Source organism: Hypanus sabinus, chromosome 27 (assembly GCF_030144855.1).
Source record: "Hypanus sabinus isolate sHypSab1 chromosome 27, sHypSab1.hap1, whole genome shotgun sequence".
Classification (NCBI taxonomy): Eukaryota; Metazoa; Chordata; class Chondrichthyes; order Myliobatiformes; family Dasyatidae; genus Hypanus; species Hypanus sabinus.
Window position 1 is genome coordinate 26,124,502 of NC_082732.1, and position 576,716 is coordinate 26,701,217.

General features: G+C 40.2%; 12 protein-coding genes and 1 long non-coding RNA gene across 16 annotated transcripts; 6 read left to right on the forward strand and 7 right to left on the reverse strand.

The window, feature by feature from the left end:
* Positions 1–26,605: 26,605 nt before the first annotated feature.
* ubr4 (ubiquitin protein ligase E3 component n-recognin 4) lies at positions 26,606–250,483 on the reverse strand. Its single transcript, XM_059952034.1, has 106 exons — positions 250,231–250,483; positions 232,261–232,358; positions 231,679–231,782; positions 230,595–230,724; positions 230,326–230,465; positions 228,532–228,634; positions 227,581–227,722; positions 222,123–222,247; positions 218,331–218,452; positions 216,280–216,339; positions 215,297–215,487; positions 214,451–214,550; positions 212,322–212,459; positions 206,988–207,105; positions 203,582–203,769; positions 202,177–202,336; positions 200,332–200,417; positions 198,839–199,008; positions 198,217–198,499; positions 196,751–196,892; positions 195,097–195,176; positions 194,768–194,896; positions 193,849–194,031; positions 192,730–192,852; positions 191,908–192,137; positions 190,840–190,961; positions 190,048–190,145; positions 189,165–189,322; positions 187,167–187,379; positions 182,710–182,811; positions 181,985–182,085; positions 180,509–180,707; positions 177,815–178,003; positions 177,509–177,572; positions 177,114–177,305; positions 176,928–176,998; positions 170,997–171,144; positions 169,624–169,857; positions 167,194–167,397; positions 166,346–166,528; positions 165,229–165,387; positions 162,870–163,022; positions 161,860–162,087; positions 158,605–158,762; positions 157,125–157,299; positions 150,671–150,872; positions 149,697–149,860; positions 147,934–148,150; positions 147,384–147,600; positions 142,776–142,839; positions 142,413–142,547; positions 140,667–140,841; positions 134,061–134,201; positions 133,482–133,603; positions 128,087–128,198; positions 127,359–127,489; positions 123,653–123,830; positions 122,892–122,996; positions 114,647–114,784; positions 110,917–111,085; positions 110,661–110,757; positions 109,883–109,990; positions 108,857–108,970; positions 108,497–108,706; positions 108,087–108,236; positions 107,742–107,969; positions 107,403–107,481; positions 105,483–105,719; positions 99,325–99,490; positions 97,925–98,069; positions 97,705–97,790; positions 97,472–97,559; positions 95,469–95,662; positions 93,186–93,425; positions 91,372–91,510; positions 91,083–91,208; positions 89,925–90,053; positions 89,368–89,711; positions 87,017–87,107; positions 84,299–84,383; positions 83,980–84,107; positions 83,756–83,885; positions 77,751–77,908; positions 74,708–74,817; positions 72,383–72,524; positions 69,503–69,584; positions 69,242–69,415; positions 63,705–63,826; positions 62,429–62,626; positions 60,949–61,029; positions 60,693–60,780; positions 60,425–60,552; positions 53,355–53,462; positions 50,607–50,726; positions 45,504–45,694; positions 44,982–45,155; positions 44,175–44,274; positions 41,470–41,688; positions 34,980–35,093; positions 34,741–34,883; positions 33,578–33,703; positions 32,487–32,681; positions 32,185–32,409; positions 29,192–29,282; positions 27,778–27,940; positions 26,606–27,018 (listed from the first exon to the last, which is right to left on the reverse strand). Exons 1-106 carry the CDS (start codon positions 250,362–250,364, stop codon positions 26,954–26,956), a joined length of 15,531 nt encoding a protein of 5,176 aa, XP_059808017.1. The 5' UTR covers positions 250,365–250,483; the 3' UTR covers positions 26,606–26,953.
* Positions 250,484–252,043: 1,560 nt separating this feature from the next.
* Positions 252,044–288,212, reverse strand: emc1 (ER membrane protein complex subunit 1). Its single transcript, XM_059952036.1, has 22 exons — positions 288,057–288,212; positions 287,297–287,424; positions 287,112–287,177; positions 285,934–286,027; positions 284,779–284,907; positions 282,578–282,704; positions 281,613–281,762; positions 280,373–280,540; positions 278,972–279,043; positions 274,607–274,705; positions 272,778–272,874; positions 271,233–271,349; positions 267,044–267,243; positions 266,541–266,690; positions 263,452–263,613; positions 261,660–261,779; positions 260,925–261,062; positions 260,331–260,504; positions 259,400–259,610; positions 257,217–257,301; positions 255,797–255,926; positions 252,044–253,575 (listed from the first exon to the last, which is right to left on the reverse strand). Exons 1-22 carry the CDS (start codon positions 288,182–288,184, stop codon positions 253,396–253,398), a joined length of 2,925 nt encoding a protein of 974 aa, XP_059808019.1. The 5' UTR covers positions 288,185–288,212; the 3' UTR covers positions 252,044–253,395.
* Positions 288,213–288,311: 99 nt separating this feature from the next.
* Positions 288,312–294,382, forward strand: mrto4 (MRT4 homolog, ribosome maturation factor). Its single transcript, XM_059952042.1, has 8 exons — positions 288,312–288,688; positions 288,819–288,877; positions 291,604–291,707; positions 293,015–293,096; positions 293,289–293,356; positions 293,457–293,608; positions 293,716–293,792; positions 294,111–294,382. The coding sequence occupies exons 1-8, from the start codon at positions 288,661–288,663 to the stop codon at positions 294,243–294,245; spliced, it is 705 nt and encodes a 234-aa protein (XP_059808025.1). The 5' UTR covers positions 288,312–288,660; the 3' UTR covers positions 294,246–294,382.
* Positions 294,383–295,052: 670 nt separating this feature from the next.
* Positions 295,053–313,797, reverse strand: akr7a3 (aldo-keto reductase family 7, member A3 (aflatoxin aldehyde reductase)). The gene is made up of 7 exons (XM_059952038.1): positions 313,278–313,797; positions 308,787–308,974; positions 304,121–304,225; positions 303,068–303,164; positions 302,365–302,464; positions 302,090–302,219; positions 295,053–296,115 (listed from the first exon to the last, which is right to left on the reverse strand). The coding sequence occupies exons 1-7, from the start codon at positions 313,576–313,578 to the stop codon at positions 295,954–295,956; spliced, it is 1,083 nt and encodes a 360-aa protein (XP_059808021.1). The 5' UTR covers positions 313,579–313,797; the 3' UTR covers positions 295,053–295,953.
* A 4,386-nt stretch (positions 313,798–318,183) lies between these two features.
* mad2l2 (mitotic arrest deficient 2 like 2) lies at positions 318,184–340,451 on the reverse strand. Of its 3 annotated transcripts, XM_059952039.1 has the most exons (10): positions 340,324–340,451; positions 335,910–336,144; positions 333,043–333,094; positions 332,568–332,686; positions 331,984–332,055; positions 325,832–325,932; positions 324,043–324,137; positions 320,826–320,899; positions 319,171–319,263; positions 318,184–318,816 (listed from the first exon to the last, which is right to left on the reverse strand). In XM_059952039.1, the coding sequence occupies exons 2-10, from the start codon at positions 336,027–336,029 to the stop codon at positions 318,775–318,777; spliced, it is 768 nt and encodes a 255-aa protein (XP_059808022.1). In that variant the 5' UTR covers positions 336,030–336,144; positions 340,324–340,451; the 3' UTR covers positions 318,184–318,774. The 3 variants fall into 3 exon arrangements, with proteins under 3 accessions (XP_059808022.1, XP_059808023.1, XP_059808024.1); XM_059952040.1 differs by lacking the exon at positions 340,324–340,451 and having other exon boundaries at positions 335,910–337,070; XM_059952041.1 differs by lacking the exon at positions 340,324–340,451 and having other exon boundaries at positions 335,969–337,064.
* Positions 340,452–342,481: 2,030 nt separating this feature from the next.
* draxinb (dorsal inhibitory axon guidance protein b) lies at positions 342,482–360,926 on the forward strand. The gene is made up of 6 exons (XM_059952037.1): positions 342,482–343,288; positions 347,896–348,080; positions 349,804–349,915; positions 350,354–350,443; positions 357,687–357,776; positions 358,509–360,926. Exons 1-6 carry the CDS (start codon positions 342,733–342,735, stop codon positions 358,619–358,621), a joined length of 1,146 nt encoding a protein of 381 aa, XP_059808020.1. The 5' UTR covers positions 342,482–342,732; the 3' UTR covers positions 358,622–360,926.
* Positions 360,927–363,968: 3,042 nt separating this feature from the next.
* Positions 363,969–387,171, forward strand: agtrap (angiotensin II receptor-associated protein). The gene is made up of 5 exons (XM_059952044.1): positions 363,969–364,078; positions 365,683–365,717; positions 374,664–374,775; positions 381,518–381,725; positions 385,336–387,171. Exons 1-5 carry the CDS (start codon positions 364,052–364,054, stop codon positions 385,422–385,424), a joined length of 471 nt encoding a protein of 156 aa, XP_059808027.1. The 5' UTR covers positions 363,969–364,051; the 3' UTR covers positions 385,425–387,171.
* A 3,346-nt stretch (positions 387,172–390,517) lies between these two features.
* On the forward strand, positions 390,518–439,247 carry LOC132382146 (uncharacterized). The gene is made up of 20 exons (XM_059952048.1): positions 390,518–390,737; positions 392,040–392,180; positions 397,066–398,879; positions 401,020–401,075; positions 408,648–408,867; positions 410,853–411,058; positions 420,225–420,421; positions 422,635–422,827; positions 423,037–423,190; positions 424,324–424,490; positions 424,640–424,848; positions 426,443–426,587; positions 429,129–429,381; positions 431,865–431,982; positions 433,328–433,472; positions 434,441–434,642; positions 435,580–435,713; positions 435,861–435,996; positions 437,367–437,477; positions 438,616–439,247. Exons 2-20 carry the CDS (start codon positions 392,072–392,074, stop codon positions 438,658–438,660), a joined length of 4,614 nt encoding a protein of 1,537 aa, XP_059808031.1. The 5' UTR covers positions 390,518–390,737; positions 392,040–392,071; the 3' UTR covers positions 438,661–439,247.
* Positions 439,248–457,163: 17,916 nt separating this feature from the next.
* Positions 457,164–472,972, reverse strand: mthfr (methylenetetrahydrofolate reductase (NAD(P)H)). Of its 2 annotated transcripts, XM_059952046.1 has the most exons (14): positions 472,512–472,972; positions 471,831–472,286; positions 468,242–468,445; positions 467,387–467,611; positions 466,138–466,376; positions 465,386–465,496; positions 465,103–465,296; positions 464,657–464,907; positions 464,189–464,323; positions 462,440–462,620; positions 460,979–461,161; positions 460,748–460,849; positions 459,700–459,819; positions 457,164–459,390 (listed from the first exon to the last, which is right to left on the reverse strand). In XM_059952046.1, exons 4-14 carry the CDS (start codon positions 467,599–467,601, stop codon positions 459,160–459,162), a joined length of 1,962 nt encoding a protein of 653 aa, XP_059808029.1. In that variant the 5' UTR covers positions 467,602–467,611; positions 468,242–468,445; positions 471,831–472,286; positions 472,512–472,972; the 3' UTR covers positions 457,164–459,159. The 2 variants fall into 2 exon arrangements, with proteins under 2 accessions (XP_059808029.1, XP_059808028.1); XM_059952045.1 differs by lacking the exon at positions 471,831–472,286.
* A 66-nt stretch (positions 472,973–473,038) lies between these two features.
* On the forward strand, positions 473,039–528,942 carry clcn6 (chloride channel 6). Its single transcript, XM_059952047.1, has 23 exons — positions 473,039–473,135; positions 478,953–479,012; positions 481,621–481,686; positions 484,421–484,486; positions 489,336–489,402; positions 489,753–489,859; positions 492,012–492,138; positions 494,138–494,205; positions 495,082–495,140; positions 496,406–496,538; positions 497,322–497,435; positions 501,357–501,523; positions 503,870–503,990; positions 505,379–505,505; positions 506,361–506,514; positions 506,777–506,936; positions 507,695–507,801; positions 508,693–508,879; positions 520,872–521,029; positions 521,828–521,984; positions 523,094–523,201; positions 526,123–526,248; positions 526,342–528,942. Exons 1-23 carry the CDS (start codon positions 473,055–473,057, stop codon positions 526,420–526,422), a joined length of 2,601 nt encoding a protein of 866 aa, XP_059808030.1. The 5' UTR covers positions 473,039–473,054; the 3' UTR covers positions 526,423–528,942.
* A 13,506-nt stretch (positions 528,943–542,448) lies between these two features.
* Positions 542,449–545,172, reverse strand: LOC132381937 (C-type natriuretic peptide prohormone-like). Its single transcript, XM_059951648.1, has 3 exons — positions 544,975–545,172; positions 543,921–544,240; positions 542,449–542,573 (listed from the first exon to the last, which is right to left on the reverse strand). The coding sequence occupies exons 1-2, from the start codon at positions 545,062–545,064 to the stop codon at positions 543,935–543,937; spliced, it is 396 nt and encodes a 131-aa protein (XP_059807631.1). The 5' UTR covers positions 545,065–545,172; the 3' UTR covers positions 542,449–542,573; positions 543,921–543,934.
* On the forward strand, positions 542,495–552,244 carry LOC132381939 (uncharacterized). Its single transcript, XR_009508141.1, has 2 exons — positions 542,495–542,597; positions 551,957–552,244. It is a non-coding gene; the product is annotated as an uncharacterized LOC132381939 (long non-coding RNA).
* Positions 552,245–553,134: 890 nt separating this feature from the next.
* LOC132381938 (C-type natriuretic peptide-like) lies at positions 553,135–554,276 on the reverse strand. Its single transcript, XM_059951649.1, has 2 exons — positions 554,187–554,276; positions 553,135–553,452 (listed from the first exon to the last, which is right to left on the reverse strand). Exons 1-2 carry the CDS (start codon positions 554,274–554,276, stop codon positions 553,135–553,137), a joined length of 408 nt encoding a protein of 135 aa, XP_059807632.1.
* Positions 554,277–576,716: the final 22,440 nt, after the last annotated feature.

Genomic DNA, 576,716 nt, shown 5'->3' on the forward strand with positions numbered 1-576,716 from the left:
AATTATCAGGTTATATTGCTTGTAATGCTGTGAACTGAGGGCATATTAAAAAAAAAGACAAAAGGGATCCCAGAGTCTATCTAACTAGTGGGGACTGTTCAATGAATATTGAGCTCATGAGATGGGCAGATCAATGACAATTTGGGAAGATGGGTGTGTGAAGTGATATATTTTTATAGCTGTCCATGCATTGGCAATTCAAGTGCTCATGGAGATAGCTTCTAAACAGCATGAGAGTAGCTGCTCACACCAGCTGCTCAGCTACTGTGTAGCAGATTACAAACAGCACCTGAGTGAAAAACTGTTACCCTCAGATTCCCATTCCTATTGCCTCTAGTTTTATATATCTCTGCTATGGAGAAAGGTTGCTTACCAAGTAAGTCTGTCTATACCACTTATACCATCTCTATCAGATAACCCCTTGGCTTCTTCTATTCCATAGAAAACAAACCTATCCTTTCCAGAGTCAAAACTGAAGTATTCCTTCCAGGCAATGACACTCTTATGCACCCACTTGAATATCATCATGCATTTTCAATAGTGGTGAGGCTAATAAAATCATACTGACTCTCTTTGATTACCCTCTGCATTTCCTGTCCCTCAGAATTTTTTTCAGTTCTTCCTTACGACTGGCGTAAGACTACAGAGATACACACACATGCACACTGAGATACAAGGATTACTGAAAGAAATAGCACAAGTGGATGGGATGTTTAAGAAGGCATACAGAATCATTGCCTTCATGAGCCGGGTTTTGTAATGTAGGAACAGGAGGTTATGGTACAACTATATGAAGCACAATGCAATGTTTTTACACTCCCAGAAAATTGCAGGCGCAATGGAGACTCACCAGGATGTTCACTGGGATGCAGTGTTTCAGCTTTGAGGAGAAAGTGGAAATGTTGGCTTTGTTTTCTTGAAGTGGAGACGGCTGAAGAGAGACCTTACAGACACAGACAAAATTCATGGGCTTAGATAGGTTGGAATTAAGAAACATTTCCTCTTGGCAAATCTGTCTGTAACCAGTTAGCAAAGATTTAGGGTAATGATTGACAATTTAGAAAAGGCTTAACATCTAGAAGATGGTTGGAACCTGGAGCACACACTCTGAGTAGGTACTCCCAACACATTTAAAATGTGTTGCAATGAGCACTTAATTTTCCAAGGCATTGAAGTCTACAGGGCAGGTGCTGGAAACCGGGATTAATACAAGTAAGGTACTTACTGGCTGATGTGGACTTGGTAGGCCAATGATACTGTTTCTATACTGTACAATTTAATGATCCTATGAATTGCAGTGGACAGAAGAATGACACAGCCACCCTTGTTAGATCTTCTGTACAGAGGCAACCACAAGAAAAAAAATGGGTCATATATATATAAAAGGTGTTGAAATTGCTGGCAGTGACTGGTCATCAGCTACACTGACAGTGGTTACGTTACAGCACTAGACAGTAATCAATACAGGCTCATTTGAGTGAATCCCACCATGGCACCTTATAAATCTGAATTCAGTTAATTAAGTAAACATACATTCCAACAGATTCATCAATATTCAGTAGGGAACAAAACTTCTTTGCTTGACATAGCCTGATTTTGTACATGATTCTGGCTCCACAGCAATATGATTGATCTCTGAACTGGCCTAAAAGCCCACTCAATATTAAAATAGTGTCTCTGCAGTATCTTTCAAGGATACTTGTCTCTTAGATCTTTGCAATCCTTCATTTCTTACCTCACACAAATCCTTTAGTTGATTCACCACTGGCTGCCACTGTGCTGTCAAGGACCTTAAACCTTAATTTTTCAGTGTCCCCTGTAAACCTCTTCTAACCCTCCCATTTTTCAAGGCTCCTTAAAACCTGCCTTGGAGAAAGCTGTTGACCAGCTCTCCTAATATCCCTCCCTGTGCCTAGGTATCAAATTTTTTATTTGACAGTAGTCCTGTTAAGGTGTGACATGAATGTCCCTTTATGTTAGAGGCATCATAACAATTCATGTTATGACTGTAAAAATGGATGGGTTAATGCACTGAATAAGACGTCAGGTTAAAAACAGTTGCACACCAAGTTCAGTCGATCTTGTAACAAATTCTTCTCACTGACATTGGTGACAACTGTCATGGAACAGTTCCATCTCACAAGACTAGTCAAGACTGCTGTTATCACTCAGAAACATATTGAAGATGTAACATTCCTGTCTCCTCTGTCTCAATGGCAGGTACAAATCCACCAGGAGAGAGGGGACAGCTGGAGGGAATGGAGTGGGGCCAGGGTCGGTGGGATGGGATGAGGTTGTTGATGTTAGATTGCATGATGCCTCATGACAGGAAGAAAACATCCTGCATCATGAGCATGCACGGTATTCCGTCCCAGATTTGAAACGCAGGAGGAATTTCCTGTGACAACTTTGTAACCAAAGCTGAATAAGGTAGTAAATGGACTGCTATGATTTATGGTAATATGAACTGACTTCCCAGCAAGACTAATCTACTGTGTACTTGGGACACTTTCTATTCCCCTTTCATGAAACTGAGAGTTCCACTTCAACAGTGATTAAATAGGTATTCTACACATCTTTTCCCAACAACGTAGACTTGTCAAATGACAGAGACTTAACGTTATCATTAGTTTTGGAGATCACATGTTTGCAATTGAAATATCAAGGACACCAGTTTTAATGGCAGTAGAGAGATTGTACTAGTGGCTTTATTATATTACTGTTTGCAAGGTAGATTATCTGGAGCTAAATGGGTATTTGTAGAATTCTTATCATTTTCCCACAAAAAATGAAAAGCCTTGACTTTTCCATTGTCTGCACTATTTGGGTTCCTTAGAAGTCCTTGAGTGGACATTGGTCTGGAATTTGCTTGCCGCTTGGCTCATACATCCAAAGCAAACCTGGTCTCTGTCATGGTCTCTGAAGCACAGGCAAAAAAAAAGTGCCAGCTTCATCTTCAATTTCACCAAAAACTGAGCTCTTCCAGCCTTCCCCAGTTTGTGTTCACTGTTGTCTCCATCCAGACCTCAGAACATCAGTTTGCAATTGTGGGTTTAAAGGTCTCCATCTTTTGTACTCACCCTTGTTTAAATAATTAGCAACATCGGACTGGAAAAGTAGTTAACAAATCAAAAATCCTCCATGAATCATTTCGCAAAAATTTAGTTTGACTAGTTCATGCTCTGGAAATGTTTGGACATGGGTAGACCGGTAGTTACTGCCTCTCCCTGTCTTGTAGGCCAGAGGAGTCAACCATGTAAAAGGTAAAGGCTGGGCCAGGTGTTGGTGCGGCTGATTCATTCTTTTATGCTGACATTTAGTTTTTTTAAAAGATGATTATCCTTGTATTATCAAACTCATTAGGTGCCTTCAGTAATTTTAAGCCATGACCTAAGGTCACCCACCACCTCAGTGTCACCATCTTACCTTCTTCGAGTTGGAAATGCTCTAGATTCCTCTTGTACTTTCTTTTGAGTTTTCCAGCTTGAAACGGAACTACTGAAAAGTGAGGGGGGGCGGGGTGGGTATTGTCTGTGGTTGAAATTCGGGATAGAACCCAGTTATACCAGAGTTTTGTTCAGTCAAAGTACCCCATAATCCCATAATTCCAGCTATATCAAGATTTTGTTCAGTCAATGTACCCTATAATTCCAGTTATACCAGGATTTTGTTCAGTCAAAGTACCCCATAGTTCCAGCTATACCAGGAGTTTGTTCAGTCAAAGTCCCCCATAATTCCAGTTATACCAGGATTTTGTTCAGTGTAAATACCCTGTAATTCCAGCTATGGACAGAAACTGTTGAGTTTTCAGTCAATTCTTATCCATTTTAACTGACCCAATGCAACTCCATCCCAAACCATACTATTTAAAATTCAAGTTTATTGTCATTCAATCATACACATGTCTACAGCTAAACAAAGCAATGTTCTGGGACTGAATTGCAAAACACAGTTCATATATCACATACAACATATAAAATAACATTAACATAATAATATTAACAATTAATAAAAAGTATTCGGTAGATGTACAAGTTGACATAAAGTGTATTTATGACATTAGTTAAATATACACCAGTATAATGCTACTGGCGCTGTCATAAATAATGTGTGCTGGATGGTAGCAGGGGTTCAGAAGTCTCACAGCCTGGGGAAGGAAGCTGCTACCCAGCCTGACAGTCCGTGTTCTTATACTGCGGTACCCACTGCCTGATGGTAGGGGGTCAAAGAGATTGTGGGACGGATAGGAGGAGTCCTAGCAATGCTGAGGGCTCTGTGAACACAGAGCCTCTGGTGTACATCTTGGATGTGGAGAGGGGTAGGGAGACCCCAATGGTTCCCTCAGCAGCCTCACAATCCATCGCAGGACCTTGCAGTCAGGTGTCTTACAAATCCCACACCAGACCTTCATCTGGTCAGGACAGTGTTGATGGTACCCCGAATGTTTGATCCTATTGATTTTGTCCATTTATATCAACCACTCTGCGGCATCTGTTGAACCATGGTGATATAATTTTAGCCCTTTTTGTGTGTGGACCTTTTTACTGAAAGTGATTACATACTTAATAGTAGCTTATGAAATTTCATGTTCAGCAAGGGGCTTTCTGGAACAAATGTGGGTGGCAAGCAATGAGTTATTAACTACGAGAACAATTTTCTTTGCATTGGAATTATTCATGTTGTAACATATCCTAGTGATAGGCAAGGATGCTTCCACTACTGATGTAACTTGAGAATGAAAATTCGAAGCATCCTTTGCCCAGAGCGTAAACATGAACGACTCTTATTGTCAAAGTTACTGATGTCATGCAAGCAGGGTGTGTGCTTGGAGGAGTTAACAGGAATTTTCTCCCTATGAAAACAAATTAGGTTGTTTGGCATCCACCTAGCCACAAAACATCCAAATTAATCAGAGCTTAATAACATGTCTCTTTGCATTTTAGCTGTTAGGCGTTACCTCAGAGTCAAGAAGGATTAATTCTCACTATAAACACGCGGAAATCTGCAGATGCTGGAAATTCAAGCAACACACACAAAATGCTGGTGGAACGCAGCAGGCCTGGCAGCATCTATAGGAAAAAGCACTGTCAATGTTTCAGGACGAGACCCTTTGTCAAGATAACTGAAAGAAAAGATAGTAAGAGATTTGAAAGTATGGCACACTCAGGTTGGAGGAACAACACCTTATATTGCATCTGGGTAGCTTCCAAGCTGATGGCATGAACATTGATTTCTCGAACTTCTGTTAGTGCCCCTCCTCCCCTTCTTACCCCATCCCTGATTTATTTATTTCCCCCTTCCCCTTTTTTTTCTCTCTCTGCCCATCACTCTTTGCCTGCTCTCCATCTCCCTCTGGTGTTCCCCTCCCCCTTTCTTTCTCCCTAGGCCTCCATGATCCTTTCCCTTCTTCAGCTCTGTATCTCTTTTGCCAATCACCTTTCCGACTCTCAGCTTCACCCTTCCTCCTCCTGTCTTCTCCTATCATTTCAGGTTTCCCCCTCCCCCTCCTACTTTCAAATCTCTTACTATCTTTTCTTTCAGTTAGTCCTGATGAAAGGTCTCGGCCCAAAACATCAACAATGTTTCTTCCTATAGATGCTACCTGGCCTGCTGTGTTCCACCAGCCTTTTGTGTGTGTCGCTTACTTCTCACTGTTGTGGGTTCTGAGGCCAACACTGCATCCACAGACTCTTCCTCACTGGCCTTTTTGGTGACGCTTGGTAGGGATGTTATGTGGTTCTTACTGTTCTTTTACCATGCCCCCCCCATCAGTAGCACAAGCAGCAGTAAAGGAGAGAGAAAAACAGACTGTGGGGTTCAGTGTGAGTGACAGGAGAAAAGGAAGGTAAGGGGCATGGAGAACTACTGTGTGGAGGAGTTGGTTGTTACAAAAGAGAGGGGTTTGAGTGGGGAGGAATCAGGGGTTGGGTAGGGGAGGGGAGGAGTTGATAGGAAGAGAGAGGCTGGACCAGAGAAGAGAAAAGGCAAGAGGAGGAGGAAGTGTGGAATTAGAGTTGGGGAAGAGGCAGGAGGAGGAGAATGAGAAGGGGGAAAGGAAAACAGGTTTTCTGTAGGAAGTGGCAAAAGAGGATGAGGAAAGGAGAAAGGAATCGTGGCATGGCAGCGGAGTGGAAAAGAATGGGAGAGCGAGGAGAATAAAGAGTAAGGATATGAGAGTAGGTAGGATGAGAGCAATGTGGGCCAGTAATCCAAAAGGTAGTGGGGATAGGAAAATATGGAGGAAAGGAACAAGGATTTGTAAGGGAAGATGCAGGGAGAGAGTGTGGAAGGAGAAAAATGGAGTGAGGAATAGGAGGAAGAGGAAATGGGGAAGAGGAGCAAGGGGATAGGAGATAGTGAGGGAAGGAGAATAAGAAATGAGTTGAAAGAGTTTCAGGGAAAAGGGGAGGGGAGGAGGGAGAATGGGGCTCTGAGGGGGAGAGAGAAAGGTAGGTCAAAGGGGAAAAGGATATGGCAAGGAGAATGTGGTAAGAGATCTGTGGAATTGACTGTGAGTTAAAGTGAGAGTGACAGCGTTTTGTGCCTGTGTCTGTGTTGGGGAAGGGTATATGTGCTCGTGGCGGAGTTTGTCTGGATATCCAAAATCTTTGCAGCAGAAATTAGTCTCCAATCATCTTGGACTTGCTTGGGCCAAGATCATATGATAACTACTGTGCAACAGATAGTTCACATTGACGTCTCCAATAGGATCATGTCAGAACGTTGCAACACTGACATAGTGCTTTAGCATTGATTTGCCTCCCAGACTGAGACAAGATGGGCAGGGGTAGCCCATCTGAATGAACAACCTGCCATTTTTCTGAAATGGCAGACTGGAAGAGTGCACTGTCTTCATGTCTTGTTCCATAATAGAAAATTAATATTTTTGTGCCTTGGTGTCTTTCCCAGCAGGATAGACGAATGTCTCATTGCCGTTTTTGCTTTTGCACCACTGTACCTTCAGTGTATTAGCTGGTCGGTGGTCAGCACTGGACTTCGAGGCAAATGGTCCCAGGTTCAAATCCAGTCGGCTCCTTGCACACTTTTCATCCATGCTGGATAAAACAGACAAATGCTAATGAAATGGCAAAAAATGCTGTCTGATGTGCCACAAGGTGCAAAAAGGAACCATAATAACTATCAGCACATTACACTCACTTGCACATATACTGTACCTGAGCCCAGGAAATATCAGAGGACCTTGAACACCCCTGACTTGAGTCCCAATGAGAAGTGGGCAGATCCTTCTTGGTAACTTTAGCGTTGGTTTAGTGTTGAAACAACAAAATCCTCTCGAACAGTGTGATCAGCTAGGAGTGAGTAGTGAAAGCTAACTCCAACAGTGAAGTCCTCCTAGTGAAGTATTTGGAATACAAACATCATAACCAATGCTGACTTCTGTCAGGGAAGCAAGTGCAAGGCTTCATGGCTCAACTGCATGTTGGAAAAGAAATTAAACTCACAATAAAGTGGAAATAATTTGGAAGATGTGTTGCTTAGGTGGTTGATGGTTGGGCTGAGTTGTTCTCTGATCTTGGCAAATTACTTGCAAGTGTTTCATCACCAAGTGAGAATAATGTCTCCTCGCATGGTGATGAAATATTTGTAAGTACACAGATTGCCAAGATCAGAGATCAACTCAACCCAACCATACAATAAATCAATCTGTTCAAACAACTAAAGAAAGACTATAGTAAACATTACAACAAATTTGTACTTAATGCAGCAAAAATATCTGAAATAAACTAATTAAAGATTAAATAAGATTTAAAATCAAATCACAAAAATCAGATTTCTGATAAACTCGATTAACCTTTTTCTATCTTTAAAGTTTCTGACTTTTTGTCTGATGATCATCAGAGGATGAGTTGAATTCTTTTGCAACTAGGTATGGGGGAAATTGAAATATTTGTCCTTGGTCCTCTGACTTCAAGCTCCATCCCTGACAAATTCTTATTTTTCAGCAGATTTGCCTGGTGAAGATGACCATTGTTTGGCAGGCTTAGGGCACAAATGTTACCACTTTAGCACATGCCTGAATGTTGTCTAGATCTTAATGCAGTAATAGACTGATTCATTTGCTAAAGAAGTATAAATATTGAACATTGTGGAAACAGCAGCAAATAACCTCACTTCTGATCTTATGCTAGAACAAAGGTTATTGATTACCACTGCCCTGTGGATCTTCTGCAGTGATATCCAGAATGTGATGGTTGACCTCTGCCAACTATAATAATCTTTGTATAAAATGTGAATTCAACCAGTGGAGTGTTTTCCCTAATGGTTGGTGACTTAAGTTTTACCAGGGGTAGTTGCTGCCACACTTGCTTAAATGTTGCTTTGATGTTAAAGATTGTCATTCTCACCTTGCCTCAGATCTTTGTCTTGTGTATGAGCCAATGAGCCAGGAACTTGGCAAAACCCAGACTGGGTAACAGTGACTAGATCATCGATAAGAAAGTGTTCCCGCTTATAGCATTGTTTGTTGTTTTGAGAAATGATCTCATTGAAATGCAGGAGTATTCTTACATGACTCAACAGGGAAGATGCAGGGGAGGTGCCTCCGCAGCAGAGGAATCTAGAACTAGAGGTCACAATCTCAGAGTAAAGGATAAGACATTTATGAGAGAAATTAGAATTCTTTTCACTCAACAGATTATATATTTGGAATTCTTTGTCCCTAGGAGGACCGTGCTTGCTCAGTCATTAAATACAATCAAAACAAAGGGTGATTCCTTGATACTGAAGGAGCCACAGGTAAGGGGATTGGATAAGAAAATAATAACTGAGGTAGATTTTTCAATGGAGTTGTAGGCTCAGGGACCCAGATGGTCTGCTCTTCATATTTCTTACATTCTGGAGGGCAATGGTCCAGGTGCAGAATGATGGGACTAGGTAGAATAATAATTCAGCATGGAATAGATGGGCCCAAAGCCCTGTTTCTGTGCTGTAGCATTCAATGACTCATGTGATGGAGAGTAGAGTTATTGGGTGGTAATCAGTCAAATTGGATCTTTTTTCTGCTTTTTATAAGCAGGTCATACTTGCTGATTTTCCACACTGCTGGGCAGATGCCATAGTGCAACACTGGAACAGCTTGACTTGTTGAGGTGTAGCTGGTTTTGGACCACAGGGTCAACATGCAACAGCCAGGAAGTTGTCTAGTCTCAAAGTTTTAGCAGCATTCAGTGCTCTCAGCTTCTTCTTGGTAGGCAGCGCAGTGGATCAAATTGGATCCCTCTAGAAGATGCAGATGATCCACTCACCCTCCTGTCTGCCCTTTAGAACGCTTGCAGTATCACTGAGTTGGCACCTCCTTTCTAACTGTGTCTGATGCTCTCAGCACACCCATCTGTACACCTCACTGAAGCAGGATTAATACCTGGCCAGAAGTTTAAAGATTAGCTTGAGTTATCACATGCACACTGAAACATACAGTGAAATGTGTCATTTGAGTAACAGTGTGTTCAATATCTCAGTAATATTGAGTAATATTGTAAATATATTGTTTGATTAAACATTCCTTATATATATGATTCATTATGGGTTTCATGTACATGGACAGCAAACGCCATTACGCCATCATGTCATATGTGAGCACCTCAATAAAGCGATTAAACCATCAGGCCTAAATGGGACAATTTAAAATTTACTATGCTGTGGATATCTACATAATAGTTGTTATATATAGTATACTAAAGAAAACCTGAGGAGGCAAAACATATTGTGGCTCCTGTGCTTTTCGTTTGATTAGTTTTTGGAGTTATAAAAAATAACAGTGGAACAAGGAAGTTTTAAAATATACCTGAGACAACTACCTACTTGTTGAACCACAGCACATTTTTGTTCGGAAGGAGAGAGAGAGACAGTTGAGATTTTTAAAAAGTGCAGCATGTTTTTTTCTTCAGAAGGGGAGAGAGATATTTGAGTTTAAAAAAAAGAAAGAAAATGAATGAAATTAATAAGCAACTAGTACAGCCACGGGTTCATAAACAGTGATTACCAGGTGATGATAATAATAAATATTTTAAAAAGCTAAAATGGCTGGCTGTGTCAGAAGGATAAATGTGTTCAATTGCATAACAGATAACTGGATGATGTATACTGAACAAATTGAGCAGTATTTTGAAGCAAATGAAATAGCCAATCAAAGCAAGTGCCAATGTTGCTGAGTGCAGTGGGTGGAAAGGCATACAGTTTGCTTAGAAGTTTAACTGTCCCACCCAAACCAACCAAAATGAGCTTTGCTGATTTGTGAACATAATGCAGGAACATTTAGAACTGAAACCATTGTTGATAGTGGAAGGCTGAATTCAGCATACGTGGCTGAATTGAAGAAATTTTCAGTTCAATGACTGGTTTAATGATGCCATCGTTAAGTCAGGAATGAAAGTGAATGTGAACAAAGTTGCAATGTCTAAACAGAAACCTCCCTGACCAAACAAATTGTGTTACTGTTGTGGCAGGGGCTCAGGTATAGCAGACCAATACAGTTTAATGGCAAAACTTGCAGAAAATACAGCAAAGTAGGATACATACAAAGGACATGGACAGACAAAAATAAATGGACTGCACAGGGAAGAAATGAAGATAAAAAGTCAAGTTGCAGTTTTAAAAAGAGCACTAATCTGCATGTACAAAAACAAGCTGGATGAACTCAGCAGGTCAGGCAGCATCCATTCAAATGAGCAGTCAATGCTTCGGGCCGAGACTCTTCGTCAATCCTGACGAAGGCTCTCGGCCCGAAACATTGACTGCTCATTTTAACGGATGCTGAGTTCATCCAGCTTGTTCGTACGTGTTGATTTGACCATAGCATCTGCAGTGTACTTTGTGTTCACTAATCTGCATGCTGTTGATGAAAAGTCTGATGATGATGAGACTGATGTAGGACTGAGTAGCCCTGAGGTTTACAATGTGAAAATTAACAATAGACAAACTATATGGCTTACACCAGAAGTGAACAGAAAATTAATTAAAATCCCATCTGGTTCCTTATACCATCCATGATAAAGTAGCCAGTGAGCTAGATCGCATGGAGATTGAATTAATTCTTTCCAAGATTGAGTGGAGCCCATGGGCAATGCTAGTGGTCCTAGCAGCCAAGAAGGATGGGTCTGTCAGGATCCGTGGTGATTATAAGGTCACCATCAACACAGTACTGAAAATAGATCAATACCCTCTGCCTAGGATAGAGGATATATTTGCAAACCTTTCTGGAGGGAACCACTTCAGGTCAGTGGACTTAGCTGAGGGCTACCTACAGATGGAGATGGAATTCTTCAAGAGTCCAAAGTGTTTCTCACCATAAACACTTACAAACGGCTTTATCGTTGTAAGAGGCTGATTTCTGGAGCAGAATCCTCACCTGAGAAAACTATGGACCAGGTGCTGCAAGGCTGCCCAGGCATGCTGTTACCTGGATGACATCATTGTTGCCCATGAGGATGACAAAGAACATCTTCAAAATCTCAAGATAATGTTAAAAAGATTAGAAGATTATGGGCTCAGGGCACGATGCAACAAGTGTGAATTCTTCATACCAAACATCACTTACTGTGGTCACACTGATGACGCACCAGGATTACACAAGTGTGCTCAGAAAGTTCAAGCAGTGGTGGATGCCTCAAGGCCAAAGGACATGCCATAGTTGTGGTTCTTTTTAGGTTTTGTCAATTTACTATAACAGGTTCTTGCAAAACCAAGCTACTGTGCTTCATCCCTTAAACTCCTTACTACAGATCAGGAAAAAATGGCAATGGACAAAGCAGTGAGGTGGCTTTCCAAAAGTTGACACCAAACTTTGTGCTCACACATTATGAACCACATCCTTCAGTGAAGCTTACCTGTGATGCCTCACCTTATGGGATACAGTAAATGCATTCATGTCACATGTTATGAGTGAGGGAAGTGAACGCCCCTTAGCCTTTGCATCACGTCTGCTTACAGTTACAGAGAAAGTTTCAACAGATTGACAGAAAGACCTTGAGTCTGGTTTGGGGTGTAAAACATTTTAACCAGTACTGATCATCAGCCGCTAGTGGCCACTTTCAATCCGCAGAAGAGTGTTGCTAACAGCAACAGCACAAATGCAGAGATGGACTCAGTTTCTTGGAGGACAGAATTACAAGATCAAATTCAAGAGGACAACTAATCATGGAAATTCTTGTTTACACTCGGAAAAGGAAATACCTGAGTAATTTGCAAACAAGGACACTCATCGTACATATTCTCCCTAATGCAAATTGAAAGTCTCCCTATTACGGTAGAGATGATCCAAAGGGAAACCAGAAAAGACTCCAAACTGTCTCAGATCTACATGGCCACCCAAAATGGCTGGAATGTGCAGCAGAAATTTCAGTTCTTCCACTTTTACCAGCACCAAGATGAACTTGCGTTTTATGGGGGTTGCCTTATATGGGGATTGAGAATGCTACCATCCATGCTGAGAGCTAAAATGAGGGAGGAGCTACATGCTGGTCATCTTGGTGAGATCAAAGTGAAAAGTGTTGGCTCAAAGCTTTATCTGGGGGCCTGGGATAGATCATCAGACTGAGCAGCCTGCCATGCACTGTTCGGGATGCCAACACATCCAGAAGATGCCAAGAGCAGTGCCTCTCCATCCCTGGGAATGGCCTGCAATGCCCTGGCGTAGTGGATTCATGTGGATTTTGCTGGACCATTCATGGGCACAAATTTCTTAGTAGTGGTGGACACAAAGTGGCCAGAAGTTTCTCCAACAGCCTCTACCACAGCCTCGCACACTGTTGATGTGTAAGAAGTCTTTTCCCATGGACTGGTGTTCCAGAACACTTAGTGACAATGGACTACAGTTCGTTGTGGAACAGTTTCAGTCATCCATGAAAATGAATGGAATTAGACCTTATTACATCTGCACCATGTCACCCAGCTACAAGTGGCTGGGCAAAAAAGTTTATCCAGAGTCTAAAGAATGCACTGTTACCAATATCAGCAGAACACCCTACACTGACACTGAATCAGAAGCTCATCAATTTCCTCCTTGCACATCACAATGCAGCACACTCCACAACTCACCAGCTATGCTGTCCCCGAGTCAGCTGTTGTACTCATGCTTGGATCTCCTCAGACACAGTCTCAGAAGGACAAGCAGATGAGACATCTCATCTGAGGGCTCCTCAACCAAGGAGGTTCAATGTTTCACTCCTGGACAAGCAGTCCCAGTGAGGGACTACAGAGGTGATCAAAAGCGGGTACTTGGAGAGACTAAGGACAAAACTGGACCATTTCAGAGGGTACTTAAGAATCGACCTCAATCCCTGAATTATCAGTCTAGGTTTCTGGATTATTAGTCCAGTAATTTAAAGCCTGTGTCACCAACATACCTGTCTCTATTTTACACAAATGAAATGTTCACAAGTTCAGTACCCTGCCATCACAAAGGTTCCTTGCCATCTCCTGCATTGCCCACTCCTGAAACCCTATATCATCATTTTGCCTTATGTAGGGATTGAGAGTGTTAACAGCCGTGCTGAGAGCTAAAATGTTGGAGGAGCTACATGCTGGTCATCTTGGCAAGATCAAAGTGAAAAGTGTTGGCTCAAAGCTTTAGCTGGTGGCCTGGGATAGATCATCAGACTGAGCAAAATTAGGCCATTTTGCCCATCGAGTCTGTTCCACCATTTCAGCATGGCTGATCCAATTTGACTCCTATGTACTCCCACTGCCTTCCCTCAAGTCATTCTTTGTAGGTTTGACACAATTACATTGAACATGGAACAGTACAACACAATGTGGTGCTGATCTTTTACCCTTCCCTCCATCTTTGTCATCCCTGTGTCTACCTAAGAGACTCTTAAATTTCCCTAGTGTATCTGCCTCTACTGCGACCACTGGCAGTGCCTTTGCACTTACAAGTTTCTGTGTTTAAAAAAAATACTTTACCTCTGACATCCCCTGGCTATACTTTCCTCCAGTCACCTCTCATACTACCCGCTGCTGCCCTGGGGAAAGGGTGTGGTTGTCTACTCTATCATCACCTCACTGCATACATCCTAATTTCCATCATTATGTTCAGGCATCCTTACTTCCCTACCAATTTGCACTCATTCCCGATTATGAAGGGTCTCAAATATAACATTTTCTTTCTGGATTTCAGAAGATCCAATGACATGGGCCCTCCGTATCCCTGTGGTTTCCACCAGCCCTATATTCGGAAGTGTTGCCCTTCCATTTGACTCCTTATTTACTTGTTCTATCATACCTTCAGCAGTTAAGCTGCCAGACTCTGGAATCCACTCCCTCACTTCTCTACCTTACTCCTCCCCCCCTTAAATGCTCCTTAAAACCAAAGTTTATGTTCATCCACCCAAACATCATTTTGTGGCTTTGTGTGATGTTACTCTAGTGGGTATTCTGCAATGTTAAAGGTGATTGCAATCTGCTATTAACATTGATGAAAGCCACTAATATAAATACCTGTCTTTTTTGAATTGTATTAACAACACCCCTAATCTTCTTTTATACATTTAACAACCTTTGATAGTATAGTTTCTATTTGGGGGTTAAAAAGAATTGATAAAGTGTAATTATAGTGATCTGTGGGTGTGGATCTTTGATTGTCTGTTGTTGATTTGTACTTCAGATTTCTGAAAAGTCATTTTGATCGTTTGAACTTGTTTAAACTGATGTAAGAGCTGTTAATATTTCCCAACAAATATTTCCAGAAAATATGATTTATTGACTTCAAAGTAGCAGCGGTAGATGTGGTGTACATCAGAGACCAGCGTAGGGAAAGTACATTCTGTAAATGGGTTAAATAAAACAATTATTGGAAATGCGTATGAGCTGGTAATTTATGCATTGGACTTGTAGAGACTCAGAACTTCCGTAGAAGAGGCTTTCATGGAATAAAGAATTCATTGATCCGAGATAACATTTTCCGGAACTGATATACCTACTGAGGAGGAAACTAGCAAAAGATAATCAAAAATACTGACATAAGTTCAAAACAATGATAACTTCTTTAATGTATGAAAATGCTTAACTATATTACTTTTGTAATGAAAGGTGAGGATAAACACAACTTTTCTTAGACTGGAGGCAAAAAGTACACTTGAAAGCTTTGAGGGGAAACAATGAAGTGACAATATCCTTTGTGCTTGTTGACTTTCCAAAGGTTTTTAATGAAGTGCCATATATTGATGAACCAATCTTAAATCCATCGGGCTGCATGGAGTGAGAAGTTATGTGGAACTGATTAAGCGTCAGAAAGCAGAGACAAGCAATTAGACAGGAAGAAAGTAAATGCAGGTGTCCTTGGGACCTCAAGTCATTTTGATACATAAGTGACCTGTACTTTGGTATTGAGTATGGTGTCAAAGTTTCCAACTAACTCAAAAACTGGTAAAAGTAAGCTGTGAGAAGGGCAGTAACAGACTTCAAAGGTTTCAAAGTAAATGCATAAACCAATAAAGAAACATTTAATTAATTAAATAAATAATACTGGGGACATGAGTTGTAGAGTCCTTGAAAGTGAGCTAATAGATTGTGGAATCAGTTCCGAGTTCGGGTGAGTGAAGTTATCCACATTGGTTCAGAAGCCTGATGGTTGAAGAACTGTTCCCGAACCTGGGAGTGTGGCTCCTAAGGTTCCTGAACTTCCTTCCTGTTGGCAGCAGTGAGAAGAAAGCATGGACTGGATGGTGGGGGTCCTTGATGATGGATGTTGCTTTTATTGTGCAGCATTTCTTGTTTAATGTGCTCAGTGGTAGGAAGAGCTTGACTGTGATGAACTCAGCTATATCTACCACTTTTTGTAGACCTTTCCATTCTTGGACATTGGTGTTTCCATACAAGGCTGCGATACAACCAATCAGAATACTCTCACTGTAGGTCTGTAGAAGTTTGTCAAAGTTTTAGATAGCATGCTGAACCTGTGCACACTTCTAAGAAAGTAGAGGTGCTGTTATGTCTTCTTTGTGTTGGCACTTACTGTATGTGCTGTCCCCAGGATAGATCCTCTGATTGGATAATGCCAAGGAATTTACATGGGAAAAGGCAAATTTATTGAAGATCATGTTTATAGTGAGAAAAGTGGAGTAATGCTCTTTGATAGGAAAAATGAGGCCCCACAATAAAAACTTAAGTGATGTGATTTTAAAGGAGACGCCAGCAACATAGACCCATCTTTGCAGGTGGGAAGACCTGTTGAGATCACTATTCAAAAGGCATATAAAATTCATGTCTTTATTTGTAAAGCATAGTGTACAACACAAGAAAAACCTTTATAAAACTTTTTGTGCCCAGGTACTGTTCTATTAGGGTGCACATATTAGGAAGTATTTCATTGTTGTGGAGAACATGCAGATGTGTACAATTTTAACTTTTCCCAGGAATCAGGGATTACTCTAAGGTTGCTTTACAGTCTCTTCACATGATGGTTCTTCACATGGTCACGCCCATAATCACTTTGTTTGTCTCTTCCTTGAGATTCTACTGGGTTGGGCGTGACCTTTACAACAATTACTAATGACACCACCCCATCACCATTTCACCCGTGCAATTTAGCTAGATAGGTGGATAGGGCGACTGCGTCTGGCCTCCTTGATTAGGTGCCCAGCTCACGAGATTGTCTCTTCATGTGTCTTTTTTATTTCATTTAGCATAATTGATCAATACAAAAGCAAAATGCACAACATAAAATGAGTTTGGGGTGTTAATTCTTCTTTTGTATTGATTTACTATATTGGTATTTGTTATGTTGGATGTAGCTATGAGGAGGGTTTGGAACAGATTCAAAAATACATCAAATAGGGGAGTGCGATAAATAATGGGAAAAAATTGCAGGGCCACGTGGTAATGAGCAGTAGGTTTGTATTTATTGATCTTTCAAAGGGTACAATTGAAGACTGGGATTAAAATTGGGTGGTATTAATGTGAAACTGGTTAAAGGTCAGAAAGCAGAGAAAACAGTGTCAAACTCCTGAAAAATTAGCATTGGGGTTACTGCTCTTTTTGATACATAACACAGATAGAGATACAGACACACAGGTCTGCCAGGGTGCAGTGGCTAATACCTAAAGGTTGGAAACAGATGGTAATGAATATGGCATAGATGAAAGGTCCAACATTCATCAGTCTGGTTCATTTTCAGTTATCAGGGAGGTAGATGGAGTTCACAGATAGAGAAAAGAGTTTGCAACAGAGAAATAAGATGATGACTTTGATCATTCCAACATTAAGTTCCAGGAAACTTCTACTGTCCATACATAGGATTTTGGATACAAAGACTGGCAATTTATACATTAGGCAGGTATCAAAAGAGTAGTGGTTGAGAGGAGATCTTACAGGAACATATAAAATTATTAAAGGGATAGATAAGATAGAGGCAGGAAAATTGTTTTCACTGGTAGGTGATACTAGGGGACATAGGTCTCAAGATTCAGGGGAGTAGATTTAGGACAGAGATGAGGAGGAATTTTTTTTTCCAGAGAGTGGTGGATCTGTGGAATTCTCTGCCCAATGAAGCAGTGGAGGCTACCTCAGTAGATATATTTAAGACAAGGTTGGATAGATTTTTGCATAGTAGGAGAATTAAAGGTTATGGGGAAAAGGCAGGGAGGTGGAGATGAGTTCTTGGCTAGATCAGCCATGATCTTATTGAATGGCAGAGCAGGCTCGATGGGCCAGATAGCCTACTCCTGCTCCTATTTCTGATGTTCTTACTGGCTGTCAATAGTGAACACTTCAAAACCAAGGTGGTGTTTTCACATGATGTAGATGTGGACGAAAATGTCATAGGTAATGTGGAGTATCCCACTGGACATCTCCACTGAGGTTGATTAAGAATTGTTTTGAAACTGTGGCAGGGCAAAAATATTCATCCAGTTATGAAAAATAAATTCTGTATAAGATTTACCAAAACTTGGGAGAACACAATTTATTGAGAGATGTTGGCAAAGAAAGAGGATTTGGAAAAGGGGGCTTTGTGAGGAGATATATAACAAAGCTTGTTTTTTTGTGTGAAGTAATGACAGCAGGTTTGTAGAAATCTACAGGTTTGATAATGAACAGAAGTTAATGATTCAGTTAAGTATTTGTCTATGTCTCTTTGCTTCACCAAGCCTGTTGTTCCTTGATCCAGATACCCAGTATGTTGGTAATTGGTCTCTTCTGGTCACATTTTCTGCGGTGCAGTGAAAAACTTTGCTTTGCATGTCTTCCACACTGATTTATTACTTATGATGGCAATCTACATATTTGTTTCTGCAGAGAAAACAGTAACTCTACAAACATGTACTAAAAAAACATGCTAAGTCTTGTTGGCCTTATTAAGAACCAGGTGCTGCTTTCTATAGCTGGCAGTTATGGGGATGAAACGTAGTACTGATGCCCAGAAGGAAGAGTTCAGGGAAGCTGAGACATCAACATTCGGCCTGAACAGTGAGCAAGTCCCGTGAATTGATCTGCTGACTGCCTCAATGGATAAGCGACTCCCTTAGTTTATAAAAGCAGTCCACCAAGCCCCACCGCTTCTCTCATTATCTGTTCATTGACCATGCTCCTTTACAAAGTAGAAGTGCTTTGTCGCATTGTTTAGTCGTGCCATTATGTTGCAACCTCCAGCTGGTGGGTGGCCCCAAACCAACTATGGATTGCTTGCTAGTGGCACACTAGGCTTTTCTGCCTCGTTGCAAGTAGCACTGCCTGACTTTGCTGCAGATGCTTTCACCTCTCAGTGTTGGACAACCTAATTGTACTCAGTCGAAAGGAATTAACTCAAGATCATCCGGAAAATAAGTGCAGGTGCTGGTAGTCTGAAACAAAATGCTGGACTTACAGAACAAGTCAGGAATCATCTACGGCAGGAGAAATAGTGTGTTTTACAAATCAGTATCATTAAGAAATTTATAATTGAGCTGCACGTGGCATTTGCTACGTATTCAGACCATAAGACATAGGAGCAGAATTAGGCCATTCAGCCCATCTGTCTTTTCCGCCATTTAATTATGGCAGATCCATTCCCCTCTCAACTCCATTCTTCTGCCTTCTTCCTGTAACCTTTCACACACTGACTTATCAAGATATCAACTTCCGCCTTAAATACACCCAGTGACCCGGCCTCTGCTGCCAGTGGCAATGAATTCCACAGATTCACCACCCACTGGCTAAAGAAATTCCTCCTCATCTCTGTACTAAATAGACATCCCACTTTTCTGAGGTTGCGAACTCTGGTCCTAGACTCCCACACATCCACTCTATCTAGCCCTTTCAACATCTGATAGATTTTGATGAGATCCTCTCTTTTTCTTCTAAATTCCAGAGACTACAAGCCCAGAGCCATCAAACGCTCCTCATTTGACAAGCTTTTCTTTCATTCCCAGAATCATTTTTGTGAACTCCTTAGAACCCTCTCCAATGGCAGCACATCCTTTTTTAGATAAGGGGCCCAAAACTGCTCACAATACTTCAAGTGAGGCCTCATCAGTGGCTTATAAAGCCTCAGCATTGCAACCTTGCTTTCATATTCTAGATCTCTTAAAATGAATGCTAATGTTGCATTTGTCTTCCTCATCACTGAATCAACCAGCAGGTTAACCTTTAGGGAATCCTGCACGAGGACTCCCAGGTCCCTTTGCACCCTATTTAGAAAAAAGTCTATCCTGTTTCTTTTACCAAAGTGCATGAGCATACACTTCCTGACACTTTATTTCATCTGCCACTTCTTTGCCCATTCTCCTAATCTGTCTAATTCTTTCTGCAGCCTTCCTCAACACTACCTGCCCCACCACCTACCTTTGTATCGTCTGCAAACTTGGCCACAAAGCCATCAATTCCGTCATCCAAATCACTGACATACAACATAATAAAAAAATTGGGTCCCAACACTGACCCCTGTGAAACACCACTAGTCACTGGCAACCTCAGAAAAGGCTCCCTTTATTTCCACTCTTTGCCTCCTTCCTGTCAGCCAATGCTTTATTTATGCTAGTATCTTTACTGTAATATCACAGGCTCTTATTTTGCTATGCATCCACTTAGTCTAAGGCCTTCTGAAAATCGAAGTTCAAAACATCCACTGATTCTTCTGTGTCTACCCTGCTTGTTATTTCCTCAAAGAATTCCAACAGATTTGTCAGGCAGGATTTTCTCTTAAGGAAACCATGCAGACTTTGGCCTATTTTACCATGTGCATCCAAGTACCCAAAAACCTCATTCTTAACAATCAACTCCAATATCCTCCCTACCACTAAGATCAGGCTAACTGGCCTATAATTTTCCTATATCTTATAGGAAAATCTTATACTGGCCTATAATATAAAATAAGTACCATGTCCAATTTTCCAATCCTCCCAAACTATCCTAAAATCTACTGATTCTTGAAAGACCATTATTAATGCTTCCACAATCTCTTTAGCTACCCCTTTCAGAATCTTGGCATGTGGTCCAGTTGACTTATCTGCCTTCAGACCTTTCAGCTTCCCAAGCACCTTCTCCTTAATAATAGCAACTGCAATTGCTCCTGCCCCCGACACTCTCAAATTCTGGTATACTGCATGCCTTCCATGGTGAAGACTTACACAAAATACCATTCAGTTTGTCTGCCATTTTTATCCCCCCCCCTCCCCATTACTAGTTCTTCAACATTATTTTCCAGTGGTTCGATATCTACACTTGCTTCTCTTTTACTTTTTATATATTTGAAAATCTTATGTATCCTCTTTGATATTATTGGCAAGCTTACCTTTATAATTCATCTTTTTCCTCTATATGACATTTTTAGTTGCCTTCTGTGTTTTTTAAAATCTTCCCAGTCCTTTAACTTCCCACTAATTTTTGCTCTATTATGTGTCCTATCTTGAATTTATCCTGTACCTTCCAAATTGCTCCCAGAAACTCCAGCCATTCCTGTTCTGCCAGCATCCCTTCCAATCAGCTTTGGCCAGTTCTTCTCTCATGCCTCTGTAATTCCCTTTACTCCACTGTAACACCGATACAGCTGACAGCGGGGTGAATTCTATCATATTATGATCACTGGCCCCTAAGGGTTCCTTTTCCTTAAGCTCTTTAATCAGTATCAGCTCATTGCACAACACCCATTCCAGAATAACAGACAAATGCTGGAGGAACTCAGCAGGGCCAAGCAGCATCTATGGAAAAGAGTGAACAGTTGACTTTTCGGGCTGAGTTATCCATAGATAACTATTTTCTATAGACCCTGCCTGACCTGCTGAGTTCCTCCAGCATTTTGTGTGTGTCACTTTGGATTCCCTGTATTTGCAGATTTTCTCATGTTTATGATCCAATCCAGAAAAGCTGATCCCCTTGTGGGCTCAACCAGAAGTTGTTCTAAAAAGCTACATTCTACAAATTCTCTCCCTTGGGATCTAAGATCACCACAAACCTGATTTTTGCAATTTATCTGCATATTGAAATTCCCGATGACTATTGAAACATTGTCCTTTGACATGCATCTGTGTGGCTCTTTGAAAGATCTGCTCACTTGGTCTTACTCCCCACTCCTTTTAGCTCTGCAATGCTTTTTTAAGGTTACTGTTGTAATTACTTCCATGGCATTTTCTGACTGGCGTACCAGTTCACTATTTTTAATAATTATTTATATAACCATATAACAATCACAGCGCGGAAACAGGCCATCTTGGCCCTCCTAGTCCGTGCCGAACCCTTAATCTCACCTAGTCCCACCTACCCGCACTCAGCCCATAACCCTCCACTCCTTTCCTGTCCATATACCTATCCAATTTTACCTTAAATGACACAACTGAACTGGCCTCTACTACTTCTACAGGAAGCTCATTCCACACAGTTATCACTCTTTGAGTAAAGAAATACCCCCTCGTGTTTCCCTTAAACTTCTGCCCCCTAACTCTCAAATCATGTCCTCTCGTTTGAATCAGGACTTTTTTTGTTCATCCACACTCATCAGTTTCTTTTCACTGGAAGTACTTCTACATTCCTTTTATTTTCTCATAGAACATTTTACCTGATTGTAATGGACTTCCTGTCCAACCTTTCTACCTTATCATTTTTAGTTGCTCTGTTTATCTTAATTGATGGACTATAAAATTGAGACCAAGGTTATCCTGTTTGCTTCAAGTCTGAAAATGTATTTGAGGCATCTTAAAAATTCAAAGAACACACCATTTTAGTTGGAAGAATGTTTTACTGTTTTCTTAAATGCTGCATGGAACAAGAGTTCCTAATTTTAACAAATTTCCTGGCAATGAAGTTTTACAAATTCCAGCAGGCTTACTTTATGACTATAATCAACCCACAAAGGCCCATTAAAGCTAAATGCATACTGTTTGCATTAGTTTAACAAACTTTAGTTATATGGATTAGATGGTTCTTTGTAACCATGTTATCTTTTTATGATATTTATTAAGACTACAACACGAAGCTGGGGGTTTATTGTTAAGGTGTTATTTAACTGCACTCTGCTCTAAAATCAGTCTTTACTTTTAATAGAATTTATGGCAATTGGCCTGTGTTTTTGCTACCCTCGAGCCTTATCCCAACCCCTTCAGCATCTCACCCACAAAGATTAAAGCCTCAGGAATGATATTTCCGTAATTGAAGTAATGGATTTTCAATGAAAATTAATTTCAGGGGATAAGGTTGTCAATGATGTTTTGTGGAAATGGGACTATTTCAGCATTACCCCTTTTGGGTCTGAAAGCAATGGAAGGTTAATAGCAAAGAGAAAACAAATCTCATGCACCAATAGCAAGTTAACACACCCTTCCAGACAATTATTTTAAAAGTTAGGTTATAAAGCTTATGATTAAGACAAGTTATGCAATCAAAGATACCTTTCGTGCAAGAAAGAGAACCACACAACCACACCTTTTTATATTCTGCTGAGGACACCAAAAATAAAAGGAATACTGAATAATATACAAGGGTGTGGCAAAGTTCTTTCTAAATTAAATTGCTGTAAAGCGTTTATCAAGATTGAAAAGTTAATCAATTTTATTTGGAATTTCATTGTTCCCTTATAATCACATGGACCTGATTAAACATCTTCTAGTGCAAGTATAACTAGTCTGAGCTAAATTGTAGATTCCAAGATTCCAATTAGACCTCTATTGCAATTTCTTTGTTCCAGTCCAAAGATACTGAGTACCACCTACACTCTCAGCCACTAAATTGTATCAGTTGGTGCAGTAAATGTGGACCCATAAGGCATAGGAGCAGAATTAGGCCATGCACCCCATCAAGTTTGCTCCACCATTCCATCATGGCTGATCCTGGATCCCACTCAACCTCATACACTTGCCTTCTCACCATATCCTTTGATGCCTTGACCAATCAGGGAACAGTCAACTTCTGCCTTAAATACACCCACAGACTTGGCTTCTACCTCAGTCTGTGGCAGAACATTCCACAGTTTCACTACTTCCTGGCAAAAAAAAATTCTCCTTACCTCTGTTCTAGAAGGTCACCCCTCAATTTTGAGGATGTGCCCTTTAGTTCTGGATATCCCCACCATAGGAAACACCCTCTCCACATCCACCTTATCTAGTCCTTTTAACATTCGGTAGGTTTCAATGAGATCCCCCCCACATTTTTCTAAATTTCAGTGAATACAGGCCCAAAGCTGCCAAATGCTTCTCATATGTCAACCCCTTCTTTCCCAGAATCATCCTCATGAACCTCTTACGGACTCTCTCCAATGACAACACATCCTTTCTGAGATGAGGCTCAAAACTGTTGACAATACTCCGTGTGGCCTGTCTTATAAAGGGTCTGCATTATCTCCTTGCTTTTATATTCTATCCCTCTTGAAATAAATGCCAACATTGCATTTGCCTTCTTTACCATAGACTCAACCCGTAAATTAACCTTCTGCGAGTCTTGCACGAGGACTCAAGTCCTCTACACCTCTGATGTTTGCCATTTTCCCTATTTTAATAGTCCACAGTATTGTTCCTTTTACCAAAATGCATCATCATACATTTCCCAACACTCTATTCCATCTGTCAATTTTTTGCCCATTCTTCCAATTTGTCTAAGTCCTGCTGCAATTGTATTACTTCCTCAGCACTACCTACCCCTCCACCTATCTTCCTATCATCCACAAACTTTGCCGCGAAGCCATCAATTCCATTATCCAAATTATTGACAAACTATGTTAATACTGGTACCAACACTAACCCCCGAGGAACACCACTAGTCACTGACAGACAAACAGAAAAGGCTCCTTTTATTTCCACTTGCTGCCTCCTGCCTATCAGCCATTCCTCCATCCATGTCAGTATCATTCCTGTAATACCATAGGATTTTATCTTGTTAAGCAGCCTCATGTGTGGCACCTGATCAAATGCCTTCTGAAAATCCAAGTACATGACATCCACTGCCTCTCTTTTGCCCACCCTGCTTGTAAGAATTCTAACAGATTTGTCTGGCAAGATGTCCCTTTACAAAAACCATGCTGACTTTGATTTATTTTATTATTAATCTCCAAGTACCCGAAACCTCATCCTTAATAATACTCTTAACACTTCCCCAACCACTGAAGTCAGGCTAACTGGCCTATAATTTCCTTTCTTTTGCCTTCCTCCCTTCTTAGAGTGGAGTGACATTTACAATCTTCCAGTCCTCTGGGATCATGCCAGAATCAAGTTGTTCTTGAAAGATCACAACTAAAGCATCCATCATCTCTTCAGCAATCTCTCTCAGGACTCTGTGATACAGTTCATCTGGTCCAGGTGACTTATCCATCTTAAGATCTTTGAGTTTGCCTAGCACTTTTTCCTTTGGAATAGCAGTGGCAGTCACTTCTGCTCCCTGACACTCATGGACCTCTGGCCTAGATCAGTGCTATGACAGGTTGGGGAAGAGGGGCAGGTGTGGCAGTCTGCTTGTGATGCAACATTTGAGAAGTCATCTGCCCTGCTCATGAAACTCAACCTCAAGGCAGAAATGGACAAAGTATCATTTCTCCCAGCTCTGGTGAGAGGATGTGAAGTAGCCCAACCTCAGGGCCAGTGACTTTCAAAGTCTGTACAACCTCTCATCAGTCCTGGGTTGTTGAAAATTCGTTTAAATAATGTGTGCAGACTGGAGAATTAAACTGCATGAGTGAATCATTAGTATAAAGGGGTCACATGTAAAATGTTTGAAAACACTGCCTCAGACAATAAGTGCAACAGTGCTGCCACATTCACTCCTCAGTTTTCTCTAAACAGTGGCAGCTGGCCACCAGTGGATCTCAACAGGAAACACAAGATACATACTGCCATTAAATATTTCTAGAACATGTTCATCTACTTTAACCTGTTTCAGAAGTGACCATGCCTATATTTGCAAATTCGCACAATTAATTAAAAGGTAGTATTTTCCATCATTTTTTCTTCACAACTCATTTAAGTTTATGCTCAATTTAGTAAGGGCTGTAAATATCACCGTAAGTGACACTTTCAATATTACACTTCGCCTGTCTGCTATCAGTCTGCATACCATACATTAACTGTAGTGTTTTCTCTGGGGACAGCTCTAGTAGTATTTGTGAATTTTGTTACACAGGAAAGTGTAATGTGTAATTCCCACCCTTTGAACACCACAATTAAAATTTATCCGCCAACAAAAAAATTGGTTTAAGAGAAGTTTTGCATTTGATTATAATGTTTTAAATGTTCCATTATTTCAGAATAAAACACTTATGCCTACATTTAACAAATATAATAGAAAATCCTCATTGAGTTATACATTTTTATTTTTTGGTGCAAGATCAATCTTATGCCTCAAAGCCTTTGATGATGGTAAATGGTTATTCCTATTGGATAACTAGTCCAATATTATAGAAAATTATGTCATTTTGCAAAAGACTTTCATGTAAAGGATTTGAATTATAGCACAGAATTAAATTTATGATTTTATTTGTAAATAGTTCTAATTTATAAGTGAAATCTGGATAATTAATGTATTTACTGTCATGCATGTTCTGGCTATTGTATATAATGTCAAAATCACACTTGCAATATCAGGTTTACAAAATCCTGTGAAAGAGATTTACCTTTTCATACAGCACAATGGAACATGACCACTAATCAACTTGGTACAAACATTGGATTCAAAGGACATCAAGATTTGAAGTTTAAAATGGATTGAGATTACCAGAATCTCCTAAAGATGAATAAAATTCATTCTCCAAGTCAGTGAAATTGAAGACAAATTAAACTTTGTGTGATCAGACTGCTTTGATGAAGAGAGAAAAGCTAACATTTCAGATCAATAAACTTTAATTATTCATTAGTAAAAATGTGTTTATTTGCAAATTTATTCTGCCAAAGTTGAATCATCAGCTTTTTCAGAATTAAAGTCACAGACTACTTCAAATGTTAATCTAACTCAGGCATTCCTTGTTTTTTTAAAAAAAATTAGTTTTAATGGATCTGTTCCCTTGCATGAGTTTTAATGAGGGTTACATGTCGGTATTTATTGCTGGTACTCAGTTCTTCATTTTGTGCTTTTTTCCTTATGAAAATTAATTTTGCCATTCACACTTCCATTTTACAGGTAAATCTCAACCAAACATGAAATGAGGTGGAACTGCACAAGGTCAGTCTGTTTCAACAATGAATCACTTTACAACAAAAGGCAGAATCATGATTTAATTTTATTGGATGTAATAATGAACCAGAGTTTTAGCATAACAGTTAAATGGGTGTCTTGCTTCACTGAAGTACTGGATACAAGAACAAAATAAGAGTTTAAGCCAAATGTACTTCATGCATTCAGTCAGGCTAAACGACCATTACTTTGTACACATGTTAAAATCTTAAATCCAGAACAATCACACAGAAAAAGTAGTAACTAAATAAGCATTGCTGAAGAACGGAGCCTAAAATTAATTTCAATCATTTCAGAAGTGAAAATTTAAACACAATATTTCTAAAAGTACAGTTAAATACTTGCTTTGTTTTAAAGCAGATTAACTTGGAACATTCTAGGGAACAGAGTTAAAGAGATCTTTCAGGAAATTGTCAGGATCTTCAATTTCTGATAAGAGACCTAAAGAAAGTGAACACAAGATAAATCTTTTATTAGGTGGCCACTGTAGAAGTTGACAAGTTAAAAATACAACAATATTTATTTATTTATTGAGAGAAAGTGTGGAATAAGCCTTTCAGGTCCTTTGTGCCGTGTCGCCCAGCAAATGCCAGTGTAACCAAGCCCAACCATGAGACAATTTACAATGACCAACTAACCCACCAAGTGGCATGTCTTTGGAACGTGGGAGGAAACTGGAGCATCCAGAGGCAACCCACACAGTCACTGGAAGAACGTACAAACCCTTTACATATGGAAATAAACCTGGATAACTGGTACTGTAAAGCGTTGTGCTAACCACCATGCCACTGTACCACCCTGAAACAAACTTTGAAAATTAGGGATTGAGGTAGAGGATTGAAGGATGGGGACTGAAAGCAAATTTCTCCTTTTAGCAAGGCACAGACTACCTGATACTTTACTTATGGCATTTTAAGGTATAGTTGTTTGCCCATAATACAATGTTATTGAGAATCACATTCTGACTGGAAAGAGAATCTGAAAGTAAAAGCAAAGATTCATATTTTTGTCTCTCTGAATCCATAATCCATTAGAAAATGAACTGGAGTTTCTGGGAAAGCTGGGGTCTCAGTTGTGAAGACTTTCATGGTGAATGTTTCAGACTGACTGTGTATTTGAGAGCTTAGTATTAGTTTGCACTTGTTACTATGTTGAAGTGGAGGGAGGCAATAACTGCATCATACTTATTTAAATACCAACCTGCAGCATCTAGGAATTCAGCAAAGGATTCAGCGGTCATGAATTCATCCTGGAAAATTCTGAGAGATCTTTCTGTTGTCTCATAAATTGGCATGTCATTGTGTCGAATGTATTCAGCAAGAGAGTAGGACCAGCCACCCTCTGTGTTACTTGTTGGAACCTTCTGTAGTGGTAAAGTAAAACATAACTTTAAAAAACTTTACAATGCAATATAAATGTTATCAATGTAACTTAATAATGACGCTGAATGTATAAAGTTTGCAAATTGAGAACAAAATCAAACACTGTGGATTACAGTTAATAGGGCCATTGGTTAATTGGGGCAGCCAGATTTTGGGACAACTATTAATGAACAAAAACAAATAAAAAAAATAGCCAGATTCCCTTAATTTATTTGGTAAGTTACGCTGCTTAATTAGGGCTGGAGATTGTGTTGAAGTTTCTAACAAGTATCAGTTGCATGCCTTATGTGGTTGTTAAGACAGTACACCATGCTCAGAGCAAACAGTTTTTAAATACCTTCAGTTGTATGTATTTGAGTTCAAAAATCAGAGATTTTTCTCATTGATGGTTTGTGAGAGATAGGCAGTTAGACAATTCAGAATGGTTTTGCTCACTGCGTTCTCAAGCATTGAGGCTTGGAGATGTCAGAAATGGCTGGGAGTGAAAATGAAATGATTTCACTACTTTTACAAGTTAGGAATTACCAACATTTGAAGGTATTGACTATCACCTTGAATGTTACAATGAAAATGCTGATTTGGAGGATGCAATCATCGAAAGGGTTGGATGAAGGCAGTCCATTATTTACACTAGGTGTCTACACTGATTTTGTTCATGTACAGTCAATCTAAAGAACACGGCAGTACACACTGGATTAATTTCTTTGATAACTATTAGGAACTAATACAGTTTTATAGTACTGTATTGATAGTGTTCTAAATTGTTTTGTTTTTCATTAAAACATAATTTGTTACTCAGTTAAATAGTAACCTGTCTTTTTTATACCATTTTAATTATTTCCATGAAACATCAGCTAATTGGGACAGCCACTTAATTGGGCCAAAATGCACAGGTCCCGACATATTCCAAATAACTGCAATCCACTGTACCAATAAATGTATGATTAATATACTTGAGCAAAGGATCACAATTCCATAAAAATATCCTGATCCCAACCTCAATTATTCAACTCAAACACTATTGACTGGATTTCCAGCTTGGTGTTAAAACTGTGGAAACTAGTTTTACTTCCACAATAATTTTTATGTTACAAAAGTTTTGTTCACAGTAACTGATTATTCCCATGCAAAAAGGTAAATCACAAAGTTCTGTCACTAGGATGGTCAAATTTAGTTCCACAAAGAATAGGTAAAGTTGACATCTCTGGTGCCTGTACCAACAAATATCATACCTTGAAAATGCCATAAATAAGGTCCACTAATCCCCAGCAGAGCAGTGCAGGCCGGTACACAGAGTATTCCTTCACTGTCTTGTCAGATAGTCTGAAAATTCATAATATTTCATTAACAGAAAAGATTACTCTAAGAGATATAATTTTTTAATATTTGTGCTTAGGAGAGAAGCATCAATAGAAATGATTCATGAAGCATCCCTTAATCTTTGGAAGAGGTTTAACTAACATAACCTGCATTGGTAGTTGGGCGATCTTTTTCCTTGCAATCTCTGGGCTTCATTCAACTAGAAGTCACGAAGTATATTTAATGACTAAATGACTAAAAGTATTAAAGTCAATTGAATTGCTTTGATAGGCAGATAGTAAAAACCAAATAACAAAGTGAGGTTATGCAATAATAAACTTCTCCATTTACAACAGCGATACTTCTGATATCCTTCAGAAAACTGAAATCTAAGTTTAATTTGCACAATGGTTGCCAATCTCTTTATACTGCCATCTCCAGAAGGAGAGCTTGAGGGTTCTTATTTTCCAATGAACAGAAGGCCCTGTACTCCCATCCTTCATGGGTGGGTAGAACCTTTGCCATGTGTTTGTGAGAATATGTGAAATCTCAGTTTTGTTCAACTCAGTCTACACACTAATTTTCTTTCCTGGTATAGCCCAGCTACATCAGGCTCTTGTATAATTTTTGCTGCCAATTTCCACATTTTCAAATGGTCCATTCCTGACTTCTCCCTGCCCACTTCTGGGGATAGGCTAGAAAACAGTAAGTACTGAAACATCAGACTGCCCCAGCTAACTTGACAATTCCTCCCATTCCTCTTTCTATTCTTCTAATTCTGACAACAAATCTTCCATACCAGCAGTTCACACAAACCTTTGGATTTTCTACTGCTACTTCTCTCTGGCATAGTTGAGAGCTGCTTGTATTTGCAGCTTGCTGTTTTTTGCACACCGGTTGTTTGTCTGGCCGGTTGGGTGCGGTCTTGTGTTTACCCACAAGAAAATGAAAGTAAATGGAAACATATATATATATAAACACTTTGATAATAAATTCTTTGACTCTGGACTTGGCAACAAGGTCAAAATCTTATGTTATCAGCATTCCAACAATGGCATTGCAAATTTCCACTCCAGAGTTCTTCCTCAATTCCTTTGGGATTTTCAGAGTAGTGCTTTGCATTTTATTACCTTGCACTATCATTCTTTTTATTGTTTTCTCCTGTTCTCCACCCCATTCACATAAAAGTACAAATGGTCTAAATAGTCTCTGCCTTTCTACTGACACAGCTTGAGTGGTGTTTCCTACAGCTCAGACTGCTTTGCATGGTCTGTTTTTCCCCTTCTCTTGAACTGACCTTACTATCAACCAGACGGCTTCATAAACAGCTGACAATGTCATAAACAGTGACAGATTTTGGAACCACCCAATTAGATATTTTCTTCATTCTACCCTTTCCACACCATCTCTGCAACTTAACGCAAACTGGTTTTCACTCCATTCTCAAACTGTTGAAGAGTCTTTAAGCTGAAAAACTCTTCTCTTTCCTTAGTTGCTAAGCCTTCCAGCATTTTTTATATCAGATATCCAGCATGTGCTGCCAACAAAAAAGCCTTGCAGAGGGTGGTTAGGGGAGCAGAGAAGGTTATTGGGGTCTCCCTACCTTCTGTCCAAGATCTCTTTCAGAGTTAATGCCTCCATGAACTGTTTGTTCTTCTGCCATCAGGTATACGTTACAGGAGCATCAAAACTAAAACCACAAGGCTACTAAACAGCTTCCTCCCACAGGCAGTCAGACTGCTAAACAGCTGCTCTACCTGACTCTGCTTTGGACACTTTTAACTTGCACTAGACACTTATAACTTGTTTTTAACTGACATGTGGCTGTTGTGTTTTACTATTTATTGTTATGTTTATTATTTAGTGTTGCGTTTGTTATGTTATGATTGCACTGCTCCTGGGAAACGCTGTCTCATTCTGCCCTGCAGAGCTGATGTACGGTTAGAATGACAATAAAGTTTTTGAATCTTGAATGTAGTTTTTGAGTTTCATATCTCTATAACTAACACCATAAGACATAAGAGCAGAATTAGGCCTGTTGAATCCACACCACTATTTGATCATGACTGATTTATTTTCCTTCTCAACTCCATACTCCTGTCTTCTCCCTGTAACCTTTGACACCCTTACTAATCAAGAACTTGTCAACTTTCACTATAAATATACCCAAGGACTTGACAATGAATTACACAGATTCACCATCTTCTGGCTAAAAAAATTCCTCATCTCCATTTTAAAGAGACATCCTTCTACTCTGAGGCGGCGTATGATCAAGACCATGAAAGTATTGATGACATAGGAGTCCATTATTTCAAAGCTTACTACACTGGAAGTGATGGGAAAAATCAGTGAAAAATAAACATTCAGGAGAAGTCCATTTTATAAGTTGGTATGTATTTAAAATAATCTATGGAGTAGGATCTATGCACTTGCAAAATTTAAAACAAATTAATGTCATGCTAAAAGGTAAAGTAACAGAGATATAGACTTAAATAGGAGAGATGTTTACTGAAGAAAAAGCTCCTAAGGCCCAGGAATTCCTTTTGTCCTTTTACTGTATTGATTTCTATGTTTCAAAACAAAAACAATGCTTACATATAAACTAATATAATAAAAATTCCCCATACAACCTGAAGAACCAAAGAAACTTGAAAATTAAGATGTACAAAATTATCAAATGCTACTGGAATGCAAACTAACTTGTTTTGACTCAAGACTGATGATAACCTTGCCAAATCAGTTTCCACAAAAAATAATGTTCATCTCCTTAGTAGATATAGGAACCAAATTAAAAACAGCACAAATAATTAATGGAAATGTTTGAAATGCTCTCTCAAAAAGCACTTTTCAAAGTTGATGAGATATGTAATAAAATAATTGTTGGTTATGAAAGCACAATCTTTGTTGACTATATTTGTTCTCTTACTTGTTGGAACCACCAGGCGATGCTTTTCTTGCTTGGGCAGTGACTAGGAGACGTTTTAGAAAATCAACACGAATAGCTTTCCATTTCTCAGGTGGAAAAACGTGCAGTGCCAAGACTGTAAAATAGTTTGCTCCATCCACCTCAAAAGCATTTTCAACCCATTTCTCCTTTGGCTGTTCAAAGAAACTTTGTAGGTTTTTCTCTTCTCTTGACGTTGCCCGTGTCCTGTCATTTGATTGAACAACGTCATTATACATTGTTATAAAATGGTGACAATTCAATGAAGACTTTGTTGTACTTACGTGTTAAGGACATAAAGAACTGTGTGCATTATGTAAGGGATTAGATGGATGTTGCTCTCTCTGCCTCCACCACCAGTATCAACACTAAATGACTGTTCCATTGCAAAACGCAGGAAGAGTAGTTTAATATCATGAACGTTTAGCTGGTAGGTGGGTTCACGCTGGCCAGTGCACTCTTGTAAGTAGGTGTTGTGTCTGAAATCAGAAACAAGGCCAATGAAAGTATAGTACACCATAAAAGAACTTAATTGTCATGTCAAACACCATAATTAATTTCAGGTAGTTACAGGACAGAAGCCAGTCCATGGACTTAGCAAAATCATGAGCCACGTAGCCTAATTAAAACTGCATACTATTCCTCGAAGAGTCATTGTGGTGGCATTCTTATTAATGAGAGATATAGTTTCCTGAATACACATTCTGACAGACACATTTCTGCAGTATTAAGGAAAGTGCTGTATGTTTGGAGGTTCCATCTACCTCTAAGCCTTTAGTTGCTATTCACATCATTTTATGGATAGGAATATTCCCCAAAACATAATCCATTAGCCATCATGGAATCTTTTGAATGGGATGAATGAGATTTTGAGGAAAATTAGCTGCCTCTTAAATTTTCCCAAAAAGCAAATTACATTTTAAAATAATCTAAAAAGCTCTGAAGTCAAAATTATTTAATGTACTTTATGATGTATGCGTTTTTCCTTTGCAGGAAACCATTTAATTACATTCAAGCATGCTTCAACAGAAGGTTTGAGGTGAAATATTCTACTTTGTTGTGTGAAGACCTAAACCTGTTATTCCATCTGTTATATAAATTTATTCTCTAATCAAAATCTAGTCATTTAAAAGCCACAATTTAATAGGTATACTCTGCATATTATTTACAAATTGTCTTTTATTCTGAATGGAACTGTATTTACTATGTGTCTTTCAACCTTTTATGAATTCCTGCATTTTGCACAAACTTCAGCACGATTTCCCAAATGTAACATAATGAGAAAATTTCCATCACCTTTCTTATATTCCTAATTTTATCATATTCCAAGTTAATTCCAGGAAATATTTCAGCCTGAAGATTTTCACAGCCTTACCTTGCCAAACATGTAGCAAATGCAGATTCTGGTACATGTGGACCCCACACAGGAAGCAATCCATTACACTTGGTGTTTGCATTTTGTAACGCAGCGCTTTCCCACTCCTCTCGACCACGTGCCAACCTAAAGGAATTTATTCACAAAAATCAACCAGGTCAATATTCACAATAATTGAAATCAATCTCATTGAGCTAGTAAATTCATTCGGCGAATGTGATACCTTATCCATAATTAACTACAAGTAAAACTGTATCATTATGGAAATGAAAAAAATCTTAAAATTGGTTTCAGGAGATGACACTTGCAATTAATTTGAATTTAATTTGTTCCAGGAAGCAAATAAACAAAGGTTTTAAACAGGACAATTTAACCAGAGTATTACTAATTGCTGAAAAAAAATGTTTGGCCAGGTTCTATACTACCTGGGAAATGGGAAATTATTTTATAATTAAATATAAAGCCACATAATTATGGACCATCTTTCATAAAATGGAACAAAACTTCTTTAAAACACCAGCAAATAATACTCTACCACTGATTATAAAGAAGAGTTATAGAGATGTACAGAATCTAAACATTTACTGGAAGATCTTTATTTCATCTTCAACTACTTGGGGCACAATTTCTTATATTGACCATCTAGGCTCAGAGGAGGCATTGCAGGAGTTTTGTACAGCACAACCAATTCTCTGCTCAATAATTTGAACAAGAAACCAGCTGAGGTCCCCTAACAAAATCAATTCTCCCTGTCCAATTAGTGATATATCTGCTGAGCTAATCAGATCCAGGTACAGGAATAAAAATTGCTAGATTAAGAATTTAAAATCATCGCATTATTTGAATTAGTGTTTTTATTTAAACTATATTATTTCAGAACAGATCTATTGCTGCAGCTATGGTGGATTTGAAGGCCCTTTCCACAAGGTTTCTACCTCTACAGCTTGGAAATAATTACCTGTTCTTTTGAATACTTCAATGGATTTTTCTTCCAATACTGCTGATCAGACACACCAAATACACATAAGTCAGGTACCAATTGTTCATTTGCACCACTTTGGTGGCGAACTTCTACCTCCCTTACCATCTCACTTATCATCAGATGTAGTTCTATAAAACATATGTTAACAATCTGGCACGTGAATGAGAAAATGTAAAATTACCTGACAGCAGCAAGATGACAATCATAGTGGACAATATTAAAATGTGAGACGGTACTGTATCCCTGCTGTTTCCGTGGTTTGTTTTCGAATTCTTCAATTGCAACACGCTTTGTGAAGGTGTAAATCCCCAACACCTTGGTTGGCTACAATAGAGATGAGGAATCATTTTTTCTTACTGTTAAAAGGGTGACTGCCACATTGTGAAATTGTACTGTAGTTACTTGACAAAGTTGGCTTACCTGAAATTTATAACCTTCACGGCAAATGCAGCAGGTCAAGCCTGGTTCCTCAATCAGTTCTTCCATCTGCTTCAGTAACGTTGTTGTGGTGACCACCTGGCCTTTCTCATTTGTCTGTTGGGCAAGAAACAAAATCATGAGAATTATCATAGTTATAGTGTGTGTAAAACTTTTATAAAGTAATTTTACTTACTCAATTTGACAGAAGGGAATGTATGAAATTGCAGCTATAAAACACCCAAAGCACATCAGCAACTAGTTATTTCTAGTCAAATCAGCAATGAACTATTTAACATGTTTCAGTTACATTAATTAAGCAATAAATAACTCCTCTACTTCACAAAGGATATTTACATCCTTTTGAAAGATTACAGGCTCATTTGAAAATCATCAGTTCTGATATGTTGTGAGGTTTGAACCCAAAATCCGAGTTAGAACTGGCATCGATGAAACCAAATTGCTCTTTTGCAATACAATGCCCGAGTTTCTACAACTCCAAGCTCCATCTCATTTCCCCACATGCACTTAATGGCAACAACAACAATTAAACAGACACTCTGCCCGTGAGGGTCAAGATTCACAAGTCCTGTCCAAAAATCTTCCCTTATCTCACTTCTACACGGTTGACCTCTTCCACTGAGACTATGATTCCCAAGTCAAGCCTAAAAAATCAGCCTCTGAGCATCAACCTTGCCATGCCCTCCACAAATTTTATTATATTTTTATCTTATTGAGATATAGTGCAGTCGGCTCTTGCGACCCTTCGAGCCGCGCTGCTCAGCAACCCCCGATTTAACCCTAGCCTAATCACGAGATGATTCACAACCTACCAACTGGTACATCTTTGGAATGTGGGAGGAAATCAGAGCACTTGATGAGTTCATGGGGAGAATGTACAATCTCCTTGTAGGCAGTTATGTATTTCGATGTGATCGCTGAGTACGAGCCCATTTTGCTTAAATGAGGTTAAGAAAGGCACAGTCATGAACAATTTCTTTCTTGCAGCTCCAGTGTTAACTTCTGGGATCATTTTTGCTTGTGGTGCATAATGATAATTTGAACCTCAAGTGGTCTCACAACTTCACAAAACAAATTAAAGTAGCAGCTGTAATAAATCACACTCAGGACTAAAGGCAAGGTGCAAAAAAAATGGAGAAATGGGAAAATGCTCCAGCTGGAATTCAAAGTCGATTCATTCTAATCAAGAAGATGGGCAATAATAGTAGAATGGATGAAACCTGGGTGTAGAATGGACAGAATTGTAAAAGCAGACTCACAGGATTTAAAATAAACATTACCATTGTAAAAAAATCCCAAATTAAATGGTATGCAAATTATTAATTGAGATGTAATTTTTAATTTACATAAAGTTCAATGAAGTGTGATTTTGGACTCCTTGAACTTGGATATTGAAGTAATATCATTCGCTCAGACATGTTTATCGTGAGGATATATCACCTGTTATTGACTGAAGGAAAGACCATTTAAGAATAGGTCCCCAAGTATGGGCAGGGACTGAAGATTGCAACACCAGAAGTGAGGACCAAGAAGGTATGGACCAGGAGGCATAGGAGAGCTTACTGGACTGCTTTGAATCAGTGGACTGGACTGTATTCAGGGAGTTATCTTCAAGTCTGGATGAATATGCCACAGTTGTCATTGACTTCTTTAAAACCAGTGTGGATGAGTGTGTGCCTACAAAAACTTACTGTACATTCCCAAACCAAAAGCTGCCAAAGGAGGTTCATAGTCTGCTGAGGGTTAGGTCAGTGGCATTAAAGTCTGGTGATCCAGGTCTGTACAAGAAAATCAAGTACAATTTGCAGAGGGCTATTTCAAGAACTAAGAAAGAATTCCGAGAGTGGTTGGAGGCGACGTTGGATGCACATTAACTCTGGCAGGGTTTACAGGACATTACTTCCTACAAAGCAAAACCCAACATCATGAATGGCAATGATGCTTCACAACCAGGTGAGCTCAATGCCTTTTATGCTTGTGTGAAAGTGAGAATAAAACCACAGCTATGAGGATCCCTGCAGAAACTGGTGGCCCTGTGATCTCAGTCTTGGAGGCTAATGTCAGGCTCTCTTTCAGGAGGGTAAACCCTTGAAAGGCAGCAGTGCCCAATGGAGTACTTGGTAAAGCTCTGAAAACTTGCACCAAAAAACTGCCGGGGGTATTCAAAGTCATTTTTAATCTCTCATTACTATAGTGGGAAGTTCCCACCTGCTTCAAAAGAGCAACAATTATACCAATGCCCAAGAAGAGGAGTGTGAGCTGCCTTAATGACTTACATCAACAATGATGAAATGTTTTGAGAGGTTGGTTATGGCTAGAATCAACTCCTATCTCAGTAAGGACATGAACCCATTGCAATTTGCCTATTGCCACAATAGATCTATGGCAGACGCAATCTCAATTTTTCTCCACGTGGCCTTGGATCACTTGGACAATACAAATACCAATGCCTGAACGCCAACTTCTCGAAAGCAAAAGTCGCTTTTACATTCATGGGGATAAGTCTGGTAAATTCCTAGCCAATCAGCTGAGGCGTTCCAAAGCCAAACAACATATTACAAAGATCCGGAAGGAGAACGGAGACTTTACATTGTATCATTTAGAAATTAATGACGCATGTAAAAATTTTTATTCTCGGCTTTATTCCTCTGAATCTCTGAATGACAATATCTCTGTTGATCAATTTTTACAGAATCTGAATATCCCCTCACTTTCATCTGATTTCAAAGCCAAACTCAATGCGCCTATGTCATTAGAAGAAATATCTACTGCAATTTCTGCACTGTCCTCAGGGAAATCTCCTGGACCTGATGGGTTCCCTGTAGAATTTTATAAATCATTCTCTTCTTTCTCCTCAGTTACTTTCAGTATTATCTGACTCGTTTAATTACGGCAAACTGCCACCCTCTTTCAGTGAGGCATCTATTATTCTTCTTTTAAAAAAGGGCAAAGACCCAACAGACTGTCCCTCGTATAGACCGATCTCTCTGCTCAATGTTGATCTTAGCTAAAGTTTTGGCTCATAGATTAGAAACCGTCATTCCCTCCATTATCTCTGATGACCAAACAGGCTTTATTAAAAACCGTTTCCCTTTTTTTAACATTCGGCATTTATTTAACATCTTATACTCACCTCCAACTGGGATTCCTGAATGTGTTATTTCCCCTGATGCGGAGAAAGCATTTGATTGTATAGAGTGGAACTACCTCTTTGCAGTTTTAGAAAAATTTGACCTTGGCCAAAGTTTCATCTCTTGGATCCAATTGCTGTAGTGGCACCTGCCAGGGATGCCCTTAAGTCCCTTTCTCTTTGATTTGGCTATGGAACCTCTGGCGATAGCATTTCGAAACTGCCCTGAATTGACTGGGATTTGGAGAGGAGGTGTTGAGTATAAAGTTTCTCTCTATGCTGATGACTTATTACTCTTTCTCTCAAATCCGTCTACATCCTTACCTCTAATGTTTTCACTTCTTGACCAGTTTAGCCAGATCTCTGGCTATAAACTTAATTTACATAAGAGTGAACTTCTCCCAATTAATAAAGAAGCACAAGAACTAACATTTCATGATCTCCATTTTAAAGTAGTCCATAATCAATTTACTTATCTTGGAATTACAGTCACAAGGAAGTTTAAAGATCTCTTTCGTGAAAACTTTGCCAATCTTTCATATGCTATAAAACAGAGTCTGGTACAATGGTCACCACTATCTATGTCTTTGGTCGGTCGTATTAATGTTGTTAAAATGTATGTTCTCCCCAAATTTTTATACCTATTTCAATCTATCCCAATTTTTATTCCTAAATCTTTTTTTGATTCCTTAGACTCTATTATTTTGTCATATCTGTGGCAGAATAAGCGCGCTACAATTAATAAAACCCATCTCCAAAAATCTAAAAAAGAGGGTGGCATGGCTTTACCTAACTTTCATTTATATTATTGGGCAGCTAATATACGTTGTGCTACCTTCTGGTCTTTCTTCCATGGCCAACCCGAGTGCCCTAACTGGGTGGCGATGGAGCTGAGCTCCACTAAAGAATTATCTATCTCTGCACTTCTTGGCTCTGCACTCCCTAGTAGTCTGCTCAGATCAATAGCTAATTGATCTTGTTAGACACACTTTGCGTATATGGGCTCAGATCAGGAAATGCTATGGTTTCTAGGGGTTTTCCGTTTCCAGCCCCATTGCTCATAATCACCTTTTTTTACCTACTACATACGATTCAGCATTCCAGGTTTGGTATAGGAAGGGCATTAGACATTTTGAAGATCTTTTCATTGATAATCGCTTCGCTTCTTTTCAGCAGCTCTTTGTTAAGTTCAATCTGCCCAATGCTCATTTTTTCAGATATCTCCAAATCCGACACTTTATTGCTCCTTTAATTCCTAACTTCCCTGAAATGCCTGCGAAAAATGCTATGGACCTATTTCTTTCCATGAATCCACTAGGTAAAGGCTTAATATCAATCATCCGAGATAAACTAGCGGCCTTGCGATGGGCCCGCATGGATAAAATCAAAATGGCCTGGGAGCAGGATTTAAATATCTCCTTATCTGAGGAGAGCTGGGATTCAGTTCTCAAATCGGTTAACTCAACCTCTCTTTGTGCTCGCCACTGCCTTCTACAGTTTAAGATTGTTCATAGAGTCCATATGTCTAAATCTAAACTATCTCGATTCTACCCTAGCGTTAGTCCGCTCTGTGATAAATGCAAGAGGGGCGTGGCCTCTCTCATCCATATGTACTGGTTCTGTCCTAGCTTGGAGAAATTCTGGAAAGATGTCTTCACTACGTTATCGTGTATTCTGGATCAGCACCTAGAACCAAACCCCTTAATTGCTCTGTTTGGTTTTTGGGGCGAGACAGATTTATGTCTGGGTCCGACCAAATGCCGAATATTATCCTTTGCCTCTCTCCTGGCTAGATGCTTGATCCTCCTCAGATGGAGAGATGTTGCCCTGCCCACTCATGCTCAATGGCTTAACGACATCATGGCCTGTTTGGACCTCGAAAAAACTCATTATTCAGTTCTCAATTCGGATCTAAAGTTCCATAAGGTCTGGGGACCTTTAATTGAGTACTTTCATAACCTTCCTCTTGACTAGGGTTTTTTTTTCTTTTCGGTCTCTTGCTTTCAGCTCCTTTTTTTTCTGGTAGAAGGCATTATTATCCTCTGTTGCTGAGTGTATTCACAGTCTGGGAGTTTGGCTGTCCTGACTTATTTTCTGTATATTGTGTTGTGGTTGGTCTGGAGTTGCTGTTGTTTTTTTCTTGTGTTGTGGGGCTTGGGGAGGACACTAAGCTTGCTTGTCTTTAATTTAGGTGCTTTTTTTTTGCTAAATTCTCTTCCTCTGTATGCTTAATTTTGCACTGTTTTAATGTTCCTCATTGGGATTTGGGGTTTTTAATTTGTAAAGTGTTTAGAAAAACTAATAAAAAAAAAATTAAAAAAAAAACAAATACCAATGCCAGGATGCCATTTATCCGTTTATTGACAATAGCTCAGCGTTTAACACTATCATTCCTATAGACCTGATCGAAAAACTATGGCACCTGTACCTCCCTCTGCAACTGGATCCTTGACTTTCTAACTGAAAAACCACAATCTGAGTGGAATGGAAACAATATCTCCACCTCGCTGACAATCAACACTGGTGCACTTCAGGGATGTGTGCTTAGCCCACTGTTCTACTCTTTCTACACCCATGACTGTGTGGCTAGGCAGAGCTTAAATGCTATAAGTTTGCTGATTGTTGGCAGAATCTTAGATGGTGATGAGAGGGCATACAGGAGTGAGATATACCAGCCAGTTGAGTAGTGTCATAGCAACAACCTTGCACTCAATGTTAGCAGGACCAAAGAACTGATTGTGGGTAAGATGAGGGAACATAAACCAATCCTCGTTGAGGGATTAGAAGTGGAGAGAATAAGCAATTTCAAGTTCCTGGGTGTCAATATCTCTGAGGACCTAACCTAGTCACAACATATTGATGCAGCTATATTTCATTAGGAGTTTAAGGAGATTTGTTTTGTCACCTAAACACTTGAAAACTTCTATAGATGTACTGTGGAGAGCATTCTGACTGGCTGCATCATTGTCTGGTATTGTCTGTGCTACTGCACAGATTGAAGTAAGCTGTGGATAATTGAAAATTTTTTCTGCTCCATCAAGGGTACCATCCTCTGTAGAATCCAATCCATTTTTAAGGAACAGTGCCTTAGGAAGGTGGGGTCCATCATTAAGGATCCCCACCACTCAGGACATGCCTTTTTCACACTGTTACCGTCTGGAAGGAGGTACAGAAGCCTGAAGGTGATATTAAACCTGATTCTGAAAAGGATGACAGGACTGTGAAGAAAAAGGAAATAAATGGATATGGAACAAGTCGGGAAAGTGGAGGAAGAACTGGAGTATCATCCACCTTCTTAAATGGAAACATAAGTTTATATAAGTGGTGGCCATATGCATTTACCGTCATTCCAAGCGTGCCCAGTGCCTTCTGCCGCATAGCCATTGCCATTCGTTTCTTTTCTGCCCGTGTCTCTTTTCGTGCTGCTTCAATTTTCCTGTTCACCTCTGGGTGTTCCCGCAGGGCTTCCAGTAGGTTTTCAGCCAGAGTCCCAATGCCTTCATCACTGGAAACCTGCTCCAATTTATGCAAGTTTGTGATGGAGTCCATTCCAATTAACATCTGAAAACACACAGTGTTAAAGAAAAATTACTGAAAACTTGGCAGCAAAGGTCAGAAAATCTTGGACTCAGTGATCTGCCTTTCTGACAAATTCTTATAATTTATTGGAAGATATATGATCATCCAGTGTTCTATGTGATCTCCCTCTCAGATTAATCTACTCATCCTAAGGAATAACACAGAAGAAACCTCTTGCAGGCACAATATTCAAGATTCATAAATAACTAGGATCTAGTAAAGACAGATTACACAGGCCATCTAGTACTGATAAGGGATAGAACAATGTTTACAACATGTAGCTATAAAACTTCAAGTCCCACCACTAGCAATTTATGGGCTTGCATCACGTGGTTATGGTGCTGCACTGCTCCAAAACTTCACCACAGTATGGGAAAGGAATATGTTAGTTTCCCAGTTTGATTTCCACACACACCAATTTCATAATGAATGAATGAATGAAGGTTATCTCCTGGGGATTCGTTTGCAAAATAATTGCTTCAGAACAAAATCAAGGATTACAAAAGCATAATGCAAATGTTCATCAAGATCGATAGAATGATCAATATAATTTTCTTTGTCCATGTCTTTTTAATGTAACCGGGTGACCGTCGAATCTTATTCAGTATTGTTAAAAGTGTGCTTAGGCATTCATCCGGGTACTGCTAGAATAGTTGTCTGTGCCTTTAAGTGGAGATGGTGACGTCATTATGCATGCGTGGGATAGCGGGGCAACCATTTTGTTTTCTGCTGCTGAAGTGGTGGGGTATTGGAATCAAGTCCCCCCCACCCCCCCAGAGGTACTGGGCTGGGTAAGGAAAGGTGAGCATTAATTTACAATATCCATGTGAATTCGTTTATGCTTGTTGGCGAATCAGGAATATCGGTCATTTGACATGTTTTACATGTGGATGCTTTAGATTTTCATGGGTAAAGAACTCGATGCTGGATAGCGAGGCTTGCAAAGTTCCTCACCAGCCAAGTAGGTCAGTCTTCCTGTAACTTAACTCCTGGGCAATATCTTGTAAAAGTTGTGCCAAAGTGTACCTTTTGTCTAACTTTACTGTATCATGACTGATTGTGCATGTAACAGCCAATGTGTATGTTTAGTTTCTGTTCGGAAGTTCAACACATGTGTACTAAAAAGTAGTAGACATCTTAGATGAGATGTATTCAGTTACATTTTTTGCTGCTATGTATAAGATACAGGTTTGGGGGAGATTCTAATGTTGTTTGTATTGTGTTCCTTCAGAATTGCCACTACCGTATTAGTACTGTTTTAGCTTTGTGCGGTTTTCTTTGTATTTTTATACTGCATACTCAATTGGTCGAGACACAAGTGTGTGGATCGGAGGTTAAACGGAGATTGTAACAGCAGGAACCTGATTGTAAAGTCGTTTGTTTTGTTTTAAGACCCTCTTCTGGCACTTAAACATCTAAAGCAGATAAAGGAATTAAAACCCGAAAAAGTAGTTGTTGTCCTGAGTGTGTACTTTTCCTCAGGCTACATTAACATATTTTAAAAAAACAAAGTGTAATAAACAATATTGGTAAGAACTTCCATTTTTGGAAACTGCACCTGAAAGCCGGCAAGAAACCATTTAACTCAAAGCAAATTCAGCCTCTAAATTCTTCTTAACAAGTCTAATTTTGTCTTCAGCAATAACCTATATAATTAAGACATTCAGCATATGGACCCCAATGTTGTGTAAACTGCTAACTGGCATGTTCTCTTAATCTATCGAGCATGCATGTCTTTGTCTCACTTGAGGTTGTATTTTAAAAGCTGTTCTGTATTTATTGTTACACTCAATACCTTACCTTAAATTTCTCATTTACCTTAGAAAGGCTGAAAATTCAAGCTTTCCATTGATTACTCCTTGGACACAAGAAAATGTGACTCTTCCTTGCATTTACCATGTGGTCCAGGCAATTTCATGATTACCAGAATGAACCACAGCTCAGAGTCTTTAGACTATTTGCACACCACTACAGAACAGCAAGCCAAATGCCAAGTTTAAGTTCCACCATGACAGGTTGTGAAACCAAACTTCCAGGAGTTTGTGGGTGAATTACAAAGTGAAAGTAAAATCTTTTAAGTTCACCAATGTCCTTTAAGAACAAGAACTTGTTGCCAGAGTTATCTGACCTATGTGTTACTCGTCTTTGCTTGGGCAATTAATTGATCTAAGGGTGACTCGATGCATGATAAATGCAGCCTTATTGCTGCCCACCTCCCAAAAACATGTCAAATATTGACTATATCTTTGGGATTATTGCCATGCAATCACTCCGTGAGATCTGTTTACTGACATCTTGTCTTTTAAATCCTATTAAGGGATTCTTAATCCTATTAAGAATACTTCATATTCTGCTTTCTAATACTCAAACCAATCAACTAATTGTATCAAGATGGTAAACAGTAAATACATGAGCCAGGTATGCAGTGACTCTAATAAAATGAACTGAAGACAGGGCAAAAAACTTACTTGTGTGGGGGGGTGCTGCATAGCCAGTCCCCGCAGTAGGCGAAGAATAAAAGGAAGAGATGGTTTTGCTAAGAATTTCTTCCACACATCTGCATCAAGACTGTAAATAGCATAAACAGCATAAATGTTAAGAACTGGAAAAGAGTGGCTTCCAGATGTTGAATAATTCTATGACCTGCACCTTCCTCCTGATATACACTTGGTGGCCACTTTATAAGGTACTTCCCACACTTCAGTGGCCAATGAGTATATGTTCTGCTGCTGTAGCCCATCCACTTTAAGGTTTGACGTATTGTGCATTCAGAGATGCTCTTCTGCACACCATCATTGCAACAAGTGGTGATTTGGGTTACTGTCACCTTCCTGTTAGATTGAACCAGCCTGGCCATTCTCCTCTGACTTCTTTCTTTATCAAGGTGTTTTCATCCATAGAACTGTTGCCCACTGCATGTTTTCTGCACCATTCTCTGCAAACCCTGTACTTGAAAATTCCAGGATCAGCAGTTTCTGAGATACTCAGACCATCCCATCTGGCACTGGCAACCATGCCACAGTCAAAATCACTTGGATCACACTTCTTTGGGTTTGGTCTGAACAACAACTGAACCTCTTGACCATATCTGCATGCTTTTATGTTTTGACTTGCTACCACATGATTGGCTGATTAGAAATTTGCATTAGTGAGCAGGTGTACCAGTGTACCTAATAAAGTGGCCACCGGGTATACATACAAAGACCCATTAATTTTGACCCCAATATTTTCCCATGACTGCAGCAAGTAATTAGTGTTGTTGAAATTAATCTTACTTCTTTGCACTTGGAATATGCTTCCGGATATATTCTAAAGCATTCTGGGTAATTCCTTTCTGCAGGATGAGGTCCTTCAGTTGATGTCCATTGCTATTGTTTTTTATGCCTCCAGCAATTTTACAGAAACAATCCAGGAAAACCTTGTCATCTGTGTTATGTTCTTCGTCATATCTAAGAACAGGGCAAGAATGGCAAGAAAACTGAGGATGGAAAGCTGAAAAACTGAGGAAGTGTCAAAATGTAATGCTGAATCTAATGCTCCAATTTGGAAAAGAATCATTGTTATATCTTGCAATCCAATAACAAGATTATTTAAATATTTCAGCAGATAAAATATCTTATTCATGTCAATTCTGAATCAAAAAAGCAAAAACAAGTTAATGGTTGTACTCCATTAAAATTGTAAGTGAATTTTGTTAAATATTTAAGATCTATGAAAAGCAGTTGGTTGTAGTAAATTACTTTAGTTTTTCTCACCAGTGTAGCACCATAAATCAAAGTTGAGACTTGGTCACTTACTTGTCAAAATTACAGTAAGGTTTAAATCGATCAACAAGTATTTGCATTTTCTCTAATTCTCCAAAGGACAAGTATGGGATAATGCGCAGCAATCCTTGGAGTACGCTTGGATTGGAACGGACAAACGTTGAGGTTATCTGGTCCAGCAACATCACTAATTGATCTTTGTCTCCTGTTAGCAGCAGGTTACCCTGATTGCAAAAATTTAATCACAGTCAAAATAGTTCTATGATTAGAGGTTATTATTATTATCATCATCATCTTATAGGCTATATAGAAATGATATAAGTGCAGAACATCTTAATGTACTGTATCATCTGCATCATGTTCCTTCACAACCTTGATTCTAATTTATGACTTCTGAAGTGAACTTCCTTTGCTTTGTGTATTCCCTGCTGTACCTAAGGGATACATCAACATTCGTTTTCTCTAATATTATCTTATAGCATTGAATAATGTTTTTCATCTACAACTTTGCCACAAGCTTTTACATTTTTGCCTCCTTTTTCCTTTCACAACAATGATTAATTATTATTTTCAATAGGCATTACAAGTTGAAAGAAACAACATTTCTTCCAATTTAATATAGAGCAACCGAGGCTATACTTTTTGAACTACATCAGCTCCCATTTGCTTCTACTCTTCAATCTCCCATGTTATTTAACATAAAGCATTGTGGAGCATGTTTCATTTCTTTGCAACAGTTCAGTAACCATGACTACTTGATTTCATATGCAGAATATTGCTCCTCTCCACCTTGATTTCTCCTCAATGACACAATTCTACCTTTCATTATTTCTTCAGTGGCCTCACTACCCAACTGTTCCAAACTCCATCCTCCAATAAACTGCCACACATTTAGAATGCCACTAACAGTCACCTATTTGCTCTGTTCTCTGAAATTTCAATAGCTTAATAGCCCACTGGCTTTGTATCCTGAAACAAGGTTTTGCAAATTTATCCACAATCCTCCTACTTTAACCACACCCCTCCTAGGTACTACATTTCCATTCACTCCCTATGCTCCTTGTCTTTTTAAACCATCGTTGATTAATCATTGGTGGCTGACTTTTTAACCACAATGAAAGTGACATCCTCAACCCATGTCCTTTCTTACCAAGGCCAAGGGCAGGAAATACATGATAATGTCATAACATAGCATAACAATCTCAGGATTGCTACCTGTGCCACGTGCGAGTGAGGCAAGGAACAGAAAGATTATAAAGATTAATACGTGGCTGAGAGGATGGTGCAGGAGGGAGGGCTTCAGGTTTTTAGATAATTGGGCTCTGTTCCAGGGAAGGTGGGATCTGTTCCGAAGGGACGGTTTACACCTGAACTGGAGCGGTACTAACATTCTTGCAGGGAAGTTTGCTCGTGCTTCTGGCGGGGGGGGGGGTTTAAACTAAATTTGCAGGGGGCGGGGATCCAGAATGTGAGAGAGGATAGCGAGAGGAAGAATAAAGGACAGGTGGGGACTACACGGTTCCGGAATATAAAGTGTGTAGTAGAGAAAGGTGAGGCGGAACAAGTGATAAGGAGGACACATGTACAGAGGGATGGTCTGACGGAACATGGAGTTAAATGTGTTGAAAGAATAAGTAAACTTAGGAAGGACAACTAAATTCTAGGGGCGTATAGCCCGATGGGAGTTCGGGGAGCTGGGTTAAGCACAATAGGCAGCGATTCAAACAGAGAGAGGAGAAATGGGTTAAAGATTCTATATCTGAATGCACGAAGTGTCAGAAATAAGGCAGATGAGCTTGAAGCCCAGGTGCGAATGGGTAACTATGATGTTGTTAGGATAACAGAGACATGGCTGCAGGGAGATCAGACCTGGGAAATGAATGTACAAGGGTATACGTGCTATCGTAGGGACAGAAATGTGGGCAGAGGGGGTGGGATGGCCCTGTTGGTGAGGAATGAGATTCAGTCCTTTGCAAGGGGGGACATAGGGTCAGGAGAAGTAGAGTCTGTGTGGATAGAACTGAGGAACAGTAAGGGCAAAAGGACCCAAATGGGTGTTGTCCACAGGCCACCAAACAGTAGCATGGATATTGGGTGCAAGTTGAATAGGGAGTTAACATTGGCATGTGGCAAAGGTAATGTCACAGTAGTTATGGGGGATTTCAACATGCAGGTGAACTGGGAGAATCAGGTTGGTGCTGGACCACAGGATAGGGAGTTTGTAGAGTGCCTACGGGATGCATTCTTGGAACAGCATGTACGAGAGCCGACCAGGAACAAGACTATTCTGGATTTAGTGTTACGTAATGAACAGGATTTGATAAGCGATCTTGCAGTAAAGGAGCCATTAGGAGGTAGTGATCATAATATGATAAGTTTTTATCTGCAATTTGAGAAGGATAAGGGCAGCTCAGAGGTGCCAGTGTTGCAGTCGAACAGGGGAAACTATGAAGCCATGAGGGAGGAGCTGGCCAAAGTTGACTGGATGGATAGCCTGGCAGAAAAGACAGTGGAACAGCAATGGCAGGTATCTTGGGAATAATGCACAAGGTGCAAAATCAGTTCATCCCCAGAGAAGGAAGGATTCAAAGGGGGGGAAAGGGGCCACAGTGGTTGACAAAGTCAGAGATTGCATAGCATTAAAAAAAAAGGAAGTATGACAGAGCTAATGTGAGTGGGAGGACAGATGATTGGGAAGTTTTTAAGGAACAACATAATTTAACTAAAAAGACAATACGGAGAGAAAAAATGAGGTACAAACGCAAGCTAGCCAGGAATGTAAAGGAAGATAGCAAAAGCTTTTTTTTAAGGTATGTGAAGAGAAAGAAGATAATTAAGAACAATGAAGAATGAATTGGGTGAAATTGTTATGGGAAACAGAGAAATGGCAGAAGAATTTAATGAGTACTTTAGATCTGTTTTCACTAAGGAAGACACAAGCAATCTCCCAGATGTATGGATGGGCCAAGGACATAGGGTAACAGAGGAAATGAAACAGATTGACATTAGGAAGGAAACGGTGATGAGAAGGCTGATGGGACTGAAGGCTGACAAATCCCCAGGACCAGATGGTCTGCATCCTAGGGTACTAAAGGAGGTGGCCCTGGAAATTGCAGATGCATTGGTAATCATTTTCCAATGTTCCTTAGATTCAGGATCAGTTCCTGAGGATTGGAGAATGACTAATGTTATCCCACTTTTTAAGAAAGGAGGGAGGGAGAAAACAGAGAACTATCGACCTGTCAGCCTGACATTGGTGGTGGGGAAGATGCTAGAGTCCATTATTAAGGATGAAATAGTGGCATATCTAGATAGCAGTGATGGGATTGGGCCGAGCCAGCATGGATTTATCAAGGGTAAATCATGCTTGACTAATCTGTTGGAGTTTTTCGAGGATATAACCAGGAAGTTAGATGGGGGAGATCCAGTGGATGTAGTGTACCTCGATTTTCAGAAGGCATTTGATAAGGTCCCACATAGGAGATTGGTGGGTAAAATCAAAGCTCAGGGCATCGGGGGGAAGACATTGACATGGATAGAAAAATGGTTGGCAGATAGAAAGCAAAGGGTAGCGGTGAATGGGTGTTTCTCGGAATGGCAGATGGTGACTAGTGGGGTGCCAAAGGGCTCAGTATTGGGACCACAGCTGTTTACCATTTACATTAACGATTTGAATGAAGGCATTGAAAATAACATCAGCAAATTTGCTGATGATACTAAGCTGGGTGGCAGTGTGACATGTGATGAGGATGTTAGGAGAATTCAGGGTGACTTGGATAGGCTGGGTGAGTGGGCAGATACTTGGCAAATGGCGTTTAATGTGAATAAGTGTGAGGTTATCCACTTTGGGAGTAAGAACAGGAAGGCAGATTATTATCTGAATGGTGTAGAATTAGGTAAGGAAGAAATACAAAGAGATCTAGGAGTCCTTGTTCATCAGTCACTGAAGGTGAATGAGCAAGTGTAGCAGGCAGTAAAGAAGGCGAATGGAATGTTGGCCTTTATTACAAAGAGAATTGAGTAAAAGAGCAAGGAAATCCTCTTGCATTTGTACAGAGCCCTGGTGAGACCACACCTGGAGTACTGTGTACAGTTTTGGTCTCCAGGGTTAAGGAAGGACATCCTGGCTGTAGAGGAAGTGCAGCGTAGATTCACGAGGTTAATTTCTGGGATGTCTGGACTGTCTTACGCAGAGGTTAGAGAGACTGGGCTTGTACACGCTGGAATTAAGGAGATTGAGAGGGGATCTGATTGAAACATATAAGATTATTAAGGGATTGGACAAGATAGAGGCAGGAAATATGTTCCAGATGCTGGGAGAGTCCAGTACCAGAGGGCATGGTTTGAGAATAAGGGGTAGGTCATTTAGGACAGAGTTAAGGAAAAACTTCTTCTCCCAGAGAGTTGTGGGGGTCTGGAATGCACTGCCTCAGAAGGTAGTGGAGGCCAATTCTCTGGATGCTTTCAAGAAGGAGCTAGATAGGTATCTTATGGATAGGGGAATCAAGAGATATGGGGATAAGGCAGGAACCGGGTATTAATACTAGTTGATCAGCCATGATCTCAAAATGGTGGTGCAGGCTCGAAGGGCCGAATGGTCTACTTCTGCACCAATTGTCTATTGTCTATACACTATCCCAACTTGGACCAACTGTACATCACTATTGTCTCCCATTGTATCACCACTGTGTACCCTTGAACTCCCTACTTGTAAGGAGCTTGGGAGTCACCATTGCTCAAACTGTTTCAATTAATGCTGACATCACCGGCAGCCTTGTCATGAGAATGAATAAAAATGGAAATGAACCTTACAAATGTATTAATGGACTACTGGACTTGGGATGACAGAAAGACAGAATTTACAGTCACACCAGCCTCAGTCAGTGCTCAGACTTGTAATTCCCACCTGAACTATGGATTGTTTGCAACTGGAGTACCATGTCTTAATATCACTGATAAGTTCAGTTTTATTGCTGCAAGGTTGCTGAGACTTATATAAATACTTCAGCACAGACTTTATATCAAATGTTCTGGTTATTTACTCTTGTTATGACTTTCACAGCTCCATTTATTATATTCTCCATGTTCAAACTAAATGAAAATATTTGACGTTCAGAATCAGGAACGTATACGCACCCTGTCCTCGGTCAGTGGTTCCGCATTTGCTTCGTCTAGAATTATCTCCATGATGCTCAGCACTTGCTCAGCAATTGTTGCACCCCCACTATCTTTACTCTCCTGTTCAGCCAGCAATGCCTACATAAAAAACAGAGATACATTAAGCAACAACATCCAGTAATATATCAGTTCCATGATCAAATCTGAAATACTGAATAAACTATGTTTCTGGTTAGCCAAGCTACAATAGATGGTAAACCTAGGGTATGCTAATTCCACGTGGTATCAGATTCTTTTTTTGATATGTCAGTCAGGGACCCAAACACATCGTCTTGACTATTCTGATTTCTGCACTATTACAATTCTAATATTTGTATTGATCTGTATGAATAATTAACTTTCTCCCCACCAACAGATTAGTTTGTGTAGAATAGCCAATCCTTTCTCAAAAAAAAACTAAAAGGAGCCTGGAAACTTGTAATTGTAGTCTCCCACAGAGAAAGAACAGCTAGGGGAAGACAGATGGTATAAGTAGTTCAGTAATTCTGGTCAAGTTGGTGCCAAGCTGCAGTCTATTGAGGCCACGGCTCCAACAGTTGTTTTTTTTTAAGTCCATAGAGATGGTTTCGGGATGGGGTGTGTGTTATTTAGAGATACTGCCCTGTCTGGGCATTCAAGCTGCACTGCCCAGCTACCCCCAGTAATTCCCATTTTAAATCTAACCTAATCACTGGACAATTTACAATTAACCTACTAACCAGCACATCTTTGGGCTGTGGGGGGTGGGGGCAACCAGAACATCCAGAGAAAACCCACAAATTCCACAGTGAAGACATGCAGACTCCTCACAGAGGACATCAGGTCTGAACTCTACTCCGACACCCTGAGCTGTTATAGCATTATGCTAACTGCTACACCACTGTGGCAGTCAGGTTTGGGTTTAAGGACAATGATGTGGAATAGAGGCAATTCCTGGGATCAATGACATAGGGTTGAATCGGAAGTCTGGAAATCGAGGCCCACTGGCCAGAGCCCAGCCTGCGAATCTCTGCTAGAGAGGTCGAAGCCCACAGACAGCAAGCGCGAGTCTGCTGGAGATATGTCCTGTGGTTAAAGGACTGTATCTCCATGTTTAGGAGGGAGAAAAAGAGCTTGTTTTTGTTGTGGTTTTGTTGCTTGTTGTGTTCTGTGTTGTTCCATCAAACATCGTAGGCATGCTATGTCAGCACCTGAATGCATGGGATCACTTCTGGCTGCTCCCAGCACACCCTCAGGTGTTGGTTGTTAAGCAAACGACACATTTCATTGTATGTTTTGATGTACACAGGGTAAATAAGTTTAAATTTTGATTTGGGTTTAGGGTTAAGGATATGGAAGAGTTAGAGGTCAGACCTCTGTCCACATTCGAAGTCCAGTGATGTGAACATGGGAATGAAGGAGATCCATGGATGTTGGGCTGCCACAGGATAGGATGGATGTCCATGCAAGCAGGAGGCACGAGGGCTGGTTAGTCAGTGCGCCTGGAGTATAAGCCTAGATTTCATGTCTCCATCTTTGACTATTTCGGGGGGTTGATACCAATACCAAATGTTGAATAGAAATCCAGAAGCAGAAGCCTGACAGCCAAAGCCTGGAAACCAGAAGCCCAACCTGGAATTGGAGGACTGTCCTTGTGTGTAAGGGGGTTGCTGGGAGGGAGAAAAGAGCCTTTTTAACTGCTTGTTGTGTTCTGTGTTGTTCTGCCAAGCATTGTGGGCATGCTATGTTAGTGCCAGAATGTGTGGTAACAATTGCTGGCTGTCCCCAGCGCATCCTTAGCAATGTTGGTTGTGGACGCAAATGGCATACAGTCAGCCCTCCCTATCCACGGTTTCCACATGCGCGGATTCAACCAATCGCGGATTGGGAAAACCCGGAAGTTCTCTCTCCAGCACTCGTTGTTTGAACATATACAGGCTATTTTTTCTTGTCATTATTCCCTAAACAATACAGTATAACAACTATTTACATAGCATTTACATTGTATTAGGTATTAGAAGTAATCTAGAAATGACTTAAAAGTACAGGCAGTCCCCGGGTTATGAACGAGTTCTGTTCCTGAGTCTGTCTTTAAGTCAGATTTGAAGTCAGAACAGGTACATCTGGTATTATTTAGTGTCAGTTAGTCAAACGTTTTTCTTAGTATATAGTACATATTTTACCTTTCTATGCATGCAAAACACTTCAGAAACATATGTATTTCAATAATTAAACCACTGCATTACTTAGTAATAACTGCAGCTTTCATCAGGGCAGGGCCTTTCACGTGCTCCATTAAAACTGTTCTGATCGTTGACCGACTGTAGCCTAATGCTTTTCCAATGACCGATGGCGTTTCACCTCTTTCCGATCGCTTTATTATTTCCACCTTATTTTCAATCGCGATCGTGATTATTTTCATGAACAGAAACACTGCGGATTCAGAGCTGCGACGCCGGGTCCTAATGTCCACCACACTGGGCCAGGTTAAATAAAGTTCAGGGTTCTGCTGGGTCCTGAAGACCATCACACTGAGACAGGTTAAATAAGGGACTTGAACATCTGCGTTTTTTGGTGTCCTCGGGGGGGGGGGGGGGGGGGGTTCTCGGAACCAATCCCTCGCGGAAAAGGAGGGCCGACTGTATTTCATTTTATGTTTTCATGTACGTGTGATAAATAAATCTGAATTTATCAGTAGCTAGATAAGTTATGATCATACTAAGTTTACAATACTTCTACGTGACTTACCAAGTTGAGTGTTCCCAGCATTACATTAAGTGGGTTCATTTCTGGTTTAATCAGTTGCTGCCGATTCACCTTCACCTTTACACAATAACTGAACAGCTTCAGCAGCACCTAGCAAGAACAGGAAAAGCAACATGGTCATATTATACTTGACTTAGATTTAAACATCCAACTTTGTACTGAGCTAAAGAATTTCAAGTACCATTTACATTGTTCTGGTAAATACTGTGGGAGGGATTAAATAAATAGGGCTAGTGTTTTTCAAATGAAATGTATTCTCTGAACAACGGTGCATTACACTTGTTCGGGGATCGCACGTTAAAGATGCTTATTTGATGTCTAAATATTCATTTGGTCCATAAAATATACCGCAAAATCAATAATGTTACTGGGACAGGAGTTCAATACGTACACAATGAGTCTTTCTTTCAAACAGAGACTTTACAAGGTAGGCAATCCAGCTACTATTCATCTGGTTCCACCACATTTTAAGAAAAGCACAAAAAATAAGAATAAATAAGAAAAAATAAAGTTTTTGTTGGCTCTGAGAGCATATGGTCTGAACATGATCATCAATAGTTGCCAAACCTCCAGTTAGGGATTCAATAGAACTCATTAATTGGCACTTGATTTAGTAATGTGCAAGCCTAACTAACTGGTATTCCTCTTCAAGAGATGACAGTAATATTTAAAACATGCATTAACTATGGTTACATTGCAGTGACGAGTAGCGGAGAAGTCAGGTGCTTGTCAAATGGAGTCTCTCTCAATTAGGAGTGTGATGGATAGGCACTGATCATCTGGATTGATAACAGCATTACTCAGGAGGTGAAATACCATCCTAAAAAAGAGCAGTCCATTTGACTGAACCCTCTTCTATTGGAAACAACATCTATACTCTTCGTTATTAATGCACCATGACTCCAGTATGAATTTTCCTAGTAGCACACTGTAACAAAATTACTGCAATTGTTCCACCCCCTCCAATACCAAGAACAAGTGCAGCAACATCATGGAATTAACACTGCAGAAGCATATAGCACGGAAACAGGTCCATTTTTATACTGGATATCATACACATATCTATACAAATTCCAGTTTCCACCACTTGCCGATGTAATGGCATTTCAAGCATTCAACTGAATTCTTCTTAAGTATTGTGGGAATACCTGCCTCCACTATACCCTCAGACAGTAACTATAGGTGGGGAAAAAATTCCTCAAATACTCTCTAAATCTTATAATAAGTACATTCTTCTGATTCTAGATTTTTTTGCTAAAGGGGAATATTTCTCATCATCCATAATTCTGCCTTCTCTCCAAGAGAAATAAACCACAGCCTCTCCACATAGATGACATACTCCACCCCAGGCAAAATCTTGGTGACACAAGAGACTGCAGATGCTGGCCTACGGAGCAAAATATAAACTGCTAGAAGAGCTCTACAGGCAACCAGCATCTGTGGAGGCAAAGGTATGGCTGATGATTCAGGTTGAGACTGAATCAGATCCTACTTCACCCTTATTAAGGTTGCTAGGGCCCTTTCACTCACTTATTAGTTTCTTTTGAAGGTATTGCTTCACACTTTTCAGGATTAAATTCCATCTGTCTTTACTCTGCCCATCTTACCAACTTAATCAATATTGTTCTGTAGCTGAAGATTACCCCTCCTCACCGTTAACAATGCCACCAATTTTAATGTCACCTCTCTACTTCAACATGCAGGGCCAGATAATTAATGTACATAACAAATTGTTGGGACCTCAGCACCAACCCCTGCAGTATATGACTGATGACAGGTTTCCAATTTAATAAAAAACAGACCTCAACCATTGCCCATTGCTTTAGATCCCATGGGCTCCTATCTTTTGGAGGCATTTCCCCATGGCAATGGTGCTAATAACATTCATATAGACTGCATCATCCTTTACAATATACTTTACGACCTCTGAAAAGTACTATCAAATTTGTCAGACAGTGTCTCCCTAATAAAGCCACAATGAATGACTGATCTCTGCCTCTTCAGGTACAAATGAATCCTTTAACTCAGAATTTTTCCCCCAATGATTTCACTACCAATGACATTAGATTTACAGGTCAATATATATCTGGCATATCCTTCCTGCCTTCCTGAACAAAGGTACTTCCATGTAGTTCCTGATCTAACCACCAGTCCTCCCTTTCATCCCATGACAGTCAGGGATACATCAGTTCCTGAAACCTGTCTTTAAGCTTACAAAAAATCTAATACCTCCTGTTTGACGGTAATTTCTTCCAGAAGTCCAACCATTCCCCTATTATGAATTTTCTTACAATTCCTCAGTGAACACAGATCAGTAGTGTTCATTCAACATCTCATCCATATCCTCCAGTTCAAACAGATTGCCACTTTGTCCCTAACTGGCTTGTTTCTTTCACTGGTTACCCTCTTGTCCTTATTATACTTCTCTGCCCACCCCAACCCCCCAAGATCCCACCCAGTTTTTATTTTCCTGTAGGGCTCCTCTTGTTTTCAATTCTCTACATATGCCATTAGCTACCTTTCTTAAAGAAAAATCTTTTCCTCTGCCCATCACTCTGTTCTCCATCTCCCTCTGGTGCTCCCTCTCCCCCCCTTTCTTTCTCCTGAGGCCTCCCGTCCCATGATCCTTTCCCTTCTCCAGCTCAGTATCACTTTCGCCAATCACCTTTCCAGCTCTTAGCTTCATCCCACCCCCTCCGGTCTTCTCCTATCATTTCGCATTTCCCCCTCCCCCCACTACTTTCAAATCTCTTAGTATCTATCCCTTCAGTTAGTCCTGACGAGGGGTCTTGGCCCGAAACGTCGACAGTGTTTCTCCTTATAGACGCTGCCTGGCCTGCTGTGTTCCACCAGAATTTTATGTGTGTTGTTTGAATTTCCAGCATCTGCAGATTTCCTCGTGTTTGCACTTTTCCTCGATACCTTGTGATCTACATTCCTTGCACTCATTAGCCTTACCTTTAACCATTAGGGTGAAATCAAAGACACCCACTGGCATATGTAGACTAACCTGCAAATAGAAGGTCTTTGATGTTTCCTGCTAAATGATCTTAAGCCCCTTAATCAGCAAACCATGAGGATGTTGGGCCAATTACAGCTCAAGTTCAATCTATCAAACTTGCCAGCTTTCATCTTCCCCAGAAATGTTTCCAGTGATCTACAAATCTCCAGAAGTTCCCCTTTCCTGTACCAGCTCTTCCCATCATCAACTTTCTTCTAATTCTTATGTTGGTATACAACAGCATCAGAAGTAATTGACAATGCGCTAATTCTTATTCTGCTACGCAGCGCCCCAAAGTCAAGTTGCAGGTTCCTCATCCCTTATGTTGCTTGTGTTGTTAGCATCAACATGAACTTTGAAACCTGAATATTTGCCATCTGATTTAGAGTGCCCAGTACCATTCTGTGACATCTTTGACACTGGCATCAGGGAGGCAGCACACTACACTGGATTCACATATATGGATAGAAGTAGAAGCTCCTGTCTATTTCCCTCCCTACTGAATCAGTCAGACAGTGCAGAAACAGCTCATTTGGCTCATCGAGTCTAAGCCAACCAGCAGCATCAATTTACACCAATCTGTTTTCTTCATATTTCTATCAACACCCTCATAAATTAGAATTAACCTACAAACCTGCAGACCTTTAGGATATGGCAGGAAACCTACAAGGAAATTACCATGTAGACAGGTACACAGCTGAGAAATGAAAATGGGAAACTGAAGCTGCAAGGCAGCTGCTCTGCCAACTGTGCCATTCCCAAGTCTCCCAGCACCACAGCTCTTAAAACTTGATCCTCCCTTTGTAAAAATCTGAGCAACTCAAGTGAGGTGATCCTGACTACACACCACAGAAGGAAACTGACCCCATTGTTTTCCATCAGCTCTCCCAGTCATACACCATCCAGACTGTGTTTCACTTGTACATTGTAATTTTATTATAATCATGGAACTTCCTCCTCAATAGCCTGTCACAATGCTTGCATCATCTTCTGATCAACTTGGCACGGCCAATGAATGCAGCTTTTCCAAAGTCAGCAACGCCGCATGAACAAATAAAGTGAAAGCTTTTATCATTCATTCCTATTGCTGCATTAAATTTCGGTTTACCACAGCTATGGTCCTCCCTTCAAATACAAGGCATAAACAATATACTACTTGACATTTATTGAAAAGAGTTGGTTCTATGATTGCTATAACATACTGATATCATGAAAGCAACATTGTAGTTTCAAGCTTTCTATTAATGCATAACCAAATATTAGAAGTGACCTCCCATCCAGTTTACTGAGGGTAATTGCTGGACTGCAGAGAAAGATCTGTGGGAAAGATTGTGCGCTCTGTGGGGAGAGTCACAAGGGTTAATACTAATGAAAGGGAGTCACTCACATCTTGCAGCTGTGTCATGAAACAAAGGCACTAGTTGGAGAAGATTCTAAAATAAAGAATTCATGTTCATGTGGAAAGGCAGAGACAGTTTAGGAGGAGTCAGCATCGTTTTCTCTGGGGGAAATTGTGTCCAAAGCCTGAGGAATTAACTATGAAAATTTATGAAAGCAGTCCGGTAGAATGTTGCTTGGAATAGAGGGCTTTAATTACACGGGGAGAATGATTAGGCGGAGTTAATTCTCACTGGAATAATACATGAGGCTGAAAAGAGACCTTAGAGTGGTTTAAAAAATTATGAGAAAAAGGGCAGATAAGAGTATTTTACAAGGGCAGGGGAGACTAGATCTAGACAAGACATTTAAGGTAAAAAGGGATGCATTTAAAGATCTCAAGGGGGGAGTTTTTCCACACAGAGAATATTGTTTATCTGGAAAGAGCTGCTAGAGAAGGTGATAGAGGCAGATATAATTACAACAACTGATAGGCATAGAGGGTCAAATCTAATGTAGACAAATAGAATTAGTCTAGATAGGCACCACAGTTGGCAAGAATGAAATGAGCCAAAAAGACCCCTTTCCGTGCTGTCCAATTCATTGAAATCCAGCCATTCAATAGCATTATTTACAACAATTCTAGTCAGTTCTGATACTTTCAGAAAACAGCTCTTAATTGCGCAATAGTCTCTTTTTTAATAATGTGATTATACAGTTGCCACAATTCCCTTGGGAAAAAGTGCAAGACATGGATTTACTCCAACTTAAAGAAATTCAGTCCTGCTCCCATACCGAAACTGTTCATTCAGCATTAGAAGGCGCTTTCTTAGTCACAACAATTTCAAAACACAAGCAAGTTATGTATGGGTGACAGAAATGTGAATATGACCAGGAGCAATTGTAAAGTGTTAATTAGCAAAATATCATGCTTTGTAAAATTCTTGCAGATCCAGTTTCAAGTGGTTCATGTGACACCACCCCAATAACGAACAGTAGCTTAGTGATTTTGCTCTTGAATATGGACTAGCAATCTGAGGCCCAATCAAAATCAGAGAACTTTCTACAAATCTAGAATTAGAGAACCTGTAAATTACACACGCAATTGTTTAAACATCATCATACACTGTCAACTAAACATTTGTAGGTATCTTTAGAACCTTAGTAAAGATAACGCTAGGGGCATAGAACAATACCATGTCAGAGAAAGCAACAGAGCAAAGGCCCCAGTAGAATGGATATCAGGCCATTAGGGTTTTCTTATAATTAGATAGATCATATTTTTACTGTACTCTGATATTATTCACGTAAATGATGTCTTCACCCTGCCTTAAAAAACTTGGTATCCTTCCAAAAGTGCCCAGAATTGAAAACAATATTGTAACCATAGTTTAATCAGTGAATTATATCAGTTTAGCATAACTTCATTGGCTTTGTACTTTTAAGCCTCTTTACATAAATGAAAGGGTCTCTGATGCCCTTGTAACAGCTTGCCTTGCTGTCAAAGATTTAAGTACGTTCCAGATCTTGCTGTTTGTGCATGTGCTGTAGTTAAGATTATATTACCTATCATTTTCATTACAGAGTCATAGAGAAACAGCACAGAAACGGTCCTTTTGGCCCATCTAGTCCATGCTCAAACTATTTAAACTGCTGACTCCTATTGACCTGCAAATTACTGTTTTTTGCAATTTGCATCTGCCAAGTGTTACTTTGTATGCCCTCTGAAGTTTTGTATGCCACCATTACACCGAACAGCTTAATACATTTTATGCAGCTTGTAAGCAAAGTGCTGAGGCCCTGCATGGCAACAGGCTTTTCCATCAATGGGTGTATAGGAGGGACGGGAGCAGGATGAAGAGGAAGAACAGCAAGTTTTGCTTGAAGTTGGAAAAAAACCTGGTAACAGGCAAATATGTGGCACAGGTAACAATCAAAGCTGATAATAACACAATAACATAACATTACAACAAAAAAAAAGCCTTGAAACAACTCAAACGAGCTCAATTAAACTATGGATTCAAATATCAACTGAAGTACATTAAGTCTAAAATGGTCTGTTGTTCACATTGATTCCAAGCAATGCTTCTGAATGGTAAGGAATTACTGAAATTACATTTTGTTCTGAAGTCTGACATCAAGAGACCTGGGACAAAACACCAGCAAACAAGCATCAACAAATCTTCCGCTCTTATGCTCTTGCACATGTGAAAGAACCTCAAATTAGCTGACATATCCTGCCCAAGTCTTGCCTAGGGCTAGTATTCCAAAGTTTAGGTAGCGTATATCAAAGGGAGCTGTGGTCCTGCTACAGTCAACTGGAGGATGCCACCAGGTTTTCCAAGTTCTTTCTTCAAAGAACTTAGGAGCTTAATAACTGATTCAAGTACTAAACCATGGAAGAATACAGGCTAACATTTTACTAATTTGTCATCAAAAATGTCCGGAGGAGAAGATGTCATTATTTCACATACTTGGCCACAATCCCAACCAGGCCATCCTGCTTTGGAGCTGGGGCAATTTGGAGAAAATAGAAGAATCAAAAATGTCCAAAATAAGATTGAGGAAGAGGAGAGAAAAGTGATCAGCGACAGCAGCAAAATACAATTAAATAGATCTGAATGTTTGGTACTTTTGGACAATTATTTTATAGAACACCTACTCTGATACTCACAGTTAAAAGGTGACGACCTTGCTTGAAGTCTTTGATCCCAGCCAATCTGGTTAGCATACATTCAAGGCCACCACATTGGGCCATTACTCCTGCCATTTTATACACTTCCTCCTCATCCTCTTCCTCATCTAAAAGGAAAGAATAATCAAAGTAACAGCAACCACTGTAGACACTGTACACAGACATTTATTCTTCAATGCAGGAGAACTTGTCTTGGGTTAAGAGGAAGTGATTGAAGCCATGAGAAGCGTGAAAGAGATGCTTTTACCTGTAGTTGAATCCAATGATTCAATAAACTCCTCAGTTGCATCCCCTAGAAGCCCTCGCATTCGGTAGATTATACGCATTGGTTCCCCCTGTGCAACATTCATACATATTAGTCATTCAATAAACTCTCTGATTTCAGAGCCATTATTCTTGCGGCAAACATATTATTCCATAATCAATCTTTTCACTGACCCATTCAGAGCTACCCAACAACTCCTCTCCAAAAGCAGCAACCAAATTTGGAGATCTACACTCACCTCGTTAGCAGGACACCAGACCTTTTTATATACTTCAGCCACAGGCAGGTCCAAGCTGATGATTTTATTGTTTACTAGGAGCTGGAAAGAAAACCACAGCCATTAAAAAAATGTGTTTACTTGATATAACATATGCTGCAACCTTTCAGCATAACCAAAGATCTTAATCAAACTCTCTAAAATGGTACAAACTGATTAACTTTTGACAGAATAAGATTTTTAATTAGGAAGTGGCTTGTCATTAAAAGTGGCTGAAAAAGATATTGCTGGAGTTTCACACAGCTGGCTATAATTGTAGCTGGGCCAAACAGTCTTGGGGCATGGGAGGAGTGATAATCAAGTCAAGTCAAGTCAACTTTTATTGTCATTTCGACCATAACTGCTGGTACAGTGCATAGTAAAAATGAGACGACGTTTTTCAGGACCATGGTGTTACATGACACAGTACAAAAAACTAGACTGAACTACGTAATAAAAAACAACACAGAGAAAGCTACAGACCTACACTGGACTGCATAAAGTGCACAAAAACAGTGCAGGCATTACAATAAATAATAAACAGGACAGTAGGGCAAGGTGTCAGTCCAGGCTTTGGGTATTAAGGAGTCTGATAGCTTGGGGGAAGAAACCGTTACATAGTCTGGTCATGAGAGCCTGAAAGCTTCGGAACCTCTTCCCAGACGGCAGGAGGGAGAAGAGATTGTATGAAGAGTTAATGTGGAAAAAACAGAAAAGAATGTTCAAATTAAGTATGGGAAAGAGTAAAATCAAATATGTTCAGCATCAATTATTTAAGTAAATTAAAATTTAAGAGTAACTTGGAACTCTGAAATAGATTTGGCATGGCTAGCGTAATAGGTAAAAGCGGCAGCAACTGGGGTTCAATTGCCACTGTTCTCTGTAATGACTACATTTTCCTTGTGACCGCGTTGAGTTTTCTCGGGATGTTCCAGTTCCCTCACACATTCCAAAAACATATGAGTTAGTAAGGTGCTGGGCATCCCAGAAGCATGCAATGCTTGTGGGCTCTCACCAGCAAATCCTAGGCCTGTGTTGCTCATTGATGTAAATGTTGCATTTATCTGTATGCGTTAATGTACATGCGGCAAATTAAGATTTAAGATTTTGGTAAGATTACCTTTAATACCACTTCAACTATCCCATTGGTTACCTCCAACACTGAATGAAAAAACAATTAAAAGGAACATAACAACCTCTAGGGTACATTCTATTCTGAGTTGATCATACCTCTCCATTCCCCTCATTGTGTCTTGAAATTATTTACGTTAACATCACTGTTGGGAGGTTTTTGCTGCAGGTACTGTAGTTCAAATTAGATATAGAATATAAATTCAACCTTGCCCACAAGTACTATGAAGTTACAATCTTGAATTTACAACAGAAGGTTTCTGTGAGTTTATAACAAAGACTTTGTTGGAGCCAGGGCACAATTTTTTTTTGTTTCAATATTGATTCATACCTCCATCCCACTGTCATCTTCTAGCAGTGCTACAAGGTCGCAGTCCTGACAAATCTTGTTCTTTATGTCTCTCATGAGAGGTCCAATACCAGGCTCATTGCTGCTATAGGGATTTCCTGGCATTCTGCCTTGAAGGAAATCTTCCTGCTGAGGATCCTTTTCCAAGGTCACAAAGAATTCTGTCACTTCATTTTCCTCCTGCCAAGAAAGCAGATCTATTGAGAAAGACGTTCATCCTTATTTTTGATTTAACAACATTGAACAATGCTAGTCTCCAAATTATTACCGAAAAAAATGTTACCTGTCCATATTTAAGAAACCGATCAAAATATACCTTTGTCACCATTTCCCATAAAATCAAGTTCCTTCCATTCAGCCATCTTAACTCTCCCCATTAGAAACTCTACTCCACATCCAACCTTTCCCTAATCATTATCAAAAGATTGAACAGGTTGCTAACAATCTCAGTGCCCTAATTTGCTCCAACAAGACTACTTTCTTGAATCTCCATTTTATTATTGTCTCCATAAGATTATCTGAAGCCTCCGTAGGACTTTCCAGTACTACCAGCCTCATGTTCGAGCCCCTCCCCCCACCATACCATATGCCACTTGAGATCCATACTTGGCAATTCTCTCATTAAATAACTTCCAGTTTCTCCGACTCTTTCAGAGATATTTCCTTAGAACCCACCTCATTGAACAAGGTCCCTCCTTTTATCCTCTCCTTTGGCTCATTATCTCATTTTTCTCCTTTTATTTTACAAGGCAATGGGCACTTTTCTATACTGATAATGTTAAAACTAATATTGCTCTTAGCTTCAATGGATGTTGTTTGATTAAATAGGTGGCATCTTTACACACCATAGAAATTTACATATTTCTTAGAGCTCAAAGTGGGAGTGTCACCTCAGTTAATTTTGCACACTTCACAAAGGATTCTGAACGTAAATTACAAAAAAAAGTTGGAATATTAAGATAACAAATTAATTGAAGGAATACAGCTATTTATAGAAATAGAATTGAGGCTAAATGGTGTGAATACTGCTTCTCAGATACTGAAGTGGACAATTCCTTCCCAAAAGGGAATAGACAAATACAGCTTCTACAACATCACACTCATCCTGAGAAAACTGACAATGGAATACCTTTTAGGTATAGTCAGTCTTTGGCCGGTACTGAATGAACAAGATTTGCTACATTATAACATAGTTCATTCGTACAGAAAACCAGTGCTGAACCAAGTGCACTTATTTTCACCATTCCTTTGTACTTACTGGGTAGATAATGCTGCATAATCGCTCAAAGATGAAGACTGGTGTTCGGTAATCATCAAGACTGTATCGCTTAGCTGTTTCAATGCAGACAGCCATGAATGCCTTTGTTTCAGATTCTGTGCCTACAGAAATATGTGGATTAAAATTGAATAAGTATCATAGGCAGATATCATTTTCAATCCAACAAACAACTGAGCCTCAACCGTTACTAACCTGAAATGCTGACAACATAAGCTACTTTATGACATTCTAGACTGTATTAACATCATTGAAATGGCAACCATTTAACAACAGACAGAAAAAAATATCACAATGACTACCTGTCTTCATAAGGGACGTAACAGTGGGTAAAAAATCTTTAGAGTGCCATGTGGTCATGAAAAATTTCTTGAATATTGGCATTAAGGACATGGCTAGAAACAGGGTATGGAAGGGAAAGATTCAAAAATACATGGGACTCAGCGAGCAGTACTATCGGCTGGCCCTGTTAAAATAAATGAATAAATTAAGACGAGGAAAGAAAAGATCCTTAGCCCAGAAAGTCTTAAGTGTTGGTATGTGTTCATCCAAGGAATAATGAAGACACAAAATCCTGTGTGTGAGTACTTACAGCCCATTAAGTGGCATCATTGTACTGGACAGAGTATAAAAAGTGATACTTAAAATGAGGAAAGTACAATGACCTTATTGTTCGAGCAAACCAAGTTGGCAAAAGTAGCTTAGAGGATGATTCATGAACTGCATTTTAGACAGCTTTCTGGAATGATATACCAAACAAAGAGCAAGAGAGGAAGCTATTTTAGAATTAGTACTGTGGAAAGAGGCAGGATTAATTAATTAGTAAACAATACTCTTCAAGAAGAATACTCAATGAATGCATTGTTTGACACTGAAGTGCTTATGGACTGAAATAAGGATGTGAAATTTAAACAAAAGTTACCTATATATGTATGAAAGGTAAATTGTCAGATATACAAATTGAAATCCAAGATTTGATAACAGTAGACAATGAACACATTAATAAAACATTTTCATTCTCATACAGAATTAAAACTGCACCAAGTGATATGAATATGGTTAGCTTAAGCTCAAGTATTAGATTAAAAAAGTTGAAATGTTGCTTAGAAGAGAAGCGAGCTTGAGAATTGAGAGGGTTTTGTAAGTCATGCAGATGATTTGGGAGAAATTGAGTAACTTAGCAAAGCAGAAAAATGACAGCAAACAAGCAATACAATAACAGACCAACAGATTTAACAAATAAGTATAAATAGAAAAGTATTATTAAATATCAGCTGCTTAGAGGCCGTGGAAGGAGAAACTTTAGATAATAAGGAAATGGCTAAGGCTTAAAATAAGAATTTGATACATGTGTCAAACCTACAAAATTTACAGAACCAAAAGCCCTGAGAGTGAGCAATATAAAATAATAATTTCTACTAATTAGCCATATGCAGTCAAGGTATTTCAATTGATTGTAATAAAAATACAACTGTATCTGAAAGATCCGACTATTGGTGAGTCAGTATCCTGGCAAAAACTGCACCATGAAGACAAAAGAGCACTCCAAGCCACTCCACAATAAGGTTATTGAAAAGCACAAATCAGGAGTTAAAAAAAAAATCCAAGTCACTGAATGTCCCTTGGAGAACAATTAAATAAATCATCAAGAAATGGAAAGAATATACCACAGCTGTAAATCTGCCTACAGCAAGCTGCCCTCAAAAACTGAGTGACTGTGCAAGAAGGGGACTAGTGAGGGAGGCCATCAAGAGGCCTATGACAATTCTGGAAGAATTATAAGCTTCAGTGGCTGAGATGGGAGAGAGACTGTGCATACAACTATTGCCCGGGTGCTTCACCAGTCGCAGCTTTATGGGAGAGTAGCAAAGACAAAGTCACTGTTGAAAAAAAACTCACTGGAAATCTTGGCTGGTGTTTGCCAGAAGGCATGTGGGAGACGCTGAAATCAGCTGGAAGAAGGTTCTATGATCTGATTAAACTGAAATTGAGCTTTTTAGCCATCAGAGTAAACGCTATGTTTGGCGTAAGCCAAACACTGCATGTCATCAAAAATACACCATCCCTACCGTGAAGCACGGTGGTGGCTGCATCATGCTGTAGGGATGCTTCACTGCAGCAGGCCCTGGAAAGCTTGTGAAGGTAGAGGGTAAAATGAATGCAGCAAAATACAGGGAAATCCTGGAGGAAAACCTGACGTAGTCTCCAAGAGAACTGCGACTTGGGAGAAGATTTGTTTTCCAGTAAGACAATGACCCCAAGCATAAAGCCAAAGCTACACAGGAGTGGCTTAAAAACAAGGATGTCCTGGAGTGGCCAAGTCAGAGACCAGACCTCAATCCAATTGAGAATGTGTGGCTGGTCTTGAAAAGGGTTGTTCACTCACAATCTTCATGCAGTCTGACAGCTTGAGCAGTTTTGTAAAGAAGAATAGGGAAAAATTGCGGTGTCCAGATGTGCAAAGCAGATAGAGACCCATCCACACAGACTTAAGGCTGTAATTGCTCCCAAAGGTGCATCTACTAAAAACCTGACTTAAAGGGGATGAGTAATAATGCAATCAATTATTTTGTGTTTAATAACTGTATTAAATTTACACCAATTTGTTTAAATTTGTTTTCACTTTGACACAAAAGAGTGTTTGCTGATGATCAGTGTCAAAATTGCCAAATTAAATCCACAGTGAATCAAACTTCTGGGGGGGGGGGAATAATGTTTTATAGGCACTCTATTTTGTTAACATCTGATTCTTGGGAGTTTCTAACCCTGCTTTGTCACCTCTGCACTGATGTGATTTACTTTGCTCTACTTTTACAACTACCAAGTTAACTTAGCATTTCATTCCCTCTCTGCACTCTCAATCAAATTTCCATATCATTCCATGATGGACTGGGGATGACAAAGACGGAAGATTAGTTTGTGGTGATGAAACAGAACAGCATCAATTCATTTATGGACTGATAGGATGTAATCAGTGTAATCCCGCAGGGATATAGCTCCAGTTATACATTCAATATCCATGGTTTATTTATATTTAAATTATTATTTGCAAAAAAGCAAGGTGGGAAAGATAAATTGTGAGAAAAATGTAGAGGTCACATACGACTGGGAAATAACATTTTAGAGGGAGAATAACAGAGAAATAAGAAATTATTAATTTTGGATGGAATATTATTATTTTTAAAGAAAACAAAAATAGAGAACAATAGTGTACTGTGGAAATTGAGTATCCTGGTTCTATAATTACAAGAAGTTATGTATGTAAATAAGCAATTTGGTACACAAATGAAATGTGATCTTTAGTGCAAATGAATCGTACTAATAAGTATGGACACTGTGATTGTGTGGCATTTTAGTAAGATTAAAAGGAACTATGTGCAACTTTATCCATCTACTTAGGAAAGGATAGGTTTTACTAATTTCAGGCTTTGATGGGATTGTCCCAAGAGGAGATGGAGTAGAAGGATTCCTGTTTTCTGGAATTTAGAAGAACAAGTGATGGGCTTCACTTACAAGTTCAGGCATGAACATACTGAAGAGTAAAGCAGATCCGCTGGCCTATATACATTAGTCACCTGATTTTTTATCTACTAAGATAAATTTAAACTGTACAGATTAATCAGGAAGATACCTGATATCAACTCACATGCAGCACAGACTGAGTGAGGTAAATAACTTAATTCTTCAAAATAATTTCACTTTAGTTCTCTGTATCAACATCCACTTTAATCAAATGAAATATCACTGTGAGAAAATTTAATGTACCACTGGCTTTTGGACACAAAATAAACAAACGATGTTGACTCTTTAGTGCTTGAACTATGGCAAATTGAGGATAGAATTTTGGTAGATCGGTCAGAAGGACTGCAAATAATACTTAATATGGAAAAATATTTATAACATTGAACATAAAACTAAAGATACAGTTTTTCTATCTGAGAACAAATTAATGAAGCTGTGAAAAGAGGTAATAGAGAAAAATATAAAATACAAAAACATTTCCCTAAAACTTCAAAATAATTATTAAATGAATACGATTCCAATTTTATGATCAGTTTCAGGATAGATGAAAAATTTCTGTCAAATGATACTAGAGCTTGGAGACCAAACGGACATGAAAAACTAGCTCTTGGGATAAAAACTCATGCAATACAAATCTTCAGAATTAGAAAAGCTTTTAAAGACAAGAGCTCTTTCAGAGGCCTGTAAAAGAAAATGATAGGTCATCTTCTAAACTATAAATCTGAAATGGTAGCACGGCCCATTGTGTAATTATGCACCACTCATATAATAAAATTGGCAATAAAATATGTACATTAGATACCTGGCCATGGAATAAGAACCTGGGAGAATTTCCCTACTCTTCCTTGAGTCAGGAAGGGGAGACAGGACTTCTATTTCCCCATATCTCATTAAAAAGGCAGCACCTGATAGCGCAGTATTAAGAGTATCATTCTATAAGCTTAAGTCCTTGACAGTGGGATGTGAACTCACAAGCATCTGACTCAGAGGCAAGTGTGCTAATGTTTGACTCACAGATGACACATACAATGTACTATTATCTACATAAACAAGGCAGGCATTCAAAGGAGCTTACAAAGGTTCAACTAAATTTCCCGGCTTGATATCTTATTCTAAGTCAGTGGTTCCCAACCACTGGGCTGCAAAGCATGTGCTACCGGGCTGCGAGGAAATGATATGATTTGTTGATAGGAAATGATATGATTTGTTGATATGAAATGATACGAGTCAGCTGTACCTTTCCTCATTTCCTGTCACGCCCACTGTTGAACTTGAATGTATGCGAGGTATTACGCACGCGAGGTCATCAATCGCCTAAACGCAGTGATACCCTCGTGCCAGGGATCACTGGTTGGCCTCGGGTAACCAGTCGCCTTGCGTGGCCAGCAAGAAGTGCTGTTGGTACTGGCCTGGAGCACGGATAGATGGGCGCCACCCATAGATCCTACCTATCAACGCGGGGGGTTGGCCAGGCACCCTGTTGCACTCCTCGCTTGGTCGGTTGTTCTCTTTGGACTGCGACCGCCGTGGTCCCAGTATGGAGACCTCCAGCCCACCTTGTCCTCTCACTGGTGTGTTACAATGATTTTATATGTTCATACAAGGAAAATATGCGATGTATGTTGAATATCCAAATGTTACTTAAAATTTTATGATGCTATTGACATGAGTTAAAACTGACTTATCACTATGTTCATGCGAGGAAAATATGCGCTTGTATGTATAATATTAAATTTGTTAGATAAACCCTTTTAGAAACAAAATTGAGTCTATTAGCCATTTACAAGTGACTTATAGTTGACTTTATCACCTATATTCTGGTTGTGATTAACACCAACACCCCTCCCCCAGTCAGCCAGTTCGCAAGAATATTGTCAATATTAAACCAGTCCATGGTGCAAACAAGGTTGGTGACCTGTTTTAAACATTAAATGTACACATTTTTCTTCTTTATACAGCTAAAATTTAAGAAAGTTTGAATTTGCCCATGTAATCACCTGTTGTCATGTCCTCCAACATCTCCAGCAACATGTCTTGTGTCTCATCAATAAGTTTTGTTCGTTGGACCACAAGTTTTCGCAGACACAAGTAACCATTGAGTACTGTGCCCACCAGGCGGCTCTTGAAATGACGTTTTATTGATTCCACCTCCACAAAGGATGAAAGCAAGGCTGAAAAATGGAGCAAAATATAGAAATCACAATAATATCTACATGTTGGTTTATGTCTGGCGTTGGAACAGTCAGTGTATATCTCACCAGTAAGGCTTTTTAACGCATATCCCTGTTGCAGGTCAGTGCTGAGAGTTGCCTCCTCCAGTGCCAGTAAATGAGCAATTTCCTACGACAAAAAAATGACAATGGCATTACAACATTAGAATTTAGATATAACATTACAAGTTGATTCAGCTAATACTTTGCAATTTTGAAAGCACTGATTTCTCCAAGTTTATCGAGGCAAAGAATTCATATTCAGAATCTCACTCAAAAAGCCATTGTTTTTATGCAGAAGGTTTGACATCACTGGATGACATCACAGCTGAACCCATCTCTGTCTTCATGATACATTTACAGTACTGTGAAAAATCTTAGGCACCTTAGGTTTTTTTAATTTACATTTTATTTTAGATTTTATTTGTCTTCTGTAGTAGGGTTAGGGTTGTTGGGAGAAAAGAGTGAACTATAGATTTCCAAACATTCATTTTCAAAAAAAATTAATGTTATAGAGAATTTTTTTGTATTTCATTAAAGAAAGTAACATGTTAGGTAATAGAATAGAATAAAATAGTACAGCACATTACAAGCCCTTCGGCCCACAATGTTGTGCCGACCCTCAAACCCTGCCACCCATATAACCCCCCACCTTAAATTCCTCCATGTACCTGTCTAGTAGTCTCTTAAATAATAAACAACTTTTCAAATAAAAACCTGATTATCTTGTAGGTATATAGCCCAGTGCATGAGTAAACAAAGATAATAACCAGGTGCTAATATCAATGATATAATAAGTTGAATTAATTAAACTGATTAATTGAAATGGAAACAGGTGTATAAGAAATCAAACTTGTTGAAGGAAAACCAAACTAAAAGGTGAGGTTGTGGCAGATTAACCTTCAAATTATCAGTTTTTACACCACAGCAACAAGACACAAGGTGGTCATCCTGCATCAGCAGGGTCTTCCCCAGGCAGGCAGTTTCAAGATGTGCTGTCCAAGCTCTTCTGAGGAAGCAGAGAAACAGGCAAGCTTGAGGGCAAGAAACGCAGTGACTGACCACGGAAACTGAGTGCAGCAGGTGAGAGATATAACAAACTGACATGCCTTCTAAATCAGAAAAAGTCTAATACGGCTACGTCTGAACTTTCAGAAACCACTGGAACCCCTCTATAGTCCGGAGAAGTCTTGTCAGAAATGGTGCTCACAAAAGAATTGCTGCCAAAAAGCTATTCCTCCAAAGTGGAAACAAAGCCAAGAGACTCACAAAAACACAAGGACAGGGTTGTTGAACAATGGCAGCAAGTACTCTGGACTGACGAGTCAAAATGTAAAGTTTTTGAGCTCAAACAGGAGGCAATTAGCCCATATAAGAGCTGGAGAGCACGACATAGATGAGGTCTGCAGCCAACAGTGAAGCATAGCAGAGGTTCCCTACAGGTTTGGGGCTGCATGTCTGCAAATGGAACTGGTGATCTGGTCAGAATGAATTGAATCCTCAATGTTGAGAAGTAGAAGCATATTCTCATCCAACATGCAACACCATCAGATTGGTCGCAACTTCATTCTGAAGTAGGACAACAACCACAAACTCACAGCCAAGCTCCATCTTCAATGAAAAGTGGAACAAGGAGTTCTGCAACAGATAGTATGGCCTCCACAGAGCCCTGATCTCACCATTATCAAGGCTGTATGGGATTACCTGGAGAGTCAAAAGCAAGTGAAACACCCAAAGTCTATAGAAGAACTGTGGCAAGTTCTCCAAGACACTTGAAATAACCTATCAGCTGATTTTCTTATAAAACTGCATGACAGTGTACTTAAGAGAATTGAAGCAGTTTTAAAGGTGGTCACACCAAATATTGATTTGATTTAGATTTCTACTGTTTACTGCTCTTAATTAAAGAAAAAACTTTTGAAAAGCGATCAAATAATTTTATAGAGCATTGATCAAAATTAAAGGCAAAAACAATATATAGTCTCTAATGCTGGAGAGAATTTTGTATATGAAGCAGGTACATTATGTTATTTGTGCAGCAACAAAAACAGTACAATAAGATAAAATTCTCATCTGATGAAAGGCGATTAAAAGCTGCTCTCTCAGTGTTGCCTAACCAGCATTGTGATTTTTTTTTGGAATTTCTGATAAAATTTAGCTTCCTTAAAATTTAATGGAAATTTATTACCAAACTGATAAAATGGGTGGTAAAATCATGCTAAATGCTAAACTGAAATTCACTTTCTCACATACTTATAATGCATTTCAGACAAAGAATGTAATTGTTCTGAATATGTTTTTACGTAATACTTGAAAATAAAAACACAAAAGGAGTAATCTAGCAACATGACTTAATCCTATGCACATACATCAATTGTAAGATTCTGAAATGATGACAAATTACTGGGTGCTGTCTTTGGCCAGGCATTTCTGAAGAACTACCACAATCCTAAAATTATGCAAGATATACTCATACTCAATTAATCTTGTAACTGAAGCTAAACCAACAAACTATGGCTTGTACCCTGGCACCTCACATGTAAATAAATATCTGATATGTCACATCATCTGCTATTGTTGATCTAGAAAACAAAGAATAACTGGCAGTACATATGTAGTGCACAACCTGTCTAGAATCTTTTACCTAAATCCCAGGGGAATTAGTGAGTATTTATCTTGGCATAATAAAACTGATTCAATCAGCTTGACATGAGGAGAAAACAGAGACAATGGAAGTTTGGTATGTGCTTCCTCTCTCAGAAGCTTGGAAAATTGCCAAACACCTGTGCGGTTAAACAGCTTCAGTGGTGGCACGAATAGGTGGCAATATACTGCACATATGACAAAATGTTTTTGTAAAATTCCTGCAGCATGAGAGACTTCCTGATTCATTTTACATCGAAGAAGACTGGTTCTTTGATTACAGACCTTAGTTATCAGGTTTCCAATGTATGGCAGCACTCCCCGAGCTGCCAGATATATCTTCCAATGAGCTGGTTTAATAAGCTTCTGATAGAGTGCGAGATACTCAGCTGCACATTCCCCAGCAACACTAAGTTCATCAAGGTAACTGGCAAAACAAAAATGGAGTAATATTGATTTTCTCTGCAATCATTTTAAGCAGCAATTCATCCTTTATCTATCATGGATTAAAACAAACTAAGATCACAGAATCACCAAGACTTGGTGGAAGAAGTCACAAATACAATTTCCATTGTCAACCTCCTACCAACAAGTGCAATGCAATCTCAAATACTCATTGCATCAGATTTGCCTCATGTTACTTTTGATCCTTCTGCCAATCACCTTCAGTCGATGTGGCTTGGTGACTGATCTATCAACAGGAACAGTTTCTCCTGATTTGATCTTTCATTTTTAAGTATCCCTATCTGAACTGCATTCAACAGCTGTTCCTCAATTTTCCATTTTATTGTCAAAAATCCCTAATCCCTGCAATTATTCCAGTAAGTCTCCTGAGCCCTCCTTTCCAAAGCCTCTTACATTTTTCTTTGAGTGAAGCACAGAACTGGACATGTATATCTGCTGTGCATTCATATTAATTCATTGAGACTTTAAGATTTATGAAAAAAAAGGTCAAGATCTAGCATGGTTTTTTGACCACTTTCTGAATCTGCCCTGTCACCTCCAACAATTTATGTACGTCTACCCTCAGGTCTTTCTTTCAAAATATAATCCTCTAGTTTTTATTGTATTTCTTTGACCTTCTTACTGAAATGTGACACTTGTTATTAGTCTGACATATTTCATCTGCCATATGTCCATCCATTCCATCAACCCATCAATATCCTCTCAGTCTCTCTCTCTTTATAGTTCATTCTGTAGATTTGTAAATTAGACTGTTTTTGAACAAACGTTTTGAATAGGTACATTTGCCACCCTTCAGTTCTCAGGCATCCACAAATGCTTTGAAGATTGTGTCCAAAGCCTTGGCAAATTTCATTCTTTTTAATTCAATCACTTCAGTGTGTATTCCATCTGAATGGGGTGACTCATCCCACAACAAGTACAGCTGGTCTATACACACAATATTCCCCTTAAAAAGGTCAGTTTCATTGAAGTTTCTGGTGGTACAGTGCAGTATACATTTGCTATTATGTAAGGAGTTTGGCAGACACAGCAGAGATCAAATTTTTAACTGTGCTGTGACTTGCAGTTAAGCAAATGGGATGGCCCACGGTCAGTGAAAATCTGCAGTCTATTGTGTTTTCCTTGAGAAAGGCTTCAAGTTAGTCATACCCTCATCCTGCTATTTAATTCCACCATGCACAGACTCAAGCCTGGCTGTGAAAGGAGGAGGGTTGGGCATGCGGCCAGCAACTCCATCCTGTAAAAACCCAAAGCCACAGAAACACCAGCAGAAGCTCCAAAGACCTCATCCCTGGGATAGGAAGTATAAGGGGTATATTTTCCTCTTTACGTTACTGCGTGTGTTAATCAAAATGGCTTCTTTGTTTGTTAAAAGTAAAATTACTTCTTTGTTATGCTAACTGGTGAGAGGGTGTTTTCTCTCGAAGCTTGTTTGGGTTATGATTGCTGATAATGGGTATTGTATTCCTTTGTTAACCAACTGGGATAGATGTTATTCTCTCTTCTGGGTCTATAAGCTATTGTTGGCGGGCATTTGGGGAGTTGGCGCGAGGAGATGAGAGAGAGAGGACGCAATACTGTAAACTGGGCAATGGAACGGACCCTGAGCGGGGGTTTGAGGCCAGGGTTTTCGGCGAGGAGAGGTCTTTGGCGAGCTGCTGTCGACAGGCTGTGCCCCAGAAGGGGTGATTGGTTTTACAACATCTTGCTATTTATAAAAGTACAAAGATAAAATCGATTCTAACTGACCCTTGCTAGAATCAAACTTACATGTTAACAAGCACATTCAGCCTAAAAAAAACTTTTTATTAAGATGGCAATTTATATAAAACAAAATTTACTCTGTGCACATTTTAAACTCTTAAGATTTAATATCTATAAAATTTTTATTGTCCATTTCCCTTTGGCTGACTCATAGCTAGATAGCCCTTACTCCAATTTCCACTTTCGGAAGACGATAGGGAACTCTGATGACTTATTGTACACAAGTCAAAATCAAAGTAGCTTAATGCTGAAGAGGAAATAACTCAGTTAATAAGTAAGCTACTGCCGCTCCCATTTTGTAAGTAATTCCCATTATGCCCACAGTTATTGAAAAGACTTTCAAAGCCATTGCTTGGCTTCCTGATGTTCAAAAGAAAATACCTGGTGAGAAGATCAAGGACCTGTTGTTTGCGGCTTGGAATGGTGGTCAGCGCCTCCACAATTGTACAAGCAGCCTGTCGGGCAGCTTGTGTAGCAGGAGTGAACAAGACCTGAGAAACAAAGAGGACAAAATGTCATCACTCTATGTGGCATAACCATTGTAAAACAGCAACAAAACTGGGATAGGACCATTTACTTCAGTCTCCTGGTGATCAGCTCTGAAACTAGTGGCACAAGCTCCTGGGTTAACTAAACAACACAACAAGTTTTAGCAAACAGCAGAGGACAGGAAGGTCAACTAACAGAGGCTACATCCACACTAGACTGGGTTTTGCGTAAAAACGATAGGCATCCACACTATGCGTTTTTGAAAATATCTCTGTTCACAAGAATGGAGATTTCGGTGAATCTCCTCCTCCTGTGCATGCGCAGGACACATCTACCGAAAACAAGCAAAATGTTTGGTGTTGAATCTCGCTGTAAAAGTGCGCGTTTGTGTAGTTACAGAATAGAAAAACTTAAAATGACGGACAGCTGTTGGCTCTCGCGCAGGAGAACTTAAAACTAAAAAGAAAAAATACTGGAGCGTACAGCGGCAACCAACAGGGAGTTCACGGACAGATTGACCCGGCTGATGACGAACATTGAAAAACTGACTAACCCTGTTGCATTAACAAAGCACTTTGTTAAACGTATAAAACATGTCTGCATCAGTGTTATCTTGTATTTCCATACAATGTTACATTAGGCTGTTACACATCTATTGTCAGAGAAGTACTTGCATAAATAGGTAAACCACCTTCATACGAGCAAGGACAGAAAACAGGGCAAAGTGAGTACAGTATACTTATTTATTCAGTAAGTTATGGGTCAAAGTATTTGGTGACTAACTCTTCTGGCTTCAGTCTCTTTGCCGTCTGTTCTGAAATTGTTCGGTTGTATTCAAGAAAACAATGAAATAGCATGCTGCCATCTGACAGTGTTTTCAGAAGTCTCCGGTTACCCCGTCCACACTGATCTGCCCGAGCAGCGTTTTCAAAAATACCCACCCTGGAAACCGTTTCTGAAAAGCTCTGGTTTTGGGGGACGAAAACACTGTTTTAGTGTGGATGGAGGGTAAAAACAAAGAGAAAAAGCTTCGGTTACAGATTTATCCGGTGTAGTGTGGATGTAGCCAGAGACTCTTCAGGAGTCTGGAAATAATGATCTACAATTACCAGCTGTTTGAGTCAGGACAGCTGCAACAACTATATGGCAAAATAGGGCGCTAAAGCAATTAAGTAAATTGATTGTGCTATTTAAAAGATGGCAGTACAATAATCAATTTTAATTAGTTTATTTTAAGAACTAAGTGCTTTGCCACTAATTCTCAATAGGAAGCTGTTTTGCATTTGCTTTAAATGAACTAATAGAAATACTAGCCTTATTCAAAGGACCAATACTGAGACTCTTGCAAATTGCTAATTAAAACGCTGTCTTTTTGCATAATAAACATCTGTTTGTAAATACTGGAGGCATGGTCAATAAACTTGTAGAGTGGTGCTGTTGTTGACAATGAGGAAGGTAATGTACAGCTACAGAATGACGTTGATGAGCTGATAAAATGGGCAGAAAAAAGGCAATTGGAATTTAATCCTAAAAAATGTGACATTGTGGACTCAATATTGAATTCTCTAACTTTAGGTGACAAGCTCTTTTTGTGTGTGTGCACAAGAACCACTTGTGCCTGCCATCCTTTCTCCCCCACTGTGAATAGAAGCAAAGTGGGCATGTCCAGTATGCTCAAACCACAACAGAAAATTATACAGCTCAACCTGATTCTATCCAACATAACAAACATTTCCTGTTCACCCACATTTCACTGCTACCCAGACTAACATCATTTGAAACATTAAATGCTTTTCTTTCCACATATGCTGTCTGATCTCCTTAGTTTTTCCAATATTTCCCATTTTATGTTTTTAATTCATGTTGATAGTTTTTCTGAAACTAGCACGTCTAGCTTGTTTTTTAGATCCCACTACCTTACCATTAACAATTCATCACAAACCCATAAGCTTAACGTGTAACCATTAAGCCATTCCGACTCATCCTAACACAGGCATTTCCAAGCACCTCCTCCTTCACCTTCTCCCTTTCAGAAAACTAATTTGCACCTCTCTCTTTCCTGTTCCGATGCAGATTTACAAACCTAGAAAACTGATACTGTTTCTTTCCACAGATGCTGCCCAACTTACTGAATTCTTATCCAGTATTTTCTGTTTGTTTTCTATATTTGTTTGGTCATAATTGGAGCACCGTGTGCAGTTCTGGTTACCACTATGTTTGGACTGGAAAGTGCACAGAAGATTAACCAGCATGCTGTTGGAATTAATTGTCAGTCAACGGGCTGCTTCAATATTGCATCACATTCTACAACACAGCAACAGCAAGACATCAGGTGTTGGGGCTTTTCAGCAGGCTGATGGGATGAAACACTTCAACAGTCATAGCATTAAGAATTGTGTCAGGCCGAACTTGACTTGTGGGAGAAACTGTCCATGAAAAGGTAAAATGGGCTGAATGTGAAATATGGGAGAAATTTTAAAATAATGGAAATTATAACAATACAAGAGAGAACAAGTAGGCTGTTCAGCATCTTACTCTCTCACCTTTTACTTCAGTGCCACTTCCTGGAATCTCTCTACATCTCAAAACTTACTAATCGTTGTCTTGAATACATATAGTGACCCAGCACTTCAGCACTCTTAGGTAGACTATTCCAAAGAATCACCATTCTTTGCAAGATTTCTTCCCATCTCAGTACTCAATGGCTAATCCCTTATTTTGAAATGTTATACCTGGTTCTAAGCATCTCAGGAGAAACCTCATATTTGCACCCATCCTGTCAAATCTCAAAACATCTTCGTGAATGTATTTCACCGAGCCAATCCTTTGTTTTTCACATATCAATAGAATTTTGTGAATGCAGTTTGTTACCTATTACCTTGATCAACCTTACTCTCAAATCTATATTCTATATTTAGTTACCACTTCTTAATACCTGTCTGAGCCAGTTATTATGTCCCAGTTTGAGGTCTAGTGGAGAATTTCTCTTCCCGCGTTTGCTCAGGAACTGCTTCCATTTCCAAACATACTTCTCCATGAGGTAAAGGTGTCGCAGCTCAGTTTTACTCTGGGTTTTTCCTTCTGTGTCCAGGCCTGACAGAGGAGGGAACAAATACCAAATCTGTCATCGTCCAGTGATAAAAAGTTTCCAACAACACATCATTTGTGAGAAAAGCCTAGCTGATAAAAATTCAAACCAACAAAATTGATTGGAAATAAACAATGAATGCACCACTTCTTGTTGTGCCACATTCCTATTTACAAAATCCATCATTTGATTTGTGTTTCATTGTTACATCCTTGTGAATTTTGATTAGATGAAATGTGTCTGAGCATGTTGGATCTAGTAATTAATTGAAAATGGGCTTGAAATCCAGCACAAAATCTATGCAATTAAGTAGAGCGGCTAGGACTTGATGTTTCAATCCCAATAAATCTTATCTTACTCTTTATTTTTTCTGATAAAAAACACAGAAGGCCATACCAGCTTTCAGGTAGCCAAAGTACGAGGGGTGATTGATATGTTCATGGCCTAAGGTAAAATGAGTCAGTTTTAGAAAACCTAGCACATTTTCTCTTGTTTGTGAGAAGAAGCCTTTCCCGTTCTCAGTATCTTTATTTCCCTGTAGCCCTGTAATATATTTTTTATAAATGCTTATCGGTTTTCCTTTAATTTTTTTTCCCACTAACCCAAGTTAAAGGATAGCTTACGAGGGGTAATTGATAAGTTCGTGGCCTAAGGTAGAAGGAGCCAATTTTAGAAAACTTAAGCGCATTTATTTTTCAACATAGTCCCCTCCTACATTTACACATTTAGTCCAGTGGTCGTGGAGCATGCGGATCTCGGACTTCCAGAAAGTGTCCGCAGATGGGTGATTGATAAGTTTGTGGCCTAAGGTAGAAGGAGGTGAGTTATACAGCTCTAGTTACATGCACATACAGTTCAACTCTTTGAGTGATTATGCAGAAAGTTTCTCCTTCTACCTTAGGCCACAAACTTATCAATCACCCCTTGTAAGCTATCCTTTAACTTGGATTAGTGGGAAAAAAGTTAAAGGAAAACCGATGAGCATTTACAAATAATATATTACAGGGCTACAGGGAAATAAAGATACTGAGAACGGGAAAGGCTTCTTCTCACAAACAAGAGAAAATCTGCAGACGCTGGAAATCCTGGCGACACACACAAAATGCTGGAGTTACTCAGCAGACAGGGCAGCATCTATGGAAAAGGGTACAGTCGGCTTATTGAACCAAAGCCCTTCAGGCTTCTTCTGTTTCTTTGTAAATATAAGGAATAAAGAGGGCAGAGCAAGATTCTTAGTCAGTTTTGGCATTTGTTTTGAACTGCACGGACTTGGTGCTGGCTCTCAATGAATTTTCAATTAATTACTAGATCCAACGTGCTCAGACACATCACATCCTGTCAAAATTCACTGGGAAACAACGATGTAGTCTGAGATAATCAAATGTATGGAGCCACGGTTCAAAGTAAATTTATTATCAAAGTTCATACATGTCACGATACACAACCCTGGGATTCATTTACTTGCTGGCATGATCAATAAATCCATAATAGAATAATAACCATAATAGAATCAAAGGAATACTGTTCCAACTGTTTAGAGAGTTTATATACTCTTTAGAAATACTGTATATAGATACTCTATACTGCTTAGAGAGGTCATGTTACAACTCGACAAATCTCTGGTGAGACCGCACTTATATTGTGTTACAATACTGGTCACCTCATTACAGGAAGGATGTGGAAGCTATGGAGAGGGTGCAGAGGAGATTTCCCAGGATGTTGCCTGGTTTGGAGAACAAGTCATATGAAGCAAGGTTAGCAGAGCTGGGACTTTTCTATTTGGAGCGTAGAAGAATGAGAGGGGACTTGATAGAGGTCTACAAGATTATGAGAGGCATAGATAGGGTGGATAGTCAGTACCTGTTTCCCAGGGTACCAATAGCAAACACCAGAAGGCATATGTACAAAATTAAGGGAGGGAAGTTTAGGGGAGACATCAGGGGTAAGTTTTTTTTTACTCAGAGGGTTGTGAGTGCTTGGAATGACTTGCCAGGGATGGTGGTGGAGGCTAAAACATTGAGCCTCTTGGACAGGCACGTGGATGAAAGAAAAATGGAGGGTTATGGGGTAGTGTGGGTTCAGTACTTTTTTTTTTAGGATTATATGGGTCGGCACAACATGGAGGGCTGAAGGGCCTGTACTGTGCTGTAGTGTCCTACGGTTCTAACTTGGGCATTCAACCAGTGTGCAAAGGACACAGACTGCAAATTCAAAATAAAGGAAATAATAATAATAAAGAAATAGGCAATAAATATCAAGAACACGTGACAAAGAGTCCTTGAAAGTGAGTCTATATCTAGTGGGAACATTTCAATTATAGAGCAATTGAAGCTGAGTGAAATTACCCCATTTGGTTTAAGAGCCGATGAGTGAGAGGTAATAACTATTCCTGAACCTGATGGTGTGAGTCCTGAGGCCCTTATAACTTCTTCTGATGGTACCAGTGAGAAGAGGGCATGTCTTGGGTGGTGTGGGCCCTGATGACGGATGCTGCTCTCCTGCAACGTTTCATGTAGTTGTGCTCGATGGTGAGGAGGGCTTTCCCTGTGATGGACCGAGTTGTACCCACTTTGTAGGATTTTCTGTTCAAGAGCATTGGCATTTCCATACCAGGCTGTGATAAAGCCAGTCAATATACTTATACACATCTATAGAGGTTTGTAAAAGTTTTAGATGTCTTGACGAATCTATGCAAACTCCTAACAAAGTAGAGACGCTGATGTGCTTTCTTTGTAATTGCACTTACGTGCTGGGCCAGGACAGGTCCTCCAAAATAATAGCACCGAGGAATTTAAAGTTGCTGTCCGTCTCCACCTCTGATCCTCCAATGAGGTCTGGCTCATAGACCTTTGGTTTCCTCCTCCTGAAGTCAATAATCCGCTTCTTGGTCTTGCTGATAATGAGTAACAGGTTGTTGTTGTGGCACCATTCAGTCAGATCTTCAATCTCCCTCCTATATGTTGATTCGTCACCACTTTTGATTTGCCTACTAAAGTGGTGAGGTCAACAAACTTGAATACACCACACAGTCATAAATGTAAAGCAAGATGAGCAGGGGTCTGAGCACAAAGCTCTGTAGTGCTGATGCAGATTGTGGAGGAGATGATGTTACCAATCTGAACCGACTGGTGTCTACAAGTGAGGAAACTGAGGATCTAATTATACAAGGAGGTACTGAGGCCAATGTCTTGAAGCTTATTGATTAGTTTTGAGGGCATAATAGTATTGAATGCCAAGCTGTATTTAATAAACAGCATCCTGATGAATGCTCCTTTGCTGTCTCGATGTTCCAGCATTGAGTGAAGAGCCAGTGAGGTGGCATCTGCTGTGGACCTGTTGCTCCAGTAAGCAAGTGGGAGTGGATCCAAGTCGCTTCTCAGGCAGGAATTGGTATGTTTCACCACCAATTTCTCAAAACACTTCATCACTGGATTTAAGTGCTACAGGATGATAATCATTGATGCAGGTTAGCATATTCTTCTTAGGCACAGGTATAATTCAAGCAGGTGGGTACCTCAGACAGGTTTAAGATCTCAGTGAACACTCCAGCCAGTTGATCAGCACAGGTTTTCAGTACTTGCCCAGGTACCCTGTCTGGGCCAGATGTTTTCCTTGGTTCACCCTACTGAAGGCTGCTTGCACAACACCCCAAATTCTGAAGTCACAAGATCATCGGGAATTTAGGAGTTTGAGATGGCTCCTCCATATTCTGATGGTCAAAGTGAGCACAGAAGGCATCGAGTTCATCTGGAAGCAAAGCCCTGCTGTCACCTATATTGCTTGATTTAACTTTATAAGATGTGATAGTATTCAAGCCCTGCCACAACTGTCAAGCATCCTTCATTCATTCAAGTTTAATCTGGAATTACCACTTTGCCTGTGAGATGGCTTTCTGGAGATTGTACATGGGCCTCTTGGTCACCAAACTTAAATGCCTCTGATCTGACCCTCAATAGATTGCAGATCTGATGGTTTATCCAGAGCTCCAGGTAGGAGAAAACTGGATGATTTTGTGGGGACACATTCATCCACAACTGTTTTAATAAAGTCATTCAGTTCCACAGATGAGTCCCTGAACATAGCCCAACTCAAAGCAATCCTGTAACCACTCTTCTGCTTGCCGCAACCATCTCTTTGTTGTCCTAACCTCTGGAGCTTTGCTCTTAAGCCTCTGCTTGTATGTAAGTAGAAGGACAGCCAAATTACCAAAATGCAGTCCTGGCATGAAACTGTAGGCAATCCTTCATCAGTATAACAATGGTCTAGTGTGTTGGAACCTCTGGTGCCACAGGTTATATGCTGATAGTAATTGAGCAGGGTTTTCTTCAAACAAGTCTGGTTGAAGTCCCTGACTATGATTTGAAATGCATTGGGACGAACTGTTTCTTGTTGGCATCATGCAGTATCTCAAGTGCTTGATTAGTCAGCCATAGGAGGTATGTAATCTACAGTCAGGATTATGGAGGAGAACTTCCTGGGTAAATAGAATGGATGGCATTTGATTATTAGGTATTCAAGGTTGGAGGACCATGTGTTCGACAAAACTGCCACATCGGAGCACCACCGTGAGTTTATCATGAAACACACACCTCCACTTTTTGCCTTTTCCAAATCAGCAGTTCCATTCAGGAAACTGAGAAGCTTTCTGGTCTGATCACTGTATCTGGCGTGCCGGAGAAAGCCATGTCTCGCCCAGATATAGAACACAACAATCTCTCATTTCCCTCTGATACAGCAATTTAGTCCTCAAGCTCTCAATTTTTTTCTTCAGCAATTACATATTTGCTAACAAGATGCTGACTGGATGGGTCTCATCCGTCTGCGCTTCAGCCTGGCTTGGAGCACCTCCCCCCCACCATTCCTGTCTCACTTCCGGTCATGGTGATGAACCTTCATCCACTTAAAGGTGCTGTACCTGCTTTGTCCGCTGAGTCCTTCAGATGACTGAAATATGTAGATCATTAAGTTGATTTAAAAGTACATGCTTAGAGGGAAATTAACATGCTGCAGATTGTAGTGAGAGTAATTCAGAAGAGGTATAAACTCTTCTTGGACTTCTAGCTGGGCACAGGTATTGATTTTTAACTGACATTTCAATTACAAGCTCTGCCATCTTCATCAGGGAAGATGACTGAGTTTGTCATCGAAATGTCGGTTAAAATCGATACCTGTACCCAGCAGGAAGCCTGAGAAGAGTTTATTTGTCATATATGCTGGGAAAGCACTAGATCCTTTCTCAAGAGGTATATTTAAAAATTTTGTACGTAGCCCACAGAACATTACCGTGGTTCCCTGGTGCCATCTCGCATCTTTAGTAGTATGCAGATTCTAACGACCGATTTCTGCTTACTTCCCTTCTGATCTTAGACACACCATCAGAAGGTGTTGACAAATAGGTAATCGGTTGTCATTAGTAATTCTACACTTTTCTAACATTTCCTCATTAGCTGACAGAGATTTGGCATTGATACTCTGCGGAGCCTGCAGTAGGACTGAATCAAAGGAAGGAAATATCAAAAGAACATTTCAATGAACAGTTTTGATCATTAGGAATAATTTAAATGAATAAACCTGTCAACTACTGTTGGAAAAATTAAGCTCATAGAGCCGTTTTGGAAAATAAACGTTATGACAAAACAGTAATTCAGCCACTGGATGCAGCTGCAAACAAGTAACTATTATTATAGTATTTAAATGACTCTCAGAAATCTACTACAAATATAAATGAACAAGACAATGCCATTCTTTATACCAGATATGAGAATGCTTAGAACAATGTAATCATCTATTATGAAATGGCTCTTAAAATCTGTATATTAAAAGCATAAGTCACAAATAAGAATTTTCTCTACCTCTGGCAGGTAGACACTTCTTCCAAGCTTCATACGATGCCTTGGGATCTTTCTTAAGCCATGCCTGAGCCTGTGCATGTATTTCATTGCTATAAGGTCTGACAGTTGTAAGTGTATCAACAGAGATGTCCTGTCAGAGAGATAGAGATCAAAAAGATAAACCGGACATAATCAAAGAGCAGACAGACTGACTTCAGCTATGTTTCACCAATTAGTAGGCACACCTTGTTTTTCTTGCTAGTTGGGGCAGGTGGTTTAATCAGTCGTTGTAGAATACGCAGACACATCAGAGTGATATTCTCAACCACCACGGGGGTCTTCATGTTCACAGCCATTAGATACAAACTTAGTGCTACAGAGGGGCAGAAAAAGGTACAAAAGGAACATTAAAATTCCTAAATATGCTCTTCAGAAATCATGTGGATCTAGTTGTGATGCAAACACAGACTTTGAATTGATAGTTCTAACAATGCTAACTCAGAAAATAATAATGATCCATACCACAAGCATTAACGTAACATCACACACTTGAATTGTGCTTACCGCATCGGAGTCGCAGTTCCCAGCACGCATCTTCTTTGGAAATTGAATCTGTCAGTAACAGCATCTCATACTGAAGACTGCTGGCCTGAAAGTAGATTCAAAAGGTCAAAGAAGGGGTTTATTATTTTTGTGATTGACAGCAAGTAAACAAGTATGTGGGTCAAGTCAGAGAGCTTGTGAATAACTGGGCTAATTCTGACAGACTTTTTTGGTCTCAACACTCTCACTGATTCACACCCTCCTATGTCATTCTAATTCTTCCCATACAATTTGTGTTCTGAATTGGTATGTCAATAGTTGGCAATATACATCCACTGTAAACCGCATTCCATCCTTGTAAAATTCCCGTGACAACAAGACAAACTGGAAACCTCAGCGTGAAAAAGCATTCCCAGTACAGATTAGAATTAAGTCTGATCTGTTTTCATAGGAATATCAGAGTATGGGCAATATATTATCCATCTCTATTTGCTACTAAACTTAGGAGATGCTTGTGTTTCATTCTTGTATAGGGCAAATTCGGTAAGGAAGGTACATCAGTAAATCAGATGGGTGTATTTAATAATCGTGTCACTTTGTGGCTACTGTTACTTTTTTAAAAATATTCCAAACCTATTTAACTCTGTCAGCCATGGCTTGATTCATGACCTCTCGAGATCAATAGTGTAGATATGACTGCTGTTCTAGTAACTTAAGTTTCATGCTGCCACGCGATGCTCATTTCACAGGTTGACAAAAAATTCTCACAGATTACCTCCTCCCAAGTGTGCTGAAGTCAAATAAGGCACTTAAGAGTGTTGCTTCAGTGAAAATCAGTTATTAGAAATGTTATTTTAAAAACCATTTTGCTGAGCACCATTTACCTTGTCATTGGAAGAGCAATCAACTGTTAAAATGAGGTAGAGTTTTCAAACTTGCAAAAATATATTTCAGTACAGTTTAGTATTTCAGAATATACTGCCTAGATTACAGTACTTTATGACAAAACTACACAAACAGCTTTGCTACAATCTTTTGTACAAGGGGGATAAAAAAGGTACAGCCCACAAAACTGATCATACCCCACATCAGCATTACGAGTTTGCACATTTTTGAGGCAGATTGCAAACCTGTGGCAAGTCTCTGGATACAATACTCTCAATATAAAATTTCTAAATATAATTTCTGTTTAATACACTAAGCTAACAATCCTTCCCTAATGTAATTGGAAGATGATTCTTCATTTCATTAGTCAAGACAGGCATGGTACTTACTGTGACTCTAGATTTTTCTGCTGTTTTTGATTAAACCTTTTGAATGATTACTAAACTGAGCCAAGTCACTTCTCAAATTTATTATGAAATATTTTAAAGCAACTAAGAACAGTAAGCACAGGAACAGTCTATGAAGTCTGTGCCGACCATAAGGCAAATCCAAACTAATACCATTTGTCTGTATGTGGTCTCCATCCCTCCATTCCCCATCTGCTTATGTGCCTAAGCGCCTGTAAAATGTTGCTACTGTGTCTGCTCCCACCACTTAACCTGTGAGTGCTTTCCTGGCACTTACCACTCTCTGTGTAAAAAAAACCTTACACCGTAAATCTCCTTTACACTTTCTCCCTCTCACCTTAAATCTATGCCCATTAGTTTTTGATATTTTCACCATGGGAGAGAAAATACTCCATCCATCCACTGCCTATCATAGTTTTACTGTATATATTTTTATCTCCCTTCAGCCTCCAGTGATCCAGATTAGTTTGTCCAACCTCTTCTTATAGCTAATATGTTCTAATGCAGGCAATGTTCTGACAAACCTCTTTTGCACCCTTTCTAAAGCCTCCACATCCTTTCCGCAATGTGGTGCACACAATACTTCAGGCAAAGTTTATACAATTGCAACTTCCTAATTTTTCCAGTCAGCACACAGATGATGAAGGCAAGTATTCTTTTTTAGCTCCTATAAGATTGTGTTGCCACTGTCAGGGAATTATGGACTTGGACCATCTGCCATTTCTATGCTCACACACGCTTCCAACTAGTCTATGTCCTGCTGAGTCCTTTGAAAATTTTCTCACTATCCACAACTCCACCAATCTTTATGTTGTTGGGAAATGTACTCATCAACCCACCTATATTTTCTGACAAATCACTTATTGTCCATCTTTGCTTTTTTGTAGCTTTTCATTAATTCTATTGTTTCTCTCTATCTACTATGAATGTCTACAAGGAAATTAATTGCTGGGTAGTATATAGTGACATATACATATTTTGATAAAAAGAATTACCTTGAACTTTGATTTATGTCACGAATAAGAGAGGTCCCAACACTGATCCTGGCAGAACATGACCAATTGCAGACCTTCAGTCAGAACAACATCTATTTTATCTTCTATGGCTAAGTTTAAGGTTTTCAAGATGCAAACAGATCCTATCCCTCAGAATCTTTTCCAAGTAGTTCTTTATCACTGATGCAAAGCTTACTGACTTATAACTTCCTAGTTTATCTCTATTGCTCTCTTAAATAAGTGAACAACATCAGCAATTCTCCAATCCTCTCAACTTCTAAAGAGAATTTTGCATTTCTCAACAACCTGCGATAGATCCTATGCTCAATTATGTTGCTTAATGTAAGATTTTGCATTTAGGAATATGTAAATGGTTTGAGATGAAAATGTTCACAAAACTGGTGTAACTTGCATTTGGATTACGCATGCACCTTAAGTCTAACTTTACTCACCAAATCTGGATTGGCCCAGTGTCCTTTCAGTGCAGTTGAAACCTTGGCGATTATTAGATCGTTCATTTGCTGTGTTGCCTCAGGGTTGTCTCTGCAAATATAGAACAAAAAATGGCAGTCATATCGTTATCAAAGCTACTAAACATATTCAACTAACGAACAAAATGGATGCTTGGTTCAATTGTCAGAACTTTGTCAGCTGCAGAGTCAAAAGTCTTATATTTCTCATATTTCCTTACGACAGAGAAAGCTGCCATTTGTACCACGGGTTCTATACCAACCCTCAAGAGAATTCCTATTCCCCAACGTATTTTCTCTCAAATTTCCACTAACCTTCCTTGATTCTCATGCCAGGTACCTACACCAATCACAATTTACAGGGGCCAATTAACCCACCAACCAGCATGTAGGTTGTGTTAAGAAACCAGAGCACCCAGAAGAAATCTATGAAGTCACAGGAGAATACGTGTACTCCACACTCAAGGCCAGAGGTCAGAATCAAGCCTGGGTTGCTGGAGCTGAGATTCAGTAGAAGCACATCCTGGCTTCATGTCCCACACCAGGACTTGAGCAAACAATCTTGATCGATAGATGGAAGGACGCTGCATTGTCAGATTGTCTTTCAGACTCAATGCTAAATCAAGGCTCTCTATTACTGATGATTTAAAAGAACATCCATCATTATTTAAAGCAGAGCCACAAATACTACAGTCAAGATGATTAACATTATTTTTCAACACAACAAAAACAATACCCATTGTTTACTTGTTAGACTTTTCTGCATTCAAGTTAGCTGCAACTGGTTATTTGCTTGGCATAAGATGTGCAACTAAACCTCCTTTGATCAGACATCTGGCGCACATAAAGTAGTGCAAACCCTTACCTGGCCACTATCCCAAACTAAACAAGAATCATACCTGCCATGCTTTTTAACCCAAGTTGACGTTTTGACTTCACATCCTTTGCATTATAACGAATGGCTTCTCCCACCTTGGTAACACTGTTCATCCAAGTCCCTAGCTCAGATTATTTTCTGATGAAATACTCATTAATACAGCTGTTATCTCAAGGCCTGATAAAAGGCACTTTGTTTCACAATGTTAAAGTTGCTTTATAAATGCAGGTTTCTATGCTGTCCCTTAACACTGACAAGAATAGTCCAAGCCATTAAGTCCAATGTTAGTCTTAAAACAACCTTATGGTTGCTCTATCTCTGCTTTGTCTATCTTTAAGACCATAAAGATCCTGTCCAGGCAATTTATAAATTAGAATGCTGATAATCTCTGTTCAACTATAATAATCAACAGCACTTTTCTCACACACACACACACACACACACACACACACACACACACAGAGTCAAAATGAAACATAGTGAAGACTAATTAAAATGTTTTTATCTTTGTGTAGAATGTACCAGTGAGCCTCAAACCTTTTTCAGCTATTCCTAAGCTCCTGTACTCAGTTGACTCCCAAAATGAAGTGTGTTACTTAAAGATCCTGGACGAATGAAGATGTGCAAAGGATTATTGAGTAAGTTGATGCTTACAATGGGGATACAATAGGGCAGTGAGTGTAGACCAAACCAGACCAGAAACAGAATGCACCATAAATCAGCTTGGATGGAATAGCAGAAGAGGAGCAAAGGCTCAATTTTTATTTGATTAAATATATAATATTGAAATTTTTAAAGCATATTTAAAATATTTGAACAACAGCATTTACACTACCTTGGATAAAAAATATAATTTTTAACAAACTTTAAAGAATACCCTAACACTTAACTGGAGTACTGTAATTAAAGTAGAAGATGGTGCCAGTGTTTTGGCGACCTGTATGTTTTTTTTTCCATTCACAAAAGCCATGAGCACAAGCAGGTGCAACTACCTCCCCTCAGGCTTCAGACCATCCATTGAGAAACGTGGTCTTGTATATTATACTCAAGAATGTAAGTGGTTGGTATGTAAGGCACATTCCATTTTCGAAGGTCAGTGGGTGGTGTCTGCAGCATTCCTAAAACTATAATACAAGCATGCATTCTGATATTGCCAGTGTAAAATCATTAAACCCAGAATGTCTTTTCTATTTTTGACTCAACACCAAACTGTGCTGTGGCTGCTAACAATTGGGTTCAAATTACTGCATAAGTGAAACAGCTGACGTAGAGAAAGAGAAAGAGTTGGTAAATCACTATAATCTGATGCATTCTAAAATAAGGATCTCAGAAGTCAATGTTAAATAGTCCGAACCAACACTAGCCTGTGCCTTATAAAGTTAACATTCCATTGATTTCATGTATTGATTGCAGAAAATTGCTTTCTCATATAACATAAGTTGCTTAGTCTACATACCTTGTTAACAAGCACATCAGTTGTCTGACTTCCTCTCTCATTGAAGCCGTGCCTCTCCGCAGGTTATAATCAAACAGCTCACGGATAAGACCCTGAGAAACCAGAATCTGTCTGATGGTGCTATTTGTAGCGAGTGCACGAAGGAGTGTTATACAATGCTCAGTAACAGCTGAGGCACAGCCATAACACTTTGTCGAAGAGGTATGTCCACAGCCAAGGACAGATAGTGCCCGATATTGACTCGCAGTGAATGTGGGCTGAGCTGTTGATCGCGAAGACTTTGTAGCAGCTTCCCGCTGCTGAAGATCATATTCCAGCAGTTCCTTCCGTGAAGCCAGAACTTTCTGCAAAACAATTAAAACATTCAAACTGCTAGTCTTTTAATCTCTTAGATTACATGTTCAAACACAGAACAGTTTTAAATACACGCTGTCCGTCATCAAACAGTTGTCATAATAAAATTCTTAACATTATCAGTTCTTTAATGATAATTGCATTAGATTATATTACTCTGGTTACTCTGGTTAAATATTCAACTTTCTAAAAGTTTTGGTTACCTGAATGATTTTGGACAACTCATCAAAGGATGTCTTGCAGTCTCCACAATACTCTTGTGCCAGTTGCTGAATATAACGATTCACACTGGCTGCTGTTGAGCTGATTCCAGTAACAGCATTGGAATCATCCTGGAAAACAAGCATGGACCTTCAAGTAAGTCTAAGTACTTCATCAAAATTTAGTTTTATCCCACAGTTGATGGAAACATACACAGAATCCAGAGCTTCGAGGCAGAATGTAAACTATAAAAACGTTATAATCCATTCTTTAGGCCTCAAGAGTCCTGTGTCCAATTCTGAGCACCACAGGAAGGATGTCAAAATTCTGGACTTTCTCAGATGGCAACAGGCAAGGAAGACTTAAGTTATGTGGAGAGAATAGAAACACTGGAATTGTTCTCCATTGACAGAGGAAGTTAAAGGGAAATGTAATGTTAATCGCATAAGGGTTTGGTACGGTAGAAAAGAAGAAACTGTAAATGTTGACAATAAAGCTAAGGGGTTTGAAAGTTGTTCTGGTTTTGCATTAAAGGATGTGATCTGATAAATAATATAGGTCAAGTGACTCAATAATAAGTCTATTAAGGAAATTTTGTAACTCCTTTAAAAATGAGGGAAAATAGTGAATATTGAGATAAATGAGCTAGACCTTTTAAAGCAAGAAGCACATAGGCCTTGATGTCCTCCTGCACTGAATGATTTCTTGAAATAGCAGAGTGGATCCAATGTATGACATGATTTGATGTAGAGAGACAACAGTCTGACAAATAATACTGTAGTACTTGAATTAGTTGTCAATCAGCAAACATTAAAATGTAAGAATGGTGTACTAAATGTGGCAGTCATCTTCATTTCTTTTTCACTGAACCAGTATAGAATATATTTCTTCATGCATAACTTGTTTTTTGAATTTAATTATTTTTAATTAAAATAATTATTTTTTGAATTTAGAATTCTCTTTCAATGACAATTCCAATCGACTACTTTGTATCTTGAAACATTGCCTCAAATCCTACCTTTTCAACCCAGATCTCAATTACCTTTCCCAACTGTACTCCTTGGCTCTATTAAGTTCAGTAAGATACCTGCCAATACCCTGCTCATCATATAAAACAGCAAACTTTAGTTTAAGGCCACTTTGCAACCATGTCCCTTTACCTGTGGTTTCTCAGGAGCAGCCTCACTGACTTTCACCAACAAAGTTTCAAGCTGTGGCCTGTGTCCCATCAGCTGATGATAAACACGATCAGCTTTATCCAATAAAGTATTTATGTTTGTCACTGCCTATAAAATAAAACAAGGTTAAGTTATTAAAAACAGAAAAGATACATTATAGAGTCAGTAGTTTAAGCTCCTATACAATCCACTCTGAATTCAGTACAAAAAAAATGAACTGCAACTATTAGAGATTGAAGTGCCAAAAAAATGTTCACTTAAGTTAGCTCACCTTCTTTCTATCCTCTTCATTTTCAATTGGATCCACTGCACAACACGGTTTGGCATAAAGCATAAAATCAAATCGTGCATACTTGCAGAAGCCACATGCATTGCACAGAAATGGATCTTTCTCATCATAGTTAATAGATCTGTGAAGACACCATATGAATTATTTAAAGTGAATGCAGTTTACTCTAGTTATTAGTCTAAGAAGCTGAGATCTCAACAGTGGCTGACATCCACATTAAAAAAAATAATCTTTTTTGTTTCTGTCTCATGCCCCATGTACTGCAATAACCTTCTCCAGATAAACAATCCTTTGCGATCTCTGTATCAATTCTGGTTTCATGCACATCCCATTTTTTAATCAATTCAGCAATGGCAGCTCTACTTCCAGCTGTCTTAGCTCAAAGTTTTAGAATTCCCTACTTAAATCTAAACGTCTCTTCTGTTTAAAACCTATTTACTTGATCATGTATCTATTAAGATATGTCTTCGTGAGACAATTAAAAATGTTTAATTGACATTCACATATTGTCGATGTTCTAAGAGTCAACAACCAATGAAGTATTATTTGAAGTGTAGTAACAATATAGTACAGAAGGTAGGAAATATGAAAATGCTGGCCATTGCTTAACAGGGCAAATCAGTTTTAATTAGAGCCAATTCAAATGAAAGCGGCTTTAATTAAAAACTGGGCTCTGCAAAGTTTGCATCCACAAATTAATCACTGTCTTTCAATTAACCTGGTATAAAAATCATCCAAATAGCCTGAATTAACACAACTGAAACATACATACGGAGACTACATTAAAACAACATAATGAATACACAAACTGCAGACTGGCTAAAGGTCATGATATAGTTGAATATATACAAGTCCATAAAATTATTTAGTTTTTTTGCAGCCACAAGGACTCAGCAATCAGGACTGTGCAGACAGCTTTCAATTGTGTGTATCAGAGCAATCTGCCAAAGTCTAGCAAAAATGATAATAAACCATGCCAAATATAGCCAGTCTACAGAGCACTGTTGGCTTGGAGGCTGATCTTAGAGTTCAAATCCTAAGCAGAAAACAGGAACTATTTAAATCAAAGCCACACACATTAAATGCTGTTGGCAGCATCCCGGGAAAAGAATAAACAGACAACATTTTGGGCCAAGACCCTTCATCAGGACTGAGGAAAAAAGACGAGAAGTCAAAGTAAGAAGGTGGGGTGAGGGATGGAAGAAGTACAAGGTGGTAGGTGATAGGTGAAACCGGGAGAGGAGGAGGGGTGAAGCAGAGCTGGGAAGTTGATTAGTGAATGAGATAAGGGCTGGAGAATGGGAAAATCTGATAGGAGAGGACAGAAGGCCATAGAAGAAAGGGAAGGGGGAGGAACACCAGAGGGAGGAGATGCGGTAAGGGAAGGAAACGGGAATGGGGAATGGCAAAGGAGAAAAGAGGGGACAATTACCAGAAGTTTGAGAAATTAATGTTCGTGTCATCAGGTTGTAGGCTACCCAGATGGAATATGAGGTGCCGCTCCCTAATCTGACTGTGGCCTCATAGCAACAGTAGAGGAGGCCGAGGAATTTAATTCTGGTTACAAGTTATTCATGTGAAATATCCTATTTTGTTTCAACATTATTAATTATTAGGTAGATTGTAAATAACAAATTGCAACAGTGGCCACTTTATGAGCTTTTGTTACATCTCACAGATCAGTGAATCAGGTGGCAGAGTTTACTCTTGTATAGCAGTCCTTGACAGTTTGAGCATGTTGATGTTACTACTTATATTCATTAAATATAATGTAGTTTACCTAAAAGCCAACTTACCTGCATTTGTGACACTGGTAAACATTCTCGCCACAGTTACCGCAAACACCTGGATTAGCTGGAACAGATGCACTGCAGCGTGGACACTGTAGGGTCTCAGTTGATGCCTGGTAATTTTCATAGAAGTCCGCAAACTCAATCATAAGGTTGGATGCCACAATGGGAAGTGGTAAATCAATCTTTACCTCCGTCTGCCCTGGTGTTAGTTGGACCTTTTTTGCTTTGTGCCATCGAGCAGGTCTAGAGAGAAAAGGCAATGAGGTTGTCAGTGTGTGAGTAATTCAGCCCATTTACAAATAACATTTCCATGACAGCCTTTCTGAATTGCAGTGGATTCCAGCTAATTGGGCCATTGGTTAACTGAAGCAGCCGCTTACTTGGGACAACAGACTGTTGCCAAATGGTTTCTTACTAGCATCAGTCACATGCCCTTGTATGGCTGTTAGGACACTACACTGAGCTTACAGCAAACAATTTTTAAATAGCGTCAGTTGCGTGTGCTTGTTTTACGTTATCACCACTGTAACCCCTTGTAGGGTCCAATTATCTCCCAGCCTCATTCGTTACCTCCCCTCTTCTATCTGCTTATCTCTTCTGTGGAACTGATAGATCCCCCCATCTGTTGCTTGCTCTTCCTCCGTCCTTTCACCTTTGAAAACTGTCCATCTCTCCTTTACTTTTCAGTCCAGATGAAGGGTCTTTCCCTAACTGATTTTCACCTAAAGATGCTGCCTGACCTGCTGAGTTCCTCCAGCATCTAGTTTGTTGCTCCTTCTTTCTGAGTACAATGCTAGGGCTCAATGAAGTGAAACCCATTTTTCAAACACCAATGTTTGATCCACACATTTAATTCTTGCATCTAACCTTTCCTCAAAAATCTTGCAGTGGTGTTAATGTCATTATGGTTATTTTATGCTAAGTTATGTATGATTTAAGTTTACGTTAACTTAAGTTTGTCATGTTCGCAATGGATTGTGCAACTTCAGCAAAAATCCAAATTTCATGGTATTTAAGGCTATGTACACTTTGACGATATACTTAAACTTGAACTCATTTTTTGGCTTCCCGCTATATTGGTTCCCAAAAGAACCACGATTACTTATCTTCCCCTTCTACTCCAAGTTCCTCTCTTTCCACAAGGATGACCCAGACAACATTCGGGATGCGTTGGTGAGTGGCAAGTAACCACAGTGGAATACTTCCTCTCCTTGCTCACATGACTACAGCACAAACAACTCTCCAGAAGCCAGATACCATCTGACACAAAGCAGACTGCTTGATTAGCACTTCATCAACCACCTTAAACACTAATTTGTGTGTACATCCGTGAAACGGATTGCAGTTACAGTCAGGCTTCTCAGACAGCATGTTCCATCCAATCCATGAACTCAAAACAAGGGTCACAGGTGCATAAAGGATAGGCCACCCCAATGTCTAAAGAGTGTAGAATGGCAAATTTCAATGGGATGAGATCAGAAAACTGGAACTGAACTGACAATCAAAGCTGTAATTGAACAGCTACGAGGGATATAGACAGGGTAAATGCAAGCAGGCTTTTTCCACTAAGGTTAGATGGGACTATAACCAGAGGTCATGGGTTAAGGATAAATGGTGTGAAGTTTAAGGGGAACATGAGGGAAAACTTCTTCACTCAGAGGGTTGTGAGAGTGTGGAATGAGCCGCCAGCACAAGTGCAGGCGAGCTCAATTTCAATGTCTAAGAGAAATTTGGATAGGTACAACATGGAAAGAAGGGCTATAGCCCCAGTGCAGGTTGATGGCAGTTAAAATGGTTTTGGCATGGACTAGATGGGCTGAAGGGCATGTTTCTGTGCTGTACCTATGACTCTATGAACAATGGGATGACTTCAAGGTAGAGGTGCTTTAGCTACAATATAAATAAATTCCTATGAGGGAAAAGGGGAGGGAAATAAAATCAATGTCTCCCTGAAAGGCCGAACACATAGTGAAAGAGCAAAGAAAGGGGCATATCCATATGCAAGTTAACAATACAAGGGAGAACCAAACTGACTTCAGGAAGCTTAAAAAGGAGATAGCAAAGAAACAGGGTGAGGAACAACTAGCACAACTAAATCAAAGGCGACTTTCAGATAAAATGTTTACAAAATAATATTTGCATAGTCTGTACCTCATTCAGAATCTCTGTGCAGATCCAAAGACTGCACATAGTTACTTTTGAATCAAACCATGTTATGTTGTTTTGGGAAAAACAGAATAAGATTATTTGCCTACACACACATAAATACCATATTTATGCACTTACTTGTTTTTTAGTTCTACAATGGCCTGAACAGTCCTGTTGTTATAATACAGGTTAATAGTACGAACCATCTTCGTACGTTTTAAATCTCCAATCTTTACAGTTACTTTGCTGATTGTGTGACTACCAATCAGTTTTACTACTTGCTGTGTAGTTGTATAGCGAGTATCCACCTTGATTGATGAAAGCTTTATATTCTGAAAAAAAATTATACAATTTTGGTAGTTTAAATTTGTGTAGACAAAGTAGTAGACAATGTCAATGTAATGAGGCAATTTACCTAGCAGACTTTTGCCCAAGCTATAGTCATAGAATCAGAGTTGTACAGCACAAGAACAGGCCCTTTGGCTCACCTTGTCCATGTTGACCTACATCTAGATCTTTCTATGCCTTGCTTATCAAAGTACCTGGAGTAAATGTTTCTTAAATATTGAGACTGATTCCAACTGCTGTTTCAGAGAGTGAATTTCAGATATCATTACCTGTGTAATAAAAAACATTCCCCTCAATTCCCTTTAAAATGAAGAAGCAACATTCTTCATTTTATCTTAAACCCCTACACCCTCTTGTTTTTGATATTTCTACCATGGGAAATAGATCTTGACCAACAATCCTATCTATGCCTCTTAAAGTTTTACATACCTCTATCTGGTTATAGTCATAGAGCAATACTGCATGGGTACAGGTCCCTCAGTCCAACTATGACTCATCCCAAATTCCTATGTTTGGCCCATATTCCTGGGGTCCTTGGACCTCTTGCTTAATGGTATTGGTCCATGGCATCAAAATAGTTAGGAAAACCTGCTCCTCCATTTACCTATCCAAGTGCTTCTAAATGATACTATTGTACCTGTTTGAACCATTTCTTCTGGCCGCTCCTTCCATATACTCACCATGCTCTGCCTGAAAAAGCTGTCCTTAACAGTTCATTTTTAATTCTTTCTCCTCTCACCCAAAATCCATCTCTCTTTGCTCCTACCCTGGAGTAAAGAAAACAAGCCCAGTCTATCCACTCTCTTCCTGCCCAAGAAACACACTGATCAATCTCCTCTGAATCACTTTCTGTACCACGGAAACCCAAACTGCACTTAATACTCCAAGTGTGGCCTAGTCATATATTTGCAAAATATTGTTCTAACTTTTATATACAAGTTTCAAACTACGAAGGCAAGCATGCAATAGATTCTACACCACTATCTACTTGTGTTGGCATTTTCAAGGAGCTACACACTTGAACAATGTCCTGTTCATCATTATGCCTTAAGCATTTTACTATTGACTGTACATATACTATCCTTATTCAACACCCCAAAACGCATCACCTCACACTTGTTGGGATTAAATTCCATCTGTCAAATTTCCATCAAATCTATATCCTGCTGTATCTTCAACCTTCTTTGCTATCTAACACCACATTCAATTTTCATGTCATTGACAAGCTTACCAATCATTCCTCCTAAAGTCACATCCAAGTCATTGTTGTATTTCATAAACATCATGGGTCCTAGCACAGATCTACTAATTACAAACTTTCAATCAGAAAAGCAACCTTCTATTGCCTCCAGTCACCAAGCAAATATTGGATCCAATTAGCCAAAACACTTTGATTCCCATGAACCTCCTGGACAAGCCTACCATGTAGGAGCTTGTCAAATACCTTACTACTGACTGTATATGCAACGTTCACCACCCTGCCTTCATCAGTCCTCTTGGTTGCCCTAGTTCTTATTACCATGTTTTAGCCTTTCCTCACAATGGATTCCTAACTAATATTTGGTTGTCTATAATCCGGTTTGGTTGAGATAAACCACAGTATTAATCTATCTCTATGTAATCTAAATAAGACTTTGCATTGAGGACAGTAATTATATGTCAATAGTAAGAAACTGTTGACACTGATTAAACAACAGAACAGTGCACATCTTTCTTAGAAGATGATTCCATTGGTCTATGTCTGGTATGCCAGTCAAACACAAGTTTAATGCCAAGTGTACAATTCTACTCACAGTGAATGGCACCTCCGGGTTATTACATACTAAACATGGATCACTCTCCAGGTAGTAGCCATCAAATTCAACCAGACCGGACAGCATGCTGGATGAATTAAAGTCACAAAAATGCTATTAACAACTTTATAAATGACATGAAACCATCACTACTGCAGTATTTTTAAAAAAATACAATGCTACATAAATACATTGTGATCAAAAATGGATATTAAAACAAATTAATCACTCACTTATAAATGTTAGAGTTGGGGTGGTTGGTGAGAATATGGTTTTGAGTACGAAGGATCTCCACTGCCTTGTGTGAATACTCTTTCAGCTAGGATGGAAAAAGACGAGTTAAATTCCTCAAAAATAATTAAAGAGCATGGAGAACTGACAACTCTCTAAAAGAAAAGGAACATGCTCGGTTCACATACAGTAGATTGTGCACAGTCCATTCACATTCCTTACCTTTTTTTCTGTCTGTTGAGTCTTGAGTGAAAAGTATCCCAGCAGATCCACAAACTGTGCAGCCTTGCGTCCATAAGCTGGGAGCTCTGGCCAAATTGACCACATCAGGTCCAGTAAAAGCTCCTGTTGTGATTTTCCAGAACTCCTAATCACACCAAGACACAAAATGGTCATTTTGCACGAGTATAAGCAAATATCAATTCCCGTAGCACGCCTGCCCACCACCAATCCATCTCGAGAAAATCCTTACCTGTGACTCAATCCAGTCACCATCTATGTATGAGCAAGCAATAACCCCCATTTCCAAGCTGAATCCATGAGACTGTCTACACAAGTTCCCAAGCAGAATCTGTAATGTGACTTTTACTCTCACCTTGCTTTATCCTTTCACTGACAAAAATGGAGGCTATTCTGCCCAGTGAATCCATGCTAGCTTTCCAGGGAGCATCATATTGGCCTACTTCTTGTGTTTCTCTGTATTGCTGCAACTTCTCGCCCCACCACGCACCCCCCCCCCAAATGCACACACACACGCATGTATGCCCATCAACTTCTCTTTGATTCTTTTACTTTTAATCTCAGGTAATTAACCTACATATGTCTTTGGGAAAAGACCAAAGCAACAGGAAGACACCCATGCAAATACAAAGATGATGTAGAAATTAGGTACGGATAGCATCTGGGGTCAGGATCAAACTTAATTTCTGGAGCTGTGATATAGTAGCAGTAATGACTGCATCACCTTGCCTCCCACACCCAGTTCAACATGTTTACAGAGAGTAAAAATGTACGCAGCAACTTGAAATAAAGGACAAGATTTTTATCGTGTCATTATTTCATATTATTTTGGATTCACTATTATTTTTCAATGATTTCACCATGGATCCCTACATATCCCTAAATTTCCTTCAGTTCTAAGCTTCTTGTTATCTTACAAATTCATAGATTTGCCTGTGTTAATCCACATATTCCCTACGCTAAACCCCTCGCTATTTTTCAACAGACATAATCTAATTTGATCCTCGACAACTTTCTATTCACGAGACACTACTAACTAACATGTTGCCTTCAACAGACTCAGATAAATGAGTTTCTTAAGTTACTACTTGATCAATAATATGTATATTGAAAAGTGAAAGGCCACGTACAGACCCTGGGTTCAGCATTAGACTCCATCTTTGTTGATATTTATACCTATTAACACCTTTAGAAGAAAGGAGTGGAATTTCCAAGGAGACAAGAGTCTGTTACAACATTTACATTAAAGTTGAACGTGAACTGTCTCCTAGTTGACTGTAATCCTTAAAATGTCAGTAATACCTGTCCTTCTTTACAACTTAGTGTATTTTGGTTCAGGAATGTTAACTCAGCTATTCTATTGGTTGAAAGCTGCATCTTACCTATATATATGTAGAGTAAGACAGTGAGCCTGCCAACGCACAGCTGAGGAATTTGACTCCAACAGGAAACATCTTAAGAACTGAATCAGTGTTTCTTTATCTGCAAACTTATTCAGTTGATTGACCAAAGCTGTGCAGAGCTGATCTTCCTGGCTGGTTGTGTTCTCTGTTAACAGCAAACAAAGAACATGAATATTTACCAAAGGGTGCTTAGAACACTTTATTATGTACATAATTAAACCTGAGCTTTATTTCCAAGTATCGGTACTGTCACATGAAATTTGGCAACCTGAGTTATCTCCAGGTGACTTGCTTCCTCATGGTGAAATTAATTTCATCATAGTGCTTGGTTAAATCCTGGAATTCCTTACACAAGGTGAATGAAAGAGACGCACGTATCCCAGTCACGTCATGACGCAATGCCCAGTTCACTACTGATACTTTAAAATTCTTGCTCATGTAATATACAAGCACTTCAGAAGTTGAAATATTCCAAGAGTAGGACTAGCTGGAGTTGCTTACAGAGTAAAGCTTGAAAACAATATCCATGAAAGTACTTCCCGTACGTGAAGCTATTTCATAAAACTTTCCTAGATCAACTACGGTATTGTTATGGTTAAATCTATACTCCAACAAAGAGCCCTAGCTCAAACTTTGAAAGCCTTGCTGTACAAGTGTAAATGTCATCACATTCCACACTGGTCACCCTAATCATCTGTAACAAGGTTGTTAATTTTGCCGTTGTTTAGTGGCGATGCTCTATGAATCAAGCCAAGTACACAGCTGAATTTCACGTAGAACTCAGTCAGAATAGCCTCCGTGAGTCTAAGCGTGGCTCTCATCCAAGCTTCAACAATGAAGAAATAGGTTAGTCACTGCACATTCAAGATTTAAAATTCACAAAATAGGAGAAATATATATATATATATATAAATACCTAGTATAAAATTCCTCAAAATCCCAAAAGAACACATGAACATATTAACCAAATTAACCAAGGATAACCAAAGTTAATTTTACAATAGTTTGTCAAAATTTAAAGTAAATTTATTATCAAAGTATATACACGTCAACATATGCAACCCTGAGATTTGTTTTCTTGCAGGATCCAAGAACCATAACAGAATCAATGAAAGACAACCTACGTGCAAAAGTCAACCAACTGTGTAAAATCAAAACTTTAAAAAAATAATAAATAAATAAGCAAGCAATAAATATCTAGACATGAGATGAAGAGTCCTTGAAATAAAGTCCATAGATTGTGGGAACAGTTCAGTGATGGGGCAAGTGAAGTTGAGTAAACGTTATATCCACTGGTTCAAGAGCCTGATGGTTGAAGGGTAATAACTGTTTTTGAATCTGGTGTTGAGAGTCCTGATGCCCCTGTAACATCTTCTTGACAGCAGTAGCGAGAAGAGAGTATGACATAGGTGGCGGGGTCCTTGATGATGGATGCTGCTTTCCTGCAACAACATATGGAATGCTCAATAGAAGGGAGGGCTTTACCCGTGATGGACTGGGCTATATTGACTACTTTGCATTGGATTTTCAGTTCAAGGGCATTGGTGTTTCCATATCAGGCTGTGATGCAGCCAGTCAATATACTCTCCACCACATACCTATAGAAGTTCACCAAAGTTGTCATGCTGAATCTTCGTAAACTTCTAAGGAAGCAGAGGTGCTGCCGTGCTTTCTTTGTAATTGCAGTTATGTGCTGGGCTTATAACAGGTCCTCTGAAATGGTAACAGCTAGGAATTTCCCCTACCCACCTCTGATCCCTCAATGAGGACTGGCTCATGGACCCCTGGCTTCCTCCTCCCAAAGACAATAATCAGCTCCTTAATCTTGCTGATATTGAGAGGCAGGTTGTTCTTGTGGCACCACTCAACCAGATTTTATTTTCATTCTCCCTCCTATATGCTGATTTGTCACCACCTTTGATTCAGCCAACAACAGTGGTATCATCAGCAAATTTAAATATGTAATTGAAGCTCAGAACCACAGAGTCATAAGTGTAAAACAAGTCGAGCAGGGGGCTAGGTACACAGATTCTGGTCCGCCTGTGCTGATGAAGATTGTGGAGGACATGCTGTTGCCAATCTGAACTGACTGGGGTCTACAAGTGAGGAAATCGAGGATCCAATTGCACAAAGAGGTATTAAGGCCAAGGTCTTGAAGGTTATTGATTAGTTTTGAGGGGATAATAGTATTGAATGCCGAGCTGTAGTTGATAAAGAGCACAATGGCTTATGCATCTTTGCTAACAGGAGAAAATCAGCAGATGCTAGAAATCCAAAGTAATACACATAAAATGCTGGAGGAACTTAGGTCAGGCAGCAACTGCGGAAAAGAGTAAACAGTCGACATTTTGGGCTGAGACCCTTCTTCAGGACGGCAAAGGAAGGGGAGAAGTCTTTGTTGTCCAGGTGTTCCACGGTTGAATGAAGAGCCAATGAAGTGGCGCCCATGGTGGACCTGTTGTGCTAGTAGGCAAACTGGAGTGGATCCAAGTTGCTTCTCAAAAAGAAGTTGATGTATTTCATCACCAACCTCACAAAGCACTTCATCACTGTGGATGTAAGTGCCACTAAATGAAAGTCATTGAGGCAGGTTACCATGTCCTTCCTAGGCACTGGTATAATTGAAGTCTACTTGAAGTAGGTGGGTACCTCAGACTGCCAGCCATTTGATCAGCACAGGTCTTTAGTACTCAGCCAGGTACCCTATCTGAGTCTGTCATGGGTTCACCCTCCTGAAGAATGCTCTCACGTTGGCCTCAGACTGAAATCACAGGGTTACTGGGGATTGTGGGCATTTGTGAAGGTTCCTCCATGTTTTGACAGTGAAAGTGAGCATAGAAAGACAATGAGTTCTTCTAGAAGCGAAGCCCTGTTGTCACCTATGTCGCTTGATTTCACTTTCTAAGAGGCAACCGCATTTAAGCTGTGCCACAGGGGTCGTGCATCCTTCAGTAATTTGAGTTTAATCCGGAATTGCCACTTCTGCCTGGAGATGGTTTTCTGGAGATTGTAGCTGGAGCTCTTATATCTCGACTTGGTCACCAGACCCGAATGCCTCTGATCCGGCCCTCAGCAGTTTGTGGATCTCATGGTTCTTCCAGGGCTTTTGGTTGGGAAGACTGAATAATTTTGTGGGAACACATTCATCTACAACTGTTTTTATAAAGTCCATGACAATCATGGTGTATTCACTCAGATCCACTGATGAGTCCTTAAACATGGCCTAGTCCACTGACTCGGTAATCCTGTAGCCGCTCCTCTGCCTCCTGCGACCACCTCTTTCTTGTCCTGGTCTCTGGAGCCTTGCTCTTGAGCCTCTGCCCGTATGCAGGGAGGAGGAGGACAGCCAAGTGATCAGATTTCCAAAAAGCGGTCTAGGTTTGGAATGATAGGCATTTGTTATCTTAGTATAGCAGTGGTCTGGTGTGTTGGGGATCTCTGATACCTCAGGTTATGTGCTGATGGGAACATTTCTTCAAACAAGCCTGAAGGAAGTCCCAACTATAACTTGAAATGCATCAGGATTGACTGTTCCTTGTTTGGTGACAGCAGCATACAGTTTCTCAAGTGCCTGATTACAGATGATGGTATGTAGACTGCAATTAGAATCACAGAGGAGAACTCTCTTGGTATACAGATTGGTCGGCACTTGATCGTCAGGTGTTCCCGGTTGGAGGAACATGAGTATGACAAAACCGCCGTATCACAGCAACACAGCCTTTTCCTTTTCCAAATCAGCTGTTCAGTCCATCCTTTGGGTCTGATTGCCGAATCTGACGTATTCACAGTAAGCCATGTCTCCATAAAACACAACAAACAATTTCTCATTTCCCTCCAATACAGCAATCTTGCCCTCAGGTCTTCAATCTTGTTCTACAGTGACTGCACAGTTGCTAACAAGATGCCGGGTAGAGGGGGGTCTCATTCCTTTGCCTGGCTTGGATTCCCCCACCACCACCCCCATCTCACTTCTGGCCATGGAAATGAACCTTTGTCCGCTTAAAGTTGCTTGCTTGAGAGTTAAATGTGCCGAGTCCTTAAGATTGTGAAATCTGTGGTTCATTAAGTTGGTTCAAAAGTTCATTGCTTGAAGGGAAATTACATGCTGCAGATTCAAAATGTGAGTAATTCACATGTGAATGAGCAGATGTGAGTAATTCAAAAGAGGTACACAGGTTGAGTACTCCTTATCTGAAATACTTGGGGACAGAAGTGTTTCAGATTTATTGGAGAGATTGGGCTTGTACACGCTGGAATTGAGGAGATTGAGAGGGGATCTGATTGAAACGTTTAAGATAATTAAAGGATTTGATAGGATTGAGGCAGGAAATATGTTCCAGATGTTGGGAGAGTCCAGTACCAGAGGGCATGGATTGAGACTAAGAGGTCAGTTATTTAAAACAGAGTTGAGGAAGAGCTTCTTCTCCCAGAGAGTTGTGGAGGTGTGGAATGCACTGCCTCGGAAGACGGTGGAGGCCAATTCTCTGGATGCTTTCAAGAAGGAGCTGGATAGATATCTGATGGATAGGGGAATCAAGGGATATGGGGACAAGGCAGGGACTGGGTATTGATAGTGAATGATCAGCCATGATCTCAGAATGGCGGTGCAGACTCGAGGGGCCGAATGGTCTACTTCTGCATCTATTGTCTATTGTCTATTTACTGGATTTTGGAATATATAATGAGACAGCTTGGCATTGCCATAATTTCTGACTGAATTTATGTGCTACTGGGAAGCAGTCTTTATCTTACATTTGTCTATCACACACATGTACTTAACAGTAAAAAATACATAACATTAAACATAATGAAAATACGTGTGCAAGGTAATTAAAGCAGCACAGGAGAAAACCTGAATCAGCTACTGAACAAAAACAAACGACAGTCTTTCAGTCTCCAACTATGATGCCATATTTAGATTAAAAGGTTACACTACACTGTATTTGTATTTTACTCTTTTTAGGTTTTATTTAAGGTGTAAAAACAATCAGCATTGTAGACTTGTTCTGATGTTAGATTTTCTTCAGCGACGGTCTTCACAAACTTATCAATGAATTTCTCTGCAGCTTTGTAATCAGTGGACGCCATATTTTTAAAATCTTTAAAAATGTAATGGTGCCTTTTCTTAAATTACTGCATCCAGCCTGCTGTATATTCACAAATAACTTCAATTTTCAGTTCATCGTGATAGATCTTTGCTCTGTTTCATGACCAGCACACTGTTAAGCAGCAATACGTTCACTCTGATGCTGATACACGCTTTAAAATACATGATTGAGATCTTCACTTTTTGCATTATGCAATATTTTTCTCTTTTTCATTAACTTCTGTTCATTACATATGTGAGGTCACTTCTCAAATCTGTCTGTGATGTGCAGAGACCTGTGCATCGCCTGGGAACCTTCCCAGCACCTTGTGGAACTGTCCATTTGTGACGTCATGTCAGTGCTCAAAAAAAATTCGGATTTTGGAGGTTTTTGGAGTTTGGAATTTCAGATAAGGGATACTTATATAGAAGCCTGCAGAATGTCGTCATTGTTCACTGGCACCATTTTGCCTCTTTGTTATATGACTTGTGGTATACAGAGATATTAGAAATCTTGCCCTTAATCTTTTTCCCCATTTTTCTCACTCTATCTTAATATGTAATCCATTTTTTGACATTTTTATTCATTTTAACATGGAGTTTTAACAGTTACATCTTTTAAAATATTGTATAAGTAAATAATTTATGGTATGCAGGGACTGTTGACAAACACAAATATTTTTGTCCATTCTAATCACACTTGAACTGAGAGGCTTACTAATCATTTTAGAGACCTGTTAAACATTTATCATATTTGTTATGGGCTTGAGATCAGACCTGGTTAAGAAATTAAATTCTTCCCTGAAGGATATTAGTGAACCAGATGGAATTCAGTAACAATCTAACAGTTTCATAGTCACCATTTCTAACAAATTTATTTTCCCTCCAGATCATTTATTTATATAAATATCAAGCTGCTCAGGAGATATATGAATGTGTCTCCAGGTCACCAATTCAGGATTTTAATCTTTTAAAGAATGTTATTGCGCCTCTATGTAAATAAGAACAAAATTCTGCAGGTAATTATTTGTAATGGGATACATTAGCTTACCATCCTTTTCCTTCTCTCGCTCCTCTTTCTTGCTCTTTTTACTAGATGATTTGGACTGAGATCCGGACTGTGCTGAGCTGGAGGAGGTAGTGGTTGTCCCAGAACCCCCAGTGTTGCTGGATGTTGTCGTGGAGACCACTTTACTGCCACATAACGCACAGGAAAGCAACTGCAGGAGAACTGGAGAGACTCCTTCATCCACAAGAAAACTGACCTGAAGTAAGAAATACAGAACAGCTGGAGGGATGGGAAGAAGAAAAAAGGAACACATTAAAAAGAAATCCAATACATTTAGCTAATTTAAATTGCAAACATATATCTAATACCAGAAAAAAATCTTAATTATTCTTCAAGTATAAACATGGAACGTTGCACTTTACTCAGTCATATATTAAAAGAGTACTGCTGAGTATTCAGTGTATTTCTATGTTAAAGTACCTCATAATAAACTATTTTCACAGAATAAGAGTTGCATTAAAGAAACTGAACACATGGCGGTTGAGCACATTAATCTTGATTAAATGAAACTGGCTCTATGCACTGAATGGCCCAGTTACGTTCAGCACGCTTTGACATGAACCTCGGTACAGTGGTCCATGACATTCTGTTAAGGAAGTCTAACAGCTAGGCTTAGGCCCACTTTGTATTTGTTTTAATTTTTTTTTAATGCTGCCTTTCACCAAATTCAACTTTCCTCCTTTTCTGTCAGTCCCTCAGACTATCTTTTGAGTTCTCAGGTGACTGAGATCAATGTGGGAACTAGAGAGGCAGACTGGCAGCTTGCGAGGAGGTTCACTTTTTCTGTTGCTGATAGCATCTTCAGTGTTCTTTCCACTTCATGGTCATGGGGTAGAGATTCTCCTCTGTCAGAGACAGAGACACAAGAGACTGCAGAGACAGTAACCTGGAGCAGAAACAACTGCTGTAAGAAAGCTGGTTAATCAATCTGAGGAGGAAAAGGACAGTCAATGCTTTGGTCAAAATTCTGCCTCAGTCTTGAAGCAGGGATATGGGAAATACTCCACATTTCCCAGGAACATTCATTGTTGAAGGGCATTGTGGTGCATCAAGGACAAGTTTGAAGAGGATCATCAACCTGAAGGCATTATCAATTTGAATGCAAAGTCCAGATTCACAAATACTTGTATGAAAAAGTCATCATTGGCATAATGACTGGCCCCTGACATACAAAAAGAAGTGAATTCTGCTTAACTATTCACTAATGAGGTTCAAGACAACTTGAGTCTAGCCTGTAGTCACTGTACGCTGAATATTTCCCTTTTTGCTAGGATGATTAGGTTCATTCTTGTAGGACACTGTGTGGTACAACACTGAAACATAAATGACAGTTCACGTTTGACAACAGTCTTCTGCTACAGACTTCCTGGTTAATATCATGCAGTAAGCGCAAGATGGAAAGGAATTTCTGCTAGCTCCACTCCACTCCAAGAGCATGTCTCGGACTGGTCACATATTGCAGATCATATCCGTCGTGCCTCTAGATCTATGGAATTAGCACTGAAATTCAGGAAGCAACACTTTGGCCTCAGGGAAGTGGTTCAGGAGCCTTCTGACAGGCAGATAAACTGCAAACAGGCCTATCTGTAAGTACCGCAGTCAGACTTGACTTGTTTGTTCTGAAGGTTGTCATGATAACAGCACCTCTAGCCTTCACTTCCGAGATTAAGGACATTGATACTGAGGATTTGTGAATGAAGCTCTTCACAGCCAAGATTATAAAAGTTGTCATTGAAAAGCTTCTGTCACAAATCCACAATCTCAATGACTACATCAGTAAAAGGAGGCCTCAGATGTACTGCAATCATGAAACTAAACTATGACATGAAAGGAGATTAATCTAGATGTTAAGAATGATATGAGTTTGACAAATGTTTTAACATCTAGAGATGTTATACGTACAATCATCCTTCAGGCAGAATTTTTGCCAGTTCACTGTCCGTTGGCTGGCAATCTCTGCACAGGCCTTTAAATGTTCCATCTGCAAGATATAAAGGTTATCAAATTAATAGAAAGTTGTTTTGATTGAAACGATTATTAACTTACATTCTTTGTGCTAAATAAATTTGAGTATCATTGTTGAAAACTATGATTAATAGAAGGTAACACAATACTCCCAGTTCATTGTAGCAAAAGCAATCCCATACTTCAATGCACACAATGAAAATTAGGAATTATTTCAGAATTTGTTAAGTCAGCAGAAATCTGTCTCCTGCTCAGTGGGAATCAGCCTCAACTCACCAAGCTAATGAGTGTGTCATACTGCAGAGCAGATCCCGATGAAGCTGTAACTATGCCACCTCTCAGATGGATCCCCTGCTCCTCCAGTAGCCTCTTAATTCCTCGAACATGAGAGTCAAGCGTGTGCAGGTCACGTAGCTGGCGGTACTTTTCCTTTGATCCACAAATGAACAAAAGCAGTTTGCGAACTTGACGGCGCACAAATGGTGTCTGCTGGATCATGAGATACTGGAAGAAGAGTAAACTTTCAGTTAAAGGAATTCAGAAATTATACCACATAAGTAGTGCACATCCAAGTGTACAGACACCGTGTACCAAGTTGTGGACTGTTGAACAGATGCTTACTTCAGACAGGAAGTAGAACCAAGAGTGGTCAAAAATAGGTGGGGGAATCCGAGAGTTTGCATCAGCAATCTTCTTGATTTGGTATGGTAATCTCAGCACCATTTCAGTCAAGAGCTGTGAGTATGCCTCAAACACATCCGCAGCATGCCCCTGAGAAAAAAATCAATCATTTATGAAAGATTAAAAACTTGTAATGTCGAAATGATGGGAAAATTATCGAACATCTGCCGCACAGATCAATCAAAAACATAATGCATGTATAATCTTTCTTTATACTATTAATTATCTTCCTTCTTCCTCTTTAAATTTTATACATATGAAAATCTGCATTCTGCTCTGCAGACATCTTCTGAATCCATAATTAACACTTTACTTACGGCATTACATCTCCGTCACACCATAATGTTTACCTTCACATATTGTCGCAAGAAAAATGGGCTCATGTCTGGTGGTGATGAAGAAGTATGTGGTTTCAGGAGTTGACTTGTTGCCACAGTTTCTTCTTCACCCTGCTGTGTTTTCCAGTAATCCAACAACGATTTAAGAACATGAAGACAATAGTCAATGGCTCCTGAACTTAATAATGCAGTGGCTGTGGCATTGGAGATCAGTGATGAAGCCTGCAAGTATGAAAAGATTATTTTCTGAGACTCTAGTAAACACATCCTACAATTTATAAGACTTTGAAAAAAGATTATAAATGTGACATGACATGCAAATAATTTTATTAACAGAAACTGATTGTTTATACAAGATATGTAATGACTTACCTCAGAAGCAGATTTTGAGCCTGATTTTGTTCGTGACATGAATACACTAAGAAGTCTCATGATCACCAAATGCACTTCATTCAGTGGGCTGCGATCATTTTTCTTAGAAACATCCTGAGTAAAAGAATCACCAGTTGTCAACATAGGAACTGAAATTCTGGATATCTTCACTTACTCTTGGGCAGCACATGATATTGGAAAGATGCAGTTAATACCTACCCCCAGCAATTTGACATAGTGACGATGATGGTTCATCCACTGATTGTGGATGATCAGCCATGATCACATTGAATGGCAGTGAAGGGCATGAAGGGCCGAATGGCCTACTCCAGCACTATCGTCTAATTCCTTATTATTGAACACTCCAGCACCTTTTTAGAATTGGTTGGTGTGTTGGACCATTTCAGAGGCCACTAAGAGACAATCATATTGTGTGGCATTGGAATAGTATGTAGACCATCTAGCCAAGGATGCCAGTCACCATTCCCTGAAGGGCAGTAGTGAACCACTTGGTTCTTGGAAAATTTGGAACTAATAAGGCTACTTTTCTGATAGCAGACCACAAATTCCTCCATTTATTCAATTAAAGCACACAGATTTCCATAAGTGAGCACTGAGAAAAGCCCAGAACATCCTATAATTTTCCTAACCTCTCTGCTCCAGTGTTCTGAGCTCATTCTGTGTACGCTAGTACAATTTATTTTGCACAGACCACTGCTGCATTCTTGGTTGGAGATTTTATGCTGCATTTGTAGATGATTACATTTTGTATTTTTAATGATATCAATCAACCATGCATGGTTTGGTTTCAACAAGCATACTTCAAATCTAAAAGTTCACTGATGTCAATCATTCAGGTAGGGAATGGAATTATTCAACTTTCTCTTAAATGCCTTCTCTGACGAAAGCTATAATAGTGGTAGTAACCAGTCAGAGGGTTGGCACCCAATCGCTGACACAATATTGAAAGAAGAAAAGTACATTTTAAATTTTAAATTAAAAAATCGATTGCCCAAATAGCATTACCTTTTTGTCCATGCACAGCTCGGCAATGAGCTGGGAAAGCAAATTATCTAAGGCTCCTTTGTCTTTCTCATCTTCTCCATCCAAGTCAGCAGTCAGCATTAAAATTACCTGATGGATAAATGCATAATCAAAACATCAATAACACAAATTCTAGGCACAAGTTAAACATATTTTCAAAATCGTCAACGGCATAACATCTGATCCCGTCCTCTAAGCCAGATTTTTTCATGGCAGCCACTATCAATTAGTCTTCATTGCCATCTTCCTAAGTCCAAGTCAAGTTCCGATGCTTCCAAATTACGCTTTGGAATCAAAACATGCTGGATACACCATCACACAGTTCTGATTTACTCCATCACCAGTTATTATTTTCTCATACAGTGCTACTTAGTGGAGTTACTGCAGATTAAGGGGCTGACAAAAGAAGTGGGTAAGGCCACAGACTGCCAAATTATACAGGGCCAGAAAATACCCAGGGTTTTACCTTTAAAATATTTTATGGTGGAAAATGACAAAGATTTAAATTCATACTTCCACCACCTCTATCTTTAATCCACAACCTTTATTTCCACGGCTGTACGGAAAATACGGAGCAAGTTTTTGAGAGAAACTAGTGGCATTTTTTCCATTCTTATTCCTAATATTACTTTAATTTCTTCAAATGATAATGCATTAATCATTTGTAATCTCCAACCCAGCAATTTCTTGTCCCACTTAGCTTAAATTTTGTGTCACCTTCAGTAAAACAATATAGAAAGTGCTCAGAGACAGAGCCCACCTGCATGTAAGGAATAGCTCGGACTCCTCCAACATGACGGAGCTGCGGCAAATGCTGTAAGAGTCTCTCAAGTAACATCAGTCGCACCATGTGGAGCCTATACAAAGAGGAGTGGAGGGATCAGTCATTATCAGAATCCACTGATTATGGCCAGTTTAAATATTCCATTTATTATGGCCACACAATGCAGCATCACTACTTTGGCCAGATGGCAAAAATAATTTAAGACTTTTTGAGTTTGGGAGTTTTCCCTCACCGGTTGCTTGTATGTAGGTCACCGTCTGTTTCACCTTCTCCTTCCGACCCTTCACCTTCTTGTTGCCCCGTGGTGGTGCTAATTGCTCCAGTGCTGGAGCTGACACTGCCTGGACCTGTAGGATGTCCCTCTGCCGTTGTATCTCCATATGCACTGCTGCGCCCAGACACTAACAGATTAAAAGAAAGGTCAAGCAGTATTGTGGATAGCTATATCAAATATGAATGTGCACACATACATACACTACAGAGAAAAACATCTGTTTCCATTCATTTATAAGGTATTTTCACCACAGTTACTACACTCATTAAATTAATACTGCTCCATTATGTGTTTGGGTTCCAGAAATCAATTAGATTAAAACAATTACACCCATTATAAATGGTGTAATTTATCACACTTTAAATAAGTTGCTTACCTAATCTTTAAAAAAAATAACTAGAAACTGATCAGAAGTATATTTATTCCTATTACAATTGGATAGTGTGAACAACTGAACATCAGACTTAGTTCCTGAATAAGTGCACATATTCTCATATTCTCTCATGATACAGAATCTAACACATTATCCTCAATGCAGTCCTGTCACCTTCCTCTCTCACCCACTTTCTGCATTCCACAGGCAGCACTCTCTCCAGGACTCCCTGGTTGCTCATGCATCCCCACCTCTCCCTAAACAGCTCTCCCGTGAGGTAGAGGTTCACCTGCACCTCTTCTAACCTGGTCTAATGCATTTGGTGCCTCGTCTACATTGAGAAACCAAGCACAGACTAGGCAACTGCTTTGCAGAGCACCTGGGCTCAGTCCACATCAGTTAGCGAGCTTGCAGTTGTCATTTTAACTCTCCTTCCTATTCTCACACTGATCTGTCCATCCTTGGCCTTCTCAATTGCTACAGAGGCCAAACACAATTTGGAAGGACAACATAGCTTGTAACACTCTAGTGCTCAACTGATCACCTTGTTTTCTTCCATCTTTGTTCATCCCTCTCATTCCCCAAATTCCCATCTCTTCTATCTGCCCATCACCACCTTTCCACCCGGCTCCATCTATCTCCTACCAGCCTCTATACTCCACACAAATCATCCCCCTCCACCTCAACATCACTCATATACATTGGCAATTTTACATCTCAGTCCTGTTACATGGTCTTGATCCGGTACTCTGGCTCTAAGAACAATCCCATTCCCTCACATATTCATCACCACCTTCCTTATTCTCTGATCCTGTACTACCTAAGGGAAATTTACAGTAATCTAATAACCTACCAAACAGTGTGTCTTTGCGTTGTGGGAGGAAATGTCAATATCTGGAGATACTTTCTTGGTCATAGAGAATGTATAAATGCTATACATGCTATGCAGGAGGTCAGGATCAAACCCGGGTCATTAGATCTGTAAGACTGCAGTGCTATCTGGTTTGCCACTCTCGGGAGTCATGGAGAGTCAAGTAATTTGGGAGGCTGAGGATAAAATTGGATTGGACACAACCCTACTGAGCAGCTAGCAGGATCCTATGACCTACTCCCAAGTTCTATTTGTATTGTCTGCATTTCAACTTCAAACCATAAAAAGACTGCATTACTGGGCATCGAGTCACTTTTTTTCCTCCTATTTGGCTATGTTGTTGAAACAGACACTTAAAATATCATAGAGATGAAGTCGTGTTCAGTATTTACATTCAGGAGGAATGATTCAAACAGCAGGGCTGATAACCCTAAATCACCAGGAATGTTGCATAAGGTATGAATGATTTCAATGCAGGATAGCTCGGATGGCCAGAATAATGAGACCAATTTTTTAAATTTGTTCAAAAAAGCAGGCACTGGCACGACAAACCGATAAGTTAAATTTGCATTGTTTCATTCTGTGGTTCTTTGGCAACAGAGCCACAAGATAATGTAAGAGCCCATGGTGTTAAGAGACAAGATATCGGCATGGATGAAAGACTGACTGACAAGTCAGAGAGCAACTAGTGAAATTTCACAGGGTCAGTTTAATACATTAATGATCTGTTTGAAGGAGCTGACAGCATTATGGCCAAGATTACAGGTAACATCATGATAGGTGGAAGAACAGGCAGTGTTGCGTAAGCAGCAAGTCTGCAGAGAGACTTGGGGGAGCGGGCAAAGAACTGACAGATGGAAAACAGCACAGAGAAATACAGGCACTAAGGTGGGAAGAATAAAAGTGTGGACTATTTTCTAAATGGGGAGAAAAATGAGAAATTGGAGGTGCAAAGGGACTTAGGAGTCCAAGTTCAGGATTCCCTCAAGGTCAACTTGCAGGTTGAGTTGGTAGCAATCAAAGCAAATACTATGTAAGCATTCATTTGGAGAGGACTAGAATATAAAAGCAAGAATACAATGCTGAGGCCTTTTAAGGCATTAGTCAGGAACACATTTGGAATACCGAGAGCAATCTTGGGCTCCATATCAGTGGAAGGATGTGCTGGTCTTGGAGAGAGCCCAGAGAACGCTCACAGGAATGACTACAGGAATGTAAAACTTAACACAGGAGGAGCATTTGATGTCTGCAGGCTTGTACTGAATGGTGTTACAGAGTCATGGAATCATAGAGTCATATAGCACAGAAGTTGGCCCCTCTGGCCCAACTTGCCCATCCCAACTGTGATGCCCAGCAAGCAAGTCCTGTGTTTGGCTTATGGCCCTCCAAACCTCTCTTGTTCATGTACCAGATGACTTTTGAATGTTGTTAATATGTCCACCTCAACCACTATTTTTGGCAATTAATTCCAAATATGCATACTCTTTCAGTGAAGCTGCTCCTGACTTCTCTTTTAAATCTCTCACATCTGATCTTAAGCTTCTGCCCTCTTGATTTTAGCATCCTGCCTCAGGAAAAAGACTAAAAGAGTTCAGAAGAATTGGGGGAGGGGGCAAAGAATCTCATTGAAATCTATTGGATAGCCTAAGGTGAACATGGACAGGATGTTTCCATTAGTAGAAGAGTCTAGGATCTGAGGGCACAGCCTCAGAATAAGGGGATGTTCCTTTAAAATTGATAGGAGCAAGAATTTCTTCAGCCTGAGAATAGTGAATGTGTAAAATTCATATTTATTTAGGCCGAGTTATTGGATATGTCTAAGGCATGAAATTGATAGAGACTCAATTGGTAAAGGGGTTAAGAGTCACAGGAAGAAGGCAAGCAAACTGGCTTGAAGAAAAATTAGCCATGATTCAATGGCAGAGCAGACTTGATGGGCTGAATAACCTAATTCTGCCCCAATACCTTATGGTATTATAAGAAATTAAAGCACGTTTAAAGCAGATCAATGTTAAACCGTATATTTGTACGTAATTCATGTGTGTCAGTGTATTTTATTTTTATTACGAAGCAAGTGTTGCTGTAGACAAAATTATTTTCAAAATTCATGATTTTTTTCCTGATCTTTTACTAAGGCATTAATTACTTTCCTCCCACAAACACCTATCTCTCGATTCCTTTAAAATTCAAAACATTAACAACAGCAGTATTTTGCTGAGGACAAACTGGCTAGAGAGGATTATAGCAATCAAGGTCTGAAGACTTATTCTGGAGGGGAAAAAATTAGGAATAAAAAAAGTTATGTCAACAGCAGCACTTGCTTTGTAGTTAAAATAACAATTATGACATACATGAATCACATACAAATGTACAGTTTTAAATTGATCCTTGATACGACCCATATTATCTCTTTCATTTAAATCCCTCTATTTGATTAGGCTTACCACAGTGTTCTCCGGCAACAGAATCAACAGCACTTCCCCCGCTCTCTGACCCCACACTGCCACCGTGCTCTGCTGGTGATGTTCGCAGTGTTGATCCATCTGTTGCTGCTGTGCTCCCTTCATCATCAGAGGCTGGAGCTAAAAGCATAGCAACGGCTGTTACAGGTAAAAACACCATATTTACAAACCGTGAGCACAAGTGTAAAAGTTTGAGACAAATATAGCCGTAGACCATAGACTCGGCACAGACCTCTACGGCTTTTAATTTGCAACAACTAAAAAAGGAAGTGCAAGTACAGTAAGGTTTATACATTCGATCAAATTATACAATTCCCCACACAGACACCTGAACCGCAGAACAAGGAGAAAAAGCTTCAATTCACATTGAGCAAAACACTTTATACAGAAGTCTTCTGGTTACATAATAGCTGTGCCAACCCTCTGAAAAGACAAAGGAAATTTGAACTGAGGACGGAGGTAAAGGCTTGCTTGGTGACTACTGGTATTGGTCAATTCATATGTGAAATTACATCTCAAACACTATGTAGACTGCTCATCAAACATAGTTCAGTATTTCACTTCATTTTGACTTAATAAATTTACATTGTGAACACTGGCAATTGCCAAATGTAACCTCAGATTTGCCAATATGTCATTAAAATATAGTTACAAAGAACTTGTTCATTTAATCTATTGTGGCTTGTATGCTTTAATAGCAGTGACAATTCACATGCTGCGAAAGAGCAGAAGGATGAAGGGTACTTATCTGTGTGCCATATTGGCTCTTGCAGTATAGGAAAGATAACTGAAAGTTTGGAGTTTGTAGTACAGATTCACTAAGATACTACATGTTTTATGGAATTACAAAAACAAAGAAAGTGAAAAATCGGATAAAGTTTTGTTAACAAAATGACAGATTTTTGATACAGATCAAAATGATACAAGTACTTATATACAAATAAATGCAGGGACAGGATATGCACGCATTGTTTTGGGTAGTGGACAGCTCATGCCAAACCAGAAGAAATAGTTCTTTCCCAAATTTATCACTCTCCCTGCTTAAAGCCTAGAAAACTTCAAACAATTGGCTTACCTTCTAAATATCAGGACATTCAATCAGAGTTTGTGCAATTACTTTTCATAATTTAACCCTTAGCATCATCATTGTGCTGTTATGACCCCCACTTGGCCCCAACAACTAAGATGTGATATCCAGCTCTGCTCAGTGTGCCAAATGCCCTCAGTACTCTTGAGGATCTCTAGATTTCTACCTCTCAGACCATCTTCTGTACCTGTCCATTGTATCAGACTTTGCAACAGAAAAACCTGCAACTTTTCTCTAACAAACACTGACATTTTTGCATAACTTTTTCCCCCTCTTCCCATCAGGTAGCTTGCCCAATGATCCAGATACATGGATTGCCCAGTCTCTGAATTTCTAATTTTTCTACCTTTTCACCATTTGGAAAGTTCTCAGATTATTCTATTATTTCTAAGTCTAAAGTGATTGAACCTATATAAGCCAACAATAAAATGCATTGGCCCTTTTATGCTTATTTGTTTATTTAGTTAATATCTCCCTTTTAGCACATTTATGGTTTCATCTACATTGCTTAGAAAGCCTCCTATCATATTACTCAGTAATAAATTCAGGGAACAGTTGTAGTCTTAATGCAGTACCGTTAAGGGTGCCACTATGATAGCAATGAGTATTTTGGGTGCCCAACCCTAATCTTAAATCACCCACACATTGTTCAGCTAGCTACTAAAGAGTGAACTAATTTGTTTGTTCAAAAGTTATAATTTTAAGTAAATTCTGAATCATTAACTAACTTCATTTTTACCAAATTACAATTTAAACAGATGCATCAGGGGGTCAGCAGGAGACGCTCATGGAGTGAGCACTGTTTCAGATTCGCTCCATTACCTTTACTTTTCTTAACCAATGATCACCCTTATTTAACTTACTTTTACCTACACCAAAAGATTCTTGCTAATTTTTTGGACTTATCTTTAAGAGTTTATTGTGAATTTTTGAAGAAATGAATACAGAAATGGCTCTTAGATCTAAAGGGCGAGAACCTGGGAAGGATCCTAACGGGAACGGGAAGAAGAAAAAGCCTGATCCCAAGTGCACTGAATTGACTTATGAAATATTATTGGAGGTTTTAAATGAAAAATTTGAAGAACGACAAATTTTTAAACAAGATATAAAGGCTTTTCAAGATTATATGGATAAGATGGATTCAGTAATTAACCAGCAGCAAGTTCTAATCGCAACTTTGCAAGAGGATGCTTGGAAGCGAGACTTGATAATTGAAAAACTGGAGCAGAAATTACTTTCGACGATTAAACAGGTGGAAACACTTAAAGCCAAGAGTGTCGACTTTGAGAATCGGTCCAAAAGACAGAACTTACGCATACCTGGTCTCCCGGAAGGTATTGAACAAGGGGACCCCTCGAAGTACTTTGCTCAACTTTTAAAGGATGCGTTCCCTTCTGTATTCCCAGACAGTCCTCCATTACTTGATCGCGCTCACAGAATTATGCGTCGATCACCAAGTGCTTCAGCTAAACCACCAGTTGTAATTGTCCGATTTCACTATGTGCATGTTAAAGAGCAACTTATTCGTGTGGCTCGGCGTGTAGGGATGGTCAAATTTCAAGATCACAATTTTCGATTAGTGGAAGATTTTAGTCCAGAAGTAATGAAGGCAAGGCTTCTTTTTAAACCTCTGATGTCCGAATGTTATGAGAAAAATCTAAAACCTGCGCTCTTATACCCTGCGAAGCTCAGAATCTCGCCTCCGAATGCACCATGGTGTGCTTTCCTTTCTACATCTGAAGCGAGAAGCTTTCTGAATGAGAACTTCCCTACTGCTACGGATTCTCATCTCTAATAAATGAGTGATTTTGATCGTGCAAGATGGTTTTTGTTTCCAAAACCAGATTTTGTTTCTGGCTATTGGTGTAGGTTTACTCTATATTTTATACTCTAATTAAAGTTTTTTTTTCGACATACTAATCTTTTTATTTCACTTACTTCAACCACTGTACTTTATCTTTGGCCATTATTATTAATCCTTCGAAGGTGAATTTTTTTTTACTAAGATGGCAGTTTCTTCTCTAAAATATTTTTGGCTTTTTTTTTGATTACGCCATTTTTTTTTCTCTCGTCTTCTTCCTATAATGCATTTCTTATCACAGTTTAAACTTTTTTTTGGTTTGTTTGGGTTTTAACCCGATTTATAAGTTACTAGTGTTTATATTCTTTTTGTTTTTTTTTAAACTATCAATTATATTAAGAAGTTTGGTTTTAGTATAGTGATTATTATTTCTTTAGAGTTTGGGTGGATCTTTTTTTTATCCTTTATATACAGAGTTGTCTTCTGCTGATATGGGAGTAGATTTAGTTTCATCTCTCCTTTTTCCGCCTTTTCCTGGCTGGGGTGGTCTTTTTTCCTCTTGGGTGGGGGGGTGGGTTTTTTTTTTCTAAATCTTATGTTCCTTACATCAGTTTTTTTTAGTTTCTTCATTTGGGCTGATTTTAAACTACTAAAATGTCTGTGATGTTGTCACTTCCGGGTCCGCCTCTTATTTTTGTTCCTCTTCCGGGTGCATGAGTTCATAATTTAACCTTTTATATACCAAAGGGTTGATTTCAGAAATATGGCTCAGACCATTAATTTTGTCTCTTGGAATACTAATGGCTTAAACCATCTGATTAAACGGAAAAAGATTTTCAAAGTATTCCAAAGACTTAATGCTTATATTATTTTTGTACAAGAAACTCATGTGAGGAAAGAGGACAATTATCGCTTTTTTAGGTTTGGGGGGGGGGGGGTCAACAGTACCATTCGAATTCAAATGCTAAAGTAAAGGGAGTTTCAATTTTTATTGACTCCTCTATTGCATTTGTCCAACACGATATCTTTTTGGATCCGAATGGTAGATTTTTGTTAATTACTGGCTTACTTTTTAATAAAAAGGTTGCTATGGTTAATGTTTATCTTCTCCACCTAATCTAAATGAATATAAGTTAATAATGGGTGGTTAAACAATTAATTGTTGTTTAAATCCTTTGTTGGACAAATATATATCTACTCAGACTTTACCTAATAAGTCGGCCACTTGTACTAACTCTTTTTTGATTGATAATGGAATTTTTGATATTTGGAGATTTCGGCATTCTAAGGACAAAGAGTTTTCATTTTTCTCACATGTTTATCATTCCTAATCGAGAATTGATTATTTTTTTATTGACTCTTGTTTTATTCCATCGGTAATTGGTTGTAATTATGATATTATAGCCATCTCTGACCATGCTCCATTAAAACTTTCTATTAAATTTACAGATACAGCTTCTAGTGCTAGACAATGGCGATTTGATTCTACCTTACTGCAAGATCCGGATTTTATTAAATTTATGAAGGAACAAATCGATTTCTTCTTTTCAACTAACTCCACGGATGATATTTCTTGCGGAACGCTTTGGGACACTTTTAAAGCATATATACGTGGACAGATTATCTCCTACTCTGTTGGTCTGAGAAAACGCATTAAGAAGGAAACTCTTTTATTGGTTGATAAAATTAAAGAGATTGACGAGAAATATTCGATTACTCCTAGTAAGGAGCTTTACAAACAAAGGGTTGAACTTCAAACGGAACATAGTTTATTACTTACATCTTCAATTGAAAGTCAATTAATGAAAACCAGATCTGATTTTTATATACATAGTGGATAAATCGGGTAAACTGTTAGCTAGTCAATTGAAGAATGCTTTGGTTAAACGTCAAATTACTAAGATCCGTCAGCAGAATGGGGATCTGACAGTTAACCATGATGAGATAAACAAATCATTTCAAGATTTTTATACCTCCCTGTATCATTCTGAATTCCCTCATGATCATAATACCATGTGTGATTTTCTTGGGAAATTGAATTTTCCAAAATTATCATCAGATGATCTTTCAATATTAGAAACTCCTATTACGGATGCAGAAATTAAAGGCGTTATTTCCTCTATGAATTCTGGGAAAGCACCAGGTCCAGATGGGTACACAGTAGAATTTTAAAAATGTTTTTCCGCTACTCTTTCTCCTTGGTTATGCAGGGTTTTTGAAGAAGCAATTAGATTGGGCAATCTGCCACAATCTTTTTATAGAGCTTCCATTTCTTTAATATTGAAGAAACATAAAGACCCTACTGACTGTGCATCCTATAGACCAATATATTTATTGAATGTAGATTCCAAGATCTTTTCCAAGTTACCGGCATCCAGGCTGGAGAAGGTATTACCCTAAATTATTTCGGAAGATCAAACTGGTTTTATTAAAAATCGCTATTCTTTTTTCAATGTTAGGAGATTATTGAATATTGTTTATACTCCTTCACATAGCACTTCAGAATGTGTCATTTCATTAGATGCGGAGAAAGCATTTGATAGAGTCGAATGCCTTTTTTCGTTTATTTCGGGGTACTAGACAAGGCTGTCCTCTTAGTCCATTATTATTTGATATTGCTTTAGAACCCTTGGCAATTGCTATCAGAGAATCACAGAACATTTTTGGCATTAATCGTGGGACAGATATACATAAGCTATCATTATATGCAGATGATTTATTATTATTTATTTCTGATCCTGAGAAATCCATTCCTGCAGTTATATCATTGTTGGCTCAATTTAGTGATTTTTTCAGGTATAAATTAAATCTTAATAAGAGTGAATTGTTTCCTTTAAATAGATAGGTTCCAATTTATGGAAATTTACCTTTTAAATTAGTTAACGACTCTTATTTACTTAGGGATTAAAATCACAAAAAACTATAAGGACTTATTTAAGGTTAATTTTTTACTCTTAATTGATCAGATTAAATGTTTGTTTACTAAATGGTCACCAGTATCTTTATCTCTGATAGGTCGGATTAATGCTATTAAGATGGTTATTTTACCCAATTTTTTAATATATATTTCAAGTGGTACCAATTTTTATTCCAAAATCTTTTTTTGCTAAGGTTGATTCAAAAATTTCCTCATATATATGGCAGAATAAAAATCCTAGGTTAGGTAAAATATATTTACAGAAGGCAAGGAAGGAAGGTGGATTGGCATTGCCTAATTTTAGATTTTATTATTGGGCAGTTAATATCTGATATTTGTTATGTTGGTTAAGGGATTGGGATATATCTTTTAGCCCTCATTGGGTGAATCTGGAAATTAAATCTGTACAAGGATTTGCATTGGGTTCTATTTTAGGGACTTCTCTTCCCTTTGCTCTTTCTAAATTGCCGAAACGAATTGCCAACCTGATAGTTAAACATACTTTATGTATCTGCTTTCAATTTCGGAAATTTTTTGGGTTAACTCAGTTTGTTTTAAATATTCCTATTATATCCAATTGCTTTTTTTATCCTTCTATTATAGACCAAGCTTATTCAGCTTGGAAGACTAAAGGATTACTACGATTTTCCGATTTATTTTTGGATAATTGTTTTATGTCTTTTGAACAATTATCTAATAAATATAATTTGCCTAGAGTTCATTTTTTTAGATATTTACAGACTAGGAATTTCTTAAATACTGTACTTCCTACTTTTCCAAATTTTGTGTCTTCAGGTATTTTGGAGAATTTGTTTGAACTAAATCCTTGTCAGAAAGGGCTAATATCAAAACTTTACAATATAATTATGAAGATACGTTCAGAGCCCTTCTATAAGATTAAAAATGCTTGGGAAAGAGAACTTAACCTTACTATCCCTATTGAGAATTGGGATAAAATTCTTCAATTAGTTAATACATCATCTATATGTGCTAAACATTCATTAATACAGTTTAAGGTTGTGCATAGGGCTCATATGTCCAAGGATAAATTGGCTCATTTTTATTCCTATATAAATCCTATTTGTGACAGATGTCATTCTGAGATAGCGTCTTTAACTCGTATGTTCTGGTCATGTCCGCTTTTGAAAAAATATTGAGAAGACATTTTTGATATTATTTCTACTGTATTCAACATTGATTTACAACCTCATCCTATTACTGCAATTTTTGGTTTACCAATGATGGACTCATTCCATTTATCCTCTTCCGTTTGTCGAATGATTGCATTTCTTACTTTAATGGCTAAAAGATCTATTTTGTTGAATTGGAAAGAAATTAATCCTCCTACCATATTTCATTGGTTTTCTCAAACTATGTTATGTCTAAATTTAGAAAAAATTAGAAGTGTTGTATTTGATACTTCTATTAAATTTGAAAGGATATGGAGACCATTTATTCAATATTTTCATATGATGTAATATGACCCTGTTCCAATCCTATTTGTTTTTCCAGTTTCGATTTTATATATGTTGAGAGAATCGTTGACGACACTGATGATTTTGTATTTTTGTGAGACATTATAAACAGCCCTTTTTTTTCATTTTTTCTTTTTCTCTTTTTTCTTCCCCCCCCTTATTAGTTATTAGATTATTAGATTAGTTTTTTTGCATAATTTTTTTTCCTTTTACTTTTTTAATATATATATTATGATATACCTAGGTTTGCCTTGTTTATTTGTAAATTGTATCATCCATGATTTGGGAATACTTATTTATACTGTAACCATTGCTTATGTATTCTTTCATGTTCAGTTGAAAAGTGTATGTTTGTAATCCCATTATCTATGTATCAATTTTATTTTGTTGATAATAATAATAATAAAAAGATTGAAAAAGAAACAGATGCATCAGGCTAATTAAACATGATTTTTGTTTTGTTTTTTTAAGTACCACAATTTACCAAGATGCAACTTGTTCAATTGGGACAAATAAAATCATTCTCCTAACCTGCAGTTTTAAAACCCTACAGCACTCATCATGGGACATGTGGAGATTATATTCCAGCTGTAGGATGGCAAAAAGAAGCACAGAAAATGAAGATTCACACTCAAGCTCGGCCCCTCTTATTAGGAGTGAAATTTATCTAATCAAATATTCCCAAGTACGGAAAACGACAACTAAGAATTTTCAAATATACTTTACACTACAAAATCATTAATGCACTTTAATAATATTTCTGAAATATGCTCAGGTACATTTGATCTGCTTCGTTTTATTAAATTCTAATGACAATTTATAACCACTGCAGAATGTAAACCCTACCCCTGATCATCATCATAGCCCAGGAAAGAAAATCCAGGTCAGAGCTTATGCAGACACTTTGTTCTTCTATAAACATGCATTAGATTTGACCAATTTGTTACCTGAAGCTGTGGTATCAGAAAGCGTCCCTGCATCCAAGGAGGAGGAGCTGGGTGCCTGCCCAGATAGCCCCAGGCTCTGTAGGCCAAGTGCACTGCTGCTGCTGCCTAGAAAGGACAAATCTCAACCTCAGTAATCTTATTCTTACAGCAGGGCCGTTGGAAGAAAGTTACACTCAATAGAACAAGGGCTAGAAATTCTAATTCAGGAAACTTATACTTGATCAGCATAATAGCGAAAAGAAAATGCTGAGTCTTTTAGATTTAACAAGTCTATAGTATACTGCCAAGTCTACAGTTTTCAGTGTGTTGGTTTTGGAAATCAATGATATTCAATTACAAAGCCAACTTCAACAGCAACCATTAAAAGCAAAATAGCTATATTCATTGGTGAGGTGTATGATTTTCTAGAATTTAATTCATTGGATCTACAAAGTCATTATCAGCCTGGCCAATGTGAACAGTAAATGGGGTGAACCAAAGTAACGATACAAATCTCCATCCAGATTGGCTAATTCTGAACCATTAGTATAACTGTTCCTTCTCATACTTATTGCTTGCTTTAACTTCACAGATGCTAAAAGAGCAGCCAAACTGTTTTCATCATTTTGTTTTTTGTTTTGAATTTATCACAACTGTAACTTTTTAAGAACGGAATTATTTTTATTTCCCTGAAATTGAGATTAGGAAGCATTCTTTTTCCTATTCAATCCTTTGCAAATTAGTCAAACTCCATTATGTTCCTACTGCAAATGGGTCAATACCTTGTTGATCTTGCTGCAGGCTAAGTGCGATCGCCAGTTCCACCATGGTCTCATCGTCAGCGTCTGGAGGGATATCCAGCATTGGTGGGAAGCCCTCTTCTCCCGCCAGCAGAGCTTCCAGAGGAGAAGGGTTCCCATTAGTCACGTTTTCAGCCGACTCTAAAACCATTGATTCCGACTGTGATAAAGGAAACAAGGAACAATCATGGTCATAAAGATCGGAAGAAGCAAATTTTATCAGAGGAGTATCAGGTGAAAAACACTCTAATGTTGTGACATGGTTTCCAGATGTCCACTATCACTGCCTTAGCACTGAATTTAACTCATGAGAAATGCTTTAGAATATATAAGACCCCAGTTACACTACCAAATCCAGGCTGCACAGCACTAACAAAATACTACTATATGAAGCGATGAGACTACTTGCTTAAAGTAAAAAGAGCTCTGAACAATTCCCCAAATCTTCCTACAATTCAAAACAATCTGCACTTACATAGTCTCTTTAAAATATCAGAATTTTATGCAACTGACTCATCTGCAAGCTCTGGAGCTTTTTCTCTGAACCTATATGCCCCTTTCTCTTCCTCTAACACAGCTAAAACTCTGAATGAAAACTGAGTCACTTCTACTTGATAACCTCATGTGGCTCAGTGTCAAATTTTATCTGATAATGTTCCTGGTATTTCTTTTTATTTTGAGAGTGCACTGAAATCTAGAACATTAAGCCTAAAGAACCAGTGGATCGGATTACAGGTATGGAATTTCACTGTGTTGTGCCACAATCCAGTTCCACATTCACATCAATTATACTTTTATATAAAAGCTGCATACTTGATGTAATTTAAAAGAAAAAACATTGGGGGACGTCACGTGATGACGTAGGATCGAGACGTTGGAACCCAGCCCTCCCGTAAAAAAGTCAATAAATTAATGTTTAAGTGAAGAAAAACTAATTAATACTTTTTTAAGGTTACTTATAAACTACTCCGGATTGTTTTAAGCTATGCCTCTTAAACAGAGGACGAAGAAAACTGCTACCGCGAAGACCGCTCAAGTTGGAACAGAATCAAGGCCTACTTCTACTGAAGAACCGCGGACTCAGGTACAACACACCACCGGTGAAACAGAAAAGGAGACCGCGGCAGCATCGGCCATTTCGAAAGGAAAAGATCAACGAGAACTGCGCAAGCGTAAAGGAACGAGCATGCGCAAAAGAGAGCAACCAGAACTACAAATCCCAGCAACGACTGAAACCGACAGTGAAAGTGAGTCTGAGAGAGAGCCCGACTCTCTGGAAAAATCAGACGAAGATGGAGAAGATGAAAGTTCCTCTGAAAGTACAAAAAAGACTCTGAGGCAAATAATGCATAAATTAAATGCATTAAAAGTAATTAAAAGTAACCAAAAAGTAATTAAAGACAAAATAACAAATATGGAGGCTATGTTTGATAAAATGACAAAGAAACAGGAAAAAATGGAAAAGAAAATTACAGATTTGGACGTCAAAATGGAAGAATTGGATGGAAGAATGAAGAAGATGGAAGATGATAACGATGCCTGGACATCAGAAAGAAAACAACTTGTGGGAAAAATTGATAAGCTTGAAAATTTTAGTAGACGCAACAATATTAAAATTGTTGGACTTAAAGAAGGTATCGAAGGAGAAGACCCAATAAATTTTTTTCAAAAATGGATTCCTGAAAAATTGGAAATGGGAGAAGAAACTTTATTTGAGATTTAAAGGGTGCACAGAGCCTTAAGACCAAGATCTCAAGATGATCAAAATCCGCGATCAATTTTGATAAGATGTTTAAGATACCAGGATAAAGAAAAGATTTTGAGGGCAGCTGCCCAGGGTGCTAAAAGAAGAAAAGGTCCGTTGATGATAGCAGAGAAACCAGTTTTTTTTTTATCCTGATATAAGTTATAACCTTTTGAAGAGAAAGAAAGAATTTAATCCAGCTAAAAATGTTTTATGGGAAAAAGGTTATAAGTTTTTAATGCGTCACCCAGCAACACTGATAATTTTTTTGGATGAAGGAAAAAGATTTTTTTCTGATTATCAAGATGCGGAGGTGTTTGCACAAAAACTGCCATCTCTTCGTTAATTAAACGTAGAGATTTCTAAATGTAATGGTTAAAGACGAAGACAGAGAAAGCAAATGGAACTGATGGACAGTTAAGGACGATATAAGGGAGAAAAGTAGAATTTTAGAAATATTAATTGAGAATAGTATGTTTTTTTTATATATACTTTTTATGTTGCGGGGGGGCTGGGGAGCTTTGAATCGGTTACTACGGGATTCACGTGTGTAATCATGGCGATTGCCATGACCCGTACAATAGAGGGGGGTAATGTTGTGTTTTTTTTCTTTCACAACATTAGTAGGGGGGTATTTTGTTTTTTTCTCTATTTTCTATTTTTTTTCTATTCTTTTGCCTGGATGATTGGTGGGGACACACATAGCAACATGGAGACTTTTAAAAAGATTTCCCAGGATACAACGAAAGTTGAAAGATTAGGTATTATTATAGATTGGAGTAACATAAATAAAAATAATGACTAATTTATTGAATTTTTTAAGTTTTAATGTTAATGGGCTTAATAGACCAATAAAAAGAAAAAGAATTTTAACATATATTAAAAAAATGAAAATAGATATAGCTTTCTTACAAGAAACTCATTTAACGGATATAGAACATCAGAAATTAAAAAGAAACTGGGTTGGAAATGTTATTTGCAGCTTCGTTTAACTCAAAGGCAAGAGGAGTTGCAATTTTGGTTAATAAAAATTTACCAATTAAAATACAAAATGTATTAATTGATTCGGCAGGAAGATATTTAATTATACATTGTCAAATTTTTTCAGAACTATGGACTCTTATGAATATTTATGCACCAAATGAAAATGATGTAAAATTTATATGAGGTTTTTTTGAATTTGGCTAATGCACATGATAAAATATTAATAGGTGGAGATTTTAATTTTTGTTTAGATCCAATTTTAGATAGATCAACAAAGGCTATTACAAAATCAAAAGTAGCAAAATTAACTCTATCATTGATGAAAGATTTAAATTTGATTGATATACGGAGAAGAATTAATCCAAAAGAAAGAGATTACTCATTTTATTCAAATAGACATAAAACATATTCAAGGATAGATTTTTTCCTATTATCAACAAATATTCAAGATAGAGTGAAAAATGTGGAATATAAAGCAAGAATATTGTCAGATCATTCTCCTTTGCTAATGACAATGATAATGACAGATAAAGAGGAATCAATTTATAGATGGAGATTTAATTCAATGTTACTAAAACGTCAAGATTTTTGTGATTTTATGAAAAAGAAAAAACATTCAAAGATTAGCTTTATTTGTCACAAGTACATCAAAACATACAGTGAAATGTATAGTTTGCATCAAATCACATCAGCAAGCAGTGTGCTGGGGGCAGTGCACAAGTGTCACCACACTTCCAGCGGCAACATGGCGCTCCCATGACTTACTAACACTGACCATACGCCTTTGAGGTGTGGGAGGAAGACAGAGCAGCCAGAAGAAACCCATGCGGTCGCGGGGAGAACATACCAGTAATAAGAGAGATTAGATCATGGAAAAGTCTCTATTCTGAAAAGTATTATTAATTTTAACTCAGCTTTCAGTCAGTAAAGAAACATTATTTATCTTTTTGAGATGCCTACCACCATTTCAAAGTCTCCATGATCCACTTCACTTTGTTCCTGACTTTCTTGACGTATATTTTCACTGCCTGGCATTCCTGATGTTTGCATTTTATCGTCAGCATCATCATCATCATCGTCATCTTTATCACCTACACACAAATGAAGATCGTTGCAGACACTGAAATATTTCTTACTATCTACTGGTGTACTGCAGACATTAACTACGAAGTGTCACTTTATTTAGTATAAACTTCAGTACAAAGTCAGGTCTTACAGCAATATTGCAGAGATAGGAGAATTGAAAAGGCCAATGTTATGGTATTAACACAGAAGCTCATTGGAAATAGAGTACAACAGAGTATCTAGTGTTCTGCTAAAAACATACACATTGACAAGTGCTGGGAGCTTGGTATATGCTATCCTGAACTTATTTCTGCAATGCATGCTGGAATTTTATTCAGCATTTGCAGAAACAGATTCAAAGTATAATGTAGCAACAAGGAATGCAGAAAATATACAATTTTTTTTTTGGAGAGGTGAAAAGGCACTCCTGAATGTCACAAATGGATAATTTTTTGGTCATTTAAGTGATAATTATACCTGCTTTTTAACCATTTCAGGTTTTCAACCAATTCAGGTGAATGTTTGAAGAGGTTTTGTGAAACACAATATTTCTGTTAACTAGACAATACAAGGCACATCATTAGACTGCATTTGCACGTGGTCATTCAGATCTCGTTTCTTACCCATTGGGGTGTTGCTGCGGGGTGGGGATGGTAGTGTGACATGCCTGCGTTTGCTCCGTGGTCTCAATACACGTATCAGTGCCTGCTTGCAAGCAAAACTCACAGAGTGATCCTGAAAGAGAACAATTTAGATTGAATGGATACAGAACATTGATTGTGTTATGATCCCAGCCCCCTCCTTTGTGAGAATCGCAAGAGCACCTGTTGAAGGGGGGGGGGGGGGTCAGTAGACCCAGTAGGAGAGAGAGAGAGAGAGAGAGAGAGAAATGTACCAAATTGCACGTCCCACCCGGGATACAGAATAAGACAACAGCGACTATTGTCTCATGGAGACCACGTGAAAAGCCCTCGGGCAAGGTGGGCTGGTTGAGAGAGAGATTGCATCATCCCAACCTGATTGACACCTGCGACTCCGTGAGGAAGTATAAAGGAGAGTCTCAGGGGGACAGCCCCCTCAGACACACCAAGAAGACACGAGCGAGTGATCCCGCAGCAGCTGGAAGACATTCTGAAGGAAGCCACGTGCGTTAGATTCCGGGATTGGAATTTGTGGCTGGAATCACAGAAAACCACTTTTAACTAACATCGGGGAGAGGAAACCAACGCTCCCCCCCCGATTTCACGGAAGCCTCATCAAGACTTGGCAAGTTCTTTCTCTTCTCCCCAATCTCTCTCTCTCTGGTCGCCCCACGTGAAACCCAGCAATTATCAAAGGGCTGAGGCCTGCAGCCTTCTGAGTGACTTTTATATTTCCAATGGACAATCTATTAACCCCTAGACAACCGTAGAGCTCACTTCTTAATGATGATTATTACTATACCCGCGCTTTAGATTGAGTGTTGACGATGTGCACTATCTGAATGTATGTATTAACCTTACTTTTGTGTCCCTTTATAAATAAAAATGTTTGAAAATAGTGACATCAGACTTCAACGGACCTCTCTATCTTTGCTGGTAAGTTATCCAGTTACGGGATACGTAACAACTTGGGGTTTCTCGTCTCGGGATTTGACACCAAATTGGGAGGCCAGTGAATCGGGCTTGTAATCCAAAACTTGAATCTGGTTACGCGGGTAGCCAGACGGGAAACCAGCAAAGGTGGACGTGGGTGAATTTATGGAAAACCTGACGGTGGGGGCGCTAGAGGCGGCCACCAAATCAGACTTGTTAAATTTAGCGAAGGGGTTGAACCTCACAGAAGTGAGGTCGTCCATGAAAAAGCAGGAGGTACGAAGGGCCATAACCCAGTATTACATTGGGAAGAAGGTGTTTGAAGCTGAGGTATTGGGAGATATCTCTGAAAAGGTACCATCAAGTGGGACGGTTCAGTTAGAAGTGGAGAAATTAAAGTTGGAACCTGAAATTAAGTTAAAAGAGCTGGAAGCGGCAGAGAGAGAGAGAAAGGCAAAGACAGCATGAAATTCACCTAAAGAAGGTAGAAGCAGAAGAGAAAGAGAAGGAATGGGCCGAGAAAGAGAAGGAAAGGGCTGAGAAAGAGAAGGAACGGGCCGAGAAAGAGAAACAGAGGCAACATGACCGGGAAATTGAGAAGATGAAGAACGAGCAAAGAGATCAAGGGTTAGACCAAGCAGAACTGTTTAATGTTAGTAGGGAGTTGAGATTGGTGCCCCCGTTCGAGGAGACAGATGTCGATAGTTATTTCTTGCTTTCTGAAAAGGTGGCAGTAAATCAGAAGTGGCCAAAAGAGCAGTGGGTGGCGTTGTTACAAAGTGTGTTAAAGGGGAAGGCCCAACGAGCATATGCGGCTTTGTCCCTGGAGGAGGGAGGAGCGGAGAATTATGATGAGGTAAAGAAGGCCATTCTCCGGACTTACGAATTGGTACCTGAGGCCTATAGACAAAAGTTTAGAAATTTAAGGAAAGGGTGGAATCAAACGTATACTGAGCTAGCCCATGAAAAGGGGGTGCTCTTGGACCGTTGGTGCACCGCGGAAAGGGTGAATGAGGATTATGGGCGTCTCAGGGAGTTACTTTTGATCAAGGAATTTAAAAGTTGTGTTCCGGAGGAGATCCGGATGTATTTGAATGAGAAGCCGGATAAGTCCATGTCAGAATTTGCTAGGTTTGCGGACGAATATGTCCTAACCCACAAGACAAAGACTTCCTCGAATAAAGGTCCCCAGAGAGACCGTGGGAACGATCGAGAAAGTCCGACGAGTGAGGCAGAGGTTGCACCGGGAGCTAGCGGTAAGGTTGAGGGGGAAAGGCAAGACGGCCAGAGGGTTCCGGGTTTAACCTGTTTTAATTGTGGAAAGGAGGGGCACATTGCATCTCGATGCTCTGCTCCGAGAAAGGAGATAGGAAGAGGGAGAGCCGCAGTCCCTATCAGGTGTGCCGTGGTAATCAGCAAATCGACCAGAGAGCCGAGGGTAGACAGAGTACGAGAAGGCTCTGGGAGTTGTCTGTCACACGGAACCGTGTCTGTGACGGAGGGAGACACACCAGTTCCCGTACGAATCTGGAGGGATACGGGTGCTGAACTATCCCTGGTTAGCCATAAGGTACTAGAATTTGGTCGGGAAACGGGCATGGTAAAGGTGGAAGGAATAAATAAACGGATAGAAATAATGCCCTTATATAAGGTCATTCTGGATTGTGAGCTGGTGTATGGATCAGTTGAAATAGGGGTGCCCTCAGAATTCCCGAGAGCTGACGTGGACATCCTGCTGGGGAACGACTTAGCAGGGGGTGAGGTTTGGTCAGCCATGCTGCCGACCTGGCGACCGGCGAGTGTGGTGGCCCCGCCCCTAGCGCACAAGGACCATCTCGCCGGCGCGGTCACTCGCAGCCTGTCGAGAGAGAGAGCTGTGAGCGAGAGCAGTTTAAATCTGGCCAGTTTTGATTTGGCCGAGACGTCTTTGATGACCCTGTGCCATGAGGGTTTAGAGGGTGGTAAGACGAAGAGTAGTAAAGTGAAAGGGGGTAAGGGAGAGGAGATAGATCTGCCCTTAGCGAAGAGAAAGGTCCTAAAGGTAGGAAATAAAGATGAGAAACAGATAAAGCTGTTAAAAGGTCCCGAATTGGACATGGATGATCTGTCTGGTTTGGCAGAATTGTTTGAAGAACTTGAGAGTTCTAAAGGTGTTCCCAATAATGAGGTGAGGGCAGTCCTAGATGGAAAGGGTATCCTTGCCTCGAAGGAGTCTGCTGAAAGGGCCAAGGAAGTTGTTTCAGCTCGCAGGGTTGCACCTTCCCCGGGTGGGAGCTGCCCAGAGAGTAACTGGGAGAATCGGGGGAAGTTCGAATTTGAAAAAGGTACGGGTGTTGAAAGCCTGGAAGAGGCAAATGTCCCGTTTGAGTGTGTCCGAGATAGGGATGCACATGGTGCTGAACCTGGTAACGGAGCTCAGAAGAAGTCTGAGGTATCTGATTCAGGGGAACGGGGTATCTGTCCTTGTGGGTCAGATAGACTTGGTTCAGTGGAAAAAGGGTTAACCTTGGTAACCGGGGGAAGTGTGAGTTCCCCGGTGTTTGTACTCGAAGGTGGGTTCAAAGTTAACGCAGAATTTAAGAATGGGGGGATGAGGATTGTTGTTGAAGGAAACAGGAAGTCTGTAGTTTCCAAATCGAAGGAAGAAATCTTGAACCTGGCAGATCGCTCACAGAGTGAGCAGGGGGATAGCGGGGCCCCCCACTCCATTGTTATGCCAGGATGGGGTGTGAAGAGGCTGCCTTCGACATGCTACTCGAGCGAAGAGTTAGAATCAAACACCAATAGCCTGAAGGGGACTGATAAAAGGGCCAGCCACCTGGGTGAAATCAAAGAATTGGGTGGAGATGGTCTAAGTCTGGGGCATGGTGTTGCTAAAATAACCCCGATGAACGGGGCGAGCGGGAGTTCACCACGCAAAACTACTCAAGTTCCCCACGGGGGGGCTCGCCGAAAAAGAGGCGACGGTTGATGGGGATGCCATTGTTAGACAGCCAAGCAGGTTGAACGGGTTTGCGCCAAAGCCTGTGAATAATAAAGACAGCCCTTTGGAGACCTGCCGGTTAAGTTAAACGACAAACGATTAGTATTCGCGTAAACTTTTGTAAATGCACCTAAGCTAAGGTCACACCTCCTTAGTTTTGTTGCTTAAGAAAAAAAATAAATAGGTGGTTATTGAATTGAAGTCTGATGTACGGTTCGCAGTGTTAAGATATTAAAGAAAGGGACACTGTAATTGTTAACTATTTAGATACTGACTTGAATGTATAACGGTAGTATTTTGTGAAAAGAAAAACTTGTGTATTGTGTTAGATTCAAAACTCCTGTAAGACTGTGTACCACTCCGTTTTAACCGCTGGTAAAAACGTTTTAAGAGGGGAGGTGTTATGATCCCAGCCCCCTCCTTTGTGAGAATCGCAAGAGCACCTGTCGAAGGGGGGGGGGGGGGTCAGTAGACCCAGTAGGAGAGAGAGAGAGAGAGAGAGAGAGAGAGAGAAAAATGTGCCAAATTGCACGTCCCACCCGGGATAAAGAATAAGACGACAGCGACTATTGTCTCATGGAGACCACGTGAAAAGCCCTCGGGCAAGGTGGGCTGGTTGAGAGAGAGATTGCATCATCCCAACCTGATTGACACCTGCGACTCCGTGAGGAAGTATAAAGGAGAGTCTCAGGGGGACAGCCCCCTCAGACGCACCAAGAAGACACGAGCGAGTGATCCCGCAGCAGCGGGAAGCCATTCTAAAGGAAGCCACGTGCGTTATATTCCGGGATTGGAATTTGTGGCTGGAATCACAGAAAACTGCTTTTAACTAACATCGGGGAGAGGAAACCAACGCTTCCCCCCAACACCCCGATTTCACAGAAGCCTCATCAAGACTCGGCAAGTTCTTTCTCTTCTCCCCAATCTCTCTCTCTCTTGGTCGCCCCACGTGAAACCCAGCAATTTTCAAAGGGCTGAGGCCTGCAGCCTTCTGAGTGACTTTTATATTTCCAACGGACAATCTATTAACCCCTAGACAACCGTAGAGCTCACTTCTTAATGATGATTATTACTATACCCGCGCTTTAGATTGAGTGTTGACGATGTGCACTATCTGAATGTATGTATTAACCTTACTTTTGTGTCCCTTTATAAATAAAAACGTTTGAAAATAGTGACATCAGACTTCAACGGACCTCTCTGTCTTTGCTGGTAAGTTATCCAGTTATGGGATATGTAACAGATTGCATTCACCAAAAGACTGACTGAGCTCCATTTCTCTGATAACTAGCAAAAACTGTAACGAGCATGTACCATTTCAGAGTTGTCTAATAAAAGCACACAGCTGAAACTTAAATTTAATCTGAATAAAGTGCTTACTTCTCAGAAAACATTGCTACCAACTTCACTAATTATGATTAAATAAACAACCATTACCTTCCATTAAATAAAGGTACTTACAGGACACAGCAGCATCTGCATGTAAACTTTTGCAGCAGCATTTATGTAGTCCAGTTCACAAGTGCAATAACCATGAATAATGTCAATCAAAGCATTCACTGTTGCCTCAATGTGAGTCAGACCTAAAAAGGGAAATGAAAACTGTGAAATATGCTTCAACAATCATTTTTACCATTGAGCAAACCTCTCAATATTTGAAAAGCAAGCCAAATAAGTGCAGCAGTACCATACATGCAGATATACTTAAGTAACATTAAAAGCTGACACCATTTCAATCCATCCCTAATATATAGGTCTTCCTAGTTAATAAGTATGGAAAACAAGTTCCATACACTCTCAATAATGAACTTAAAATAACATCAAAGATGCCACGTGCACATTACAATTTATGGGCAAATACATAACGTTGTAACCTATCATTGCAAAATAATGCTTTGTTCACTAAGGCTCCAGAAGTAACTGGGATCTCTGAGAACACTGGCTCTAGTCGTAATTTTTCATCTATTATATTTTATCAAGCATGAATATACTTTGCCTTTTTATTTAAGATATTTAGCTAAAACATAGAAGTACAATTACCAGGTAGGCAAGCAGGAGCCAGGAATGCATTCTTAGGCTTGGATGCATGGAGTCTCCAGAAATGAGAAACTAACTGCATGATAAAACTGCAGCCTTCAGCTTCAGCGCTCCTGTGGACATGATCTCGTTCATCTGTTCCCTCTAGAGAAAGATTAAGAATAATAATTTTTTTGGTTGAATATGACATGTTTAAAAATAAGCTGTTTCACTTTGTCTACCTCACTTCATTTTTTTAAAATCACTAAACAAAGGTGTTGTTGGTAAGAAAAGCAGTTATTGTTCTTCTCTTACAATCCTTGAGAAGGAGGCAATGAAACATTGTCAGATCTCAGTAGTGCTGTTAGGTTGGCAGATTTGATTCTAGGTATTTGCAGCAGTTTGAAACAACTAACTAGCTTGCTGCGCCATTTCAGAGGAATGTTAAGTAACAACAATGTCACCACAACCTGGCTCTTAACACCCAGAAGACCAAGGAGATTATTGTGGACTTCAGGCATGCTAGGAGCCACACTCACGTCCCCATCTACATCAACGGAGCTATAGTGGCGTGTGTATCAAGCTTCAAAAATTCCTTGGAGTCCACATTTCCGACGATTTCACCTGGTCCCTGAACTCCTCCATCCTGATCAAAAAGGTGCAACTGCACCTTTATTTCCTGCAGAGCATCAAGAAAGCTCACCTCTGTCCCAGGATACTGACGGACTTTTACCGCTGTACCATTGAGAGCATACTCACCAACTGCATCTCAGTGTGCTATGGCAACTGACCCATATCGGACCGCAAAGCACTCCAGTGTGTGGTGAAAACTGTCCAGCGGATTATCGGCACCCAATTGCCCACCATTGAGAACATTACCATAAACACTGCCTGCATTATCAAGGATGCATCTCACCCTAACCATAAACTTTTTACTCTCCTCCCATCCGGTAGGTGCTACAGGAGCCTCCACTCCTGCATCAGCAGGCACAGGAAGAGCTTCTTCCCTGAGGCTGTGACCCTGCTGAACCTCACATCACAGCGCTAAGCAGTATTGCACCCATATTGTACTGTTTCAGAACTTTTATATTTGTGTGCTGTAGCACTTACTTTTTATTCGCAGTTATTTTGTAAATAATACTATTATTTTGCACTTCTGGTTAGATGCTAATTGCATTTCATTGGCTTTGTATTTGTACTTGGCACAATGATGAAAAAGTTGAACCTAATCTAATTAGTTGGAGATGCACATTAAATGGCCAAAATTAGTATGGCAGATGCCCTATTCTGAAAGCAGACCTGAAAATGATTTTTTAACATTATAACTTAATAGCTTCAGAGTCATAGTGCATAGAAACTGGCTCTTCAGCACTCCATTCCCATGTGAACTCTCAAGATTGCATCAATATTGATGCATTTACCAGCATTTGTCCTGTAGCCATTCAAGCTTTAGCTATTCAAGTACTCATCTAAATACTTTTTAAATGGTGTAAGAGTATCTATCTTTGTCACTAACAGTGAACATTCCAGATTCCAATCATAATCTGGGTGAGAAACTTCCTCTTCAGATCCACTCTAAATGTTTTAAACTTTAGTTTTAATACCTTTGCTATGTGAAAATGTTTCCTGCTATCTTTGCCACTCAAAACCTTGTGTACTCCCAACAGTTCTATCATTCAACCTTCTATACACCAGGGAAAATAAATTCAGCCTATTCAGCATCTCCTGGGCACCATCCTGGCAAATCTCCTCTGCATCCCCTCCAGTGCAATGAAGTCCTTCCTATCGTGTTGAACCAAAACCCAACAGAATACTCCAGCTATGTCCCAGCCAATATTCTGTAAAATTATATCTTCGCCTCTTTGCTCTAGTATTCCACTCCTGGATAAGAAAGGCAAGTATCCCATATGCCTTCTTCACCACTTAATGTACTTGTGCTGCCACCTTCAATGATTCTTAGACACACGCCAAGGATGCACTGCTCTTCAATATTCCCAAAGGCCCTACCACTCATTGCATAAAACCTACTCTAATTAGTCTTTAGAAAGAGCAACACTTTACACTTAACAGGATCCAATTCTCTCTGCTATTGCACTGTCTAAAAACCAATTGTTACTTAGATCAATAATACTTTGCAGTCTAACAAATCTTCCTCACTATCAACAATCCCACCATTTTTGGTGACATCAGCAAACTGTAATCATTAATAGACATAATATCTTTAGGGCCCCAACATTGCCCTAACCTTATCAATGTACTTCATTACCACATCAAACAACCTCAATCAAATTAGTCAGTAAGGATCTTTGTAGTCACCAGTCATATTATTATTTATTTTGGTTTTTCTAAAGAAAACTGGTCAAATTCACAAATTGACTGTAGGGAAAAGCTGTCCCTGGATTACTAACCTGTATTACTGGATTATTAACCCAATGATAATAGAAATAGAAGTAGAAAAACCTTGTGTTTGCTCCACCGTTCAAAACATCTTACCTGATTCTTTACCTCTGCAAAGCTTCCATGTACTGAACCCTTACCTTTTAATTTCCCCAACATTTAAACATCTATCTAGTCCTGCCATAAATATATTTATCATCTGAATATTCAAAACTTACTTGGGTAGGGGATACAAAAGATTAATTATCCTCTTAGTGAATAATGTTTTTTTTCTCATCTTGTCCTAAATAGCTAATCACTTATTTTAAAACTAATCTCTAGTTCTAGAAACTTTAAGCAGGGAAATTATCTGTCCAGAGCACCTATCATTCTCCAAAGACCAATTCCCGACTAACTCTCTTCAAGTTCCAAGAATCAACCTGCTGAATCTTTGTTGCACTTTCCATGTAAAGTACATCCTTCCTTAGGTCCAAAAAAGGATGCACACAATATTTTCCGTAGAGTCTCACCCAAGGCATATGCACTGATGGCTTTACTCTAATCCAGCTGCAATGAAAGCCTTTGATTTCCTAATTGCTTGTACCACTTGCACAATAATTTTCAGTGGTTCATGTACAAGGACACCCAAATCCCTCTGGACACAAATATTTTTCAATTTCTCATCACTTAAAATATATTCTCCTTTTCTGTTTTACTTTGGAAGAGGAAAGTTCCCATTATTCCACATTATGTTTGGCTTGTTATGCCCTCACCCATTCACATAACCTGTGAATACGCCCTGTAGCCTCTCGCCACCTCACAACACCACTCAGGTTTGAATCATAAGCAAACTTGAATTCTTTACACTTAGACCTTCCTTCTAAACATTATTATAGATTGTGAATAGCTGAGGTAGCACCACTAAACCATGGAACACAACATTAGCCAAACTTCCAATCTCTATATAACTGATGTATTCCTGTCCTGCTTTCTTTCAGCTAACAAATTTTCAACGTTTGATGTTTTACTCTTCCCGATCCCATGAGCTTTAGCTATTGTTAATAACTTGAGTAAACTTAATAAATACATTTTGAAATCCAAATATACCACGTGTATTGGGTCTCCATTATTTATTCCGCCAGATACAACCTCAAATTTTTAACAGCTTTGTCAAACTCTATTTGTCTTGGGTAAATTCATGTAGTATGCACCCACTGTTAATATATTTACTGGTACCTTTTACAATTGTCTTCATAATATTTTCCTAATTAAGGACAGCAGTGGTAATGATCTGTAGTTGCCTGCTTACTCTCTCTTTCCTTTCTTACACACTGAAGTTAGATTTGTTACCTTCCAACTTACGTGAACCATTCTAGAAACTAAGCAATTCACTATTTTTTTATTTTCCACTTTCAAAACCCTGAGATAAAGGCATTTAACTGCATTACAATTTAATTATATTTGTATTGGTGTCTTATTTGAATACAGTCACATCAAATCTCATCATTTATCTTGGTCTGAATTATCATTAACACTACAGACAATTGGATTAACTGCCCAGCTTGCCAATAATTTTCTATTTGGTCTTGTCCATTCATTGATGGCAGTTCAAATATAGCACATGGACTTCTCTTTGGCAGATAACATTTAACTAGTTGTTGACATATTAGTGGCTTGTCAGATTTATTTTCTTATTTATGCAGAAAGAAGTCTTTGACAAATAACCACTCTCATTGAAAGCTGTCTTTATACAAAAGTAATTTTAAAAATTTGCTGCCACAATCAGCTCACATTATATATTACTGCCACTGAATATCCAAATCAGCTAACAAATACTGCCTTGCCAATACTGTTTTAAGTTGGATGAAGTGAAAGAAATGATGAACATCAACTATTGTCTAATTGGAATTTCCCTGAAGTATGATAATTATTTTTTGCCTATTACAGATAAGGGACATGGAAAGTTAGCTTGCATACAGTACATGCACCATAATTTTCCCTTTAAATCAATTAAATCTATGCATATTACAAGAGGAAGTTATAATACAAGACAGGACCAAATGAGTGGTGGTCTTCACCTTAGGAAGGAGTTGGAGAACATTCATACGTATGATGCTCCCAGCAGACTCCTAAACTTCACTTTATGCATCAAATATATCTGCCTTGGGCAGCACACTGCAAAGATTTATGACACCAAAGTTTAAATGGTTACTGTGCCTTGAAACAGTATTCAACCCCAACAACTAACTTCACATTTTAACGTCTCATTTTCTAAACTCAAAATATATTGAAGTAGGATTTTTCAATGTGTTTTGTAATCTACAAAACATTGAATATCATGTTAAATCAAATGACAAATTCCAAGATCTCTCAATAATTTATGAAAAAATCAAAATTGTGAGGCTGAAAAAGTATGCATCCCTTTTGTAATTACAATGCTAACTTTCCAACCTTACCAACTCTCTCAAATTGCTGATGTAGAAAACTGGAGAATCACGTGGTTTCAATGAATTCATAAGAATAAATATCTCCTCTCCCTCTGTAATGTAGATTTTCAAAAGACTAAACCAAAATGAAGACAAAAGAGCATTCAAGACAAGCCAGGGAAATGATCATAGTGAAGCACAAATCTGGGAAAGGGTACAAGGTACTAAACGTACCCTGGAGCTTACTGCAGTTCATCATGAAAAAGTGGAAAAAATATGAAGCCACAGCCACACTGCCTAGGTCAGGTCACCCTTCTAAACTTAGTCACCAGAGAAAAATGGCACTTGTAAGAGAAGCTACTGTGATACAAACAGTAACTCTGCAGAAGTCAGTGGCTGGAACTGGAGATGAAGTTCATGGCTCCACAATATTTAAGACTTTGCACAGAAAGGGTATTTATCAAAGATTGGCAAGGAAGAAGCCCTGGCTAAAAAAAAAGCCATATCCTTGACTGTAAAGACTTTGCAAAGTGTCACTTAAAAGATACTATGAAGATGTGGAAGAAGGTCAGTTAAGACTAAAGTGGAACTTTTTGGCCTCAACACTAAGCAGCTTGTGGGGCATAAATCTAAAACTGCACAGCAGCCAGGTAACATCATCCCTGCTGTAAAGTACAGTGGAGGCACTTTCATGCTATGGAGATGCCTGGACTGGAAATCTGGTCAGGATTGATGGAAAGATGAATGCTGCTAAATACAGAGAGATCCTAGATAAAAACTTGCCAACCTCTATCAGAAACCTTAAACTACTGAGGAAGTTAGCCTTTCAGCAGGACAACAACCCAAAACACACTGCCATAGCAACCATGGAGTGGCCTCAAAGAAAATAAGTTTATGCCCTTGAGCGGCTCAGTCAGAGTTCTGACGTCAACCTGACTGAACATTTTTGGCACGATTGATGTACACCACCACTCCTGAACTAATCTAGCACAGCTTAAGCAATTTTGCAAGGATAAAAGGGAAAATGCTGCTCCACCACATTGTGCAAAGCACTTATCCAAAAAGGCTATTGGCTGTAATAGCTGCGAGAGGTGGCTCAACTAAGCACTGAGCAAAGAGGGATGAATACTTTTGAAATGCTGACATTCCAGTTTTTGAATTTCTATTATTTCATGTTTTTCAATTTTCCCTGTCTTTTTGGACTCTACTGTGAAAAAGTAGCATGTGATTCACAAATTCTTAGTTAAGTTGATCAAAATATCTGATTGTACTACTCATTTATGTGAACAAAGTATTAGGGGCTGAATACTTTTATAAAGCACTGTATATTAATACCAGATTGACAAATTTGGTTTTGTATCCCTTTCTATTAATTTCATCATCTTGATTAAATTATTTTGTACCCTTATTTGGTTATGAAATGATCAATTCAAGATGAAGAAATTAAAGGGATTGAAAGGGTAAAACTAATGCATCAAAGCATGTAATGGCATGAATGTTTTTCTCTGTGCACCTTTGTCCTTATTTCACACTCCTTTAATCTTTAAATACCATTTCGATGATTCATTGGAATGATATCAGACTATGATCTCAGTTTCAACAATCTCCAGCTTTTCAGAAATATATTAGTTGGATCGGTAACTAACTGACCTCATTCTATAACAGAACTCCTGATTTTCACTCCCCCAACATTATTAGTTTCCAAGTCTGATGTAAGGTGTACTCTCAAACATGAATGACATATATATCTCACTCTCACTCTTCACTGGTGCTAGTTAGTTCCAGAATTTTCTGCATTTGCTCAATTTACCCATATATTCAGGCTCACCTTTATCAGACTGTAATGTTTTCACCTCAGTGAAGTGCACAAGATTATTCGGTCGCATCATGGCAATTGAACGAGCTGTGATTATTAGTCGTTGGAACACTTCTGGATCAAGATCACGACCATCCTTATTCCAAGTATTAAGAATGTGCACAGCATTATTCAGCAAAGCCTGATCCTGATCAGAAAGAAAAATTCAAACATTTCGCAAAAGTTCTGTAAATGTATTATCAGAATCAACTTTATTATTACTGACATGTCATAAAATTTGACTTTTAGTAGCAGTAGAGTACAATACATAAAAATTATGATGTTACAAGAAGAATATATAAAAAATAAATAGTGGAAAAAGAAAGCAGAAATAGAGAGGTGGTGTTCAGGAACCATTCAGAAATCTGCAGAGGGGAAAAAGCTGTTCCTAAAACAGAGTACGCATCTTCAGCCTCTTGTGCCTCCTCCCTGATGGTAGTAATGAGAAGAGGGCATGTCCTGGATGATGATGTAAAAAATTACATCAGATGAAAAGCAGCTCTACTTTCACATAACCCTTTTCTGCTAGTAGATGAAGCATCTCCAAAACACAGTATTCGTTGCTACAACAAGTCAACATAAAAACAAACCCTCTGAGTTAAAGGATGAAGTAGATGAGCAAGAGCAGATGTGACTACCAGAGCTTAGCTGACATCGTCACTAGTTTAGAAACAGACTATCTTCAAGGAGACAACTATGCCTGGTAGTTCTTAACACCACCACATATTTCCATAATTGCAAACAACGTTTCATCACATCCAACTGAACTATAGTCCTCAATAGTAGATTGGAAGTTGAAATTGTTACGAATGTGCCGCAACTCTGAGGGGCCGAAGGGTACAAAGTCGCCCCCTCCTTTTTGAGAATCGCAAGATCGCTATTAATTTGGGTCTGGGACCCAGGAAATGAGAGAGAATCCTCAAGGTTTTGGAATGTGTCCTGGCCTCAGCAAGACAAAGCCACTGATAATGGCCATTGTCTCTTGGTGATGGAATTGTGTATTGAGTACTATACTATTCATTGAAGCCCTCAGGGGACGACCAGAGTGGGTTGGTTGAGGGATTGCATCATCCCAACCTGATTGACATCTGAGACCCTGTGAGTAAGGATAAAAGAGGGTCTGGGGAACAACCCCTTTAGACGCACCAGGAGAAATGCTAGAAATCCCGTGACAGCGTTTAATAGTGACAGCCGGTGGGGGGCTCGCGTGCGTCCTTTCCCTTTGCCTGGGATTGGGGCCTTACCATGGAAGAACGGCTTAGCGGAGAGGCCACAAGTGACCGGCCACACCAATGGAACTCTCGAAGGATCGAAATCATAAAAAGGAAAAGCTGGCAAGTTTCTAAAAATCTCTCTCTCTCCAACAAAAGGCTGCAGCCTGAATGAACTGAGTGACTTTTATATTTCCATCGGACAATACGTTATCCCCTAGACAACGATACAGCTATTTCTTATTGATTATTATTATACCCGCACTTTTAGATTTAGTATTGATGACGTATATTATCTGTATGTTTGCATTGATATTATTTTTGTGTATTTTTACTAATAAATACTGTTAAAAATAGTACCATCAGACTTCAATGGACCTCTCTATCTTTGCTGGTAAGTGACCCAGTTATGGGGTTTGTAACAAAATAAACAAAAATACAGCAGTGGCAAATATATATAGACTGATTACACAGATGTACGTGAAACATTCAATGAGGCACAAGTCACCTTATGATTGTGGTAACTGCCACGACTGTTGTGCAGACTTGCTAGCAGACTCTTAGTTTGCTGTTGAACACTGGAAGGAGTTGGCATTGATAACAATATTGTGGCCAGTTCTAAAGCTGTCTGCTTATTCTTTTCCTAGAGGAAAAAAAAGTTACTGAAGGCATTCTTCATCTACAAAAGGGCAAATTTCCATGAAATCTATTTTTAGATTATGAAATTTTCCCTGTTCCAGTAGCCAGATGGAACAAGTGGAAAATAAATAAAACAATATATTTTTAGTTGTAAACAGTGCAAACAGTGCTTGTGCAAAGTTATGACATAAATCACTTTCTTCCCCCAATATCACCAAAGGAAATTGTTTACCTTTTCAATTGAGCACCCAACAGCAAAGCAGCTTTCCAGAACCTCCATGGAGCTTACCACCAGCCTGAAGAGGAAAAGAGCATTAATTTCTCACTAACCTCACTGTCATGAGGGGTAGGAGAACTGTTTATTAATGAATATTGCAAAAAAAGTGTTGTGCAAAGCAAAGCAACAAGCAGTACTTTAGGTCTGCTCCATTGCGTGGTACCTGACATCTCCAGTAAAAGGATGAAGAATGCTTGCATTCTTCCATTTCAATGTATCACTATTGCCTGTAAACAGTAATTTCTTCCAGTAACTCATTTAATCAACTTCCTAGACACAATTCTTTAACAATGAATTTCAGAAAGTAACATAAGTATGAGAATTTGGTTGCATGTTTCAGTGCAACTTCAGGAGCAATAAATGATACTTGCCAATTAAATTCACGTTTCAAGAATGATTCTAATTTTTAAAAATCAAAACCACAATTTTATATTTAGAACACCAATATCAAATTTAATTTCAATATTGTGTACAGAAAAGCGAAAAGAGCAAAACCATTTAGGCAAACAAAGATGATAAAGCTTCAATCACTGCTACCAATACAGAATCAGAAATGCAAAACCAACAAATGAAAACTTCAAAAGATACTGGAAATAAATCAGTTCAAAAGAGCCATACACAGCTTTATAAACCTGACATCTACTGTTTCAGAGGCACAAAATGTAGAAAGTATATACCAGTTACTTGTGGGGGGAAAAAAGAACACAAAATGCAGAAGCTGATAAACCGAAAGACAGAAAAGACAGTTAACATTCAGCATAACATACACTAAAAGGAGAGAAATAAACAGTCAATGTTTCAGGCTTAGACCTTCATCAGGACCCAAAATGTTGACTGTTTATTCCTCTCCATAGAAACTGTATGACCTGCTGAGTTCTTCCAGCATTTTGCTTATGTTGCTCTAGATTTCCAGCATCTGCAGAGTCTTTTGCGTTTAATATTCAGCTTGATGACCCGAAACATTAACTCTTGCTTCTCTCTTCACAGATGCAGCACAAACTGCTGAGTACATCCAGTTTAACAGCATAAAGCCATGTCCACTTGAAAGATCAGCTCTTAAACCATATCACTGAATAAAATTTGTTCCAACAATGTCACTGGCAAATAATTTCTGCCAGTATCTAATTAATATCCAGGACACCATTCGTTTAACAGTGATTTCAGTATCACTATACGATTTGGTTGCAAGGTGAAGCTAACTTCAAGAGAAATAAATGAGACTCTGCCAATGAAATTCAAATCCAGAATTTTTCTGATCTTAAATAAAAATTATGAATATATATTTAGAACACGATGGCAAATTTAAATTTGAAGTGTTCAGGAAAGCAAAGCATTAAAACAGCAAATCAATTTAAGCCAAGGTAAATCCATTTGTAAATTTTCCTTCAAATGGCATTTCAACATTCTAGAAATAACTTGCCTCTTTTGATTCATCACTCAAGTCAATCCTAATTCAGGAGTTTTTGGAAGCAACAAGATTGTTCAGGTGACCAGGGTCATTCACATTCAGCCTGACCGATGCTATGGGCATCTACAGCATGAAAACACTCAACTCTTAAAATTTTGAACTATGTTTGAACTTTTCTGCACTTAAGAATAATACTAACAATTCCGCGTATTTAGTCACGATGTCCACATTTAGGACACATTCTCCCTTTTGATACCTTGTTTTGCTATTTCATTCTTAATACGATCAAATTTTATTGCCCATGTTAGTTTAGTTATAATACATGAATCTTTGCAAATCTTGTTACATCATTTCTCATGATTAGTCTTTCCATCTCTTGTAAAATTAGTCTTTTACTTCCAAAGTCTTTAACATAAAACCACCATGTAAATAAAAAGTACAATTACTCAATAGATCTTACTAAAGACCCAAAATACTATCTACTCTAAAATCTAACCATAGCTTAGCAACAGAGAACACCTAGCCAGCCACATGGAGTTATTCACACCCACAGTGACTTTATAAACAATGTGTGACATGAATGGAGATGATTTATTGAACCCAGTACATGATTAAATCAAGTTTACTTTGTGATCAGAGGATCAAGAATCAGTATTGTTATTGTCATTTTAATCAGTCTGATGTCACAGACACAACAACACAAATAGCAAAGAGAACAGCATAAAGAGAAAGAAGGGATACTAACCGGTCTAAGGAGCTTAGGGATTCAGTTTCACAACTTTTGAGGAATAACAGAAAAGAACACCACATGAGAACTTTAAATGAAGTAAACACAACTATTTTAACACTAGAAAAAGGAACAGAAAGAGAAGATGAGCAGCCAGACATGCAGACACAGCAAAGGCTGTGATGGAGTCATGCAATGCATTTGCTATCAGACACTTGGTTTAAGCACAAAAAGACAAATGGGACACAGAGTACAGACAGTTACTGTGCTTTCCTATTCATTAAAGTTTGCAATTTGGAAATCAATTAATTCGGCACAAACACATACAATGTTTAAACCGTGTAAGTTTATGGTGAAACCCCACATTCTGTAAGATGGAGAAATATTTTGATTATTTAAAAACCACAATGGACTTCCATTTTGAAAGAAAAGACTGGTGCATACCAACCAGTTGGTTTCATTTCGGGAAACGCTCATTGCAGCAATCTAGCCTGATCCAGAACAGCTGCAAACTGGCAAAACCCATTGCAATTCAGTACAAAGTAACATTACACAGGGCTCACACACAGGAAATACAGACTACCACTTATTTAAATCCATGGTATGCTTACCACTAACAACTAACTACTCAGCTGGCAAATTATATACACATCCTTAAGAGTGAAAGTAACTTACATTTCTTACTGGTTTTGTCATTTAAACGTCTGACCATTATTTATACTCCAAACATAAAACTGACTACTTCCTTACCAGTAAACTATTCTGGCATACTTTCATTTCTGCACATTCCCCATTCCCTCTTCTTCCTATGATGGTCACGTTTCCAAACTACAACTGAATGCCCTCAGATAAACTATTTGGTAATGGAAAACTTGCTAAGAAACTAACATGCAAACTTTTTTAACCTGTAAAAGTCTACTTTAACCACCTGGAGATGACACTGAGTTTGCATCAAAACTTAGAATTTAAATTGAAATTATTAGAATAAAACTTAGAAGAATTATGAAATTACTCAGTTTTTAAAAAACCTGCCCTTCCCATAAGATTTTACTTGAGTAATATACCATATCATTAGATTTACTCTCTTTCACCTGTACCAAAACTATATTTCAATAGCACCTTAAATATCAAAAAACAGCTGAAGAACTTCAGAGATGTAACCAGTCAAAGGGAATTATTAAGGAGAATGGAAATGGAAGGTTCTGATAATGAGTAGATTTGGTGCAGGATTTCCAAAGCTTTGAATTTTAAGTTTCTAAAGACACACAGGCTTAATTGCAGACAATGGATTAAGGAACAGAACAGGGGAAGTTATTGTGCCTAATTAATGGATGTTATGAAGCTGGGAGAAGTAAAAAAGAGAGAGGTATGCAGTAGATTGCAGAATTAAGGGTAAAAGATGTGCGGGGATTTAAACTTAAGAATAAAAAATGCTATGGAAGGCATTGTTTCCTGTGATTCATGAAATGATAGATGAGAGGGATGGTAAAGAATTCAATAAAGACAGAAGAGCTTTAACATCAGGGGTTGGAAGATGGAAGGACAAAAAATAGACATTCATCAAAATCCAAAACAGTTGTGGTTTTTTAATGTTTAGTGGAACATGTAAGCAAGTTGAAGTTCGGTAAGAACACTAATGGGTCCTATGTAGGAGATAACTGTTTTTATGTGAGAAACAAAGGCATTTCACAGGAGACCAAGAAAGACTAGCAAGGCAGCTGAAGGCTTTCTGAGATGGATGTGAGCAAAAGTGGTAGCAAAAGAGAAGCAGAGTAGAAGTGAAGGACTTAGTGAAGGTAAAAAGAAAGCCTGATTGGATAATAAGTAGGAAGAAGAGTCTGAGTATGGCCAAGAAGAAGAAAACAGAAAACAGTCCAATACAAACATCTGGCACACTAACCCTGAGCATCAGATGCACATCAATGGATAGAGGTTACAGAAATGGACAGCCACAGCTTAGTAGGAAGGTAGAATAAATAGGAAGAGCAGATACAATGATTTAGTTCCCGAGTCCACTGTTTCTTATGAATAATGAAAATATACCAATCCACTCAGTGCCGGCAGTAAGCTCAAGACACCATCTGATATCATGCTAAAATGATAAAGCTTCTGCATGGCAGCCACACATGATTCAGCAAAGAGATATCCTAATACACTCAGACTTTGGTTGCTGAACAAATGTTCCAAGATGAACAAAATTATTCCTTACAGAAAATGTCCTTAGAAATTATTCATGCCAATTTCTCTCCATTTAGAGTTTAAAAAAAATAGGGACAACATCAAGAGATTTTAGAATTTACACTACAGGTTCTAATATTAAATACTGTTACTTTTTTAGGTTCACCATTCTTCATTTGTTCGTCACCAATCAGGAGCTAGAAGTCAGTATGCAATTCACATAACTTCAAGTCACCCAGCTCATGTTTACCTCTCAAGGACAGAACCACTGGTGGAGGATGGGGTAGCTGAGTCCGCTTCTCCAGTGGTGCTACTCTGGCTGACACTTGGAGCAGAGACATTATTTACAGAAGCTGATGGGAAATCCTCTGGAGGCTCATCAGGCCAACCAAATTGCTCCTTTGTTTTTCCGTATATTTTTATTGAATCAACCATTGTAACCCCTGCAGGATCTACTGATGCACCAACTGTAAGAAACAAAAAAAGGGAACATAGAATAGAATATATGTATACATTAACAAATTACAAAAAATACTTTCCTCTTAAATTTTAATTAGTGCTCCAAGCTAAATGTAGAAATCTAATTACTCACTAAAAGAATTAATAATTATTTTTACAGACTTTACATCAGAATGACATCAGTGCAGTAGGCCAACAGAAGTGATGAAATACTAGTTATAGGACTCCAAAAAAAATGTACAACCCTCACCAATCCTTACAGTGCAGGGAGAGAACTAAGATTCTGTGCTCCAGTGGGATAATCCACTTAACATACTTTTCATGAACTTATTTTCACTTACCAAAAATGGTTAGCTTCTTATCAGCCTGTAGTGCCTCTTCACGTGTGAATGGGTAATCAAACCAACGAGCTCTTGTCATGTTCAACTGCATAGTACGACCAAAAATCTCAATATAGGATGGAGCTCTCTCAATTGCCTGTGTCCCAACCTGGATACGCATCCCAGTCATGACCATGGTGGCGTTGTTGTTAACGCCTTCCACTGTGAATCCACCTGGCTGCAGAGTAACATAAAGATTCTGAGGGCCAATGAAAATTAATTAACTATGCACATATATTTATTTTCAGCCAATTGACTTTTTCTTGTGCACAGATCAACAACTTGCAGGAAAATACATTCTCATACCAAAACCTTTTTTACCTCACCTAGTGAGTAGTAAGCCTGTTAGTCTCGATAGACCATGGATTTGCACCTTGGAAAGTTTCCAGGGTGCAAGCCTGGGCAAGGTTTTTTTTATGGAAGACCGGCAGCTGCCCAAGCTACAATTCTCCCCTCTCCATACCACCAATGTTGTCCAAGGGAAGGGCATGAGAACCCATACAACTTGACACTGGTGTAATCACAGAGCAATACCTTGCTCAAGGACACACACACACAGCCTCAGCCAAGGCTCGAAATAGCGACCTTCAGATCACTAGATGAACGCCTTAACCACTTGGCCACGTGCCAACACAAACCCCACCTACAAGCAGTTTATTTAATTAAGGTATTGTAACTGGAACAAAATAGATACAAATTCCTAATGGGACTTGACAGGGTAGATGTTATTCACCAATGGGAGGGTCCAGTCACTTACAACTAAGGTGTCTGGAACTCTGTGCCCCTGAAAATAGTAGCCAGACCATTAGATATATTTAAGGTGATAGCACATTACACGGTTCCTCTATCATTCAAATATTTGTGGAGAACTGGCTCAGAAAAGGGGAATGGAGGCCATCACAGATCAGCCATGATTGTATTGAATTATGGGTTGTGCTAAGCGTGCCTGATACCTATTCCTGCTCTTTCTTTTTAGGTACAGTGGGATCAAGTGTTTGGTCTCAGAACTTCCTTTTCATAATTCCCCAAGTGTGTTCTGATATAATCGATGCCCCTTTGACTGTAACAAGGACTGACACTGATAACTTTACAGTTTCATTGTTACACTTAAGTTGCCTTAGCCAAAACCTTGCACTTGCACGATATGTCTGGTTAATAGTTGATTGCAAATTTTCTCGATTGTTAAAACATTGAAATGTCAGCAAAAGAAAATTCAAGAATGAATAATGAACAATTCAACCCTCTGAAAAGAGAGTTGATAAGCAGGTGACAAGAACTTAGGATTTTTGGAAAAAAAACCAAAGATGAGATGAGGAAGTTTCTTGTTTAAATTCAGCAAGCGTATGATTTTGAATGTGCTTTCTGGATAGATGAGGTTGAAGTTTACGCACTAAGTTCCAATGGAGAAATGAATGAAAACTTGAAAAGAAAAACTGTAGACATTTGGGGTGAGAGCAGGCCAGAATGACTAACTGAATAGCACTTCCAAAAATAATGGCTCTAGTACAGTGAGCTGAAGAGACACATTCTATGCTCCATTCTACACTTCATTTTCTTACATCAAGATTCACTATTACGATTCATCTAATGAGAGATTTCCTGCAGCTCTGATCATAGTGGAAAAACTAAATGGTAAATGGACATACCAACACATTAAAATGAACAGTCTTTTTTGAACTGTGGACATCTGTAGAAGGAAAGAGGGTGCCACCTGGTGGACATACCTTTGTGCTGGCCACATACATGCCTGTGGAGTTCAACCGATGCTTAATCTGTTGCATGTTGTACACCTGTAGCAAGTCATTGCCCCCAAATTCAACATCAGTCAGCTGCTGGTTGTGTTCAAAAAAGTCAATTGGAAAAGTAACTTGACTGGAGGTACGTGTTGCTGTAAAGACATGAAACCCATTAATAATAAATCAGTGACTTGGGATCCTATCAATAAGCATCTTATACAGTACATCAAAAGTGTTGTTGAGGAAGTAACTATATTTCTCTTCTGCTTGATGTATTTGTGCAAGTGTGACCACTAGTTCCACATTAGTTCATTCAACTTGAAGATGAGATGGTACTGTAAATCACTGGGGCAATGAGATCTCTGAGTAGCAGAATGTTAACAGTAAATTTAAAATTCACAAGTAAACATACTTGGCATCCAATACGTGCTCAGAAAACTTCTACGAACCAATGTGACAACGACTAGTTCATCATCTGCTTTTGTAATGTTAACTGATAGATAAACATTGGCTTAGGTATCTGCTTTTCTTCAAAATACTGCCACAGGCTCTTCCATCTGCAACACCGGATATTGTCTCCTTTAACATTTCTTCCGAAAGACATCATTACTAGAACTAATTATTTTTATTTTCAATGCTCTTGTGCCTTACTTCCCTATGACTTTATCTTTAATATTTCCTTACCTCATAGAAAGTGGCCATTTGAGTCTATAGAGGCCATGCTAGCTTACAGAGGAATCCCATTCACACTTATTTTCATCTGACTTATCTAACCTGGAGTAAATAAAATGACAGAAAACAAAACAATAAAAAATGGAAACTACAATCCTGAATTTCTAATGGTGGCGTAAAATCACATTTACACAGGCAGCTTCTCTGTCTCACACTTATCTCTGTGTAGTGACCATGTTTCAATTCGCTTTAATCTAAGCACTAGATTACTTCTGACAGTGAAGTCTTACTGGCAGCTGCAGCCTTGCGCTTGCGTACGGGTTTTAAAATACTGATGACACTGCTTGGCTGGAGTGAAGGTTGTAACCAATATGAGGTGTTCTCGACATTTGCCATGTAGATTCTCAGGCTGCCATCCTCACACAGAAGTATCATTGTGGTTCTTTGCTGATCATTGCTGGCTGTGTGGCGAATTGCAACCATATCCTGAATCTAGAAGGTGAAAAGAATGCACAAATGTAAAACCACAGAAGGAAAGATTCATCAAATATTTTCCACCAAGGTTCTATTTACTTGCTAACCTGAGCACTTTCATCTTTGCTGCTGCTCTGAATAAAAAATAAGTTCCTTTGAGGTTGAAAATAAGTTCCTCCTAGCTGACTGATCACTAATACTATTCATCTGGCTGAGAACATGTTGTCTTTCATTTACAATAAATTGTCACCTTTGATTCCTAATTACATTTCTAAATTTGAAGCTTTATTCTCTTACCTTTCACTATTCTCTGTAAGTTGCAAACATTCAGAATACTTCCACTAATTATGCATTCCTTCCAAAATAGTGCAGATAGTTCACAGTTGGAATTAATATACAATTGTTTATTGTAAATTAAATTGGTTTAACGCTGGCACATGTACTGTACTCTTTGGCTGCACTTGCAATCACAATATAAACTGTAGTATAGAAATCTTAAGTAAAATTAGAAAATACAGTAATCACCAATGTATTGCTTGGAATCTGCAGTAAGTTTTTTTCATACTTTAAGTGAACTGCTACTGGGGCAATTCACTCTTTAGTTGTTCAATCTTTGCAATAATTTGCATATTTGTCAGTAGAAGCCTTTTTAAATGGGACTAATGGAGGATCACAGCGGTGATCATAAGTAGAAAAAAATATTTATGTAACCTGGTATAATGCACAGGAGAACCATCGGGCTAAACTGAGATACATTCAAAACAGATGTGCAGAAGTATGGTTAAAGTGGTATTACAGATGGAGAGGTAAAGACGTGTATTCAAAGGGATTCCAGAAATCACTTTCTGCCTACAATATCTGAGATGTCTGTCCTCCAATACTGTCTAATTAGCAAAGAAAAAGTTTAAAAAAAAGACTAAATTCAAGATGACAGTATTGGACAATAGATATCTCAAAGATTGTAGGTGGAAAGAGACTAAAGCGATAGACAAGAGCAAGGCTACTGAGGATACTGAAGATAAAGATAATCATTTTAACACTGAGGTGCTGCACAAACAGTGGCAAACACAGATCACAATGGCAAACAGGACTGATCAAGAGTTCAGGATGAAAATATAAAGTGCATTGTAAAAGTATTCATCCCCCAACCCCTTGTACACATAACTGAGTATTTTGATTTAACTGAGAATTTTTGTTGGTGAATCTCACACTACTTTTTTTTTTACAGTAGAACCCCAAAAAACAGGGAAAATTGTCAAATTGAAATGTCAGCAGTTGAAAAGTATTCACCCACTTTGCTCAGTACTTAGTTGAACTACCTCACGCAGCTATTACAACCAGTAGTCTTTTGGACAAGCCTCTATTAATTTTGCACAATGTGATGGAGCAAGATTTGCCCATTCCTCCTTGCAAAATTGCTCAAGCTCTGCCAGGTTAGTTGGAATGTGGCAGTGGACAGTAATCTTGAGATCTTGCCAGAGATGTTCTATTGGATTAAGGTCAGGACTCTGACTGGGTCTTCTTCATTTAAAGCCACTCCATGGTTGCTCTGGCAGTGTGCTTTGGGTTGTTGACCTGCTGAAAGATGAACTTCCTCCAGTTTAAGCAGTGACTGGCAGGATTTTATCCAGAATATCTCTGTATTTAGCAGTATTCATCTTCCCATCAATCCTGACCAGATTTCTAGATCCTGCTGCTGAGAAGTTTTTCTGTAGCATGATGCTGCCTCCTCCATACTTTACAGTAGGGATGATGTTAACTGGCTGAAGCATAGTTTTAGATTTACAATACACGTACCACTTAGCTTTGAGGCCAAAATGTTCCATTTTAGTCTCAATCAACCACAAGACGTTCTTCTGCATCTTCACTGTATCTTCTATGTGATGCATTGCGAAGACTTTATGGGCAAGGATATGCTTTTTTATTTAAAAGCTAGGACATCTTCCTTGCCACTCTTCCATAAATATCCTTTTTTATACAAGGCCTTAAAGATTGTGGAGCCATGAACTTCATCTCTAGTTACAGTCACTGACATTGCAGCTCACTCAGAGTGACTGTTGGTGATACAGTAACCTCTCTTACAAGTGCCATTCTTCTCCGGTGACTATGTTTAGAGAGGTGGCCAGAACTAGGCAGTGTAGCTGTGATTTCATATTTTTCCCCACTTTTTCATGATGGGCTGCACTGAGCTCTGAGGTGTGTTCAGTGCCTTTGAGATGGTCTTGTACCCTTCCCCAGATTAATGATTATTATCATTTCCCTGACTTGCCTTGAATACTCTTTTGTCTTCATTTTGGTTTGGTCTGTTGAAAATCTACCATCCTGTTAGACCTTACAGAGAAAGGGGTCATTCATTCTTATGAATTCATTGAAAATATGTGATCCTTCAATTTTCTATATCAACAAACAGCGATTTGGTAAGGTGATATATTGTACCCAAGGAAAGTTAGCATAGTAATTATAAAAATTACATTTTCAGCCTCACAATTTAGGTTTGAGATTTTTAGTCAATTGCTAACTGGTTTTGCAATTTTTCTTTTGATTTAACATGATGCACAATGTTTTGTAGATTAGCTCAAAATCTTTACTTCAATATATTTTAAATTTAGAAAAAGAGACATTCAAATGTGAAAATAGTTTTGGGGGGATACTTCTTTGAGGCACTGTTCTGAGGGTACAGTGGGACACAAGCCAGCATGTATTGAAATAGTCAAGTTCAAGAAATAATAAATGCATTAATGGAGGCTCCAACAATACGTGGTAGAAGCATGGAATTTTCTGATTTACTGGTTATATTGATAAATGGGCCATGCACAGGCAGCATGGCTTAGTCTGAGACTTTGCCCAGAATAAGATTGAAGTGCTGGCTCGGAAATGAATTTGAATTGGAGATAATAGGTTAAACCATTGATTATTGTCCTCCCACGCGTCAGAAGGTTCGGATCGAACTCTAAATTGGCAAATTTGCAAGCTAAGCTGAAATGGGAATATCCCAGCAGCATTCTGATACTAGACTCTACATGAAGAACAGTGGCAGCGCATCAATTGTTGCAATTCCCCTGAGGTTATACTGGAAGATTGGCTACTGAATGTATTCAAAGAACAACTAGTCCATTCATTTCAATAGAGGGAAATGGATAAGAAGAACAAGTTAAGGCAATGTATACCTTCCTGAATTCGCTACTTGATATGAATTAATTTTGTTTTAAACTTCTAATAGTTTTAAATATCTTATGTTTGATTTATTTTAAAGCCTAATTTATTTATTGGGATGAAACAAAGAATAGGCCCTTCAAGCTGTGATGCCTGACAATCCCCTGAATTAATCCTAGCCTAATCATGGGGCAATTTACAATGACCAATTAACCTACCAATCAGTATGTCTTTGGACTGTGGGAGGAAACCAGAGCACCTGGAGCAAACCCATCTGGTCATGGGGAGACTGTATAAACTCCTTACCAGCAGCAGCGGGATTTGAATCCAGCTCACCTGTACATTGTGCTAACCGCTATGGACCGTGCTGCCCAGATAAATGTTCCTGAATGCCAGGGATATTTAGAAACAATGAAAATCTTTCACAGCTATGACAGCCAGCAAAACTACAGGCACAGCTTTGCTTGTTGTCATTTCAGCCATAGTAGGCAGGATTTGCCCTTGCCCACCCTCATGACAGCCGTACCTTATGAAAACTCTTGCCAGTTTGCAGGATCCTTACATAAGAATGTAAGAGATAGACCAGGAACTCTCTTGAATTCAGTTCCTCAATTCAGTCAAACCATGCCTGATCGGATCACAGCCCCACTTCAGATTATTTCCCCATATATCTCTAATCACTAAATATCAAAAATCTGATGGGCACAATCTTAAATGTATTCTGAGATTCTGCCTCCACAGCATTTATGACAGAAACTTCCAAGTAACAACCCTGGGAAATACAGTAATACAGTACTCTGCAAAAGTGTTAAACACTCTCTCTCTCTCTATATATATATTTATTAAAAAAAACCAGGGTGGCTAAGACTTAAGCACAGTACTACACAAATTTAATGTATTTCATTGTGTACTTGACACAAAAATACCCAACAGATTTCATTTGCGAGTGATGGTAAACCAGATTCTGATACGGGTCTCTATTTTGGAAAAGGGGTTGGGAGAGGGGAATCGTGAATGGGAAAAGGAGAAGGGAGAGCGGAGAGAAAACCGGAAGTACCAGACAGACGTTCTGTAATGATCAATAAACCAGTTGCTTGGAATCAAATAATCTTGCCTGGTGTCTTAGGGTTGGATATGTCTGCACCTGTGCCATCCCCCTGCTCCTAGCACTCCTTTGCTCCCAACTGTCCCACAACCCTCCCAAGGCACTCCACCCTCGCCATTCTTGACATTCTTTGGTGTCATCACAACTCACTCTCCGTTCCACATTGACAAATACAGTACTGTGTGAAGGACTTAGGCATATTAATTATATGTTCCCCTAAGATTTTGCAATACTGTACAACTCCTGTCTCCATCTGAAATAGTCATTTTGAAAATCCTTAGTTTGATTTCCACAGTATACTCTCATCTTCCATTTCATCATGACTCAGAATTTCAATAAAATGCCCTTTTTCTTTTGAGAAAATACCAGCCCAAATGCTTAACTTTTCCTCATAAAGCAACTCCACCTTGAAAATCAACCTACTGAACTGACCTCAATACAAATATCTCCACTTTTGCTTAGAGAGCAAAACTATACACAGTACTTTGTGTTTCTTCTCATCTGTACAATTACTAATTACAGGACGATCTCCCCAGCTTAATACTCCAGACACTTTCAATAAAAGTCAACGCGTCATTTGCCTTTTCCAATTGCTTGCACCCAAGCCCTAACTTTGCCTTTCAGGTACTGTACTAGATCATGCTTATCCTTTTTTACAATGACATTCTGTAATTTCTCCAAAGAAACAACATTCTACTTTTTAATTCTTCCAACTACAGTGGATCATTTGCAGCTTGGCGTATCATGCTTATTTGCCAATTGTTCATCTATTGACTTAAACTATCGCATCTCCTTTATACACTCTGAATCTGTCTCACAACTTGCTTAACTTCCAGTCACACATAATATTTGCAATTTATATTAACTTTGATTAACTGTAGGTCCTGTTACTTCATCAACATCAATACAGGCTGCACGTAATTACTGATTCCTGTGGCAGCCCACTACCCATAGTTGCAAATGGATAAGGTTCCATTTATCCACGTTTTCCATTAACCGAGCAATCTCAATCCATGTTCTTTTTTTTTATGCAGCTCATTATTAAAATCTTTCTGTAAATCCAAATGTACTCCAATCACTGGCTCCCATATCTGGTCTGCAATCTGAAAGAACTCTGATAACATAAAATGGCTTCCATTTCAAAAGTGACTTTGTGGTCCCAGTAGACAGCGTGAGATAATATCTGCTCATTTCTGCTGACATTTGGAGATGGTAAGAAGAGTTGAGAGAGGCAAATCAAAAGTATATAGTTAAAAGGCAGGCAGTTGATCTATCATTTGTCATGCAAGTCACATTCTTGTTAGCAGTTGCTTTCTTATCAGATTATCAGTAAGAATCAGTTTGATTCAGTGAAAATCTGCTTCAATAACAAAAAAAATCACAAAGTTGATTCTGTCCCCACTGACAGCAAGAATCAGATAGATAAATCTTAAAATCATAAGCTTTTATGAAATGCCTCATATGAAAACCTTTCTTTCATATCTAATGCATATGCCTTGTATTTCCAGTACTTTTCTAATATTTTGCTGTTTCCTTACAATTTGACATATGACTCAGCTGTACAAGAGATATGACATCCTTTGAACAGATATGACATGAACAGTGAAAACAGTCGTAACATTCCTCGGGTCAATAAATCCATTAGATTACCAGCTCTTATCACTTAAGATAATAAAAAGGTGAGGGATCTAAAGCCAGCAGGAGAATCTTAAAAAAACAAAAAGCAATATTCAGGCTCAACAGCAAATTTTATTGATGCATGGTAGCAGTGTCAATGATTGAGCTTCCCACCTCAGTAAAATATTGCTTTAGGATCTTATGGTTTGTGTAGATATGGTTACAGTTTACCTTCTTAAAATCATCTGTAGTTAAGTTTTTAAGGCTTGTTCATTTTAAATGTAGAAGTACAGATAATTAGTACACTTCAGAGCAAATCTACAATTGGTAACACTAATGAAAAGGCACAACTTATACTATTTTTCAGATATATTTTTTGCAAAATAGTGACTGACCTTGGCTTTGGCTGGTAAGGTTTTTATTTCCTGGATAAGGAACGTGTCTGGTTTGACCATTATAACAAGCGGAATTCCAGTTGTCTGTTGGACACAGCAAACAAGACCAGGATGGTTCATCACTTCTGACCATTGGCATAAGGCAGGAACAGTCTTCCCGCTTCCACCATTGGAACTAGAGCAGAAAATAAAAGGAATGAAAAATGTGAGCAGTGAATCATAAGAGAGAAACAGGAAAGGATAAACAGATAGAAAGCAAAGGAAGATTGCCAATTAAAGGGTCCAGGGAAGAGGACAGATAGTATTTGAGGGCTAGAAGCTGATGGGTCATAAGAGGAACCATGTCAAAGGCAGAGGACTGCAAAAGACACAGAAGTGTTGGGAGAGAAGTGAAATGAAAGAAAAAAATTGGCATGGAAAGTAATTTGTCACAATATGGCAGTAGAAAAGCTACCCACTTCTCAAGAAAGATGAATGTGCTTAGAACAAGGGTTCTCAATCTTTTTATGCCACTGACCCCTACCATTAACCAAGGGATCCGTGGACCCCAGGTTGGGAACCCGTGGTTTAAAGGTAGGGAGGGAGGTTAAGAATGAAAACAGGAGGGATGAGAAAAAGAAGACAACAGGAAGGCAGACTCAAAGGCAATTGGAGAGAAAAGGCAGATAAATTTTGATTCAAAATCAGGTATTTATCCTCTATGGCCCTGTATATAATTGCTGCTCAGTATCTGCATAGAAAAGTGATACACAGATCTACCAGAGGGGAGGATGGTTGGAAGAGGAAGAAGAAATGGCTGCAGTACATGGTGCAATGAGCCTCACAGCTCCAGTGTCCTGGGTTTAATGCTGGGCACTGGACCTCCTGTGCCGTCTGTGCGGAGTTTGCACCTTTTCCCCATGACCCTATAGGTTTCCTCTGGCTGCTCCAATTTCTCCACATCCCAAACTGTGCACATTAATAGGTTAATTGGCCAACATAAATGTCTCTAATGTGCAAGTGACTGGTAAAATCTTGAAGCATGTGAAGCGAATGTGAAGAGGAAATGGTTTAGGGTTGGATTTGTTTAAATAGGTGCTTAGTAGATCCATTGGACAAAGGGCATACTTCTGTAGTATCCATCACTAACTCTATGTTCTTCTAACAAAGATTTTTATTAATGAATCTCTTATACATCTTCACATGCTATCTGCCCAACTTGAGTTTTTAGAATTTACAGGTTTTTGTTTATTTTTGTAACTATTTTGTAAACATGTATCTCTTGGGTCACTATGTCATTAAATGAAACATACAGTTCTAAAGCAGACAATAAAGCAAGTTGAGAAGGTTCCAATATCTGAGAAGCTGCTGAAGGTCAACAGATGAAGACATTGGGAGCCCAATCATTACTTCTTTTATAAGAGCCCAAAGGTATCACCATTTATTTGACAGTCCTCAATTGTCACACACTTTTATGCAATAGCCCTCGGTTATCACTTACCTCTTCAGGTTGATAGGGAAAAGACGTTGCACTTCCAGGGTTGTGCGGCTTAACATGGCGGCAAAGGATTTGCCCTGACTGTAACTAAAAAACAGCATTTGAAGAACATGGGAGTAGTATACTGAGACACCACCACCAGCAACCTGTCCATTATTATCCTAAAAATGAAAGGAGAAAATATGTCTAAGTATGTGCAGAGAATAGTTTTGCACATCAATACAACATTTCCTATGTTAAACATTTGAAACCAAGGAGCATGTAGTATACCAAAGAAAAATGAAAAAGAGGTTCAGAGATTATATAACTGAATAGAATATAGAAATCCCATCTTAACCACTTTAAAATTTGTAAAATCAGGAAATAAAACACAGATATCAATGAAAGTGTTCATGAAACTAAAGGGTTCAGGGGGTATGGAGAGAAAGCAGGTACAGGGTTCTGAGTTGGATGATCAGCCATGATCATACTGAATGGCGGTGCAGGCTCGAAGGGCCGAATGGCCTACTTCTGCACCTATTTTCTATGTTTCTATGTAAACCAGAGTACTCAACAGACCATTGAGGTAAGCCAATTGGTTCACTTACTTTATCCTTACACAGGTCAAGCATTTACAGCATTAATATTCCACATTAATTGACTTGTCAGCACAATGAAGTCACCCAGAAAGCTTGTTGAATCGTTGCCTGAACAGTACTATGAAGGATATGCTACAAATCAGCTCTTGCCAAACAATGCCACAATGCAGAAAAACCTAATATTTCTATAACTCTTGAGCAACAGCGTTCATACTTCTAGAGAAAATTCTGCACTTAAGACATTCAACCCAATCACCTATGAACTAAACAGATGAATTCTGCAAAGTCTTTAGCAGATGTCATGCTTCCCGTAAAACCATCTCCAAGCATCACACATTTCAAGTGAGAGGAATCGCTCATCTCTTCAGGTTGATTGGGAACAAACAGTGCTCTTTCAGGAAGGCAAGTAGTATCAGTGCCTCATAGCCCCAGCTACCCAGATTCAATCCAGACCTATTTTGCTGTTTGTGTGGAGTTTCCTCGCTCCTCCTCTGGGTGCTCCTGATTCCTCCCCCATCTCAAAGATGGATTGGCAGCTTAATTGCCGACTGTAAATTTCCATTGGTGTAAAGTTGCAGAATGGGTGAAAGACGGGGGGGAAAAAAAACAGAGAGAAAATTTCTGACAGGATACAGGCTAAAACTGTCAAGCTAAAAATTAAATTCAAACAAGAGATAAAATTAATAACCAGTAACATACATGGAGGAGGGAAAATCAAAACTGGTCAGTACTGAGTCCTGCAGCCTGCAAAGTGTCCAAAGAGGAGATGAACCATTGCTTTTTGAGCTTGCAATGAGCATTGTTTGGAGGCCAAAGACAGAGAGGTAAAAGTGAAGTGTGGGACAGAGAATTAAAATGAAGTGTGGGACAGAGGATTAAAGTAAAATGTAATTAGATGCTCAGGATCACCTCTGCAAATTTTGCAAGGCATTCTGCAAAGCAGTTATCCAAATGCATTTGTTTTCTAAAATGTAGAAGGCATATTGTGAGCAAGGAAAGCAGCGCTCCAAATTTGGAAAAGTAAAAGTGAATTGCTGCTTCAACTACAGGTCCCTGGACGGTGGGAAGGGAAGGGGTAAAACAGCAAGTCCTGTAAAAGGGAAATGGTTGGAGGAGTTGAAAAAGCAAACCAAAAAGTTCCAGAATAAATTATCTGTTTGTAATACTGCAAGTGGAAGAAATGGGAAAGTGCACCCTGCGGATCAAATCCATTAAGTGTATCAGAAATTGTTAGAAACAATCCTTAAGTTGAAGACCAATGAGCTCAAAGGGAATCTTATCCCTGTTCTGGCCGGGAGGAGAAGGGGGAGAACAGAAGTGTAGGAAATAGAGGAGATGTGATTGGGAGTCTATATAATGATAGAGGGGAAGTCATGGGGTGAAGGGAAGACATCTGAAAAACACTGGCATGGAGACTGTTCTTCAGAATAAACAGAAATGGTGGAACTAGGCGTATAACAGTATTTGGAGCAAAAGGCTTTTGATACTAGAAAATTCAACTGTAGTTTCCAGCATTTGCAACATTTTTGCTCCAACTCCAATTCTGTCTCTCAAATTTACAGCTTTTACTCTCTTCTTTTACTAATTTTAGTTATATCCTTCAATCTACACTTCCTAGATTATAATAACTTTTTATTATACATTAAACTTTACCACCTTTTCAGCTGGCTACACCATTTTAATCTTTCAATCCCTCATACCCGGTATCCTATCATAGATCTTTCCATTAGTCCTTCCTGAATCTCCCCACTTTCTCTGAAATTTGAAACCTTATCCTGAAAAAAAATCATTAGCCTGAAACATTAACTCTTTCCGCAGATGCCACAGAAGAGGACATTCTTCACTCTCCACCAATTTTGGTGTCAGTTACAAACTTACTATCATATCACCAACATTTTCATCCAAAATGTCATGTATATGACCAATAGGGGACCCAGCAGCAATCTCTAATAATATGGGCTGAATGCTGCAAAATGGGCTTGGTATAGAAAAGTACTTAATGCCAGCAATGGATAATATAAATCATGAGACCTCTTTCCATGCTGCAGGACTCTGAGAATAGGCACCTAACAATATGAGATGCACTTTTCTTTCTCAAGTTTTCAATTCCTGCAGATTATGAAACCCCATCAAGCAGAATTCTGTGGTATTTGGCAAGTCAGCTAATGCAATTAAGTCTTCTATATTACTGCAGTTGCTTCACAAGCTTATAATTTGCAATTGTAAGACATGGAGAAATATGTGAGGTATTTTTATAATTGTGGTTATTCTTAAAGAGCTGGGGAATCAGAAAATAGGTAGCTTGAATTCCTAAAATTATAGAAAAACTGCAAAATTTGTTACAATGCCAACTATGGCCAAGCAATGTTTACTGCTCGTCTCCAGTTACCCTTGAAAAATGTGAAAACCAGTCTCTAAAGAGCAGCAAGTTCCTTTCATCGACTGCCCTAAACTATGAAATTCAATTTCACAATGTGCCACATTAGGTTTGAACTTATAGCTGTTGGGATGCAGGTCTGATTTCAAGAGGAACCTTCAAAGTCAGGTTTCTTATATAAATAATGATAACCATGTTTTATTACTTTCAAGCATGCTTGCAATGGTACTCTGGAGGCCATCTATCAGACCACTGCTGCACATACATTGATATTTTAATGGCACATACTATTTGTCCACAAACCTTCAGATCCTCGTGCATGATTTCAAACACATTTGTGACATAGAACGGGCCATGCTGAGCACTGCTAGCTTCCTCCATCACTTGCGTGTACATATAACCCGCTGAAGACATAATAACAATAATACTTTTCCCTTCCTCGTTGAACAGAAACGTTGTGTCACGAATCTTTGAGCTTGGCAAAAGAAAGTAGTACATTGGACTCAAAGCATCAGTGGATAAATCGTACACCTGTGAACAGGAAATTTAAAACATTATTGGCAAAGAATTTCACGTACATACTTTAATAACATTCTGCAGGAACAGCTTGTGCTACTAATTCCACAAAAAATTCCCTAGCTTAATTTAAAAAGACATTGAAATTAAGTTTTAAATCATTTAGCTGCTCTAATGCAATTTAAGGAGGAATATTAAAAATTATTAATGTAACATTATTCTAAAATGGGAGGGTGAATTTCAGCATGGACTCAATGCAACAAAGGGCCTGTATCCACAACCTATCACTCCTGAGGGCATATCTGGACTGAACCTTCCCAATATTTTTAACGTTACACTTCTGATTGATAATGGTAATTCATTATACAGCTGTGTGAGGCCACATGGTACATTGTGGTCAACAAGTATAAACCTTGGTGCCAAATGACTCTGCATTACTTTCACATCAGGACCAATATTCAAATACAATATCAATGTGCTATAAAATGTATAAATTAATATCACATCAATTCCTCACAAGCTTGGCTACTGTAGATCATAGAAAAGCAATGTAGGACACAATATATTTTTATATTAGGATTTCTTTTAGTTCTAGAATAGTAGATCACCTCTTGCTATAACCACAACCAACTACCTAAAACACAGAATGGGTGACACAGCAAAAAGTAAGATTTACTAAACTGGCATAAGTAAACTTTGACAACTAAATACACATCCTCATTTTGTCAAAATGAGAAGTGGTGCTGGAAGAACACCATAAAACACCTACACAATATTGCCTGCTATTCTAATATTACCTTGACAAAATCTGCTGTTATAATCGCAAGTTCTGTTTGTGACCCTGGCAGCCACACTGCTTTAATTATGAAATTGCCAGTGGCAAGTTGGGGATGGAGAACGAGGTGATCAGACACTGATCCTGAGCTGCTGAATGTCAGAACATGGCAGTCCTAGAGAACAAACAGAAAAAAGGTGATTTAATGCTTTATAATCAATACGCTGAAGGTAGAATGACTGTGAGTGAACTGAAACACTGCCAGTAACCTATAAATGCGGTAAGTACGATGATGATGATAGATACTTTATTGATCCCAAAAGAAATTACAGTGTCACAGTAGCATTATAATTGCACAGATATACAAAAATCAGAAAATAAGAAATAAATCTAAATAAGGCACCTTAAAAATAAGCTGTACAAGATTTACAAATCAAAGATGACCACATCACAACCCTGGCTCTTGGTTGACTTATTATAGAGCCTGATCTCTGAGGGCGAGAATGACTTCAAATAGCACTCTTTGAAGCAGTACAGTTGTCTTAGTCTGTTACTGAAAGTGCTCCTCTAATCAGCTAAGATGGCATGTGGGGCTGAGAAACATTGTCCAGAATTGCCAGGAAATTCCAGAGGATTCTTTGTCCTACCACATCTGCCAGTGTGTCCAATTTGACTCCTATAACAGAGCCAACCTTTCTAAACAGTTTATTGAGTCTGTTGGCATCACTCATATTGATCCCATAGCTCCAGCACACCACTGCATAGAAGACTGTGTTGGCGTCAACAGACTGGTAGAATGTGTGAAGGAGAGGCCTGCATACTCCAAAGGACCTCAGTCTCCTCAGAAAGTAGAGGCAACTCTGGCCCTTCTTGTTAGCAGCTTCTGTGTTGGAGCTCCACTCAAGCCTGTCATCAAGGTGCCTGTAGGTCCTCATCACATCCACGTCCTCACTATCAATAGTAACGGGGAGCAGTGCAGGCTTAGTTTTCCTAAAGTCCATCACCAGCTCCTTTGTCCTACTGATGTAGAGCTGCAGATGATTCGGCTTGCACTATTTGACAAGGTCCTCCACCAGGGCCCTGGAGTCATCCTCCCGTCCTCCCTTTATACACCCAATTATTGCTGAGTCATCAGAGTATTTCTGCAGATGACATGACTCTGTGTTGTATCTAAAGTCCGAGCCAGACAGGGTAAACAGGAAGGGAGCCAATACAGTCCCCTGTCTAGTCCCAAATGTAGGCCAAAAATGTAGTATAAAATCAGATTGGCCTGAAATACAAAAAGTAAGAGTACTCAACTTATAGAACCAAACACAGCATACAGCAGAAGTCACTGAGACCAATGTTATAGTCTTTAGAAAGAACTATACAACTTAGTGCTACACCCCATGATTGTTCACACCAGAACCCTGAGAAGTACATTTCAAAACAATGCCCAATTGTCTTGTGAAAGGTCCAATGAAATCTATTCTGCATTTGAAAAAATTTGACAAAGCTATTTAAAAATCAAGGAGAAAATATTCTAACAGCAGAATGTAAATAGAGAACAAAAATAATGAGTGGTGACAAAAGAAAAGACTTCCATAAAATGAGATTTGACATGTAACACCTGAAATAATAACAGAAAGATTCAATAACAACTTTTGAAAAGGATTTGTCTTTCAAAAATTTATTTATTCTTCTTTTGTAATCTTCCCCATATTTGAAATTACTATTCCGCATTTAACTTTTCTATCCCATTAAATATCTCAACCACTACTACTGGATCCCGTTAGGAGTTAAGATCATAAATAATAGAATATTCACTGGCCAAGTCATAGAGAAATATAATAAAAAGCCCTTAAATAACAATTTACATGAAAATTGGAATGTGAATGTGGAAACTTAAATATGGAGGGGAAACAGTCCCCTTAATAAACACCATGGCCTTTACATTTTAAACTGCATTCAAATAGATACTATATAATATCACAATGCAGAAGTGGTGCTTATTCAAAGGACTGTCCTATTAGACCTACTCTCCTTTTTTCTCCCATAATTACAAACTTAACATTTTCGAGGTTTCATCCCATTTCCTTTGATAATTACTACTGAAATGTGTCTACCATTCAGTAAGTGGAAACAGCCCAGTGTTCTTAGTGCACACTCTTAATTATATTATGCCATGATAAATAACTTCCCTCTCATATTCCAGCTGAGCCTAAATAAGCAATTTATAAAGGTTTAATATGACTTTCTTGCTTTTGTATTTTTATGCCTCTTCTTACAACGCCAAGGATCCCATATACATCTCTTGTTAAAAATCAGGTGGTCACAATATCTTCTCAACGAATTTAATTAAAGACATATATGTCTTACTAATGGTTCAACTCATCACTTACCTTTAGACCACACACTGCAAGATAATCTTCATTACATGGGTTTCCAGTCAAGCTCAGAACAGTGAAAGGAACTGGAGCTGAAGCTAGTCGAGTTAGTGTCAGCTTACGTTTGCTTGAGTCAGCCTGTTTGAGTAAAGCTGATAATTGGAGCACTGTGATCTGTAACAAGAGAAAGACATGTCAAGTTTCACATGAAGGTCTGTTTTATGGGTAGGTCTTTAACACTACTGTAAAAAAAAACCAGAATTCTTCTAGTGTCTGACTTCCAGTTTTGGGTCATTCCATTCCCACCTACAGCAACTGTCTCATGTTAAGTCAGAGGGCTGACAGAAATGTTGTTTTAGCAAGATCTCAGAATGCAGCTTAGCTGGCTTGCAGAAATTTGAAATTTCATAAGTATGGAAATTCTATGAAGTACAAAGGAGCCACTTTATGTCCTTGGTACTTGCAGCGGCTTCATTAGCTTTAACCATTGAACATTTAGATTTGTCTTGTGCTTAGTTCAAGCTTATATTCTTTATGTAAAGCTTAAAAGGACAGTGACATGAAATTGGCAAACAAGTCATAAAAGGAAGATTATTGTCATTTTAGGAAAAAGGTAATCAGTGCATTTACACAGGACGGCTGGAATACTTTATGATATATTGTAAAGACCTTTTCTAAAAGTAAGATTCTGCTGCCAATATCTCCAGTTTTGCTAGACTAGAAGATGGTAGACAGTGGTGTGTCCCAGCAGTCATTGCAATGGCTTCATTTAATAAATGTTAGTGACTTAGATATGGATGCATACTGCCAAAATGAATGTTCTCAAATTTCACCAACTAATGCATTCCCTTGTCCAACACTGCTGCAATGTCAGTATCATTTAATTGGAATGTTCAAAAAAAGCCCTCAATAAACTTTTATTTCATCTGCTCTCTTCCTCTATCTCTTAAAAGCCACTACTGATCCTGAACTTCATCAAACATCCCAATACCTTTCCTTGATATGCAAGCTACTCAGTTGTAAAGAGTTTGTACTGCAGTTTGATGAGGGTTGCCCACATTTCATGAACATACAAGAAGAGTGAACACTGTTCCGAAAACCATCTTTAAAAACTGATGATACTGAAATGTACCTTTCCTTTCTCATGGCTAACAGCTAGGTGTTGTCGTCGTCCATGGGGAGAGGAGAGCACGCACATAGCAACACGGCGTAACACATGTGCACTGATTAGCTGTCGAATTGTTTGTCCTTGATCCCCACTGTAGTTCATCCGCACATTTTCAAAGGCTCCTTCCTGAGAACCCAGAGTTGGAACCTACAGGACCAGAAAATTCAATTAGGCTGATCAAAATGTCAAAACCCAATATAAATGATTCCAATAAAAACCTCAAAAACGAAAAGCAGCCAACTTATTTTTTTAAAAAAATATTGTTTAAGGCACAAATCACACAGAACTCAAACTTTTTGAATAGTCCAAGTCAGCAAAAAAAGACATTACAAATACCAAAAATATTCTAAATAATAAGCAGTTATTTCACCACATCCTGCTTTGGAAAATTTCACATGTACTTTGGTTTGATACAAGCTCTCGCTGCAGTGCTCTGTGGCTTATTTTGCTTTTTATTGAGAATAACTGGCACAGAGGAATATGGAGAAAGGGACTGTATCCTGAAGTTAGGACATAAATGATTGTCTAAGCTTCAATTACTCAAAGGACATTTACTTGATGTGACATTGTTTCCATAATATATTCTTATATTACTAGTTGTTAGAACAAAGTAGCTTTCAAGAGCTTCGGTAAATCATAAGCATGGCATGATAAAGGACCAATTTTCACAACTAAATGACCATTGCTGTACTGCGTCACGTGACTTGAAATACAAGGGTAGACTATACGTCACAGAGGCACATTACATCTTACATACTGCACAGCATTACATCATTCATCATACATCATTACTGTACCAAACACTTCCTAACCCTTAACACTCCATTTCCAGTTCCAGGGCGTACCATCAGCTGGTCAGTCATTTCCATATTCTTCTCCATTGTGTGCAGATCATCCAGTGCCTGTTGGGCTCTGCTGCTGCTGCCAACCGCTGAGGCTTGTTGAAAGTTTGTCTGAATTGCGTCCATCAGGAAGACAAGCATATCTAGGACCAATCCAGCAGTGGAGCAGCCAGACTAGGTAAAACAAAAGAGAAACGAGGTTCGTGAACTGGGATGTCTTTGGGTACTTGTGACTGGAGAACTGGTTGGTGCAATAACTTAAGACAAAATGTTCTCTATCTAGGTTATAGTTTAATTTAAGCTGTTACATTCAAGATCTCTGTTATCTGCAAGAATCAGATGTCCAATTAAATTATATCCTTAAATAGAGATTATTGCGAGCTAATTGAGATGCTGAGTTGATTAACAGATTTAATCGACAAGGTCTAAAGGGACTACTCAGAGGAAGCTTGACCTTGTACCCAAAATAGAACAACTTAGGGATGTCTAAAAAGAAGTGGCAGTTTTTCCACACTATGTTCGTTACCATCATTGAGCTGAACGAGACTTTCATGGTTCTATTTTGTAGTATCCACTCGAATGGCTTTCCAATGTTAGCCCAAACATTGTCTTAATGCTCACCAAAGGTTCGTCAAACTCCCCCATCTATATGTTACACATTGGCCAAATGATTCAAAGACCATGACATCAGGATTGATAGATATGTTGATGGTAAAAATCTTTACTGATCACCTTCAGGCCCATTAATGAATGTCAAACATTTGGTAAATTTGGTAAAGTTAATCTGAGGAAGAGTAAATCTATACCCTCAGTCACAATTCTTTCCCTAACTTGTCGGTGCCATGCCTTTCCTTAGCAAGTATCTAAAATTAAACAGATATTTTGCAAGCTTCAAATCGCACAATGGAGTCATCACTTGGACAGCTGCCACTTGCTTATCCAGTTTATTTCTAAATGACAAAATTGAACTTGCCTCTACCACTTCTAATGGTTATTGGTTATTAAGGGTTATAAGAATGGAGAAAGACATCTTTACTCATCTAACTTAGAGCCCTTGTTCATCTCGGAAATTATTTGCTCCACCACTGGCTTTTTTACCTTCAGCTGCCAAGGCCTAAAGTTCTGGAAATCCTTCCCAAAACACTTAGCTTCTTCATACATTTTCCATGGCTCTTCAGATATGCCTTAAATCATAAGGGTCTCAGCCTGAAACATCAGCTGTTTATTCATTTCCATAGATGCTGGCTGACCTGCTGAGCTCTTCCAGCATTTTGTGAGCATTTCCTTAAACCATAAGTGCGTAACAAAACCTTTGATAATTTGCATCAATATATTTTTTTAAAAGTTTGTTTATTTTTGTTTCTTAATGCTCCTGCAAAGCGTTTTCTTTTGAGACACTACAGTGTCATACTACAGTTGTTGTTGATTCCAATTTATGTTCTATCTGTCACGGGAGAAATTTATCATTTTCTAATGCTATATTTACCAGGACTAAATCTCTCATTTCATTGACCACCACCACCTTATTCTCCACTGCCAATCTTAGAAAAACAAAAACATACTTCCTTCAATTGTTTTCTAAAGGAGATTTAACAGGTTTGTACATATAATGTATATATAACAAAAATAATCTTCTGCTGAGGTCTGTGACTAGTCTGATGGCACATCAGCCCAAACTACAGCATTACCTTAAAGCACGTTGTTCAAAAAACCACTGGCTACAGGACTGCCCAGCTGAACTTCACTGAGGTAGTGCAAACTTGTGCCAATTTCCCACCCAAGACAAAAGGTAAATAAAGCATTTTATGTGCTTTAATTAACTTAGCTAAATGATTTGGCTTAAGTATGCATCAATTCTTTTTTAGTTCTTTAATTTCCCATGTGTGTATTAATAATTTTATCTTTAACATTATCGTTAAGCTTTGTTAGATTCTGAAAGATTGTAAGTATATGTGAATTTAACAGGTTCACAAAATTCAATTTAACCAATTTTACTGTCAAGGGCCCTCATTGCAGTCAACACTGACTGTTCACTAAGTCACCCTAGTCATTCCATCCCATCTGACGACAAACAATTTCCTAGAGCTATTACCTGGAAGCAAATTAGACGTAGGAAACTTTGCTGACCATAGAACCAGCCCCAATTAACAGTTACCACTACCCTACTCACTACTCCAAGACAGTACAGAGAAAAAAAATTAAATTTGAGGCCTTCAGGACAAACTGTGGATTTTTTAAAAACTTTCATCCTTACTTTCAGAATTCCTCAGAATTGAGCTACGAACAATGCACCAATAGACTGCAAAGTCAAGTTGGTCATCTGTAGTTAGCACTTGCTGACCAATTAATTATGCAGCCTAAATAAGACTTGAACCTCTCAATTCAATGATTAGCACTCACCACCTGGCTCTGCAGTTCCTCCCTGCAGCCCTCAATCTGTTTGCACAAGGAACTCTTCTTAGGCTTGTCTTCTTCACAAGTCTTGCCATCTGCACTCACCACCTTGCACTTGTCTGCTGGAGATGAGCTCTGATGCCGCAGGGCACTTTCTGGGACACGAGGTTCATTTTGGAAGGCAGATGATTCCTTCATGGAAGAACTGATTCCACTGCTTGGACTCCGCTTTACTAAAGCCTGTAGAAACAAAATGAAATCTTTAGACTCAGAAAAGGATTTTAATGCTGTGTTCAACCTTTCAAATGACCAATCCACATCCTCCAAGAACACCTTATTCAATCCTATTTGTATTCATATTTCTAGCTTTGCTATTTAAATATCACAAGCCTGAAGGGTTGTTTTCAGCATTACCTGCTGCACAAATCCTAAATCAGACATCAGGATCTGTTTGTAGCATATCAAGATACTCAAGAAAACATGGAATCAGTGTTTAAGTTTGTTAGTGCTATGTTTACTGGAACTGATAAAAGACTGGAGCTATTGTTCAAGAGAAAATTAATCCTCCTCTCAGAAATTATTCATCAGAGAACAAGATCGTAGGAGGTAGCCTGAAGAACATTTAGATACAACACTAATTAATGTCAGAATAGTGACATGACTGATAAAGCTCCTTCTCTTCAGTGGAATCCCATGGACATCATATGTAACTCCATGTATAAAAAATCTGAAACAAGTTGCAAATATGAGTAACTTGAAATACCTGGAAGGTCAGCCATAATGGATTGGCAGAGCAGATTCAATGGACTGAATGGCTTAATTCTGCTCTGGTGTCTTATGATCTAACATTTAAGTATAATAAGAAGTGCAAAAGATGCACTGGAACTAGTCCTTTGGAGATATAGCAGGGGATAGAGGGAAGGATTTATGGACGGGAAAATATTAAAGTATACGAATATTGTGTCATCACTAAAAGCATTGTCTTACTGCTATGGACTGAGAATAATATACACATTAAATCTCTGGAGCTGACAGAACTGGATAAAATATAAGTTCCATGTTCAGATATTCAAAAAATAGCGCAAGGGGCAAAGTAAAGTTGAATACACACTTTCCAGATGGATGTCTTGTCTTCCAGGAATCTAACCTTTGTCTACTGATCAGGAAAGTCCTTATCTACAAAAGTTGTTTTAACAGGCTAGAAATCCAGAGCACATATCAGATTGAGTAAAAAACACAATACCTTTAGAGTCAATAGCACAGGAAAAGCTCAAATTCCTCAACCAAATTTATCCACCAAAAGTGCTGACTAACAAGCTTTGTAATACACACACCAGGTTTCCAGTCTGTCATCCATATAAATCCTATTTTTTGCATACCTGACAACTCCCATCTTCCTTTGCTCCACAATCACAGAAGAACGATCCGTATTTGGCATAAGATATCTCATGATCTTTATGACAGACTTTAGCACAAATGGTGCAGACACCTACTCCTTCCACCATCTTACATGTGTGGCAATGATACCTGAAAGAGCAAGATAGATGAAGTCAGTTTTTCCTTCCCTCATTCAGCTTTCATTGTTTTACAGCAGCTTATGTTCCAAATGTTCTACAATTTGTACAGCTGCAGAACTTTGAAATCATTGGTTTAATTTGTTACAAGAGTGGCAAAACACAGCATGCTGTTAAGCACAAAAACCTGGAGGAACTCAGCAGGTTAGGCAGCATCTGTGGAAATGAATACCGTAGATTCCGGACTACAGAGCGCACCTGATTAAAAGCCGCACGCTCAATTTTAGAAAGAAAATCAATTTTGTACTTGTACAGGCCGCACCGGATTTTAAGCTGCAGGTGTCCCACATTGTAATATGAGATATTTACACAGAAAGATATTACATGTGAGGATTTTTTAACTTTTAATTAAATCCGTATGGTAACATAAACAAATACATATTGCAAATGCTTTTTTTCGAACAGTGCCTGTAACACAGCTACTTTTAAATATACATACGTATCGGTAACACACAAATTACGTTGCGTATACTTTTTTACTGAACAGTGCACGAACAACATTCCAGTATCTCCTAACGACTGGTAAAAAAAATATATATACTGCAGCCTACCAGGAAAAGTTATTGATCGCCTTCTTCATCTTCCTCCTGCGCACTAAAACCATCAAAGTCCTTCAGTGTCCGAATTGAACAACCTCAGGATCTCGTCACTCACTTCAGTCTCTTCGTTGTCACTCTCACTTGAGCGCATGCGGTCTTCTTCATCACGCAGCAGTCCAGTCTTTCGAAACCCGTTGGTGATGGTGGATGTTGTGACACGGCTCCACACATTTAGGATCCACTGGCAGACTTGAGTTAAAGATGCTCTTCGCATGCGTCCTGTTTTGGTAAAGGATTTCTCGCCGCTCGGCATCCAAGCCTCCCACTCAACGCGCAGCGCCACTTTAAATGCCCGGTTCACACTGATGTCCAGTGGCTGCAAATACTTCGTGGTGCCCCCAGGAATCACAGCTGGAATTGAGTTTGTACTCTTGATGGCAGTTTTCACTGAACTTTCATTGTCAGCCGCTTAAAAGTCACCATCAGTGGAAGCTTTAGTCTGGATACTGTGCAGCTCAGAACACAAGTAAAATGTGTTCTCTCATGGCCACTTGTTTTCAGTGTGATGGACAAGTCACCTTTTTTATTAACAGTCCGAGTGAGAGGCAGGTCAAACGTCAAAGGCACTTCATCCATATTTATGATATCATCTGGCCCGATGGAATTCTCCGCTATCTTTGTTTGAGCGAATGTGTGGAAGTTAGCAAGTTGTTCCTCGTGGTCGGGAGGGAGCTGCTGACACAGAGTTGTGCGTACCCTGACGAACAGGCCTTTTCGTCTCATAAATCTAAAACACCACAATGGCCCACCTCTAAAATCTTCGATTTTCATTTTGGTGGCGATTGCTTTAGCCTTCAGTCTGATCTGCACGGTGGAAACACCGCGGCCGCCTGCTCTCTGTGTGTTAACCCAGTCTTCAAGAAAGTTTTCAAGTTCGGGCCATCTGCTATGATTACCTCTGAAAGCTTTTGTCGTCTTTTTGCATTGACTCAGTTCCTCACGCTGGCGTCTCCACCGTCTCACCATTGATTCATTTATGCCAAGATTATGTGCAGCAGCTCGATTTCCTTCTTCAACTGCCAGATTGATTGCCTTTAACTTAAAAGCTGCATCATATGCTTTTCTTCCAGTGTTTTCCATGTTGATGAGGGTGAGTACAAATGACTGATTTACAATAACTTAATTGTGAAAGTGCGCTTGATTTATCGTACAATTTCATTGGACCTCTGTGAACTACTCATCAATTTTATTGGTCTACTGTTACGAGGCAAAATGTTTTTGGCGGCATGAAAAAAAAACATGCATTAGCCGCACCGTAGTATAGTCCGCAGTGTTCAAAGCGTGGGAAAAAAGTAGCGGCTTATAGTCCAGAATTTACGGTAGATAGCTAATGTTTCAGGCTGAGATCTTTCACAAGGACTCTATTCATTTCCATAGATGCTGCCTGACCTGTGAGTTCCTCCAGCATTTTGTGTGTGTTGCTTTGGATTTCCAGCACCTGCAGACTTTCTCATGTTTATACTGTTAAACAGCCTTCTTTCTTCATTGGTATGTTGTTGCACAAAACTATTAATTTCAACACACAGCCCAATACAAGCATATGAATTAGGAGCAGAAGGTAACCACAGAACCCATCAAGCCCGCCCTGGTGTCATTTAATAAGATCACAGATGATTTGATTGTAACCTCAATTTTACATTTCCCCCTCGTCCTAGTACATTTTAATTTGATTATCAAGAAACCAGCTCCCTCAACCTTAAAAATACCTAAAGATTCTGCTTTCATTGTCCTTTTAAAAAAAGTTGCAAAGACTTGTACCATTCAAAGAGAAATAAAACATAACATCAGTACCTTAATCATGATTTCTGAAGCAGTGATTCCTAATTCTGAGTTCTCCCTCAAGATGAAACATCTTCATGCCAATGCCCCTCAGGATTTTATTTCAATCAAGTTCCCTCATTTTTCCATACTCCATTGAAGATAAGCCAAGTTTGCCTAATCTTTCCTCATCAGACACCCATTGAGGTATTAATCCATCAAGCACTTTTGAACTGTTTTCAATGCAATTGCATCCTTCGTTAAATATGGAGACCCATCCTGTTCACACTCCTCCAAATGTGGTCTCATTGATGCTCTTTACAATTAAACCTAACCTCCTTATTTATAGTACTGTGCAAAACTCTTAGGCACATATATATAGCTAGGGTGCCTGAGACTTTTCCACAGTAATGTAGTAATTTTATGTATTGCACTGTACTGCTGCTGCAAAAAAACACTAAATTTCATGACATACGTGAATGATGGTCAACCTGATTCTGATAAGGGTCTCTGTTGTGAATTGTGAATGGGAAGGGGGCAGAGAGAGGGGAATTCATGGTTGGGAGAGGGGAAGGGAGCAGGAAGTACCAGAGAGGTATTCTGTAATGATCAATAAACCAACTGTTTTGAATCAAATGACCTTGCCTGGTGTCTTAGGGTTGGGTGTGTCTGCACCTCCCCACCCCCTGCCCTGGCATTCCTCCTCTACCAACTGTCCCACACCCCTTCCATGGCTCTCCACCCTTGCCATTCCCAACATCCTTTGCCCCCACCAGATTTACAAACTCACTCTCTGCTGTACTGTTCAAAAGTCATAGGCACCCTTGCTATATTTATACCTGCATAAGACTTTTGCACAGCATTCTATGTATTCAATACCCTAGCCATAAATAATAAAATTGTTTGCAAATTATGCGCTTGATATCCAAAGCCCTCTGTACTTCAGAGCTTTCCAATCTATCATTTAGATAATATGCATTTTTTCCTATCATCTGCAAAATCTCGCCCAGTTAAACCACCTTTATTCAAGTTTAACCTTAAGTTTCCATTATAACCTACATTCCTATCTATCTTTGTGCCATCAGCAAATTTAGCAAACATACCTACTGTGCTTTCATCCGAATCATTTATTTTGAGATCCCTGCAGCACATCATTCATTATAACTTACAACCAGGAAAAAAAACATACTCTGTTTTCTGTAAACTAGTCAAATTTATGCCCATCTTACCTACTACACGAGTGTTGATATGCTGTGATAACCTTTAATGCGGCACCTTATAAAATTCCTTCCAGAAATCTAAATATAGTACTTTCACTGATCCCTGTTTCTTTTCAACTTTACCCAATTAGCTTGAATTCTAAGTGCCCTACTACAATATCTATAATAAATGTTTTGTGTAATGCTATCAAATATAATTAATTCCATTTGCACTCTTTGTTTATCTAAATGCTCTGGTTAGCTGGTAACAGAGTTATTACTTTTGTCCTTTTATTATTTTAGTAACCTCTATTCACACACTTGATGACTTACTTCTTACTTCAAAATTTCTACTTTGCATTCCTTCCTGTATTGGTCTCTTTTTAACATCCAGTATTAATACTTTTCTCTCCAGCTTTATCTCGATTCTTTGAAGTCCCAATAGTGGTGCCAGTACTCCATGAAAAAAAATCCCCTTCAACCTTTAAGCCACACAGAGATTGTAGTGTATATGGATTTCAGCAAGGCATTTGACAAGGTACCCGATGCAAGGCTTATTGAGAAAGTAAAGAGGCATGGGATCCAAGGGGGCATTGCTTGCTTTGTGGATCCAGAACTGGCTTGCTCACAGAAGGCAAAGAGTGGTTGTAAAGAGGTCATATTCTGCATGGAGATCAGTCACCAGTGGTGTGCCTCAGGGACCTGTTCTGGGACCCCTACACTTTGTGATTTTTATAAATAAATTTGCTGATGATACAAAGATTGGGGGTGTTGTGAATAGTGTGGAGGGCTGTCAGAGGTTACAGTAGGACATTGATAGGATGCAAAACTGGGCTGAGAAGTGGCAAATGGAGTTCAACCCAGATAAGTGTGAGGTGGTTTATTTTGGTAGGTCAAATATGATGGCAGAATACAGCATTAATGATAAGACTCTTGGCAGTGTGGAGGATCAGAAGGATCTTGGGGTCCAAGTCCATAGGACACTCAAAGCTGCTGTGCAGGTTGACTCTATGGTTAAGAAAGCATATGATGCATTGACCTTCATCAATTGTGGGGTTGAGTTTAAGAGCCGAGAGGTATTGCTGCAGCTATATAGGACCCTGGTCAGACCCCACTTGGAGTACTGTGATCAGTTCTGGTCGCCTCACTATAGGAAGGATGTGGAAACTATAGAAAGAGTGCAGAGAAGATTTACAATGATGTTGCCTGGATTGGGGAGTATGCCTTATGAGAATAGGTTGAGTGAACTTGGTCTTTTCTCCTTGGAGTGACAGAGGATGAGAGGTGACCTGATAGAGATGTACAAGATGATGAGAGGCATTGATCGTGTGGACATTCAGAGGCTTTTTCCCAGCTCTGAAATGGCTAGCATGAGAGGGCATAGTTATAATAATAAAAAAATTTAAAAAGAAAAGAGAGGGCATAGTTCTAAGGTGCTTGGAAGTAGGTACAGAGGAGATGTCAGGAATAAGTTTTTTTTTACTCAGAGAGTGGTGAGTGCATGGAATGGGCTGCCAGCAACGGTAGTGGTGGCGAATACGATAGGATCTTTTAAGAGACTCCTGGAGAGGTACGTGGAGCTTAGAAAAGTAGAGGTCTATGGGTAACTCCAGGTAATTTCTAAAACAAGGACATGTTTGACACAGCTTTGTGGGCGAAGAGCCTGTATTGTGTTGTAGGTTTTCTGTGTTTCTATTATCATTGAGGTTTCTCTTTATGAATTTAGTGTATAGCTTCTCACTCAAGCAATCAGTACAATGCTCAATCTTCTCCTTCTCATTCCAAATTCTTCTCCAGGACATGTCCCAAACCTTAGCATTGGGCTGGCAATGCAACCTTCTGGACTCCTGATCTTTGCTGAAGAGAACAGTGTCAATACTCACTATACTGTTCCTAACATTATACTCATGTTTTCTGCCCCACTTCTTGTACCACAACAACAGGAACAGGAACAATTGTTCATCAACATTTAAACAAGCGGTCAGATGAGGTAGTTGGCGAGAATAGACACAATGTTTAAAAGACTTTTGGACAGAAAACTTAAGGAAAATGGGATTAACGTAGATAAATTGGGCTGAAGGGCCTGTTTATGTGCTCTATAACTATGAATAATCTGCAAACTAAATGCAATAATCAAAGTTCTCTTGTGATCCAATTTAATGGAAAGCCAATGTTCTCACCAGTGCTGATTCATGAATTCCTTCTGCGTAATTGTGAACGTGCAGAGCTTGTTACACAAGGAATCTTCATCCTAAAGACAAAGAATACCCCACCAGTCATTTCTGTGATAAAGCTATACATTGTCTTACAGAAGAATATTGATTCACTATTTTACTATTTACCAGCTTGTTTGCCAAACCACTCACCGAGTCTTCTGCTTGTGAGTCCTCTTCTTCCACAGCCAGATCTTCAACCCAATCAGAATCAACCTCTATTGCTCTTTCTTCACCATCCACTAGTACATGTGTTGAACCCTGCCCACTACTCTGTCTCAGGGCGTTCATGACATCCGCGAGATAAGTCATGATATGGCAGGAGCAGTCAAGCATACCTACGTGCTGAATGACAGAAAGGTTAAACCCAGAGTCAAAAGGATTTGGTAAGCAACAATGGAGCCCAGTCTGCACCTTGATACAAGCCCCATCCCACATACCATCATAAGGGGAAATTCCAGAGGAAGAGAAGTGGCTTAAAAAGCAACCTCTTGTAAACATGATGATTTTTAAAAGTTCACCACAGTTACGCCCAGAAACTAACTCACCTTCCCCTGGGTTACATTTGCTCCCACCTTCTCAAGAACGTTCTTCTGGGACAGATATTTCTTACTGAAAAAGATAATGACATTTTGTCATCAAAATTGAATGTGAAAAACAGTATAAATAATCTCAAACCATCTAATTTCTACACATTTCTAGATACAACTTCATAGATAACCTATTCAGGTCATGTTCAAAATCTCTTTTATTAAAATTACAATCAATTTTCCTTCATGTGAATTAAATAAACACAAGTCCTTTTCACTGGACTCAAACTATAATCACCCACCAAATTATGTTAATGTACTCACCATTTTTCTAACCAATCCACAGCTGCTCGGTGAAGCTGCAGGTGTCCTCCTCCCTGCCCAGCACTGGCCAATGTAGCCATAACAACCATCAGCTCTGGGAATCCCGTTCCATCACCGTTGGACAACATTTCTGTTGCCATGGGAATAAGCGTGTTGAGTAATACTGTACAAACACCTTCTCCAACTTGGCTGAAGAGAGGATAAGAACACATTAGCATCAAATTAACCACGTAATATTAATCAGTGATAATATTTCATTTAAAAAAACATCAGGCATTTCAAGTCAAGTCACTTCTTATTGTCATTTCGACCATAACTGGTTGAAACACAATAAAAACGAGACAACGTTCTTCAGGACCATGGTGCCACATGAAACAATACAAAAACTACACGAAACTATGTAAAACAACACAAAAAAAGCTACACGAGACGACAGACATACCCAGGACTACATAAAGTGTACAAAACAGTGCAGGCATTACAATAAATAATAAACAATAGGCACAGTAGAGGGCAGTAAGTTGGTGTCAGTCCAGACTCTGGGTATTGAGCAGTCTGATGGCTTGGGGGAAAGAAACTGTTACATAGTCTGGTCGAGAGAGTCCGAATGCTTCGGTGCCTTTTCCCAGATGGCAGGAGGGAGGAGAGTTTGTATGAGGGGTGCGTGGGGCCCTTCATAATGCTGCTTGCTTTGTGGATGCAGCGTGTAGTGTAAGTGTCTGTAATGGCAGGAAGAGAGACCTCGATGATTTTCTCAGCTGACCTCACTATCCACGCAGCTTACGCAAAGGTTCTGTTCCTGAGAACTGTCTATAAACTGATTTTTCAATGAGGATTGACTATCAAGAACATTTATTTGTCCTTCCCTGTAAACTGGCCACTGTGTTCTTAACAGACATTGGTGTTTCTTTGATTACTGCAGGGCTGTCGTATTTTTTTTAAGATTTGTCTTTTGAATTAATTAGCAGCTACACATATTCCAAAACTCCTGAAGATCACTGCTTTTCTAAAGCAAACTTTCCCATCTATAAAAATTTGTTAAAAATGTCTGGGAGAATGTGTGCAAAGTTGCATTTCTGTTAAAGTCAGATCTTCCATAACCCAGAGAGTCCCTGTACTTAACAAAGAAAAAAAATGAAGGCCAAGGAGGAGACAGCCAGCAGGTACGACTAATTAGGTTGTTGCTTGAAAGAACTTACACAAAAAGGTATAGCTGTGTTGAAATGTTCTTTGTAGGAACAACTTACAGTACTGATGTCAGAAAGTAAGTCCCACAGTCACTTCACAGAAAAGCTGTTTGCCAAATAGTGCAGATAGATATTACTGCAAACCAGTAAACTTTATAATCTTACTTGTGATAGCAGTTCTTTATTACATTAAACATTGATGCACAGTATACATCCCACAAATTACATCAGTCAGATAGATCTTTCTGACCTCCAAACATCACTGTCACAGTCCTATTTTTAAAAAATTCTATCTGGCAACTAACATATTAATTTTGCCAATGATAGCCCCAACCTGTGAAGTCATTAGGTGGTGTGGGCAGAGACCAAGAGGAACCAGAGGCAGAGATTGAGGTAGATACAAGCTCCCCTCGCTCTTTGATTGTGTGGCTAGGGCATCCCTGTTCCCAGTTGCCATCACCTTCCCAAGAGGGATCAGTGGCTGGAGAATTGGTAAAGAATAGGTTAAGGATTTGGTCAGAATAATATAGATGAAAGGGGATAAACATCTATTTGCAACTTATTTGCACAAACTTCTAGTCTTCAACTTGCACTGGTTTCCAAACCACTAGTAAATCAAATCTTTCTGCTTGCCAATGAATATCACTACAATTCATATAGCCTGATGTTCCTTATACACACTTCTAGTTTCTGGATTCTGGCCTCCTTCACAGAGCTACAATAAATGTTGCAAAGTGAAGAATCCAAACAGAGGAACTGTTTTATCAAATTATGATAGGTTTACAAAGGAGGCAAAAATCCAAAGATTAGAATTTTGTTTAAGGAACATCATGCCAAATAATATTGTTGGGGTATTTATATACAAGGCAAAAATATTGATATACTGGTGGCTTGGAAAAGCATTGTGATAACATGAAGGCTAGGGATTTCTGTGGCAGAGGATGCAAATGCTGATGTTTGAGATGCTGCAAATCTTAAGACCCCTTCTAGGTGTGTTGACCCCAGAGATGCCAAAGCAATTGAATGGTTTTGTCATGCAGAATGGACAGATTAATTTTAACAAAAAAAGAAATACACAGCCTCAATTCTGCCAAAGATTTGACTGCCTGGAGTCTGAATCAAGCCAGACTCAAAAAGGTATCATTAATTTTAGTCTGAGGGAACAGCTTGAGATACGCAGAGAATCAAGCACTACAAATTAAAACTTGAGATGAGAAATAAGCACAATAGTTTAAAGTCCGAGAAAATTTACCACAGAGGACAAGGTATTTCCCAAGCAGCTGCGGTGGGCAGGAAATTAATTAAAAAGCGATGTGGAAAAGCACAATCTATTAGCAATAAAAATATTTTCCATTTTCTGTAATTGGGCATCAGTTTATCCTCTACAGTGAGTGACTGCATGGATGCTTTCAGCCCACATCCTTACTACACCTTCTCCACAGAATAAAAAGCAAGCTTAGCACAATGTTTGTTGTTGAATCTTTACCAGGACTCTGTTTCAAGGTACCTGTTTTCTCGAACGATACATGCAGTCAAAATCTGCAAAAGTTGTCTGTTTTCTTGTACCACCTCCAACTGGTCAGAGTCCTTAGGGGGCGCATGTGTCATTCTTGTTAGCCAGGCTTGCAATCGGCTGGGTTCGACACAGGCCAGTTGTGCAAATGAGCCACACAAACGTAGAAGACTTGGGTTTGGGCTCTTCTCCGCTGGAAAAGGTCAATGAATCATCTTGTGAACTACTTCCAAATCTCCTCAGAAATGTCATCCACTTTTATCAATGTTCCTTTAACTGATTATGGAGCTAACTAACCACTCCAGTGCAACATTCTTGAAAGTAGATTGAAGAAAAATGTTCACAGACAGCTTAATTTGGACAACCAACATAATAATGTAATCTTCCTTGTTTTCTAGATTAGCCCAGAGACAACGCTGCTCAGTTTCAAAATAATTGTTTCCGAAGGAACAGAATCTCAATGGCAAATTTCCCATTTTGTTATATTTTATTGCCATTGCCACATTTTAAATGGCAGAAAGAACAAAGAAAGCACACAAATCCATACGTTGTTAAAAGCATCAATTGTAAAACCAGCTATGGACAAAGATAAGGAGGTTTTACATATCAGTGTTGTCAATCTGATGAATTACTCCAACAACAAATCTGACGTAAAGTATCCTTGAATTCTGTTAAGTCCAAATTCTGACACGTACATTCAAATACTAGTAATATTGTCTGAATATTTTAATAAATATAAAATGAAGAAACTGAATTTGTAAAGTAAATGTTGATCGTTAAGAACATAATTCCACCACATACAGCAGTGTAAAATTCCATGTAAACTTCCATAGCCCACAATGGCAAAAAAAATCAAACATCATTAAAATTCAGGAGGCAAAAACATTGCAAAGGAGTTCTTCACATTTATTCCATATTTGAATATTGATAGATGTATATTTTGTTGAATTGCCATTAAAAATGCTCAGTTTGTCTTTTCAGTCTTGGTTTACCAACAAAGTTCTAAATTGAACTACATCTTCAAAAGGTGGTGCCTCAAGAATGTGGCTTCCATCATTAAGGACCCTCACCACCCGGGACATGCCCTTTCCTCACCACAACTATTTCCTACCATCAGAGAAGGTCCAGGAGCCAAAATTTGCAAACACAACGTTTTTGGGAACAGCATCTTTCATCATTCATTAGATTTCTGAACAGCCCATGAACACGACTTCACTAATTTTTTCCACACTATTTTTTCACTGTAATTTATACTTTTTTAATGTATTGCACTGTACTTCAACAAAACTATATATTTAATGGTATGTGTCAGTGATAATAAACCTGATTCTGAAACCATGTATAACCTAAATTAGCTGTTAAAGGAATTCAAACAAAGGGTCCAAAAACAATTAGGTGTGTCCAACCATTCCCTCATCATTATTTTCAGACGAGAAATATGCATTAACCTCCGCAAAATTCAATACTTACCAAGCTGGAAGAGCTTTGTGAAAAACTTCAACACTCTGTTACAGAATTTTGCTGACAGGCTCTCATTGGCTGTAGCCATCATGATCTGCACCAGTTCCCCACTGCAAGAAAGATAGAAAAACAGATGACTACTAAACCAATTCAACAGGTATAGGATAGGATATTTCTAAAGGGTTCTCAAACTCTTGAATACCAAGACCCAATAAAACATTTTTTTTAAAAACATTAATGGACCCCAGGGTTGCTGTATTTCTATGGATCCTGGATCACACCCAATGAAAATGCCAGTTTATGAATTGACTAGGATTCATTGATTATTCATTGGGGTAGCCTGATAGTGTAGTGGTTAGCACAACCAGTGACCCAGGTTAGATTCCTACCACCATCTGTAATGAGTTTGTACATTCTCCCCATGACTGCTTGGGTTTCCTCTGCGTGCACCGGTTTCCTGCAACAGTCCAAAGTGTACCAGTTGGTAGGTTAATTGCTCATTGTAAATTGTCCTATGATTAGGCTAGGGTTAAATTGGGGTTGTTGGGCAGCAAGACTCGAAAGGGTCTGTTGCATGTGGTCGGTCAGTTGGTAGGTAGACAGATAGGAATTTGAAAGAATCAAATAACATAAAATTTCAATTGACGTAAAATTTTCAACCAAAACCAAAATTCTTCCCTTTCCCAGTGGCATCATTTAAATTCATCTTGCAGTTCCCAAGATCTTCCTCCTACCGTTCAGAGAAGAACTCCTCCATGGCTTTGCGTGCCTGACTGCTCTCCAGCTGCTTTTCCAGGTATTGCAAGCACTCCTCCAAAATAGTCTCATCTAGACCACTGTTAGGATCGAAAGGTAAAGCATTAACACAGAGACCTGTGCTCCTTTAAGCTCAGTTTGGACAAAAATTCAAAAACCTTACCAACAAAAATGCAAAATTCTTAGTAATCCTGATGCATTGAATTATCACCCAGTGGGAAAATTTATTTTTCACATTCATGGAATGCACAGCACATGAAAGTTCCAAACATGCATTCATATATTCATACTTTTGTTAAGACAAATACTTTAATCTAAACAATAAATCTTATCATTTGAGGATGATGGACTGCACGACCCAAGCAAAGGAAATGAGCTGCACTCCATACAGCTCAAATCCTTTTCCCTATGTATTCAAAATATAATACGTTGGCAGCACTAGATAAAATGGAGGCTATACTGATTACCACATTAGATGGAATCAGTGTTTCTAACACGCTGTACTATCTAAAACCTGACTTGTACATTGTAACGGAATTGTAAGCTGGATGACAACCCATTTACTGTAGTTCCATGGATTCAGGGCTCAAATAGTGGTTAACAATATTTATAATTCTCAAGTCTGGGAACAAGAGAAGACAGAAAAGTCAGTTCTACCCAAGCCATTCTGAGGTGTCCAGTCCCAAGCAATTTTAAAATCTGAGTCAACACTTTGATAATGCTAAAGTTTGCAAGGAAAGAACAAAGAACTTGTATTTCACATCTTGGGATGACTCAGCTTCATATGCAATTTCTTAATCTTGTACTTTTGTGTTTAATTAGTACAATAAAACAATTAAGACAATGGATTGTCAGTCAATTTTTCAGTGGTGTGGATTTATTAAGCCACTAACTGTGGCTTGGACGTTAGGAAAACTCCCTGCTCTTCCACAAATGATGTGATGTTTAATAATGAGCAGTTACAACAGTTATTTTATAACAAAAATAGCTGAGGCTCCTCAGCAAGAAAATTTAGTATAAAGTTAGATTATGTATTTATTCCTATAATGCAGTTCAATCCGCAGTCTTCTGACTCGGTAAGTAGAGATGACATTTGAGCCCATCTGACATTCCAAATTATCTAATTTACTGTTTTAGTAGTGAAGAAAATGTATTCTAACAATGTCAACAAATTAAATGTAACTGAATTTTATACGGCAAGGTCAAGTTCAGATCAAGTTTATTATTACCTGACTATACATATACAAGCAAACGAAACAATGTTCTTCCAGAGCACATAAACTAAAATGTTACCATAAATAAGTTAAAATATAGTGCAAATTGCATTCAGCACATGTAAACAGTACAGAATACAGTAAACACCATGCTGATGTAGTGACGACACCTCGGTGGTGGCAGGATATTCATTAGTCTCACAGTGTGAGGGAAGAAGCTGTTACACTGTCTGGCAGTTGTAGTCCTGATGTACCTGTTCCTCCTCCTTGACAGTAGTGGGTCAAAGAGACTGTGGGATGGATGGTGTGGAATGATTGTGGGATGTTTTGGGCCTTTCGTCTGCAATACTCATAGTAAATATCACAAATAGAGGGAAGGAGGACCCTGGTGATCCTCTCAGCGGTTTTAACCATGCTCTGTAGGGTCTTGCAGTCCGATCCCTTGCAGCCTCTGTACCACACAACAATGCAGTCAGACAGGATAATGGTGCGCCTGCAGAAAGTTGCCAGAATGTGGGCAAGGAGACTTGCATGTCTCAATCTCCTCAGAAAGTGTAGTCACTAGTGTGCCTTCTTGACTAGTGAAGAAGTGTTGAGGGTCCAGATTAAATTGTCCGTCATGTGTACACCAAGGAACTTTGTGCTCTTCACTCGCTCCATAGCAGAGCCATTGATGTGCGATGGAAGTTGGTGGAACTATGCCTTTGTGAAGTCCACAATCATCTCTTTTGTCTTGTCCACATTGAGACAAAGGCTTTTGTTATCTCACCATTTGAGAAGCCTCTCAACCTGCTCTCTGTATGCCTACTCGTCATTGTTGCTGATGAGGCCAACCACTGTAGTATTATCAGCAAACTTGATAATGCAGCTTGAGCTGAATCTGGCAGTGCTGTTGTGAGTCATCAGCGGGCTGAGCACACAGCCCTGGGGGCACTAGTGCTCAGCGTGATGGAACTTAAGACTTGGACTGAATGGGATACTTCTGTCAAAATGTCCAAGATCCCATTACAGAATGTTGAATTCCAACGAGGATAGTTTACCCACCCATCTCTGAGCATGATTGTGCTAAATGCTGACTTGAAACCAATGAACAGCATCCTGGCATATGAGGCATCATTTTCCAGGTGGGACAAGATAGACTGGAGGGCTGAGGCTGTTGCACCAACTTGAGGGGTAGGCCAAAAAGTAAGGATGCAATGCAGCTGGAAGATGGCATTTTCCAGTGGCTTGTAAAAGCATTCAGCCTTTCTTCACCATGAACGAGTAATATAAACCATAGATTTTGATAATTTTAACTGAGAATTTTTATTTGTGAATCACATGCTCCTTCTTTTCCATAGTCGAACCACCCCCACCCCACCAAAAATCTGGAAACATGAAAAACTACAAACTCAAAAACTGAAATGTCAGCAATTCAGAACTATTCATCCCCCTTTGCTCAGTACTTAGCTGAACCACCACCTGCAGTTATTATAGTGAGTAGTCTTTTTGGATAAGTCTCTATTAGCTTTGCATGATGTAATGGAGCAAGATTTGCCCATCCTCCTTGCAAACTTGTCAAGCTGTGCTAGGTTAGCTGGGGAGTGGCTGTGGACAGTAATCTTGAGGTCTTTCCAGAGATGTTCCATTGGGTTAATGTCTGGGCCACTCAAGGACATCAATATTCTATATTTGAAGATCCTCCACAGTTGCTCTGGCAGTGTGCTTTGGGTCGTTGTCCTACTAAAAGATGACATACAACCCAGTTTAAGCTTTCTGGCAGATGCTGGCAGATTTTTATTCAGGATCTCTCTGTGTTTAGCAGCATTCATCTTCCCATCATTACTGACCAGACATCCAGTCCCTGCTGCTTAAAAGCATCTCCATAACCTGACACACGTACAAAATGCTCGAGGAATTTAGCAGATCAGGCATCTATGGAAATGAATAAACAGTCGATGCTTTGGACCAAGACCATTCTTCAGAACATCATAGCATGATTCTACCTCCATCATACTTTACGGTAGGAATGATGTTACCTGACTGATGTGCAGTATTAGATTTGTGCCATGTGGAATGCTTAGTGTTGAGGACAAAAAGTTCTACTTTAGTCTCAATCAACCACAAGACCTTCTTCCACATCTTTACAGTATCTTCTAACCAGCACTTTGCAAAGTCTTTACAAGCAAGGATATGTTTTTTTCATAAACCATGGTTACTTCCTTGCCGCTCATCCATACATACCCTTTTTGCGCTAGGCCTTAGAGATTGTGGAGCCATGAGCTTCATCTCCAGTTGCAACCACAGACTTCTGCAGCTCACTCAGAGTGACTGTTAGTGTCGCAGTCGCCTCCCTTACAAGTGCCACTCTTCTCCAGTGACTAAGTTTAGAGGGGCAGCCTCTAAGTTTAGCAGTATGGCTATGGTTTCATATTTTTTTCTTTGAGCTCCAAGGTATATTCAGTGCCTTTGAGATGGCCTTGTACCTTTCTCCAGATTTGTGCTTCTCTATTACCGTTTCCCTGACTTGCCTTGAATGCTCTTTTGTCTTCATTCTGGTTTGGTCTGTTGAAAATCTATCATACTACTAGACCTTACAGAGAGGGGGGATATTTATTCTTATAAATTCATTGAAAACATGTGATCTCCAATTTTCTACATCAGCAAACTGGGTGAGATAGTATGGTAATATATTGCACCTGAGGAAAGTTAGCATAGTAATTACAAAATGGGATGCATACTTTTTCTGCCTCAATTTTGGTTTATAATTTATAGTAAATTGTTGACAGGTTTTAGAATTTTTCTTTTGATTTGACATGACTCACAATGCTTTGTAGATTTTTCTCAGAAAATCCTATTTCCATATACTTTAAATTTAGACAAATGAGAGAGTAAAATGTGAAAATAGCTGTGGGTGCTGAATACTTTTTCAAGGTACTGCATATGATCCATTACTAGCTGCTAAGAGCATTTCATAATTGTTGAAATCAGAGCCACTGGGCGGTAATCTTTTAGGCCAGTTGCTCTCTTGAACATATGATTTTAAGGTTAAAGCAGTCTATTTATACTTTATGAAAGGTTTAGCATTACAAAAGTTGGTTGCAGTCAGATGCTATACCAGTCATAATGATTACACACCGATGTTGCTGGGTGACAACTTGTGCTGCACCTATCCATTCACATGTTAATATTTTGTAAAATCCAAAAGAATTTTTGGCAAGCTAATTTGAAACTTTACCTACCTGTTGGGATCGGAGTGGAGAGCAATTATATTATAGCAGCTGGTGATGAGTCGCTCGTAGATACGTGCAAGAAACTCATCAGATTCTGCAGGTCCCAGGATCCGTTCCAGTGAAGTAGAGCTGATTTCTGACACACTTTCTGTGCTCGTCTCCAAAAGCAATGGCAACAATGTATGAATAACTTGTGGTGGATCCACTTCACCAGGACACCACCTGGAAAAAAAAATTAGGACTGAAGATTTCTGATAAACATACTGAATAGAGAGTTCAATTGAAACAGTACAAGAGAGAAAGGTAAATAAATGGACAAAGAAAGAAATTAACAGCATGAGAAATAGAACAGAGGTCAAATTCAAACTAGAACATATAGACCGACATAAAGAAGATGCTGGAGGAACTCAGTAGGTCAGGCAGCATTCATGGAGGGAAATAAACAGTCAACATTTTGGGCCAAGGTCCTTCATCAATACCAGAAAGGAGTGGAGCAGAAATCAGAACGTGGTGGGAAGTGGGAAAAAGAGTACAGGCTAGCAGGTGATAAGTGAGACCTGGTGAGGGAGAAGGTAGGTGGGTGAGGGAGGGGTGGGGCAATGATCTGAGAAGTGATAGGTAGAAGAGGTAAAGGGCTGAAGAAGAAAGGATCTGATAGAAGAGAACAGTGGAATAAAGTGGAGGTGGGTAACCAAGGGAGGGGATGAGCAGGTCATGAGGGCAGTGGAGGAGAATGAGCAAGAGGGCCAGCAGAATGGGGAGGGGCACAAAAACAGGGGAAAGGGAAACAGAGGGGAGTGGTTACCACAAATAAGGGATATTGATCTTAACAATATCAGGTTGGAGGCTATCCAGGTGTTGCTCTTCCAACCTGTGTTTGGCCTCATCTGGCAGTAAGAAAGGTCACGAACAGATATGTCATTGTTAGACTTTTTCGAGCACCTTTGCTCTGCCTGCTGCCAAAGGTAGCCACCCATTTAAATTCGACTTCCCATTCTCACATTAACATGTTTGTCCGTGGCATCCTCTGCTGCCACAATGAAGCCAAGTGCAAGGTGGAAGAGCAACATCTCAAATCCCACCTGGGTGGCCTCCAACCTGATGGCATGACCATTGAATACTCCAATTTCATGGCACTACACTCTTCTGTGTCCAATATTTTGAGAGTGTTGCTCAAGATTTCCAGCATCTGCAGAATATCTTGTCTACCAAGGAATACATAGTTTGAGGAAGGGAAACATTATATATGATGTGCAACCAACAGTTCCATTCATATAGAGGCCTTAATATAGCAAAATGTCAGCAAATTGTGTTCAATTAAAATTGACACTGAGCCACATAATGACATGCCCAGGCAGCTGACAACAGTAGGTGCTGCAGAATTAATACCACATCCTTTGAAAACTCTAAACGCAACTTTAGTTTTATACTGGATGCCACGTACAGAAATTACTGCATCAAGCAACAAAAATGGCTGAAGCTCTCTCAGCTACATGTTTATAAGATCTAATGGTAAAATATATATATTTTTTTAAATTCTGGAAACATGCACTGCAATCAAAGGTAGGGGACTGATAAACTGGTCAACTCCCCAGTCATAAGGTGAAAACTACCACAAGAGTTATGTAGCGGTTAGTGCTGCTGACACACAGCTTCAACAACTCATAATCAATCTTGATCTGAGGTGCTCTATGTGCAGCTTGCATGGTCTCCTTGTGACTATGAGGTTCTCTCTGTAACCACTTGGATTCCCCATCTCATCCGAAAGGTAGACAAGTTAATTTATTATAATTACCCTCATAAAATTCATGGTGGGAAGATCAGATGAGAGAGACCAGGGCACAAAAAAATGTGTGAGGGAAATGCTCAAGATGTGTAATTGACTCAACAGGCTAAATGGCCTTCAGGGTTGTACGGACAAGGACAACATGAAATACAAGAGATTATTAACATTGGAACCTTTTAAGTCACGTTGCAGGATAATCTCAAAATCAACAATCAACTTACACTATAAGGTCACCAGTGAGTCTGACCAATGACAGTAGAATATGCTTTAGGCAGGCAGCCAGTGGCAGACTCTGATTTGACAACGTGCCAAGATGTGCAGCCTGGATGGCACTAATGTAGCTCTCTGCAGGAATGATGTCATTTGCGAACGCATTCCGCTAGGAAGAACACAAGATGGCAAAAAAAATCAAGATTCCTTTAAACACCTGCATAATATTAAATTAATCATATAAAGATAATAATTTTATCAAACATTGGGAGAAATTGCTGTGCTATATAGTGTAAGAACCCTTAGAGAGCCTATCTTGATAATAATGGCACTGAAATTTGACAATGAAGAAATGAATGGACTTGTTTCAAAATTACAGAATACTCAGCTCAAATCAAAAGAACAGAATTCCTGATATATCAATGTTCTCTTTATTTAAACTGTTTTATTCAATGCAGCCAAGGTTTCTCCTTCCATTAATGACTCTTGATTGTGCATCCCTTTAGAAAAATTTCTCTCGAATCTATTTAACGTTAACGTTGACAGCTTCCTCACTCCAGATGCATTTTATTCTATTTTTAGCATCCATTCATACATTTAAATATAACTTACTTACTACATAATATCCTCTTCCAATAACAACAACTCCACTTCCAATTGCACTTTTGATTCTTCATGATTCTTCTTCACAACTTATTAAGTTTAACTTATCTAAGCACTGAATAATTCAGAGGGATGAGGTAGCTTCTCAGACGGCAAGGGTATCATGGTCTTGGGGGTAAAGCATGAAAGTGTAGCTAAAGCCAAAGTTTAGAACAGTCGTAGCAGAACAACCCAAGTCCCACTAGTGTCCTAAATTTTTCTACTGTCAAATGTGCATAACATATCACCTACCCATGATCCGATGTTGGGAAACTCATTGGTGTGAACATTGTTCCATGTTTCACACAGTGTCTGAACAGCCGATGGTAGGTTCTGTATTACCAATTGAGCTGTAAAGACAACAGGAATTATTTCATTTTTCCATATCATACTTCAGACAGACAGAAATTCTAGATCAGCAGTACACCAACCTTCCTTGAGACACCAGTCATAATTTAAAGTAAACTGAGCATCATGACCATAACTTATTCCTTCATCTCCATCCATAATAAGCTGGAGTTGAAATCATTTCCTACATTACCTTGCAGTTTTAAGGCATATAGAAACCTTAGGAGGATATGACTGACACTCATTAAAAAAAAACTTTAGGGCAGTGATAAATTTTGTTTTCTACACATAAACTAATGCAATCACCAATACTTCCAGTTAATTTGCCAGAATGGCATTGTCACACAAAAGAGGTCCCAATTTCGAACTGCAACCAGCATCAAGATTGTCAGGTAAAACAAGAGAGTAGAGAGAGAAAAAAAACAAACAGGACCCTTGTATGTGAACAACTTCTGTAGCCTTTGTGACAGGAACTGAAAGCGTTGACATGATGGCACAGCTGGGCCAGATTTGATTAAATCAGTCTGCCTATGCCCAGGTTCAAACACTGAAGTGTCATGAGGGTAAATGGGTGGAAGAATACTGGCAACCTGATCGAAGGGAAAGAGCTTGGAAAATTTATTTTATAAAGAACAAAACCAATGACTTATTCTGCCATCTTCTTAGTGGCAATGGAAAATAATATTCTGTCCTTACCAACAGAGTTAGTCTTGCAACGGGCAGATCCAATCGCCAATGCTGCTGCATAACCTCGCAGCTTCTCATCAGTTGGGCTCTCAGTTGAGCCCTCTTCACACAGGCTCCTCAGTAGATATGACCTAACAGCAATCACCAAGCAATCGATTTATAACATAACTAGTTGAAATGTACAGATAATCAAGAATTCAACATTAACAGTCAATCAAATCACACCTGCACATCTTAAGGAGTTATTTATTCTTCACAACAGATTAAATGTTGTCAGTCAGTTGAATAAATAGATCCTTTCAGCTCAACAATCTGATCTAGAAAGTTGGGATTAAAGATGTTTCGTTTCAGCAATGTGTGAACATTCTTGATGAAAAACTAGAAAAGTTTTAAAATAGAGCCTAACACAAGAACATTGATGGCTTAACAAACTGGTCACAGTTGCCACTAAATAATAATTGAAAAGAAGCGAAAAAAAACTGACACAAGCAATTAAGCATTTCTAAGTTTGTGGTTGAGTTGTTGTACAGAGTTGGAACCTTTCATATGACATGGAACTACCAGAGAAATACAGTAGTTAGCTGAGAAAATGGGGGACATCTCCCTTATTAGGGAGAGAGAGAACCTGTGGTTTGTCGAATGCTGGATGAAATGCGACAGTTTTTGGGGTAACTGCAAGGTCCGTGTCTTTGCTATCGCCTAGCTCACGCTTATGCTCAGTAGAGGGTGTGCTTTTTTTTTGGCCGGTGGGAGGGGGATTGTTGCTCGCTGCTATTTACTCACAGGAGGGGGGAGCTGGGGGGGGGGGGTTCTCATGTTTAACTGTCGGTCGTTCTTTGGGGCACTTCTGTTTTCATGGATGTTTGCAAAGAAAGGACATTTCAGGATGTATATTGCATATTTCTCTGACATTAAAATTCGACCTTTGAAGTGCTTTTTTTTAAAAAGAAAATTATCATGTACATTTTGGTGCGATGAAATGCTTGATGCCAAAACAGAGCAGCTAAATTTGGCAACAATTAGCATTTCATTCAGGAATTTTAATGTTAAAAAATGCACAAGCATTCTGTTTCGTACCTGGCAAAGGTAGCATACATGCTAATAAGCTGAAGAGTTGCAGGAAGCAAATTCTTTGTGATCTCAGAGGTCTTGTGTGAATCATTTTCTGCAGCCACTTTGGAAAAGTACTCATCCAAAGAAACCTGGACCTTTGATATGACTGCATCAAGTGTATAGATGGTCTGCATGTTAGGGAGACGACTTAGTGGCAGAATAGTAGTTGCATCTATACCACAACAGGACGATACCTAATTTTTTAAACAAACAAGAAACTCCTTTTAAAGCTTTTGAAAGGAAAATAGTATTAATATCAAACATATAGATGCTAAATGAGTGTCTATAAAAGAGAGAAAAGCATCACAAAAAATATTCAAAGCAAGTGAATAGATAGAACTATTGCACATTAGTTCTGAGAAAAGCATCCAATTCACAGTCACAATTTTTTAAAATGATACATCCTTTAGCAACTACTTAAAGGTTGATCAGAAAATTCTACAGAAATTTCGGCTCTTTGAACTTGCTTTTCTTAGACAGCAAGCCATGCTACGATGTTAAAGCGGCCCCAGCTGCGAAAAGGAGCAGCCCAACCATCCAGTGTACCGGTCAGAAGAGACATTGTACTAAAATAAGCAGTATCAATGGGAAGTTCTTCACCTCTGCGATGAGCTGTTGTGTTCATCTTGATCCATGTTCTACCCCAAAACATATCTTTGTAAAATATTTTGGCAATGACATAGCAACTATTCAATGATTAAGGCCACAATGCAGTTAACACAACCTGATATACCAGAACAAGTAACACATACATTCAGAGAGCATACAGGCATAGTTTCTTCTTACCTGCCTGGCAACATACTCCTCTGCAAGTTCAACATCATACTTCACAGAACTGCATTTGGTATTGGCCAGTTCTACCAGTGAATCAGCATGGTCTGGCTTCATGCCCTGTCGCACAAGGTGATCCTTAAGTAAAACAAAAGCATACATTTGTGAACTCAAGGTACTAAGCTGGTCACTGATCAGCTACCATTTCTTCTAAAAAAAAAGCATTACTCCCCACTTCTACCACGGTAATTCTCCACCCACTATAATATTTAGTTAGTTTAACAGCTCGAAAACATTAACTGATACAATGCTTAATGGCAGATTCTATCCCAGTACAGGTCCCAGTACCTCACAGAAAAATGTTTGGTGCCGAGTCCACAGAGGTGAAAGTTAAGGGAACAGTGCACAATCCGTAAGTGAATACAAATCCCTCATTTCTAAATTAATTCTCAGCCACTATCTTGGAACTTCCTTGAAAAATGCCTGTTCATTAGACAAGGACGAATTCTGCAAACTTATCTTGGCCCTCCTAGTCCGTGCCGAACTCTTAATCTTACCTAGTCCCACCTACCCGCACTCAGCCCATAACCCTCCACTCCTTTCCTGTCCATATACCTATCCAATTTTACCTTAAATGACACAACTGAACTGGCCTCTGCTACTTCTACAAGAAGCTCATTCCACACAGCTATCGCTCTCTGAGTAAAGAAATACCCCCTCGTGTTTCCCTTAAACTTTTGCCCCCTAACTCTCAAATCATGTCCTCTCGTTTGAATAAACATCCTCTCGTTTATGTTCCGGCCACTGCTAGTTCTTTGCCTCAAATCAGATATGAAGCAATTCTGGCACGGATATGGTGAACCTTGCATGAAAGAAGGCCTTAAGAACAAAAGGACGAAAGTGTGAAATAAAACAGAAGCAATTTTTGTAGATTTTGCAATAATGTGAACTGGGAGTCTGGTCTTTCTTGCAGCCAAACATTTTCCTCTTCAACACATCCAGTTTCCTAGCATTCAAATAGAATTTCAAATAACATTCAAATAGCATTCAAATCTCATTCAAATAGAGTCTTTTTGATATATTAACTCAGCACCTTTGCACCTACATGCCACTACGGGTTGCACATGCCTTTACCTTGATCCAGATTGCATATGTGTTGATACAAAGGCGTGATGACCATCGAAGGGTATGCAGGATGTCGCATTCATTCAGCTCTGTTGTACTCATTGCCACTTGATTAACATAGGCTTTTGATGGCGGCATGATACCCAGGATCCTCCACAAAATCAAGAAGTAATACTGAACAGAGCATGCCTCCTAGAACACAAAGTCAACAAGGGAACAAAGCTAAAACAAAAAAAACTGGTAAAGACTTACTGCATAAAACATAAGCAACCCAAAAAATAACTGGTTAATTCCGTATTTGTCAATAAATTATATAGGGGTCAATAAAATAGCAGAGCTTGTCAGTTAACTTAGCTTTTAGGAACATGGTGTGTATGAAACAAATAAATGATAATTACTCATTTTTTAAAAATCCATTTTGTATGCATCTACATCAATTTTTATATACAAAAAGAAGTAAAATCTACGTATCTATACAACATTAAAATTACTTGATTTTTTAATAATAAGATTTATCCAAAATTAAGATCTAAATTTTGCTAGGTGTAGTGAATGAAGTATCTGTAGGCACTTAAACTACAAACCACTGATCCAATTGAACTCTAATGACTGAAGAAACATGCAGCAGAACATGTAACTGAAGTAAACAAACGTTCCATAGTAACCAGAAATCTAATTTAAGTCAGCAGAAAAGTTTTACATGGACTCAGACCATCCAACCAAAAACATTTGTGGTAACAGACTGCTTTCAAAAATTGTTTTTTTAAAAACATAATTTGAGAAAGTAGTATTTGAACAGGCAAAGTGCAAGTGAAGGAGAGAATAAAATGAACAGCATTCTCAGACAATCGAGTATAAACAGAAAATGTCAAACTGCCTCTCCCACTCTCCCAAGAGTCTGTAAGCAACATATGCCCCTTTAAATTACCACAGGTGTTGCATTCTTGTGCTCTTCACGCTTGAGAGCATCAAACTGTGAGCCAGCTGACAGTAACAAGATCAGTGATGCGTATAGGTCATCATACTTTAGAGCAGCACTGAAGAGAACATCAAAGACCTGTGGAATAAGTGGAGAAATAAGAGCAAAAAAATACAACAATAAACATTGTACAAACCTTTAAAAAAGGTTCACTATCAATCAAAAGGCATTAGTGTTTTGTGCACTATATATCCAACTTGTATTATTGCCATTACCGTTATCACCAAATATAGTATATAATTTTATAATTCTGTCAGATCCTACTCCGTGACTCTCACCGTCTCATCTAGCTTGTTGCTGTCATCACCAGAAGTCTCATGAGAAAGAATGCTGTAGAATTTAGGTAAAGGCGCAGACTCTGGAACAGGAACAGTAAGCCATCAGAAATAAAATCTAATCAAAGCAATAACTCTTAAGGCAACGATGTACAGGACTGAATTAAGACTAGTTATAGATATTAGTAACACAAGAACAAACTTGACAACCCTCTGATATTTACTGGCCTAGTCCATCAAAGGCTTCAAAACTCGGCCATTTTACTAATTCTGAACACCAGTCACTCCCTGTATAAACACATTCATATCTATACCTTTCACATGGCCTTGGTCTTGCTACATGCAGTATAGACTGGATTATTAGCTAAAAAGATGCAAAAGATTTTGAACTTTGGGTAATCATCAACAAACGTCTTCTTTTGTGAGTGGTTATGGGAGGAAGGTTATTGATGGTGGTGAGGCTGAGAAAACTGTCCTGAGAAACTCCTGCAGTGAGGTCCAACAACCACTGGAATATTGATGCCTTGAATTCAGTTTTACCAAGGCTCCTTGCAGCCACAATCAATCAAATGATGGCTTAATACCAGAGCAGTCACTCTCACTTCACTTCTAGCTCTGCAACAAGACTACAATGGTCTGGGGTTGAGTGGTCCTAGCAAAATTGATAATGGACAACAGTGAGCTGCTTTTTGGATAAAAGACCCCATGTGTCAGCACTACTGAGTACACAATCACTTGCTGCTGATTGAAGTGAAAGGGCAAAAATAAGCCGGCTTGGTAATGGTCCAGATTATTTGTGAACAAGGCATAGTTGCTTAATTTTCTGGATAGATCCCACTGTTACAATTACACTAGGACTGGTGGGTTAGTTTGAATGCAAGTCTTCTGTACTACTACCAGAAGGTTGCCTGGTCCTATTGCCTCTGCTGTAGCTAGTGCTCACAACTATTTACTGATATCATGCAGAGTGATTTAAATAGGATTTTGATGGTGGGAAGCTTGGGATAAAGCACAAATGTATCACCCACACAGCACTTCCAGATGAACATGTTTCGCTGCCCATGCTTAAGTGGATACTATGATCTGGAGTAAATATTCATTACTCTCAGGGTTAATCCTTCCTCTATGCATATACATATTAATGTATTTCCCCCTCTGGTGGTTTTGTCCTGACAATGCAAGAAGTACCGAGGATTGTGATGGAAGAGTTTGGTTTATCATCCATAAAGTAAGATTCTGCAAGTATACAAGCAGTTACTTAACCTGTTAGCAGATAGTTCTCACAATTTAGACACGAGATACAAGAATGTCTGCAAGGATTTTGTACGACTGACTGGGCTAAAGATGTCTTTGGTATGTCTGAATTCAATGTCTAGCTTGATGCCCAGTTTTATTCTTTTTCTTTAACAGGCCAGGGTTCAGGCCTCTCAGAAGACATTTGAGTCATTTGAGTTCTTGCAGGTCAGGATTTGTATGTAGGCAAGACTGCATGAGTACAACAGAATAAATGTTTATGACAATCCAGTAGTTGTGAAGTTATTATTACTAAATTGTCGCTTCATAAGATTCAGATTAATGACCAATTCATTTTTTCCTACACAGCATAACCAATATGCTAAGTTTAACCTGACCCCTATATTTACTGTCTTTATCATACCTGTCCCACTGTGTTTTGCCCAGTTTTCTTCAACCTCTTTAAATCCATGATAAAATGGCATATGACGCCGGCCAGATTCCTGGGTACCACTGGCACTGGTGCCAGCAGTGCATGCTGGTGGAGTTAGTAGATTGTACTGAACCTATAATACAAAATCTCAATCTTAGCCACAAGCTGCTTCTAATATTTGCTGTCCCATTAACATTCCTACCTCACATTTATGCCTCTATATCATTTACGCCACTTTAAAAAAAGGAACAAACAAATCAACTCTCTCTTATTTAACCAAGGAAACAGATGATCCAAATTAGACTATAATAGGCAAACAAAACTGCAGGGTTAGATCAGAATTGACAAGAAATTATGCTGAAATAAAAAGCTGTAGCTGATATCATAAAGGGGCTAAACAGGGAAGACAAACTGCAAATAAAGAAACTCAATATATAAATATTGGCAAGATAGATGGAAGAAAAACAGAAATTCATCAAAATACTGAAACAGAAGCAAAACAAAATCAGGCTTGGAGAATGAGGATTAAATCAAGATAAACTATGGAAATACATGGTTGAAAGAATGAAAATCTTCGTTCAACTGTTCAAACAAAAAGGGTTTAATCAGTTTTTTCACCAATTCAGGAAAGGAATCAAGCTATTACTACAGAAAAAGACAAGTAACTGGACAATGAAAGACAAAGGTGTGCCTGTAGAGTCTGGACAGCTGAGAAACACCTTTGAGCATTTATAGCCAGAACGAACAGATGTAGAACATCCTGAGTGGCTAAGTACTAGTTAGCAATGTGTGTTTTCAGCAACGTAGATAAAGTTACATGTAGATTTTAGGTCTTCTATTCACTTTCATGAGGCTTTTAAATTTCATGCTTTGGCATATTTTTGTTCTGGAGTGGTAAAGGGGGAACCAATCGACTTTGAATTTAACTAACATCCACCAAGAACTGACAGGAATGCAAGTATTTCCAAATGGTTTTCATTATAGCATTGGCAGATGTTTCCTTTAACGACACTTATGGAATTACTGTTGCAACATGAATTACAATTAATGATTGTTAAAAGGTTAAAGAAAGCTTACAAATATGTTTTTGTTTAATTGACTAAATACTAAATATAATGTTCCATGTGCACTTCTGCTCAGATGAATTAGATGGTTTCCCAGCCAGCAAAGCCAGACAGGCATAAGAACAACATGGTAGCATAGCGGTTCAGGTAATGCATTACAGCGCCAATGATCTGGGTTCAGCTCCCTGTGCTGCCCGTAAAGAGCTTGAGAGGAGATATGACCTTGTGCTTACATGCACATGGCATTCATTCAGAAAGTGCTCCCTTCTTGGCTCCATGCGCTAACAGCTTCAATGGTGCCTCGCTCCACCAATTCGAGGACCATGTTGTAGTTACATTTTTATAGGTTTATTCACAACACAGATTTTCAACCATTGCTGAATTGGTCCATACCTGTTCAAATAGGTACATTGGCACTTTTGAATACTGCTGAAGGACATATTCAAAAACCAGCAGCAACCTAGCAAGTGACAGTGGCACACATCGAAGCTGAGTCTCTGACTTCGACGCCACTTCAACAATCACTTGTGCGCACATTGTGAGCACCATGCGCCGGCCACTCTCTGAGAAGTTATGGAAAATTAGCAGCAGAAGTTGAAGATGTTCAACATTTAGGTCTTCGGAGTCCGTTGGTAATACTCCCTGAAATATATTCTGCTTCAGTGTCCCAATAAACCTGTAGTGAGAAAGAGATAAGTATTCACTTTAAAAAATGCAATGAAATGTCACAGGATATAACTTCTTTTGCCCCCACTATGAATGGTAAGTATTCCAAAACTGCACAAAGAAAACAATAAGGCATTTAATCAACCCTGTCTATGATTCCTCTGTCAATGGACTATCACTCATTTAAAGTCTAAGTTCAATAATAATGACCATTTCTCATCAAATAAATCAGCAATACAAACAATCCTATTTGCTTCAATTCCATATTCAACATAGAAAAAAAATAAAACAAAATATAGAAATAGACTGGCAACATCTTTTCAATTACTTTTAGTTAAGAATTTCTTACCTTTCCCAGATTTTAATGCACTCTGGGACATCTGGATCACCCTGTGCCTTAGCTTTGTGCTGCCAGATTAGTAACAAGCGCGAAAGTACAGAGAGGCTCTGCGAGTGGACATATAAAGGCCATGGACCCTCTGAAAAAGGTGCGATCCCCAGCTGCTGCAGTAGTGTGTTCTAGGTAAAACAATACAGAATTACTATTGTGATGTTGAATATGATTAGCACAACAGGATAATCCGTAACACAACACTATACCAGATTTTGGATCTGCATCATACTACATAAACAGAATTTAGTACTTAAAAAAATCTGCTCCCAAAGGCACGTGTAGGAATTTAATTTATTGTTATTGAAGTGGCTTACGAAATAACAATATATACATCTGTGTGTATTTAATCATCACTGAAGAACATGGACTGTCCCCACCCTGCCCACTCATCTGAAATATACAGAAAAACATAGGGAGAAAATATAGTTGTGAGAATGATTGAAATATTAACAGATACTTCACCATGTTATGAGAAGGAATTGCTGAAATTCTTCCCCCCCCCCCCCCCCACACACACACACGTAGTAAAAAGAATAAAAGGTAAACAGAAATAATAAGCAAAAGAATTGTAATAATTGTTAAAAGGATCAGGAAGAAAAATAGCAATCAAATTGAGTGTAATCAAATATACATCACCGCCATAGAACAGGCATCATGAAAAGCGAACAACAAAATCTGTTTCTCTCTTCACTAAAATATACAGCTACAAGACATGCATTTCAGAATTCTGCTAATAAAGTTGGTAAGATAATTTTCATTCAGGTCAAACACCAATAACTAAGGATCTTCACAGTTTACACCAACAGCTGAAGATAAAAAAGTAAAAAAAAGAGACGATTATTTTGAGGACCCAAACAAACATCTTGCTAACAGAGACATCAGAAATATCTGTGGAAAGCAGCGGAATTAAAGTACCAAGACCTTTCCAAAGTATTGTAATGTCTATTTGAAACTTTTAGCACACTAGCTTTGATTCCTCTGCCAAAGAGCATCCTTGGATGCTGGAGACAACTAAATAATTAATTTGAAGGAGCTATTTAATAGCATTGTAGATGTTAAAACACTGGCAGAATTATCAGCAAATATGAAAAAGGCTGGCCACAGAACAAGAGAAATTACCTAGTACAGACATTACACCATGCAAGATCACAGAAAACACAACTGTAAGAACTCAGCTGTTCATTGCATTCCACATACTCATCCATTCACTCTGACACAGGCCAACCGCTATGAACAAAAGCTGCAATTTCTTTTATTTCTCACATCAGTCTATGTTACTCACAAAAGACTATTTCACAGATGTTAAAAAATGAAACTAAACATCATATGTTTTCATTCAAAGTAACATTTCACTACAGGAACAATCATAAGCGATGAAAGCACACATATAAGAATATTGTCAATGTTAACAGAATTCAAGGACAGTCAGCAAAGCACTGTGGACTCACCTGCAGAATTGGTGATGGAAGGTCAGAGGTAACCATTGAATGGTTGAAGTGATACAATGCCACTGCAAAATCCTCATCTGATGATCCTATGCACAAAAAAAAAGTATAATAGAAATAAAAATGATAAGACACAAGCAGAATTAATCCAGTCTATTTCTCTGCAGTTACAAAGCTATGCTTCTAAGGAACATGAAATTAGATTTTTTTAAAAAATGTATTTTTTTAAAAGTTATTTTTCAAAACAGTAGCCACAAGTGACAACATTTAAGCAAACCTCTAATCATAAATTATGGGTTACATTAGTATTTCAACATATAGTTGCAAGAAAAAGTATGTGAACTTTTTGCCATTATCTGGTTTTCTGCATTAATTACTCATAAAATGTGGTCCAATCTTCATCTAAGTCATGATAATAGACAAACATAATCTGCCAAAACCAGTAACACACAAACAATTGTACTTTTCATGTCATTATTGAACACATTGTTTATGTCAACCTTTGTATTTAATAACTGATAGAACATCCTTTCAAAAGTCTTCTATAGCTACTGATCAGACTTGCACAACAGTGAAGAGGAACTTTAAATCATTCCTCCCTACAAAGTTCATCAATATTTCTGTGATACCTTGCATGAACAGCACTCTTCAGGTCATGCCACAGCATCTCAATGGAGTTAAAGTCTAGACTCTGACTTGATCATTCCAAAACACGAATTTTAAACCATTCTGTTGTTGATTTACTCGTGCTTCAGATCAGTTTTGTTGCATCATCCAACTTCTATTAAGCTTAAGGTGATGGACCGCTACCCTGACATTCTCTTGTAAAATGTCTCGATACAATATTAACTGTTCCCTCAACAATTGCAAGCTGTCCAGGCCCCGAGGCAGCAGAGCAGCACCAAACCATGATGTTCCTTCCACCATGCTTCACAGCTGGGATGAGATTGTGGTGTTGGTGTGCAGTGCTCTTTTTCTCCAAACATAGCGGTGTGCAGTTCTGCAAAAAGCTCCTTTTGTCTCACCTGTCCACAGAACATTGTCCCAAAATTGTTGTGGAACATCTGGGTAGTATTTTGCAAACTTGAGATGTGCAGCAATACGTTTAATGAAGAGCAGTGGGTTTCCATCATGCTGTCCTTCCATGAACACCATTCCTGTTCAGTGTTTTTCTTATAGTGGACACATGAACAGAGACTTTAGTAAGTTCTAGCGACTTCTGCAAGTCTTTTGCTGTTACCCTTGGTTTCTTTTTCACCTCCTTCACCATTCATTAATTGGAACACCTGACTCAATAGAGCTTTTGCAAACAACATTACCCCAGAGGTTCACATACATTTTTGAACCTAGACTGTGATTGTTTAAATAATGTACTCAGTAGTGAAGAGAAGTAGTACAATTATTTGTGCGTTATTAGTTTAGGCAGATTGTATTTCTCGATTATTTGACCTAGATGATTAGACCACATTTTATGAGTTACTAATGCAAAAAAAAAGCTAATTGCAAAGGTTCACAAACTTTTTCTTGCAACTCTAACTGCAAACTCTTAACCTTTTTCAATACACACAAATACTCCTGCCTATTCCAGCAAATCATTGGATGTCCACAAAAGTTTATTTTATGGGAGATAGACATAAAATAGGCAAAGACCAGATTAATAATTTTTCCTCCACTGAATTACAATATGGAGCCAGCAATTAAAATTTTCATTTGTTTCTTCCTATTTCAGAAGTAATGCAGTTCTTAGGGGCTGAAAGAAAAGGCTTGGGTTTAAGCAAAAATTATTTCTCCATAGTTAAGCTGTAGATTGTTAGTAGCTAACACTAAAGTAGCATCCTAACCCCTAACCTTTGGTTCCATCTTTGTCCACGTCTTTGATGATGCTTGCTAGCGTCATCATATGCTGTTCAGTCAGAGACACACTCAGGTAATTCCGAATGAAGTTGTTCTTTGAGTTCAGCATTGAAGATGTAATGAAATTAAGGATGCTTGAAGCAAGGTTGAGAAACTGGAAAATAATGTTTATAAATACATTAAACATGCAGATTTCACTGGAAATCAGACAACCTCATTCTCTAGCAAGTGGAGGATCTCAGCGAGCCTAGAGGCATTTGCACGGTGAAAGGAATTGAGGTTTCAGGTCAAGACTGTGCTTTGGTTTATTCTTCACTCTAGATCAGGGGTCCCCAACCTGGACGCCACTGGCCTCTCGCTTAATGGTACAGGTTCCCCTCGCTATCCGAAGGTAGAGCGTTCCTATGAAACTGTTTGTAAGCCGAAATGTCATAAAGTGAAGAAGCAATTATCATTAATTTATATGGGAAAAATTTTTCAGCATTCCCAGACCCAAAAAATAACCTATCAAATCGTACCAAGTAACACATAAAACCTACAATAACACCAACATATAGTAAAAACAGGAATGATATGATAAATATACAGCCTATACAAAGTAGAAATATTGTATGTATGGTGTAGTTCCACTTATCAAAATCGGGAAGACAGTGAGCCAAAATCGATTTGGAGAAAAAGAACTGGCGTGTACACACCTACGCACATACATGCATACGTACGTACATGCGTACGCATGTACACACATACGTACACGCATACGCATGTACGCACATACGTACACGCGTACGCACATACGTACACAACGGCCCGCACAAGGCTTCACGGTCGTGGTAGTCTTTCTCGGGGTAAACACATGTATAAAGCGGGCATCTTTTTTTCGTAAAAGCGAAAATCCTCTTTGGTTAGCGAAAACAGGTACTAATGTAGGTCCTTTGTAACAGCAAGTTGTCGTAAAGCAAACGTTCGAAAAACGGGGGCCACCTGTATCGGTCCACGTAATAAAAGAGGTCGGGAACCTTTGCTCTAGACTCTAGCATCTGTAGTCTCATGTGTCTTCAGTACCATTCTCTAGTACTACCCACAGTTCTATCTCTAATATCATTACAGTCCTTGGTGAAAATTTATGCCTAATGTTTAATTCTATAGGAGTAAACCTGATAAATCCTGAAGAAGTACTGAGTAAGTCAAGAGTTGAAATTAAATTTCAATAGTTGTGACAGCATGTAGATTACTAAGTTTCAGTAGCCCCAAATGCAATCTAAAACTATTAAACTAATCAGGGAATTAAAAAGACAGTAATATGATTAAATATGGGAGATTCAGAAGCAAAGCAAAAAATATTTTTACTTCCTGACTGTTAGTCGTACATTGTACCATTTTACTGATGTATATTACTCACCAACTCAGGGTCTCTGCGACTTGCTAGTATGTTGCCATTCTCTCCAGTAGTCTGCTTATTTGGACTCTTCAGCCGTGGGGAACTTTCGAGGGGTGGTGGTGGGGGTGGAGGGGGTGGTGCTGATTTTTCCTTACTGGGTGAGATGGTTTCTTCAAACCATTGGCCAAGAATTGGTTCACTGTCATCATCTATGAAGTACAACATATGTAAGCTGTTCATAGCAAAGATAGTTCAAATGACAACAGCACATCTTCCATATAGCTTAATTATAAGTAACTACAAACTCAACTGCAAAATTAAAGTGTAAAATGAAACCTTTAAATGAAACAAGCCCTTGTGGGTTAATACACAAATGACTGGAGAATTCAGTTAGTCGGGCAGCATATATGGAGTGAAATGGACAGTTGACATTTTGGGCCAAAACTCTTCATCAGGACTGCAAAGAAGGATGAGAGACAGTCTAAAAAGGGCGGAGTGAGGAGGGGTACAGCAAGTGCTGACCAGTGACAGGTAAATCCAGGTGAGGAAAAGATAGACAAATGGGGGAGGGAGAAGAGTGGGAATGATGCAAAATGTCAGGAGATGATAAAAGTGACAAAGGGCTAAAGAAGATAGAATTTCTCCAAGCCCTTGGTTTATCCGAATGGTCCTGTATTCCTGCCCTTATTAAAACCCACTTTGTATATTTTGTCCCCACTTATCTGTATTCAAAACTTTTAAGATTCAGCATCTAGTGCCTCTGCAGAATTACAAACATTCCAGCACGTTAAAAAAATTCCCACCTGTGTCCTACTGCCTCTGTTTTAACCAATTTTCAGAAATCCCAAGTATTTAATCTCAAACGTGGCACCCGCCAGGGATGCCCCTTAAGTCCCTTTCTCTTTGATTTGGCTATGGAACCTCTGGCGATAGCATTTCGAAACTGCCCTGAATTGACTGGGATTTGGAGAGGGGGTGTTGAGCATAAAGTTTCTCTCTATGCTGATGACTTATTACTCTTTCTCTCAAATCCGTCCACATCCTTACCTCTAATGTTTTCACTTCTTGACCAGTTTAGCCAGATCTCTGGCTATAAACTTAATTTACATAAGAGTGAACTTCTCCCAATTAATAAAGAAGCACAAGAACTAACATTTCATGATCTCCCTTTTAAAGTAGTCCATAATCAATTTACTTATCTTGGAATTACAGTCACAAGGAAGTTTAAAGATCTCTTTCATGAAAACTTTGCCAACCTTTCATATGCTATAAAACAGAGTCTGGTACAATGGTCACCTCTATCTATGTCTTTGGTCGGTCGTATTAATGTTGTTAAGATGTATGTTCTCCCCAAATTTTTATACCTATTTCAATCTATCCCAATTTTTATTCCTAAATCTTTATTTGATTCCTTAGACTCTATTATTTTGTCATATCTGTAGCCGAATAAGCGCTCTAGAATTAATAAAATCCATCTCCAAAAATCTAAAAAAGAGGGTGGCATGGCTTGAACTAACTTTTGTTTATATTATTGGGCAGCTAATATATGTTGTGCTACCTTCTGGTCTTTCTTCCATGGCCAACCCGAGTGCCCTAACTGGGTGGCGATGGAGCTGAGCTCCACTAAAGAATTATCTATCTCTGCACTTCTTGGCTCTGCACTCCCTAGTAGTCTGCCCAGATCAATAGCTAATTGATCTTGTTAGACACACTTTGCGTATATGGGCTCAGATCAGGAAATGCTATGGTTTCCAGGGGTTTTCCGTTTCCAGCCCTATTGCTCATAATCACCTTTTTTTACCTACCACATACGATTCAGCATTCCAGGTTCGGTATAGGAAGGGCATTAGACATTTTGAAGATCTTTTCATTGATAATCACTTCGCTTCTTTTCAGCAGCTCTCTGTTAAGTTCAATCTGCCCAATGCTCATTTTCTCAGATATCTCCAAATCCAACACTTTATTGTTCCTTTAATTCCTAACTTCCCTGAAATGCCTGCAAAAAATGCTATGGACCTATTTCTTTCCATGAATCCACTAGTAAAGGCTTAATATCAATCATCCGAGATAAACTAGCGGCCTTACGACGGGCCCCCATGGATAAAATCAAAATGGCCTGGGAGCAGGATTTAAATATCTCCTTATCTGAGGAGAGCTGGGATTCAGTTCTCAAATCGGTTAACTCAACCTCTCTTTGTGCTCGCCACTGCCTTTTACAGTTTAAGATTGTTCATAGAGCCCATATGTCTAAATAAACTATCTCGATTCTACCCTAGCGTTAGTCCGCTCTGTGATAAATGCAAGAGGGGCGTGGCCTCTCTCATCCATATGTACTGGTTCTGTCCTAGCTTGGAGAAATTCTGGAAAGATGTCTTCACTATGTTATCGTGTATTCTGAATCAGCACCTAGAACCAAACCCCTTAATTGCTCTGTTCGGTTTTTGGGGCGAGACAGATTTATGTCTGGGTCCGACCAAATGCCAAATATTATCCTTTGCCTCTCTCCTGGCTAGACGCTTGATCCTCCTCAGATCGAGAGATGTTGCCCCGCCCACTCATGCTCAATGGCTTAATGACATCATGGCCTGTTTGGACCTTGAAAAAATTCATTATTCAGTTTTCAATTCAGATCTAAAGTTCCATAAGGTCTGGGGACCTTTTATCGAGTACTTTCATAACCTTCCTCTTGACTAGGGTTTTTTTTTCTTTTCGGTCCCTTGCTTTCAGCTCCTTTTTTTTTCTGGTAGAAGGCATTATTATCCTCTGTTGCTGAGTGTATTCACAGTCTGGGAGCTTGGCTGTCCTGACTTATTCTCTCTATATTGTGTTGTGGTTGGTCTGGAGTTGCTGTTGTTTTTTCTTGTGTTGTGGGGCTTGGGGAGGACACTAAGCTTACCTGTCTTTAATTCAGGTGCTTTTTTTTTGCTAAATTCTCTTCCTTTGTAGCATATTGTTATTGTCTGTTTAATTTTGCACTGTTTTAATGTTTCTCATTGGGATTTGGGGTTTTTAATTTGTAAAATGTTTTGAAAAACTAATAAAAAATTTTTTTTTTAAAAAGTCCCGATTCTTCTCTTTAACTTGATTCACTAATTGTCATCCACTTTTCAATTTACTGATCAAAGCAAATAATTCTCCAGCTACCTGTTGTTAGGCCACGTTTAATCCACTCAGAATTTTGAATGTCTCCATCAGATCTCTTTGTAGCTGTTCTAATTAAGAGCATCAAATTTTCTGTATGTGGAGTGTGCAGGTAACTAAAGAGCACAAGCACGCTCACATTCAAAGGATGATGACTTGTGTGAATTCAAATTCTTACCCCGAAATTATTAGCCCATACCAAAATATCTAAAAATGTCCAAGTATCATCTATCACTTGCTTCAGCTTGTGTTAATTCTCAGAACACAGTACAAATATTGAGGCTACCTTGACTACTATCTTCTTCAGTGCTGCTGAAATCATCTTCATAATAAGTGTTTGAATCAGTGGACGCGCTGACATCACTACTCACAGAGCCTTTGCGTTGGCGTTGAAGAACACAAGCCTAGAGATGGAAAATGAGAGATTTATCACCACTTGTATAACCTGGTGAATCAAACAACAACACACATGTCAGTACATGGAATTCCTAGTAAGCAACTTTGGTGCACAAATAAATAGGAGCTGTCATTATGATTCTAATGAGCAGTGATAAAATCTCTGCTTAAATGTCGCAAAAACAAAGGAGCTGGTCATGGACTACAGGAGGAATGACACCAGCTCACCCCTATTGACATCAATGGATCTGAGGTTGAGAGGGTGAACAGCCTTAAGTTCCTCGATATACACACTTGATCTGTACATACCGGCTGTATAGTGAAAAAAGCACAACAGCACCTCTTTCACCTTAGATGGTTGAAGATATCATTTGCCAAGAGATTGAAGCAGTTCAGAGAAGTTAGTGACTGGATAGATACAGAAAATTATTATTGACTTAAATAAACTTCAAGAAAAATTGAAGATTGTTTAATGCCATTTCCAGTACACAAGTGTAAAGAAGAATTAAATAAACGTTTCTGCAGATCCGATGCAACACAAAAAAAACATAAAAATAACGAACACAATAATTTTAAAAAAGCAATAAATATGAATACAGAGATTGACTGTATGTCCATAAAGTGACACTAGTCATAGGAATGTCTTGCAAACGGTGACTCTGAAAGAAAACGATTACGTGATGGGGTAGGTTAATTGGTAGAGGTGCTGATCAGCCTTACAACTTGGAGAATGTAACTGTGTGCGAGTCTGGTGATCCTGTCATGGGTGTTTTCTATCCTCCTCCTCTTATGGAAATAGGATCAACAGTATATGAGCAGGGTGGGTGGGATTGTTATGATGTCACTGGCCTTTATCTGACACCTTTCTGTATATATGTCATTGATGGTGTGTCGGCTGTTGCCAGTGAGGTGGTAATGAAAAGTCTGTTGAGAAACAGCCAGCCACTGAAGGTGCAAGGGTAGAAAGTTTATCCTTAAACAGAAACAAGAGATAAAGGGAGTGATCAGAAAATGTTTGTAGTGTACTCAGGTGGGTCCATTTTGTTTCCTGAGTAAGCACTGATTAGGTTTAAGGAACAGCGCAACACATACACAGAATGCTAGAGGAACTCAGCAGGTCAGGCAGCCTTTACGGAAAAGAGTAAACAGTCCATATTTTGGGCTAAGACCCTTCTTCAGGACTGGAAAGGAAGGGGGAAGCCAGGATAAGAAGGTGGGGCAGGGGGAGGAAGAAGTACAAGGTGGTAAGTGATCAGTGAAACCAGGAGAGGGGGAGGGGTGAAATAAAGAGCTGGGAAGTTGAGAGAGGGGAAAACAGGAATGGGGAGTACTTGGGAGGGGGGGGGGGAGATAAGTTCGAGAGATCAGTGTTCATGCCATTAGGTTGGAGGCTGCCCAGAGGGAATATAAAATACTGCTTATCCAAACTGAATGTGACTTCATCATAACAATACAGGCCATGGACTGACATGTCAGAATGGGAAGGGGAAGTAAAATTGAAATGGGTGGCCACCAGTAGATCCCATTTTTTATGGAGGACGGAGCGTAGGTGCTCGGCAAAGCGGTCTCCTGATCTACATCAGGTCTCACCGATATACAAGAGGCCACACTAAGAGCTCCAGATACAGTAGGTGACCCCAACAGACTCACAGGTGAAATGTCAGCTCACCTAGGACTGTTTGGGTTCCTGAATAGTGAGGGAGGAGATGTAGGCATTTGTTTCACTTGCAAGGATAAGTGCCAGGAAGATCAGTGGGGAGGGACAAATAGACAAGGGAGTTGCACATGACAAGATCCCTGCAGAAAGCAGAAAGTGGGGGTAGGGAAAGATGTACTTGGTAATGGGATCCTGTTTAAGATGGCAAAGGTTACAGAAAATCATATGCTGGACGCAGAGGCTAGTGGATCGTAGGTGAGAACGAGAGAAACTTTATCCTTGGTATGGCAGTGGGCGGATGGAGTGAGGGCAGATGTGCCTGAAAAGAAAGATGTAGATAAGCGCAGCGTCGATGGTGGAGGAAGGTAAGATCTTTGAAGAGGAGTACACCTCAGTTGTGCTGGAATGAAAATCCTCACCTTGAGAGCAGATGCGGCGCAGACGAAGAAACATAGAAGGGGACAGCATTTTTACAATTGACAGGGTGGGAAGAGGTAGTCCAGATAGTTGTGAGAGTCAGTGGGTTTGTAAAAGATATCAGTAGATAGACTGTCTCCAGAGATGGAGACAGAAAGATCAAGAAAGGGGAAAGAGGTGTCGGAATTGGACCGAGTACATTTGAGAGCAATGTGGAAGTTGAAAGTTTTTCTTAATATATGTTATTTCTGTTTTTGCACTATTTTTAATTTATATATACACACATGTAGACACACACACACAGAGTATTTGATTTTCTTGGTTATCTATTTATTTTTTCTCTCTATCTTATCACGAACTGCTACTGCTAAGTTAATAAATTTCGTGACACATGCCGATGAAAATAACACTAATTCTGATTCTGGAGGCAAAGTTGATGAAACTGACAAACTCAGCATGTGTACAGGAATCAGCATCAATGTAGTTTAGGAAGAGTTGAAGAGCGATGCTGGTGTAGGATGGAACAATGACTGTTCCAAGTAGCTGACAAAAAGGCAGACATGGTTTGAATCGTAGATAAACTGTCTCCAGAGATGGAGACAAGAGATTAAGTCAATAGATAGACTGTCTCCAGATATGGAGATAGAGAGATCGAGTCAGTAGATGTACTGTTTCCAGATATGGAGACAGAGATCGAGTCAGTAGATAGACTGTATCCAGAGATTGAGTTAAAGAGATTAAGCAGGGTTCCAGAATCTGTTAAAAACACAAAAATAGCTGAGTTCACTAAAATCAAGAAAGCATTGCCAATACACTAAAAATGTCATCCTATGGAAAGGAAAGTAAGAAAAATATAACTACAGAATTTAGGTAAGGAGTAACATCCAAGGGCTCAAAGACAACTTTTATAATATCTTAAAAAGGAGAAATGGAACTTAAAAAAAAAGAAAACCAATCTATTCTGTGTGAAATTTCCTGAGGAATGAAGTGGGTGATGATAGTTGCATATAAACTTGGCATTAACTCAATTTCAATCACTCGGCCATGTCATCAAGAGATGACCGACTGAGGGTTTACTTAATGGTCTCTTCTCCGACTGGTTATATTGTTCTCAGTACGTACAGCCCTTTTCAAAAAAAAATAAAGTAAGTAGCCTGTACAGGAATGGTACAGTAACAATGATCAATCAGGGGTCAGAGTAGCAAGTACAGTTTTTTGTTGTCCCTATAAATAAAGAACACTGAACTCACAGAAGACATCCAACACTGATTCACCAATAAGATCATAACTTTAAAACTATTGTTATATTTGAGGTAAATATTTCTACTGAAGAAAATAATAGCAGAAGTTTTTTTTAAATAGAACTTAGAAAATCTGAGTATTTAAAGTGAACAGGAAAAAGGCTGTTTTTCAGGATCATCGTTAACACAGAAAAAGACTTAGAAGAGACACATTTTATTCAAATGCTTCTCTCAACAGTGAAGGAATACACAAATAAACATTTTAAAAACACATTGGTAAGAGATTAATCTAATGCCTTAAAAACTGGGAGAAAAACAAAATTTGAAAGCCTGACACATTTACAATCACAAATTGTGGGAATATAGGCTGCTGCTATTTGATGATCAAAAGAGAAAGAAATATTTAGACAAAGGCCAACTTCACAGAACAACTGAACTTTGTGGAAACACTGAGAAAGAAATTACTGGTAACTGTTAGCTGTAAACTATTGGGTTGGTTATTCTAGCTTATTTCTGTTTGTGGTTTTAGAATGAACAAGGCAAAACCTTTTAGCATTTGAAAACCAAACAGCACTCTTAAAACAAAGACATACCATTGCTACTTTGCTCCTAAACACTGGGCTTTGAATTATACAGAAGTGAACACAGGCTGAAGCCCAACGTGAAGCTTCATTCATGTGCAGATAGGTATCCTGACCAGTCTTGGCCAAAATACATTGGATTCCAGTTAATTCGGCCATTGGTTAATCAAGGTAACTGCTTATTTGGGACAACTCTTAAAGAACAAATACAAATGAACAAAATACCCAGGACTCCCTTTGTTTATCTGGGACATTGCCACTATTGTTGCTGAATAGCTTCTGATTAGCGTCAGAAGCAATTAGTTACGACAACACACTCAGAGCAAACAGTTATGATATAGCATCAGTTGCATGTTTGTGTTCAGCTGATAGTTGGTGACAGAAATAAACAGCAAGACAATTCAGAACCATTTTGTTCAATGCGGTTTCAAGCATTCAGGACTGGAAATGCCGAAAATGGCTGGGAGTGAAAATTAAACGATTTCACTACTTCAGAAAGTTAGAAACTACAAAGGAGTTAAAGGTATCAACAATCACCTTGAATGTTACAATGAAAATGAAGGTTTGAAGGATGCAATTGTTGAAAGCATTTATGAAGGCAGTCCACATTTGCACTAGGTGTCTGCAGATTTTGTGTATTTACAGTCAATCCAAAGAACTCGGCAGCGTACCCTGGATGAATTCCTCTGTCAATAACTACTAGGAACTAATACAATTTTATATTACTGTCTTAGTCATGTTCTAATTTGTTCTGTATTTCATTTAAATACATAATTGGTTACTCATTTAAATGGTAGTTTGTCTTTTTTTTATATATACCTTTTTAACTATTTCCATGAAACTTCAGCTAATTGGGCCAGTTGCTTACTCGGTCCTGATGTGTCCCAACTAACCAGAATCCACTATACATTGAAAATTTTAATCCTGATTAACATGATTGGTGTTAAATGTTATTCTGCCCAGTACAGAAACTGGGTAATACGACCTTACCCCTGTTTCAGAATTAGTAAACATTGCTTTAATACTAGTGCACATTAATTTAGTGTGAACAAATATAAATCACAGAACATATTTGTTTAGCCTGAATCAGTGACCTCACAAAAGAGACAGAATGGTTGAGACCTTAGAATTAGGAAACTAGATAAATATTGGAAACCAAAAGCATGCCTATAGGGAGGAAGCAAGGTGATAATATTAGTTTTAGGATGATCTTGAGATTTAGGGCAGGAGCACTTCAGCAAGGTCACATTTGAACTGACTCAGCCAAGAATCAGCACAGACATCAAAATCATTTGGGCATCAGTATGGACTGTTAAACAAGTGGTTACCTTTCTGTAAGATGTTGACAAAAGTGTGAAAAGCAAGTTTGTGAGAGGAACAGATTCAATTAATCTCTGTACACGCTGAATGGAGGAGCTCTGTGCCATGATATTAAGCTCTGCAGGTGGACCATCACTTCTCCAGCCCTGTTAGAACCAAAGGTAACCGTTATTAAAAACTGTCCATTTACTAACTTGAATAACACATAATTAACCATATAACATATCACCAAGCTTTTTTGTATGTGCATGCCCCTGGGGTTTAGTGTGTTACAAATTTTGACTAAAACACACAATTTAGGCTATGATTTAGTTTGTTCAACATCAGCAGTACAATCTTTGGATGAGACCTTAAACCATTGTTCCAACTGCCCTCTATGGTAAATCTAAATGATCCATAAGACCATAAGATATAGGAGCAGAAGTAGGCCATTCAACCCATTGAGTTTGCTCCACCATTCAATCATGGGCTGAACTAATTCTTCCAGTCATCACTACTCCCCTGCCTTTATTCCATACCCTTTGATGCACTGGCTAATCAAGAACTTATCTATCTCTGCCTCAAATGCACCCAATGACTTGGCCTCCACAGCCACCTGTGGCAACAAATTCCACAGATTTATCACATTCTGACTAAAATAATTTCTCTGCATCTCAGTTCCAAATGGACGTCCTTCAATCACTGAAGTCGTGCCCTCTTGTCCTAGAATCCCCTACTATGGGAACTAACTTTGCCATATCTAATCTGTTCAGGGCTTTTAACATTCGGAATGTTTCTATGAGATCGCCTCTCATTTTCCTGAACTCCAGGAAATACAGCCCAAGAGCTGCCAGACGTTCTTCATATGGTAACCCTTTCATTCCTGGAATCATTCTTGTGAATCTTCTCTGAATCCTCTCCAATGCCAGTATATCTTTTCTAAATTAAGGAGCCCAAAACTGCACACAGTACTTGAAGTGTGGTCTCATGCCTGCCTTATAGAGCCTCAACATCACAGCCCTGCTCTTATATTCTATACCTCTAGAAATGAATGCCAACATGCATTTGCCTTCTTCACAACCGACTCAACCTAGAGGTTAACCTTTAGGGTGTCTTGCACAAGAACTCCCAAGTCCCTTTGCATCTCTGCATTTTGAATTCTCTCCTCATCTAAGTAATAGTCTGCCCATTTATTCCTTCCACCAAAGTGCATGCCCATACACTTTCCAACATTGTATTTCATTTGCCACTTATTTGCCCATTCCCCAAAGTCTCTCTTTTTTTGATATTTGAAGTGACAACAGGAAAATTGCATCCAATGTCTTGAACCAAAATTTATCCAATAAACAAACATACTGAAATGTTATTAGAATATTATCTGTGACCTTTGATGGATTAGGATACACAAAGTGTTATTTTCTTTGTAGTTTAAGCTTCATTATGCTTGCTTATATGTTTGTATAATTTGCCTGTTTGTCTGCAAATGCTCAGTAGATTTTCAGTAATTTGTAGTATAACTGGTTCTGTATTTTTCGTAGTTTCTTTGTATGCCTGTGTCATGGCAGCACAAGTAAATCACAAACTGTCCTTGTTGTCTCAGTATCAGAATCCAGGTTTATTATCACTGGCATGTGTCATGAAATTTGTCCTTTATCAAAAGAATTCCCCTCTCTATCCAGTTTCAGCCAGTTTTCGGAATAAGGCTCCACCCTGAGACAAGGTTCTTTGTTCCTTCTTTGTTCTCTTTTTCCTTAGTTTCCTGCTGCTGGGCTTTTCTCTTATTCCTTAATTATGAACATCAAATGAAACAGATGTAACCATAAAATTTGTGCCTATTCCTGACTTCTACAGAACCTTCTGGACAACACCACTGGCTCCAATATTACCAATACCACAATAGAGACTATGATTCAAAAGTAGCATTTTTGAATATGCCAACGATCCCAAGAAAATATTCTAAATTCAAATATTTCTTTTCTGCTTCCATTTAGTGTTTTTTTTGGCACACACAATCCCTCATGCAATCAACGTCAGTTTAACTTCTTTTTAAAATGCACATTCCTCTGAAGAATCCAAATCCCAAAACCTATCTGGGTTTTTCTTATGTGCCTATTTACTAAATTGACTCTGTATACTAAATTCTGGAGTTAACACTTACCCGGTAGAGGGCCTCTACTTGTAGATCCTGAAAAAGTGATGTCAACAATTTGATAGCATGATTTGCAAGAACCACAGACAGAATGCCAAATCCTTGGTGTCTGAAAGAATGAATATCAAAATAACATCAACCATTTTTTACTGAACACCAGTAAGCATTAATTTAAACACCAAGTAAATCAGGTAGATGCAATACGCATGGTGCAATAAAAGCTCTTTAAGTTGCTATATTTTGCAATCATTTCCTCTCAAGATCCACTGAGTTCACAAGATGGTGTTGTGCATCATCTCACTCAGTCCTACTTTGTAATGAGCAGGTAGAAGCCTTATGATCAGATCGTCTTCGGATATTAATTCTACCTCATAAATCTCAAAGCAATGGGAAAATTAATACAAAGACAAGAAAATCTGCAGATGCTAGAAATCTAAAGCAACATACACAAAATGCTAGAGGAACCAAGACTAAGCAGGTCGGACAGCATCGATGAAAATGGATAGATAGTCTTCATTTCAGGCCAAGACCCATCTTTAGGACTGCATGACTATGCACACCAGTGCCTCTTTGCTGCTTAGTTCCAGAAATAAATACAAATGTATGAACTACTGGGAATCTGAGATAAAAACAAAAAGCTCTTCACTCAGTATCTGAAATATAAATTAGCAAATATAATCTTTGTTGATGATCCAATGCTTTGAATCTTCAGCATTTACAGTTTTTATTTGGAAATGAGAAAAATGTAACTCAAAAATGAATTGTTCCTACTGGATATAAGACTGTAAGAGATTATTGCACAATCCAACCTATTTCGAGAAATTCTAAAACATTGTTTTTAGATTCTTCACTGACCCTTTAACTGGTGCTAGTTTGGGAGATCCAGCTCCTTCTTTTGCACGTGCGGCAATATCACGGACTCGAAGTGCAGCCAGTGGATCTTTTTCTTTGCCCTTGTCAGCTAGTGCTGAAGGACTGAGATTCAGGATCAAGTAGAGGCTATTTAGAAGGCACCAAGCGCCCAGTAATTGAAAATTTTGATAATGCTGGAGAGAAAGTGCAAAAGAAAATTATGTGGCATTAGTTGAGATATTTTCAACATTTTACTTTTTTAAAAAAAGTCAAAATTAAATCTAAATATATGCTTTAATTATCTCAGGCATTTTATCTCAATTTAATTATCTCAGGTTTATTTCATTAGTTTCATACACATCTTTAAGCTACTCCATATCAAAGGACATCTTTCAGTAAAGACTAATTGCAAATAATGCTATGAAGTTTCTCCTGTATACTGATGGTTACTATATAATACCCTTCCCATCCTCTACGCCTCTCTCAGTAAAAACAAACTGAACTTCAGTTTAACTAGAGACTAGTAAAAAAAAATCACAAGAATGAAGTGGTATCTCCTCCACTGTAGTCATCTACAGAGGCTAAAATTAATAACCTGATAGCCAAGAAATATCAAAGAGGCAGACAGGGAATGCTCCTGTCTCCTTGAAAATCAATCATGGTGAAATCAAATCATGGTGAGTGCAAAAGACTATGATGAAATGGGTACGGGTGTAGATTGTTATTCGCCACGTCTTCTGAAGTTCCCATCCACACACTGTTACCGAGCCCACATCACTTTGATTCTGCACCCAACTATAATTGGACCTGTGACACTGAGCTTGCAATCAGGACCAACATGAGCAGTCATAAATACGTTTATTTGCTGACATAGAGTTCATGGCCCTTTATATTATTTTTAAATCAAAAATAAAGACAGGTATTCCAATCTCCAGCTTTTTTGCAATTTAAAATCCTTGCTCAGAAGCATATTGCATAAGCCTTACCTCCCCACCTGCACGTCGGGAGTTGTTAATAGCTTGGCCAATCATGTCATAAATTTCCAACTGCAATAACAAATAGAACATTAGTTTAGTAGCACACTGAAGCAGTCCATGAAATACCTTAAGTACAGCTATATTGTACCACATAGTAGAATATGGAGAAAATGCAGGAAAATGACAAGAAAATTGATAGCTTCATCTTAAGGCTCATAGTAGAACAGTAATATAACTACATAACCAGCTGTTTTGCTGTGATGTGTATTCATTAACAATTTGAATGGTCCTGAACTAAATCAAGATGATCAAAATCTGAAACCGTCAGTAAGTGAAGAACACGTGGTGTCTTTAATCACACTTCTTTAATCCCTTTGATTTGCTCAGACTCAGTAACTATGTGAAGTTAGTTCACAGCAGTTTCAGTGTCGCTGATATAACACAGACAAAACTGCCTTCAACTAACTGAACAGGACAAGCATATGAAAAAAAAACTTCTTTATATCTTCAGGAAACAAAAACTACAAAGTAACAATGCCTCAATGATTCAAGGATGCTCTAAAATTTCCTTAAGGGAGTGCATTCTAAGAATCCATGGGAATCAGAACTCAAACATAATAGCACTCATGATAACATTCTCAACAGCAAACAATGTTCACCTCATAAAATACCAACATGTCTAGCCCATCAGTGTCTACTGACCCAAGTGTCTATACTTCCCACAATTACCTCAATCACCTTGCAACCCACAGAAGAGCAAAAACAAGTCCTCCTTAACCCCAAAGGCACTACCTCAGACAATGAAGACTCTAATGCATACAATATAATTAAGTATCCTCTACATCAGGGATGGCCAACTTACGGCGCATGTGCCAAAAGTGGTGCATTGGATTAGAAGTGGCACATTGCACCCCAGTGATAATAATAAAAAAGTAAGTCTACTCATGCAAAAAGTATTAACCAAAAACCGATTTGTAGAAAAAAAAATATTATAACAGGAATTCAAGTAGCTTAGAGCTAGAAATGGGTTTTACTGAGAATAAATCTAAAACTTAGCAATTATTTTTAGCGATTTTATTATTTCGCGCACACCTTTCGGTAAATATCTTCTTTCACATTAATCGGTTTTCAATTTTTAAAAAATGTTTAATGAGTCAAACTAGGAAAGAAGGACTTTTGTTCTGCAGTTGTTCCATAACTGTTCAATACACGTTTGATACTTGTTTGATCCTGAGGCGCCAGGCGTCTGCACCAGTGGTGTGTCGCAGGGCTTTGCCAGTCAGTTTACAATTGATGCTCGTGTGCTACGGAGTTGTACTTTGTGAACATTTGCAGTTTTGTACTTTTTCGAAAATTAAGTCTTGTTTTTACATTCAGTTACCCATCACAGTGCAAAAGAAAATTAGCAAAGGAAAAACAGAAGGTGATAGCAAGCGTGAATTCAATGAACAGTGGGAAAATGAGTTCCTATTTATAGCAGGTCCGTCAGGAACACCATTAAGCATTGTTTATGAAAACACTTTCTCACATAATAGAAGACATGATCTTTAACAGACACAATAAAACACAACATCAGACTGAAATTGAAGGAAAACTGAAGCTAGTGCTTGGGTCTGAGTTACAGAAAGAACATGTGATTAAGAAAAAGGAAGAAATCAAAAGAAGACAAAATATAATTGTTAAAAGTCTCATTAAGGTAAGTAATGTTTATCTTGTTTATATTGATCTTAAATCAATATATCATGTAAAAATGCTAAATATGTCTGCATTAACATATTTTTAAAAGAATTGAATGGGGGTACAAGAGTTACATGGCGTACCTGAACTCACGCGTGAAAAAACTGACACATGGAATGTAAAAGGTTGGCCACCCCTGCTCTGTATCATTGGAATTGCCCTAAACACATTCCAATGTTGAGTACTATCCTTGCCCGGCCACCCTCACGGTAGCATTCAATTTTTACCCAAGTAATGCTCTCACCAAGAAAGCAAAAACAAATCTAAATGATTCCATTGTGTTATGCAACACATTAAAATACAGCCAGTCATAAAACACTTACACATTTCTGTACGATTGTGGCTGCATCATTTTCATAGTCTTCATCTTTACTGGTCGACCCTGAACGAACTTGCAAGCTGCTGCCTACATGTAGAATAGCTGTGCATGTTGCAACACTCACTCCTAGTGAAAGAGCAACAGAAATTAGCCATTTTTAAACAATCAACTTTAATATCTGGTTTAGATTATGGGTTCAGAATGTAACATTATGAGCTTTCAAAACCAAAGCTTCAATTAAAAAATAATTTGTATTTAATTGAAAAAGGAAAAACTTAGGAATGTTAACAACTTTAAAAAAATCAGCATCAATAATGGCAAGAATTTTGAGGAATAAATAATGAGCTAATTGACCATAATCTTTCAACACCCTTTCAACGTGGGGTTTGTATCAGAGAACTTGAGAATGCCAAGTATTACAAGCTTGCCAGTTTAATCACAGTAATGGGAAAGCATTTAGAAATATTAATTGGATATTTTATTAATAGTCTCCTGGAGGAAAATAAATTAAGTCTGCATGGCGTCATGGCAACAATGATTTTGTCTTGATCTTTTTTTTCATGACAATTAAAGTTCATGACAACAATGCAGTTGATATGGTGTTTCTTTTGTGCAGCATTAAGAGGTTATCATCCAAGCTGAAGCTCATGCCATGAAAAGGGCACTGAAAGCACGAACACAAAGTTGGCTAAGTAACAGAAAGGATCACATTGGAATCCTGCTTTATTGCTAATTGGAAGATGATGAAACATGGATTGGTGCTAGGGTCATGGGTTTTTTAATGACCCAAGTCTAAAGAACACAAGCCACAATACCCAGATTAGCAGATGACACAACCATTTGGTAAATTGCAGAGAATATTGATAAACTGCAGAAGGATATAACAAGGCTGGCAGGATGGACCAACATTAAAAAAATAGGTGAAACACAAAGAAGTACTAGTTGATGCATTTTGGTAGTGAAAATGAGGAGCTTTTAGCAAAAAGGAAACTGTTCTAAAATGCATGCAGAAACAGGATATATGTTTCCTGTTTATTAAAAATACCAAGACAGATTGAGAAAGCAGTTAATAAGGCATACATACGGTACTGTGCGAAAATGTCAGACACATATATAGCTTGTGTGTCTAAGACTTTTGCACAGTACTGAAGTAATTTTATGTACTGCACTGTACCTGTTCCTGATAAGCAGCTCTATTGTGGACTGAGAGTGGGAAGGGGGCAGAGAGAGGGGAATCATGGTTGGGAAAAGAGGGAGACGGGAAGCACTAGAGAAACATTCTGTAATGATCAATAAATCAATTGTTTTGAATCAAATGACCTTGTCTGGCATCTCAAGCTGGATGTACCTGTACCCCTGTCACTCTCCATCCCAGTACTCCTCTGCCACCTGTCCCACACCACTCCCACGACACTCCTCTCTTGCCATTCCCAACATCCTTTGCTCTTGCCAGATTTACAAACTTGCTCTCTGCTCCACATTGACAATTGCAGTGCTGTGCAAATTTCTTCGGCATCTTAGCTATATATATCTGTGCCTAAGACACGTACATATAGCTAAGTGTGCCTAAGACACAGCGCTGTAATTTTGGGAACCAACCACTCAGACACAGGATAAAGTAGGGTAGTCATACGTTCAAAACGGAAGACCTTCATTATAATCTGGTGCAGGCTCACTATGCTCTGCTTTGACATGTCATAAAAGGAAGGACTTGAAGGCAACAGAGAGGATCAAGAATAGGTTTGCAAGAATTCCAAGGATAAGAAATTTCACTTAAAAGGATAGATTGGTAAAGATGTGATTATTTTCTTTAAGGAAGAGACTGAGGGGAGGATTTGACAGAAGTAGGTAAAATAATGAAATCTGGATAGAGTCAATAGAGGGTCAAGGATTGGAGGTTGCAAGTACAAGGCAAATAGAAACACATTCGCTCTGTCTGTCACAGAGCAGGATCTCCCGGTGGCCACCCATTTCAATTCTACTTCCCATTCCCATGTGTCTGCTGCCGTGATGAGGCCACACTCAGGTTGGAGGAGCAACATCTTAATTTCCATCTGGGTGCCCATCAAACTGAAGGCATGAACATCGATGTCTTGAACTTCTGGTAATTGCCTCCCATCCCTCTCTTTTCACCTTCCTTGTTCCTGTTTCCCTCTCTCACCTTATCTCCTTACCTGCCCATCACCTCTTACTGGTGCTCCTCCCCCTTATCTTTCTTCCATGGTCTGCTGTCCTTTCCTATCAGATTCCCCCTTCACCAGCCCTTTATCTTTTTTACCAACCAACTTCCCAGCTCTTTACTTCACCCATTCCTCCTCTCCAGGTTTTACCTATCACCTTGTACTTCTTCCTTCCCTCGCAATTATTTATGTGGTAACCCACACAAAATGCTGGAGGGACTCTGCAGGCCAAACCAACACGGTACAGTGATTTTGTGCTTGAAATATTTAACTATGCCTCCTAAGCATCCGATGTCATGACCTGGGCCATCAGCTGAGTGGCAGAGAACCGCTTTAACACTTGATAAAAAGTTGGAAATTATAAACAGCATGGCATCAGCTGAAGGTAACACAGCTCTGGGGCGCTACTACCAGAAACAGAATCTTGCCTTTGAAGTTCTTCTGTTGCTTGACTATGTACCAGCCCATCCTAAACATTTGGACAGCATTCATCCTAACATAACAATGCATTTCCTGCCACCTAACACAACATCGCTGATTCAACCACTCGACCAAGGTGTGATCCACACTCAAGGCGTAATTTTGTTTTTTACGGCGAACTATCTCTCAGATGCTGCAGGCAACAGACGATTTTGAAAATCCCAGTAGGTTACCAACGGTGAGGGAATGGTGAAAGTCGGAACACTTGGCACAAATGGTGATGGACATGGACCCAAGTTTAGAACGGAGTCAGCATTTCAGTCGTTCTCTGCCGTCAACCCTTCTTCCTTACAAGCAAATTTATGCTGAAAAACAAAATGCTGCCAAGCAAACAACCCTCACCATTTTCTTCAAACCGGTGCCAGCAGTTCTATGAGTCTTCCTTCACCCCTTGCTGTGCTTGATATAATCCTGACGACCACAACCATCCATGCACCTTATCCAGGTAAAGCTCCCCGACACCACAACAACCACTCATCTCCCAGAGCAAACACACCTGCCACTGTTGGTGAGTACTATGCACCTTAGTATGTTAACTTGCTATGATTTATTACATTGAATATTACCTTAAATTGATGAAATATAATACGAATGTGTCTTGTGGTACTGCTTTTGTGTTGTATTGGTAAGAAAATGTGAATAAATTACAGATAAAACATATTTAGGAAGCTCTCTGGAATGCATCCCTATTTTCTCCATTTAAATAATTATTCACACTATGCGATTCCACGTTATGCGTTGACTGCGAGGAACGTATCCCCCGCATATAACGAGGATAGGGTGTATATAGTGGGAGAAAACTTGAAAGACACAGAAAAAGTCACGGTGTGATGGAACTGTTCAGATGCTCTGGTAAAGAGATGGCATGGATATGATGGACTAAACAGCTTTCTGTGTGTAACTATTCTGCGATTCCAATTTGAATGAGAACTGAACAAAAGCGATAAAACAGATACCAAAATAACCAATGCTCAATGTAATCAACTTGTCAGAGGATGAATAACAAGTTTTAGCACTTTTTCTCCCAGTCCATATTATGGTTATGTGAACTCCCAATTCACAGTTCATATTATGACATTTAAAGTACGTATTCATTGCAAACTCTGAAAGGGTGCTCCACTTGTTCTCATACACACCTGCATATAAACAACTCAAAGCCAATATAGTTACATCCTGTAGTCTTTCAGGAGTCAGAGGTTCAAGAACAGGCAGAGAGAGTGTGTCCAGTGCCATTGTAACATCAATAACCAAGGAATGGAATCTGAGGAAACAGCAACAGTAATGAAAGAAAATATTTAGAAAACATTGTGCAATAGAAATTAAAAAAACACACATTAATGTTTGAAAAGATCTGTCAAGTTTTCACCAGAGCAAAGTAACAGGACCCATTCATTAGTAATTAGTATCTCCCTCCGCAAATGGATCCTTGACTTCCTAACCAGAAAACCACAATCCGAGTGGACTGGAAATAACACCTCCACCTCGCTTACAATCAAGTGGCGCACCAGAGGGATACATGTTTGGCCCACTGCAGTACTCTTTCTATACCCATGACTGTGTTGCCAGAATTTCAAATAATAATGAAAGGCGTACAGGACTGAGATGTACCAGTTAGTTGAGTGGTATTGTAGCAACAAACTGACATTCAACATCAGCAAGCCCAAAGAGCTGATTGTGGACTTCAGAAAGCATAAGATGAGGGAACACAAACCAATCTTCAGGGGATCAGAATTGGAGAGAATGAGAAATTTCAAGTTCCTGGGTGTCAATATCTCCAAAGGACCCAACCTGTATGCAACGTATTAATGCAGCTATAAAGAGAAGACAGCAGCTAGATTTCATTAGGACCTTGAACAACACTCGTAAACTTCGACAAATGTACCATGGAGAACATTCTGACTGGCTGCATCACCATCTGTTATGGGGGGGGGGGGGGGGGGGTCTACTGCGCAAGATTGAAGTAAGTTGCAGAAACTTGTAAAATAGTCAGCTCCATCATAGGTGCTAGCCTCGATAGTATCCAAAACATCTTCAAGGAGCACTGGCTTAGGAAGGTGGTGTCCATCATTAAGGACCCCCACCACCCAGGGCATGCTCTTTTTACATCCTGTTACCTTTGGGAAGGGGGTACAGAAGCCTAAAGGCACATTCAGGAACAGCTTCTTTCTCCCACCATCCGATTTCTAAAAGGACATTGAACCCATGAACACTACCTCACTACTATTTTATTTCTATTTTTTTGCACTATTATTTCAACATAATTATTTAATAGACATATATATATATTTGATGTAACTCAGTTTTTTCCTCTATATTTATTTATCATACTATATTTGTAAAGGGGGTTTCTTCTTTTTGCTTTGTTACTGTGTATGTAATCAAAAGGGCTTCTTTGTTTTGTTAACTAGCAGGAATGCTCCTTTGTTGCGAGAGAGTGCTGGAAGCTTGTTTGGGTTAAAATTTACTGATAACGAGAATTGTATTCCTTTGTAAACCAAATGGGGATTAATGTTCTTTCTTCTGGGTCTGTAAGCGGTTGTTGACAGGCTTTTGGGCAGATCGGCACGAGGGGGTGAGAGAGAGAGGACGCAATGCTGTAAGCTGGGCGAGGAACAGACCCCAAACGGGGGTCCGAGGCCAGGAGGTACTCCGAGGAGGGGGGATGAAGCTAGATGTGCTTAGTTGACCTCTCAGAGGGTCCTGAGCTGCGAGTCGAGGAGTTCGGAGGGGATTGAATGGTGGCCAGAAGACTTCAGTAATTGAGCTCCAACAGTTGTGCACGAAGTGGTTTGGACTTTGATAAGTTTGGCACCTTTTCTTTATTTTTTCTCTTCATATATATTGTATTGTTATTAATCACTTAGTTATAGTAACCTTTATAAATTGTACTCATTTAATCGCTTATGGTGTACTGTCTGTTTTTGGGCGAGGCGGGGACATCACACAGCATCCACACCAGCTGATTACCCAGTTTGGCGGGGCCGAAGGCTGCTCCCCCTAGACGAGAACGAGCTGAGCGAGCCTGAGGTGACCCAGGGGGTTACATTGTGGGGGCTCATCCGGGATTGATTTCTGTGGAAGCTGTGTGATCACCCTCTTTAAATTGTGTCTGCGGCGAAGAGCTGGTGTGCTTTTGTAGGTGTGCGATTGCTGGTTATCACTGCGTGTGTGTTGGGTGGGGTGGCTGCTGTTGGTAGCCTGGAGGTCATTGTTCGAGTTCCGACTAGTGCTGACGAAATGGTGGTGGGACCATGGGCTGTCCGTACTGTTTGGAGAGTGAGGAGTGACAGGTTGGGATGTTTCAGCAGTGGTGAGCTCCGCCCGGTTGTTGGAATAATGTCCAGCCCTAAACGGGTGGAGGCGTGGGCGGAGCGGACCTCTCAGTTGTTGGGTGACTGGCAGTGCTTGGCTGAGGAAAAGCGACAGGGACGGGTTGAAAGTTTGAGTAGGTGGGCTGGTGATGTTGTTAGAACTGTCGGGCGCAATTACCTCGAAGTGACAGCTGCCAGTTCTGGGAAAGTGTGGGAAAATGCGTGTGGTTCGACTATAAGTCAAATGCCGCAGCTGGGGGGGCTTATCATATCTGTGGCAGGAGATTGGTGCAAAGTCTTTAGGGTATCCCTTTTGCCTAGGGGGGCAGGTAAATTGATTGTGGTGCCAAGGGGATCTGTCAAGGGGATCAGTTGTTCCGTTGATTCAAGAGGTGTCGGGAAACTTAGAGGAGGCTCAGTGGGGGAATGGCTTGGGGTCTCTGGGGGAGCACGTTCCCAGCAATGTACCAAGGAACTCCCGAAAGGAGCGGACCCTATTCCGGAAGGCTTTGAGGGACCAAGCGCACAGGTGTTGTGACGGATGGATGGAAGTCAAGTTAAAGCCATCCTCGGCACCGGGGCGTCAGTTAAGTTGCTGTACAGTTAGTTTTATAACCGTTATTGGAAGCATTTACCCTTGACGACATTGAGGGCACTGGTGATTTGGGGTACCAGTGCCGTTGATTATCCAGACGACGGTTGTTGGTCAGTGAAAATGGAGTTCTTGGAGGAAAAAGTGGAGGTGACTGAGGTTCATGAATCGTTAATGCTGATGTGTCCGGACACTGTTGAGACGGGCAGCGTTTCTGTTCTAGAGAGAACCAATATCCTGCTGGTGCGCTTGGGGGCCTGCCCGGAGGAGGTGGGTGAGCGCTGTTTGGAGGTATTGTCGATGCACCCAGAGTTTCGAGCTACTTGTGCGAACGTGTGTAGCAGCATTGGGCCGATACCAAATTCAAACAAGAGCCAGTGGTGGTATGGCCTGGGGCAAGTATCTGAGGGTGAGACCCTCTTCGTGGACGCTGCGAAATACCACGAGGGAGGGGAGTTGACCGCTGAAGACACCTTGGAGAGAGAGAGGTTGCGGCGACTGGCCCCTGAAGCCATGGAAGACGTAGGCAGCGTGTGTGTGGATTATAGTGCGTTGAAGAGGCGCACTGTCAGAGACCAGAATATGGCCCTGAGGGCCGAAGAGGCGATGGCCTGTCTGAGTGGTGCGACGTGGTTTCAGGTGCTGGATCTGAGGAATGGATGTTGCCAGATCCCGATGAGTGAGGCCGACAAGGAGAAGACGGCCGTTATAAATTCCCTAGGAGTCTTCCGGTCCGAAAAGATGCCACAGGGCATATCTGGAGCCCTTGCAACCTTCCTGCGGGGCAGGTGGAAGACCATAGGGGATGTGGAGGCATTTGGAGTTTTGGTGTATGTGGATGATCTCTTGGTATTTGGATTTGCCTCAGGAGAATATGAAGTGAGGTCGTTGCAGGAGCGGCTGAGAACTACAGAGTTAAAGTGTTTTCTGCACACATGCCAGGGCTGGCGAAGGTCACAGCTTGTGAGTGACTGTCTCTACGGAATCAAGTTTGAAATGAAGACGGAGAGACTGGAGAAAGTGATCTGGAACCATTCGGAAGACTTACAAGTTGGAGAGAATGAAGAAAGTTGTCTGACTGAGGGCAATAGCAAACTGAGAACCTGGAGAGGGGAGTTTGCGGAGGTGAAGAAATTACAGACAAAACTCAGAAGAGGGAAGCGGAAGCTTGAAGGGAACCTGAAGATGACCATCGACAGTTCAAATGAAGTGCAAAACCTGAAAGTTGATCTGGAAGAAGTCATGAGGAAGAAAAAGCTGGAGAGAAGTGCAGTGAATACTGAACAGGAGGCTGAAGAGACTGCAGGAGCAGCGGGCCACGTGTTTCCGTTTGGAGAAGATCAAACAGCAGCTACCGATCGCAGAAATGAGGAAGAATACAGATTCGATGGATGATGTGCTGGATGTGTGGTACATGCTGCCTTTTGCTGACTTTCCCTCGATTGAGGAAGAGACCTTTGGCCCTTCTCCCATTGAGTCAGGTGTAGCGGGGAGGGTTAGCTGTGTGCAGTGTGGGGCATGAATGAGAGGTTGAGAGAGGAGTTGGTAGTGGGCCCAAGGTATCCCCAGTTTTGTCCGAGCCTGAAGGGTTTAGGTGAGGGGGTACGGAGGTCGCAGAAGGGTTAGGGAACTCCCAGATAGTTGGCCTAAGTAGCGCCTGAGGAACAGGGCGTGAGGTTTACTGTGTGGGGAGGAGATGTCACTGTTTGTGCTTGGGTTATGGTGTGTTGGCAGGAAAGGTGGCGAGTTATTTAATAGTCATGAGGACATGACTTTTATTTGGTGGGGGGAGAGTGTAAAGGGGGTTTCTTCTTTTTTCTTTGTTACTGTGTATGTAATCAAAAGGGCTTCTTTGTTTTGTTAACTAGCAGGAATGCTCCTTTGTTGCGAGAGAGTGCTAGAAGCTTGCTTGGGTTTAAAATTTACTGATAACGAGAATTGTATTCCTTTGTAAACCAAATGGGGATTAATGTTGTTCTTTCTTCTGAGTCTGTAAGCGGTTATTGACGGGCTTTTGGGCAAATCGGTGCGAGGGGGTAAGAGAGAGGGGACGCAATGCTGTAAGCTGGGCGAGGAACGGACCCCAAGCAGGGGTCCGAGGCCAGGAGGTACTCCGAGGAGGGGGGATGAAGCTAGATGTGCTTGGTTGACCTCTCAGAGGGTCCTGAGCTGCGAGTCGAGGAGTTCGGAGGGGATCGAATGGTGGCCAGAAGACTTCAGTAATTGAGCTCCAAGGGTTGTGCACGAAGTGGTTTGGACTTTGATAAGTTTGGCGCCTTTTCTTTATTTTTTCTCTTCATATATACTGTATCATCATTAATCACTTAGTTATAGTAACCTTTATAAATTGTACTCATTTAATCGCTTATGGTGTACTGTCTGTTTTTGGGCGAGGCGGGGACATCACACAGCATCCACACCAGCTGATTACCCAGTTTGACGGGGCCAAAGGCTGCTCCCCCTAGACGAGAACGAGCTGAGCGAGCCTGAGGTGACCCAGGGGGTTACATATTTATTTATCATATACTTCATTGTGCTACTGTTGTAAAGTTAATAAATTTCTCAACTTATACCAGTGATATTAAAGCTGGTCCTGATTTATGTATCTCAAAAAAGTAAAAATCTTTAATGTACTTCACATCAGGAAGGTTAAAAGTCACACCTACAAGTTAAATTTTGACTGTAACTCACCCATTTCGTACTGCAGTTGCATCTGCAACAGTAGCAGGCATAATGAAAAAGGAGTTTGCAGAAACAGCATCCTGGAAACGATTGATGTATCGCAGGAAGTAGGGAAGGTTTAAGCAGACACGTAATAGCTTCTCAGAGCCCCCTACAAAATGACAAGGGAATTCAACATATTTCTTTTAACATTTGAGTTAAATACAATGACCAGACAAAGAACCTACATACAGAATTAAAATCTAGCATAGCAAATGAACCGTAAACCGAATGAGAAAATATATTTATTACTGCATTACTTTCTTTTAAGTGTAATCCTAATAGGTTCTCATTAAGCTACTGGCTGTCAGTCACTCTCTTCTACCTCCAGTCTCACCTAGCAATTGTACTCTTCACTAAATTACCTATATGTTTCTCCACCCATGTGTCAAAATGCATCAATCCCACAATCTAACTCTAGCTAGTCACTCAAAATATAGATACTTCAAAAGTATTATTTCACAAATAACAGCAAGTTTACAAATACACACAAGGTCACAAAATACAGACAGACAATTGATTTTGTTGGTTGAGACATCATTTTAAATTTAAGTAACCATTATTTAATCAACACAGGTTTAAAAACTATAATCCTGGCCTTGTTTTTATGAATGTGGATGAACTCAGGTCATAATCTTTACTCTATGACAAACTACGTCACAATTCAGCCACAATCTTACAGAATGACAAACAAATTCACTGATCAAAATGGCCTACTCTCATTCCGATGTAACCAATTGAAAATAGTTTTTACTTAAGCTAAGAACCCCAATTAACTGGCTATACACAATGTTTATTAGACATTATCACATTTATACAAGATCAGTAGTCATACTTATCACACGAATGATTCAATTTGCTTTAAAGAAAAAATTCTGAGCGCAGCTCTCTTCATTATGAGGATTTCACAGTTAAACTCACCCAATGCTTGTAAACTGGAGACATTCTGAGCAATAAATGCATTTTTCATCTTAGTAACAGTTACTTGGTCTGCTGCTGTCTGTTCAACATTTTCTCCATCCGCCTGACCAATTAAAAAAGGTACAGAAAATTCACATTAACAAGCTGTTCAGTCATACCAGACTATGTAGGTGTTTCATTCCCCACCAGGTCAACCATTGTATCTTACATATCATATTTTCATATGCTTATTCTAATCATTTGCAGAAACAATTACACATGGTCAAAGCACAGCAAGATAAAAGAAAGTATTTTCCAGATGGAAATAAGTATTTTTGTGAAGGATTCACAAAGTTGTTCAGAATCAATGTATTTTCACCTTCAATCTAGGTTCACATCCAGGCTTAACTGACAGAAAATGACAGTCAAAAAAAAGAGCCTGAGTATTTAATAAACAACTTCCAGTAGGTAAAATCCAAATCACAACATAAATAACTCAGCAATAACTTCCAATAAATTGGTCAAATTAACTATTCAAAAGAATAATGCAGGTAAATCCAAAGGTACTCTTCCCAAATTAATTATGGAAACTCTGAATTTGAAGAAACAGGTGAATAAAATTAAAATACAAATTAGCCATCATATGACTGGGTGACAAAACAGGTTTACTGAGCAGAAGACAGTTGATTCTGGTTAACTGGAATACAACGTGACCAGTACATTCTGGCCAAATTAAGCTGCACCCAATTAGACGAAGCTTCATGGAAACAGTTAAAAAGGTACAAACACAAACGGAGTAACAAATTATGTATTTAAATGAAATACAGAACAAATTACAATACTTATAGCACTACAGTACTATAAAATTGTATTAGTTCCTAATAAGTTATCGATGGAGGAAATCATCGAATGTATGGTGCCATGTTCTTTTGATTGATTATAAACAAACAAAATCAGCGCAGACACCTACAGCAGATGGTGGACTGGCCTCGAATAATGCTTTCAACGATTGCATCCTGCAAATCTTCATTTTCATTGTAATGTTCAATATGATAGTCAATAACTTCAAATTCTTTGTAGTTCCTAACTTGTTGAAGTAATTAAATCATTTCATTCTCAATCCCAACCATTTCCGGCATCTCCAAGCCTGAATGAACTACAAAAACTACAAAAACAGTTCTGAATTGCCTTACCTCTTATTTCTTGCCAACTATCAGTGACAAAAATCACAGCTTGTAGTTTAAAAATTAAAAGCTGTTTAAAAACTGTTTGCTCCAAGCACAGTATAGTGTCTTAATGGTCATCTGACTGACTCTACTTAGAAACTGTTTGAAAACCTCCTGTCTGAATTAAGTGGGATCGTTTCCCAAATAAATCTTGGCTAGTTTCTTAATTAGTTTTCCTTTTTTTTTAAAGAATTGTCCCAAATAAACGGCAGCCCTGAATAACCGATGGCCCAATTAACAGAATCCACTGTAGTTTCTTTCTATTCCTATCCAGAAGAGGGATTGCCACACTGTACATCATCTGTAACTGCTTCAAAAAAAAAGGCTGTTCCCCCAACATTTATGACAAAAAAAAACAGAACTCATGTTCCCTAAAATAAATATCTTGATCAGAAACAATTTGGCAAATTTCCTTACATAAATGCATTCTGAATCACTTATCATTTAGAATTTTCTCATGGTATCTGTTGCTACTCTCCTCATTGGTAATACAGTACTGCAGTAGAAAAAATCTGATTTTTGTCATAATATCCTATTAATTTATGAATCTTAATAAAAGCCTTGCTCAAAAGATACAGAGTTCATTTACCTGAGCCACAGGAGGAGGAGCAGATGAGGTCGACACATCTGGGTTGAAAACGGAAGTCAACTGGTTCAAGAAATTCATTTGTACCTCCTTTTGTCGTAGTTCAGGTGTCAACGGAGAGACAGGCTCTTTTTGATCCTCCACTAAGTAAAGAAAGTTATACATAGAAGTTAAGCATAACAAACCGTCAATAACCTCTGAGCACCAAGGATTAAGTAAAATTGGGTTACAGTAACATGAAAATGAACTGAGATTCACAATCAAAGGCGTACCATCTGAGAGAGTCTTCACTGTCTTCGGCAGTTTGGCTGACTTCATCATCGCTGTGAAAGTAATTATCTCAGTCCTGTCCAGTCGGCTGCAGCCAGTGCAAAGGCCCTTGATCAAGAGGATCAAGTGTTTCTGAGGAAGAAGTGTGACAACAAAATAAGAGTTGAAAAGTAGAAAAATGCATACATTTACAGCAAAACATTTTTGAACAAACCTTTCTATTCAGTTAAGCCCTTTCAAGATTACTGTGCTTTTTTATTCTTATTACTTCAGAAAAATAATATTGAAATTTATGGAAGTTGGTTGATATAAAAGATGTGCTGAAGATATATACACACTTATGTACATTCATGAATACATTTTGAAAATAGCAATAAACACCAAAGGTCACTGGTTGCCCTAAGCAAGAAAGAATTCGAGGTAGTAGCCAAAAACACTGCAAAACATAAATGTTAAGGTATCTTCTAAAAGCAGCAAGAAGAGGAATTTTGTCAAGAGAAATAAGGCACTAAGAATGGGAAAGGGAATAGGGAAGGGCTTTATAAGCCAGTAAAAGTAGATTACAGCTGATCTCCAACCAATGTAACTTCTTTTTTGTTTCCTTTTCTTTAATACTTAACAAAAATGCTATCAATTTCTGTTGAAACTTGCTTTTGCAGGAAAATCTGTACTTAAAACCTTCAGACATGTCCATCCTTCTTTGCCCCAGGATCTATAAATCAAAAATGCCCCCAGATAATTAAAACTATTTGGATCTTATGATGCACTCAGGACATCCTAAAGAACAATCAAGTACTTTTAAATGTGATCACTTCACACCGCACGGTTCTATTCACTGCAGTGAAGTAAACAACCAGCTGACTTTATTGGTGCAGATCAGAACTCTTGGTGACCTTTCTAGATGATCCCCAGGAAAGGTAATAAAGCCATCATCAATACAATAGGTTACTTACCAGACACCTATGAGAAAACTAGATACAAGCATGCAAGAAGACAAATTAGAAAAATGATTCAACTTCATTGAATAATAAATATTCACCAGAGAACTCTTTACACTTACAACCAATCTGAGTGTTAAGCAATTACCTGTGAAACAGCACATGCTTCATCTGGATTCTCAAGACGCATCAATGAGAATTCTATCAGGACTTTACATGCAGCAGCAACAGATAGTAATTGATTCCTAGGAACTAGAAATGTTGGAAAAGTTGGTAATTAGTAAAATAAAGTTTTCAAAACATGAAATATTTTACTTTACAAATTTAACTGGAAAGGATAATTCTAGAAACTTTTGACATAGGAGATGCTTGAACAGGACAAACTGGATAGGTCTTTCACAGAGTCAGCAAAGGCATTATAGGGTAAATGACCTCCTCTCGTGCTGCATAATTCAGTGATATGATGTAATATACATATAAACAAAAGGGTCATTCAAAATATAATTAGAAGCTAAAAAAAATTGGTAATGTGTTGCAACCTTTGACTTTATTTTTAATCTTATCAGAACACTTCCATATTTCAAGATGCAGATAATCCTCCAAATCTTTCTCTGGGGTTTAAAGCCAGAATGGCTTAAACCTGAAGGATTCTGGTGCTTCTACACTGACAATCATTACAATTCTCTATCAAAAGGGCTTTTATGATATTAATTTGATCAGGAATACTCACTTTGTGCACAGACTGTTGATATGTAATGTGCAGACAAAGCCACAAATGATGAGTAGAATGGCTCATAATGTTTTTCATGATGCAGAATCTCCTTCTCACTGAAATGCAAAACAAATCAATCAGAAGCTTTAAATTAACACAAGTACCTATGAATCCATCAAAGAAAGATTTATAGTAGAGCAATTCAGATAAACATAGAAGTGCTGGGTATAATCAACAAGACAGCCAAGCACCTAGAAGGTGAAAAAAAAGTAACGTTTCAAGTCAAAAGGATTCAGTTAGGGTGAACTTGTTTCGAAGTCATAGTAAGAGAGCACTTTCAATGTGTGCAATCCTGAACATTCCTCAGATCTCCCAATGGCCTCCATCAAGAAGTTTGCTGAGCTTCCTGGGTGCATTAATGTAATTAATGGTCACACTGATGTCATTAAAGCTACTCAGATCCCTTGCAGTTAACACTTCCACCCACATCTGGATCAGGATCATTATACTACGTGGAGCTGAGTGAATCAGGATAATAATGTGGAAGAATGATGGCACCAGCGATCACTAGCAACATTCTGTGGGCTGAACACAATTGTCCTAAATATTCTTTAAAATATACCCCTTTCAACCTATTCTTACTGCAATCTGCAGGATGTAACTTCCCTCTAAGCAATGTACTTTTAAATCAACTTCATGAACTACAGATCTCATGACTCAGCAGACCAGGCAGTTACTGCATGTTTAAGAGGACAAAGGTTCATCGTCGTGGCCGAAAGTGAGGCACTGAGGACGGGACTACAAGCCAGGCTGAAACACAGTGGAATGAGGCCTCCTCTACCCAGCATCTTGTTGGCAAATGTGCAGTCACCAGAGAACTAAACTGAGGACAAGATTGCTTTATTGTAGAGAAATGAGATCCTTTTGTATTCTATGTATGACCAAGAGGTGGCTTTCTCTGGGCACACCAGATACAGCAATGAGACCAGAAGGCTTGATGATTCACAAAATGGACCGAACTGCTGATTTGAAAAAGGCAAAAGGAGGAGGTGAATGTTTCATAATAAACTCTTGATGATATTCCAACATGGCAGTTTTCTCAAACTTGTGTTCCCCCAACTTGGAACAAATGGTCAAAAGCTGTCCATTCTATTTTCCTGGGTAGTTCTCATCTGTCACTTTGACCACAGTTTATATACCAGCAGCCAACTATAATCAAGATCCCACAGTACTGCATGATGCCTGAAACGGCCCATCCCAACGCATTTCAGATCATATTTGGAGACCCTGCTAAATCACCATCAGCATATAACCTGCAGTACCGGGGGTCCCAATACATTAGACCACTGCTATACTAAGATAAGGAAGGCCTATTGTTCCATGCCCAGAGCATATTTCTGGAAATCTGATCACTTGGTTGTTCCTCTCCTACCTGCATACAAGCAGAGGCTAAAGAATGAAGCTCCAGAGATTAGGACAACAAAGAGGTGGTTGTGAGAGGCAGCGAAGCGGTTACAGGATTACTTCTGAGTCATTGGACTGGGCACGTTCAAGTACTCATACAGAGACCTGAATGAATACATCATGGCTGTAATGGACTTTCTCAAATCAGCTGTAGATGAGTGTGTCCCCACAAATTCATTGAGTCTTGCCCAACCAGACACTCTGAATGAACGATAAGATCCAAATTCTGTTGAGAGCTAGACAAAGGCGCTCAAGTCTGGTAATCAAGAAAACTACAAGAAGTCCAGACACGACCTCTGGAAATGCCACCTCTCGGGCAATTCCAGACCAAACTTGAATCAACTAAGGATGCATGATAGTTGTGGTAGGGTTGAATACTATCACCTCTTATAAAGTTAAATAAAGTGGCATAGGAAATAGCAGGGCTTCACTTCCAGATGAGCTTAATGTCTTCTATGCTCACTCTGATCATCAAAACATGGAGGAACCATCATGAATTCCCATATCCCCCAATGATCCTGTAATTTCAGTCTCTGAAACCAACATACAAGCAGCGTTCAGGATGGTGAACCCATGAAAAACATCCGGCCCAGATGGGGTATCTGACCAAGTACCAAAGACCTGTCCTGATCACTGGCTGTGTTCACTGAAATCTTTAAACTCTCACTTCAGCAGTGTGGGGTACCCACTTGCTTCAAGCAGCCTTCAATTATACCAGTGCCCAAGAAGAGCATCATTACGTGCCTCAAATGACTATCGCCCTTCATCCACAGTGATGAAGTATTTTGAGAGGTTGGTGATGAAACACATCAATTTCTGGAAGAAAATCAACTTAGATTTGCTCTAATTTGCCTACCAGAGCAACAGGTCCACATCGATGCAATCTCATTGACTCTTCACTCAATCTTGGTACATCTAGACAGCAAAGATGCATACACAAGATGCTCTTTATCAACTACAATATTCAATACCATCATCCTTTCAAAACTAATCAATTAACTCCAAGACTTCAGCTTCAATACCACCTTGTGCAATTGGATCCTGGATTTCCTCACTTGTCGACCCACCCCAGTCAGTTCAGATTGGCAACAACATCTCCTCCACAATCTCCATCAGCAGACGTGCACCACAAGGCTGTGTGTTTAATCCTGTGCTCTACCTGCTTTACACTTATGACTGTGTGGTTAAGTTTGCTGATGGTACCATTGTCAGAGGCTGAATCAAATGTGGTGATGAGTCAGCATATAGGAAAGTGACTGAAAATGTGGCTGCGTGGTATCATAACAACAACCCCTCATGCAATGTTAGCAAGACCAATAAGCTGATTATAGATTTCAGAAGGATATCAGCGGTCCATGAGCCAGTCTTCATCGGAGAATTAGAGGTCTAGAAGGTTAGCAATTAGGTGTTTTTACTTCGGACGACCTGTCCTGTAAAGTGCAATTACAAAGAAAGCATGGCAGCACTTCTACTTCCTTAGGAGTTTGCAGAGATTTGACAAACTTCAACAGATATGTATTGCAGAGTATATTGACTGGGTGCACCACAGTCTGGTATGGAAATACAAGTGCCCTTGAATGGAAAATCCTACAAGCACTGGATACAGCCCAGTCCATCATGGGTAAAGCCCTCTCATACTGAGCACATCCACAAGAAATGCTGTTGCAGGAAAGCAGCTTCCATCATCAAGAAACCCCACACACAGGCCATGCCCTCTTCTTGCTGCTGCCATCAGAAAGAAGGTACAAAAGCCTCAGAACTCACCCACCAGATTCAGGAAAAGTTATTAGCCCTCAATCATCATGCTCTTGAACCAAAAGGGGACAACTTCACTTGCCCCATCACTGAAATGTTCCCACAACCAGTGGACTCACTTTCAAGGACTCTTCAATATTTATTGCTATTTATTTATCTCTACATTTGCACAGTTGTCTTCCGCACTCTGGTTGAACACCCTAGTTGGGTGGCCTTGAATTAATTCTGTTACGTTACTATTCCAAAGATTTATTGAGTATGCCCACAAGAAAATGATCTCAGAGTTGTATTTGATGGGAAAAATTTACTTTCAACTTGGTCTGCCTTTTGATCTGTATCTACTGGATGAATTAATTGACTTGAAGTCAGTGACAATTGTGATACAGATTAACATGCAACATTTCATTTAATAATGTATCTTGTTTTTCCGACACAGCTATTGCAAGATCAAAGGAGTGAATCGCAACCTTTTGTGCCATATGATTCTACAGATGAACACCAATGGAATGATCTGATTTGGATGGTGGTGATCAAGAGAATAATGTCTCAAAAAGGTGGCATCCATCATTAAGGCCACACCCAGGACATGCCCTCTTCTCATTGCTATCATCAGGAAGGAGGAACAGAAGTGTGAAGGCACACACTCAATGATTCAGGAACAGCATTCTCCCCTCTGCCATCTGATTTCTAAATGAACATTGAACACATGAACATTACCTCACTACATTTTCATTTCTATTTTTTGCACTATGTGCTTTTCATATATATATTACACACACACACATATGTACTTTCCATAAGTCACAGTTTTTTCTATGTTATTACGTGTTGCATTGTATTGCTGCTGCAAAGTCAAATTTCATGGCATATGCAGGTGATATGAAATCCAATTCTGATTCTGAAGCTTTGATCTCGAACACTGTACAATACAGTAATACTGAACTGCTTATTTAGTGTTGGCCTAAAGTATATGTTTAAGTCCTGAAGGAAGCATTTCAATTCCAAGTAAATAACTTGAAACTCCTCAGAGCCCAACTTTGAAATTTTCAGGCCTCCCTAAGCAGGCTATTGATAACCTGTTAAGTCTTGGATTTGATTAACATGAAGCTCAATGAAGGTGTTGAAGTGTGGATTACGAATTAAAGACAGTTTTCCATATTTCAACACACCAGAAATCAAATTTTGTGTTGCTGAAAATGAATGACATGCAATACTTCGTCATCTGACCAAGTGCAGTATGCAAGCAAAATGTGACCTTACGGCAAAAGCGGTAAGAAAGGCCTCAGTGTAGTGCAGAATGTCAAATAGGAGATTCTTGCAATGTAAGGTTGTGATAGTAAGCAATTTTAACTTTCCACATATTGATCAAGACTCCCATACTGTAAAAGTGCTGGATGGGAAAGAGTTTGTGTTCAGTAATTTTCCCTTAATCAGTACATACAACTCCCAAATAAAGCGAGTATGATACTAGATCTCCTATTAGATAATGAAACAAGGTAGATGACAGCAGATTGTGTAGGAGAACACTTAGCACCTGATGATCATAATGCTATTAGTTTCGAGGTAATTATGGAAAAGGATAGGTAAGCCCTTGGGCTGAGATTCTAAACCAGAGAATGGCCAATTTTGATGGTCTCAGAAAGGATCGGGCAAGTGTGGAGGCTGATTTCTGGCAAAGGTGTACTTGATAAGTGAAAGGCAATCAGAAGTGATATTTTGAGAGTACAGAGTTTGTAAATTCCTGTCAGAATAAAACCCAAGGATAACAGGTTTAAGGAACCTTAGTTTTCATGAGATATTGAGGCCTTAGTTAAGAGAAAATAAAGGATATGCATAGCAGGTTTAAGGAGGAAGGAACAAATGAGGTACTTGAGTACAAGTACAAGAGAACACTTAAGAAGGAAATCAGGCATCTAAGAAGACACAAGGTTGCTCTAGCAGACAAGGTGAAGAACAATTCTAAGAGCTTTGAAAGATATATTAAATGCATAAGGATACCAAGGACAAAATTTGGCCTCTAGAAGATCAGAGAACTATTCTCTGTGTGGAGCCAACAGAGTTGGTGGAGATCGTAAGTATTTATTCCGGAGATAGACACAAAGCCTATAGATGCAGCAGTGAGGTCGTGGACCCTGTACAGATTACAGAAGGGAGGTGCTTGCTGTCTTGAGGCAAATTAGAGTGGATAAATTCCCAGGATCTGACAAGGTGCTTCCTTGGACCCTGTGGAAGGCTAGTGCAAAAAGTGCACAGGCCCTAACACATCCTTAGCCACAAGTGAGGTGCCTGAGCCTCTGACATGAAATTGTGCTGCAGTTATAACCACCAGACCACAGACAGAAAAGAGTTCTCCTTCAGATAGATTCTGACCAATGAACCCATGGAGACTGCTAAGAGTCAAACAGAAAGTTCACATCGCCCCTGAGTTTAAGCATTGCTGTCTCAGAAGCAATTAAAAGTAGTCAGAATTTGGGTAAATGAGCTGATTAACTTACCGAAGCAAATAACAGAAATAACTCATTATGGACTAATAAATTTTAAGTTTTATGTTGTAGGGGATGTGCTAACTGCAGCCAGGATGTCACTATGCATCATCTGAAATGTTGAAATTTACACCGTGGCCACTTTTAGGCACAACTGCTGTTTAATGCAAACATATAAATAACCAATCATGTGGCATCAACTCTGCATAAAATCATGCAGACATTGTCAAGTGATTCAAATGTTGTTCAGTGCAAACAACAGAATATGGAAGAATTGTGATCTAAGTGACTTTGACCATGGAATAATTGTTGGTGCCAGACAACTGCCTTTCACAAATCCATGCTGACTATTCCTAATCATATTATGCCTCTCCAAATGTTCATAAATCCTGCCTCTCAGGATCTTCTCCATCAACTTAACAACTACTGAAGTAAACCTAGTGGTCTATAATTTCCTTGGCTGTCTCGACTCCCTTTCTTGAATAATGGAACGACATCCTCAACTCTCCAGTCCTCCGGAACCTCTCCCGTCCCCGTTGATGATGCAAAGATCAGCAATCTCCTCCCTTGCCTCCCACAATAACCTGGGATACATCTCATCCAGTCCCAGTGACTTATCCAACTTGATGCTTTCCAAAAGCTCCAGCACATCCTCTTCCTTAATATCTACATTCTCAAGCTTTTCAGTCCACTGTAAGTCATCCCTATAATTGCCAAGATCCTTTTCCGTAGCGAATACTGAAGCAAAGTACTCATTAAGTACCTTTGCTATCTCCTCCGGTTCCATATATACTTTTCCACTGTCACACTTGATTGGTCCTATTCTCTCACGTCTTATCCTCTTGCTCTTCCCATATTTGTAGAATGCCTTGGGGCTTTCCCCAATCCTATCCGTCAAAGCCTTCCCACGGCCCCTAACGGGCTCTTCTAATTTCTTTCTTAAGCTCCTTCCTGCTAACTTTATAATTTTCTAGATCTCTATCATTACCTGGTTTTTTGAACCTTTCATAAGTTCTTTTCTTCTTGACTAGATTTACAACAGCCTTTGTACACTGTGGTTCCTGTACCCTACCATCCTTTTCCTGTCTCATTGGAATGTAGCTATGCAGAACTCCATGCAAATATCCCTTGAACATTTGCTACATTTCTTCCACACATTTCCCTGAGAACATCTGTTCCCAATTTATGCTTCCAAGTTCCTGCCTGATAGCCTCATATTTCCCTTTACTCCAATTAAACACTTTCCTAACTTGTCTGTTCCTATCCCTCTCCAATGCAATGGTAAAGGCGATAGCACTGTGATCACTATCTCCAAAATGCTCTCCCATTGAGAGATCTGACACCTGACCAGGTTCATTTCCCAATACCAGATCAAGTACAGCCTCCCCCCTTGTAAGCTTATCTACATATTGTGTCAAGAAACTTATTTGAACACACCTAAAAAAAACTCCACCCCATCTAAACCCCTCGCTCTTGGGAGATGTCAGTCGATATTTGGGAAATTAAAACCTCCCATCACGACAATTCTGTTATTATTACACCTTTCCAGGATCTGTTTCCCTATCTGCTCCTCAATGTCCCTGTTACTATTGGATGGTCTATTAAAAAAAGTCAGTAGAGTTATTGACCCAGTCCTGTTCCTAACTTCTACCTACAGAAACTCCCAGACAATCCCTCCATGTTTTCCTCCTTTTCCACAGCTGTGACACTGTCCCTCATCAACAGTGTCACACCCCCATCTCTTTTGCCTCCCTCCTTGTCCTTTCTGAAACATCTAAATCCTGGCACTCTCGGTAACCACTCCTGCCCCTGAGCCATCCAAGTCTCTGTAATGACCACAACATCATAGCTCCAAAACTGATCCACACTCTCAAGCTCATCCGCTTTGTCCATGATGCTTCTTGCATTAAAAGACATTATCTCAAACCATCAGTCTGAACGCATCCCTTCTCTCCTCCCTCTCACACCGTTTCCAAGCTTTCTTTATTTGTGAGCCAACCACCTCTTCCTCATCTCTTCAGTTTGGTTCCCACCCCCCAAGCAACCCAAATTAAAACTCTCCCAATAGCCTTAGCAAACCTCCCCGCCAAGATATTGGTCCCCTGGGATTCAAGTGCAACCCATCTTTTTTGTACAGGTCACTCCTGCCCCAAAATAGGTCCCAGTGATCCAGAAATCTGAATCCCTGCCCCCTGCTCCAATCCCTCAGTCACACATTTATCCTCCACCTCACTCTATTCCTATACTCACTGTCACGTGGCACAGGCAGTATTTCCGAGATTACTACCTTCGTGGTCCTGCTTCTCAACTTCCTTCCTAGCTCCCTGTAGACTGCTTTCAGGACCTCCTCCCTTTTCTTGCCTATGTGGTTAGTACCAATATGTACCACAACCTCTGGCTGTTCTCCTTCCCACTTCAGAATATCATGGACATGATCAGAAACATATCAGACCCTGGCACCTGGGAGGCAAACTACCACCTGTGCTTCTTTCCTGTGTTCACAGAATCGCCTGACCTCCTAAACATACAGTCACCTATCACTGCTGCCATCCTCTTCCTTTTCCTGCCCTTCTGAGCCAGAGCCAGACTCTGTGCCAGAGGTGCAGCCACTGTTGCTTCCCCCAGGTAGGCCACCCACCCCAACAGTACTCACACAGGAGTACTTATTGTCAAAGGGTACAGCCACAGGTGTGCTCCCTAGCCTCTGTTTCCTGCCCTTCCCTCTCCTGACCGTTACCCACTTATCTGCCTCCCGAGGCCTCAGTGTGACTACCTGCCTATAGCTCCTCTCTATCACCGCCTCAATTTCCCTGACCAGACGAAGGTCATTGAGCTGCATCTCCAGTTTCTTAACGTGGTCCCTAAGGAGCTGCTGCTCGACGCACCTAGCACAGGTGTGGCTTTCCAGGAGGCTGGGAGTCTCCCGGACTTCCCACATTTGACACCGAGCACAGAACACCGGCCTCACACACATTCTTCCTGTCTGTATTCTACATGGGCAACTTACCTTGCCTCGACACGTTGTCGCCAAAGCCTCATTGAGCCAATGCCTTCCTACTCTGTTACCCGCTCTATAAGATTAAAGATTAAAGTCTGTCCCGAGCCTTATAGGCTCCTTAGGCCGGTTTCCGTGGTGTGAAGTGAATGAGAGTACAAGACTGCCACCCCAACCCCCCCACCACCAAATAGGATGCTAGTCTATCTCGCCGCTCTATAAGGTGCCTCCTTTTAAACTCTTCTCGCTATTCTCAGGGGCTGACGTCCACACACTTGTGCAGTTGTGCCCTGATCAAACCACTGAAGAAATAACCAGCTCCTTTTAAACTCTTCTCACTGGCTGATGTTCATGTGCTTGTGACAATGTTACAACAGTTGTGTTCAGAACAGCACCTCTGAACGCACAACACATCGAACCTTTAAGTGTATGGGCTACAGCAGCAGAAAACCGTGAACAGTCACTGCCCACTTTATAAGGTACAGGTTGATGTCTCCTTGTATGGTGACAAAATGTTGACGAATGGATTGACAAGGTCAGAGAACAACTCAACCCACCATCAACCACATGAGCTACATACTCTCTGAGCTATCAGTTAACATTAGTTATACGTCAATTAAAGTCTCCAATTATTGCATTGCTATACGCATCTCTAATTTCCTGATTTATACTCTCCTGCATTCCAATTACCTTTGGAGGCCTTTCTATAACTCCCAACATTTTCAGTTATTTCTTAGCTTCACTTAACTGACTATTCTTTGAATTTCTGAGCTAAAGGCTTTCTTTACTATTTTATCACAATCTTTAATAATGTAATATTAAGAAGTTAGCATTTTGTAGGCAGTTTGTGACCCTGGCTATTTTTTGTAAGGGTCACAGCAGCTAAAATCTTGAGAAAAAACTACAGAAGCCCAAATGCTTTCTCATAAAGTAAGCTGAGTGGGTGACATCATCCTTGGTATGCAATCTGCACTTAACTTCGGTTTTGCTTAGAGTAACTTGTATCATTCCTTGATTAATTGCTGCGAGAAACCGATTTTGCTTTGTATTCCTTATGGCACCTGCAAGATAAGCATTTTAAAAAGTGGCTATTTTCAAGGGCAGGAGGCTTTGAATTGTAAGTCTGTACCTGTCTGTAACTAGACATAGTAGCAATTAAAACTGTTATATGAACAATTTATGACTGATAAAGTTAACAATACTCATCTGTACAGAAACTAAGGCGGTGAACCCACATGTATCTGTGTATGTGACTGCATGTATATAAAAAGAACTGCCTATTGCTTCAGAAGAGAGAGACCCTCGAAGCAGCCTCCGTGAGAGAGTGCTTAAGAAGGGTTCTCTCGAGTAACTTGCTAGTAAAGAGTTAAAGTTACTTTCACCATAGTACGTGGTGTCTTTGCATCAGGTAGATCGAAAGAAGTTTACAACAATAAGAGCACCATCCTATCTTTTCTATTTTGCCTGACTTTTCTAAAGGTTATTCATGGAATATTCAGTTCCTACCCTTCATCCCTTTGCCACATCTCTAATAACTAGATCACATTAGCTTCCACCACTAATTTATCTATGGTGTTACAAAATGCTGCATATATTCAAATAAAGGGTTTTCAACTTCAAAATCTCAGTATGTGCTTCAAGGTAACAAAAAGTGTTATTTTGATCAATATTTTAATATTGATAACTAAAGGGTGATATATGTGGAAAAATATATAATTCCCAAGTACATTATGCTGTGATTCTTGCCAAGAAATTAGGTACTGGCCACATATAACAATCAAAATAACCCCGTTCCAGTTATCAATCTAGTCATACATCACAATCCCATTTACCTGCCTTTATTCTGTAATTCAAATCCTTTAAGAAAAAAAAAATCTAGGGTCTCACTGTAAATTTCAATCAAAATCTAACCTGAAGGATGAGAAACATAACTGCTGCTACATCTGTGTTCTAGTCAGCAATTAAGTGAGGCAATATTGACCTTCTCACTTGAATTTTGCAGGTAACACAATTGTATAGATCCATTTTCAAATTAAACAGGTTCATTCTTGTTCAGAATTGAAGATCGCAATTAAAATTCTCCTTAATATTGTCACTTAACACCTCCACAACCAGCTGCCTGATGAAGTCAGACATATTCCAGAGTCTGCCTATATCATGCATTACACAAAAGGGTGGGGAATTGCATTGCATCCACAGACCACATATCACCTTCAGTAATATTAAAATATTGATCAAAATAATACACTTTTGGTGTACCTTGAAAGTCCATATTGAAATTTTGAAGTTGAAAGCCCTTTATTTGAATAAATGCAGCATGAGGAACTGAGACTGAAAACTGCTGTTAATGATCCTCCACAAGCCATCCAGCCTCCAGAACCTTGATATCAGGTCTCATGAAGTTATTGGAGAGCAAATAATCTTCACTAACACATTCAGAATTTCAAGATAAATCTTTTGTTTTGTTGAACTGGAGTCATGATTATACTGCAGAAAGCATGACAACCAATTTGAAGAGCTATATTGAAAGAACTGAAATACTCTGCATGTAATGATTTTGGCCAAAAATAAATGCTGTCCTCAGAGATCAGGGAGAATGCTCCTGCCCTTATTCACAGTAATTCCACAGATTTTTTTTAAAAATCCATCACAAACCTCTGGCAGAGGTTCCATTCTGCAATGTTGCTGAAGTATTAGCACATCTACCATCAAAATCTCTGGACAACAATGATCTCAGGGCAAGGCTGCTGTATCAGAGGCAGATCTCAAATTTACTGTACTGAACTTGGCTATCAGTGGACACACCAGACATAGCTGTCAGGCCAGAAGGATTTACAATTTTCAGAAGGGAACAAACCACAAACTCTGGTAAGGAAATGAACTTTTTGGTCAATTCTGTTTGGTGTACCAATGTGGGGGTTATGCCGAGCTTGTGTTCCACTGACTGAGAACACCTAATGATCAAATGTAGACCATTCTATTTGCCTCAGGGGTTCTCATCCATGATCCTGACCACAGTATATATACCACCAGAGGCTGACTACAATAAAGCATTCACAACACTAAATGATGTTATCTGCAGACAAGAAACAGCACATCCCAATGGATTTCAAATTATAGTCAGTGACTTCAACTAGTCCTGCTTGAAGAAGGTCCCAACACAGCTGACCACTGCTACAGTATAAGGAATGCCCATCGTTCCTTTTCTAGACTGCATTTTGACAAATCAGACTATCTGGCTGTTGTCCTACCTGCATGCAGACAGAGCCAAAAAATATGGCTCCAGAGATTAAGACAACTAAGTGATGGTTGCGGGAGGCAGAAAACGATTACAGGATTGCTTTGAGTCAGTGTACTGGCCTGTGTTCAAGCATTCAGCTAAGGATCTGAATAACTACACTGGGGTTGTAACAGACTTCATTAAAACACCTGAAGGTAAGTGTGTCCCCACGAAACTATTCACCTTCTTCCACAATCACAAGCCCTGGATGAACCATGAAATCTGGAATTTGCTGAGGGCCAGATCAGAGGCATTCAAGTTTGGAGATCAAGAATGCTACAAGACATGCAGGTATGATCTCCGAAAAGCCCTCACATGGGTGAAGTGTAGATTCCAGACTAGTCTAGAATCAATGAGAGATGCATGACAGCTGTGGCAGAGTTTGAACGCAATAACTTCCAATGAAGTTAAATCAAGTGATATGGGGACTGCAGAGCTACCTTTCCAGATTGAGCTCAATGCCTTCTATGCTTTGACCAGCAGAACAATGAGGAACCATCACACACCTCCACATCTCCTAATGATCCTTGGTCTCAATACATAAAGCTGCCTTCAAGAGGGCGAATGCAAGGAAACCATCTGGTCCAGATGGGTTACCTTGCGGAGTACTGAAGACCCGTGATGACCAAATGGCTGGTTGTTCACAGATACCTTCAACCTTTCACTTTGGCAGTGTGTGGTACCCACCTATTTCAAGCAGGCTTCAATCATATCGATGCCCAAGAAGAGCATGGTAACCTGTCTAAATGACTATCACCCAGTGGCACTCACATCCACAGTGGTGAAATGTTTTGAGAGGCTGGTATTGAAGCACATCAGCTCCTGTCTGAGTGCCGACTTGGATCAATTTGCCTATCAGAGTAATAGGTCCATAGCAGATGCCATCTCACTGGCTCTTCACACAACCCTGGAACATTTGGACAGTAAGAATACATACATAAGAATACTCTTTATCAATTACAGCTCGGCACTTAACACCATCATCACCTCAAAACTAATAAGCAAACTCCAAGACCTGGGCCTAAATACCCCCTTGTGCAATTGGATCCTGGGTTTCCTCACTTGAAGACCCGAGTCAGTTCGGATTGACAAAAACATCTCCTCTACAATCTCCATCAGCACAGGTGCACCATAGGGCTGTTGCTTTACACCAATGACTGACTGTGTGGCTCAGCACAGCTCCACCATATTCAAATTTGCTGATGACACCACTGCTGAGAGCCATTTCAAAGGTGGTGATGAATCAGCATATCGGAGGGAGAATGGAAATTTGGCTGAGTGGTGTCATAACAACAACCTCTCACTCAATTTCAGCAATACCAAGGAACTGACTATAGACTTCAGGAGAGAGAAACCAGAGGTCCATGAGCCAATCCTCATTGGAGAATCAGTGATGAAGAGGGTCAGTAACTTTAAATTTCTGGGTGTCACTATCTCAGAGGACCTGCAAAGAAAACATGACAGCACCTCTACCTCCTCAGAAGTCTGCAGAGATTCAGCACGACATCAAAAACTTTGTCCAACTTCTATAGATGTGTTGTGGAGAGCGTATTAACTTGCTGCATCACAGGCAGGTATGGGAACACCAATGCCTTTGAACAAAAAAATCTGACACAAGGTAGTTGATTTGGCTGAGTTCATCACTGGTAAAGCCCTCCCAACCATTGAGCACAGCTACACGAAATGCTGTTGTAGAAAAGCAGCATCCTTCATCAAAGATCCCCACCACCCTGGCCATGCTCTTCTCACTGCTGCATCAGGTAGAAGGCACAAGAGTCTCAGGACTCAGGTTCAATAACAGTTACTACCGCTCAACCATCAGGTTCTTGAACAAAAGAGGATAACTACTCATCTACTGCAATGTTCCCACAACCATTGATCTCATTTTAAGGAGTGTCTACTTTGTTATTTCATGCTCTATTTATTTCTTTGTATAGTTGCACAGATTGTTGTCATCTATGCTCTACTTGCTCTTTCATCGGCCCTGTTTACCGCTATTATTCTATAGATTTGCTGAGTATGCTCACAGGAAAAAGAATCTCAGGGTTCATTGTGGTGTGATGTACATATTCTGATAATAAATTTTATTTTGACAGTTTCACTCATTTTATTTGCAGTAATGTCATTGATCAATAACAGCAATAGTATACCCTTATTTAAAAGATTATGAAGGTAGCACCAAAAGAACCTACTTTACTCCTGCTAATGTGCAAGATAATGAAGCCCCTATGTTATTGGATATTGCACCACCCTGGGCAGTAACCAACAGCAAATGGGCAAAGTCTCAATGTTCTGACTAGCTGTAAAACCTTGCCTGATGAGGTAGCAAGAACTCCCTTCATTTTGGAGCTTCAGCAGTTTATTTGGTTAGGTGCACACCACCAACAAATTTTGTCAAGAATCTACACAAATGAACTGCAACTTTTCTCACCAATGGACCCATAAATCATTCTAGTAAAATACTGCAGAACAAAACATTTTACAAATTAATCATAGTCTGCAATTATATCCTCACAAACAGTTGCATACAAAAATCTCATCATATCACTGAGTCTTATTAGGTGCACTCTCTATGGAGACTGATTAGGCAAGAGGTGAATTCCTTTTGCACAGCAGAAAGGCAAATCTGGACAATATAATAACAAGCATTTCAGTTGCAGGATATTTATATTCTTTATGTATGTACTCAGAGAAATGGCTTCTATATCTTACTCCAAATTTCTAGCACATGAAAATACAATAAATACTCAGCAGATACTGTTGAAAAACATTGATCTGAAACATCAACAATTCGAAGATTCTCTTGCTGCAGATATACACCATTTAAATTTCTTGTTGCAGCAGATATTTTTGCAAGTATTGTATAAATAATTCACTTGCATGTCACTTAGATGTGATTTCTGCAAATTGCCAGGAGATGGGAAATGTATTTAGTTTCTACACCAATGAAAGTATGAAGTATTTTAAATGGGAGAGCAGTTTAAGATGATGTTGTTCTTGGATAAAGGTGGTTATTTTTAAAAAACAAGCCACCACCAGTCCCTACATGCACATGGACTACTGATTAAACAGAATGAAGATGGTAACCCAACAGTATAGATAGAGATGGTGGAGAAGTAGCCATAAGCGTACTGATTCAATAGATCTAGCAAAATTTTTGTGTCAAATCAAACACAGGAAAACAAATTCCTTTCAGCATCCTCCCACAGCTGCCACATCAGTTTTCCATGTTGCAAAACTGAAAAACCTTCTACTGATTGGAATTATACCCAATTTCAGCTGTAGGGCATTTGCACTAGTAATTCACAGGGAGGGCACCTTCAGCTGATCAATGAATTACTTTTCTTAAGATCAGAAATAAGGCTGTTCACCTGTCTTCAGTTCCATTCACAGCTCATCTGAAAATTCAGCAGTGTCTACAAGCACCAAAACCTGAGCATTATTCAAACTTGGGCTTTTCTTGGGTGTTACTAATTTAGGAACTGTCCTGGTCCTAGAACGTAAATGTAATTGCAAAGAAAGCACAACATAGTCTCTACTTCCTTAGGACTCTGTGGAGATTCAGCATGACATCAAAAACTTTGACAAACCTTTACGGATGTGTAGTGGAGAGTGTATTGATGGCTGCATTGTGACCTGGTATGGGAACACAAATGCCTTTGAACAGAAAATCCTGGAAAAGGTAATGGATTTAGCCCAGTACATCACAGTTAAAGCTCTCCCGATCATTGAGCACATCTACATGAAACACTGTCATAGGAAAGCTGCATCTATCATTAAAGATCCTCACCACCTAAGCCTTGTTCTTTTCTTGCTGCTGCCATTAGGTAGAAGAGCCTCAGGACTCACATCACCAGGTTCAAGAACCACCCTCAACCATTAAGGTCTTGAACAAAAGGCAGTCGCTGCACTAACCTGTCCATCTATTGAGATGTTCCCACAATCAATGATCTCACTTCGGGGATTCTTCATCTTGTTATTTCATGTTTTCATTATTTATTGCTATTTATTTATATCTGCATTTACATAGTTTGTCATCTTCTGAACTCTACTTGATTTTCACTGAATCTTGTTATAGTTACTATTCTATAGATTTGCTGACTATGCCCACAGGAAAAAGAATTTCAGGGTTGTATGTGCTGACATACATGTACCCTGATATTAAAATTTACTATGAACTTTGAACCTAAGTGGAAATTCACAATTGCAACACATATCACATTCAACAAGAAAGTGTCATCAGTGTACCTTAATATTCAGTAGCATTACTGTCACTAACTCACAACCCCTCCCCATCAACAGGGATCACTGTTGATCAGGAGACTGGGATCTATTGTTATGGATAACTGCACTCACAAAAGATCTCCAATTAACAACACAGCCTACCAATATCAGGCATACTAGGATCTCATTATAGAGAGATCTACAGTCCTTTGGTAGCATTAGCAATACTATATATTGTTTGGAGCAAACCCCAAAGCCTACATACAACTCCTTCAGCAGAAAATTAAGGCTTTTATAAATATGTGAGTGAATATTTTGTGATTACACTACTCAAAATACAAGACTCTGTACAAGACAGATAGATGAACAAAATACAGGCATACAGAAAAAAATGAAAGGATTCATAAGAATGGTAAAGAACATTCAGCAAAACAAAAGCAATAATTATTTGATGGCATTACTCTTTAGTCCTGGAACACATAACACTGGAGGGCTGTGAAGTGACTGCAAACTGAAACAGAAAAATGTGAAGAAAGAGAAACAATGGCAGGAAGGATGAGATCTTGGTATTCTCGGGAGATCTATGTTAAGGCTTTTTATAAAGTTCTAATGATTACAGCCAAAAAAGACTATTTCACTATTGGTTCTATACCTTCTGATGTGAGAGCAATTTGGCAGAAACCACTTCTCTGCTTTCTCTCCAAACACCCTTTCAGGCATTTTGTATTTACCTAATAACCACCCCTGGAGAAAATATGAGACAGAGAGAGAGAGAGGAGAATCTTTCCTGGTCCCCATCATTTTGCAATATTTTCTCTGACTCTCCTCCCCCACCCATGACTTCTCAGTAATATTTTATTTTTAAACTTTTCCTACTTTTGAAAGATAATAAAATTATTTTTCTTTCCACCAATACTGACTGTCTCAGAGTTTAAACCAGTAGCGACAGATACTCAGTAATACAGATTTCTCTGGCTTGCTCCATTTATTTGTGGCAAGCCTCTGGAAATATTGGGAGGGAACTTGTGCAAACTCTCCAGATTACCAGGTATCTAGATACAAGAACTTCATTAATTTGAATCTTGCCAGTAAGAAAATCACTAAGGTGCAGCAAAATAATAAATCACTAAAAATTACATAGCACTGTTCATGCCTGGTGTTTAAGCAATATAGGCGCTAAATAGCTTGTTTCAAGTCAATCTTATCCCACTGACTGAACTTTATCATTCTACCCCAGCTTCCTGAACATTATTTGCTTCTAAGTCCCGGGCACTGACAGCCGAGGCAGGCAGTGTGGCTCCTGATATCCCTTCCCTAAACCCCACCGCCTCCTTGACCTTCATTAAAACCTGGGCATCCCCGCGTTTCTACCACTGATCGCAATCCAAATGTAATTAGTGAAACGTTGGGGGATAATCGCATTGTTTGTAAGCAAGTCTTTGTGGAATGAAAACAGAATAAGGATGCGGAGAATTGTAGAGCCGGAAGGGCATAAATTCTATCAATGCTAAAGATAAGGGGTGCGGTTTATAAAACACCGCGGCACCTCCCCTCACTTCCATCGTATTCTAGAAAGTTCCCGGCTGTTGTTTTAGGCCGAGGGACTTGCAGCTGTTTCCTGACACTCGCTCAGATACCTCGTTAGAATCAAAAGCCGTATGTGCCGCTAGTGGTCTCGTACCGCCACAGAAGCAACGGGAAGCCCCACGGCCCAGGGCTGATGCTAGGGCTGACCCAGTCAGCTTCCTCGTCCCTGGCTGTCTGTGAAACACGATTTCTCGCATTACCTGTTAATGACTGAGCTGAAGAGCTGAGAAATATCTCGCGGCTCGAAGGTGGAATAGGAGGCAGCGAGAAGCGGGCGGACGGCGGCACTCCAGTCTGGATCAGGCTGCTGGGCCGACGCCGAATTCTGCGCCATCTTCCGTGGGCAGACCGGTGCAACGGACTGAACCTTCCGACAACAACCACGCGCAGCCGCGTTACACCGCTGGTGCGCAGCGCAAGGAGTTCCGGACTGCCGAACCCCTCTGAATAACGAGACCTTCAGGTATTTCTGCCTATCGAGCCCCCGAAATGGGTCTCACTTCATCAGAACGGGGGTGGGGGAGCGAATCATGTTTCGACTTGTACAAGATCTGGATGAACTCAGCAGGTTGGGCAGCATCCGTTGAAATCTGCCCGACCTGCTGAGTTCATCCAGCTTTTGTACGTGTTGATTTGACCACAGCAACTACAGTATACTTTGTTTTCGACTTGTTCCCCCACATTCTTAAACTTAATTAACATTAATCTTTCCTCTTTTGGTGTTTTAGCTTTGAAATTCCTGGCATTAATAAAGTCAGGTAGCATGGCTTATTTTCAACTGCGCTGTATCGACCCCTAGTTTATCACAATTAAATGTACAAACGTAAATCCAAACCAAAGATGGTCAAAACTAATAACAACATGCGAATAAATACGTAAAAGAACACAAGGGGAAACCAACGACATATACACAATGCAAAAATAGTTAACATAAAATAACAGTTATATCAAATCTACAAGTTTTGGTTTCCAAAACACGGTATTTTTTTTAATCAGGACCATGTTATTCCTACTCTTTCCTCCACCTCCATCCAATTCCACAATTTCACACGCGCAAATAATTATAGAGAGAAAAATTAAGATCGGTTTGAAATTAATTGTTGACAGCTTTGCATTGATCCAACCTAGATTGTTCAGAAAAGCAGTAACACTGAAAGCACAAGTGAATTTTCATTTTTTCCTCCCTCTGCAATATTAAGATACTGGCTATAAATCTATAAATCCTTCTTACATCACTGAAATTTTCAGATTTGAACCTTCTTTACCAAAGGAAAATAATCAAGGCAGCAAAAAGGGCAGAAAGGCCAAAGTTTTACTTTTGTCTATTTTAGGCATAAACCCATGATTTTAAGATCATAGGGTAAATTGTAATTAAAATTTTTAAACAAACAGTAAATATGCACTTTCATCAATGTTCTGCCCACAGTAACTTAGTTTTTGCAAGCTGTTAACTTTAATTCATTGATAAAAGTCAAGAGTTTGAGGATTCTAATCAGTATCAAGAATTAAGCACATAACCCAATGTGAGAATTTAGGACAGTACTGAGAGAGTACTGTATTGTCGGAAATATTATCTGTTCATTCTAGAGGAAACAAATGATCCATTATACTGGAGTCTGGAGATCTCCACAGTTATCTGGCCTACACTTCTGTCAATCAACATGTCCAAGACAGTTATTTCTCTCATTGTTCTTGTGGAGCTTGCTGTTTCACAGATGTTATTTGGTTTACAAGATAAACAATTAATTTTTATAACAAAGCTGAGAGCTTGATGCAGCAAAACCCAGCCATTGTATTAAATGCCAGGGCATTTATAACCTTTATAAATGTTATAAATTTAAAATGCTGAAATGAGAATAAAGATCAAAAACATACTACAGCCCGCAGTGAAAAGAAAAAGTGATGGTCCATGCATGTCAAAAACAAATTCAATAATTTGTCTGACATACTACTGTGGATTTTGTTATTTCCCACCCCACACAGTACCTACAACCAAAGGAGGAGGAAACCAAGTTCAGTGACACAGTAACATTATTTAATGATTTCAAAAACAATATCTCAAACATAAATTAGTATCTCTATTTAACACATTTCAATGCATTAATTTTAATGCATTCAGTATCAGTTCAGTATCAATGTTTTTGATGTGGCTGTATTTAAATTTTAGGCAACGGAGGGAGTAAAACACCTAACAAGGAGAAGAAGGTTACAATGATCATTTGAACCCCCCCCCCCTTACAAAACAGTGATGTAACTTGGGCAAATAATTAGACTCTCGGGTATTCAGGCTTAAAATTCTGTTAATTCACTCATCCATTGCACATTTTAAGCTGACTCTAAATCCCTTTCAAGGTCAGATTTTCAGCAGTCAAATATTAAATATCCAAAACAGTTAACCAAAACAGTTAAAGTCCTCTATTCTTATTGTGCACCTTCAAATCTCAATTTTTTTCACAATTTTTGTCTTTCACACATTTGTTGGGTGGAGATTCACTCTACAATCCCAAACTTCCTCACACACCAACTTGGCAATACTATTAAAAAAAATAACAATACAGTTTGCAAATTCTTGCAAGAATCAATCAACTGTCCCACATCAATCACCTCAAGTATTATCAACATGCAATTATAGAAGCTTTTCTTATTTCACTTAGGGAAGAGGTAAACATAACCACGTCATTAAAAGATGCAAGTCAGTAGTTTATTATCCAATTAATTGTTTTGGGATTGCAGATGATGCTGAAGGGTGGACAGTGTTACAGGGAAGACAACATCACCTAGTGGCATGGTGAATTCAGCTCTTATGAAAACAGTGTGTATCCTGCCTCACAGGCGTGAGTTAGACTGAAGGGACATTGTCAGAATGATAGACAAAAAGACCAAGATTTTCTGTCCAATGAGGGACAATGAAGCTAGTGTCCAGCATTCATATTTATAGGGAACCTGAGCTTGAGGCAACATCCATCTTCAAATAATGTATCAACCAGTTCTAAAAATGCAGCAAAGGCTAAAGATTAAAAGCAGAGCACCAGGAAACATTCAAATTCAGCAGACATTAATTGTCACACATAACCTTCAAAAGTTCCCCTTTCATCTCCTAGCCACTTTAGATGAACAAAAATACCATTCATCTCAAAAAAATTCTGATCAATAGATACAAATTAATTTTTACAACAATGAAACCAACTTTTCATAAAATCTGCTCGTGAAAGTGTCCGTCACTCTGTTTCCAACTGAGAGTGTGTTACCAAAAATATACATAGTATGTACATGGGTACAAGAACATTTGTGTCCTTATTAAGGATGCACCCATCTTCAGCTCCACTCAATGAGGAGACAACTATACTCTTAAAACGTGATGACATCTATCGCCAGGCTCGATTCAGAAGCTTCACCTGCGCAAGGCGCTTTGTGATCATGGTTGTAAAAACCAGTCCAAGGAGAACACTGCTGATAAGCATGTAATCGTAATCATCTTTTAAAACATCAAATTGCTTTGATGGATAAACTCGTGTCTGGAAAATGTCCAATCCATAGACAACAACCTGAAACAAAAGAAAACATAGTCACTGGTTAGATCTAGGGTGCCAGTGATTCTCTTCCCACTAAAACAAAGCTCCTGTTGGGCTTAGCCCTTCCAAGGAATGGTTGTACTAATTACTTGTTTTCTTTCAAGGCCTTGATCATGTCTGGAGAAGAAACACACAGCATCTACCTGTATGATTGAGGAGTTCCACCATTAGCTGTAATATAGAATATTCTGCAGTAATTGTGTATGCTACTGAAATCCCAACTTAGACAAGTTATTAAAGATCACAGTGCTAGGAATAAAGTCTGACACATTATGAAGTTGGAGTTAATTGTTAAAGATCTAGTTTCAGGGTACTTGAAGGGACATGACAAAATAGGCCAAAGTCAGCATGGTTTCCTTAAGGAAAATCTTGCCTGACAAACCTGATGGAATTCTTTGAAGAAACAACAAGCAGGATAGAGAAAGCAGAATTGGTGGATATTGTGTACTTGGATTTTCATAAGGCCTTTGACAAAGTGCCACACATGAAGGAAACATACTAACATGGATAGAGCATTGGCTGATTGGCAGGAGGGAAAGTGTGGGGAAAAAGGAATCCTTTTTGGACTAGCTGCCAGAGACTACTGGTGTTCCGCAGGGGTCTGTTTTCAGGCAGCTTCTTGTTTTGTTATACATCAATGATTTGAATGAAGGAATTCATTGCTTTGTGGCCAGGTTTTTTTTTTAATGGGGAGAAAATTCAAAAATATGAGATGCAAAGGGACTTGGGAATGCTTACACAGGATTACTAAAAGGTTAATTTGCAGATTGAATTGGTGGTAAGGCAAATGCAATGTTTGCATTTATTTCAAGAGGACTAGAATACAAAAGCAAAGATGTAATGCTGAGGCTGTAAAAGGCACAGGCGGGGCTCACTTGGAGTATTGTGAGCAGTTTCAGACCCCTTATTCAAGAAAGGATGTACTGACGTTGGAGAAGATTCAGAGGAGGTTCACAAGAATGATTCCAGGAATGAAAGGGTTATCATTTGAGCAGTGATTTGGGCTTGTACTAGCTGGAACTTAGAAGAATGATGGGGGGGGGGAGAGTATCTAATTGAAGCCTATCGAATATTGAAAGTCCAAGATGAAGGTGAAGATGTTTCCTTTGGTGGGTGAGTCTAGCACCAGAGAGCACAGACTCAGAATAGAAGAATGTCTTTTTAGACCAGAGGTAAGGAGGAATTTCGTTTGCCAGAGGATGGAAAATCTGTGGAATTCATTGCCACAGGCTGCTGTGGAGGCTAAGTCACTGGGTACATTTAAAGCAGATATTGATATGTTCTTGGTTAGTCAGGGCATTAAAGGTTATGGGGAGAAGGCGAGTATGAGGTTAAGAGGGAAATGGATTGGCCATGATGAAATGGCAGAATACATTCAAATGGGCCGAATGGCCCAATTCTACTCCTATGTCTTATGGTCTTATAAAACTCACTATGTTCAGATATAGCCAAGTGATTTCAGCCAAGCAATAAAAATAAATAGATATACATAGCACATGTCTGTAGACTATTTAACATAAGCTGCCTTTGATATCAGTGCTCACAATATTCTATTTACCCTATGGATTTAAGAGTGATGCTGTTAACAAAAGTAGGCAATAAGAAACTAACAGTGTTACTGATTGCTAAGGCAAAAACGACATTGCACAAGTACATGTTACAGAATGGAGGTCAGTCACACATTGGGACATGATCACATTCCATTTCTGTGGTCTCAGACAGAACTGACTAGTTGGTCCCCTGCCTGTCAAGCTGGATAAACAAGGTTAATGAATACTAAGAGACATTGGTTTGGCTCAGAGTCAGTGAGCAGGGTGTCTGGTGAATAAGATGAAACATCCCAGAACTATCTATCATCTGTTATAAGATGGTTAAGTTCTCTCACTATACCTTATTAGGCAGCTGGGTGAGTATGTATGCAATCAATTGTTAAAATTATTCATCTATAAAAGCTGGAGATTAACTAGCACTTGAACAGATCTGGGTCCTTTGTAATTCTTAAATTGCTAGTTTTCACTAACACACAGTAAACTGCAGTTTGGCAGCCATGCACCAGATCAACCAGTACAATAAACTGGTTCCGTGGCTGGCTACAACAGGACCAGACAATTAAGGGCATTAATGGTCATCGTTAATTGTTCCTAGTGATAGATGCTGTCAAAGACCAAAAGACAAAAGGCTGGGTCATACTCACAAGGCAAGTGGACTCCAGACCAGATGGAGCTGTGTAAATCCCCCGTACTCTGGAAACAGACTGATTGTAGTTGATATACCATTCTGATCGGATTGGTAGTTCAGGAGCATAAGGAATTAAATTCTCCTCTCTGAAAGAGAAAGTAATAAGTGTTTAAAGTAAAAATGACTTAAAATTCTTATGTTACAAAGCACTATGACAGCTTAAAAATAGCGGGACAGGAACAGGGGTAACTTCTATCATTCAATGATATCATACCTGATCAGTGAACACTTCTCCACATTTCCTAATGCCTTTGGCTAAAAATCTAATATTAATATTCGATCAACAATAATTCCTGTTTTCAGATAAGGTCTACCTCATTCACGTAAACATGAATCCTAATTTCACTTCTGAAAACCCAATTCTAATATTTAGTCTATTACCCACTATTCCCAGATAATCCTAATCGGCAAAAAGTGTTATCTTTAATACAAGAGATCCTGCAGATGCTGGAAATCTTGAGCAATACACACAAAAAGTTGGAGGAACTCATCAAGTAAGAGAGCATCAATGAAAGGGAAAAACATTCAATGTTTCAGACTGAGACCTTTCATCAGGACCATTGAAGGGATGCTGATGAAGGGTCTTGGCCCAAATAGTTATCTCTATCTAGCCTAAATAACTTTAATTAATACCCTGAAACCATCTCTCAGATCCATGCCACGCTCCTAAATTCCAGGAACTAATTCTGGTAAATATTACAAGACCATTATATTATTTTAAACAAGATTCTAAATGTGTGCTAACCAATACATTTATAGCTAAAGAACAAGTTCTGTCTCCTGTCCTTAAGATATAAAGGTCAGCATTATCATCTTCACCTACTAATAATCTATGTACCGAGACCTTATATCATTTACCATTTACCAAGTATAATATTCTATCTTTTTTTTGGTACACAAACGATGTGGTTGGTTTTACCATATACTTAACCTGGTTAATGCTGCCTTGAATATTGCCGTTGATAAATTTGGATATGAACTAGTCAAAGACATCGTGAATAGTTATTGCTGTAACATGGACCCTTGACGGATCCCACTGAAGACATCCTGCCAATTATCCTTCCTGCCATTCAACCAACTAATTAGCCCCATCAATTGTCTTCAACCGTCTCCACCCCAAGTTCCAGCATTAGCACTCTTCCTGGACACTAGAATACTACAGCCCTTGATATTGTGCCGACCGACCTCTCATGAGGACATTGCCAAATGCTTTCTCGATCTAAAGATAATCAACAGCTGTGAATATCCTCCAAGTACTTCTCGATAATCTTCAAAAAAGGTTCTTCTGATGTGACCCACCTTAACAAATCTCTGCGAGGTTTACCCAATCAACTGAATACATTTCCTGTATCAAATACGGGAGTGTGTCAACTTACCGGCTTTGCTCCGATGGAACTTCTGGCCGTCGAGGATCCAAAAACGCTTTTGGTAAAGAAAGGATTCCTCCAGAGTGTAATGCAACTGACAGACAGAAAAGTATTGATTAGAATGAAAGATTAATTGGGGGCACAATAAGTCAATCCAAATCCATCATTCACTGGTATATAGAATGGTAGCATCTATTGCAAAGAGAGATTTATTCAGCCTATCACATCAATACTTGAGCGCTAAAGCCTCTGTACCTCTCTCTGCAACTCAATCCTTGACTTGCTTATCAGGACAGCAGTTGGTGCAGATTGGAAATAACAGCTCCTCCTCAAAGTTCAAAGTACATTTATTGTTGAAGTATGAATATACTATACAACCTTGAGATTTGTCTCCTCACAGGCAGTTTCAAGACAAAAAACCCAAAAGAACCCATTATAAAACAAAATCCAACAAACTCAAATGTGCAGAGAGAGAGAGAAAAAAAAAACAAGTTGTGCAACCAATAAAAGCAAGCAAAAAGCATTCAGAATGAAAGCGAGTCCATGGACACAAAGCCTAGAATGGCCCACAGCCTCATCCTCAGCACACAGCACAGAAAACATTACGGAGCACGCAGACACAAAGCACGGAGCAGCCAGAGCAGGCACACAGCAAAGAGTGCAGCAAATGTCACAGAACAGTGAGGAGAACTGGCTCAACCCTCACGTCTGGTCCCAACCCACTACCATTTCAATCCATCAGCCCAGCGTTTCTATCATCCATACAATCACTGACAGTCAACACCAGTGCACCTCAAGGATGTGTTCTTAGCCCACTGCTCTACTATCTACACTCATGACTGTGTGGCTAGGCACAGCTCAAACACCATGTATAAATTTGCTAATCACAAAACCATGGTTGGCATCATTTCACATAGTGATGAGATGTACAGAAATGAGACAAATCAGCTAACTGAGTGCCTCCACAACAACTCAGTATCAGTAAGACCAAGGAAGTGACTGTGGACTTCAGGAAGGGGAAGTCGAGGGAACACACACCAGTCCTCATCGAGGGATCAGCACTGGAAGGGTGAGCAGCTTCAAGTTCATGGGTGTTAACATCTCTGAAGATCTGTCCTGGGTATATCATACTGATGCAATCACACAGAAGGTACGATAGCAGCTACATTTCATTAGGAGTTTGAGAAGACTTGATATTTCACCAAAGACTCTAGGAAATTTCTACAGATGTACTGTGGAGAACAGTCTAACTGGTGGCATCACTATTTGGTATGGAGGGCCACTGCACAGGATTGGAAAGTTGCTAACCTGGGCAGCTCCATCCCCAGCAGAGGACAACTTCAAAAGACAATGCCTCAAAAAGGTGGCATCTATCACTAAGGACAATCCCCAACCCCCCCACCCCTCCCCATTACCCAAGACACCCCCCTCTTCTCATTGCTACCATCAGATTTCTGAACGGATAATGAAAACAAGTTTAGCCTACTTTGCTTTGTAAGACCTTTCAATTATTTTTAAACTCCACTATGCATCTGTCCATTTATTTCTCCCTGTAACAAAAGTCAATCAATCTCGACATAGTCCCTACAAATCACTTCTGCACTCATTCCTTGGGTCTGCTATCACAATATGCTAACTGTGGCAAATAAACCATTAGTAACATGCAGAAATTTAAGATATGTCAGAGGATTTCAAAAATCAGCAAATAACAAATCAATAATCATAAAACTAGCAATTTAATTTATGGAATGCTTGACTTTTTTGGGGCGGCACAGTAGCGTAGTGGTTAACACGCTTTACACTACCGTTGAACCAGGTTCAATTCCCGCCACTGTCTGTCAGGAGTCTGTATGTTCACCCCGTGACCACGTGGGTTTCCTCCCAGTGCTCCCATTTCCTCCCACAGTCAAAGATGTACTGGTTAGTAGGTGAATTATTTGTTGTAAATTGTCCTGTGATTAGGCTAGGGTTTAATGGGGATTGCTGGGTGGCACGGTGCAGCTTGAAGGCCGGGAGGACCTACTCCTTGCTGCATCTCAAGAAATTAATAAGAAATAATCCAAAAAGAAAAAAAGCATTCAACATAACTTATAGCACAGTAACTGGGCCTGTCTTGTGTCCCATCAGCCCAGAACAGAGAGGCCCCACTCTACAGCTCCCCATTGCGTGACCAAGAAAGGTCTTCCACTTACTCAGCAGGTGACGACTAGTGATCCCTTTCTCAGTGATTGTGGATTCCACCAGACTGATGGCTGATGGAAATATATATGACTGCTGAAAGATGATGGGAGAGAAAGGACGGTCAAGCGAACTGAACGCTGTGCTGTTGTATTGCTCTGTTCCCTCATATAGTTCCAAAACAGTCATCTCATTCCTCCGGGATTTTGTATTCCAATACTTGTACTAGCAAAGGAACAGCAGACAACAGAGTTAGGAATGAGTCATGCATTACAAGTCAAGTATAGATAGAGACAAGAAGCTAATTTAACCCTAGCAAAGAAACAGTAGAAAGAACAAAAGTTCAGGAAAAAGAACTGAAAGCAGGTGAAGGTGAGCTGATGAGATTGAGCACCCAGTGTAGTATTCATTCCAAAAAGGTCTCATATCCACTGATGGTAGAAAAATCACACTCACAGCTAAGGTTCACACACAAATCAGATGTGGAAACTTAATGCACAAGTGTTGCATTTCAGTAACAAAATATTTCTTTCCTTGAAAACTTGTATACAGAATCAAAAGATAAAAAATGTACAATGATATTTTATTGCAAATCCAGATATCAAAATCATCATTCATCTTTTTATCCATTTTAAGCCAATATTTAGAAATTCTTATTGGGAACATACTCAGCTGGATCTCAGTTGAAGTCTGGATTGAACACCGTTCTAACGCCCACTGCAACTAACTGGCACACCAATTTAACACTTTTTGCTTCTGCAGCATACATCACATATAGATACATATTGCTACATATAGGCAAGAGGAAAGCAGAGGTATTATGAAAGGAGAAAGATGAAGGAGAAATTAAGCAAAGATATTTGGAGGGTGGAATCTTAATGGCTAAGACAGGCTTGTTGTGGATGATGAACTATTTCCCCAATTTACTATATTCTCCATCCTTACCACTACCCAGTTCTCCGAATGCACAACATTAACAGGTCCCCTTGCTTTCCGCTGCACAGACTCGTGAATGATTCTTCCAGTCACCCCGTCAATAAGGTAGATGCAAATGAAGGCACGTTCATGGTGCGTGTCTGTGCTCTCAGACACCACTGCCAGTAAATTAGGATTCAGATACTGGAAAACAAGACTCAGACATCAGAAGACAGCTGGAAATTAAATGTTACAATAAAAACAATGTATAATACAGTTATAATGCATTGCTACAGTTAAAAAGATCCTTCCCCATTTTGTTCATTATTTTCTACTTGCAATGCCAATCTACTTTTACTTTCTTATTTGGAGATATCAGAGTACAGTTCAGAACGATCCTGGGTTTTCATTACAGTCAGATTTCTATGTTTTAACAAGAGGTCGAGAACATAACTTGGGACTAAATTGTAGGCTGACTCAAGGTGCGTTTTACCATATACACTGCACTAAGGGCTTACTGTGGGCACATTCAAGTACTGCCTAATACTGAAATTAAAATGACATTAACATGTCTAAGGTTATAACAGAGGCAAGCTAAAAGCATGGTATCCCTACTGCCAGTACCTTATAAAGGACACTCCGGTCTCCCATGACTCGGCCTTGAGAATGCACGTGCTCATTCGATCGCTTTCCCTTCACAATCACAATTTTTTGTGTGTCTGTTGGAATCACCACTTCCCAAATTTCTTGCGTTCCAAGATCCTGCAAGTGAATTCAATAATTGAACTGCTCACTGGTAGAAAAAAAAACACAAACCATCAGCATTCATTTTGACAGGAGCAATTAGATTTTTTTTTAAAGAGTAAAAGTGACCATGAAACTAACACTAATTTTTGCAAAGCGTACAACTAGTTCATATATATCCTTTGGGAGAGAGAAAAAAAATCTCCATCTTATCTGGTCGGGAATATAGTACAGCAGGAGAATAGGCCCTTCGGCCCACTACATCAGTGCTGACTATATCATTAAATTAGACTAATCCCATCTGCTTGCACATATATAGAACATATACATGCAACACCAATCCTATACCAATTTGTTTACTCTTAAAGCTCCCTTGAAGTAGCCTACTGAACCTCCCAGTTGTGCTAAACTGCTTCTCACCTGCCAAGAAACAACTTTTAAACAACCACAGTATATTAGGCTATTCTGTTAATTTCCTGTTTATACCAGCTACTACTTTAGCATGTCTACACAGTTACAGCAAAGCAAAATATGTTACATGCTGTTATGTATCCATTGTCCTGGATCCTGGACTCTTCAGTTGATTAAACACAGGTTTAAAACTGATTACACCACCTTGTGTAGACTGTATCCATTCAACTTTCCCAAAACAGGGTCCACCAAGTAGAAGAATATCACAGGGGCCGAGTTCTGCAGCTGCTGCAAGATATTTCTGCTTGAAGGGAAGACCATAACCTGCAAAGAAAAAGAAAACAGTCACCTTTCTTTGCTTTACAACAATATTCAATAGACAGATCACGGTGAAGGAGTCCAGAAGACTTCAGCATTCCCAGATGGAAGACAAAATTTTAGTTGTTAAGTTTATGTTCAGACTCAGTGGAAAAGCACAATTGACCACTGACAAATAGGTCCAAGTTGGAGTAAGATGGAGAATTGAAATGACAAGCAACTGTAAGCTTAGAGCCATTTCAGAGGACTGAATGAAGGTGCTGTGTAAAGTGGTCCCTCATTCTAATGTTAGTCTCCACCAAGCAAATGGCTTTATCATGAGTTTATCAACACAACAGCCCTGCCTTTCCACCTTCTCACTTATTGCCTGTGATGCCAGCTGGCAATGAGGGTCCCCCATCCACCTGTCCTTGGCCAATTTTGGTCTTGGTTTTGGCAGCATTCAGGAATTACTACATCGCGTCAGTAACTTCCTCTCAGTTATCACTACCATCAGCCATGAAAGTCCCAGGTGGAGACTCAGGAAGACCACCACACACAGACGCAAAAGGATTCTTCATTGCTGTTTCTAAAACAGTTTTCTTTATGACTAGTTGAGGTTGTTAGCCCCGAGCTGAACCTGGAGGACCGGTGGACCACTCTTAGTCTGGTTTCTACCCTTTGGCATGTTTAGCATGGATGACCCTACCAAGAGCCAAAGTACAACGTCCTTACTCCAGCCAACATCACTCTCCAGGTCATTGAGGTATGCAAGCCTCCCAATTCACAACAAGTTTGTGGTCTTCTTTGAGGATTCCCATCTTCACCTTAAATCTAACTTGTTTTGCCTCTTACGCAATTCAGACAAATAGTCATTGGCTCATTTTTCTGAAGTATTAACTCTGTTCTTCAAACTCAATGAGTTTCTGTTTTGGTTTCATATTTCTAGCACCTGTTTTTTTTTTTTGGTTTCAAGGTCCTGTAACTGTTGTGCCACTGAACTCAGTTAACTACATATATTCAGTAGCATTTTATTAGGTACACCTGTATTCCTGTTCAGTAATGTAAACATCTCATCAGCCAATCAATTGGTAGCAATTCAATGCATAAAACATGCAGCTGTGGTCAAGAGATTCAGATGTTGATCAGAATAAGAAAGAAATGTGATCCAAGTGATTTTGACCACGGAATGATTTTTGGTGCCAGATGGGGTAGTTCGAGTATCTTGGAAATATTTTGTCTTCTGGGGATTTTCATACACAACAGTCTGTAAAGTTTACAGAGAATAGTGACAAAATCATCCAGAGAGTGGCAGCCCTGTAAATGAGAAAGGTCTGAGGAGAATGGCCAGACTGGTCCAAGCTGACAGAAAAGTGACAGTAGCTCAAATAACCAAATATTAAAACTGCTGTTCAGAAGAGCATCTCTAAATGCACAACACATCAAACCCTGAAGTGGATAGGCAGCAGTAGTAGAAAACCACAAACATACACAGTGGCCTCTTTAATAGGTACTGGTGCAACTTAATAAAGTGGCTACTGGGTGTATTTTATTCTGAATTAATATATGAAAAACAGCTGTCTAATAAGAACAGTTGAATGGCAATTTAATATCCTGCAATACATCACAATCAGCAACAAAATCAATGGCCAACGAATCAGTCCAATTAATCCACTATCACAATGAGATTTGGCATTACCTTATGCTCATCATCAATTAGAAGCAGGACTTTCGCATAATCCTGGTCCACAATTGGAAGCAGCAAAGACTGAAGAATAGGGCGGGTCAAAGTTGGTGGATTGATCTGACTCCGCTTTCCAAAGATTGGATTGAAAACATGAAGAGAACTTAATCCAGTTTCCTGATTGAAGAGAGAGAGGAAAGAAAATGGGAAAATGGATAACTTTTAATTCAACGTCAAAACATTTAAGTTTTTAATTAAATCCTGCTTAAAAAATTAAGAGCAGCACAAGTAACGACTGGTTTGAGAACATGACTTAAAATTGATAATTTAAGCCACATTTTTCAGAAGCAATATAAAACAAAAAAAAATTGGGAGATATGAAGAGTATGCTTTTAATTGGTATCCTAAATGAGGAGTGAAAGGTGTGAGTTTTTGAAGGGCCTTGTCATCTAAAAGGCAGCAAGTGGTAGACAGAATGCAGGAATACTCTGTAGGCCCAAATCAGAGAAGCATAGATATCTTGGGGAGTTACAGAGCTGAAGGAAATTTTAAAGTAATAGTGACTAGAAGAATCTATAAACAAGAATGAGAATTTAAATTCATGGCATTGTTTAGCTAGTCAAAGATGGGATGAAGAAGGGGATGTTATAGAAGTGAAAGCAGACAGTTTCAGTGATGGCATGGGTAAAAGATCCAAAACACTTTTCAGGTCAACACATCATAAACATCATGAACAACTGGTTGAGTTTCAGATAGTTGCATTGATCAGGATGGAACTTGTGGCAGGGACACAGTATAGAATGTGGTCTAATATCCATAGCTTCAATTCTTCAAATGTTTAATTGGATAGCATTTCCAGATGTCTGTAAAGCAGTCTGAAAAATTTAGAAAGGTGAAAGGTCATCAAATTCACAGCCACTCCCTGGTTTCTGACAACATAACTATCCATACTGTCCTTGTAACCAAATTAATAAGGCAGTTCTGACCATTTCTATATATCACTCTCCTTCCCTCTCTCAAACCATTTTTTTCCAGTGTTTAGTCCAAAAAAAAATAAATAGAAACCTAATACAGTTCTTTTAAATTCAAAATGATCTAACCATTGGCACATATGGGCACATGACAAATCTCAGTTCCAATCTGATAAATTTCCCCCTTTCTGTCATTTGCACCAACTTTGTATCCTCTTTTAACCTTGTCACTCCTTCTGTATGCCCTTCCTTTCTTCACATTCTCTTGGGTCCAAGGATCACAGATCTGAGTATCATCTACAGATAGGTTTAACCATCCATTCTCATATTTAACTGAACAACAAGCATTTCTAAAGCTGATCATCATTTTACAAGGAATGAAAAATAACCCACTTTCTTCTCTACAAACCATACTCCTCTGCCTTGATCTACCTTCACTTCTAAAGATTAAGGATCTAAATACTTTGTCACAAGATTCAGTGCCATACATTAAGTTACCTTTACCATTTCTCTCCCCTTGTCTAGTCCAAATTTCCCCAATGGATTTCTGCCTTGCCTTTGAATTTGAATCTACGTTTATATTGCATCCCAATTTTCCTTCACATTTTCCAAGCTCATTCTCCATGAAACTAATCTACGGCAATTTTAGTCTTATTCTATTCAAGCTGTTCAGTACTACATTTCTTTCTAGATTCCTTGCTGATGTTCTTAATTCTCTCTCAGGCACTCTCCACAAATCTCTCTTCAAGTCTTCTTTTAATCTATTTCTCCAAAAATCTATTCTTGACCCTTCCATCCCGCAGCTCCAACATTTAACAGGCATTTGGATAGAATCAGCAAGGCACAGAGGGATGTGGAATCAACGCAGACAATTGGAATTAGAATAGATTGGCACAATGGTCATCATACACTCAATGGGCTGAAAGGCCTGTTTCTGTGCTCCGTAACTCTATCACTCTGTAACATTAATTCAAAACATACAACAATACAAACACAAAAGATATTTTCATCCTACAGCACACACAAAATGCTGGTGGAACACAGCAGGCCAGGCAGCATCTATAGGGAGAAGCGCTGTCAACGTTTTGGGCTGAGACCCTTCGTCAGGACTAACCGAAAGGAAAGATAGTAAGAGATTTGAAAGTAGTGAGGGGAGGGGGAAATGCGAAATGATAGGAGAAGACCGGATGGGGTGGGATGAAGCTAAGAGCTGGAAAGGTGATTGGCAAAAGTGATACAGAGCTGGAGAAAGGAAAGGATCATGGGACGGAAGGCCTCAGGAGAAAGAAAGGGAGGGGAGCACCAGAGGGAGATGGAGAACAGGCAAACAACTAAATATGTCAGGGATGGGGTAAGAAGGGGAGGAGGGGCATTAACAGAAGTTAGAGAAGTCAATGTTCATGCCATCAGGTTGCAGGCTACCCAGCCGGTATATAAGGTGTTGTTCCTCCAACCTGAGTTTGGATTCATTTTGACAATAGAGGAGGCCATGGATAGACATATCAGAATGGGAATGGGACATGGAATTAAAATGTGTGGCCACTGGGAGATCCTGCTTTCCGCTCCCTCCGCTCCAATCCCAACATCACTATAAAACCTGCTGATAAGGGGGGAGCTGTTGTTGTCTGGCGTACTGACCTCTACCTGGCCGAGAGACAGCTACAACTCTCTGATACCTCCTCTTATTTACCACTTGAATAAAAAGCAGGATCTCCCTATCAGATCTTCTATCATTTCGCATTTCCCCCTCCCCCCACTACTTTCAAATATCTTACTATCTTTCCTTTCAGTTAGTCCTGACGAAGGGTCTCGGCCCGAAACGTCGACAGTGCTTCTCCTATAGATGCTGCCTGGTCTGCTGTGTTCCACCAGCATTTTGTGTGTGTTGTTGTTTGAATTTCCAGCATCTGCAGATTTCGTGTTTGATATTTTCATCCTCGTGGCTTCGAGTCCCCTCACAAAGTCATCATGTCTAGCAATAATTATTATGAATATTCTCACACCTAAACCAAGAAACTGCAAAGTGGGCACACTAGTTATGAAACAAATGAAATTGAAAGGATCTACTGATAATAAAGCTTACTCAATGTAAATGTTCCATTAAATACTGGAAGACACAATATATTTTCTTACCTTATCCTTAATGATTAGGGTGCACTGTGGTGGGTGAGGAAAGTGGGCTGTTGTTCGTTGCACTGCTAATTTGAAAGAAGAACCAGGTTTCACATTCTCAAGATACTGCTTCCACAAAATGGTTCCTGAGCTACTGTCAATCCCGAAGAGCTAAAATTTTAAAAAAATATCAGAGTGAAAGTACATTCAAATATTAGCTCATACCATTAAACAAAGTGAAGATATAAATGCTTGAAAACACGCCATAGCCTAGAGTTGGCTGATGCACACCCAGGGCTTTGCTTATTAAGCAAACCAGCACCAAGAGTGGTGGATAGATTTAACTCTCTTGGTTTGTTTCATTCTATGTTGACTCGCACTTTGGCAGGTTGTCCATAAACCAATATTCACTACATAAATTACACTGATCCACTTGGATGAGGGGACTAGAGGTGATCAGTCTGTAGAGGAATCTGTTCTGCTATATCATATGGGCAGAAGACAACTTGCCATGCAACTTTTACCTTTCCAGATGCTGTCACCATCACCATCATCTTCTGCAGGTTAAACTCATCTCGGGCCAAGTTTTCAATAGTTATTTCATTCTTTGAATGATTTCGAGGTTTGCGTGCATCATAGAACATCTTGATGAGCTGGTAGCTCCATGCTTGTAGCAAAATCAGCTGGGAGGACAGTCGCTTCATAAACATTCCCATGGGACCATCTGCCATAATAAACAAATAATCAGAAATTGTTCGAGAACAGATTTATATAGACAAAATATCCTATGTGCACTGGAACATTGGTTTTAACATCTATGGTTAATATCCCAGCAGCCTTTTGCATTTAGATTCAATCTGAAAATACATGTGGAGCTCTCCCCCAAAGGCTAACAGATAACCAGCATGGATTTCATGATACTCTGATCACACACAGCAAGAAGAGGCAGGATTAGGCCATTCAGCTTTTCAAACCACCTCCCACATTCAGTATGATCATGGCTGATCATCCAATTTCAGTACCCTATTTCTGCATTCTCCCCAAATCCCTTTAACCCCTCGTGCCTTAAAATCCTAACTCATTCTCGAATACATTAGCACTATACCCAAGTCCAGATTGAATATATTTAATGATTTGGCTTCAATATTTTTTTTTAAAATCACAGAAAATTCCACAGATTCACCACTCTCTCTTTTCAGTCCTCCCCTTTATCCTTAGGCCGATATGACCCTGATTTTGAGAAATATTTTTCCTGATCCACCCAGTTAAAAGTTGAATTCTAATAGTTACCCTCTCATTATCCTTTATTCAAGAAAATCCAAGTCTCATCAACCTAATTTATCTTCAGTTATGCTATGCCAGGCATGAGTGTGCTGAACCTTCACTACACTCCTCCAAAGTACAAATAACTGTCCTCAGAGGAGTTAAAACTCCACAGAATACTCAAGATCTATTTTCAAAATAGCTTTATACAACATCCCTGCTCCCATACACACATCCTCTTAGCACGAAGACCAACATAATATTTTCCTTCTTAACCATTGACAGCACCTGCATGCTTACCTTCAATCGACAATGCACCAGGATATTCATGTCTCACTGCATCAGCTCCTTTCCCAATCTATTACTGTCCTTGCAATAATCTGCCTTCCTATTTTTTTTTTGCCCCGAGTGGTTAATTTCATACATATCCATACGTCCATTTCAGTAACTTCCACTCCCACATACGTTAATTCTACACAATAATATCTGTGATCATATTGAAATCTTTCTAAAAGTTCAAATACACGGCATCCACAGATTCTCCCACCTCTATTCTGCTAACTGGTTACATCCTCTCAGGCAGATTCAAGCCAGTAGATCTCATACCTGGAAATTACAATACTTCACAGCTCACTGAATTGGTACCTCGAAGCGCAATACTGTCCTGAAGCAAATATAATTGCAAAGAAAAACTTCCTCCCTCATGGACATGCAAAAAAGAATGTTGCACCTTCCAATAAATGACAGAATATCAAATCTATGCATTAAACATGCTACCTTGCGCAGCTGGCTCCACAGCAGCATTAATAAAGAAAGTAGCATTTAAGTCAAGTGAACATGCAGCATAAAATTTTCCAGCTCGAGCAATACACCCATCCCACTGCTGGCACCACAATTCATGGAAACTATGTGAAGAATGTGAATTTAGAATAATGAAAAAACTTGAGCAGCTCAATTCTCAGCTTTCTACTGCATATTAGTTATATTGGAGGTTTTTAAATCAGGGTACATGATTGGAACCAATGGGAACTTATTTTAATAATAACTTATAGAGTGTCAGTATTGTGCAGTCAGTGATAAAACACCATTCTGAGGACCTAATCTGGACTCAACATATTGATGAAGCTACAAAGATGGCACAACACCAGCAGTATTTCATTAGGTATTCGAGATTTGGTACGTCACCTAAAACACTTGCAAATGTCTACAGGTGTATTGTGGAGAACATTCTAACAGGCTGCATCACCACCTGGTATGGCAGTGTCGGGGCTACTGCAGAGGATCAAAGTAAACTGCAGAGAATTGTATAACTAGTCAGCTCCATCATGGGCACTAGTCTCTGTAGTATCCAGGACATCTTCAAGGAGCAATGACTCAAAAAGGCAGCGTCTATCATTAAGGACACCCATCACCCAGGACGTGCACTCTTTTCATTGTACCATCAGGAAGGAGGTACAGAATCCTGAGGGCACACTCTCAGCGATTCAGGGACAGCTTCTTCTCCTCTGCCATCTGATTGCTGAGTGGACATTAAACCCAGGACACTACAACACTACTATCTCAGTACTTTTTTTAATTTCTATTTTTTTCACTACTTATTTAACTATTTTATATATATATATATATATATATATATATATATACACACACACACACACACACACACATATATATATATATATATATATATATATACACACACACACACACATATATATATATATACACACACACACACACACACACACACACACACACATACACACATACACATACATTTACTGTAATTCACATTTTTTCCCCTCTATTATTATACACTGCATAGTACGGCTGCCGCAAAGTTAACAAATTTCACGACATATGCCGATTAAACCTAATTCTGATTTCACATATACTTCAACAATAAACAAGGTGACAAACACCAGCTCTCTCTCCATAAACTGAAAAGCAGGGCGAGAAATAGATTCAATTGTAAAATGAAAGAAATAAATTCTGAGCAGTACCATAGCAAACAATGGAAATATGTTATTTGCCCTGTGCTGCTCTATTGCAGCTAGCACAATGCCCAGAAATTACATACATACCAGCAAAGCTCTTGTTCACACTATATTGATCACAGGAACTAGTTTTAGCTCATAATAGCCATTGTACAGAATGCAAATTAGAAACAGAGCACTCAAATTCCACTCACATCCACCAATCATTTACAAATGAGTAAAGAATTACCAATTTGAAACTATGGAATGAATTCTGACTTATTTAACATCCCAAACAATAATCCCAGCTTCTGTTTATTACTGATAATTACATGCGCTGGTAACTGCAAAAGATTTTCATCTGATGGTTTAGGACTCACAATACAGTTAGGTCCCTCTCAAAACCAAATCACTGCTGTACTTACTGTGTAAGTACTGGAAAAAGGCATTCGCAAGTGTTTCCAGTTCTGATGAAGGGTCTCGGACCTGAAATTTTAACTGGTTTGGTTTCCTCCCCGATCTATTTCCAGCACATTTTTATCTTAGATTTTCACCACCTGCAGTTTCTTGCTTTTCCCTTGCCCAATTTTCAAATTTATTTTTAAATCTCACTACAATTGCAGTGGCTTCTGTCACAAAATGCCAATACCTCTGCAGTCACCCAATTCTAGCATCTTGGGCAACCCTGGTCCTACAGCTATAAAAGTCCTAGTCTAGAAAACTTTGCCTCCCTACCTTCTTTAAAATGCTTCTTAAGACAATTCTATCCAAGTTTTTGGTCATTTGTTCTATAAGCTCCATGTGCTAGTCAGTATTCATCTATTTCATTTGACTCCTATTAAATACCTTGCGGTGAAAATAAAATGAAAATGTCTTTAAATTTACTCTTAAATATTGGAATTCATCGCCCACTCTCCAGCAGTGTTCAGCCATTTCAGAAGCAGTCCAAAAACCACCAGATTTCACTCCTCACACTTTTCAGTGGAATTTTAACTCATACCTGACAATTTAGTGTCTATTAGCTGTAGTACTGCACATATATGACAGAATGATACAAATCAGATGACACGAATAACATACTGGAATAGTGCAACTCACTGATCAACCTGTAATACTGAGTAATACTCCAGCCTCTCCTCTATAATTTTGCAGTTGACATATGTTCTTAAGGCAGGTTGCCACAGTGTTTAGTGGATGCTTGACCTATAGGATTCTGACCATCTCACTGTAAACATTTGAGATACTAGTTTGATTTGATAAGATTCTGAAATCTGTATCTACCAAACTCAACCAGGTACACTTGTCGGCCAGGATGTGGGAATTAATTGGAATGGATAAAACAAATTCATTGGTTCCAGATGATGAATAAACCAAATTTTCTCTTCAATTTAAATTAAATAGAAAACATGACTTAAGTGTGCCTTACTTTCTCCTTAAGTTAATAGCAGTTGGGCTGCTGAGCATTCCACAGTACCTGCTTTCTTTCCAAATTCACCCTCCAGTTCAGCCTGTGTTCCTGTTAGAGGCAAATCGACCATCTCCATGGTAACAACTTCTGCTAATGCTTCTTCCCTTGTCCAAATAATTCGACCTGTGAAAACCGTGAATGACAGAGTCCTACAACATTCTGAAAATTCCAGCAAAACCCAATCATACACACCCTGAACAACTCCATCATCAAACCTACCTGCAATTTTTTTCAGCACCTTCTTACAAATATACTGTTTGATCAATGATTCAACTCAAGGGACACAGAAACGAAAGAGATTCCACTAGCATCTCAATATTCCCCAACATTTTCAAGATTGCTTACCTGAGTTTGAAATAAGAATAAAATACTTGCACAAATCAACCTTCAAAGGAAAGCTGTTCAGAGGCACAATACTACTGACACAGGTAGTACTTACGTAATCAGCAATATAATAGAGTAAGAACCCTATATCCCAGTGTCAGAATTAAGGATTTACAAAGAAATCCTTGATTAAAGATCAAAGAGCATTTTTGTGATTCTCTCACCTGTGGCTAATTGTCTTTCTAACCTAATTTGTCTGCATCTATTTTTCTTGAATAGCTTAAATTCAATGCTCAGTAAAGTAGTAAATGTAATTGAGACACTGACGATGTCTTAAAATAGTAAGACTAAAATCGAAAGTCAGAAGATGTATCAGAATCAGAATCAGACTTTAATCGCCAAGTACCTGTGCACATACAAGGAATTTACTTCCGGCAGATGTTGTCTCTCTGCTCATAACAATAATAATGATAAATATAAATGAAAATATAGATTATACATACAAGTAGTGCAATCCAAGTAATAGTTAGCCGACAGTTAACTGTGCAGCAAAGTGACCGCAGTAGGGAAAAAACTTCTCCTGAGCCTGGATCGTCAGCTGTTTCTAGGTCTGGGTCAGGGTCAGAGTCAGGGTCAGGGTTAGGGTTAGGGTGTAGATATGCAACCTCAACCATAGGGGTAGTAAAACTTTTCCAGTTCAGGTAAAAGATCCTTGACCCAAGATAGTAAGTCAAAGTTAAAAAGTTAAAGTCTGACCTGAGCCATATAGGCTCATCAGGCCGGTGCTTATGCCGGTTTCCTTGGCGTGAAGTGACTGAGAGTACAAGATTCTCCCCGGGATAGGACGCCAGTCGATCGTGAGGTTCACCCCCAGCATTTGGCCGGTACCTATTTTCAGCTGGGTGGACTGGAGCATTGTGTGGTTCAATGCCTTGCTCAAGGACAAAACACGCTGCCTCGGTTGGGGCTCAAACTCATGGCCTTCAGATCGCTAGTCCAACGCCTTAAACACTTAGCCACACGAAATAGTAACCCTCGTTTTTTCCCTGCAGATGCCACATGACATGTGAGTATTTTAAGCATTTTGAATTTATTATTAGACAGTAAAACTGTTTATTCTGTAAAGTTTTTTTTAAACCTTCACACTATCAAGCACAATCTAATCACTATAGCCATCCAGCCTCCCCCCCCCCACCCCACCCCACCTCCCTCAACCACTTCACAAACCTGGTTGCTGGATGAAGATTAATGCATGATCAGAGGTCTGCACTAGAGCACGATAACCAACAGAGTCATCTTTCTTCAGGAATGCCTGAATATAGAGCTGAGAGCAAAAGAGGGTCATGTGAGATTCAGCTTGGCAAGAACAATCAATAAAAATCCTGATTACAAGGTAAGAATTACACAGCAAACGGTAGGGCACTGAATCAAGATCCATAATTCCTCAAAAGTGGCATCATGGATACATAGGATCATAAAGAGAGCTTTTGGCATATCAGCCTTCATAAATTAGGACATTAAAACTGGAATTGTGATGTGATGTTGTATAAGGTGTCAATGAATACAGATTTGGGAGTATTGTGTGCAGATGTGGTCACCTACCTACATCAAAGATGTCAATAAGTTTGAAAGAATACAGAGAAAAATTACATATATTGCCAAGACTCTGAAGACTTGATTTATAGGGAAACACTGAATAGGTTAAGACTTTATTTCCTGGAGCACAGGAAAACGAGAGGACATACACAAAATTTTGAGGAGTATAGATGGGGTGAATGCATGCTGGGTTTTTCCTTTCAGACTCAGAGAGACTAGAAGTCACAGATTGAGGGTGAGAGGTGAAGTATTTAAGAAAAAACTGAGGCGGAACTTATTCACTCAGAGGATGATGCAAGTATGGAACAAGCTACCAGTGGAAGTGGTAGATGTGGGTTCAATTCTAACATTTAAGAGAAGCTTGGATAGGTCCATGGATGAAAGGGGTGTGGTAGGTAGCAGGTAGCAGGTGCAGGTAGCTAGGACTAAGCACAAAACTAGTTTGGTACAGACTAGATGAGCCTAATGGCCTGTTTCTGTCCTGTAGTGCTCTATGACTCTATAATAAATGAAACAGAAACACACACAAAATGCTGGAGGAACTCAGCAGGTCAAGCAGCATCTATGCAAATAAATAAACAGTTGATGTTTTGGGCCAAGACCCTTCTTCAGGACTGGAAGAGGGAAGATGCCAGAATAAAAAGGTGGGTGGAGGGGAAGGAGGAAAGCTAGAAGATTACAGGTGGGTAGGAAAGATAAAGAGCTGGAGAGGAAGGAATCTGATAGGAGAGGAGAAAGAGGAGGAGGGGACCCAGGGGAGCTGATAGGCAGGTGAGAAGAGGCAAGAGGCCAGAATGGGGAACAGAAAGGGGGGGGGGGGGGGGGAAGAGGGATAATTTTTTTTTAACCAGGAAAAAAAAACCTATATTCAAGCCATCAGGTTGGAGGCTACCCAAACGGAATATAAGGAATTGCTCTTCCACCCCAAGGGTGGCCTCATCTTGACACAAGGGGAGGCCATGGGTTGACATGTCGGGATGGGAATGGGTATTGGAATTTAAATGTTTGGCAGCTGGGAAGTTGCCAACGTTTTTGGCGAACGGAGCAGAGGCGCCGAACAAAGTGGTCCCCCAATTTACCACCAATGTAGGGGCTGCATCTGGAGCACTGAATATGTTGTTTCTTTGATCCTTTTAAATTGATGCAAAAACACAATCAATATATACAGTTCTGAAATGATGCATCATATTCTGTCTTCCTATCTTCTGTTCTACTAAATTCATAAGTTAAAGAAGCTCTCAATTGATAGTTTCCCAGGTACGTGGCCAAACCCCCATTAATCTTTCCCTATGCATCTCAACAATAGATCATCCACTTTGCCCAGAACTCTCAAAACACCGAGCCCAGCTCCCAACATTCTTACTTAGAACTGTTTGCCTCCTTAGACAAGCAGCATCTCACCTTATTACCCCACCCATTTTTGCTCTCAGCAACCTGTACCTAGCCAGTCACATTCTCACCTGCTCCGGTTGCCCACAATTTGGATCCAGGTTAAAGTTCATGGTGGTGTCCAACAACCGTCTTCCATAGTCTGCAGAGTACAGATTGACACTGAAAGCCTGCGAGACAAAATACAACACACCTTAGTCCAAAAGGAAATATTTCTGCCTATCACCACCACAGCCAAAATGCCTCCAAGATGAAAACCATTAAATCAATTATCATTCTCCCATTGGGAGGGGAGAGAAAAAAAATTAGCTGATTGTATTCCATTACAACACTGAACACTAACAGCCTTTAGATCACAAAACTGTTCAACCTAAATTAAGGTTGAATTCGGGATAAATATAAATGGGCAAATGGGTATAAGATGGTGCCACATACGGCAGCCGTGTTGCGAGCTCTGTTCCAAATCTACAGTATATTACTAATTTCTACAATTTTCTTAGCATTTTATGTTCGAGTAGCTGATAGTCACATCAGATACGATAGACTGACCCTTCTGAACATCGGAAAGGCGGCATTTACCCACTATGTGCTGCCTTTCCTACACCGGGAACCCCTGCTTGAGCGATCCACGGGCTACCATCTAGGAAACGGTACCGCAGCATAAAAGCCAGGACCAAAAGGCTCCAGGACAGCTTCTTCCACCAGGCCATCAGACTGATTAACTCACACTGATTTGAGTGTATTTCTGTTACATTGACTGTTCTATTTATTATAAATTACTATGATTGCACATTTAGACAGAGACGCAACATATATATTTTTACTCCTCATGCGTGTGAAGGATGTAAGAAATAAAGTCAATTCAAATATAAATGGGTGAGGTATCCTGTTCTTTTAATAACATTGTGGGTTATTTGATGTCACACAAGAAGGAGAGGGGCCAGAGTTTAAACCTGCATTTAAAAATCACCACTGGAAATACAGTGTGCACTCAGTACTACTTGGGTGTTGCGTGCTCTTTGGAACTGGGCTCAAATTTTACAACATATACCCATGACATTAAACATGATTCTGATTCTAATCCACATTTAGATAAGGTGTGCACATTTTTACTTTGTGAAAATGAACATCCCAAAGCAGATTTCGCAAGCCTACATGGACATTCAATTGGATCCAAAGAAGCAACTTTCGGAGATATCCAGTTATTTTGTTCGATAACTTGAGCTTTTCTTTCATTAATAGTAATCAGAATATAGCCAGTGTAGAATAAAAGATTTAAGCACAAACTTCCCCAGGCTAAGAACACCCAACACATAGACACCCCATACATACACACAAACATTTGGGAAACTGGAGGGAACGATGGGAATTGATTGGCCACCTTCTGTAGGGCTAGTCATCTTCTGCCTGGTGGGAATAGAATATATCTATGTGCCTTTCCTCACCTCCCAGACCATTCCACCCCCCCCCCCCCCCCACCCACCAACTCCGGGCTACAACAACCAGGGAATGAGTTGAGATGCACAGAGGTGGGAACGTGCAGCAGACTCACTCACTGAATCCGTGAAGCAGACTGGCAGCCACTCCTCCCACACCAGCTTGCTCTCCCATTACAACTGTTTCTGGGATCCTTTCCCACATACTGTTTCTGTTCATCTCTGACTTACTGAAAGTTCAGGCTATGAACAGGGCCCTGTTATATGTGGACTGCCTGTATAAGAAATTAGGAAGGGTGGGTGGTATAAGCAGCTTCAGCTGCCAGTATATCGAGAATGTTAAAGAGAAAAAAAGGCAAAGTAGTAGCATGAAGTAGCAGAAGGGCTAATAGTAACTATTCAGAAATGGACAAGGCACATGAACACACAAACCTCCAGAGCTGGGAAATCTAAATTGAAGTCTCTTTACCTGAAGAAATAGGGCATTCATAACAAGAACATTAAGTAATGATGAAATATGAGTAACGGTCTCTCCATAGACTGCAAAGGGACCAAAATGAGGAATTAAATATCCCAGGACTCCCATCTTTTAGAAAATGAAAATGGCAGGTAGACTTGGTATTAAAATTGGATAAAAGTAGTCAAGAGAAAGAAACTTAGCTCAGGAAAATAAATGAATAAAAAATTAAGTTTAGATCAGAGTTAAAAAAACACAAAGGGACAGAAAGTAATGTGCATGAACCACAAGAGGTTGCTTTGCAGGTGCAGCAGGCTATCAGGAAGGCAAATGAAATGTTAGAAGGGAGCTATTGCTAGAATGGGAGCTCTGCTCCCATTGCTAGAAGGGAGCAGAGGGGTTATGCTGCAAATGTACTGGGTACTGGTGAGGCCAGATCTGGAGGACTGCGTGCAGTTCTGGTCTCCTTACTTGAAGAAGGATATACTGGCTTTGGAGGCAGTGCAGAGCAAGTTCACCAGGTTAATTCCAGAGATAAGGGGGTTTGACTAGGAGGAGACACTGAGTCACATGGGACACTACTCAGGGACACAACTCACTGGAACTCAGAAGAATGAAAGATCTTATAGAAACATATAAAATTATGAAAAGGATAGATAAAATAGAGGCAAGTAAGTTGTTTCCACTGGTAAGTGAGACTAGAACTAGGGGACATTGAGAATGTGAAGAGGGTAAGGGGTATGTGTAGAAGGGATGGGCAAGGGGTAAGTGTAGCAAAATATGTAGACAGGACCAGGGGGAGGATACGTTATTGGGGGAGTAGCTAAGATAAGATTCCAGATAGCATGTGGCAACCACAAAGAAAAGGGAACCTGCGACCACAAGACAATGTGTTTGGCGAAGTATTTTGAGCTATATACCTATTTCAAGTGTTTTGCTTGCGTCCATACCCATTCCGAGTATTACGCTTGTGTCTATGCTTATTCCGAGTATTTTGCGTGCTTAACTATGCAATAGCCAATCAATTGATGAATTCGAATCGGTAACCATATTTGTGAATGTAGTATCCTGCTTTTGGGTATAAGCATGACCTTCGTAAACCGACAAATTGGGAGTTGGCTACCTTACGCCCGAAGTGCATGGGGCTGCGAACTCCTCTCTGAATAAAAACCATTTCAGAGGTAATTTCGTGTCTCTGGTGTTTTTCCTCAACTGAGCAGGTTAATAATTTCAGGTTAACAACATAGCCTCAGGATTTGGGGGAGTAAATTTAGGACAGAGATTAGGAGGAACTGCTTTTCCCAAAGTGTGGTGTATCTGTGGAATTCTCTGCCCAATGAAGCAGTCAGTAAATATATTTAAGACAAGGTTGGATAGATTTTTGCATAGTAAGGGAATTAAGGATTATGGAGAAAAGGTAGTTAGGTGAAGATGAGTCATGAATGGCAGAGCATGCTCAATGAGCCAGATGGCCTACTCCTGCTCCTATTTCTTAACTTCTTAAATAATATGAAAATAAGACAAATCATACATAAATTCCTAAATAATAATGTTAATGAGGAGTCTAATATAAATTAAGAAATCAGAAATATGTGTAATACGAGAATACTGTAATTTTGGAGGATATTACATATGCACTGGACAAAACAAATTAACAATAATAGCACATAGGATGACTGCAAAACATATTAGAGATCATCTTCTGGATTAAAATGTTGAAGTACTAATTAGGAAACAGACTAATTTTAGAATCAATATTGAGTAATGTAAAAGGTAGGTAAGTAGCCTCCAGGGAACTCTGATCGTAACAACATAGAATTAGAAAATATTGAAAATTTATTCAGCTATGAAATTACATTATTATGGCGAATTGGAAAACTGTATGAAAAGGTATGACAGTAAGCTAGTAATACCCTACATCTGTATTCCTCTAGAACTAAAGAAAAGTGGTCAAGCAATTCTTTCAGAGGGGTTAAAAACCGTATTACATGAAAGGAAAAGCCTTACAATACCACAAAAAAGGCCTGAAAATTAAGAACATTTCAGGTAATAAAACTGAAATAAGATTTTCAGAAGTCCAGGAAGATAGGTTTGGTATAGGCAAGTAACTCAAGAGGTAACAGATCAGCTCTGGCCTTAATGAGCGGGGGAACAGACAAATGGCCACTCTTGTTTCTACTGCATATGTTGTTTAGTGTTTCATTTAGTTCCTGCAAAGTACAGCCACATTATCTCACCCTACTAATCTGTCATGATCCAGCATCTTACTTACTTTGTTACCCTCTAGGATAGGTTGCAGTGCTCATCTTGTATCTGCATTTACAGATTAGTTATCAGTGCAGAACAATGCTTATCCAGGATGCTTACCAGGATAATGTGGGGAAGGTTAGTTGCAGTAGAGAGCAAACTTCCCTACACCATACCAGCAAAAAACTTCTAGAGCAAATGCTCTATCGTTATAGGAAATGCTAAATGCATAGTATTAAATATCCCTCAGAGCAGGTAAAGTATTAATTTTGCTTTGGGATTAAAGATTTCCTTACTGTTTTGTTCCTAGATGTCATGACAGCTGCCACCAATTTGTCACCACTTGTAGCAAAGGATGCAAGCACAGCCTACAAAAAGGAACATAAGATAAAGCTTGAAAGAACAAGATTACAAATACCTTAATAACATTCCATTTTGAATTACAAAATGGGAAACATCAGATTGCACAAGCAAGCCCAAGAACACTAACCTCCAAACCTACAACACTAACACACTTGCAAAACTCCATATTATGATGGATTATCTTCGACCATTTACATCATACCATGGCTGTAAAAGCAGGCACAAGTGATTTACCTTCAAACCTCTAAAACCCCTCTCTAACATCTGTGTAACTCATTGAGATGATGACAGAATACTCAGCACCGTTTGATGGGGTTTGATAGAGTGTTCACAAGTATGTTATCCAAAAATGGCCAGAAAACCTGACTGGTACCCCTATGAATCAATGTGAAATCCACACTCCCAGGTCTCCAATCACCAGGAGCACAAGTAGTGATTATAGTCAAAAAGAAGTGTGATAGCACTTCTCCAAGGACACTATGTCAATAGAAGTACTAGCTAGTGAATACCCAGCCACAACCAAGGTCATGTCACTAGGACAGCGAGCTGCTTACTGCACTGTTTACCTGTGCTGAGTAATGCATACATCTTGAATACTTTATTAACTTATATGTGGCAATATTTTGTTTTATGTGCTGTGTGTGATATGTTTTCTGTGGGTGCACCGTAGTCCGGAGGAACATTGTTTCATTTGGTTGAACACATGTACAGTCAGACATTAATAAATTTGAACGTCATTGCCTCCAACCTATGTGTCATCCAACTTGAATGTATTAGTGCTCCTATATCATTAGTGGATCCCAAAACTCTTTCCCAACCGCTAATTCTGGAAACAATGTTACTGTAAAAGTTTCAAATAATTCAAATAGAAACACAAGTACTTTCAAAGAGCAACTAGGATTGGCAATACGTGTGCCTTTGTCAATGGATCTCAATAAAATCTACATGTATACTAACATTTAAGTTACACTCAAAAATTGAACTTTAACCTTCACAATCCTCAAATTAACATTTTTAAAGTTTCTTGGAATAAACTTCATTCAAGCAACCCAGCAAGGATAAACCCTTCTCCCTGAAGCATACACAGACATATAGGCAAAAGAACAATTAAGATCAAGGTCATCTACAATGTGTTAAGTCCAAACCAATAACCATACTTTCCTCCAGTATAACAGTTGACCTTCAAAAGTACTACTAAAAAAATAAAATCAAATCCAGCCCAACTGAGGTCACTCAGTGATACTCGCCAAATAAGAGATAGCTGGGGTTATGGTCTCAGGTATCTATGGCAGAACATCAGCATTTACCTACATATACATTTTTATCATTCTCACCTGTGCAAAGTCACGTAGCAGGCTGACCACGCCATCATGGAAGTGTAATAATGCATAGTGAGTGCCTGACAACTGAAGGAAGAATTGAGTAGATGACGCCACCAGTGCTGATGACTGAATTGTTAAAATTCTTCCCTCAAACTCCTCAGCAAGTTCCAGCTCTAGAGACTAGAGGGAGGATTGGAGTAAAAATAAAGGTAATGGTCAATTCTGATCACAACACCAACATCTCTTCCAAAACCTCTACTGAAATTATTGATATACAGTTTTACCCAGCAACAGTTAGCATCTTTTGCAGCAAAAAAAAAGATGCCCCTTTGGGTGATGGAAATTTGCCCTTACACAAGTCACAACCCAAAAATCTGAGATATGGTGTAAAATTTGCTCTCAAGGAATCTGAGTGAAAAACAAAATTATTTTTCAACCGATGCTTGACACATATGCAGATGAGACTGCTCACATTACAGAAAATCACAAGTTCTTTAAGAATGCAACAATTCCAAAAGAATTCATCTGTAATAAAGTATTCCACGTATATAACCAGAACATTATTAGTTCCGCAAGTGAAATATTAAATAGCATTTGCTACATGATAAAAACGTATACAAGAAAAAGCACTAACCAGATGCAAATAGAGGATTGCTCCCACTACTGGACTGTTGTGGAAGGGCAAAGTTCTAACACTAACCAGATGTGGAAAGATATGAGCTCCCACAACTGGCCAGGGGAAGATGCCAAGTCCCATCATTGTCAGATAATATCTATGGGCATATGATCACCTTAATGAAGAAGACGCATGATACTAATCCTGAGCCAGTTGTGAAAGAATGTAGGAAGGATCATGTTAATGACAAGATATATGAAAGTAACAGTTCACAACATTGGCAAGGATTCGGTCATTGTTCAGATGTGGAAAGAGGCAGTCTCCTATCGCAGGTGGTCATAATGGGGAGACAATAAATATAGGACAGACTCGCCCTCAAACAGAAGAGGACAAGTATGTCCTTCATCTCCATGGATCACATTCGCACTTTGAAAGGGCTGTGACAAGATGCCCACTCTTCAGGAAATAGCAAACACAATCATGACAAAGGGAGCAAAATTGTTCTATAGAATTATAAATAAAAAAGAAAGTCCAATACTCGCTGTACCCAAGAGAACTAGTAAAGCTCAAGGGGATATCTGAATGTTTATTAAAGAATCTCCATCTCAGTCTGGCAACAGAATGCCAAATCCTCACCTGTAAAGCAACCTGCACAGACTCTTGTTCAGATTCCAATGGCAAAGTCCAGAGTGAATGAGATCCAGAGTCTATGCATATCAAGACTCCAGTCCCAACAATTCCACAAACATTACGCAAACGTTGGATCCAAGGAGTTGATACAGTCACCTGCAAAGAGAAAGTGGAAACTTGTCATTCAGAAAATATATACCATTAACTAATCTCTTTGGAAAGGTTAATCGTAATCTCCAATTTGATACACCCAAATATATGAAGTTAACTAAAATACCAAATTCAATTATATCACCTGCACCCACAACATCCATCAAATCCTGGTCCAAGTCTTCTCAAAGTAAAAAAGAGCTGAGGGATTCTGCAACAGGTTTATTAAATTAGATTGTTGGTATGACCAATGACTGAACACAAAAGGACCCAGCAGGTGGAACATATAATCTACCTCAGAGAGGAGATTAGGATGAATACCTAATTATTAGCCAATAATTCAGAGTGCCCAAATGGGCATAATCAGGCAGTGTGCTTGGAAGGATGGAACAAACTCTGACTGGAATTACGGTATGATGAAAATAGAGGTACAAAATGAAATTAGTCATGTTAAGAATGTCCACTTGGGTATAATGACAATACATGATACATCCTGCACGGAGTCAACTAAGTAGGGGAGAAAAATAAATTGAGGGAAAAGAAGAAAACGTACACAATGTACGATTATATTTTATGCTCTAGCAACCACCCAGAGCAATGACCTACAGTAGGTTCAATTAGGAGTGAATCACAGATCTGAAATTAACCCAAATTAGTATCATAGAGAGCATCCGCAGCCTTCCGTCAACCTATACCATTAAATTTAGGCTACCCTCTCCGTCCTCAAAGATCTTTACACACACCAGTTCTTTTTCCAATTCAATGCAAATGATTACATTCTCTTTCACTGAACTCTCATTTTCAAACCTGCTCACTCGCACCTGTTGGATGATCTTTCCGTCATTAATGTCGTACTGAATTATGACAAGATGAGAGCCAGCAACCATTCCCACCACGTACAGTGTACCACCTCCTCCCGAGTAAAGCAGCTCATAATGGACAGTATCACTGGGGAGGAAACAGAAATACTTGGTAAACTCACACAAAGGGTCTCAGGTGTCTCGCCATCCTTAACCACACAATCAAATAGACCAAGAGATCCTCCTGTCTTTAACCACACACTCAATTTTAATACAAGACGTACAGTCAACTGCACAACTACTACAGTCATCACCATCCTGTTATTCTCACAAGTGTAGGTGGCTGGACTGAGTATTGCAGCCTTCATCGGGGTGGTAATTCCCAGTGAGCATGATGGCACTTACATTCCTTACAGCAGCTACTCCTACCACAGAGATCAGATTGAAGAGCTAACAAACAAAGCAGAAGCGCTAAAATAAAGCAATATACATCGCTCATTTGAAATAAGCCATTAGATTGAAAGTGCAGGGTCTGTGAGACACATCACTTGGAACATCTGATGACTGATCTTCTATTCAGCTAATCTCCGTATGTTGTATGTTAGCTGTGGCTCACTTTCATTTCCAAGTCAGAAGACCCCACTTTTATTTGCTGCTATAGACACTTTAACACAAAGCTTTTGGGTCATACTTCACAGTTCTGGGAGAGAGCTACACTGTTGGAAATATCACTTTTCAGATAGCACAGTAAATCAAGGTCTCTTTCTGCTTTCTCAGACAGACATTAAATATCCCACGGCCATTTTTCCAAAGCAAGGAGTGGGGTAGCCAACCTTTTTTGCTCCGTGGACCAGTTTAATATTGACAATATTCTTGCGGACCGGCCAACGGGGAGGGGGATGTGGAAGTGTTAATCACTACCAGAATATAGGTGATAAGTCAACTATAAGTCACTTATAAGTGGCTAATACACTCAATTTCATTTCTAAAAGCATTTATCTAACGAATTTAATATTAAACACAGTGCATATTTTCCTCGCATGAATATAGTGATAAATCAATTATAACTCACTTATAAGTCAATAGCATCATAACATTTTAGTTAACGTTTGGATATTAAACACACAGCGCATATTTTCCTCGTATGAACATATAAAATCATTGCAACACACCAGTAAGAGAACAAGGCGAGGGCTGGAGGTCCCCGTACAGGGGCCACAGCAGTTGCAGTCCAGAGAGAGCGAGTGACTGACCAAGCGAGGAGTGCGACAGGGCGTGCGCCTGCCCCCCCCTTGTAGGTCAGTAGGATCTATCGGCTGACAAAAGTTTAACTCGAGGGATGACTTTCAGTAGATCGCAGTGAGGTAGCTGCTCTGCTACTTACGAAACCTTGAGCCCGAATTAGGTCGTCTGCGAATATTTTAGCACCGGGTTCCCCACGAACATTCGGAGTGCTGAACAGGTTTAGAAGCAGCGGCCATCTGTCCGCGCTCCAGACCAGTAGCAACGGCACTTCGTGCTGGCCGCGAGGCCGCTGGTTACCCGAAGTCAACCAGTGATCCCTGGCGCAAGGGTATCACTGCGTTTAGGCAACTGATGACTTTGCATGCATTCAAGTTCAACAGTGGGCATGACAGGGAATGAGGAAAGGTGGAGCTGCCTCGTATCGTTTTATATTCCCAAATCATATCGTTTCCTCGCAGACCGATAGCACATGCTTTGCGGCCCGGTGGTTGGGGACCACTGGCAAAGAGGAAGTATCACTTTTTTTCGTCTTCACTAAGCTTTTTCATTCAATTAAGATTTCATGTTACCAACATATTGCTGCGAGCAAGAGCTTTCACCAATTTCCAACATAACAATACACATCATATGCAGCACACAGAAAATGCTAAAGGAACTCAGCAATTCAGGCAGCATCTATGGAAATGGTTGACGTTTTGGGCCAAGACCCTTCTACACATCAGATACCTCACTTTACCATGAAAGCTGGGAATCATCTTTGGATTGTTCTCAGAGCAATGCACATTTTATTTTTCAAAAATCAAGGTAAATATCTATTATTAGGAATTGCATTTGAGCATGCTAATCATTCAACGTGTCTCTCCAATAATAAATACTTCTCTCCAAATGTTCTCCTTTATTGTCCTACCTCTGTTTACATCAACAGTAGAATGGTTAATCAGCAAGTCACTAAAATATTTCACATGCAATCTCTGTACCTTTCTGGTAAAGCTTCAATCCATTTCTGATGTCCGTTTGAGAGATAGTGGAGGGAAATGGATGTCTTCTTGACAATGGTGATGAATTTGGCTCCTTCAACAGAGCCAATAAGAGAACCAGCCTGAAAACTGAAACAGCATTTTTTAATATATTAGACAAGCTGCAATGATGAGCCCAAATCCCTTCACCAGCTAAACAACGAATTACCTTAATATTAAAACAATACCTATTAAAGGATAACCAGGAACATCTTATTTAAAACATAAATGCCCCTCCGTTACATGCAACTCATTCTGCAGTAGTTGTTGGTTGTTTTCAAATTATTAGTTTCACCTTGACAAGAGTTCCATTCAGTTTTGGATGTTACACATTCCTTAAATTCTTGGCTAAGCAACACTGAGACAGTCCAATACAACAAACTGTATTTCATTTTGCACATTCAACCTTCAAATATAATTAATGGGAAACACTGGAAAAAACCACATCAATACGTTTCCCCCCCCCCCCCCAGTTTTCCTCTCTCTACCTCAGAACATGTTGGCTCAGTGCCAAAGGGCCTCCATTAATTCAGGTGGATATGGGTGACGAGCAAAAACGAAATTTGGCAAGTCAGTATTCCCCCTTATTGGTATTTGGGTGGTGGGGTGGAGATAACTTATTTACCAAAGGAGGTGTAAGGCACTGCTTCCCTCTGCTAGGGTGCAGGTCACCCTTGGGCAAGGTGTAGCATCTGTTTAGCCCCCTGATCAGGTGGTGGATGGTTGTATGAGCAGCCGGTGCACATCACAGGTCCTGGGTATGCAACCTCTGACAACAGGCAGACAATCCCTAAGGAGTATTGATAATGGCTGGGATCACCCATCTTGTAAAGATACTGCCCAAAAGAAGGCAATGGAAAACCATTCTGTAGAAATATTTGCAAGAGCAATCACGATCATTGACCATAATTGCCCACATCATACATGGCACACAACAATGATTAGTATCACATTACTATCCACTACACAACAAATAACCACAATCCCACAGATTGAAATATTATTAACAAATAAATATAAGAAACAATTGTTCTCAATGATGCAATTGAATTGCTACAGGTGAATCACTCCTTTGTTACATTGGATGTCAACACTACAGGGACAGATTGATCTCACCTGCCAATCTCAAGCAGGAATTCCCAGTTCAAACCACCAATGTTCGTATCCCACGAGCGCAACAATCGCCCTCCTCCTGATACAGTCACTGCATCTGTGGGAATGGTAATAAATCAATTAGCATTCACTGAAAGCTTTCTCCACATTTGAAATAAATAGTGTATTGAGTAATCAAGCTAAAAAAGACATCTGTCCATTTTTTTTTTAACCCCAACAGAGTGGTCAAGTAACTGGACTCAAAAACAGTTGCTTTCCCGGAGCCATCAGACTGATCAACACCTCCACCCATTAACCCACCCACAACCACCACATACATATCCCCTAACATAACTTTTTTTACATACAAATCAGTCAGGACACCTCTTTTTCCCTTATTAGGGAGACAGAGAGCGAGCCTGCGGTATGTCAAGTTACCAGGTGAACGAGTAGTCTTTGGGGTACTACAAAGACTGTGTCCTTATTGATGCTTTGCTGCACACTTGAGTGTTCGGTGGGTGGGTGGGGGGGGTCACTGTTGCTTTTTGCTGGAGGGGGGAGTTGGTGGGGGCTTTGGGATTCTAACATTTAACAGTCATTCGTTCTTTGGGGCACTCCCCGGTTTACGCGAATGTTTGCGAAGAATTTCAGGATGTACATTGTATACATTTCTCTGATATTAAATGTATCTATTGTATATATGAATTGCTTTTTCACAGGATTGCTTTTATGTTTATTTTTATCATGATATTTTACTATTGCATGTTCTTTAAGCTTATAGTGTTTTTTATGCTGCATCAGATTCAGAGTTAATTATTTTCCTCTCCTTTACACTCGTGTACAGGACAAAACACAATCTTGAATCTTGCAGTTCATTTTCTACTTGTATTTCTGAATTTATTCCCTCTATCGCTTTTTCCATATCCCACCACACTATCTACCCCAGTTCAGAAATCAATAATTTCATTCTAATATATCTGGGACTGACTGCAATAGATTGCAATTCAATACTCTGGGAATATCAAGATTGCATGCTACTAAAATTAGATTCATGGTGATATTTGTAACAAGGTTGAGTAAAGTTCAATGAGTTTACAACGATGAAATATTTATGTCACAATTTAAGTATGAATTGAACCCATGAATCCCTTAGAGATTTCACAGGTGCTTGGAGAGAGAGAAAAAAAAACTTGCTCACTCACCCTGCCCATAAAATAACAGTTGATCCACATTCCCCTCAGGGCCTTCTTTATCCACCTGACGCCAAACTGCAAAAGGAAAAACAACACTGGAAACGGTGACAGTTTGCAATCTGGAAGAAAAGCTGACACTTTGCAATCCAACAGAAAACAACCGATTACAGCAACGTCAGTTCCACATCACTCACAGATTTCTCCGGTCCTCAAGTTGAGAGAAGCAATCACATTATTTTCTGTTACAACCACAAGTTTCTTTGCGCTCTGTGTAGGAGTATCAAAATAGGCAAACCGGGGTTTCCCAACATACTGTCGCCGCCTTTAATTAAAACAGAAGCAGTGCAGTAGAGACAAAATACTGGTTAGGTCTTTTAGAGTAGTGGAAACATTGACAACATTAACTCAGAGTGCCAATAGCCCCATTGTGTCTTAATTAATTTGAAAAAACTATTTATTACCATTTCCTTGCATTTTTTACGAAATTTGCTAACTCATTTTCAAAATCTCCCACTGAATTGTATCTCACTATCCGTTCCAGATTATAACATACTGTGTGTATTTACTAATCTACGGCATCTTGTCATTGGAAGCAGATGTTCTATGCCTACTTTCTGTGTCTCTATTCCAAAACAACCTTTAAAATTGGATCATTCAGTGCATACCACCTCACAACTGACTTTCCAAAGTGCTTTGAGCTTTCCTTGTAGGACGCTGCCGAAGCCAAACTGGTGGGACTTCCAGTAAATCAATGACACCACCAGTGTCACGGCTGCTGCCCTGCCCGTATTGCAAATGTCTCCAACAGTAGCACCTGAAGAGGAGAAATCGCCCGCGCCGCACCGGCCAGTTCTCTCCGCTTTCCACATCGTAATCTTCGAAATACTAAGTTGACCCGCCTTCATCACAATCGCACCAGCCCTAGAGTAATGCCCTCTCCCCTCAGCGACTCACCAGTCGAACTTCCCGACCTGATCTTCATAAATCGCCGCTGAAAACTCAAAGAGAGCGAGAAAGAACCAAACCCAACAGAGAACCACCATCACGCCCCGGTCCTCCAATATCCCAGAGAGCACTGGCATCCGGGCCCCCACGTGCCGGGGCAATCGAGACCTCCTCTATCCCAGTACACACAGCGTTCCGAGTCCTCCAATCGCCCAGAACGGACAAGAATTCGAGACCTCCGGCTTCCCAGAGAGCAAAGGGAGCGAAGTCAGGAGTCTCACTGTGAGTGGAGTTGAGTTGATCCATTTGCCCGATCTTAAATAAAACCACATGGTCCTAGATTCCCACTTGGGAAATATTTGTATTAGTTGACAAATAAACTGACAAACATGTGTCGCATTGGTTCAAGACCCAACTTTTAATGGCTTCAGTGCTGGGTAGGAGACACGAGGTTTCCTGATTCGGCAGTAGGGGGGCGAACTGAACGGTTCGGTTGGCCGGAGTACCGGAGAGTGACCACCAGCGACAGACCGGACCAGTACACCCGGCCTCCGGGGCAGCCACAGCTCCGATCCGTGCGCCTCGCCGCTGAAGCAGGAGCAGCGCTGCCGCCATGCCGCGATCCCGGCGTGACAAACGAGGTAAGAGCGGGGCCCGCCTGACGGACAGTTTATCAGAATCCCAAAGTTTCAACAAAACCAGAGCTGGAGGCTCAGAGCCTGGGTTCTGTTAAATGCATCCATTAACTTGGGACTATACTTATTTCTCCAGTTTCCTTGACTAAAACGACGAAGAAAGGATTACAGATCAAACAAAGCTTAATCGAGGAGGTGAGTCTACAATTAATTCATACCGAACGAAGCAATCTGTCAGCACTCTCCAATTGTATTTTTAACAGAAAAGGTGCCGGAGAAATTCAGCAGGTTAGGTAGTAACTACAAAGAGATGATCTGCCGAACTTTCGAGTCAAGGCTTCTAATCTACTCGTCCTCTGTCGTTTAGATCCCTGCATTTTCTGTGTCCATGCTTTTGCTGAATCCATCCCATGGAAATTGCTTACCTTCTACCACTCGCCCTTTCCACTGATTACAGAAACAAATTTAGATGTAAGAGGGGAAATTGGCTATTCAGCCCATCGACTCCATAATTCGATCATTGCTGATTTATTTTCTCTCTTAATCCTATTCCCCTGTCTTCTCCCTATAACCTTTGACACCATTAGTAGTCATCCTCCACTTTAAATGTACCCAGATAGTTGGTTGACACAGCTGTCTGTGGCAATCAATTCCACAGACTTACCCCCTTCTGACTAAAGAAATTCCTCCCTATTTCTGTTTTAAATGGATGCCCTTGTACCCTGAGGCTGTCCCCTCTGGTCCTAGACTTCCCCCCACTATTGGAAACATCCTCTCCACATCCACTCTATCTTGGTCTTCCAATATTCAGTAGGTTTCAGAGAAATCCCCCTCATTTTCTCAATATTCCATCGGCAGTTTAATAAATTGTCATTTCCATCTCATTTGTAATGCACTTGCAGCCAACAAAATCCTTGCATTCTCACTTGCAGTTTAGACATTGAGTTTTACTTGATGTCACAAACAAAACTAATCTGAGTGAAGCTATTATTCTGTAGATTTTGTGATTGTTGCAGTAGATTGGATGATTGCAAAGGTGAGCCTATTAGAATGGAGGCGGAGAGAAAATGGGGACTTCCTGAACTCTTACCCTAATGCCAGAGGTAGAAAAATGCTGGTGATCAAAAAATGTTTGAATCAGAATCTCTTTCTTGCCAGTATGTGAAACATACCAGAATTGATTGTGGTTCGGTGCCAGATGTAAAACACAGGACAATACTATTCAGCAGTCAACAATTAACAGAATGGTCACAAGTGCAAATATCAATGATCAAATTTAAATATTTAAGTGTGAACATATAAATAGACTCAATAATTATCACCAGAACAAGGAGAGCAACATAGACTGTTTAAGGGATGTTGTGCAGAGACAGTTAGGGTATTAAGCCTGAGTGAGCCTGAGCTTCTGGGCATTAGATCGGACAAGTGGGAGTCCAACCTTAAATACTGCTTCCTTTCTGACAGGAAGTTCATAATCCACTGATAGATACTGTAGGGTACAGGTAGCTTAGCTTTCTGTGGAACAAGTTTGGAACAATAGTGTTAAAGCAGAGCTAAAATCCACAAACAAGATCTTCACCAACATGTTGGGGAAGTGGAAATGTTGGGCAGTGTAATGAGGGCATGAGTCAACTGCATCCTCAGCTGAGCAATTCGCTTTATAAGCTGTCACAAATCTTTTCCTATCCCAAATGTCATCAAATCCTTTCCATTTATTAGCTTCTGAAAAGGAAATTTCTCAAGTTTTGGTTTGTTATGTTGCTATTCTGATCTCTCCGTGTCCTTAATGCTCCCAGCTTCTGATTATTTCATTTATTTAGAACTTTTTCTTATAAACTCTTAACACTTATAAGGTCCCCCTCTAAGCTTAATCCAAACTTTTACTTCATATCTTTGCATGAAGTTTGTTTTTTTATTCCTATGATGTGTTTTGGACAGATTTGTTCATTAAAATCACATCATAGCTGTTTCAAAATTTGTGTAGGAATTGTTGTTTTGTTAAAATTTGTACATCAGAACTAATGGAAAATGGTTTTTCGCTGTAAAGGAAACCAGTTCCAAAAAAAACTTGGTTAACAGAAACCCAAAAGATTAAAAATGCTTGAATACAATGATCTCAATAAAATGTTGGTTTCTGAACAGTTAATCTTAAAATAACTAACAAATATATATATAATGTAGCCTTTCAAAGTATTTCACAAAAGAAACATCCAAAATAATTACCCCGTACTGAATCTTATGTCCATTCTTCCTATTACAGACAGACAGACATACTTTATTGATCCCGAGGGAAATTGGGTTTCATTACAGTCGCACCAACCAAGCATAGTGTAGAAATATAGCAATATAAAACCATAAATGATTAAATAATAATAAGTAAATTATGCCAAGTGGAAATAAGTCCAAGACCAGCCTATTGGCGCAGAGTGTCTGACACTCCAAGGGAGGAGTTGTAAAGTTTGATGGCCACAGGTGGGAATGACTTCCTATGACGCTCAGTGTTGCATCTCAGTGGAATGAGTCTCTGGCTGAATGTACTCCTGTGCCTAACCAATACGTTACGGAGTGGATGGGAGACATTGTCCAAGATGGCATGCAACTTGGACAGCATCCTCTTTTCAGACACCACCGTCAGAGAGTCCAGTTCCACCCCCACATCACTGGCCTTACAAATGAGTTTGTTGATTCTGTTGGTGTAATGAATAAATTTGTTGTAATACAAAAACCCTCATAAATTGAGCACGCTACACTAAATCAATCTCAGCAAAATTTTAGAAATACAACATTCATAAATGTAAGTTGCTCTTACCTGCTTTTCTGTTTAATGATTCCTTAAGTGTTTAATACGAAATCTGAAAAGCTGCCGGTAGACAGTTTGCTTTCCTGTGGCTGATGTATGTTGACAATTTTCTCTTTTTAAGTTGCGAAAATGTGTGGACATCTATACAAATCTCTTTGTCTTTTCCATTGAGAACATGAGAAATAACAAATTGAAGGACATGCGGTGTGCCTGGAAACACAGCCGGTGAGTGAATTGAAATATTTGTTCCTTAAATTACTGATGGTTAACCTCCTCCAAATATCTTAACAAGAGATCCAGACCAACTGAGGTAGATTTACTTGTGTAGAAGATAAACTATTTATTTTGAGATACAGCATAGTAAAAGGCCCTTCCAGCCCAGTGAGCCTATGCCGCCCGATTACTTGTGACCAATTAACCTATTCAGCTTATCTTTGAAACGAGAGAGGAAACTGGAGCACTCGGAGGAAGCACACAGTGTCATTAACTTGGGTAAGATTTTCGAACCCCTTGAACATATTTGGCCGTTCATTTAAACTGGAACTGATCCATGCTATCTAGTCAAAACTCCTTATTTTGAGTTATTCTGATCTATACCAGAACGGCTCTTAAATGATCCTGAAAATATCCTGTTATTGAACCACAAATGTGATACCTGCATGCAATTCTGCACCATTAGGTTTTGTTGATCATCTCATCCTCCTCCCAGGCTCCTCAAAATGCCAGGTTTTGAGTCCATCATCTTCTGTCTTGATTTTTTTTTATCCATCATAATGACTTTATTTCCAGTGATTTCCAGTGATCTACATTTGATTAACACCCCCAATTTTTTCCTTCACAGTATACCTCAACAATATAATCAAAAACTGTGTCATTTTGTGTTTGGGTACAGGTCAGAATAATCTGTACAAGGAGTTCTGGGCAAATGGGCTCCAATTGTATGCAGGTGGCACTGCTCCACCTCACCATCATCACCCTTTGTGCTTCCAATGTTTTACATTCCTGGTGTGACGTCAGTATTTGATGAGGGCAAATAGCCTTCTTCCATATTGTTTACCCTGAGGCTCCTTGTGTGGCTGAACATCAATGTTAACTCTGCACTGGCATGCTATGCTATGTTACCACCCCCATTGCTTGATTTTATTTATTTACCTCAGTTCCATAAACTTTGGTAGATGTCAGTTAGTTTTCAAAATCTCTGTCCCTCTGTAATTCCTGGCTTCTCACAGGAGAAGAAAAATGCTCTAATCTGATTAACTCAGACCTCACAATTAATACTATTTGCCCATTTAATCCGGCTATTTACTCTATATTATTGTAACTTCTTTCCTGAACCACCAAGCTCATTGTCAGCAAATTAACATGCATAGCTTTCTATTATTTCTATGTTGAAAATCCAAAGGTCCAGAACAGTCATTCTTCTGGGAGGTCTCCCTGTCAATTCTCTAACTATGGTAATGTGGTTTATAATTTATGCCAACTAAACCTAATGTAAAACATGGCTTTAAGTATTTTATACTGTAATTGTGTAGGTTCTTCTTTGGTAAAAATAAAGTGATGATGGTGGCTCTGGGAAAAGGACCAGCAGATGAATACAAGAATGGTTTGCACAAGGTGAGTTCTTGATGACTGGCTGTGTAACTGTACACTTTAGCATTGCAGAGATTAAAGCTTTTAGGTTGATGAGATTTTTTTTTAATGTCAGTTGTTACTCAGAAACCTTTACCTTAACTTATTTCTCCATGGCCTGTCCAATGTTTAGAGCGTCAACAATGTTTAACATTCTCCTAAAACTTATCTTTGAAGGTCAGTGAACATTTGCAAGGTGAAGTTGGTCTCCTGTTCACCAACCGCACAAAGGCAGAGGTGATTGAGTGAGTCTCACAACTTTTAATTGCTTTCCCTGACTAGTATTCTGCTCCTGTTCTTCTGTTGAGTTCTCCAATACCTCTCTATCCACGTCTTGATTACCAGGTGGTTTGATCAGTACACAGAGTCTGATTTCGCACGGTCTGGGAACAAAGCTACAATGGCCGTGACGCTCGATTCTGGGCCATTGCCACAGTTCACACACTCCATGGAGCCACAACTGCGGCAACTTGGGTTACCAACTGCACTGAAGAAAGGTACAGCAATGGTTAACATAGATTCTGCATAAGATGTGATGACAGCAGCAGATTAGAAAACTTGAAAACTAAATTCCAACAGGTTATTCACACGTTCTGTCTTCTAGGTGTCGTGACATTGTTGAGTGATTATGAAGTATGTAAAGAGGGAGCCACTCTGACAGCTGAACAGGCGCGCATTCTGGTTAGTATTTTGTTTCAAAGCATGACTTTAATTTTTGTTATTTCCTTGGAAGGGGGGGTCAAAAAATAAGTACATGAACTGGAGGAACAATTAATTAAGTGTTCTGGTTTAAATGAAAGCATTGTCTTTACTTACTGACACATTTAGAACCTCAACAGTATCTCCACCTCACACTGAGACAGAATACTAATGTGAAGAAACTTATCTCCACGTATAGGGCATTTCCAAATACAGAGCACTCACATAAGTTCCTGTGGAATAAAGTATATGGAAAGTATCCTAAGACTTTTGCACTGATCACTGTTTGTTGTTTTCCAGAAACTACTTGGTATTGAGATGGCCACCTTCAAAGTGACAATGAATTGTCTATGGAACTCTGAAACTGGTGAATTTGAAAAACTGGGAGCCATTGATGTTGGAAAAAGCAAAGATATGGCAGTAATGGATGATTAGCAAGGAGTTCGAGGGCTTTGTCCTTTGCTTGTCATCTGTGTGAAACTGACTAAGCAATGGATTGAATGAGAGATGAATTGTTACATTTGCGGAAACCAACTTCAGTGCAGCTTTTTAATAAATATGTGAACCATGAAGGACCTTTGGTCAAGTCTCACCAAGTGGCAAATTGACTCTTATACCAACATCTAGGCAAATTCAACATTAATAAAGCATTTCAATAAGTAATGGAAAACCCTTTGATGCAACAGAGGACTTTGCACCTAATGGTTTCGAAATGCAGTCACAGTTGTAAGGTGGCTAATATGGACAATGAGATACTGAGATGGAAAAGCAAATTGCGGAGACTTGTCTTTAAATGCTATCAGTCAAAACCCCTAGATTTTTTAATGTCCAGTTGTAACAGTGGACCAGGTAGCTCCTTTAACAGTACAATGCTCCAGGTACAAGAGCAGGGTGCTGTTTTGGTATAAAAAATAAAGCCAGTCATGATAGTGCACAAATTCTGAGCCCTTTCTGAATTTCTGAAATGATTAAGCTACAGTTTAGCCATTTTCTATTACGTACATAAGGCATGCACTATTCGTCATTAGAAATTGAAATACCATGTAAATGTTAAGTAGCAATTATGCAGTTTACCTGATCAGCCTTCAACAGTGTTTCAGAGGCTGTTAGAAAAGTAGTAGTATGTTGTGGCTGCACTTTTAATCTGAACAATCTTTGGCTATATAAAAAAAAAATTGATGCTCAATACATCTGCGTGTGGATCCCCAAAATAAGAAATGAATCAATTACATTAAATGCATGTAGTGAATCAACTATTTTTATTCAATGCAAACATAATTTTGGGTTGCTAATAATTTTGATCCTACATGTAGACACAGGAGAGACTGCAAAAGCTTGAAACCACACTAAATGCTGGAATTCAGCAAGTCACCATTCAGTCATCCATTTTTCAGAGCAGTTCTGCGACATTCAGCAAGTTTGATGAATGTCAAGACAGCTGAACATCAGTTTCCTGCTGCATTTCACCCTATTCATGCAAAGTAACTACAGTTAGCAATTCCCTATACAGTACTGGATTATATATTTGACCTTTTCTTCCCTAATTGAATTAGTGACCAGATTATCTGCTTTTAATGTTACAATTCGGGCTTAGCTAGATGACTGGCAGATTACACATTCATGAATAGGTAGGGAGGCCACTGGACTCAGCACTTTTGCCTGTATCAATGGTGTAATTTGACAATGGTTCCCACTTGTCTCTATATCTGGGGCAAGTGGCCAAACCCAAATCAAAAATCATCATGATTTCCATGCTGTCAGCTGGAAATAAAAATATGACATAATTAAAAATATTAAGGCCAATGTCTTCACCAAAAATCTGGGCAAGTATTTTTCATAAAGAATACTATGGGCATATAATGTGCACAAAATTCACTCAACACTACCACCACCCCTGGACACCCTGACAAATCCAGAAACTATTCTTTCCTCAGTCTCCCTCAAAGGCTGAGACTGCTTGACGGGTGGTCCTGATTTATCACTAATCAGGGCCTCCTGCAATTGCAAGGGATAGGAAATTCTAGCTTGCAGCACTGAGGGGTTCACCAGTCACCTTCCAAATGAAAACCTAGGCAAGTAATCTAACTTTTAGCTTGCAGATTCAACCCCGTGTTTAGTGTAAGTGCTCCTGCAGAAGTCTGACTTATCTAAAATAATTTGGGCAATCGTGTGCCACAAGATTCCAAGCCTCATTGAAGGCTTCAACTACTGTTGAATCAAGGGGTCCTTCCTCAGTGGCACACAAGTTTTGTTGAAGTTGTTCCATTGTCGATACTCCAAGGATAACTGCATCACCAAGGTCTCCCTAAAGAGAATAAATCAGCACAATGTCAGCAACGAAATATCATTTATGGAGAAAAATACTGGATAAGTGGGCCAAACAGTAGATAATCCTCAATTATATGAATAAGGTGTTATCACTGTTTCTCCAGAGCAACCTACACATTCATCAGATCATTCTTTGCTATTTCCTTTTGTTCAATTCTACTATCCTCCATCAGCATTCCAAGCGGACTGTTCCCTACATGGCTCATGGTCCACTCTTCCTTGTCCATCAATGATTCCCAAACAACCACAGGAAATGCAACACTTCCTTTTCCCTCATCCCTCCCACCTGGCAACCACTGCCCCATCCTTTCATATGCAACAGTTATTCACTTATTCCTCTTACATATACTGTACATCATGGGATCTTCAGAGGAGAAATCTAATGCAGATTGTCTACTTTTTACAGAGCATTTACTCCACAGGAGCAACGTTGAGCTTCCTTTTGTCTTTCTTTGTAATTTTCAATCTTGGTTCCACCTGTAGTCTGTTGTACTGTTAGCCAACACAAGCAAATTGACGAATTGTGCCTCATCATCCATGTGGGCACACTGTAGCTTTCAGAATTCAATACTGAACTCAACAATTTCAGATCATTTCCTCTGTTTATATAACTGACCAATTCTGCTGTGAGGTTATCCAATCTGTGAAATTAACTATTTTTCTCTCCAAAGATCTGCTGGGCATTGCCAGCGATCTCATTTTGGTTTCGAGATTCAACAATAGACCTAACCTGCATTTCACAGCTTAATCATTTCCTCTTCGTTGTAAAGTAACTGCCCTCAGCATTCTGTTTCCAGAGCCATTTTAGGAGTAAAATCACCTTAGACTTGACCTATCTATCCCTCTCTCACAAACCAAACCAAATTATTTTCTTCCTTTCATGGCATGATGAAGGATCTTTGAGCTGAAACATGAACTGTTTCTCTTTCCATAGATGCTGCCTGATCTGTTAAGTGTTTCCAGTATGTTATTTTTGTTTCATATTTCCAATATCTGCAATTTTTGGTATAAATCAGCAACTGTAAGACCTTAAGATATAGGATAAGTGCAGAAAGAGGTCATTTGGCCCATCGAGTCTGCTCCACCATTCCATCATGGTTGATTTAATACCCCTCTCAACTCTAATCTACCTTCTCTCCACAACACATTTATCAAGAAATTATCAACCTCCGCTTTAAATATTGCCAATAATTTGGCGTTCACAGTCATCTGGGGCAATCAATTCCAGATTCACCACACTCTGGCTAAAGAAATTCCTTCTTATTTCTGTTCATTATTTCTTATTTCTGACATCCTTCTATTCTGAGGCTGTGATCTCTGGTTCTAGGCACACTCACTATAGGAAACATCTTCTCATCCACATCTAGCCTATTCAATAGATTTCAGCAAGTCTCCCATATGTCTTCTGAACTCCAGTGGATACAGGCCCAGAGGCATCAAGAGCTCCTCATGCATTTACCCTTTAAATCCTGGGATCATTCTCTTCAGCCTCTCTAAATCCAGCACTTCTTTAGATAAGAGGCCCTAAATTCCTCACAATACTCCAGCAAATACAGTCTGATCAATGCCTTACAAAGCCTCAGCATTACATCCTCACTTCTATATTATAGACCTCTCAAAATGAAAGTTAACATTGCATTTGCCTTCCTTATCGACTCAACCTACGAGTTAACTTTTAGGGCAGGGGTGTCAAACTCATTTTAGGTCACGGGCCGGATTGAGAAAAATGCGACTTCATGCGGGCCGGATCAGTTTTGCACGCGCGCGTGCTCCCACGGCTTTCGTTGCCTTCATTTTTTCGACCTGCTCTCATGTGTCTCAGTCTCTGCTATATCTAAAATTGTTTCACTTTACAAATTTGGTTTTTTATGAAGCAGATTGCCTAGCAAGCATTCTTTTTATGATTGGTATTAACTTACAGACGTAGATTACAAGAAAGTAGGCAACGAGAAAGAAACGATGCTATTTCGGCTAAGATTGTTTTGGGAGCCGTACCTTTTCCATTAATGAACCGTTTGAAATCAAGCATTAGCAAACTCAAATGTAGACCTAACGCAGGGGTGTCAAACTCAAATACACAGTGGGCCAAAATTTAAAAATCGGTACAAGTCGGGGGCCGGACTGGTTCAATGTTTATTGCAAAACTTATTGAAATGAATTTATTACACATATTAACCTGGAACTAACAAAGCTTAGGTTATTGCCTACAAAAACAACATTGAACATTAAATAAATAAAAAATCAGTTTCATTTATTTCTTATGGCTTTATCTGCAGCTTTTCCGGAGTAATTTCTAATGAAAACATTTTTCCACAGGCCAACACTCTGTGATTCACACTAGTCTAAGCCAGATACTTGGCATCTCATCTTGGATGCAAGTTCATCAATGTTTGGAGTCAGGCTCTGAGCTGAGGAAATCCTCAGAATTGAGTGAAGGTGTTCATCAGAAAGACGACTCGTGTGATGTTTTGTTTATCTTCATCAAAGAGAACAGTTGTTCACACAGATATGTGCTGCCAAACATAGAGAGCATTTGAGCAGCTTGAGTACGCAGCTGGGGCATTGTGTCGGGAATGAAACGTAGAAACTGCAGTGCCCACTGAGTCATACTTTGCCTTGAGTGTGTCACTACATTGGAGTTCAATCAGCTCCATTTGTATGTTGGTTGGTGCGCTTTCCACGTCAGCTGCAAATGGATTACTGAGCATTTCAAACCTGCTTTTTTGGGCTTCAAAGTCGGCAAATCGCCGTGTGAAGTCGGCACCAAGTATGCTAAGTTTTTCAGCAAACTTTGCACATGGGAACACTGCGGTAGAAACCTGCTCTTTCATAGTTTGGCAACACGGAAAATGGCTCAAGTTTTCTTGCTGCATCTACGTCTCCCACAGGCGCAGCTTGGTTTTAAAAGCCCTCACTGCAGCGTACATGTCTGTGATCACACGACCCCGCCCCTGAAGCTGCAGGTTGAACGCATTGAGATGGCTCGTGATGTCACACAGAAACGCCATTTCACAAAGCAACTTTTTATCCAGGAGCTCTGTCTTTCCCTTTGCTTTCCATGAACTGACAGATCTCCTCACGCAACTCGAGACATCTTTTCAGCACTTTTCCTTAACCATCACACCTCTGTGTGATACGGCAAATCATTATATTCTGAACCCAACTCCTCCAGAAACGACTTGAACTCGGAGTGATAAATATGAAGTTAACTGCTCGTGTTATGGTGCTCATTATATGTTCCATTTTCAAGGCTTTGCCACACAACGATTCCTGGTGTATGATGCAGTGATAAGCTGTCAGCTCACCTGCGCCGTTTTCCTCCCGCATCTTCTCCCGGATCCTGCCCACCAATCCACTCTTTTGACCACACATCGCGGGTGCTCCATCTGTCGTCTGTCCCACAAGTTTATCCCAAGGCAGCCTCATTATATTTACACATCTGGATACCTCTTCAAAGAGATCTTTTCCAGTAGTTGTGCCATGCATTGATCTTAATCCCAAAAGTTCCTCTGTTACACACAGACTTGAGTCCACTCCACGAATGAAAATTGACAATTGGGCAGTATCAGAAGTGTCCCTGCTCTCATCCACAGCAAGGGAATATGTGATGAAATCTCTTCCCTTCCCCACCAGCTGTTGTTGTAGATTGGTGGCAAGCTCACGTACACGGTCAGCAACGGTGTTTCTGCTCAGGCTCACATTTGAAAATGCTTGCCTTTTATCTGGGCACACGACGTCGCAAACTTTCATCATGCAGTTTTTAACAAATTCTCCCTCGGTAAAGGGCCGGGCTGATTTAGCGATCTCTGCTGCCACAATAAAACTAGCCTTTACAGCAGCCTCACTTTGTGCTTTGGCTTTTGTGAACATAGCCTGCTGTGACGCCAGACTTCTTTTCAACTCTTCTATCTTTTGGAGCTTCTGTTTCTTGTCCAGATGCTTGTATTTGTCGTGGTGTTTCGTTTCATAGTGTCGTCTTACGTTATATTCTTTAATTACAGCCACACCGTCTCCGCACACAAGACAAACAGATTTGCCCTTTATATCTGCGAACATATACTCTGCCTCCCACCTGCCTTGAAAACCCCTGTTTTCAAAGTCCACCTTTTGATCAGCCATTTTTGGGGAGAGGGATAGCTGAAAGTTGACCACACGTGACTAGCGCCATAAGGATGCTGATGAGAGAGTAAGGCAAGCGCGAGCAATGCACTGGCAGTGCATTGTGGGATTTGTAGTATTAGTGGTGCATGCAATATACCGGCGGGCCAGCTCTAATAGAAAAAAAATTTATTCATTAATGATATTCAGGAAATAAACCAGGGACACCGAATAAACACTAAAAACCCTGAAAACCTGGTACCTGAATAAACTCAGCATTAGCCATATCATACGCCACAGGTGCTTCGATTACTAGGGACAGCTTTAATAGTAATTAGATATTATCTCGCGGGCCAAAGGTAATTCCACCGCGGGCCAGATTTGGCCCGCGGGCCTTGAGTTTGACATATATGCTTTAGGGAATCCATTATGAAGTTTCCTAAGTGCCTTTGTACTTCTGATTTTTGAGTTTGCTCCCCCTTTTGAACATGGTCTATGTCTTTATTCCCTCTACCAAAGTGCACAACTAACACTTCCCTCCACTGTATTCCACCTGCCACTTCCTTGCCCACTGGCCTTCTGCAGACTCTGATTTCTCAACACTACCTGCCCTCCACCTAATCTTTTTGCAAAAACCTAGCCATGAAACCATCAATTCTGTTATCCAAATCACAGACCTACAATATAATGTGAAATGTAACACCAACCCCTGCAGAATGCCATTAATCACCGGCGGCCCACCAGAAAAGGCCCCCTTTATTCCCTAGGTTTAGGTTCATAAAGCCATGAGGAACCTAAGGTGATAGCCCCTCCCCTTGCAAGAGTAAATCTAGAGGGCACAGGTTTGAAGTTCAGAGAACAAAAAGTTTTAAAAGGACCAACGGACAACTTCTCCCCCCTCAAAGTAGTTGATGCATATATAGAACAAAGTGTTCCAAGTGTTCCAAGCTTTATTACAATTACAAGGCTTAAAAGACATTTGGACAGATACAAAGATCACTTAGGCAGGTTGGTTGCCATGAAGAGGTTGGGCTGAAGGGCCTGTTTTCGTATAGCTGAACAATTTTATGCTGGAGGAATTCAGTGGGTAATGTAGCATTAGTGGGAGACAAGGAGTTGTTTCAATTTAAAATCCTGCATCATACCTTGAGGCAATCTGCATTTCTCTCTTGATAGTAAAATCCTTCTCCAGTCCTTTATGAGGCCCTCTGCTGGTCAGGGTTGACCAAGGATATTGAGTCCTACATGATACACCCACTCAGGCAGTACAATATGGAGAGCAAGCTGTTGCCCCTAGAACATAGAAAAGTACAGCACAGTACAGGCCCTTCGGCCCACAATGTTGTGCTGACCCTTAAACCCCATGTAAAAGGTTTCCCCATTCCATGCAGTTCATGAATCCAAAGGAAAAGCAGTTCAGCACCAGTGGCGTGTGGCCATTCAGCTTTGAACTCAACGCAGGACCTCAGGGAGTTCCAGCTCCAGATTCTTCCCCCTTGGTGTTTACTCCCAAAGCCTTCCCCATGGGTGCGTACAGCTGCTAGGCAGCAGAGGTTTGAGATCAGTTTTCCTTCTCCTAGATAAGCTGACAAGCCCCATCTGCCCAAAGCAACTGATTTTAAAAGTGCCAGTTACCTGCCTTTGCCCCTTCTGGAGCACCCAGATAAAACCCAAAGCACATGTGAAGGTCCGGAGCTGGACTGGTTGTCAGAGGCTATTTGAGACGCACGCCATTGGGAGCATTTAGTAGGCAGTGGGAGCTTGTCCCCATCACCACCCCCGTCTAAAACAATCTTAAGAAACCAACCAATCCATTTAATTACAGTGATAGATATATTATTGAATCTGCATACCTGAAGTTTGGAATGATGATACATCCACCTTAATGATGCTGATATCAGGCTTGTTTTTCCACACCCATAAGCTTTATCAATTGCTTTCTTCACCAAATCTATGCCCCGGAAATGATGCTCCTTCCAGTACCTGAACAACAGTTGACAGCAAAAAAAATATTATTAATGTGGGTTCAGAATTTTTACAAACCGGATGAGATGCCAAACAACTTTGTCCTACCAGAAGGACGGACAGAATGTCAAGTGTGAAGGTTACAGAAAATCAGTGAGCCCACCTGTTTCTGTATGCTTCAGCCCAGTCGTTACCGAAGAAGCGACCGGTGGGCTGTTTCTCATACTGGTCCTCAAATTTGTATTTCCCAGTTAGTAATCCACCTGCACCAATGAGATAGTTAATACCATTCTCCAAGATCCAACACAAGCCCCAACCCAAGAGCCATGGATCCTCTGCACTGAGTGGATTTCAGAGCAAGGCCTGATTGACCTGACATCAATGGAACCCTATTTTTTCTTTGTTCTCTTCAGTTCATCCAAGGGGTGATCCTTCTCAGCATAGAAGGGGTACTCTGCTGTTTCCTCTTGAATGTATTTCCAAGTAGTTAAAGGGCTTCAGTACCGTGTGATGGAAATGGTCGAACATTTCAAATCAAAGTATCTGGTGGAGCTGCAGGTGTGCTTAACTATTGTCCTTTGAGCTAAACATCTATATTTTTCTGAGAGCAGGAACACTCAAAGAATCCCAGACTATGGCAAGGTTCCATTCCAGTGCACTGCTCGCAACCTGGACAATTCACAAGTCAAAAATGAGGCCATGAGCAGAATTCCAGGCAACAGGAGACTCATACAATCTCAGAGCAGCTGGGAAATTTATCCTACTGGTCTCCCACACTCTTGTTCACATGGACAGTATGCAAGTCAGGCTTTCATAAACTGGGGAGGGTAAAACACAAAATGAACAATAGTAAGATTTAACTTTACCTGCCAGCGGGTTGTAAGCATAAAATCTCATTCCCAAATGACGGAGACAGGGTAAGAGTTCTACCTCAACTTGCCGGGTAGTGGCATTATACATTCCCTGTAAATAGAAATAACCTCATTCTAGTTCATACTTGAGAAACATGCCACCAAACAGAATACAGGGCATCAACTAGTCAACTCTCAGATACTTAGCTTGCAGTCAACTTTTGTGAGGTTACAAAACACACAGAAACTAAAAAAAAAACACAAGGGTGAGGAAATAAAATTTTGATAATGAACTAAGGAAATTCTATTGGAACAAGTAGCCAAGTGCTCAATCAAAATGGTGAGACAGAACAAATTCTGCAAACACCAAACAGGTTGAGGTGCACTCTGGAAAGTGTTATGCTTTAGACTGATAACCCCTCAAAGCAACCAAGAAAATGCTGAAAGCAATCACGCTCTACATTTGCAGACATGGAGACAACAAAAGAAATATCTGGGATCGGGGCAGAGGCTAGGAGAGCCTAAATGACATGAGCGGTGGTGGTGTCTCCAGCTGAGAGAGGTCGGTGAAGGCATGTTAATTGGAAGTAACCTGTCTGGGAAAGATGTAAACAGAGCAGAGGGCTCAGGGAGATGCTCAAACTTCTAAAGTCATGCATGCCAAAAGATCTTCAGTGAAAAAGAGGTAAAAAAAGAACAGCACAAGAGTTTAGTTCACCAAAGTCACGGAGGGCAAGGCTGGAAAGTTGTATGTGGATATCACTAACTCCTTGGTATCAATCGTACATATGACTTGGTTGACGGTTGGCAAAACCAGGTATCTGACTACAAGTACAAGACAGAGCCAACAATCCACAATGGATTGATATAATATGGCCCTGCTCGGTGGCTATCTGGTAATGGGAAAACAGGCACAGCTGAACATGCAAAGGACAGATTTCATTTTTGTTAAAACAATAACAAAATTGACAAATTCAGGGAGATACAGACAAGCACAATTTAAAGAGTAGTTTATAAAAGTCAGATCCACCAACAGGTTTGAATTTGGCAATTTCACCCCTGACATACCTGATAGATGGTAGGAAGGACCCAGCTGTTATGCTTACAGATTGAATAGATTTCTGCCACTTCCCATGAAGCATAGTTTGAGAGGCCAAGTTCTTTAAATTTGCCCTAAAAATAAAATGTTCAAAGTTCCCAGTAAATGTAGTAGCGAAGTACGTATACTATATACAACTTTGACATTCATATTCCTTCAGGAAAACACAGAAATACAATAGAATCCACAAAGTACATGTGATAAAGATAAACAACCATCCAGTGTGCAAAAAGAGAACAGATCATGCAAATAATAAAAATGACATGGAAAATGAGCTGCAGAATTTCCCAAAAGCAAGTCCACAGACTATGGCATCAGCTTAGCACCAAAGCCAGTGAAGCCAGTCCCGGAGCTCAATGTTTGCAAAAATAAGGTATCACACCGTGAGATGACTTTCTGGAGATCAGATTGTTCATCCAGGGCTTCTGCTTGTGGAATGATCTCGCGGGACCACACTCTTCTATAACTGTCTTTTATAAAGTCTGTGACAACCATGGTGTAATCATTCAGATCCACAGATGAGTTTTTTTTTTAAAACTCAGCTCAGTTCACCAACTCGAAGCAACCCCGTAGCCACTCCTTTTCCTCCTGCAGCCACCTCAGTTAAAAATCAGAAAACCTACAGCACAATACAGGCCCTTCGGCCCACAAAGCTGTGCCAAACATGTACTTACTTCAGAAATTACCTAGAATTACCCATAGCCCTCGAGTTGTCTAAGCTCCAGGTACCCATCCAGGAGTCTCTTAAAAGACCCCATCGTATCCGCCTCCACGACCGGCAACCCATTCCATGCACTCACCACTCTGCAAAAAAAGACTTATCCCTGACATCTCCTCTGTACCTATCTCAAATCACCTTAAGACTGTGTCCTCTTTTGTTTGCCATTTCAGCCCTGAGAAAAAGCCTCTGACTATCCACACGATCAATGCCTCTCATTATCTTGAGCACCTCTATCAGGTCACCTCTCATTCTCCATCACTCAAGGAGAAAAGGCTGAGTTCACTCAACCTATTCTCATAAGGCATGCTCCCCAAACCAGGCAACATCCTTGTAAATCTCCTCTGCATCTTTTTTATAGTTTCCACATCCTTCCTGTAGTGAAGTGACCAGAACTGAGCATAGTACTCCAAGTAAGATCTGACCAGTGTCATATATAGCTGTAACATTATCTCTTAGCTCTTAAACTCAATCTCACGGTTGATGAAGGCCAATGCCTTCTTATGCCTTCTTAACTGTAGAGTCAACCTGTGCAGCAGCTTTGAGTGTCCTATGGACTCGGACTCCAAGATCCCTCTGATCCTCCGCACTGCCAAAAGTCTTACCATTAATACTATATTCTGCCATCATATTTGACCTACCAAAATGAAGCACCTCACAATTATCTGGGTTAACCTCCATCTGCCACTTCTCAGCCCAGATTTTCATCCTATTGATGTCCTGCTGTAATCTCTGACAGCCCTCCACACTATCCACAACACCTCCCATGTTTGTGTCATCAGCAAATTTACTAACCCACCCCTCCACTTCCTCATCCAGGTCATTTATAAAAAATCACAAAGAGTAAGGGTCACAGAACAGATCCCCGAGGCACCCCACTGGTGACCAACCTCCATGCAGAATATGACCCGTCTACAACCACTCTTTGCCTTCTGTGAGCAAGCCAATTCTGGATCCACAAAGCAAGGTCCCCTTGGATCCCATGCCTCTTACTTACTCAATAAGCCGTGCTTGTGATACCTTATCAAATTCCTTGCAGAAATCCATATACACTGCATCTACTGCTCTACCTTCATCAACATGTTCAGTTGTCCTAATCTCTGAAGCCTTGCTCTTTAGCCTCTGCCTGTATGAGGTAGGATGACAGCCAAGGGATCAGATCAGATGGAATGGTAGGTATTCCTTATCTTAGTTAAGCAGTGGTCTGATATTTTGGGACCTCGTGTCCTACAGGTTATATGCAGATGGTAATTGGGCAGGGATTTCATCAAACAAGCCTAACTGAAATCCCTGACTAGGATTTGAAAGGTGTCAGGGTGTTTCATGACAGTATCATGCAGTATTTCAAGTGCTTGACTATAGCTGGCAACCGGTGGTATGTAAACTGCATTCAGGATCACAGAGGGGAACTCACTTGGTAAGTAGAACCACTAGCATTTGATCAAGGTTGGGGGAACACGAGTATAATAAAATTGCCACACTGGCTCACCCCAGTGAGATTATCATGAAACACACACACCTACTTTTAACCTTGTCTGAATAAGCAGTTCGGTCCATCCTGGGTGTATCGAGAAGTCTTTGGGACTGATCGCCATACCTGGCGTACTCTGAGTTAGCCACATGTTAGTAAAACATAGAACACAACAATTCCTCACTTCCAAACAACGAGGAAATCTGCAGATGCTGAAAATTCAGGCAACACACACAAAAATGCTGGTGGAACACAGCAGGCCAGGCAGCATCTATAAGGAGAAGCACTGTCGACGTTTCGGGCCAAGACCCTTCGTCAGGACTAACTCATTTTCCTACAATACAGCAATCTTGCTATTAGGTCCTCAAATTTTCTTCTCCAGTGACTACATATTTACTAACAAGATGCTGTGTAGAGGGAGCCTAATTTCCCTGCGTTTCAGCCTGGCTTGGAGTGCCCTCCTCCTGCCTCACTCCCATCCTTGGCAGTGTGAACTGTTACGTATTCAGGCAACAATAAATATATGAGTTCGGCAAAGGTTTTTTTATAACAAACAACACGTTTATTAAACACAGAAAACAAACCCCCCAAAAGTAAACAAACACTAACGTAACCGGAAATCAACTGCGGTGCGGCAGCTCAAACAGTTCTTAAAGCGATATTGCAAAAACAGTTCTTTAAAGTGGTTCTTTAAAGTGGTATTGCCAAAAGTTCGATATGCACACAGTCCATTTAAAAGGAGAGACTTTATAAGACGATTTAAATTCTCTTTCACGTCGTTTTGCTTCGATCCCCGACGGCGAACTTTTCCCACGAAGAATTTTACGAAACGGAACAGCTTAAAGGCACTGACCTTTCCTTCCACACTATCCTCAATCCTTTCTGGTAATCCCAGGGATTAACGCGAGAATAGTCAACGAAATCCTTCCGAATAAGGATCAAACAAAGGCCGACCCCATTTCACCGTAGAAATCGATTGTCCTCGATCTTTAACTCCCGAACTCCGATCTTCACTCTCCACTAATTCTCAAACTAGCAGTATAGTAAAGAAACTGCTGGCAATGACCTTTTAAACTTTAGGCATTAGATAAAAACTTCATCTTTCAACTAAACTGCGTCATCACATTAAATCACGCAGCAGCATGGTCAACTTGGCAAATCCAGCCATGAACTGCCCCTCCTCACAGGGTGGGGTCGTCCTTTTATAATCTGAAAAAAAACCTGTCACATGATCTCTACTGGCGGGAAAATGACGTCACTCCACCATCACAAGACCATTACCTCAAGTACAGTATAGCTTCGACCCCAGTTACGTAACAAGGGTACCACTGTCATGTGTCACGAGTACATAACAGAACCTTCACACACTTTAAAGGCTGCGTACCTGCTTTCTTGAGAATCAAGTCCACAAGTCCTTCAGAAGATTGTGAAATCTGTGATTTATTAATCACTTCAAAAGGACTTTGCTTAAAGGGAAATTGCAAGCTGCAGATTGCAGTGAGAGTAATTTAGAAGTTTTGCACTAGTCCAAAGAACATTCCTATGGTTCAGCAGCATCATTTTTAGTGAATCATTAATAAAAATTCTTCCATTATCTTAACAGTAGGTACTGCTCCCTAAGCAGTGTGGATATGCAGCCACATAGTAACTGAAATGCTCCCACACACATACCCACTGGTCATCTCAAACGGTTTAAAACTCAAGAAGTGCAGTGAATTAATGCATTTAATAGGAGATCGGTCAGTAAAGCTCACTCACCGCAGGGCCGGTGGGGACTTGTGTGTGTGATCACATATGCCAGAGTGACAAGTCCACCACAGAAGAATGGTCTAGTTGAAGAACAGATGGGTCATAGCTGAATGACCCCAACGATACCACAGAATAAGAAAGCAAAAGGTTTGCCTGCTGCAGCTGTTACATCTCGCTCACTCTTTCTCTCTCCAACGATTACAACACAGCAACTATAACTACCTCAGCACGCATGTATGAACTGAACTGAATCTTATACTTTTCTATGACAATTCATTTACCACTAGAGATCGATAGAGCTTGTTTATTATTGCTTATTATTATTCCTACACTTTTAGGTTTATTACTGCTAACTTGTTTTATATGTATATTTGCATTTTTGATACTGTATTGTGTAGTTTACTAATAAACATCTTTAGTTTTGGTACCACCAGACTCCAATGGATTCTTCTTTCTCTGCTGGTCTGACACCCAGTTATGGGGTACATAACAATGTAAAGGAATCATTAACATCCACCTGCTTCTAATCAGAAAAGCAGCATCTCCAACAAATATTAATTCAGCTGTGCAGCTAACACAAGTGGGACAAACTGAAAATGTCCTTCGTGGCAATGGCATGGTGGACCAGACAACTACAATGATATACTCATGATTGGCGTGGGCACCTTTGTGTTAAACTATAAACTCTATATTATACCTGCTGGTAAAGCTCTTGACAAGCAGCCAACGTCTCCTCAATTGGTGTCACATGATCGGGAGCATGGAGGTAGAGGATCTCAACACTCTTCCTTTGAAGGCGCTCCAGCGATGTGTTTAACTGACTTCGGACACTCTCTGCTTTCAGCGTCTTCCCCTCCCATGGGTTTACTTTAGTCGCAATCTTCACTGGATGATATGAGGAGAGGAAAAAAAAGCAAAATCTAACTGCTGATGCCTTGCACCTGCCAATAAAGCCTGCCTACATCATAACTGGTCATTGGTGATGTGTGGACATGACCTGGTTCACAGGGGTGCCCCTCTCCAGAGAAACATAGAAAACCTACAGCACAATACAGGCCCTTTGGCCCACTAAGTTGTGCCAAACGTGTCCCTACCTTAGAAATTACCAGGCTTACCTATAGCCCTCTATTTTACTAAGCTCCATGTACCTATCCAAAAGTCTTTTAAAAGACCCTATCATATTCGCCTCCACCACCGTTGCCGGCAGTCCATTCCATGCACTCACCACTCTCTCAGTAAAAAACTTACCCCTGACATCTCCTCTGTACTTACTCCCCAGCACCTTAAACCTGTGTCCTCTTGTGGCAACTATTTCAGCCCTGGGAAAAAGCCTCTGACTATCCACATGAACAATGCCTCTCATCATCTTGTACACCTCTATCAGGTCACCTCTCATCCTCCATCGCTCCAAGGAAAAAAGGCCAAGTTCACTCAACCTATTCCCATAAGGCATACTCCCCAATCCAGGCAACATCCTTGTAAATCTCCTCTGCACCCTTTCTATGGCTTCCACATCCTTCCTGTAGTGAGGTGACCAGAACTGAGCACAGCACTCCAAGTGGGGTCTGACCAGGGTCCTAAATAGTTGCAACATTACCTCTCAGCTTCTAAATTCAATTCCATGATTGATGAAGGCCAATAAACTGTACGCCTTCTTAACCACTGAGTCAACCTGCGCAGCTGCTTTGAGTGTCCTATGGACTCAGGCCCCAAGATCCCTCTGATCCTCCACACTGACAAGAGCCTTACTATACTAAATTCTGCCATCATATTTGACCTACCAAAATGAACCACTTTACACTTATCTGGTTGAACTCCATCTGCCACTTCTCAACCCAGTTTTGCATCCTGTCAATGTCCCATTGTAACCCCCGCCAGCCCTCCACACTATCCACAACACCCCCAACCTTTGTGTCATCAGCAAACTTACTAACCCATCCCTCCATTTCCTCATCCAGGTCATTTATAAAAATCACGAAGAGTAAGGGTCCCGGAACAGACCCCTGTGGCACACCACTGGTCACCGACCTCCATGCAGAATATGACTTGTCTACAACCACTCTTTGCCTTCTGTGGGCAAGCCAGTTCTGGATCCACAAAGCAATGTCCTCTTGGATCCCATGCCTTTTTACTTTCTCAATAAGCCTTGCATGGGATACCTTATCAAATGCCTTGCTGAAATCCATACACACTACATCTACTGCTCTTCCTTCATCAATATGTTTAGTCATATCCTCAAAAAATTCAATCAGGCTCATAAGGCACGACCTGCTCTTGACAAAGCCATTCTGACTACTCCTTATCATATACCTCTCCGAATGTTCATAGATCCTGCCTCTCAGGATCTTCTCCATCAACTTACCAATCACTGAGGTAAGATTCTTGGATTCTTATAACAGCTGGTACTGCAGCCTACCAGGGAGAAGGCAATTCTAGATTTAGTGTTGTGCAATGAACCGGATTTGATCAGGGACCTCGAGGTAAAGGAACCATTAGGAGATAGTGACCATAATATGATATGTTTTAACCTGCAATTTGAGAAGGAGAAGGGAAAATCGGATGTGTCAGTATTACAGTTGAACAAAGGGAACTATGGAGCTATGAGGGAGGAGCTGGCCAAAGTTCAATGGAACAATACCCTAGCAGGGAAGACAGTGGAACAACAATGGCAGGTATTTCTGGGAATAACGCAGAAGGTGCAGGATCAGTTCATTCCAAAGAGAAAGAAAGATCCTAAGGGGAGTAAGGGGCGGCCTTGGCTGATGAGGGAAGTAAAGCGCAGTATAAAAATAAAAGAGAAGTATAACATAGCAAAGATGAGCGGGAAACCAGAGGACTGGGAAGCTTTTAAAGAGCAACAGAAAATAACAAAAAAGGCAATACGCCAAGAAAAAATGAGGTACGAAGGTAAACTAGCCAAGAATATAAAGGAGGATAGTAAAAGCTTCTTTAGGTACGTGAATAGCAAAAAAATAGTTAAGACCAAAATTGGGCCATAGAAGACAGAAACGGGTGAATTTATTATTGGGAACAAGGAAATGGCAGACGAGTTGAACAGGTACTTTGGATCTGTCTTCACTAGGGAAGACACAAACAATCTCCCAGATGTAATAGTGGCCAAAGGAACTAGGGTAAAGGATGAACTGAAGGAAATTTATATTAGGCAAGAAACGGTGTTGGATAGACTGTTGAGTCTGAAGGCTACTAAGTCCCCGGGACCTGATGGCCTGCATCCCAGGGAACTTAAAGAGGTGGCTCTAGAAATCATGGATGTATTGGTAATCATTTTCCAATGTTCTATAGATTCAGGAACAGTTCCTGCTGATTGGAGGGTGGCTAATGTTGTCCCACTCTTCAAGAAAGGAGGGAGAGAGAAAACAGGGAATTATAGACCAGTTAGCCTGACGTCAGTGGTGGGAAAGATGCAGGAGTCAATTATAAAAGAAGAAATTATGACACATTTGGATAGCAGCAGAAGGATCAGTCCGAGTCAGCATGGATTTACAAAGGGAAAATCATGCTCGACTAATCTTCTGGAGTTTCTTGAGATGTAACTATGAAAATGGACAAGGGAAGCCAGTGGACGTAGTGTACCTGGACTTCCAGAAAGCTTTTGATAAAGTCCCACATAGGAGATTAGTGGGCAAAATTAGGGCACATGGTATTGGGGGCAGAGTACTGACATGGATTGAAAATTGGCTGGCTGACAGGAAACAAAGAGTAGCGATTAACAGGTCCCTTTCGGAATGGCAGCCTGTGACCAGTGGGGTACCGCAAGGTTCGGTGCTGGGACCGCAGCTGTTTACAATATACATTAATGATTTAGATGAAGGGATTAAAAGTAACATTTGCAAATTTGCTGATGACACAAAGCTGGGTGGCAGTGTGAAACGTCAGGAGGATTTTATGAGAACGCAGGGTGACTTGGACAGGTTGGGTGAGTGGGCAAATGTATGGCCGATGCAGCTTAATGTGGATAAATGTGAGGTTATCCACTTTGGTGGCAAGAACAGGAAGGCAGATTACTATCTAAATGGAGTCAAGTTAGGAAAGGGGAAGTATAACGAGATCTAGGTGTTCTTGTACATCAGTCAATGAAAGCAAGCATGCAGGTACAGCAGGCAGTGACGAAAGCTAATGGCATGCTGGCTTTTATAACAAGAGGAATTGAGTATAGGAGTAAAGAGGTCCTTCTGCAGCTGTACAGGGCCCTGGTGAGACCCCACCTGGAGTATTACGTGCAGTTTTAGTCTGCAAATTTGAGGAAGGACATTCTTGCTATTGAGGGGGTGCAGCGTAGGTTCACAAGGTTAATTCCCGGAATGGCGGGACTGTCATATGTTGAAAGATTGGAGCGACTGGGCTTGTATACACTGGAATTTAGAAGGATGAGAGGGGATCTGACTGAAACATATAAGATTATTAAGGGCTTGGACATGCTGGAGGCAGGAAGCGTGTTCCCGCTGATGGGTGAGTCCAGAACTAGAGGCCACAGTTTAAGAATAAGGGGTAGGCCATTTAGAACAAGAGATGCGGAAAAACTTTTTCACCCAGAGAGTGGTGGATATGTGGAATGCTCTGCCCCAGAAGGCAGTGGAGGCCAAGTCTCCGGATGCATTCAAGAGAGAGTTAGATAGAGCTCTTATAGATAGCGGGGTCAAGGGATATGGGGAGAGGGCAGGAACGGGGTACTGATTGTGTATGATCAGCCATGATCACAGTGAATGGTGGTGCTGGCTAGAAGGGCCGAATGGACACTACTCCTGCATCTACTGTCTATTGACTCACTGGTCTATAATTTTCTGGGCGATCTCTACTCCCTTTCTTGAATAAAGGAACAACATTCCAACCCTCCGGAACCTCTTCCGTCCACTGAGGATGCAAAGATCATCGCCAGAGGCTTAGCAATCTCCTCCCTCGCCTCCCACTGTAGCCTGGGGTACATCTCATCTGGTCCTGGAGACTTATAGAACCATAGAACACCACAGCACAGAAACTGGCGCTTTGGCCCTTCTGCCTAGTCCCACTGACCTGCACCTGGACCATATCCCTCCATACCCCTCTCATCCATGTACCTGTCCAAACTTTTCTTAAATGTTAAAAGTGAGCCCGCCGTTACTACTTTTACCGCACTTATCCAACTTGATGCTTTCCAAAAGCTCCAGAGAGGCCCTAGTGCACCTCTCACCTCTCCGATCCAGGTCCAAGCTCCCAATGATTTGCTCCGAGCGCCCCTCCGCGTACATGAATGCTCCGTCGAGTTCGTCGTGGCCGCGCTCCGTGAATGCCTTCAACATGAGCGCGCTCTGCTCGGGGTCCGCACGGCGCCCGAACTCCATGGTCCCCAGCACCGTTCGGGGCCGCGTCGGCATGGCACCGCTGCACATGACCCGATAAAGGAGCTCCCGGGAAACAACTCTGCCGGGGGCGAAGAGGAACACCAACATGGCGAGCTGGGCGGGATTTATCAGCGCCCTGCCCCACTTCATTGGCTTTTCCGCTGTCAGAGACAGCCAAACTCGTCCTTTTAAAAAGTATGCGAAACTTCGCCCTCACCGCGAATTACATGTGCAATATCGCAATCGGTTAGCGCGTTCGGCTGTTAACCGAAAGGTTGGTGGTTCGAGTCCACCCAGGGACGATACAGCTGAGCGACCACCCTGCCTTGTGTCGCTGGATCCTGTACTTCCTGTCAGCAGGAGGAAAGAGTGGGCTCCCTAACCTTCGCCCCCTCTGACCCTCAGGACTGTGTACTAAGCCCCCTCCTTTACTCTCTGTATGCCAGTAAGTGCGTCACCACCAGTAACTCCAATTGCTAATTAAATTTGCTGACGTCGCTACAACCCTAATCTCAAATGATAATGAGGCAGCCCACAGAGAAGTCATCACTGTCAAGAAAACAACCTCTCCCTCAATGGTTGTGGACTACAGGAGGAATGGAGACAGGTTAGCCCCTATAGACATCAATGGATCTGGAGTTGAGAGGGTAAACAGTTTTAAATTCCTCTGCATAAACATCAATGAGGTCTGCACAACAGCGGCTCTTTCATCTCAGACTGTTGGAAGAAGTTTGGTATGGGCCCCCAAATCCTAAGAACTTTCTACAGGGGTACATTTGAGAATATCCTGACTGGCTGCTTCACTACCTGGTATGGGAACTGTACTTGCCTCAGTCACAGGACTCTGCAGAGTCCTGCAGATATGCAGATGTGAACTTCCCATGATTCAGGACATTTACAAAGAGAGGTGCATAAAAAAGGGCCCGAAAGATCATTGGGGACCTGAGTCACCCCAACCACAAACTGTTCCAGCTGCTACCATGCAGGAAGCGGTACTGCAGCATTAAAGCCAGAACTAACAGGCTCCAGGACAGCTTCTTCCACCGGGTCGTCAGACTGCTTAATTCATGCTGTTACAACTGTATTTCCATGTTATATTGACTGTTCTGTTGTACATACTATTTATTAATTAGAAATTAGACATTGCACATTTAAGCAGAGACATGAAGGATATGAAGAATGTAAGAAATAAAGTCTATTCAATTAATCTCTCATTGAGAGAAAAAGGTAAATATTCCCACAATAGTGGTACAGAATGAACAAATCAGGACAACTGCTGCAACTATGATATTAAAAAAATCAACTTTATTGTCAAGGGCATACATACCCAGTATAAATGCCATGAAAAATGGCTTTTTGCAGTAATGTCAAATTGCAGACAAAACTCAGCAGGTCAAGCAGCAGCTGTGGGGGAAAATAACTTTGGGCCTAGGTTCTTCATCTGAAATATTTCTACAGATGGTGCCTGGCCCAATAAGGTCCTCTGGCCATTTGCCTTTTTTTTAAACAAGGGAATATGATTATTGCTTCACAAAGGAGAAGAAACCTTACAAACCAGAGAACATCAATGGGTTAGCAAAAATATAGGTGAAATAAGATGATAGTTTGCCACCTGTGGAAAAATGGGAGACTTTTAAAGACGCTTCAAGTACTGACTAAGTACACTCTAACAGGGAAGAAGATCGAACCAAAGCTGGAGCTGCCAAAGGGATATAGAGCACAGACAATCTGATAAAACAAATAAAAGTGTACAATACTTGCAGTTGTTACCCAAGAACCAATCCAAATTTCGTGAGTGAAGAGGCATGGTAAAAAAAAAGGACAATAAAACGGGCGAAGAAGTGGCATTAGAATGATTTTTTTTAAAATCACTATACGGATAATTTTTCTCACCCCTAATGGATGGTGTGCATGTCTTTTAGTTTTCCCTTGATCTCGGGTCCTCTACCAGAGGCCTGGGAGCTTAAGGTTTAAGCACAGTAACCTTGCTGTTCCTAGTACTGCACTCTTCTGGACTGAAATCTCAGATGTTGTTCCTGGGATTTGTTGGAGCCAGTCTCCCAGTCCAGGTGTCACAGCTCCATGTGCCCCTATCACCTCCAGGATTACTCTGGCTTTAAACCTTCCACATCCTTTCTATCTGCTCTTTCAAGCCCTGGTATTTCACCAGCTTCTCAAAGTCTTTCTTCCTGATGTTACTGTCATAGAAACATAGAAAACCTACAGCACAATACAGGCCCTTTGGCCCACAAAGCTGTGCCGAGTATGTCCTTACCTTAGAAATTACCTAGTGTTACCCATAGCCCTCTATTTTTCTGAGCTCCATGTACCTGTCCAGGAGTCTCTTAAAAGACCCTATCATATCAGCCTCCACCACCGCTGCTGGCAGCCCATTCCACGTGCTCACCATTTTCTGGATAAAAAAACCTTACCCCTGATATCTCCTCTGTACCTACTCCAAGCACCTTAAAACTGTGCCCTCTCATGCTAGCCATTTCAGCCCTGGAAAAAAGCCTCTGACTATCCACATGATCAATGCCTCTCATCATCTTATAGACCTCTATCAGGTCACCTCTCAACCTCCGTTGCTCCAAGGAGAAAAGGGCAAGTTCACTCAATCTATTCCCATAAGGCATACTCCCCAATCCAGGCAACATCCTTGTAAATCTCTTCTGCACCCTTTCTATAGCTTCCACATCCTTCCTGTAGTGAGACCACCAGAACTGAGCACAGTACCCTAAGTGGGGCCTGACCAGGGTCCTTTTTAGCTGCACATTATCTCTGGGCTCTTAAACTCAATTCCACCATTGATGAAGGCCAATGCACTGTGTGCTTTCTTAACCACAGAGTCAACCTGCGCAGCAGCTTTGAGTATCCTGTGGACTCAGACCCCAAGATCCCTCTGATCCTCCACACTGCCAAGAATCTTACCATTAATATTATATTCTGCCATCATATTTGACCTACCAAAATTAACCACTTCACACTTATCTGGGTTGAAATCCATCTGCCACTTCTCAGCCCTGTTTTGCATCCTATCAATGTCCCACCGTAACCTTTGACGACCCTCCACACCTCCAACCTTTGTATCATCAGCAAATTTACTAACCCATCCTTCCACATCTTCATCCTGGTCATTTATAAAAATCATGAAGAGTAGGGGTCCCAGAAGAGATCCCTGAGGCACACCATTGGTTACTGATCTCCATGCAGAATATGACCCGTCTACAACCACTCTTTGTCTTCTGTGGTCAATACAGTTCTGGATCCACAAAACAATGTACCCTTGGATCCCATGCCTCCTTACTTTCTCAATAAGCCTTGCATGGGATACCTTGTCAAATGCCTTGCTGAAATCCATATACACTACAACTACTGCTGTACCTTCATCAATATGTTTAGTCACATCCTCAAATTCAATCAGGCTTGTAAGGCACAACCTCCCTTTTACAAAGCTATGCTGACAGTTCCTATATCATATTATGCCTCTTCAGATGTTCACCAATCCTGCCTCTCAGGATCTTCTCCATCAATTTGCCAACCACTGAAGTAAGACTTACTGGTCTATAATTTCCTGGGCTATCTCTACTCACTTTCTTGAACAAGGGAACAATGTCCACAACCCTCCAATCCTCCGGAACCTCTCCCATCCCCATTGATGATGCAAAGATTATCGCCAGAGGCTCAGCAATCTCCTCCCTCACCTCCCACAGTAGTCTGGGGTACGTCTCATCTGGTTCCGGCGACTTATCCAAATGCTTTCCAAAAGCTCCAGCACATCCTCTTTCTTAATATCCACATACTCAAGCTTTTCAGCCCACTGTAAGTCATCCCTACAATATCCAAGATCCTTTTCCGTAGTGAATACTGAAGCAAAGTACTCATTAAGTACCTCTGCTATCTCCTCCAGTTCCATACACACTTTTCCACTGCCACACTCGATTGGTCCTATTCCCTCATATCTTATCCTCTTGCTCTTCACATACTTGTAGAATGCCTTGGGGATTTCCTTAATCCTGTCCGCCAAGGCCTTCTCATGGCCCCTTCTGACTCTCCTAATTTCTTTAAGCTCCTTCCTGCTAGCCTTATAATCTTCCAGATCTCTATCATTACCTAGTTTTTTGAACTGTTTGTAAGCTCATTTTCTCTTCTTAACTATATACAACAGCCTTTGTACACCACAGTTCCTGTACCCTACCATCCTTTCCATCTCATTGGAATGTGCCTATGCAGAACTCCACACAAATATCCCCTGAACATTTGCCACATTTCTTCTGTACATTTCCCTGAGAACATCTGTCCCCAATTTATGCTTCCAAGTTCCTGCCTGATAGCCTCATTTTTCCCCTTACTCCAATTAACTGCTTTCCTAACTTGTCTGTTCCTATCCCTCTCTAAAGCTTTGGTAAAGGAGATAGAATTGTGTCATTTGGGATTGCCACATCAATTAATATTGCTTTCTTCTGTTCCTTGTCTACTATTAGTGTGGTTGGTTTGCTAGTACCTGCTTGCCAGTCTGTATTTGGAAATCCCAGAGGATCTTAGCTCTGTCATTCTCCTCTACCTTCTTGGGTGATTAAAGGGTATAAATAAAAATGAACTCTCAGATAGAAACCAATGGGTTGAGAAAAACTGTTGTGCCTCAGAGTGGAACAAGTTAAACAATTCCTAAGTGGTCAGGACTAAGAGCAATTTTTTCTTAAAAACATGAACAGCATGTATATGTGCAGATAATAACGTCAACCATTCTGAATGGCAAGATTAAAAAGTAATGTTTTTATTTTTTTATTATTTTAAAGTAAAAAAATTGCACCAGCCTCACATTTAGATTTTCATTAAAAATTCTTACACTTGGTTCACTCCCTAATAGAATAAAACTGCTCTCCTTCAAGGTCCTTCTCTCTCCCCTTGAAAGAAACAGACTTTTTACAAATGAGTAGTTCTTCAGAGAAGCTGACAGGCGTCAGCACTATAGTTTCTAAATTGTAGCTTATACATTTGTATGGTATCATAACATTGACATACACCATTCTTGGATAGTCTACTGACCATATCTTGAAAACTAATGTGCAATCAGTTATTTTCTAACCCTGACTCAGCCATTTAATTTGTAGTCAATTTCACCTCACACTTAATGTAGACAGCACAACACAAGCACATAGTTAAACTACAAGCTATCATCACAATACAAAAGTGTTAAAAACCCATCTACAAATTCCATTTCAGGATATGATTCCATATATGTTTCACATTTCACACGTTTTCTTCTGTGTGCAACAAATTTCAGTGACGAAGAACACCCAGTGCCTTAGGACTTATGTTCCACTTGGTGTTGCAGCCATGGAGTCAGGATATTTTTTGAGCTCTCTCTTCAACATATAATTGCATCTATAAATGAAACAAAAAGCACATGAATCATGTGTCTGCACTGTAAACAGTATCATGTAAAAAGCACACAAAAGCAGTCAGGAATCATGTAATTTTCTTAAAATGAAAAACATGATGCACCAATCACAATGAATCACTCTTAGTTCTACAACTCCACATGGGTTCAGATAGTTATAAAACCAAATAGATTATCCCAACTATGGAATTTCCTACTAATGGTATATATATTCTGCAACAGGTTTGGATAATTTTTCATTAATTTTGAAGAACTTAGTCCTTTAAATGCACAGAAGCTACTATCAAATCAACCACAAATGCAACACAAGATATTTCATGCCAAAATATAAGTGTTACCTTTAAGATATCCGAAGTCATGGTTTTCAGTGGAATTAGCCTAGGCTCTCGCATATTCACTTCTTGTTCATCTGCATGAATCCATGGGAAATCCTGATTGGAATTAAACAGATCAGTACGGCAGCAAGTTACAAGGACAACACTCTTATTTTCCATTTGCTGAAAAATGGCTATCCTCTACTTGCAGGAAGGTAGTCAGCCACCTTGAATTGCTCCAGTCTGAAAGCAGCATGTGGTATACTTGCCTTTATTAGCCCAGGCACTAAGTATAATAGTTGGAAACACCAAATTCCCATTGTACAAAACTTTGGTTAGGTCATACTTGGAGTGCTGCGTGCAGTTCTGGTTGCCAGGTTATAAGTATGTGATTAAGCCAGATAAGGCTACAGACAAGATTCACAAAGATGCTGCCTGGATTGGTGGGTTTGACTTACAAGGAGAGATCAGATAGGCTGGTCTGTTTACTCTGAAACGAACGAATCCTAGAGACATGAGAGGTTCATAAAGTTATGATATAGATCGGATAGATAATCAATGTTGATTTCCTGTGGAAGAGGTGTTTAAAACTAAAGGGCAGAGGTACAATGTGAAAAGAAGGCTTAAAGTGGATCTGAGCAGTACATCTTTCATATAAAGTGTAACTAGTATCTGCAATGAGCTGGTAGAGGAGGCAGGGTCAGGAACATTATTTAAGAAGAATTTGGACAGGTACTTCAATGAGCCAGGTGTGTGTATATGCAGGAAAGTGGAATTAGTAGACATGGGCATGATGTTCAGCAATCCCTGTGACTGCTCCTCTCATTAACATGTGTACCACTTTGGATACAGTTGGGTGGGGGGAGGGGGGAAATTACTTCGCAGAGGAAAGCCACAGCAGTCAGGTCTCCGGCAATGAGTATGGCTCTGTGGTTCAGAAGGGAAGAGGGGAGAAGGGGCGAGCTGTACTGAGAGGGGTTTCAATGGTTAGCGGAAAAGAAAGGAGGTTCTGTGGACAAGAACAAGATTCCCATTGGGAACGTTATCTCCCGAGTGCCAGGGTCAGGGACATCTCGGATCGAGTCCACAGCCTTGTTAAGTGGAAGAGGGAGTAGTCAGAGGTTGCGGTCCACATTGGTACCAATGCAATGGGTAGAAAGGTGATGAGGTCCTGCAAAGTGAGTTCAAGGACCTAGGTGCTACAGACAGGACCTCCAGGGTTGTGATCTCAGGATTGCTCACTGATATGTGGGAGGCCAAAAGTAGGAACATAATAAAGTTTAACACATGACCGAGGAGATGGTACAGGAAGGACGGCTTCAGATTTTAAGATCATTGGGCTCTCTTCTAGGGAAGCTGGGACCTGTACAGATGGGACAGTTTGCACCCGAATTGGAGGGTGATTAATATCCTAGTGGGAATGGTTCCTACCAGAATGAAGAAAGTTTTAGGTGGGAACAAGAGCTATATTTAAAGAGGAGAGAGCAATTACTAAGAGAAAAAAATGGAGATAGATAGTCTAAGCAGAGAGGGCAAGGTCTGAACTCTAAATACTCAGTGGCATTTGGAAAATCTCTCCTCCATTGGGTATATATGCAAGAGTAACTGCATACAAGTATCAACAAATTTCATGTTAAGGACACAAGCCATTGTAAAATCTACCTAAAAAGATTGTTCACCTTTATCACCTGAATCTTCTCCATGTTCCGAGTGGCAACATCTCTGGTATGAACCAGCACAGTGAAGGTACAGCCTAGAAGTAAACAGCACTATTCAGATCCAGCAGACACAGGAAGCACTACAACACAGCTCTTGAAACTCTCATACTCCTCCGCTTGCATGACTTATTAATCCTGGCATTGAGTCAGATGCCCTGGAACATACCAGGCTCAATTGCTGGCTCAAGTTAAATCACTCAATCTTCTGGAACAGGTGCAAAAGTTACAAATAAAACATCAAAATCAATAGTCCAAAAAGCAGCACAAATGCACTCTCTTGCCTAATCATTTGCTTTCTTTTTTAAACCTTTCAACTAAAAATATTTTAAAATCTGTCATGATTGCACTCAACTGAAAAACCGTTATCCACTGATATAAACTGCCAAGATTTACAACCCTCTGAGTGAAGATTTCCTCTTCACAGAACTAAAATAGTGATCCTTTATCCTGAAGCTGTGATTCTTAGTTCTTGGCACTCCAAAGGATCTGAGAGTGATTGCTACATTCCAAAAAACCCCCCAGCTTTTTGCCATGTACCTGCCAATCCCACTCAGATCCTTTGTGTTACAATGAGATCATCTCTGTAATTCAGGACTCCAATGGATAAAAATTACTCTGTCAATCCTCAGATGACAATCTTCAGAGATCAACTCAGTGAAACCAAATGGATCATTTCCAAGTATAATTTTCTACAGAAATGAAAATAGCAGATTGTACTCCAAATGAGGTCTCAATATAGTCATTGCAGAAGGACATCCCCTTATGTAGACAAACACCTCTCAAAAGTGAATTTGCTGTTGCCTTCCCAACTACTTGATGGGCCTAGGTGTTTCACAATCCAAACACTCTGCTCCATCAAACCAACTAAACACTAACATTTAAACTAGTATCTTACTACTCAGGATGCATTCCTGGGAACAAATGGGATTATTATTGTATGTTCTCATATGCTGAACTCCACTTTCACTGGCTGAGTGAATGCAAACACCACAGCTACATTCAGCAAGCTGGTAAGTTTTGATGATTGTAGGGATATGTTCAGCACAACTTTGTGGGCCGAAGGGCCTGTATTGTGCTGTAGGTTTTCTATGTTTCTATGATTTCTTTTGTATTCCCCCTTCTCCAGTATTTTAGTAATTTTCTCCCCAGACCAAGAGCATTAAAACAGATCAGCGCTCAGTGGGCCTCTGGATTTCTGGTCTGCCTATGAACATCATAAATTGCAATGCCACCTTCTCCTGTTCACTTAACCTATCCTTAAGGCTGTATCTGCTTCACAGTTTACTTTCCCATATATATTTAAACTAACACATTATTCTTTCATCTACAACATAAAATGTATTGTAAATAACCAAAATCCCAGAGTATATTCTTGTAGAACTCTGACAGACTGTTAACATCTTGAAAATCACCCATTTATTCCTCCTCTACATCATCCCTTACCAGTCCTCCATTGCTCCAAAACCAGTTAGCCCTTATTTTGTGTTAACAACTTCCACATTGCACCAAATTCAACCATACCCCAGTCATACTCTTACCCACACCTATCCTAAGCTTACAAGGATTCACTAATCCCAGAATGGTCTGGCAAGGAGAAGGTAAGCCAATACTGAGGCCTTGCCCTCAAACTCCAGTAGTTTTTGACAGGAGATAGATGGCAGAGCATCAGCTCCTCTCAAAGACTGTAAAGCTCTGTAGGAGTTTCAATACATCTGATGTTCAGAGACTATTAGAATACCACAATTACAAAAAGTTTTAAATTTTAAAAGCAATTAAAATACATTCCAGACACAATAAATAGAAACATTTAAACAAAATAAAATAAGAAAATAAAATTTTAAATATTCTTCCTCCCTAACCTTCAGGTTGGAAATCCTGATCTCTGACTTGGTGCCACATAATTGCAGAGATGGGTTTCCCAAATCCTCATCAGTTCTAATGAACAGCCCTAAATCTGAAACATTAACTCTTCCTCTTTTCACTGATGTTTCCAAGCCCACTGAATTTTTCCAGCATTTTGTTTTCATTTCATATTTCCAGCAGATGCAGTTTTTTCTTAAAGTTTTCCCATCATGTCTGGGTTCCACCACTGAGCTCCATTCAGAGTCCAGTGACAGAAGCGAGAAATGGATTCACTGGTATAAGACATGAAGAGCATCTGATGGCTCTGGGCCTGTACTCACTGGAATTCAGAATGATTGTTGGGTAGGGGGGAGATCTCATTGAAATGTATCCACTGGTCTTGACAGAGTGGAGAGGATGTTTCCTATGGTAGGGGAGTTTAAGATCAGAGGACATAGCCCTCAGAATACAGGGGCGTCCGTTTAGAACGGAGATGATGAGAGAAATTCCTTTAAGCAGAGAGTGGCGAGTCTGTGGAATTCATTATCACAGGTGGCTGTGGAGGCCAAGTCATTGGGTATATTTAAGGCACAGATTGACAGGTTCTTGATTAGTCAGGGCATGAACAGAAATGGAGAGAAGGCAGGAGATTGTGGCTGAGAGGGAAATGGACCAGCCATTATGAAATGGTGGAGCAGATTCAATGGGCCAAATAGCCTAATTCTGCTCTTATATCTTGTAGCTGAAGTCACTTAGCCCATCCGAGAAATGAGGTCAAAGATGCACTTAGCCATGAGCAAAATAATTAGCCACAACCATGGCCCGTTAAAACAAGGAAATCAAATACCGCTACCTAGACACAACAGTCTCAGATATGATTTGTTAAATAGATACTCTTAACAAAACCATGTAATCTCAGTCTACAAATTTCCAATTATCTGTAACCAATTTCTTAATTTCAATATTTTCACAGCAAGCTAACAGGTCTATCGTTTATCATTTTGTTATTGCTTGACCATTAACAAGCCTCTAGGTGTCGTAGTCAGAAGGAACTTCAGGAAATTTATATCAAAAAGATCACTAGCCAAACGGTTTAGCTAACACACACTGCATGTCTCTTGGTTTCAATTCTAATTACAGATTCTGGAAAGAAATGGGTGCCCAGGAAACCAAATCCAAGAAAATTAAATGCCTTCAGGACAGAAATGGGAAAAAATAAATTCCCCATTAAAGAAACTATCTCACTCCGAACATTAGATTCAATCCAGTCAGATTCTCTGTCATCCTAGCTTGCTATAACAGTGAATGTACAACAAAAGTACAATTAAACATCTACCTGGAGGGTTAGTGTCCAGAATTGCATCACAGACACTGATCTTCAGAATTGAAGCTCGAAGGAGCTGCTCAACACGGGACAGCAATGAGTCAGAGCTACAAAACAGCAAACAGATCAAGTCACGGAAAAATCCAATTGTGCAATGCAAGTGTCTTTCAAACCCTGTATTTCCCCTTTTAACCACTTCCTCTAATGGCACAGGCTTTAGATTCTTGATTAATCAGGGCATGAATGGATATAGGGAGAAAGCAGGAGATTGGGGCTGAGAGGGAAATGGATCAACCATGATCAAGTAGAAATTACTTGATGGGCCAAATGGACTAATTCTTCTCCTATACCTTATGGTCTAAATCGCTTAGCCCATCCTAGAAATGTGGTCAAAGATGCGCTAATCCATGAGCAAAACAATCAGCCACAACCAGTATCACATGGCCCATTAAATGCAATGAAATGAAATACTGAGTTATCTAGCCACACAGGAGTTATGCTCAGCCTGGTATGGAGTTCATCCAAGGAGCTGAATGGCCTTTTCTTACTCAGAGACACAAGAGACTATCAATGCTGGAATCTGGAGCAATAAACAGTCTACTGGAGGAATGCAGCCAGCTGAGCAGCATCTGATGGTTGGCGGAGGGGTGGGGGGAATAAACTGACGAAGTTTTGGGTCAAAGATCTGCGTCAGCACTTGTTCTTACTTCTACCGGTCATTTGCACCAATTCAGTTTCCATTTACTTCTATTTCTCACTTCAGACATTCAGATCCATTTTATTCAATTATTATTTAAGCTACAAAATAAGGAAAGTCAGACAACAAACCCTCAGTAGTTGATCATCAGTCCCACAGTTCACTTGTGTATTTGTTCCCAATGCAACAACTCACAGGTGCAATTTTGCCTGCATACTAATGGAAAAAGGGGTTTGCCTCAGACAGAGTACATGAAAAGTTCATGTGGTTGCAGCTGTATAAAGCAATCACAGAGCTACAGACTGGCAAAATAATAAGAGGGAACATGGAGAAATTTCAGCACAGAAGATAGTCAAGACCTGTGCTCTGGATGTATTCATAGAGGATGAATCTGCAAGGTTATGAGGGGCGTGGAGAGGAAAGCAAGGGAGAAGGACCACCTAAGCAGCAGCTGCAAAGAGCTGCCAGAAGTAGTGTTCAAAATCGCCACCTTCTGTGACTGTCACACCTCACTGGTTTACAAACCTCAGGCAGCACGAAGAAACAGCACACCATTCCATTTCTTCCACACAATACACCTTCTGACTCAAATTAAGTTACTTTAGACATGTTTCCCAAGATATTCTTACGGGAAACTATTATTTTACGTTGGAGTAAAGGTACCTTAGAAATCAAATTTCACCAGGGAAAAATCTATAACAATTCTAACATAGACATAGAAATAAATCCATTGCACCACTCTTCACAGATCTTGTAATACAAGCAGCAGTACCAGAAGACTTTCAAAACATTGTCAATCAAAATATATTCCGGTTTCACCATTGATAAATTGCACCAATTCACTCTCACTTGTTTTATCTTTTTGTATTTCCTGATTGGGTTGTGCAGAAAGCATGTTAAGGTTATGATATGTAGAAATCTAATTATGTTCCAACCAAATAATTATACAGGTTGTTCTATTTGTAATGTAGACTGATTCAGTATTTGGGGAGAATTGTTTTCATTAAGTGTTATGAGCTTCATATTAAGATTAACAGTTTAGTCGCATGCAGTAGTAGTACAGGAATGCAAAATACTGAATACAGAATACTGAATATGTTTCACCTGACAGACAGCAGAGGAGGTTGAGATATCTCGAAGACAAAGCGTTCCACAGGATGATGCTCTTTATCCAGGATCACCACCACCACCCGATCCACCTCATTCTAAAGACAGGACAAAACAGTGCAGGTCGCAACACATTAAATGCTTATCTCAACCAAGCAATCATCCATGTATTTAAGACAAAACTCAAAAGATATTGGGGAGAGGAGTGATATGTTCTTCCAAATTACAGTTTCTGCAAATACACTGGTGCACTTTTAACAGAATAACAGGGAAAAAAACTGAGTTGCATTGACCTTTTACATAATTGTTCTGAGGTAGCCAGGTTACACTAATTAACCATCCCTAAATAAGATGTCGAGTGGTGAATCTCCTAGAACTTTTGCTCTCCATACAAAGTTATTTCCAAATGGCAGTAGGAAAAAACTCTAAAACTTGAATGGAGCATTGGATGTCCAAATTTCACATGATGTGCTTGGTGCTCCAAAATATTAGTTTTTCTTCAGGGGGGAGAGGCACACTGTGGTGATAGGGGATTTCGCTAGTTAGGGGAATGGACAGGAGATTCTGTGGGTGAGAACGAGATTCGCGGATGGTATGTTGCCTTCCGGGTGCCAGGGTCCGGGATATCTTAGATCGAGTCCTCAGCATTCTTAAGTGGGAGGGTGAACAACCGGAAGTCGTAGTCCATATAGGTACCAGTGACATGAGTAGTACGAGTGACAAGGTTCTGCGTTGGGAGTTCTGGGAGTTAGGTGCTAAGTTAAAGGGCAGGACCTCCAGGGTTGTGATCTCAGGATTGATAAATATGCCACCTGCTAGCGAGGCCAGAACTAGGAAGATTATACAGTTTAATATGTGACAAAGGAGTTGGTGTAGGAGGGAGGGCATAAAAGTTTTGGAATGTTGAGCTTTCTTCCAGGAAAGGTGGGACCTGCACAGAAAGAATAGTTTGCACCTGAACTGCAGGGGGACTAATATCTTAGCAGGAAGGTTTGTTAATGCTGCACAGTAGGGTTTAAACTAGCGTTGCAGGGGGATGGGAACCAGAGTTCTAGTACAGTTAATGGAGAGGTTGTGGAGGCAGATGTTGGTAAAACCTCAGACAAAGTTAGGAATCAAAAGATTGAACATGGTGCGACTAGTGTTCTGAGCTATGTATATTTCAATACAAGAAGTATCATACTAGTGCTGAAGATGAGGTAGCTGGTTTACAAACAGAGGCAATGTGTAGTGAGGAGAGGCTATTGATAGGGCAAAATTGCAGTCAACAGGATGAGTTGCAATGTAAATGGCAGACAAAATCAAAAAGAATGAATACAGGAAAGAACGTGTTATACATGAATGAGCACAGTATATGTAATAAGGTAGTTGAACTTGCAGCACAGTTGCAGATTGGCAGGTATGATGTTGTAGGCATCATTGAATCATGGCTGAAAGAAGGTTGTAGCTGGGAGTTTAATATCCAAGAATACACATTGTATTGAAGACAGAGGGTATGGCAATACCCTGTTGGTAAAAAGTGAAATCATTAGAAAGAGGTGACATAGGGTTGGAAAGTGTTGAATCATAGTAAATAGAGCTAAGGAACAGCAAGGGTAAGAAGACCCTGATGGGAGTTATATGCAGATCCCCAAATAGTAGTAAGGATGTGGCCTATAAATTACAACGGGAGATAGAAAATGCACAGCAAAAGGGCAATGTTCCAATAGTCTTGGGGGATTTCAATATGCAGGAAGACTGGGAAAATTGGGTTGGTGCTGGATTCCAGGAGGGGGAATTTCTAGAGTGCCTACAAAATGGCTTTTCAGAGCAGCTCATGGTTGAGCCCATTAGGGGATCAGCTATTCTGGTTAGGGTGATGTACAATGACCCAGATTTGATTAGAGAGCTTAAGACAAAAGAACCCTTAGGGGTAAATGATCGAATTCACCCTTAAATCTGAGAAGGAGAAGCTCAAGTCAGATGTGTCAGTATTACAATGGAATAAAGGGAATTACAGAGACAGGAGAGAGGAGTTGGTCAGAAATGGTTGGAAAAGAGCACTGGCAGGGATGATGACAGCACAGCAATGGCAGGAATTTCTGGAAGCAACTCAGAAGGCACAGGATATATACATCCCAAAAAGGAAGAAGTATTCTAAAGGAAAGATGTCACAACCGTGGCTAACAAGAGAAGTCAAAGCTGACATAAAAGCCAAAGAGAGCTCATATAATAGAGCAAAAAATAGTGGGAGGATTGGAAAGCATTTAAAAACCAACAGCAGACATGTCATTAAAAAGGTAAAAGCAAAAGTAAGCTAGCCAATACTGTTAAAGAGGATACCAAAAGTTACTTCAGATACATAAAGTTTAAAAGAGAGACAAGAGTGGATATCGGACCACTGGGAATCAAAGCTGGATTGATAGTAAAAAAAAACACAAGATGCTGGAAGAACTCAGCAGGCCAGACAGCATCTATGGGAGGAGGTAGTGATGATGTTTCGGGCCGAAACCCTTCATCAAGAGTGAAATAACATGGGATGGTCGAGGGGGGGATAAGAAGTGGGGGGAGGGATAAAGTAGAGAGCTGGGAAGTGATAGGCTGGAGGGAAATGGGCTGGGGAAGGGGAGAATTATGGGAAATAAAAGAGAAAGAAAGGTAGGGCTGGGGGGAGATTATAGTGAGGGGGAAAAAAAGAGAGAGAAAGAGAGACAGACTAAAATAATAGATAGGGATGGGGGTGGGGAGCAGGGGTATCAACGGAGGTCTGTGAGTTGAATGTTCATGCCGGCAGGTAGGAGGCTACCTAGGCGGGAGATAAGGTATTGCTCCATCGACCTGCGTGTGGCCTCATCTTGACGGTAGAGGAGGCCATGGACAGACATGTCGGAGTGGGAGTGGTCTGTGGAATTGAAGTGTGTGGCCACAGAGAGATCCCGCCAATGCTGGAGGACTGAGCACCAGAGTTCGGCGAAACAGTCTCCCAGTCTGCCGCGGGTCTCCCCAATGTATAAATGGCCAAATCGGGAGCACCGGATACAGTATATCACCCCAGGTGAAGTGGTGCCTCACCTGAAAGGACTGTCTGGGGCCTAGGATAGTGGTGAGGGAAGAAGTGTGGGGGCAGGTATTGCAGGGATGAGTGCCCAGAGGGAGGTTGGTGGGGAGGGATGGGGGGGGATGAATGGACAAGGGAGTCGCGTAGGGAGCGATCCCTGTGGAAAGCCGAGAGTGGGGGGGAGGGGAAGATGTGGCTGGTGGTGGGATCACGTAGGAGGTGGCGGAAGTTACGGAGGATTATACGTTGGATCTGTAGGCTGGTAGGGTGATAGGTGAGGACCAGGTGGACCCTATCCCTGGTGGGCTGGTGGGGGGATGGGGTGAGGGCAGAGGTGCGTGAAATACGGGAGACGCAATGGAGGGCAGAGTTGACAGTGGACGAAGGGAAGCCCCTTTCTTTAAAAAAGGAAGACATCTCCTTTGTCCTAGAATGAAAGGGCTCATCCTGAGAGCAGATGTGGTGGAGGTGGAGGAATTGAGAGAAAGGGATAGCATTTTTGCAGGAGACAGGGTGGGAGGAGGAATAGTTTAGGTAGCTGTGGGAGATAGTAGGTTTGTAGTAGATGTTGGTGGATAGGCTGTCTCCAGAGATAGAAACAGAGAGATCTAGAAAGGGGAGGGAGGTGTCAGAAATAGACCAGGTGAACTTGAGGGCGGGATGAAAGTTGGAGGCGAAGTTAATGAAGTTGACGAGCTCAGCATGTGTGCAGGAAGCAGCGCCGATGCAGTCGTCGATATAACGATGTCACCAACGATGTCGATGGAGCAATACCTTATCTCCTGCCGGCAGGAACATCCAACTCACAGACCTCCGTTGATACCCCTGCCAACCCCTCACCCCCATCCCTATCTATTATTTTAGTCTGGTTCTCTTTCTCTCTCTCCCCCCCCCCACTATAATCTCCACCCAGCCCTACCTTTCTTTCTCTTTTATTGCCCATAATTCTCCCCTTCCCCCTAGCCTATTTCCCTCCAGCCTATCACTTCCTAGCTCTCTACTTTATCCCTCCCCCCACTTCTTATCCCCTCTCGACCATCCCATGTTACTTCACTCCTGATGAAGGGTTTTGGCCCGATATGTCATCACTACCTCCTCCCATAGATGCTGTCTTGCCCGGCTGAGTTCTGCCAGCATCTTGTGTTTTTTAAAATTTATTTCCAGCATCTGCAGATTCACTCATGTTGCTGGACTGGTAGTAATAGGGACCAAGAAAATGGCAAACAAACTGAATAAATATTTTGCATCAGTCTTCACTGTGCAAGACCCTGGTAGTATGGTGGAAGTTCTAGGTGTCAGGGGCCATGAAGTGTGTGAAGTTACCATAACTAGAGAGAAAGTTCTTGGGAAACTGAAAGGTCTGAAGTTAGACAAGTCACCTGGACCAGAAAGGCTTTGTCAAGGTGCCACACGCAAGGCTGATTAACAAGCTCTGAGCCCATGATATTACAGGAAATATTCTAGCATGGGTAAAACATTGGCTGATTGGCAGGAGGCAAAAAGTGGGAGTAAAGGGAGCCTTTTCTGGTTCGCTGCTGGTGACTAGTGGTGTTCCACAGGGTCTGTGTTGGGATCAATTCTTCTTATGTTAAATGTCATTGATTTGGATGGCTTTGTTGCAAAGTTTGCAGATGATATGAAGGTAGGTGGAGGGGCAGGAAGTTTTGAGGAAGTAGAGAGGCTACAGGAGAACTTAGACATATTAGGAGATGGGCAAAGAAATGGCAGATGGAATATGGTGTCAGGACATGTATGGTCATGCACTTTGGTAGAAGAAATGAGAGGAGAGTGAGAAAACACAAAAAACTGAGGCACAAAGGTATTTGGGAGTTCTTCTGCAGGATTCCCTAAAGGTTAATTTTCAGGTTGAGGCTGGGGTGGGAAAGGCAAATGGGGTATTAGCATTCATTTCAGGAGAACTAGAATATAAAAGGAAGGATGTAATGTTGAGACTTTATAAAGCACTGGTGAGGCATCACTTGGAGTATTATATGCAGTTTTGGGCCCCTTATCTTATAAAGGATGTACTGAAAAGGGTTCAAAAGAGGCTCAGAAAAAGATTCCAAGATTGAATAAGCTTGTCATATGAAGAGCAATTGATGGCTTTGGGTCTGTATTCACAAGAGTTCAGAAGAATGAGGAGTGTCCTCAGCAAAACCTATTGAATGATGAAATACCTTGTCAGAGTGAATGTGGAGAGGATGTTTCCTATGGTGGAAGAGTAAGACTAGAGCACACAGCCTCAAAATGGAGGGAAGTCTTTTTACAGCAGAGATGAGTAGGAATTTCTTTAGCCATAGAAAGGTGAATCTGAGGAATTATTTGCCACAGGCAGTTGTAAAGGTCAAGTCTCCATGTATTTTTAAGGCAGAGGTTGATAGATTCTTGATTGTTCAGGGCATGAAGAGATATGGGGAGAAGGCTGGAGACTGGAGCTGAGAGGAAAACTGGATCAGCCATGATGAAATGGCAGAGCAGACTCAATGGGCCAAATGGCCTAATTCTGCTCCTATATCTTATGATCTTTCGCTGGTTTGGGTAAAATAGACTGGATTTGCCATAGTGCATAATATGCAGACAGGCTAACTAGAGGAGAGTTCATACTGGATCAAGGACTAAGCAATGAACCTCTGGTCAGATGATAGATCTCTTGGTGGGTAAGCTTTTCAGATATAGTAAATGGTTGGATAAATAGATGGATTAAAAAAAAGTTAGCACAACATTGTGGGCCAGAGGACCTTCACTGTGCTGTACTATTCTATATGTAAAGTCATTAGTGCTCACAGATCAAAAACAGGCAGATGAAATGTAGTAGAAGAACCCTTCACTAAATGGGCTACAGTTATCCATCACATTACAATGTTGTTGCAACAACATTCTTCCAAATGACTATTGTCTATTTCTTGTGTAGGTGAGGAGACTGAGCCACTCAGTAAATAAAGAACACCAAGTCTCCACTCCACAGCATTATTTTCTGTAGAATCTTAAATATACTGAGACAAAAATAAGACAAGAGGCCTCCAAAAGCCATGTGAGTAGCAATAATGTAAAGTAGAAAGTAACTGGTAGTGCTGATACAAACAGTTCCACATTCTGACAAAATTTCTCTCACCTTCTCGATCAAAGGCTTGATACAGTGCAGAGTATCCTGAATGTATTGGTTAAGCTCTGGGTGACATGACATCTACAGATAAGCACAGTATTCAAAGAGTAAGTAAAGGCTCATTCAGCAAAATACTGCCATTACTCGTCTTCAAAAGCACAAAACCCCTAAAGAGTAGTTTACACAAAACTAAACTCTAGAGTTACAATTTTTTGTTTTAATATTTGCTATTTTTATTAAGCAGAATTTGGTGTAACTGGCAAAGACAGCATATATTGTCTTTTTCCCAACTGGCCTTACATGTTGGGAGCCACTTTCTTGAATTGCCACTGTGATTCTGCTGAAGTTACTCCCACTACCATGTTTTGAGAGAGAATTCCAGGATTTATATCCGAAGGTTAAATAAAATAAAAGCTCTAAGATTCCAAGTCAGGTTGGTATATGACTTGAAGAGGAATCTGAAAGCAGTGATGCTCCCACGCATTTGCAGCTTTACAAAGCACAGTAGTTATGTGTTCAGTTTCCAAAGTAGCCTAAACTTCAAATCTCTACCTCAGAACAATATCCCCTTTGCAATGTTTCTGCTTACTCACCTGTACAGGTACGTTGTACTTCTTCCTCTTCTGAAAGATACCAATTGGATACACCTCCCTGACGTACAAAATCAAATGAATAGCCACTTCCAGAAATTCACAGAGTACATCTGCAACCACTGGAGAAAGAAAAGATCTGCAGTTCACTGGGTATAAGATCATGGCGGTGCAGTTTACAGTGTGCAGCCTGGAAACCAGGCAATGGAAACAGGAACAGCATACAACATTTACAATATATCCCACTAAAGGATTTAACCCCCTTGGGCTAGGGAGAGATTTCTACTCCTTATCACAATCTGAAAATTTATGCATTGTCATCAGGATCAATGACTGTCCAACAATCTCCCTAGCAAACTACCCATTTGCAGGGATAGAATTAAAAACAAACAAATGACCAGGAAAAAAAATCTATTTAGCATCTAAGATTCATACAAAGCAGTACGAGTTGCTTTGGTTAAAATATTTAAAACTGCACCTTGTCCAAAATTGAGATCTTGTCGTGTGAGAGTGGCCATCTTCACAAATACCTAGAGAATATAATAATTGGTCAGAACAGCACGATTTAATAAAACCAGTAGAATCAGAATCAGGTTTGTTATCATGAAATGTGTTAACTTAGCAGCAGCAGTTCAATGCAATACATAATATGGAAAGAAAATAAACAAATAAATAAATTATAAGATGAGAGGAGACATGATAGAGGTGTACAAGATATTAAGAGGAATAGATAGAGTGGACAACCAGCACCTCTTCCCCAGGGCACCACTGCTCAATACAAGAAGACATGGCTTTAAGGTAAGGGGTGGGAAGTTCAAGGGGGATATTAGAGGAAGGTTTTTTACTCAAAGAGTGGTTGGTGCATGGAATGCACTGCCTGTGGAGGCAGATACACTAGTGAAGTTTAAGAGACTACTAGACAGGTATATGGAGGAATTTAAGGTAGGGGGGGCATATGGGAGGCAGGGTTTAAAAGTTGGCACTACATTGTGGGCCAAAGGGCTTGTACTGTGCTGTTCTACAAACTCCATTTCCAGAAAAGTTGGGATATTTTCCAAAATACAATAAAAACAAAAATCTGTGATGTGTTAATTCACGTGAACCTTTATTTAACTGACAAAAGTACAAAGAAAAGATTTTCAATACTTTTACTGACCAACTTAATTGTACTTTGTAAATATACACAAATTTAGAATTTGATGGCTGCAACACACTCAACAAAAGTTGGAACAGAGGCATGTTTACCATTGTGTTACATCACCTTTCCTTTTAATAACACTTTTTAATCATTTTGGAACTGAGGATACTAATTGTAGATTTGCAATTGGAAATTTTGTCCTTTCTTGCTTGACACAAGACTACAGCTGCTCAACCCTCCGTGGTCTCCATTGTCTAATTCTCCTCTTCATGATGCGCCATACATTTTCAATAGGAGTTAGATCTGGACTGGCAGCAGGCCAGTCAAGCACACGCACTCTGTGTCTACAGGGCCACGCTGTTGTAGCCTGTGCAGAATGTGGTCTGGCATTGTCCTGCTGAAATAAGCATGGACGTCCCAGGAAGTGACGTCGCCTTGATGGCAACATATGTCTCTCTAAAATCCTAATATACACCTCAGAGTCAATGGTACCTTCACATACATGCAACTCACCCATGCCGTGGGCACTGATGCACTCCCATACCATCATAGATGCAGCCTTTTGCACCTTTCGCTGTTAACAATCAGGATGGTAGTTTTCACCTTTGGCTTGGAGAACACGACACCTATTTTTTCTGAAAACTGGATGAAATGTGGACTCATCTAACCACAGCACACGGTTCCACAGTCTTTCGGTCCACCTGAGATAAGTCCACCAGAGAACTCACCGGCATTTCTGCATAGAGTTGATGTATGGCTTCCTCCTTGCGTAATAGTTTCAAGTTGCATTTCTGGATGCAGCGACAGACTGTGTTAAGTGACAATGGTTTTCCGAAGTACTCCCATGCCCAGGTGGCTATAATTGTCACAGTAGCATGACGGTTTCTTAGGCAGTACTGCATGAGGGCTTGAAGATCACGTGAGTTCAACAGTGGTTTCTGACCTTGCCCTTTACGCAGTGAGATGTCTCTGAATTTTTTCGCAATATTATGTACTGGAGATGTTGAAAGACCTAAATTCTCTACAATCTTGCATTGAGAAATGTTCCTTTTGAACTGACTAACAGTTCTCTCACAAATTTTGGCACAAAGGGGTGAACCACACCCATCCTCGCTTGCAAAGACTGAGCCTTTAATGGATGCTACTTTTATACCCAGTCATGATACCTCACCTGCTACCAATTAACCTGCTTAATGTGGAGTCTTCCAAACCGGTGTTACTTGAATATTCTGTGCACTCTACAATCTTATTTTAACTCTGTCCCAACTTTTGTTGAGTGTGTTGCAGCCATCAAATTCTAAGTTTGTGTATATTTACAAAGTACAATTAAGTTGGTCAGTAAAAGTATTGAAAACCTTTTCTTTGTACTTTTGTCAGTTAAATAAGGGTTCACGTGAATTAACATATCACAGATTTTTGTTTTTATTGTATTTTGGAAAATATCCCAACTTTTCTGGAAATGGGGTTTGTATAGTATAGTTTGGACTATGTAGCGCCTCTAGGATGAACTTTATTTGTCATGTACATTTACACGGATCAGAAAGTTGCTGTGGTGTGTTGGTGTTACAAAAAAAATACAACAATTCTACAAAATAAAGAATTATATAAAAATAAAGTCTGAAATAGATATGGAATAAAATGTGCATAAATACATACTTAAATGTGCATGTATTTACACTGTAGAAAATCCTCAAGACACTTCAAAGGAGCGGTTGTCAATATTTATTGGAAGGAAAAGGAGGGAAAACTAATTCCAAATTACATCATATTCGCTTTTGAAATATTGAATTTGCATTCAACAAAGATCGGAAGAAGCTATTTGAATTCCATTCCTGACGGTGTTGCTCTCCCAGCCAAAATTCACAGAGTGTACGGTGGTGTGAATGATTAACATGTGGTTAGGATCAGTGATGTGAAGCTTCTGTAACAAAGGAGAGCCGGTGAAGCGTACAGAATTATTTTCTGATATGTTGAGGCGTGCTAGAGGGAGATCGCAGTCAGATAAGGAGTGACCTCGGTCTTCATCTTCCCCCTCTTATTCGGAGCACCAACTCTCCGCTCACGGTCGACAACCCCAGTGTTTACTCCATCCGCAGCTCCCCTTCACCCCGGTCCCGCCTGTCACCGGCCTAGGCCGCGACCTGAGGGCCCACCCGAGCACGACCGGGCTAGGCCGTGAACTGCCAACCCCGCCAAGCACGACCGACCTGAGCCTCCCCTCCCATGCCGAGACGACAACCATTAACCAGCCGCTCTCGAAACTGACCTCCAGCCAGGGGTACCGCGTCCACTTGAGTTGACACTGTGCGTCGTGACGTCACCAGCATGCGTGCCCGTCCGATCAGCTGGACGGCGAGGAGCCCCGCCCCGCTTCTGGCCACGCCCCTGAGCCTCCGTCACCGTCGGTCAACCGGAGCTCAGCCACAAGTTCCGGGCCCTTTACTGCAGTGGGAACGCGGTGCAGGATGCAAGGAGTTCACGACCGTGTCAGCCCGACACCGGTAAAGAAAAGAGAAGAAACTAGAATATGACAGAAAACTAGCAAGATGCCTAAATAGATTATGAAAACTAATTTTGCATTAAAAATCAGAGAATGCGGGTCTTTACAGCTGAGGTGAGGTTTGTAAATAAATGGAAGTGGAGATTCGCTACAAATACTTATGTCTTTATTTATAGCTAAAGACAGAGAAGGCATCGGTTTAATTTCGGTTTATCTTCAGTGTCTTGTGATTAACTATGATACGGTTGCAATATAATGTAGAGTAGAAGGGCGAAAGATAAGTTTAGTAACAATATAAAGCTCCTAAGGAACTTGATGAAGTAAATGGGATAGTTCTCCTAATTTGCAAGTTAAAAATCAAGGTCTCCGAAGAAGGGATCAGTTATGGATCGAGATCAAGGCTTTAAGTGACAGAGGTGCGGTTTGTGAAGCCTTTGTCTCATTGTAACAGAAACCCGGGTTCACACATTCCAAGTTTGCACATTTTCCCTGTGACAGCGTGGGTTCGCTCCGGGTTCTCCGGTTTCTTCCCATATACTAAAAACGGGTAAATAGGTATATAAACCACTGTGGGTTGTCCCTAGTGTGTAAGTGAGCGGCAGGATCCTGGGAAGGTTGATGAGAACGTGGGGGGAACATAAAAAGAATTACCATATGATTCGTGGAAATGCGTGGTTGCTGACCCGCTGGCCGAAGGGCTGCATCTTTCTTTGACTTTATTGAAAAGGAGTCTTTGAAATTACATGAGAGGAATACGAATCAGTTATAAAAATGCAAGAATGGGTCCTACAGGAATAAAAGGTTTTAGAATGGCAATGGGACGATTGGGTTTAGGTGGAATATCATCCATAATCTTGCTGAATGATGGAGTAGTCTCAAAGGACTATAAGCACGTCAGATCCATTTTTAATTTTGTAGTTTCGAGGGGGGGGGGATACTTAAAAATAATCCGAGCAGGTGATAATGTAAAATATTGCAATTGTGCGTCCTGCTTTCGTCACCTTCTCAAAGCAACTTCAATTGAATCTGGACAACTTCTATGAATATGCTGTTCGGGCATCTCTCCAATGGTTGCTTGGGCATTCTACAGGGGAAACGTTCTGCCTTTCCTTCAGCTTCCCTCTATCCTCGTCTCTTCTCTTCAATTCAGTATTTCTGCGATAAAAGGTTCATTATCTTCTTGACAGTTAGGGTCGTCTAACTTTTCCCTGAACAACCTCCCTCTTGAGGTAAAGCAGCTAATTCTCCAGTAACTTCATCTATTCACTAAGTCAAGCAACATGAAAACGGGCCCTTTCAGACCTCAGTGTTTGTGTCAGCTGTCCAGTATCTATCTATACTAACAGGTGCATAGTGCTGGAGAAACCCAGCAGGTCAGGCGGCGTCGATGGAGAAGAATAAACAGTCGATGTTTTCGCCTTCTTCGGGACTGGAATGGAAGGGGGAAGACGCCAAAATAAAAAGGCGAGGGGAACGGGAAGGAAGATAGTTAGAAGGTGGTAGCTGAGGCCAGGTGGGTAGGAGAAATAAAGGGCTGGAGGAGAATGAATCTGATGGGAGGGGAGTATGGGCCACAGGAGAAAGGGAAGGAGGAGGGGACCCAGGCGGACGCGTTAGGCCGGTGAGAAGAGGTAGGAAGCCGGAATGGGAGATAGAAGAAGAAGGCTGGGGAAGGATTTTTTTTAACTGAGAGGAGAGTTCCATATATTAATGCCATAGGTTGGAGGAGACCCAGTCGGAATATAAGGTGTTGCTCCTCCACCCTGAGTGGGAGCCTCAGCTTGGCAGGAGAGGAGACCATGGACCGACATGTCGGAACGGGAATTGGAATCGGAATTAAAAATGTTTGGCCACTGGGAAGTTATGGAACGGAAGTACGGTACTCAACGAAGCAGTCCCTGTAGTATCCGGACTAATCTCATCCCAGCAATCTGCGATGTGGCATTTTTAATTCTAATTTAGTTGCTTCGCAAATATTATGAGAATACATGCCTCCTCTGCCCTTCAAATACCCCAAATGAAGTTTCACTTCATTGGCTGTTGAAATTGAGCATTGTGTATTGAATTTTTACTGCAGTGGCAATACATTTGGAATGCACGGAGTGAAAAGATGACGGAAGAATATCCAGTTGGGACCTTCAAAAAAGAACTGAATAAATATTTAAAAAGGGAAAACACAGAGTACCTGGGAAAGAGGCAGTGAGTGAGCTCCCTGATTGGACAGTTCAATTAAAGACCTCGGTACCGCGCCATTCCACTATTCAAAGATTTGCAGAATGGAGAGCAAGCCAACGACTAAATAATAAACAAGAGGAAATCTGCAGATGCTGGAAACCCAAGCAACACACACAAAAAGCTGGGGGAACTCATCAGGCCGGGCAGCATCTATGGGAAAGAGTACAGTCAACGTTTCGGGCCGAGACTCTCTTGCAGGACTAAATAATAAATCACGTTTTCCTCTGTTTTGCTGATATTTTAAGACAATTAAATAATTTGATAAATTAAACGTCTATGTTGCCGAGGGAGACTAAAAGAAGCCGTTAATATAAGGTTCAGATTGGTAAAGACCTCCGCACCCCCACCCCCGCGGTACAATTTTAGATGAATTTCAGGATCTTAACTAAGGAGCACCATTGAGAGCGTCCCGACACGCGGCATCTCCACCTGATCCGGGAGCAGCAGAACACCGGACCGGAAATCCCTACAAAGGACCGTGAGAACGGCTGAGAGGATCATGCGGGCGGGGTGGGGGGTCTCCCTACCAGCTATTGGGGGCATTTATCAGGAGCGCTGCGTACCCAGGGCCCTTGGTATTATCAAGGATCCCACCCCCATCCATCCAGCATCCTCCCTGACATTCTACCATCAGGCAGGAGATTCCGTTGCGTAAAGACAACAACGATCAGGATGTACAGTTTCTTCCCTCGGTTTTAATTCTTTTTGTGTTTTATGCGTACCACCGTGCTTCACACCCTGGTTCGGAGAAACCTGTTTGGGGGTGTACATGCACCTGTATATCGTTAAAGGACAATAAACTTGACTTGAGAAAGTTGAGGAAACAGGCATAACAGAATGGAGGCATATGCTGATACGGGAAATTGAAAAGCGGTGGAGTAGTTCCTGTATAAACCTTGACTTCCAGGGCAGATAAAGTGAACCGAATGGTTTGTATTTGTACAGATTAGTTCAACATGATTACTTTTAGTTAGAGAAACATAATCAAAATCACTACCGTTTAACCCCCCCCTCCCATTGCCATTTAAGTATTCCAACCCTTAAACGGGTTTAAGGAAAGGCGTTGCCCATACAGTTGCTTCTGTGTTGCATTTTAAAATTTTCTCCTTACAGTTTACTACAGATACATAAAATAAATACACACAATGCTAGAAGAACTCAGCAGGTCAGGCAGCATCTATGGAGAGGGATAAACAACCGACTTTTCAGGCCGCGACCCTTCATCGGGACTGGAAAGGCAGGGGAAGAAGCCAGAATCTCGGCTATCTGACAGCCGCGTCAGCTCTGATGTTACACAACTTCCTGAGTTAACGGTACCTACGATCTACGGCAACTTCCCTTTCTGCTTATATCAATTTGAACGAAAACATTTTTTAAAAATTTGCAATCGCATTCAACTGCTAAGCCTGAACATTAGGATTGTGTTCCCGTGTTCCGGACTCTCGATCATCGTACTTTAACAGACCCATCTCTCCTGGTCAGGCCCATTCCAATAAATTGTTTCTGGGCTAATGAATCACGGATCTAGAGTACAATTTGTGTGATGGTGCACCCTCATTATAGCCTCTCTCCTAACTGAAACCAATATGCCATTAATCCTTGCGGTTTTTGCGCTAACTGATTAGCCTTTTATTTTTTTGAACTGAGTAACTATCCTCTCAAATCTCTTTGTTCATCTGTCCTCAATCGTCCTTTTATTAGACTCCCATGACAGCACAGTACTCACTGTGAGCTACGTGAAACTGTATCTGCTACCGTTTGTCCACTCTCATCTAACAGTCTATTTATAGCGCAAACCCCTTCCAGCTCTTGTTTTCCAAGACATTTCTTGGGTTTATTTGCATATTTCCAAAATATTTCAGACATTCCGTTCTTGCACCCGTTACCTGGGCGACCACACTTGTCACAGTCGCCAAACTGATAACGCTTCTACAGATCTAACGTTTCCCATCCACGCTCTCTTCAGTTGCGTTGCTTCTCGTGTTGACCAACCCCTTCAACCCTCTCCATTCACCTTCAAGATAAAAAAAAACATTGTTTGGCCACGACCTCCACACACCCCAATTCCTATCTTCATTTCTACTTTACTGTATCTCTTGTGACATTTCTTTATTCGTTCTGTTCGTGCCCGCCCCTGTCTATCGCTGACATCATAGTCGGGAACGCGCCAGGGAGCGCGGATGCTTATTCCTTTCCCAGTCTGTGAGATATTGAATCTTCGGTTCTATCTGGTTGCCGGAGTGGCAGCTCTCCATGCCCTGAGCCCAAGAAACAGACAGGTAGGAAGGAGAGTGTCCGGGTCAGCATGGTGTTCGGTGCCGAACGACGCCTTTGACTGTTATTCGGCTCGTGTCGCATCTCAAAGCACCTGCAACTCAACTGTGAATGGCTCTTTGACCATTTTCGGAATGATTTCTATTTATTGGAGACCGCATACAGGCAATGTGTGTGTGTGTGAATGTCTGTTTGTCAGTGGGTACATATATCTGTCAATGTATATATATGTATATATGTTCTCGCTCTCTCGAGTCGGTTGGTCTATCTGTAAATCCTTTGCTTCCAAACTAAAAAAAGGGAGTCCAAGATGTTTGTCAATCATTGAGCATCAGTTGCCTTGTTAAAATGATCGATTTGATTGTCGGTAGTTTGCTTACATTGGGAAAGGATTGTTTTCTCTCTGTTGAAGTGCTGGGGATTTTGTTCTGTAGCGGTCGAAGTTTGAACCTTGGATGTTGGTATTGTGTTTGTGTGTGTATGTGTGTGTGTGTGTGTGTGTGGTGTGTATGTACGCGTATGTGAGTGTGTATGTTGTGTGTGTGTGTGAGTAAGTGACTGTGTGTGAGTGAGTGAGTGCGTGTGTTTGTGGTGTGTTTATGTGTGAGTGCGTGTGTGTTTGTGGTGTCTGTGTGTGTATGTATGTACGAGTGTATGGTGTGTGTGTGTGTGTATGTATGTATGTATGCGTGAGTGTTTGTGTGTGTGTGTGTTTGTTACATACTAGGGCATTAGACGGCGGGACCTTGGCAGAACATTCAACATTTGACCAGTCGCTGGGGGATACATGCCTGTGAAACTTGGAAAACAATGCTTTGTGATTCTGATTGGTGGCGGGGGGGGGGGGGGGGGGAGCTGAAGCTCGGTAGCTGATGGCGGAGATGATTTTGGAGAGGTGGAATTTTCGGAGGTGAGGTGGGGAGGGGGTTTGGGGTGGGGGGGGGGCGGTGTTGCGGGTAGGGCGCCGGTGTTGTATGTATACAATGGAAGATGCTGCAAATTGCTGGAAGAAATGTTCGGTCCTGCAGCAGATGGGAGTTGAGAGACTGTCCCCTCGGGAAGTTGTAATTAATTAATATTATCCCCGTGGGCTGGGGAAGTATTAGTTAAAGAATTGAGATGTTAAATTTACATACATTTCAGAATATGGCCACTCTTTCAAATCTACTACCTTCGCGGCGTTTTGCATACTCACTTTCTATTTTAATATAAAAACTATTGTGCGGTGTTGTATTGTGTTCGTTTGTCATGGTTTCGAAAGCCTAGTCTCCTGATTCATCAATCACATTGATTTTTTCTCCCTTCTAAATTTACCCCACCCCCTACTATGGGCTACAGTTCCATGCATGCATTAGCTCAGCCACCATATGTCCCGGAGTGGGATCACCCGTGACACAAGCACCCGTGCTCGTTTTATGCACGGGTACATGTGCATTTTCTAGTTGGAAGCATTGAATACTATCCAGGGCAAAATGCCCCACCTGATTTTCCTCTCCCTGACTCTAGGGAAATAAATATTAGTGTTGTGGTTACAACAGTGGATGCTGCTCTGTATTGTTTGTATGTGCATGACTGATATTTATTCTCCTTGCATTGGGAGGAAACTACCGCAATTATTTTTAATGCAGGACAGCCAGGTGCAGATGATGCTGAGAGCATTGTATAGCTGAGCTCTGGATGTAGTGGTCAGTTTTTACCAACTCCCCCCTCCTACCACCCCCCACTTTGACACTGCTTTCTCGAAGGCACCATCTGTCACTGGGGAATGGGTCCTGCAGGCATTATTGCATAACAACCGAGTTGGTTTTCCCCAGTTTTAGCGTCATCTAAGGACGCTATGATAAATTGGATTTCTCCCATAATCATTCCAATAACATCAGCTGGAACTAAATGGTATTTGAACTCCTAACCCTTTTCAGCAGCTGAGGTACAATGCCCACTAAACTATAGCATCTAAACCACTGGGAGTGTTTTGTTTATCTGGAGCTGAACAGAGGTAAGTGTGATTAATCTGTGCCTGAATGTTGTACAAACCACAATCAGCATTTGAAATCAGATTTATTGGTTCACCTTGTCTGTTTCTTCTTCAGCTTAATCGTACAAAGAAAATGGCACAGTGGTACCTCACGCCTCCTTTCCTCCTTATCTTGGCTTTTGATGTTCTGAGCCAGGTTTGTGCTCTGGAAGCTGACTCCAGAGATAAGAAGAGCACACTGCAGCCAGCCAACACCAACAACAATCTGAAGAGACATGACTCTTGGCCAGACTTGCCCAGAACAGGCCGCAAACATGGCGTACAGAGGAAGGACAAGGCCAACACTATGGTGACCAGAGTGATGGAGGCAGAGAGACCCGATGAAGACGGCGTAGGACTGGAGAGTCTAACACCAGTGCGTGTGGAGACAGACAGTCTAGAGAGAGCAGCCATGCTGGAAGAGGGAGCAGGGGATCAGAGTGGCCAGTTTTATCCCCGAGAATTAGAAAATTACCGGACAGTGGAATCTGCAAGTAAAGGGAAAAAACACAGCAGAGATCACAAGAAGCAAAATCGGAGAGAGCGAGGACGACATAATAAGGGTAAGAAGGACTTGGGGATGCTCTGGTGTATAGGTTTTTTTAAAATCTTAAATGAACTGGAAAGATTCTCTAGTATTGGACATACCTGGCAGAAATTAAGTTGTAAAACAAAATATACTAAAATTAAAATAATATGCTAACATTTTAGAAAAATCTAACTCTAATATTGATGGCTCTAGTGTTTGTATTTCTCTTGAAAGACATAATTTAAAAAAAATAATAAAACCAAAAAGGGGTTTCCTAACTGACAGTTTTACAGTCTTTCCGTAATATTCTGTCTCAGTTGACCATTGAGTTCCAACCCTTCATAAACTGTGGTCCAGCAGAATTCTGCTGCCCCTAGTTTGTTCCTTGGCAAGTTCTGCTCATCCATTCCCTCTGTCTTTCACAGTTTTCAATTTAAAACTTGCATTGCTACATTTAAATCCTGCACTTCCCATCTCTGAAACATCTTTTTTCTAGTTTAATAACTTAATTCTTCAAACTGTAGTCTCCTTCATATTGTTCATACATTCCTCTCCTTGTCCCACATTTAGCACCTTTGCCTTCAACCACCAATATAATTGTTAACGTTTTTCTCTCTCAACTCCATTTAAAAAGATATTCTCTTTAAAATCTTCTTTGAAATGCACGTATTTGATCAATGCCTTGATTGCCTGTTCTAATTTGCTCTTTGTTTAACTAGCCTTGTTTTTATACTCTTAGTTATACAAAGTAAGCAGTATATACATTAGTCTACCAGCCTTCATCTTTTCCTTTTTCCATACTTTCTTCCTGCATTCTATTCCTTTCACAGCCTTATTTTGTCCATGTAACTCTCATTTTCAGAATGCTTTCAAATCAGCTTTGCCTCTTACTTCCTCTGCTGCCACTTTCCCCTTTCTTTGCTCACCACACGATTCATTGCCTCGTCTTTTAATTTCTCTCTCTCTCCTCTTCTCCCTCAGTCTCTTTATCTCTTTTTTTCCTTCCCTCTTAATGTGTTAAGTCTCCATGTTTTCAGACCCTCCTCTCGTCCAACCACATACTTTTCTTTCAGGGCATATGTCATTTTATGGTTAAATAAGGTTATTGCTCATGAAACCGATTGCAAATTTGGTCGTAACTTTGCTAGAAAGGCTAGCTGTTCTCTATCTGCTCTACCCCCATCCTTGCTTGGGGGCAGGGTGGGGTGGGGTGGTGGTGGTGGGGGGTGGGGTTTGCTGCCTTCCATCTGCACGCTATCTGCTATGGTTAAATCCAGTGTCTATACGTATTCTATTTGTATCTCCTTTACTCCTGGCTTTGGATATTCCATGCCTGCAATGTGAATAAATGTGCATTTTAAAGCAAAAGTAAAGGACAGAGTAAAAAAAAGAGAAAAATTGTAAAGATTTGAACAGGAGTATTCTTGCTGCGGTTTGTTTAAAATCTCACCTCTTTGTTCATTATGAGAAATAATAATCTGATATCATGAGGGAGCTCAGATCCCACTGACAACTCTTTTTGAATTCCAGCTGCATGGGTGATTGGATAGGTCGGCCCCCTATGGTGAGAATTTAAAACCCACTGCACAGCTCCCTCCTATGCAGCCTAATTTGGTGCAGCTGAAGGCGAGAGCCTTAAAGGGATGTGCATTGCCTTCTATAACCACACCTGCGCCTACCTGATTCTATTATTCCGAGCAACACTCTGGCTGCATGTCACAGTCACAGCTGACACGCAGAGCTGGTGGTCCCTAAACACTGGTCATGCTCCAGGAAAGCAATTTTTTGCTGTACAGTCTATTTGTTTGTATTTTATTTGTAACCGGCATGCTGGTCACACTGTGCTGGTTGTTCTTAAAGAAGGCAAATTGCTTCCAAGTTTTCTATAGCAGTTGCGAGCTTTAATTGTAGTGAAGAACTGCTCTGTAATTGTTTCCAATAACATATTGAAAGCAGCAAAAGATCATCCTGATCTACTTTTATGCATAGCTCAGGCACCTTTGCACTTCACAAGGTTACTGCGAGGCCAAGACTTTTGTGACCAAGGCTGTGAGTATTTTGTGCCCTCCTGGGCCCTGTGGATTGATGAGATAGTTCCTCCAAAATTAATCTCAATGATCAATGAATTCTTCCACAAAATCACCGACTGTCAGCATGAGATCATTAAAAGGATATCAAATAACAAGCAGTGTAGAGTTTAAATAAAAAAACCCAGCATGTTTTAATCAACTGTTTCCACCAACTTAATATCTGCAGGGAGCCTTGTGATAGTCTGGTGGCTTTATCAAAGATCAGTGGATTTCCCTGGTGAACTCAACATTCAGCATTTCAAGTTCAAGTTCAGGTTTATTGTCATATTTTGGTTGTACCTATATACAAACAAACAAACCAATATTTCTCTGGACCACGGTGCACGCACAGAACCAATATCACACACAACACATGAAGCAAAATATTACCACAAATAAGTTAATAAAATATAATTCAAAGTGGACATTGTGTGCAGCACAGGTGGACAGTAAGCAGTAAGCAGCTCCTTGTGACGAGACCTCACTGGTGGCAGGATCACATTAGTCTCACATCCTGAGCAAAGAAGCTGTTAGCCAGTGTGGCAGTCCTAGTCATTTATTAACAAAATCATATGTTCATTTCCTCATTGAAGCTTTCCTCCAAATTAAGTGCCACATTTCAACATTTCACCCTGCCTTTAACATTCTAAGGTATTACTGTCATTAAGTCCCCCATTGCCAACATCCTGAAACTCACCTGGTCCTCTGCATGTAGCATTTGTACAAGAGAAGGTACTGGATACTTTGCAGCGTGTTACTCATATTCCAGAGATTTTCTGCTCTTCTTCAAGAACGTGATGGAACAGTCACCTCGTGCCTGTATGTGTGGAGCTCCAACAACTCTAAAGAAATTTACTGGTGTTCAAGATAGAGCAGCATAGCACCACCTACCAATGGCTCTAAACTTTCACTCCTTTCACCATCAGCTCATTAGCTGTGGTATATACCACTTATTAAATCCATTGCAGTTGTTTAATGAAGCTTTGTAAACAGACCCTCCGAAACCATGGCTTCTACCACCTCTGAAGACAAAAGCACTTGACTGCACTGGTGGCTGCACCATCTTCAAGCTCTTCTGATTTGGAAATTTATTGCCATTCCTTCATCATTACTGGGCTAAGTCTTGGAAGATCCTGCCATTAACACCTTAAGGCATCCTCACCAGAAGGACTGCAGCAGTCCGAGAGTTGGAGTCCCTCACACCACCTTCGCACAAGGTTGTAGGGATGGGCCATGAACACTGGCCTTGCCAGAAGCAGTTATATAACTCAAATCGATAAGAAAAAATACTTCATTTAATGTAAGATGTGTCAATGTATCCGGAGGTCATGAGATATTTTTCTTTTCTATGCAGATTTTTTTTTGCTTCTGGTGGGGTCCAATGCTGAAGTTATGCAGACATATCATAAACTGTTGAGTTAAATATGAGGGAAGTACAGTCTGTTATGTTTTCTAACTCCAAGATATAAAATTAATTGAAAGAAAAACATGAAGCTGGGAGATGATTGTCTTTGTTTTGTTTTACTTTAGTGGGACGTGCTCATATGACTCGGTGGCATAATAACATACGCCATTCATGTGTTTATCCTGGGAGACTGAGGAGGGTAGAGGCATGAGCCTGACCATAGTTGGTCTTTTCCCTTTTCCCTTAGCCAGTGTTCTTAATCTGAAACCAGATTTCACATTGGAAATGCCAAACAAATATTAGTATGTTTGTGGTTGCCTGCTGCTGTAGCACATCCACTTTGAGGTTTGATATGTTGTATGTTCGGAGATGTTCCTCTGCACACCACTGTTGTAACCGGTGGTTATTTGAGTGACTTTGCCTTCCTGTCAGCTTGAACCAGTCTGGACTTTTTTCTCTGACTTCTCATTAATAGGATGTTTTCGCCCACAAAACTGCTGCTCACTGGATGTTTTGTTGTTTTTTGCACCATTCTCTGTGAAGTCTAGAGACTGTTGTGCATGAAAATCCCCAGAGATTAGCAGTTTCTGAGATACTCAAACCATCCTGTCTGACACCAACAATCATTCCATGGTCAAAGTCACTTAGATCACACTTCTTTCTCATTCTGATGTTTGGTCTGAACGACAACTGAACCTCTTGACCATGTCTGTATGCTTTTATGCATTGAGTTGCTGCCATATGATTGGCTGACTAGAAATTAACAAACCAATGCGCAGGTGTACCTAATAAAATGGCCACTGAGCATAAGTTATGTTAATTAAATCAAATAATTATTTCTTTAGCTTTTGCAGCAATGAACACTTTTATCTCAATGTGAGAGGGAAAATAACAGCCAGTCAGGTGACACATGACACAAACTGGAAACTACAAAATAAACACCAGATTGTGCAATTCTCTCTCAAGTCTCTTGTCACTGTGACCTTTTGTGCAGTAAAATTTTTGTTGCACAGCAAGTCCTTGGCACCCTACCGCACAAACGTGGACTTTACCCTATTGTTTCCCCACTTTCATGATGTCACCTAGTGAAACTTCATCAACGTTTTGGTCATTTGATTTTTTATAAGAGCATCTGATTAATCTGTCGTTTTATATATCCTCTTCCAGCATTGAAAGTCTCAGGAACTGAGTTAATTCCATCTGGAAGGGATCTAACACAAAGCAAGGTGATGGATGAGCTTTCTACTATGCCCTTACCTATGTCCAGTGCAATTGTGACCAGTACATTGCTGACCACCATTACAACTGAGGAAGCACCAGCAGTAAAGCCTAGACAGCAAACAAGAGAACAGGTAAACCAATCCTACCTGGTCACTTTCCCATCACTCAAAACAGCCAATTTAGCTCCTTTCAACAGGAGTTTAATGGAGCAGGAATGTGATATTAGTGGAGAATCACGTTGTGAACCAATTAAATCATGCTGCCATTAGCAGTTCATGATCTGCTCTCCCTCAGGGGTTTCTAAATCTCCAAGTCCGTCCTGTAAAACCACTGACATGACATGGAGAAACAGTGGATATAGCAAAGGTTTGATCATCATCAGAAAAACATGGCACAATCTTCCAACAAGGAAATAATGAAAAAGAAAACTGAACATTTGCAATCTTAGCCAACAACAGGATTATTTTCCCAATGATTTAAATGTCTTTCACACACTGATACATTAACTATATTAATTACACACTTATGATATGGTTTTGTTGTAGATGGGTGTCCAATGCACTTCAAAAAGAAGGAAAAAGTTGGCCAGACTGTGGAGAGAATTAGATAAGGGTGAAGGCTTAGAAACTGATACATTGTGGGAATAACATTGCTTGGAATTTTGATAAGCAGGCAGCACAAGGTAAGTTGCAAGGAGATGAATTTTACAGAGAGGAATTTATAAAGGTTAAAAAGAAATAATGTGAAAGAGCAAATAAAGTGCACAGGAATATTTTAGTTGTGACCAAGAAGGAGTCTTCAGCTTTTGTAGAGATGAAAATTAAGATTTTAGTGGCAGTTTGGGTTAGATGCTTATATTTTAGTCATAGAGGATGTTGTTGGTTTTATTGATCTGGTTCAGGCAATTGAGGCTTTAGGCGGCATTTGGTTATAGCCCCTTTCACTGCCACTATCAGGAAGAAAATACAAGATCCTCAGGTCCTACACTACCAGGTTCAGGAACAGTTATCAGCCATCAGGCTGTTGAACCAATGGGGATAATCTCACTCACCCCATCACTGAACTGTTCTTACAACCTCTGGGATCACTTTCAAGGCCTCTTCATCTCATGTTCTTGATATTTATTGTTTATGTATTATTATTATTTCTTTTTTTCCTTTTTTATTTGCATGTTTGTTGTCTGCTGCACACTGCTTGTTTGTCCATCTTGTTCGGCGTGGTCTTCTTTGATTCTATTGTGTTTGGCTTGGCTTTACTGAGAAAATAAATCTCAGGGTTGTCTGTGGTGACATATATGTACTTTGATAATAAATTTACCTTGAACTTTGAAAGGAAAGTGGACAATGTAGAAATAACTGGCACTGTCTTTGCATTCCCAGGACATGAAGATTCCTAGCTTCAATTAAATCTTATATTTATTTGCAGAACATTTTTTAAAGTGTTAACTCAACTTCCCAAACAGCCATAATGACATTTGCGGGTATTGCGAGACAGACATGTTTTTCTTCGGTGCCCAAGTGATAACATTTCATCAGGTTGAGATTCACGAGTCACTGCTTCACTGCCACTTGGTGATTTATCTCTGAATATTCTTTACAAGTTGCTATTTCTCCAGTCTTATTGCTGTCCATAAAAATATAATTTCTACCAATCTAATTGGTGTAACTTTCTCTGCTCTTTCCTTTCATTATCCACTCAATTGTCCCGACCCTATGTATTTTTAATTTTTCTTTATTTAACTTCTTACACAATTAATTACCTTCAAATGACTCTTCTCACTCCATTCTCCATTCATTTCTCTGTCTCCACTGCCCTCATCTCTGCCCCTCTCATCATTGCCCCGAGCTCATGTAGGCCAGAGCAAGAACTGTCGCCGAGGTAAATCCTACTCTCGACATGACGCTCTTTGATTGGACAGATTATGAAGATATGAAGCCAGATATGTGGCCTTCAACAAAGAAGAAAGGTAACAAGTGGAGGCATGAAAGTATGTTGGTAGTGTGAATGGAGTGGGAAATGGGAATAAGTGTGCAAGGAGTGCGAGTATGTTTGGTTGTAGTGAGCCTTCCTCGGCATTCCTTATTTTGGAAGGGGAGAGACCATTGTATATCCACTTTGTGTGAAAATGTTTTTCTTAACATCACCCCTTCACAGTGTTTTAATGTTGTTTCCATTTGATCTGAAGATCCCCACCAGAGGAAATAGTTTCTCTTCATCTACTCTGTTAATCCTCTAATTATCTTTTGTGTCTCATAAATCATCTATTCAGGAGGGTATACAAGTTTGCTCTGTGCAATCTGTCCTCAAAATGTAACTAGTTTAGCTATGGCTTGTTGAATCAGAGCAGCTGCACAATCAGCAGAAATATTTCCTGGTGAAGTGTTGATATCTATTTTCCTTGCAGACAAGCGTCGCAGCAAGAACTTGAGTAATGGGAACATCACATCCCAGGCTGAAGCAGAACCATGTGATCATCACCTCGACTGTCTGCCTGGTACCCACATCATTTTTAACTATTCTGAGGTTTTAATGTATTGCTCATAGTCATTTTAATAATGTCTGAATCAGCCATTTACACTCAGAAATCTATCACCACCTATCTTTACTGGCAAACACAAAGAACCAGTTAAAGTCAAAGATGAAAGTACTGGCTATTGGACGCATACATATATATATAATTTGGGATGTGTGTGACTGACAACAATATGGTTAACGTGCTGTCCCCTGTTTGATATCATGACATTATTGCTGTTTGATTGAAAGGACACTGAGTGGTGCATGCATCTTAATGCTGTCACTAGTCTGCTTTTTGCTGTGCTGTCAATGCAGGGAAAGTGAAAGAGACACAGACAACAAGCTTTGAGTGGCAGCAAGTTGGTTCATTAGTAGCATCTTGTCTTCAGTTCTAGTTAGGCTGAGTGAGAGCCTACAACGTGAGAAACTGTGCTCTTCAAATGAGATGTTCACTTGAATACCATCGTGGATGTATGTTAAAATTGAGCAACAACAATCCTCTTCAGTAGTTTGGACAAATATTAATCTCGGGGCCACATTGTACATAAATTAGTTGCTACATTTCCTGAAGAGTCAAAGTGACTGCACTACAAAATCACTTAATTGGCTATGATCATCCTGGAGGTACTATGATCTTTATTGAAGGTACTATGATCATCTTATGATTATCCTGGAGGTACAATCTAAATGGAAGCTTCTTACTTTTAAAAGAAATTGGGTTATAGATTATACAGTTAAACCTCTATTAGCCTGGTATACCCCAACATAAACCCAGAAAGTGTTAAGCTAATTCTTTGATAATTCTGTGCTTCATTCAACACCCTTGTACTGCAGACTTTTCTCTGAACATACTCTATATACTGAGGCTATTTAACAGAGACTGAGAAATCCAGAGGGAGATTCATTAAGATTAATTGTTGAACACAATAATCTAATGATTTGGAGAACTGGGGAGATTAACTGTGAATGCTGCAGGCTGCAAAACATTGGCACATTGGAGTTACCAACTCAGGCAAGAAACAAAGGCGCACTGGATAGCGTCCCGTTGTGCTATGCCTTCTGCACATTCTCTGTTCTGCAGCCATCACCACACAGCTGCTGTATAATCACTAGAGGCACTGACTGAAACAGTTATAAAACACACATCACATGCCAGTCGTGATTATTTATTTCATTCCTGATGTCAAGTGATTTATGGAAATAGCTTGTTGGGAAGTAATTAATGTATTCTTATCAGCCTTTCTTCTTAAACACAAGAGACTCTGCAGATGCTGGAAATCTCAAACAACACACACACTCAAAATGCTGAAGGAACTCAGCATGTCAGGCAGTATCTATGAAGGGGAATAAACTGTCAATACTTTGGGCTGAGTTTCTTCATCAGGTCTACAAAGGAAGAGGGCAAAAGCCAGAATAAGAAGAGTGGGGAGGTGGGTGCAGAGAGGGAGTACAAGCTGGCATGTGATAGGTGCAATTGGGTGAGGGGGAAGGGAGACAAAGTGAGAAGCTGGGAGGGGATAGCTGGAAGAGTTAAAAGGCCAAAGAAGAAGGAGAAGACAGTGGACCATGGAAGAAAGGGAAGAAGGGGAACCAAAGGGAGGTGATGGGCAAGTGAGGAGAAGGGGTGAAAGGCTAAACCGAATGGGAAATTGAAAAACAAGAAAAGGAGGGAAGGGGATAAATTTCTGGAAATCCTTCTCAAACTTGGTTTTCCACAAAAATCATTACCATTCTAGAGTGCATCTGCTGCAGTAGTTCAGACCCGAGACCCAATAACACAGTAGAATGGGGGTGAAGCAAGTCTGTGCCATCATCATACTCTCATCTCAGTCTTGCTTACTATAATGCTGCATTTTACCTCCAATAAGTATTCAAATGAAGTTACCATCTGGGCAAGTGGGAAATCATTGTACTGCTTTCATCTCTGCTCCACAGCCAAAGAAATTCCCAATAACTGCAACTGAACTACAGTAAGCAGATCATGCTAGTGTTATGTGAAATTTGTAACTCTTCTTTGTTTTCATCACTGAAACATGGGAGAGGTTGGATTTACACTGAACATCTGGAAGATCATGGTCATCTACCAGTCTTCCCCACACCCAAACTGCTGGAAATGTGCTTTACCTTCCATTATTTGGGAACACCTCTTAGTGGAGACAAGCATTGATGGCAAAACATCATCGTCTGCATTCATCCAACTGAAGGGAAGAGAGTTTCAAAGATAAAGTTCTCAAACTAGGCACCATAAACCATTGGTAGAATACTACCAATGGTGTTTCTAAAAAAAATCTTCAAATTAATTGGCACAACAGGTGAATCCACTCCCAGGCTAATGTTCTTAGCAGAGAGGCTCCAACCTTGCTTATATCACTCAGGTGTGCAAGCCACACTTCCACACCTAACACCAGTTTCTCAAAACAAACACTCTACTCTGAGGTCCGATGTGGTGAAAGGTATCCAGGAGGACAGGGAAAGTGCACCAAAGACATTCTTCAAATCTCCTTGAAAATAAAAACTTAATACTGTTATGGACAAAAAGAAATTGTTGGCCCTTGACTGCTCAAAAGGAACGTCGGGGGATCCTGAGCATCTCAGGTCCCCACAATGGGAGAAGATAAAAGGCCTGTACAAGCATCCTGAACAATCCACCCAGTTGTCATGTTAAAGCACCAGCTGCAAACCCAGCAAAGGACTCTACAGCCACCTCACTAACCAGAGTGGGAGCCAAGTCATCCTTAACCCAAAGGGACTGCCCAAGAGGAAGAGCAAAAGACTTTATGAATCAAGAATTAACTAAGAAGTAATTTTCTATCAAGATACATACATGTCACCATTTTCTATCCTGAAAATAATTTTCTGGTGAGTATTCACAGTAGAACAAAGAAATACAATAGAAACAAGGAACAACTACACACAAAGATTGACAAACAATGTAGAAGATTACTTGTGCAAATAGGAAAAACCCAAATGATAAATAACTAGATAGATAGATAGACAATACTGAGAACATGAATTGTAGTATCCTTGAAAGTGAGCCCATAGGTTGTTAAATCAGTTCAGTGTTGATGTGAGTGAAGTTACCCACGCTGGTTCAGGAGTCTGACCGTTGAAGAGTAGTAACTGTTCCTGAACATGGTGGTGTGGGACCCAAGGCTTCTGCACCTCCTTTCTGATGGCAGCAGTGAGAAGAGAGCATGTCCTGAGTGGTGGGGATCCTTGATGCTGCTTTTTTGTGGTTCTTCTCTTTATAGATGTGGGGACAGATTTGCCTGTCTTAATCTCATTTAGTGTATTAAGCAAAGGAAGCAAAGAACAATGATGATACAGTTGGTACACACTAGAGAGGGTTTTGAAACCCACATTAAAAATGGAGGTGAATTTTAACTTTAAGTGGGATGTGATTGGATTAGTTGTTTAAATTTTATACAATCTTAAACCAAGTCTGAATCATTCACTTCTAGATGTAACAGTGGAAGATCAAGGAGTACAGAGTCAATCTGTTCCTGAGGGTATTTTACCTACTTTATAGAGATTGGTGATATGTGTTACCCAACAATGTCAAATCTCCCCATCCACTCCAGGAGTCTCAGTAGAATCTCTATTCTTGGGATCCCAATTGCAGTGCTAAGCTACCCACCTGTTCCTGCAGCCTTATTCAGGCTCCTCTCCACTCACCCAGATCCTTAATGTTAGGATTTACAGTATCCCCTTCTATGTACTGTCAGAATCTCCTCCCCCAACCCCAATGTAACTGATCCATGTCAAAATTCTGCTCACTATCTGCCAAGGATGCAGGTTTTCATGAGGTGGCACAGTGCTCAAGAAACTGAGCCAGAAATGCACTACTCATTTACATTAAGAAAATTTCTGAAAATCAGTATATCCGAGATTGTAAAGGTGAGGGAGAAAAGAGGGTCCCTTCTCTTCCAACAAAGGTAAGAAATCAGAACATATTTTGCTTTTATTAAGCAGCTTTAGTAAAGTAAAAAGTATCAACACATCTGAAAGGTAACATCAGGCAAAAATTGTATTCTAGCTACATATTAGGATAAGAATATACTTATGATAAGGAGAGAGAGTTACAAGGCTTTCATGAGGGAATTTCAATTTACAAATTATTGAGAATTAAATGTACATGTAACAATGGTGAATAAACAGAGATGGAAAAAAATGAGAGACTAAATGCAGAGGGTCTCAGAGATCTCAAGGTTTACTGAAAGGTGATATAGCTATGTGAAGTTGCAAAGAATCCTATGAGGGAAGGGGCAATGGAGGATTTGTAAATGAGGAGTCATGTGAACTATGAGATAATGTGCATCTGAATGAATACACCATGGTTGTCATTAGAACAGCTGTAGATGAGTGTGTCCCCGTAAAATCACTCATTCTTCCCCAACCAGAAGCCTTGGATGAACCATGAGATCTGCAATCTGCCAGATCAGATCAGAGGCATTCAAGTCTGCTGACCAAGAAAGTTACAAGAAGTCCAGGTATGATCTCTGGAAAGCCATCTCATAGGCGAAGCGGCAATTCCAGACTAAACTTGAACTGGCAAAGGATGCTTGACAGTTGTGGCAGGTCTATCACCTCTTATAAAGTTTAATCAAAGGATGTAGGCGATAACAGGGCTTTGAACAGCCTCCCTCCCCCAGTTATCCTGTGATTTCAGTCTCTGAGGTCGATGTGCGAGCAAACTTCAGGTGAGTGAACCCATGCAAAGCATCTGGCCCAGACAGGGTACCTGGCCAAGTGCTAAAGACCTGTGCTGATCAACTGACTGAAATGTTCACTGAGATCTTTAATGTCTCACTTTGGCAGTCTGAGGTACCCACCTGCTTCAAGCAGGCTTCAATTATACCTCAGAAGAATGTGGTAACCTGCCTAAAAGACTATCATCCAGTAGTACTTACATCCACAATGATTAAGTGTTCTGAGAGGTTGGTGGTGGAACGTATCAAATCCTGCCTGAGAGGTGACTTGGATCTGCTCCACCCTGCCCACCGGAGCAATGGGTCCACACTAGATGCCATCTCACTGGCTCTTCACTCAACCCTGGAACATCTAGGCAGCAAAGATGCATACATCTGGATGCTCTTTATCAAATACATCTCAGCATACAAAACCATAATCCCCTCAAAAATAATCAATAAGCTTCAAGACCTTAACCTCAATACTTCCTTGTGCAATTGGATCCTTGATTTCCTCAATTGCAGAACCCAGTCATTCAGAATGGCAGCAACATCTCCCCCATGATTTTCATCAACACAGGTGCACTACCAGGCTGTGTACTTAGCCCCCTACTCTACTTGCTTTACACTTACGACTGTGTGGCTAAGCACAGGTCCAATGCCATATTCAAGTTTGCTAGTGACACTTTTGTAGGCCATAACAAAGGTGGTGACATATCAGCATATAAGAGGAGGATGAAGGAGCTGACTATTGACTTCAGGAGGAGGAAACCAGAGGTCCATGAGCTAGTTCCCATTGGTGGACCAGAGCTAGAGAGGGTCAGCAACTTTAAATATGTAGGTGTTATTATTTCAGAGGACCTTTCCTGGGCCCAGTATTTAAATGCAATTTCAATGAAAGCATAATAGTGCCTCTACTTCCTTAAGGGTTGCGTAGATTCAGCTTGACGTCTAAAACTTTGACAGACTTCTATGAACACTTAATGGAGATTATATTGACTGGCTGCATCACAGCCTGGTATTGGAAAAACCCAATGCCCTTGAATGGAAAATCCTACAAAAAGTAGTAGATACAGCCCAGTCCATCTCGGGTAAAACCCTCCCCACTATTGAGCACATCTACATGAAACATTGCCACACGAAAAGCAGCATCCATCATCAAGGACCCCCATCACCCAGGGCATGTTCTCTTCTCGCTGCTGACATCTGGAAGGTACAGGAGCCTCAGGACTCACACCACCAGGTTCAGGAACAGTTACTACCCCTCAACCATCAGGCTCTTAACCAGAGGGAATAACTTCACTTGTTCCATCATAGAGATGTTCCTACAACCTGTCCACCCAGCTGACACATTAAATCAATACCTGTAAACTCAGCACAGGACTTACAGCCACCTCACTAAACAGAGTGGGAGCCAAGCCATCCTTAACCCCAAGGGACTGCCCAAGAGGAAGAGCAAAAGACTTTATGAATCAAGAATTAACTAAGAGAAGTAAGTTTTTTTTTAATCAAAGTCCATATATGTCACCATTTCCTACCCTGAAGATCATTTTCTTGAGTATTCACAGTAGAACAAAATACAATAGAATCAATAAACAACTATACTCAAAAATAGACAATGTAAAAAAGATTATTTGTGCAAATGCAAAAAGCCAAATAATAAATGATTAGATAGATTTATTTATATCATTCCTTCTTTTTGAATTTGCACAGCTTGCTGTCTTTTGTATGCCAGTTGAATGCCCAAGTTGGTGCAGCCTTTCATTGATTCTATTATGGCTATTAGTCTATTATGGATTTGAGTATGCCCATAAGAAAATGAATCTCAGGGTTGGATATGGTGACATATGTGGACTTTGATAATAAATTTATTTTGAAATTTAACATGAATTGGTGCAAATTAGAATGCAAGCAACAGAGGTTTGGATGAGATAATGAGTATGGAGCTTGGGTCAGGGAAAGAGAATAGTTCAGAAATTTAGTTTAGTGATAAAAGCACAAATCAGGCTTCCGGGAACAACTGAGCTGAGCAAGAGCCAGCAGGTAGCATGGACTATTTTGGGGATGGAGAAGAAGTGGATAATAGGTCAAGTGATGGCGACAAACAATCTTGTCAGTCTTAGACATTAGCCAAAGACAAGAATGGAATTGCTAGCAAGGAAATGGTTTGCAGTAGAGACTGAATGGCTTTAACCTTTCCATTATTTATCCAGAGGAAGTGCATATAAATATGCACTTTATGTCTGACATTTTTTGCCTTTGTGTTAATAGATACAGAAAATGCAGCAGTCAACCAGCACTGAACAAAGATAATATTAACTTAAACAACACATACAATATGCTGGAGGAACTCAGCAGGTCAGGCAGAATCCATGGAAAAGAGTACAGTCGACGTCTTGGCCTGAAACATCGACTGTACTCTTTTCCATAGATGCTGCCATGTGCTTTTCTGTTTGCCACCTGCATGGCAATTGGGATAACTTGTGACAAATGCTCCTTCTTAAACTGAGTAATTTGTACCTTTATTTCCCACAGGTTGGTGCTGTGATCTCCGGCAGCACATCTGCAAAGCCCATAACCGGGGTCTCAATAACAAATGCTATGATGACTGCATGTGTGCAGAAGGTGGGTTTAAATAGTGGATATCAGACCCGTGAGCGTAATTCTCCTCCCCTCCGTTTACTGATTCTCTGTTCATTGAAAAGAGAACAATGGGAATTCAAACAACGTGCTTGATGAAAAAGGATCTAGTGCTTTCTCGGAGTGTATGACAAATAAACTCTTCTCGGGCTTCCAGCCGGGTACAGGTATCAATTTTAACCAACGTTTCAATGGCAAACTCTTCAGGGATGATGCCTGGGCATGTTTAGTTAAGTGGTATTTATACCCCTGCATTCCTTCCCTCCTGATTGGTTAGTCCTCATCCAATCAGGTTTCCACTCTCCCACCTTGTCTACAATCAAATTCTAGTTCTTACTTAGAACGAGACCTTTGCCTTTGTTAAAAATTTTCTCCTCCAGCTTTATTTCAATGGCTTTCTTTACCAGGCAGTCCCAAAAGCTATTGGTGTGGCACAGTAGTTGTGCTTGATGTTTCAGAGAAACACAGTTACCTATGACCACAGTCTTAGACCCCCCCCCCCCTTAAATATGTTCAACATCTTCTATTCATGCTGATACCCCTTCACAAAATTTTTTTCTTCCTTTGGTGCTGTTGTCAGGTACAAAATGCTACACAAGCTGCCTAACTGCCTGTGGTTGATGGATGCCAGGATTGTAAACGGGGAAAGAGGATGGAACTTGGTGCTGTAGTTAAAGATAAGGTCTGAATCCCCTTAAAGCTCTTCTTCTTCTCCAGGTTTCCGCTGCTACGCCAAGTTCCACCGGAATCGGAGAGTGACCCGAAGGCGAGGGCGGTGTGTGGAGCCAGATTCGGTCAATAATGATCACGGATCATTCATTACGGTCTAAAGGGACTTGACAAGAAATCCTGCTTAATTAGTCCAAGCAACCAGTTAAGAAATAATCTCAAAGTCAACAGCAGCTAAAATCTTGATGATTCCAACATATGCCTAATAGACCATGCCATATCAAAGCTGCCAGGAATATAATCATTCCCTTATGAAGACAGTGACCACTGTCAAACTCATACCCAAAACCATGACACTACAATCAGTATTCCTCCTTTCCCTAATGTAGATCAATACCATCTGGGACCCAATTATTGCCAGCCAATCACAACCAATACTTCACTGTGACAAATAAACTCAACTCAAAAACACAAGGGATTCTGCAGATGCTGGAAATCCCAAGCAATACACACTAAATGCAACTTGAACTCTGTTTCCCATAATTATAACCGTATGCCCTCTCTGGTCCAATTCAATACTTCCCATTCATGCCAAGTACTCTATCATAGCAATCCAGCATCCCCTCTTGTACTCAGTACATATTACTCCATTATCATTTGCCCTTGCCTCATTATCACTACACTTCCATACAGTAATAGTGGTCTATCACTACAACTTCCATACACCATTATTTGTTATTTTTGATAGTCTGTTTGTGTCTGTCATGTCTAATGCTAAAATTAATATTTGTATGCAATGTTTTATAAAAAAATCCAAATGCCATTTAGCAAATGCTGTAAAAATACCTTGAATCCACTAATGATGCATATCACGCTGCCAATATTTATTTCCTAGGAGACTCACTACACTATTTTCAATCAGCTTCCACCCAAGACCATGTTCTGCAGGCATTGCTTTTCTCCAAAAAATCTGCTGCATCTTTGATGGTGCAAAAGCCCTCTGCATAAAGATTCTCACTGGGATATTGTTGCCAATGTGATTTCTGGAGGTGCTCTTCATTGTGTTGGTTCAACAAATGCCCACTAGAGAGCTTTCACTGTGGCTGCATTAGAATCGGCCCTTTAAAGTAAAAGTTGGCTCTGACCCAATCCAAACCTGCAGTCAACTTTAATCGTGGCATTGTGTGCACTTAATCCATCTGAAACTACCACCCTAATTCTTGCCAATTTTGACTAAGCCTCTGCGGATGCTGTATCTGCTGGCACCTTTCCCAAGTGATGGTTTGACATGTGTGATCTACACTTTATAATTGAGGGACGACTTGACTGTGGAATGCTATATTGTTGAGCTCTGCCTTGTTCTCATCTGACAACCGGGTTCCCTGCTGAGTGAGAAACACTAAGTTATAATCCTGTCCCTAATCAAAGCGTGCTTAGACCATGACGATGTAGTGATAATGGGACTGTACACATAACATAAACCTATTTATTAATTCATGGGCTGACATCAGGTACATGGTAATAGCAGATTTGCCAGTGTCATTCCAGGGAGAAGGGCTGCTGCCTTCCCATTCCAGTGATCAAGTGACTTCCATTTCATAATAAGTGGCTCACTCAATTCTTGTGGAAGAGGTCCAGTTATAGCTATATAACTAGTTACAGAAACTAATCAGAAGCTAACCACAAACTCAGTGCACACTGAATTTCAAACAACACAAGGAACAATCACAGCTGCTCGCTCATCATTTTTGTTAATGTTTGATTGAAGCATGTCACCAGATACTGTCCCTTATTGAGCTTGTTACTGCAGACTCTGGGTAACCTTTGGTATCACAATTAAGGGAGTATCATCCTTTGGGGAAAAGCAGGCCCCTCCTGTTTACAGAACAGCGTGTTAATTTCTGTTGCTGAATATATTTAACAATGAATTTCTGTCCGACCTTGATTCAATACTTGTGTAACAATCAGGAAAGGGTTAATGTTTACAAATACTGAAATCAATCATAGATTAGCTAAGAACAGAAGCTCACTACATCAAGTTTAAGCAATGTATGAAAAAGCATCTGCATTTTTATTTGTCTTTTGTTTCAGCATTAACTCATTTCCTGTCACTCAAATATATTAGTAACCTACATGCGAAATTCTTCAAATTATCGCTTGAAATAATGTAAAGTCTATGAATCTTTTAGAGAAATGGTCTGATAAGGAGCGTGACAATTGTATTCCATTTCTCACTAACTGCAATTCATTCCAGCCACTCTCCTGTATTCTCAGCCGATACCGAGTCAGTGTTGACATCTGATAATCTGCAGGAGTAGCTCTCCCCCGAACAGCCCACCCCAACTACATTCTGAATTTACTGTATAGACATGCTAGTGGATTATTTTATTCCATACATCCACCTTTTGGCAATGTTATTTTCCTTCTGCTTGTATTAGAACAGTTTAATAAAGATATCATTGGAAACAGAGTGCATGATGTGAGAATCTCTATCCATGAATAACTAAAGTGAAAAATATCACCTATTGTTATAATTATTTTGCTTGCCATATTGTTTTTATTATTATATTGTTTTACAGCTGTTCTGTGTCAAGCTATTAAATATATTTAAACATATTATTTCTTTATCAAGATCAGTTAAGGATGGACAATAAATAATGGCAGGAATTCATCTTTTCCATGAATTAATTAAAAAGTATTATTTGGGTTACATTGCAAGTCTTAAGACTATTGCTTGTCATTTTTAAAGTCCATTCAAACATATTTTGATGTGTTGTTAAGAGTTATAATGTGAATCACTTTATTTTAGTAATACTGCTTGCTTGCTTGCTTAATTATAGTTTTTCATTGTTATATTTTTGACAGTTATACTTACTGCATGTGAATGTAGTGATGTGATGGTATCATCAAAATTTTCACTTCCTTTTTTCATATTTAATTTTAAACCTTGGTTCACTTGAAATTATTGGACAGCCAATAAATATCATGGAAAAAAATTCTCGGCTCACATAGATCTAATTTTAGAGTGAATTCCTTCCATAATTGCATTTTGATGGAGATAATGCTGAAACGCCAGGTATTCCTCGTTGCAAAGCTCTGCGGAAATACCTTCTCCACCAAAAGCCTTCAGGGAGAGCAGACCTGGATAAAGACTGCTGGCCTTGTCAGTGAGACCTATTTTCCTAAGATTAGTAGATTTTGGAAATGAAATCGTCTGAGCAAGTTTAAGAGTGTGTATAATCAAATAGTTTCAGATTTTAACAGCATCTTAGTCTAAAGCCAGTTGCCTGAGCTCCTGTGTATCATTGCAGGTGTCCAAGGTACATAAGCTGTTTCATCAATGAACCTCCCTAAAGCCTAAGGTTCACTGATAATTGGGTAATGCTCTTTTCCATTCACAGCTCTTCATGTGGTGTTGTCTATTCCTTGCATGAAGCGGTACTTGGATGGCATTTATGAATGGAGAATAACGTTTACACCGAAAAGATGCTCGGTAGTGACCATGTTTCAAAACTAACCTCGTTGTCTTGAGTGAATCTTCTTCAAACAGTGCAGAAGACGTTTACTTCTATTGGGGTTCAAATCCTCTTCTCTCCCCACTTTCTTTGGGGCCCATCCTGTGTTCATCTTGGCTCCATTTTCGGAATGACAAATCACCGGACACGCGTTAATTTGTCCTAATCAACTCTCACATTACTCACTTTTCCACAACATGGACAAGCTTAAGAGGCCTGATTTTCCACTTTTCAAATCCATAAACCAGAACCGTATGCTCGCCCCGGTTTGTGCAGACCTGATTAGAATGCCGTCGATCAACTTTGGAGCCCACAATGTTGGAGATAACTGGTGCATGAATAAAATCTTTATGTAATTATCTTCCACGTTCATGTTTTGCCTCTGAAGACATTACTGTAGTTAGTAGGTTAAGTTTTTTTAGTGATTCGATTTCCTCCATTTTTTAAAAAGTTTTCTTAGAAAGCTGACTTTGTTATACAATAAACTATTTGCCGCAAATCCTGACAAATGTTGCTCTGTCTTTTAAAATGTGAGTGTATCAGCAAATAAACAATTAATGTGACAAAGTAGCGGGCATTTAATATTAGAATTTTAACGTAATTACTGATGGCTCCGGTGGAGTGCAGCTTTGAGCTTTACTAAGTAGACTCTAAAGAGATACATTGTCTTCACAAATATTTGAAGATTAATTTAAATGTAGTTCTAAAACTTCTGGTGATTGTCGGCCGTGCAGTTGGTTAATCCAGAATCTTCGCCTCCTACCCAACCCCCATCGCCAACTCGGACCATTCTGTACGTACGAAATGCCAGAAAGCACGGTAAACTGTCAAATATCGCAGTCTAATCTCCAACCAGTCACTCGGAGTTAGTACTAAGCCGCAGTTAAAAGATGAAAGCTGTAATATTTGCTTCCAGCGTAGATGCAAAGCAATTTCAAAGTACATTAATCATCAAAGTACATATATAAGATATAGGAGCAGAATTAGGCTACTTCCTTCTCAGCCCCAACCCTTTGGAGGAAATTGACAGAAAAACAGAATAGCTAATGTAAGTAATGCCGCCTCCTGCCACGCCCCAGAACAGATGGACATGTACATGGCACCGCCATAAAGCAAAGTGGTATGTCACCATATACAATACGGAGATTCTTTTTCTTGCGGGCATACTCAATAAATTTATCGAATAAACTTTTGAAGGATCATAGTCTTTTTTCATTAACATTTATCATCTTATCTTTCTTGGGGCAAAAGGCTAAAACGGGATGAATATTCCGAATACAACGTATTGTGAACTATAGATTCACTACACAATACAACGCAGAGCTGATATTGAGGGAGTCGAGTGCCTTGCTGAAGCAGCACACGGTAAAATCCGGAGTCACGAGACGTCAGACAATTGAATCCGGAAGAAGAGGACAAACTCTTGGAAAAAGTCAGCGGACCGAGGAGTATCCGTGGAAGCAAAGAGACGGCCGATGTTTCGGGTCGAGACCGTGTGCATCAGAATTTGTCTCCACACATTCTGCTTGGCCTGCTGAATTACTCACCGAGATAAGATCAGCATTTCAGAGTCACTTGGCCCCGGGCCAAATGTTTGCGATGAATATTAATCTGATCTCATGCGCTGAGCAGCTGATCTTTAAGAAAACGCACATCATTCTGTGGGGTTGGGTTAATACTGCTCAGCTCGGGGTTGAGCGGATGTTACCTTATGTTTCACTCCTGGGGCAAGATGTTACAAGCACCGAAAACTAAAAGTCAGAATTTTAGACCATAAAGCACAGGAGCAGAATTAGACCATTCCGCCATTCAATCGTGGTTGATTTATTATCCCTCGCAACCCCAATCCATCTTTAAACACTGGATTATTTCGGTTTCACTGTTCCAGAATTAAACCGTAAGATATTAAAGTCCACAATGTTCAGCTTTCCTTACAGCTTGGGGGATTGGAAAACCATGAACAGAGATGGGCGGGAGGACCTGGAGCGGTTATTTTCACTGCAGAACGCGATTCTTATCCTGCGTCTCTGGGTCACGTGGTCCGCGTTAAAGTTTTGCTGCAAGTGAAGAGGAAACATGGCGCTGCCGGTTATCAATTTAAAGGTAATTATTTGGGAATGAATTACTGGGATCGCGAGGCAAACCCGGGTTATCAGAGAAATTTAAAGCGCGGGGCTGGAGGTGTGAGGATCTAGTGGTGAAAATCCGGTCAGTAAAAGTCAACACAACAGTATAATACTTAGCATAGGAACACACCCCAAAGCGCTTCAGCCGAGTATATTAAAAACAAAAAAAAAGTGATCTTAGAATTGGCAACCAAGAGCATGGTCAAAGACGCGGCACGATAATGGGAGGGTTTTTGGACTGGTAAAGACTCGTGGAAGGGAGAAAACGTGGAGTAAAAAGTTTAAGGATGTTAAGTTCAAGGCACTGTTTCAGCAACAGCCAGTATAGATCAGCGGGTATAAAGTTAATGTGCAAAGTTTTGGACGACCATGTATTTATGTAAAGTTTGAATTAAGTAGCCTTCAGAGCAATCCAGTTTTTACCACTTCATTGGACATCCCCCTACCACTATACACTGTTCCAATGAGCTCCAATGTAAACAGGAGGAGCAGTATTTCATGTTTGATCTGGATCAATGAAGCATTCGGGACGATATAAAAACCAACAGCTTCTTCTCTCTGATCAGAATTAACCTGTTTTGCAAAAGAATAAATATTAAATGTAAATGAGAACGGAAGTGTAGGTGGTGGAGATCTGAAATAAGGACAGAGGATGCTAATAAATACTTAATAGGTCAGACAGCAATATTTGAAATATAAAACAATTAATGCTTCAGGTGTGAGATCCTTTGTCAGGCAAACGTATCAGACATGAAGGATTGTCTGTTTCTTGTTCCACAGATGCTGTCTTACCTGCTGAATTTTCAATCGTTTTCTGTTTTTATCTAATGTTAAACAGTGATTACTTTGCTGGCACTATTATGCCATTTTTCTCCTTTTGGATTGAGTCTCAGCAATAGCTCTGACCTTCTTCCCAGCTTCTAAGTATTCCTCCTTTAGTTTCTCACTTAGTAACCACACTCATTGAACTATCAACCTGATGGCTCAGTCACCTCAGCAAAAACTACCTTCCTTGTCCTAACCATCACTCCCTACCCTCTCTTTAATTCTAAACCAACATTTCTTATTTGTTTAATTCCGCTAAATGTCCTTTGACCTTTTTCTTTTCCCATGGATGCAGGGGAGATTTTATAGGGGTATACAAAATTATGAGGTAATAGATAGGGTAAATGCAAGCAGACTTTTCCCATTGAGGTTGGATGGGACTACAACTAGAGGTCATGGGTTAAGGGTAAAAGGTAAAAGCTTAAGGGAGTGGAAACTTCACTCAGGGTCATGAGAGTGTGGAATGAGCTGCCAACACAAGTGGTGCATATGAGTTGATTTCAACAATTAAGAGAAGTCTGGATAGGTACATGGATGGTAGGGGTATGGAGGGCTGTGGTTCTGGTGCAGATCTATTTTCTGTTTCCATCTTGTGTGTGTGTGATATGCAGTCTCATATATCTATTACTTTTGAATGTGCCATGATTCCCATGGGGTGATATTGAGGGACATATGCTTGGTATAGGATTTGTTAATGTCTCTCCGTCTGTAAAGTTTGTTCAGTTTTTCCAGAATGACCTGGTTCTGTCCCAACAGATGATCATCTTTGTGCACTGGCTTCTAACAACCTGGTGAGTGATGGAAGTTTGTTAATCCGGTTTTGAATTACTGTATCACAATTAAAATAAATGCATGGTACTAACAATGACCGCCGAGGAAAGTAGGAGTAGCAATAAACCATTCAGCCCTTCAAGCCATCTCCTATCTCATACAATAATTGTTGATCCTCTACATTAAAGCTATTATTCCTGTCCTCTCACCACAATCCTTGATACCTTTGGTGCCTTGAAATCTGTCCTCCTTTGTCTTCAATATATTTAGCAACTTGACCTGCATGACCCTCTAGGGTAGTACATTCCATAGTTTCATCACTCTTGGAGTGAAGAAACTTCTCATTTTTGTTTCTAAGTAGCAATTCATATCCTGAGACTGTGATCTTGGCTTTTAATTCTCATAATACCCTGTTCCAGTCAAAGGAAATGCCCTCCCTGTATCCAGTCTATTGAGCCTTGTCAGACTTTTGTACATTTTAATAAGATCTCATTTTAACAAATCCTAGTGGATATTGGGTTTGTTGACCCAGTTTCTTCAGATTATGATTGTTCTGTAATCCCAGGAATCAGTTGTATGCCCCCCTCAGGCAGTTTAACCTGCTTGGGTAAAGAGACCAAACTCGCACAATATTCTGTTTTAATCACACCAGGACCCTGTATAATTTCAAAATATTGTCTTGTGTCTGGATTCAAATCTCGTCGGCATGAAGGCAAACATGTCGTTTGCTGTCAATACTGGTATACAAAATAATCAAATTCCTTTGCATGTCCATTTGCAATCCATCCCTATTTAAATACTAACCTGTTTTTCCTACCAAAGATGATAATGTTACATTTATCCATATTATATTGAATTTGCCACGTATTTGTCCAACAGAAATCCAGCCCTCCCCATCACTGAAAACATTTACAGGAGGTGATGCCTCAAGGTTCCCACTGCCCAATCTGGGACCTATCTAGGACCCATCCTAGTCTTGCTGCTGCTGTCAAACATGAAGTCTCAAACCACCACAGTCAGGAACAGCTACTTCCTATAATCATCAGGTTCTTGAAGTGACCTGCACAACTCTTATCTTAGCTCAGGAAATTAACTCTTCTGGTTATGTACTACCATGGACTTGTCTCTGATTTTGTTTAATACTGTTTTTCTCCCTTTACTGTTTTGTATAATTTGCTCTGTATATTGCCTGAAACTATGTGCTGGCAATGCTGCTGCAAGAATTTTTTTTTCATTACACCTTAACCTCACTGTGGTAATAAACTTGACTTGACGGTCACTCAACTTAATCACCTTGAAGCATCTTGGTACCTTCCTCACAATTCACAACCTTACCCAGTTCAGTGTTGTCAGCATTACCTGTGGCCTGTTAACATAGAAGGGTGCTACTGAGGTATATTAGGAAATAAATGAAGGCTGAGAGACAACAGGAGAATTAGTTGAGTGACAAACTGTAGGGAGGATAATGGAGGATAAGAATCAGTGAATTTTTTCAAGTTACTTTATTCAGGATTGAGTTCCTGTCATGAACATAGGACTGGCATATAAAGGACTTGAGGAAAATAGGATATAGGCTTCAGAGATAGGGAAGAGCTGAAGTTTGCAGAGGATGAGGATGGGAGCCCAGGGGTAGAGCATCAGAACAGCTGAGACTGGAGATGACAATCATTGTTGAGGATTGTAGTGGCTGATAAGATCCAGCTGGGCACTGTTGTGTGGGTGGTAGGTTGATCAAAAGGAACCTCAGCCTGCAGCAAGTACCACATTGAGCAGTGCTTGGTAAAACTGTTTACTGCCAATCTGCATTCATTAGAAATTTGGAGACAGGGCTGTAATTATTACCTACAGCAAACAAACTATTGACTTTGTTTATTGTACAGAAAACTGATGGTAGCAGCTATTGTTCACAGGAATTAATGTATGACATAGTTTATAAGACGTGGTATTTTAAGAATGTTGTCCTTTTGTGCTCGGAACTGGTGCAGTAAAGGTTCAATTGAAAATGATCACCAGTGAGGAAGATTGAAGATTGTTTAATGTCATTTCCAGTACTCAAGTGTAAAGGAGAATTAAATAATTGTTACTCTGGATCCCATGCAGCACAATAAAGAAACCCACAATAAAACAAAGAGCATAATAATAGTAAACACAATATAAAATATGATACAAATTTTCTGTGTTAATCTTCCTGTTAATAACATTCATCAGCTGTACTTACAACTTTGTAATGATACTTCAAAGTACTGAACAGCTTTTATGGTATATAATGTACAACTCTAGGAAGCTAAGCTGTAAATTTTTGGGGTTATTTACCAGTGATTTGATCACAGACACTCTACAGCATTATTATACTAGAAAATAACCAGAATTTTTGACTTTTAGAAATAATACTTTTAAAGAAGAACTTCAGAGAGCAGAGACATTTACTATTTGATCAGTATCATTTTAGAAATTAGTTTACAAAAGAATTACTGTTGCTGCAATGGAAGTCGATATAGAAATCTGAAAGCAGGAGAGAGACATCAAATCTTGTTTTGTTCTGTTGTTTCAGCCTAGTTTCCTATTTTGCAATGCTGTTGAAATTTCACAAGCCTGTGTGATATTGGCTCAGATGACTTGTGGCAGGGAACTCTCTGGGTGTGTTCAACAAGGAACGGATTGAGGATCATAGAACATTAAGTGCCAAAAATGGCCTGTTTCTCTTGCAAATAATGCCTGTTTTCCTCTATTTTGTTCCTACTACACAAGCTCATCATTTCTTCTGCTGGGCAAGTTTTTAGAAGGAATTACATACATTTTTGAAGTCTGCTCCACCATTTCATCATGGCTGATCTATTTTTGCATTCTAGTCCTCTTGAAATGAATGTTAACATCACATTTGCCTTCCTCACCACTGACTCAACCTGTAAATTAATCTTGAGGGAACCCTGCACAAGGACTCCCAAGTCCCTTTGGATCTCAGTTTTTAAAATATTCTCCCCATTTAGTAAATAGTCCATGATTTTATTTCTTCTCACAAAGTTCATACCATACACTTCCTGACACTGTAGTCCATCTACCACTTCCTTGCCCATTCTCCAAATCTGTGTAAGTCCTTCTGTAGCTTCTCTGCTTCCTTAAAACTACCTGACCCTCCACCTATCTTTGTATCATCTACAAACTTGGCCACAAAGCCATCAATTCTGTTATCCAAATCATTAACATATAACAAAAAAAAAAGCAATTCCAGAACAGACCCCTTTGGAACACCACCAGACAGCCAGAAGAGGCTCCCTTTATTCCCACTCTTTGTCTCCTACCAATCAGCCACTGTATAATTCATGCTAGTGTCTTTCCTATAACACCATGGGCTCATAACTTGTTAAGCCCCCTCATGAGTGGCACCTTATCAAAGGCCTTCTGAAAATCCAAGTACACAACATCAGCTGATTTTCCTTTATCTATCCAGCTTGTTATTTCTTCAAAGAATTCCAACAGATTTGTCAGGCAAGATTTTCCTAAACCATGTTGACTACGGCCTGTTTTATCATCTGCCTCCAAGTACCCTGAGACCTTTAATAATTGACTCTAACATCTCCCCAACCACTGAGGTCAGACTAACTAGCCTATAGTTTCCTTTCTGCTGCCTCTCTTCCTTCTTGAAGAGTGGTGCGACATTTGCAATTTTTCAGTCCTCTGGAACCATGCCAAAATCAATTGATGATTGAAAATTCATTACTAATGCCTCCACAATCTCTTCAGCCACCTCTTTCAGAACCCTGGGCCGTGTACTATCTGGTCTAGGTGACTTATCTACCTTCAGAACTTCCATTTTCTCAAGAACCTTCTCCTTAGTAATGGCAACTTCACTCACTTCTGGCATACAGCAAGTGTCTTCCACAGTAAAAATTTATCCAAAATATTAATTCAGTTGTCTGCCATTTCCTTGTCCCCCATTTCTACCTCTCCGGTATAATTTTCCAGTGGTTCGATGTCTACTCGCGCCAGGCAGCATCTGTGGATGAGAGTACAGTTGACGTTTTGGGCCAAGACCCTTCATCAGGACTGGAAAAAAAAAGATGAAGAGCTAGAGTTAGAAGTGGGGGGATGGGAGGAAGGTGATAGGTGAAACCGGGAGGTTGTGGGGTGAGTGGTGAAGTGAAGAGCTGGAAAGTTGATTGGTGAAAAAGATACAGGGCTGGAGAAGGGGGAATCTGACAGGAGGGAACAGAACGCCACAGAAGAAAGAAAAGGGAGATGAGTACCAGAGGAAGGTGAAGGGCAGGTAAGGAGATAAGGTGAGGGAGGGAAATGGGAATGGTGAAGGGTGGGGGGGGGGGGATTTACCGGAAGTTTGAGAAGTCAATATTCATGCCATCAGGTTGGAGGCTACCCAGATGGAATATCAGGTGTTGCTCTTCCAACCTGAGTGTGGCTTCATTGCGGCAGTAGAGGAGACTTGGATTGACATGTTGGAATGGGAATGGGAAGTGGAATTAAAATGGGTGGTCACTGGGAGATCTTCCTTTTTTCGATGGACAGAGCATAGATGGTCAGCAAAACGGCAATCTACATTGGGTCTCACTGATATACAGGAGGCCACATCGGGAATACTGGATACAGTAGATGACCCCAATAGACTCGTAGGTGAAGTGCTGCATAACCTAGAAGGATTGTTTGCGGTCCTGAATGGTAGTGAGGAGGAGGTGTAGGGGCAGGAGTAGTACTTGTTCTGCTTGCAAGGATAAGTGCCAGGAGGGAGATCAGTGGGGAGGGACAAATGGACAAGGAAGTTGCGTAGCGAGTGATCCCTGCGGAAAGCAGAAAGTGTGGGGGAGGGAAAGATGTGCTTGGTTGTCGGATCCAATTTGAAATGGCGGAAATTACAGAGAATTATTTGCTGGATGCGGAGGCTAATGAGGTGAGGACAAGATAAACCCTATCAACGTTGCCCTCAACTGTATCTCTTCCATTTCGTGCACATCTGCCCTCACCCCACCTTCCCACCACTCCACCAGAAACAAGGTTCTCTGTGAGTCTGTTGGGGTCATCCACTGTATCCGGTATTCCTGATGTGGCCTCCTGTATATTGGTGAGACCTGACGTAGAATGGGAGAATGCTTTGCTGAGCACTTATGCTCAGTCTGCCTGAAAAAGCAGGGATGTCCCAGTGGCCCCCCCCCCCATTCTAATTCCACTTCCCATTCTTATTCCGACATGTCAGTCCAAGTATCCTCTACTGTCACGATGTGGCCACACTCAGGTTGGAGGAGCAACACATTGTGTTCCGTCTGGATAGCCTCCAACCTGATGACATGAACATCAGTTTCTTGAACTTACAATAATTGCCCTCTGCCTCTCCTTCACCATTCCCTATTCTCCAGCCCTATATTTCTTTCACCAGTCAACTTCCCAGCTCTTTACTTCACCCCTCCCCCTCCCGATTTCACCTGTCGCTTTGTGTTTTTTCCTCCCCTTCCCCCACCCCTTAACTCTGACTCCTCATCTCTTTTTCTTCAGTCCTAATGAAAGGTCTCAGCCCAAAACATTGACTGTACACTTTTGCATAGATGCTGCCTGGCCTTCTGAGTTCCTCCAACATTTTGTGTGTATTGCTTGGACTTCAAGGATCTGTAGATTTTCTCTTGTTTGTGTTTTTCTTCATGACTCTTTTAGTTGCCTTCTGTTGGATTTTAAAAGCTTTCCATTCTTCTAACCTCTCATTAGTTTTTGCTCTATTATATGCCCTCTCTTTGGCTTTTATGTTGGCTTTGACTTCTCTTGTCAACCACAGTTGTGTCATCCTGGCTTTAGAATATTCTCCTTTAGGATATACATATCCTGTGCCTTCCAAATTGCTCCCTGAAACTCCAGCCATTGTTGCTCTGCTATCATTCCAGCTAGTGTTCCTTGCCAATCAATTTTGGCTAGCTCCTCTCTCATGCTTCTGTAATTCCGTTTACTCCACTGTAATACTGATACATCAGACTTTAGCTTCTCTTCCTCAAATGGCAGGGTGAATTTTATCATATTATGATCACACTCCCCTAAGGGATCCATTACCTTAAGCTCTCTAATCAATTTCAGTTCATTGCACAACACTGTATCCAGAATAGTTGATCCATAAGCTGCTCTAAAAAGCCATCTCATGGAGCACCAACCTATTTTTCCCAATCTACTTGCATTTTGAAATTGGCCATGGCTATCACAATATTGCCGTTTTGACATGCATTTTCTATCTCCTGTTGTCATTTGAAGAGCCATATCTTTAGCACTGTTTGGAGGTCTGTATATAACTCCCCTTACTGTTCCTTGGCTGTATAGAGAGTGATTTCACACCTTCCTATGTCACCTCTTTTTAATGATTTAGCTTCAATTTTTACTAAGAGCCACACCAACCTCTCTGCCTACCTGCCTGTCCTTTCAACAGAATGTGTATCCTTGGACGTTAAGCTCCCAGCTATAGTCTTCTTTCAGCCATGATTCAGTAATGCCCACAATATCATACGTGCTAATCTGTAACTGTGTGACAAGTTTATCTTCCTTATTCTGTATATAGTGTGCATTCAAATATAACACCTTCAGTCCTGTATTCACATCTTATGATTTTTACATTGCAACTTATCCTGTTGACTGTAATTTTGCCCTATTATCAACCTCTTCTTGCTAGCAGTCTCAGAACATATTTCCTCTTTGCAAATCAACTACCACATCCTCATCACTATCTCTCCGGTTCTCATCCCCCTGCCAAACTACTTTAAAGCCTCCCAAGCAGCTCTAGCAATCCTGCCCACAATGCTATTGGTCTCCCTCAGGTTCAGATCTAACCCCTCCTTTTTCACCTGTATTTCATAGTATTCTTGCCCTCACTGCATTGCACAGGTAGCAGTCCAGAGATTACTACCCTGGAGGTTCTGTTTTTCAACTTTCTACCAGCTCTCTATAATCTCTCTTCAGGACCTCCTCACCTTTCCTACCTCTGTCATTGGTGCCAATATGTACCAAGACTTCTGGTTGTTCACCCTCCTCTTCTAGAATGCTGTGGACCCAGGTCCAAGACATGCCTGACCCTGGCACTTGGAAGGCAACATACCATTTGGATGTCTCTATTATGTCCACACAATCTCATTTTTGTTCCTCTGACTTTGGAATCGCCTAACACCACTACAGTCCTTTTCATCTGTCCTCTCTTCTCTTCTGAGCCACAGTGCCAGAGACTCAGTCGCTGTGCCCCCCCACCCCCAAGGTTGACCTCCGAACAGAATCCAAAGTGGTATATTTACTATTGAGGGGAACTGCCACAGGGGTACTCTGCACTGGCTGCCCATTTCCCTTTCTTCTCCTGTCAGTTACCTGCCTCCTGCAACCTAAGGGTGACTACTCTACCTCCCTGAAGCTCTTACCTACCACTTCCTCAGTCTCCCGTATGAGCCAAAGATTATCGAGCTGCAGCTCCAGTTCTTTAACACATTTGCTGAGGAGCAGCAGCTTGCTGCACCTGATGCAGATGTGGTTATCTGGGAGTCTGGAGGTCTCCCAGAATTCCCACATCTCAGATACAGAACACAATGCAGACACTGGAGCCATTCACACTATACTAACTGTGCCCTAATAGACAAGGAACGAAAAATAAACAAAAATTTAAAACTAACCAGATACTTGCCATATCCAAGCCTGATGAGCCAAAGCCACCAACACTGGCACACACACACACAATGGCAGCTTCGCTTGCCTCTACCTTAATTTTATTCTCACTTTCTAATGAACTCTGTTCACTGCTTCGAGGCAGTCCGACTCCAAAAAAACTGCCACAAAGAGCTATCTTCTTAATCTTCAATTGCGAACCTAAGTGAAAATGTATCCTTTTGTCGCGCTCCCGCTCATTGATTGTGTGCAGTCCAACTCCGAAAAACTGCTGTGAAGTGCTGCCTTTTTAATCTTCAGCCGCGAACCTAAGGAAAAACATATCTTCTCCTTGTGCTCTCCCTTACTGATTGGGCACAGTCCAACTGCTAACTATATTATTATATTATTGTTCACTTTAAGCAGACCATTGAATGCTAGAGTTCCAGTCTTTGAAATTAGTAATAATCTGTATCCCAGATGGCTGCGTTAATTATTGTAGATCAAACTTATTTTGTGAGTTGTCAAAGTTAGAATGAGGCATTAAAATTGCTTATGAAGATGAATCAATGTAAAGCCTTATACAGGTTGCTGTAACTCTTTGGATATTGAAAAGGATTTAGTTGATTTATCCTCAGGACTTGTCAACTTATAGAACAAGTTATGGAAGCAAGAAGAGTTTTTAGGTTTATTAGGCCAGGCGCCAAAGTGAAGTTCTATTAATGTAATCATTATCATTTTGGCAGATGCAATCCAAGTTCATCTTTGACCATGTGGGTAAATCAAGGAAACTAAATGTGTGGAGGGGCCTCTGCCATGGGTATTCATAACCCTTGGCAGCTAGGATGAATTGTGCAAAAGTGTTTGATTTTAAGTATTTGCAGATTTGTTTGGGCAGTATGAGCTGAAAGTCAGCATATTTTTAATGATCCTTGAGATCCACTTCCTTCCTGCAATAAATGCAATCAAACTATTATGAGCTGTTTTTGCACTGTTCCATTTTCTATAAAGCAACAATACACAAGGAATGTTTTGACAACAGCAGGGCACTGAACATTGCCAAATGATAGGAGAAATATATTTATTGTAGGATTAAGAACTACATTTTGGGCATATTTTTCTTATTCCAGTAAAACAAGAACTTTAAGATTCCTGGAACAATACTTAAGCTAGAGGAACCAAAGAGACACAAAGCCAAAGAGATACCAAAGAGGAAGCAGAGAGAGAATCTGATTGAAATTTTAAATTTACAGTATTTTGAAAGGTCTTCAGTTGCATAAATCCATTGACTCTTTGATGAACGAGACTGGTGTATATCCCTTGAAGAAACTGAATTAAGCTGAAGGTGCTTTTCTTTTTGACAGGGGCTGTTTGTATTTCTGGCTTCCAGAACCGTACATCTGGAGTAATTATGCTGTTCTGGCCATTGGGGTTTGGGCCATTGCACAGAGAGACTCCATTGATGCCATTTTCATGGTGAGTACTTCCACACTAACATTGGCATTTTTTCCCCATGGAGTGGCAATATCTGTCCCCACTCTTAATCCACTAACATTTGCTGAAACACACTTCACAAATGCTCAGTAATCTTTCTCCGTTTCCCAAGTGACTATTATTTCAGCAAGTCTGACAATTGGCTGACTATTTATCATCACAGTGTATGCCCACCAGCTGATTCTGCACGGTAATAAGACACATTATTAAGAATTCCTGCCCTGAGATCAACCCAGATCAAGGACAAGTTGATCACTTGTGTCAACAAAACAACTTGGAAGTTCACTTAACATCTCACCACCATTTTCACATGGTGGTTAGGGATAGTTAGTCTTATGTGACAAAAAGATCTAGAATCTTCCTAACATATGATTTTCCTCATATTTTGCATATTAACCCAACATAATATTTGTTCTGTTTCATCTCCTGCTATGCTGCAATATTTTAAGGATTTGGTAATGCTTCAGTGAAGTTGCAGAGACCATCTTAATGTTGCAAGTTAATCCAGAGAAGAAAAATATATGTACTTCCTTTGACAAAAAAGGGTGAGTCACAGTAAATCTTGCTGGGTTAAGAAAAAAAAGCTTGTCTATCTTGTTACTTAGTGGCTTCCTGCTATACACCAATTGGTACCGCTTCTCGGCCTTTTGGTTAAGATCAAGTGGAGTTTCCTTGGGACACGCGACGATTGGAAGGCAGAGAAGGTTTTGCGCTGACGCAGGAGTGGATCCTAATGTTGACTGGCTCCCAATCTAACATCCCTTTCCAGTGACGACGACGACAGCGGTGAACAGGATGGCTGAAGATAACAGCGCATCAGCCCGAGGCCTGGGCATCAAGAACACTGTCTGGCTGACGGCGTGACGCCAGAGCTAGGGCAACGGATTCATGAGAGTGACCTTCATCCAGAAGGTCTTGATGGACTGTTGTGGATTTACGATCGACAACATCTACTGCGTCCAGGACTTTGCTGGGTTCTTTGACGTCATTTTCCGACAACCTGCAGGGTGGCAGAAGTTGCTCCAGCTTTTCCAGGAGCAGGGGAGAGAGGTGCCACTGTTGCTGCTACAAGCACAGTCCCTCTTTGCTGCCGCCCAGCAGGAACGGACTGCCACCGTGCACATGTTCAACCCATATGTGCCGGTGGCTGACGTCCTTACATTCCTCACTCGGTACGTGGAGAGTGTAGGAGCTTGTCTGGACGTGGAGGACAGCCTGGGGTGCTGGACCAGAAAACGGCAGGTGAAGGTGAAGCTGAGAGTGGACTCCAACGGCTGCGTCGTCCACCCACCCTCGGTCTTCGTCATCGGAGGGAACTGAGGCTACCCGGTCTACGCCGGGCAGCCCAGTGCAGAGCTATAATCTGCAAGAACTGTAAGGTGGAGGGCCACCTCACCAAGAACTGCACGCAGGCCAAGTCCTGCAATCTCTGTGGAGGCACCAAACACCTGTACAGGGCCTGTCCAAAATGTGCTAGCACCTATTCACAGGTGACCAGGGGAGGTGCTGGCACTGGAAGGGCCCCGGTAGGATCGGATGTACCTGCCAGCCCTGCAGAGGCGGCGCCCAAAGCAATGGAAGACGCCAGCAGAGAAGGCGCAGCCACCCTGAGGGCCCCCACCCCCTTGCAGACTCTCCAGGACCTGCCACAGGAAAAGGAGGAGTACATGGAGGAGGGGAGAGCTGAGGGGGAGGAAGGCTGGAGCGTTGTGGGCAAACGAACGAAGGCCCAAAAAGTTCTGGCCAAACAGCAGAGGGCAGAACGGAAGGAGCGCGTGAAGAGAAGGGCAGGGGACCACGCAGCCTCCTGCAACCTGTCCACTTCAGATGAGGAAGGAGTTGGGGGAGGCCAGCAGCCGTCCCAGAAGATGAAACAGTGGACAAAGCCAGCGGAGAGGAGGAGAGAGAGTGGGGAAAGTCTGCTGGCCACCTCCCAAGCACAAGCACAGGAGGTGGAGACAACCGAGACCCCCAGCTCCGGGAACCCGGGACCGGAGCCACGTATGGTGCCTCACAGCCTGAAGGGGCAGCAGGCCTGGGAGACTCCAAGCCCCCAGGCACAGAACAGGAACTGCCACACCCAGGGGAGAATAACCTGCAGTTCCTGAGCCCACAGAAGGTGAAGGACTTCACAAAGGCCATGGGCATGAAGGCTCAGGTCTGCGAAGGTAAGGACAGTGTGCTGCTGAAATAGAGAACTTTAATGGCGGATATTTCACTGGCATCTGTTAATGTGCGCAGTCTGAAGAGCACTGGGCGATGCGTCAGCACGCTGCAGTACTTGGACTCAGTAAAAGCTGATGTGACCTTCCTCCAGGAGTACCGACTGCCACACCTCCGCAACTACTGGAGGTGGTCACGTTGGTGGACCCGGGGTTCGTCGGTGTGGTCGGGGAGCAATGACTGTCGCGCTTCCGGCCTGGGGATTCTGCTACGAGGAGGCAACTTCTCAATCACCCAAGTTAAAGAGGTGGTTGCCGGGCGCCTCCTGGTAGCAGACGTCAAATACTGGGGCAATCCGCTCCGGCTGATCAACGTGTACGCTTCCCCTGTGCGGAGTGAGCGGCTGGCCGTCCCCGAGCAGTTCCCACCGCTGCTGGTGGCGTCCCGGCCGGTCATTCTGGCCGAAGACTTCAACTGCACCATTGATGCGGCTGGATGATCCGGCAGCGCCAACGGCAGGCTGGACAGTACCTCCAGACTCCTGATGGATACAGCCAAGCTGCGCAATGCCTTTGGCGCCCCCACAGGTGGAGCTCAGCCGCAAGCCACCTCGACATGATCGGACGGCTCAGCCCGTTCCTGGATCGACTTCCTCTTCCTGTCAGAGTCCCTCACAGTCAGAATCACCAACGTCACGCCGTTATTCTTCTCTGACCACTGCTTTCTGCGAGCCACCTGTCACCTACAGGAGGATTGGAAGGCAGGGAGGGGGATGTGGAAGCTGAACGTCAAGCTGCTGACCCCAGAGAACATCGAGAAACTAGAGAAGGAGTACACAGGTTGGAGAACCTTGAAAGCCTTCTTTGATTCCATGGTTCACTGGTGGGAAGCCACCAAGGAGAACATCAAGAGGTTCTTCATCTGCAAGGGTATCCAGAGAGCAAGGCAGGGGCAGAGGGAACTGCGTAAACTCCAGACAGAGTTGCAGCAACTCCTCCTTCTGCAGTCGAGGGGGGTGGATGTCAGGGAGGAACTGCGGGAGGTGAAGGGCCGGCAGGCCCAGCACTTTGCCGCCAAGTCCTCCAAGATCATCTTCCGATCGAGGGTCCAAACCGTGGAGCAGGATAAGACGTGCTCACGATTCTTCGTCCAAAAGGTGCACAGGAGGAGCTCTGTGATCCACAACCTTAAGGAAAAGGACGGCTCAGTCGCGTCCTCGCAGACAGACATACTGAGGATCTGCAGGTCCTTCTGTGCCGGTCTGTACGGAGAGAAGGCCACAGACTCCACAGCCTCCCGCAACTCCCTGTCATCTATCACGCAGGTCTTAGACGACGGCAAGCGGGAGAGTCTGGAGCAGCCACTGACCCTGGACGAGCTGACTGGCTCCATCCGTTCCTTTGAGTCGGGTAAGACTCCCGGAAGCGACGGCTTACCGGTCGAGTTGTACCAGATGGAACTGGATGAGCCCCAACCTGCTGGAAGTGTACAACGCTACGCTCCTGGCAGGCAGCATGTCAGAATCCATGCAGAAGGGCATCATCTCCCTCATCTACAAGCAGAAGGGGGAGAGGGAAGACATTAGAAATTGGAGGTCCATCTCACTCCTGAATGTGGACTACAAGATCCTGTCCAAGGCTGTCGCCGACAGGGTCAAGTCTGCACTGGAGCAGGTGATCCACCCGGACCAAACCTGTGCTGTACCAGGCAGGAAGATCTCAGACAGCCTCGCGCTGCTGAGGGACACCATCGCCTACGTGCAGGACAGAGGGGTGGACGCCTGCCTGGTCAGCTTGGACCAGGAGAAAGCCTTCGACAGGATATCGCACACATACATGGCGGATGTACTCTCCAACATGGGATTTGGGGGAAGAATCCGGAAATGGATCAAACTGCTCTACACGGACATCTGTAGCGCAGTCCAGGTCAACGGGTGGGAAACGCACAGTTTCCCCATCAGGTCTGGAGTCAGGCAGGGCTGCCTTCTCTCCCCTGTCTTGTTCGTGTGCTGCATAGAACCTTTTGCCGAATCCATCAGGAGGGATGGGGGCATAAGAGGGGTGACGCTGCCAGGCAGTGGAGGGACCCAAGTCAAAACCTCCCTGTACATGGACAACATCACCATCTTCTGCTCTGATCCGAGGTCAGTTCGCAGGCTGATCAGCATCTGCGAACAGTTCGAACAGGCGTCGGGGGCCAGGGTCAACCGCACGAAGAGCGAAGCCATGCACTTCGGCAACTGGCCCAACCGATCCAGCATCTGCTTCACCATCAGGGCTGATCACATGAAGGTGTTGGGGATCTGGTTTGGAGGGGCCGAGGCGTGCAACAAGAACTGGCAGGAGTGGACTGCCAAGGTCAAACAGCAATTGGGGCTGTGGGAAGGGCGCTCCCTATCGATAGCGGGCAAGAACCTGGCCATCAGGTGTGAGGTGCTCTCAGGGCTGCTGCACTTAGCACAAGTGTGGCCAGTCCCCCGCTCCTTCAGCTCGGAAATCACCCGAGCCGTCTTCAGATTCGTCTGGGGATCCAAGATGGAGCAGGTCAGACGGACCACCATGCACAAGTCCCTGGACAACGGGGGCAAAAACATCCCAAGTGTCGCCCTCACCCTGATGGCCAGCTTCGTATGTGGCTGCATCAGGTTGTGTGTGGATCCCAGGTACATGGGCACCAAGTACCACCATGTGCCCAGGTTCTACCTGTTGCCCTGGCTACGAAGGATGGGTCTGGCCCCTTTCCCGCACAACACCCCTGTCAGCTGGTCGTTGCTGCCATACCTGTCCTTCGTAGAGAAGTTCTTTCAGGTCAACGCCTTTGACCACAGGGCCATCAGGCAGTGGTCAGCACGTAAGGTCCTGCAGGCACTGCAGGAGAAGGACGAGATGGACACAGTGGGGTGGTTCCCTGAGCAGACTGTCCAGTTCATCTGGCAAAATGCTTCATCGCCAGACCTCACCAACAGGGACCAAGACCTCGCCTGGCTGGCGGTGAGAAGGGCCCCTCCCAGTCCGATCCCACCTGTACGCCCGGAACGTCGTCTCCACACCCCTCTGCCCACAGGAGGACTGCAGTGAGGAGCAGTTGGTGACCCACCTCTTTGCACGCTGTGGGTTCACGGAGGTGTGGAGGAGGATGGAAGGGGCAGTGTCGAGGTTCATCCCCAGCAGCTGAGTAACAGAGGACTCTCTGATCTACGGGCTGTTCCTGGGGATGCATACGGAGACCAACATCCGGTGCCGCTGGCAGATCATCAACTCGGTCAAAGACGCTCTTTGGTCGGCCTGAAACTTGATGGTCTACCAGCACACGGAGATGTCCATGGGGGAATGCTGCCGACTGGCACGTTCTCGGCTGCAGGAGTACATGCTGAGGGACGCACTCAAACTTGGTGCAGCCACCGCAAGGGCCCGGTGGGGAAGGACCCACAGTCTAGGGTTCTTCTCCCACGGGAGTTGAGGGGTAGTGGGGTGGGGGGGGTATACCCCCTGAATATAAATGTGTAAGAACAGAGTGCCACGTGGGTGGCGACAATTTTGAAAATGTAAACACAGTAATGGAATCAACTGGAAAGAATTGAAAGTCATTGAATGGTTTATTGTATATAATTTTATTTTTGAATAAAGTATATTTTGTTTAATAAAAAAATTGGTACCATATGTCTAAACTTGTGACACAAGTATCAAGATCTGTTTCATCACCTTCAGCCTCTGAAGATCACGGGGTCAAATCTTGCAGCATTGGTTGTTTCCTTAGTACTAAACCAGCCATCCACCCACTGCACTGTTGAACACCTTGTGAACATCAAAGGTTCCAAAACTCAAAGTCACAGAAAGTTTAGTGTCAAGGGCTATTTATTCTGACACATTACCTGTGTGCTTGTTGCATTGGGAGATTGCATTGAAATGATTCATTAAAGCTTAAGAGGGGTGAACTCCTTGGGCTTTACTTTATCTTTCTTTTCCATTTTTCTGTCGATTTTTCAACACTGTCAGCCCTCTCTCTTCATTTCCCTATCTCTCTCTGTCCCATCTGTCCAAACCCTTACTTGTCCCCTCTTTCTACCATACTCAAATCTCCCCCTGAACCCCCCTCCCTCTCCCCCTCTGACTCCCACGTCTCAATCCCCTTTCTGACAATCCTATTTGTTCTCCCTTTCTGCATCACCAAGTTCATCTACTAAGGCTATTTCCCATTTTACAACTGGTGGAGATGAGTTCTCTAAACACCAAACAATGGTTGCTTCTGTACTAGTTCATGATTTAAACTTTTTTGTTCATCCTGAAAACTGGGCATAGTTACAGGACATGTCAGAATACAAATACAGTATTGATAAGTAGAAAGAAATTTAATTTTTCTCATTTCCTGGAATTGTCCTGCATATTGCATACTGTTAAATTGTCAGCACATGGGCTGAGGATTGCTCCAGATGTACAGAACAATGTATGTCATTAATCAGGTCAGTCTGCTGGTCTTCCTTTATCCTCCCCTCCTGCTTTCCATGTTTAGTTCATAAACTGTTGCCAGTTGAAGCTGACTTTGATGTCTCTTTTTCTTTCAGTATTTAGTTGGCACAATAATCACCATCCTCTTGGACATAATCCACATTGCAATCAACTATGAGAAATTCAATAACATCAATGTACAGAGGGATCAGTTCCGCTTCAGTGTTGGTATGGCCATTTTGAGCCTCCTCCTGAAACCAGTTTCCTGTCTCTTTGTGTATCAGATGTACAAGCAGCGAGGAGGAGATTGCTATATAAACATTGGTAAGAATTTGAGCCAAGTGTCATTATCGTTAGCTCCAGGGATCAAGACATGGGTGGGAGCTGGTGGTTTTTCAATGCATTGAAAGAATGCTTAAAGCTCTGTAAAATCTCAATACCTTCCCTACTACCCAAATGAAAACTGTTTTGTTTACTGACCAGGTGACTTCACCACCCACCCTTTCCCATTTCAAGATCCTTTGCATGCGTATGGTGCAGAGAATACAACATCTCTGCAAGAGCAATTCCCCAACACCAGTTTGTCTGATAATGCACTGGAAGTGGAACAGAACAATTCCTAGTGATAGAATCCAGAGTATACTTGTTTATCAGTGCTGTATCCCTTTGATGCTAAAGTTTGCAACCTATGCCAACAATCTTGATCCTGTAAGCTGTTCAGAGGGAGCAGACAAAGTATCAAGGATCATGATTTCATCCAAGTAAAACAGGCATTTCTGTCAGCCTGTTTTAATAGAATAAAACTTGAATATTATTGACACAAATGAGTAGGGATATCTGGACCAATAGATTTTGGGGGAGTAGTAGGAACACAAACTCTGTGGGAACATAGATGCTATTGGGAAATGTTATGGTGGGGTAGGCTGGCTGACTGTATGGGTGGTTTGAGAAGGTGTCTTCCCATTAAGTTAAAGGCCATTGGAACATGTTGCTAACATATACTGTTAATTGAACATATTGGTGGCGCTACTGAGTAGGTCAGGGAGCATGTGCAGACAGTGAAATGAAATTAATTCTGTGTGTCTCTCCATAGCTGCTAGCTGACACTGACATAGTATATCTCCATCACTTTCTATTTCTGCAACCTCTCCCCCAGAAAATACAGATCTTGTCCTGCTTCATCTCAGATCTGTATAGGCTTGCATATTTGCTGAATAAGTATAGGAGCAGACAGTGTCCTCCAGTGAATCCATTATGGTATTGGAGCTATATGCTGACAATTAAAAAATAAGAGGACAAAGATACAGGAAATCTGATATGAAAGCAAGATTCTGGAAACCATACTGCCTGTTCTTCAGTATCTTTGAGATAAATCCAGTTTAATGTTTTGAGTAAAAAACATTCTTATTTCTAAAAAAAATTACACAAAGATCTAAACAGATTAAGAATAGGATCAATTAATATATAATTTTTCCCTTAAATTTTGAGGTTTGGGTTTTGTCAGACATCAGTTTTTTTCTCTGCCTGAAGTTCTTAAATGCATTTATTTCTCGAATGAGTGAATTCAGTGAATTCTTCCAAGTGTCAAGCTTTAATTTTGTACAATTGTACTTTATGTTGCCAGTTTAGTTGGTTACCTGCTACTCAGCCTCATAAAAATGTTGCTTTCAAACCTTATGTTTGTATTTTTATTTCTTTCTCTCTTGGTCTCTCCCTCTCTCCCTCTCCCTTGTTCTCTCCATCCCAGACCTGGATAGCTCCACTGACAGCAGGTTTACGTGTGATAGTGTTGAATCCAATCCTTACTCCAGTCGCTCCTACTGAACCACCTGTCCCTGCCTCACCTGCAGCGTGTGTACAATCTTCCTCCTTTGCTGCAGTCCTCAATCTTCCTGCTTTGATTGGTGATCTTGCAATAATTATTTGATCGTTCCTTGGCTGTTGAAATGTTGCTGTTATTTTATGTTAACTTTTATGTTATGATGATTCTGAATGTTTGCATTTGTCATTTTTTTTTCTTTTTGGCCTATTTGTTAAAGTTCATATTGAATGGGAATTTATCAAACATGAAAAGTTGACAAGGTTTGCCTTACAGTAGCCTGCTAGCCAAATTGACTAGAAATTTAAAGATGCTCTTTGCGAATTTGCACTTCTGTAAGTTGTGTAGTGGAAGATGAATCCAATTATAGGAAAACTGAAGACATGATGAATAATTTATGATTTTCATATTGACATTTATTAGCTTAAATAGACATAGGCTAATGTGGAAACAATGGGTTAATGATTTCCTCCTGTGTTAGAAATGATGTTTCCATGAATACTAGGGATTAAAGTAAGGAATGGGCAAAAAAGTAGTTAACAGAATTGTCATTATGTTTGGGAGGAACCTTCTGATTAAAAAATTATATTGAACAAAGTTATTTCTGACTCCTTAAATCCTTCTTTCCTTGTCTACACCCTTCTTCAAACAAATAGTATGGCAAGCCAACAAGCTTGCTATTGAATTTGGATTCAAGCATTTGTCTTCCTTTGTTGTATTCCTCTATATCCCTTGTCTGCATTGCTTTCTCCTATCATTTATTTTTCCCTTCCTCAGCTCATCTTGTACATGAGATGTACCGTTTGGTCCCTCAACCACGCTCCATTAAACAGCCCACAAGAAATTATTGTTTTCTTGACATGCTTGCTGTGCATGTTACCTCTGCTTTGGGCTAACTCTCTTCTCATTAGCTGCTTTTGGGAAGAAGACTGGTGGTGAAAGAGGGGGTAAAGCTTCTGATCATTGTATTTAAAATCTACCACCTGATCTTTGGTCTATTCTTTTCCAATTTTGTAACTCCTAAACCTTAGCTCATGCGATTTCTTGTTTCAGTCTCTGTAACATTGTGACAATAATGTTTGTATTTAACTGAGGTGTTCATTTTGGTCATCGTTTCATGTTGAGCCAGTAATTTGTATTGACTGCTTCCAGTTTTCTGTATAGATATCCAGCATCTGCAGTTTTTGTTTCAGTTTGTAACCATAGCTCTGTTTGTTTTGGAATTGAACTTTTAGTTTATCCTAAAGATTCTAATGGTCTGCTGACCAAGACTCCAATGTTCCACCCTCTATAGACTTCAACTCATTCACAACTCTAGTGCTTACACTATAATCATCCAGTCTCATTCATTTATCATCCCCTTGTTTTTGTTTTTGTTTTCATTCTTTGTGTTTAAATCCCATCACGATTATTTTGTTCTGATGAATCTATAACTCTATGCTACTGTGGATGCCCCTCCTCTTAACTACATTACTGGCACTGTCTTCACTCTCTAGCCCCAAAGTCTGGAATTCATTTCATACTGCCTTCTGCCTTTCTAAGCCTTCTCACTCTTCCTCATAATTTTATTAACTTCGTTACAACTCTGTGAAGTGACTTGAGATGGTTTGCAGTTGATTAAAGATTTGATAAGGGTATTTAAAATTATTAATAAAGAAGACAGCAGATTAAAATATAGTTTCCAATGTTTGACAGGCTATAGATAACAGACATAATCAGCAAAACAAAATTTATATGTACTACTAGAATCTGAGATTGAAGAAGAGAATTGTAAACACTTTAGAGTAGTTATACTGTATAGTTTGTAGAAAGAAAATTTTTTCAAGAGAACTGGAAATGAGAATAGACCAGAGTAAGTAACTGCTTCCTCGCTTACGTTAATATTTAATGCCTTTAGATTACAAATGACTTTACTGTCCATCCTTTAGCTTGAAAGGTTGAACAGATGAGTTCCCAGCTCTGCTAATACTTCAATGTACTTTATTGAATTCATGGCTAGTATCAGGTTGTGAGGAGGTTCTCCTGGGTATTTGATATCTTCAGATACTGTACTTCTGTGAGTTTTCTGTTGGGGGGACATACAAAAATGACTTTTCTCTGAATTGTTCCATGCAGGTTTTCCAGGTTTATCTGGTAGTCGAGATCGAACTTCGTACCAGACCATTGGTGAGCAGGAGCCTCACCACCAGCCTACTTCCTCATAGACAAAGATTCCTGTCCTGCCCTATTAATCTATTTGCAATATGCTGCCATAAGGAAGCTTATATAAACATCTTGTGCCTTGGATTCAGTAGCCACCTGGTTTTGAATGCTTTGATCAAATTGTCAGTATTTGGTGCCCTGGACTTCTGGTCATGCTTAAGTCTTCCAGTTGGTAATGTCGCAATGATGATCATTCAGGGTAAAACAATACTCTTCTGACACATATCTATCTGGAATTTGAAGGTTGTAGATTTTAAAATCTTAAGGATAATTCTAGTCCTGGTGAACTTAAATGTGGTTATTAAGTCACAATTCATTAACTGATTTTTAGAGTATTACAGACTTGATTAAATGAAAGCTTTTGGAAGCCTGATGGATATTTAAAGCTAGTGCTCCTGGTGTAGTGATACTTCGCATTAATGACTGAAAGGTTGAAGATAATTGGCTTTGTTCCTTTATTAAAAGTTTTTGGGATGGCAGACACAATTGCTTTCACTCTTACAAGCAGAGATATTTCCCTAATATGTCCTTCTATAGTTGATAAAGCTTCCTGAATGTTATGGATCCCAGTTGCAAAATAGTTTGAGGACTTGCGCCCTATGAAAATTGAGCTTCTGAAGAGGAGCAGGTTTGGCTCTTAATACTGAAGTAGCTTGGTTAGCATTTGTAAGTATGGTTAATTGCACCCTCCCATACATAAGATTTACAGTTAAATGGCATTTAGCTGACAGGTACAAATTCAGAAAATACTGGGAAATCTCAGCAGGTCAAGCATCATCAATGGAAAGAAAAATGGTCAAAGTTTCGGATCGGTGACCCAATGTCAGAATTCAGCTGACGGGGATCTCTCCACCAGTGGCTTACTGAACTAATGTTGTGAATCAACTTCTGAAGCATATGGTTGTGTTTAAAAATTGTACTAATATTGGGCAATTTAAGTTTTGTAATTCCTATAATTTTGACTTGGGGGGGGAAATGGTAGATTGTCTCCTAGGATGTAATACTGCTCTGAGTCTGACTACTGACAATAATACTGTGGTCCCATGGTTTAGGCAAACCATGGTTTGTAGGGCCTTTTGTGGAGGGAGGAGTTGGGGATTTGGAGATCATACGAGCATCATACCAGGTGATGTGGGATCTTGCTATTTGCAATTGAAGTTGCAAATTTGATTTAACTGGTTTATAACATTTGGAGGCAGCAAACGGTGATTTAATTTGCTAAAGATCTTGAGATAACACTGCAGCAAACAAATGGTGTGCAGGGCCTCTGAGGCTTTCCTGTCCAAAAGATGGGACTTGAATTATGTTTACACTTCAAAAGCTTTCTTTTTCATAAATATGGATTAAAATGAGACCTTTAATTTCTTGTACTTTGCAAAGTTTGACACCTTTAATTTTGCACAACTGTGAATGAAAGGAGCAGAAAGTAACTGAATAGGACCGGACCAGTGCAAGCAATTAACATAAAACCACATTACTTACTGCAAATGGAAGGGTAGACACTTGGCTCATTTCTCACAGTGGTCAGTCTTCCTGTCTCACTTGCTAACTAATGCTATTGCCATGGGAACAAAAAAAAATACAGATCTCAGTTTTAGCCTTGGTGTTTCTGGGTGAACATTTAGATCCTGATGTGTAACTCAGTCTGTTTTGTGCCATTTGTTCTGAATCAAGTGCCTTGATTTTGTTAGAGTACTTGATGTAATTGTGAAATATTATTGCCAATAAATTTTATTAAAATTAACAGACTACAGTGAATGTATTTCTGAATGAAGTTTTTTTAATAGAGGCATATCTTTAAACAGACAAACAATATGGATTGGAGGCATGTTTGTATTCCAATGGTAATAATATATGAATTTTAGGAAAGTCAGATCATGATTTAAAAATACAGATAACACTGGTGCTAGTATTTATGTATGTGTGCATCCTGACATCAAGGCAGCATTGATAAAGATCTGAACAAACCAAGGAGGAAAAAAAATCACAAGCACAAAAAAATCTGCAGATACAGGAAATGAAAGCGACATGCATATAATATTGGAGGAACTCAACAGGCCAGGCAGCACCTATGGAAAAAAGTAAACAATCAACAGTTTGGGCCGAGACCCTTCTTCAGGATAAAAAAAAGCCAATGCTTGGAATTATACCTTACACAAAGGATGATTGTGATTATTGGAGATTATTTATCTCAGCCCAAGGATAGTGCCCTAGGCATGACCATCTTCAGCTACTTAATCAATAACCTATCCTCTTTCATTAGCTCAGAAGTGAGGACACACACATTATCTGTACAATGTACATTTTTATTCACAACCTTTCAGTAATGAAGAGGTCCAACAGGGAACTGTCTCTGTTTGAAAATTTAAAAGTTGACAGAATTATTTTTAGGGATAATGATCTTCTGAAGTGCTCTGAGAACAAGACTTTAATTATTTTAAGTTGTAGTAGATTATTGATGAGCATGGATGTGAAAGGTTACTGTGCATAAGTTTGTGGTTTTGTTCAGATCAGCTATGATCTTATTAAATGCAGAGCAAGCTTGAGGGACGAATTGGAGTTCATAGTTCATTTGACCGCCTATCCTTGAATTTAGTGGCATCACCTTTGCTAAGTGTCTCAATCTTGCCTTCACCATTGACCAGAAACCTAAATGAAACAGCCACATAAATACCAAGGCTCACAGAGCAGCTTTGCTCACAGCAAATGATGCCCTTTAAGTGAATAAGCCTTTCCACCAATTGCAAGGCACAGTTGGGAATGTGATGGACGACCCCCATTTGCCTGGATACACTCAAATACACTCAGAAGCTTGATGTCGTCCAGAACAAAAAGTAGTTGGCAAATGACCTATCAAATTATCTGAACATCCATTTGGACACGGAAGTTATAATTATCTGGAATGTTAATGCAGGGGGAACCACTTTTCCCAGAACCATATTCTAGCATTTTTTTATTCAATTCATTTTTCAATCTTTTTATTGATTTTCAAATAAAGAATATACAAATCAGAGGAGGAGTTTAGCAAAGCATTATTTTTACACAACTCTTTATCCTGTGCTATGTGCCAATTGAAAAATTGATGCAGCACAGTGAAAAAGATAGTGGGGCCAAGAGGTAAAGTTTTCCAATTAGAGATTTAGGGACTCCTTATACAGATTGGTAATAACTCCAGAAACCATTTCTGACCCATGAATTTTATTGACCCACTGCATTGTTTTGTAAAGGACTACTACATTTTCCCTCACCTACCACTTTTTTTCCCCATTAAGTTTTCCCAAGAAGGCTTTTCAGATAATCTTTCTCTCAGTGCATTTCCTCATGTCAAAGTTGAAGACAGCAGATATGTCGAAACCACTGCACCTGTGACAAATCTGGCACATCCCATGTCAGCTGTTTTCTTACCACCTTTAAACAGCAATTTCTTTAACTAGAATAAATTGTATTTACAGGTATATAGTTTAATGTAATGTATAGCACGGAGGAATTCAAAGGAGTCTTGACATTGCGCACCAAGACATATAAAATAGATGAATAAAGGCTTTATCAAAGAGATAAGTATAAATGAACTTTTTAAATGTGTATGGGAATTACAGCGCTTTGGTGATGAACATTATGGATGCAAGATCAATCAGGAAAGGTTAAAAATGGAGTTGCTTGTAAGAGCAATTTTATGAAAAACCGAAGGCAATGCAGATCTACATCAGTCCAAGGTAAGCAAGCGTTGACCAACTAAGTTATAGCAACTTTGAGTGTGCGTTGAGATCAACAAAGATTTTCAGCAGTAGATCAGTGCTGATGGCAGAACTTGTTGTCATGGAAATAGCCCTAACATATGTGATCCAGAGCTCACCTCGCTGCCAAAAATGCCAAGTTTGTGCCTAATTTTGTTTCAGCCCTTTGAGAATTAAGAGAGGGAGATGACTCAGAAGTGAAAGATGTTCACGTCGGATAAAGTAAACTAAACTAATCCCAATAGTGTGTTTAAAATGTTGCTATCTTGAGTAAACTTTTTGAGTTTGTATCAGAATCAGATCTGTCATCAAAACAAAGCAAGCATTATTGGAGTAAAAGCTTCAGGTGTATAATATGGACCCTGGTAATTTGTCCTGATATTCATTTCTGCATCGATTGCCTCTAATCATTAACAACATGGCTAGAGTTTGTTTAGGTGACAGTGAAATGAGTCTACCGGTATCTGCCCCTGCCCGATGGTCACACTGTGATGCCAGCGAGCAGAAGGCACACAATGTTAAACCATTGTGTCATCCAGTCCCACTCCTGACTCTCAAAGTGGTCAGAATTACTGATCCTGCAATTTGATAATTCAGCGAGCTGGCAAATTTTATTTTGTAGTTTAATTCCTGATAATATTTCAGATAGCCTGGTAACCATAAATAGTAAGAACTGAGCTTGATTCCTCTTGTACATAACAAACTTTTCAAACTTATGTTAGCTATGTTTCAAGAATATCTGTGTATTAATGGCTGGGGAAGGAATTGGGGCCATACATGGTGTATATTAATTTCTGAGCGGACCACTAAACTCTGTGATTTTGGTGTGTTGTATGACTTCCGTGGGGTTATTTTGCAGTCTTAGTACAGGTTTGCAAATTTATAGTTGTGGGAATTTACCAGACGGTGAATATGCTGCAATGATGCAATGCTACAGTTGGGTTGCGACGCTGCTACAGTAATTTATATAAAGACTGTAGCAGGTAAAAAGGGTTAATGTAATTGCCCCTGAACTGGTTGCCATTTGTTTGAGATTATGCAATCAACATATTACATTTAAAGATAACTTGCTCAGAAAACAATTCCTGTTCACTTAACGAGTTATTTCCCCTCCAACATGCAGAATATTACGAGCAGGTTGATGTTCACGGCCTCTTTTTGCTGTATTGTACGTTCTAAACCCGAGTTTAAAAAGTCAACTTACCTGAGGGCGAACTGGCCTCCCGCCTCCCGCCTCCCGCCTCCCGCCTCCCGCCTCCCGCCTCCCGCCTCCGGGGCCCGGCGCGTGCGCGGCTGCCGGCCACCTGCCACCTGCCACCTGCCCGCGGCTCTCGCGAGACCCGCGTGGCCAAGCCAAACGGCGGTCAAGCGAGGAGGTGGGAAAGCCTTGGGATGCGGAGGACTGTGGGGATCAGTGGGGCAGGATGATGATGGACGACGACGGGCAATCACCACGGACTTGGTGTCCAGTTTGGAATCTGGCACTGGAAAGGCCCGAGATAATAAACAATCAGCAGTTTCCTCAGCTGTAGAGAAAGCTTATGATGCCGACGTTAAGGGTTGCTGTTTAAACTGGAAAAGGTGGTTAGAATGCTCAATTGGATTCAAGATTTTTATATGATAGGAAGATTAAATTTAGGGTGGGAACAACGTTCTCTAAGGAGTCGAAGAAGTACACCCCGATTATGTACTAAATGTGCTCTGATATATTCTCAGTTTTGACATCTCAATTGAAGGCCAGACATTCCTCTTGAGATTGGACAACATCTGTTGAGGCTGCAGGGTACAGGCTTGAGTCTCCAGTTCTTCTGGGCCCCTGCCCACGTTGAGGTTGAAGGAAATGAGGTGGAAGACATTCTAGCCAAACAATTATTTAAAACTGAGGATGTAAATGTCGTGGTGCCTTTGTATAAAGGGGAGGTGCAAGCCATAATTAAAAAGTCAATCACTGTGGCTACGAAGTTGGGATAAGGAAAAGAAAGTACAGCATTTATATAAAATTCAGACTATAGTGGAAATTCAACTGGGAGATGGGTATAAAAAGAGGGAAGAAGTTATACTTACACATTTATGTATTGGACATACTAAGTTGTATAATTCCTTGTTCAGAATTAAAATGCATGATATAGGGATTCATAGGGAATGCACTTGTCAGGAAATGGTGTGCCATATATTATTTGAATGCAGTTCCTGTGAGGTGCAAAGGAAACATCTAATTACTAAATTGAGATCTTTGAGGCAGATGCACAGTTTAACATGGAAAGTTTGTTAATCTATCACTGCTATCATAACGTATATGTGTATATTTGACTTCCTTGATAAGACTTAGACTTTTTGATATTATTTGAGTTTTTTGATGGGGTGGGAACTCTTTGCTCCACACTCCCAACTGAATAGGTGTTGGTAATGTGCCCTATGTTGGTCTGCCGACTGGCATTAAACCTTACAAGAAAAAGAAGAAAATGAAGATGGGTAGGGAGAGTGGGTATTGAGAGAAGAAAAGAATTGGGAGAAGAAAATAAACTAGGAACAATGTCTTGCACTCTTGGGGACAGTTAAATGATTGAGCAATTCTTTTAGGATGGGATCAAAGAGGAACATGACATAAGAACAGGAAACAGATTCAGGAGGTGATAAGTGGTTGAAAGAACAGAATGTGGTGCATTGTGTACTTAATGTGTGTAGCACATTTATTAAGATTTGCCTGCCAGATGCCTAATCAGATTAACATGCACTATTCCGTGGTTACCAGCTCATTAATAAGGCTAAGTACAATCCTGGAATAATGAGGAACAGACCACAGAGTTGCCTGTGCAGAAACAAACCTGACATGAATCTTTTTCACAATTCACTGAATATCTGTGTGATCTGCTTAAAATTCAGGTGAAGGCAAATATTAATTGGGAAAGGAGTCGATGATCAACACGACACATTTTTCTTTACAACACCAAAGTCTTAAGTGTTTCTTTCAAACAAAAAGATCTCCAGCCAACGGAAGGAGTAACAACCGCACTGCAATGTACCGTACGTAATCATTTCTAAATGCATTGTATCCTAAATTAGTAGGTATGATGGAGATTTTCCAATTCTCTGTGTACTGTGGCTTGGGTAGAATCTTTTGAACCAATTACCATTTTCTTTTTCTCCCCCACCCCCTACCATACATGCACACTTACCTGCTGTGGATATGGTTTCTTGCAATGCAATATAAAGTCCATTTTCATGATATTTTTATCATTTGCACTGTTGAGACACAGTGAACTGGAGAAAACAGATCATATTCCCTCACACAGAACATTGTTATTCAAACCGAGCTTGTTCTTACAGCAAAAATGTACAGCGTGTAAAGTGGTTTAGTTCAGAATAAGAATTCTCTTATTGATATTGGGAACCAGTCCTGATCACATTTCTCCATCAACTCTCTTAATTTTTCAGTACATTCAAACTCCTGAAGTCTTACAAAATAACTCAAGGATTGCTTGAGGGATATGAGGTTGAGGGAGTGATATTTCTCTGAGCTGGAGCTGCTAAAATTAAACCATATAGAAGACTTTGTGCAAATATGCTCTTAAAGAACAAAAAACTCATAAAATGTGCATGTTTTAAGAATTTTTGACATTTTGGGTCAGTATTGCAGAGGATAGACCTGGAAGTCAGTAGAAGGTGTTAAGAATTTGTCACCGAAGGTTATTTGAAAATATTGTTTTTCCGATGCCTGAGCGGTTGAAAAAACTACCTGGCATTATACTGTGTATTACAGACCAAGTGGTTTCTGATCATTGCTGTTATATATTTGAAGTGCCCTGAGTGGAGAGGAAAAAAATCAAAGTCCTATTTCTGACATTATGGCCCTTGCTGTAAGTTTGCTGCTTGAATATAAGATCAAGGCAAAATTACCTGATTCAAATGCATTTATTTGAGTCTCATGAAGACGTTAATTCTTGAGGTTTACCCCATGAAGAATGTGTATTAGGTGATGTCTAAATCCTGACCTTGGCAACTTGTGCTTCAGCATTTTTGGCACCTTGAGTTTACAGTGGTCATCATCCTGATGGTTCAATAACTTGCTTCCACTCCTTATAGAAATAAGAGTTGAGTTTTAGGCATCCCTTTGCAATGAACAAATTATCCTTGAACTAAATCTGATTAATTAAAAAAACTGACTTAATTCATAGTTAAGTAATGGCAACGTATTTCCTGGAAATTAACATAGAACAGTACAGCACATGCCCTTCAGCCCATAAAGTTGTACCAAACCCACTTAAAAAGTATATAAAAAAACAATCTCTCCTACCTACACAATATCTATATCCCTCTATCTTCCTTACATTCATGTACCTATCTAAATGTCTCTTATTTGCCTCTACCACCATACCAGGCAGCCACCGCTCTCAGATTTAAAAACTTACCCCTTACATCCCCTTTGAATCTACTGCCTGTCACCTTCAATGCATGCCCTCTAGTATCAGACATTTCTACCCTAGGAAAAAAGATGCTCCTTGTCTACTCTATTTATGCCTCTCACAATCTTATAAACTCTATCCGATCTCCTCTCAGCCTCCACCACTCCAAAGAAAACAGCCCAAGTTTGTCCACAAATACATCACAAATAATTCATAGAGCAACACGCATAAAATGCTCTAGGAAAAATCTGCAGGTCCAAGAGCATCTATGAAAAGGAATAAAGAATTGACATTTCAGGCAGAGACCCTTCTTCAGGATTGGAAAGGAAGGGGAAGAAAGCCAGAATAAAAATGTGGGGGTGGGGAAAGTGTGCAAGCTAGAAGGGTCTATTAAAAAACTATTATGTATATGTCTCCAGATAGTAACCAAGATGTGGGGTTAAGATTGCAAAGGGAGCTGGAAAAGGTATGTAATAAAAGTAATGGCACAATTGAAATGTGGGACTTCAGCATGCAAGGGGATTGGGAAAATCAGGTTGGTGTCAGATCTCAAGAGAGGGAATTTGTTAACTGCCTATGAGATGCTTTTTTAGAGCAGCTTGTGCTTGAGCCTACTTGGGGAAATGTTTTCTTAGATTGGGTGTTGTGTAATAACCCAGATCTTATTAAGGAGCTTAATGTAAAGGAACCCTTGAACGGCAGTGATCATAAAATGATTGAATTCATACTGCAGTTTGAGAGAGAGAAGCATAACTCACATGTATCATTATTGCAGTGGGATGAAGGGAATTATAGAGGTATGAGAGAGGAGTTTGCCCAGGTAGATTGGAGGAGAATACTGGCAAGGGATGATAGCAGAGCAGAGATGGCTGAAGTTTCTGGGAATAGTTCACAAGGCGCAGGGTAGATATGTCCCACAGGGGAGGAAGTTCTCAAATGGCTTGGGTAGGCAACCATGGCTGACAAGGGAAGTTAAGGACTCCATAAAAGCCAAGGAAAAGGGACATAAAGTAGCAAAAGTGATGGGAAGTTGGATGATTGGGAAGCTTTTAAAATCCAACAAAAGGCAACCAAAATAGATGAAATATGAAGGCTATGGGCAGCCATTGGTGCCTCTATTACCAGCAACTGTTACACATCATGGACAGCAGTCCAATGTGGAACACTATAGACAGAATCACAACTTCCAAAATAATATAAAGCAGGATACCTAAAAGGTTTTTTTTCAGTTATATAAAGACTAAAAGGGAGGTGAGGGTTGATATTGGACCACTGGAAAATGATGCTGGTGAGGTAGTAATGGGGGATAAAGAAATGGCAGATGAACTTAACATGTATTTTGCATTTGTCATCACTGTGGAAGACACTAACAGTGTGTCAGAGGTCCATGAGTGTCAGGGAGCAGGAGTGTGTGCAATTGCTATTAAAAAAGAAAAATTGCTAGGCAAGCTCAAAGGTCTTAAGGTGGATAAGTCACCTGGACCAGATGAACTATATCACAGAGTCCTAAAAGAGGTTGCTGAAGAGATAACAGATGCATTGGTCATGACTTTTCAAGAATCACGATTCTGACATGGAACAGGAGGACTGGAAGATTGCAAATGTCACTCCACTCTTTAAGAAGGAAAGGCAAAAGAAAGGAAATTATAGGCAGTTAACTTAACCACAGTGGTTGGGAAAATTTTGGAGTCTATTATAAGGATGAGGTTTCAAAGTACTTGGTGACTGATGATAAAATCAGGCAAAGTCAGCTTGGTTTCTATCAAAGAAAATCTTGCCAGACAAATCTGTTAGAGTTCTGCGAGAGAGTAACAAGCAGGCTGAACAGAGGAGAACAGTGAAGGTGCCACACATGAGGCTGCTTTACAAGATAAAAGCCTTTGGCATTACAGGAAAGCATTACTGCATTACTGGCATGGGTAATGGAATGACTGACAGGCAGGAGCTAGCGAGTGGGAATAAAAGGGGCCTTTTCTGGTTGGCTGCTGGTGATAAGTGGTGTTCCTCGGGTCAGTATTGGGATCGCTGCTTTTCACATTGTCAATGATATAGTTAATGGAATTGATTGTTTTGTGGCAAAGTTTGTGGATGAAGGTGAAATACTGGTAGTGCTGAGGAAACAATGTGATTGCAGCAGGACTTAGACAAATTGGAAGAATTTGGCAAAAATGTGGCAGATGGAATATAGTGTTGGGAAATGTCTGATAATGCATTTTGGTAAAAGGAACAATAGTTGGACTATTATCTAAATGGGGAGAAGTGCAAAGGCACTTAGAAGTCCTCATGCAAGATTCCCAGTTGGTTAATTTACAGGTTGAGTCTGTGGTAAAGAAGGCAGATGCAATGTTGCCATTTATTACAAAGGGAATAGAATATAAAAGCAAGGAGGTAATGCTGATGCTTTATAAGACATTAGTCAGGCTGCATTTGGAGTATTGTTAACAGTTTGGGGCTCTGTATTTCAGAAAGGAAATGTCATTGTAGAGAGTCCAGAGCAGATTCTTGAGGATATTCCAGGAATGAAAGGGTTAACCTATGAGGAGTGTTTGGCAGCTTTGGGCCTGTACTCACTGGTGTTTAGAAGAATGCGGGGGAATCTCATTGAAACCTACTGAATGTAGAAAGGACTAGATGGGGTAAATGTGGAGAGAATGTTTCCTGTGGTGGGGGTATCCACAACTAGAGGGCACAGCTTCAAATTTGAGGGGATACCTTTTAAAACGGAGGTAAGGAGAAATTTTCTTAGCCAGAGAGTAGTAAATCTGTGGAACACTCTGCCACAGACTGCGGATGAGGCCAAATTCATAGGTATATTTAAGGCAGAAGTTGATTGTTTCCTGATTAGTCAGGGCATCAAAGGATATGGTGAAAAGGCAAGTGCATGGGGTTGAGAGGGATCTAGGATCAGCCATGATGGAATGGTGGAGCTGACTCGTTGGGCTGAATGGCCTAATTCTGTTCCTATGGTCTATGGTCTAAGGTGAAGCCAGGTGAAGGAGAAGATGGGTGTTGAGAGGAAAGGGGAATGAAGTAAGAAGCTGGGAGTGATAGGTGATAAAGGTAAAAGGCTGAAGAAAAAAGAATCTGATAGGAAAGGAGAGAAGACTATGGGAGAAAGGGATGGTGGGCACCAGAGGAAGATGACAGGGTGGTAAGGAGAAGAAGAGGTAAGAGGGGAGCTAGAATGGCGGATGGAAAAAGAGGAGAGGGGAGAAATTATTGGAAGTAGAGAAACTGATGTTCATGCAGGTTTGAAGAGCATATTTTCTTCAGTATCTTGGTACTCCACTGTCCTTTGAAAAGACCCTCATTTCTAATCCATTTGAGTGAAACCTGTGTTAAAAAAACATTAAGCATGTTCCAGAATTTTATTTATCTCTTTGGTATTTGATGATTATCCTTTGATTTTAACTTGCTTCAGATAAAGGGCTTTGATACACATGATTTTGAATTGTACTTTCTCTGCATTGAGATTCTTTTTTTTTCTAAACTTTGATGTTTTCTAGGCACAAGAAAAATTCAGGAGAATCTGAAGATGAAAGCTTGTACAGAGAACCATGAACCATCAACTGGGTTATATTATGGTTCATTACCTAGATCAGTTTGTACTGGCAAGTTCAGACAGAACACAGTACAGTTGTGGTTAGACAGCAGCACAAGGCACAATGCAAAAGATACGGTCTGCAACCAGCGATTGGCGCAGACCAACTTGGCCTGTGTTTCTCAAGGCAATGGACAGCCATTGGTGCCTCTATTACCAGCAAGTGCTTCATATCGTGGACAGCAGTCCAATGTGGAACACTATAGACAGAATCATAACTTCCAAAATTCCATCAGAGACAAAGGAAATACAAACTCTACTTCCCTTGTGGAATCCAAACATTCAGAAAAAGAGTGGGTTTGGTACTTACAGGGATCTGAGAGAAATATGAACATTAATTGGAATAAGAGATTTGCTGAGATTATAAGCAAAATCAACAGAAAACAGAAAAAATACTTTCAAGGGCAAGAGAATGTAACTCCAAATCAGTTAAGCAGTCAGGGCATTCAATGTACAAGTCGCTTGGAAGCCTATGATTCACTGACTTCTGATTCTCCAAGTCTTTCTCTTTCTCAGGGAGGTTTTGCAAATAAAAGCCAATCATTGAAAAATGGACAGTCCAACTCACCGCACTCCATGTTTAAATCTTCCCAAGCATCTTTAAGTCTCCATCGCTCAATGCTCAGCCTAGATGATAGTCTGTGTAAGGCAAGGCCTATTTCAAACAAATCTGCAGATATTCGTGTGACCCAAAATCCTTTAAACTATTTGAATTTGCCTCTTGGAAATGAAAGGGAGGAAATGAAATGTTCAGTAAATATGTATCCAGATAAATGCAAAGCACAAGGTATTTCAAAGATACCAGCCTGTGATAGTTCTCTTTTACATAATGGTTCTCTTCTGAATGATTCACATCCTCTGTTGCATGTGCGTGAACAGCATTTAAACACTAAGAATTTAACTTGTATTTGCAACATCCACGAGAATGCTGACAGTGGTATAATCAATTCTGAATCAGATGTTTGTAAGGATGACTGTCACAGAACCTCTCATTTTATTATTTCTGGTAGAAAGACCCTGAAAATGTCAGGCACACTCACTTTGCCTAACAAGGACATGAACAATTCACATGACTTTCACCATGCTGTGTGTCAAAAGAGTGCAGGCATTTTATGTCATCTTCCCATAAAGTCTGACTGCATGACTGAAATGGAGACTAATCAGAGAGTGCCAGAAGATAGAGAAAAATCAGGTACTGAAGACATGTTCTCAAATGCTGTGGAAATTAGAAAAGAATTATCAGAAAAGTCCCCAGATAATTTTTTGGATCCCAGTCTGAAGTATCAAGTTAAGTCCCATTTTCCTATCATCATGAATAATACTTACGCCACACAGCACAGAGCTGCATATGATTTGTGGATACTGGAGTCTGCCCAGACTCCAGTTTATGAAGATCCTCCTCTAACACCTTTGCAGAGCAATTCATCCCAGGACAATTTCTACAGGAATATACAGAAGGAAATATTAAACCTGAAGTCAACAGAAGTTGGAAAAAGAGCAATGGGAAATAGCCCGATCTCAGATTATTTTAGAAATTCCACCCCTTCAAGAGGAGAGGAAAATAATAAAGGAGAAAATGACCTCAACATGAAACAAAAAGATAATAGCACTTTGTACAATAGGGTACATGATCCAATTCTAAAGGAATTTTTAAAGGGCAATGTTGCAACAAAGCAGCTCCTGCAAACATTCCCGTTGATGGACAGCAACATGCTAAAGGTAAGACGATTATGAACCTTGCCTAATCAAATATCTCAACAGTCCCTCTATCCTGGAAGGTATTACTAACTCTTAAAACCGGCTTCAAAATCTAATTAAATCTATTCTTTTACTGAGTCACTGGAACTGATTTGATGAGTGCAATGACTTTTTGGTTAGCTATTTTGAATTTGGGTTATGGTGACTTCTAATTGCTTCAAGTGAGAGGATCTTTGTATTTATTGGTTATGCTGTTTGGTGGATTATTTGCCAGAAAAATAATTATGAATGTAGTGAAACTTACAAAATTTATTTCACTACATCATAGAGGGGATGTGTTTGATCATTAGATCAAAAAGCAGCTGCTGTGAAGATTGCAGGAGCTCACTGCAAATCAGACTACTCTGCTTCAGAATCATGAAATCTTACAGCACAGATGGGGACTATTCTATCTGCTGTGTCTTTGTAGACTTCTTGAAAGAGTTGTTCTGGTCTTTTTCATTTCTGTTTTCCCCACAGCTCTGCAAATGCTTGCCTTCATGTATTTATCAAATTGAATTTTGAAGGTCTTTCTTGAACCTGCTTTAACTTTCTTTTTTGGGTAGTGTTCTCCAGATTGTGACTAACGTCTTTAAAAATTCATAATTTACTGCCCTCTGATTCATTTGCCAATTGTTCTGTTTACTGGCAATTGTACCAATGGAAATACTATTTTCTTTTCTGTTAGTTTTTTGTTATTTTAACACCTTTATTAAATCTCATTAGTAATTTTCTGTTCTAAGAAGAACAATCCTAGCTTTTTAATTTTCTGTATCCCTGGTACTGCTTTTAGTAAACTGCCTTTATATATCTTTTAAAATACCTTAACATTATTTTGTGATCTTCAGTGTCCAGAATTAACATAATTCTCCACCTTAACTGACTGAAAGAAAGAATAGCATAATCTGAATTGGAGTGAACAAAACTATCATTGTTTAGACCAAGGGTGGCCAACCTTTTACATTCCATGCATCTGTTTTTTCATGCATGAGTTCAGATGCACCATGCAACTTTTGTACCCCCATTTAATTCTTGTAAAAATATGTTAATACAGACATATTTAGCAATTTTACATGATATATTGATTTAATATAAAAACAAGATAAACATTACTTACCTTAATGAGACTATTAACAAATATATTTTGTCTTCTTTTGATTTCTTCCTTTTTCTTAATCACATATTCTTCCTGTAACTCAGACTCAAGCACTAGCTTCAGTTTTCTTTCTATTTCATTCTGATATTGTGTTTTATAGTGTCTATTAAGATCATGTCTTCTATTATGTAAGAAATTGTTTTCACAAACAATGCACAACGGTTTTCTTGACAGACCCGCTATAAATAAGAACTAATTTTCCCACTGTTCATTGCACCACTTCTAATCATCCAATGCGCCACAGGTTGACCATCCCTGGGTTAGACCCAAGATTGTGACTGCCCTGAATGCTACAACAGTTAAATAGCATACAGATCTGTACACTATTTTGCTAATGGCAGTTTGCAGAACAAGTGAATGCCCCACTCCTAACTTCTGCTCAGATATTTAAATTACTTTTAAGATCATGACATTTAGAGCCAACTAGAATTATACAATCCACATATTTTTTATATCATCATGTGAAATTTGAGTTACATTATATGTTGGTGAGAGGACCACTTCCTGATTATTGAATAGGTGCAGTGGCCTTTCTGATGCTGATCAGTGAGAGTAGACTCAGTTGGGGAGCTGGAGAAGGAAGTAATTCTTTGAAGTCTGCAAATCTGACGTGATGTTGTACAATTACATTGAAAAATGTATTGTGAGAGAAAGCACTTCAGTGTTTAATTTGTAATTCCTCTATAGATAACAAATCTAATTAATCCTCCAAAGTGCGTGAATTTAACTATTGAGCTAATCCACACAGAAATATTTCACCTTTTGAATGATGAAAATTTACAGAAACAGGAGTCAGAAGTGAACTGATAACCCATCTAACTGGATGTTACTAATAAGATAAAACTATACATATATATATATATATATATATATATATACATAGACACACACACACAAGTTTGTGATTCTAACATTGTCTTGTCTTAAGCTATTGAACAGTACATTGCGGCTTCTTTTGTTTAACAGATTATGAAACTTCGTGGATATTCTTTGAATGATAGGACAAAGACACCAGTGGAGAGGTACAGCATTGTGTGGGGACTGGATGAATGATATTTAAAGCTCTTTGATACAATTACAGACAGTCTCAGTCACTACCAGAATGGTCAAGACAATATAGATGTTGGAGAAAGAATTTTTTTTCCCATTGAGTTTGGATGAGAATAGAATTAGAAGTCATTAGTTAAGGGGAAAGGTGAAATATTTAAGAAACATCTTGGGGACAACCTTCACTCAGTTCATGGAACGAGCTGTCAATGGAAGTGGTGGATGTGATTTTGATTTCAACATTTAAGAGAAATCTGGATAAGTACATGGACAGGAAGGGTATGGAGGGCTATGGTCCCAGTTGGATCGATGGGATGACTAGATGGGCTGAAGGATCTGTTTCTGTGTTGAAGTGCTCTATAACCCTATGATTTGTATTGACGTACTAGAAATAATGCTTCAAAGGAACAGGTAGGAAAGATTGGATTTGGCACAATGCATTCATTTGAAAAAGCTGCACATGGATTTCCTGAAGGCATTTGACACTGTTAGCTAAGCCATACAGAAGGTATTGGAAGAACTTAATGAGTTAGGCAGCACCTAAGGAGAGAAACGACCAGATGATGTTTTGGGTCAAAACCCTCCCTCAGGATAGCTAGATGAGCCCATATAAGGGCTCTTGACCTAAAATATCGACAATCCATTTCTTACCATAAATGTTAGCTAAGTTCCTCCAGCGTTATGTGTGCTGCTCCAAATTCCAGCATCTGCATTCTCTTGTTTCCAGTCTACTCTTAGTTACTGTTATACTTGGAAGTGAGGACAAGTTATTGATCTCATAAGGTGATTAACAGAGTGGAGATATTGGGTATGTGATCATTACTTGAAATAAATGACTTGGAATGCCCTGCAATGATGATTGCTGGCCCCTGTAGTCAGCTGTATTCATTAATTACTTGGATAACACAAAGAGACCTACACAACTAAAGCTGACAATATCACAAAGATTTGTGGTACAGTTAAGAATTTAGACTGGGAGATTAAATTATAAAGGGGTACTGCTATATTTAAGTGATTCTTGCCCAATTTGTTCCCAATGTGAATAGATAAAAATATTATTTAAAATACAAAGCTGATGGAGAGAAGATTGGAAGAGACTTACTTGTATCTTAATCTATATAGATCACTAAAATTGCAAATAATGTTTGAAGCAGTCTTTCCAAATTAAGAGCAAGCGGTAAGGAAGGAAGCTTTATTATAGTTACACAGGTTAGGCTGAGACATATTTATGTAGTTTTCAGCACAGCACTTTGGAAAGAATATAATCTTAAAATTATACAGCATGAAAAGGTCTTTTTGCATAACTTGTTCATATGAAACAGCAGGCACCTTTCTATGTTACCACATCACCCAATACTTGGTCCATTACTCAATGTCTCAAGTGTTCATCTCAGCAGTTTGTAAATATTATCAATGACAGCTTCAATCACACTTTCAGCAGGCACATTCCAGAAGCTGGCTATGCTTTGTGTGAAGAAAGTATCCTTTCTATCCCCTATGAACCTATTTCCCTTTTTCATAAACCTATGTCCTCCAGATTTATCTGCCTCTGATACAAGGAAAAGGTTTCCTGCAGTGTACCCTATTTGTATCCCTCATGATTTTATTTACCACAATCATTTCTCCTCTTAACCACTCCCACTCCAGCAAGAAATGGCCTTGCGTCTCCAGCCTCCCATCACTAATGAACTGCTGTTATACAGGTAGTTAATGTAGTTTGAGAAGTCATATAGGATATGGACCTTCATTTTCAGTGCATTGAATTAGGAGATTCATCATATTTCACCAGGTGAGTCTCCTCTGCATCTTCTCAAGCACTATTACACCCTTTCTATACCTTGATGACCAGAATTACACATAGTACTCCAGCTGAGGTCTGACCAAAGTTTTATAAAGTTGGAGCATAACCTCCTACTTCTACATCCAGTGATACAACAAATGAAGTCCAGTGTCTCAAATGCCTGTCTATCTGTACAGCCATCTTCAAATACTGTTCTTTGATGGAGTGCAGTACAAATCATTATAATGCTATCAGGGCTCAAAGAGTTAAGATTTCGTGCAGAGATTAACTAAATGTCTTCAATTCCATTGAATTAAGGAATACTTTGAAGGACTGATGTAGAAACTATTTTCTGATATAACAATAAATGTGACTTGAACTTTTTCTTTGCTTGTGAAAGTGTAGATAGTAGACATAACCGTAAAGTTAGAGCATTGGTTATTTAGCAAAGAAGTTAGGAAATGTTTCTTTGTATAAAAATAGTGCAAATGTGTCCCATTCAATTAACAATTTTAAATCTGATATCCACCAAGAAATAACAAGAGAACTCTTAAGAGGAACAAATACTTAATTCCAGGCTTAGAGCCTTTTAGGAATACACTTGACAATTCTGTAATTCTCTCCAATATTTTTAGTAAAAGTGGTAAAGGATCTTTACAAATCAGTAAGCAGCTGGATTAATAACACCCAATTGTAATGACAGGAGCACTGAAACTGTTTTGATTAATGACTGTATTTAAGTAAGGTTTAACCAATATTCTTGCACTTCTTTGTGCTCCGTTTCCTCAAGGCCCATGTTACTGACTTGTCTGGAAACGTAATTATATGATAGTGTTTTTTTCACTATATAATTGACAAATGATTTATTTTGGTGTGAAATATAATGGTAATTTCTGTCATTTAGCATTCTAGAAATTTGATCTAATACTTCTTATAGTGTGACATCCTTATGTTTTCCAATGTAATTTGTGATTTGTGTTGCACAGTATGATATCATTTTTCAAGCAACGTTCTTTTTAGGTTAATTTGAACAATCTGGTCTTCCTGGAGGAAAATTGGACAGAAAACCCTATTAACTCCCTTATGTACTTTGTATTCGTTAGGCCATTTCCCCGACTTCTGTATTTCTGTATTTCTGACTGCCACAATATCTAACTGATTAATGTAATTCCCATCTCAAAATTAGCCATATATTAAATTCTGATGTCTCCCATTCCCATTTCCATTTTCCAACCACTGTTGCTTCCTTACCCCTTGACTATTCATCATAGGGTTCTAATTTTCCCCTTCACCAACACATCTATGATGGGGCTCCTTATCACCCCAACCTTCCGTGATCAAGCTCCAATGCTGCTTTCCCTTGACCAAATAGCACGGTGCTCTGATGCCTCATTCTGGTTTCAGTAAAGAAAATATGCACTGGTGTTTAGTTGTTCCAGAGGCTCTGAACCTTGGATGTTACTAAAATTTGCAGCATTAGACAAATGACTAAATAACCACTGGTTCCCTGCTGCTATCTCATTCTAATATACTACAGTTTCTAGGCCTAACTCTTTATTAATGTTAGTTACTTTCCCTCACACTGCCAAACTCGGGTGTTCTTTTATGAAATCAACTTTCACCTTTTTTTTGTGAGGTTAGCTCAGATAATGTACCAGGGTCATTAATCAAACATAGACGCCCGGTAGTGTAGTGGTATTGGCACCGGATTTCAAGGCAAATGGTCCCGAGTTTGAATCTGGCTGGCTCCTTGCATGCTTTCCATCTGTGATGGGTTGAGTGTCGAGCTAGCAACTCGGCCTCATAAAAAAACTGTCATATGCTATGGAAACAGCAAAAATGCTGCCGACATCCAACAAGGTGTGAAAAGGAACAATAACAACAATTGATCAAACATAAATTGACATCAGAAACAACTATTAGAATTTCTCTTTAAAGGCTAGTAACCTATTTATTTGTTCCCATAATTTATTGGGACATGTATTGACTTTTTGTTGTACAAAGTTTGTTTTTGTCTTGGTCTGACCCTGTGCAGTAATAGTGCTCAAATATGGGAACAAATATGTACAATTAGATCTAGTGTTTATTTGGCAGATTACAAACTCAGGTAGGTTTGCAATTTTGTTGTAAACAAATTAACTGCTTATTTATTAAGCACTAAGAAGGCTATTCAACCCATTACATCTCCCATCAGAACAAATCTGTCCACTTTGTTCCTCTTATTTCCTTATATTCCATGTGCCCATCAACTCTCCTACAGTTCTTTCGAAACTAAATTACACTAATTTGCAGTATTAAAATAATGAACTAGTATGCCTTTAGAATGTGGGAGGAAACTGGAGCTCCCAGCAGAAACCCACACGTCACACTGCAGACTCCACACAAACAGCACCCAATGTCAGGATCGATTCTGGGTGTCTGGAGGTGTGAGGCAGCAGCACTAACTGCAGCCATGCCATTCTTTATGATTTTGTTGGATTTAATTTTATGCTGTCAGACCTGAGATTGTAAAGACCTAATTAATGTAAGTTTGGGTTGCTACACTTATGAATTTCAGGATGAGTCACAGATGGCAAATTGGAGTTTATGCTTTAAGATAATGGCCACTTTTTTCTATGTTTAATTATCATGTCTAATTTCAGGCAATGCACAAGGGATTGGAATCGTACTAATGTGCCAATATAATTTCATAATTATATTCAGCATTTGCTCCTATTAAGTGGTTACAAGGATGTAATGTTACACAGTTTTCTTTCAGAACCAATTTGTTTTACTTATTATCCAGCATCACTCTTACTGTACTGAATCATTATGAAACACTGGTTAGGCCCCAGCTAGAATATTATGTCCACACATTAGAATGACTACTAGGGCTTTAAGAAGGGTGTAGACAAGATTTATAAGAATGATAGTAGAGGTAAAAGATTTCAGTTACTTTCTCTGAAAGCTTAAGAGGAGAATTAATAGATGCATTCAAACTTATGAAGGTGTTGATTGAGTAAATGTGGAGAAACTGTTTCCATTAGTAAAAGGGTGGACATCCACAGACTAAACACATTATTGAAACAACCAGAGATGATAAAGAAAAGAAAATATGCTACCTGAAATGATGATGGAACCATATTCAATATTGACTTAAGATTGGAATTAGTAAATAGTCATATTGGAAGAAGTTGCAGGAATTTGGAGAAAGTTCAATGGATTGAGGCTAATTGGTTAGATCTCTATAAATGCTGATATAAGAATGATGGATCAAATGGTTGCCTTCTTGGTTTTCTTAACTCTTAGATCTTAACAGGATAGAGGTAAAACAAAATGGAAAGTACTCATCAGGTCAGGAAAGGAGAAACAAAGTTAGTATTTCAGGTTGAAGACCCTGTGTCAGAAACGGCAAGGGGAGGTATTAAGCTGCAGTGAAGATGGGTGAGGGGGAGTTCCTCTGGGTAAAATGAGGGTGACTATGAGGATAAATTGTAAATCTGGTTATCTGTGCAATAAGCGAATGGGAACACGTAGAGAGTGGAAGATTGGTAAAAGAGTTTGAATTGTAAATATGGAGCAGGATGAAGTGCCTGGCAGGTCAAAGTTCAAAGTCAAAGTACATTTACTGTATTATCAAAGACAACCTTGAGATTCATCTTCTTACAGGCAATCATATCTTCCAATTCCAAAGTGAGAAAGGAAAACAGGAGGGGAAGGGGGTGCAGGGAGAAAATAAACTGAACCAAATCACAGATGGACAACTGATACAGACAGATAAGTTAAGTTGCCTACAGAGTAGAAGGCCGCAACATGCTCAGATGGATGATGAGATGTTCTTCCTCGTACTTCTGTTGAGTTTCACTGTAACAGTTCAGGTCACCAGACCGATAGTTTAGAGTGGGCCTAGTGGAGAATTAAAGTGGAGGCAACAGGAAGCTCAGGATGAATCCTGCAAACTGAATCCAAGTGATCACTCAACCTACATCTGATTCCTCCAATGTAGAGGTGATCTCACTGTGAACACTGAATGAGTTAATGTCAGAGATGTGGCCATTATTAATTATGAGCAGTGCAAGTTAGAAAACGCCTTGAAGATTGTATGCTGTATGTTCTTGGGAGGTAATAGGAATATTAATTTTGCCTGATGCAGAAAAAAATCCATTTGCATTGAATTAGGAAAAAATATTTTCAAAGTGCACAGAAACACAAAATATCATTTGGCTATTTTCAGCACTATATTGCCAAAATCATACACAGCAAAAGGCCTTTTTTGAGTTTATGTCCTTTGAGAGCAAATTGTAGACAAGTCTTGGTAATGAAACATTTGGGTGAGCACCATTTGAAAGATGATTTAGTCAGCATCTCATTCCCATCTCAGCTGGAGTTTGTTGAGTGTTCCTATTAAGTGAAGCATTTGCTGCAACTGCTGTTAGACTGTGTCTGTTTCCCGCTGTAAAAACACAGGGTCAGTGGGATGTCTCTTGTACTTTTGCGTTTCTATGGAGATGAGTACAGATGGGGCTCAGCGGGTTAGGAGTAGCCTGATGTAGAATAAATCTCTGTGTGATAGATTTGTGTGCTTAAGGAGAGTGTAATGGAAATAGCATTACTACAATCAAATCTTACAGTCTGTACAGGTAGACCAGAATTGGTTTGGGACAAAATAAATTTTGTATTTGGGGAGTAAGTTTATAGTCTATACTTTGAAAAATAATTTAAACCAATTTGAAAGAGGCAAATGCTTCAAATGAAAATGGAATTCTTTCTGTATGTTTTACCATCCAAACACTAGAATGTTTAAACATTTGATGCTCGTAAAATTGAGGAATTTTAAGGTGCACCCATATGATTGTAACAAAATATGTACAGTGTATAAATAAGCTGTGAATGTCAAATGAAACAGTTTCACTGATAACTGTTGCCTGCTGAAAAGATGAATTTTGTTTCATATCTCCCAAGTGTTTTTGTCGAGAGGGAGAGGGGGAGAAAACATTCATTATTGGCACATTTTACAAGAGACACCATTACAATGAGACAAAAATAACAATGAGTGTTATTGATAATTTATTTGTATTTCTTGCTTTATGAACCACCAGTGCATTGTTGCGTGTCTTCAGTAGCAGATCTTAAACTGAAAACAATAAAATACCCACTGAGCAGAGCAAGATTTTTGCAAAACCAAATTACTGGAGATTCTGGAAATTCTGTATATGACCACAGAAAATACTGATGGTACTCACTCTAGGTCAAACAGTTTCCATGGAGAAAGTATCAGAATTAACATCTAAGTCAATGGTCTTTTCATTGGACAAGTTCTGAAGAGTGACGATTTACCTGAAAAGTTCACTCTAGTTCATACTTCACCTTTGTTCTTGACCACTTAAGACTTTTTGTTGATTGATCATTAACCAGCTTGACAATGATTGAGTTTGTTGGATGTCCTATCTTGTTTAAAAACCTGACCTTCATGGGTTTAAAAACTTGAGAAAATCTATAGATGCAGTATGTTGCTTTATGGGTTTAGTTTGGGTTCCATTGTTCATTTGAGTGGAAATGATATCAGAGTTCCTAGAAAGTGGTGAGACAAGAGCCAATGAGAACAGCATGAAGAGTTAGCACCTTCAGAAGATGAGGAAAGAAAATTGGGATGAGCAGGCAAGGAAAAGAGATCCTATTTAATTTAGAAGTTTCATTGACGATCATTGATAAAGTTGGGTACGTTGTTCCCCTTAGGTACGAAGTTATGTGTATGTGTGGAACTGACTTTGATATTTCCTTTCTTTAGCTGCTTAAAATCATATCACAAAAGACTCCTATCACGGTGCCTTTGTGCTTGGCACAATTCCACGCAACAGCGCTACGCTTCAGCTATATCGCTGCAGAAACGCCAGTTATTGAGGAAAGGGTTGCAAGCATTGCATTGGGCTGTACAGTTCACCCAAATGCAGAAGCAATTTCTGGAGAGAATTCAATACAGACGAGTCCTGGTTCATTGTTTTAATCAAGTGAGTGTAGCAATCAACTAAGCCATAAAGAGTTAATAGTAGGCATGTGGGCAGGCCTTTATAGGCATTGTATGGTTAACTCTAAATTACTTAGTTATTAGGTCATTCTTCTCCCAGTGCCTCTCCCCTCTATGTGGTGTCTAAATGCAAATGAGTGAGATGCTGGTTTTTAGATGGAAATTCAGATTTTTGCTCCCATTCTATCACTCCATATATAGTTCCTCCTTCCTGTCTCCAACACACTTCCAACAAAACTACTGAGGTTTGTGGAAGAGAATGGAGTTTGGTTTAATATATTTGAGTGGCTTAAATGCATTCTGTAAATCCCATGAATTAGCTGCATTGTATTGAAATTCTCCTAGCTAACAGATCAGCAGGCAAGATGCCAAAACCACACAATTTGAACCCCAGCTTTGCTAGTAACATGTGCAATCATGAAGGTTTATGCATTGGATATTGAAGTATGAATATAAAGTAGGACTTTGAGTAATGCGATGGTGTGGTTTTGTGGGGAAGAGCTGGTTGGTCATGGAGGGAGAGTACAGTGTTGATGTTAATACTTAAGTCTGGTGATGAGGAAAAAGTGAAGTGCCTTATTATCTAAAAGCCTTAACAGTTAGTAAAACTTTATTATTCCCTATACAATGATACATATTTAACACACACACAATTTTACTTCCAATTGCTGGTTTACTTGCATTTATTAAATGTTTTTGGCAGTTAAAACTTTTGTGATTTTATTCTGCTACTCATGGATGACTCATAACAAAGGAATAAAAATTAAAGCAGAGAACATAGACATACAGTTCAGAAGCAGGCCTTTCAACCCTTCACTTCAACACGTACAAACAAGCTGGAGGAACTCAGCGGGTTGGGCAGCATCCATTGAAATCAGCAGTCAACATTTCGGGCCGAGACCCTTCATCAGGACTGAAGAAGGATGGGGCAGGGGCCCTATAAAGAAAGTGGAGGGAGGGTGGAAGGTGCCAGGTGAAAAACCAATCAGAGGAAAGATCAAGGGGTGGTGGAAGGGAAGCAGGGAGGGGATAGGCAGGAAAGGTGAAGAAGGAATGTAAGGGGAAAGCACTATGGGTAATAGAAGAAGGGAGAATCATGAGAGAGGTGATAGGCAGCTGGAAGAGGAGGCAGACAAAGTGGGATGCCATGCTGACCCATCTATTCTAATCCCATTTATTGGCAATGTCGTCATCATCGTCAACATCTTGTGCTGTGTTGTATGACATGGACGGTCATGGTCTCCATGACCGTGATCCATAATTGTCCTTGGCAAATTTTTCTACAGAAGTGGTTTGCCATTGCCTTCTTTTTGGCAGTGTCTTTACAAGATGGAGACTGTACATCCATTATCAATACTTTTCAGAGATTATCTGCCTGGCGTCAGTGGTCGCATAACCAGGTCTTGTGTTATGCACCAGGTGCTCGTACGACCACCCACCACCTGCTTCCATAGCTTCACGTGACCTTGATCGGGTGGGGGGAGGGGGAATGGTGGTGGTTAAGCAGGTACTACCCAGGGGTGACCTGCTGGCTAGCGGAGGGAAGGAGTACCATTCACTTCTGGTAGAGACATATCTCCACCCTGTCACCCATTAGCAATGTAACATTGGCAATTCGCATGCTCATCCAACTACTTTTTAAATATTGTGAGTACCTACCTCCACCACGCTTCAGTCATTTATGCAGGATTTTCTGGCCATCCTTGTACCAGCTGTATATTAATCTGAATATCTGAGGAAGTTTCTAGGGCAGAGAATTAGTTCTTGCCTTTGAATGCAATTTGAAACTCAAAAACGAAAAAAAGTCTGAAACTAATAAAAAAAGTAATGAAACCACAAAATGTTAGAAAACGGAGATATATTTTTATTGTTTTAATGTGTGAAATTAAGCCTATAGAGTATATTCCTTTTTTCAAGAAACTTTAAGGAAGTGGTAACGCTGATCTTTTTTTATCATCTCTCGTACAGTGGAGGTGTGCAGCAAATGCTAGCCAATGCCATCTGACAGCCAGAGCTCCAAATGCAGTCAGCAAATCTTGTTCTGTTCACCTGGGGACGTTGGCCACACTGCAGCAGATACTTGGGACGAACATTTACAGATACTGGCAGAAACAATGCAAGCATTTACAACATGAGGATGTACAGTCCCCGAGTTTATCCGGTTTACATAGCAAGTAAGAGTGAATGTTTGTATCACAATTGTTTAATGGTCAGTTTATTCTTAGAGCTACTACAATGACCTCTTGCTGTTATGGGCATCTTCTTGACCTTGGAGCTCAGTATCACATTGGACAGAGCTTGCACTTACAGGACTATTGTGGAATTCTCTTTTGTCACTTTAGATGAATTTTGCAATTGGGCTGTTGCAGCTGGTGTCAAATCTAACTACAAGAATTTCCAGTTACAAACTCAGCTGAAATTTATAAATATATATGGTGTAAAGAAATGGTGTAGGTTTGAAGTCAAAGTGTGAATGTAGCCAGAGGAAATGAATTATGTATATAGAATAGAGCCAGCTGGTGTTGAATGATAGAGCATTGGCCTTCTCTCTCACAGGGTGTAGCTGCAGTAGTAATCAGTTCTGAGCTGATGATAAACTGCTTTAAAGTGGGACCCCCAACAGCGAGCTGAGTTCTTTGCCTAGAAATGCAATCACTTTATGTTGCTTTTTTAAATTAGTGTTAAGCAATTTTATTCTGGAATGAAATGCAATAAGTATCACTTCCAGGATGTTTTGCATCACTTTAAAATTTGGATCACTTGAAAATTTCAGGCATAAACCACTTTTGTGCACTTGATTCAATTTCTATATCAGTTTTGCCGGGGGTAACCTCGTGCCCTGTACAGCTTTGCTTTTAGATCTTTGTGGATGAATTTCTGCAGAGACTGACTGTCATTAGACACTCCAGTGGCAATTTGCTTTTCGCATTTCAATGTTGGATTGGGATTACCTTATTTTTCTTTCAACCTTCTGACCCCAACCCCCATCTGATACCATCCCACCACTTCCTGAGGTCGATCCTGCCCCCTCAGGGCAAATACCTTAATCCCTTCCCTGGGGCTGACCACGTGAGACCCCTCTGATCCACCAAAATCCAACCCCCACCCTTGACACTTCACCGTCCCATCCATCTGATCCTTCAATCGCCTGAGGCTTACAAGGGAAATATCCAAACTTTCCCCGTCTTCTACTACTGTGGCCCCTCCATTTCTAAATTCAAAGTGTTGTCAATTCAGAGATGCTCTTCTGCAGACCTCTGCTGTAGCATGTGGTTATTTGAGTTACTGTCGCCTTTCTGTCATTTTCAACCATTCTCCTCTGATTAACAAGACAACACACACAAAATGCTGGAGGAACTCATCAGGTCAGGCAGCATCTATGGAAAAGCATAAACTGTCAATGTTTTGAGCCGAGACCCTTCATCAGGATTGGAAAGAAAGAGGAGAAATCGGAGTTGAGGGAGGTGAGGAACAATTTGAAGGTAAATGGTGATAGGTGGAACTGGAAGAGGGGGAGGGGGTGTAGTAAAGAGCTGGGAAGTTGATTAGTGAAAGGGAGAGGGCTGGAGGAGGGGGAATTTGAAAGGAGAGGATAGAAGACCATGGAAGAAAGGGAAAGAGGAGAAGTACCAGAGGGAGTTGATGGGGAGATAAGGTGAGAGAGGAAAACAGGAAAGGGGAATGGTGAAGGAGACAAGGGAAATTACTGGAAGTTAGAGAAATCGATGTTCATGCCATCAGGTTGGAGGCTACACAGGCGGAATATAAGGTGGGTGTTGCTCCTCCAACCTCAGTGTGGCCTCATTACGGCTGTAGAGGAGGCCATGGACTCACATCTCATAATGGGAATAGGAAGTAGAATTGAGATGGGTGACTACCAGGAGATTTCAACTTTTCTGGCGGACGGAGCATAAGTGCACAGCGATGTGGTCTCCCAGTCTACATTGGGTCACACTGATATACAGGAGGCCACACCGGAAGCACCAGATACAGAAGATGTTTTCACCAGCCTCGCAGCTGAAGCATTGCCTCACCTGGAAGGACTGTTTGGGGCCTTAAATGGTAGTGAAGAAGGAGATGTAGAGGTATGACATTTGTTCCTCTTGCAAGGATAAGTACCAGGAGGGAAATCAGTGTGGATGGATGAGTGGACTTGTGTGGGGAGCAATCCCTGCAGAAAGCGGAAAATGGGGGGAGGGAAAGATGTTGTTGGCGGTGGGATCCAGTTGAAGGTGGCTGAAGTTGTGGAGAATTATGTGCTGGACACGGAGGCTGGAGGGGTGATAGGTGAGGACAAGAGGAACTCTATCCCTGGTGTGGTAGTGGGAGGATGTGGGTGAGGGCAGTGTTGAAGACATCTTAGTAGTACTGGAATGAAAAGTCTCATCCCAAGAGTAGATGCAGTGGAGATGGAGGAACTGAGAAGGGAATTTTTACAAGGTAAAGTATAATATAGTCCAGGTAACTGTGAGAATCAGTGGGTTTATAAAAGATATCAGTAGATAGACTGTCTCTAGAGACAGATACAGAGATCAAAAAAGGGGAGGGAGGTGTTGGAAATGGACCAGATAAATTTGAGGGAACGATGGAAGATAGAGGCAAAGTTGATGAAGTCAATGAGCTCAGCATGGGTGCAGGAAAGTTGGGGACTGATACCAGTGTAGGCTGGAACGTGGGCTGGTCCACATAGTTGATTTTAAAAAAAGCAGGTTTAGCTGGGATCTATGTGAGTGCCTGTGGCTACACCTGTGTTTTGAAGGAAGTGGGAGAAGCTGAAGGAGAAATTATTGAGGGAGAGGATCAGTTAAGCCAGATGGAGGAGAGTAGTGGTGGAGGGGGAACTGGTTGGGTCTGTTGTTCAGAAAGAAGCAGAGAGCTTTAAGGCCCTCCTGATGGGGGATGGAGGTGCACAAGGACTAGATATTCATAGTGAAGATGAGACAATCAGAGCCAGGGAACTTGGAAGTCATTGAAAAGATCCAGAGCATGTACCGGTAAGTGTCACAGATGTAGGTAGGAAGGGACTGAACTGGGGGGGGGGGGGATAAAACAGAGTTGAGGTTTGCAGATATAAGTTCAGTGAGGCAGGAACAGAGAGAAACATTGGGTCTACCTGGACAGGCAGGTTTGTGTATCTTGGGTAGGAGGTACAAACAGGAAATGCGGGATAAGGGAATTATGATGTCGGTGGCAGTGGATGAGAGGTCCCCAGAGTCAGTAAGATCAATGGTGGTGTGGGCGACAATGGCCTGGTGCTCCTTAGTGAGGCCTTCTTTGAGTGGTAGATAAGGGGAGGTGTCTGAGAGTTGTCTGGCCTCAGCAAGATAGAGGTCAGTCTGCCAAACTACTACAGCACCCCCGCTCCCTTATCTGTGGGCTTGATGATGAGGTTAGGATGAGTGTGGAGAGGTAAGGTTAGAATCAGAGAGAGAAGTTTTATAGTCGAGACATTTGATGTCTCACTGGCAGTTAGCAATAAAAAAAAATCCAGAGCAGGCAAAAGACCAGAGTGGGGTGTCCAGGAAGAGGAGGAGGGTTGAAGACAGGAGAAGGGATCATCGATGCAGGCTGGAGAGTCCATGACAAAGAAGTAGTCATGGAGATAGAGGCAACAGAAGAAGAGCACAGCATCATGTTGGGTGCAGAACTTACTGATGTGTGGGTGCAGAGGGATAAAGGTGGGACTTTACTGAGGACAGAATGTTTTGCCTCAGAGAGGGGAAGGTCAGAGGGAATTATGAAGAGAGCACGGATGAGAGCTGGGATCGGGGGAAGGGAGTAGGGTGTATCTAATGAGAGGGGAGGGTTGAGGGAAGGTGGGGTTGGAGGAGCAAAGAGCTGATGGTGGGACGTGAGAGACACAGGATTGCAGAGTGGTCGTGGGAGAAGGGGAGACTGGGGTTCCAGCGACAGTGTGTAAAGTCTCAGCCTGGAGATGCTGTTGGTCAAGATCCAGGCTGGAGTTGGATTAACAAGGTGTTTTTGCCCACAGAACTGCCACTCACTGGATGTGTTTTGGTTTTCACACCAATCTCTGTAAATTCTAGAGACTGTTGTGTGTGAAAATCACAGGATATCAGCAGTTTCTGGGATATTCAAGCCACTCCGTCTAGCACCAACAATCATTCCACAGTCAAAGTCACTTAAATCAGTTTTCTTCCCCATTCTGATGTTTGCTCTGAACGACAACTGAACCTCTTGACCATATCTACATGCTTTTATGCTTTGAGTTGATACCATATGATTGGCTGATGAGACATTTTCATTAATGAGCAGATGTACCTCCTAAAGTGGCCACAGACTGTAGGTTGTGGCATATTGTGTGGCTGTATACTTTAAGTAAGTAATGTGTGAATATGACATTGAGATCTTTAATGGTGTGGAGAAAGGGGCTGCACCTAGGTAGGTGGAACAGTCATGGGCAAAGGAGGGTTCTTTAATATAGACAAAGGCAGGTTTTGATTCATCATGTTTTTAATCACTCAGAAGGAGATTATGTTGATAGAGCACAATGAATGCTTGGGACGCCTCCTTCATTTAAGTATGTCATATACAATGAACAGTCCCATCTTTTAAAATACATCCCAGGCACATTTTAGTTCTGAATCCCAATGATATTCATTGTGAGATAGATTTAATGTACCATTCATTGCAGTTATTACTTTCTAATGAATAGTTGCTTCCAAATGTTTGATGTTTTCTTGCTCTGACTGTTGACCCAGCTGAAGAATTTTCTGAATCTCCTGAGTGCAGGAAGTGTAATGGAAAGGGAAGTACTTTCATAGGAAAGTTTCAGGTACTGCTATCTCAGCACTGGAATCTGTGCACAAGACTGTGATCATTAACTCTTACAAAGATCAGTCTGGGTGATACTTGCATCATCCCAATTTGTTTGTGTTACTTGCAACAGTCTGATTGATCCATTTAATCCATTGATCAAATTCTCAACAGGTCAGGCAACAATCGGTGTAGTTCACCGTACTGCACTCAAATCATTTCTGCTTTCAGTAAGGCTGCTATGTTGGATGTGGATGGCCAGAATGAACATTATTCAGTCTCCCACGCTTTTCATCCTCACGTTCTCAAAAGTAAGGAAATACCAGAAGGTTGTCTGGATGTGTGCCTTGATTTGATTAGTCACATACACTTCAGCATCTTTGATTCTCTTGACTTCCAAAGATCTGGAATCATCCTTTGGATAACCAAAGGACATTGGCCATGGAATATAGACATACAATTAAGCAATACCCAACAGGAGTCATCCATATTAAATGAGTAAGTCTGTTGTACACCTCATTTTAACAGATGGAAAAACAGTGAATTTAAGTTGCATAACAATTCTGTTGGCATTTGAAAAAAATAAGTTATTTCCCATCTTGAGTGAGCCTTTTGCTGATAAGATTTCAGGACATGCATATCCTACTCTAGGTTTACAGTATTTTATGGCTCATTCCATGCTTATTTCTGATTTCCACATTACTAACCACGACTATCTTTTGCAAAAAGTCGAGATTTCATTTAGTTTAGTTCATTAATTACCCAAGCTCTGACATCAAAATCACATTCTTTTCCCTGCACAAACACAGGCAGCTGTATTTTAAAATTTATACTGCAAGACTTAACTTTCCAACAAGCTTCTATTTATATCTGATAAAAATACAAGGAGCTTCAGTAAAAATAAGCAATTTGTTTTTATTCAAATTATCAGCCAAGTTCAAATTTACTGGAGTGAGTTTTGGCCTTTTCCAAAGGAAACCAGAGGGAGCACCCAAATAGTACTTTATGACCCAGTAAAATTATTGATTACCACAGATGAGGTAGCTGACATATACTATGATGTCAAAGAGATTGAAAGTTAGTCCCCTGGCCCAGAATTATAACTTGTTGGTTATAATGAGTGATTGGTTTCTGGGATATCAGCTTGAAGTCATTTGTCTTCAGTATTCTTCTCTTTGCAGAAGAGGGACTGTGCATTGGCTTCAGGCTGAGGGAGCTGTCACATAGTACATGTGACAAGCAGGACAGGTGCACACTGTCAGGTGAGATTAGTATCCTTCGGGTGGGTTAATAAATGATGAGGTTTCAAAGACTCGTTGATGATTCATTATGAGGGTGCTGTTTTTCCTCACTGCTGGCTACTGATGCATAGCTTTCTGTAAGACCCTTATCGCTACTCTTGAGCACTGCAAGTGGAAACTAACAGCATGCAAAACAAAGTTATGCCTTCTGGTGGGGAAGAAGCAGCTGTGCGCAATGCTTAATGCCTGGTGAATTCACAGCAAGGAACCACAAGTAATTTGCACTCTGCTTGTTGGAGTCTGCAATAGACAGCTGCATCTTTAAGTGTTAGAGCTTGGAAGGGGAGAACTGAACAAGACTGAAATGATCTACATTCATTTTTAAACATCAGTTTGAAATATAATGCACAATAATTACTGGTTTATTATATTTACACAATTCCTCATTTTTATCTGTTGAATATATTACCCTCTACCTCCCTCTATTTTCCCCACAGGCCTGCAGTTTTAACTCTTCAAATATTTATCTGAATCCTGTTCGAAAGTTATTATTGATTCTGCTTCCATCTCATTTGTATACTGTATCACAGATCAAAAAATCTCATGGTGCGAAACTTTTCATCTTCTCTGAATCTTTTGTAGTCATTTCAGATCAGTATGTACATGCCAGTGGATGCAGTTCCTCATTTACTGTATCAACATCTTTGTACCATCAGGGTACACGGTTCCATAAGATCATAAGAGAATGGCTGAATTAGGCCATTCGGTCAATCGAGTCTGCTCCGGCATTCGAACATGACTGATTTATTTTCCTTCTCAACCTCATTCTCAATCTTGCCTGTTCAACATAACCTTTGATGCCCTTACTAATCAAGAAGCTATCAGTGTTTGTTTTAAATATTCCCAGTGTCTTGGCCTCCTCAACCATCTGTGGCAATGAATTCCACAGATTCACCATCATATGGTTGAAGAAGTTCCTCCTCTTCTTTGTTCTAAAGTGACACTCTTGCTGAGTCCTTTGGGCCTCGATTCTCTCACTATTGGAAACATCTTCTCCATATCCACTCTGGGCCTTTCAGTATTCAGTAGGTTTCAGTGAGATCTCCCACATTCTTTAAAACTTCAGCATGTACAAGCCCAGAGCCATCAAACATTCCCCTTAACAAGATAAAATCCTATGGCTTTTTAGGAAAGATACTGGCATGGAGAGAGGAATGGCTGACAGACAGGAGGCAGCGAGTGGGAATAAAGGGGGTCTTTTCTGGTTGGCTGCCAGTGACAAGTGGTGTTCCTCAGGTGTCAGTATTGGGACCGCTACTTTTCACATTGTCAATGATTTGGATAATGGAATTGATGGCTTTTTGGTAAAGTTTGTGGATGCTACGAAGATAGGTGGAGGGGTAGGTTGTGCTGAGGAAGCAATGCGATTGCAGCAGGACTTAGACAAATTGGAGGAATGGGCAAAAAAAGTGACAGATGGAATACAATGTTGGGAAATGTCTGATAATGCATTTTGGTTAAAAGGAACAATAGTGCAGACTATTATTCATATGGGGAGAAGGTTCAAACATTAGAGGTGTGGAGTGACTTAGGAGTCCTCGTGCAAGACTCCCAGATGGTTAATTTTACAGATTGAATCTGTGGTAAAGAAGGCAAATGCAATATTGGATTTAATTTGAGGGGAATAGAATATAAAAGCAAGGAGATAATGTTGATGCTTTATTAGAAACTAGTCAGGCTGTACTTGGAGTCAACAGTTTTGGGCCTCATATCTTAGAAAGAAGTGTTGTCATTGGAGAGAGTCCGAGGAGGTTTAGAAGATGATTCCAGGAATGAAGGGGTTAACAGATGAGCAACATTTGGCAGATACAGTGGTGGTGTGGGGGGAATCTCATTGAAACTAACTGAATGTTGAAAGGACTGAGTAGGGTGGATGTGGAGAGTATGTTTCCTGATCATCCAGTACATCAAAGGATATGGCGAGCAGGCAGGCGTTTGGGGTTGACAGGGACCTGGAATCAACCACGATGGAATGGCAGAGCAGGCTTGATGGGCTGAATGGCCTAATTCTGCTCCTATGTCTTATGGTCTCATACATCAACTCTTCAAATTCAGAATTATTCTTTTAAGCCTCCTCTGGACCCCTTCCAATTTCAACACATCCTTTCTTAGATAAGGAACACAGAACTGCTCACACTACTCTAAATGTGGTTTGATCAATGCCTTATCAACCATCAGCATTACGTTCTTTCTTTCATATTCTGGTCCTGGTGGAATATTGCATTTGTCTTCCTGACAACTGACTAAATCTGCAAGGAGTTAACCTTTAGGGAATCCTGCAATAGGACTCCTAAGTGCCTTTATACCTCCAATTTCTGAATTCTCTTCCTATTTAGAAAATAGTCTACGCCTTTATTCCTTCTACTAAAATGCACGACCGTACACTTCCCTACACTATATTCCATCAGCCACTTCTTTGCCCATTCTTCTCATCTGTTCAAGTCTTTCTGTGGACTTCATACTTCCTCAACAGTGTCTTCCTTTCCACCTACCTTTGCATTTTCCTCAGACTTAGCCACAAAGCCATTAATTCTGTCATCCAGGTTATTAACATATAATGTGAAAAGTAGCAGACACAACAATGACTCCCGTGGAACAGCACTAGAAACTGTCAGTCAACCAGAAAGGACACCCTTTATTCCCACTCTTTGCTTTCTGCCAGTCAGCCAATCTTCTGTCCATGCCAGTATCATTCCAGATAATACCATGGGATCTTATCATGCAGTCTCACATGTGGCACTTTTTCAAAGGCCATCCAGTGCTGAGCTAATTCATTTTAGCTAGATGTTATTAGGGATCCTACAGCTGCTCAGGACAGGATTTAGGCATGTTTGGTCCTTAAGTACTTAGTCCAGGCTCACGCAAAGAAGGGTACCTAGGGATCTGTCAGAAGGGAACCACTACAGAAGGAATCAGACTTATTGCTTCCAGGAGAGGTTGGAAAATTAAAATGAGGAGAAAAAGATGCTAAACCTTCTTTGAAAATTGCCCTACGCAGCACAAATGCTTGACTGAGAACTTCAGAAGTCCTGGAGGTGGAGTGTCAACATGTGGTAGTTCCTTTTGCTGTGTGTAATTGGCCCTCACTGTGAACTGTGATGCACAGTTTGGAGCAAGGCTGTCAAAGTTTACATCAATTATCCAGGGATTTCTCTGCAGCATTAAAGTGATAAATAATTTTTCTCATCATGATGCACTGTTGAATTTACTAGTTGTGACTCTCCATAGCTCTGACCTATGCTTTTTGTGCTCCTCTTTGTAGGGTCTGCTTTGAGGCACAGGCACAGTTTTTTGCACAGGATTGTGCCTCCCAACACACCTTATTCAGGAATCATGCTAAAATATTGGAGAGTTGCTTCCTACATTGGCGCACACTATTACACATAAAACGTGGGAAGAGAGTGGCTATACTGCACCTACTTCAACTGTGCAATACAAAGCTGCAGCAACAGACTACAGGTTTGAGCATGAGGGAAAGTCATAATCTTTCTATATATCAAGTGTATGAACCTGCTCAGTAAACTTTTAATTAGAGTTTAAGAGAAATGGAACAAAGTCCTGTATTGCTAATAGTACAATACAGTAGTTGTTTAACTAATTTGGATTATCATTATAATATAGAAAACTTGGCAGTGATTTATATACAATAAAGTCCCACAAATAAAAATATGTTAAGGACCAGGTAGTTAATTTAGTGATTTAGTTGATTAACTGGCATTTTTGGTGAGTATCTTTCTTACATTATAAATAATGCTGTGTACCTGAGCACTCTAGTGAGTGAATTCACACCACCATCTGACCTCCCCCTCAGCCCACCTTCAGCAGCAGAGCACATTCTCGATATTGTCTGTGTTATGCACTCAAATCTCTGATATTCCTTGTTTTGAACAAATGGTACAAATGAGATTTTAATCCCTAGTTTTGTTTTAAGTTGTCAAAGGTGTATTGATATGATTGTAATCTGGCAAACTGTTCTGTAGAAGAAGAAAACGTATAGAAACTTTGAACGAGTTTGTTGCTTTTTGATGAATTTGGACAATGTAGTCACCCCTCAGCCTTTTGTCCCTGCATTTCCATTGTAGAGAATCATGATTCCAAAGAAGGTTAACTTGTCACTACTAACCTGAAATGTAATTTGCTTGTGTCTGCTAAACATCAGATTTGTTAAGTGAATGTGATATAGTCAACCCTGAAAAAGACTACAGATAATCATCTAAATATGCCAAATTAATTTTGCTGTAGATTAGTGTGAGATGATGAAGAAGAATGTGGCTGAAAGCAATTCAAAGGTGCTAGGTGACTGAAAAGGTCAGCAAACACGGACAGACAGGTTAACAGGACTATTAAAATGCTACTCTACTACTGGATATAATTTCCAGAATAGAAACGATAGCACAAAAAATCTGTAAACTTGTTTGACCCTGGTTAGAGTATGTGAGCATTTCTGATTCCCCAACTCCACTGGGTAGGAAGTACAGAAGCCTTTGGTCCCATACCACAAAGTTCTGTTATTAACCTACAACCATCAGGCTTCTGAAGCAGTGTGGATAATTTAATTCACCATTACTCTGAATGGACTCTTTGACCTACTTTTAAGGACTCTGCAGGTATCGTTTTCAGCATTTTTTTTATTTGCACAAATTATCTTTTGCACATCAGTTACTTGTCATTCTTTGTTTACGTATAGATTTTTGTGAAAGTCTTTTTTATTTCTTTTTCCCTGTGTAAATGCCTGCAAGAAAGCAAATCTCAAGACAGTGTATGGTAACATATATGCACTTTGAACTATGAAATACAGAGTAAAGATTGAAGATGTTCAGACTCTTCTGTGGGTGACTTGACAAGTATTTTACACTATATATTGTTTTGATAAAGTGGATATAGAAATGATGGAGATTGCTAAGGTAGGGGTAATTTACAAATTCATGGGGAGCCACTATATCTGATAAGTTACTGTGATATAGAACCTACTAACATAGGATTCAATAGTGAGAAAAGGCCTGGATAAATTTAGGATTTTTTTGAGTAAATGAGGCAGAAAGATACAGATGGAGTTTGGTAAAATGGAGTTAACTACCAAAGTATATCAGTTGGGCTGAATTGCCTGTGCATATGATGTAAATCCTCTACAATTCAATTGGCTATGTCTTGGGTGTATTCAGAATCAATGCCATTCTGCCAAACCTAGATGTTACGCTCTTAGTCTTAATTGACGTTATTGTCCTAGCAAACCTTCCTAGCTGTACCAATTCCAGGATCTGTGCCGTGTTGCTGGACCTACAGAAAAATCTTATGGATGCATGTAATTGGAAATTTAATTATAAATGGTGATACATCTAGCTTACTACTACCCTCTGCTGATTTTTACCAGGTACTGCGGTGGTTTGTCAGAACACTTATTTTTTTCAAGAGGCCGTTATTACTGATTTAGTTCAGTACACAAGGCCTTTTAATAGATGGGCAACTGTACTGGTGAAGAAACCAGACTCCTTGCAGTGAAATTCCTCTCCCTTTTCTGATTACTTCTTATACCAGCTCTTCTCTACTTTGCCATTGCTACCCTAATTTCCTGCCGCTCTCTCATAAGGAAAGGAGTAATCTCTCACAATTGTATATTCAATGCCTTAATTCTTTCAGCCAACCTAGTCTCTTTTCTATATTTCTCTGTTTAGCTGTTAGTTGTCAGAATTATGGGAAAGATAATGACCACAACAAAAATGAAAGATATGAAATGTCTCTTCAACTGGACGACGTTCATATAACTCATGAAGAACTACATTCACATGGAGGTGTTTGCCTTGAACAGTCATCTCAGCCACAATTCCAGGACAGTAGAGAGGAGCTGCACAAACTTCAAATAGCTAAGTATGATCTGGATGTTGGAGACAAGGGTATAAATAGAGGCAATGGAATGTGAGAATACTTTGGGGTATTTTATTCTGGACTGAGAGTAAAGAGAGGAGTTCAGGCACATTATCAGGGCTGGGTTTTGGAATTTGAACAAGGAGTTCTCAGGAGCTTCTGAGTATATTTTGGCACTGAATTGATGATTTTGTACACAATGAGTTTTACAGGATCACATCATGGAACCAATTGCAGGATGTTCTGAAACTCTGGCCTGAAGAATTCTTCAAACCATGTCTGCAAGAATTCAGTAAATACCAGCCTGTGCAGAACAGCACTGTTGCACTGGGTGACGAAGAATTTGACTGCAGCTCACTTGAACAGGTAGCTGGAAAATACAAGCATGAGACTCCTGATGGGTTGGCCAGACAGTACACCATGGGTCCCACTTCCTAAAACTTACCACCCTCTACATGTTTGAAGAGGTTGGTTTTTCATCAACAGTTTTTTAAAATTTCAATGGTTCAATGGTTCACTGAGACTGTCTCAATAAGGTCTGGGGTTCCACTGGGTCCTAAGGTCTACCGCATTGAGACAGGTTGTATAAGGGACTTGAGCATTCGCATTTTTTGGTATCCATGAGGGGTCCCAGAACCAATCCCTCACGGATAAGGAGGGCTGACTGTATATACATATATGCAAAATGTATATAACCACATAATTTATATAGAAATGAGACAAATTCATTATGTCCTGTATGTCTTTGATATGATCAAAAATACTGCTGGTGTTTTAATTCATATTTCTTTTCATGTTAGATAGCACTGGTCTGTGGGCTTGGTTGCTGGGCCTGAAGCATCAAAAAGGAATTTGGAAATTTAAATATAGATTCTGTTACTTACAGAATCCTGTTGTGAGACTGCACAAATTTGGTAGGGAAGTCCATTCAGCTTGGTACCTAAGGGCTCAACTACTGTGTTTGACTCCATTGATTTTCTCAAAAGAACTTGCCTCCCAGACCAATGCTCTTGGTGTGCTTCTGCATTGTTTGCAATAGGGTTTTCCAATAGGCAGTGATTTATACTGTTTAATTTGTGTCTGTGTGATTGACACTGAGGAAGAAAGTGGTAAGTTCTGTGAACATATTAATAGACTGACCAGGTGGTCAGTAGAAGTCTGAGGTAATGCACTGGGTAGACTTTAGGAGAAAGGAGACTGATGAGATTAATGAAGGTTCATAAAGTTATGCAAAATCAACAGTATGGATGAGATAACTTATATCTTCTCATGTGATTGGTTACTTACACTAATAAAAGTGTTAAATAACACTTTAGTCTTTGCAGCAAAGGCAGCTCACATATTTACTAATGATTGCTTGTTTCGAGATAATACCCTTTATAACCTTGCTCTATTTTTGTTTGGCTTTTCAGTTTGGCATTTTGCCAGGGTCTACAAGAACAAAAGTAAACTCAAATATGATAAAGTTCAAGACAGTTGTTTGTGCCATTGATTTGTAGAGCGCTCTGCATTATGGAACAGGACCAGCAAACAGACCTGGCCTGGAGCGAGCAAGGAAGTGGCTACAGGGCAAATTGGAGAAGCGTCTGGTTGAAGAGCATCTGATGCTCTGGGCTGCACGGATACGGCAGGTGGATCAGTTTCACAGTCGGACCCTGCTGACACGGTATGTCTCTGTTGGTATTAGTTTTCCACTATTTGTCTGCTGTTTAGTTATGTATTTGTTTTTGTGTTTCCCTTCCAGGTACAGAAACTGATTCAGTATGTGTAATGGTGAGGGGTTAATAAAATCTGTGTGTAACTTTCTTCCTGCAGAGTACTTCTAAGTTGGAGCAAGTGGAGGCAGACCCGCCAGAGACGTCGGGAATTGGTTGCTGGGTTTTCTTTTGGCCGGCAGCGCGGAGTTGTGCTGACTCTTTGGAAAATACGTTTATTACAAAAGCATGAAGCTGACAGAAGATGCAGAAAGGTGCTGTGTCAGAAAACTCGAGAGGCAATGTCCCAGTGGCACCAATATACAGAGAGTGAGTGTCAGCAAAGCAGTTTGCTGTGACAGCGCAGCTGCTTACATGAGGACTGGTGATGCTTTAAAATCAAAATCAGGTTTAATATCATCGGCATATGTCATGAAATTTATTGCTATGTAGCAGCAGTGCATGCAATACATAATATAAAACTAAATTACAGTAAATACATGTATTAAAAAAGTTAAATAAGTGGTTGCAAAAAGAGGGGGATAAAAAGTAGTGAGGTCATGTTCATGGGTTCAATGTCCATTCAGAGATCTCTTGGCAGAAGGGAAGAAGCTCTTCCTGAATCGTTGAGTGTGTGCCTTCAGGCTCCAGTACCACCTCCCTGATAGTAGCAATGAGAAGAATGTATGTCCCGGGTGATGGGAGTCCTTAATGATCGATGCAGCTTTTTTGGAGCAATGCTCCTTGAAGATGTTTTGGATGCTGGGGAGGCTAGCGCCCATGATGGAGCGGACTGAGTTCACAACCTTCTGCAGCTTATTTCGATCACCAACGAAATAGAGAAATCTTCTCATGTCTGACATTAGATAGGGAGACCAGTTACAGGTAGATTCAGATTCAAATCTATTTATCACATGCACATTAAAACATGCAGTGAAATGCGTCATTTGCATTAACAGCCAGTACACCCAAGGTTGTGCTGGGGTCAGCTTGCAAGTGTCACCACACATTTTGGTGCATGCATAGCATGCCCACAAATGTTCCTAAGAACAACACAAGCAGCAACAACAAAATAACAACAGCAAAACAAGCCCCTTTCCCATCCCCCCCCAACCACATTCACACCACCCAGCCAGGGGTCCAACCTCAGGACAGTCTACCTCCGGACCAGCAGGCCTTGTTCCCAGGTTCTCAGACTTGCAGGTATCAGGCCTCCAACTTCAGACTTTACTCCAGAATGCTGATCCCATGTTTGACCTTTAGGCCTTGACTTCTAGACTCGAACAGACCTCCGATCCTGATGACTTGAGCCCTCATGACTCCTTTGCATCTTCAACCTTCAAGCTTTGATTGCTTAGCACCTGCAGTGTTACCTGACTATATCAATTATAATTAGTGGTATGAAAGTAGAGTGATTATTTGGATATAACTGTAAAATTCTCTGGACCATAAACATGTTGGAAATGTTGTTTAAACATCCAGTAAATGCAGGCAATGGGCCCCACAACAGAAATGGTCTTTGGTGAGCTACACATCAGTATAGTCCTTCCTTAATTTCTGGGCCCAATTCTTGGTACTTTTTGCTTATTCATAGTATTAACAAGTGATAGTTGTACCCATTTTAGTAAAAGTATTTGCCAATTCTCGTACCTCAAACAAGAGAAAATCTGCAGATGTGGGAAATCCAAGCAACACACACAATAAGTTGGAGGAACTCAGCAGGCCAGGCAGCATCTATGGAAAAGAGTACAGTCGACATTTTGGGCCAAAACTCTGCTGAAGTCCTGCCGAAGGGTTTCGGCCTGAAACCTCGACTGTACTCTTTTCCATAGATGTTGCCTGGCCTTCTGGGTTCCTCCAGCATTTTATGTTTGTTGCCAATTCTCATAATTCATATTCTGCAAATTTGTATTGCTTATTCTAGAGCGAAAACAAGCCCAAGGTCTCCAGGCTCATTTCCTTCCTGTTCATGCACTGAGGGTGAAGCTTTTGACTCTTCAGACCTGGAAGCAGAAAGCAGAGACACAGAGAAATGTGAAGATAATGGCAGATATGCAGGTGCAAAGAAGGTCTGGAACAATTATTACTCTGAGTCAGTGTTTGTGTAGAGTTTGTGATTCTTTGGGTTCAGTTCAGTTTGTATTCCTTAGGCACGAGACATAGATGAAGGCTGTTAAATGATAGAAGGTTCTAGACAGAAGAATTTTGGGAAACTGAAAGGTCCGAAGGTAGATAAGTCAGCTGGACCAGATGGTGTACACCCCAGAGTTCTGAAAGAATTGGCTGAAGAGATCATGGAGGCATTAGTAATGATCTTTAAAGAATCACTAGGTTCTGAAAGACTGAAAAATTGCAAATGTCATTCCACTCTTCAAGAAGGGAGAGAGGCAGAAGAAAGGAAACTCTAGGCCAGTTAGTCTGACCTCAGTGGTTGGGAAGATATTGGAGTCAATTATTAAAAATGAGGTCTCAGGGTACCTGGAGGCATGTTATAAAGTAGGCTGTAGTCAACATGGTTTCCTCAAGGGAAAATCTTGCTTGACAAATCTGTTGGAATTCTTTGAAATAGTAACAAACAGGATAGACAAAGGAGAATTGGTTGATGCTGTGTATTTGGATTTTAAGAGGGCCTTTGACAAGGTGGCACACAAGAGGCTACTTAACAAACTATGAGCCCGTGGTATTACAGGAAAGATTCCATCATGGACAGATCATTAGTTGATAGGCAGGAGGCAAAGAGTGGGAATAAAGGGAGCTTTTTCTGGCTCCTTACTGGTGACTAGTGCTGTTACACAGGGGCTTGTGTTGGACTGATTCTTTTTACATTATATGTCAATGATTTGGATGATGAAATTGATGGCTTTGTTGCAAACTTTGCAGACAATATGAAGGTAGGTGGAGGGGCAGGTAGTTTTGAAGAAGTAGGGAGGCTACAGAAGGACAGACAGATTTGAAGTGGACAAAGAAACAGCAGATGGAATGCAGTGTCAGGAAGTGTATGGTCATGTACTTTGATAGAAGAAGTGAAAGAGTTGACTATTTTCTAAATGGAGAGAAAATACAAAAGACTGAGGTACAATGGGACCTGGGAGTCCTTGTGCAGAATTCCCTAAAGGTTTATTTGCAGGATAAGTCTCTGATGAGAAAGTCAAATGCAATGTTAGCATTCATTTCAAGAGGACTAGAATATAAAAGCAAGGATGTAATGTTCAGACTTTATAAAGCACTGGTGAGGCATCACTTGGAGTATTGTGAGCAGTTTGGGGCCTCTTATCTTAAAAAGGATGTGCTGAAACTGAAGAGGGTTCAAAGGGAGGGGGGAGTGACCTCATTCAAACCTGTCAAATGATGAAAGGCCTTGATAGAGTGGATGTGGAGAGTCTAAGACTAGAGGGCACAGCCTCAGAATAGAGGGGTGTCCTTTTAGATTGGAGATGAGAAGGAATTTCTTTAGCCAAAGACTGGTGAATCTGTGGAATTATTTGCCACAGGCAGCTGTGGAGGCCAAGTTTTGATGTATATTTCAGATAGAAGTTGATTCTTGATTGCTCAAGGGCATGAAGGGACACAGAGAGAAGGCAGGCGATTGTGGCTGAGAGGAAAATTGAATCAGCTAAGATGAAATGGCGGAGCAGACTTAATGGGCTAAATGGCCTAATTCTGGTCCTGTATCTTATGGTCTTATACCAGTGAGAACACTGAGTCCCACCATTTGTCCAGTGTGTGGTATGATGCCATCCAGTCATACACTAGGAACTGGGCTGTCAGCTTCACTCATTATTATGGGAACTCTCAATCCTACTAAGAGTTAAAGCTGTCTGCACTAGTCCATCTCTGACAGAGTGCTGACAGATTGCTGTAGCCTGCATGATCAGCAGCCTGTTGTGGTCATGAACTATAGCTTTCTGCATCCAGAATAACAGGCAGTCACTGGAGAACCCCCAGTAGATCGCTATATTGCAGTGTCTATAGCAAGGATGTTGAGTGCACGTAACTGTCCAGTGCACGTAACAGGGCAGCAATGGGAAAGGGCAGAGGACTAGGCTTTAAATTAATGAATTTGCATGGAGCATCAAAGAAGCTTAAGTTACATGCAGATCGACATTAAATTTACCAGATGCATCTAGGTAATTGATCTTCGTGGACTGAATCCAATGGTGGAAGTTTTGGCTTTGCACCTTTCTACTGTGCTGTAACTTAGTTCTTCTTGATGACAATAATTGGATATAGCACAAACTAGTCTTGCATACCTTGGAATGTAAAAGACTAAGGGGTGATTTAATTAAAGATTTTGAAATGTGAATTAAAAACTGATGGTTAGATAGAAAAAGAGCTTTTTTCTGTTAGAAAATTTGGGACAAAGACATACAGCCTACTAACTTGAGTCGGGCCTGACATGACTGTTTTGTTCATGGGGAGTTTTGAAACTTTAATATATAGCATTAGGTGCAAGATCATTTGTTAATCAGATATTGATGTATTTAAAGGATGCAAAAATACAATGGAACTGAGTAGCATTTAATTCAAGGGGCTAACATACCCCTTAATTTCTATTGTGTAATTCTTATCACCACGTGAAACATTACTAATTCATTTTTTTCTTGGTCTAGATATCTGCGGGCTTGGCACTGTGCCACACTTCAGAAAGGGAAGTCGTGGCAGAAGCTGTGGACATTTCAAACTGTACGAAACCAACAGGTCCTGTTAGGGGCTTTTAGTCAGTGGAGGTATCACTTGGAGCTGCAGCACTTCTCAGAGAGTCACAGGAAATTTAGAACAGCACAGAGAGTTATTCAGTGCTGGAGGCAGAGGACGTTACTACAGCAGGCTGTGAGACATCGAGCTACAATCCTCATTCAAACAGTAGGTAAAATAGATTTGTCCATCACAACCTTGTTGCTAATCCACGTTCACAGCTTCTTCCCAATCCCCCATTTCTGCTTAAATATTGACGGTTTCTTCAGAAGGATAAAATCATTTTATTCCTGAGTCATTTGACTTCCCCACTACCTTTTGTATGAAAGCTATTTTCTCTGCTTTTAGGTTAACCAGTTTTTATTGATTTTTTGCATTGTCCTTGGTTACTTTTCTGAGAAAAATCCTTCCAATATCTGTCCAACCAATTATTATCATTATCTAAAAACCTTCGGATATTTTTCTTCCCAAAGATCATTGAGGTGAATCAACACCAGATTTTATTTAAATCCATTGCATCCTCCGCAAGTTTCAACACTCAGATTTGAAGACAGAAATTTCTGTATTTTTCTCCATTATGGACAACTAATGTAGCACCAGGGTATCATCCCCTTCTTTCTAATCTCTTTCCATCCTTCTACCTACAGAACATACATCTTTTAAATTGACTGTTTAAAGCAAATTAAAGTTAGCATCACCACCATAGTGAGGTTGCATGTTAGGAAGAGAGGAGGTGGGATTACACAGAGGCCACAAGAGGGCAGTGCTTGACAGCAGCTATTCAGAAGCAATATTGGTAACTGGCCACAAGAGAGCAGCACCACCTGACTGCCAAATGAAAAAGCAGCAAAGAAGGTGTCAAATTTTAATTCTTCAAGGAATAGTTGTGTAAAGTATGACAAGTGGTTCCACAGAGTTACAAAGCCTCAGGTACTTACATAGTATTAAGGGTTTTTAAGTAGTACTAAAATACATCTGCCAGAATATAACGTTGATTGTAACATTACTGATACCAAACCAATAGCGTTCCTCTAATTCGGATTCATATTTATTTATCCTATGTACATTGAAACATACAGTGCTTTCACACACTGCTTTCTTTAAGATGAAAATATTCAATGGCTCTTATGCTAGTTGAATTTGTGTAAGTCATGTGCATTCTTGGATACAGATGGATGGCCACTTCTCCCTTGGCACCTTCCTGGGACTTGTATCAGCTTTGGATGCAATCTAGCACTTTGTGGCTCATCTTGTCACTTTATAGTGGATGGTCAGCATTTTGTGCAAGCAGCCAATGATCATTGTGCATCTTTCTGAACTCGGCATCCACTTTCACCTAAAGCTATAAACTTTGATGACCATGTCTACACCTGGTCTGAGATGCCTTTAGCCAGGAAATTGCTACACACCCTGATGCAACATCAACATTTCCTTTCCTCCCCATATATGTTGCTCAGCACACTGAATTCCTCCAGCAGATTATTTGTTGTTCCAGATTCTAGCACTTGCAGTCTCTTGTGTCTCCAAAACAGATTATGTTGCTTATTTGAAGTAATCTCTTTCTCTCTCTAATCCAGCATCACTTGTCTTCTTTTGGCCTCATTTCTTTTTGCCCATTCTTCACTCTAGGCTTGGCTGAATTAGGCTCAGCCATGTCCTGAGCCTGTGGCTCATAAGCAGCAAGGACCTGCCTGGATGTGGAGTTGGAATTTCTATAATCTGGATTACAAAGGTGATGGATTTTTCAGAGGCGCTATCTTTTCTTTTCAATGGAATCTCTGCTTTCCTCCTCAGCTCTTCACTTACTGCAGTTTCAAATTTCAAATTATCTTAGTTTAAACTTTAAAATTAAGAATTAAAACTCCCCACCATTCTTGATCTCTGAAAGAACTCTGAAGATCAGGAAAATAACAGGGATCTAAAAGCTGCTTAGAAATTTAATAAACTGTCAACAAAGTTTAGGTGGTAGCCCTGCCTCCCACAATAAGCTGCTGATTGGCAATAGCACTGACATTGTGTTTGGTGATATTTTAAATCCTGATGTACATTCCTATCAACAACACTCTCGGTTGTCAGTTTCTTTAATAGTTTATTGAATTTGAACTTTTGTTTCAATGCACACCCTGATATGTTTATTCACACACTGCATTCCAGGTCAGTGTGACAACCCTCAAACTGCAGACTACTATATATATTTCTTTTACCTTTTCAATGAAGGTATTAACCCTGACTAGCTTTGAATCTCAAACAGCGGGGTCATTCAAGCCTCACCGTGGATACATTTTGCATGTGCCAGTTTAAGAACTGGATGCCAGGATGGTGTTAACCTTGGGTCCATCTCTTTCCCTATAGCCACGTGGTTATTTTTCAGCAATATCTGACTCTCAGTGTTGATTGACAATCCCCCTTCTCCAATCTAGGATGATTTTGGATGAGAACAAGGTCATGTTTTGCTATGCTGTATTTCGTGGATTCCTGACAAAGCCTGGGATCAGTCACATCTTACATGACTCATGTAAAATTATCCAGCAGAGAGCTCCCAAGGTTTACAAGCTGTAGCCTCATTGCAAACAGTTATATTTGTTTTTGTCAGCTCCAATGCTATGTCCTCTTATAACTACATCATTTTTCTTCCTCTGTTTTATTTCCAGTTGTTCAGCAGATGGAAGGAAGCTATCAGATTATCCCAGCTGTCCCATCAGATTGCCGAGAACATTAAAATGAGGCAACTGAGGCTGCTGCTGCTTGCCTGGGCCAAATTGGTAAAAGGTGAGTTCTTCTGAAAATCACAAGTTGCATTTGTTGCCAGTCTTTCTGTAATGGAAAGCTGCTTAGAAATGTAACAAACCTGTAGCAAAATTGAGATGGTGCTTTTATCACCCATCTGCCTGCCATCAGAAGCTGACAAGGAAATGCACTGAAATTGTGTAAGAGTGGATACTTTGTTAGGTACACCTGTACACTTCTTTAATACAAATATCTAATTAGTCAATTATTTGACAGGAGACCAGTGCATAAAAGCACGTTGACATGGTCAGGAAGTTCAATTGTTGTTCAGACCAAACGCCAGAACGGGGAAGAGATATGATCTAAGTGACTTTGACCGTGGAATGATTGTTGGTGCCACACGGGATGGTTTGAGTTTCTCAGAAACTGCTGATCTCCTGGGATTTTCACACAAAGCAGCCTCTAAAGATAAAGAGAATGGTTAAAAAACAAAAAACATCCAATGAGTGGCAGTCTGTAGGCAAAAATGCCTTGTTAATGAGAGGGGTCAGAAGAGATTGGCCTGAATTGGTTCAAGTTTGCTGGAAGGTGACAGTATTTCAAATAACTACGTGTTACAACAGGGATATGCAGAAAAACACCTCTGAATGCAGAACACATTGAACTTTGAAGTGGATGGGTTACAGCAGCAGAAGACTAAACTAGGTTCACTCCTGTACCTAATAAAGTGGCCACTGGGCGTATTTGTATGAACAATACTGCTAGCTCTTAGTTTCTTAATGGATCATTGAATTTGAGCTTTTCTTTTAATGAACACTATTATCTAATCAGATTTTCTTATACTTGTATACCTATGTACATGTGTGTCTTTCTTTCTCTTCAGCCTCTCAGTCAACTACACGTACCTTGTAATACTGCTTCAGTTGACCTGATTTCTCTCGATAAATTATATTCATTAAAATGATAATGAAAAATTAACAACATGAACAAAATCTCAGATGTTGCCCACTCACCATCACCATTGCTATTGGACCCCTGAAATATTGTCCCCTTAGTGTGACAAGCAAAAATTTAATTGAGAGGCAACTAGGTCTTGCACAATGGGATATGTATGTACTTGTGACAGAGTGCAGGTTGGTTTTATTATCTTTGAATAGTATTTTTTAATCCTGTGATTAATAAGTATTTCAAAATATGAGAAGTCATCCAAATTTTGTAGTGTTGCACTCTCACTAAATATCATCCGTGTGTATCATTGTAACTCCTGTATCATTACATCAAGCACATCCATGTACATTTTCTGGGAGTGCAGAACAGATTGGCCCATTATTGTAATGTCATTTTAAACCAATTCTGATACATGAATGCACCTTGATTGCTTTTATAGAGCGAAAGGATGAAAGCGTGAGGCAGAAGAAGGTGATTTCTGCATCACAGCACCAAGTGAAGCAGACTGCTTTTTGTCAGATGGCAACATTATATCGGAAGCAAAAAGAGGCTGTTTTGTTCTACCATCTAACTTTACTTCGCAGGTATGACAAGCCCACAATAACTGCTGTACTCTTGTGCTATCTGCAGTGGCTGAAAGCAGACTTCACTATTGTTTGGAATCCGCGTTCCTATTCTTTGCTGTTCTTTAACTCATTGCTTCCAGATAACAAAAAGGAATGTAACAATCCCCTCAGAACATCATGGATCATGAGAATAAAACTTGGGTGTATAATGGATAATATTTCCAGACTTTTAGGTACATATTCCATTGAAAAAGTCAATTTGTTTTGAAATAATTTAAAGCTGCCATGTTTAAATTAAACCAATAAAGGTCAGTTGTCAGCAGTATTTTAGTGATATTGTGGGCAACCTGTATCATAAGATGGAACATTTCTCATTTTACTATGAAAACTTAAGAACTTTACTAAGGCTGAGTGAGCCCTATGTGTATCCCTCCCTGTACCCCCCCCCCCAGGATTAGCAGTGGTGTTATGTACACAAAAGTGTGCTATCACAGCTAATGTACAGAACCACATACACAGAATGCTGAAGGCACACAGCATCTATCATCTGTAGAGGGAAATGAACAGTCAGTGTTGACTGTTTATATCCCTCCATAAATACCCACTGACTGACTGAATTCCTCCAGCATTTGTGTGTTGCTCAAAATTTCCACCATCTGCAGAATCTCTTATTTATAATGTACAGTACAATGAGTTTGTGAATGTATAGACTGGACAACACTACACAGAGTATGTAAAGGGCTTTGCACTGCTTCTCTTTTATTTGTGTATATATATTTTCTATTATGAACAACATTTATTATTGTTAAAGAGCTGCAACACCACTATGACAAGAATCATTGTGGCCAAGATACTGGGTAGAAAGCACATAATTAAATAGGTACAAACCACATGTTGGGGATTTATGAAAGAGATTACTGGTTTGTATTTCTGCACATTAGATAAGCAGCTAAGCTGAACTGGTTCGCTTTCTCATCAAATCCTAGGTGCCTTCTCACTTGGGTTGGAAATGTACATCTGCAGAAGCACTGGGCATTGACTGTATCAGCTCAAGCTTCATTGTTGCAGCTTAACTCCGCATTTGCAATCTGGAGAACTCAATTGCACTTTCAACGTAAGATGGCCTTGTTCGTGCAAGGGCAGGCTAAGCAAATCCTGCACAAAGCACTGAAAACCTGGTACAGCGAGGTAGGTGTAGAGAGATATGTGCGAATTAACAAGACTTCAGAAAGTGTTGCTTTTCTATTACTTTTCAGCTTGACTATTAAAGAAATTAAAATGTGCTTGTTTGTTATTTCCATTCAAGCCAGCAGATCTCTAGCATGGAATTTGGTATACAGTACTGTGCAAAAGTCAGGCAAATTTAATGATGTATGAGTGATGATAAACCTGATTCTGATCCTGGTCTCTATTGTGGACTGAGAGAGGGAAGGGTGCATGGAGAGGGCAGTCATGGTTAGGAAAAGGGGAAGGGAGAGGGGAGGGAATAGAAATAGATCACGTTAAAGACAAGATACAAAAGGAGCATACCTATGTTTTGAGCAACACACACACAAAATGCTGGTGGAACGCAGCAGGCCAGGCAGCACCTACAGGAAGAAGCACTGTTGACGTTTCGGGCTGAGACCCTTCGTCAGAACTCACGAAGGGTCTGACAAAGGGTCCTGATGAAGGGTCTCAGGCCAAAACGTCGACAGTGCTTCTTCCTATAGACGCTGCTTGGCCTGCTGCATTCCACCAGCGTTTTGTGTGTGTTGCTTGAATTTCCAGCATCTGCAGATTTCCTCGTGTATACCTGTGTTTTGAGTCACTTACTATTGGAGATGAAATGGTTCAGTAATTTGGCTGTTTTTAGCTCACAAAATTCAAAGTGAATTAATTATCAGGGTATGTATATGTTACCATATACTACCTTGAAATTATTCAGGCAAAACAGGGGAATGAAGAAATACCACAGATTTTACAAAAAGCTCTACATAAACAGACAAAGACTGACAAACAACCATTATGCAAAAGAAGACAAACTGCATGTAAAAAAAATAATACTGGGAACGAGTTGTTAGTGCAGGTCGTTACTTAGTGATATTTATCTAAGCCACTGCTTATATCTATTCTTCTTTGACAGTTGCAGGCACTTAGATATCATGCCAGATATGTGTCTCAGAAATTTCTGTCACGATGGATTGTTCTTGTGAAGGCACAGAAGCAGCAGGGCGCAGAGGAATCTCGTGCAGAGGAACAGCACAGGAATCAATCATGGTGATTAATCTTGCATTGTCACTGAAATACTACTCACTCTGGTTCTTTCACTTTATAACACAATAATGTTCTTGCATGGAATTGGAGGGGCTCGTTGGGTTGATGAATTCAGAATGAGCTTAACAAGCTGATTCTATTTTTCCACAGTAAGCTATTTTTAAAAAACTGGCGGAACCAAACATTCCTACAGCAGTTTCTAGAGAAAAAAAGGGTTGAGAAGCTTCAGGAAATCTGGAAACAGTGGAACAGCTTCACTATGAACAAGCTGGTGACCAGGGGACTGGTGAGAAAATCAGTTCCCTTTTAACTACTTTTCATTTAACCAGTTTAAGCTGTGAACATTTTGGTTGGATTTACAATTTTACAATAATACCAATGTCAATTTTTTGTTTAAATGATCTATAAGAAAGTCGAACCATAGGAATAAATAACATAAACTATCCTGTTCCATCTTACAATATGACTTTATGACTTTATTGACTTCATTTCTTACATCCTTCACATACACCAGGAGTAAAAATCTTTACGCTATGTCTCCATCTGAATATGCAATGTGCAATCATAGTAATTTATAATAATTTATAGTCAATGTAATATAGAGTACACTCAAATCAGCATGAGTTCATCAGTCTGATGGCCTGGTGGAAGAAGCTGTCCCGGAGCCTGTTGATCCTGGCTTTTATACTGCGGTACCGTTTCTCAGATGGTAGCAGCTGGAATAGGTTGTGGTTAGGATGGCTTGGGTCCCCAATTATCCTTTTTATATGCCTGCCCTTGTAAATGTCCTGAATCATGGGAAGTTCACAACTACAGATCTGCTGGGCTGTCTGCATTACTCTCTACAGAGTCCTGCGATTAAGGGAGGTACAGTTCCCATACCAGGCAGTGATGCAGCCAGTCAGGATGCTCTCTATTGTACCTCTGTAGAATATTTTTCAGCAGGGCTGTTAATGAAGATTTTAAAAAAATATATTATCTTTTTATTTGACAATCCTCAATCTGGTTAGCTAGTCTGGACTTTAATCTAGAATCTAGACAAATAATACATTCTGAAGTATGTGGAGTGCTAAGTGTTACTCCACTCAAATCTTCTTGATGACTAATTGTTTCATCCACAGACATCACCTGTCCTGTCCCAGCACAGTTAAGGCTGGTCCAGGGTCATTTATCATCTTTCTCTCTGGGGATGAGAAACCTGTGGTGTCTGGTTAATTCTGTTCAGCTGCTACAGTCGGTAATATGTTATATGTAGATCTATCGCCCAAATCCCTACTCAAAGTCTTAATAAATCAGTGAATTACATGAAAACATTGACTCAAGGAGGACCTCTGAGGGCAAGGCAACCTCCCCTGAGAATCTCTGCATAGATGAAGCTTCTTAATCTGTTTAGTGCCTCAGATGTTCTTGTCTAGTTGTCAGTCTTCTTTGTGGGCAGACTGGGATAATGGGGTCCAAACTGCAGCTGAGCCTTGTCCTCATATTGACATAATTAGGACACATGCCCTCTGCCTGTAAAATGGTAATGGGAAGCTGATTGTATTTCAATCTGCTCATAATTTGGAAGCCTTCAGTAATGAACAGTCAGGTGCAACTGGAACCATGCTCTTCTTACAGCTTTTAACACTAACAGAAGCTTCTCTCCTCCTCACACAGTATGAGAAGAGGCCGGAGGTGAAGGCGTGGCAGTTGTGGCGTAGACGGTTCATACAGATGCAGGTGTCACAGGCGTTTGCAGCCCAGGACAGCAGGATCCTGATGTTGGATGTAGGTTCCAAAGTTACATACGTTACACTACAATGCTAGTCAGCCTCCCTGGAAGATGCCGATCTTCTTTGTTAAATGCTCTGGTTTATCATGCAACAAGATCTGGAGTAAACAAAGATATCCTGATTAATCATGAACCTATCAACCTCAACCCTAAATAGACCTAATGATTTGGTGTGCACGGCCATCTGTGGCATTGAATTCTGTAGATTCACCACCCTCTGGCTATAGAAACTTTTCCTCGTCTCTGTTCTAAATGGACGTCCTTCTATTCAAAGGACCTAGATTCGTCCTCTCCACATCCACTCTTTCTAGGCCTTTCAATATTTGATAGGTTTTAATGAGATCCCCCCCCCCCATTCTTCTAAACTGTGGTGAGTACAGGCCCAGAGCCATGTAAAGCTCCTCATATGTTAACCCTTTCATTCCTGGGATTATTCCTTTGAAGCTGATCTGGACCCTCTGCAATGCCAGCACATCTTTTCTTAGATGAGGGGCCCAAAGGAGGAATGAGCTACTTGTAACAGATTTGCTCTTTGATCTGGCCTGCAAATGTTTTGGCTCATGTCCTTAGTGCACTGTTTCAGCAACACCATATCTGAATAACATCAGCTCTGGATTGACCAATTGCCTTTGGAGTGAGATGCAGAATTCACCTCGCCTCCCCTCCCCAGCCACATTGTTTCAGCAGTGGTAACATAGAAATGACAGTTGTTCATAGTCTGAGCTAAAATGTTTCAGTGCTTCTGATGCACCATCAATAACTCACTCTGAGACGTAAAGGCGAGATATAGGCTTTTATTGACTGGAAGAAGGAACCAGTAGTGAGTGACCACCATACTACATCCTGGAGACTGAGAGGCCGGGCTCAGGCCTCAATCGCCTTTATACAGGGGTCTGTGGGAGGAGCCACAGGAGCAGTCAGCAGGGGGCGTGTCCAGACAGGTATATGTAGTTCACCGCAGCTTCCTAATCAGTGTTTCATTTGAACTGCTATTCACTCTGATTATACACTGTAAAACATTACAGAAATAATGTTATAGGGTGCACAATTGTAATTCAACAGGGGGGCAATTTGACTCTCTTTCACACACAGAATCCATTAACTGTAAACCTGATGTGTCTAATTTATTTTTAGGTTTTCACTACCTGGTACAGATCGGCCTTTGGAAAACAGAATTGACCCATGATGTTGGTGAACCTCAAGCTCACTCCTAGTACAGATTTGAGCTTCTCACTGTGTTTGTTTGTGGCGATGTACAATGCTGACTATCAAAACCTCTGTGTCCAGTGTCAAGTCTGTTCCTGTCTGTCAATTGGTAAGTTTGCATCCCATTGGACAGGTTGGAGAAGGTACATTTTCTTAGACATACTCTAGAAGGTCCTAACTTCATGCTTTGCAATATGATGGTAATTAGACTGCATGCAACATCACAGAAACCAGGGTTGGTTTGGGTGACCTTGTGAGCTTACCCAGCATCTAGTTCACGGCACTTAGAATTCCGCTGAGGAGAATCTTGTGGTTCAATATATAGTCAATTTAAAATTATACATTAAATGTCTGTGTTTTCTCTCCACTCTCACTTATGGTGAACCTTTATCTATCAGCATCTAGTTTTGAGATACCTTTAACAAGTTATACTTGGGGCATGTTTCTTTACAAAACTTACTCTAAATTAGTTCTTGTGTATTTAAGTATTTGTATTCCTATTTCCTCTGTTTCATTTTGATGAATTAATGGATATTATCCAGTATTTGGGGCTTTTTACTTTTTTTTTTCAGCATTCAGTTTTGAATACATTTAATTAAAAACAACAGAAACTCTGTGTGGTTGTCTGCTTCTATGATGACGTTGGGGTTCTTGCTCGATATGTCTGTGTGTACAGCAGTAACCCAAGGATAACTATGTTTTCTCATTTAAGTGTTAATTGTGCAAAAGCTTTTATCTGGGTTAGATATTCTTAACTCATCTCCTCATAAGTCTAGATCAGAGGTCGGCAACCTGCGGCTCCAGAGCCACATGCGGCTCTTTGATCTCTGTGATGCGGCTCCCCGTGGTTTGTTAGCTTTTGAAATGTAATTCGAAATTTGAAGATTATGGTGAACTTGTACAATATGAAAACTTTGCGGAGACACCGTTTCCTGGCACATCCGAACCGGCTCACAATTAGCCACCGTTCCGACTAAGGGAGATAGCCTACGGGGGTTTGTGAGTACGTGTCTTTTGGAGCATCCGCCACCACGGGGACGGGTTGAGCGAGGCTTTAAAGCAAGGCTGTTTAGTTCGAATAAAGTTACCTTTGACTGCAGTCTTTATTTTAGCGCTGCGTGTAGCGCTACACCGCTACAACGTGTTTTTTATCGCTATTAATATACATCACAACTGCCAATGCCTGACACCCGCCAGTGCGTGCATTCTTTTAATTCTTCGATCCAAGGTAGGCTAACTATGTAGTAACCTTCAACCCAACGTCTTTTTTTCGGAGTTCAAAATGTTTTTGTTGCATGCAGAAATGTAATTTCGTTTTCTCTGCAGGAGTTCATCAATTTCAAAAATGCAACACATTATAGTTTGTTTATACATAGCATAAAGGCAAACAAAAACCCGTTGTATACAGTGTTATTTCATTTTGTGGCTCCCCGTGTTTTCTTTTCTGTGGGAAATGGGTCCATATTGGCTCTTTTAGTGGTAAACGTTGCCGACCCCTGGTCTAGATGTTAGTGTTTTGGCAATAAGCAGTTGTACTGAGCAATTTTGGAATATTATTTCAACTTAAAAGGAAAAGCTGAGACTGTTCAGGCTCAGACTGTAAGTATTGTAGTGGCCATTTTTTCCTACATCAATGATAAAAGATATTATACACTGTGTCCACTTTATTAGGTACACCTGTATACCTGCTCATTAATACAAAAATTTAACCAACCAATCATGTAGTAGCATCTCAATGCATAAACTCATGCTGACATGGTCAAGAGATTCAGTTGTTCAGATTATACATCAGAAATGTGACCTAAATGACTTTGACTATGGTGGTTGTTAGTGCCAGATGGACTGATTTGAATATCTCAGAAACCGCTGATCTCCTGGTATTTTTGCACACAACAGTGTCTAGAGTGCACAGAGAATGGTGCAAAAAGCAAGCAAAAAAAGTATAGTAAGGTGCAGTTCGGTGAGTGAAAATGCCTTGTTAATGAGAGAGGTCAGAGGAGAATGGCCATCCTGGTTTAAGGTGAAGTAACTCAAATAACCACACATTGCAACAGCGGTGGACAGAAGAGCATCTCTGAACATACTGCACGTCGAACCTTGAGCTGGATGGGCTGTAATAGAAGAAGAACTCAAGCATACACTCAGCGGCCACATTATTAGGTACAGGAGTTCTAACATCAATGAAAAACAAATGAGATTATGGTCCCCTCACTTGACAATTCCATTCCTGAACATCAAGATGTCTGATTAAGTGATGCCCTAAAGTTCATTTCCATTTGCTGACAAATGGAACATGCCTACATTTTTGAAGTTGTAGACTCATCTGATGTAGTTCCATTCCACTGAATGTAAATACGCTAGAACAAAATTGCTTGAGCAGATTTTTAAAATGCCTCAACACAGGTGCAAAGTAATTTTAACAAACTTAATCTAGTTCCGTGTAGCTGGATGTAGTTTTGATGCAATATTGACCATTGAGTGTAAAGCAGAAACAAAATAATATTTTTTCCAGTCCTGCTGAAGGGTCTTGGCACGAAACGTTGACTGTTTACTCTTTTCCATAGACGCTGCCAAGCATGCTGAGTTCTTCCAGCAATTTTGTGTGTATTGCTTTGGATTTCCAGCATTTGTGGATTTTCTTGTGCTTGTAACAAAATAATATCAGTCATTCTTCATCGAGTTCCACTCTTTTAATAACTTGGTTTAAGTTTAAAGGGGAAATGTCCCGATGTCTTTGAAATTAAATACACTGATAGATTTTGTAAATATACTGCTTTAATTCCTGTGATATTACAACCTTGTGCTTGGCATGGTTCCATTGTGGCAACTGCAATACTGACCGCAGTGGTTTTTTCAAACTATTTAATTGAGTATGTTACTAAGTACACTATGGAGGATACAGCAAGCATAATCACCTTCTGAGCTCAAATACAGAGATGAGCACATGGATTCACAAACAGAGAGGTGTACATACCTTGCAAAAAGGATTCACCAGATAATCCCAACTGACTTGTTTTGGATTTCTTCCAGAAACCTTATTTCTATTTTGACTAAAATCAGGTTTTTCAGTTCAACTTGGGAATCACATCCTCATTAAAGATACAGTTGAAGATTGAACTAATCAATCTCTGTGTCTGGAAAATGTAATCAATTGTCAAGAGTCCTGCTTATTCTAACCAGAAGTGTGTGTGACAGTTTTGTTATGTGGTGGTGTTTAACTGAATATAATGGAATGGTTTGTCTTGATTGAGAGACAATCTCAAATCTGTATCAAAAACCCTCCACATGGTTCTAGTAATAAATTGAACTTGCACATAGATTAATAGTTTATTATTTTCTCCATGAAATACAAAGCTTAAAGATATTCAGTAATGCCCAAAGAAGTGGGACACACAAACTGAAAAATAAATTTAAAAAAAACTTTTGTTTACAAAGCACCCTTCTTGACCTTAGTCTAGAACAAGAACTTTTGAAATAGAGTTGCTATTGTTAAGTGGGACATTTGACAGATAATTTTGTAGAGATTTTCCATAAGTAGCTAATGATCAAATGGTGCTCAGAGCTTTTGGCTGAGGGATAACCATTGGATGGGAAACATGAGAGAACTTTAAACTGGTGCCTTTGGGATTCTTAACATACAGTGGATAAGACCTCTAAACAGTGCCAGTGTCTATGTGTGTTTCAGCAGAAGAAAAATCAGCTTTTTACTAAGTGTTTTGACATATATACTTGCCCTTTTTGTTGGTTATTGCTGAATTTATTTTCAATGTTTCTAACATTTTATTTTGAGGTCTTGGTAAGATTGTAGAGCACATATTTCACTGACAGCAAAGAATTCTCTATTGAATGTCAAATAAGATAGCTGATTATGCTGAAGGGCAGACTACACAGCAGCTGGTGTTGCTGGAATTCATTCCTGAGGCAGTTCTGACATTTGTCACCCAAGGCATTCATTCAGTTTTTGAACTCATTGCTCTCGCCAAACTCATTCCTTGGATTATATACTGATTGCTCCCACACCCTCCGCCTGTTAATCAGATAAAAACATTAGTTTCTACAGCAACAGATTGCTTTTCTCTCACTTAGGCTCACACTGTTTGAGAATTTGAACAGTTGAAAAGATAAAAAGAATAATGAACAGTGCAGTGAAAATATGGAAAGGGTAGAGTGAGTGACAGCTGAATATCAAATGGTGGCACCTTTATAATGTTTAATTCACATTCATAAATGCATGGTGTTACATAGCCCATCACCACTTTAAACATAAAAGTCAAATGCGATGTGAGCGGTAAGATCAAAGCAATGAGAACAGATGATTTTGCACTTAGAATGCAAGCTAAATGTATATTAACTGCAGGTTAACAGAGCTGATCTGTGCCACACCAGACCTGGTTTCAGTGGTGACCCTTCATTGCTACCAAACCCTCATGTTTGTACTTAGAGGAATAGGGATCAAAATATTGTTGCATGGACCATCATCTGTTGAAACACAATTTGTGTAAAATGTATAACTTAAGTAAAATTCGGGAATTTTCACCAACTAAGGATAATAATAAAGTTTAAAGCAATTCTTGGAGAAGTGTGTTTCAGTTTGTCCCTGAAGTTTGAAAAAAGAAATGCATATTAAAACATCAGACTAAACCAGAAACAATATTTTACATTTAAGGAAAAAAGTCTTTGGGAATGTAGATTGGCAACAAATGAAGCCTGGTGCATGAAAACAGGATTTTGAATTAGGATATCCGAGGACTAAAAGATTCCTCAAAGCAGAATCAGGTGGCATAAGCAGTACATGTGATGGCAGAATATAGTATTAATGGTAAGACTCTTGGCAGTGTGGATCAGTGAGATCTTGGGGTCTGAGTCCATAGGACACTCAAAGCAGCTGCGCAAGTTGACTCTGTGGTTAAGAAGGCATATGGTGTATTGGCCTTCATCAATCGTGGAATTGAATTTAGGAGCTGAGAGGTAATGTTGCAGCTATATAGGACCCCGGTCAGACCCCACTTGGAGTGCTGTGCTCAGTTCTGGTCACCTCACTACAGGAAGGATGTGGAGACCATAGAAAGGGTGCAGAGGAGATTTACAAGGATGTTGCCTGGATTGGGGAGCATGCCTTATGAGTATAGGTTGAGTGAACTTGGCATTTTTTCCTTGGAGCGAAGGAGGATGAGAGGTGACCTGATAGAGGTGTACAAAATGATGAGAGGCATTAATCATGTAGATAGTCAGAGGCATTTTCCCAGGGCTGAAATGGTTGCCACAAGAGGACACAGGTTTAATGTGCTGCGGGATAGGTACAGAGATGTCGGGTAAGTTTTTTACTCAGAGAACAGTGAGTGTGAGGAATGGGCTGCCAGCAACAGTGGTGGAGGCAGATACGATAGGGTCTTTTAAGAGACATTTAGATAGGTACATGGAGCTTAGTAAAATAGAGGGCTATAGGTAAGCCTAGTAATTTCTAAGGTAGGGACATGATCAGCACAACTTTGTGGGCCAAAGGACCTGTAATGTGCTGTAGGTTTTCTATGTTTCTACATTGAGAAGAACTGTAAACAAGAGAAAATCTGCAGATGCTGGAATCCAAGCAACACACACAAGATGCTGGAGGAAATCAGCAGGCCAGGCAGCATCTACGGAAAAAAAGTACAGTTGGCATTTTGGGCCGGCCCTTCAGCAAATTTGCAGATGACACAAAGCTGAGTGGCAGTGTGAAATATGAGGAGGATGTTAGGAGAATGCAGGGTGACTTGGACAGGTTGGGTGAGTGGGCAGATGCATGACAGATGCAGTTTAATGAGGTTATCCACTTTGGTGGCAAGAACAAGAAGGCAGATTACTATGTGAATGGTTAGGAGAAGGGGAAGTACAACACATTCTAGGTGGTGTTCTACATCAGTCACTGAAAGTAAGCAGGCAGGTACAGCAGGCAGTGAAGAAAGCTAATGGCATGTTGGCCTTCATAACAAGGGGAGTTGAGAATAGGAGCAAAGAGGTCCTTCTGCAGTAGTACAGGGCCTTGGTGAGACCACACCTGGAGTATTGTGTTCAGTTTTGATCTCCAAAATTGAGGAAGGCCATTCTTGCTATTGAGGGAGTGCAGCGTAGGTTCACAAGGTTAATTCCCGGGATGGCGGGACTGTCATATGTTGAAAGATTGGAGTGACACTGGAATTTAGAAGGATGAGAGGGGATCTAATTGAAACATGTAAGATTATTAAGGGATTGGACACGCTAGAGTCAGGAAACATGTTCCCGATGTTGGGGGAGTCCAGAACCAGAGGCCACCATTTAAGAATAAGGGGTAGGCCATTGAGAACGGAGTTCAGGAAAAACTTTTTCACCCAGAGAGTTGTGGATCTATGGAATGCTCTGCCTCAGAAGGCAGTGGAGGCCAATTCTCTGAATACTTTCAAGAAAGAGTTAGATAGAGCTCTTAAAGATAGTGGAGTCAAGGGATACGGGGCGAAGGCAGGAATGGGGTACTAATTGTGGATGATCAGCCATGATCACATTGAATGGTGGTGCTGGCTCAAAGGGCCAAATAGCCTACTCCTGTATCTATTGTCTATTGACTGTGTGGGTCTAGCAACAAGTGAGGACCAGATTGAATTTCTGCAGGAAGAAAATCAAATAATGGCAACTTCATCAATGGATCTTTTCAAGGAATCAGATATGTCTGGTAATCTTTATCAACGAACAGATAGAGGATATCAGGGGAGCTGTCTAAAGGTTGTGATTGGTGGACCTTGATATGATGAGGGAAAGAAACTAATATCCAACAGGCTTCTTTTACCTAAGGCTGGATTAGGGACCTCTGAACTTGTGTATATCATGCAAAGTTGGATGCACAGACCTGCATTATTTTAGCTATTTAAAGTCTGTGAGGTGTCTGGCCAAATAAGTATGAAATCGAGATCAATTTCCTGTCTGAAGAGATTCTTCAATCATGTGTCTCACCCTCAATGACATCAGCCAGATATGATTCTCCTTCCCTAAACCCATGATATTAAAATTACAATTCAACTACCCCAGAAGCCAAGCTGTCCAGAATATTGGCTGGTCTCACATTGTAGTGAAGTACTGGCCCTGCCAAAGGAAACAAAGAGTTCAGCTGGTTCATTTTCAGTTTAAAGGTCATCAGTAACCAAAATACATAGAGCAGTAACTTTATATTGGAAAATTTTCACGGAGATTTATGAGTATCAGTTATAGGCACTGTAACCTCTCCTAAGATCCATGGCATGTGTCCAGGTATTCATTCACCTTCAGTAGTCAAAGAGAAATCTCTGAAAATTTTCTAACTAGCCCATTGTTTTATCTTTGACGTTCACCTATTACCTTCTAGCTTCTAGTCCTTCTCCCCCCACCCCTTCCTTTCCAGCCCTGATAAAGGGTCTCAGCCTGAAACAATGACTGTTTATTTCTTTCCATGGATGGTGCCTGATCTGCTGAGTTTCTTCAACATTTTGTGTATGTTACTCTGCATTTCCAGCATCTGCATATTCTCATTTTTTTCTTGCCTTTTTTGGAAGTTATGAAATTCTCATTAATGTCTCTGGTTGCCAAGTTTGTGTGAGGCCCCATACTGATTGGACTAGTCAATCTTTCTTTGTGATTATCCCACATATTCTTATAGCCTGAGCCTTTCCAGATGTTTTAGGAGATGTACCTTGATACCTGTTTCTCCATGCCACTGGGTTAAAAATAGTCTTATCATTCAAACTAACCAAAACAGCTTTTTAATAAATAATACTGATTTTAAAGTTAGTATAATTATAGATATTTTGTTTTAAAGTTTGATGGATTCTCTTCAACTTCCCATATGAAGCCTAAGATTGCAGTCCGCTGCATCAGCCTTGCTGTCATCCCATACTAGCCTTATAAGCTCACTTAGCCTTCCCAGCTACACAGTTTCCAATAATGTTGAGGACCGCCCGAAGTGTCCCTCCCACAAAAGCCATAGGCAATACAAGAACTTACTGTCAGAAGATCTTTCTTCAGTTTCTAAACCTTAAATAGTTAAATTTAATTAGTGAATTTAACTGCAATTTGCTAACATAATTTAAAAAATGACTTTTTTTAAGTTGACATAGTCACTGCCAGAATGGCAGCCATGTTCTTTAGGACTCCTTGTTTGGTCAGTGATTATGAACACTGAAGTACCCCAACTGGAGTGTGTTCTGTGTCCTTGCTTCTGTCATTACTTGTTCCTGGAGTTATGTAATATGAAGTAGTCATTTAAGTGAGAGAGAATAATTGGTAGCAAGAGAAAGCTTCTTGGCTCATGTTTGACCTGATGGCTCTTAAGAATCAGGGTGTAGACTCAGCCACCTCCAGCATGGGCACTAGCTTGCACACCATCAGGGAGATTTTCAGCAGGTGGGTCCTGTGATATGACGAGTAAGAACGTGATTGGAGAGAGTTCTGAGCATGTGCAGAGATGATAGAAAGATCGGGAAAAATGGTATTGTAAAAACCTTGTGGTTGTTGTTAAATAAAAGTTATATTTGAAATAGAGAAGATGGTTCTTTATTAGTAATCCACGGTACGTATGAATATAAAGAACACAACGTGGCATCAGAATTCGGTCTGGAAGAATAATATGTTTCCTAACATGGGAGAATCGAAGATAATTTTCTGAAAAAAAGAGCTCGAACTGTTTTGGTTTGCAGCCTCCACCAACACTTCAATTGTTCTGTGAACATAGCTGAGAACTGGAGAAAATTTAAGCAACGTTTTGAATTGTATTTATTGGCAATCAATGCGGATCGAAAATTGGAAAAAACAAAAGCTGCACTTCTACTACATGTAATAGGTGACAACGCAATTGAGGTATATAATCATTTTATTTTTGAAAATGGAGATAATTTAAAGTTAAAATTGATTATGGACAAATTTGGAGCATTTTGTATACCGAAGTGTAATGTGACATACGAGTGTCATAGATTTTTTACACGTAGGCAGAGAGCTGGTGAAACTATTGATCAGTACAGTACTGAGTTGAGACATGAGAGTTTGGAGAACTGACAGACTCTCTCATTAAAGACAGAACTGTTTGTGGCATTCTGTATAATGATCTGAGAGAAAGACTATTAAGAGAACAAGACTTAGACTTGGAAAAAGCTTTGATGCTCTGCAAAGCTTTAGAAACTGTGATGTCACAGGCTAAAGAACTTTTCATTGAGAGCTGCAATGTAGACGCTCTGAGGAAGCACAAACATATTAGAAGAATTAATAATAAAATGACAACAAAAATGACAGAGAGCAGGACATCATCTGAGGGGAAAAAAGCTATGTGATTGCTGTGGCCAGCAGCATTGGCCAAAACAGTGTCCAGCGTATGGGAAAATGTGCAACGACTGTGGTAAGAGTAGTCATTTTTCACGCTGTTGCAGAAGTAGGAAGAAAATAAAACAAATAAATGCAGTGCTTGAAAATGAACTTGAGGAGTTTTTATATAGATGTGCTTTGTGAAAACAAATAAAGTAAGAATGACTGGACTATTCCATTGCAAGTGAACCAAAACAATATTCTGTTTAAACTTGATAATGGAGCACAAGTAAATGTTAATGCACTAAAGCCAAAACCAATGTTATATAAGACAAATATAAAAGTTACTGGGTATTCAGGTGCAGACACTCCAGTTAAAGGAACATGTGTGGCAAAAGTATCACACAAAAATATTGTGCACATGCTTTCATTTGTGGTGGTGCCAAGGAATGTACAGTCAATACTGGGTTTATCTGCCTGTGAGAGACTGAATTTGGTGAAAAGAGAGTTAGTCCTGGACAGTGACACAGAGTCAGAATACAGTGACTTGATGAAAGAGTATGAGGACTTGCTCAAAGGGCTTGGTTGTCTTTCAGGAGATCACACGATTAAAATTGACAACACAGTGCAACCTGTAGTACATCCATGTAGAAAAGTGCCTTTTGCATTATGTCATCAACTGAAAACAGAGCTTGACAGAATGGAAAGGCTAGAAGTCATAAAAAAAATTGATGAACCAACTGAATGAGTCAATTTGCTTGTCATTGTTGATAAGAAAAATGGAAAACTGAGGATTTGCTTGGATCCAAGAGACTTGAATCAAGCCATTAAAAGGGGGCATTTCAAATTGCCTTCACGTGAAGAAATTGTGTCATAGTTTGCTAATGCAAAGTACTATAGTAAATTAGATGCATCTTCTGGATTCTGGCAACTTAAACTAGATGAACCAAGTTCAAAGTTGTGTACCTTTAACATTCCTTTTGCCAGATATTGTTTTCTTTGGCTTCCGTTTAGAATTGCATCAGCTCCTGAAGTGTACCATAAAACCATTCACATGCTATATGAGCACATTGAGGACGTAGATACTTCCATGGGCATTATTATTGTTTGGGGATCTTCTAAACAAGAGTATGATGCCAGACTCAGACAAGTCTTTGAGGCAACACGCAAGGCAAACCTGAGGTTGAATAAAGACGAATGTCAGCTAGGAGTGACTGAACTTACCTTTGTGGGTGATATCATCGACAATGAGGGTGTGCGTCCTGATCCATTGAAGGTTTCTGCTATTGTGAACATTCCAAGACCACAATGTAAAAAAGATGTTCAAAGTTTCATGGGAATGGTCAACTGCATGGGAAATACCCAATCTTTTGGAACAGCTTGCTCCATTGAGGCAGCTATCATAAAAGAAAAACGAATGGAGCTGGAATCATGAATAGGAGAAGGCATGGCAAAATCTCAAGAAATTGCTCATTAAAGGACCTGTGTTGAAATTCTATAATTCTGAGAGACCCATCAAAATCTCATGTGATGCATCTCAAGCAGGCTTAGGGGCAGTATTACTCCAGAAACCTGATAAGGAATGGCTACCAGTGGCATATGCATCTCGTTCATTATCTGATGCAGAAACAAGGTATGCCCAAGTTGAAAAAGAGTTGCTCAGCATTATGTTTGCTTGTGAGAGCTTTCACCAGTTTGTGTCAGGGCAATCTATTGATGTTGAAGCTGATCATAAGCCTCAGATGGCATTGTTTCACAAACTAAGTGACTGTCCTTTGCGAATTTAGCGAATGATGATCAAATTGCAAAAATATGTATTGAATGTGTCATACACACCTGGAAAATTCATGTACACGGCTGACACACTCTCCAGAGCTTTGGATCCAACAACAAAAGACAGTCACAGGGATGCTGTTGATGTTCAGGCATTTGTTAATATGATCATAGAGACTGTACCTGTTGCTCCCAGAAAGTTGGAACTGCTGCGTCTTGAGACAGAGAAGGACAAAATTCTCAGTCAGTTAATACAAGTGGTGATGGATGAATGGCCAGATAATAAACATGACTGTACCTCAGAAGGTCAAGAATATTGGAACCATGGATCAGAACTTTCTGGTGTGGATGGGATATTGTACAAAGGTAGAAGAATTGTGATTCCTAAAAGTCTCCAAAAAGAAATGCTTGGGAAAATACATGAAGGCCACCTAGGTATTGAAAAATGTAAGAGAAGGGCATGGAAAGTGATGTTTTGGCCCAGGATGAATCAAGAAATTGCAGAAATGGTGTCTTCTTGTCAAATATGCTTTAAGTACCAACCTAGCAATCTTAAGGAGCCACTGCATCCACATCCTAGTCCTCAGAGACCTTATCAGAAGGTAGGTATTGATCTTTTTGTAACTGACAACAAATATTATCTATTAATAATAGATACTCAGAATTCAGGATACTCATTGTATCCTGAAGTGTGTGGTCTGAGCGGAACAACAGCAGAGAATGTAATTACATGAATGAAATCAGTTTTTTCCAGACATGGTGTACCTGATGAAGTTTTCACAGACAGTGGTCTGCAATTCAATGGTGAATGCAATGGACATTTTGTTCATGAATAGGGCTTTGTTCATACAACGTCTAGTCCATTTTTCCCACAGTCCAATGGATTAGTTGAAAAGTCGTTAGGAATTATCAAGAAACTGATGCACAAAGCAAAAGATAGTGGAGGTGATTTTAATAAAGCTTTGTTAGCCTATCATAGTACTCCACTTGAATGTGGATTTGCACCTGCTCAGCTCTTGATGGGATGCTGTTTGAGTTCCAATCTGCCAATAGATGAGAGCCTTCTGAGAACAGAGGGAGGTAAACAAGTGAAAAGATGGAAAGATGAACACAAAGCAAAGCAGAAAACATACTTTGACTGGTGTTCTCTTCCATTACCTGAACTGCTCCAAGGAGATGAAGTGAGGATACAAGACAAAATGGACAGAAAGTTACAGTACATGAAGTACAACCCAGATTATACATAGTCCAAACAGAAGGAGGAGCAGTGTTAACAAGAAATCGCAAAGACCTCAATAAAGAGCCAACTTCAGAGTTTCAGTTAACTGATGCAGACCAGACAAAACGTGGAAATAACAATGAAACACAAGATCTGTGTGAATCACTTATAAGGTCTACTCATGTTCATAAATCCCCAGAGAGACTGATACAGACATGTTAAATTATGCATTTGCTCTGGTCAATGGTGCTAATTGTTTTTCTTTTTAAGGAATATGTAGTGATATGACGTGTAAGAATGTAATTGGAGAGGTCTCAAGATGGCGCTTATGGAGTGAAGCTGCTTTAGGCTTTGCTCCAAACCTTTTACCTCTTTTTAACCTACAAACACCCCCCAATTGATCTTTTTATACCTATTCTAAAGGGGTTTAAACATATGAAACTTTTTTCAATTGTTTGAATCATTTTCAACTCGCTGAAATGTCTAAAGCAAAGGAATTGAAACAGACGAAAGAACCGATAACTTTAGAAGCAATTGCGAATCTTATAGACGATAGACTTGCAAAACTGGAGAGTAAATTAACGGCATGGATGGATAAGTTTGTTGAAATGTTAAAGGCACTTGATGCAAAATTTCGAATACTTACACTGGAATCACTAAAACAACAAGCAAGTATTTTAGCTCTTGAAGAAGCCGCTGGTAAGAAAGATCTTATAATTGAAACTTTGCAACAACAGCAAACTTCGACTTCTCAACAATTGGATTGTTATAAGTCTAAGATTATTGATATTGAAAACTGCTCTCGAAGACAAAATCCTCGGTTAATCGGGATTCCGGAAAAATTTGAGAATGGCGATCTCACTGTTTTTTTCTCCAAATTTTTAATGGATGTCTTTGGCTCAGAAGTACTGGATTCCCCTCCAATAATCGACCGTGCACATCGCGTCTCTCGTTTTCAGATTCAAGCTTGAAACCGCGACAAATAATTCTCCGGATCCACTATCCTCATACCAAAGAGCGTTTGATTCGGGCTGCTTGGAAAAAGGGTATGATCAGCTTTCAAGATTTTAAATTTCGTATTCTGGAAGATTACCGTCCTGAAGTTTTAAGGGCAGGAATGGCTTTTAAATCGGTTATGTCGGAAATTCATCAGAAAGGCTACAAGCAAGCGTTGCTATTTCCAGCACATCTGAGAGTTTCTCTCGAAGACGGAACTTATCGGCTGTTTAAATCTCCAGCGGATGCTCAAAGTTTTCTGGAAGAATAACATTTTATCGGCTTGACTAATGTAATAATTAGTATACAAGATTTGGATCATTTAAAAAATGATGTTTTTTTTAACGTATGGCTTACATGTATTTTCTATACATGGTAGAAGTTTGTTTTTGGTTTATTCTGAGTTTGTTATTTTTTTCATATTATCAATCTGTTAGCTTTGAAAATAATCTAAGATTTTTTTTCGTTTGTTTACACTTTTTTATATTTTTAACGTTTAAATATTAAGATTTAAAAAAAATGTCATTTCTTCATCCCGAAAGGCTTTAGTGCCTGAAACATCCGTTTTGATGTGTTTGAAGAAGTTTCAAACTTTCTTTTAAAACACTAATTCAGTATTATTCATTTATGGGTTTTATTATTTTTTAAAATACTTTTGTTTTATATATATAATACTAATTTTATATTTTAGTTTTTGTTATATCAACCCTTTCTTATAATATGGGTGGTTTGTATCTTCTATTCAATTTTTTTTTCTGTTGGAGTTGCGGTCTTGAGACATGGGGGTAATTTTAGTGTTAGATTGCTTGCTTGCCTCTTTTTGGCTTTTTTCCTGGGGTTTTGAGGGTGGAGGGAGGGGAATTTTTCTTTTTTCTTTTCCTTTTGCTTGCTTTTTGCTTAGTTTCACTTCATGGGCTTATATGAAACTACAAAAATGGTTGCAGTGCCGTGACTTCCGGTTTCTCCTTGAACTTACTTCCTTCTTCCGGTTTCATGAGTTTATCTTTTTTTCAACCTTATGTGTTAATTATAATAAATAGTCAATATGGATAGGGTTATTAATTTTGTTTCTTGGAATACTAATGGTTTAAATCATCCGATTAAACAGAAAAAAATATTCAAAGTATTCCATAGAATGAATGCTAATGTTATTTTTGGACAAGAGACTCATGTAAGGAAGGTGGATAGTCAATGCTTTTTTAGGTTTATCATAAGAATTCTCAAGCCAAAGTAAGAGGCGTTTCCATTTTTATAGATTCTTCGACCTCTTTTATACATCATGAAACAATCTCAGACCCACAAGGTAGATTTTTGCTTATCACTGGTCTACTTTTTAATCAAAAAGTTGTTCTAGTCAATGTTTATGCTGCAAATACTGATTGTCCGGAATTTTTTAAGTGTCTATTTACATCCTACCCAATTTGAATCAGTACAGACTGATAATGGGTGGGGGCTTTAACTGTTGTTTAAACCCTTCGATGGATAGATCCAAGCCCACACAAGTTCTTCTGAATAAATCGGCTTCTCTTATCAACTCCTTTATGACTGATACAGCAATTTTTGAAATTTGGCGTTTTCTACACCCCAATGACAAAGAGTTTTCATACCTTTCTCATGTTTATCACAATTACTCAAGAATTGATTACTTTTTCATTGATCACCGTTTGCTTACAGGTTATCTATTGTAAATATGACTCTATTACCATTTCTGATCATGCACCTTTGAAGTTATCTATTAAGATAATGGACTCATTTACTAATGTTAAATCTTGGAGGTTTAACTCTATTTTATTGCAGGACTCAGACTTTGTCAATTTTATCAAACAACAAATTGATTTGTTTTTCGCAACAAATTCTACAGCAGAGATCTCTAGTGGAATTTTATGGGACACTTTTAAAGCCTTTATTCGTGGGCAGATTATTTCATACTCTGCTGGAGTTAGGAAACGAACTAATTCTAAAATATTAACATTGGTTGATAAAATCAAAGCAATTTATAAGATTTACTCAGTGACTCCTAGCAAAGAACTCTATAAAGAAAGAGTGGAACTCCAAATGGAACATAATCTGTTATTATCCTCTTCGATTGAAAATCAGTTATTTAAATCTAGAACTCAGTTTTATGTGTATGGAGATAAGTCTGGTAAATTATTATCTAATCAATTGAAAACTGCTTCGGCTAAACGACAGATTGCTAGGATTCGTAAACAAGATGGTACTCTAACGATCGACCATAAAGAGATAAATAAAGCCTTTCACAATTTTTGTAATTCCTTATATCAATCAGAATTTGCTGAGGATTCTTCTATAATAAATGAATTTTTAAGGAAATTGAATATTCCAAAGTTAACAGTAGAGGATAATGTATTTTTAGGTACACCTATCACGGAAACTGAAATAAAAAAGGCTTTTCTCAATGAATTCCGGTAAAGCTTCTGGTCCAGATGGTTATTCTGCAGAATTTTTAAAATCTTTTTCCTCTATACTTTCTCCTTGGCTTTGTAAAATTTTTAAAGATGCATTAATTATAGGCAAATTGCCACAATCTTTTTATGAAGCTTCTATTTCTTTAATTCTTAAAAAAGATAAAGACCCTATTGAGTGTGCATCCTATTGGCCTATATCCTTGCTGAACACGGATTTTAAGATTTTTAGTAAAATTTTGGCTACTAGATTAGAAAATATATTACCTCAAATCATTTCTGAAGATCAGACTGGATTTATTACAAATCGCTATTCATCTTTTAACATTAGAAAATTAATAAATATTATTTACACTTCCTCACCCAAAATACCAGAATGTGTCATTTCTCTAGATGCTGAAAAAGCATTTGATAGAGTTGAATGGACATATTTATTTAATACGATGCATTTTAATTTCAGTTCAAAATTTATATCATGGATTAAATTAATATACCATAAACCCTTGGCTTCGGTTTTTTACCAATAATCAAAGATCTCCTTTTTTTCAGTTATTCCGTGGTACAAGGCAAGGTTGTCCTTTACTATTTGACATCGCTCTAGAACCTTTGGCTATAGCTATTCGTGAATCACCTAATATTTTTGGTATTACTCGTGAGGAGGGGACATATGTTATCATTATATGCTGACGATTTGTTACTATACATATCTGACCCTGAAAGATCTATTCCTGCTATTTTGTCTTTGTTTGCTCAGTTTAGTAACTTTTCTGGTTATAAATTGAATTTTAACAAGAGTGAACTATTTCCATTAAATATGCAAGTTTCAATTTATAAACGTTTACCATTTAAGGTTGTTACAGATTATTTTACTTATTTAGGTATTAAAATTACTAAAAAACACAAAGATTTATTTAAAGCTAACTTTTTACCTTTAATTGACCAGATTAAGCAACTTGCTACCAGGTGGTCTCCACTATCTTTGTCATTGGTTGGTAGAATTAATGCTATTAAGATGATGGTATTACCCAAATTCTTATATTTATTTCAAGCATTACCAATTTTTATTCCTAAATCTTTTTTTGATATTATTGACTCCAAAATATCATCTTATCTTTGGCAGAATAAAAATCCTAGACTAGGCAAAAAATATTTACAGAAGCCTAAGAAGGAAGGTGGTTTGGCTTTGCCAAACTTGAGATTTTATTATTGGGCAGTTAATATACGATATTTAATATTTTGGACACAAGAATTGACTACAGCTGCCTGCCCACAATGGGTAAATTTGGAATGTAAATCTGTACAAGTCTTTTCGTTGTTTTCAATCTTAGGATCTTCACTTCCTTTTTCTTTATCTAAATTGAATAAACAAATAACTAATCCTATTGTCAAATACACATTGCGAATCTGGTTTCAATTTCGTAAATTTTTTGGTTTGAATAAGTTTATTCTATCATGCCCTATAGAATCTAATTAGTTTTTTCAGCCTTCCTTTATGGATCAAACTTTTTTTTTAATGGAAAACAAAAGGTATAACATGTTTTCGTGATTTGTTTTTAGATGATAGCGTTATGTCCTTTTGAACAGTTATGAACAGTTATCTAATAAATATAATTTACCTAAAACTCATTTTTTTAGATATTTGCAAGTTAGAAATTTTTTGTATAATGAGTTAGTCTTTTCTGAAACTAGGTCCATTGGACATTACGGAAAGTATTTTAGCTCTGAATCCTTCTCAAAAGGGTTTAGCAGCTGTCATTTATAATATGATTATGAATATACAGCCAGATGTATCAGAAAAAATTAAGAAGGAATGGGAAGAAGAACATCATTGTCTTATACCCACTGAACAATGAGAGACAATGTTACTATTAGTTAATTCGTCCTCTATTTGTGCTAAACATGCTCTAATACAATTTAAGGTTGTACATAGAGCTCATATGTCTAAGGATAAACTTGCTCGATTTTATCCTTATGTTAATTCAACCTGTGACAGATGTCATTTTGATGTTGCCTCATTAACCCATGTTTTGGTCTTGCCCTTGTTTACAAAATTACTGGAAAGATATTTTCAGTATTATTTCAAGAGTTTTGAATATTAATATCCAACCACGTCCTTTTACTGCAATATTTGGTTTACCAATGGTGGATAATAGTTGTCTATCCTCTTCATCTCGACGAATGATTGCATTTGTTACACTAATGGCTAGAAGATCTATTCTATTGAATTGGAAAGAAATTAATCCTCCAACTATATTTCAGTGGTTTTCTCAAACCATTTCTTGTTTGAGCTTAGAAAAAATTAGAAGTGTTGTTTTTGACCCTTCAGTTAAATTTGAAGAAACTTGGAGACCATTTATTCAACATTTTCATATGAGTTGAATTGTCTTTTCCAAAACCTTACTTGTATTATCCTTAATTATTTGGATGGAGGTTCGGAGTTATTGGCACTACCGTATATGTACTTAACATTATTCAATGGCCCATGTTGGATAGTGTTTTTTTTTCTCTCTTTTTTTTTTCTTTGTTCATCAATGTTATGAGTTTGGGAGGTTATATATTTTATTATTATATGAATGTCTATTTAAACTATTATGTACTCTCAAACACTTTGTATTCATGTTTCATTTATGTTTCTTTAAAATTAATAAAAAGATTTAAAAAGAAAGAAGAAGAATAATTGGAGAGAGTTCTGTGCATGGTACTGTGAAAACATTGTGGTTGTTGTTAAATAAAAGTTCTATTTGAGACAGAGAAGATGGTTCTTTATTAGTATCCCATGGTATGTATGAATATACAGAACACAAGAGTTCCACCCCTCCCCTCATTCCTCATTAGTACCATCAGGGAGGAGGTCTAGGGGACTGAAGACACCTACTCAACATTTTAGAAACAGCTTCTTCTCTTCCACCATCAGATTTCTGAATGGCTTATGAAAACTGTCTCACTAGTTTGCTCCCTTTTGTTTCATTATCAGTATTTATTTATATATTTATATTCCTGTTGGAACAGAGGAATTTATGTATTACAATGTACTGGTACTGCAAAGCAAATTTCATAACATATGTCAGTGATGATAAACCTGATTCTGCTGAATACCACAATAGTGCCACCCCTGTAGGGTTAGTGGGACAGGATTTTCTCTGGTACTGAGACTCAGAAATCCAATATATTGTCACCTAATTTTTGTTCTAGGAGTACATCAGTATCAGGCTGCATCTTGATCAGTATTAAGATAGCTGTTCTACTTTTGTCATCACTGCTGCTTGTAGTTGGGCTTTGCAAGATTGACTGGGTTGTGAACAGCACCACCCTGTTTGAATACACAGCCTCAGCAAATGCCAGGCTTCTGTCCAGTTATTTTCTTTCTCAATTGTTAAAAGTGCTTGGCCACCCATGTACATTATTTGAAGTGAAGTTTCTGTTCTAATTCAGAGAAATATAGCACCCATTTACAAGTATTTCATTGTTGATAAATATCAGCATTCTGATACAAACAACTTTATATCCCTCTTCAATGGCTTGAACACAGAGCTCTAAGTTGGCAGTTCACTGCTGTTTTGAAATCGTGTCTACACTCACAGATGAACATAAAACAAATCCCATGACTATCTGGAAGAACAGGAGGGAGTTCTTCCTGTAGCCCCAATCAATGTAATTCTTCACATTATCTGGAGTTGCTCAGATTATTTCCAATAGATACTACATATGGGAGATACCAGAATCCATGAAGAGAAACATTTTACATTACACAGATTCACAGCCATACTTATGCTGAGACCCTAAACTCTCACGTATTCCTATTAATAGAAATGTACTGCACCTTTGCAGCCAGCAAGGTTGCTTTGCCATTACAGGGTCAACTCATTAAAGACAGTTTCTGATCTATGCTTAAACCAGTTTAAAGGGGCATTTTTAATACCTGAATATATAATACATGACATGTTCATAGCATATTGGGGGAAAAACATTTTTAAACTGTCTTTTTGACACTTGCTGAAAGACAAGTATGAAAATGGGAAGAGATCAGAATAGCTAAGGCAGAGTGCCAAAAGGCCGTAAGCTGTTAGTTCTGTCTGAGGGACTTGCAAATCAAACCTCTCCTACCCTTTGACCTCACCACATCAACCTCATAGTGGTTTACAGTGAGACAACAGTATTGGCTCAGGGTCATTACTGAATGGAAGGGGCCCAAGTTGTGTTGGCCACATTACTAGTCTGATCTACCACTGACATGTGCATTATTTCCATATTCCTTTCTCTTGGTGTGTCATTTCTGTTTAGTGTCTCAGTTATTACACAGTGCAACATCCAAAAGGTGGATAACTGGGAAGGGGAAGTGAAGTAGCTATAAAAATTGCCTGCTCTGATTAGTCTAGAGAACACTGAATGACACAACTCTGGATATACAGCAAAAGCAATCAGGCTTCAGGTGAGAATTACAGACTCTTTCTGCATACTCACCTTTGCCTCCATGTGCAAGATTATCATTTGAAACATGACAAGTTTTTGAACTCTGCCCTCATAGAACAACGGCAGTACAAGGTTCACCAGAATTAAGATCATATCAATCCTATCCTTCCACTGAAAGCTGTACAAATACTGCAAGTTCACAGTACAAAGTGACAAGAATCACAGCAAACACTGCACCAAATACTATCAGAAATCCATTCTGTTCAGTTAAAGAAATTCCTGGTTTGCAGACAAAGGGCTGGGATGATGTATCCTTCCCATAACAAGGCCCCAATCATCAGCCCATTTGATGGTGAAGTAGTCCTGGACATTGCGACTTCATGGCTCCACTGGCAAGTCACAAGCTGGAAAACCAGGAGTCTTTTCTGATGCTTTTAACTTAAATACATCATCAATAACCTGCCAAAGACAGTTCTCAAGTGGAAAGTCATTATCCACAAGATTGACAAGGTAGTAGTGATCGTGAATATCTTGAATTATCTGTTGAGAGCGACAGCCAGTTGGATATAGTTTCCCCCATTGCTCAATCCATAGGGCAAAGGCTTCATCCTAAGAACAAATCACAGTGTTACCAAGTCTGCCAACTGTTTTTTCATCCCCAACACCTCAAATATAGACATTCCCCTTCTCAACAGACCAAGCTTTTTTAAAAAAAAACCATTTAAAACAATTTGAGGATGATGATATTAGTGAAAATACTGGAAATAAATTATCGTTGATTGTTAACCACTCAGGATAACAGATGAATCACAAAGCAATGTTTTTCGAGCTGCTAACCAAGGCACCGAGGCCAACTGCAGTAGAAGGACTATTAACTTCAGGTGTTATTTTTACTCCAAAGTGTTTGATTCTCATTACCTTCCAGTACATGAAGCTGATAGGATCAACCACCGTGGGCTGAATTATCTCACGTCCGGGAAAGATACCCCATGTAACAGCAATTGGTTGCATGTCAAAGGCATTATTTATATTCTCACCCTGCAGAAAGGTTACACATAGTACATAGTTAGTTTATGAAGCAGAGAGAAAATAGTTGTAATCCTTACTAGCCATGGTAAATTTGATACAATACTACCTCTAAGCAACAGTCTGAAAATCAACACAGTATTCCATAAAGTGAATTGTTACCAATTAACTTTCCATGGTGTCCGTGTACATTACAAACACAGTTTGCTGTCCTCTATTACCAGATCCAATTCAGGCTGGTTTGCTGGTCTTGGTACGAGTCCATAAGACAATAGCAGAATTAGGCCAATTGACCTCTTGAATCTATTCTGCCATTTGATCATGATTGATTTATTACCCCTTTCACTCCATTCACCTGCCTTCTCCCTGTTACCTTTGTTGCCTGACTCATCAAGAACCTCTCATCCTCTGCTTTAAGTATGCCCAATGACTTGGCTTCCACTACCATCTCTGGCAATGAATTTCAAAGATTCACCATGCTCTGGTTAAAGAAACTTCTAGTTTCTCCTGTGTATTTTAAGGCTGTGCCCTTTGGTCCTAGACTTTCACCATTGAAAATATCTTCTCTATCGAGGCCTTTCAATGAGACTCCCCCCTCATTCTTCTTAATTTCAGTGAGTACAGTCCCAGAACCAAAGAGTTCTCATGTGTTAACCCTTTCATCCCCAGAATAAAAGTCCCTTAAGAGCAATAGTTCCCAATCTTTTTTATAACCCAGGTTGTGAATCCCTGCTCTAGAGCAAAGGAGCGGCCAGTCTTCTTATACTGGTTGAGTGCCACTATCACCATTGATGTTACGCAGAGTCTCTCTATTAATGTGAAACAAAGAAACAAACTTTGCATCTTGACTTCTAGCACCATTCCACACAGAACAAGTGAAATTTGATTACTGCCTTTAATCCATGATTTGTGATCCAGTCTGTTATGGATAGACTCTTACCTTCACATTTACAATCTGGTAGTTCACACGCATTTTGTACTTCTTCAGAACTCTGAGTAGAGGAGATATATTTTCTGAGGAGGTGAAAAACTCCAGGTAGGCCTAAAATAGGAAGAGCAAGATTAATGCTTAAGATGACAAGATTCCTTCACTCATGGTCCATCTTCACATGGCTGAGCTTCTTAATTGAGGATTTCTGATCCTTTATCCTTAGTGATACTGTTTTCTTACCTTCTGAAATACATAGCCTCCCTCAGGCCCCCAGCCCACATAAGGGTCAGTTGAAGGTTTTGCATTAATATTGGGCTGGGAGTTAATGGTGAGAATTCCCATTTTGTTCACCTTCTCCAGTTCATCCTTCATCAAGGACGTTTCTGGTGCCAGGGCATCGTCATTCCAGGGCAAACAAGTCACCTGAGAATGTACAAATCAGAGGTACAAGGTTTTATTTGTGTTTAAGAGCTGGGCTGGATTGGTTGTACAAACTCTTGAGTATTAATCTCTAAGCAAGAACAATGCCAGTGTTAAATGGTTTACTTCAACTGGATACACGCTTAACTAGCACTACACATGAATTCTGAGCTACCACATATTATTGCGTGACACAAGATATTAAGAGAGTAGGGCAGAATGAATAACTTATTTTGAGAAAAATTACTTGAGTGTGATGGCTACTGTTCTCTTTTGAAAAAGAGTGAGAGAAAAATAATTGTGTCCTAGCATCCAAGTTCTTGTCCATCAGAACTTGTTATGTAAATTCAAGATCATTAAACTTTCTGAACCATTGGCTTAAAAATCCTCTTAATCAGAACTTCTCTGGCATTTGGTGATAAAACATCTCATTTACTCAGATTGATAACGTTTATTTTGGATTTAAATTGAAGAACAGACAAGACATGATGTATGGAGGAGTCATAGTACACAATGTTATTACCAATATGTCTATTGCTTGAGTCCTCCTTGGAGAAAAATGCATTCCTTATACCAGATTGACAAATCATGCTAATCAAGTTTCCAAAATGTATCGTGCTGGAAACAACCATCTGAAATACCTACTAATGTTCAGATGAGACAGGCACTGGAGGTCCTGATGTTCAATATGCATTGTACAACTGCTGCTGACAGAGTCAGTGTCTATAGCCCTGCCCTAATTGTTCTTGCACTGAAATGCTAGCTGAGACATAGATAAAACTATATTACTGTGGGGATGGAGTCACGCATATGACAGAATAGGTAAAGACACAAGACTTCCTCTCCCAGAGGATATTTACTGAGGGGTTTTAATTAAGCTCACTTAGATGCACAAGTGCATGTACAGATACTAGTTTTTTAAAATTCAGATTCATTTTATTATCCAAATTTAACAATTTGAACTCAAGCCTCTGGATCATTCTACCTGGAATCAGTATCATCAACCAAGTATTAGCGACCACTGTGTTGCCTTTACAGTATAACCCATACAGAATGTTAGCCTCATTTTCCCTTGTGTGTAACTTAATCTGGTGTAAGTTATAGCCAAATACTGGATGCAAGTTAGAAATCACCATCAAATAATATCATTTTAAACCAATTGTATGGTTTCATAATCTGCTCTGAAAACTCTTTGTAATTTAGCTCTTCTTAGGAACTAGTCACAAAATAATTTATAGATCTTTTGGGTTGTCTTTTCTTTGGTCACTATAATTCTATTACCTTTACCCCACTGCTGTTGGGCTTCCCGCTAATATATGCTGTGAAGACGTCAAAGATACTTCTATCATCTACCAGTTCTTCTCCCCACATCTTCAGCAATTCCTCCTTGGGACACTTTTGTTTCAGATAGAAAAGGTAGTAATCCTTCAACTCACCAAATGCAGGAGATGACGAGTTCCCCCTGAAATATCAATTGCAACAAGAAGTACACCACACAAATTCTGAGCCATTTATTTGACGAAAAAAATACCACTTAAAGAGCTGATTTGAAGCAGTAAATATCTCCTGTATAATTGTTTACTTTGGAAATTAAGTTCTCATGAATTTATGTTGGGACTGACATCAATGCAAGGGATCCACATTTTAGTCCATGTTCATCTCCTCAAAATTAAAATGGAAGACTTGTAACCACCAGCTTTTCAAACTGGCATTTCATCTCAATCCTCAAAATTCACACCCTGGAAGGAATGAATTGAGAATTATGTTCCTCGGTATTTTCTGTGATGCCACATAAATACAGCGTGGATGTTCCACATGCACCACTAACCAAATCCAAAAGGCTTATGGTGTATTGGCCTTCATCAATCGGAATTGAGTTTAAGAGCTAAATGGTAATGTTGCAGTCATATAGGACCTTGGTCAGACCCCACTTGGAGTATTGTGCTCAGTTCTGGTTGCCTCACTACAGGAAGGATGTAGAAGCCATAGAAAGGGTGCAGAGGAGAAAGGGTGCAAAGATGTTGCCTGGATTGGGGAGCATGCCTTATGAGAACAGGTTGAGTGAACTCAGCCTTTTCTCCTTGGGATGAAGGAGGATGAGAGGTGACCTGATTGAGGTGTATATGATGATGAGAGGCATTGATCGTGTGGATAGTCAGAGGCTTTTTCCTCAAGGCTTAAACGGTTGCCACAAGAGGACACAGGTTGAAGATGCTGAGGAGCAGGTACAGAGTGGATGTCAGGGGTAAGTTTTTTTTTACTCGGAGAGTGGTGAGTGTGTGAAATGGGCTGCTGGCAACGGTGGTGGAGGCAGATACGATAGGGTCTTTTAAGAGACTTTTGGATAGGTACATGGAGCTTAGAAAAATAGAGGGCTATGGGTAAGCTTAGTAATTTCTCAGGTAGGGACACATTCGGCACAACTTTGTGGGCCAAAGGGCCTGTATTGTGCTGTAGGTTTTCTGTGTTTCTATGTAGAACTAGTATCAGGCTAAACATGTACAGTTGGACATGTAATCAGAAATCTTATTTCTGTTGCACAACAGTTCACTGTAAAAACAGTAGTAATTGAGCACATCTACCAGAAGCACTGTTGCAGGAAAGCAACATCCATCAAAGACTTACCATCCAGGTCATCCTTTCTTATCGCTACTGTCATCAGAAAGGAGGCACAGGAGCCTTAGATGTCACACCAGGTTTAAGAATAGTTAATACCTCTCAACCATCAGGCTTCTGAACCAGAATAGATAACTTCACTTACCCTAACACTGAACTGATTCCACAACCTCTGGACTCACTTTCAAGGACTCTGCAAATCATGTTCTCAATATTTATTATTTCTTATTTATTATCACTTTGTTTTTCATTTTGTATTTGCACAATTTGTTGCCTTTTGGGCGTTGGTTGTTTGTCCATCTGTGTGCTGTTTTAAATGGTTCTACAGTGAATTCCCACAAGAAAATGAATCTCACCGTAATATGCAGTGATTTACATGTACTTTGGACTTTGACTAATGATTTATGACTGTACCATCTTCCATTTGGGAATTCATCCCAATCCTGGGTTCTGTAGATGTAACTCTTTGGTCTTGAAGCCCAAAATATTGGTCGGACATCCTCAACCTTTCGCTTTGGATTGGCACTAATGATCCAGGGCAAGGCTCGCCTGGGAAAGCAAAGAGTTTAAGAATTAAAAAGTTTACACACAACTTTGCTTCATGCAAGGTATCCAAAGCTAGGAAATATCTAATTGGTTCATTCCTGGAGTTGTCAGAATACACTTAACAGTACCATCATGGGTAAAGTAATAATATTTTTTTCTGAGAAAATAAACATTGATGAGCTTTATTAGTAATACAAATTAATAAACTAGGGAAGGCAAGTACATTTAGAATTTAATATTTTGCAAAGTGCATAGTTGGCCCATTAAGGTTTCTGCTAGCCTGAGCTTTATTAATGGTAGAAATATACAGTTAGATTTTTTTTTGTTCAAGCCCACCTAGGGTCCTCAGTCCACAGTTTGAGTCGTTTCAGGATCTCGATGGTTGCCACCTCTCGGTTCAGGGTGTAGAAGTGGAGCCCTGGCACCAGTCCCGATTTCAGTAGAACCCTGCATATGTCAGTGGCCAAGTCAATACCATAATTTCTAATAGCATCATCATTATCCTTTATTGGTTCAATGACGTCTTTGATTTCTTGTGGAACCTGCAGCTTGGAGAGTTTGACCAACTGTCGCAATGAGTGATAACTCTGTCACAAGGTAGGAGAAGAATGAGATTAACAGCTGAATTGCACCAGCAAAAGTATTGAGAAAGTGTTTTCTTTCGACAGAAAACTGGGTGAAGTTATTGCTCGTTTATAACTGTGAACACAAGATTTCTTGCCAAAGAATTTAGAAGGCACACCAGGAAACAGGCTTTCCCTAGGACCTTTATTCATACATACCTGAATGGGAAATATTCCTGGCAAAATGGGGCAAGTAATTCCAATTGTACGACAGTCCTTTAAAAATTTTAGGAAGGTCTCAGGTTTGAAGAACAGTTGGGTGATGATGAAATCTGAGCCAGCATCTACCTTTGCTTTCAGGTGGCTGAGATCTTCCTCATAACTGCCACACTCAGGGTGCCCAGTTGGGTAACCTGCAAGGAAACAAAATTTAAATCAGCATCTTGCCTCAAGCAAGACAAGGTAAGATATAAAGAAACTGGGTTCTCGAAGCTTAGCCTACCAGCAACACAGATGTCGAAGTACTCATTAAACTCGCAGCGAATGTGCTTGACTAAGTCAATAGCGTAATTGAATCCTCCCTTTTCAGTTTTCCATTCATCACCAAGAGGATCTAAAGCATGCAAAACAACAGAATCTGTTACTAGCTCCTGCAATCCACAAACTCTGAACTTCAGTTTCCCCCTATTGCCAACATACTTGCCTCATATGTGAAAAATACAGAGCAGACTATATCATATTTTAAAATTTTAATGCAGGGTTAATTGGTTGGCAACGATTCAAGTGTTTTCCCTCATTTCTACAGCAAACCATGTTTTACTCTAATGCTTGTTTACACAATGCTGGTAAATCACCTTAACTTTGGATCTACTGTCTCCCTTCTCCCTGATTTTACTTGCCCAGCAAAAATAATGGAAACATTTCTTCAGGTTTATTCCTTTCTATACCCCACAGACATATGAATAGGATCCACAAGAAAATAATATAGATAATGCCATAGAAAAGGGATTTTATCAATAACCTATCAATCTCTTCCCATGAGCCACAGTTCTTTTTGCTCATCACCTTTCCCATATCTGTGGAGGTTCAAATAAATGTAGGAAACAGTAGGCAGGCTGGATTCGCCGATATATATCGAGATTAGAGATGGAAAACCAGAAGATTCTCTGCTGTAGATGTGGGAAGTAGCATGGTGACAGGAGAGAGAACTAAGTCCTGGAAGAGGTTAAAACAAAACACTGCTCAGTATCTTACCACCACGAAGTGCAAGTATATTCTTCAGCCCAAGGCTACGAGCTTTCTCCAGGTGCTTTGTGATCTGATCCTTGGTTTGGTTACAGCAGGATAGGTGCAGCAACGTCTCCAGGCCACAGTAATTAACTGCTGTGCTAGCAATGGTCATGGAAGAAGTTTCTTTGTCACTACCTGGGTCTCCAGCAGGATGCCAGGTGACATCAATGAAGAGTGGCCCACCAATGGCCATATGATCAAACCTAACCAAACAAAGGACACGGTCAACAAGTCACAGCATACTATTATAAGATCCCAACAACAGTTCATCCAATGGTTCAGCAAGCTTAACCAGATAGCTGATCAAATCAGAACAATGGTTAGTTGGTCCAAGTAAACTGATCCATAATAAGGTTCAGGGAGAAATGGGACAGTTAACTTCCTAATTAGCAAGAAAACAATTTTAAAAATCATTGGTCCTGTTCCAAATTCCCGATGTAAACAATTGGTTCGATTAAGACATTTTTATCAACTTGTCTTAGGCTGGTAGGGCAGAGGACTTGTATTTTAGTGATAGTGCCTCTTCCAGAAAAGGCCAACATCCATGGAATGGTATGTAGACCAGTTTAGTACTTCCAAAGCAGTCTTTTGACAGGAGAAAGGGAAAATTAGAAAAGGACTGCAATATTAGGTCAGCTACAACTACACGGCACACAGCGAGTTGAGCACTCAGCAAGGATGATATGGCCCCCTTGTGAAGATTTATTGCGCTGATGCATCACCAGGAATCATGACCTCCAATCAGTGATGTAATGAACTTCCATCAGCTGCACCACACTATACCACAGAAATCATCAGTTTCAATAGTAACTGCCCCGGTACACAGCCCCATCACACCAAAAGAAGGCATTTGCTCTACCAACAATCCCAATAGATCCCACTCAAGTCCCCTGTTCTAGAACATACTATGGAACCCAGCAACATAAGTAACATCCTGACTCTTGAGCTCAGTGCCTCAGCCTATGAAGGCAAGCATATCAAATATCATCATCACCCTATTCACCTTTTCCTGGGGGCTGAATTTGGATCACTCACTATCCCTCCACGGTGTCTGCCATTGCCCTGCATGCCCATTGCACAATGAGACAGCACCTTTAAGAGCACTCGGGGATGGACTAAAAACTGGGATTGACGGCAATGCTCAGTTCTGTAAGAGACTAAAGTAGTAAATCAGCTATCGTGCAACTGGCCATTCATTGCTGATCAGCCTCACCTGGAGATCAGATTAACTGCCCCGTTGGCTGTCCGTGGAGGGAAAAATTCCAGGGAGAACCAAGTGTCTCTGGATTCAATGCGGCGGTTCATCTTATCCCTGAGCCGGTCAGTATCGAGAGGAGGAGTTGAGCTGCGTGAACTTCCCCTGGAACTATCGCTGGAACCCTCAAATTTGGACACACGCCCCATGTCTTTTTGTTCTTCAATAAGCATCAGTAATTACCTGCAAACAAAAAATATGACTTCTTAATGGACTGGAACTACTGTATTGCACATCGAAATGATGCACAAGCACAAAATGTGTTTGGTAGCACAAGGCCATTTGCCATCTTTTCTGACATTTAAGGCTTGGAGGCTTCGTCCTCTCCTCCTCTCTACCCCACTTCATTTATTGGCTCTGGGTTTTCCTAGGGACCACGTGAATCTGAATCTGCCATATTCTTAGTTTCTGACTCAAATTGTGGGCCAAGCCAAGTTTTAGCAAGGAAAAACCTAAATCTCCCTAATCTCTGACAGTTACTGTTGATCAACTGAGCACCAAAGGTTACCTAATATACATTTACCTATTTTGAAGATCTGTAGTCTAAAGAGCTGTAAATCCTTACGGAGGTTTCTCTCGGTAGCAGATGCAAAATGTCTTAGTGGTAAACTGATTGTGCCAGTAACACTAGTCAACATTTTACTTCCTTATCAGCAACATACTGTATTTCCACCAGTTAAAAATGAGACACTTATTTATTATTTAGAAATACAACACAGTAACAGACCTTTTGGCCCAACAAGCCTGTGACATCCAATTGCGTACATGTGACCAATTAACCTGAACATCTTTGGAATGAGGAAGGTAACTCACGTAGTTAATCTTCACAACTGATCCAGTGTTGGCAGCATATCTTAAAAGTGGTAACCATCTCAACATCAGAGATCTTGAATTTCCAGTCCAGTTGGGATGGAATTGTTGCCCTGTGACTAGTCAGCTGAGTCACCCCTCAAGCCCATTCACCCTTTCAATGGGAATAGGACTGTGACTTCATTCACGCCTGATCCTTCCCTGCAACTTCAATAGGAAACTGGAATAAGGATGGGGAAATGGGATAAGAAGCGAGACCCGAAAACCTCAGTCAAGGAAGGTTTTGGAATTTTGCACCATCAGCTGCAAGCTCTTAAAACCTTATGCCCAGCCATTCAGTCAACTTCTCATTTTCATGTTACCACATATACTTTTTCAAATAACATTTGTGTAATAAATATTAAAGGATGCAATCTCTGGGTGAAGATTCATAACACACAATTCATCCTTTTCCAAATCTCATTGATCATATCTCCACCCCACAACACACCAGCCACCTAGCCCCTGTGCACCCACCCATCCCCAGAGTCTCCTAGTTCCCTTTTATAACCAACTCCATTAGATAGGAGCAGAAATAGGCCATTCAACCCATTAAGTCTGTTCTGCCCAGGATCATTCTTGTGAGCCTCCTCTGGACCCTTTTCAGGGCAGGCCAAAATTGTTCACAATATTTCAAATTCAGGCTGACCAGCACCTTATAAAACCACAGCATTACATCCTTGCACATTTCTGCTGTCTGGTAGCACCCCTTTTACCTCCATCTCTCTGTTGGTCTCCCCTCTTCCTCAGTCTTGTATTATCTTCCTCCACGTACAATTCCCACTCCACCACCTCCCTCCTCACATCAGCAACCTCCCCCCTCCCCCCCCCCCGTGTACGTACGTGTATACATACACACACACACACACACACACACACACACACACACACACACACACACACACACACACACACACACACACACACACCATGAAGTTACATTTTCAGACAGGAAGTCTCAACATTTCACACTTGCAAATAAAAAAACACTGATAATCAGAATCAGCAAACTATGAGCATAATCCAGATCACCCACACTTGTCACTTGACCAGGGGTAACCAAGCTGGGATCCATGGTTAATGGTAGGGACCCATGGCACAAAAAAAAATGTTGGGAACCCCTGCTCTAGACGATCTCACTCCCTCTTCTACTTCCTTCCTCTCATTCTCTTTCCCCAATTGGTGCAAAGGAAACAGCAAACATCTTTCTGCATTATATACCTGCACTGTGTTAGAGGAAGTCACATAATTATCTGAACTCACAGGTGCACAGATAAAATACACACATACAAAAGAAAAATACACTTTCAAACAGCACATATAATTCTCTCACAGACTGCAAAGACCTTACATATATAGATTACACAAACACTGTACAAAGCATAGAAAATCTCTATGTTCCTTCTCTGCAGAATTTAGAAAATAGAAATCTACAGCACATTACAGACCCTTCAACCCACAATGTTGTGCCAACCATGTAACCTGCTCTAGAAAATGCCTAGAATTTCCCTACTGCATAGCCCTCTACTTTCCTAAGCATGTACCTATTTAAGAGTCTCTTAAAAGACCCTATTGTATCCACCTCTACCACATTGCATTCCATGCACCCATCACTCTGTGTGAAAAACTTACCTCTGACATCCCCTCTTCCAAACACCTTAAAACTATACTCCCTCGTGTCAGCCATTTCAGCCCTGGCTATCCACAAAATCAAAGTTTCTCATCATCTTATACACCTCTATTAAGACACCTCTCATCCTCCATTGTCCCAAGGAGAAAAGGCCAAGATCACTCAATCTGTTCTCATAAGGCACGCACTCCAATCCAGGCATCATCCTTGCAAATCTCTTCTGCACTCTCTCTATAGTATTCACATCCTTTCTGTAGTGAGATGACCAGAACCGAACACTGTACTGTACTCCAAGTAGGGTCTAACTAAGGTCTTGTATAGCTTCAACATTACGTCACGGCTCTTGAACTCAATCCCATGGTTGATGAAGGCTATTACACCATACAACTTTTTAACACCACTGTCAACCTGCGCAGCAGCTTTCAGTGTTCTGTGGACTCAGACTGCAAGATCTCACTGATCCTCCACACTCCCAAGAGTCTTACCACTATTCTGTGTTCAAATTGGACCTACTGAAATGAACCACTTCACACTTATCTGTGTTGAACGCTTTCTGCCATTTCTCAGCCCAGTTCTGCAGCCTATCAATGTCCCGCTGTAACCCCTGACAGCCCTCCAGATTTAATTGTTGATGATACAGTTGAACATTAGATAGTTTCAAGCTCATACAGCTCTGGACAATCAGGGTGCCTTCATTTCACTACAGAACCTTACTTCCCTAACCTAAGAAAAAGAAAATAAGTCTCCTGAATTGGATTAAAATCCTGCTTTGGAAGAAAAACAAAATCCAATTCTAACTAAAATTCTTTGCATCTCTCTCATTACTTAGCCAAACACTGAAACTGCAATTCATTCACCCTAGTACCGGCCAACAGATTTTGCAGCCTTGATACTAACATGGATCAACAGAAGCTTATTGGTTTGGGAAAAGGAAAAATACAATTGAAATATACACTCCAGGTAACAATAGTGAGAAACTCCTGAAGGTAATGAAAAAATTCAAACCCTCAAGTTGGGGGTTATTGCTGATAAATTTATATACCTGCTGCCTTGACATTATTGACTGAATTATGTAATTGAGTTATGTAACCAGTAAGATAACAAGCATCAGTTTCAAACTTCCAAAGATAAGTGCTTGTGATAGCAACCTGTAACATTCAGTGCTCCAATCTAATGTTGTGACTGAACCCACTGCACTAAGAATGTTTGGCATTTTCATGTCTCAGAGTTTTAGAGAAGCTCTAACATTACACGCTTGGAGTTCAATAACAGCAAAAGATTAAGGTAGCCCTCTTTATGACACATCACCAACTGTTCCACTGCAGACTCCGACACCACCCGAAATCCAACTCCCACAACTGGTCTGCAGATGACACACTACAACGATAGCAAGTTGACTTCAGAGATCCAATCTCACCCAGAATCAAATAACCTCTATTCTTAGATGCAGAAACAGGTGCCTACAAGAGAGTACCAAAAGCAGTACTGAATTCTAGTAAATGAAAACTATCCCCCATATAAGAGTTTGTAATACCACAATTCATTGTGTAAGCACAGAGACAAATATGGGCCAGGTATTTTTAAACTCACTTTTTGAACATCTTTATCAAATTACCAGATAACAAATCTCCTCTGCACTAAGAACCATTTCTGTGATTTTTTTGAAGCAACTTAGAATACAGTGTGCAGTTTTGACTTCTGTGAAGGAAAGACATACATGGACAATTTGCATTTACTAGAAGAATTCAAGTTATCCTACAGGTATTGACTGAAACTTTCTACTGCCTTGTGTTAAGAACCAGGGGTAGTCTTGGTTAAACATTTTACTGATGTTCCAGTTGCATTGTCGGTGTCACAGCTCTTAACAGTGTCAGTTAGTGGCAGTAAGGGAGTCAGTCATTCAAAACTGCCGGGAAGACATACCTTCAATGAAGATGTTTATAAATTATTGAACCGTTTTGTAATTTTTTTGGGAAAAGTCAACATCAACACATATTTGATCTTTTTTTGAGAAAATCCGGCAGGTAAGTGGATTTTGGACACAGAATAGCTTGATCTTGATGGTGGAATAGGTTTGATAGGTTACACGGAAGTTTTAAAAAATTACAAATATGAATCTGAAACAAAAACAGTAAATACTGCAACACTCAGTAGTTATGGAAAGGGGTTTGTTTCGTCGAGAGGCCACACCCGACCTACTCATGCTTTTCTTGTGTTTTTCTGAAGTTCATCATCCGTATATCATGAAGCATCCTTCCTCTTTCATAAACCTCAAAACCAATGTGGACTATCAGAAATTTCTCTGATTTTCCTGCCGCTTTAAAGTTCCCTTAACCCTGTCCATGGTTCCACAAAGCCTGTGTTCTTTCCACAGCTTTCCTGTCAAAAACAAAAATCACGTCAGCCCTCTTAGCGATACAGCCACTCCATCCTTCAGCTGCTCATCTCACCAGTCACGAAGTCAGCATCCTTGTCGTTTGATGTATTGGCATCACGGTATGAAATTAGCACCGAATACAATTGGTGGCGGTGGTGAAGATTTACATATCTTCGCACCAGCCCTGGAGTACAACTTGATTCAAAATTGTAAGACGTTCAGCCTACCCGTGGAACCGTTGAAACACTTTCGAGCCGACAAGACCACTCTTTGATATCCACGAGCCTCTTACCCTTTTCCTCTGAGGTGCGTTAACAGTACTTTACTTCCTTTAAAAATGTTTCAGACGGGTGCAGACAGGCACGCATTCCCCCCAACTTCAAACTACAGATTGCACAAAGGATCTGCAAACGCAATGTTTTGCCTGCTTCAGAGGCAAAACTTCGCAAAGTCGGTAAGGAGGTAAAAATCACTCGAATGAATGGAGTGAAGCAGCTGTCTGATCCGCCTCAACTTTCTTTCTGTCTCTCATACACAGACCGTTCCCTAACTACTTAGTGGCCGAAGCACTCTTCCCCCCTCCTAACTCTCAGTTGCTCACTCCCAGCACGTCTCCTCCAGACCATGACACCCCACGACGGCTAAATTCCCACCGACCGACGCCCATGTCGCGAACTCGCCATCCCAGTGAGTGACTGGCAGACCGGAATCACGTGACCGAGCCCGGCGCCGGGCGGGTCACGTGGTTGGGCGGGTCACATGGGGCGGCGATGGCGAGCGGTGGAGGTCTGCGGCGGGGCTGCTGCTGCTGTTGCTGCGGGGAGCGGGAGGGCCGCAGTCCGGAGGAGCTGGTGAGTGGCGGACCGGGCCGTTTGGCTGCTTGGATCCGAGGCACTGAGGTCGGATCGGCCCTTGACACTTTAAAGCGATCCTGCCGAGAGTGTAAATAATAACTCCCAAGGTGGTTACCCTAGGCTGACACCTGCCCTCCCCCCACCACACGCCACCCCCGGCTTGCATTCAGCCGAGCATCTTCCAGCCACATCGGCTTCCCTCATCCAAACACCGGGTATTCTTCCCTCGTCCTTGTGATTGCTCTGGGTTGTATTATTACAAAGTCCGAAAAATGATTCACTGCACCGTTTTAATGTGACAGGTTGTGGCTAGTGGATTATTGTACGTTTTACATAGATAATGGAATGACTGGGCAAAAGAAGCGGCAGCTGAAGTACAAACAATGTAGGGAAGTATCAAATTATTCACAATGGTAGGGGGAAGGAAAAGAAGAACATCTATAGAAAGGTATTACATTGGTATTGAAGGGGATTTTTGGAAGTTTTGTATGCTGCTCACGAAGTTAACATTGCAGGCATTGTGATAATTAGAGCAAATAGTATCTTTTCTTTATTGTAAAGGTATTGCTGTATAAAGATTGAGGACATTTTTCTATAATTATGTCAGGGTTAGATCAGATTAGATTCAACTTTATTGTCATTGTGCCGAGTACAGATACAAAGCCAAATGAAATGCAGTTAGCATCTAACCAGAAATGCAAAGAGTACTGTTATTTACAAAATAACTGAGAATAAAAAGTAAGTGCTACAGCACACAAATATAAAAGTGCAACATGGATGCAATACTGCTTAGCGCTGTGATGTGAAACTGCATATGGAATTCTGTGCATAGTTCTGTGCAAGGACGTGGAATTATGATTTTTGTTTGTTGTGTGTTTGTTGTTTTGTTGTGTGGAATTATTGCTTCTATCCATGAGGATATGGCATTCTAGGGGTATGTGGAACGGCAGTTTTCTGTAGTTAGGGAGTCTAGAACTAAGGGTTGCAACATCTTGTTCAGCATGGTAGAACTGAGTTACAACTTCGCCTTGGAATTTGCTTTTATGCAGGGCTGTGGTGGTTCAGATGAGAAATAATGTTTAAATCAGATCAATAAATTTTTGGGCATTGAAGAATATGTTGTAGAGTCGTGGAATATACAGAGAGAAGCAAATAATTTGGCCTTTTGTGACCTTGCCAGTTGATACAGAGTTGGTTTGGCAAATCCCACTTTCCAGCTCTCAGGATGTGGCTCAAGAACTTTTCATCTTCAGTTTATTTTTGTCTGTCAAGGATAGAGCTTTAGAGCCAGGTTACTTCGGGGACAGAAAGTTCTCATCACCATTAGTATTATACTTTACTAACATCTTAAATCTGTCCCCTTGAGTGGAGTTGAAATTCTGTTCCAAAACACTTGGGGGCAGATCAGGCTTAAGGGGTTAATGCACATTCTCCTTATCTTTTCGGCTTTATCCACAGTTTTCATTGAAGCAGATGAAACTGGTCAGCTTTAACTTACAAGCCCTAATGGTCATTTCTGGGCTTGCTGATGGGGTGGATTTGTTACAGAAAATTAGTGGACTGGTGCAATATTTTCCAAAAATTGACATGAGGTGTAGTGTTGTAGGGTTTTCATTTGCAGATCATGGCAGACAGTGGAGGGGGTATCTGGCTTCTGGGGTATCAGGGTAATGGTGTTGAGAGGGCAATAGCATTGGCTTTGGAAGATGATGAGATTCGGGTTCATTATCATTCCTACCATCAGGGAGGAGGTACAGGAGCCTCAACATTCGATGATTCAGCAACAGCTTCTTCCCCTCTGCCCTCCGATTTCTGAATGGACATCAAATCCATGAACACTACCTCGCTACTTAATTAATTTAACTCTTTAAAAATATACACGTACACACAGAGACACATGCATACATACTTTAGTTCACATTTTTTTCTGTTGTTATGTATTGCATTGTACTGCTGCCGCAAAGACAACAAATTTCACAACATATGCCGCTGATATTAAAGCTGAATCTGATTTTTACTTGTATGTTGTGAAATCTGTTGTTTTACAGCAGCAATGACATAAAATTACTACAAATCGCAAAAATAAATAAAAAGAGCAAAAATGGAATAATGAAGTCATCTCCTTGGACCATTGAGATATCTGATGGTAGTAATGAGAAAATAGCATGATCCAGATGGTGTAGAGATTAGTGATGGATGCTTCCTTCTTGAAAATATCCTCAGTGGTGGGGAGGGTAGTGCCATGGGATGGAACTGGCTGAATCTACAATGCTCTATAGCTGCTTGCAATTCTGTGCGGTGGAGGTTCAAAACCAGGGTATGATGCAGCTAATCAGAATACTCTCCACCATACTTCTGTGGAAATTTGCAGGAGTGTTTGGTGACATACCAAATCGGCTCAAACAACAAATGAAGTAGAGCCAGTTACTTCTTTGTGACTGCTTCATTGTCTTGGGCCCAGAATAGTTTTCCAAGATGTCTGCACCCAGGACCTTGAAGGTGCTCACTCTTTCCACTGCTGACACTTCAGTGAAGATTGGTGTGTTCTCCTGACTTCCCCTACTTGGGGTCCACAATCAATTCATTGGTCTTGCTGACATTCAGTGTGAGATTGTTACTGCAATACTGTACCACTCAACCAAATGAACCACTCCTAATCACTGTCTGAGATTTTGCTGTCAACAACAGTCGTGGTCAACAGTAACGGGTATTGGAAGGGTTGATAAGTTGCAAAAGGCTTAACAGTAAGATTGTTGTTGTCTACTCAGTGCCCTGAAGGTTCAATAGATCTTGTGAAAATATGAGATTCTTGAGTAGCTGACCTTGTCTGGAGCTGTAATGTAGATGGAATACTGTAATAACATCTTGCATTAGAGTGCACTGGGAAGAGGAATGAGCTGGTTAGCCTTGAGTTTGTTTAGTTTAATCATTGCAAATATCCACTTCAACTCCATTTTCCCTTCTTTTCTATGAATCTCTTGGTATCTTTACCCAAAACTTGTATCTGGAAAATTTCACGGTGATGTGTTTGGATGGGGTTAATGCGATAGATCATTGAACTGGCTGTTAATTTTCTGTTAAGCCTTGTTTTTTTTGTAACTGTTCATGTTAAAGTTGGTACCTATAACTTTTGGATTTTTGATTATCCCACATAGAAACATAGAAAAACATAGAAAATAAGTGCAGGAGTAGGCCATTTGGCCCTTCAAGCCTGCACTGCCATTCAGTATGATCATGGCTGATCATCCAACTCAGAACCCTGTACCTGCTTTCTCTCCATACCCCCTGATCCCTTTAGCCACAAGGGCCATATCTAACTCCCTCTTAAGTATAGCCAATGAACCGGCCTCAACTGTTTCCTGTGGCAGAGAATTCCACAGATTCACCACTCTCAGTGTGAAGAAGTTTTTCCTCATCTCAGTCCTAAAAGGCTTCCCCTTTATCCTTAAACTGTGACCCCTCGTTCTGGACTTCCCCAACATCGGAAACAATCTTCCTGCATCTAGCCTGTCCAATCCCTTTAGAATTTTATACGTTTCAATAAGATCCCCCCTCAATCTTCTAAATTCCAGCAAGTATAAGCCAAGTCGACCCAGTCTTTCTTCATATAAAACTCCTGCCATCCCAGGAATCAATCTGGTGAACCTTCTTTGTATTCCCTCTATGGCAAGAATGTCTTTCCTCAGATTAGGGGTCCAAAACTGCACACAATACTCCAGGTGTGGTCTCACCAAGGCCTTGTACAACTGCAGTAGAACCTCCCTGCTCCTGTACTCGAATCCTCTTGCTATGAATGCCAACATACCATTCGCCTTTTTCACTGCCTGCTGTACCTGCACGCTCACTTTCAATGACTGGTGTACAGTGCCACCCAGGTCTCGTTGCACCTCCCCTTTTCCTAATCAGCCACCATTCAGATAATAATCTGTTTTCCTGTTCTTGCTACCAAAGTGGATAACCTCACATTTATCCACATTAAATTGCATCTGCCATGAATTTGCCCACTCACCTAACCTATCCAAGTCACCCTGCATCCTCTTAGCATCCTCCTCACAGCTAACAACGCTGCCCAGCTTTGTGTCATCTGCAAACTTGGAGATGCTGCATTTAATTCCCTCATCTAAATCATCAATGTATATTGTAAACAACTGTGGTCCTAGCACTGAGCCTTGCGGTACCCCACTAGTCACTGCCTGCCATTCTGAAAAGGTCCCGTTTATTCCTCTTTGCTTCCTGTCTGGCAACCAATTCTCTATCCACATCAATACCATATCTCCAATACCATGTGCTTTAAGTTTGTACACTAATCTCCTGAGTGGGACCTTGTCAAAAGCCTTTTGAAAACCCAAATATACCACATCCACTGCCTCTCCCCTATCCACGCTACTAGTTACATCCTCAAAAAATTCTGTAAGATTCGTCAGACCTGATTTTCCTTTCACAAATCCACGCTGACTTTGTCCGATGATTTCACTGCTTTCCAAATGTGCTGTTTGATAACCGACTCTAGCATTTTCCCCACCACTGATGTCAGGCTAACCGGTCAAAAATTCCCCAGTTTCTCTCTCCCTCCTTTTTAAAAAAAGTGGGGTTACATTAGCCAATCCTCAGGAACTAATCCAGAACCTAAAGAGTTTTGAAAAATTATCACTAATCAGATTCAGATTCAGTTTATTGTCATTTAGAAACCACAAATGCAATGCAGTTAAAAAATGAGACAATGTTCCTCCAGAATGATATCACAAAAGCATATGACAAAACAGACTACACTAGAAAATCCACATAACGTTTGGCAATCCCCAATCCAGAGTCCGGAGAGGCTGCTGCATATTAATATCGCGCGACTGTCTTAGCGCGTTCCCCGGAAAGGAGCTCCAAATCCACCAGACAAACAAGAACAAAAACTAAAGCTACAAGACCTGCACAAAACCATATAGTTACAACATATAGTTACAACAATGCAAACAATAGTATAATTGATAAAAACGGACTATGGGCACAGTAAAAATAGTCCAAAGATGTTAAAGGACTATAAGTTCAAAAGAAATCACCACACAGTTTCCACAAGTCCCCAGGGTCCCGACAGACTCACCATCCCACGCTGGCGGCAGAAGGGAATACCCCCGCTATGGGGTTCCACGGTGCCGCCCGAGTCAGCCTCGCAGACGCAGCACACAATGAAAGCTCCGTCGAAACCAGCCTTGCAGACGTAGCACACACTGAAAGCGACCTGACCGCAGCGGACTCCGAGTCCGTCAAACCTCCGAGCCAACGACCATCCCCTCCGGCACAGCTTCTCCGAGCACCATCCTCTGCCGAGCTTATTAAGACGGCCCTGCCAACGGCCATTGGCAACGCGACCCCAAGGACTGGAGACCTGTTCTTCCCAGCAGAGTCCCGGACCTCACAGCAGCAGCAGCAACGAAGAAGGTCTTCCTGGAGACTTCCAGATGTAACTCCATGCTCCCACGTCTGTTTTCAATCGATTATGTTTGCACACGGCACCCCACTTCACAAATAACAGATAATCAGCTCCGGAGTGGCCGCTGCAAGCTCCGTCGCACCGCCATCTTGGAAATCTACTAATGCATCCACTATTTCTTGGGCTACTTCCTTAAGCACTCTGGGATGCAGACCATCTGGCCCTGGGGATTTATCTGCCTTTAATCCCTTCAATTTACCTAACACCACTTCCTTACTAACATTCCCTACTCTGTTCCTCCATCTCACTAGACTCTCGGTCCCCTACTATTTTCGGAAGATTATTTATCTTACTGGGCTGGAATTAATGCAATATTCTATTTTCCCCGGTAGACTATTCTCGGAGAGACGCATGAGGAAGAGGATGAAATTTTGCCACGCAAAGACTATGAGGTATACAATAGCCTGATGTAGACTATTGTGCATTCAAATTTTATTTGTTCCTGTTTATTGCATATAATATCCTGAAAGAGGAATAGAAAAGATAATTTGTGCAATGTCCTACTTTTTATTCCTCATTTCTTCCAATCCTTTGAGTTCTATCCATCAGCTGGGACTCGAGCACAGTAACTGCAAGTATATTTCTTCTGCACTGAAGAATTCTCTTTCTGACATTTTTCAATTGTTTAAGCCATGTGTCTGTTTAAATTACTTAATTGCTCAGCTATTATTCCTTCCAAATTCTGGGTGGTTCTTTCACACAGCAGAGGAGTGAGAGGAATAGCTTTCAAGCAGAGAAGATTATGAACCCTTGTTAAATATATTGTAGCTTAATGTGGCCTACCTTGTGAAACTCTTGGATGAAAGCTCTGTTCCTTACTTTGAAGAAAGTGCAGTGTATGATCGATATCGCAGAAGGTCAGTGTAACAAACTTTGTTTTAGCTGGATATTTCCCTTTTGATGCCACGTGAGCGACTTGGTGGCAGTGATTTCAAAGAGCTGCAATAGGTAGCCAGAGTAAATTGGCATCTGTAAACCATGCTACAATGTAAAAAGTAATATCCCAGCCTGATGCAATCACAGCTGATTCAATCAAGTCCAGGGCCAGGTTCTGTAATTTTCCCTATTAGGCTGGAACCCAACAATTAGATCATTTTAGTCTTGAGTGGGGCAGCAGGCAGAAGGAATTGGAATTTATTTATTATTGTACTAAGATGCAGTGAAAAGCTCGTCTTGCATACTAGATTGGGCCCAGGTCTCCTTCAGATGGAGAGAAACAAACAGCTGGTCCCTCCAGGCAATGGGCTATGTTTATATCCACCATCTGGTGATTGATGCCCACCAATCAATTCTGGATCAAGGGGCTTGCCTGCATTGTTTGCCCCTGACCTTTTCAATGGTTTGTCGCTAAGCTCCCTCATTGACAGGCGGTGGTATACTGACAGATGTGTACAACAATTTAAATCTGAATTTGTATGGAATCAGCCAATTGCAAATTGAGCTCAATGATTTCTTTATATATCTCTAAGCCTGTAGTTGGGTCATATCAGACTTGGGTCAGGAAACCAGGCCCTACCACAAAGGAACCTGAAAAAAAATGTGGTAGTTCACTAATTTAACGCTAAGGAGTGGTTTACAGATTAGATTTGAATCAAGGGAATCAGGAGGTTATTACACTGAATAACATGCTCTGGGGTGAGTTTCCGGTTGGAATTTAATCGAGTTTTGGGTGGTTGATATACAGAATAACTGGTCAATCAGTTGGCACTTGTGGTTCAGGCTATCGATAACATCGTAAATAACTTGAACCCCAAAGTTAAATTATAACTTTTAATTGAGTTGCTAATTTCTAAACATATTATTATTACATGCAGATATTTTCATTTTAATTTTGCTCATTCTTGGTGCTAACTATGGATTTTATCTGATCCGTAACAACCACAAAATGTGTACCCGAGATACTGTGGAACTGGGATCTAAAGAAAGTGGATAACTTAAAAGTAATAATTATTAGTTTAAAAAGAAGTACAGAAACTAAATGCTGATAGATCTTCTTTAATGGGATTTTGAAATAGTCTTCAATCAAAGGAGGAAGAGTAGGTGGAGAACTGCATACCAACTAGCCTGACATCATTGACACATGAGCTACTGCAGATGCTGGAAATCTAGAGCGATACACACAATGTGCTGGAGGAGCTCAGCAGGTCAGGCAGCATCTATGGATGGGAACAAGCAGTCGATGTTTTGGGCCAAGACCCTTCAATAGGCCTTGCATCAGCTGTCAGGAAAATCCATTTTTTAAGGTAGCAGTGAAGGTCCTTCAAAAACTAATCATTGAGCATATCCAACGTGCATTTTTGGATTAAAACTGACATGTATTAAGGATGTAAGTAACTCCAGAGGTTTCACTTCACCATTTTTGAATTTTTCTGGTAGCTTTCAATATGGTGCTACAGGAAACATTTTTTTTTCAGGAAATTGGTGATAATGTATACACGGAAAATTAAAGTCAGAAATGAGAGGAGGAATCACATTGAAACAGAAATCAGGGTTCAGAAGGAAGCTATATTCTTTTACAAGAGAAAGATGGGAGCATAAAATCAGGAAAAGTTTAAGAGATGAGAAATTTCTTTACTATTCTAGAGGGTTAGTGTTACTTGGACTTTGAATATATTTTGGGTTCCCATTGCTAGAATTTAGATGCTTAATGGAATAAAATTATATGGGAATGAACTTGGAAATTACAGAAAATAGAGTTGGGTTGTTGCTCAACCATTCCAGCTCCTACCCCACTGTTACAAGACCTTTGAATGGTTCCGTAGGATGATTGCATAGGCTCTTGACTTCACAGTCTACATCGTTATGATCCTGCACTTTATTATTTCCTTGCAGTATACTTTCTCATGTGCTGTAACACTTTATTCTGTACTATATAATGATTTGATTTTATCTACATGGACAGTTTGAAAGATGGTACATGTGACAATACTAAATGAATTCTAATTCAAAGTATTGAATTGTGCAGCCACTTTTTCTCATACCATTATGTTCTTTTGGCAGAGTTTGGATTATGACAAGTGCATTAATGAACCGTACCTGGAGGTGCTGGAAACACTGGACAACAAGGTATGCAGAGCTACTACTGTTAAACCTGGGCGTGATTACGTGATCAGGAAGCAAGTGTGGTTGGAAAGTAAATGCTGGCCTTGCTAGCGACAGCCATGTCCGAGAAAAATAATACAAAGATTGACCGTATGAATAGAAGAAGCTTCTATTCTAGTTGGGGACTTTAGAGTTTAGAAAAGGGCAACATTGACAGAACATGGGTTGAAATAACTTGAAAGATCACAAGATTTTCATTAGATGAGCAATATTTTTGATTTTTCACATGCTTTATATTTAAGTTTGCTGGCGACACCAATGTCATTGGCCAAATCGAAGGTGATGATGAATCAGCATATAGGAGGGAGGTTGAAAATCTGGCTGAGTGGTGCCACGACAACAACCTCTCACTCCATGTCAGCAAGACCAAGGAGCTGATTATTGACCAGGAGGAGGAAACCAGAGGTCCATGACCCAGTCCTCATTGGAGCACCAGAGGTGGAGAGGATCACAGCTTTAAAGTCCACAGTGTTACCATTTCAGAGGAGCTGTCCTGCGCCCAGCACATAATTGCAATTACAAAGAAAGCACAACAGCGACCTGCTTCCTAGAAGTTTGGGAAGATTTGGCATGACATCTAAAACTTTGACGAACTTCTACAGATGTGTGGTGGAGAGTTTGACTCATTGCATCACGGTCTGGTATGGAAATACCAATGTCTTTGATTGGAAAATCCTACAAAAAGAAGTGGATATAGCCCAGTTCATCACAGGTAAAACCCTCCCCAATATTTACACATCTGCATGGATTGCTGTCACGGGAATGCAACATCCATCATCAAGGACACCCGCCACCCAGACCATCTTGCTGATGCCATCAGGAAGAAGGCAGGGAAACCTCAGGACACATACTATCAGTTCAGGAACAGTTATTACCTTTCAACTATCAGGCTGTTGAACCAGAAGGGATAGCTTCACTCAACTTCACTTACCCCTTCACTAAACTGTTCCCACATACAATGGACTCACTTTCAAGGACTCTTCTTTGCAAGTTCTTGATATTTGTTACATATTTAAATATTTATTATTATTATTTTTCTCTTTTGTCTGTTGTCCTTTGCACCTTGGTTGTTTGTCTGTCTTGTTGGATGTGGTCTTCTGTTAAGTCTATTACATTTCTTGGATTTATTCTGTAAGAAAATGAATCTCAGTGTTGTATATGGTGACGTATTATGTGATTTGATGATAAATTTACTTCAGAACTTATTTGAATTTTTTTTGCTTAACAGAATTTTTTTCTGATCTCTGTGTAAACCTTAAACTTAGACTTACTCTTCACAAGCCAAACTTTGAAAATTTTCTTAGCTGTTGAAAATCTTATGACTGTCTCGACTGGTATAAAAGCTTTTCCAGCTGTTCAGGTGACATCGCAGGATGTCAGTGGTAATAGCATTGAATGTCAAGGGTGTGATGAAGATGCTCTTGTGATGGTTATTGCCTGCTGAGCCCTCATGATTTTCAGAATTGGATTTAATCATTTAGGTCTCCATCCTATTCAGAAATTTGAACACAGAATCTAAGCTGGTACTCTGGTATCAAGGGAATATTTGAGGTAGAAATATTTGAAAGAGATGTTAAGTATTAGCCCTTGCACCTGATATGAATAGCTCATCTCGCCTTGTTATCTTAAAGAAGATTAGAACAGTTACCCTGGTTTGGTTAATAAAACCCTTCAGTAAACACCACTAAGAATGATTTGCTTACTTATCATAGTGAAATCTTTCTGTGAGATTATAGTTTATAGTTTTTCTTGCACCACGCTGACTAAAACACCTAATGCAACCTCATGTTACGAATAATGCTTTATAAATTGACATTTGCATTTTCTGCATCTGCAATTGTCTGGATTGAATTTTTACCTTTCAAAGGTCACTCCTACAAAACATAATGTTCTTTTTTCCCTCAATAGCACCATTTCCTGCAATCTAACATAAATGTTAGGAAAAACCAAAAATGGCATATTTTGTATTTAATTAACTTAATTTGAATAAAGTTAATAAACAATTAGTTTTAAATTTAGAATAATCTAATATTGTTTGTCTGATTCCTTGTGATAAGATTTTATTGGGAGGCTCTCCCTCCCATAGTGACTTGAATTTGGATGCTCTTTCTCCCTGTGCCTGTGAGTTGCATTTGGAGTGTGCAGTTTGACATGAATGTAAGGCACATTATTTCTCAGGGTGCTCCCAGTCAGCTGTGCTAATGAAATATTTATAACCTAGAAACAGGATCCCTCATTGATTGGTGGAGCAAGATTAATTATGTCTTTGCTGATATAACAGCTCATTTGCTTGTTCTGATTATTTTGCCTTTTATGCTTTATCTTAAGAAAACCTACTGATTGACTCTCAATCACCCACCTTCAAATACAAAGGATAGTGGCTTATTGAGGGAAGGGGATCACTGAATTTCATTATTCTTACAGTGAAGAAGTACTTGCTTTAAATAAATATTAGCAAATTGTAAATAAACTGGTTTTATAAAAAGTTGAAAACACTCTAGAAGACAATTAGCACCAGTGGTGAGCAAATAGATACCAATTCAGATTTGGAGCCTTTAAATGGTTTCATTTTTCATGTTGCTGATTCTTCGGAGATCAATTATTCTACATCTCTTCCATTGTTAATTCAAGTTTGTTTGCTCTGATCTCTCTGCGTTTCTTTGATTTATCTGATCTATTTGTCTTCTCTTTTGAATAGAGAGTCAGGAGATACGAGGCAGTTAAATGGATCTTGGTATTTTGTATCGGAGTCTGCACTGGTTTGGTAAGTGACTTCTTGATCAAACTGTTGGTGTGTGTTTAATATAATGAAAGAAGACCTGTCAGTGATGCCTTCAGGGGCTGTGCCTGAGATTTAAATGCTACTGATGAATAGGGTATCAAAGGGCAAAGGTCTGAGTATTGGGCTGTTAACTTTCAGTAAGAATCGCATTAATTAGCCTTACTATTGTGTCACAATTTTTAAACTTTGAGCTGTAGTAGCCCTAGTTGGTCTTGGATATTTCTTCTGCCTGTTTGGGGATTAGTTTTATTCCTCCCCAGAGTTCCAGAATTTCATGTTTTGTTTATTGTCCTTACAGATTTTTGGTTAATTGTCTAGAATGTATATTGTTGTCCTTGTTTTCAAATCTTACTCCTCTATCTCTGCAACCTTCTCTAGCAGTGTGGTATCTCCTTCAACTTGGCATATTTCTTCCCGTATTCGCTACTTTTTGTAGGCTTTTCTCTTCAAGGACGTTGGTGTTCCCATACCAGGCTGTGGTATTCTCTTCACCATGCATCTGTAGAAGTTTGTTGAAGTTGTAGATGACACGTTGAATCTGCACAAACATCTAAGAAAGTAGAGGCGCCGCCGTGCCTTTGTATTGCCACTTGTGTTCTGGACCAAGGACAGAACATGTTCTCACATATTCTCACTCACTCAACTTGTCCAAAACACCTTAGAGCCTCTTCTTTTTCCTACTTGTAATTCCACCTAATTTGGTATAGTCACCAAGTGTGGAAGCATTTAATCCCTTCACCAAAAATTAATATTGATGTTAATTAGTGGAGCCTCGATAACTAATCCCATTAACAGCGTTGCCCCCATGTGCCCATACTGACCATCCTATCAAAAACCTTCCAGAAATCCAAATACATCAGATCTGCTGATTATTGTTTTCAACTCCCCAGCCCCCACACACCTATCTATTACGGCAACTGATTGTCAAACATAATTTTTATTTCACTAGTCCTTGCTGACTCTCCTGTTACTCTTTTCAAGGTGTGCTGTATTTTATTCTTTGCCATAGATTCCAGCATTATTCCCACCATCAAGTGATCCAGAGAGCTACTTTTCTGACTTCTACTTGCACGTTCCCCAATGACAGTGGTAAATGTCCCTGTAAGGTTGTTGGTCCCAATCCGGCTGATGTGTCACGACTTCTGGCTATTCACCCAACCTGCTAGGATACCGTGCAGCTGCTCTGTGACAACTTGATCCTGGCCTCAGGGAAATAACATCACTTCAAGTTTTGTCTGTGGTCATAAAAATGCATATTTGGCCTCTTAACTGTTGAATCCTCTGTTATTATTGCAGTTCCACTCTATCTGTCTTCTCTAGTAGTAGAGTCATTCATGGTTCAACATTGCTGACTTTGGCTGCCGTCCCCAGATTAATCATTACCTGAAAGAGTTTACTGATGACCACTGTCTCCCCTAAGTTGCCCGGGTGTGCGACTGTGCAGTTACTGAAATGCTTCCACTCATATATCCTTGTAGCCACACTGCTCGAATTTTCTTTTATATAATGTTAATTTAATTTTGGTTATGTTAATATAATTGTAATTAATTGTGTTAATGAATATAATCTATAAATTTTGTAAATAATAAATGTACCACAAGCTTTACTTGGAAACGTTTTAGAGTTTCAAAGTATTTATATTGTCAGTGTTTCAAGGTTCAACACTGTTACAAATTGTAACAGTAAACAATATGAGTCAGTAGCTCATAGTTAACAGTCAGTCAGTCTGATAAATGCCGACACCATCTAATCAAAACATTTTACTTTTGCCAATGTGCCTGTCGGTTGTTTTGACTGTCTGACATTGTTTACTTGTGTTGTGAGTTGTGGTTTGTGTTTGCTTGATGTGCATATTAGAGAAAATAATCAAAGTGCCACACAGCTTTCAGGCTATTAAACAATATCTGTCTGGCCATCACCCTTTCTCCCCTTCTATCTTAACACTCTTAAGCAAGAAGAACTGGAACAATGGCTAATATACAGAATGTATGTTGAAGTCTCCTGCCTTAGAGTGATGCAGAAGAGAAGGCATTTTGGTCAATTAGGTCCATGCCAGCACATGGGGTAGGAAATCATTTAGTCCCATGCCCCTTCTTATTCCCTTATCCCTGGAATGTTTTCTTTTATCAATTAATTCCCCTTTGATTCCTTTTGCTGTGTACCTACATTTAGGGTTTACCTAGAGCCATTTAACTTAACCAGCACATCCTTGGGATGTAGCAGAAAAGTGGAACAGCTGGAAGAAACTAACAGTCATAGAAGGAACCTGGAAGCTATGTGCAAGTGGATATTTATGACAGGGAAACATTCAAGATTTTCTACATGTTATTGGATGGGCAGTCCAATTATAGAACTGCCTTGCCATACTTAAGTAATAACTGACTAACAAAAAATTATCCAAAAATATTCATCATCCACTAACTTGACTTGCACTGATGTGTCAGTGTTTAACTGAATACCAGAGTTCAAGCTCTTAAAGGAAAACCACTCACGATCGCCCTACTTCAATGCTGTATACAAATCTCTTCTTATAACTGCCCTGTTTCTCCAAACCTTTACTAGCTTCTAATATGAAGTACTAACAATTTTGGTTTCCAAAGTATTCTTGGAAGTACAGATGGCCCTCCTTGTCCGCGAGTTCCGCATGTGCGAATTCAACCAACCGCGAGTCGAGAAAACCCGGAAGTGCTCTTCCAACACTCATTCTTCGAGCATGTACAGACATTTTCTCATGTCATTATTCCCGAAACAATGCAGTATAACAACTACTTACATAGCATGTACATTGTATTAGGTATTATAAGTAATGTAGAGATGGTTTAAAGTATACGGGAAGATGTGTGTAGGTGATCGTGGATCGGGATTAAAAAAAATCAAGCTATATCCAGTATTATTTAGCGTCAGTCAAACGTTTGTCTTAGAAAATAGTGCAGACGGCCCTCCTTATCCACGTGGGATTGGTTCCAAGACCCCTCGCGGATACCAAAAAATGCGGATGCTCAAGTCCCTTATTTAACCTGTCTCAGTGCGGTAATCTTTAGGACCCAGCGGAACCCCGGACTTTATTTAACTTGTGTAAGTGCGGTGGACTTCAGGACCTGGTGGTGCAGCTCTGAATCAGCAGTGTTTCTGTTCACGAAAATAATCATGATCACGATTTGGAAAGAGTTGAAACGCCATTGGTGATTGGAAAAGCATTAGGCTACAGTCGGTCAACGATGGGAACAATTTTAATGGAGCATGTGAAAGGCCCTGCCCCGATGAAAGCTACAATTATTACTAAGCAACACAGTGGTTTAATTATGGAAATACGTATGTTTCTTAAGTTTTCTATGCATAGAAAGGTAAAATATGTACTATATACTAAGAAAAACATTTGACTGACACTAAATAATACCGGATGTACCTGTTCCAACTTCAAATCCGACTTAAAGATGGACTCAGGAAAGGAACTCATTCATAACCCGGGGACTGCCTGTACATTTAAGTCATTTCTAGAATACTTATAATACCTAATACAACGTAACTGTTATGTAAATAGTTGTTTTACTGTAGTGTTTAGGGAATAATGACAAGAAAAAATAGTCTGTACATGCTCATACAATGAGTGCTGGAGAGAGAACTTCGGGGTTTTCCTGATTCACGGTTGGTTAAATCCGCGCATGCGGAACCTGTGGATAAGAAGGGCCGACTGTACATATTTTACCTTTCTATGCACATAAAACACTTAAGAAATGTATGCATTTCAATAATTAAACCACTGCATTGCTTAGTAATAATTGTAGCTTTCATCGGGGCAGGGCCTTTCTCACTTTATCCTTTAAAATTGTTCAGATTGTTGACCAACTATAGCCTTACACTTTTCCAATGACCAATTGTTTCACCTCTTCCCAATTGCTTTATTATTTCCACTTTATTTTCAATCGTGATCGTGATTATTTTCGTGAACAGAAACAATGCGATTCAGAGCTCTGCTGGGTCCTGACGACCACCTCTTTGAGAACGGTTAAATAAAGTCCAGGGTTCTGCTGGGTCCTAAAGTCCGCTTCACTGTCAGGTTAAATAAGGGACTTGAGCATCCGCGTCTTTTAGTGTCTGTGAGGGGCCCTGGAACCAATCCCTCGCAGATAAGGAGGGCCAAATGTATTGGGATATTTTGGACAATGTGTATGTGATTTTGCATAATGATGTGCTTTTAATTTAGTGGTTTATTGCACTTTTTTGAGTACTTCACAAACTATGAATTAACTTTCAGTCCAGGTAACACTTTCATTTTCATTTTTAAAATCTTTTTTATCTTTGTTTTCATTTTTAAAATCTTTTTTTATTTGCAGGTCTTTTTTTCTTAAAATCTTGCAGGTAACACTGCAAGATTCTGTTCAGGGTGATGAACTGGATGACTAACTTATAGGTTTTTGGTGATATTGGTTGAGAGAAAAATGTTTCCTGGGCCATTAAGGGAAATTATCCTGGATTCTCAGAAACTTGATTCTTATGCCTCATCTAAACTATGCCGCTCCAAATATGCACATCTGTTATACATCGCCTTTTGCCTAGATTATGTGTTCAAGAGCTGTAATAGAGTTTGAACAGATGATCTGATTCTGACTGGAATATTGCCATTTTTTTCCACTCTGATTTAATGGAAAAGTTAATTGGGACAACTATTACTGTGTGTTTGAAGACTGTCAGACATCACTTAATAGTCGTATTTCATTACTTCATTCTAAGAGCATAAGACATAAGAACAGAATCTGGTCATTCAGCCTGTTGAGCTCTGCTATTTGATCAAGGCTGATTTCCAATGACTGTTTCCATCTTTTTGTTTTAGGTTGGTCTCTTTATCGATTATTTTGTTCATCTCTTCCAAAATCTCAAGTTCCAAATTATTGGAAAATGTATCCTTTAACTTAACGTTATATCAGGATCTGACGGATGACTGGAGAAAAACCTGCAACAGCTTCCACATCCTATGAATGAATTTAAAAAATGTAGAGTGAGGCTGATTTTTATCTTCTGTGTACCATATCTGCTATGAAGTGCCCTCCGGTCAGTTGGCCTTGCTGCAGTCTTTAATGGAACTGTGCTTTCAAATCAAGCTTTTTATCTCCTTGCATTAGCAGCTTCCCTGCTTTGCTTTTGTCTTAAAGGGATTGTGTGAATCAAATCTTTGTAGAAAGAACCTCGCAATCTTGAAGATGTTTTGACTGATGAGTGCTGTGTATTCTCCTTGATTCCTTTCCTTCAGCGGTGGAAGATTGCAGTGAGGGGGGCTGTCTTGTGCTGTCCCTCCTTGAGATTCTAGCATTCAATATTGGTTTCATCTTCCTGGCCAGCCTGCTAGTGCTGATTGAGGTACAAAATTGCATCTGTGTTTCTATCACACTTGGTTAATGTTTTCCATCAAAAGTGAACGATATAGTACGAGGGATGATTGATAAGTTCGTGGCCTAAGGTCGAAGGAGTCAAATTTAGAAAACCGAGTACATTTATTTCTCAACGTAGTCCCCTCCTACATTTACGCACTTATTCTAGTGGTCATGGAGCATATGGATCTTGGACCTCCAGAAAGTGTCCACATCAGGGGTGATTGATAAGTTTGTGGCCTAAGGTAGAAGGAAATGAGTTATACAGGTCTCATTACATGCACACGCATGTCAACTCTTTGAGTGATTATGCAGAAAGTTGGAAGTTAATAACTCATCTTCTGCCTTAGGCCACAAACTTATGAATCACTCCTGATGAGTTATTAACTTCAAACTTTCTGCATAATCACTCAGAGAGTTGAACTGCACGTGCATGTAATGAGAGCTGTATAACTCATCCCCTACCTGGTCCATTTCCGACACCTCCCTCCCCTTTCTTGACCTTTCTGTCTCCATCTCTGGAGACGGCCTATCTACTGATATCTACTATAAGCCTACAGACTCTCACAGCTACCTGGACTATTCCTCTTCCCACCCTGTCTCTTGCAAAAAGGCTATCCCCTTCTCACAATTCCTCCGTCTCCACTGCATCTGCTCTCAAGATGAGGCTTTTCATTCCAGGACGAAGGAGATGTCTTCCTTTTTTAAACAAAGGGGCTTCTCTTCGTCCACCATCAACTCTGCTCTCAAACGCATCGCTCCCATTTCCCGCACATCTGCCTTCACCCCATCCACCCACCACCCCACTCGGGATAGGGTTCCCCTTGTCCTTACCTACCACCCCACCGGCCTCCAGGTCCAACGTATAATTCTCCATAATTTCCGCCACCTCCAACAGGATCCCTCCCACTACCAAAAACATTTTTCCCTCCCCCCCCCTTCTGCTTTTCGCAGGGATCACTCCCTACGCGACTCCCTTGTCCACTCGTCCGTCCCCCCCCCATCCCTTTCCACCGATCTCCCTCCTGGCACTTAACCTTGTAAACGGAACAAGTACTACACCTGCCCTTATACTTCCTCCCTCACCACCATTCAGGGCCCCAGACAGTCCTTCCAGGTGAGGTGACACTTCACCTGTGAGTCGGCTGCTGTGGTATACTGCTTCCGGTGCTTCCAGTGTGGCCTTTTATATATTGGTGAGACCCGACGCAGATTGGGAGACCGTTTTGCTGAACGCCTACGCTCGGTCCACCAGAAAAAGCAGGATCTCCCAGTGGCCACACATTTTAATTCCACGTCCCATTCCCATTCTGATATGTCTATCCATGGCCTCCTCTACTGTCAAAATGAATCCAAACTCAGGTTGGAGGAACAACACCTTATATACCAGCTGGGTAGCCTCCAACCTGATGGCATGAACATTGACTTCCGTTAATGCCCCTCCTCCCCTTCTTACCCCATCCCTGACATATTTAGTTGTTTGCCTGATCTCCATCTCCCTCTGGTGCTTCTCCCCCCCCACCCCCGCCGTCCCATGATCCTTTCCCTTCTCCAGCTCTGTATCACTTTTGCCAATCACCTGTCCAGCTCTTAGCTTCATCCCACCCCCTCCGGTCTTCTATCATTTCACATTTCCCTCTCCCCCCACTACTTTCAAATCTCTTACTATCTTTCCTTTCGGTTAGTCCTGACGAAGGGTCTCGGCCCGAAACGTCGACAGCGCTTCTCCCTGTAGATGCTGCCTGACCTGCTGTGTTCCACCAGCATTTTGTGTGTGTTGTTGTTTGAATTTCCAGCATCTGCAGATTTCCTCGTGTTAGAAATCTCATCCCCCACTATCTTAGGCCATGAACTTATCAATCACCCTCATATAAGGCAGCAACAGCACCTGATGATTCATGTCCCGTTAGCACTGTATTGTTTATTTTCTGTTGCTCACCTTACACAATGCTTACTGCAGTTGCACATCATAATTGGGTTTATTATCACTGGTATGTGTCATGAAATTTGTTAGTCATTGTTTTTCTTAAAAAAAGCTTAAAGGTAGTTTTGTATTGCCTTGGTGGGGGGAGGGAGCGGTCTTCATTATCAGGCCTTGTCTTTATTATTTTTTTGCAAAAATCTCTCTCTCTGCTTCACAGCCCATTGCAGCTGGGTCGGGAATTCCAGAAATCAAGTGCTACCTAAATGGTGTGAAGATCCCTGGGATTGTGAGGCTGCGGACCCTGGTCACTAAAGCTCTGGGTGTGCTCTTCTGTGTGTCTGGAGGTAAAGAACATTCCTCTCTCTCTCTCTCTCTCTGTCTTTTAGATACAAGCATAGTGAAGCATGCCGAGTCTTGATAAGATTACCGAAATCCAACTTCATTATGTCCAATGAAGAAGCCATAAAGATAGCCTGATATTTTAGGTGGAATATTTACTGCAAATAAAATATTCTCCATTTCTATGGAGGAATTTAAGGTGGAGGGTTATATGGGGGGCAGGGTTTAAGGGTCAGCACAACATTGTGGGCCAAATGGCCTGTGCTGTATTGCTGCTGCTGTTTGTATTTCTATATTTGTAAACCTTTGAATTTTTACTAAATTAGTGACATTGGCAGCTCTATACACCAACCGCAATATGCTGATCTGCTTTCTTGCAATCCACTTAATTTCTCACTAATGGTCCAGACTTTTACCGAAGTAAATAATTCAGGTGGTAAAGTTATATTTGTTCAGGAATTATCTGTGACTCAGTAAGGTGTGACAAATAGAATCCCATGTTACTCATTTGCTTTAGGGATCAGTTTCAGCATGTCTGTTTACAATGCATTTAGTATATGTTCAGTAAGTTGATTTAATTTTAATGCAGCTCTATGCAAATAACTGAAGTGAGCCGTGATGGTAGCGTTTTGCTTTCTGTTTCCAGTAGGTTGTTCTACTTCTGGTGGGTTGCCTCATATTTTAAATGGGGTAAATTGGTTTGGGGGTACAGTGAACACTTTGTTGTTCATGACATCCATACAGGCCATTTCATCATGTCAATGCAAAGGAAAAATAAGCATGCAGAATAAAGTGTTACAGTTACAAACAAAGTGCAGGCAGACAATGGGTGCAAGGCCATAATGAGGTAGATTATGAGGTCAAAAGTCCATTGTATTGTATTAGAGAGCAGTATTGTCATGGTATGAGGATCTTGCCCTCCTTCGAGGATCGTTACCTTGTCATGATGGAGAGGCTTGTGAGCTTCTGAGAGTGCGAGAGCGGTGCTAACTGGAGCTTGGCTCTTGGTAGCATCACTCATGGTCAAGGGGGGAGGGGGGGGGTTCCAGATAAAGAGGAATGTAACCAAGACTTCATTGGGGGAAGTGGTGGGAGATGATGATACATAATAGTAGTGAAGGGAGAGGAAAGCTGCAGCAGTGAATGGTCCCAAGTTGTGTTGCTTCCATGCCACTGGGCTTTGCCCCTGATCTTGTCAAAGACCGTGTGGAGGCTGTTCATTCACCAGCCTCCCCAGGTCAAACAGAAGTCACGCACAGTACTTCTCCATTTAGAGGAATAGACCCTTAGGAGAACATCGTACTTGAGCCGAGTGATTTGCGCTGCTACTAGAGGACCATTTGAGTAGAAGGTGGCCTTGAGCGTGGTGGTACCTGCTTTCAACCTTTTGTATTTTCTGCCTTTTCGGAGGGGAGAGAAGAGAGAATAACCAGCATGGGTGGGGTCATTGGTTATGTTGGCTGATTTTCTAATGGAGTGAGAAGTGTAGACTGTCAGTGGAGGAGAGGTTGATTTCCATGGCACAGGCACAACTCAGCACAACTCTCTACAGTTTCTTGCGGTCTTGGGCCAAGCCATGATACATCAAGAAAGCATGGTGCATCTTTAAAAAATGTTGAGGGTTAAAGGGGATGCCAGATTTGAGGAAGTAGAGGCACTTGTGTCAGCTGAAGAGTAATCACCTTCAGACTAAAGGGCATGCCATCATTAATATTTTAAAAATGATTATAGATTACTTCTTTGGTGATTATCTCCAACAGCACACTGGTTTTACTGGCTCTGAGAGCTCTGAAAATGAAGAGGATTTAAAATTTTCTCATGTTTGCTTATATGAGGGGACATTTAGTTCTCTCCCCTGTAATTTGAGCTGACTAATTTTTTTAGCATGAGTGCTTTCTTGTTAGTAAGTTCAGTCTTTTTTTAAATTTGGTTCACTTGCCCTCTACTCCTCCTACGAGTCCCAGGTTCTACCTTTACAAACTTACAGTTTACTTTGTTTTCCAGGTTTATTTGTGGGGAAGGAGGGCCCAATGATTCACAGTGGAGCAGTGGTAGGAGCAGGGTTGCCTCAGGTAAATAAGCAAACATATCTCTCACCTTTTGTCTGATTTGTATGTAAAATATTTGGGGTAATCCCCCTGATGACTAGGTTAGATATTCTACTTTCCTTCCAATTCTGTTACTACAGTTTAAATTAGTAAATTATAGAAGTAAAATAGCTGGTGCAACACACCCCAGCTCTCCTACAGCCAGATCACCCTCTAGTCATTGTTAGTGTAACAATAAATACTTGTGTATAGGAACAGAAAATGCACTGCACTCCTTATGGCTCATTGGGGTCGCTGGTCCAATGTGTTTAGTGATTTCACCAGCAGATGCTCTACACTTGGAAAAATTAAGACTAAAACGGTGAGTTGGTGGGATCTGGTCAGTCTTTGTTTTTGTCTTCATCTGAGTTATCATTGTCCAGAGCACTGAATCAGTAGTTCAGCTATTACTGCAAATAGTCGGATTTCGCAAAAACACATTGGAAATGGGAATGCAGCAAAATAATTTGCTAGTTTTGAGCACAAGCCCATTTTATTCTGTTTTCTGGAGTTTGCGAATCTGTCCAGTGTCTTTGTGCTTGGCAGGACTTGTGCAAGTTTACTCCAGTGTTTGTGATAATGTTTAGTTTCGATTTTTTTTTTGCTCTTTCAGATTCTGAGTTTTGTTACAAAGGTGGAGAAGTCAATTGACTTAGCTGATTGGAGATGGATTAAATGCAGGTGAATGTGGATTGAGAGAAGAAGTGGGCTGTGGAGGTGTAGCAGTGCAGAATCAGGGTAAAAGGTGATGTGTGTTGTAGGGCACAAGGAGATGCATGTGATCTTTCAGGTTCTTGCAGTGCTTTGTATTGTGTCATTGTTTCTGATGCTTGCTTCACTTTTTTTTGCCTCCTGGTACAGTTTCAGAGCATCACTTTCCACAAGATCCAGTTCAACTTCCCTTATTTCCGCAGCGACAGGTAAATATCCTCGCCAGTAAATCTTGAACTTTATTAAAAAGTCAATTTCTGTTGCCAGTTTAAGCTTGCGGAGTCTAAACACTACACACTGTTTGCAGTCATTCTCGTTGGGAGTGCAGTCACTTAAATGCTGTGATCTTGTGGTTATTAACTGATGTAGAATATAAATGTGGTTTTGCTTGCCATTGTTGAGAAGCTGAGCAGTGATCAATGTTTAAAGAAGAATTTCATTAGATCAAGACATTAGGGTAAGGTAAAATTAAGCTTGAATGTTGTAAGTTTGTTGCTGAATACCAAAACCATGAAAAGTTCTAGTTCTAGTGGTGGGGGAGAAAGTGGACATAGTTTGTGTTACTTTATTCTGAAGATAGTGATGAACTTCTTGGATTCTGATATAGTGAAAATCAATACTCAATCAACAGCTTAATTGAGTAAGCTGTTGGCCTTTCTAATCTTAACACTTTGTCAGTAAATTATTCCATATTGGTTTCAAAGTACTTTCTGAATAATTGCAGTAAAGATTTTTTTTGGATCAAATGCAACACAAACTAGCCCAATTCTGTGTAGAACTGGGCAATAAAAGGTGGATTTCACTGCAAGGTTTCACGTCTATTGTGTCTTAGCAATGGAGCATTTGCCCTCCATGGTTGTGTGAACAAAGCAATGGAGATGTGGCTCCCTGATGGGGGGAAAACATGTTGATACAGAATATTGTGTTATGTGGAGCCCGGTTTTCAAGTAAACAGATCATTTCAGTGGATCTACACTGTCTGCTTTGAAGAGGCGGAGTGAAACTGAAATCTCCGATAAGGAGGAAGACTTTGGGATATAAGTGGTTGACATCAATAGAAAGGGTGTAGGGGCAGATTAGGTATATGCTTACCACAGCTTAAAAAATACTGCCAATTTTCCATTCCTGGTTTGATGTCAGCAATGAGGTGAGAGAAATTTGCTATAATGCATAGGCCCTCTCTTCCTTCCCTCTTCAAGGTGGTGCACTTATGTCATTCGACCTTTCATGAGCAAGTCAAGAATCTTTGTATCTGATAATTGCAGATAGAGATGTTGCAACCCATAGTCTCAACAAATTTTAAGCGAAGGGCTGTATCTTAGGAGCAGGTTGCCTCAGTTGCTGGTGATAAATCAGGATAAGAAAAGATTGACAAGTTACGCCTTGATGAATGAAGATTTTTTTAACTCAAGTTGGGTTATGTCGCTTTGTTTGGATTCTCGGCTGGCGCTGCGACACTGTGTTGGCTTCACAGAGACAAGCGGGACTTTGTCTCGGCGGGGGCAGCAGCAGGTGTTGCTGCCGCATTTGGAGCTCCGATTGGAGGGACGCTCTTCAGTCTGGAGGAAGGATCGTCTTTCTGGAACCAAGCACTAACCTGGAAAGTGGTGAGTGAGGCGGATTACTTCCAGAGGCAGAAGGATCCATTTTCATGCCTTTGTAAGTCTTTTAGAATATAGAACATTACAGCACAGTATGGGCCCTTTGGCCCATGATGTTGCGTTGATGTTTTAAGCTACTCCACGATCAATCTTACCCTTCCCTCTTACATTTTAACTTCTTCCATGTGCTTAAGAGTTTCTTAAATGCCTGTAATTTAACAACCTTTACTACCATCTATGGCAGTACATTCCAAGTACTTACCTCTTGAAGTTTTTTCTTAAAAACTACCTCTAATATTTCCATAAACTTTTTTCCACTCACTTTAAAAGAATTTTATAAGTCATCCTTTAAAAGGGTGATGGGAGCCACTGCTGCTCTGGGAAAAAGACACTAGTTGTGCACTCTGTCTATGCCGCTAATAATCTACAGACCTTTATCAAATCACCTCTCATCCTCCTTCACTTTAAAGAGAAAAGCCTTCGTTCCCTCAACCTTTCCTTATAAGGTGTATTCTCTGATTCAGCAGCATCCTGGTAAATCTCCAATAAAACGCTCTTTAAAACTTTGTGTGTAAGAAGGGATGATGCTAATCTTTGATTGGGGGCATAGGTAATGCAGCAGTCTGCCACTGCTATCTTCTGGGGGGCTAGTGTTTCTATATACGGTATTTGTATGACTGGGGTGTGCTCAGTGTAGAGCTGAGAGGAAATTGATTTGAATGTTTAGTGTCCAGGCTGGACTTCTGTGATGGTGCTGACTTGGCTATTTTTTCGCTCCTTTTATTCCAGCTCTTCTGCTCAATGTCTGCCACCTTCACGCTCAACCTTTTCCGGTCAGGTATCCACTATGGGAGCTGGGGCTCCTTCCAACTGCCAGGGCTGCTCAGCTTCGGAGAATTTAAGGTACTTTGAATCTTCGAATACTTACTGCAGCAAATCACTTTGTCATCTGAAAGATTGGCCTCAACTTGTTCTCAGTTGTTGTGATTTGACTTGGTTTAATGTTAAAAAGATTTAGCTTCTATCCCAGAGTGATACATCATCATTAAATTACTGGTCAGGGATACTATTACAGCTACAGAAAGGGTGGGTAATGTAGCAGGATCCTCTTTTGAGTCCGTATGGGTGGAAGTCAGGAACAGGAAGGGAGCAGTTACTCTACTGGGGGTATTCTATAGGCCCCCTGGTAGCAGCAGAGATACCGAGGAGCAGATTGGGAGGCAGATTTTGGAAAGGTGCAAAAATAACAGGGTTGTTATCATGGGTGACTTTAACTTCCCTAATATTGATTGGCACTTGATTAGTTCCAAGGGTTTAGATGGGGCAGAGTTTGTTAAGTGTGTCCAGGATGGATTCCTGTCACAGTATGTTGACAGGCCGACTAGGGGGAATGCCATACTAGATCTAGTATTAGGTAACGAACCGGGTCAGGTCACAGATCAGTCAGTGGGTGAGCATCTGGGAGACAGTGATCACCGCTCCCTGACCTTTAGCATTATCATGGAAAAGGATAGAATCAGAGAGGACAGGAAAATTTTTAATTGGGGAAGGCCAAATTATGAGGCTATAAGGATAGAACTTGTGGGTGTGAATTGGGATGATGTTTTTGCAGGGAAATGTACTATGGACATGTGGTCGATGTTTAAGGATCTTTTGCAGGATGTTAGGGATAAATTTGTCCCGGTGGGGAAGATAAAGAATGGTAGGGTGAAGGAACCATGGAAGACAAGTGAAGTGGAAAATCTAGTCAGGTGGAAGAAGGCAGCATACACGAGGTTTAGGAAGCAAGGATCAGATGGGTCTATTGAGGAATATAGGGTAGCAAGAAAGGAGCTTAAGAAGGGGCTGAGAAGAGCAAGAAGGGGGCATGAGAAGGCCTTGGCGAGTAGGGTAAAGGAAAACCCCAAGGCATTCTTCAATTATGTGAAGAACAAAAGGATGACAGGAGTGAGGGTAGGACCGATTGAGATAAAAGTGGGAAGATGTGCCTGGAGGCTGTGGAAGTGAGCGAGGTCCTCAATGAATATTTCTCTTCAGTATTCACCAATGAGAGGGAACTTGATGACGGTGAGGACAATATGAGTGAGGTTGATGTTCTGGAGCATGTTGATATTAAGGGAGAGGAGATGTTGGAGTTGTTAAAATACATTAGGACCGATAAGTCCCCGGGGCCTGATAGAATATTCCCCAGGCTGCTCCACGAGGCAAGAGAAGAGATTGCTGAACCTCTGGCTAGGATCTTTATGTCCTCGTTGTCCACGGGAATGGTACCAGAGGATTGGAGGGAGGCGAATATTGTCCCCTTGTTCAAAAAAGGTAGTAGGGATAGTCCAGGTAATTATAGACTAGTGAGCCTTACGTCTGTGGTGGGAAAGCTGTTGGAAAAGATTCTTAGAGATTGGATTATAGGCACTTAGAGAATCATGGTCTGACCAGGGACAGTCAGCATGGCTTTGAGAAGGGCAGATCGTGCCTAACAAGCCTGATAGAGTTCTTTGAGGAGGTGACTAGGCATATAGATGAGGGTAGTACAGTGGATGTGATCTACATGGATTTTAGTAAGGCATTTGACAAGGTTCCACACGGTAGGCTTATTCAGAAAGTCAGAGAGCATGGGATCCAGGGAAGTTTGGCCAGGTGGATTCAGAATTGGCTTGCCTGCAGAAGGCAGAGGGTCATGGTGGAGGGAGTACATTCAGATTGGAGGGTTGCGACAAGTGGTGTCCCACAAGGATCTGTTCTGGGACCTCTACTTTTTGTGATTTTTATTAATGACCTGGATGTGGGGGTAGAAGGGTGGGTTGGCAAGTTTGCAGACGACACAAAGGTTGGTGGTGTTGTAGATAGTGTAGAGGATTGTCAAAGATTGCAGAGAGACATTGCTAGGATGCAGAAGTGGGCTGAGAAGTGGCAGATGGAGTTCAACCCGGAGAAGTGTGAGGTGCTACACTTTGGAAGGACAAGCTCCAAGGCAGAGTACAAAGTAAATGGCAGGATACTTGGTAGTGTGGAGGAGCAGAGGGATCTCGGGGTACATGTCCACAGATCCCTGAAAGTTGCCTCACAGGTAGATAGGGTAGTTAAGAAAGCTTATGGGGTGTTAGCTTTCATAAGTCGAGGGATAGAGTTTAAGAGACGCGATGTAATGATGCAGCTCTATAAAACTCTAGTTAGGGCACACTTGGAGTATTGTGTCCAATCTCAGTATAGGAAGGATGTGGAAGCATTGGAAAGGGTACAGAGGAGATTTACCAGGATGCTGCCTGGTTTAGAGAGTATGGATTATGATCAGAGATTAAGGGAGCTAGGGCTTTACTCTTTGCAGAGAAGGAGGATGAGAGCAGACATGATAGAGGTGTACAGGATATTAAGAGGAATAGACTGAGTGGACAGCCAGCGCCTCTTCCCCAGGGCACCACTGCTCAGTACAAGAGGACATGGCTTTAAGGTAAGGGGAGGGAAGTTCAAGGGGGATATTAGAGGAAGGTTTTTCACTCAGAGAGTGGTTGGTGCATGGAATGCACTGCCTGAGTCAGTGGTGGAGGCAGATACACTAGTGAAGTTTAAGAGACTACTAGACAGGTATATGGAGGAATTTAAGATGGGGGGTTATATGGGAGGCAGGGTTTGAGGGTCGGCACAACATTGTGGGCCGAGGGGCCTGTACTGTGCTGTGCTATTCTATAAATGTTCTCTTTTCAAACAAAACAATTCAAATTATCAGTACCAATGTATTTCTGGTTAAGTAATTAATCCAAAACATTTGTCTAATGTTTTAATAATTTAACCAGATTTGAAAATTTATTTATTGAAACTAGCTAATCTCAGTAGATAGCAATTTCACCTTGGAGTCAAAAAACTGTGAAGGTCAAGAACCTGTTCTGACACTTAGCACAAAATCAATGCGGGCTGTCCAGTGCAGTACTTAAGCTAATCCATGTTGTTGATTTAAGTAAGTTATTCAGATGAGAAATTCAGATAAACTGATTTGACCTCCTTGAGTGTACTTAAAGGACTCCTGTACTTGGAGAAGAGGATTTCTCAATTTCATTATCTTGTCCCTAACTTAGATCATTAAGGTTATCTGGTCATTTGCATTTCTATTAAATACCTAAGGTAGTGAGAGATGCAAATTGCTTATCTGTGTATCTGTCTATCCCTATAGTTGTTGCTTTGTTTTTACTTCTCTCCATGTGTCTTGTGCTCTTGCACATGCTTAACACTTGCCCAACCTCTCACAGGCATGTGCTTTGTTTGGAGAGGTGCTTGCCTGCATTTGGGCACGTTTCCACAACGTACTCATCATCCTAAAGTAATCCTGACTGTTAGATGTTTCAAATTTCTGGGCAGTACATCCTCTGGCTGTGATGTTAACGTGCTTCCTGAATCTGTCCCATGCAGTGTTTCTGATTAACCTGCACTGATACTTGACTATTGGTAAACCTTTTGCAACTTGTGATGGTAGTTGAGCATACAGGTCCTCCCCAGGTTATGCACTCAATGTGTCTACAACTCATACAAATGTGTATTTGGGAAACTGGTGGTTTGGATTGCCAGCTGCTTTTGTAGTCTGAGAACTTGGTCTGTGGAAATACCTGAATGGTTAAGTTAAACTTTAATTAATTACAGTTGCCTTTGAGTGGCCAATGTTTTCATCTAAGTATATTCCTGGCGGCCACAAATCTAACTTGCGAACCATTCATTTTATGAACAATTCTATAGAACGGAAACCTGGGAAGCACCAGTATGTGAGAGCAAGCGTTTCAGTGGGTCTCATTAATCCACAGCTTTAATTTTTAACTGGTGATTATCATTGTGTTTAAGTGTGCAGATGGAGACAAGAAGTGTCATTTGTGGACAGCGGTGGATTTGGCATTCTTCATTATCATGGGTTTGATTGGTGGACTTCTGGGAGCAATGTTTAACTGTATGAATAGGAGGCTGGCAAAGTACCGTATGCGCAATGTACATCCTAAGGCCAAGTTTGTCCGGTAAGCAATGGACACTGAGAAAGTTTCTTAAGCTTTGATCATATTCCTAAGTATTTTATTTAGTCTTTCAACTTTTATCCAATCTACTGAGAATTACTGAATTTGGCCAGGGTACTAGTTGCACAGGTGCTGGCTGTGTTCCCCCCACCCCCCCAACCCCCAGCAGTGCCTCAAACTACTTTTTCTTTATTATTCATTTTCAGGATCTGGGTGTTCTAGCAAGGCCAGCATTTGCTGCCCGTCACTAATTGCCTTTGAGAAGGTGACGCTGCAGTCCATCAAGGTGAAGAATCTTCTCTGGTGATGCTGGGGAGGGAGTCCCAAGATTTAGCCATGGACCAACAACACACTGCCTAGTGCAACTTGTTTAGGAACCTCCAGGGGGCGATGCTTCCATGCACCTTCTTGGTGGGATAGATGACAGATTTGGTAGGTGGTTGCTGGAGTAGTCTAGGCAAGCAACTGCAGTCTGTCTTGTTCACGGTACTCCAGCCTCTGTGCACACGGCTGGTGGAGAGCATGAATGTTTGGCATGGGGGTAGGTGGTGGTACCAATTGGGCAAGCTGCTTTGTCTTGGATGGTAGTAAGCTTCTTGAGAGGCGTTGCTACACTTATCTAAGCAAATGGGAATACTCCAGGATCCTGGTTTGTGTCTTAAAGATCTAGAGTGCTCTTGTAGCCGTGGAGTTTGTATCTGGCCTGGTGGAAGTTTTGGTCTACGGTGACTTCAGGTTATTAATTGTGAGTAAATGGTGATGGGAATATTAAATGTTAATAGTAGGTGTTGGACTCTGTTGAAGATGGACATAGCCTGGCACATTGGCATGAATATTGCTTGCCACTAATCAGCATGTGCTTGAATGTTGTCTAGGTTTTGGTGCGTGGAGACAATGGTTATTGCATTTGCTGAGGAGTTAAGCACGTTGGGCAATCTTATTTCCGCTCTAACCTAATGCCAGGAAGGTCATTGATGAAACAACAGAAGATGGCTGGGGCCAGCACAGTTTCATTCCTGTAGGGATGTCCTGGGGCTTGGATGATTGACTATCAATAACCACAACCCTCTTCCTTCATGTGAGGAATGACTCCAAACAATGGAGTGTTTTCACTTTGCCTATGGACTTCAGTTTTATTCGAGTACCTTGATGCTACACTTGGTCAAGTTTTGCCTTGAAGTTTCTGGCAGTCACTTTTGTCACCCCTCCAGAATTCAGCAGAATCCTTGTTTGGATTAAGTCCGCAACAAATGTGGAGCCGAGTGGTTCGGCCAAATGAGAATTGGGTGAGAGGTGCTGCTGGATAGCACTGTCAATGGACCTTCCATCACTTTAACAAATGGACTGATCTGAGCGTAATTATCTGGATTGGATACGACTTGCTTTTGGTGAACGTGACACTCCTAGGCAATTTTCCACATTGTGTGTTAGATGCTTGTGTTGTAACTGCATCGGAACAAGTGTAACTGGCTCAGGGGAGTGGGCTTTTGGTATGTTGGCTAGTTATCTGTTCTCAGATGCCTCTGCTATTCCAGTGCTCACAGCTGTTCCTCGATAATAGTTAGTGAATTGAATTATCTGGAGGCTGGGTTTTGACATGACAGGGATCTCAGGAGGGAGCAACAGTGGTGTTCAGCTGTTCAGCACCTTGGACTGAATATGTGCAACTACGCCCTTTTTATACTGAATCCTGCCATTGGTGAGGATGGGAGTGTTCTTGGAGTCTCTTCACATAAGCTGTCAAGTTGTCCGCCACCATTCATGACTAGATGTGGTTGGAATGCAGAGTTCCAATCCGATCTGTTGGTTATAAAGTGCTTAGCTCTGCCTTTTGCATGAGTTTTCTGCTTAGCTTGCAAGTAGTCCTGTATTGTATGGGCCGGTGCCTAGTGCTGGGCCTTGCATATCCTCATAAACCAGAATTAATGTCCTTGCTTGATGATGGAAGTATAGAGGATGTGCTGGGACATTAGATTCCAGATAGATTGTGAATACTGCTAGTCTATTCTCCAAGAGAGACATTCGAGCCTCATCCAACCTTGACTTCAGTTTCCAAATTGTTTTCCAGAAAGCACCTTTAGTCCAGGATTGGTTATCTGGCTGATTTCTGCTTGTTACCCCATCCATCACTCCCCAGAGTTTTATTAGCATTCATTAGAAACAACCCGCATGAGGAATAACACTACAGAGACCTTTGTAGTTGCTGTGTGTAACCTGAGCAATTCCTGAGTCTTATTTCACCAGCTCGCAGTGGTGAATTCCTGCAGAAGCCAAGCTAATTCATTTATGTTCTGTTAGAAGCTGAAACGTCATGTGAGGAGTTTTTCATTATTCTCTCTTCACCTTCAGGGTCCTGGAGAGTCTGTTGGTTGCCATGGTTACAACGATGGTAATCTTTATAGCCTCTGTGACTTTAGGGGAATGTCGGGAGATTCCTTCACAAACTCATAGCAACAATGCAACGCTCCAGGTGAGCATAACATGATGATTTTACACGCATCGCACGGTCTTGTATTCTAGTGGAAATAGATTTTCTTAACAACATTTGGGGAGAGGAAAATTGTTTTGAATCTCTCTGATTTATTGGACACCTTTGGCTTTGTGTCCCTCCTGCTAACATTTGCTGAAAGTTTTCAATGAGATTCATCAACAAACAGCAAGGATTAAGCAGAGTAAGAAAAAGTGTTTATTTATTGTCTATATGATGAACAATTTTAGCCTTCAGATACCATCACATTTCAGGAACGCATTGTATTCTTATCATTGTCTCTAAAAGCTAAATAGTCTTAACTAGCTGCTGAACTTGTGCTTTTCGGTGCAGTTAGGCATACGTCCTGCGTACTTCTGTGCTTCAGACAGAAGGAAATAACTGAACATGAGGGTGGGTACCCAGTTTGCTCTGCCTTACCTTGAAGCAGGATTTTTCTGAAGCACACATATAACGGAGAAAAGCAGCATCATTGTCTTTCTGGTGTGTGGTGGCTTCAGTGTGATTTCTAGAATGAGATTTGAGTAACTCCCAAAGCTGGGATCAGTACCTGCAGGCATCCAACGCTTTGTGCATGAATGAGAAGTTGTCCCAAGCATGGTTCAACTGTAAGTTTCAAATTTGCCAGTTCACTTTCTCAAAACTAAATTATTTTAGCACCCAAAATAAGCTTTATTCAGAACAGTTGCTGTCTTGAGAGCGGCCTGAACTCTTTGATTATTCGTATTTGACATGGGTGTAAATGCTCAGCTTGTTCTGGGTAGTTTGAGGTTTTTGACTCATTCCTTCTGACATGAAACCTCCAGGTGCTATAAACACAGAAAATACTGACAAAATGTTGTGGAGTGAGAAACGTTGGCTCAATGAACTTTCATCAGAAAGGTGAAAACTTAGAAATAAGTTTTCAGTTGCAGAGAGAGTGGCAAGGGTCAGGGAAACAAAAAGGGAAGGAAACTATGAAGGGGACGGAAGGTGATTTCTTGATAATTGAGCTTGATTTGACTGGTTTTGGAACTCAGCCTATAGATAGGTCAGAACAGGATGGTGAATTAAGATTAATGGCACCTTAAAGGTTTTGATCACCCTTGTAATCATCCAACGTCTGTTTGGTTTCCCAGTGTAAGCAGAGACCATATCATGAGGATAGAATGCAGAATACCAATGTAGGATTACCAGTATTTTCTGCTGTTCGTATCTCAGATTCGTAGGAATTCCAGTGTTTTGCTTTTGAATATTGAAATTTTGATGTAAGTGGGTAGTTTAGAATTGATCTGCTGCTTCATGTAAATAGTTCCTATTACCGGCACCTTGTGAATTATTTCTGTAATTGTGCAGTCTGTTATTACATACTTAAATGGAATTTCCTTCAGGTATCTGAGGAGGGTGTGAATTCCAGCATCAAAACGTTTTTTTGTCGCAATCATACCTATAATGATATGGCTACGTTGTTCTTCAACCCACAAGAGACTGCCATTCTCCAGCTATTCCACCAAGATGGTGAGTCACAGTGGGTTTGGTCTGATACAGTTTGTGTCCATTTTGCCTTCATGTGCCGAATGCCAGCTCAACTTGACCCTCGACCTCGGTGTGCCTGTGTGCTGCTGCTGCTGACCTCTCAATCCCAAGATAATTGAACCTTCTTCAATCCATTTCCTTATCAAGTAGCCTCCCCCGTCCCACTGCTGTTCCATGTCCCAGCCCCATGAAAATGTCCCTGACCTTGCAAAGGAGGTGAGGGTGGGGTGCTGCCAGGGAATGTGATTCAGCTGAAAATCCAATTCTGATTTTTGTTGTGTACAAGTTGCAGTGTAGGTAAATTGAATTGAAATGTGAATGATTTGACTGAATAGTTGAATCCAGAAGCTGAATTGTCATCTTCATCTCAGATTCTTGATATTTATTGCTTATTTATTTATTATTTCTTTATTTTTGTATTTGCTTAGTTTGTTGTCTTCTGCAGCCTGGTTGAATGCCCAAGTTGGGCGGTTTTCTATTGATTCTGCTGTGGTTGTTATCCTACAGGGTTACTGAGTTTGCCCACAAGAAACTGAATCTCAGGGTTGAACATGGTGATGTGTATATATACTTTGATAACAAATTTACTTTGAACTTTGGTTCTGTACTCTTTCACAGGAACTCACTCCACTTCTCAGCTCCAATTTTATTAGTCACAAGTCAAGAGAACAGTTATCACAGACGAGCTGATTGCTGTAATTGCTCAACTGATCTGGGTGTATTTGCTGGCAGTATGAAAGACTGGTGTAGTTGATGTGCTATGCACTGTGCCTGATGTTAGATTAGCCGAAGGATTTTGCTTTTATGTACGTTGTTCCACTGTTCTTGTTTCTGCAGTGACCTTCAGTCCAGTCACTCTCAGCATTTTCTTCATTCTTTACTTCGTTTTGGCCTGTTGGACGTACGGATTGTCTGTCCCCAGCGGACTCTTTGTGCCCTCCCTGCTGTGCGGTGCTGCCTACGGTCGACTTGTGGCAAACATTCTGAAAACGTGAGTGTTGCGAGGACAGGTTAAGTACAGTTAATTTCCAAATCTGTGATGACTGCTGCTCATACAAGATGAATGTAAGTGTTTGGTGTGCAGCGAGTTATGGCCAACATTTGGTTATAATACTGCTAAGAAACATGCATCACATCTATTCTATATTTCACACCCTGAGGAAAAGGATAAAAAATAGTATTTGGGGGAAAGAGTGGTGTCGTGATGTATTAGATGTAACTACATCTAAGAGTTTCTTTTTAATCTTCACCAGGTACATTGGGATGTCTCACATCTATTCTGGAACTTTTGCTCTCGTAGGAGCCGCTGCATTCCTGGGGGGCGTGGTTCGCATGACCATCAGTCTCACTGTCATTCTCATTGAATCAACCAATGAGATCACATATGGATTGCCCATCATGGTTACACTGATGGTATGTCTGTCCATGGGAGAAGGTTGGGGATTGAGTTTCTCTACTTGCTGGGGGGAGATCAATGGCAGGCTAATAATCTTGTAGATACCTCACGAGGAAAGTTTGAACGTTAGATTCTGTTGGAATTTAGAGGAGTTAAGTAATGACTTGACTAAAATATTTAATAACATAAGGGGCTTTGACTGGATGGATATAGCAAGGATCTTTCTGTTTGTAGGAAATATAGAATCTGAAGACAATGTTTACAAAGAAGCGGTTGTCCATTCTAGGCAGTTGTCACCCCCCCTGGGGGGGTCTTTTCCTCAAAGGCCTTTGAAAGCAGAGTCCTTGAATATTTTTGAGGCAAGAGGTAGATGGGTGAAGTGTGAAGGGGTGAAAGACTGAAGCAATGTGGGGATTAGGTTACATTCAGTCTTGGGTCTTATTTATGGAATGGCAGAGCAGGGTTGAGGGAATACTCTTGATTTGTATGTTTACGTATAAATGTTGAGGGTCAAGTTCAGACTTGGACAGTGATATTGTGTGTTAGAATTAGCTCTAACTTTATGCATTCCGATTGTACTGTGCTTGCTGGTGGTTAGAGTCTCCAGACTTACTGCTCATGTGAACAATCTCATGGGTTGTGAAGTCACGAGACTGTAATGGTGAAAAACAGTTACACTTGATCTGCATGGTATGGTACCAAGTGTTTCTAACCTTTGACATCAGGTGAGTGTTATCGAAGATTGACATCTTTGTTCCTCTCCCTGTTTCTCCAGGTGGCAAAGTGGACAGGCGATTTCTTCAATAAAGGAATTTATGACCTCCATGTAGCACTTCGTGGTGTTCCATTGCTTGAATGGGAGACTGAGGCTGAAATGGATAAGTAGGTGTTTATCATTTAAGATTCCTACAATGTTCTGTCTGTTCCTGACAAATAGATAATCAGTATAATCAACCAGGCAGTTAGCAATTGCTTGGGGTTGATTTGAAATCACAGTTTGTCTAAGTGAGAGAGATGCATGCAACACCAATATCTAGCAAAGCCTCGACCTGCTGATTCTGAGAATCAATCATTCGCCTTCACTGAATCTCTCTGATCTACTTGTTGTAATTCGTTGATTCAATGTGCTGATAGAGACTTTGAGGGTATTTAGAAGCAAAGCCAGTGGAAGTTTTTGAGTCTTTTCCAGTCATTGCAAATGCTTGATCTTTTGCAGGATTCCCTCCCTGAGTCTAACATTGAATCAGAATCAAGTTTATTACTACTGACGTACTGTATGTTACTAAATTTGTTTCGTGGCAGCAATACAGTGCAAACATTAAAAACTTTACTAATTGTTGCATTAAGAAATGCATATAAGATAAAAATATGCAAAAAGGATGCAAGATAGTGTTGAGAGAGATTCAGAAATCTGAAGGCAAGGAGAAGAAGCTGTTCCTAAAGCATTGAGTGTGGACCCTCAGGCTCTCGTACCTCTTCCCTGAAGAGGGCATGTCCTGGATGGTGGGGTCCTTAATGAGGGATGCTTTCTTTTTGAGGCAACATCTTTTCGAAGATGTCTTGGGTGGGAAGGCTACTGCCCATGATGGAGCTGGCTCAGTATGTATCCCTCTGCAGTTTCATTTCCAAAACAGCAATTTTACTTTTTCACAATGGGCATTTTGTAACTGGTCAGACTGTGTAGTGGCTCTAGACTGGACACATATTGAGGCGTTGTCAAATACATCCCAATTTAAAAGACCAAAATTTGATTACTTTTATGTTAATTTCCAGGTTAACAGCCAGTGATATCATGGAACCAAACCTAACCTATGTCTACCCTCATACCCGCATCCAATCTTTGGTCAGTATTCTGCGCACCACGGCACATCATGCGTACCCTGTCGTCACGGAAAACAGAGGCAATGAGAAGGAGTTCATGAAGGGAAACATCCTCATCAGCAACAACATTAAGTTTAAGGTAAATCTGCATTAGTATGATAACAGCACAGCAAATCTAGGCATGGGACAGGTGATACCACTTGTATCTCAGATGGTGTGGAGAATGGTCCCTAGCAGCAAGTTAGAGTATAACTGAGCCTCTTGAATAGTGCTGCTGGACAGTGACATGTTCTGTTCGAAGCAAACAGATATTGGCAGAAACCTAAGTAGTGGGATTATATTTCATTTGTTCCAGAGATGGCCACTATGGGCCAAGTCACTGATTTTTATGTTATGAACTAATCAAACATCTTGAGGGGTTCCAAAGCCCTTGATAGCCATTAGTTTGAAGAAAGGGCACAGTTATGACATTTTTTAAAAAAAGGCAGCAGCCTATTTGGGCATAGTAAAGCCTGAAATAAAAGCAAGATGAATTATCGGGTCACTAGCTCAGGAGATTCTGCAGGTGCTTGGAAACCCAGAGCAATACACACAAAATGTATGAGGAACTCGGCAGGTCAAGTAGCATCTATGGAAATGAAGTTTTGGGCCAAGACCTTTCTTTAGGACTGGAAAAGAAGGGGGAGGACACCAGAATAAAAGGTGGCAGGGGGTGGAGAGGGGAAGTAGGTCCAGCTTGAAGATGATAGGTGGAGCCAGAGGTATGGGGAAAGTAAAGGGCTGGAGAAGAAGGAATCTGATAGGAGAAGAGAGAGGACAATGAGAGAAAAGGAAAAAGGAGCGGCAGGAGAGGGAGGTGATAGGCAGGTGAGGAGAAGAGGCAAGAGGCCAGGATGGGAAGGGGAGGGGAATAAAGATTTTTTTACAATAGGGAGAGATAGATGTTCATGCTGCCAGGTTGCAGGCTACCCAGACGGACTAAGAGGTGTGACCAAAATAAGGAGGCTATGGACCAATATGTTGGAATGGGAATGGGAGCTAAAGTGGTTGGCCACTGGGAAAATTCCACTTTCCTCGGATGGAGCCGAGGTGCTCGACAAAACTGTTCCCTAATTCATGATGGACTTTACCAGATATAGAGGAGAAGTAGATTGCACCAGATACAATGGATGACCCCAGCAGATTTGCGGGTGAAGCATTGCCTCACGTGGAAGGACTGTTTCTGGGCCCTGTAAGGGGGGAGCTGAATGGGCAGGGGTAGCATTTTGGTACCTGCCAGGAGGGAGTTCAGTCGGAAGGTTCAAATGGACAAGGAAATCACAGATAATTGCAGAGTGGGGGAGAGGCAAAGATGTGTTTTGTGGTAGGATCATGTTGAAGATGATGGAAGTTGTGGAGAATGATGTAATGAATGTGGAGGCTAATGGGATGGGAACCAAAAGGAACTCCAACCCCGTTAAAGCGGCAGAAAAATAAATGTGAGCTCCTTGTGTCAGGGACATGGAGGAGATGCTGTTGAGGGCAGCAGCTGTAATGTCCTCCATTTTTCCAAACTGGGTGGCCTGGAAATGGAGCTGGAAGCCATGAGGAACTAGATGGTGATGAAGAGAAGTTCCCAGGAAGGATACATGGTTATGGTAGTGAGATTGGATGAGTACGTGGTTGAAAAGTTTTTTCCAAACTGTGAGGCTGGTGAAGTTTTATCTAGTGATGCAAATGAATCATAATACTTATTCCAGAAAAAGATAAGCTAGTGTGCTTTAGTGCGAAGTGCTCAAGTCCAGCAGCTGACCCTTCTCTGGACTGTATTCTGAATGTATGATGCTGTACTAACGTCAGTGTAGGAGCCATGCATCCACTTTCTGTCTGTCGGAGCCATGTATCAATTTTCTGTCTGTATTGTATTTTCTAGCGAGTTTATTATAGTAATCTGTCATGTGGGTTGGGATGTGGTAGAAGCAGGTGAGTATAGTTAACGTATTCATGTTTGTGGTTGGTTAGTTGTTTAGTCCAGTGGAGAGGGGTTGAGCCACAGAGAATGATATATTTTGTTGACCTCCTATTGAGATGTTAATGGAATGCTGTTCAATCTCTAACTTAGCTAATTGGGACATTAATTGGAATGTTATTAGACCACTTAAATACATACAGAACGCTAATTCTGCTGTCACTAAGTAGAGCACTTAGTTAACGCTGATTTGAAAGCTAAGATCACCATATCGCTAATATAATTTAGTTCGATTTTTATTGCTATGAGATCATTCGTCTTTCTTGGTTTCATAATAAAGGATCAAAAGTACTTTTTTTGACTTTGTAAATTCATTTGTAAAGCAGTGTGAATCCCCTGACCTAGTCTCTCAGTGATTTTGGTTAGTTTTAAAGTAACCACTATAGTCCGAATAAAGCCTGTGATGTCTGTGCATATCTTTCACTAATTTGTATAGATGTAGTTTCAGAAAAATGAGGTAAATTTGGGTATGGAATTTGGGAAGCAGGGGAAAGAGGTTAGAAAAAGAAGTAAAGCAGTTTGATGTTTAAGAGTGTACAGCAATGTAAAGAGTTCACAAAATATGAGATGAAACAGAAAATACTGGGACTACTCAACAAGTTGGCAGCATAGTTCTACGGGGAAACAAAGTTACTTTTACCTTCTGCTCCTCAGATCTGTTGAGTATTTCCGACATTATTATTTTTCCAGCATCGCCTATTCTAGATTTGTGCCCTCCGGTCCTAGACTCTGCCGCTATTGGAAACATCCTCTCCATGTTCACTCTATCTAGGCCTTTTCTTTTTACAATATTTTTATTCAGAAGGAAAAACAAGATTTACAGAGTGCAACACGTAGATACATCTCAACATAAATTATGTACATTCATATATTGTAATAAAATTGATCAAGATGTTATAGCATATCACATAAAGGTATACCACTTTGTAATCAAAAATTTAAAGATAGGTCATACATCATAAAAGAAATTTTTTATATAAAAAAGTCAACCCCCTACCAACTACCAAAGAAAAAAAGCTGATGGATGATCATGGATAATTAGAAAAAAAACATTTTCGCTTAAGAAGAGAAGATAGAAATATACATAAAAGTCTTTAAAATTTAAAACCTTTTGTTAATGGTTCTATTACCAGTACCTATAACTTGTTGATTGATTCTAGACAAGACTTTTTAGATAAAATAAAAAAAGCTTGGGAGGATGACCTAAATTGTCAGATTTCTGAGGAAAGATGGAATAAAATTCTTAAATGGGTTATTAAATCATCTTTCTGTGCCTGTCATTCTCTTCTGCAATTTAAAGTGGTTCATAGAGCTTACATTTCTAAACAGAAGCTGTCCAGTTTTTATCCAAATGTTTCTCCACTTTGTAATAAATGCAACTCTGCTGATGCCTCTTTAATTCATATGTTTTGGTTTTGCCCTAAAATTGAAAAGTTTTGGCGGCAAGTATTCCATACCTTCTCACAACTTTTTAGGGTCCAGTTTGACCCAAATCACCTTCCTGCCTTGTTTGGTATTATTGCAAATGAAGATATAACTTTAAATACTCCTAACCTACAGGTTTTAGTTTTTACCTCTCTTTTAGCAAGGAGAGCAATCTTGCTTAAATGGAAGGAGTCTACCCCTCCTACACATCTTCAATGGCTACGTGGTGTTATGTCTTATTTAAATTTAGAAAAGATCCGCTGCTCAGTCTTAAATTCGAAACAATCTTTTTATGATATCTGGGGACCTTTCCTAAATTACTTTTCCAATTTATAAAGTTTAACAGTGCACAGACTTTTTATCTAGGCCTTTTAATATTTAGTAGGTTTCAATAACATCATCCTCATTCTTCTAAACTTCAGCGAGCCCAGGCCCAGATCCATCACCTATAAAGAAACACAATAGAATCAATGAAAAACTACAGGCAGTGATGGACAAATAACCTGTATGCGAAAACTCCAAAACAAGAGGTTAAAGGTATCAATAAACACTCCAGGCTGTTGATATCTCAGCTCTTCAGTACTCAGCCAGATACAGCGTGTGGGCCAAATGTTTTCCGTGGGTTCACCCTCCTGAAGGATGCTCTCAGGTCAGCCTCAGAGACTGAAATCACAACGCTCATCACACTTCTCTTAAGAGAAGTGGTAGTTCATGAAAATGCCCCAATGTTCTTCTGGTCAGAGCAAGCATAGAAGGCATTGAGCTCATTTGGGAGCAAAGCCTTGTTGTCACATATGTTGCTTGAAGTTAGTTTGCAACTTAACCTCTATGGTATCCTGCACCAGGACTTTCAAGTCTCTTTGCACCTCTGTTTTCTGATTTTTCTGCCATTTAGAAAATAGTCTACACCTAAGTTCTTTATACCAAAGTCAATGACCGTACACCTCCCTATACCATATAACTTCTGCCACTTCTTTGCCCATTCTAATCTGTCCAAGTCCTTCTGCAGGCTGCCTGCTTCCTTAACACTACCTACCCCTCCACATTTCTTTGTATCATCTGCAAACTTGGTCACAAAGCCATCAGTTTTGTCATCCAGATCTACCTTGTCAAATACCTTCTGTAAATCTATGTTAAAAAAAATCCATTGACTCTCCTTCGTCTCTTCTGCCAGCTACTTCCTCAAAGAATTCTAACAGATTTATCAGGCAAGATTTCCCCATGCTGACTTCAGCCTCTTTTATCACGTGCCTCCGACTATCCCAAAGCCTCATCCTTAATAATGGACTCTAAAATTTTGCTAACGTCTAAAGTCAGGCTAACTGGCCTATAATTTCTTGTCTTTTCCCTCCCTCCATTCTTAAAAGGTAGAGTGATATTAGTGATTTTCCAATCCTCCAGAAACATTCCAGAATCTAGTGATTTTTTAAAAAGATCAGTGTCTCTTCAGCTACCTCTTTCAGAACCCTGGGGTGATGACCTGATTACTTTCAGACTGTTCAGCTCCCCAGACGCATTCTCCTTAGAAATAGTGACTATTAATTCTGCCCCCTAACACACTCAAAATTCTGGCAAGTTGCTGGTGTCTTCCACAACAAAGACTGACCCAAAATACTTTGTTTGTCTGCCTTTTTTTTTTGTTTCCCATTTCTACCTCTCCAGTGTCATTTCCAGCGATCCAATGTCCAAACTTGCTCCTCTGCTACTCTTTATATATCTGAAAAGAAATTTGGTATCCACTTGTTATTGGCTACCTTTGTACTTCATTGCTCTTATTGCTTTTCTAAGTACCTTCTGCTGCTTTTTAAAAGCTTCCCAATCCTTTAGCTTCCCGTTTTTTTAATATATATTATATGCCCTCCCCTTTGTTTTAATACCTATCCCCTTGTTAGCTGTAGTTGTCTCTTTCTCCCTTTAGAATGCTGCTGCTTCTTTGGGATGAGCCACTCCAAAGTTATTCCCAGAAAGCTGAGCCTTTGCTGCTTTACTGTCAAACAAGGGGAAATAAAATGTTATTTTATCTTTTAAAAGTACAAAGCCAGGAAAATAAGCTACCCAAACACGACTGGGTGTGAACTTACTTGGAAAGCATAGAGGGTGCAGAATTCCTAAAACGTATTCCGGAAAGCTTTAGTCAGTATGTAGTTGAACGGGAGAGCACTGGAGAAATGGACAAGTGAGAGCAGTAACAGTGGTGGGAGGGAAGGGAGTGCAAAAGTGGTCTTGTCTATACCAATTGATAGATTTAACATACTTAAAGAAAATGGAATTGATTAACACTAAATAAAACTTCTGAACCAGTTGTACAGAGATGTGATGTGACAAAAATTGCTGAATATGGCTCCACCTCAAAGCTGTGGTACTTTCATATTCACCCTTTTCCCCAACAATGCTGCCTCTAATTTGCAAAGACCAGTGTGCGCAAAAATCTTGTGCTGTGCAATTTTTTTTGCCCAGTGACTGCAATGTGTGTGCACTGAATAATTTCTTCAATAAAAATGATATAAATAAGCCAGTTCAAAAATCTGCAGACAAATCATCGCAAACTCCACTTTGTAAACACCATCCGTATCAGAAACCGGAAAAGGAAATTTGATTGTGTACAATTGTGAAATACACTTAACATACCATCGAGGTAGAGGGTGACAACCTTCTGTGTGCATTTTAAATTCCTTTGTGCGCTAGTAGCAAAGGATGTGTGTGTACTCACACCTTAGAGGGAACGTTAGTAGAGTAGTCAATAACTGAATAATTGGTTAAAGGATTAGTAGGAAGCTAATGCTTTTCAACCAGAAAATGGTGTTATCTGGAATTTAACGCCAGAAGATGATAGAAACAGAAGTCATTTTTGATGAATGAAAGTTTGAAGAAACTAAACTACAGTTGCTGAAATGGAAGGTTCTGACCGTTAGACTAATTCTTATTTCTGCTTGTATAGATGTAGCCTGACCTGCGGAGTAATTTCACCACTTTTCAATAGGTGCATTTAATGCCAGAGAAATGTATATAATATACATCCTGAAATTCTTCTTTTTCGCCGACATCCACGAAAACAGAGGAGTGCCCCAAAAATTGAATGACAGTTAAAACATTAGAACCACAAACACCCTCCCCCCCGATTCCCCCCCTCACACACAAGCAGCAACAAGGCAATACCCTTCCTCACCCCCACCAGCTAAAAAGCATCAGCACCCCCCGCCGAACACTCAAGCGTGCAGCAAAGCATCAATAAAGACGGACTTGCAGTACCCCGAAAACTACTCATTCACCCGATAATTTGACATCCCACAGTCTCTCTCTCTCCCCCTTATAATGGAAAAAGAGGTGTCCCCATTGCACAGTGGCAGGGGAGACATAACAAGCAACTCGCTGATTTACGACGTTAGAAGTCTGTTGCGATGCTTTTTCCGAGCTCCGCGCCTGGAGAGTCGGTACCAAAAAGGCGCAGCTCTCCACGCGCACAATCCCCAGCAGCTAACCCGCTGCTCCCGATGTTTCGTGTTCTCCCGTAGTGCTTCAGTCGGGGACACCAGCCTGGAATCAGCATGTCCCTAGAGTCAAGAAAACCCGGAACCCTGAAGGTGTACTCGTCTTCCAGGCCTCGTCCTTGGGATATCAAAAGGCGGCCGGTTGTGAGAGCCTGAGGGCGGGTCCCATTCCTGCAAAGAACAGCAGTCAGAGTGTAACTCCAGGTCAGGGTCTTCAAAAGAAACCCCCACACCCTGAAAAGGGGGAAAAAAAAGAGATATGGAAGATTAGAAGTAAAGCTGTTTCTGTAGATGCAAGCAAAGGAGTCGCCATTTAGTGCCATCTTCCTAATTTTTAAAAAGCGTGAAATTTATAAGCCTACAAAGAAAGGGGAGTGGGTGGAAGTAGGAGTAGGTTGGTTACCTTTTGTGTCTGACAAAGGCAGAATGAGCCAAATCTGTAACTGTTATTAAATGCTGTGCAGTTAGTGATGGCAGCCACCAGAGTGCGCCAGTGATCTATTGCTCCGGAGTTTTTCTCACCTTTCACTTTCCTGAAGTTCATTTCACTTGTACAAATAAATGCTTGCATGTTCTGAGACCTCTTGACAACTAGTGCTTTATTTTCTCTGATCTTTTGGTATAATTGTCAGTTTTTTTCTATTTTCCAACCCCTTTTCCCTGTGACTTTCAGTGCCCTTGCCATCTATCGCAAAAGTACATCCCTTTGGTGATTTATATTAAGTAACGTGCCCAAACCACCCCCCCCACAAGAAATCATATACCAACCCAGCTTTCTGTCTGTTGTTCGAAGCATGCTCTTTGTTTTATCCATTTGTGTGTTCATTATGCATTATTTAGTTATTTAATATATATTTACATGCTCCACAAAGTGACCTGATCTTTTTTATAATTTAATATCTTTCTACAACAGTAATCTATGCAAATCCTTACCAAAAAACAAATTGTGGTTTCAAACAAATACTCTTTGAAGCAGACTCTTTGATCTGAATGACCTTGTGTTGTAAGGCCTGCTGGGATTTTGAATATTACATTGTATTTTTAAAAGCAGCCCATGGACTTGTACTCAGCCGATCATAAGACATCATGGATCCTTGATTTCCATATCAGGTGATCACTCTCTGTGTGGATTGGAAGATGGTTGTTCCTTTTCCCGTCTTGTGGCTTATCGGGTGTCAGTTTTTTTGTCGTTTCTTTAGCATTTGTCCTTTTGTTTTATGAGGCCAAGTTGCTAGGTCGATGCTCAACCCCAGCACAGATGGAAAATGTGCAAGGAGCCAGATTCGAACTCTGCACCGCAGGCCGCTTGGATTGGAAGGTTACATGTTGGATATCGGGAAAAGGAAGTTTTAATATAACGTCTTTCATGGTCTCAATGTCACAAAATACTCAATACTCTATTAAGTAGTTTTGAAATGCATTCCTTCCAGTATAGCTTTGATTGCGGTGGCGGACAGATTTGCTCTATCCAACACTGGTTGAGGAATAAATATTGGGGTGAGCACAAGGAAGACATCCCCCTACATTAAATAGTGGTTTTGGAATTTTTTGTCTACTTGAGACAGCTTAGCTGAAGGAGAGCGTATCAGTACTATGCTGGGAGAGTTGATGTGGGCAGTGCACCAAATTCCCTGGAATCATTTGATTTGGCAGCAAAGTGCGTTGCCGCGGAGTCGCAGCTTCAGGTGTTTACCTGTTGCTTGTATAATGTGACATGATTTAAAACTAGTCACTGGATAAATGCAAATCTAAAATGCCTTTATTTTTCTTTGAATGTCTATGGCATATTAGGACATCTCAGTGCACATTACATCAATGTAATTGATTACAACATTACATCACAGCAGTGAGAGAAGTTCAAAGATTAATGGTTGAAAATGTAGTTTTAGAATTTTGGGTAAGGTAACCAAGAAGCTTACTGATGTATCTCGTGAAATATGTCATTTTCCGGTGGCAGTACAGTGCAATCTATAAAAATATTACAAATTAAACTAAGAAATATAAATAAAAAATCAAAAAAATAGTGTGAAAAGAAAGCAAAGTAGTGAGGTAATGTTTATGGGTTGTCATTTTCCATTCAGAAAGGTGTTGATGGAAGGAAAGAAACTGTTCCCAAACGTGAGTGTGCCTTCAGGCTCCTTTATCTCCTGATGGTGGTAATAAGAAGAGAGCATGCCCTGGGTGATTCGGGGGGTGGGGGGGGAGGGAATGGTCCTTAATGATTGATGCCACCTTTTTGAGGCATTACCTTGTGAAGATGTCCTCAGTGCTTGAGAGACTAGTGCCCATGATAGATCTGACTGAGTTTGCAACCTCCTGCAACTTGTCCTGATCCTGTGCAGTGGCCTCGCCATACCAGATGGTGATGCAGCCAGTTAGAATGTTCATGGTACATCCGTAGAAATTTGCTCGTCTTCCACAACATACCAAATCTCCTCAAACTCGGAATGAAATGTACATCTGACGTGCCTTCCTCGTAGCTACATCAGTATTTTGGGTCCAGGATAGATCTTCAGAGACGTTGACGCATTGGAACTTGAAACTGCTCACCCCTTCCACTGCTGACCCCTCGATGAGGATGAGGACTGGAGTCTCTTCCCTCAACTTCCCCTTCCTGAAGTCCACAATCGGTTCCTTGGTCAACCAGCTGATCGATCTCACTCCTATACACCACCTCTGCGATTCTGCCAACAACAGTTGTGTCGATCAGTAAATTTACAGATGGCGTTTGAGCTGTGTCTAGCTACACTGTCATGTTTATAAGGAGCACAGAGCAGGGTGCTGAGCACACATCCTTGAGGTGCACTGGTGTTGATCGTCAATGAGGAGGTGACGTTATTTCCGTTCCACAGAGACTCTGATCTACTGATGAGGTCAAGGATCCGATTGCAGAGGGAGGCACAGGGGCCCAGGTTTTGAGGATTATAGATTAGTACTGAGCAGATGATAGTGTTGAACACTGATTTGTAATCAATTAACAGCAGCCTGGCACAAGTTTTGCTGCTGTCCAGGTGGTCCGAGGCTGAGTGGAGAGCCAGTGACTCTGCATAAGTTGTAAGCAAATTACAATGGGTCCAGTTCCTTGTTTAGACATCTCAAAGATGGGTCACTCGAAGACCTTGGAAAGGAAGGAGTTGATTATATGCAATAGGAATCAAAAACATTGCCAAGTTAGAGAGATTTTAAGAGCTGCGTGGGTTGCAGTGCCCAAGCAAAGAGAAATTAAAGCAAAGTAGTCTGATCCTAGTTAAACACTATAAATTCCCTTTGTAATTCACTTGTTGTTGTTGTTCAGCCATCACCCCTCAGTTTACAGGCTTGCATTGGCTCATGTACTATTTAAATTATCCTTGTTTGTGTTTAAATTCTTCCATGCACATCCTTGTTTCTTTATGTTGACAGGGTCCTGTAAATTCCCACAGCATTGAGATACTGATTCTTTAATCTCGGTCTCTTAAACCGCTCCAAATTTAATTAAGACACAAAGGATGTTGGAGGAACTCAGCAAGTCAGGCCGCATCTCTGGAAGGGTATAAATAGTTGCCGTTTTGGACTCAGATCTTTCAGCAGGACTGAAAATGGAATGCTGCAGAAGCCAAAACAAGAAGGTGGGGGAAGGGGAATTGAATTAATCTGTCAATTGCAACACACACAAAATGCTGAGGAAGTTCAGCAGGTCAGGCAGTATCTATGGAAATAACTACAGGTTTCCCCCCGCTATCCGAAGGTAGAGCGTTCCTATGAAACCATTTGTACGCTGAAATGTCGTAAAGCGAAGAAGCAATTACCATTAATTTATATGGGAAAAATTTTTGAGCGTACCCAGACCCAAAAAATAACCTACCAAATCATACCAAATAACACATAAAACCTAAAATAACATGAACATGTAGTAAAAGCAGGAATGATACGATAAATATATAAAGTGGAAATATTGCATGTATGGTGTAGTTTCGCTTTTCAAAATCAGGAAGTCAGCGAGCCAGAATCGATTTGGAAAACACACAACTGCCCGCACAAGGCTTCACGGTCATTGTAGTCTTTCTCGGGGTAAACACACGTATAAAGCGGGCGTCTTTTTCTTGTAAAAACGATAATCCTCTTTGGTTAGCGAAATCAGGTACTAATCTAGGTCTTTTGTAACAGCGAACCGTCGTAAAGCGAACGTTTGAAAAACGGGGGCCACCTGTAAACAGTCGACATTTTGGGCCAGGGCCCTACTTCAGGACTGAGCAGAAAGGGGGAAGAAGCCAGAATAAGAAGGTGGGGGAGGGGAAGGAGGCTGGCTGGAAGGTGAAAGGTGAAGCCAGGTGGGTGAGAAAGGTCAAGAGCTGAAGAAGAAGGAATTTGATGGGAGAGGAGAGTGGACCATAGGAGAAAGGGAAGGAGGAGGGGACCTGTGGGAAATGATAGGCAGATGAGAAGAGGTAAAAGGCCAAAGGATGAGTCTACCAGTTGCCATGCCCAGTCTTCTGTAACTTGTAATCTGCCAAGTCTTCAGTCAAACACAAGATTTATTCCTAAAGAACTCTTAAAAGCTGCCCCATACGATAATGTGTTCTGAATATCTCCTAATCTGGGTCGGAATTATTTTTTGATGTTGCTTCTTTCTTGCGCCTTAAAATGTGAGATTAATGCAAAGTGTGAAATGTTGTGTTGAATGCTCCACTTCCAGTCTTACTGGGTTTCCCAGCATTGCGCTAGAAATCACTTCCCCCATCCTGCGACAAGGAAAGTTGAAGATTCTGTTCATTTCAATAAGTATTCACTGCTTTTGAATTAAGAGGCTTAAGTTACCTCCTAGTGTGTTTTAATTATTTTCAAAATTTTATTCGTCTATATTATTTGCATTTATGTTAATAGTTTTTAAATGTTTTCAGAGTTTGGGGACATGACGTTTTTATTAGGGAGCAGGTTTTTCCCGTCGCAGTGCCACTGAAGGACTTGCCACCCGACTGAGATGCAGAAGGTCAGCAAGATGAGCCCTCTGTCTGTCTCTGTCTCTGGCCGTTCAACCGGTCCAGGAGGATTTGGCCTCTGCGCTGCTCCATCTTTAGGTTAATTTATGACTCCTGCATCACAGGGCGTTATGGAAGGATCAGGACAAGTAGTGTGTCTGTGCCAGCAGTTTATAGACTTCTGGCTACTCCTTTTCCGTGCGTGTGCGTGTGCATGTGCGTTGAGGCGCTCAGTCTGTTTCATCATTCCAGAAATCAAGTATCCTGACTCGAGCTGGAGAACAATACAAACGGAGCCAGTCGATGAAATCCTACCCCTCGAGTGAGCTGAGGAATGTCTGTGATGAACTGGTGAACACCGAGGTTGCTGAGGATGGAGAGGACATTCTGCAGCAAATGCTGGAGCGAAGGTTGGTGTTGCTCGTCCTTCCATTCATTTCTCTTGGTGTGCCCTGTCGCACTGTCGTCAAATGAAATCACTTAAGCATGTAGATTGGTAGATTCCTGGGTCAGTGGCCAACCACTGACGATACTACTCCCTCAGTGCACAGAGTTATGCTATCTGGTAAATTAGTTTCTTGTTGAGGTGCATGTCTGTAATATATCTTGGAAGCTGAAAACAAATATGATCTTTTAACTGTTTCAGAAAATTATAGAGGGGCGACATTTTAATTATGGTGAGTGGCAGGCCACTGGTGATGTTTAGGGTTTAGGGCCACTGGTGATGTTTAGGGGAACCTGTCAGCTCTAAAGTGTCTAACAGAGATTGACCCTTGCCTTTGCACACAGGGCTTAGTTCCTTTACTGGGCTACAGTCCCTGACTGTGCAGGATGCAGAAGCATTGAGTGCTAGGTGGACATCTCTCACCTTTGCTCTAATGTGATGCCATGTTGTTCTACCATCAAGTGAACTGTCTGGTAGTCCATGACCATCTAAAGAGAAACATTCTTTAAGTAGTGGACTGTGGATCACACCATGGGCTATTTTGGAATTTCATACCAGGAATTTTTGATACAGGGAAACATTTCTGGAATGTTGGCGCTCCTTTGTTTGAGATGAATCATATAATTTCACACCCTGCCCTGTGACATTCTTTTCAACCATTATCTAGTTCAATTATCAGCATGTGTTTTGATGGTTTGTAATTGTCCTGTTCAACCTTGTTTGTATGCTCACTCAGTTACTGACAGCCCTCCTGTTTGTGCAGACATGCCCCTTATCCAAATCTTTACCCTGACCAGTCTCCTAGTGAGGACTGGACAATGGAGGAGCGCTTTCGACCTTTGACTTTTCATGGCCTTATTCTGAGATCGCAGCTGGTTACCTTGCTAGTACGTGGGGTGTGCTACCCAGAGACCCATTCAGTAAGTGCTTGGCAAAATGTTGCCTTTCTGTTTAATAAAACTCTTGAAATTTAATAAACAATTTAAAACTATTTCAGACTTTCATAGAATGTCTTGTGCACAGGAACATCTCTGTGAGTTAGAAGTGACTATTGGACTGATATGCAGATATGCAGTAGGTAGTTTGCTTTGCCTTGAAATTGTATTAAGATGGTCATTAAAGAGCAATATCGTATGCTGACTGGAGAAGGCAAATGTACAGTTTTAAAAGGGGTAATGTTAAGCATGCAATTAACATTAACCCTTTAAATGGGCAGCTCAGTAGCGTAGCAGTTAGCCTAATTCTATTGCAGTGCCAGTGAACAGGGTTCAGTTCCTGCCACTATCTGTAAGGAGTTTGTACGTTCTCCCACAACCGTGTGGGTTTCCTCTGGGTCCTTCCACCTTCCAAAGACATACAGGTTAGTGGGCTAATTGGCAACATAGTTGTAATTGGTGGAGCTCGCTTCTTGGGCCAGAATGGCTTGTTATTGTGTTCTATCTCTAAAATAAAAAACAGTGCAAGAAAATACCTGAAGACCGCAGACTCCATGAGTGGTACTGAAATAATAAAAAATAAAATATAAATGTAGAGTAGCAAACAGAATGCGCAATGTTTAATTGTACGGCACAGAATAAAATGGAAGGTGAATTGATTAAATGGTGCAGTGTTCTCCTAGGGCTGATGAAATGAAGCCTCGTCCCTGGGGTCACAGGTCTGTACGAAATGTTTTGTGCCTCGGAGAGAGTAATCTACAAAGTAAACCAAGAGGATAAAGTAGTTTAGCACTTGGAACTTAAAAGTCGGAAATAAGCCAATGCACTACAAGCAGTCAGCAATAAATGAGAAAACAGGTAAATTTTGGACCCATCTCTTGAGCCATTTATGCAGAACTATCTCTAGCTATTAAGGGAAAAGAAATGCAGTGTCTGCCTTTATATCTGCAGCAAGAGTAGAAATGAGATTTGTTCTAGTAAGATGACTAAAACATATACAAAAAAGCCCTTTTCATCTCTAATTAAATGTTTTAGTCTTCTCCTTTACTCATTTTCTTGATCACTGTCTCAATCTTCCTCTCTCCGCCTTTCAGAGTTCAACACAACCACGGTTATCGTACTCTGAGATGACTGAAGATTATCCACGGTACCCTGATGTTCATGACCTCGATCTGACCCTCCTCAATCCGCGTATGATTGTGGTAAGTGCTTGTTTGTGTTGGTGTTCCAAAATAAAGTAGTGACCAGCATCTGCCCATGTCCTGGAAGGTTTACTTCATGCAGCAATGCCAGGAGCTTGCTTGTATCAGTAATAAAATGTAATAATAAAAAGATAATAGCTGATTTCTTCCCTATTCTCTACCACTTTGCTGCGGGTTCTTGTTATTCTCACTTTGGCTAGTTTATATGAAAGTGACATTAAAACACTTGCTTTAATTCAGCATAGTTAGATGAGTTGCTTCATAAGGTGTGTTGGTCAATGTGTGCTCAGTTCAGTTACTTGTACATTTTAGTTATTTGAATATTTGTATTGGTTTAGTTAATCTTTGCCAAGGTCTGACTAAATCCCACTGTTAGTGACTAATTTCCACACTATTTGAAGTACATGTGAAGTTAATATTTAGCTTCTCACATCCATTAATGATATTAAAAGCCTCCCCCATGCCCCCTGATCCCATGGATCCATCAATGTGCAAAGTGCTCAGACAGATTGAAACCATCTATGTTCCCACTTGCTCTGCCTTGGTCTGTTCCCTGTTAGTTGTTCCTACTTCAGTAGGGAGACTTGAACATGGTTTAGAAATTTATTTACCTTTCCTTCCAATTTATGGAAGGTGCCGGCTCAGAAGGTATTAGGGTGGTTGAAGCTGAAGATGGCAAAGACATTCTTTGTTTTAGGAGAGAAGCTGAAATGAACAGGGCAGTGTTGCAGGGGTAGAGGGTTGTGAAGTTTAAAGCTGACCTGTGTTGATCTAGATTCAGCCAGAATATGTTGCTGGGAGTAGTTGTGGTCTTGTAGAGGGAGCTGGAAGAAGGGGTGGTTTGATCAACAATAGGAAAGGTAGTCAAGTGATGGAGCCCGTCCTAAATTCTGGCTGGACAAAGATGGGTCATGAGTCATGCAGTCTGACAAGCTGGAAATGGGTTGGATGAGATGTTGTAGAAAGATAGATCCAAGCAAAACCAGCATGTTGCCAAAGAGAATGGAGATAAACCCTTGGGAGTGGTGATCTGTGGTGTGTGAATGATGCCTGGTGTTCATAGGAATGCCTCTGTGCTTGCTGTGTTCAGATGCAGTCTGCGTAGTAATACCAAAGAGCTCTGGATGTGGCCTTTTCTCTGAGACCGAGTCTGCATTGATAGGGCTGATTTGCTTATTCAGGAGCAGGGATTAGCCCAAATCCTGTGTTGTGTTTTTCAGTCCCTGCTTAAATTGTGCAAACACTACTTGAAGTTTTAATACTTCTTGTAACCTGAATAGGTAGGACACCATTGGCACTAGTAGCTGTAGTTGTTTCTTGACTACTTCAGTCACTTCAAACCAACACTGGTGCTGATCTACAGGAGGAGCTTGAATGATCTGCATTCGTGTAAAACCTTCACAACCTGAGATGTTGGGTTTCTCATTGCGATTGTTGAAGCAATGCCATCATTTTAACCTAGTCATCGAACACTACGCCACAGAAAGGGACCCTTCAACCCATCCAGTCTGGGCCAAACTATTAATACTCCCAGTCCCATTGATCTGAACCTGGACCACAGCCCTTCATACCCACTCATCCATGTACCTATATCGCTTAAATGTTGAAATTAAACCTGCATCGAGCACTTCCACTGGCAGCTTGTTATATACTCGCGCCCCTCTGAAGAAGTTCCCCCTCATTTTCCCCTTAAACATTTCACCTTTCACCCTTAACCCATGACCTCTAGTTCTAGTCTTATCCAACCTCAGTGGAAAAATCCTGGTTGAATTTACCCTATCTATACCCCTCATACTGTTGTATATCTCCATCAAATCTCCCCTCATGCTCCTACGCTGTAAGGAATAAAGTCCTAACCTAAAGTAAACACAAAGTGCACTGCAGATGCTGTGGTCAAATCAACACGTACAACAAGCTGGAAGAACTCAGCAGGTCGGGCAGCATCCGTGGAAACAAGTCCAAACCTATTCAGTCTTCCCCTATACATCAAATCCTCAAGTTGTTGCAGATTGCTAATAAATTTCTCTGCACTCTTTCAAGTTTATTGATATCTTTCTTACAAACAGGTTACTGGAATTGTGCACAATAATCCAAATTAGGCCTTACCAATATGTTATACAGCTTCAACATTACATCCCAACTCCCATACTAAATACTTTTGATTTATGAAAGCCAATGTGCCAAAAGCTGTCTTTACCTACCTACCTGTGAATCCGCTTTCAAAGAATTATGTATTTGTATTCCCAAATTCCACTGAAATAAAAACATTCCCTGTAACTGCTATGCATGCTCCCTGGATTGCACTATAGGTATTGGCCTACAAAGTGTGTTTCGATGTCTTGAATAAAGCTTGAACTTGTAACTTTCCGATTCATGAGTTACAGGGAAGATGTGGGGGAGGTGCCTGAACACATCAATGGGCCTCTTGAATAATTGTAGCTGTTTAGTGAGATCATGACTAATCCTTAAATTACTTTAATGCTTAATTCCCAGATCTCTTGCTCTTCTAAGCTCAGGCAAGGGGGCACTCTCTTGAGCTACTTTGATTAATATTCATTCTTAGAGGTCAAAGGATGTGACTGTTAAAGCATTCTTAGAAAGAGCAACACACACAAAATGCTGGTGGAACGCAGCAGGCCAGGCAGCATCTATAGGAAGAAGCACTGTCTACATTCCGGGCCAAGACCCTTCGTCAGTACTTCTCCCTATAGATGCTGCCTGCTCTGCTGCGTTCCACCAGCATTTTGAGTGTGTCGCTTGGATTTCCTTGTGCAGATTTCCTTGTGTTTGCTTAGAAAGAGCAGCAGCTTTTTGTGCCTGCGTTAGTAATGTACAGGATGATAACTTTACAACTGGCTGTCCCTGACTGTCAGGTATGCTTCTATTTATTGAACTGTTTGTTTGTCTTGTCACTGCAATAGGATATCACACCTTACATGAATCCCTGCCCATATACAGTCTCGCCAAACACACACGTGTCTCAAGTATTCAACCTATTCCGTACCATGGGATTGAGGCATCTCCCAGTCATCAATGCTGTAGGAGAGGTGAGTTGGGGACAGGGATTCTACACTTTGCTGTGTGCGCTTCAGCAGTTAGAAATCTTACCAGAATCTATTTTTATCTTTCCTTTGGTTTAGATTGTCGGAATCATCACACGACATAATTTGAGCCACGATTTTCTATTGATGAAGCTACGACACCACAACATGACCATATGATTCTCTCCCTCATGGTGCAACATTCCAGATGCTTCTGCCCCACATTGCGATGACGGTGATTTTCGCGGCCCTCTGAAAAGGCAGGACATCCTCTGGTGCCAGTCTTCTCCACCTCCACCTGCCAGACTGGATAAACGAATAGCCACTGAAGGGAGGGTTTAGCTCCCCGGGTTTTAGTTTTAGTTTGCAGCATTATTTGTCTGTTCAGTCTGTGGCTGAGTTTGTTAATTGTGGAACTAATTAAAGTTGCTTGTACTCGAGTGAAATGGGCAGCAGTGAGAGGACGTAGTTTGTTTTATGAGATTAAGTGGACCTCCAGACATCAGAGAATGTTGCAGTGAGGACAGTTGGCTAAGCATTTTATGGAGTGTGGCAAATTAGTTGACTGCAATTTTCTCATGTTAAATCAATATCAAAAGGACAAGTCTGGGAGAGGCACAAATAAGAAACACTAACTAGACAGAAAATAGAGGAACTTACTAATGGATTTATTCAGAGATAGGTGAGTGATCTTTTTGGCATTTTGTTTAAACACTAAATCTGCAGGTTAACTAGATAATGTGATTCAGATAAATCTGTTCCTGCGCAGACTTGGAAGTTTGGTTTTAAAAGTTGCAGAGTGGAAAATGCAGTAATACAGTTTCCAGCTGAATGGAGTAAGGTTAGGATCTTTGCATGGTTGGTTGAAGGAACTCGTTTATCAGTATCCGCAGTTTGTTCCATTTCAGTATCTCTCATAATCCTCGTGGGAGGAATCTGTTGCAGTTATTAACTGGTTCACTCTGAGCCTTGTCGTGTCACAGTTGCTCTTATTTCCATGGTAACACAATTTGGGGAGCTGCACATCTCAAGTTATAACACAATCCATGTAAGTGATGTCTTGCATGACGCCACCACATCAAAAGTTGTCGGCTTGCTGGTGATCAGTGAGTGGCAGATCTGAAAGCAAAATTGTATTGGAAAAGATGTAACAAGTCCTCCAATGAAGCCATTAATTATTTTTTGAAGTAGGTGTAAATGTAACAGAGTTGTCTTCTGCCATGAATGCAATAGCCCAGGGAAAAGAAGGGATATTAAGACAATTGGTGTGCTGAAGAATATAATTAAAATTGCTAGAATTGGTGAGAAGTGGGAGTTGCTGGTTGAAATATTGTGCAAAATTATGCAGAAGCTAGTGAGCTGGCCAGCACTGCCACACTTTTGCTGTGTGTGCTTTGGCCTACAGAGACTTCTCAATTAAGGGAAATTACATTTGCATGTGTATTGAGGGCACAGTTATCCTTCATTGTTTTCTGTACGTGGAAAAGCAATACCATGTTGTTAAACTTGAGAAGTGTGCTGTACTTATGAAGGGTTAAACCACACGAAGGGAACCCTAGAGTTCTGGATCATGAAATGAAAGGGGAAAAAAACTCTTAATTCTCAGCCTCCAGTCAGAGGCTATTGTTCTTAATTCTCTTTTCTTTAAATTCTGTAATTGTTTTTGTCTTTTAAGAGTTTTAATTATTTGTAAGATTAAAAAAAAGTAATTTGGGACATTTGAAGTTTTTATTACAAGTCTTAGTTTTTGTTTTCGGTGCGTTGATTGCACTTAACCTGCCTCTACTGTCACCTTAAGTTTTCATCATTTTGATTCACACTTGATGGACCGGGACCTGTAGCCTGGGTGTGTAAAATCACCGTAGCAGCCCTACTTGCATTTTTGTGTTTCAGAAATGCTTTGTGATGAGCTTGGGACATTCTACAAGAAGCAAAATATCACCCGGTTAGTAGTTAGACCCAGATGATACATCTGTTTATTATAAAGCAGTTCTCTTCCCCCCCACTATTAGAACAATATAGAATATCAGTGTCCTAATTGGAACCTAGGTTGTCACTTGGGTGAATCGCAACTTAATTTCTGAGCCAGAGAACAACTTTTATTTTTAATACCCTTTTGAGAAGTTTAAATTGGGCTGTCTGCCCAGCACCAAATTCCACATGATCCTCTATAATTCCCTCAATCCTCAAAAAATTAAACACCTAAAGGCACAACACAGCCTTGGATTATCTAAGAGTAGCACCATCTCCCACTGATCACCCACCTTCCCCTCCATCTCCAATAGCATAGAACACTGGAATTAGGTGATGATAAAATTGAGGTTTTATTAATTAACTGACATTCACAACCACTGAAAACAGTTTCTGAATCTTAAGTCCTGCAACGTTTAAAGGCAGCCAAAAAAAAAGGACCTCCAGATGAGCAGGGCTATATGGGTTTCTTTCTCTAATTATGTTGTTATTATCTGCAAAGTCTTAATGTCAGATTGATGGATGTTAAGTTACTGCAACCAGAAGATGATCACATTATTGTGTTTGCACTTACTTTACATTAATTGTTTCACGTCAGAATGTTTCTTAAGCCAAATGTACTTCTCATTTTATTTTTTTATTCCATGTTTATAAAAGCTCTGATCTTATAACCTCTTTTTTTTTTTGAAGATTAAGTTACATTAAAATAAAACATTCCTATTTGTGGTCTTTGAATTGTCGGTTCATGATTACTTTTACACATATTGAGGAATTTCGAAGTATTAAGAGGATGTTGTAGCGATTTCTCTGTCTGCTTAAGTTCCTTGCATCTGGTAAATTGCACAAACTGAATCTAATTGCCCTTGAGTTCAGAAGGTTATGGGTGCAACTTCGGTTCTGATCAAACAATTTTCTAAAGGTTCTCACTGACTTTGTTTCTCTTGTACTCTGCTTGCATTTATAAAGCCCAGGATCCCATATGTTCTTCACAGTTGGCTAATTGCCAGGCTGGTAATACAGATGCTTACATTGAGAATCAGAAACCCTAGTTCAAATCCCACTATGGCAGCTGTGCAATCTAAATTCAGTTAATAATCTGGAATATTAAAAAAAAAGATGAATCTACAAAACTAGAAGAATTTTTAAAATCCCAATTGTTTCCCTTATTTGCTTTGGGAGGCAATGTGACAGCTTTATACAGCTTGGCCCATGTGCAACATCTGGCTCAATGTGGTTGATTCTTAAATATCCCCTTGTGTGGCTCTACAAGTCACTCAATTCAAAGGCAATAAATTGTTCATTTTCGTGCCATGTGGCACATCAGGCAGGTATTATTGCTGTTTCCATAGCATTTGTCTTTTTTTTTAAATGAGGTTGAGTTGCTAGCTCGACACAGCACGGATGGAAAGTATGCAAGGAGCTGGCCGGATTTGTACTTGAACTTCTCACATCTAAACACTCACTGGTGCACAACCCAGGGAGTAATCTAAAAATTACTACCATTAGATGTCTGCCTTCTAATCTCTTTAATGATTTTTTTATAATCTGCCTGTGGAACATTCTTTGTTACATTCACACTCTCCTTTAGTGACTTACAGTCTGTGACAATCTGCTGCATGAGTGTTTCAAAGGTACATTTAATGTCAGAGGACTGTACACAATGTACATCCTGAAATGCTTTTTCCTTGCAACCATCCAGGAAAAACAGAGGAATGCCCCCAAAGAATGAATGAGAGTTAAGTGTTAGAACTCCAAAGTCCCCCCACCCAGCTCCCCTCCCTCCCATGCGTAAGCACAGCAAGCAAAAAAAAGCACAGGTACCCGTCACCGAGCACTCAAGTGCGAGCAGGACAACAGCAAAGACACAGACTTGCAGTTACCCTAAAGACAACATTGTTTACCCAGCATTTGACATACATAAATAACTTTCTCTCTCTCTCTCTCTCTCTTTCTTCCCCCCCTCTCAGAAAGAGATGTCTCCGTTTCACAGCAAGAGGGGAGACATAACTCACTGGTTTACAATGTTAAAAGTCAGTTGCATTGCTTTTTCTGAGCTCTGAGCTCTGCCCAAAGATTTTGTGTCTCTGGGCACACAGCCTTGGATCTTCCATCTCCCAGGACACTAACCTCTGTTACGTATTCAGGCAACAATAAATATATGAGTTCGGCAAGGGATTTTATAACAAACACCACTTTTATTAAACACTGAAAACAAACCCCCCAAATGTAAACGAACACTATCGTAACCGGAAACAGCTGCTGCGCAGCAGCTTAAACAGTTCTTAAAGCGATGTTGCAAAAACAGTTCTTTAAAACAGTATTGCCAAAAGTTCAAAAATGCTCACAGTCCATTTAAAAGGAGAGACTTTATAAGACGATTTAAATTCTCTTTCACGTCGTTTTGCTTCGATCCCCGACGTCGAACTTTTCCCACGAAGAATTTATGAAACGAAACGGCTTAAAGGCACTGACCCTTCCTTTATCACACTGTCCTCAATCTTCTGCTATCCCGCAGAGATTAACACGAGAACAGTCAATGAATTCCTTTCGAATAAGGATTAAATAAGGTCGAACCCGTTTCACCGTCGAAATAGATTCTCCTCAATCTTTAACTCCCGAACTCCGATCTTCACTCTCCACTGATTTCTGAACTAGCAGTATTGTAAAGAAACTGCTGGCAATGACCTTTTAAACTTTAGGCATTCGATAAAACTTCATCTTTCAACTAAACTGCGTCATCACATTAAATCACGCAGTGGCATGAAATCAACTCGGCAAATCCAGCCACGAACTGCCCCTCCTCACAGGGTGGGGTCTACCTTTTATAACCTGTAAAAAAATCCCGTCACATGATCTCTACTGGCGGGAAAATGACATCACTCCACCATCACAAGACCATTACCTCAAGTCCAGTATAGCTTCAACCCCAGTCACATGACAAGGGTACCACTGTCATGTGTCACGAGTACGTAACACCTCCAACTCCTCCATCTCCAGAGCCAGGAAAACTCGGTCCTCTGAAGGCAAGTAGAACTCTTAGGTTGAGCCCTTGACATGCTGAGCAACAGCCAGTTGTGAAACCCCAAGAGCAGGTCCCATTCCCGCAAAGAGCTGTTGTCGGCGTGTAACTCCAGATCAGGTTCTTCAAAAGAACCCTGAATGGGAGAAATAGAGATTTGAAGGTGGAAATAGAATCATCATCTCATCACTTTTGCCATAAATCTCAAATCTCATTTGGTCTGCATCCAAGGAACAGTTGCCAATTAGCTGCCAGAAATGAGTGTCTCTGTATTCAGTTCCATTTCTTAACTTTAAATGAATCCATTTGATCACTTCTTAGCCTCAGTTTGAAGGCATTTTGCAGAGTGTATTTCATTGATTGGCAGTGTCCTCCCAAATCTCATATTTTTCCACCAGTTGCCCAAACATGAGCATCAAGCATGAGATTCTCAAAACCAAGTAAAAAAACTATAAGTTTTAGGAACAGAAAATTGATAAACTCACTAAAGCCCATATGGTTTTTATCTCTGACTATCAGGAGTTCTTGAAGGAATTACTCAAGTATGGTCTCCTCATTGTTTTGTTAATTATTTACACTCCTCTCCAACTTTAATCTATTTGACTGCTGTTGATTCTTAAAGAATTTTAAAACTCAGAAGTTGTTCACATTACACTCCAGGTCAGAAATGTGAGCACCATAGAAATAAGGAGAAAGGTTTCAAGTGTGATTCTATGAAAATAATGATGATAGTATTTTAAATATAGTCCGAGGAGAGATCCTTGCATATCATGAGGGATCATTAAAAATGTTTGAAGTAGAGGATGCTACAGGGTCCTGGGGCATTCGTTTAAATCTACTTTGTAGTTTAGCTGTTGGAATTCTCCCTCCATTTGGGTTCAATCAACTGAACATTGCAAAACTGAGATTGGAAAAGATTTTAGTTAGGCTAGAGCAGGATCTTTTTAATCTTTTTAATGCCATGGGCCCCTGCCATTAACCATGGGGTCTGCGAGCCCCTGGGTTAGAGTAGGCTATGGAACCAAATGAAGAAAATGGATTTAACATGAAAATTGAATTGAGGAGCTGGCTCAAGCCCTTGACTTGTTCTGTTCCCCTCAAGGACATGTATCATGCTTTGAAAACACTGGTTAATAAGTGAGATAAGAAATTACATGATAATTCGGACCTTGAAATTTACAAGACAATAGTAGATGATTGATTATTATTTCCTACCGTGAGTGCTGTGATATAGCTTGCGATAGCCTCAGCAGAACAACCCCATTGTTTCCTTACTTCTCTGTAACCCCACAATTTATTCTTTCACACATGCCCATCAGCTCCATTCTTATTACTTTTACTTTTCCAATTAACCTGCAAGCATATCTGGCAGATGTGAGAGGAAACCAGAGCAGCAAGAGTAAACCATGTGGTCATGAAAAGAACATGCAAGTTTCACAGAGACAGCTTTCCAAAGACTTGATCAAATCCAGCCTCTTGTAACCATGAGACAGATGCACTACCAATTGTGTCCCATTGTGCCAACTGGATTAGGGAGAACGATGCTTAATTTTGCAGTGCCTAGCTGCTTAGTGGTCAGTGCCTATATAAGATGCATAACAATTTAATAAAGCCCAAATTGTGACAAGTAGTGGTGAATCATTTCTCGACTTTTGATCCAAGGAGCATCTTTATACACAAAAAAAAATTCCATAAAGAAATCAGCAAAGTCATAAATGAATAATTATTTACAAGCTATTACATCTGAATTCTGTCAACATTCCCTCTAATTTTCCTTTACACCAGCATGGTCTAACTATTGCTCTGAGGAGAAAATTTTTACAGCGCCTGAAAACTGTGCAGCACTTCAAATGATATTTTTTGTAATATGCATCCTACGAATATTTAGAAAGAAAATTGAAAAATCACAATTTTGATTTTCCTAATTGAAGGGTATAATGAAATGCAGTGCAACAAAGAAGATCTTCCACGTTCGTAAACTTTTAAACTTAGTGTCGGTGTTCAGCGGGTCAGCAGTTTATTACATTGAGCTCCCAACTTCCATTCTGTGTTTATTGTTACAATTTGTAACAGTATTCTAACTCAGAGCACTGATAATGTAAATGGGATGAAGCTCCAAAATGTTTCAAAGTAAAGGTTGTGGTACATTTATTGTTTAGAAATTTTATGGACTATATCCATGAACACATAATTACAAGGTATTCACAATTATATTAGCATAATTTCAAAGTTATAGTAACATTATAATAACATATAAAAGAAAATTCTGGCTGTGCGGCAACAAATGCTATGTGTGTAGGAACATTTCAATTACTGTGCGGCTGTACACCCGCACAGCTTAGAGGGAACAGTGACTTCAATGTACAGATTAAGATCATCAACTCCTATGTATACTGTGTGGTTTAGCTGTAGCACTTAATTGTTTCACTTTGTCTCCAGCAAAAATGCTACAGATGCTGGAAATCCCAAATAAAAGCAGAATAAATACAGTAGGTCTTTGAGTGGAATAGAGAAATAAAAGTAAATGTTTCAAGTCACAAACAAGAGAAAATCTGCAAGGAAATCCAAGTAACACACACAAAATGCAAGGAGGAGTTCAGCAGGCCAGGCAGCATCTAAGTAACACTTAGAAAATGCTAGAGGACCTGCTGAGCTCCTCCAGCCTTTTGTGTGCATCAAGTGATGGCCTTTCATCAGAATTGGGAAAAAGTTTAAGATGCAGGACCCGGGGAATGACCGAGAAACTAAAGAAAATGTGACAGGATGGGGATAAGGAAAGATTGAATTACATACAGCAAGTGGTGATGGAGGCTAGTGAACATTAAAAGTGCATTCATGAGAGAAAGTAGTAATTCAGACTTGAAATTATCAGAAGTGTGGGAATCAAGGCCAGGGGGCTAATTTTCTGAAATTGTTAAATTCAGAAATGAGTTCAGACTAGCTACTGTTAATCAAACTTGTGATGAGGTTTATTGGTGCAGATAATTAAACTTTTTAGGCAGCTGAAATCTCAGATTGACCTTGCAGTCTAAGCTCTGAACTACGTCACATTTGTTCCTGATTAGTTACATCATGCATTTACTAAACAGCATAAATCATAGATTTTTAAAAAATTGAGGAAACATGAATGCAGTGGATCTGTGATACTACCAAACTAATTTACTGATGAAAGTGCACCAGATTAAAATCAAATCAGACCAATACATTAAAATACTGCAACAAAATAACACAGGTGTTTACTTGAGGCTATAAAATGCTTGGTTGCAAGTTTACAATATAGTAAAATTGTAAAGGTTGAGGAATACTTCTGCAGTGAAACACTTAGATCTATTTAATTCTCTCTATTTCCTCATCCTCTGGAAATAGTCCAAACTGTTCATGGGGCAAAAGTGGGTGGCCTCACTCTTGTCCACATTGAAATTCCTTTCCTGCAGTTTTATCAAATATGTAATCTGATGTTTATGCAGCACACAGTAGTGCAGTGGTTAGCATGACACTATTACAACTTGGGGCATCAGAGTTTGGATTAAAGTTCTGATGTTGTCTGTAAGGAGTTTATATGTCCTTATCATGAACATGTGGGTTTCCTCAGGGTGCTCTGGTTTCCTCCCATATTCGAAAGACATACTGGTTAGGTTAATTGGCCATTATAAGTTGTACTATGTTAAGGCTAGGGGGGGTTGCTGGGTGTTGCAGCTCTTTGGCATTTTATCTCTAAATGATAAATTAATTCCCTGCATTATTCCTGTTCTAATTACCATCTACAAAGTGTTCAACCTCTCTAGTTCAGCATATTACAGAAACCTCTTCCATGGATGCTGTACTTCTAGCTGGCCCAGTAAAGCTGTTTGCATCATCGAAGACCCCATCCATCTTGTAAATTTCCCTCTTCTCTTCCGTCAGGCAGAAGATACAAAAGCCTAAAAGCGTGTACAACCAGGTTCAAGATAAGCTTCTATACCACTGTTATAAAACCATTAAATAATTCCCAGTTTAATAAATTTGACCCTTGATTTCACTTTCTACTTTATGATCTTACACTATATTGTTTACCTGCACTGCACTTCCTCTGTGGCTGTTATGCTTTATTCTACATTATTATTGTTATACTTTGTTCTACCTCAATGCACTGTGTAATGATCTAATCTGTATGAACAGTAGGTAAGAAAAACTTTTCCTTGTATCTCAGTACATGTGACAATAATAACCAAATTCCAATTCCTTTTCCACCATTTAATAAGATTACAGCTCATCCCCAAGCTTTGCCATCTGACTCCTAAACCTCTTGATTTCCTATAGTCCAAAGTTCACACATCTTACCCTTGTTATCCATAGCTGTGTCAGAAGTACTTGTAGGAAATAGCTACACAGAGATAACAGAGGAGCTGGAACTTTTATCCTTAAATACAACTGCAGATGTTCAAAATTGCAAGGTACATGGATCTGTATTGGTTAATACAACTTTGTATATGGGCTTTGCCCAGCCTGCAAAGACTAAATAAAGAGAAGATAGGGTTATGGAACCAAATTAAGTAAATGAAGGTAAGATACAGAAGAATAACCTAAATGAATTGAGGAAATGGCTCAATGGGCTAGCTGGCCTTATCCTATTCTATTTAGAGCCATATATTTTTGGGAATTCTCCCAATATGCCAAATGATTTGCCTTATAATTTTTGAAAACCTCCATTAAGTTCTTGAGGGGTGATAGGTGCGGTAATTAGAAATCAATTGAAACAGATTTAAGATCCCTGATTAAGAAAAAAATGCATATGTGCGAAGTTATATTTTTACTCACCAAGTTGTTAAGGTAGAAAATTAAAAATAAGTGGTGGATGTAGATTCAGCAATAAAATTCAAGAAGTTGTGCATATACAGTGGCATGCAAAAGTTTGGGCGCCCCAGTTAAAATTTCTGCTACTGTAAATAGCTAAGCGAGTAAAAGATGACCTGGTTTCCAAAAGACATAAAGTTAAAGATGACACATTTCTTTAATATTTTAAGCAAGATTACTTTTTTATTTCCATCTTTTACAGTTTCAAAATAACAAAAGAAGGAAAAGGGCCCAAAGCAAAAGTTTGGGCACCCTGCATGGTCAGTACTTAGTAACACCCCCTTTGGTAAGTATGACAGCTTGTAAACACTTTCGATAGCCAGCTAAGCGTCTTTCAGTTCTTGTTTGGGGGATTTTTGCCCATTCTTCCTTGCAAAAGGCTCCTAGTTCTGTCTTGCATGCACGCTCTTTTGAGGTCTATCCACAGATTTTCGATGATATTTAGGTCGGGGGACTGTGAGGGCCATGGCAAAACCTTCAGCTTGTGCCTCTTGATGTAGTCCATTGTGGATTTTGAGCTGTGTTTAAGATCATTATCCTGTTGTAGAACCATCCTCTTTTCATCTTCAGCTTTTTTACAGACAGTGTGATGTTTACTTCCAGAATTTGCTGTTACTTAATTGAATTCATTCTTCCCCCTACCAGTGAAATGTTCCCCGTGCCACTGGCTGCAACACAAGCCCAAAGTGTGATCAATCCACCCCCGTGCTTAACAATTGGAAAAGTGTACTTTTCATGAAATTCTGCACCCTTTTTTCTCCAAGCATACCTTCATTCATTGCAGCCAAAAAGTTTTATTTTAACTTCATCAGTACACAGGACTTGTTTCCAAAATGCATCAGGCTTGTTTAAATGTTCCTTTGCAAACTTCTGATGCTGAATTTTGTGGTGAGGATTCAGGAAAGGTTTTCTTCTGATGACTCTTCTATGAAGGTCATATTTGTGCAGGTGTCACCGCACAGTAGAACAGTGCACCACCACTCCAGAGTCTGCTAAACCTTCCTGAAGGTCTTTTGCAGTCAAACAGGGGTTTTGATTTGCCTTTCTTGCAATCCTACGAGCAGTTCACTTGGAAAGTTTTCTTGGACTTCCAGACCTCAACTTGACCTCCACCATTCCTGTTAACTGCCATTTCTTAATTACATTACAAACTGAGGAAATGGCTACCTGAAAACACTTTGCTATCTTCTTATAGCCTTCTCCTGCTTTGTGGGCATCAGTTATTTTAATTTTCAGAGTGCTAGCAGCTGCTTAGAGGAGCCCATGACTGCTTATTGTTGGGACAAGGTTTGAGGAGTCAGGGTATTTATAAATACTTGAAATTTGCATCACTTGGCCTTTCCTAACGATGACTTTGAACAAGCCATAGTCCTAACAAGTTAATTAAGGCCTGAGACCTTGGTAAAAGCTATCTGAGAACTCAAATCTCTTGGGGTACCCAAACCTTTGCATGGTTCTCCTTTCCTTTTCTTCACTCTAAAATTGTACAAAACAAAATAATACACTAATCTTGCTTAAAATGTTGAAAAGAATGTTTCATCTTTAACTTTATGACTTTTGGAGATCAGTTCATCTTTTACTCAATTAACTATTCACAGTAACAGAAATTTTGACCAGGACTGCCCAAACTTTTGCATGCCCCTGTACGTTGAATAGGTTACTCCTGCTCTCATTAATATATCACAGACTCGATTTTATCACTTCCTTATCTTGCTTCCATATTTTTATTTATTGCACCTATCATTGAAACTTGCAAACCTAAACTCTGTACTCAGTCAATTCTAGCCTCTTCATCAAGATCTTAATTTCATTATCTCTGCCAGCTCTAACTTCAGCTCCTAAGGACCTAAATTTTGAATTCTATTCAAAGCCGTTTTCACTTTCTACTCGCTTAAGGTATTCCCTGAAATCTCTGCTCTTGACAAAGATTTTGGTCTCCTGTCCAATATCTCCTTTGGTGACTATTGAATTTTAATAGAAATTGCTCTCATGAAGTGTCTTTGGATACCAGGCCATTGGATAAGGGAAAGCATCTGTTCCTATTTAGTTGTGTTAATTCTAATTTATTAAGATTGAATAACTATAGAGCAGTCTTTGTCTCAGTCTTTGATTGCTATAAACATCGCTGTCCCCCCCCCCCCCAACTGCTCATGATCTGTTTCCCCATATAGAGATCTTTCTGATCTCCAACTCTTTTCAAACTTCATATCTGGGATACGATGAGGGGATTGGTGTTAAATGTTGGTTACAAGCTTAGTCACCCTCAGTTCCTTCTACTTTGAATTCACTGGTGCCCTGTTTAGCAGCACTCCGCACCGCACCAAACTGGTGACCTGGAGGATTATAACAGTTCAAAGTAGAAGATTAAAAACTCCTGATAAAAGCTATCCTCTCGAGCTGTGTCATGAGCTGGGAACCTGGCATAAATCCCTGCTATTCCCACTGTTGTAGTAGAAAGTTGATGCAGATTTCTATCCTGCACTGTCACATAGGCAGCAATGAATCACTGCAGGGCTCAGTGGGGAGAGGCTGCTTGTGAACATTGACATTGAGTGGATTTGGACAAGTGTTACGGCTATGGGCTGATGAGATGTGGGGCTCAGAACTCTGCTCTACCAGCACAGTAAGTGTTGACCATTGCTGGGGCAAGGATTATTTACAGTACCGGCTCCCTTACCCTCCAGTCCCAGAGTCCATTTCATCACTTCCTGTTGAATGAAATGAAGTCGCTGTGTTCCTCTTTCTTTGTTTGCCTCCATGGCCCAGTCGAGAGATTTCTCAGTGGTAGCAAGCTCAGTGGAGAAGTCTGAACAAAGGCAGGAATTCATTCTGAGCTTTCCAGGTCCTAGCTCCCTAGCATATAATGTGTTCTTGGCTGCAATGGATTGTGAAGGAGAAGAAATCTAGAACCCTGACAGATTTTTAAGTTATCACTAGCCACTGCTGAGGTATCAGATGACTGGAAGGTAGTGGTTCAAAAGGGCAGCAGGGATAAAGTGTAGTTAGCTATGAGTCTAACATCAGTGGTGTGAAAATTATTGAATTACTAAGCAAGAGGATTTATCTACACTTGGAAAGTCAGGGGTTAACCAAGGATAGTCAACATGGCTTTGTTTGGGGAGCAATTCTTTATGATCAGTTGGAGTAAATTTTATGAAGAGGTAGCAAAATGTCTTGATGAGGGCGGTACAATTGTAGTCACATGAACTTCACGGGGCCTTTTAGACAATAGACAGTATGTGCAGGAGTAGGCTATTCGGCCCTTCTAGCCAGCACTGCCGTTCACTGTGATCATGGCTGATCATACACAATCAGTACCCCTTTCCTGCCCTCTCCCCATATCCCTTGACCCAGCTATCTATAAGAGCTCTATCTAACTCTCTCTTGAATGCATCCAGAGACTTGGCCTCCACTGCCTTCTGGGACAGAGCATTCCACATATCCACCACTCTCTGGGTGAAAAAGTTTTTCCGCATCTCTGTTCTAAATGGCCTACCCCTTATTCTTATCTTTATTCTTTTGGCCAGGTCTATCATGGGAGACTGGTCTAGAAGGTTGGAGCCCATGGAATTCAAGGCAGGTTGGTGAATTGGATCTGAAATTGGCTTGGTGATAGAGGGCAATGATGATTGCTTTTATGATTTGAAGTCGGCTACTGGTGGTGTACCACATGAATTAGTATTGGTTTGTCATATATATCAAACACAGGAGCATCTGCAGATGCTGGGAATCCAAAGCAACACACACAAAATGCTGGAGGAATTCAGCAGGTCAGGCAGCATCTATGGAAATGAACAAACAGTCGGTGTTTCAGGCATTGGCCATTCCTCAGGTCTGGGAAGAAAGATGAGAAGTCAGAGGAGGAAGGTAGGGGAGGGCAGGAAGTAGTACAACGTGGGAGGTGATAGGTGAAGCTGAGAAAGGAGGAGTGGGTGAAGTAAAGAGCTAGGAAGTTGTTCGGTGAAAGAGGTAAAGGGCTGGAAGAGGGAAAATCTGATAGGAGAGGGCAGAAGACCCAGTACACATCCCTTTCAATTCTACATCCCATTCCCATTCTAACATGCCAGTCCATGGCCTCCTCTACCATCGCGATGAGGCCACACTCAGGTTGGAGGAGCAACACCTCATATTCCATCTGGGTAGCCTCCAACTTGATGGCATGAATACCATTTTCTCAAGCTTCCACTAATTGCACCCCCCCGCCATTCCCCATTCCTGTCTCCCTCTCTCACTATATTCCTTACCTACCCATCATCTCCTTTCTAGTGCTCCACCTCCTTCCCCGTTCTTCCATGGTCTTCTACCATCTCCTATCAGATTGCCCCTCCTCCAGTCATTTATTTGTTTTGCCAATCAATTTCCCAGCTCTTTGCTTCACCCCCACTCAGTTTCACCTCTCACCTGCCACCTTGTACTTCTTCCTCCCTTCCCCACACCTTCTTACTCTGACTTCTCAACTTTTTTTCCAGTCCTCATGAAGGGTCTGGCCCGAAACATCAACTATTTATCCTTGTGTACATAATTGATTATTGTTTGTCATATTCATTAATAATTTGGATATTAATGTAGCAGGCATAATTAGTATGTTTACAGATGACATAAAGTGAGTGGCATTGTTGATAGAGGACAAGCATAGTTTTAGGAATTGATCACTTGTTAAAATTGGCTGAACAAAGACAAATTAATTTTAGCCCTTTATAGCAACACACACAGAATTCTGGAGGAACTCAGCAGGCCAGGCAGCATCTACGGAGAAAACTACAGTCGACATTTCGGGCAGTCGACTGTACTTTTGTCCCTAGAAGCTGCCTGGCCTGCTGAGTTCCTCCGGCATTTTGTGTGTGTTGCTCGGATTTCCAGCATCTGCAGATTTGCTCTTGTTAGTTCTTTGTCGTACTCGAGAGGATCTTAGGAGTTAGGAGGACCAGAAGGACTTTGGTTTACATTCAGTCCAAGGAGGTGGATAGGGAGATGAAGGTAGACGCGTTGTTTGCCTTCATTGGCTGGGCCAAAAATGTCAGAGCAGAAGTATGGCACGGCTCTATAGAATATTCATGAGGCCATACCTGGAATGTTTGAAGTTCTGGTCAGCACACTGTAGAAGGACTTGATGTGACTGCACTGGAAAAGGCGCAGAAAGGATTCGCCAGGGTAGCCTGTTTCACTTATGACAAGCGACAGGATTTCTTTCCTTCGGAGCAGAGGAGAAAGAGGGGAACTGGGTTTATATGGTTTATATATTAATTGGAAGCTCTTATTTTCCATTAGATTAGTTCCCGTTGATTCTTCAACTTTCGGCTGCTGAAGATATGGCGTAAGGTGGCCGAGCTGCGAGTCCCAGAACTTATGAAGTTGGAGCCGGGTCCAGACCAGGCCGAACCATCGGTAACAACGAGGATCTGAGACCAGACTTCACAACTTACTCCACTTGCTGGGAAGCGACGGGCCGCGAAGCTGGAGCGGGTGTAGCCGCTTCATCGCTCGGTGTGTTCAGCGGCATGCGGAGGAGCTCCTCCCCTCCTAGACCTCCGACCGAACGGGAGCTCCAGCCCTCGGTGCAGGGCTGCACCCCCACTCGGCCTCAGGGCTGGCCCGGAACCTCTATTCACCCCTCGTCCCACCTCCCATTGGCCGGCCTCCGTTTGCCCCGCTTCCCTGGGCGCGGGTCCGGAGCCTTCCCCGGATCGAGCTCTCCACCCCGCCGCCCTCAGCTCCTCAGTTCCTCAACGTCCTGTCACCCCACGGGAGCCACGCTGCAGCAACCCACCTCTTCCTACTCCGGGGCCCGGTCCGGAGCGCCCCGTGTAGGACCGCGCCGCTGCCGCCGGGACAGCTGTGGTAACTAGCAGATGATCCGCGGGGCGATGGAGCCAGCAGCTTCTCCCTGCGAACCTTCAGCCACCGTGGTTCGGGGCTGGAGAAAGGGATGCATTGGCTTCTGTGTGGAGTCTAATTGTGATTTGGCGTTGTGAACTGAACAAGCAATATATTTAATGCCAATACTACATTTTTAAATAGAACAAGTGGCACAATTTGTATGAAAGTCTATAACAAAACAAAACGGGGTTGCTTATCAGTTGAAACACGTGAAATGACAGATCTACAAACGATTCGCCAGCGAGTTTCCATTAACTTTTATTTTGCAGTGGTTCCGCACACCGTGTCAACATTTACTGAAGGTAAAACGACCAGCTCAATTAATGGCTTTGTTTAATCTGCACCAGAGCTTACAGCAAGTGACTGACCGTCAGTGTCATAGCAACAGAAAAACAAACATGTTACGAATAAATAATTTCATAATTAATATAAATAAAATTAAATATTGTTTAAATAGCAGCTGACATTGGTATGTACAATTGGGACTTAATCCGATCTTGTAAACTGTCTACAGGTCGGAGGCTACTCGCCATCGGTCGGAGAGAGTGGAGCGAAAACTTGGAAAAGTGAGTGGTCTGCGGGAAGGTCGATGAGCAGGCGGTGCCGGCAGTGTTGCTCTTGGAGTCAGACCCTGCGAAGGGAGGGAGAAACAACTGTGAGTTGAGGGCCATTCACTTTGGTACAAAATTCACCATAGAAACTAAGCCCCTCAATCCAACCTCGATTAAACAACTTCATGTTAAAGGTGATGGATTTGAGGTAAGCACTGGGATGTCATTTCCTTCCTCTAAAAAAAAACACACACACACACCATGAAATCCGTGTATTTATTCCTGTGAAAATAAGCTAATATCAATCCTCCAGGAAACTTGGACGAACTCTTGTGTAGCAAAACAGTAAGCTCTTTAAAGTTGGTGTTTTTTAAAATCTCTACAAGTGCTGATGAGGAGAGCGAGGTGAAAGGGGAACTGAGTTACCATTATGGATAGCAGCGCGGGGGTCGGGGTGTTCTGTAGGAATGGAGGGACAGAACGCTCACGGCAGGCTTGTAAAGGGCTCAGATAGCTGGTGGTGTAGTGTTGGGAACAAGATGGTGCAACTTTGAAGGAAGGTTGTTTAGACAAGGGTTCTAGCCATCTAATGTAGATGATTAAGACATTATATTATCGAGACTTAAATAATTACGAAGCGCGAAGGTATAAAAGGAACGAAACAATTAGGAGGAAATCCAGAACGACGAGATAGAACTTTAAAATTAGAATTTCTCAGTTTAGCTGAGATATCGAGGGCACGTGGTGGTGGTAGGGAACTCTCTTCAAAGTGTTGCGTTAGGAACTTACAAACTATTAAGATAACCACTCTAATGACAGAAAGAAGGACTGCGTGACTATCTGTTGTTGCCGTCTTCCAATGGGTTAACGCGCCGCAGATTTGGGGGCAAGAGAAAGGCGAATTTAGTCAGTATTCGGGACGAAGAGTGAGGCATGGCTCCCCGGGTTAGGGTGACGGAGAGGATGTTGGGGAATTGGTCGCGGATGAGAATGTGAGTAATGCGGAACTGATGCTTGGTCAGAAACGAGTCCGGACGGGCAGAGTGGACGTGTCCAAGGTGCTGAACTGAAAGTCTGAGGTAAGTTTGCGTTGTCGATTTTTCTCGGAAGCGAAGGAAATAAATGCTGATTATTTACTGAAAAGCATTGTTCGCCCCCATTGAACACGCGGCGATTATCCTTTTATCGAATTTGTTTGGCAGTGAAAGGGGAATATGCATTTTGCTGCGCAGTATATCCCCGTTTACTAGCCATCCGTGTAGGCTCTTACTCTTGCCTATGACAATTCGAGTTAATTATTTCAAATAATCCCTTCCTTTTGTAGCCTTAACTGATTAGTTACCTTCTAAGCGATCCTCCGAACAGTCTAGATTAGCCATCTAAATGGGCAAATATCTGCAAAGAATTTCTCTCAGTGCTGGTCTTACCTCTAAACAAGTCGCTAACAGCCCAGGCCGCTCATGGCCCCGATTCTATCCAGTTTCACCCCGAAACAGCCCCGAGATGGTCCTTTTTTGCTTCTGCCTCTAAACCGGAGGGGGATGTTGTTGAGGTCTTTCAGGATCCGCGCGAGGATGGGCCGGCTGGCGATCTCTCGGGATTCCCGGTCCCAGGGGAGATCCGTCTCGGACTGTTCAGTGTTGAGGTCAGGAAGGGAAGCGGCTGGCGACATTTCTGGCGCTTCATTGTTCAGGTCTTCCGAGGTGAAATACTGTCCATATTCATCTTCCAGTAGTCTGGTCAGAGCCTGGGTATAAGAGATAAAGGAACGATTTAGATGCCTGAACCAATTGACAAGTATTGGAACTTAGATCCAAGTTGATCCCTACCGGGCGACGTGGCGGGAAGTTGGCAATAATGGAATTCACGGAATCGCCGATTAAGTCAACCAAGACTATACCGAAATGAAGATACCCCTTATAAAACCACATCCTCAACGACTGGTTGGTCGGTCGCTACTTCAGAAGAGACTGCTCCGCTCACTGGGAGGGAACTATCTGAAAATTCAGCAGGTCAGGCAGCGTTTATAGAAAAGAATAACGAGTAGATGATTCGGGCCGAGACTCAAAACTCTGCCCGAAAGGTAAGGATCTCAGCCCGAGATACCTACTCTTTAATTCTTCCCGTAGATGCAGCCTGACCTGCTGAGTTCCTCCAGTATTTTGTGTGTGTGTGTGTGTGTGTGTGTGTGTGTGTGTGTGTGTGTGTGTGTGTGTGTGTGTGTGTGTTGCTCTGGATTTCCAGCATCTACAGAGCCTCTAGTATTTAGAATATCCGAAAATTCACTTGCGCAATATCAGTAATGGAAATGTAGTTTTACCTGGTTGTTAGCAACGGCCAGCGGGGCCGAAGAACGCCACCGACCTCGCTCTTTCCGGGTCTCCTATTACAGAGAGGTCAAGGCTGTTGCAGCCATTGAGCTGATTCAACGGCCAGAAGTTGCCTTTTCTGTTGTTGCCTCGATACTCTCGGATCTCTTACCTGCAGGCTGTCATCAGATCTCGGTCGGCCTTGAACTTGGAGCAGGAGCAGGAGCACGAGCCCGCAGTAGAAATTCGTGTTTCCGCTCATCTTTGAGCTTCTGATTTGTTGGATCACGCCGAGTTCTTCTCTTCACTCGCTGCCTCTTTCCCTCTGCCTCTGTGCTCGGATTCGGCGCCTTTTATTGCCCTTCTGGCTGACGTCATCCCATCGTGAATTATCCGAGTTATTAATACAGCCATCTTCTCCCGTCACTTCACCGAGATAAAGTGAATAGAAAATACGGTAAAAATTCCATTTGTCACTAGCTGATATGATAAGTACGGCGAGTTAACGTGGCGATGTCAGACACAAAGACGTTGGAGGTGCGAGCTTTGTCATTTTAAACAGAATTTTAAATACATTTTGAATATCGTAGACGAATATCTTCGGGTTATCCTGGCGAATGCACTGCATTTTCCAATTATGACCTGATCTTCGTTAGTTAGAACTTTGAGGCCAAGTTAATTACATGGGAGTCGAACTAATCAGAGGTAACCGAACCGTGTAGTAGCTGATTTCATAATACCGTGCACGTATGAAAAATTACAAGCAATAGTTGAAGTGACTTATGGATCCAGTAAACTTCCATTATATTGCAGCATTGTACTAGAAATCGTCCAATTTTGGCTGTCTTCGGCCACGGTGGTATGTTCAGGTATTAGTAATGTTCAACCTTTGGCTTTTTCAAAATGAAAACTTACCGCGATCTACTGGAATAGTGACAATAGCTCCTTCAGAAGCCAAATAAATTCAACCTGTCAGAAGTTTTTATTCTCTCAAATGGTTGGAGGAGAAATGCAATTTTAAAAAAAAACGACATTCGGGAATGATTGGAATCTAACTCCCGATACTGTCCCACATACAGTCGCCAGGGACATTCAACGCCTGGCCTGACGGGGATAGTGTCTGACCTGATTTACGTCTGCGTTCACAGGTGCCACATCTACTAAACAACGTCTACACACACTCTCTCACACACACACACACACACACAGACACACACACACACACACACACACACACACACACACACACACACACACTCTCTCACACACACACACACACACACACACACACACACACACACACACACACACACACACTCTCACACACACACACACACACACACACACACACACACACACACACACACACACACACACACACACCATTTAATCACGTTGAAGCGCTTTGGGATATCCCGAGATTGTGAAAATCACTTGGCCGGTCTTTCTTTCAATACGATTCGCCGCAATGTCAAATCCCCGCGTTACACCTGACGTTTTGAGCCAGCAGTTAACAAAAAAGCGATTTAACCAGTTTTTATTAGTGAAATCATAACCTGATGATAGGATTGAGCTACGAATCAGGATGTGGTTAACGCGCCAGAATTCATTAAATTATATACAGAGGGCGAAACTGCAGTAGTTTCGTAAGTAGAATGGCTTTGAGTTCTGATAGTGAAAGTCCTTGTAACCTTTCAAAGAATTGACGATGAAGGTCTGACTGCATGGAATGTTTGAGGAGTTATATCACAACATGGTAGATTGCATTGTGACAGCTATCTGGCAGGAATTGTTCAAAGCAGTTCACTAAACCTCCCTCGCTTCACTTTACTGGTAACCACCGTCAGACATCGTATTTAAAGAAAAGCAATTTAGCAGTTGGATGAATTTTACTTAATTAGCGTCAGTGTATTTTATTCGACAATCCAATTAGAACGACAAACTGAACTGTTTAATGGATAACGTTTGCGCCGATTTACAGTAGACAGGACTTCAAATAAGTGGACGAAAGATGCACGATTCTGGGCGATCGGAGGACGTTTGGGATGTGCGCAGCGATGGGAACAATACAACTTCACGCAGTGTTCTTTCTTTAAGGCACATTTCTTACCGTCCTTTCGGTTACATCCGAAAGCTATCGGAACTTTACACCACTCAGCTCGGGGCACATCAGGGCCTGATTTTTTTTTTAGGGTTTATGTCTTTTTTTTTAAAAAAAGTGACCCATTTTGAGTAGTCAGGATGACCTAGCAGTGATCGGCTCTCCTGGGCAAGGAGTATTGGCTTACAAATCTTCTTTCCCATTTCTTGGAAAATAAGAACAAGGAAAGGTTGAGATGGTGTACTTCTGTAGCTTGGACTTTTTAAGAAACAGAAATGGGTGGTTAAATAGCAAAAAGCGGTTGCCGCACATTTCGGGTCTCAGATGATCTAAAATTACCCTTGTGTGTGACTTGCGGCCGAATAAGCTAATTGTGTTATTTAAGATGTCATAGTTCGCTGTTGTGTGTTCCAACGCGTCGCAACTGTGAGCGAATTTTGAATTATTTCTCCAAACGTCCTCAGGTTTGTGATTTGTTAGTGGCGGGGGTGGGGGGGGGGCGCGTCGATGAGAACGGTGGCACCCAATGTGGACCACACTCAAAATTTCTGGGCATTCATTTTTAGGATTGCACCCTACAGCCATTCCTCAACCGTTCAGCTCAAGACAGAGGCATTTACTGTCGCTAAACACCATCTGAAACAAACGAGCGAGTTTTCTCTAGGGTTCAGAAAAGCGCATCTGCGCCCACAGAAAGGGTGCTTATCTCTTACTTTTACTGGAAGCCATTCTGCAGACTTGGGGTAGCGCCAATCTTTCAATGGAGCTTTAAGAAGTAAGAGGAGGAAAGTGGTCCTCTTAATCCTGAAATTACCCCCACTCCCCAGATCCATCATGAAGCATCTCTGGTGATGGGTGGTTACTGAATGTTGTTCCTAGACCAGGAGGGTCCAGGGAAGTCAATTTTGCACAATTATGGGTGTTGCGATCTCTCTAGTTTGTACAGTTCCATCCGTTGGCTACAAAGCAACATAATGCCACAACTCATGTTGTTTCCACAGACTTCTGAATACAAACATTGGAACTAGAAAGTCACCTGTACCAGAGATAAAGAACTGAATATCATCTAGAGCAGAGGGTCCAGACCTGGGGTCCAAGGACCTCTTGCCGAATGGTATTGGTCCATGGCATTAAAAATGGTTGGGAATCCTTTGAGATTCTAGAGGAAAATTGGAAGCATGTGGTGGTAGTGAAGACAGGTGTATAAAATGTTTTTTTTCCCCACTGAGGCATAAAATGTAATCGCAACTAGCTCATAGTAGAATCATATAATGTAGTCTACTTTATGTACTGACAGTGTTGTATCCAGTTCAGGTTGCCACATGGGAGTGATAGACTCGGGAACCTAACCACTAGATAGCAATGGAGTAAAGAAGAAATGCAGAAATCTGGAAAATTGCCGCAATGAAACATCCAGGAGGCCTATTGCTCCCTTTATAAAATAGTTATATTCTAACAGCACAAACGGAGGCCATTTGGTCCACTTGGCCCGTGCTAACGCATATTAAAGTAATCCCATCAGTCCCATTGCCCGTCCTTTCCCACAGCCTTGCAAATTTTTCTTTAAGTATCCATCCAATTTCCTTTGTACGTATTGGTTGATATTGTTGCACCCTGGCGACCGTCCTAACGATTTGCTAAATGGGAGGGGGAGGGGATGTTTTCTGTCCCATCTCCCTCGCATCCTTTTCAAGTTTTCAATGTGCTGTCTGATTCTTGAGCAATGGTTGATAGGAATAGTTTCCTTCTGTTTATGCTATCTGAACCAATCATGATCCCTATACACCTATCAACCTTCTCTGCTCGCAACCAAATTCAGATCTCTCCACGCCATCACTAAAGTATCTCGCAAACGCTCAGGTCCACGTGTCTACTTGCACGCTTTACAAAGGTGCCCAGTTTGCATCTATTACTCTTATTCTTTCTGACAAAGCGTCTATCGCTTTTTTTCCTTTGTATTAATTTCGCTTCCCATTTTCTGCCCACTTAGCCAATCATCTATTTGTGGTTTATTTCTTCCTCACCGTCTGGCGGGGTGGTGATACATATCTCTCTCCGCTAGCCTGCAGGTTACCCGTGGGCAAAGTGTAGCACCTGCTTGGCACCACCCCCCACTCCCGGATCAGGGTCACCTGAAACCATGGGACCAGGTGGTGGATGGTCCTATGAGCAGTTGATGCAAATCACAAGTCCTGGTCATCGGACCACTGACACCAGGCAGACGATCTCTGAAGAACATTGATAATGGCTGGGGTACCCCAGTCTTGTAAAGACAATGGTAAACCTCTTCTGTAAAAAAAAATGCCAATAACAGTCATGATCATGGAAAGACCATGACCGCTTACGTCATACGACACGACACATGACGAACTGCTGCAGATCCAATGGCCAAAGCAGAGGAAGGTAGGGAGATATTTAATCATGATGTATAAGATTTGAAGCGTAGATACAGTGAAGTGGAAAAAGCTTTCCCCTAACATGAACAGTCAATTAAATGCGCCGATTCGGGTCAATAACGTTTCCACCCAATGGATGTCAGCAGCCTCGAACTATGCGTTTAAGTGGACAGGAGGGGCGGTAACCATTAGCTACACAAAAGTGTTTAATCGAGCACTTAGTGTGCTGTAACCTTCGTAGGCTGTGGGCTGAGAGCTGGGTTATGGAATTAGGTATGAAAGCTGATTTTTCTACAGGATGGAAGCAACAACTGAATGGTTTCCTCTGTCTCATAAATCTCAGTGATTCTGAAAGACACCAACACCATTAACAGCAGGAAGCTTCCTAAGAGTTAGATTTAGTTCGCCGAGTTTGAGGAATGCGCAGGAGCATTTGTTATGCATCCCGCTCCTTCCCGGCTACCTAAAGCTAATTAGGTTGTCGATTTGTCCCAATATTTCGCCCAAAATTCCGTCAACATGCTTCAGATCATCCTTCACACCATCCTATTCACCCTCTCTCTGCCCCACATCTATCCCTCACCCATACACACAGAGTGAGCATTTAATTCGACTCCTATCCCGGATATTTAACGTTATATTCTCCCGTTATTCCCTTTGAGCAGCACCCCACTACAGAAATATGAGTGGAGTGTTACCATCGTGCCCATGTCATACGTCTCCAACTCTGAAGCCTAAGCAAAATCTGCTGCTGCGTCGCAACCTGTTTGCTATTATAGAACTCAACCTCTGCATATGCTGTCGTAAACTCAGAGTTTCCGCTTGGGCACTGTGATTGGCGTAGGCGGGATATTCTAGATGTGGCCCAGATCGGCTTTATCATCACGACCACTGAACCCACATGTTGGCCTGAGTAACGAGATCGAGAATCCAATCTGAGGTACAGGTGGAATCATGAGCTTGGTGAGGAAGTGTGCGTTCTGATTACTTACATTTAAAGTTCTGCCTGATTGGAGTTACAGTTTACCTGCTTATCCGTATATAGTGTGTTTGCCTTAACTGACAACGCCTCGCAGTGTTTTATGGCGCTGGGACGACTGCAGTGTTTGAAAACGAATGGTATTACATTACGGATATGATGGCAATATCAACCATTCCTATCTTAGATTTAGACTGATAGCCTTTGATGTGTCGTTCTCATTCAATGCATCGTCAGTTAGAAGGCCATCATCACCTGCCATTCCCAGTACTGGACTAAGAAAACGTCTTAGATTAAAAGCAAAGCTGAACTTAAGCCTCGTATCTGCTTCGAGTTTTAAAATAGAAGGATATAATTCTTCTCGGCAAATAGGTCTGAAACAATAAAAATATTACTTTATGAGGACTTGGACCTTATTGTGGTTTATTGTATTGTCCATTTCTCCGTAGGAACCATTTTATACATGAACTGAAAGGTATTGACTCATTTTGTGTTCACGTTCCGTCAAGTATTTCTAATATTGCAAAGACTCCAATATTGCAACAATTCTGGAAACATTAGAGAATGGCAATGGCAAAGGAGGATGCCTTGGGAATACTGCGTATTTCCAGTTTCTCCTCAATTCAAGATTTAAATGCCGTCTCCAAATTTAGCCATTGTAACAAAAAAAGTTCTAAAATAATGCTGGCAAATGAGACTTTTCCTTACTTCTCCTTAGTAATAGCAACAACACTCACTCCTGCCCCTGGCACTTTCTCGCATTTCTACAGCGGAGACTGACCCAAAATACTTATTAAGTTCCTTTGCCATTTCTTTGTCCTCCCTTACTACTGTACCTCTCCTGCGTAATTTTCCAATGGTAGATATCTACTCTCGCCTCTCTTTTACTCTTTATATATCTGAAAAGAAGACACATTATTGGCTAGCTTACCTTCTGATTTGACCCGTTCTGTCTTTATGGTTTTTTAGTTGTTTTTTAAAAATACTTCCCAACCCTCCACCTTCCCACTAATTTTTGCGATGTTATATGCCTTCTCCTTTGCTTTTATATGCTGTCTTTGACTTCCCTTGCTAGTCACGGTTGTTTAAAATTTAATTGTTCTGTACTCTACATGTGTGAATAGTTGAATATCTCAGTGAGTTAGAGCAGGTTACCGGAGAATTTTTACACAATGGTCCCAATATGAGGAGCGTTGGATGACTTTCGGCCTGTACGTGCTGGAGTTTAGAAGAACGAGGGGGAATCTCATTGAAATACGTCGAATACTGAGATGCCTAGATGTGGAGAGGATATTTCTTATAGTGGGGTGGGGTGGGGGGTTCTAGGACAAGAGAACACAGTCTCAGAATTGAGGAGCATCCATTTAGAACAGAGATGAGGATATTTTCTTTAGCCAGAGGATGGTGAATCTGTGTAATTCATTACTACAGCCGGCTGTGCAGGCCAAATCATTGGGTATACTTAAAGCGGAGGTTGATAGGTTTTTGATTAATCAGGACGTCAAAGCTTGCGGGGAGAAGACAGGAGGATGGGGTTGAGCCTAGATGGAGTCTCTATGGCCCAATTCTGCTCCTACGTACGTCTTCTGATCTAAATTACATCAGCAGTAATGTTGTATCGACGAACCAATCATTTCAAATACTTAACTTTTTTTGCCGCATTTTAATTGTTTTTCAGACAAATAATGCAAAACAAGAAGCGACCCGTCAGTTACCTCAGAAAGTGGTTTACAGTGATACCGGTGATGAGTTGTCAATTTCTTCCCGCGCCTTTGTGCTTCTATTGCACGCTCATCCAAGAATGGAAAACATGGCGTACCAGACCCTCGCCAGACAACAGGGCTTTTCATTGGCAAAGCATTGTTAAAAGTAAATAAAGGATGTTTTATTCTCTCTTATAACACTGAATATGTGCTGAACAAAATTAATAGATTACAAATACAATAAATAATGTGCTGTTAGCGTATCCATGTTAATTTTATAACTAGGAACTTATTTTAGCTTCCAGGTCAATTGCACCAACTTCGCGTTACAGCAGTCAGACGAACCTCATACAGATGAGTTTACAAATAAATACATTTTTCTTAAATTAATATAAATAGTTTCACATACAAACATCATTAGATTTGATAACATTTACGCGATCCTATAAGCATAGCTACCAGTAACGTGTAAATGTGGTACTGTGTCACTAGAGCTTAACAATTGAAGTCTACGGAAAACGAGTCGAAAGATCTTTAGCGGAAGTAAACTTTGAAGTGTTGAAAGCTGGTTGTTCTCTCCGTCCTGCGCTTTCACCGAAGCCCTGAGGGGGGGGGGGGGGGGGGAGAGGAAATTAATTTGATATATGTCAGATTTTCAGAGAAAACTTAAGGATCGTTTTTAAGACTTGATTGAAATAGAATGGATTTGGTTCTTATACAAAGTACAGGTATCTGGATTTGAATCTCCCTTTGATATCCATTTCAGAAAATGTACTTTTGCATTACACGACTTCTTCCATTTTCTACAATTGTTCAACAATGGAACTCCCTGGGCAAAAGCCATCCTCTGAAATTTAAGGAAGTCTTGTGAGTTGGGGGGAGAAGTTATCAGCGAGACACAAATCCAGTCCCTGTCTCAATGTTATCCCTACCTTTATTCTGGACTTCCCAGCAGTTGGCCCTGAACTAATAAACAGATAAGGCAAATCTATTAAACATATTGATTGGTAAATGTGACTTTCTCTCCCCAATATTTCCTGAATTACACCAACTGGGTGTACATAGCAGCTGCTTTCATACTTGACTAAAGCCAGTGTAGTTGGAAAAGAATAGTGTTACTTGCGTAGTTAGAATCCTACCTTAAATAACACAATCAGCACCCCAGGCCGCTCATTGAACCGATCCTATCCAGCTTCATTCCAAAGCAGCCTCTTCTTGACCCTTTCTTGCTTCGGGTTCTGGCTCTCCGAGGGACCATGGTAATGTCTTGGAGGAGTCGTAGCAAGAAATTATCAGAACCTCTTGGCCTGCTCTGGAATTCCTGCGTGTTCCCGTCCAATCCACGCTCCATTTCCCGTGCGCCATTTTGAAGGTCGAAGGAGATGTCAGCCGGCGAAGCCTCCACCCCTTCGTTGTCCAGCTCTTCATTGTCTAGAAAGTGCTCAGCCTCCTCTAATCGTCTGGTCAAAGCCTGCAAATTAGGGGAAGCGGGGAGAGTCAATTCATACCCCTGGAAGGATCTCTCAAGCAACATGAACTAAATCCAAGGAAAGAAATTATAGGATTGAATGCAGAACAATGTCAAAATAAGGCAGGGCAGGTCTGTTGAAATGTTTCTGCACCAAATGTGACATTCTTGCTATCGCGCGCTGCTTAATTTTAAAGACCTCTAACGGGGAAGTCGTTAAGTATTCTGTTTAAATGAGCATTGCCCTCATTTTTCGACAGGAGACGTTACATTTCGAAATTGTCTCAAAATCCTTTGGTTTTCAGGCTTAGTCCTGAATCGCGATTGAGTTGCTATTGCTTTCAGCTGAGGGCCAAACTTACTGTTCGGCCGTTGGCTATGTCCCACAGTGAAATGATAAGCATATGCTAGGATACTTAAATATGGAAGTCTAAGAAAACGGTAGCCTTTTACTGATCTCAATAAGATGAGCGAAAAGAAGATTTGTACCTAATGTGCTGAATATTAGGATGAATTCAGTAAATAGACCAGCGGCATGGACACTGACCAACGAGATAACAATCCCTCTAAATATCTGGCGAATATGAAAACCATTACATAAGACAGGAGTCCCAGTGTTAGTTGAATGCCAATGAAGAGTAGTTCCACCCAAGCATGTTAGTTTTAGCTAAGCGCCAGGCTCAACGCGAAACCATGATTTGTATAGGAAATCAGGCAGTTAGAGTGGTTTCTCTTACCTGGAGGCTTTGCTCTGGGCTGGGTCTGGCATAGACCTGGACAAGGAGGACAAGCAAGAGTCCGCAACAGTAAGCCGTGTAAACACCCATCTTTTTCCTCGTCGGTATCTCGTCTTTTCTCCCTTTGGCTTCTGTCTCAGATTCAGTTTGGGCGACTTTTATCCTTCTCCGGATGACGTATTGTCGCTAAGAATTGTTATCCCAGAATTAAATCAGGCTCCTTCCGTCACTAAACACAGATAATGGAACGAGGTGGTGTGAGGAGAAATTGCCTTATAAGTTCTCGTTATGCAAAGCATTCACAATCATAGATGGTCCTATTTTGTTCACTCCCATAGAAAGTTCCTGCTTGACAAAGTAAGGTAGTTACTTTTTTTGTGTGTGGATCTGGCATACAACGTTGAATATAATTTAAATAAAAATAACTGAGCAGTGGATCCCTTGAATGCTTTTCTGGTCCACGACAGTAAATGTAAATTCTAAATCCAACGTGTTGAAATATTTTTGTTCCAAGGATGATAGGTTAGCAATAGTGAACTGCGTGCTTTGGCTGGAGAATACACAAAACTTGGGTTTAGGTCGTTACTCAAACCAGACTGTGAGACGAATGAAACAGGCTTAGATGGAGACAGACGGAGAAGGCACAGAAAGAAATTATTAAGATTAAAAATAGAGTTGTGTAATGGTAGAAGCAGATGAGATAAAATACAAAACAGAATCTGGAAGTTCATAGAAGGAGCATGGCTGAAGTTTTCCAACTTGCTTCGGGTATTCAAGTTTGTGTTATTTGTTAGAAAATGTTTGCTAAAACTTATCTTTCCAAGTTATTTGTAACTAGGAAGCAAGTATATCCTTCAATGATTAAAACATACTTAGCTGAGATATAGGAGGATAAGAGTAGGGATTGTGTATTTAGAATAATAGGGGTTCAATGCCCCAACACCATATACTTTTGTCTAATTTAAATCAAGAGAACAATTGAAGAATATCTGCAAAGTTTTCATTTAATATTTTTAAAGCCCAGAGATGGCAGCACCATAGTCCTTGGGACCTGTATTCATGAGTGCCATTATCGCCTTCATTAGTGACATTTTGCTTATATTAATTTTGATGAGTCTTCATCCCTCATGAAACTGGATTACTCTTGCTTTACTGTAAATACTGGTTCAGAGTACTTATTCAACATCTCTCCTGATCATTTCCAACATTCACATTATCATTTTTTACAGGGTCACATTATTCTTTATGTATTCATCACAAAGGTTTGATTCCTATATACCTGTATTGTAGTTTTTAGAGTGATAGGGTACTACAGGTCGATGGGACTGTGCTAGCCTGGACCAAACCCTCCATATTCCTTTCCATCTACCTATGCAAACTTCTCTTAAATGTTGAAATTAAACCCGCAGTCGCCACTTCTGCCGGCAGCTCATCCTCACTCTCATCAGCCTCTGAGTGAAGAAAATCCCCCTCATGTTCCCCTTAAATATTTCACTGTTCATCCTTAACCCTTGACTTCTAGTTCTAGTCTCACCCAACCTCAGTGGAAAAAACCTGCTTGCATTTACCCCTTTAATTTTGTATACCTTTATAGGATCTCCACTCATTCTCCTGTGCTCAAGGGAATAAAGTCCTAACCTATCCAGCCTTTCCCTATAATTCAGGTCCTCAAATTCCAGCAACATCCTTGTAAATTTCTCTCTGCACTGTGTCAAGCTCATTGATATCTGTCCTGTAGGTAGGTGACCAGAATGCATACAATATTCCAAAATCAGCTTTGCCATCATCTTATATATATATCTTTAACAGAACTTCCCAAATCCTGTACTCAGTGCTTTGATTTATAAAGGCTAATGTGCCAAAAGCTCTCTTTATAATCCTATCTATTTGTGATTCTACTTTCAAGGAATTATGGAACTATATTCCCAGATGCCTTTGCCCTACCACACACCTCGATGCCCTACCGTTCACTGTGTACGTCTTACTCTGGTTTGTCTTGCCAAAGTGCATTATCTCACACTGCATTTAATTCTATCTGCCATTTTTCAGCCCATTTTGCCAGCTGGGGCAGAACAAGTTGCAACCTTTGATAGCCTTCCTCGCTGCCCACAACACTCACAAGCTTGGTGTCACCTCTTACTCTCTGATTTGTCCTCTTGAACTATTGTCTCAACCAGTCTTCAGGATCTAAGAGAGCTGTACCATTGCACACCTTTGTTTTTCTTTTAGTTTTATGCTGCCTCTAATCATTCATGGATGGCTTTTGAGTTCTTATTCCCTCATTAATGTAAATGGTCATGTGTTACATTCAATTCTATTTTGAAGATATCCTAAAGCTTTCCTGCTTTTTTTGCATTAATGTATCTTGAACATACTATCTAAATAAATGTAAATCAGTCTTAATTAAATTTCTAACCTTAGTAGATATGTATTTCATTTTAAAATATACTCTAAACTTGATCACATAATGAATGGGGATAGATAAATGTTCATACAGTGCTAGACTATCACATAAAGTGTATTTTAACTTTGCTAGGTTGCCTTAAGGGTTAATTTTGTGTTGTGGAGAATTGCTGGTGTTTAGTGGTTACTGAGTGACAGATGCTGTTGCATCGTTAATTATATTTAGACCTGAGAATAGATTGAAGTCTTATTCATTTTAGTGGGGTCTCAACCTGCAGAATGGGGGAGATTGATGTTTCAAGAATATATTTCATTTTATTTTAATGTTTGAAATATTTTCCCACCTTAAAATGTTTTTGATTTGATTTTTAACTTCTAATGTTTAAAAAATATTTTTAAAGCCTCTGTTTAGATATACGCACAGTGGCCACTTTATTAGATACCTCCTATAGCTAATGAAGTGGCCACTGAGTGTATGTTCATGGCCCAACCACTTCAAGGTTTGATATGTTATGCATTCAGAGATGCCCTTCCACATAGCATTGTTGTAATGCATGGTTATTTGAGTTATTGACGCTGTTCCATCAGTTTAAAGCAATCTGGCCTTTCTCCTCTGATCTCTCTCATTGACAAGATGTTTTCACCCACAGAACTGCTGCTCACTAGATTGATTTTTTTCTGTTTCTCGCACCATTCTCTATAGAGACTGTTGTGCATGAAAATCCCAGGTGATCAGCAGTTTCTGAGGTACTCAAATCACCCTGTCTGGCACCAACAACCATTCCACAGTCCAAGTCACTTATATCACATTTCATCCCCATTCTGATGGAACAACAACTGAACCTCTCTACCATGTCTGCGTGCTTTTATGCACTGAGTTTGGCTAAGTCACATGTTAATGAGCAGGTGTACCTAATAAAGTGGCCAGTGAGTGTATGAGAAACCCTTTATATCTGACAGAAATCAAAGGTCAGTCCCCTTCAACTTTTACCTTCTGTCAAAATCTGACAGGGTATGTTGAGGACAGGGCCCTTCTTGCGATTTCCCATGAGGCTTAGTTGCTGCCCTTAGACTTTGCAATCTCACCGCAGCATGTGGGAGGTCAGAGACATCATTGCCCCACATCTAATCCAGTGAGTAAAGGTGACAGGAACCATGGGATCCAACTCTGGGCAACGGTCCATATCCAGAAAGTTCCTCCTCAGTGTGGCAGATAAGAAAGCGTAATGATACAAGATGGACTGCTTTTTACAAATTGTTTTAAAGTTATACTTCCTAATTATTACCATTCTGCCACTGTTTCATGTTTAACTAATCGCTGCAGTTTTTGAAACCCAGCATTTACCAATCGATACACAGTGCCGGTTTACCTCTCACACTCTCTCATTATTGTTCCTCAGTAGCGTTTCATCTCTAAGTTGCTCCTTATCTCTGTACACTTGTAACATAGAATAAAGAACAATACAGCACAATACAGGCCCTTCGACCCACGATGTTGTGCTGACCCTTAAACCCTGCCTCCCATATAACCCTCCACCTTAAATTCCTCCATATACCGGTCTAGTAGTCTCTTAAATTTCACTAGTGTAATTTCACTTTTAACCTGTTATATTTAGTCTCCGATTTGGATGATGATGTGCTCACTAATGCCCCCACTTTCTCAGTAGGCTGAAGAAATTTGGCATGTTCCCATTGACCCTTAAGACTTTTTATTAATGCACCACAGAAAGCATCTGTCAGGGTGCATCACAGCTTGGTTTGGGAACTGCTCTGCCCGTGATCCCAAGATACTGTGGGAAGTTTTTGATACAGCCTCCCCTCCATGGACTCTATCTGCACGTCTCATTGCTTCAGTAAAGCAGCCAGCACAATTCACTTCATCCTGTTCCCCCTCCCATTGGGCAGAAGATTTAAAAAAGCCTGAAATCACATACCATTAGGCTGAAGGACAGGTCCTACCCTGCTACTTAACAGTTCCCTAGTACTGCAAGACTATTGTGTGCAATTTTGGTCACCCAATTACAGGAAGGATATTAATAAGGTTGAAAGAGTGCAGAGAAGGTTTACAAGGATGTTGCTGGGACATGAGAAACTGAGTTACAGAGAAAGGTTGAGTAGGTTAGGACTTTGTTCCCTGGAGCGTAGGAGAATGAGGGGTGATTTGATAGAGGTGTATAAAATTATGATGGGTATAGATAGAGTGAATGCGATCAGGCTTTTTCCACTGAGGCTAGGGGAGGAAAAAACCAGAGGACATGGGTTAAGAGGGAAAAGTTTAAAGGGAACATTGTGGGGGGCTTCTTCATGCAGAGAGTGGTGGGAGTGTGGAATGAGCTGCCAGATGAAGTGGGGAATGCGGGCTCACTTTTGACATTCAAGAAAAACTTGGACAGGTATATGGATGAGAGGGGTTTGGAGGGATATAGCCCAGGTGCAGGTCAGTGGGACTAGGCAGAAAAATGGTTCGGCACAGCCAGGAAGGGCCAAAAGGTGCTGTGATGTTCTATGGTTCTGAGACGAACTATTGACCTCACAATCTACTTCATACTGGTCTTGTACCTTATTGTCTATGCATACTTTCTCTACAGATTTGACTCTTTATCCTGCATTCTGTTATTGTTTTATCTTGTACTTTATCAATGCACTGTATAATGAGAAGGTAGGTATGAACGATATGCAAAACAAGCTTTTCAATGGATTTCAGTACATGTGACAATAGTAAGCCAAAGCCAATTCTAACAGCTATGTCTGAGAAAAGATGAATAACGCTTACTTTCCAAGTTAACTTTCTGCCTGGCATTTCAATATGTTCAATTTACTCTTTCCAGTCATATACAGAATGCTCAAGTTGTTACACTCCAATGTTTTACTTACTCTTATCTTATTTCATTCTCTTGGTCTCTGGAAATCTCTGTGACTTAGCACGTGTTTGCAGCTGCAACGTGGACCACTTGCTGTTTGACACTCTGTACCACTTGATCATCAGCATACAGGGGAAAGGACATGACAAGCCCTTGGAAACTCAGTGACATGCTCATCCAAGTGACTGACAGTGATTTCCTAGGAGTGGTAAATCAGTGGCAATGTGAACCCAAGATGGCGCGTGCAAAAATGTTGTTGCCCCGCAGGTTACAGTGCGGCCCCTCGACTCTTTCAGCCCCACCCATAATTAGAACACACAGAATGATTGCCTTTACTGCCAAGTGAAGCAGCAAATGATTTTCTTTACAACCCGAGAGCAGTCAGGTGTTTTTGCAGGAAACATCTCACACCAGCTCGGCACTAGTTAGACTGTTGCCAGAACATGTTATGTTGGGCAGTGGTCCCCAATCACCGGGCCATGAGGAAACGATATGAGTCAGCTGCACCCTGTTGAACTTGAATGCGCGCGAGGTCATCAGTCGCCTGAACGCCGTGACCCCCTCGCGCCAGGGATCACCGGTTGGCCGCGGGTAACGGGCGCGGACAGATGGACGCCGCCTCGAAACCTGTTTACCACACCAAATGTTCGTGGGGAACCCGGTGCTTAAATATTCGCAGACGACCTAATTCGGGCTCAAGGGTTCGTAAGTAGCAGAGCAGCTACCTCTCTGCGAACTACTGCAAGTCATCCCTCGGCCGACAGATCCGTCCTACCTACAAAGAGGGTGGTCTTTGTGCTCTCCGGACTGCGACCGCCGCGGTCCGGCCCTTACCTTATCCTCTCACCGGTATGTTGCAATGATTTTATATGTTCATAACGAGGAAAATATGCGCTGTGTGTTTAATATTGAATTCGTTAGATAAACCCTTTTAGAAACGAAATCGAGTGTATTAGCCATTCATAAGTGACTTATAGTTGTCTTATCATCTATATTCCAGTCGTGATTAACACCCCCCCCCCCCCACCGTCGGCCGGTCCGCGGTGCAAAAAAAGGTTGGGTGATGCATCAGATGTTCTGAAACTCTGGAATTCCATTCCTGAAACTTTTAACTGTCTGAAAAATCTTGTAATATTAACAGTATTTTCACTTAAATATTCATGTGAGTTACTGGTTTTCATTTAAATATTTATGTGAGTTACTGTTTTCAGTGATTATCTTGGTCAAGTTTAATTATAGGAGTAGAACTACTGATGAAACTGGTCTTGTGTGCATAGCTCTGAAGAAAACTAAGTTCAGGCTGGATGCAAAATATTTTTCACCATTACCGCAGCAAAAGTTTCACCGAGAGTAAAGTGTGTTTATTTTCCTTTCCTTGATCTTCTATGAATATGTACCAAAGCTTATACATAATTTCCCGTTCACATTTCTTATGTACAATAACAAGACTACTTTGAAATGGCATTTTTCATTTGTTTTTTAAATGTTTAATACAGTGGATTCAGGTTAATTGGGTAATCGGTTAAACAGGAAAACTGCCTATTTGGGACAACTCTTAAAGAACAAGAACTAATCAAGAATGTTGCTGGGACTTTCTTTTATTTGGGACACTATGCCTCTTAATTGGGACAGGAACATTTGCTGAACGTTTCTAACTAGTGTCAGTCAGGTGCATTTGTGTGGTTAGTAACTACACCATGCCTAGAGTGAACAGTTTTAAATAGAATCAGTTGCATATGCTTGTGTTTAAAGGGCAGTGATTTTTGTCACAGATAGTTAATGATAAATAAGCAGTGATACAATTCAGAACTCGGTGGGTACAAGCATTGGAGGTGTGAGAAATAGCTGGGAGTGAAAATGAAATGACTTCACTCTTTCAGCAAGTTTGGAACTATGAAGAATTTGAAGGTATTGGCAATCATCATGAATGTTACAACGAAAATGAAGATCTGGAGGTTGCAACAGCTTACAACTAGCATCAGTTGTGTACATTTTAAAAATGAGCATAGTAAGTTTTATTGTGAAATTTTTTTTGTTAAGATTTATTCATTGACCAGGTGGATGGAAAAGGTGAAGGGCTGGAGAAGAAGGAATTGGGTAGGAGAGGACCGTAGGAGAAAGGGAAGGAGAAGGGGACCCAGGGGGAAGTGATAGGCAGGTGAGAAGAGGCAAAAGGACAAAGTGGGGAAAAGAAGAAGGGGGGGGGAGAAGTTTGTTTACTGGAAGGAGATATTGATGTTCATGTCATCAGCTTGGAGACTACCCAGATGGAAAATATATGGTGTTGCTCGTCCACCCTGAAGGTGGCCTCATCTTAGCACAAGAGAAGGCCATGGACCAGAACATCAGAATAAGTAGTGCTGGTCTGGGAATTTTATGTTTGTAAGAGCATTATGGAAATGGGTGCCAGTGGTTTAAGAAAATTTACTTACAGTGGTTAAAGAAAATTGTCACAATCTTCCCAGTGACAATTGGGAGTGGATAATGATGTTAGTTTAGCTCTTTTAATTAAATGTTTTATTAATCATGTTATTACACTTCTCTTTTGGATGAAGGCCTAACTTTAGTTAGGCAGATCCACAAACCTAGATTGACATCAATCAGCAACTTAAGGGCGAAGGGTCTGAATGGTGGGAGAATTGCAGAATTGGAATGAAGTGTAGGAAGGCATATTTGTAATCTTGAAGATCTTTGCATGGGAGTGTCTAGTCTATGTAGAAGATTGGTGGAAGAAACACCTGTATTTCCCTTGCTTAAAAGGAATACTTTTCATAGTTCATAAAATATGCTTTGTTTCAGATTTCCAAAATTCATGGAAATCCAGAAATCTGCAATAAAAAGAGTTAGTTAAATCAAAGACTTACAATATAGCTTTATATACTTAAAGTGTCAGAAACTTTTCTGGCTGTTAGTTGCCTGCCAAACCCTTGTTCTGTCTCCAGAAAATCAGGGAGGGTGCGCCTTGGAGTTGGCTTTCTGGTCACATGGAACTTTGCCATTTTAATCCTGCACCCAACAGCAATATCAAAATCTCCCTGTTTTTCCACATCTGTGGAAGAGAAACGTAGGAAGCCACTGATGTAAGATAATCACCGAGGAATAAATAAGGAATGCAGAAGCAACTTCTTAACCCAAATATTCATAACAATCTGGAATTCCACAAGAATGATTGAGCAAAATAATATGAGTTTATTTAATGTGAAGTTAAGGAATACATACCTCCAAGAGGACAACAACCTCCTGAAGATTCAAACCATGGTTAGAGGCTTGTGTGCCTCAATGACCCAGAGAATTATGTTGGCTGGAGTCAGAGCTTTATGCTTTGGCTCTTGATAGGGTCACCCATGCCAAACAGGTCAAAGGGTAAAGATCAGACAAAGAGTGGTCCACTGGTCCTCCAGGTTCAGGGGTTAAGCTCAGGGCTAATAACCCTGACTGATAAAATAAAATTGTTATGGAAACAGCAATGAAGAATCCTTCCATATCTGAGCTGAGTCTCCGCCTGGGACTTGCATGACTGACAGTAGTGAAAACCAGGAGAAAACTACTGCCACAAAGAAGGAAGCCCTGAATAAAAACCAGAGATGGAGGACCTTCATTGCTGCCCTGAATGCCTGCAACGTAAAAGGCAGTAAGTAAGTAAAGAAAATGTAACAGTTTAACATATGCTCCACACCTGATAAGTGAGGCTTTGGGCCGACTCCAGGCCACTCCAAGGTTAGATCTGCGGACTCAATTTTTGGTTTGGATTGTTGTTGTTCACCTCAATTGTTTGCATGATTTGTGTTTTTTTTCTCTCTCGTACATTGGGTGTTGGTCTTTTATTTTTATTTTTTTATTTCCTTCTTTAATTGGGTTCTTTCAGGTTTCTTGTTTTGTGGCTACCTGTGAGCAAACAAATCTCAAGGTTGTATAATTTACAGATTCTTTGATAATAAATAAACTTTGTATGTACTTTGAAAATACATATTCATATGGATAGTGCTAGATCAGGAGCATTGGAAAGAAAGTTGAACATAACTTGTATTGATTGAACCATACAGCTTATATTATGCTATATTTTCTGTATAATTTATGTGCTACATATTTATCATTGTCTCATCTGCTGCTATAATTTATCTAAACCTTGTGATAAAAGAAAATTCTTCTTAGTCATAAAAATTGAAATACCAAGTAATTGTAATTCCTTTGAAAAGGCACATATACTTAAGTTAACCAATTATTCTAATTAAGTAACATTAATTTCACAAGAAAATGATATTAATTTGTAAGTATAGAAATATGATAATGAAGTTTTCATATAAATTTGCCCACAAATATGCATGATGGTGAGCTGTTTGATAAATGAATTGTGGAAAGAATATGTTAAATGTACTTCCTATAATAATAGCAAGAGTTTTGTTATTTTAAAGCAATATTCAAAAAAATGTTAAATAATCCACATGTTTATGAAACCTAGCATAAAAAGTCTCATTTTTAATAATGCCATTATTTTATTGCTAACCTTCACTGAAGGTGCAAAATGTGAAAGCAGATGTTGATATCCATGTAAATAATGGAACATTGCCACAAAGTGAAGATTCGCTAGTTGTATTTCAGGAGAGCTTCTTGAAAATTGATAGTGTGTAGGTTGATGCTGTTATTTGTATCCTTTGGATCTTATTAAGTGGAATATGCAGTGGTCAGAATATTCAGTGGTCAGACACTAAGTGTGCATCACTGCTCAATTGCTGTGTTAGTGATGTAATTAGAGTACATTTGCTCAGAAACACTAGAAAAATGTAGTGCCTATTTTAATTCAAAGGTCAGCGTAAACAGAAATATAAAGCCAACTCTTATTCAGTCAGCGTTCTCAGAAAAAAATGTATTTATTGCTGCGCTATATCTATGGAAAAAAGTCTGCAATCATAGAACACAGAAAATAGAAAAGTACAGCACAGTACCAGTGCTATGGCCCGCGATGTGCTGACCTTTTACTCGACTCCAAGATCAGCTTAACCTCTCCTTCCCACATAGCTCTCCATTGTTCTTTCATCCATGTGCCCATCTGAGAGTCTCGTAAATGTCCCTAATGTAGCTGACTCTACTGCCTCCTAAACAACATATATTAAGTAACAAATAATTTAATTTAATCTGTTAATCCAATTCTCAAATCATCTTTTGTGATTATCTGTGCGAAATCCAGCACAGTACTTGGGTGTTCCTGGTCTCGGCCAGTCTACCCAGAAAATAAGCATTGCTTTTGAAAAGGTTATGTTGCCTCTGACTTCATTTTGTTTGGAAGTTTTAGTATAGGAGTTGGGATGTAATGTTAAAATTGTACAAGGCATTGGTAAGGCGGAATTTGGAGTATTGTGTACAGTTCTGGTCGCCGAATTATAGGAAAGATATCAACAAAATAGAGAGAGTACAGAGAAAATTTACAAGAATGTTACCTGGGTTTCAGCACCGAAGTTTACAAGGAAAGGTTGAACAAGTTAGGTCTTTATTCTTTGGAGCGTAGAAGGATGAGGGAGGGCTTGATAGAGGTATTTAAAATAATGAGGGGGATAGATCAAGTTGACGTGGATAGGCTTTTTCCATTGAGAGTAGGGGAGATTCAAACAAGAGTACATGATTTGAGCGTTAGGGGGCAAAAGTTTAAGGGTAACATGAGGGGGAATTTCTTTACTCAGAGAGTGGTAGCTGTGTGGAATGAGCTTCCGGTAGGAGTGGTAGAGGCAGGTTCGATATTGTCATTTAAAATAAATTGGAGGGTTATGGGCTGAGTGCGGGCCAGTGGGACTAGGTGAGAGTAAGCGTCGGTACGGACTAGAATGGCCAAGATGGCCTGTTTCTATGCTGTAATTGTTATATGGTTATATGGTTTTATTTAGTTTTGGACTCTGCAATTATAAAAACGTTTAAAACTGTGGTTAAGTTATTTTTCTTTTGCCATTGGTATTGTAGATGTTGTGTGAAGGCCATGTTGATTAAGATTTGAGGGAAAGTTTTGTGATCATCTGACCACAGTTTGTGTGGCTTCACTGGGGCCCCACGGGGGTCTGTATTGCCTCCCTTTGGGTTTACCCTGTATACCACAGACTTTAGATACAACACTGAGTCATGTCATGTGCAGGAATTCTCTGATGACTCAGCAATAGTTGGGTGTATAAAGGGGGGACAGGAGGATGAATACACGGCCCTGGTGGAGGACTTTGTCAAATAGTGCAAGCTGAATCATCTGCAGCTCAACTTCAGTAGGACAAAGGAGATGGTGATAGACCTTAGGAAGGCTAAGCCAGCACTGTTCCCTGTTACAGTTGATAGTGAGGATGTGGTGAGGACCTACAAGTACCTGGGGGGGGGGGGGGAAGAACTGGATGACAGACTTGAGTGGACATTAAGGGCCAGAGTTGCCTCTACTTCCTGAGGAGACTGAGGAGCTTTGGAGTATGCAGACCTCTCCTTCACATGTTCCACCAGTCTGTTGTTGTCAGTACAATCTTTAATGCACTGTTGTGCTGGGGCAATGGCATCAACATGAGTGATGCCAACAGGCTTAATAAACTGTTTAGAAAGGGTGGCCCTGATATCAGAGTCAAACAGGACACACTGGATGCTGTGGTAGAGCAAACAGAAAATCCTGGCAATTCCGGACGATGTTTCTCACCCTCTACATGCTACTTTGGCTGAACAGAGGAGCACTTTTAGTGATAGACTAAGGGAACTGTGCTACTCCAAAGAGCGCTGCATTATATCATTCTAACCCTCAGCCATTAGGCTCTATAATGAGTCAACCTATTAGCTGGGGAAGTGATGACCCCCCCCCTCCCCCATTTGAGGTAACTTATATTTCATTCTTTCTTTCTTCTCTACTAATATTTGTGTATCCGTGCACTTGTAAAGCTACTGTGACACTGTCATTTATTTTGGGATCAATAAAGTATCTATAAAAACAAAGAGGTTCATCAGGTTTTCAGTTGTTACAAGAAATATCTCTCCACAATAGAGGACCAGGAACAATTCATGGTAAACACACACAGAATGCTGGAAAAATTCAGCAGGTCAGGCAAGACCGATGGAGGGGAATACTCAGTCTACATTTCAGGCCAAGGCCCGTCATCTTGCCAGGAAAGGAAGTGGGCAAGAATCAGAATAAGATGTCAGGGGCAAGGGAAAGAGTACAGTTCATGGTAACTGTACCAATAGGATTAGACCTCTTATTAAACATTTATCAACAAGTTCTATTTTCCATTTCTAAATGGTTCCTCTAATCTAGCTCCTTAAATTATCAGCAGTTTATTTGTATTCAGATACAGGACGTGAGCATTGCTGGTAAGCCTAGTGTTTCCTGTGTATTTCTAATTATTCTTTGGAAAGTCCTGATACTGGGTTGAACCACTGTGGTCCATGTGGTGAAGGTGCTCTGATGTTGCCTTTGGGTATGGAGGTCTAGGACTTTGACCCAGTGATAGAGGAGGACAGATATCGTCCCAAAACAGGAAATTGTATTACTTGGAGGGTATATTGTACGTTAAAGAGTGGATCTACCCAACCAAGCCCACTGAGAGTCAACTATACTGTATATATGGTTTTGGATTGGGTGGACTTTGAAAAAAAACAATTCTAACTTCTTGGGCTCAGGTAAGATTGGGCTGGGCAGGCTCCATTATGAAATAAATCATAGCTGTTTAACTTCATGGTTAGGTGATAGTGTATCTGCTTTTACTGAACAGGAGAATCTGTACTGAGGAGTCGCTGGTTCTGCAGCACGAGCCTCAAAAAATGATTTTATTGAGTTTAATGTCTGACCTTTAATGTGGAATTGTTTTTACATTTTGAGTAGCTTGGATTTTGGAACTGAAATGTCACATCAATTAATATACTGTGGGTTACTCCTCAAAGAATTATTGCAAGATTACTATTTCATTTAACCATTCTGCTTTGAGCTGCAGTACATTGGTGACATCACATATGAATGATTTTGAGCTAACATCTATGTGATTATTTTGTACGTCACTGTTCATTATCCATGTGTTTGTCAGATCTCATTTACTCCTGAAAATAGAGAAATCATATACTCTTAAAATTGCTTAAGACTGCTGGGATCTAAAGCAACTTGTCCAAGTATCCTATTTGCATTTAATTCCAGAGTTTCTGCTGCATGCTTCTTTCATTTGTAACTAAAATGAGGGAATTCTGTATTTGTTCTTAATCAGGAAGGTGATCAATTTGAGCAAGCTATTTGCTGCAAAGAATATAGTTGATTTCAAAATCAGTTTAATTACAGGGCAGATAATTAGTTGTCTGATCACAGTTATTATCAGTTCTGGTTAATTATTGTAGTTTCCTCTGTTCATTTTATTAAGTAGTGTTGAAAAAGTTTGAACTTATCTTTCTAAACATTAAATCAATCTTTCTGAATTAAAATTATTTATTAACTTTTATTCTGTGTAGACAGTCATAATTTTCTAAATCAAAAGCATTGATGATTTAGGGAGTGAATGAATTATTTTAATCATAATTGAAAGTCTCCAAGGGTTAGGAGTTAGTGTTCCATGTGTCATTAGTAGGAAGATACTCTACACTCTATTACTTTTTCATTAAACGTTAAGCTGAAATGTACTGAAGGTACATTACGTTTGTATGTGATCTGCACAAAAATGACTGAATTGCATCTTTAATTCTTCATTTATCCAGTTGTATTAAAATGTGCTTAGGAATGGATTGTGTACCTTGGCAGAAGCTAAAGCCAACCAACATGCTGCATAATGTAATATTGTGGTTTAGTTCAGTTCCCGCTTCAGACTTAAATGAAATACTGTGTCAGCACTAGTGGTGGGTGGACGAGTGGGTGGGGGAGGGGGGACATGGCAGAAGATGTGGGAACTGATACTGGTTCCCAGAGAGAACTAAAAGATAGAATCATCCAATGTAAAAAAATATAAGATAGAATCTTAAATCTGTTGGAATGGTTCATATGGATTATCTAATAATTTTGTAGAGATATGGTGTTTACTAGTAAAAACACGATTTTACTCTGGATACTGTATACTCCGGTCTATCTCACCATTCACTTTAGAAGACTGGGGCACCCCAGCATAATTCAAGGTAGTGGCTTTTAAACTTTCTTCATTTGTGTATTCTAAAGATAATTTGAATGGAGGAATGAGTTTTCTTGAAAATATTTTTGACTGCAGAACGTGCATCAATTTGGAGTTTAGGCAAACAGCAATTTTGTTGTTTGATTTCATGAGGACCTTTTAATGATTACATTAAAGCTTTTAGCAGCTCAATAGAATATCTTAGGAATAGTTTGTGAGATGATCTGCTGTTGCAGGGCCTCCATAAATTCCTGATGTATGGCCTCAAGGTACTTAATATAATCTCAAAAGCTCCTTATTCACTTTGGACCATGATGTGTTGGAGTCAATGCAGGCTGCATTTCTTCAAAGATGGTTTGAATACATCCTTGAATCCTATTTGTATGATAAACTTTTTCCCATGACAGAGTGGGGACTGGAATGTCTGTTTTGTAGAATGATGTTGGCATGTGAGTTATGTGGCCACCAAGTGAGGCTGACTGAGTGTAACTAGGATTGGAGGTGCTAGTTTGCCTGTTCTTCCAGAGGAGGGTTTTGAAGAAATTGCATTGGTGGTACTTGTCCAATACCTTGAAGCGATATATTGAACAAAAATGCATCATTTTGATTGGGTTGATCTTCCTGTGAATCACAAAGTTCCACTGCCAAGACCGGATACCCTCTGCCAACTCCCATTCTTGGGAGTAACCCTCAACTGAAGACTGGGCTTTTCCTAAAATATTTCCTCACGTATTAAGTAATTCTAGCATTTTCTGGACTTACTCAACATTAAAAACTTCTGTTGATTTTTGCTGTTTGTTTAATAGAATATCGCCAGAGATGAGCCAATGCTGCTATGTGGATACACCAAGAAATCTGAGATTGTTCTTCCTGGAGCAAAGGTTGAAAGCTGATATGATAGAGAGATCGAAATCATGAAGGGCCTTATCAGGATGAAAAAAAAAATAAATTGTTTCCATTGATACAGTAGCTGAGAGCCATTGGGCATAGATTTAAAGCAGTTGGTTAGAAAGCCAAAGGCAGGATATGCTTATGTTGCAATCTGATGGTGTAGACGGAATCTTTTTCCCAGGGTAGAAATGTCAAGTATGGTTGACACAGATTTAAGATGTGAGGGGAAGAGTTTAAAGGAGATTTTTGAGGCATTTTGCTTTACACAGGGAGTGGGAAGTGCCTGTAATGTGCTCCCAGGGGAATGGAGGAAGCACACAATGAAGAGGCATTCTGACCAGCACGTGGCAGACAGGAAAGGAAGGCGGCCCTGCTGAAGAGCTTCGGCCCGAAATGCCGACTGTACTATTTTCTATAGCGGCTGCCTGGCCTGCTGAGTTCCTCCAGCAGTTTGTGTGTGTTGCTTTGGATTTCCAGTGTCTGCAGATTTTCTCCTGTCTGGGACTGCGTGCAGATGGGGCGGGTTTAAGTTGCCATAATGCTCAGCACAGACGTCACGGATCAAAGGGTCTGCTCCTCTGATCTATGTTCCAAGTCTTGTTATGATTTTGAAAATAAAGGTAGTGGCATCACGACCAGCCATTGCTCAGAAAGGGAACTGGATAGATACTTGAGAAAAATGCTTGGAGATGCATACAAGCAAAGCTGCAGAAAGGGACTGACTGACTTGCTAGTGTAGGAAACCATCATGGACTTGTTGCAGTCTACTGCTGTGCATTAGTGATTCCGTGATTCTAGCTGGTGCATGAAACAGTTCTTTTCCACTTCCAGCAAGATTCTGTAACAAACCAGACTTCTCGTCAAAGCCAGTTTTGTAAATGTGATCATTCTGTAACTGGAGACAGCATGCATGAACTCATCACCACTTTCAAAGGCTTTTAGCTTTCACTGACACCTGCCCCAGATTCTTCCCGTTCTCAGAAGATGCATGAGCTTTACTGTGCGTTTTCTAAGCTCTCGCATATTGCTGTGATGCCCGTAAACTGGAAAGGGTTTTGCTATCCGTATGTTCATCTTGTTTACAATGATCTAAGTGCATCGTCAGGTTTGTGATGACTATGAGGTCGCTTTCATAGTGTATTCAGTCCACCTAGTCTCCAGTACTTGAATGTGTGAAATGTAATCTGACTCAGATCAAGCGTTCAGCCTTAAGCGATCAAACTCTGGAGCCTAACCTATTTCGGCATTAAAGAAGATTTGTAAGAACCAACTATAGCGTAATTATACTTTAATATCAGTTGTTGATGTAAATGTACTTTTACTAAAATGTTATTACCATAAGTAACAGCTGATGATTTAAGTTCTACTTCATTCCATATACTGATGAATAAATAACATGAGAAATGAAGTTTAAAACAACAGCTTTTTTAGGGTTACTTATCAGGAACCAACCACATCCAGATTGTATCAGTTTGTTACCATGTTGCATTTGAAATCCTGGATGTAGTGGATGCACCTAAATATTTAAAAAGGCAACTTGAGTTTAATTGATCATCAAATATTTCACATCATGTAACAAGATGAATGGTAGAAGCGCGGTTGAAGCATAAAACTGTAAATGCTGAAATTCCAGAACAAAAATAGGAAATTCTGGAAGTCCTCAGCAGGTCAACCAATATCCATGAGGAGGGAGGCAGAGTCAAAATTTCAGGTCAAGGACTCTGCATCAGAACCTGGATATAGTAAGAAAACGAGTGATTGGGGGAGAGGTAGAATGTCCATAAAGACCATAAGACATAGGAGCATATCAGGCCATTTGGCCCATCAAGTATCTTCTGCTCAAAGATGTAACAATGATGAGGAAAAGAGCAGTAAGACCAACAAGCTTAGCCAATTTCTACAGATGTATTGGAGAGGATTCTCTGAGACAGGATTTGGGAGTATTTGTAGAAGCATACTCATGTTATGAATACTCAACATAGCTTCATGAAAGGCAGGATGTGCCTCGCGGACCTGATTATATCCTTTGAGGAAGTGACAAAACGTATTGATGATTGTAACACAGGGTGCAGACCCAAATTGCTTGGGGGGGGGGTGGAGGGAGGGAGAGAGAGAGAGAGAGAGATCTGAACCGTCTGTGGAGAAAACATGGTTATTGTCTGAAACGTAGAATATAGAATTAAGTCCCAATTAGAAATGCAGAATGGTGTAGCATAATATTCATTGTAAACATTAACTATCTTTACAAATGCACACAAAACATCATGATCACTGCACCATATCATAATATAGATAATACTCTTAAATGGCAGTTCATTATCACCACCCACAGAGCAAATTACCAAGATCAATTTAAGTGTTTGTTCAGAGTTAAAATATTCAATTGAATGAATGTGCATGTATTACTGTCATCTTTTCAGTTAAGAATGGGATAACTACATACTATGTGACTGAAAAAAATAATTGTCATTGTTCTTGAAGAATCAATCCCCAGAAGTGCCTGCATTTTAGTTAAATAATTGGTTCTTTCCGCACAGAGACCTTATCCAGGCAAAATAATTTGTTTCCATTAAAATAAACCATGGCACTTTTTCATATGCGTATACTAAGGCAGCAAGAAACATTTCCATACTCCGACAAATTGAATTTTTGTGCTGACCTTTTTGCGTTTCATAGGTTTTCATGCCAAAAGACTCAAGATACTCATTTTCTTGAGAGAAGTCTTGATGGCCTCACAGGGAGTCTTGGCTGCATTCTAATGTATTCTACTAAGTTCTGTTTTAAATACAAGGCTGTTGATATCCCATTTTTAGGCTATGGAATTTATTCTCCAGTTTAGCATGAACTTTTAAACCTTTGCAGTAAGGTGCTGTTTCTTTGTCCCGGCCAAGCTCCCAGCCACAGGCATTTGCCACACCTGTATTATGTTTTGATATTGATGGCAAAACACTTTTGATTTGAAATAAAAGTCATGCTGGTGTGTGCCTTTTCCTCTGTTAGCCTGCAGGTCACCCTTGGGCAAGGTGTAGCACCTGATCAGGGTCACTTGAAGCCACGGGAGCAGGAGGTGGTTGGTCGTATGAGCAGCTGGTGCACATCACAAGTCCTAATTATGTGATCAATGATGCCAGGCAGATAATCTCTGAAGAATATTGATGATGGTTGGGGTCACCTGTCTTGTAAAGTCACTGCCCAGAAGAAGGCAATGGCAAACCGCTTCTGCAGAAAAATTTGCCAAAAAGAATCATGGAAAGACCATGATTGCCTCCGTCATACGATTTGGCATATAACGATTGAGCAATATGGTTGGTGTAACTTTAAATAGTCCTAGATATCATCCTCACTTAAAGCTTCACGTTACTGGCATTCTAGTCATTGAACACAGGAACATAAAAGCAAGTACCTATTGTACCATTCATTTGGATCTGTTGCTTTTTGGTGCTCAAACAATTAATACGCTTGTCCCCCCAAAAAAAACATCTAACTCTGTTTTGAAATGTTCAATAGACCTCCATCTTGCAAATGATTTTCGTCAGAGAGAATTCCAAATTCCTAGTGGAAGAATGCTTTCGATGTCACCACTCGACTCAATTTGTGAGATTATGTTCCTATATCCCGAACTCCAGAGAAAGTGATTTCTCTTTGTCCAACCTGTGAACTTTAATCATCTTAACATCTCAATTAGATCAGCCCATAATCACCTATAGGAAAATGAAATTGCATGAATATGTGAATTAAATTACAAGATCATTTTTTGAAGGAATTTGCTGAAGTGAAATTTGCATTACTTGTTAATTAATGAGCAGATTCTGAATTCTTTGACACAGTTCACCTTTTCAATGGTGCAATCACAGTCCCATGTAATACAGCGTCATATATTGGTGAGACTCACTAGTCTCGCACTCACTGCAAACTGTCAATTTCAAGACCGATGCAGGTCTGAAATGTGTAATGAAAGAGCATTAAAATTTTCAGTGGGAGCTGAATCTTGATTGCTCTTTCTCTGCAGATTATTCAGACCTGGATATAGTTCACTGCACAACATTATGGTAATTTAGTCTTTGCACTGAAGATCATTACAGAAATTGTCATTGTACTTGCTCGATCTCTTGCTCGCAAAGCTGCACAATCTGTCATCAAAATATGACAGCCATACCCTGATTAATTATGCATACCATCGCAAAGCTCTTGCTAAAATAAAAGTTAATTTATGCATTGTGACTCTGAAGTGCTCCTCCATCGACAGGGAACTAAGTTCAACTAACTTAATTCAGAGTTTAAGAGTTGGAGTAGGAGTAGGAAGAAATTCGATGCAGTTTTTGTGAGTGGAAGTATTAACAATAGGTCTGTAAAACCACTGATTTTTACCTTTTGAATAATTCCAAAGCAAAGAGATAAAGATTCTAAAGGAGAAATGAGATATCACAGTTAACAATTCTCTCATTTTAGGGTGAGAGGTTTGAATTGAATCCAAGAGGATATGAAGTGCTTTACTGGAGAAAATAAGCATTGCTCTGATTCTATTTTGACTTTTCATTGGCATATGGGTTCCAGAGATTTCCAAATCCTAAATCTATAGAATGTAGAAATAGGGGGTCAGATAGGGGAGTTAACCGGCTGCTGGTGTAGTGGTATCTGCACCGGACTTCAAGGTGAGTGGCTGCAGGTTCGAATCTGACCCGACTCCTTGCACATTTTCCATCTTGAGCATCAAGCTAGCAACTCAAGCTAGTAATTAAAGAAATGGTTGCCACCCACAAGGCCCAGAGAGGAACAACGATAAGGGAAGAGTGAAATAATTAAAGACTGGAGCTAATCGGGTAGTGGGTGATTATTTCCAGATGTTGATGATAAGAGACAGAAGTAGACTTAGTTGCAGATATGGAAACAGGATTTTTTTTAAATGGGAATGACATGGATCAGTAGCTCAGCTTGGGGATTGAATAAAGTATGAACTTTGAAATAGTTAGCTGATCAGGCAGCATTGTGTGTAGCCGCCTTCTGATTGAAAATATTAACTTTATTTCTCTCCCAACAGATCCTATCAAACTTACGGCATATTCTGTTTGTAGAAGGGTTGTCCAGCCTCATTAAATTAATGTTTTAGTGTGTTTGTATTCGTCTGGTTCAGCCTGAAACAAGAATAAAGCAATGAAAACAACTGATGCTGAAATGACTGGATCAAAAAAATGTTCATTACTTACTTCAATTAAAGTGGATTTTTAGATAATTGTGAATTGTGCATTGATATAGGCATTATTGTTTCTTTGTGCTACAAAAAGAAACTCTATTTCACAATTATGTTCATTTTGTTATAATCTGCAGTTGTTACTGTGCTTGTTAAAGTTTTCTTGTCTTGATATCATTTCTGGATAGGACTGATTTGCCACTATACTTTTGTAAATGTCGATCTGTAATCAGGGGAGTATTTTGGGAGAAAGGAGAGATGCCTGTTCCATTAAAGTTTCCTTTGTTGTTTCTATGATGAGAATTTCACCTTTACCTTGAACCCTTTTGGTAACCAAGCTAACATCGCAGTGCATTTTATGGAAATCCTGGATTTGAATTACCTCCGATTCCAAGCAGTTTCAATCAATGTAGCTTTAAAAGTAATATTTTTTCTTATATGTATGGACTAATTATTGCACCTAATATTGTTGCTAAATGAAAAGAATAAATGTAACATGTTGTCATCTCTTCTTCCAAGAGGACTGCAGCTTTGTTGTGGTGTGGAGGCTTGTTTGCCTCAATGACCCGGAGAGCTATGTTGGCTGGAGTCAGGGCTTTGTGCTTTGGCCAAACAGGTCAAAGGGTAGAAACCAGACTAAGAGTGGTCCACCGGTCCTCCAGCTTCGGGGGTTCAGGGCTGACAGCCCTCACTAGTATAACAAGATTGTTACGGAACAGCAATGAAGACTCCTACATCTGAGTGTGGCAGGATTCCGAGCCTTGCATGGCTGACAGTAGCAAAATCTGAGAGGAAGCTACTGACACGATGAAGGAAGCCCTGAACACCGCCAGAGATGGAGGACCTTCATTGCTGCCCTAACCACCAGCAGCGTCAAGTAAGTTGTCACCTCTTATAGGTATCTCAATATCTATGAGGAGTAACAGCAGGTTATATCTTATTACTAGTTTGATGGGCAATTGTCTTTCATGACATTCTTAATGACTTTAATTAAATTGCAAGTCTTGATGTTATTTCTCATTATTAGATGGATTGTGACATCAGGAGGTAGCTATGTGACTTTGTTAAGGCACGGGTGAGTGACAATAGGATCAGGAATACTGCATGTGGCTGCTGGTAATGAACATTATTTCTGTATTGAGACAGGCTAAGTCAGAGGTTGTTCAAGGATAGGACCCAGTGACGGCAGCACTTTTATGTTAGCATATCAGGAACAATTTATCAAATTATGGGTGTCATTACTTAGAATAAACACAGATTAACTGATGGAGAATCTTATTAGTGATTTTAAAAGAAAATTTCCTTTCTCAATTAATATAAGTTTCTGTTAATTTTAAATATCCAGTTGTGACTCCATGTATTGGTTTATTTATACAGTGGGGTTTTTCCACAGAACAAGCCATTTCAAAATGCATCAATTGTCTTTCTGTATAACTTTCTTTTGCCATAGTTGAATTGATGAGTGACAGGCTAAGAAAAATCACAAAGATGTGTATATTAACTGAAGTGATATATTTTAATTGAACTGCATTTAATTTGTTATTTTAAACAAGGATAGAGGTCCGAAGAGAAACCAACGATATGCAAAATAGAATTCAGTTGATTTTTTAAAAATATGTGAATGGGCACTACAAAGGAAAATTATACACTAGATGTGAATTTCTTTGAGAATTGTCAAGTCATGGTTGGGATTGCAGTCAAGGCTACAAAAGGTGAGGGGCTGAGGAAATTCACTGTGAAAGTAAGAGAGGGTGATGCATGGAGTCAAGAGGAGGACCTATTTCTAATTTCTTCTCTCTAAACCGGCAGCTCCAATACTTTTTTTGCATCACTCTGGATAATATTAGCTGTTTCAATGTATAATTGGAGATTAACTTGGCGATCTTTCTGGGCTTATCAGTGGAGTAACATCACTTAAGTCACTGAGGTACCAATCTAAACATTTTTGACTCATTCTAAATAAATCTCCAGGAAGCTCAAAGGCAAAATAATATCATCAAGTATTAAGTGAAACTAGATTCTTTGTTGTCGTGTTTAAACAATGAAACTTGGATAAAAAATAAGCTATATACTTTGATTTAACAAACTGTAAAATGTTGAT

Bases quoted from the DNA above. Each gene is read 5' to 3' on its own strand.
- draxinb (XM_059952037.1), top strand. From the start codon at position 342,733: ATGTTGTACAAACCACAATCAGCATTTGAAATCAGATTTATTGGTTCA. The intron at 343,289-347,895 runs GTAAGAAGGACT...ATCCTCTTCCAG, and splicing joins GCGAGGACGACATAATAAGG to CATTGAAAGTCTCAGGAACT. The intron at 350,444-357,686 runs GTACCCACATCA...TATTTCCCACAG, and splicing joins TCACCTCGACTGTCTGCCTG to GTTGGTGCTGTGATCTCCGG.
- mthfr (XM_059952045.1), bottom strand. From the start codon at position 467,601: ATGCTTATTGAAGAACAAAAAGACATGGGGCGTGTGTCCAAATTTGAG. The intron at 464,908-465,102 runs GTATGTATGAAT...ACCTTGTGACAG, and splicing joins CAGGAATATTTCCCATTCAG to AGTTATCACTCATTGCGACA. The intron at 464,324-464,656 runs GTGGGCTTGAAC...TTGCTTTCCCAG, and splicing joins CTGTGGACTGAGGACCCTAG to GCGAGCCTTGCCCTGGATCA.
- ubr4 (XM_059952034.1), bottom strand. From the start codon at position 250,364: ATGGCGCAGAATTCGGCGTCGGCCCAGCAGCCTGATCCAGACTGGAGT. The intron at 200,418-202,176 runs GTTAGGGGTTAG...TTTTGTGCATAG, and splicing joins GGACAAAGATGGAACCAAAG to GATCATCAGATGAGGATTTT. The intron at 177,306-177,508 runs GTGAGTTAGTTT...TCTGTCATTCAG, and splicing joins CAAATGTAACCCAGGGGAAG to CACGTAGGTATGCTTGACTG.
- agtrap (XM_059952044.1), top strand. From the start codon at position 364,052: ATGGCGCTGCCGGTTATCAATTTAAAG. The intron at 365,718-374,663 runs GTGAGTGATGGA...TCTTTTTGACAG, and splicing joins CACTGGCTTCTAACAACCTG to GGGCTGTTTGTATTTCTGGC. The intron at 374,776-381,517 runs GTGAGTACTTCC...TTTTTCTTTCAG, and splicing joins CCATTGATGCCATTTTCATG to TATTTAGTTGGCACAATAAT.
- mad2l2 (XM_059952039.1), bottom strand. From the start codon at position 336,029: ATGCTGGTGACGTCACGACGCACAGTGTCAACTCAAGTGGACGCGGTA. The intron at 332,056-332,567 runs GTGAGTAAGCAG...GCTTATCTGTAG, and splicing joins AGTACAACGTACCTGTACAG to ATGTCATGTCACCCAGAGCT. The intron at 319,264-320,825 runs GTGAACAATCTT...AATTCCAATCAG, and splicing joins AGAAGATTCAGGTGATAAAG to GATTTCCCATGGATTCATGC.
- mrto4 (XM_059952042.1), top strand. From the start codon at position 288,661: ATGCCGCGATCCCGGCGTGACAAACGAG. The intron at 293,097-293,288 runs GTGAGTTCTTGA...TTATCTTTGAAG, and splicing joins ACAAGAATGGTTTGCACAAG to GTCAGTGAACATTTGCAAGG. The intron at 293,609-293,715 runs GTACAGCAATGG...TCTGTCTTCTAG, and splicing joins ACCAACTGCACTGAAGAAAG to GTGTCGTGACATTGTTGAGT.
- LOC132381937 (XM_059951648.1), bottom strand. From the start codon at position 545,064: ATGAGCGGAAACACGAATTTCTACTGCGGGCTCGTGCTCCTGCTCCTG. The intron at 544,241-544,974 runs GTAAGAGATCCG...TCTTATACCCAG, and splicing joins GATCTGATGACAGCCTGCAG to GCTCTGACCAGACTACTGGA.
- LOC132381938 (XM_059951649.1), bottom strand. From the start codon at position 554,276: ATGGGTGTTTACACGGCTTACTGTTGCGGACTCTTGCTTGTCCTCCTT. The intron at 553,453-554,186 runs GTAAGAGAAACC...CCTAATTTGCAG, and splicing joins GCCCAGAGCAAAGCCTCCAG to GCTTTGACCAGACGATTAGA.
- LOC132382146 (XM_059952048.1), top strand. From the start codon at position 392,072: ATGATCAACACGACACATTTTTCTTTACAACACCAAAGTCTTAAGTGT. The intron at 433,473-434,440 runs GTATGACAAGCC...ATCAAATCCTAG, and splicing joins CATCTAACTTTACTTCGCAG to GTGCCTTCTCACTTGGGTTG. The intron at 435,714-435,860 runs GTGATTAATCTT...ATTTTTCCACAG, and splicing joins CAGCACAGGAATCAATCATG to TAAGCTATTTTTAAAAAACT.
- emc1 (XM_059952036.1), bottom strand. From the start codon at position 288,184: ATGCCAGTGCTCTCTGGGATATTGGAGGACCGGGGCGTGATGGTGGTT. The intron at 287,425-288,056 runs GTGAGTCGCTGA...TTTTAATTAAAG, and splicing joins CAGGTCGGGAAGTTCGACTG to GCGGCGACAGTATGTTGGGA. The intron at 261,780-263,451 runs GTAATGCCAAAT...TTTTCTTTGCAG, and splicing joins TAATTGATGATGAGCATAAG to GTTATGGTCTTCCCTTCAAG.
- clcn6 (XM_059952047.1), top strand. From the start codon at position 473,055: ATGGCGAGCGGTGGAGGTCTGCGGCGGGGCTGCTGCTGCTGTTGCTGC. The intron at 473,136-478,952 runs GTGAGTGGCGGA...TTTCCCCGGTAG, and splicing joins GCCGCAGTCCGGAGGAGCTG to ACTATTCTCGGAGAGACGCA. The intron at 489,403-489,752 runs GTATCCTTTAAC...CCTTTCCTTCAG, and splicing joins GTTCCAAATTATTGGAAAAT to CGGTGGAAGATTGCAGTGAG.
- akr7a3 (XM_059952038.1), bottom strand. From the start codon at position 313,578: ATGAAGTGGGGCAGGGCGCTGATAAATCCCGCCCAGCTCGCCATGTTG. The intron at 308,975-313,277 runs GTGAGAGGTGCA...CATATCATCCAG, and splicing joins CTTGGACCTGGATCGGAGAG to TGAAGATTGCGACTAAAGTA. The intron at 304,226-308,786 runs GTATAATATAGA...TTTTATTTTTAG, and splicing joins GTCAAGAGCTTTACCAGCAG to GGCAAATTTAAAGAACTTGG.